General features: G+C 36.8%; 1 protein-coding gene across 7 annotated transcripts; it reads right to left on the reverse strand.

Moving 5' to 3' along the window:
- Positions 1 to 118,608: 118,608 nt before the first annotated feature.
- On the reverse strand, positions 118,609 to 131,828 carry LOC131030606 (putative casein kinase II subunit beta-4). Of its 7 annotated transcripts, none has more exons than XM_057961484.2 (6): positions 131,570 to 131,828; positions 128,639 to 128,937; positions 124,922 to 125,146; positions 119,625 to 119,734; positions 119,337 to 119,526; positions 118,609 to 119,185 (listed from the first exon to the last, which is right to left on the reverse strand). In XM_057961484.2, the coding sequence occupies exons 2-6, from the start codon at positions 128,892 to 128,894 to the stop codon at positions 118,959 to 118,961; spliced, it is 1,008 nt and encodes a 335-aa protein (XP_057817467.1). In that variant the 5' UTR covers positions 128,895 to 128,937; positions 131,570 to 131,828; the 3' UTR covers positions 118,609 to 118,958. The 7 variants fall into 7 exon arrangements, with proteins under 7 accessions (XP_057817467.1, XP_057817463.1, XP_057817466.1 ...); XM_057961480.2 differs by having other exon boundaries at positions 118,609 to 119,197; XM_057961483.2 differs by having other exon boundaries at positions 118,609 to 119,197; positions 124,922 to 125,143; positions 131,570 to 131,827.
- Between the last annotated feature and the right edge of the window lie 444,888 nt (positions 131,829 to 576,716).

Genomic DNA, 576,716 nt, shown 5'->3' on the forward strand with positions numbered 1-576,716 from the left:
TGCCATTTGTTTTACTTGTTATGTAATATATTGTATGTTTTTGTTAAATCTCATTAATATATTTGTGCCTTGAATCACTTGTAGATGGTTGTCATATAAAGAAATCCATAAAGAAGATATAAATTATTGGAAGAGAAAAATTCATCGTCTAATGTGTGAAATGCAAAAGTGTCTACCTTCAACATTTTTCAATGCACAAGAACACTACCTCATACACCAAGTTGAGGAGATTGAATTGTGTGGACCTGTACACACAAGGTCAATGTGGATGGTTGAGAGGCACTTGGAATTTTTGAAGGCTTTGGTTGGACAAAGAGAACATCCTAAGGGTTCTATGGTGGAGGGATATATGTTATACTAGACCATGGTGTACATTACTGAATATCTTCCCGAGTTTGCAGCAAAGTTCCATGTAGATCGCATTTGGGATCCCAACTCCATTAACAAATTCGAAGGGGAGTACCTGATGGGGAAAGGTAGATTGAGGAAAGTGAGAGGTGATTATAAGATGGTCATGGAGATTAATTAGAATACATTTTACATTTGGTTTTTATGTATATTGTACTTATTTAATTATTAATCTTTAATATACATCAATTTTTTATTTTAGGTCGTATACCATGGTAATTAACTAATTATACTTCATTTGTGAATTTTAATTTTTTTTTATACAATTGGTCTAGAGTGGGATGCACTATATTTGTACGTCACAAACAATCTTTATTGGATAACGGTATGGATTGAACAATGTCAACAATCTGGTCGCGCATTAACATGGGAAGGTGTGGCTTCATTGGTTAAAGAAGCTCATCGTAATGGAGATTCTAATGTTACACCAAGGGAAATTGATTTAGCATATGGTTTAAGAGATAAACAGGTACGTATAAATATATTAATCACCTATATTATTTAATTATTTTTAATTATATTACTGATGTATATATATGTTGATTTTTTTTCTTTGCATACATTCGGCCAAGAATAAATATGTTTATCAATTGGTGATGCAATAATTTTTTCATGTTTAACATATTGCAGGTGAAACACCACAAGGCTATGTGGTGCAATGGTCATAAATTTTGAATAAAAAAGTTGGATGACACAAAGAAAACTTGTGATTTTGGGATAATTGCAGTCTTTCAGGTGACTAATGTTTCATCCAAAAGTGACATACATCCATAAGTCTCAGAAAATTGATATTGTGGGATTTTGGATGATATACTTGAGTGTGACTTTCAGTCCTTCAAATTAGTTATGTTCGTCGTCCAATGGTACAAGCTATGATTGAATGAAAATAATCTCAAGAGAACTATTATTGAACATGATAATGGATTTACCATGGTTAATACAAGGTCGATCAAGTGAGCTGGAAATGAGCCCTATGTTCTTCCAAGCCAATGTGAGTAGGTATTTTACTCAGAGGTTCCAGGTAAACCGGGTTGGTCATTTGTTGTTAGACATGATCCAAAGAGAAGGTCGGTAAAGTATAATGTGGTGGAAGAAGAAGATACCAAAGAACTAGAATATGATGTAGATGATGATTAGGATCAACAGTTAGTTGATGATGTGCCCGACAAAGATGTCGAAGAAGAGGAACTAGATCATGATAATGTAGGAGTTAATGTTCATGAAGATGATATTCGTGTGGATGATGACATTATCAAAACTGATATCAATGACAATGATGATGATATGACCAATCCTTACAATATCGAATCTGGATCAGATGATACAGACAAAGAGTTGGATGAAGAAGAAGATCAATGACATTGAATTGTATGAGTTATGCGATTATATTATCTATTTGATATTGATTTCTTGATAGAATTATATTTGACTTATATGGTTACATAATTAATTCGTGATGTTTTTAATGTTTATGCCATTACATAATTAATTCATGATGTACTTTTTAATGTTTTTAATTCATGATCATAATGAATAGTGTTTTGGGAAATTTCATGAAATATGACACATTAATTGTAGTAGTGAAATAATTGCAAAGTTGTTTAGATTTTTTAGACCAATCACCCTTCACAATGTCATTTTTAGGATCATCTCCAACTTCATTACTAGGAACTTTGGGACTCATTCGCCCTTTTGCGTATAATTAGTACCAAAGAATAATGTTTTAATGAGATGTTTTCCTTACTCCATGATGGTGACATGTTAGCAAATTTAGGTTTCATCCTTTAAGCCTATTTTTTTTCTTAATCTTCTTGTGCTATGACATGACTGTTCATATTGGTTAATTTGTTATCATGTGGTAAAAAAAAAAACTAAATAAATAAATGTGAACAAAGTTCTTAATAATTATAGGAGGGCGAGCCTTAATATGTAGATGGACTCATTTGAAGTGTCTCTATGTTTCTAGAATTGAGTAAGATGTTATTTCTAGTAGCACTCACTTTTATGTCTTTGTAAGGTCAAAAGGATAATAATTTGTTTTCATAATTAATAAAATTTTATTCTTGAAGTTCTCACTTATGAAAATTTGAAATTTTAGTGTCATGTCCTATTCGAAATAAATTCTCTCTTTCTCCTTCCTTATCTCTTGACATGTAGATGAAAAGATTGGTAAAATGAATCTTTATGTGTCAAAGCATGTTTGGAAAGCTAACAAAACTTTTATGCCTTGATGTACATAAGAAATTAGAAACTTATAAGTAAATAAAGTCATTTATAAGTGTTATATGAAATATTTATGTTTGAAAGCTAGGTACATATGTGATTTTATGCAGTAGATATTGTTGATGGTGGATGTTTGAAATCTATCTCTCTCTTCCTTTTTCTCTGTCTTCCTAAGATGTGAATTGCAAAAGTACTAATTACTGATATAAAACAAATGTATATCTCTCCCCCTTTTTGAAGAAGGAGTTTTTAAGGACTAAACTATTCACACAAGAAAGCATGTCATTGAAATCTTTCATGTAAAGTGAATGAGTGCATAAGTGTAGGAAATCCTTTGGGTAAAAGACCTATGTCCCCAAAGTTTTCATCATAAATAGTTTGTGTAATAAGTCAATTGCATTGATAAAATAGGCAATCTTAGGAATAAATTAACAATGGTCGAATGATGAAATTAATGCGATGTTAGAATCTATGACAACTTCTCTATGTTCTAGTTGGATAAAGGAAATTATCAATCCTTGTCATGACAAAATTGAGTATACCTTGGATTAAAAAGTGAAAGATATGTTTGAATTAGGAATAGTACTAGTAGCAATGTGTTTCTCTTTCTCTTAAGGAAACATGTGATTGATATTGAATACAACAAATTATTTAATTTTGAATTCTTCGTGTTCATATAATTTGGAATTTGATAACTTAGATTGATTAAGTATTTTTTTTAATAAAAAAAGCTTGACATGCAAATTTTGGAGATATGTGAGTGGCAACATTATTTTAAATCCTCCCTTGGATGGATTTGTCAACTACCCAACCTCCAATGCTATATAAATGTATGATATTTTCACAGTTAGTCTAATGAAATTTAACTTTCCCTATGAAAGACCAATTAGACAAGACACAACAGACTTATAAATCTCAAATGTATCTTGATGGTCCAACTATGTAACAACAAGCAATTTCTTCACACGGTGACCTAATTAGAGTAGCAATTATCAACCATAGATAATTATAATAGAGAACTCATTTGGAAATGAAAAAATCCACAACACATTTGAAAATACGACAATTGATTTTTGTATTGCTTGAAAATAAGAGTCTTTACAACTGATTAATTATCATATTTGTTTTGTATATCTTAATATTACAAAATGATTTCCCATATATAGGGAAAATAAGAGTTCTTTCAATGAAAAGACATGTCTTTCTAAAAGAGAATAATTTTAACAACAACTAATTATCTCTAATGAAGATATTAACAGACCCCAAGTGGTCAACATATTCATGAGCCTGGTAAACATTAGTATTTGCAAAGAGATGGCCCATCATGTATTAATAATCACAAGGGAATTCCTTTGCACAAGTTTTAAAATGGTAATTAATTCCTTGAATTTAAATCACAAAGGACCAATTTGACAAGAAGATAATTCCACGCCACAATTACAGAGAAAAGAAATTGGATCTTTGTATTAATCTTCAAAGTACGAGTACATGGTATATTGCTTCCTCTAATCTAGCTCCTATTATATTTTCTAATGTCTTTTAGAATATGTCTTTGTTTCTCCTTTATACAAAATGAGGAGAAGAGACAACCTTCAGACCATTTACAATTGCATCCTTTCATAACTAACAACTTTAGATAAAACATAATAAACTAACACATCAGGAAGATAACTAAAAAAAAACTTTTTTGGAGAATATCATGCTTGAAATGAGGAAGAAATAACCCTAGGGTCTGATTCATGATGTGATTTTTCTCCAGTTTTCTCCTTTCCTTCAAGTACATGTTTCTTCTTCTGGGAAGACATCTTGGCGGGTCTTAAGTACTCCTCTACCCATTTTGAGATTTGAACATGAGTAGGCCATTGGTAATGGAGAACATATGGCATAATAAGAAAATGTTCTTTCCATATCTTGCTAGTAACTGCTCGAACTTCGACCACAAACTTTGAGAATCTATTTTCCAATACAACAACCTGATCTAGGAACATGTTAAAAATTTTAACACTTAAGTCTTTATCTTCCTTAAAATGGGAAATGATCCGTGAAACCATGTCTTTATACTCTATTTTCCATTCTTTCAAACTCTTTACACGACCCTCTTTATCAATGAATGCAAGGATCGTCCAATGCTTAATATTATGAAAGGAGGATAATTTTTCTTTTATTCTTCCTTATTCTTGTTCTATGTAATTTATTTCCTTAATAATCGTATCGATCATTTCCTCTGTTTCTTTGATTTCACCAAGTGCATCTAGATCCCTTTGAGTAACCTCACGAAGCCTGATCAAATCATAATGAGAGGGCTTCCACCTTCTGGAGAGTTCATCTAATTGTGGCTTATGTTTAGCAAATGTTGCTAACATGTCCAATAGAGTGTGGTATCCATCATATACTTCATCACATTTACTAATCACCAAATCAACCCTGTATGTTAGTACTTGCTCTAAAGCATTTAACACCTGCTTAGGTATTTCTTGTAAAAGCATTTCATTTGTACTTCTTAATTGGTGATTTTCCTCTGCATACTTATCCATTTTTTCTTTTGACACTTCATCACCCTTTACATCAATTGGTACAGAGGAGGCATCCTTATGTAGTACTAGCGCCTTGCTCTGGTTACTACTCTTTAATCTTTGTAGTTCTTTCTTCAAAGCAACATTCTCAAGGTACAATTGATTGATGGCTTTGTTCATTTGTGTCTCCCTAGTCTGTGCCTCCTCTAATTTCTCTTGCATATGTTTGACCTGGTCTTTATTAAACATTGCTTTGTGCATTAATTTTGTAGCTGATACCAAAGGGGAAGTGTTTTTCATTGTTTGCACCACTGCCATTCCATCATTTCCTTTGACAATGTCAAGTAATTTGGGCTTATGAGGGCCCTTAAAAATCACCCATGTGGCCAAAACTTCAGTTTTGGGATTGTACCCTTATCCACTTATCTTCTCATCAATATCAAACTCAGCAACAAATGTAGGGTCCTCTTGTTTTCTGACTTGGTCAAACAAGAATTTTTTTTGAGAGTCAGCCCTAGAACAATGAGCATATTACTTTTTTGCACCATCTCTCTAGCCTCTTCCAAGGTACAATTGACCTCGTCCAGATGCAACTCCTTGAGTGTTTGCTGAATAACCTCCTCATGTCTAGATTCTTCAATCCCCATCAATTTCAATCACTTTTTCTCCTCAAAATCTTTCATTTTCATTTGAATCCAAAAGTCCTTGAATTCTTGTGTTTTAATAAAGTCTTCATCTTCAACAAATTTGGTTGATATGTATTCCCTTTCATCCATAAAATCCATAGGTTCTTAACCTTCTGGAAGCCGAGCCTTATAGCCATGGACTTCCTCTTGGAATATTGATGGAGAGCTAGGTGATCTATCAACCTCTTCACCTTTACCAATCTCTTTAAGTGTACTAGCAGCTTCTTCAGTATCCCCCTCTCCTTTTGAATCAGCATAAGGGACTATGGTTACCATCTCATCTGGTTTTTACCTCTTTAGAGGGGGAGAATTTGATGCATTCTTTGAATCTGAATCATGGATAATCAATTTTCTATGCCTTTTTGGAGGATCGGGCTTAACCTCTTGTGATACACTGCTTGTAGCTTTTCCATATCGCTTCTCAAAATCTTTCAAGCACAACTCCATCCTCGGTATTTCACGGGTTTGATCATGATGAAAACATGGTTGCCCCTTCTTCTATCTATCCTCTTCCAATTTCTTTAATAAGTTCCACTTTTTCCCCCTTTGCAAAACATCTTGAGGAGTCATGCAATTACGGGAAATATCTTCCACCATGTCAATTTGATGTTTAAATTCTTTTATAAAAGAATTAATATAACCTTCAGGGTCATAGACCCTCTCACTTCCATCATTCAGACAATATGCTTTGTTTAAATAATCCTGAACTTGTTCAAGGGAACTAGAACCAATAGACAATCTAGCATACCTGACTACATGGGGCAAGAAAGTCCCCTTCTTCCTTGGTCCATTCACTTCCTTCTCAAACCACATCATCTACCAAATAAATTCTAAAAAGGCAACCCTTTCTGATATAAAAACTAGCAACTGGTGGGGGGCCTGCTTGCATCCATATACCCTAATGAGAGTATGATCATTCTTGAAGATCCAATTAGCGAAATTATGAGTGTGACCCTTTTCTAGGTTGTATTCCAATGGCCTGAGAACTACCCTTATCTTAGGAGGAAGCCTTTCAACCCGAACCCCAAGTGCCCTGAATATCCACACAACAAAGGCATCATGAAATGCCTTGTAATCACAGTCTCTATTATTCTTGTCCCATATCCTACACCATAATTGAACTGGGAGTCTTTTTCCCTGACCATCCACAATAGTTAACTTCATTGTATGTATAAGAATATTTATGTTTTGGAAGAGTATTAAATGACACAATAGAGAATAATTCTTAAAAGTTCTACTACTATTCCAGTAAACCAATTGATTGTGCAAAATTATTTCAAGCTCACTTGCAATATCAAATTCCAGGTTAATGTTAGGATTTTGGATCCTCATGGACATGTACATTAAATCCATTGGCATTCTACTTCTATTATTATCTCCAAAAAATTAACACCAACCATGATACATTTTCTAAAAGAAATCCATAAATTCTAGTGTAGGAAATGGAGCCTTATCATTCACAACCATTGTCTGTTATCCTTGCCTCTTTTCGTGAAATAAGCTACCTCTCGCAGTCCAAAACTCTTTACCATCCTTTCATAATCCACCAGATATATTCCCCTATCAATCTTGGTAAGTGCCTACCTATTTAGGCCAAAGTATTCTTGAATGCATGATCTTGTGATGACCAAAATAGGGTTTTCGTCAATTCCCCTGACTGTTCTAGTTACTTTTTTATAATTATGAGCCAAGACCTCAATAAGTTCTACATCTATATACACATTTGGCACTATGACCTTCGCCAAGTCAAGATTCCAGGGGTTGGACTGAGGCAGTTTCTCATCTCTATTATTGTAAAAATACCAGAAAAGGGATCTACTAGTGTGAGGAATGTTAGCATCTCTACATTCTCCCTAGGCATCCTGAAACATTTTTTTAGTTCTGGTATCTACGGACCCTATTAATGCATCTAGAAGGGCTTTCTGTAAAGGGACCTTGGGTTGTTCATTTTCCTACATCCTCCTTCTTCTTCCTAGGCATTTTTATTTTAAATGCAATTCGAGCAGTGGAGAAGAAGATGGACTTACTTGTTCAGCTCTGTTTGCAGCACCCATCTCCTTGCGACTTCTTACACCAGCTCAACTCTCACTTTTGCACTTCTCTGATGCTCAATTTGCACTTCTGATGTGATTTAAATAGAATCCCAGTTCCTCCTGCAACATTTAATTCTTTTTGGGCCTCCACATGTGTGCATTGTCCGCTAAAATACTGCTAACGCCATTCAACAAACCCACTTTATTCATCCTTGCGAAATGGTGACCTTTTCACCAATTTGCAAGTGGTAGTTGATTTCCTTCGCGAAATAGCATTGAGTTCACTATTTCACAATCCTCACTTTTGCCTTTCGCAAAATGGCGATGTCTTCGCTATTTCGCAAATCGTTATTTTAGCTCCTGCAAAATAGTGATAGCTTTGCTATTTCGCATCCTTCATTTTTAGACTCTGCGAAACAATGAAAGGTTTGACATTTCGCATCCTTTGTTGTTTTTTTACTCTTGTGAAACAACAAACAACATATGAAAAGAGGCCCTCATTGATTGTGCATGCTATTTTAAAACTTATTCTAAAGGCTTACAAGGTATGGATTGTGTAAAAATATATAAGGATATGAACAAACTTATGGGATGGTTGTTGGGATAATTAGGATAAATATGCTTCACAACATTCACATTCCCATAGGTGGGAATCGACATTTTATCCAGGGTACTGTTGTGAAAATTTTTATAAGCAAACTTTTGTAGCTTCAACCTTTGTGATTAGTTTAATAAATTAGGGTTTATATCATGGTTAGGGTTACAATAAGGGTTAGGGTTTGTATCATGGTCAGGGTTAGCATTAGGGTTAGGGTTTGGTTTAGATTTATTATTATGATTAGGGTTAGGTTTTAGTGCTAAGATTTGCTTTATAGTCATGATTAGGGTTTAATGTCATGGTCAAAATTATGTACTTAGGGTTAGGGGTAGATTTATGGTTAGGGTTAGGATTTGGATTATAATTATAATAGGTTTTGATTTTATGAATAGGGTTTTGATTAGCATTAAGGGTAGGTTTGGAATTACTACTTCCTCTAATCTAGCTCCTATTCTATTTTCTAATATCTTTTAGAATACGGTCTTGGTTTCACAACCAAAATTATACACAAATTGACCTAAGAATAGAACTAAGACATACCAACATACCATATTCAGTTTTCATCCATTATCCTACACACCTCTCACTTCATCTTCATATCATGTATCTGCCTACCAAAATTTCTCACAAGTTATCTAGATCTTGTATCCATTTATCTCTAATTTGTCTTTTTGCTTGGAAGTTTTCCTTCTCCAAATAGAAATTCAAATTATCCTATCAGTGGGATATATTAGCTGAGGAATCATAACTACTCCTAAGTTGGTATATTGCACCTCCTACCTATTGGCTTGAACTCATTAGTCTAATTCAAGTTCAACATACCAATGAAATCTCAATCATCATTATTTAATCTATCTAGATATACTTTTGAACTTTTTTGGTTTCACTATCCCAAGTATCAAACCCATTAATCCAAAAATATCAACCAAGTATTATAAACAAATCCAACACATTACCTTTGTCCAAGACAAACCTAATCATAGTCCAAAGAACATAAAAAAACATCATGAATTGGTTTGACAAAATGATCATAGAAGTTAAAACATCTATGTCAAACCCCATCCATCAAACCAACCTCCAAGCCAATCAACATAATTATCATACCAACCTTCATTCTCTTACAAAACCATGTCATCTGAGCAAACCTATCAATCATACCAATCCAACTTATCCATGCCTCAGAGTTATCCAACCTCCAAAATATTTATGTTATACTACCCTTCATTATAGTACAAGACCATGCCATCCAAACCAACCTATCAATCATACCAATCCAACTTATCCATGCCTCAAAGTTATCCAACCTCCAAAACATTCATGTTAGCACATCAATCACCACCACATACCTCACAATTTACAGGTATATTCTACCAACAAACCATCTCACCTAGCCATAAGACTTTTGATTGTTTAAAAATGAAAAAATATCATTCAAGATCTTATTGACCATTGTGACATCACCATCAAAGATCATCCCATATATTCACCCAAAAATAACCACATCAATAATATCCATAGCTCACCAAATCATAAATTAGGCATATGTAAGGATATTTTTTCAAGCATGATCAAAATCATCCACCTATGTCCAGCAAAGGCTCATTCCAAAATAATCACACCAATAATATCCATTTCCATAACACATCCATCTCAAATGATTCCATAATAGACTATCTAGAAGAAGTTGAACCACAAGTAGCCTCCATCTCTCCCACCATTCCTTCATCCCCTAAATCTTCACAACAACAATTAACACAATATCCATAAAAAATTCATCCAAAAATGACACCTTTCATTTTTATATCCAAGGATTATCTATAATAGATAATAATAAAATCCAAGATAATCCAATTCTCCATGTAAACCCCTTCTATGATTCAAAAATCCTAGATTTAACATCATCATGCACTCCATTGCTAATCAAGCCTACTCCAAAAAATCCTCTTCAAAACCCATTCCTATCAAGTCAAAATATCGAATTCATCTAAAAATCCCCATACATATCCAAATTCATACCCATAATTATAATTGGATCTATGTCAAGAGGCTGGACCAAACTGTGAAGAAATAAGCCTGAAATGAATCAAGATCAAAATACCAAAACTCTCTAGTCTCCTACAATTGTTTACCAAGATCCCATCTATCTATAATCTAGTCTTGATGATTTAATCATCCCTTTTAATTCCATCCAAGATGATCCCCTTCCATCTTAAAAAAAAGTATACCTTCCACTCAATCTAATGATTCCATTCCCAGTCAAGAAAAAAACATCCCTTTTAATCCCCTTCAAGATCCCATATTTTCTACTTTGTCCAATGATACCCTTTCATATAAAGATCAAAGTAGCCCTCCAAGTACCATTCATAATATACTCCATAAGAAAGATCAAGATACTGATTCCATCAAATCCAATGATCTCATTCAAAATCAAGAGAAAATTAGCTCTTTCACTCCATCCAATGATCTCATTCCAAATTAAGAGAAAAGTATCCCTTTTAATCCACCTTATGATCTCATCTTTTCCACTTTGTCCAATGTTCCACTTTCATATCAAGATCAAATCAACCCTCCAATTCCCATTCATAATCCACATCCTAAGAAAGATCAATATATCCCTTCCATCCCTCCTAATAATCCACCTCATTGCCAAAATATCCCATTCATCCCATCTCATGATCCCCTTATAAGTATCGATCAAATTATCCCTTCATTTCCATGTTGTGATCCTAATCTATTTCAAGAAACCATCATCCCTCCTAATCCCCTCCATAATCCTAATCCTCCTCAAAATCTCATCACCCCTGTCCAAAATATTCATGAACCTCCTACTTATCAAATGGGTTCCTCCACTTTGATCCAATCCAGTTTACTTCATGAGACTATCATTCATTCCATATCAATCCCTCCTCAAAATTGACTTGCATATTGTTTTAAAATAAAAAAGTATCACATTAGTAATATAATTTGTCAAAAAATACATTTTCAAGGAAAAGAGTTAGGCCTCCATGAACAAGGAATATTAGAAATCCTTCACATCAAATTAAATATCAATTGTCATGGCCTTGGTCTCATATCTCACTCTCAAGACATTTGTATCCTTATTAAATCTAAAGTCCCTCCATGTCAATCCAAACATTCACATTCCCCATCCTCCAAATCTATATTGAACCCTTATTTTAATTCTAATTTTAACCTAAACCCTAACGTAACCACAATTCTAACCCTCACCCTAACCATGTGCTAAACCTAAATCCTAAACCTTATAACCATAATTTCAAAACTAATCCTAAACCCTAACTCTAACCATAATCCAAATCCAAACCCTAACCCAAACCAAACACTGCCTGAAACACTAACCATGATGTAAACATTAATCATAACCATAATTCCAACCCTATCCCTAAACCCTAACCCTAACCCTAACCATAATCATAAACCTAAACCAAATCCTAATCCTAATGCTAATCTTAACCTTAATCCTAACCTTGACCCTAACCCTATCCCTAACCAAATCTAAATCTTCACCCTACTCCTAATTATAATTCTGATCCCAACCCTAATAGTAATTCCAACCCTACCCTTAATGCTAACCAAAACCCTATTCGTAAACTCAAAACCTGTTATAATTATAATCCAAACCCTAACCTTAACCATAATTCTACCCCTAACCCTAACCCTAATCATAATAATAAATCTAAACCAAACCCTGACCCTAATGCTAACCCCGACCATGATATAAACCCTAACCCTAATGCTAACCCTAAACCATGATATAAACCATGAATAAATTTTCTACTTATAGTTTAATAAAACACTATTTTTAGAAGGCTTGACATAAGAAAGATAAGTGTTACTTTTAGGTATTTTACATGAGTTTCCTAGGGCCACCTATTTGTTATAAATTGCCTACAGCACTAAAATGTACCACTTGTGAATCATGCATTAAGGATCATAATTCATATATGAAGAGCACATCTTGTTTAAACTATCCATTTTAAATAGACCCAAAATCATGAATTATTAAAAGCCTTCATGGCATAAGAAAAGATTCAATCATATCATCATATCCTTACCTACCACCTAGATACTTTGCACCATCTACTCTTATTTACTTGGCATATATTTACATTTTTATATCTATCGTATATTTAAGCTATGAAGAAGTTTATTCATGCAAACTACAAATATTACTTAGATAGAACATTGTATGCTATTAGATGTTAGATCAAACTCTTTAATCAAAAGCCAACTAAAATGGACAAATAATATTACAACACATTAATTTAGTGAAAGGTGCATAGTATTCTAGAATGTCAAATCAATTTCTAATGTAGCATTATTATTAGATTATTATTTTTAGGCCTTGATATCTTCTAGGAGGTGTTCAAATAAAGTGTTTTGTAGACATTTTGTGCTTCAAGTTTACATAATAATTAAAATGAAAGAAAATAATTGGACCCAAATTGTATTTTATATTTGAAATATAAAATTTTCTTTTGAAAGTATAAAAATGAACTCTATTTTTAGAAATCTCGCGTGTGCAGGAGCGAAGAGTTGGGGCTATGATACAGAAGGCATAATATAGTTCTATAAGAAATCCCAGTAGAACCCCCATTGGCATAATGACTGCAAGGATCAATTGAAATACCAAGCCACCCACAAAGCATCCAGCCAGCCAGAAATTGAAAAATGGAGGGAGAAAGAGGACAAACAAGTGCCAGCAAATCCACTCTAAGTGTTGCATTCTATATTTTGGGCAGCTCCCATTAATCTTCAAATCCACTATAAAATCGTTCCAATTTACTAAACAAGGTTGAAATGGTAGTGTGTGTTTTTACATTGAGTGGGTAAGGCTTATTGGGGTAGAAAATTGTGGTTTTTGCAAAACCTACAACAAGCGTTGTGCCTTATGAACCATTCATTATAGAGCCTTTTAGCTCATCAATTAAATTACTTGATTAAAATAACTTGATCTCCTGTTAAATAACTTGATCTTGTGGAAAACCTAAAACAAGGAGAATGTATGCAATCAACCTTAATCAATTTTGGATGATGGGTTTTGACACAAAGTTGTTTAAAGTTAAAGATATTAGTTTTCCACAATCCATAATAGTTCTTGTTATAGCTTTTGGATTAGATTGTGTGAGTTTATTTGCATCAACGTTTCGGATCACACTCTGTGATCCATCATCGGGATGATAGAAAGCTCTTGAAGTAGACTACTTCATGAGCTTTCTATCATCCCGATGATGGATCACAGAGTGTGATCCGAAACGTTGAGGCAAATAAACTCACACAATCTAATCCAAAAGTACTTTCATGAGCTTTCTATCATCTTGATGATGGATCACAAAGTGTGATCTGAAACATTTATGCAAATAAACTCACACAATCTAATCCAAAAGAAATAACAAGAATAAAGTTGTTTAATCTAAACATGGTTGAAGGTCAAAGTGTACTAGAACATAGCACCAAACTATTGGGTATCCAAAATTAACAATTGGATATAAGGAATGAAGAGTTTGTACTGGAAGAAGATAATTTGAGCAATCTCATGAGTAAACTATTTTTAGAAGGCTTGACATTAGAAAGAAATAACATTTTTTTTTAAGTGAAAGGCCGAGGACTATAATATATTAATATAAAATAAGAAAAAATTACATAGAGATTATAAGATCCAAACTAAAAACACCTCAACTAATATTGCCCAACTATGGACAATAGGAAATTTCCAACCTGCAAAATTGGAAAATAAGATGTTCATGCAAAAGGTAAAATAGCATGAACAATGAACTAGTACGACAAACCTTTACATTTTTGTCTGCTATTATAATAGATATATCCCATTTGATCTCCCACTCAAAAAACTAGAGCAAAAGACTAGCCCGACAAAATATACAAAGTATGAACAAGGGGCAACAAAATTGCAGTAGGGAGACAACTAATATCAACCTAATTCAACATCCTCTCAAGCTCTGCTCATGTAGAAATGTCGGACTCCTGAGATGAGGCGTCATCTGTCGGAAGAGGCAATGCAGAATGTGTTCCATATAGATCTAACAAAGTGTGCTCCCTAAGAACCCAGACTACATAAAACTTTTCCATTGTTATTGTAGCCAGGGGCTCACCAATTTGGAGAGTGTGATGTTGGACCCATTGAAGAAAGGGTTGTGGAGAGGCATATCCAAACCCATATATGAAGGAGAGAAGAGCTCAATGTGGCACTGAATCAAAAATAAAGAAATCCCTATTCAGGAAACCACCCTGCTAGATATCTCCAACAAAATGATCATATTTGTTTAACTGTAAATTGAGCTCTTCCCAAGTGAAAACAAAGGAGTGAACAAAAACCCCAATTATCAGCCTGGTATAGTCTTTTGAATGTGTGAGATCCATAGCCACCGAAGTGAGCCTTGAAGCCACCATGCTTGGAGTAGCCATCAGATGTGCCATAATCCATTATTCACCTATGAGTGTCCTCACAACCCATTCGACACTTCCACATGATATTGCAAATGTGTCAAACAAGCTCAGTGGATGGACATTTGAGTAAAGACCCAAGTTTTGCGTTCTCCAGTGAAGCTGGATTCTTGATGCCATAATAACTGCTCATGAAGGTAGATCGCTCAAAATTGTAGAACACTGTTTGCAATGAAGACCTCGAAGCTAGAACACTCCATAGAGATGAATTTAACCTTTCCACATTGTTAAAAACTTTTGAAATAAAGATGATGCTTTGCAAAATGGGTTAGAAAATCTGTTTGATGGCAACACACACAATATAACAAGAAACAAAATGTTAGTGTTATCAACAAAAGATTATCTTACACAGGCATATCAAGAGAGATACTAAATAAGAAATGAAAAGCATACAAAGAGAAAAGAGGTAAACTAAACTCCTCCAAATGCTAACCAAAACATTCATAGTGGCTCATCTCTTGTTCCTCTCCTCTCCAAGTTCCAAACTAGTGTAGCTCTCAGCAGCTTTTTGCACTATGGATGCCTTATGGAGGTTCAAGATTGTAGATGATTATGAAAAGTATGCAAATGCAAGCTTAATAACCAAAGAAAGATGAGTTATCTAAATGTTATTTGTTAATTTTTAACCAAAAGAGTGAATATGACTAATTATGCTAAATGTTCTTTAAAATTCTCTATAACTTAGATGCATACATGTTTTCAGGATCTGGATTATGAAGAAATGGGCTCTATTTATAAGAAAAATGGAGCAATGGATGGTTGAGATTGAGTAATCTCAACAAGGGTCAAGATTGAATGATATGCAATCAATGTGAGGGCTTTCAACCCAATCCCAGGATGACAAGTGTCAACATGAGAGGGGTTGAGAGGAGAGGGAATAAGCATTAAATGCTTGACATGACCCGAGAGTTAACTTGGGAGTTAAGGTCAAGGTTGGGTTGAGTGAATAAATTCATTATTCAAAGAATAATGCTTTTATTCAATGGATAAACTCTTGTGCAAAGGTTAAAGGGATAACCATGGTCAAAGCAATAAATGCTTGAGGAGACACATGAGTTACATGAGGGTTGAGTTAGGGGTTAACCATAAATGGTCATGTAAGAGCCATGAGTGGTTTGGAAGACTTTTAGAGGTTAATTTGTTGAACACACAAAGCATTTAATGTTTTTCAAAGACTTTGAAGTCTTTGAGAAGTGACTCCAAGATGCTTAGGAATGTGACAACAATTAGGGGATTGATTAGGCTAATTAGGAAGGGGTTAGAAGAATCTAGAAGGGGGTTTAGGAGTGCAAGTGGATTTGGTGGGTGAGGGAAAATAGGATTTTAATTAAAATTAAATTAAATTATTTCAACTTGTGGTTGCAACTTGCATTTGTAGGAAAATGCAAGTGGGGAGGGGGGGGAATAAATGATTTAAATAAATGTTTTATTTAATTTATTTAAAAGAAGAAAAGGGGATTAAATTAAATAAATAATATTTATTCATTTAATTTATTGTGAATTTGGTTTAATGAATTAATTAAAATAAATTCAATAATTTATTTTATTAATAGGAGAATGTTTTGAAGACAAATTAATTAAATGTTTAATTTAATTAACTTATGGCTAGTGGATTTTTAATCGAATAAATAGCAAATATTCATTTAATTAAAATGGACAGATTTATGTGACTACATTTGCCCCTCTTTGAGACGGTGTGATTTATCGCGTTGTTCCAAAGAAGGAAAAATAGGTGTGAAGAAATATGCCGCATAAAATATTAATTTACGGGTGGTATACCCCCTCGAGAGATGGGCCAAAAATTTTGAAAAATCGAGTGATATCTCGAAAAAGAATGAAAATTTGCAGGGTGGTAGAAGAGAAGATTTTAGCAATACTAGTGAAAAATAGAAGAAATCAGAGATAAAATAGAGAAATGTGAGCTCGGGAAGTCCACGAGGACCACGGCGATGAGCGGGGTAAAATTTAGGGTTACGACGAAGGGTATATATGAGGAGGAAGGGGTGAAAATAGGGTCATTTGCATTCGCGTCCATAGTGAATTTTGAGCTCTAGGAGTGACCTTTTGGAAGAGCAAGGAGCAGTCAGGATGTCAGTTCCCATAGCAGAGCACCGTTTAGAGCGAGTTTGTCGATTCCAGTGGCCAAATGACTACGGACCAGCAGTATGTGAATTTGAATTTTTGGATTTCATGCATTTTTGGTATGTTTTTTGCTTAGTCCAAGTTGAGTCAACACAGTAGCGCTAAAATTGTGTTTTGGCACTGTTGTCAACTAAATTAGTGCTATTGTGCCACTATAGCGCTTTTGTCAAGTCTAGTGCTATGGTATAGCTGCTTTAGCGTAGTTGTTTGTGTAGCGCTATTGAGTAGTTGATTGAGCGTTGTTGTTGTGAGGTGGCGCTATTGCATAGTCAATGTAGCGTTATTGTTGGTTTAGCGCTATTGCATAGTTGATTTAGCGCTTTTGTGAACATATTAGCATTGTTGTATTCAAAATAGCACATTTGTGTAGGAAAATAGATACCCTAGTGTGTTGGAAAAAGAATCTCCTGATGCCAATGATGGATGGATGGAGATGTGAGGTGAGAGTTGTTTTGAACCATAGCAGCCCTGATGAGACTTAGGTCATTAGGATAAATGCCTGTTGTATTCTAGGTGTGCCATGATTGCTTACCTATTGAGACTCGAAGATACTTGATCAAAGTTACTATTGATAGTCTAGGTTTAAACTTAAGAAAGTTTGAAACAAAACAACTGATGATGATGGTTGATGCACATGTGTAGGAGGATCTTTGCATCTTACAGATGCGCGAGAGGCATCCCGCCACATAGGTGCTGCATGATCGATTGATAGAGTCCAAGGTGGATTGTATTGCAGCGACAGGCCTATATGATGTTATGTATATGCCCATGATTCAGACAAATCATGGGTTGATCACAGCATTGGTAGAGCGATAGCATAGTGAGACATGCACATTTCACTTGGCATAGGGGGAGATGACAGTGACACTAGAGGATGTATAGCGCATCCTGCACATTCCTATTCGAGGAGAGCTGGTGAGCTATGACCGAGCTTGGGGGACAACAGCAGTGTTAGATTTTTTGATGAGGATGTCTTCATTAATGATAGATTGATAGCTTCGGAGGATATAGCAGCCTTGTATGAGCCATTACCAGTAGTGTTATCACGGATTGTTGGGGGACTACCATGTCTAGATCGATGATCGCATGGACTTGTCGTTGGTTGGGGTCAGCTGATCGAGCAGATGATGACAGAGGGGACCCAGTTTGCATGGGGACCGTGCGTGCTATCGCACTTATATCGAGAGCTACATGAGGTAGCATACCGAGGGATGGGCTCAGTGGGAGTGGGGATCATGTTGTTGCATATTTGGGCGTGGGAGCACCTACCGGTTAGCTGACCAGTTAGTTTGAGATTTCGAGCAGTGGACCAGCCATATGTGTACATGTATGGAGGTATGATGAGTCATCCCCACCTGGGGAAGTTAGAGTGGTGGCGGTGGGCACTAGATGATTTGGATACAGTGATCTGGAGGCCATATATTGAGTGTGAGTCTTGGGAGGACGATGCAGAGGCGTTGTCGTATGTGTTCATGACACGATACCTCATTGGTAGGACAACCTACAATGTGGAGAGACAACTTCCTGGTAGAGTATTGAGACATTTTGGGCGGCGACAGGGATTGCCTAATGGTTCAAGAGAGTATGCACAGGTAGTATGAGAGAGGTACTTATGGGGGCTAGTGCTACCTTATGATCAGGCATTGGCAAAGTTTCGCACCTTATAGGCAAGACCATGGCAAATGAGGCCTGGGGTAGTAGATGTTGGGGTGTCAAAGGAGTACACACAATACATTGCAGCACATCTGATTCCTCGGATATCAAATCTGGCAGAGCCGATTCCAGATTTTGAGGAGGATAGGGGATGGAGATGGAGGAGGAGAGGAGGTCACGAAGTAGTAGGTGGATGAGGGAGAGGGGATAGTGGTGGTGGGGATGGAAGAGGTGGTGATGGAGGAGGAGGAGGAGGGGGTGGAGGTTTTGGAGGAGGTGGTGGATTTGGAGGTGGAGGTGGGAGTGGTGGATGATTACAATAGAGAGGGAGAGGTGGGCAACCTTTGCGGCTATCTCAGGGACCTTTGATGTAGGGAGGCATGAGACTAGGTGGCAGGGATGCAGGTGAGGGACAAGCACCTATGGATATAGGGGAGGGAGCGACTAGAGAGGGAGCCACTAGAGAGGCACCTATGGATATGGGGGAGGGAGCTACAAATGGAGATTTGCGGGATCATATGATACTATTTTTGCAAACTCGAGTAGAGGATATGGAGGCAGAGGTGGCCGCTAGAGATGTGCAATTGTTTGCACGAGAGTCAGAGCTGACTGTAATGCTGCGGGAGAGAGATCAAGCCGTGGACAGGGTGATCCAATTGTAGGAGAGAGTGCGAGCCTTGGAGGGAGTACAGGGACAGGGGTCTTCTGTGGAGGCATTGGCGAGGGAGGTACGGAGAGCAGGTACAGAGGTGGATTACTGGCGGGCCCTATATGAGAAGGAGGTGCCATCTAGTCGACGGGCACTGAGTTATTCACAGATGCATTGGGAGAGATCAGAGTGGTCTCAGAGGATGCAGAGCAGTGGTGGTGTGATGGGTCCTCCACGGAGAGATAGTTCAGGTGGTGTAGGGGCTAGTGGGGGAGCAGGTGGTGATGGTGGTGCAACATCCGTTCAGAGTGGCATCTGAGAGAGCATTTTGTATGCATGTTTTTACATTATCATTTTGGACTATGTCTTGGATGGCTCTTGGTAGCCAATTTTGGACTTCATTGTACTCTGATACATGTATATTTTTGGTGATATGATGTGATATATGAGGAGATCCCATATGTTTTTGTGTGATATGCATTTTGATGATATGTATGGATGCTTATGCAGGATGATGATCTTATGATTTATGCTTAGATGGATACTTGTACTTTCTATATGATGATCTTATGTTCATGCATGTTTCATGATGATTTATCCCTAGATGATGTCTATATGCATATTTTATGATGTGATGCTAACATGTAGATGCATGATTTGTTGATGTTAATGTCTTATGTATGTAAATGCTATGATGATTATATATGCATAATGAAATGATGATTATGATGGTACTTTGGATTTTATGTTGATGAGACAATGAGATGATGATATGCAATGAGGTTATAATGTGTTGAATGAATGATTTATTTATGTAAATGCATCTAGATGGTTTTTAGATGAATGCAATATGGATAAACAAATGTAAAGTACAAATGTTGATATGATGATTTCTAGATGAATGCATATGTATAAACTAATGTTTGAGACAAATGGTTTTGTTATGATTCTAAATGGCGAAAAATATGATGAAGTGAAATGATGATTTAATGATAATGCAACTCATGGGTAACGAATAACTGCACCTTAATGCAATTAAAAGGATAATGAATGCATTGTAATGAATCCTAAATGAAATGAAATGAATGAGTATAAGAATATACTAAATGGATAAATGAATGCACTTAACTAATGGATAGACATATAAATGTATGCAACTATGGAAATATAAACAAATGTATGGTACACACGTGTTTAAATGATGATAAATGATGATCGGTAACTGACACTAAATGAATGCATAGTAATGGTTAATAATGATAGTAAATGCAAACAAGGACAATTTTATCATATAAATGAATCTAAATGTCATGATTGTACAATGATGAAATGATATAATGAGACTAATGCCAATAAATGATAATGAACTATATGTAGTTAAATGCAACTAAATGATATGAAATGCACTCGATGCAAATGCAACTAAATGTAATGATGAATATGTGATTATGATAGATGAATGCAAGGTTGTGTAGACTTTGCATGATGCACTGATGATGTATCAGAATACTCTGTCGTGATTGTATCCAAGACAAACTCAATTTCCACATAACTGCTCATATTAACTTTGTTCACACTTGCATACAAAACCATGCATATGAATAATGAATGAGTAAATAGATGGGTGACATGCAACAGAATGCAATATAAACAGATGAGAGGGAATGACGATCCATAGTGCTTTTATTTTCATCATTGAGCATGATAATATCGAACTTGAATGAGGCAGTAGGAACCAAGGATGGAGCATTTTACCTGCAAACAAACAACATAAATAAAGAATAAAGAATATGGACCCTCGATAATGGTTCATGCTCATATGGTCGAGGTATACGCTATAGTCAGCAAGCCATAGTGATCCATGACTGTATTTTGCATATGATCACATAGCTTAGTGAACTTCCCACGTAGACACCATTAGGATGTGCCCCAGTACTTCATAGGAATAATTCACATAAGACATGCAAACAATGCCTAGGAACCATCCCGACCACTCTAATCACTTGTGGATATCCCGGAGTAGCATAGGAACCTGATATAAATGAATAAATAACCCACAAATCTAACCAAGTACTTGATAGCTTAAACAAAATTTTCTTGTCAAATAAAATGTGATCTTGTCTTTGTTTTGGTAAGGAAGGATGCATCCTTGTGAAGACAGTTTTTGCATTTTGATGTTGATTGTTTGATCGATATGAGAAGTGGTCATCGTTTGAGTATGTCACAATGATTTGTTTGGTATCTTCTTTGAAAAACATATGTACAAGGTGTTGCCATGTTTTTGATTGATTTTGATGTTTTCAAAATGTTTTTGGATTTTGTGAGATAGTTTTCCAATGTTTTTGGTATTTTGATGATTGTTTTTCAATGTTTTTGGATTTTGTGAGACAATTTTGAATAAAGAACTTAATGAATCACAAGTATTGCATAATCCACTTCCATCAACTAGATTAAGGGTATTGCCCCTAGTTTAGACATGACTATGAAAAAGCGGGATGCAAGATGCATGAAGGACTATCCTTGATTGCAGATTAATAACAAGCCATGGTTTTGGATTGATGGATGAATGGATGAAATGAAAGTGATCACAACAAGTCTGAAAGACAATGGAGCCATAGCCTTTACGAGTGGCGCATGTTTGCCAGGTTTTCACCATCGCACTTACCCAAGGTGCCACCGGAGTGGTTGTTCACCGTTTGGATGCATGATTTTTTTTACTATTTTGATGTTTTTGTATTTTCTTCAGGACATTTAACTGAATGTTTTTGGTGTTTTTCCAGTATGTATGGGATCCTGATGCTCTGTGCAGCTTATGTATAAAACCTTTTGAGGTGCATGTTGTTGATTGGATCTGCTAGCGGTTCTCCTTCTGAAGTAGCCAACTAATATGCCTCGGACCCAAATACAGTAGTGATAACATATGGACCCAACCAGTGTGATTCAAACTTTCCCTGATGTTCTTTGTTTGGTTGGTTACGAGGATTATCTCAAAAAACAAGATCACCTACCTCAAATGTATGAGGTCTAACTCGATGATTATAGCTTTTGCTCATGCATTGTTGATAAGCTTTGAGGTGATTTTATGTAGCTTGTTGTTTCTCATCAAGTAGCTCTAAGTCCTGAAGATAGGATACTTTGTATGCTTCATCATCTATGAGATTATGCAAGGAAACCCATAGAGATGGTATCTTAACCTCAATAGGAAGGATGGCTTTTGTGCCATAGACTAGTGAGTAGGGAGTTGCACCTGTAGGGGTTCGAATGCTAGTTTGATATGCCCATAGTGCTAGATTCAATTGAACATGTCAATCATGACTAGAATCATTGAATGTATTCTTGAGGATTATCAATATGTTCTTGTTTGATGCTTCGGCCTGACCATTGCCTTGTGGGTAATAGGGAGTGGAAAAGCGGTGTTGGATGTGAAACTTCTCACAAAGTTCACAGACATCCTAATTTTTGAAAGGAAGCCTGTTATCTGTGATGATGGACATGGGTACACCATACCGGCAAATGATGTAATTAAGGATGAATGAGGCGATCTTCTTGTCGGTGACTTGGGTAAGTGGAACAACTTAGAACCACTTTGTGAAGTATTCGGTGGCGGTAATAATGAATTTGTGGCCGTTGGATGAAGATGGATGGATTTTACCCTCAAGGTCAAGTCCCCATTGATAAAAAGGCCATGGTGTTGTGATTGGTTGCAATTCCTGTGCCGGTGCATGTATCAGATCTCTGTGAACTTGGCATTTCTTGCACTTTCTAACAAAGTAGTAGGAGTCTTTTTCCATGGATGGCCAATAGTATCCAGTGCGCATGAGTTTCTTGGCTAGTGACAAACCGCTTGCATGAGTTCCACAAATTCCTTCATGTACCTCTTCCAAGGCCTTTGTTATCTCATCTTGTTCCAGACATCGAAGGAGAGTACCATCAAGACTGCGTCGGTATAGGGTTTAAGCAATAATGATATATCGAGCAGTTTGGCAAATGAAGGTTTTACATTGGTTATTCGATTGGTTAGGAGGAAGGGTGTGATCGCGGAGGTAGGTGTAGAACTCATCGTAAAATGGGGATTCGGAATCGATAAGGCGACATATCATCTCAGATTCGGGGATATCATATGCGGTAATCCAAAGCTATTCTACCAAGAACTCGTAGCGTGTTGAATTATGTGGAAGATCTAGGAGAGATGCAATGGTAGCCATAATGTCAACAACTTGATTTGCTCAAAGGTGATAGTAGTGAATGATGCCTTTAATTTGTCCACCATTTGTTTGTGCGGCATGAGTTTGTCATCCTTGGTCTGATATTCATCCATTGCTTGTCGAATGACCAGTTGGGAGTCGCCATATACTTGTAGTTCTTGTAAGTTCCATTGTATGGCTAGCATGAGTCCTGTGATCAAGGCTTCATATTCGGCTATGTTGTTTGTGCATGGAAATGTGAGCCTATAAGACTTAGGGATGCTGTCACCTTGAGGTGTGATAAACAAAATACCTGCCCCCGAGCCATGCCTAGTGTATGAACCATCAAAGTATAGTTTCCAGGGTTGTGCTTCTCTAATCATGAATATCTCTTCATTTGGAAAATTGGAAATGAGAGGATGATCACCTATGAGGGGTGCATCAGCCAACTGATCTACAATTACTTGACCCTTGCCTTATGGTCCACATATTTGATGTCAAATTCACTTAGAATCATCATCCATTTGGCCAAGCCGCCTGTCAATGTTGCTTTGATGAGTAAGTACTTCAGTGGATCGATCTTTGTAATGAGTTGTACTTTATGTGTCAATAGATAGTGCCTTAGTTTAGTGGTTGCCAATATTATTGCTAGGCAAGCTCGCTCAATAGGTGTGTAATTGAGTTCATAGCCGACCAGTGTGCGAGAGATGTAGTAAACAACACACTCTTTCCCTTCTGCATTGTGTTGTGCCAATAGTACACCCAATGTTGTATCTGTTGCTGATATATAGAGTAGTAGAGGCTTACTCTGATCTGGTGGGATCAACAATGGTGTATTCATGAGGTAGTCTTTAAGCATCTGGAATGCTTGCTGGCATCTGGTATCCCATTGAAAGCGGATGTTCTTGTGTAATAGGTGTGTAAAGGGGTGACACTTATCTGCCAGTTGTGCAATGAATCTCCGAATTGATTGTAGGCACCCTTGTAATGTCCTTAGCTGACTGATGTTCTTTGGTGGTGGCATGTCCATGATTGCTTTGACCTTTGTTGGGTTGACCTCAATGCCTTTGCTTGAGACAATGTATCCTAGAAGCTTCCCGGAGGTTACTCCAAAGACACATTTCTTTGGGTTGAGTCGAACATGATATTGTTCCAGTCTATCAAAGATTCTCTAATATTTCTAGATGACCTTCTCTTGTTATTGATTTTGCCAGTAAGCCATCAACATAATCTTCCATTATGGTATGCATCATGTCATGAAAGATGGTGGTCATTTCTCTTTGATAGGTCTCTCATGCATTCTTCACACCAAAAGGTATTACATTCCAATAGTATGTGCCCCATGGACATGTGAAGGTCATCTTATGTTGATCCTCTGGTGTGATCTTTATCTGATTGTACCCCGAAAAGCCATCCATGAGTGAAAGCATGGCATGTCCTGCTGTTAGGTCCACTATTATGTCGATGTTTGGTAGGGGGAAGTCATATTTAGGACATGCTTTTTTCAGATCTTTGAAGTCAGTACAGATACGGATGCCCCCATTTGGTTTGCCGACAAGTACAATATTGGATATCCAATCTGCATAATCAATTGGTCTAATGAAACCAACATCTAGGAGTTTCTTAAGTTCTGCTTTGACTAATACCGCAATCTAGGGATGCATCTTGCAAAGCTTCTGCTTGACAGGCTTGGCTCCTTCTGCTATGGTGAGGTGATGCATGACTAAATCTGGATCAAGCCTAGGCATGTCTGCATATGACCATGCGAAGTTGATCTGACGCTTCTGGAAGAACTCTACAAACTTAGGTTGTTCTTCTAGAGTTAAAAGAGATGTCGGATGTATGTGGTGAGGAGTTTCAAGAGTCCCCACATTGTATTCTTTTGTCTCTTCAATGAGAATTATTGATCATTCCTATTGTGCACTAGAGGGGAGAATGTCAAACCTTTCATCCTCAAGCACCTCAGAGAGGTTTCACCATTGGATACACTCTTTCTTTTTACTTTTGTGGGATCAAACAGTGCCACAGTGTGGTTTCACTGGAAGATCCATGTTTTATTGTTATATTTTTGTAGCTGAAAGGTTTGGCATCTGCCCCAAAGTATGTTGTGCTATTAAGTTCAATGGCGAATCCAACTTTGTGATCTCCGCTTGGTATTTTAACCCGTAGTTCCAAAAAGTCAATGATCGCCTCATCATTTTGGAAATGGTCAAGACATGGGGGATTAGGTTGGTTCCATTCGATGAGTTCAGGATGGATAATGGGCATTACCTCATCGATTAGGTTAAGTTAGTTAGATGTGTCAGTGAGGGTTAAGACATTGTGGTGAAGGTCGTTGATGGTACTCTCCTTGTCAGAATCAGGCGTAGGATGTGATGGAGGGTCTGTGGAAGAAGTTTCCAGCTCAGGAACCCAAGAGGTCTTTATCTGTGCTTCTCCGTAAATAGGGATGTCTTTGCGGGGTGGAGGTAGTGATGTGTCTTCCTCATCTAAAGTATTAAGCTAGATGAAATCAAATTCCCATTCATGTGAGCCAGTCTTTGAGTCGCTTTCCAATATCCGATTACTATACCATACTGGGATGTCCTTTGAGTTAAACATTGTAGGTGTGATCGGTTGATGTACCTTTGTAGATGAAATGATTGGTGTTGCAGGAAGGATTATGGGGATCAATGAATCTGATACGGGGAGTATTGGTAGTGTAGACTCTACTGCTTCTGCTAAAATTGCTAGTGTCGTAGATATTGTTGTGGGTTCTAATACAGTTGTTGTTGCTAATGGTGCTTTTGATGTTATTGTTGCTGCTGATGGGATCACTGGTTTGATTGGTGGGATGATGGGTGTTTTAGATGGTTTTGTTGGGATTTTTAGCCTTAATGAGGTAGTTGGTGTGGTGCGTGGTGCTGTTGATATAACCAAAGGTGACCTCTTTGTAATAGGCTGATAGAGTGGTTTGTTGGGTTTCCCTTTGAATCTGAGTTTAGGAAGGATCTCCTTTTGAAAGCCTAGTCATGTGTTATCTTTGGGCTTTAATTTCAACTGCAGCGGTTCATGTCATCCTTGCTTGCAAGGTCCCAAAGCACTCTGACCATCATAACCCATTCTTTGCATAATGAGAATGCCTTTTCCATACTGATCTGTGGGAAGCTTAGCTTGTGGAATGTCTGTGGTGATGGGATCTTTATAGGTCCATTCTGATAAGTCCTCATCTTTGGTCTCTTCTTCTTGATTCTTTCCAAGGATGAAAGGTGTTAGAGTACATGTGGGTTTGACCAGTGGTGCTTGAAGTAACTTTTGAGGTTTACAATGAGTTCTAGGAGAAGTAGGCATTTGTCCAACACAAAAGAGTTGGCTCAAATTGTACTCCCCAGGACCTTCCTCTGCAATTTTCATCTTGAGCTTCTCTTGCTTGGGTATAGTGGTGTTTGAACTAGAAAGAAAGGCTGAAATTATGTATGATGTGGATGAGATGGCTTCTCTATTGTTGGGAATGGTAATCTCTGGTTGATGACTTATATTATTACAATATGCAAAGGGGTTTGCATCGCTCAGGATTGTAATTTCTACACCATTATGAGGGAACTTGATACACTAATGGTAGGTGGATGGAATGACTTGCATGGCGTGTATCCAAGGTCTTCCTAACAACAAATTGTATGGCAAAGGAAGGTCCAGAACTTGACAGATGATGTGTTTCACCACAGGGCCCACTCGGATTAGTAGCATAATAGCTCCTTTGGATGAACACTCTGTATCATCATAGGCTTTGATTGTGATCTTGTTGCGGGGATCCACTGATTCAATTGCATATCCCAAAGTTGTGACTAATTATAGTGTACATATATTCAAGCATGCTTCATTATCAATCAAGACTCACTTGATCCTATGTTGGTTGATAAACCCTTCAATATGGAGTGAGGCATTGTGAGGTTGCTGGAAGGATGAGTTGTCACTTTCAAAGAAAGTGAGACAAGGTGATGATCTTAGATTGCCAACCATAGCTTGGAAATGATCTGTGTTTAGGTTTGCAGGGACTGACGCCTCTTGGAGAGCTTGATCCAAGATTGTTTTATGGGATGGAGATAGGTGCAATAGCTCTAAGATAGATATCAGTGCGGGCATTTTTTCTAGCTGTTCCACAAGGTTATACTGCTTTGGGATAGATGGGGTGCCTTATGGAGCTTCTTTTATGGTAATCTTGCCGCGACGTGTAACAACATTGCAAATGGAGTTGGGATTTTTTATGGTAATAGTTGCAATTTGTTCGCTGGCATCATATAGGTGATTCACAGTGTAATTATACGCGGCTTGCGTATAATTGGTGGTATCCGCATTTCTCCCTGAAGTGGAAGGATCCCTTTGATCTTGTGATGGAAGTGGAATTTTAAACATGAGATGATCGTTGTTTGTTGTCTTTGGGTCATGTCCTTCGATTTTGATTTCACCTCGGTCAATAAGATCCTGAATAAGATCTTTCAATCTGTGACATGCTTGTCTTATGCTCTTTCCCTTGATGGAAATCTCAATGTTTAGTATCCCTCCACCATGAAGGTTTGACTTGAGGTTCATAATTTGATTTTTTGGGTAAGGTAACCAAATTTTGAGAAACCAACTGACATAACACTATTTCGATGGGTTCCCCTAAGGGAGTGTATGTTCGTTTTGGTTTAAAATTTTGTTGTCGTTGTCTGGGTTCCTCTTGAGATGTATTGCATCCTTGATTTGGAGGAGCAACTATGTTATTCTTGGGTGGGGGGTTCTGTCCTGCAAATCGGACCACAGGTTGTGCACTTTTGATAGTTCTTGCATCCACAACCCCATCATTGACGACATTTTTGTTTTTCTTCCAAAAGTTAGGCTTGTCACTATTGAAGTATGGGAAAGGGCCATCCTTTGGCTCATTATATATCATAAGCCCTTTTTTGATGAGAGCCCGCTCACATTTTAAACCTTTTGTGATCATGTCATTGAAAGAGTCTGTGTATTTGACGTCTAGGTGAAATTCCATTTCGTCATTTAAGTTGGAAATAAATATTTCCACTAATTCTTGTTCGGGTAATTGAAGGGAATGTCTGCTAGACATTTGATGCCATCGTTGCAGAAAGACTGAAAATAGCTCACCTAGTTTTTGTTTAGTGTTACATAGATCAACCATTGTGATATCACGTTCAATGTTGTGTAAGTAGTGTGCTAGGAACTTCTGGATGAGTTCTTCAAATTTCCTAATGCCACTTGGTAATTGGGAAAACCATGATGTGGTTGTTCCTCCCAAGCTTTGGGGAAAAAGTCGCATTAGGTATGTATCCTCGTATGCCACTTCGAGGCAAGCTGAATGGAACTCTCTAACATGATCATGAGGATCTCCTTTTCCTCTATACTTTTAGAACTTGGGTGTTTCAAACCCTCATGGAAAAGGTGGCATATGAAGATTCCTATCAAAGGGATAGGGGAAAATGTCATTAAGTGAAAATAGATTAGTTTTCACACCACTATGAAGTTGTTGGGCGAGATTTTCGACTTGTTGCTGCAACATGTCTATTTCATTTGGAGGAGGAGGAGGTGGGGGATTACCTTGATGAAGGTTATATCTAATGTGATCTCGACCTCTTTCATCCTCATTACGACTTTGGCATTCTGATGCTTGTCTTAGTTGTGCAACATCAAAGTTAGAGGGTAGTTTAGCCCCCTCTTGAGCAAGTCTTAAAAAGTGAGCATCAACATTGCTCCTAAGTATTTCATCAAAAATTCTATTAAAGAGAGGGTTGTGTTGTGCCCTTTCTATTGTTGTAGGAGTAGGAGTACTTGGGTTGTCATTATTTACGTTTCCTCCAAGGGATTCTTGGAATTCATTGATATTTTCCTCCTCTTCCTCTTCAATTTCTTGTTGTCTAGACCTGGACCTAGTATGAGCCATTTTGTTTACAAGTTTTTGTTGAAGCTTGATGAAAATGATGATAAGTTGGTGATGAAATGAAAGATTGATGTTTGGTGAAGTATTTTGCATATGAATCTCTAGCACTAAAGGTAGATGGTACCAAAGTTCTTTCTTGAATTTTCTTGTTGTGTTTGATTGACAATGTCTGATGTGATAAGTTTTAGAGAGATCTGAGATGTGTTACAGACTCAACTACCTAGTAATGAGAGGATGCGCTCATAGACTAGTTTTAACCTACGTAGAAATGCCTCTTAGGATGAGTTTATCCTAGATGTAGAGACACTCTAAAAAGTGATAAATTGTGTTTGATTTCAAGTAATATAAAAAATAGAACTTAGGACAAAAACCTCTTGATGTTTTGAGAGTTGAAATGGATGTGATGAGATGTGAATATGATAATGGATGAGATGTGAACTTCAATAGAAACTTTGTGTTACAAAAGGAACAAACTCTTCCTCTTCTTGTTCAGGAGTTGGTGGTTCTTCCCTAGCCAAGTTATATGTGATACAAATATCTGGAAAGAAGGAAAGATTGATCTTGCCTCCCTTATTTTGATGATAACTCAAAGCTCTATATTGAGTAAAAGCTTTGCGGTTTAATGATTCTTGATGAAATTCGTTTGATTTCCCTTGAAGGTAAAGACGCATGTGACGTAAGAAGGTTCTATAAGAGACAAAGATTTGTCTATTAAGATAGAAGAATTTCCTCCTTTTGATAAAAGTCTTTGAGCTCAATGGTCTTTTTTTTAAGTTGATGTGTTGATGAAGATTATTCTTTCTCAAGATGTGAAGAATGGTCATATAGTTTGATACTTTTTCTTATTGCTCTTTGTTTTTCATCTTTTGGTGTTTTTGAAAATGTTTGTGTTGGATGAATACTTGTTTTGATTTGGGTTTATGATGTTTCTTTGACAAGAAAATAAAGCAAGCACACAAACACAAGAATGTTGCCTCAAAAGGCACAAGTAAGTATGGGTCTAGATCAACCCAATCTTTTTGAACTTTTTATGACCCTTTCCTTCAAAATTTTTTTTTTTTTTTTCAGGTGTTTCCAAAGACTGAAGTCGGCTCAATTTGCACTAATCTTGACTCAAAAACGAAAACACTTCAAACACTCTTTATCCCTAAGGTCAAATGGCCAATTGTAATAATTTCAGCCCACATCTTGATATTTTTTCAACTTTAGTACTACATACCTTATGAATCCCGTCATGGGAGGTAAGGATGTGATATACTAAGTCTTGCGCGAGCATAACAAATAGATGATCCCTATGATGGGGGAGTCACCACTTTTATCGGGCTACAAGTAACCTTTCAAAAAGCTATTTTTCTACTCAAGGAAATATGTATGGTGAGTATCTTGGGAGCAAAACCATCTATACTCTTGCACTGAACTTCTCACAAATATCCTCAATCAATAGAACGGGTGGGCTACTACTTATAGGTGTTTAGTAATTTTCAATGTTTTTGGACATAAGTTCATTCTGCAGTGACTCACTTAAGAGCCTTGTAACTTGTGGTGGGGCCCATTTGTCCTTTCGGCAAGTTACACTATAGGAATAGCTATACCCAAGGCTATAGCTTTCGCTCTCACCTGATTTCTATAGCGGCTCGAAGGATTCACCACGCGAGGTTGTTCCCAAGAGTGATGTGTCTCTTGGCAGGCCTCTCTTAAAAAGATAAAATTTGAGTGTTACTAACACTTTTCTCTTGCACCTAGGACCATGAAAGCCAAGGGAGAGGATATTATCTGTTAGAAGTAGGACCACTCGACAAACTCTTTTTCACAAGTGTGACAAACACAAAATACACTTGTCCTTTTAAACTTGTCATTGCAACGATGTTCTATCTAATTGGAGATGTTGCTCCAACAACCATGATGTTTTTTATAACTTCAAAGGCAATATGTTTGAGTAAACTAGAATTTGAAATCCTGGTCAACTGAAATTGAAACACGTATGCATGAAGTAAATCGTTTTGTAAAATGAGACAAGTTGAATGTTCTTTTTATTTGGACAAAAATTGAAGTGTTGATTGTGAATTTTCTTAAATTTGATGCAAGAAATGAGATTTGTCTTGTCTTGTTTTAAGCACCAAATAAAAGTTAATCCTAACTTGCAAGAAATAAAGTTTGTGTTGTGAATTTTAGAGCACCAAATGAAGATTTGTTTCCTAACTTGCAAGTAAACAAAATTGTGTTGTAAATTTTAGAGCACCAAATGAAGATTTGTTTGATTTTAAGCACCAAAATGGAGTGTTTGAGTTTTTGTTTTTAACTTGCATGAAAAACAAAAAATTATTTTGTAAGTTTTAAAAACACCAAATGAAAGTTTTCATCTTAAATAACAAAAAGGGTGAGTTTTAAAACCACATGAAGCGAAAGGTTAGTAAAATCTGAACATATGGTGGGCTTCCACAAGCCTAAGAAAAATTATTTTATCGGTTACATGGCCTTTTTTACAACGTTCTGTTACAATAGCGCTACTCTGTGTAAAAACAAAAGCGCTACTTAACACAAACGCGCGAAAGTATAGACAAAAGCGCTAAAGAATAAGACCTAGACAACAATACAAATGCGCTAAAATATGGACAAACGCGCTACTTAATAGTCAAAAGCGCTATAACATGGGCAATAGCGCTAAATTTGAGACAATAGCGCTTTTGTAAAAACAATAGCGTTAAAAGATCAAATTTCAATAGCGCTAAAGTGAGAACAAAAGCACCAAAGTGCGACCTGTGTGTCAAGCTAAACAGTCAAAAAGTTAGTTTGGTTTTAAAAAAATTGTTGTTGGATTCACCTCGGGTTCACCAAATGATGCTCTGCAAAATGGGTTAGAAAATCTATTTGATGGCAACACACACAATAGCACAAGAAATAAAACGTTAGTGTTATCAACAAAAGATTATCCTACACAAGCATATCAAGAGAGATACTAAATAAGAAATGAAAAGCATTAAAAGAGAAAAGAGGTAAACTAAACTCCTCCAAATGCTAACCAAAACGTTCATAGTGGCTCCTCCCTTGTTCCTCTCCTCTCCAAGTTCCAAACTAGTGTAGCTCTCAGCAGCTTTTTGCACTATGGATGCCTTATGGAGGTTCAAGATTGTAGATGATTATGAAAAGTATGCAAATGCAAGCTTAATAACCAAAGAAAGATGAGTTATCTAAATGCTATTTGTTAATTTTAACCAAAAGAGTGAATATGACTAATTATGCTAAATGCTCTTTACAATTCTCTATAACTTATATGCATACAAGTTTTCAGGATCTGGAGGAAAAATGGAACAATGGATGGTTGAGATTGAGTAATCTCAACAAGGGTCGGGATTGAATGATATTCAATCCATGTGAGGGCTTTCAACCCAATCCCAGGATGACAAGTGTCAACATGAGAGGGGTTGAGAGGAGAGGGAATAAGCATTAAATGTTTGACATGACCCAAGAGTTAACTTGGGAGTTAAGGTCAAGGTTGGGTTGAGTGAATAAATTCATTATTCAAAGAATAATGCTTTTATCCAATGGATAAACTCTTGTGCAAAGGTTAAAGGGATAATCATGGTCAAAGCAATAAATGCTTGAAGAGACACATGAGTTACATGAGGGTTGAGTTAGGGGTTAACCATAAATGGTCATGTAAGAGCCATAAGTGGTTTGGAAGACTTTTAGAGGTTAATTTGTTGAACACACAAAGCATTTAATGCTTTTCAAAGACTTTGAAGTCTTTGAGAAGTGACTCCAAGTTTCTTAGGAATGTGACAATAATTAGGGGATTGATTAGGCTAATTAGGAAGGGGTTAGAAGAATCTAGAAGGGGGTTTAGGAGTGCAAGTGGATTTGGTGGGTGAGGGAAAATAGGATTTTAATTAAAATAAAATTAATTTATTTCAGCTTGTGGTTGCAACTTGCATTTGTAGGAAAATGCAAGTGGGAGGGGGGGGGGAATAAATGATTCAAATAAATGTTTTATTTAATGTATTTAAAAGAATAAAAGGGGATTAAATTAGATAAATAATATTTATTTATTTAATTGATTGTGAATTTGGTTTAATGATTAATTAAAATAAATTCAATAATTTATTTAATTAATAGGAGAATGTTTTGAAGATGAATTAAATAAATGTTTAATTTAATTAATTGATGATTAGTGGATTTTTAATCGAATAAATAGCAAATATTCATTTAATTAAAATGGACATATTTATGTGACTACAAAAGATATATAAAATTACACAATCGGTGAGGAAGGACATTGGAATTCCATTAACTCGTGTGGAGTAGCTTTGTATGAAGTCCTTACTCTGTCATCGGCTTCCACATTGGTAGCCTTTGCCTACATCAAATTGAATGCTGAAATGATTTCCATAATGTCATACGTAAGAATCCCCATTGTACATGATATGGATTATTTTTCAAATCCTTCGCCACATTTGAATAAACTATTGCCCTGGTTCTTGATTGTCCACGTCTCTTCCTATCTTTGGCCTAATGTCCTAAAGTACCGCCTCTGTGAAAAAATGCTCTTTAATTCCCATGTTTGAACATTGTGAGATGTTATTCCGAATGTGCGAGCCAACTAATTTGAGTCGACTATACACCCTGTACACGAGCCATTATTTCCAATTACATCACTACACTGAATACTTCGCATCCAACTGAAGTGGCATGCCAAGTCATGGGAGTACGTTTTCAGTTATGTCCTATGTAATAAAAAAGAAACTTATTTTTGGATAAGATATTTACATCTTGTCTCATTAATTTATTGCACAGAAGGTCTTTCATGTGATCAACAATAATAAAATATATTAGTAAAATGATACTTAAACTTTGTTCAAATCGCTCTCCAAGTGCTCCATTAGAATTATGTCTTCGTCGAGCTCCCTTGATGAAAGAGTAATCTTTTTCCATTATTGTTGACATCCCCTATTTGTAAAAATGTCTGCCATCATTTTGGCTTCTCTATAGAAATTCATAATTTGATATGAATCTAGACAAGAGAGGAACTCTCTTGCTTCCAGAATGATATAATCTAACTGCCAGTTGGGGGTTTGAGACTTGATCAAAGTTGTGATAATGATCTAAGAATCCCCTTCAATTATAAGATTGTTGACGTTATTTTTAATTTCTCATTTAACACCAAATAGCAGAGCCCTTGCTTCTGCCAGGTTGTTGGTTCCATTTGGTATCCTCCCATAGCCTGCTACCACCGCATGAGCTTCTGGATTTTGAATGACACAAGATGACATATGTCTTAGCTTTATCAATGCCTTTTTAAATCAAATAAAATTCCATGAAAAATAACAGGCCAAGTTGAAGGGTGTGGAAAACTAAGTCCATCTTTCGGGAAACCTCTACTAAGTCCACGATCTCTTGTAGATTCTCTTTTTCACCTTATAACTATGCTCACCCATATCTTGATGGACCATGAAAAATGTCAAGGAATTTTTGGTAACTATCTCCCTCATTCGATGGAGTGCAGGTACCACCAAATAGGTATTTTCCAGATCTGTCTTCCTCGAGCGAGGGAAATTCAGGAAGAGAAGAGGAAAGTGAGACATGTAGTAGGTCTAAAAGAGGGAGATCAACTAGAGGTGAAAAGATTAGAAGAAAATTATGTAAACGCATGAAATTTTTTCTTGCTGAAGGGGGGTCATGTTCTTATGATGATGAGAGAATAGGTGACGTCGAGGTGCCCTTGAGGTACAAACATCTACAGAAACAATGGGTACCCAAGGAACTTCCTCCAATAAACACTAATTTTTGTGTCAATGAGAGGATATATCGCATAGAACCATCATCATTACATGGTTTGGGCCTATTTTGCATGGATGACATAAAGGTCTGTTACGACAAAGTTATTGAATTGATGGATTATGTCAGACCCTGTTACAGTTACAAATATTCGATGTAGCTGGTTAACTATACACGAAGTATGCGTAGGTATGCACTGTCAGCAAATTATATATAGATAAAAGATAGGGATCAAAATAAAGGAGTGGCTATGTACATTGATGGAAAGCCAAAAGCATCAGGGAATATTTCAAGGTTTATAAACAGTACATGACCTAGGTCAACAAATAAGCAACCAAATTGCATATTCAAGGCACACAAGGGAAACCGTGTATTTGTATGTGCAATAAAATCAATAACTATAGGGGACGAGTTGCCAATTTATTACAATTTGAATCGCATACATACAAACATAGTTACTATGGGGGTGGTACATACTATATAACATTTTACCCAACCTCCAATTAATGACTCCAATATACCATTTTATTATTACTTTATTTTCCATAAGTCTATTGGTTTCATTTCACTAATATTTTTTTATATTTATTTTTGTCACAACAGGACATTGATCGTACGGGGAAGGCTCTGACCCAGAGCACAGATTGCGATGCATCTTCAAGTGCTTCTACCTGACAGGTTTACCTCATTGTTTCATGTTACTGTCTCCAATTAGGACTGTCAATTCCTTACCTTCATTACTTGATCACATTTTGATTTTTATCACAATCTTTCATAAAGAAAACACAGTTGGGAGTGAATCCTATTGTCTTGGAGCCTTCAAGGCTTTCATACTACAACTCAATCCACACTCAATGATAAGAAGTAAATCTTCATTACATCAATCTTTCAAATCTAATCATGATAAGGAACCAATTAATCATAGTTTAAAGGACTGCAAAACTCTTTATTTAAAACAAACCCTTAATGAGATGAACTCCCATATATCTAGTAAAACATATTATCACTTCCTTAGCATGAGTGGTTATTGCATTCAACAGTAAAATGACAAAAACTTACTGATTCATGTTAATCACCTGTCCATTAATATAACAGTGTTACTAGGGCCTCCCATAAATATTACCAAACCTCCACCAAAGAACTTGCCCATTTGCAACAATGAAGTACATACATAGACATAATTTTGAAAGCCTTTAATTACCCTAAAAAAGGGTTTTAACTATTTTTAAAAAAACTACTATATCTCTTCAAATACTCCATGAAAATGCATAAGAAAGGATTCATTGCAAAGCTATTTCATTATACCATCATTCTAAAATACTTGCAAATTCAAAATACAAAATTTATGAGCCTTCTTGGCTCTGTGACAATCACAAACAATTTAAACCTTTATGACGGTTGAGGATTTGATGGGAAAACTTTTTCAAATGCCCTCCAAACTGCTCCTCCCCTCTTGACCTCGACCAGACATGATTTTATAAACCATTACAAACTAATTTCCACTCCTTCTAACTTCTCCAACCAACTCATGACCGATGGATGACATTTTACATCTCTTTTGTACTTTTTGGCAATGTTGCAACTTTGCAACTTTTGCATTTTTGACACACCTTTGCCAACATTTGACCATATCCTTCTTGGTTATTTCCAACATGACAAAAATGAACTCAATATAATCAATAACAATATTTTTAATCCTTTTATGGAAATTTTGACCTTAATTGACTCTATCAAGACCTATTAGGTCTCTTGGTACAAAATGGCTCTTCAAGCCTTACAATTGAGTTGTTTTTTATATCAAAGGACTTTATGACCTTACAAATCATGTATGAAAATTACAAATGAGCAAAAAAAATGTACTTTGACCTCATAAGATATATTTAGGCCTGGGTGCCTCTGCACCATTTTATTATTATTATTTTTCTTATGTTTATTGTGTTAATTTTCATAATGTTTTTAATATTCTTGTCGCTGTCGGATGATCAGGGAAAGGCGCCAGTAGTAGAGGAGACCATCCATAGGGAGGTGCAATCACTATTATGTGATGATGACATTGCATATTCTGTAAACCCTTTGGATATGATAAGGAAGACCCAAAAAAAATGCAATGAAGAAATCCTTCAATTATTATTCATAGTGCCTCAAACAAATAAGATAAGAGAAAGGGTTAAAATATTGACTCAGAGAGCACGAAACTTGCAAGTAAGTTGTCATGAGATATTTAATTATAGCATAAGTTCATTCATGGTTTTATATTTTGTACTCTTTTATGTCATGAACTAAAATGTGTGTTATTTTTACAGGATTTTTTGCATCCTCATGATGTTGTTAGCCATGATCAGGGTACTGCAGGTGCTGCCCAAGGAGTAGAGGTTGGTACATGTGTTGATCCTGACCTTCCTGCACATACATCACATCATTCAACCCCATCATTCGTGCCTATATTGTCAACTAAAATGTAGGCAACACATAGCATTCAGGCATCAAGTAGTGCACCCTCTGGTAGCGAACACATGCCAGAACATGCGTCAGGACATGTACCTGGGGAAAAAAAGTAGAGGCCCCTAATACTAGTGATGTTTTAGCAGCATTTCCGAGATCTTCCCGAATTACTAGTACGGGAAAAATTTTGGTCACATTTGTGGTGACCGAGGATTTTGTTCCCATAAAGATATAGAAGGTCCCAGGTACTTTAAAATGTTTTAATTATTATTATATATAATCCAATTGAAATTTACTTATTGATCACTCTTTTTAGACTAATGATCCCTTGATATTTCCCCTTATCTTCTCTTGAGGGTGCGGGATGTGTCATTAGGGGGGGTCAGCTGACTTCTCCTTCCTCTCTTATGGGGGGACTTTTTCCTCTTTGAGGTTTTATTCCATGGGCAAGCATCTCGAAGAGAAGTTTGATAAGGGGAAAGCTTGGAGAGATTTGGAAGTTCTTCAACTTGTTCTCAGTGATGTAGCAGGTCCATTTCCAGCACCTTCATTTAGCAAGGCCCGCTATGTCCTCACCTTCATTGATGACTACTCCTGCTTCACTTGGGTCTACTTTCTCATTCATAAGACTGAAGTATTTGACAGATTTCAGGACTTCAAGACACGTGTGGAGAAGCAATCCAAGAAAATGGTCAAGATTCTTCATACAGATAATGGAAGGGAATATGTGAACAAGAGGCTTGAGGATTTGTGTACACTTGAGGGAATTGATCTTCAGCATTCTGTTGCATACACTCCACAGCAGAACGGAGTTGCAGAACGCAAGAATAGAACTCTCAAAGAAATGGCTAGTTGTATGATACATGCACGTTCTCTTGATCCCACTTTTTGGGCAGAGGCTATCAGTTTTGCCACACACATCCAAAATCGGGTTCCTCACAAAGATTTGCAAGGTATTACTCCTTTTGAGGCTTGGGTTGGTAGGAATCGATTGTGAGGTATCAAAGCCATTGGGGCTTCATTGATTGGTTTTTGGAGACATCGTGGAAGGCTTCTATTTTCGGATTTGAGGAACTACACTTTTTGGAGGAATCTTGGAGCGTTTTCGACCTCACCATTGCATCCTGGAGGCCGTTTCCATAAAAATTGAGTATAAATTTGACCTATTTTGGCGAAAATCAATTTTTGGGTGTGGAGGAAATTTTCTGCCCAATTCGGGCAGTAAGGTATGAAATTTTCGGATTTTTTTCAAAAAAAAAAAAAAAAAGTTACTTTTTTTCTAAAAATTATTTTCCAGTTTGAAAATTTTTAGCAGTGGGACAAGTCAATGAAAACTCAAGGCTTTATTCATTCTCCCACTTTGTGCCAAGTTCACCTTCTAGGGCCTTGCTTACTGATTCAAATTCATAAAGTAAGCTATGGCATGAGTGGTTTGGTCACCTCAACTACCGCTATCTTCAGCAACTCAGCACTAAAGACATGGTCACAGGTCTAACTCGAATCAGTTTTTCAGAGGGTGTATGTTCAGGTTGTTCCATGGGCAAGCATCCCAAGGAAAAGTTTGATAAAGGGAAAGCTTGGAGAGCTTTAGAAGTTCTTCAACTTGTTCACAGCGATGTAGCAGGTCCATTTCCAGCACCTTCATTTAGTAAGGCCCGCTATGTCCTCACCTTCATTGATGACTACTCCTGCTTCACTTGGGTCTACTTTCTTATTCATAAGAGTGAAGTATTTGATAGATTTCAGGACTTCAAGACTCGTGTGGAGAAGCAATCCGGGAAAGTGGTGAAGATTCTTCACACAAATAATGGAAGGGAATATGTGAACAAAAGACTTGAGGATTTTTGTACATTTGAGGGAATTGATCTTCAACATTCTATTGCATACACTCCACAGCAGAACGGAGTTGCAGAACGCAAGAATTGAACTGTCAAAGAAATGGCTAGCTGTATGATACATGCACGTTCTCTTGATCCCACTTTTTGGGCAAAGGCTATCAGTTGTGCCCCACACATCCAAAATCGGGTTCCTCACAAATCTTTGCAAGGTACTACTCCTTTTGAGGCTTGGGCTGGTAGGAAACCAATTTTGAGACATTTCAGAGTCTTTGGGTGTCCAGCATGGGCTCGCATACCTCCGCAGAAATGCAAGGCATTGGAACCTCAGAGTTGGCCTTGCATATTTGTTGGATATCCAGAGGGTGTTAAGGCATATAGATTGATGGATCCTGAGACACATGAGGTGTTCATTGAGAGGAGTGTTCACTTTGAGGAAAGCTCTCCTAGCTTAGCCTCTCTACCTCCTCCTCCTTACTCCATTGTGGATAGTGATGTTAGTGATTCAGATGATGAGACTCCAACTCCGACTCGCAGGGTTACACCTCTGTAGGGTCCACTTGCAGTTGAGGAGCCTTGTTCTCCACCTCCACCTAGACCTTGTTGGGCTCGACAAACACTTGAGTCCGTGGGTTCTCTTGTTGGGTATCCTTCAGATACACGGAGAACTCGATCACAGCATCAAGATCTTCCACATGCATTCATTGCTACCGCTTCCAATCCACAGACATTTTGAGAAGCATCAGGGGTTCCTGAGTGGGACCAAGCTATGGAGGAAGAGTATAGTTCCTTGATGAGGAACAACACATGGGAGTTAGTCCATCTCCCTAAGGGGAGAAAGATGGTTCGATGTAAGTGGATCTATCGGACCAAGTTTGCAGCGGATGGTAGTGTGGATAAGTACAAGGCTCGACTTGTTGTGAAAAGTTTCTCCCAGGTAGTAGGTATTGACTATACTGAGGCCTTTGCGTCTGTAGCCAAGATGAACTCCATTCGCTTGACACTTGCTATTCCTGCAGCTCATGGTTGGGTTGTACATCAAATGGATGTGAAGAGTGCTTTTCTTCATGGTGACCTTGATGAGGAGATTTATATGGAGTAGCCGTAGGGTTTCATCCAGGATACTTCCTTGGTTTGAAGACTAAGGAAATCTCTCTATGGCCTTAAGCAAGCCCCCAGGGCTTGGTATGCCAAGATGGATTTCTTTCTTCTCTTTGCAGGGTTCACCAGGTGTCATTTTGATCCGAATGTCTACATTTTGCGACAGGATGACTCTCACTTGATACTTGTGCTCTATGTTGATGACTTGATCATTACAGGGAGTACCGCATCCATCATTAGCAGGGTCAAATCTGCTTTGCATGACAAATTTTCTATGACTGACTTGGGGTCTTTTGCACTACTTTCTCGAGATAGAGATTTCACAGTCACCTTCTGGGATTACACTATCGCAGCCCAAGTATGCTTATGATCTACTTGCACGCTTTGATATGGCTGATTGTAAGCTTGCACCGACTCCCTTTCTTTCAGGAGTCAAGCTTGAGGCTCAGTGTTCTTCTCCACCAGTTGATGCCACTTTGTATCGTCAACTTGTGGGTAGTCTCATCTACTTGACCCATACACGCCCTGATATTTCATTTGCAGTTGGCATGGTTTCCTGCTTCATGCAAGAACCACATGAGCTTCATTGGAAAGCCGCCAAACACATCCTTCATTACATCCAGGGTACACATCACTATGGGATTCACTATGCAGTAGGCACAGCACTTCGTTTGGTTGGTTACACAGACTCCGATTGGGCTGGCGATCTTGATGATCGTAAGTCTACTTCCGGTTACAGTTTTCACCTTGGTTCAGGCTCCATTTGTTGGCAGAGCAAGAAACAGCATGCTATTGCTCTTTCTTCGAGTGAGGCTGAGTATCAAGGCGCTGTTAATGCAGCGACTAAGACCATTTGCCTTCAACAGATTCTCATAGAGTTTGGGTTCACCACTCCATGACTGACAATTCTACATTGCGACAATCAAAGTGCTATTACTATCTCAAAGAATCCGGTCCAACATCAGTGGACCAAACACATCAAGATCCATATGCACTATATCGAGAGTTGATTCAGGAGCGGGTCATTGATTTGCAATATTGTCCTACAATGGAGCAGGTTGCAGACATATTCACCAAACCTTTCACTGAGAATAAGTTCCACCAGTTGCGAGCTCTCTTAGGGGTGCGGGATGTGTCATTAGGGGGGGTCAGCTGACTTCTCCTTCCTCTCTTATGGGGGGAACTTTTTCCTCTTTGAGGTTTTGTCCATCTTCTTTGAGAGTCTTTTGTACATTCATCTCTCTTTTGGGGGGGAGTTTTTTCCCATTGGGTTTTCTCCTTTTCTCCGTTTGTGAGAGATTGCATTACATAGTTTTGCTTGCATTTGCATATTATACATGGGTACCTATCATGGCCTAGTAGTCAGGACCCATCTTGCATTGTTTACTTAAGTCTTCATTCCCCTAAGTTGCACTTAAGGGGGGGTGTTGGTGTAAATAAATATTCATTATGGATATTATTACACTTTACTTAAGTTAACTTAGGATAATGCATCTCTTTGTACTTTGGATTTGAGACACTTAGGGAAGTGTGAAAATAGGGATAGAGCTTGTAGGAGAAATTCCACCTTTTGTGGTCTTGTTTTGTTGTTACACTCCACATTCGGTGGGTCATCCACCTCTTATGGAATATTATATTATTTCTCCTACCTACCCCTAGTATTTCTTACCTACCCTTGTTTCTCATTGAGCCACATGTCATGATTGTGTGCTCGTACATCCATATGGCCTTGCCTATATAAGAAGGCCTATATTCATTGTATTGGGAATCCAGTTGATCATTTTGCATATTGATGAGAATACAGTTTGTTCTTGTCATTCTATTGTCTATCTTTTTATGATTTTCATTGTGCCATTGATCTTGGCAAAATCCTACAGTTCCCATAAAGATATAGAAGGTCCCAGGTACTTTAAAATATTTTAATTATTATTATATATAATCCAATTGAAATTTACTTATTGGTCACTCTTTTTAGACTAATGATCCCATGATCTTTTTGTAGGAAATGACTTTTTTATAAACATCTAAATGATATTACATTGGAGATCTTTGGGCCCACCATACATACACGGTGGAATGCCCAAAATGAAGATTTAAAAGGTGAGCTCATTAACCGTTTAGTTATGTTGTTCGATAATAACACATTCAACTGAACCAAGGTCCTTAATAAAGATGGTACCTATCTAAAGTATGTAAGGGACCAATATAGGTCAAATTTAGAGAAGAACAAAAACTACGAGCTTCCCCCCATGATTCTGGAGAGGGAGTGGAAGGACCTAGTGTCGGATGGAAAGGAGAAGGCTGAAAAGAAAAAAGGAAAGACACCATGGGGCAAAGGAAGGTATGTGATACTATCAACAATATAATTATATATTGATTACTCTTTTTTTTTACATAATTTAACATATTTCAAACTTTTCATAGGTTGTTTGAGACATCGAAGGCAACAAAGGCAAGAGTAGAAAAACACAAGCATCACAAACTTGGCTCTGGTGGTTATATGAAATTAGCCACACGAATTGTAAGTATCAACAAATGAAATATAGCATCCAAACAATAAATTGCAAACAATTTTGGTTTTATCACACCATAGAAGTGAAATTCATGACCTTATGCAAAAATGCAAGGCTTTGAATTCAAGAGAGTGCCCATAGAAGAGGACCTAAATATTGCCTTCCAACAAGGCTATGGAGTCATGGTTGAACCCCTAAGACTCTTGACTAGGCAAACACAAGCTTCCACTACATCTGACACGCAGGTAAATAAACTAAATGAAGTTTGTTTAAAATTTAATACTTGTGCAATTTATTCAATATTAATTTCCATCATAAAGTAATTATGTGCCTATTTGTTTTAAATAGGTAAACAATGATAATACTGCACATGACATTAGAATGCAGCCTGATGAGGGTGGAGCACAACCTGTAGATGAAGGTCATGGTTGTGTGCATCCCGATACTAGATGTATTCATGTGTTATACAAAATGCATTATGGATTAATACAATTAAACATCTTTAATTGCATTTGGTGTATTAATTCATGTAACCTTTCATGTTTCAACTTTAGAGCATGTAGAGTGTGATCAACATGTTGAGCATGATCTGGCTAGACAAGATCAGGAACATGATGTGGCCCCATCAAGTAAAGAGGACCACTCTAACGTTCTTTTAAACATATTTAATTGCAATTGTTGTATCAATTAATGTAACCTTTTGTGTTTCAACTCCAGAGGATTTAGAGGGTGTTCAACATGTTGAGCATGAGGCTATAAGACAAGATCGGGAACATGATGTGGCCCCATCAGGTAAAGAGCACCACTCTAATGTTCTTTTAATTAATGAAATACTTGTAACAATAATAATAAAACATATCAATTTAACATTTCTTTGTTATTGCAAAAGACCCCCCTTGCAGCAGCCTCCACGTCGTGAGTACATGACTAGGCATACATTAAGATCATTAGCAGAGGGAAAAACAACTGAAGGGGGGGCAAATGATTTAGACAACAATGCTCCACTTCTTCTTTATTTAGCTACAAAAAAGAAACAAAAAAAAAGTGATTGTAATCATATTATGACAACCATATTTTTGATAATATGTAAAATCTAAAACAATGAATGTTATAATTTAATGAATGAATATGAATATGCTAATGAATGAATGAGTGTTATATTTTATTATTGGATGAATGAGTGAATGTTATATGTTATTAATGGATCATGAATGATTAATGTTATATGATCGGGTATTGGGAATTGAGAGTGATGTCGGGGGGGAGGGGCCAAATGAGCTTCCACCTTCACGTGATTGGCCCTATTAAGTAGAGAATATTAAACTATTCTCGAAACAAAGAGAAGCTTAATAAGGTAGTGTACTTTTCAATATTTCATTATGTTGCACTTTTAAGCTTATGCGATTTTCATTAGTTCTCTTTGCTTCAATATGTTACCCTTTGTACTTATTTTACTTTTTAACACATCTCATATGTTACCCTGAATGACAGCTTTCGCAGGGGATTCCAGTTGGCACAATATTTCCAATTTATTGAGATCATGTCCTGAATATCACCTGAGTTTGAGTCAATTTATGAAGCTGCAATGAATCTTAGTTTGTGATTAGCCTCACAAAATTCACCCTTTCTTGATTGGTGGCATTTTCCTTAGATTATTTTGGATTTGGAAAGCACAAATACTTTGTGCTAAATCAGTTAAAGTATTAAATTAATGGCATTACATTTATGGTCTATCCTTCGACATTAAGTCATTTTGTTATAAAATAATTAGATATATGGTAATTTAATCACAGAAATTCCTAGTAACATATTTTTTTATATTTTGTTTTCATGCTAGGTAATTTATTTTCTATGTGAACACTTGTTAATTGTTTTTATTAAAAATTAGGGAACACATTTCTACATTTGAACTTATTTAATTGCTTATAGAAACATGTTAAGGCATTCTTTTAACTTTTTTATTCATAAATCTTTGTAGAGAGAGTAAATTATTCATTGAACTGGACCATGCTTTGTAATTGCAGATTATTTATTGCAATATTGTAAATCCATATTTGTTGGGTCAGCAGCCAATTACATTTTTTCGAGAGGTTTATTTCTTTGTGTTATTTGTGTATCTATAAATTGACATGATTTGTGGAATCTTTAGCCTTATGTTCTATAAACTTCATTTTTTTCAATGATATTTGTACTGGTGCCAGTGTTATGTGGCCATCCAACACTTCTGGACAAAGACAAAACATATGGCATCTTTAGGTAGGCCAATCTGCACATGCTAGTACCTTACAAATTACAAAGCTCACTAAGAATATTTTGTATGTTCTGTTGTAATTTTTTTTGTTCGTAAACCTTTTTCATTGTTGTTAAGATACTAACAATTGATGTTAGAGTTTCGATTCTATTAATATGTGTTATCCATAGTTTAATTAATTTATTATTAATAAGTGAATTTTTCATCTACCATTTAAGATAATTAAGTTTGTCTTCCATAACTCTTAATGCAAGGTTTTCTCTGCAATTTTCCAGAAAATTTGCTACTATTTTGGTCATAACTTCTTTGTCCGGATAGATTGGAATGTAAGGCTAAATTTTTTGGAAATATATGTGAACTACCTTTCATTCAAGACCAATTTTGCGAGATTTGGTTGATTTTTTGGCATTTAGTGAGCGTTTTTTTCTAAAATCTATTCTAAAACCCTACTTCCAAGGATTTAATCAAAGAAATATAAAAATATCTTCATTCCATTGAGGGATATTAATGAAACTTGGTAGAATAGTATGGATAGGTCTTGTACAGATGGGTTTTTCTTCATTTTTGCAGGGACCAAGGTTGGATGCATCTTTGGAGCAATGAATGCCTAACATCTTCATGTGTTAGGCCAAGTAAGCATGGAAGTGAGGGTTGAAGTAGGTCTGAGACAAATATGAATGTTTGGGCACTTAAAATTGGTGGAATTGATGGTTTGAAGATAAAATACAAGTGTTGGATCTATTGGTTTGTTGTTTGCATAAGTTTTTGAGGTATCTCCTTTGTAAAAGTGACCTAATTAGGCCTATTTGGGACTAGGACCAGTCCATTTTTGAGACATACCCTCCGAAGAAACCCTACCCCCTTTTGAAATATGTTTTATAAAGTCCAAAATACACGCGTTCTTCCTCTAATTAGGCCTTAGGACAGAATTACCAGTCAATAATTCAGCCCTATGTTCCAAAACAACCTATAAAGATTTTGACATATGTTATTAACATATCTAAGCATTATAGATTCCCTCCCCTTGGTTCCATGGTCATTTGGTGAAGTTGTGTCAAGTTTGGTGTTAACCTGCTAAGGGTTGAGATGCCTAGTGAGTGCGCAAATGAGTTGAGTCAAGAGACATGACTAGGTAACTTGAAACTTGTTCTTATTTACCAATAATAAAATTCGTTCAAATGTATGCAATAATTTTTTTTTAAAACAACATGTTTTCATCACAATTTTGACGAACACAAACCGGTGATCCACTAAAACATCCGACGAAGTTGATGTATGTGTCATGATATTTTCATCGTACTGGCATGCTCCACATCGTCGCAATTGCGATGAACCACCAAAACTTCTGACAAAGTTGTTGTATGTGCGATGATATTTTAGTCATACTAGAAATGCTCGGCATCATCGCAATTGTGACAAACCACTAAAAACTTCCAACAAAGTTATTGTATGCATGATGATATTTTCGTCATAGTGGCATGCTCCACATTGTCGAAATTGCGACGAACCACTAAAAATTTCTAACGAAGTTGTTGTATGCCCAACGATATTTAAATCGTAATATATGCTCCACTTTGTTGAAATTCTAATGAACTTTTGGTTCTTTTTTGACGTTTTCAAAGAGTCATTTTGCAATTTTTTGTGGTTATTGTTCGTCGCGAGATGGACAGAGTTTTCGTCGCTTTTCTGACGAAAACTAGTTTCATTTTTTGTGGCATTGTCTGACGACACTTCATCGAGGATTCGATGAATTTAGGTTCATCGGAAAAGAGACAAAATTTTAGCGACAAAATTTGTATGGGTCTTTCGTCGATAATTTGACAATAGTTTGTCGAAGTTTCAACAAATATTCATCGAAAATTGGTGCCAAATACAGTAGTGGAGAATGCCTCGTTGTTGAGGGATTGGTTTTATGGCTCCAATGGTATGTTTTATGCCTCATTTTTGAGGATTTGATGCTATTTGGATCTCTTTTATGGTTTTCATTCATGGTTGGCTTATTCTTGATGTTGACTTGGTGAAGGCCTCTTTCTATGAGAATGGTTTATGAGTTCTCTTTGCTCAGTTTGTGCTCAGTTTGTTGTGGCTATCCTTGTATCATCTTTGGGCCTTCATGATGTTGTTATATGTTCATTGGTTATGTAATTTTACAATATGGTTTTGCTCCATGGTAGGGAGAGTGGGCTCTTGCATGTGTGTACCAGGGTCTTCAAGCATTAGGCCTCTAGGAGGGGGTCTAGACTTTATGGAACCACATGAAGAGTTTATTTGTAATTGCAAGTGATAAACTTAATATTTGATTAGTTGGTTTGGGTATTTAGGAATTCACTAAACAATACAATATTTGGTTTTGGCCCCACCTCATAGCCCTAGAAGCGTGCGCGCTCAGGATGAGATTGGGAAGACCGTTGGAGCGGTAAACCAATCTCCCTTGAATTGCTCCAAGGTTGAGATAGTTCCACATGTCTATCAAGGTGAGGCTTGGCCCCTTCTATTGTGAGGATAGCATGTGATGACACTCTTTTCCTACATGTGTATGCCTTGTTTTGGTGATTTCGCCTCTAGAGGGTTTATTATTGATTTCAGCCATGTGTTGTATTGGTTCTTGTTCTATTGTTGAAGTCTTGCAAAGTCTTGTTGTATCCTTTGGTTGTTAGGTGTCATCTTAGGTCTTGAATGTGGGTTGGAACCTTTGTCATCTCATAGCATGGGGGGTGGTTCCTTTTCGGTTCCACATGGTCAGGTGGTTGATGTCTTCTCCCATTGGGATATTCTTCTTCGTTGATGTTAGCATGCATGGATTGGATTCTTGGATTCTTCATGTGATTATTCTTTAGAGCTGATTTCTATGTATATGGAAAAGAATACATTGTATCATGATGATTTATATATGTAAAATATATTATGCATCTTCGAGTTAGGTCTCTCTATGTACTTGTAAATGAAATTGTACTAGGATTTAAAATAGAGAGTAGGAGAAAAGTTCCTTGAATATTCCTTGATGTATCGGTTGTTCATTATGTGATATGAATTTTATGAGTTCTATGTGAAAGTAAAATGAGATAGCTTATATGTATTTATGTTGCATTTGAATTCAAGAAATTGAATTATCATGTGTAGTTCTATGGAATGAATGATAGAAAGGATAGTAATGGTTGTTTTGAATCCTATTCGAGTAAATAGGTATTATCTAGGTGAAATGGTAGATCTATGATGTATTATGATAAAAAGGAAGTAAGATTATGTACTTATATAAATCATTTAGGATGTGATGTAGCATTAGAGGCTATGTGCTTGTTCTATGTACTCCTTGTATTAGGTCTTGATGAAATAGAAACAATGATCTTGTAATAAGATGTTGTATTATCATTTGATTCAAGACAAAGGATTGTTCAATAAGTTGGGATTGAGGTACTATGTTGATTCAGGGGATTGAATGATTGGATTATGTTTATAGTACTAAATATGATTCTTGAAATTGTTTAGTAGCACAGTATCCTATTTGGAAAATAATAAGTGCGTGCTATTAGAATCTTACATGTGAATATGGAGATCATTCTTGATGAGTAGTGTAATGGTTGTGCTTAAGGAAATGCAATGTGATGAGTAATGCATATGTATTAATGTTTTGATTAAGTAAAAATAGGTTTTTGAAAGCAACCCGAACCTTTTACATAACATGAGATAGGTAAAGCATTAAAACAGAAAAGAACCGTGCCTGATCACCCCAACAAAAAATAGATCCCAACCAAACCAAAAAGGGATCTCAAAATACATAGAGCCGCACAAAGACAACAAAAAGATAGCAAAAGGATAACACAAAGACAAAGACAAAGACCGAGACAGCTAAATATTTTTCATAATATCTTCTTCATGAACCACCATCTACTTCATGTTGTCCACAGAGGTCTTCAAATCATCCAGCTCTCGTCCCTTGATGTCACCCTGATTCCTGGTGTTGGCTCTAGTTCTCTTCTCATGACCTTTTTTCTCCATCTGGTCCTTTTCGCCCTCTTTGTCTTTAATGTTATCAAATTTGTTAATCAAAATATTCATATTGTCCACAAAGGCTTTAAGAATCTGGAAATTATGTTCAGCTATCCTCTTCACGGATCTTGTCGACTCTATTGCCCAGATTATTCATGGTAGTTTCCATCATGTTCACCTCTCTATTCCCTTCCATTTCCTTAACCTTCTTTTCAGTTTCAAGAATTTTACCAACCATATTTTCAATAGCTTCAGCATTGTTGATTGCCACCACTAATTCTTTGACATTTTTTAGAAAGAGGCTTGTCGCCTATCGTGGCATTTTTTATAACATTCATATCATTTTTCAGGTTGCCGATATCTTTCACAATTCTGCTGATAGTATCACAAAATCCCTTAATATTATCATTATCCCCATGACAATCACTAGGATTTCCCCTTTTAGTCTCTCGGTCATCATTCTGCATGGAATGTAAATGAATAGTTGAATGATAGAAGGCGATGATGTTCTAGATGAAAATGTTCAATACATACATAGAATTGATAAGAATTAATGTTAGCCTATTTGCATGGAATGTAAATGAATAGTTGAATGATAGAAGGTGATGATGTTCTAGATGAAAATGTGTTATGTTAGAATGATGTCAAGTAGTGACGTTAAGATACCCTAGGGAATGGAAGTGGTTGTAAGAATATATTTGAAGATATGTTGATGCTTAAAAAGAATTAATTCGCTTGTGTAATATAGATCTATGGTTTTATGCATGTGGTTTCAAGTAATCATGCAATTAGTTGATGTTACATTGATGTATGTTAATGATAACATAGTGTAATGGGTGTTTTAAAAAAAATATATCTCCATTTGTTAGTAGATTTTAGATTATTTTTCTAGGGTATTTTGGTGGGCACTACATACACAGACTAGTCAATCATACACTATAGGTACACCTTAACTAGCATGACACTCTGACTAGTGGTGTATCTAATTTTTGTGAACTGATGATCATATGCTAACTGTAGTGCCACCTTGGCCAGGGTTTCAGAATAAAGAATGATAGTGTGTTGTTAATGTTCACCACCCTTACTTAGCATAATGAAAGGAGAATGTTCTTACAACATTTCATAAGGTCCTACTGACCAATTATAAAATAGTTAACCATTCATAAAAGAAGAAACATCAATAACTACCAACAGATTGGGTCTAAAATTAATCAAACAACATGTTGCAAGTACTAGAAGTATACTAATCCTTCTGACTCAGCTCAAACAAAGATTTGAATGGTTTGAACAGATATTTAAACATTTAACAAGACATCAAGGTTACAAGGACAGGGAATAATGACATACTGCTTCTTTGACTTTGTTTCTCTTATTGATATAAATTTCACATTTCTTTTGGTTTCCCCTATGATGGTTTCTTTAAGAAAAAGAGCTTCAATTCATGACCAAATTCAAAAACAACTTCAATAGGAAAATACTTGCTCAAGCATATGTAACATATTTACAATAAAATCGTTTAATAACAGTACCATGAAATGGGTATGTTGAACATAATCTCGATGAATGCATTCGCACAATGAAAACTTATACATAGTGAAATACTACAAGCAATAACAAGAACATATATTATATTTTCCTTCGAGCTCCTATATTCATTATACATCAAGTAAAATGGTTCATACAGAACTCATTGTTACAATAAGAGGAAATGACTCATAATATATCATTACCATATCAATAAAGACTACTCAAAGTAAACACAATACAAAGATAAATATGGATAAAACTCATGCCTATATAAGTTGAAACGAATTGACAAAACTATCAAAGATCCTCTAGATTTGGCTATAGTTACTAGCTACGAACTCAACACACGACTCAAGATTGACGGAAGAAACTATCACATAGGACAATGACCCACTATCGATTAACAGAGCTCTGCTTTTTTTTTCATACAACCTTCTTGAAATGCATTACTATTTCCCCCCAAAAGAATGTCTTTACAGAAAATGAAAACATAACCCCCACGAGTAGTCATCAATTGGCTATCTATAGTCGATGCAAAGAGGAGGCTATGAGCCAAGAAAACTACCAACAGATATGCATGAGGTGGTAGCACTCACCGTTGCCACAAGGTAAGCATAAGCATCAACAAAATGACTCCCTCACTACATGCTTATCAGTGGTAGTTAAAAAATATTACCACCATAGGCATCACTCGACATTAACAATTGATTCAATAATATGAGAATGTTGTATATAGATACTCACACATGTATGTTCATCTACGTATGTGTATGAATATGTATATAACCTGTAAATAATATTTAATAATAAATTAAGTACTAAAACATAAGGGTTCTTATATGTATATGTATATGTATGTGTGTGCGTGTGTGTATATATACACATATACATGTACATGCATGTACATATACATGTATATATGTGTGTATATGTATATGTATATGTATATGTATGTATGTATGTATGTATGTATGTATGTATGTATGTATGTATGTATGCATGCACATACATATACATATACATATACATACATATATATGTACATACATGCATATATACATATATGAAAACCCTCAAGGCTTGAGAAGGGGCTTGCCAAATCCACACTCTAATACAATGTTGAATTTTGCAACACAAAATATTGCAACACAAGTCTAGAAGATCAAATGACAAACAAAACATCTTCCACAAGAGAGAGTTGCACAAAATAATGCTATATTGCTCAAAAGCAAAGAATACATAATAAATTGCAATTGTACAATGAGTTGCTTATAAAGAAAGCACAGAGCTAAATTTAGGAGAGATAAAGTGCAAGCATCAGGATCTCAATAAAGTTCAACTCTAGCTAAACTAGATGCATAAAAGCTAAACTAGGTGCACAACTAAAATAACCATTCTTAAGTGAACTTAATTAAAAAAAACTAAAAAAAAATAAGTAGTTGTAAAAAAATAACTAATAGCGAAATATGCTCTAACAAGTTTTCTATAAGCTTGTTGGCAAGTTACTCATGATTGCTCCTTGAGAAACTCACCAAAAAATTTTCGATACTCCAAATTGAGAACATAGGGTCAAGAAGGCTAGAGATGCCAAAATGAGGTATACCAGAGTCACAAATGCTCATACAGATTTTAAAATATGTGAAAAACTTTTGAATAAATTCAACTTCATATCTTAACTAATTATTGCAATGAAAATGGATGGGAAGGCTAGGGTCAAAAAGGGAAAAGAAAGGGTTGGGAAATAAAATGAAAATGGTGAGTGGAGAGGCACCAAACAAAGAGATTAGTTATCCCTCCCTTTAACACGCAACTTTTCCTCATTCATGAGCATTCAAATGCCTACGGTAGTGTCACCTCAACTAACATTACATGAACCTACCAATGTATAGAATAACATTCACTAGTATTTATAACTATAGGACATTCCAATACATAGAAAATCTACTTTTGTCAAGGAAATATTATCAAAAAATACACAAAACATATAAAATTAGACTAAAGAGAACTCTCTATGATGAGATATGAAGATAAAAAGCTTAAAACAACATTTTATTAATCAAGAGTTGAAATATTAGTGATCATATAATTATTTTTAGAAGATAAAATATAAGTTTCATGAAATTTAAAAGAGATCGAAAAGATATTTTCAAAGAGGAAAAACCTTGTACCTATATACTTAAAAAAGGAACCAACATTAATGATAAGATTAATTCAAGGGGTCAAAACAATTTGCATGCTAAACCCAAATATAGATATCTCCCCACTTTTTTTTGGTAACTTGCCTCACACACATCATAAAGGGGAAGAATGTTTCAAATTAAATATTTAAAAGGGGACTCGTGAAAAATGATCTAAGGATTTTATTAAATTGTGTGTGTTAAGAAATCAATACAAGTTTTCTTGTGTTTACTCTTGATTCTCATAAAAAAGCTCACCTACCTAGCAACACGCAAAAAAAAGTCTTAAAATAAGAAGAAAAAAAAATCACATTAATGATAGTTACAATCCTTTGACTCTAGAAATTTTTGAATAAGATCTTATCTTATAATTTAAAATTATACTCATGGTTACTCTTACGTCTTAAGTAACAACAAAAAATATATATTAATTATATCACATCATGATATTTGTTATTGATCCCTTAAATTAGATCAATTTTTAGTTGATTTAGATTTATTTTGACTAATTAAAAAGTTATTGCTAATATTTGAAAGATATAATACTCTTCTTTTAGTTTTTATTTAGGTTTTTGGTATTTTTCTATCATTTTGTTGTGTTCCAACGCCTCTAAGCTATTAATATTTTTTGTCTTCTCTCTTATTTATTTTCATTGTTTCATAGCTAGGTCTTACAATTTTAAAAGTGTTAGAGTAATCTTTTATTAGCTAATAATTATTTATTTAATTATTAGTCTATTATACTCTATGCTTAAGCTAAACTTAGGAATCTTGTAATTATTTAGGGTTTTCACCTTTAGGGTTTCGAGTATCCTTTTATAAGGATTATCTCTTTGTATTTTCATAACAATTGTAACCATTGAATTGCATTCTTGTTGCACAATCAATATGACTCCTCTTTTCTGGATCTTTGAATTCTGGCCTCCATAGCTTTTTTGCTTCTCTCCTTTTGTGACAGGTTTGCATGCAGGATCTTTGAGAGCTATAGAGTTCATTTTTCCTCAGCTCCAATATGGTATCAAAGCTCTAGATCTGCATGCCCCTGTGCTCTTCATGAGAGATTTTTGGCCTTGTTCTTAAGATTTGTGTATTCGGGGGTTTGTGCAGTTGTTTTTTTCTATTTCTGGGGGTAGATGATTTTTTGGTACATTTTGGTTCCAAAAGGACCTCACAGTTGGATTCAGGAGGTCGTTTCCACTAATTTTGATATAAAATTTGACATATTTTGGTGTCGGGTGCTTGGGAGACAAAAAACAATTTAAGCCCTAGTCGTATAGCCTTGGGCACGCAGTTCAAAAAAATGGGTCCAGTTTAATGGCTTGCCCAGGCCGATGGCAGTTACCGTCGGCGGTCACCGCACAGTGATCTCACCCGGTGGTCTTTACACCGCCTGCCGGGAGTTGTCGTCGTCGTCGCCCAGGTTCTGCTGTCGCTGTCGGGAGTTGTCACTCTGCCACCCACCGTCTGCTCTACCTAGGCCCCGTCGTCGCCTGTTCCGCCCGACCGACCTGTCTCGCCTCCCCTGCCCATTCGTCACCCGGCAGCGACCCAGACACCATCTCCCTACAACCTGCAGAGGGGGCTTTTTTCTTGAAGGTGTTTTTTAGAAGGCTATTGGTTTTTTTGCCATAACTTGGGCAAACGGAGGCATTTTTCAACAAATTTTATATCGTCGGAAAACTCTTTCTGAGCTCTATCCAGATCTGGAGGTTTGAACTTTTGATTTTAGTTTTTTGATGGTGTTTTTTTGCTGTCAAAGCCAGCAGTTCATTTTTGCACTCTGGGAGACATAACTTAAGCATCCGAACTTCATTTTTCAAAAAAATTATATTGTTGGAAAGCTTGTTCTATGTTCTTTCCATTCATATGAGTTTTATTTCTGGATTCTTCTCCAAGTATATTTTATTCAGATTTTTTATTTTCAACACTCTGGTGAATATCTTGGATGTTTCAGGTCTTGGGATCTCTTTCTTTCAGTAGGATGTCTCGTCTTTGGCTGTTCTTTTCATTTCCAATCTTCTGTCTTTTTTAATCATTGTAGCATTTTATTTATGCAAATGTACTGAGATAAAGTGCCACCATGCACTGTATACTTGGGATCTTGCACATCTTGTGCCTTATTGTACATGCACTACTTATAAAGTGTCATGGGGGGGTTGATGTTTGCCTTTGTTTTCCATCTACCTTTGTCACATGAGTGTTCCTTCCATGACATTAGCCTCATGATGTGTGTCAAGTGAGTGTTCCTTCCACGACACTATGTACTTTCTCTGCACCTTCGATGTTCCCGGTTCTTCATTGATGAATACTAAGAGGGGGGGGTGAATTAGTATGCCAAAAATCAATGTACTTAAACACTTTACTAGACTAACAGTAAACTGGTAAAACAGTTTAGCAGACAAACCGGTTAGCACATATGCAAACCAAATAGCAAATAATGCATTCACCCACAGAAGCACAAACACCATAACACAAGATATTTTGACGTGGAAACCCAAATGGGAAAAACCACTGTGAGATGGAACTCACAAGTAACTACCTGCAGAATAGGAACCAGACCGGTTAAGGTCAGACTGGTTAAGGTCATACAATGTTCTTTACCAGAACAGATCCTATTAGGAATCTCAATCTCTGTTAGGAGATAAGTCCGATTAAAGACTACCTTGCTAGAGGATTTTAGATCCACAGATGTGAACCACCTTGTTAGTGGATTTACAAAAGGCTTTTGGGCCTACCCGGTTAAGGGCTTCAGACTTGTCGAAGATGTGAGTAATCAACAAGTGAGTGATCTAGCTAATAGCACATGTTGCTTGGTTAGATCCTTGATAGCTCATTCCTAATGCATTCCAGCATTACTTCAGTCTTCAACACATTCACACTCTCTCTAACTCATCAACCACCTTAAACCCTAGCAACTCACTAAAACCCTAGACATGATGTCCTTATAAAGGAATCTGATTTCATGTCAGTCCAATAGGATTACAATACAATTTCCTAGATTCAATGCATCTAGACATATTCTATAACATGACACAAAAAAGCATTGTTAAAGTGTCAGCACCGTCAAACAATCGGTGGATGGTAACTCATCACAAAGTATTACCAGTTCATACAAAATACCGGTTGCCGGTTTGACAAAAATGAAGACTGGGAAATATGTGTTCTGCCGCTTTGATCCTTCATACCGCTTGAGATCCTCGAACCGCTTGGGGTCAACATACCGCTTCAGACCGGTAAACACATTATGCAAAACACCGATAGTCTAAAGACTCTAATGCATCATACCGGTTGGGAACAATTGTCGGTTGAGCATAACTCATACATATAAAAGTGATCTCAAATCAAGTGTGTGTCCATCAATGACAATCGCAACATAATCATAAAAAATGCCAACATTCATCATGCAGCTCTTGTTGGTCGTTCTTTTCAGTGTACCTGTCCCTCTCCCTTTTTAGCATTATGGGGAGGTTTGTCTTGTTGGTTCTAATGCTTCCTTGGTTCAATTAATCAGCTCTTCAGGCTTTGGCATTTCATGTCATTTGTATCTTCGAGTTCAGTTGTTTGCCTTTGTTTGCCATCAGATTCAAGTAGTGTCATTTGAGGGAACTCGTGCAGATTACAGTTTTCTCTACCTGGTCATGTTCTATTTCAGAGAAGGTTCTTCAAATCAGCAGTTACTCTTCAATAATGTTTGCACCTATTTCATGCTTCATTGGTGTTCTTCATAAAACAACATTTCATAGGGTCCTATTGACCAATTATAAAACAGTTAACCATTCATAAAAGAACAGACATCAATAACTACCAACACATTGGGTCTAAAATTAATCAAACAACTTGTTGCAAGTACTGGAAGTATACTAATCCTTTTGACTCAACCTAAAAAAATATTTGAATGGTTTGAATAGATATTTAAATATTTAACAAGACATCAAGGTTACAAGGATAGGGAATAATGACATATTGCTTCTCTGACTTTCTTTCTCTTATTGATATAAATTTCACATTTCTTTTGGTTTCCCCTAAGATGGTTTTGTTAAGAAAAAGAGCTTCAATTCATGACCAAATTCAGACACAACTCAATAGGAAAATACTTGCTCAAGCATATGTAACATATTTACAATCAGGTCGTTCAATAACAGTACCATGAAATGGGTACGCTGAACATAATCTCGATGAATGCATTCGCATAATCAAAACTTATACATAGTGAATTACTACAAGCAATAACAAGAACATATTTTATATTTTCCTTCGAGCTCCCATATTCATTATACATCAAGTAAAATGGTTCATAAAGAACTCATTGTCATAATAAGAGGAAATGACTCATAATATCTCATTATCATATCAATAAAGACTACTCAAAGTAAACAAAATACAAAGATAAGTATGGATAAAATTCATGCATATATAAGTCAAAATGAATTGACAAAACTATCAAAGATCCTCTAGATTTGGCTCTAGTTACTAGCTATGAACTCAACACGCAACTCAAGCTTGACAGATGAAACTATCACATCAGAGTCTTCAACAAACTCTTTCCTCCTCCTTAACATAGGCCAATGACCCACTATCGATTAATAGAGCTCTTCTTCTTTTTTCATACAACCTTCTTGAAATGCATTACTATTTTCCCCCAAAAGAATGTGTTTACTGGAAAAAGTAAACATAACCCCCACGAGTGGTCATCAATTGGCTATCTATAGTCAATGCAAAGAGGAGGCTATGAGCCAATAAAACTACCAACAGATGTGCATGAGGTGGTAGCACTCACAGTTGCCACAAGGTAAGCATAAGCATTAACAAAATGACTCCCTCACTACATGCTTAGCAGTGGTAGTTAAAAAATAGAGTTCACCACCATAGTCATCACTTGACATTAACAATTGATTCAATAATATGAGAACAAAGTATATACATACTCGCACATGTGTGTTCATCTACGTATGTGTATGAATAAGTATATAACTCGTAAATAATAATTAATAATAAATTAAGCACTCAAAGATAGGGGCTCTTATATGTATATGTATATGTATATGTATATGTATATGTATATGTATATGTATATGTATATGTATGTATGTATGTATACCCATACATATACATATACATACATATATACATATATGAAAACCCTCAAGGCTTGATAAGGGGCTTGCCAAATCCATGCTCTATACCATGTTGAATTTTGCAACACAAAATATTGCAACACAAGTCTAGAAGATCAAACGACAAACAAAAAATCTTCCACAAGAGAGAGTTACACAAAATAATGCTATATTACTCAAAAGAAAAGAATACATAATGAATTGCAATTGTACAATGAGTTGCTTATAAAGAAAGCACAGAGCTAAATTTAGGAGAGATAAAGTGCAAGCATCAGGAGCTAAATATATCTCAACTCTAGCTAAACTAGATGCATAAAAGCTAAACTAGGTGCACAACTAAAATAAGCATTCTTAAGTGAACTTAAGCAAAAAAAAAAAAAAAAAAGCATAACTTGTTGTAGAAAAATAACTAATAGCTAAATATGCTCTAACAAGTTTTCTATAAACTTGTTGGCAAGTTATTCATGATTACTCCTTGAGAAACTCACCAAATTTTTTTACATACTCCAAATAGAGAACATAGTGTCAAGAAGGCTAGAGATGCCAAATGAGGTATACCAGAGTCACAAATGCTCATACAGATTTTAAAATATGTGAGAAACTTTTGAATAAATTCAACTTCATATCTTAACTAATTATTGCAATGAAAATGGATGGGAAGGCTAGGGTCAAAAAAGGAAAAGTAAGGGTTGGGGAAATAAAATGAAAATGGTGAGTGGAGAGGCACCAAACAAAGAGATTAGTTATCCCTCCCTTAAACACACAACTTTTCCTCATCCATGAGCATTCAAATGCCTACGGTAGTGTCACCTCAACTAACATTACATGAACCTACCAATGTATAGAATAACATCCACGTATAGAATAACATCCACTAGTATTTATAACTATAGGACATTGCAATACATAGAAAATCTACTTTTGTCAAGGAAGTATTATCAAAAAATACACAAAACATATAAAATTAGACTAAAGAGAACTCTCTATGATGAGATATGAAAATAAAAAGCTTAAAACAACATTTTATTAATCAAGAGTTTAAATATTAGTGATCATCTAATTATTTTTAGAAGAGAAAATATAAGTTTCATGAAATTTAAAAGAGATCGAAAAGATATTTTCAAAGAGGAAAAACCTTGTACCTATATACTTCAAAAAGGAACCAATATTAATGATAAGATTAATTCAAGGGGTCAAAACAATTTGCATGCTAAACCCAAATATAGATATCTCCCCACTTTTTTTAGGTAACTTACCTCACACACATCATAAAGGGGAAGAATGTTTCAAATTAAATGTTTAAAAGGGGACTCGTGAAAAATGATCTAAGGATTTTATTAAATTGTGTGTTAAGAAATCAATACAAGTTTTCTTGTGTTTACTCTTGATTCTCATAAAAAAGCTCACCTACCTAGCAACACGCAAAAAAAAGTCTTAAAATAAGAAGAAGAAAAAATCGCATTAACGATAGTTACAATCCCTTGACTCCTCTAGAAATTTTTTAATAAGATCTTATCTTATAATTTAAAATTATACTCATGGTTACTCTTACATCTTAAGTAACAACAAAAAATATATATTAATTATATCACATCATGACATTTGTTATTGATCCCTTAAATTAGATCAATTTTTAGTTGATTTAGATTTATTTTGACTAATTAAAAAGTTATTGTTAATATTTGAAAGATATAATACTCTTCTTTTAGTTTTTATTTAAGATTTTGGTATTTTTCTATCATTTTGTTGTGTTTCAACATTTCTAAGCTATTAATATTTTTTTGTCTTCTTTCTTATTTATCTTCATCGTTTCATACCTAGGTCTTACAGTTTTAAAAGTGTTAGAGTAATCTTTTATTAGCTAATAATTATTTATTTAATTATTAGTCTATTATACTCTATTCTTAAGCTAAACTTAGGAATCTTATAATTCTTTAGGGTTTTCACCTTTAGGGTTTCAAGTATCCTTTTATAAGGATTCTCTCTTTGTATTTTCATAACAATTGTAATTATTGAATTGCATTCTTGTTGCACAATCAAAATGACTCCTCTTTTCTGGATCTCTGAATTCTGGCCTCCATAGCTTTTTTACTTTTCTCCTTCTGTGATAGGTTTGCATGCAGGTGATCTTTGGGAGCTGTAGAGTTGAATTTTTCTCAACTCCAATATGGTATTAGAGCTCTAGATTTGCATGCCCATGTTCTCTTCATGAGAGATTTTTGGCCTTGTTCTTAAGATCTGTGTATTTGGGGGTTTGTGCAGTTGTTTTTTTTCCATTTCTGGGGGTAGCTGATTTTTTGGTACATTTTGGTGCCAAAAGGACTTTATAGTTGGATTCAGGAGGCCTTTTCCACGAATTTTGATATAAAATTTGATATATTTTGCTGTCAGGTGTTCAGGAGGCAAAAAAAAAATTAAGCCCGTTGTACGGCCTCGGGCACACAGTTCAAAAAAAAATTGGGTGCAGTTTAATGGCTTGTCCAGGCCGACAGGGTCAACATGGACCATCGGTGGTCTGTTAACTGTCAGGGCCATGTTGGCAATTACCATCGGTAATCACCGCACGGTGATCTCACCCGGTGGTCTTTACACCGCATGTCGGGAGTTGTTGTCGCCGCCGCTCGAGTTTTGTTGCTGTTGCCAGGAGTTGTCACTCTGCCACCCGCCATCTGCTCTGCCCAACCCCCGCCTAGCCCGACTGACATTGCCCGGTCGACCTATCCCACCTCCCCTGCCCACCCACCCGACCCCCGCCCAACAGCCACCCAAACACCACCTCCCTGCAACCAGCAAGGGGGGCTTTTTTCTTGAAGGTGTTTTTTGGCAAGCTATTGGTTTTTTTGCCATAACTTGGGCAAACGGAGGCGTTTTTTGACAAATTGTATATCATCGGAAAGCTCTATTCAAATCTAGAGTTTTGAAGTTTTGATTTTGCTTTTTTGATGGCGTTTGTTGTTGTCAAAGCCAACGGTTCATTTTTGCACTCCGGGAGACATAACTTGAGCATCCGAACTCCGTTTTTTTAAAACTTTATATCGTTGGAAAGTTTGTTATGTGTTCTTTCTATTCATGTGAGTTTTCTTTTCAGATTTTGCTCCAGCTATATTTTATTCAATTTTTTGTTTTTCAGCATTCTGGTGAATATTTTGGATGTTTCAGGTCCCGGGATCTCTTTCTTTGAGTAGGATGTCTCGTCTTTGGTTGTTCTTTCTGTTTCTAGTCTTCTATCTCTTCTGATCATTGTAGCATTTTATGTATGCAAACGCACTGAGATAAAGTGCCACCATGCATTGTATACTTGGGATCTTGCACATCTTGTGCCTTATTGTACATGCACTACTTATAATGTGTCATGGGGGGGTTGATGTTTGCCTTTGTTTTTCATTTACCTTTGTCATGTGAGTGTTCCTTCCATGACATTAGCCTCATGATGTGTATCAAGTGAGTGTTCCTTCCACAACACTATGTACTTTCTCTGCACCTTCGATGTTCCTGGTTCTTCGTCATGCAGCTCTTGTTGGCCGTTCTTTTTAGTGTACCTGTCCCTCTCCCTTTTCAGCATTATGGGGAGGTTTGTTCTGTTGTTCTAATGCTTCCTTGGTTCAATTGATCAGCTCTTAAGGCTTTGGTGTTTCATGCCATCTATATCTTCGAGTTCAGCCATTTGCCTTTGTTTGCCATCTAATTCGAGTAGTGTCATTTGAGGGCACTCATGCAGATTACAGTCTTCTCTACCTGGTCAGGTTCTATTTCAAAGGAGGTTCTTCAGATCAGCAATTACTCTTCGATAGTGTTTGCAGCTATTTCATGCTTCAATGGTGTTCTTCATGCTTTTTTTTTGTTCCTATCTTTTGGAACACTCTTGTTTGGAGGCTTCTTAGTCCTTCACTTGAGCTTTCATCTCTTCTTGGAGAGAAATTTTGTTCCCACAGGGTTTTCTCCTTTTTCTCCACTTTACAAAGATTTTATTGTACTTGGGTACCTCATCAGGCCTAGTTGTCGGGACCCATTGTTGCTTTCCTACATTTTTTACATGTTTTTTTAGTCCTTAGTTATTTTTTAGCTACTCCCTAAGTTCATCTTAAGGGGGGGTGTTAGAGTAATCTTTTATTATCTAATAATTATTTATTTAATTATTAGTCTATTATACTCTATGCTTAAGCTAAACTTAGGAATCTTATAATTCTTTAGGGTTTTCACCTTTAGGGTTTCGAGTATCCTTTTATAAGTATTCTCTCTTTGTATTTTCATAACAATTGTAATTATTGAATTACGTTCTTGTTGCACAATCAATATGACTCCTCTTTTCTGGATCTCTGAATTCTGGCCTCCATAGCTTTGTTGCTTCTCTCCTTCTGTGACAGGTTTGCATGCAAGTGATCTTTGGGAGATGTAGAGTTGATTTTTCCTCAACTCCCATAAAAAGAAGTTTTTTTTTTCCTTTTTTTCAAGGTTGTAACTTTGCAGATAGAGATGGCATCCACAAGTAATTATAGTGGTGGCAAGAATAAGAATTCCATTTGGAGGCATGGCACATTAAATAAAAAATGTGGGAATGGTACTCAATTATTATAGCTCAAAGATGTTATGAGGCATTGATTACCTCAAATATCACCTTATACAAGTCCATAGCTAGGTGTGGCAGTGTGTAATTCAATGGAACCAAGTAGTATATGAGAAATCAAATATTTCCTTTCTTTATATGAGGAGAAGAAATTAGAAAAGAAGAGGATTGTAAAGGAAATTAACTATGATGAATTCTCCTTCTAACTCAAAATTATATAGTAAACTCTTGACACATACTAGGCTCATCCAATAAGTGTATTTTTAGTTAAATTGGGTCATAAGGGTTATTTGTTCCTTGTAATACTTCTTGCGTAGAACCTTTACTAAAAAGGTATTTCTTGAAGCTAGGGGAAACATCATGAGCTGAGGATGGAATGTAGTATATTTTGGTATAATAACAACATATTCTTCCATCCTCCATGGATGGCCTTTAGGGTGGAGTGGCAGATTTTTCTGCTTCTCATTATGGTAATGAGGTTTTTGATGGTGTCCCTGCTTGCGTTAGTTCGGCCCTGCATACCCTTGGTATTTTTTTGAAATGGACGCTCCTGCTCTACATCCACTCCCTTCCAATGGTCGGTGCTCCTCTACTTCCTACATCTTGCCATTGCTCCCAACTATGTCTTTTGCCTCACCGATGGATGATGTGTGCCCTCTTGTCGATGATTTGGCCTCTAGTCCTTTGGCCCACCCTTGTGCCTTTGTGCCCGCCGACGGTTTTTCTACGAACGGATTTCCCCCCTCCATGGATGCCCTTCAGGGTGGAGTGGTGGCTTTTTCTACTTCTCATTCTGGTAATGAGTTTTTTGATGGTTTCCTTGCTTGCAATGGTTCGGCCCACCCTAATCTGTGCACTACTCCCTGTGACTCCATTGTTCCTCTGATGGCCTTGCCTCCTTGTTGGTATTAACCAGAGACTGAGAGGGGGGGTAACTCAATAAAAACAGTTTATAAACAATAATATTCCAAATTGACCGGTCTACACTTAGCTCGTTCTTCACCTTACTCTAATTTTCAATCTTAATTTGCTCATAACTCCCACAACACACCAAAAATCAAGATGAAAAACATGTATATAGTTGTCTTCAATCTTGGCGCAAACTTTCCCTCCAAAATTCAAACTCAAAAATCATTCTATATGCCAATCAATTTGTTCCTCAAATCTTGTCGATTATATCGGTGGGACTATCTGTTCATGCCACAAATCTCGTCAGTTCTCTAGCAAGCACTCCAACTTCAACTAGCTCTTTCTAAATTTGACAGATCCACATGTTAGCAAGCCAAACATGTTGATGACTACGCATTCTTATCCTTTTCACTTTGCATGCTTAGCAATCACCATTATGATCTACTACTGGTTGCTTCCTTTATATCGACGAACTTGCTTCACTCAGCCAAACTACTGGTTGCTTCTTGTAAACTGGCTCTGTTCACCGGTGGAAGTCTTTAGTCTCATGTTCCTCACCAATCTACTATAACCCTTTTTCCAATCAGTTGTGATGACATTAGAGCAGGTATTTTCCATCAATAATAACCTCTAAGTACCTCAAACTTCATCATGCTCACCATGATGCCAACAATCTCCCCCAACAATCTCCCCCTTTGGCATTGGTGGCAAAACATCTAGCTGGATTGAACTAGAATTCTCCCCATGTTCCAGTTCTTCCCATGTTCTCTACCTTCTCTGCCTCTACCGGTACTACTCTACCTCTACTGGTGGTATTCTGACTATTTACATTCTTTTTCTTTGTACACATAGTCCTTCCTCCTCATATGAACAATCCACATTCATTTATTCTCCCCCTTTTTGCAACAATGACAAAGGATAAAAGAATCAAAGTATACAAACTAATTCATAACGATGAGAGTAAATAAAAAATGTCTTTGAAATTGACCTTAGCAGCCTTCAAAGTAGATTCACATGTAGGCTTCACCTGTTTCATAGTGTGGATTTTTCCATGCAGATCTGTGACAAAATCCTCCATATCATCTATTGTCTTATAGTCAGGTGAACTGATGAGGTTTTCTGCTTCTTTCACATTCCCTTGCATTAAATCAATGATGGGTGCAAGGTAACACTGTAGCTCTAACATGTTGAGAGCTTATTTGTCCTATTCCTCTTTCAGCTTGTTGATTTCATGAGTCAATTGTTTGACTTTTCCACTGAAAGTCACTGCAGAGCTTGTAAGAGGATCAAAAGTACCTATCAGATCTTGGATTTCTTTTTGAGTCTGTACTCATTTATCTTCAATATCTTTGATGAAATCGGTGAAGTTTGATAATTTGACCAATAATTGGCCAACTTCTTTTAAGATATATTTCACCTCTTCAGTGTTGCTAAAGAGAGCGACTTTGTCAACTGATATTTGTTCCATTAATTTCTTACCTCTCCTAGTTTCATACTGCCTAGCTACAACCTTCTCCAGATCGGTTGCCTCTGAACCGATTGCTTTGACAAGAGTACCTAATTGATCAATGATGGATGCATTTTCATCAACAGTAATGTCAGGAATGAGATCAGATAGAATTTTCTTTGTAGTATTAAGAATTTGAAGAGGGGAAAACAGATTTGAAAGGTAAACTGATCAAAACATAACGAAATAAACATGCAGAATGCTAAAATATCATTAAAAGACCATTTCACCTTGCTATTTTACCTTCTCCTTCAGATTGAGCTTGATGAAGTGAAGGCGCCCCTTGATAATGCTCCACTTGATGTGCTCCTTTGATTGCTGGATGTGGATGACTCTCCAATATTGTGCACAAATGATTAGGATGAATGATAAGGATGAGATGATCAAGTTGCCAAGATGATTTCCTGGGCTCAAAAGGGCAGCATAAGCTTACTGGATTTCAAGATGTTTTGAATGAAGGGATGGAACCCTATTTTATAGGAAGAGGAGAGGAAAACGAATGGCTAGGATGAATTTGAGATGAAGGGCTACGATTTACTTGTGAGCTCACACAAGCTCCAAGAGCGGGTGTGGAGACCAAGAAATATGCCCTAAAGGCATTTCGTATCTCCACACTCTACAAGATGCATTGGAGGAATTAAAAATTCTCCAAAAATGAATATTATGGGGATTAGAAGAATAAAAAGGAATTAAAAATTCCTTGGGAGAGGGAAATGCCTAGAGGAATGTGAGATTTCGAAAATCTTATATTCATCTAGAAAAAGAGCATTTAAAGCTAGTGGCTGGATGAAAGGACAAAGAGTTGACTTTGTGGCTAATCATGATGATTAGCCATTAACAACTCATTAGGAGGGGGATTAGAGGAAATGTTAGGTGGGATTTATATTTGTAGGAGAATTTGACTAGGAGAGAGAATGAGTGGAGGGAATAAAAAATTAGAAGAATAATGTTAAGTGAGTTTAGGGAGTTTCTAGAAGAATTTATTAGGTTAATGATGAATTAAGAAGATGATTTGTAGGAATCATGTAGGTTAACTAATTAATTGAAATTAATTAGCTAAGAGGAAGATTTGTGAGAATTTGATTTTTTAGAAGAATAAAGAAAGGGATTGATTTATTAAATAAATCATATGCTATAGTGACAATATTAATTATATTTAATTAATATTGAGAATAATTTTAATTAACATAATTAATTAATTAATTATGTGAGGAATTAAAAATAATTAAAATAATTATTTTTAAGTGTCTACAGAATTCTTGCCTTCTTTTTCTTTGCTCTAACTTTGGCCTTTTCAGCTTGAATTCTCAATTTTTCTGAAACTTTCTTTTGTATGATAGGCTCCTTGAGTTCCCTCTTTATTTTGGATCTTGCCTCCTTACAAGATCTAAATCTCTTTGCATTTGTGTCTACTTGTTTAGACAGTAACATGTTTGCATATAATTTGGCAGTGTCTGCCCTGATCTCATAACACATAGCGGGTACCCAAAAGGTTCTAGGTTGAACCGCATGAATAATACAACAGGCAGTATCAATAAGAAAACAAATGGTGTCCTTGAAATTTTGGACTATACCTATTGGGATTCTCTCTCGCTGATGCATTCTAGTTTGGAAATCTTTAAAATAACCCCACATTGTCTCTCCAAACTTATCACCTGTCTCTAATCATTTCACCTATTTGAACTGTGATAGGTTTATCTGTAGACCACACTACATTTCCCTTAGCGGGAAATAAATTTTGCACATAGAAGAAGACACATACCAGTATTGAACCATACTTGAATGATTGCCTTTTGTCCTTCTTGATTCAGCCCATGTTCACCAGGAATTGACTTCTTATCATCTCACAAATGTCATATGTTGCATCCTCCTTGATGATCCAGTAATCTACATGGATAGCACCGCTCAGCACACTGTTCATGCGGCTTGATTGATAAACCCTATAAGCTATCACTGCATATGCAAACCTCACTTCTCTGTCCTTAATGTGAGTGACTATCATTACTCTCTTGTCAAATCAGGATTGAGTCAACTGAGTGACATCACCGGATGATATTGTCCTTGGGGTTAGTGCTTCACCTGTTGCATTGAACCCTTTTACTCTTTGGATCACCTCCTTTGTGATTTTGATTGGTGCTTCAGCTCCCAACCATAGAAACCAGTCGTGCACTCTACTTAGCACATACCTAATCCAATCGGCATGGAATTAGTTAAGAATATCAATAGCATGCGACAAACCCTTGGTCTTTAGATGCATATGTTCTGACTTCAACAAATCATTGTCATAGAACCTTTTGAATTCATCTTGAATGAATTTGACTCCAAGTTCTTCAAGCTTATAGTGTATGAAAGAACGGATATCTTCAACCAATAACACATCAGAGGGCACAAATGATAGGGCACCAGTCATATCGACCTCTCCGACCTTCATAGGATACAACTTGAACTTGGGTTGTGGTTCCTTAACTACCTCAACCAACACAGGAGTTGACACGGAAGCTGCCATGATGAATTAGAACAGAATTCACAAATTGACTTCTTCTACCGTTTCTGCTAGGGCTACCGTTCACCAAAACTTCACCGCTTGATCTCCAAACTTACTTTGCACGTAATTCACTTAATAGATTTAGAAAGCCTTTAATTGCACTAGGAGCTCACAAATGCACAAATGAAAGCAAGGTAAACAAAATGAAATTTCATTTCCTTATTTATTTGTTAAGTTGTTAAGTGCACTTTTACAACGGTTAAGTTGTACGACCTCAAATGGTAATATCTTATAATTTACCGGTGTTACTTCCTTACCCGTAAAAATACAACCTTTAACACCTATACTCTTAATAATTCACCGATAAATAATTACAAACAATATTCCAAATTTTATGCATCTAAGTTATGCAAATAAGAGTTACCTCACTTTGGATAAGCTGCAGGAGACAAAAATTTGAAGCGTTAATGCTTCAGACTTGTTCACCATGGGGATGGGGTCCCCCTTTGTGACCCTACTAGTTCTTAGCTCCAGTTATTAAAAAGCAATTATTGTAGGGGGGAGACTCCACTGTCCTTTAAAAAAAAGTTTGAATGCTGCAGAGCAGTTGTAATCCTTGTTATCAATAAAAAAAAAAAAAAAAGATTACCACACTTTGGTTTCGGGGAATCAGCCATGATTTTCCCTTTTTCTTTTTTTTAAAGAGGCTCCCCCTGAGCATCGGTATGCTTAGTTTGAAGAAGAACTATCATCACTAGTGGATGATGACTTAGTTTCATAATGCTTCTCTCCTTCTTTTCTTTCTTCCTTCTTAGTCCATATCTTTTTCATTTCATTCTTCACCTCTTCAACTGTCTTCTTTCCTTTCAAATCATTTGGCCCTTTCTTCTTGCCAAATTGGTTCCTGACTGACCGGTTATAGGATCGGTTCCTACAATCTCTGGCTAAGTGATTGATCTTATGGCAATTGAAACATGTCATACCAGTTGTTTTCCATGGTCCTGCATTGTTTCTCTGACCCATTCTCATCCTGCAATTCATTGCAACATGACAAAAATTTCCACAAGTGGAACAGGTGGCATTGAGTTGATTACTCTTTCTATTAGGGATAATTGGTTTGGGTGGAGATCTTGATGCATTTGTCTTGAACATGCATTCTTCAGCTTTGTGTTCATATTTATTGCATGTAAAGCAATATCCATTAAAGCTTCTTCTACTAGACATGCTACTTGATCGAGATTTACACTCATAAGCAGTGTATCCATACTTGTGACAGTTATAGCAATAACCATCAAAGGTGAATGACTTCTTGTGACTGACTGGTCGATATCTACAGACATCAGACTTATGACCCGATTTACCACAATAATTGCAAGAAGATTTAGAAAACTTCATACCTTTTATTCCTGATTTGTCCCTTTTATCACCCTTCATCCTCTTGGGATTAGATTATTCTCCTATTTCCAGTGGACCTGTACCAAAGTAGCCAAGAACGGTTGTCACCTTTGTTCTCCTCTGAGATTTTAATTGTTCATCTATCTTCTCATAGCTTTCATTAAATTTTCTCAACTTTTTATTTTTCTCATTTGTAGCTTTCAACTCATTTTTGAGTTGTTCAATCTCCTTCATCATCTTCTCCTTTTCCTCTACTTTGTCATGCAGGTGGTCTTGCATGACTATGTTCTCTTTAGTAAGAATTCAGATTTCTTCATCCTTTTCAATGATGATTGCATCATTCTCTCTTAGGGATTCTTCAGTAAGCCTTTTGGCTCTTTCAGCTTTTGACAGTGCTTCTTCTACATTTCTCTTTCTTTCCTCTACTATCTTGTTGGCTTGTGGTATTTTAGTCTTTCCTAGGGCCTGACTTTCATGCTCTCTTTTTAGATTTGTGATTTCTTCAATCTGCTTCTTGTTCTTTTCCATCAACTCTGAGACTGCCTCTTCTGCTTCCTCAGATCCACTATGTTCAAAGAGTTGATCTATGATATCCTAACTCTCATTAAGTTGTAGAGCGAGTTCCTTCCTTTTAGCAAGTGATTTTTTCAGTCTATCCTTCAACTGAGCAATCATCTCATTAGCTTCATCAAGCTTCTTCTGATACCGATATTCCTCCATGATCTTTTCCTCAAGCTGTTAAACTTTTCTTCAGAGGACCTATGCTCTGATACCAATTCTCGGTATTAACTGGTGACTAAGAGGGGGGGATGAATCAGTAAAAATAGTTTATAAACAATAATATTCCAAACTGACCGGTCTGCACTTAACTTGTTCTTCACCTTACTTTGATTTTCAATCTCAATTCACTCACAACTCGCACGACACACCAAAAATCAAGATGAAAAACATGTATATACCTATCTTCAATCTTGGCACAAACTTTCCCTCCAAAATTTGAACTCAAAAATCATTCTATACGCCAATCAATTCATTAATCAAATCTTGTTGATTATATCAGTGGGACTATCCGTTCATGCCACAAATCTTGCCAGTTCTCTAGAAAGCACTCTGGCTTCAACTAGCTCTTTCTAAATTTGTCAAATCCACATGTTAGCAAGTCAAACATGTTGATGACTATGTGTGCTTATCCTTTTCACTTCCCATACTTATAAATCATCATTATGATTTGCTACTGATTGCTTCCTTTATATCGGTGAACCTGCTTCACTCAGCCCAACTATCGGTTGCTTCCTGTAAATAGGTCTCTACTCACTGGTGGAAGTCTTTAGTCCCCTATTCCTCACCAATCTACTATAACCCTTTTTTGATTGGTTGTGATTACATTAGAGCCAGTATTTGCCATCAATGACAACCTCTAAGTACCTCAAACTTCATCATGCTCACCATGATGCCAACACCTCCTATTGTGGGTGGCTTAGCCCCTTCCCCCCCATGTGGGTGCCTCTGTGCCCACTAGTGTTGCCCCTTTGGCGGACGGTTTGTGCCCTCCCCCTTATGTGAATGCCCTTCCAGGGAGTGTTGTTGTTTCATACTCTCTAGCTTATGGTAATGCTTCTCAACTGGCTCCTACTGATGTCATGGGTACTAAGGCCCTATCTAGGCTTTGTTTTGTTGGCAAGCGCAACTTCTCTCATGTGGCCAAATCTACTGCACAACCCTCCAAGGGGGTTTGTCATCTTCCCTATGCCAAATCCTCCCATGTGGTGGTTTGTGGGCAAGATGTTGTGGAGAACATTAGGTTCTGCCAACGTAGTGCTTTAGTGTACAGATTCTTTGGGCTCTGGCCTTCACTTCTCGACCTCCATCGTTGGGTGAGTGACTCTTGGAGGCCTTTGGTAGCTAATAATATTGAGATTTTTCCTTGTGCTAAAGGCTTTTTCATTGCTTCTTTTACTTCTTTGGCTGATCGAGATTTGGTTTTGGGCAAGTTGTGGGTTTGGGGAGTTTACTCCCTCTCTGTTAAGCCTTGGACAACTTCTTTCAACCCTCTCATTTAACTGCTTAATGTGCATCCAGTTTGGGTTCGCCTTTTGAATCTCCCTCTTCATTTTTGGGAGCTTTCTTTCTATGAGGCCATTGGTAACTCTGTTGGTCGTTTCTCAAAGGTTGATGATGCCACATCTTCAATGGGCCACACTCCCTTTGCCCACATCCTAGTTGATATTGACATCTCTTTGCCTCTCCCATGAGATGTGGTTCTCATGGTTGGAGATCGACCTTGGACAAAACTGTTGGATTTTGAGGGTATTCCCTTTCATTGTCAGAAATGTTTCTGTGTGGGCCATCTTTCTTTGGACTGCTCTATATTTCACACCACAAAGGTGTTGCTAATCAATGGAAGGATGCTACTGATGACCACTTGACCATCTATGTTGTTGATTTTGATTCAAATGGCTCCTCTCAGGAGGATGAGGTGTCTTTTACTACTGTTCATGTTGTCGATTCCACCATTATGGTTCCTCTCGTCCTAACAGATTCAACTCATGTTGCCTCTGACTTGTTTCTCTTCTCTTCACCTACTGGTTCTGCTTCTGATGTCGCTCCTCTACAGCAACCTGTTGTTTTGCAACTGACCCAATGACAATATCACCTGGACTGTTGTTTGTCGCAAGCAGAAGGGGAGGTCCTCCCCGCCCCCCCAAGGCTCGAGTGTCCATACCCTCCCTTGAGTTGGGTCTAAGTTGTAGAAGGTTGGACAGGTCTTTTTCTTTTGTTGGACCTTACTTGTTCTGAGCTTGCTTCGATGTGTTGTTTTTACTGCCTGTGAGCTTCTTCTTTTTATAGTCTCTGACTATGTAAAGGGTCGATGCCCTAGTTAACATTGTTTTTTTAATAAAAAAACAACATATTATTCTATGCTACAAAGATCCCACATTGGGAGTTAAACTATTGTTGGAAAAGGGTTCAAGGCACCTAGTACATATGATTTGAGTGATCCTTGCTAGAAAACATTGTAAAAATATTCAGGTCATAATAGATTTGATCCATAAACTTGGCTAGTTATGCCACACCAAAATCATCATACAACTGATTTAATATTAGATAAAAAGAGCATAAAAGGATAAAGTTGTTTAGCAAGAATGAACAATAAAATGTTAAAAAAAAAAGAGCAAACCAAAAAAATAGAAGGTTGATCTACATTAGAGAAACAATATTTAGTGAAAATTATAACAAAAAAGTGAACAATATCTCACTCAAGCCTAAAAAATGGCATTTACAAGAGGTAGATAAGTCATGTAGGTTTTTACATAGAGCTTGAACACGTCTATTTTTAGGTCAAATGACCACTAAAAACTAGCTTAAACAATCCCCTTGCCTCTATTGTTCACAATATTATTTATAATATATAATCACGATATGAAATCCCCCTCTAATATCTCAAACATACAAAGAATGCAACTACGATGATGAATTCATGTTATAATAGGCTATATATATTTAAAATGCATCTAGGAGCCAAAAAGACATGTTGGGTGAATATTTTGTCACTAGCGTACCAATGACAAAATATATGATTCACACACAGCTATGTTGAGAAACTAATCTCTCCTCTCATCAAGGGGAGGTTCCCTTTGAATTTCTTAGAAATTAAAATCTGTGGGTTAGTTTCAAGCATATAACTCTCTTTTTTCAGAGTCTACGTAATTCTCCCTCCACTTTGCTACAATTTCCCTAACACTTTGATACTTAAGAAATAAATGAATTAATCCAACAATCTATACCAAAACTTTATAAGCAAGAAGCACAAAGTCTTTCTTGAATATAACACTAACAAACTAATTATCACAATGGTAAGGAATTCAACTTGCAGCTCAAAGTCTTCAAGTATAATTCCTTAATCCTTAAAACTACAAGCAACAGTAGCAATACAAAGCCTACTACTAATCACTTAACAATAGAAAATTTCCCAAATATTCAAGGAGAACAAAGTCTACTTTCACAATTCAAGGGCTTTTTTACCCACTTAACAATACCTCCAAGATCAAGAAATTCAAGAATATATATAAGTCATGAATGTAATAACATAAACTCATATAAACAATTTTTGACACAACACAAAGTTTGGGATCAAATAAAATTGCTTTCTTTATTTGCTTGATCAAATCTTCACAACAAAAGCTCAAAGTCTTAGTTGAGGCAAAAATTCGGCAGAGTTTTGCTTAGCATAATTAAAGATAAAATATACAAATGAGGGTCCTCCTTATATATGAAAAGAGTGGAGAAAAATGTGGGCACAGTTGACTAATTCAACTGCACAGTCCCACTTGACTACAGCTACAGCAGAAAGAAATTATACAACTGCGAGAAAACTTGCAGCATCTAATAATGCAACTACATGAGAAGAAAATGTCAAAGGGGGCACTTTATTCATCTTTCTCCTCCTCGTTTGATTTGTGGAATTCTTCGAACTTAGTTAGGATGGCCTCCATCTATGCTTGGTTTGGCATTGGGGTAGAATCTGTGATTACACGAACATGAGAAATTGCATCTTCAGCCTTCACATATTTCTTTTTTCCATCTTTCAGCATGGATGCAAGGACTTCAAAACTGACTTGGATCTCCAGTAACTTGTCGAATGCACTTAGTGAGAAATCTTGTCCCGTGCAGTGATCCATTAAGCAAAGAAACTTTTGCGTGATGGCATCGCTGGTAACGAGATTCTATTGTCATCATATAGATAACAAGGAAGGTCAGCAATTCTGGCAGAAATGGGATCAATCTCATCATCACCTTCCTTCCTTTCCTGATCCAGCTCCGCAATCATCAATCTTATTGTCTCTTTTTTGTGAGATAATAGTGACAATATTTGGATATATTTTTCTCTTGTGGGAATAACTTTATTTTCAACGAGGATGTCTATTCTGAAGTCCTCCATTTTGCTCCAAAGGGTTGTACTCTTCTCAATATTTTCAATTTCTTGAGATAATGAGGTCTTGATACTTTGCATGTGACTTTGGATCACTTCAAAATCAGTCAATAACCCAATTGTTGAACTTAGAAGATGAGACCCTTCCGATTTCAACCGTGCAATCCATTCATCCACCTCTCGACCCTTGGTTCCCACATGTTCAACTTTCTTAAGAGCTTCAATGTCCATTGAAGAACCTATGGGCTCAATCTCCTGGGAAGATTGTGTAACTTTAAGAAGAACATTGGTCAATTGCTCGCACTTCTATTTTAGATCATTCTTCTCATCCTTCTCTTGATCAAACCTCTGTAACAAAGAGTTAAAAGCTATTTGAGAATCCAGCTTAACACTCTCATGCGTCTCTACTCCCAACTCTACAGTTTGCATGGTATAGTCTTCAGGTTGTATATTATCTTTACTCTTATCTGACGATGGTACCATGACCTCAACATATTTCCTTTTAGTAGTCGGATCTACTAATACCTGAGAGATAGTCTTCGACTTCTTTGTTCCTTTGGGCTTTCGAGGAACCAACTGCTCAAAATCAAACTCATCAGTTGAAATTACCTGTTTCTTCCTCTTAGGTGCTACTGCTTCCATCCAAGGTGGTAATTCTGGATTGGCGGGTGGAGTAGTAGCTGCTTGTTGAACATCACTTAGTATTTCAGGAGCAAACTGGCTTGAACTTGCAGCGGTTGTAGATATTGTTATTGGTATCAGTGCTGAAGTATCCAGTGATATATTTGTTGATGTAGTAATAGCTACTGATGCTGACCCTTCTTCATTTACACCCACAGAGGGGAGAGTGGAAGGTGCAGTGGAAATAATTTCAGTACTAACCAAAGGTGGAATTTATGTTATGACCATCATAGTGGAAATAACTTCAGTGCTTACCAGAGATGGAATTTCTGTTATGACCACCGTAGAAGGTAAAGTCATCATCTGTTGTTCCGCAAATGCTTGCTCCATAGCTTCAAGAAACTCCAACATTGAAGATTCAATGGTGGTTGAAGGAATATCATCCAGACTGGAAAAATTGGATAATGTGAAAAATTGTTGAGCAACTTCTGACTGTGACATGTCCAAATTTAACTCTTCATCATCAAATCCCTCATCATCTTGATCCAAGTTAGTTTCAATGGAATGAATAATAACCTATGGATGTGTAGGTGCCTGTGAGGTGGCGGGGACATTGATTTCACCATGATGTGTTGGCTCTTCATCCTGCGCTTCCTCTTGATGAGGACTTTCACCTTCTTCCGGCTCATTTTCTTTCTCAGTTTCTATAGCTGGTTGTTGTCCTGATTCCTTTGTGACTGTCTCAGGTGCTACTGAAGACAATTCACCTTTCTTGGACCCTTTAATTGTGAACTTGATTTTGGGCCCTTTCCCCTTAGATTGTGTTATAGGAGCCGAGGATGATACTTGTGGATCTGCTTTTCCCTTGGTTCTTGTTTCAACCATAGATGTCTTACCAACTGGGCCATCACTATTATCATCATCTCTAGAACTAGCAGGAAGTTGTTTCATTCTAAGATTCTTTTTCAATAGCCATGCATTGGTATTTACTAGAATGGGAGAGATTCTTTGAGTGACAGACTTACTCTCCTTTTTCGACCATTGTACCGAAGGAAGTGGAGAGTCGGAAATCTTCTTTTCATAATATACTGGGTCTATTATGTCATCAATGTCTTCCATGGTCATTGGGATTTTTGCCAAATCCATATTTTCAATCTCCTCTAGGGTAAGACGACTGAAATCCATCATTCTTATGTCTTCATCATCTTGGCAATCTGCCCACACATCCTCGAATCTAAAAACATGGGTGTAGTTTCTCTTGAGCTTATTCTTCATGCCACGAAAATCAAAATTATTTTGTGCTTTGAACCTTCTCATAGTGTTCCATTGCATCTCTTCCTCCATGTTCTTGGCCTTGGGGTTAGTTAAAACTGAGTACCTACCAATAGATTCTGGGAACTTCAATCTGGTCTTATGTGCTTGTGATTACTTTTTGTGCACATAGATTAGTTGCCAAGACAACTCCGTGAGGATGATCTTATCAGAAGGATACCTTGGTAAAATGAAGGGTTCACCTAAGAAACATCCTATCCGATGTAAGTGAATGTTGGAAACTGAAGAAAAACGCATCCAAAATGAGACACCCTATTATATGTAGCCTCTGATAATCTTTTCTTCTACAGGCTTTTATCAAACATGTACTTCCACACAACAAAGAAAGCATTGTTGACTCTTCTAAAATGGTTACCTTGATTCTTGATTGTGAGTTGATCATAGTATTCTCAGACAGGTACTAACCTCTTGTTACATTGGGTAGATAAACCTAGATATTGTTTCATAGAAGCAGTTGCATATACCAGGTAAGAAGTCATATATAATTTCAATGTCATTTTGACTTCCTTCAACTGCGCACAGAGTGCATCACTGACCTGTTCACTCCAATCAATCCTTGCAGCCCCTTTCCTGATTATATTCATGTAATAGCACATCCAGGTTTGGAAATAATGAGTCTTTTAAACCCTTCACCTATGCCAACATGGTGACCATATCATTATACTGCTCAATGAAGTCACTTCTGTGAAAATATTTAGGCCATCGTGAGGTGGTAGAATTTCTAGCAGTAGAGAGGTACACTGTATTAATTACTTTCTTGCATTTAAACTCATTTTTCTCATAGTACTCTTGAGCACTTTCTTGAGAAATGTCGGCCACTTCCTCGACTGAAGAACCTTTGAAAACACTATCCAAAGTTATGACCACATTTTGATTAGCATCCTTAACCTGTCTTGTAGTTGGATCAAAGTGATCCGCCACTGCAAGTACAAAATCCGGATCGTGAGTTGCAACTGGGAAGGAAGCATATTTATGCAACTCAGATTTGATCAATTTTGTTAGGCGGGAAGGAGCTTTCTCAACTTGATCAATAAATTCTTGCATACTAACATGACCATTTTTTGTATCTTTGATCTCCTTGATGTTTGAATATACTGATCTCTCTGGGTACAAATTCAAGTATTTATCATACTTGTACTTCATCTTCTTTGCTGATGTTTTACCCAATGAAGATTCCAACCGACTCGAAGAAGGCTCTAATTTGTCATGAGAGGGTCTTGACATTTGCAAATTACTGCATTCAACACTAAGGATTAGCTTCTTTGATAATTATCATCATCAATAAAACAAAATTTTATCAACCGGATCGAAAAATCGGACTCAGAACAGGCTTGGGAGCAAAACTGTCAAAACTAGCAGGTCAAGGAAAAAAGTCCGATCTGCACCTTAGGAGTCAAAATTTGTGCATCGAACTTTAAAGTCCGATGTGCAAGGATAAAAAATCTTTACTTGCATATCGGACTTTAAAGTCCGATGTGCAAATTGGGGGAAAGTCATCGGCACATCAGACTTTAAAGTCTGATGTGCAAGTTAGAAAAAAATCATTAACACATCGGACTAGTGAAAAATCATTCAAAAGACCAACACATCGGACTTTAAAGTTCGATGTGCTAGGGAAGGGAAACCAATTGACATGTCGGGTTTTAAAACCCGACATGTCAATCAGACAATCTTCTCTCGCATATCATATTAGACCCATTCTCAGCCTTCCAAAATCATATTTGAATGGTCATAATAAGTGAGGGAAGAGGGGGGCAAAAAACAAAAGGATCTGAGGAAGATTTTAGGAGAAATCAAATTTTAATGTCCGATGCGCTCCTAAAATAGAAAACCCAAAGGAAAATGGCGGAGAGAGAAGAAGAAAAGAAAATACGATGCAAGAGGAAAAACCCAAAATAAATAAAAATAAAATAAAATGCCTACCTCAATCTGCCACAATCGATGAAAATTCAACAAGTCTGTAAGGCAAGCGAGCGAAAACGGAGGAGGAAGGAGGAGGGCACGCGTAGAGGAGAAATCACAAAATGGAATGAAGAAATAATACCAAAAAAATAATAAATAACCCCGTAATTAGCAATAAATGTGCTCATTCATTGCTAATTGCATCGTGCATGTCGGACTTTAAAGTCCGACATGCAGGACTAAACCTCTTGCAAGTCGGACTTTAAAGTCCGACATACAAAAAATTGTTGAATCAACCTGCACATCAGACTTTAAAGTCCGATGTACAGATGCAAAGACCCTGCAGGTCGAACTTTAAAGTCTGATCTGCAGGAGAAGGACTACCTGCAGGTCGGACTTTAAAGTCCAATCTGCAAGGGTAGAACCAAAATTTTGCATATCGGACTTTAAAAATCCCTTCAAAAAGAAAGAATCCTACAGGTCGGACTTTGCAAGGGTAGAACCAAAATTTTGCACATCGGACTTTAAAAATCCCTTCAAAAAGAAAGAATCCTACAGGTCGGACTTTAAAGTCCGACCTGCAGGTAAAATTGCAAATCTAAAAGAACCTAAAAACAATAAAAACGAAAAGCGAAAACCTAAATCAGCTAACTGACGGAGTCGATTAAGCTCTCCCAGAGGTCCTAAGGTATGAAACAGATCAGTTTCATAGGGTTGCCTCACGATTTTGGTCGTGCTGAAATCAAGGACAACAAGACAAATATTATTTCAAATAAAATATTTGTTGAGAACTAGTATATTGTTGGATATGACAAATTATCACAATGAATTCGCATCTTTCTACATAGAGATGATTATATTTTTCCATGGTAATTTCATCTTTTCCACTTGCTACATCTGAGGATTTTGTCACTATGAGAAAAAATAGGTTGAGAACTTTTCTCTCGTACTAAAAAATGCATTTTAATGTCCCATACCACTTGATACATTTTTAACATTCAAGAAATTATCCCTATTATATAATGTTAAGAAGTATAAAATTGGATACTCTTAAATATCACACCTTCCCAGAATGGAGGTGTTAGCATCTTCAAATTTTGACAAAATTTGAAGTGCTTATTATGAGAAAATTGATTGCAGCTTTTGGAGACAACCTTGGAAATTCTTCCCAAGTAGCCTAATTCGAGGGTGAATAACTTGATGTCCTTTGATTTTCATGAAGAATCACTTGGGGATCATGTTCATATGTTATTAGTGAGTTTCCATGACCATTCTCAGCCTTCCAAAATCATATTTGATAGGTTTTTGAAGTACCAAATTAGAGGGTTCAGAAAGAGTTTGTTGTCTACACATTATTAAATCTACCAAAGTAGTCAACTTCAATGATCAACATTTTAGATCTGGATGACTGTCATGTCAAACCAATTGGTGCTCGCAATTTTCCTCATATTAATGTGCTCCCCTATCTATTTTTAAAGCTCCAACACCTTGTTTGATATTTTTTCCCAAACCAAAATCAAACGCAATTTGTCGAGATTTGCTGACTGCACTGTGCCAGATTTGTCAAGGAGCCTACTTTTCAGAGTTAATATTTTAAAGTCAAGTGATTGTCAAGAGGAGTGGATTGGTTCTCGTGATTCACTGGATATTTGTGTACTCCTTTGATTAGTTGTAGAACTCCAGGATTCAATTTGGTATTTTTTCAGGACCAAAAGCAAATTGATTTTACAAAGTTTTGACATTTACATGTTCTAGAAAGTTTCAGAGAGGTCATCTTTGACCTTCAATATCTTTCGAAGGAAATGGAATTAGGAAAAACCCCTTGACACACATGCTCACTGTACCTTAATAAGTGAACTCACCCAGTGGTGGCTTCCCAAGAAGAGATTCCCTATTTTTTCAAAGTACGTGATTAACAAGGTTCAAGTGGATTTTTACGGTTGCATTTTATGAACTTGCTTGAGTGACCGACTTTGACCGTCAATATCTTGTAACCTTGTATTTTTCAAGCAACATCAGATGGTAGTCACATTCTCATGTCATCAGTCAATGTATTTGTGCATTGTCATGGCTCTAGGCGAATGTTTGATCAGTTGTTAGAGGCGTTCTAATCTTTACTTGAGCCTGCATGCTGAACATTGTATTTTTATTGTGATGGACTTCATCAGGAAACACATCAATATTGAATTTGTTTCTTCTCAACAAGTTTGCTCTCACTATTTCCCTATGTAGGAATGTCCCACAGTTGTCGGTTCATAATCTTCTGTGCAGTTTTGAGAGGCATGGTAGCAGTGATATATTTCATGTTGTTGTCACGATGGTAATGCTCATCCCAAATATTGATGAAGATTTTAAGGGCTGCAATATGGAAATCTCTATTCACAAGTAATGCAACATATAGGCTTGAGAAAACCATGAATTTATGTGCTTAACTCCTTTGTTTTCATCAGTGGATGTGTTGGAACGACATAGCCTTTGATACAGCAAATAATTAAGAAAGTGTGACAATCAATGATATATCTACACATTGAAAGAGGGAGATTTTAATTTCACCAAGGAATGGTTAAAGTGTAACTATAGATTCTATTCTCATTCAAGTATGAAATATTTCAGTGAAAGACAAATGGGATGAGGTATTTTATCATTAAGGGTAAAATGTTGTCGTTAAAGGATTCTCATTAGAAGATGAAATTATTTCCACATATCAAATGGGGAAAATATGTTGAAGTTAAAATTTTCACTCAGTGAAAATTGTTTTCGTAGAAAAAGCAAAAAAACTTCAGAGGTGAAATGTATGAGAATCCAGTGTGAGTAATTCAAAGATTTTAATTAGATTTGGAATTATTTTTATTTCCAAAGGAATATTGATTCCTGCAACTTGGTGATATTTTTACCAAAACAAATATTTTTACATGAGTTCTTCTTTTGAGGTATTGTCTTTTTCATCTGAGTAGTAGATGAAGTGTGATAAGTGGGATTTTTGTTAGGGTTTAGGTAGATCCGGAGCAAATACAAATTAACAATTATATGCAGATACAAACACATTAAGATGAAGAAAAAACAAAACATAGAATAATACAGCACAATTACAATGCCTTATGCATTAAGTCGCTTATAACATGCAATTTTAGGGCAACATACAAAATCGTCTAACAAAGAATAATCCTAACCCTAAAAAAATATTCTCATAATTTTTTCCTCGTACTCGTACACACATTCTCGTATTCTCGTACTTGTAAATACTTGTACTCATACTCGTATTCTCGTATAAAAAAATTGTACCTTCCACGCATTCAACTTCTATACTTTATGCTTTGCTTGCAGTCCATACCCTGCGATAAAGCTTCCAAGGTTGTCGAATTTAACTTTACACCTTCACATTGTCTTTGTTTGAACGTTTTAAACTTGCACCAAATCTTTTTTTTTTTAGATTGTGCCTTTGCTGATAGAGGCATTGAATTTGTCTTTACACTACTAACTTGCATTTGCTTGAAAGGGTTAAAAAATCTTTACATTTTATAGCCTCACTTATTGTCCATTCTCTGTTTCCAAAGCCTTTCCATTTATGCTAAAAGAGTAGAGGAATTTTCTTAAATTTGTTTTTTTAAAGAATAGTTTTTTAATTAGTTTTCTTTAAAAATGGTTTTTTAATTAGTTTTTAGAATAGCTTTTATTAGTTTTTTAAAATTATTTTGAAATTAGTTTTTTTTTTAATGGTTTTTTAATTAGTTTTTTTTTTATAAATAGGTTTTTTATTAGTTTTTAAAAAGTGTTTCTAGGGTTCATTAAGGGGCAAGGCTGGGTTCAATCTAGCATTTATTTTCAAGTTAAGGAGAAGTGGGTGAGACCTTCAGAGGGATGGTGGAAGATTAATTTTGATGTAGCATCTAAAGGAAATCCTAGACCATCTCGGGCAGGGTTCATTGTTAGGGATTGGAAGGGGGATGTGGTGGCACTAGGTGCACAAAAACTTGAACCAAGAACGAATAATATAGCAGAAGTGTCAACAACTTTGATAGCAGTCAGAATTGGGAAGAAATTAGGAGCCAGGAGGTTGCACTTGGAGGGAGATTCGTTGATCATCATTCAGGCTATTATGAAGGGTAGCATAGAAGCCTGGCACTTACAAAATTCAATTTTCAATATAATGGGGGAGTTGAATTTTTTTTAAGATTACCAAGTTAGTCATGTTAGAAGAACGGGAAATTTGGAGGCGGACATTCTTTCTAAATGGGCTTTATCTTTTGATGAGATTGGTGAACTTAAGTTTGAAGACATTCAACAGATTACAATTGATGAAATCTAAATATTAAAGAGAGTTAATGATTGTTTATTTTTTGAAGTGCAAGGACCGTAGAGGTGAGGTGGTAAGTGGCGGTAGGAATTAAAACTTGTAGGAGCATTTATGAAGGACGTTGAGTTGATTGAATGCACGATTAAATGCATGTCCTACCACTACATCACTATCATTTTCAAGTTTATGGTGGAGAAAGGTAGCTTTCGTTGTAGAATATTTTTTTGCAGAAGTGGAACTGAGTAGTGTGGAGAAAGGTGGTGGGGTGGAGCAGGTAGACAACATGGAGGCAAAATTCACTTTGCAAACAAAAAAGCAATTTTGTATGTTCTATGGGGACTTGATGATGAAGAGGCTGAGAGGGATTTCCAGCTTCTCGGATGAGGTTCTGACACAGTGTGTTTTCCTCATTGTGGGCAAGGCTTTTGACTGGGTGAAGCACGGGTATAAAACGAGGATGGATATTTACTCATTAATTAAGGCGTGGGGTTTGCAAGTTGGAGAGGATGTGAGTACGGTGAGGCAGGTGATGGAAACCATAGTCCACAAGGATTTCCTGGATGGGATGGAATCATTTGTGGAATGGGTTGCTCCTGGAGAAGGATTCGATGTTGTCGAAGGATTGGAGGTTGGTGGACAGGGTGTTAGGGCAGGGTTGATCCCTTTTGTGAGGTGGCCATGAGGACTATGTAAAATGCATTGTCGAGCCGAGGCAAAGCATGGATGGGAGGCATTGAAACTTTTGGTGGAAATAAAAGAACTGGAGGCAGTAATTGAAATTGCCAAGGCTGAAGCAGAGGGTGTGAGGAGGAGAGTGTTACTCCCAAGGAAGCAGAGAGAAATAGAGGGGAAGAAGCCTGAAGGTGAATCGAGTTCCTTGAAGAAGAAGAAATAATTATTAGGCACAATTTTAGTTAGTTTGTGCTATGTTTTTGTCTTGATGGGTTTATCCATCTTTTTGTATTTCATCTAGTTTGTACATAAGTCGGGTGAAGCGTTAGTTTTTGAAGTAGAAGCTATAGTGTCAGTGAACGAGCATTTTGAAAAAGCTCGTGATAGGAGTAGGTGGGATGTCTTATTTTTGGCTTTTGGTGAACTCTTTGCAAAGTTGCCTGATTGGTCATGTATTACTCTTTTTGAAAATCAATAAAATATAAAATTGTTACAGAGCAAAAAAAAAATTGTTTTTAGATTAGTTTTTTTTCTGTTTTTTTTAATGGTTTTTTAAATAGTAGCTTTTTTAAATTAGCTTTTTTTTACTAGTTTTTAAAAAATTACTTTTAGATTAGTTTTTTTTTTTAATAGCTTTTTTATTAGTTTTTTTTTTAGATTTCAATTTTTGTTTTGTTTGTTTTTATTTTTTATTTTGTTAGTTTAGTTTTTAAATTTGTTTGCTTTTAGTTTAGTCTTTAAATTTGTATTGTTTCATTTAATTTGCTAACAACATTGGCTAATCTGGGTGCACTTGCAGGACATCAAGGAGAATTTTCTAACGCATCGCTTGTAGGTTTTGGAAGACTTTGAATTTGCAATACTTTCTCTAAAACCTCTAAATTGTGCAAATTGATCAATCCTAAGATAGCCATTTTCATTTTGCTACAATCGGGGTTAAAAAGAACAATCATTTTGCAATCTTGGTTAAAAAACAAACAATCACACTTTGTTATCTTGGTCTAAAACGAACATTGTCACTTTGCAATCTTGGCTAAAACAAACATTGTCACTTTGTTCTCTTGGCCTAAAACGAACATTGTCATTTTGCAATCTTGGCTAAAACGAACAATTACACTTTTCTATCTTTTCTAAAATGAACATTCAAATTTTGTAATCTTGACTAAAACGAACATTGTTATTTTGCAATGTTGACTAAAACGAACATTGTCACTTTGCAATCTTGGCTAAAATGAACATTCACACTTTTATATCTTGGTCTAAAATGAACATTGTCATTTTGTTACTATATACGGTGAAAAATGATGGTGATAAAATATTTCCAAACCTCAAAGATCCAACCACAAGAAACCCTAGTCCTACAATAAAACATTCACCCTACACCAATAAAGATACCTAAAAACATGCAAATCAACAAATTAAGCAATAATACCATTCACACGCCAAGTAGGGTTTTAATCTCCATTGTCTCCTATCTCCATTGATCTTGTTTGATATATTTGCTCTCAAATTTTCTATGTGCACAAGAGCTCAACAAAGAACGGAATGTGGTTGTGAAGTCGCTTGATTGCAAAAAGTATTGATTAGGGTTGATAATGATGAAAGAATCTTCTTATATAAAAGATGCTTTAAAAAATGGAGGGATAAGATTAAGAGGTGAAATAAATAAATGGTCGGGTAGGATTAAAGGGTAGGTAGAAGAAATAATAAAATAACGAGGGAGGTAGGTAGAGGAAAATTAAGAGATGAATGACATGTTTCATAGAGGAAAAAGCAAATGAATTAATTAAATAAATTAAAATTCATTTAATTAATAGAGGAAGTGGGACCAATTGAATAAATAAAATATTTATTTAATTTAGGGAAAAGAAAATTTAAATAAATAAAAATGTTTATTTAAATAAGGAAAGGGCTAGAATAGGTTAAATGAATTAATTAAATAAATAAGAATTTATTTAATTAATAGAAGACTTATGATAAAATAATTAAATAAATAAAATATTTATTTGATTAAGTTAGAACAATTTTAGGTGTCTACAATTACAATCTTGGATAAAACGAACAAACATTTTGCAATCTTGGCTCAAACGAACAAATCACCTTATCATTTTCAAGTTTCTAAAATGAACTCACATTTTGCTATGAGGGATTAAAATGAACAAGTGTTTTCCGTGATTGGTGTGCTTGCACATCTGTAGCGTGGACCAACCATTACACCAATTATCCTCTCCCCTCGCCTTTGTGGACCTTAGGTAAAGAGAAAGGTGATTAACAACACCTATTTTTTACTTTTTGAGTAGCGAATCACCTCTTGGGGGCCTCATCACCTCAAGGGAGTGTTTCAAAATAGAGACATGTCAAGGATATCGTCTCTCCCAACGTGATCTTGAGTGGTGCCTTTCGAGCCACTATATAAAAAACATGGTCAGGCAGCTGAAGTGCTGAATGAATTTGACATATGTGGAGGCCCTCTCTACACCGATAATCTCAATTAAAGCCTTAAGTGGCTTGCTTTGAGAATCAGTCGTTGGATTGAACTCATCAAAAATTACTAGAAACCTTGCTTTAATAGCCCAAATCCTTATATTTGATGGTTCAGGGTGTCTGGATCATACCTTGTGGATACCTCTCATGTACCCATTCAAGATGAGACAGGAATTCCTCAGTTAAAAGATATTCAAATCTTCAGGGTAAGAGAATCTGGTATGCCCGAGAAGTGAGTGTTGTAGTGGGGAAGCCACTGCTACTAGAATCTCTATCTGTCTGCTTGTCTATGGTATTCTATTGTTGTAGAGGCTCCATTGAATGGTTGCCACTTTCTAGCCTACGTTGTAGGTCTTCAAGTGTTTGCAATTGTTGAAACCTGGTCTGTTCAAATTTGAGCTAATCTAGGGCCCCCCTTTATCTCATGCTTGCTCAAAGTGTTGAAACTTGGCCAATGTGTTCTATGTTGGCAACAAGGTAGCAAATTGAGGGGGGGTGAATTAGTTTGCTCACAAACTTAATACAGCTCAAACACAATTTCAGATCCGATAATTAACAGTAAAAGCATAAATCAACACAACATCAATAACACACATAACACCAATATTTTTGACGTGGAAAACTCGTTCAAGGGAAAAACCATGGTGGGAACCTACCCACAATGAGATGATACCCTGTTAGGAGTATATGAAACATTACAATGGGGAATGCACATGCATTTAGGCACACTGCCTAGAGGTCACTACTCAAAACAAAGAATGGGAAGGGCTACAACCCTTGGGAAGACTCATTGTCTTAGAAAAACATTCAGATTACATCTGGAAGATCATGAACTAATAGAATAGCATCTCCTCATGCCATGTTACAATTTCAGTTAATCACATAATTTGATCTTCTTTGCCACACTTCACACTTCCAAAAGATCAAAACATTTATTCACACACTTATTTGATCATACACATTTGGATACACTCGCAATTACCATGCAGATACATCTCTCATATGATCACTACATATATTTATACGAATCATCAACCTATCTTTCAAGGTCAGCTCAACACACATCACAAATTACAAAACTATAACCACACATGCTACAATATAACATGCGGACCAAAACAATGTCAACTAAGACATAGTATGGACCTAAATCAACACCTCGACCATAAAACACCTCCAAGAATTATGCCTCAAACATCCGCAACTCGCTACAATCATCTGGTCGGCCAAGAACATCACATAACACAAACATACTGAGGAAAACATCAATAACAAGCATAATGATCAATGCGGACCATCAACACAGATAGAACACGATCTAGAAACATCCACAAGTATCATGAATTACCAGAGCAACAACTGCAACATCACCACTTACTAGAATCTCCATCAACATTATATTGAACCTCAAGAACACTCACAAAACTGACTGTCAACCTGAAAGATTAACTTACGGACCTCCAAATCATGAACCATCTAAATTGAGAACACATATGAATATCCCAAACACTCTATCAAATCCGTAAACCAAGATATTGCAACGCGGAGCAATGCGAAGAAAAATAGATCAACACAAACAACTAAAATACCAATTACAATACCGGATCTCCTAACTAGATCAAATCACCATGCGGACCACTGAAACTTTAGCCGAATCAAATAGAGATACTTATCTCAAAACCCTTTGATCGACAACAACTCATCTACAACACATTGGCCAAACCAACTTACTCAACCTGACTGCAATATTGGAACATGGAGGAATATGTTGACATCAATGACAACACATCATTCCAGCAAACGTCTCGACAATATCCAAAATTTTATCGTCTGATATCTTTTGCCAAGAGAAACATTTCCTAAGTTTGACACAAACATACACCTTTCTATCACAAATTTTCCAAATGCTTCACATCCTCAAGTCCCTCAAGTATATCAAGAAGTCCATTTACCGTCGATTAAAAAAGAAGCAACCTAGCCGAAAAGAGTTCTTAAAGAAGAGAAGCTTTCTATGCAAAAACCGCAAACTCTTTGTTAAAACATTGTATATTCCTAAATTGTTTTCACGATTATCTACACGGTTATAGAAATGAGTTTGATGAAGAACCTTTGAGATCCCATGCCTTTCAACAAAGATCTGCCTTGTCCCAATCTCTCAATAGAAGTGGTCAAATCTCCTTGTCCAATCTGCCTCTACAAGAAATCACCTATTGAGTCATTCCCCATCTAGGGTAGACTTTCATCCATTCTTATTTGCTAACCCATCTTCTTCCAAAATCCAACCTTTCATTACTTCATGTGGACTTAGTGCAATCAACCAAAATCAACCTTATAATCCAAACCTATCAAATCATATCCAATCATCATCATCCCTAAATCAACATTGAAACTTTGCAAAAGTTAATCTAGATCTTTTCATCCTTTTAAAATCCCTAATTAGCATGGTGATTGAGAAAATATCGATCTCAAGTATTGTTACTAATTAGCTTTAATCACTTGGGGTTGATCAAAACCCTTATCCACATTCGACCATACTTAGGAACATAAGTTTGTCCTAAGTTAGCAAAGGCACAATCAAATCCAATCTTAGTCAAAGGATCTAGATGCAACCTAGCTAGGTTTTTTACCTTGCTTTATCACCAAATCATTGATCCCTACACCCTATCTAATCTTTCTTGGAAACTTTGTTTGCCCCAAGTAAGAAAAGGTTTCATCCAATCCAATCCAACCTAATCCTAATCAAAGGATCAAGGTTCAATCCAAATCCAAAATTCAATCCAACCCTAAGATTCGATTTATTCCAAACAAAGCACTAAGTCCTGAAGTCCAAGTCCCATATCCATTCATCTAGCATTTTCATCAACACTCGTTCCACTCTCACCATTTTGAGGTCACCCTTGTATGGTCTTGACTCGCTCCCAAAAATCAAAGATGGTCATTGAAGGCAGTGAGATGCCTGACTCTAGTCTCCTAGTCGATCATGATCTCCAACAAGAAGAGAAATCAGTAGATCAACCTAAGCACTCCCCATGTCTAAAAACCTTTATGGATGATCCTTAGAATCAAGTGATAATATAAAAATTCTTTAAATTTGATCCAAATGGGCTTGTAGCTCATCTTATCAGTTAAGGGGCACAATTACCCCCTAGCTTTGACCGATCAGTCCTTCACACTCCCACAGAAGGTGAACTTGTATATCGCCATATTCTTAACACCTTACTCAATCTGCAACCAAGTACTTCCATTCCTCCAAGGACTTCCATCCCTCCAATCACTACCAATCCTCCCATCCCACCACCCATGATATTCAATGTACCTTTGAGCAATACAGTCCAATACATAAACACAAACATTCCACCCGTTAGCGTCAAACTTGTGCGACCTCCAACCACTTCGCAAGCAACCACATCTTCATAACAATACATTAGTAGTGGCATTCTACTAGTGTCGTCACATATTCCATTCATCCCCAATTCCAATAGAGGTTATCACTACATTTCATATCAAAACATTAGCACATCCCCAACACCTAACCTAGCAAAAGAGCTCCAAGACATGAGAAATACGATCAAAACCATGAAGGAATGGACTTGCAATAAGACATACACCTTCAAAGAAATTTGTCCTTGTCCTTTTGATCCGACACTCTCATTAACCCCTTACCCACCAGGTTTTGAGATGCCCAAATTTGACAAGTATGAGGGTATGGGAGATCCTAGAGATCACGTTAGAGAATTTCATGTAGCCTGCCAGGAGGTCTCATATAGTGATATTTATCTGAGGTGATTGTTCTGAAAGAGTCTAAGTGGACCTGCTCTTACTTAGCTTGCTAGACTACCCCATGGCTCTAATGCATGATTTCCTAATCTTATTGAAAAAATTGTGGCTCATGATGAGTACAATATCAAGAATGGGAGACCTTCACTAACTTTTTGCAAAAGTGGTGACATTTTATCAAAAAATTCTCTTGGGATATCCCTGAACCCTATCAAGTAGAGTTGTTTCAACACAACCTTGTACTAGAATTGTCTCATCCTTTGAGTTGTCAATGAATCACGAGCTTCGAAAAGGTCACCAAAAAAGGCCTAGCCCTAGAAAAAGTTCTCCTTGAGCACAGGCTCCTTAAAACATACCAAAAAGATTCACAAGGATCTTCATCCTATGACAAACCTAAATTTTGGTCCAAGAACAAAAATGTTGTCAATGATGGTGTGACCGACACCAAACGTGTCCAAGTCGTCACAATTCAATCCAATCCATCAAATAACAACTCATCAAATCCCCAACATTAGAAGAATCCCTGCAATACCATCTTCGTTCCCGATCAACCATCCCAACCTAACAATCAATCTCAATGAGAGTACACCCTGCTTGCTGAGCCTATTGAGGTGTTCTTTAAACAGCTTGTCCAAGCCAATGCAGTGGTATTTCCTATGACCTTCTCATTTGATGAAAATACACCAAAACCCCTATGGTAGAACGAAAACGAATACTGTGACTATCATAAAGTCCAGGGTCATGCCACTTGAAAATGCATGAGGCTCAAAAATTACATTCAAGACCTCATTGACAAGGGCAATATTGAAATTGAAACCAAAAACACTAACGCCAATGACAAGCTAAAAATGTACTAAGATCCTTTCCCTAAACATGAAAAAGACAAAGGTTCATCATCTCCTACAGTTTCTTATGACTATGCCAACAACATCACGGGATTTGACTCCCTCGTAGGTTGTATTGAACCCTCTAAGCACAATGTTAACACCATCACCATTCAGGGAGCCGATTCCACACCTACACCTTGAAGAGGAAGGATCACTATTCACGGTGCACCTACCCCTTCGTCATCCAACAACCCACCTCCCAGGAAGATAGTTATTCAAGGAGCATCTCCTTCGAATCCACCCCCTTTGAACAATTGTAATGTAACCACCAGAAAACCAAGGGTAACTATCCAAGGCACTTCGCCTCCATCTTCATCCTCTGCACCATCTACCTTATTCTATAATGTTCTTGATCACCTCGGTAAGATGCCTGCACAGATATCCATCTTGGAACTTCTGAAAACTTCACCCGTTCACAAAGAAGTCCTTGAGCAGGCATTATTGACCTTGCAGGTACCAGATAATATCAACACTGCACAATTCTAAACCTTAATCGTAAACCTTGCAGGGCAAAAGCACAAACATGTGTCGCACTTGTGGCTAATTGGGCATAGTCTGGTCGAACTAAGTCTGGCCAGACTATTTCCCTGCAACGTGGCGTGGACGTGGTGCCATAATCCGAGTTTTTTTGTGAACACCTGAATGCAGAAGATTCAAAATAATTCAAAATAGTTCAGTCGGACTGAGTTCGGCTGAACTCACCTATGTGGCAAGTGATGTGGCAGCCAAATCACCTATTTTGTCTCATTTCTTAAACTTTTCACTTCTGCTCAATTTTTATTCAAGCAGAATATTTTTTTACAAAAATCAAAAAATACCCTTTTGTAGAGCTCAAAGTCACGAATCTGGACATATAATTTTTTAATATTTGATTAATTTTAGTATTTTTATTTTTTAAACATTGTGAGTAGATTTTTTAAGTTCAAAAAGAGGTTGATTTGAAATTTAAAAAACAATATTAAATGATATTAAAAATAAATTAAAATATATTTTTCACTAGATGAGAGAATCTTCTCCAAAAGGGTATAATTTTTTTTTAATAATGAGAAATTTAGTAGACAAAAGGTGATGTTGAATGAAAACTACCAAATTCAACTATGTTGGACTTTAAAATATTATTACAAGAAAAAATTATATATTAATTTTATTTTTTTTTAAATTAACATTGCATATATATGTCCTCTATTTGGAAAATTAAAATCAGAAAAAAACAATTTCATTTTCATTTTGTTTGGTGACGCCAACTAGAACCCCTGATTTTCAGCATTTTTCGGCAATAAAAAATCTGTTTTTGAATATATAAAAAATGTCAAAAAAAAATTTAAAAAAATTAAAAATAACACATAAATTTCATTAATATTTCTATATTTGATCAGTTTACATCATTTTGAAATTCAATTTAGAAATGTCACTTTTACGCGGTCTAAGTTATACAGTTTTAGTTGTGTTGGCCACTTCCTTTATAAAAGTGTGACACAACATTGTGATTTTACCCTGCAGCATAGCATCACCTTGTCTTTGCCTCCAAAGATGTTTTGATTTATGACCCCTCGCACAACAAACCTCTCCATATTGAGGCCATCATCCAAAAACACAAAATCAAGAGGGTCCTTATAGATGGTGGATCCAATTTAAACCTTTGTATATACAAGCTGATTAAGCAATTAGGATTCTCTGAAGACCTTGTTGATCCTACAGGAAAAATTTACTCTCAAGGCATATGATGATGCTGAAAGATTTTCTAAATGCACCATTACACTTCCACTTTAGGTTGGCCCAACAATAGTGGATACAACATGTCAAGTATTGGACCTTGATCTCCCATACAACATCCTTCTCGGCCCCCCATGGATCCATTCCATCCAAGTCATCCCCTCCACATAGCACCAATCCTTAAAGTTTCCCTACAATGGCCAAGAGGTCACCATCCTTGGAGATTCCCAACCTTTCCAATATTGCAAATTGTTAGAGGAGAAACACATCAACCATTGCCCACTTAATTCCCCCGCTTCCACTGCATCCACCTCTGCGCGCACTAATCCTTCCACCTCAAATCCCACTCCACCCGCAATCAAGGTCCAAATAATTGACAAAGTTTGGGGAGAGTATAGTCTACAAAATGCACTCTATGTGGGGCACCTCCCTACATTTACTAAATCATATGATAGACCAAAACAAATTGAACTTCCAAAGAAACCTACCATGCAGCATGCAAAAGGACAACTTTCCAACAGTGGGGTCTGTTAGATGAAGAAAACATGGAAACCAATGTAACCTCCAGGTTATATCGAGAAGAAGATGATGATCCAGTAGATATTCCTAGAGAGAAGTATCCTAAAGCTTTTTTTATGATAGGCAAGATGGGCTATAAAGGACATGGCCTTAGACCTCAAGAGCAAGGCATAAAAGAACTCATTACACCCATTTCATACAAAAACAAAAGAGGCTTGGGTTACTCTCACGTACCTAAGATTACTATCGTTGGTGCTCCAACTGTGCACCCTTCTGATGTCAATGATTGCATCGAAGAGCAGTTCTACGAAGTGCCTCACGAGTACCTTGATCAATTTTTCTCTGAAACTCGTATCATGACCATTACCCCATCCATCCCTAATGACCTCCCTCTTGTTTACCTTGAACTAATCAATTTGGGACCAATGAGGACCTCCGGCTATTGACCTATGCGCAAATGATAATGCCATCCTAGCACTTTTCGAGATGTGAAACCTAGAAGATCATACTAAGGTTTGTGGCATACACCTACATCCAAACGCATACTTTGGCAGTCAAGTCAAGTCCCTTAGTCGTAAAAGTGACAATAAAGAGAAAAATCAAGAGTCCCTTGGTGAAAACCTTCATGAGGCACCTTTGGACCACTGAAAAGTAAAAAGAAAAGGCATATCCTCCAGTGAAAACCTGCAAAAGTCGCTAGAGGATGAGGGAATTGACTTTCCACTCATGGTACTTCCTCCTAACACATCATACATGTTGATAGAAGACACTGAAGAAGTCAACCTTGGCACTCTTGAAAATCCTAAGAACACATTCATGGTGAAAACGTTGAACGATCAAGAGAGACAGAACATCGTAGCCTTTCTTCAAAGCACAAAGTAGAAATTCACCTGGTCCTATGCAGACATGCCAAGATTAAACCCAGAGCTAGTAATCCAACACCTTTCTATTCGTCTGGATGTTAATCCTGTTAAGAATAAATTACACAAGATGCATCCTCAAATCGCTCTATTAGTTAAAGTAGAACTAAATAAAATGCTAGATGTGGGATTCATTCGTCTTATTGATTATCCACAATGGATATCCAATATAGTACCAGTTGCAAGCCGACTGGGGGCATCCGCATATGCAACGATTTCAGAGACCTCAATAAGGCATGTCCTAAGGATGACATTCCCCTGCCAAACATTGACATGATAGTTGATCTCATAGCAGGAGATGAGATGCTCTCCTTAATGGATGGCTTTTTAGGATACACCAAATCAAGATCGCAGTCGAAGACCAACATAAAATTGCTTTCACTTATTCATGGGGCACCTTTTGTTACCAAGTGATGTCTTTTGGGTTAAAGAATGTTGGCGCAACTTATCAAAGGGCTATGACAACAATTTTCCATGACCTCCTACATGACATTATGGAGGACTATGTGGATGATCTCCTTGGAAAATCCAAAACAAGAGAAGGACACATTGCAGTGTACACAAATATTTGAGCACCTTGAAAAGTACAAACTCGGATTAAACCCTAAGAAATGTGTCTTTGGGGTCACTTCTGGAAAGCTCCTTGGTTTCATTGTGTCCAAACGCAGCATTGAAGTAGATCCTACAAAAGTGAAGGCCATCATGGAAATGCCTCCTCCCAAGACTCTCAAGCAGTTGTGTAGTCTACAAGGTAGACTTCAATCAATTCGGTGATTTATTGCCCAACTTGCTAACAAATGCCACCCATTTGCTCACTTACTTCGCAAGGACATAATATTTCAATGGGACTATTTATGCCAAAAAGGATTTGATATACTCAAAGAATATCTCACTTCTCCGCCACTCTTGATGCCTCCTATAGACACTCAAAATTGGTCATCACTCCTATGTCGCTAACCCAATTTTTAACATGTCTTCTATGTCGCATTTGATCTTCATAATATGTTGAAATGTGTCATTCCTCTGGTTTCAGTTCATTTCAAATCCAACCCTAATCAGTCTTGTTCATTTGCATTTGGTACTAAATCATTATGATTGGCATTTTATCAATTTTCTAATTATTCGAATTGGTCTCATCTTGACAATTAGACTTAATTCCCTCTTTGTTGATAATTAATCAATCATTAATTATCAACCTCATTATCAATCAATCCTCTATGACACTCTATTAGCCTTTCATGGCACTTTGTCAATCGATCTTATCAATTCTTTATCAAGTCATTGTAAATCAATCTTATCAGTCTTTTATCAACCTCATTATCAATCTTGAGTCTTTTTCGATATTTTGTCCTATTTAGTTGTCAACCTCAGTCAATTGTCATTAATTATTATCAATTATTAGCCAATCAATCATCACTAATAGGACCTAATTCAACAATCAGGATGGGATTCCTTAATCGTTTGATCATTTCACCTTGGTTGAATAATTAAATAATTAATCAATCCCCTTTCTTACTAATATGTCCTCCCTTTTGAATAAATAAATGAATATTTATTTATTCTTTCATCTTTTCCTATAATTAATATTTTTATATATTAATTGGTTAATTTGAGTCGTGAGTGGAATTTAATTATTAATTCCACCTCATTTCTCCCCCTCCCCTTTTATCTCCTCTCATCATAGTTCATGGCATAGTATTCTATGACGCTTGGTCGAGTTTAAATGGCATGTTTGGAGTGCAAATAAAATCTTCCATTTGCTTTTGTTGTTAACTCCTTTTTCTCTTCACTTCTAATTGCAATTTCTCTTTTAACTCATCCTTGCATGAAATCTCAATCGTCGGATTGAGTTGATCTTGTTCGTCCAATGTGGTTTCAAAATTCTATAAATTGGGCTCTTGTCTCCTCATTTGACATCTCATGAGTTTACATTTACGCTATCATTATCTTGAGTTCATATACTTTCAAATCTAAAATTATTCTCGTCTATCACGCTTTTTCCCTTGCTTCATATGAGTTGCACAATGGATTGAGCTACATACAAATCAAATTAGAGAAGAAAGAAGGAGCAGTGAGGCCTTCGTCGAATGGAGTAAAATTGGTTTGATTTGATTTAGTTAATTTTAATTGCTTTGATCACCTTGTTGTATGTGTTCAATTGGTTATTGGTTGATGGTTCTAACCATTTTTCGTGTGCACACCTCTTGTTCTAGATAGACCGCTCCTCCTGTGCATATTAGTAGTCGCAGTCGCACTGGGGGCACTCTTCGCACAAGTCAACAATCAAGGTAAAGAACATATTGTCTACTACATAAGTTGCACCTTAGTGGGTTATGATTTGAACTACACATCAATTGAACGAGCTTGTCTTGTCATAGTCTTTAGCACATGGAAGCTTAGACACTATATGCTCAATCAAAAAACCAAGCTCATCTGCAAAATGACCCCTTGAAGTACCTCCTATCAAAGGCGGCTCTTACAGGAAGAATGGAAAAATGGGTTATGACACTTAGTGAGTTTGGCATTGAGTATGTGGATAGAAAATAAATCAAGGGACAAGTCATCGCAGATCAACTAGCAGAAGCACCCATTGAAGCGGACCATCCTCTCATAACAGACTTCCCTAATGATGCCATAATGACAATGGCACAGACCACTCCTTGGAAGCTATATTTTGATGGTTCCTACACGCAAAGGGGATCAGGGGCAAGCATCTTATTTGTCACCTCGCATGGAGACTGCATTCCTAAGTCCTATAAATTGGCTTTCCCATGCACCAATAATATCTCTGAGTACGAGGCCCTCGTCATAGGACTCCACGTGGCTGTCACATGGAAAATCATGAACTTATCTGTCTATGGAGATTCTTAGTTAGTAATTCAGCAGGTCATTGATGAGTATCAGATGGAAGATGACAAGTTTCTCCCATATTGCCTCATGGTTGAAGACCTTAAAAAACATTTCACTTCAATCCATTTTGATCATAATCCCCGAGCAACAAATAGAGCTGCAGACACCATGGCTACCATTGGATCCTTGTTGCAAATACTAGAGAACAGTACCAAATGTGAATTCCTAGTCAAGCATCTTTTAGTGCCTGCATACGATATGTCGGAATCTGAAATGGTCTGCGAACTTGTTGGTCCCAATTCTCCCTAGTATCAAGACACATATGCTTATCTAAACAATCAAACCAATCCCCTCATCTTATTAAAACCCAACAACAAACATTCATTTATCGATCCTCTCACTAAACTCCCTGGAGAAATCCTATTTCGAAGGCACTTTGATGGAACCCTCCTAAGGTGTTTAGACAATGAAGAAGTTGAATGATCATTGCGATAATTACACGAAGGTATCTACAGAGCACACTCAAGTGGCCTCAAATTGGCTAAAAAGCTTATGAGAATGGGTTACTACTAGCCTACTATGGAACAAGAGACCTATCATTATGTCAAGAAATGCATACCCTATCAAAAGCATGGAGACAAGATCCATGCACCATCTCAAGCATTATAGCCATTTGTCACACCTTGGCCCTTTTCACAGTGGGGGCTCGATCATTGGCAAAATCCAACCCACTTCTACCAATGGCCACAAATTCATCATTACTGCAATCGAATATTTTACTAAGTGGGTGGAAGTAATTCCACTTACTTATACCACAGGCACCCAAATAGAAAAGTTCATCCTAAACTACCTCATCTGTCAGTATGACATTCCAATGTCCATTATCACAGACAATGGAAGACCTTTAAAAAACTAGTATGTCAAAGAACTGTGTCACAAATTCAGTATCCAACATCGCTTCTCCACCCCGTATTACCCACAAGGCAACAATCAAGATAAGGCTTCAAATAAGACCCTTATCAAAATCCTCAAGAAGACGGTCAATGAAGTTGGTTGTGATTGGCACTTGCAGATTCACCCCGCCCTTTGGGCCTACCACATTGGAATCCGCACACCCATCAGAGCCACTCCACACTAATACATTTGGGGTCAAATTCCGACGGAACTAATTTTTTTTCGCAATCAAGGGCAACTGGTTTTTTTTTGCGAATTAATCCATTTTGTGCATATCCTGCGATCTTAAAATTCCATGAAATGACATCTCTTTGAGGTTTTCTGTCATACAGTTCACATGCCGTGTGTATGCTACCCCATTTTGCGATTTTTGTTATTGGAGCTGTATGCAAGAAAAGCGGGTCGATAGAACTCAAAATGTGAAAAACGGAGCTCTAGGGAGCCTTGCTCACACACCCACGGGACTTCTTGGTGGAAGCTATGGAGTCATGAAGTATAGCTCAGCTTCCCAAGGATGGTTCCATGGTTCTCTATCTTGCATGGTCCCTCAAACCAATGTTTTTTCTCTCAAATCACTGAGCAAAATGGTTTAGGGATGACAAATGCAAGAACGAGGGATACTTTTATTGATTTTAAAATGAGATGCATCCTAAGCTATGCATGTTGTTACTAATGCAATAAACTAGTTATAAGATGACAAGATTAGCAAACAAGACTATCCTAGCATGCTATATTAGTCTATGATTAAGCTAAATGATAAGGAACATACTCTAAATTTGCATATTTAGATTAATTCCTATTTAAAAGAGAGGCTAAATGATGAACATAAATGATATATGAAAGCTTGAATGGATTTTAGTATAAGTGTGATGCTAAAGACGTGGATGATCTAAAATGGAGGGATGAGAGCTCTATTTATAGCAAAAATAGGGTAATGGATGGTCAGGATTGAAAGAGGCAATCAAGGGTTGAGTTTGAAAGTTGGGAATCCCTGTTTGCAATTGGCACCAATGAAATGGTGACAATTGTCAACATAAGGTTGGTTGAGAGGAGATGTAAGAAGCATTAAATGCTTGAGAAGACCTCGTGGTTACCCTAAGGGTTAAGGGTTAAGGTTAAGTTAAGGTTATCCATTGGATAAAGCTTTTACCCAAAGGATAAACTCTTGTGCAAAGGTTTAAGGATAACCATGGTCAAAGCAATAAATTCTTAATGAGATCCTTGGGTTAGATGGAGGTTGAGTTTATGGAAATTCTTTAACCATGTAAGAGGGTTGAGTTAACCATTAATGGTTATGAAGGCTTTGGGGACAAATTTGTAAGAGTCCTTCCAAATTTGGGGGCATTCAACAAGTTAGCTTGTTGAATGGATAAAGGCTTTAATGCATTTTGAAGACTTTACTCCAAATTTGAGAAGTGGCCTCCTCAAATTTAGGGAAAAGGGATAATGGATGGGTTTGGGTTAATTAATTAGGTTTAGAAGAATCTAGAAGAGGTTAGAAAGAGGGTTAGGATGCAAGTGGGAGGTGTAGGATTTTGCAAGTGGGTGAGGGAAAATAGGTTTTAATTGAATTTAATTCAATTTGGTTGCAATTAAATAAATTAGATTTATTTAATTTAGGATAACTATTTTAATTAAATTTGAATTTAATTAAAAAGTGGACAGGGGCTTTAATTGAATAAAATGAATTTATCATATTAAATGGTATAGTGAATTTAATTGAGTAATTTACTTAATTAAATAGAGGAATGCAGGTAATTTAATTAAATTGGATTTAATTAAATAGAGAAATGAACATAAAATATTCATTTAGGAATATGGTCATTTTTATACGTCTACAGGAGCATTTGCAACTAATTTCTGACAAAAAACCCCCTTCGATTATGCTTTGATGGATGTCCATACCTTGTTCCAAAGCTCCTATTTTGGCACACGCAGGGAGGATGCTGGCAAACGTTGCATTGGAATAATGATTTTCTTTTTATGGAATGTGATGAAGGCTTGAGTGTGTCTTCTTGAACTCACTTATTATCAGCTCCTCTATGATTACCTTAGATCTTTGTGGCTAAGAAATGTTCTTGATGAACTTATGCTCTTTATTGATTTCTTTTACTACCATTATATTATCCTGAAAAAGGCTTGTTCAATGCTCCCTTAGCATGCATGTGCTCTCTTTGTATTGATCTAGGGCTACTCATTAATATATCTATGGATTTCCCTTATTCACTATGTTGTGACAGTCATTTGCAAATTTGGGACTATCATCTTTCATAATTTGATGTCTTTAAGATGTGGGTACATTGCTTGACAAGAAAAGCTCAAGCATTTGTGAAGTTCAAAGAGTTTAAACCCCTTGTTGAATGGTCATCCAGTTGTTCTCTAAATGCAAAATGCTCAAGTAAATGAGAAATTCACTCAAAATGGTTTATCCACGACTAAAAGAAAACAACTAACCACTACATATATGCATCAACAAAACAGTGTTGTATATAGACCTAATCATGCCTTCATGGATATGTAGATCAAGTTCCTACATTTTGGACAAAAGCAATTCACGCAATAATATATTTGTTGAACACACCCACCACAAAGATTTGGTTATGCAATAATATATTTGTTGTTAACTTTATCATGGAGGATTTGGTTATGCTTGTTACAATCAAGGTTTGACCAAACTAATTCTTAAATATACAAATGAAGAGTATGGTTGGTTGGTGACTAATTTCTTTTTAACACCATTTACAAGATCATATCTAAATCAAGTGTCTCAAGAATTAAGCTACTACTAAGAAGATAGTTTGCCTAAAGCAAATGGGTTTCTTGGGTGGCTATTTATTGTAGATAACTTAGTTCCTTCATGAGAATCAATCAATTTGGAACATGTATAACTCACATTTTTGACATGTCACTAATGCAATTCCTTAGTACTTGTTTGAGTACTATCTCCTGTATTGTTTTCTATCCACTTTTGTGTCCTTCTTAGAACAAATAATAGATTAATGAGAAGGTGGAAAAGGTGGATTCACCTAAGAGGGAGTGGATTCTCCCAATAATATGTTAGATTCTCCCAAGGATGGATGGACTATACACTTGAAAGGTAGATGATTAAGGATGATGACAAGGTGAATTTTCCTTAGAATGATAGGGTTGATTTTCCTAAGAACAAGTAGATTCATGTAAACTAGAGGATACAAATTTGGACAAAATAATGGAAGGAGACTAAAACTAGATAGATTCACCTAAATGGGAGTGTAGTCATCTAAGGATAGGAAAAATTCACCATTTGCATCAGAAAGATGGATAAGATAAATGATTTATGTGAAATAGATTCACCTAAGAGAAAGTAGATTCACATAAGGATAGGTGGATTTTCCTAAAGATGAAGGGATAAGACTTAACAAAAAGAGGACTTAGGATGATGACAAGGAGGATTCATTTAAGGATATGGCATATTCACCTAAGGGATAGTGTATTCTCCCAAGAATATGGAAAAATTATTGATTGGTGGAATGACATACTAGATCAAGGAATGATACAAGGGTAGATTCACCTAAATATAGGGTAAATTCAGCTAAAAGGGTACCCATGAGATTGTGGTACTGAGTACCTATCTATGGATGGTGTATTTGGATACAAGTATGATGAAACCATGCTTGTGTATGATGAAACAAAGTCCAGATCTCTATTATAGGTCCAACATAATCTCTATTATTTGAGACACCATTTTAGTAGCATATCCAATTAGGGTAATTTATGGGTTTAATTATGGATCATGTTGTCTATTTCCATGCACTATTGAACTTATTTGGATGTATTGTGATTATTTTAATTTTGAAGTTATAAATAAATCATGTTTGTACCTTAGAAAGGGTAACTCCAATTGATGTTTGGGCAGTTTATTTGAAAACTTATGGTGATTATTGCCCTATGTTTATGAATCTAATAAACCATTGTATTATTAAGTTTTTTTGCTAAGTCTATTGGTTTCATTTCGCTAACGTTTTTTATATTTTTTCTTTGTCACAGGGCCACATGGATCCACCACATAGCACAAATAGGGGTGTAGGTCCGGACACTTCTACGGAGCAGGTAAACCTCATTGTAATTGTACAAATTAGATAGAAGCAAACTGTTACATTATGATCTTTTCTTGAGTGTTTTGAAGTAATTTTGATATTGTTAATTATATTCTTGTCACAGACGGATGTTCGGGATAAGGGAAAGGAACCTGTAGTACCTCAGCACCTCCATAGGGATGTGGGGCGCTCGACAGTGTTATGCGCTGATGACATCACACTTAGCGCAAACCCTATACAATTGGTACAAACGAATATTAGAAAAATTAGCCAAGAGATTGTTGATTTGGCAACCATAAGCCCTCAGACTGATGAGATAACCAAGAGGGTGCAACTATTGTTGCGGACAGTGGAAAACTTGCAAGTAAGCAGTAATGAAAGCTTTAATCATAACAAAAGTTCAATAATGGTTTATATTTTTTTCTCTTTTATGTCATTAACTAAAATATGTATGTGTTTTTTTTACATAAATTTATAAGGGCTCATCATCCTGGTAGCGATGATCAAGGTATTGCAGGTAGTTCAGGTAATGACCATGTTCTATATATTAAAACCACTCCTTTGGACTTGTGAACTTGCTTTTTTAATGTTTTATATATTTAATGTATTACTCTTCAGGTGCTGACATGGGTTCGAGGTCGACCCCAACTGTATTGCCGACTGCAATGTCGGCAACACGTAGCATGCAGACATCATCTGTTGCACCGGCTCGTGTTGACCCGCCCACTGGTGGTAGATCCCTCTTTTTCTCTCTTTTTCGTTATGTGTTTATTACCCTTGAAATGTTCTTTCTTGGAGGCATTTCATAGTGGATTCATTTATTGTGGCAGGAGATGCACATGAGGATGCGCCAGAGGCGACTACTGGTGATAACATACCATCATTTCCTAGATCTTCCCGTATTGCTAGTACGGGAACGTTGCAGGCCACATTGGTGGTGAGCAACGAAAAATTGATTCCCTTGAAGATACAGAAGGTTCCAGGTACTTTAAAATTATTATTATATATAGTCTAATTGTAATTTACTTACTGATCACTCATTTTGGACTAATGATCCCATGTTTTTTTTGCAGCAAATGATATTTTTTATAAAAATCTTAATGACATTACATTGCAGATATTTGGGCCCACCATACGTAAAAGGTGGAACATCATACGTGAACTAACCTTTATCCACTATTTTGATTTCATATCATTGCTAGAATAGTTTTCCTTTTATCCATTTCTTGAACTATATCAAAGGTAGCTTCAGTTTCTTTCTAAATCTAATAGGTTTGTTTTTTCTTTAAAGGTGGAATGACCAAGAAAAAAAGTTAAAAGATGAACTCACAAACCGTATGGTAGGGTTGTTTGGAAATGACACATTCGACAAGACTAAGCTCCTGGAAAAAGCTGGCACATATCTAAAGTATGTGAGGGACCAATACAGGACACATTTAGAGAAGAACGTAAAGTATGAGCGTCCCCCCATGATTCCAGAGAGGGAGTGGAAGGACCTGATTTTGGATGCAAAGGAGAGAATTGAAAGGAAAAAAGGAAATACACCACCAGACGCTAGAAGAAGGTATGTGATACTATTAAGAATGTGAATATGTACTAATTATTCATTATATTTATATAATCTAACATATTTCAAACTTTTCATAGATTGAGTGACACGTCAAAGGCAACCAAGGCAAGACAAGAAAAGCATGGGCAACACAAACTCGGCTCTGGTGGTTATATGAAACTTGCCGCACGAATTGTAAGAATCAGTAAATTAAGTATCACATCAAAATATTTATAAATTGTAAACAATTTTTTTTTTATCAAATAATACAAGCAAAATTCACAATACTAAGCAAAAATGCAGGGCTCTGAATTCAATAGAGCGCCCACAGAAGATGACAAGAGAATTGGCTAAGGCTATATAGCCATGGCTGAACGGCTACGAGAATTGAGTGGGCAAACACGAGATTCTGATGCATCTGTCACAATGGTAAATAAGCTAAATGAAAATTATTTCAAATTGAATACTTAACCAATAATCTATTTGATGTTAAGTTTCAACATAAAGTGACTATATTTTTTTTAAATAAGCAAGCAATGATAACACTGCGCGTGACATTGGAATGCAGCATGATAATCATGGAACAGAACCTGTACATGAAGGTCCGGATGTGCATCCTAGTAGTGGAGGTATTCATTTGCTATTCAAATTTTTTTATGTAATTATTAATACAATTAAACATCTTAAATTGAAAATTAGTGTAGTAATTAATGTAACCTTTATTGTTAATATTTTAGAGCATGTAGTCGGTGGTGACCAAGTGAAGCATGATCCGGGTAGACAACATCAGGAACGTGATGTTCCCCAATCAGGTAAAGAGGACCATTGTTATTCCTTTAAACAAATTTAATTGCAATTGGTGTATTGATTAATGTAATGTTTCGTATTTCAATTCCAGAGGATCTAGAGGGTGTTCAGCATGTCGAGGTTGAGGCTAGACAAAATGATGTGGAAGATGATGTGGCCCCATCAGGTAAAGAGTGTAACGGTTGTGTTCTTTAAATTAATGAAATACTTGTAACAATAATAAAAAAAATGTTTTGAATTTAACCCAATTCTTTGTTATTGCAGAGGACCCCCCTTTGGTTTAGCATCCTCGTCCTTTGTATAGGACTAGGCATACATCAAGAGCACGAGAAGAGGGCAGAACATCCGAAGATGGGGGAAATGATGAAGAAGACGATGCTCCACTTAGACTTTACATAGCTTCAAAAAAAAAATGATTGTAATCTACCTTATTTGATAATGACTGATTTTTATGTGTTAATGAATGTAATTATGTGCTAATGAATGTTCATGAACGATATGTGTTGATGATTATTGATGAAAGTTGCATGTTAATGAAAGTTAATGAATTTTATGTGTTAATGAACATTATGTGATAATGAATGAATGTTATATTTTAATAATGGATGAAAGAATGAATGAAAGAATGAATGAACGTTAGATATTAACGGGGAATTTAGAGTGATGTTAGGGGGGGGGGGGGGGGGGGGAGGGGCCAAATGAGCTTCCACCTTCATGTGGTTGGCCCTGTTAAGTAGAGAATATTAAACTATTCTCGAAACAAAGCGAAGCTCAATAAGATAACACACTTTTCAATATTTCATTATGTTGCATAGTTAATCTTATTGAATAATGTACGTATATTGAATCTTAATTGCAGGGTCCAACAGAGCCAACACGAACAACACCATGGTGCAACTGCAAAAGTTGTGAATATGCCCCATCATGAATAAAGCTGAATTAGCGCATTCTCTGTAAAATCTCAAATGCTCTATACTTTGGAAGTTTTGAAATTTTTATGATCATATCGGTCCCCTACCTAAAAGCTTTTTTCCTTGATTTGTTTGTGATACACATTGAGAGATTTTTGTTTTCCTTTTATTTATGCATGTCTTAACCATTCTCCACATGCTTCCCATTCTTATTTAGATTGTTGTATTTTTACATATGTTGGAATCTGTAGTTCCACGTACATGTTTTCTATGTTCTTTGTAACTGTATGAAAAGGTGTAAAATGTGGGTATAGTCCAAAATCTTGATTACCAACAAGCTATTGTTGTTTAATAGTTCCAATGTTTGTATTAATTGAAACAGTTTAACCCTTTTAACATGTTTCATAGCAAAGCTGCACTTTGTATGCAATCTTATTGTTACAGTTCAATTACTAAGGTGATGTGATTTTCAAAAGTATTCCGAGGAAAACAAAATTCGTTTTCATTTATGTATTTTATTAAAATTTTAGAGTTTCCTCGTGAACATTTAAACTTAGAAGGATTTAAAAATTCAATACAAGAGTACTGGACATAATTTCTGGAGATAGAACTGAAACTCTCTCCCATGACTTCAGATTGTTTCCATGCTCTCTAGGCTAGTAGCTTTCAGACACAAAACATAGGTCTTCTAAATTCTGTCCCAACATTAATTAGTTCCTTTCTCTTCTTTTTCATCCTTTTGGAAAGAGAATTGGAAATTGTTAGGAACGAACATCTTCCTAGGTGATTTGTTAAAATACAATGGGGAACTCAATCAAATTTTAATTCACTTCATTTTAAGTTATTATCACAATTCATTGAATTATACTTACAAAAGGCTTATATTTCCAAGGTAAAATATCAGTATCTTTCTTGGGTGATATTAGATAGCAGGGTCTCTTGGCTTAGACAAAATCACCCTCTCATTGTATTCAAAGTAGATGCGTAGCAAAGCTAGATGCATCAATCGTTAAATCATAAACAAACACAAGCTCAAAAATTGTGTTACCAAGTACGCTTGGAACCTAGCCTGTAACTAACTAGTTCATACTAGATATTGTTTGGGTATGGTATTCAATTCTATTAGAATCTACAAAATAAATATTAACCTAGAAATTAATGTAAGTGATAACATTTTTAAAATTGTTAAATATAAATGATAATAAAATCAAAATAGCATAACATAGTTGATTTCATAAGAGAGAAAATGAAAAAGTTCACAATATCTTCACTCGATATCCAAGATTTTTAATCCATGAGGATGAAGATGAGGATGAGATAGAAAACCAAAAGACAAGGAATTGTTTATCCAAGTTTCCAAATTTTTGAGGATAAGGAAAAAAACATAATCCTATGAAAGAAGGAGAATGTGCAAGTCATTATCTCAAGTTAAAAGAAATTACTTAAGTAAACTAAACAAACAAATGCAATATCATACTTACGATAAAACATATCCACTTGGTGAATAAAATGGTACATTGGCACACCCCCTTAAGTGCAATTGAGGTAAGAAGAAATGGGTCACAAGGTTAGGTATCCATGTAAAATATGAAATAACCCCAAATTATAAAGAGAGTGTACCCTCTCGAAGTAGAGACTAGAAAATCCATAGGACAAAACTCCATCCCAAGTGACATATGTGAAGGATAATATAGACCCACCCCATCCCCTAAAGTTGGTGCCTCCACAAAGAAGAGAGAAAAGCAATGCAAAATGTTGAATGGTGAATGTTGTAGTAGGTTCATTTGCAACAAATGATGCACCTTCCTTTCACAATATGGAAATCTTGAGTTGTCAAATTGTTGAATTCCCATTCAAGTGGAATGTAGAAAGGAATTCAGATGTATGGTTTTTGAAGTGACTCATGTGTCTTGATGTTGATGTTAAGTTGTGATTGTTCCATAGAAGATTCAGGGACTACAATCATTGAAATGTGAGACCTTAATTAATGTGAAATAGAATGTGTCATGTTGCATGATATGGTCACTACAACATTTCAATGATCAAAGTAGCTTTTTTTTGGTGGTTTCGAAGCATCCAAATGGCTTGAGAAATTCAATATTACCTTTCATTCCACCAAAATTGGAGATCAAGAAGCATGCTCACAAACAAGGATTTGTTTGTAACTTAAGGCAATCGACTAGTTTTGGGGGCATTTTCAGGTCTAAAGAACCTACCATTGTGTCAAAAAGGCCCATAAGACCCCATTTTCATCTAAAACTTGTCTCTTTTGGTCATAGAAGCATTTAAGGAAAAAAAAATCACACAACCAATGATATGCCTATACCATACATATTTGAGTTAAAATTAAAATAAAAAATTGACAAGGTTTGGAGACCATTGAACAATTTGGGAGATTGCTAATACATACACTCAATTTATAAAGTCTCAATTTGATGTACTTAATCTTTGAGAGGCCTATACAAAAGCATTTTGTAATTGCGAACTAAGATAAATTTCCATTTTTGGCAGTTTTCATCATGGATTATGGTATTAAATTCTGACATTCTATTGTCAAGATAAATTCAGAGAACCATTTGTACTCGAAAGAAGGGATAGTGAAAAATTACATTATGTAGGATCTCCTACCCTATCTCATTGAATTCATTCCTACACTAAGTGACTATGAACAAAAGCGTAGGTATTTAACAACAATGACATGGTCCATGGACTAGTGATCCTCCTCTTGATACTCCATCTACAAATGAGAACATCTCTTATACACGTTGCTACTTCATAATTAAAAGTTGCTTCTTCTAGAACTTTCCATGATTCTTTGCAATAGGATTATATGTCTTCTAGATTCACCCCACTAGGACACATTCCTATCAAGCATCTTTACTTTTTTGAAAAGTAGACCACATTTCAGATCTAGATGACACCATAATGACTTTGATTTCCTCTTGCAAGATATTCCTCCATCATGTATTGCTTCATCGAAGTTCAAATTTGCTTCTTCAAGGGCTCTCAATGATTCTCTATATAGGATTCTTCATGTCTATGAGATCCACTTCATTGGGAGGCCTACTTAAACATTTCACATCTGTTTGTGGACTCTCACCTTTCAAATATTGATGAAACAATCGAGAATATTTGTCTTCTCATTGATGGCAATGCCCATCGAGTTACATCGTCTCCCATTGTAAATTCATTTGTTCTATCCCCACCATATCATGCAACATGACACATTCTATTTCACATTAATTACCCCCTCCAAAATCCCTATTTTTTCAAGATGCAATACTTAGGGGAAACATCCCCTTGCCGCACCACTTAGGGACATCCTAGGGACTCCAAGGAGTCTCTTGACCATCTTGAGGATGCCTATGAGTCTCCCATGGCCCCCAATTAGAAACTCCAATTCTAAACAAAAATGGTGAAATTATTGTGAAAATGTCATCCATATTAAAGGTTTGGCAATGCCCCCTAACCTTGATGGGGGATTTGCCCCAAACCCCCCACAAGGGGCACTACCCATTGACCCCAAACCTCTACCCACCATTCTTATTGTTAATGCAATCGTTTTCATTTTTTTTATGTTGACTAGTTTAAACACTTAGTATGCCAAAGTTTCATCTGCGATTCTTATACTTATTCTTAGTTTGTTCCCAAAGTTCCAAAACTCTACCACCATTTTTAATGTTCAAATTTCAATGCAATCATTGACATATTTTTAATGTTTATTGTAAAATTTACAGAGTGTGGCAAAGTTTTATTTATAGTTGTTATACTTATTCTATACACATCCTTTTATAATTAATTTTTTAAGTTGTATATATATTTGCATCCCACCCCGCCCCCTTCGTCATCCCCCTGTCGTCCCCAAACTTAAGCCCTTGGTATGTTAAGATATGAAAGCTCACAATATTTTCATTTGATATGTTAATCGAGGAAAAACCTACAATATATAGCTTCCAAGATTCCAAATCCATGAGGATCATGAAGAGGTAGAAAACCAAAAAAAGAAATTGCTTATCCAAGTTTCCAAATTTGTGACAAGGAAATAGTAGAATCTCAATCAAAGAAGGAGAATGTGCAACTAATTATCTTATTCTACCTAAGAAAAAATATTACCTAATTAAGCTTTTTAATAGTGGAATATCACACTTAGGATAAAACATATCCAAGGTAAATAAAATATTACATTGATAGGCTTCTTTGGTTGCTCTAAAAGTGGTTCCTTATGAATTATGTTCTTGGATACTAAAGTTTCCAAATTCTGGGCACTCTTGATAGCTTCTCGTAGAGATTGTGATTCGAAGGCTTTAACCAAACCTTTCAATGGTTTCTGTTGATGTGTTTTTTATGCACTATGCAACACAAAATAAAATACTAAGTATTCTATCCTCTCTTGAACAAAATCCTCCCAAGTGCTAAACTACGTGATCAAATGGGATGACTCCAAGATTCCAATAGTCAGGTCTTGACTTTATATTGCAGATAGACTCAATGATTGTGATGTGATATCTGTTGGAATCACAAGGGGGACTTACGTTGCTTGGGTCAAGACCTATCCATTCTCATGTTTCATGATTGATTTACACTCCATGATTTAGATCATCCTTGAGCAACATCTCGACTTAGCTAAAAAAAAAAATTGTACCCTAATTCTTTAATTTTGACCCCTTACTAGCATTGCCTTAGGTTTTATTGGAATTCTTGCTTCTCTAGCATGGGCACATTTCTAGGGTTCATTCGCACAAATTGCTCTTGATGAGCAAGCTAGTATCATGACCATGACTTAAACAAAATTTTAACTTAGTCAAATTATCTCCTCCAAACTTCTATGAGTTCATCGCCTTCATTCTTCATCATTTGGATGTCTTTGTCATTGGAAGGTAATTCTTGACCACCATACCTCAATCTTGACCTATGTTATACCCTAAAACCCTAGAACCTAGTCATGTTTACAATTGAGATCTTGGTGACTTGATCACTTAATACAACTTAATCATGCAGGTCTCATCTAACTCCGACTCCAACACTTAAGCAAATCAACCCTAGCAACCAAGTACTTTGGGAAATATCTTGCAACTTGACAACATGGGTAATGATGGAGGAATGGAAGGTGAGACCTATAGAGGTGAGAGAGAGAGAGAGAGGGTGAGAGGAAGAGATAATGACCTGGAGAGGGTAGAGAAAGAGAAGTAGAGAGGGAGAGAAGAAGAGAGGGATGAAGAAAGAGACCTAGAGAGGGGAGAGAGAAGAGAGATAGTAGAGAGGGATAGAGAAGAGAGATAGAAGAGAGATACCAATGTCAATCTTTTTCTATAAAAAAAAAAATTTGAAAAATCGGCCTATCATCGGAATTCCGACTCCAAAGGGTAAAATTCTGACAGAGGAGTGTCGTCGGATGCACAGCATCCTCGTCATCGTAATTACGACGGCCTCCAGGAGAGTTCTGACGAGGATGTTGTGCATCCGACGGCACTCCTCTGTCGGAATTTTACCCTTTGGAGTCGGAATTCCAACGATAGGCCGAGATCGCGACGGTATTCTTTCGAGGTATGAGCATCCATGACGGCCGTCGGAAAGGTTGGAGGTTATGTCGGAATTGCGACGACCACAAGGATAGTCGGAACTTCCGACACAAAGTTTTCGACAGCTTTTTTTGTCGGTAGTGCGACGAAATTGTGTCGGAATTCCGATGATTTGCCGTCGAAATTTTGACCCGAATGTACTAGTGCCATATTCAATCATATTTGGTTCTGAAGTTGTTTTGCCACTTGAGATCGAGCTTCCCTCGCTAAGAATATCACTACAAAACATTCTTCCTGATGAAGAATATAGAGTAGCAAGACTTCAAGAACTAGAACAGCTAGATGAATGGCTCCTCAATGCTTTGAATCACCTTAGGGTTTATCAGAATCCCCTCCGACTTGGTTACAACAAGAAAGTCAAGGTGCAATAATTTGAAGTGGGTGATCTTGTGCTTAAGGAAAATTAGAGAAACCTACAAGATCGAGAAAAGAAAGCCAAGTTTGAGCCTAATTGGCTTGGACCCTATATTATCACTACCAAATATGGCTCTGGAGCCTATCAGTTGGCTACACCTGAAGGAGAACCGTTGGATGAACCAATGAATATCATCCATCTGGATAAATTCTATGTTTAAGTCTTTAGAGAATCCCAACTTTCAAAAGTCAAAAAATCAAAAAGCATGAAAATACAAAAACATTGAAAAATGCAAAAAAGTAAAGAAAAATCATTTTGTCCATCAGTGAAAACCACTTTGTGGCGCTATGGGCAAGTACCTTGGTGAAAACCCGTTTCAAGCGTCAAGGTAAACAAAATCAAATCCACCATCTATTCAGACACATATCACATCCTCGCTCACCCATTCATTCCACTCACATACATTCTATTTTATCTGGTCATCTCATCTTCCATCGCAACTCCAGTCCTACCCCCATTTGTACAGACACTCTTCATCATAGTCGTGCACTTTCAAAACACACTATCATCCTATCACCACCTCTTGTCATATGATATGATGAACTAATCCAATGTTGTGAATAAGGACATCCCCATCAAACTGAGCTTTCCCCGAGTACATAGAGCTTTCCCATCAAATCTGAGCTTCCCATCCATCTGATCTTACCTTGACTCGCGCACAATCCAAACACCCATACACAATGTCTTGACCAAATCCAAGCAGAGATCCTCTTGACTAGCGTCTCTCCCAGACAACTTTTCTATTACCTCCAATTGATTTATTCCATCATCATGCCCATCGGGATGCATACTACCCTTGCCTGGCAAAATTATCCAAATCCATGTCCTACTCTTGGCAAGAGATGTTTGTTGGCTAAATGAGTTGTTTGCTTAAATGATCTTTCCGCTTTGATTTTATTTTGTGTCCTAGGACTATACCTACTCATGGTTGCATTGATCTTTCTATATCTTGGTATGTTTGGGTTGGTGTACATTGGGGCATATTTTTTGTCGTATGACGTGTTTGAGGGTTTCTCATGTTTGATCCAACAAGTCTTGCATTCACTTTGAGTATGTTGGTATAGTTGTGTGGCTCATTCTTTGCATATTCCAATCAAGTTCCCGTAAAGGACTTGAATGCACAAGGATACAATCCAACTTGTTTATCTCATATATCCGATCATAATGACATGTACGCTTGCATACTTTGAGATAACCTATTGTTTGTGAGTTTGGTCCATGCATTTGATATCCATTACATTCTAATTCCTATAATCAGTGATGTCAATAATCCTTTGCAAAATCAAACCTAGGATTTCTCTCTACATAATGCATAACAACAATCCCATCCTCTCCATCCACCTTCCATTCAACCTATCATATCCTCTTTCATTTTGTCTCTCATTTTCACTTGAGGCTGTGTTTTATTCAACATCCTTATCCCTCCAATTTTCCCTTTCATCCTCTCGTCCTATCCATTTCAAGAGCGCATCCATGTTCTTGGAACCCATGTATCCTCTCAAGGGGGCATACCACTACTTCCTCGTCATCCTTCATCAACCCACCAATGACTGGGGCATCAAGCTACTAGTTTTTATCATTTTCTATCCACTATGTTTTATTCTTCTTTGATATAACATCACTTCATGCTGCTATATCAAAGAGGGGCAAACTATAGACACATAAAATTTATTAAATTAATATTTAATTGATTATCTTTTTATCACATGATTAAATTTAATTCATTTTATCCTATTATTACCCTTAAATTAGTTATTACATTTAATTGATTATCCCCTTCTACATATATAATTTATCTATTAATTATTATACATCTCATTTATCCTAAAGTTTGATTTATTTCAATAAATCAAACTCAATCTTAAGAATATTCTAATTTTATGCCTAATCCTAATTAGCTAAATTAATTCATGATTAATTAGCTTAATTTAGTGATTCTTACAAACCTATCTTCTAATCCCCCCATTAAACAAATTAACCCAAAGACTAATCCATGTTAGTATTTATTCAAATTAAAAATACTACACACCTACCCAAGTCATCTCACCCATCCGCATCATCTTTGACCAAGGGGTGTTCACATGTGTGAGTTTTGCTCTTCCCCATGGAGCCACCCTACACTTTCCCCTTTTGGCTCGTATGTCATGAACCCCCCTTTTCCTAGCCCATACACCTTTCCACAAGTGTTTCCACTTGTCAACTTCGTAGGCTTCCCAAGGTTGTGAGCACACCTTCCCCTTTTCCCTATGATAGTTGTTCTTCCCAAGATGTGCTCACACATGTGTGAGCACACCTTGCTCTCTCCAATCTCAGCCATTGATCACCCTTTTAATCTTGATCGTCCATTTGTAAACTCCAAACTATATAAATTGAGCCCTTCTCTCATCTCCTATCATCCACTTATCATTGCACTATCATAATGCCCTTGATTTCAAATCCATCTCATTGGCATGCTTATGCATCTAGTTTGCTTCCCCATACACTCATCCACACTATGTTGTTATGTTAGTTTGAGAGCATTCCAAACTTAACTCCACCTATCTCTCCCACTCTCCATTTGTTAACCTCGGAGCTATGCGGTTCATGGGGACGAGGAGGACAAGGAAGACCCCAATGGCATAGGGAGCATAAGGTAATTGGAAGGTTTATATTTTCAATTATGTTTCGTTTATGCTATTATTCTTCCTTGATGATACTTTTAAATGGTTTTGATTTATGATTATTCACTAATCTTGCTAACCGTTTGTTGGTGTTACAACAATAGCTTTATGTCAAGCGAGTCTCTTGCATTGACCCCTAGGTATGCACAATCGATTACTTACCTGTAACACAAAATGAATACATGGACCTAGATCTCTAGTGAGAGGACTATTGTAAGCTACATATACCTTCTTGAAATCAAAAGTATCCACATAAAGACCCTTCAAGCTCTCCAACCCAACACTAGTGGTCTGAATGTCAGGAAACAACAAACTACTTTGACTCAACATATCAATAATCTCACTTGCTTGCCTACTCAACGAATTCGTCAAGTTCTCCATTCTTGCAATAGGGAACTTATCTGATTGTAATCTGATTATCGGCTTTGGAATCCCTGTTCTTTCTCATGGTAGGAAAAACACAGACTAAGACTCTCCCTTGTTAATTCTTTCTCAAGTAATTCTTCATCCTCTATAATCTCCAACTTTTCTACTTGTTGCACCCTCTTCAACTGCTGCAATCTCACTCTTCACTTCTTCGCTTCCAGTCACTATTGCCCTTATTTCTTTGCTTATATGCCCTCCAAGAGACATATCCCTAAGAGACATATCCCTGCAACAAAATCCTTATCTTCTACTTCTTGTTTGTTTCCTACAACCATAACATTATTAGGGAAATAACTCTTTTCCAAGGCATCCATTTGACTTTTAATCTTTTCCAACTCTACACGGAGCTTCCTATTCTTCACTTATGCCTAAAACTCTTCTCAGAATGGGATTATTACAAGTCTCTGCATGACCCATCTCATCTCTCCCTTCGAATTCATTCTCTTCCTCAGAGAGTCTCACGTCCCTCACAAACATTTTTTTCTCTCACAATCTTATGCGATCTTTTATGCCTCCTCTACCCTTTGCAATCACAAGTCTCCTCTCACTTGCAACAAATCTTTCTACGACTTAAATCCTCTGCAAGCTTCTTCTAGGGTCTTCTTGAGACACCTTCAAGATTCTTATACTCGCAAGTCCTGAAGATTTCTTTCTATTCTTAGACTCTTGTGGCTCTGATACCGCATGATGGGTGACAACTTCCACAACCAAAACAAATGCAAACTAAATCTGTCTTCAATTGGTGACAAGAACTTAATGAAATGGCATTAATTTCTAAGGCTACAAAAACTTCAAAAATTAACAGATGATGCACCATAACATCTCATTACCTGTTCAGAGGCTAATCAACAAACTAAAACAACAAAACAAGTATCTTATTTATGCATTAAGTGACAAAATGTTTACAATTCATTGAATGTTTCCCTTCTTCACATGACACAAAATATGGCCGATCACAACCTCTGTTTAATGCTTTTGAATCCACCCAAGTTCACACACAACTCATTTCTGCATGCTTTGTTATGTCGTGTATTTCTTTCTTTCTGATCGATCTCAGAGAACAACATTCCTGATTTGCTCCCGAGCAGCTTCTTTCTCTCTGTTCCACCAATCGACCCCTCCATAGATCGACGTCACTTTCTTCTCTCGTTATGTCTTCTTCTGTCGATCGTCCTTCTCTCTAGGATTTCTCCTCCTTGACGCTTCCTGTCTTTTCGAAGCCCATTGTCCCTCCTTCCCTCTTTTTCTCAAACCGATCATACTATCCTCTTCTATTGTTTTATGATCTGTATCATTTTTTCTCTGTCCTCTACTATTCCACAACTATTGTGTCTTTCTTGCCCACACTGTTTCCACCAACTCCCATTACTACCTCAACGGAATCTTCCCTAGAATGGTGACTTGATGCTCCTGTATCAACTTTCGAACTCAAGAAATGTCCAACAAGAAAAGGTTTTGAAAACCATTTTGACTATATCTTTGTCAAGAGCGTGAATAAGATCCTTGAGATAAATTTAAACTTAATATTTAAGAATTTACAAATCACTCAACTTAATTATTTTGAAAAAATTTAAGCTTATTAATTTTTTATTTAATTTTTATTTAATGTTTTTTATTAGTAGAAAACAAATTTTGAAGGGACCCTGAAAACCTTTACAGTTGGGCATCCAAAACACAACTGGAGAACAACAAAAAAGTAGTCGAAAAAGACAAGCTACCACAAAACAACAGTTCAATCACACCAAACACAACCAACAACACATACATTTTTACTGAAATTGCTAATAAGACATAAAAGGATAAACAAAACAAGCACCCAAAATTTGGGTGTGGGAGGCACAAACATGTTTAAGATGACCATATTTCCTCATGGACAACCATCCATGGAATATCATCCTCTAAAAACTCATATCGAAGGCAAGGGGAGAGTTATCCTCCATTGCCCCCAAACGTGACGAAACAAGAGTTGTGAATTTTACTGAAGCATCCAAAGACATACAATACCTAGATTCAATCCTTGGCATCAAAGAGTTTAATGGTGGAACGGCCAAAGGACTCAGAAGAATTTAATGTTATTTTATTATATTACATTTTTTTATCCATATCATTATGTTTGAACAAATGGAACATTTTCTCTACATGGCAAGTGGGAAAGAACACAATGAGTTAACAATATAAGGATATGGATACAATGAATTGTCTATATCAAGTCATTTAGTGTTACCATGGATACTACAACAAAGAAAATGAATCATTTGTGACAATATTTTTTACATTGACAAGATTTTAAATCAACACCTTCTAGGTGCCTACAACATGGTTGTTCCATTACACCAAATTGACAAGAGGTGGAACAAGCAACTCCATCAATAGACATGCAAAATAATAATTAGATCTTAAGTTTTTGTAGTAGATTTAAATCAATGTAGATATGTATTTCTTGAATCACTAAGTTTTTTTTCTTTGATTTTTAGTTCCAATGAGGAGGTTATTTGTGGCCTCAACACGTTCATAGAAAAAAATGGAGTACAGTGAAAACCTTACAAACACAATTCTTGAGAAGTTGTATATTTACAAAGGCGTTAAGGGTAATGATTGCATTCAAAAAAAAATGACATAGCAACACAAATAAAAAAATGGTCCTTTATTAACAATGGCGTTAAGGGTAATTTATTAACAAAATTGAAAATGTTATCCTCACATATTTGTTGTGGGTAAATAATGGTGCAACAAAACCAAATCCTCAAATTTTGTGCTAACCCTACACCAATTTTCGGTGCAAACAAAATTGAAACACATTTAACGACATTCACACAAAACACTTGTTAAGCAAAAAATAGCTCAATGACTTTCAACTTCACATCATAAAGGTGAAGATGAAGAAAACAAGATATGATTTGGCCTGAAGAGTATCAATCAATATACAATTTCGATTGTTAAGGATGTGCAGCATGTGTTCTCCATAACTGCTGCGTAAAAACTCATTTTCAAACATAATTGAATGTATTTTCAAAATTTGCACTTTGCGTATATGCACTAGGTCTTTCGCTTGAATTACCATGTTCGTGAATATGTTCGAGAATAGTTGCTTGAGCATAGGAAATAACTATCCGAGATTATGTAAACGACAAATTTAATCGAGAAGAGAAGTATAAGATTTATTCTATCTGCAAATATTTTTTCTTTTCTATGATCAGTATATTTCCGATGCTTGAATAGGTTACCAGCACGACGAACAAATATTTAAACTTAAGGCCTACATTATCAGCAAAAACTCATATTGCAGACAATCATATATGAACACCAAATCACACAAACCAGTACTTACACAAAGAAAACCCACCAAAAATGCTAATTCCAGAGAAAAATTAACCAAGCCCCAAGCACCAACACTCGGTGAATAAAAATTCCAAGCAGCAGAAGTTATAACCGTGAACCATACGGTGTGACATGTTAAAATAAGATATGCTAAATTGCAGCCAGCAAGGTGGGGGAGGCTGCAGAGAGGCCCCACCCAAGGCATTACTGGTTTTTCGAAGTCCCTTACAAGCCCTAAAAGGTGTGAAACAAGACGCAACCAAAGGAAAAGGTCTTAAACCAAAGCCATGAGCCATACAGGGTGTCATGTTAATATAAGATATGCAAAATCGTAGCCAACTAGGTGTGGGAGGCAGCAGAGAGGCCCCAATCAAGGCATTAATGGTTTTTCAAAGTCCCTTATGGGCCCTAGAAGATGTGAAACAAGACAACCAAAGGAAAGGTCTTAAGCCAAGCCATGAATTACACCCTTCCCTGAGTTAAAGAACAAGCTTTGTGATTTGTTTGTTGAACCCAAAGCCATGAATTATCCACTTTAGGAATGATGAACAAGCTTCAGTAATTCATTTGCTCAAACCAAAGCAATGTATCATGAATGTCCCTAAACTAACTATCAGCATATATACCCTGATAATCGAAGGCGTAAGGAATATATTTATTGATCAACTTAGATGTCACATGCAAAACAACAATATCTTGGTTTTCATTATTTTCAAGCCAATAAATTAAGTCAACAAGCAAAAAGCTTAAAGTTCAATACAAAACTCAAAACTCTTCTTTAACAGTACATCTAGACTCTCCCAATCCAATGCTTCAGCCTTGCACCTAAATCCTTAAAATAGTGATCCAAAGCTGTATAATTGCATTTCATGCCTAGGCTCTTTAAATAGTAAATCCAACGATGTGTGCATTGCAAGCATAAAAATAAAAATTCTAAATCAAATGGTATCCAAGAAAAATGGTCGCTTATACAATCAAGCCTCCTCAAATTGCAATGTGCCACTAAAAATGATCTTTCATTGCAGAATGCTGTTCGGACCAATATGAAGCTACAGAATACCACCACCTAGCCTAGGATGGCAACTCTCAGTTGTGTTGGGGAAAAAATATGCTGCCTATTGGAACTGTAGATAGCATTCCCAGCTCTGGGGTATCATGCATGGTCACATGAATGGTATCTAGTGTAATTTTTAAAATAGGAGTATTAATCTCCGGTGAAAATTGTACATGGGCATAAAATATATTCCAATTTGGCATCCACCGAGGATCTGAAAATGCAGGGCAAACATTACCAATATGAAGATAAAATATTTAATCAAAATATGTTTTTTTACATATGGTCATCGATCAGAACCATATAGAAAGCCTTGTTAGCAAAGTTAAAGCTGCATTATTTAATCCTAAACATGACATGGACTGAGAAACCCACAGCAAACCCCCAACTGCAATTGACATATTAAGTTGTGTTTAAAGTTTTCAGATATAACTGTAGAGATTTTTAACATCAGCAACACTTCAATGTTTCATCATTGGGATGATAATGCTAAACAATTTTAAAATTGAGTCACTATACAGTTTAAATTTTTAAGCTGGCAAAAATTGAACTAGTTGATTAATAAAAGAATAGCTGTGAAATGCTATAATCGTTTGAAGTCGCTATACAATTTAAATTTTTATGCTGGCAAATATTGAACTAGTTGATTAATAAAAGAATAGCTGTGAAATACTATAATCGTTTGAAGTCTCTTAAGGTCCACTTACACATTGTGCATATTTCACCCCACAGACCTGATTGTTCTTAGCCTACCCCAATTCTTGATACATCCCCAAAAATTGGGGCAGTAGACATCCACCATTAGAAAAAAAAAATGTCAAAACAATAGGTCATTCATAAAAGTTATATATTGTACAATAAAGTAGAATTCGAAACTAAGTTGTGATATACGCACATCGTTGACATGAATCTTATTCTCCAATTCTCAAAAAAGTTTGAAAACAATTTCTCAGAAACTGATCCTTTTGAAAAACCAAGGTTGTTTCAACAATATAGGAAGTAAAATTCAAACAGACAAAACTCAAAATTCAAATACTCTATAATTTCACCATTCTGTACATGGGAATAATGGAGGTGACACACAATAAACTTATATCGTAAGAAATCAAATGAAAATAATGTGTAGTACAGGCCCATGGCTAAGAGCTATTGGTCACAACCAGCTACATTTTACACCTTTATGCCTCGCTCATCTTCACTCTTGTAGATTTTAAACCCGGATGCATTTTGAATATTGCACTGTAATGGCTCATCTTGCACTTTTGTGGATTTTAAACCCAAATATCTTTGGAACATAACTCTGCACCGGCTTTGACGGCTTTACATGTCCATATGTCATCAAAAAGAGATGTGGAAATGTTGTTCCAAAATATGCCCCATCAGTATCTGTCTTAGTTGAGGAAATTAGGAGGGCATATAATACCATTAGTGATACATATCTGTATCTCAAAGTACTCACTTCTCTCAAAAGGAAAACTGTCAAAATAGCTACGCATTACAGATTAATAGCATTTCAATTAGACTACAAAATGAAAATATTATATATGAAATGAAAACCCTAACATCTAGAAATGAACCCTGTTTACTCATGCTATTAAAATATGATTTTATTAACACGTTCACTTACGCAAACAATCTTTATTAAGGATACTGCCTTGATATTTGGACCTTGGATAGTAAACATCTTCACATTTTGGACAGTAAATTTTCACTGTGCTTGTCCGTGGAATATCTGACTGCCCCACTGGGAGACAAGGCTGACCTGAACAGTAAACTCTTGGGCACCTTCCAAAATCAGTATTCTTGTACTTCTCCAGCTGCACATGAAATATGAAGTGCCAAAAAAGGATCATATGCAATTGCCAGAAGCATCTAAATCCTATTTAGGTTCAACAAATTTCTGATCACATCTTACCATAGCATTCATCCCCTTGCTTGTTAAAATATAACGGACATGGATCAAACCATAAAGCATCTCAGCAGCAGACTCCACCAGCTCATTCTGTTCCTCAGTTAATATATCATCTATAAACATAATATATAAAGGATTTCAGTCAATTTTTATTTTGACACTAAAATTAAACAAATAAAAACAAGAGTGCTGCATATCATTCATATAACTGATTTCATGTACGTTAACAAAGCAATGGAAACATCACCAAAAAAACAAGCACAATGGATTCATGGTATTGAGATTTACAATCATGAAGAAACATTTCATATGCTTCCCTGCTCATACAATGTTAATGATTATTTGGAATGATATCACCTTAATTGGGCTGATCAACAAATTGAGCCAAGAGCTCCAAACAGAAAGTGAGCACCCTAGATTCATTTTCTGTACTAAAATAGTCTCTCTAATAGGTTTTCAAATTGGTTACTTTCTCTGTAACCTGGCGGCATGTCCACTCTATTTTTGATCTTTTGTCACCCACCAGAAACAATTCAGGGACAAAGACGGGCAGGAAACATCCCCCGGCCATCCCCTTATCCCATGAAAAATCAGAAACATCCCCAGTACATAGGTAAAATGCCATGAAATGGCAGGAAATGCAAAAGGACCGTGAGAGGACAGCCAGGGTACACCTAGATGTCCCCCAACTGTTCAGGCCAACCTTTAAAAATGCAATTTTTTTCAAGAACACAAAAAATAAAGGGAAAAAAGGGTAGGGAACTCACAAGGGCGCTACCACACCCCTTTACAACAACAACCCTAAACCTAAGCCAAAGACACTAACACCCAAAAACAAAATACACTCTGATTTTGTCATTTTGAATTTTGTGTGACGACAAAGAAAGCGAACAGTATGCAGAAACCATGAGCATCGAAGCTTCATCATTTAAGGTAAGATTAATCTATTGTTCGTTTGCACAAATCCTTTTCATCTTTTTTTCTTTTTCAAAAGTTTTTGCTTTATGTAGGCACTTGCAGCTGTATTTTCAAAAAAAAAAAAACATGAGCATCAATGAAGATATGGTATTTAAGTTAAAGCTATTGGGGGTTCATAAAACCCATTTAAATGCCATTCTGAACACCTAAAAAATTATACAAAGGGTCAATTCAATCATGAAAATTCCCTTATGCAGTTTGCGACAGCTTAGAAAAAGTCAAGACAAAAAAAACGGAGGGGCAATTTAGTTTTGTAATGTTATTCATGCCACAAAAATTATAGGGGCAGCTACACAGGTTTTTAGTCATCTTCCACATATTGGAGGAAAAGGGTTAAAAAGTATTAAAAAATAGCCCTAGCTGAGAAGACCAAGGTGACTAAGTTGTAGATGGAGAGTGCAGAAAAAAATAAACAATTTAGAATAGCGTTGCCTACCTAAAACCAAGGATGTTGAGACTCAATGGAGAGAATTTAAAAAAATGGGCTGATAATGTTGCAAGGAAGTTCAATATACAATCACACGAGTCTTCAATTGGCAAATATTTATTTACAAATGCCATCACATTTCATGTGACACATTCGTCCTATTTCAAACAAGTTTTCAAAAAAGCAATTTGTATTGGTCCCTCATTTGCACCCCTGGAAAATATAAATTAAGCACCAACCAGCTTAATAGAGAGTATTCTAAGATAAATTTGGTGATGGATGACATGACACACTTAAATAAAGACTAGCTATTCCATTACCAATACCATTGATGGTTGAACAAATATAGGTAAATGGCCACTTGTCAATATCATAATCACATATACAATTGGCTCTTATTCTCTCAAGACTATTGATTATTCAGGAATGCGTTATGATGCAAGCTTCCAATTTCAAATTTATACAGAATCCATCAAGAAAGTTGGGGCCTCAAATGGTGTATAAGTGGTCATTGATTCAATATGTGTGTGCAATTTAGTTGGCGCAAGGGTGGAGGGTGTCTTACAAGCACAGTTTTTGAACCCAATGTTTTATTTTTGCATATTCATTGAAAATACATAGGGAAAATAGATTAGGTGAAAAACATAGTGACAAAAATAAGATATACAAATGTTCATTTGTAACCACCACACCTTGTGCTCTTCAAGACTATCTCAAGAAAGGAATTCATCAAATCCATAGAAACTAGATATGTGAACTACTTTATTTTGTTACAAGAAATACTTGAGGTGCAAGAGCCACTATGATTAATTTGGTTAATGTAGAGTGAAGTAGATGGGCAGAGGTAAAGACAACTAAAGTAAGAAGTGTTAAGCAAAATATCCCTGATAACAATAAGTTGTTTGTAGTGAGATATGAAACCTTTAATTTAATAATGATTGCAACTTGTAAATTATTTTCATTTTTTGTAACAGTATCGTTTGAGCCATTCTTTTTGAAATTTATGATGGCAAATTAATTTGCTCCTTCATCTTGCCTGTTGTGCAAGTCGTTAGATATGTAGAGAGACTCTTCCTAATATTGGAGACATATATAAGACATTTAATAGTATGCTTGGACAATTGAAGCAAGCAATTCATATTAGGAATCAAAATTTGGGATAACATGAGGAGCATACAAAGCCCACTGTGTGGTGAAGGTGCAACACTACTGCTCCATATGGCAGCTTGTACTCTAAATCCCATATGGCAAGTAACAAGGCTTGGTAGTGTGCCTCTTGATGGTTATAACAAACTGAAAGAAGAGCTCATGAAGGCCGTTCAAAAGATGTATAGAGATAAGAAGCCTACTTTACTTCATATGTGGTGCCATCACTTTGAGAATCTTTGAGGAAACATCTTGCAAACCAAAGGTAAGATTGGATAGTGATCTATTAACTCAAACCAGCCCTATTCAATCATGAAAATGGCATGATAAGGATTCCTCAAAATTGAGGGCACTAGCCACTCACCTCCTTTCACGAGCTGTTAGTTCCCTGTTGCAAAGAAGAATTGATCCTCCATAGCTTCATTCAACCTGTCAATAAGAATAGGCTTACCTCTCAACAAGTGGAGAAGTTAGTGGAGGTGCATAGTGCCTTAAGACTTAAGGATTGACAACCTCCTAAATACTGATAAACTCCAACTGAACGATAGGATGTTAAACCCAAAGATACGACACAAATTGATGAGGAGAAACCATTAAGGGGATTGGTTGAGGTTTTGTTGGATGAGGCTCCCCCATATTGCACTGATTCAAATTCAAATTTTAATTTAGCCTTGAGCAAAATGAGGCAGAAGCAAAACAACAGCAGATCTAGTTGTCTACATTGTCATTTTGTAATTGCTGCCTTTCAGGCTTTCCATTTGTTGTATGTTCACATTGATCATGAAAATTCAAATGATGAGAATATGAGTGCTTTTTAATTCAACTATATAGGTTTCAATGCATCAACATTTAGGCCACACAAACTTTACACAATTGAATCCAAAAGCACACCTATACTCAATCTTCACATACTGTTCAAAAAAATCCATTTCAACAGCTCAAATGATTAGACATGACATGTTAATTTGTGTGTCAACTCAGCTCTATGTTTCATAATATGGCTTTACAATGAATATTTGAAACTAATGTCTTCGATCACTATAAGTCACATTGTCACAGACAGCAATGGTGTACCAACTTACATTTAACATTCTACTAAGCTTTAAAAAAGTAACAATCACAACATGTATTTAGCACTCCAACAAATCATAAGAGGTCTAGGGGTTGTCAATAAAGACTTATCCGATGGTTAGGACTACAATACAACCAAACGGGTAAACAAATCAACTTTACCTAAACAGAAATAATGCTTGGTCAAAGCCAATAAACATTTGTTACAGGCATTTTATTGATTAGAAGCATCTGATTCAAAAATAGAAGGCAAATTCCTATTCAAAGCTATTAAGAACGACAATTACTCCTGTTTAAAGTAATTCCAAGCAGAAGAACGATGAACTGTGCACTTCAAAATCATCATGTACCAAGACAAAATGGGATATTTGATTTTACAAAAGAGATATGTCCTATAAAACTACAGTAATGATTTGGGTTTGGTTTCAGGTTCGGGAATGGAGATTCAAGTATGCTGAAATGGCAAAAAATTAGGATGGAGTATGTTTTGAGTACATTCAGTACATAAAATATATAAAAATCATAAATATATACATATGTTAGCCTAGAAACAAGAATTAACTTCAGATAACCACATAGCATACATAGTATATAAATGTACCTCTATATTGAAAATTGTAGCCATTTTGTGTGTAACTCACAAAGAGCTCGTCTCATGATGCTCTCAGGTGGGAATGTCCAGGATAAAATTTAAAATACCCTAAAAGCGTAGAAACTAAAACTCGCAATATAGATGCATTGGACCACTTGGAAGGCACTAAATAACAAAGCATGTGTTGTTTTTTATCAACGTGAAGCCAATAATTATTTCTTTTTACAAAGAAATCCAGTAGTTAAGACTTACCATAAAAAGACAAGTGACAAAATTTTAAATCCCCCAACAGTTGTACAAATTCCTAAAACTTTAAAAAAGATAAAAGTAAAAGAGCAGCATATGAACTTAAAAAAGCAGCAGCAAGGATAAAAAAAGAAACACCAAAAGAATATGATTGTTTTTACGCACATTCTACTCATTGGCCATCATTGGACAGAGAAGTAAGTGCAAGAAGGAGAAGCCAGGAATGATGACCTTCCTACCACATTCTTCACAACTACCTGGATGTTAACAGACCATTTGTACAAGTTCCGCACTATTAACAGAGAAATGGCATTTAAAGCAGCGAGGTGCAGAGACATTTTATTTATTCTTCCCGTAAAATGTGATGACAAAAAGATAAATCAGGGTGCAACAAAAGAGTAAAAAAAATTAAAAAGGCTGCAGTTCACAAATGGTTCACTCTCAGTGCAAAATTTGTATACTGAATAAGCCCATTTATGTTCATGAATGGGCCCAAGCATGCACCCTGTCCGGACCCACAACCAACAGGACCATGAAAACAGATCAGGAGTGAACTGGAGGCAGACCTGGTGATATTTCTGAACAAATCAGTAAAATAAATTTAAAGGTACAGACGTAGGAACGTGTGAATTAGAAATTCCCTATTACAAGGTCCTATTTTATATAGCCCCAAGAAAACATAACCAGAAGCATAGAAATATTTAGTATAATTCAAAAAAATTGAGAACTACAATCTTTATTGGATTCCTAAACCTAACATATAAAATCATGTAGAAGTGCTGAAAATAATTAATAACCCTTGCAGTAGTTGATAGACAAGAAAAAGTGCAAAGAACTCACCATTGGATGATTCCACATCCAGAATCAAGTCAAGAGCATAATCATAATATGGAACTTGGCTGCTGAGTCCACAGAGGTTGAAATCATCCTGAATGTACTCATCATCAACTTCACAGAAAAACTCATTGCCTCTCAAATTGCAGAACCATGATATCCATGATGTATCATCCGCATCAGAACCACTCACATCTGATTCTTCACTGTCTGTATCAGAATCCTCCACTGCTACAATAACCAAAAAGCAGAATGACAGGAGTAGTAAGAAAACATGAAGTGATGAAATGATGAACACCCAAAACCAAATGAATCCATGAAAAGCCAAAACACAGGCAGAGCAGAAACATTGAACGTGAATTCAAAATAAAAACAGAAAATGCCATATGCATATGAACATATTTTACAAATGCTTCACAGAACTTCCAATATACTTGCAAGGCATTAGCTTCTTAATTCAAGAGTTCCCCATATATCAACTTTGCAATTACACTATAAAACGCCTATTTGTTTCAGGTCCTGGCCTAACAGATGGGGCATGGCACATGAGACACCTTTGTTTTAAAAAAAACCTCACTTTACAAATAAGTGTTCTAATTTTCTCTCTTCTCAGGTTTCAACCATGAGATACAGCACAGAAACAAACCTAACCTTCCAAAACTGTCTATACAACATCCCTTTCAACCATGTGGTAAATCCCAAAAACATCTATATAAGGGCAGTGTTATATATATTAAGAAGAGGCTTAACTAACTACATGCTTAAAATGGCTGCATGAAAAAAAAAATTACTTTAGAAGACAGAATCCATTCTCGAAGACAGAAAGCAACTAAATTTAGGAGGAGAATTTTCAGCATCTCCCAGAAAATAGGGCTAAATGTTTAGAGCACTTGCTTAAGTGTTTTAATGTAAAAATGCATTGTCTGCTCCAAAATTTCATTCTATACATAAATTTACTGGTAAAATTAGATGGCTTTAAAAATCAATACCAGAGCAGAACTATTGAGATTTTGAGTCAAATTTCCTGAAAAAGCTCATAAATTTAGTCAACAGTGTGTGCTTACAAAATTTATGAAGCCCTCTTCACAGGGATACTAGATCATCAGCATATTATGTATGTCAAATGGTAGTCATTTTCATGAGAAAGAGACTTGTTTAATCTTTTCATGTGATGTTTCACCATTTTTTCTACTTTCTATATGTTCTAGTTTTATAAACCCTCAAGAAACAATCCACAGAAGCAAAACCCAGAAGCATAAAGAAACTATGCCACAAAAATAAGGAATAAGAAATAGGCTCAAAATGCAAACAAAAAACAATGCTTAAGACTTGGGTCCCAAACCCCCAATTATCACACTTATCATCCAAGTCACAGAATACGGCGATTTTCATGAATGAGGTTCGAATTTAATCGAATTTCAAACTTTTATAAAAAAACCATTCAGATTCGGCCATTAAAAAAATCTGCTAAAAAGTGGGCAGACGGCCTCTGTAAACACACAACTCACTCCCATGGCTGCCATCGCTGTCACCTGCTGTAGTCGCCGTCGCTGCCGTTGCCATTGCTCCCGTGTTCAGGTAGGCGCTCAAGCTCTCAAATTTTATGTTCTTTTGACATCGCTCCCGTGTTGTAAACAATATCGAGCAATAGTAATGTATTCGATGTTGTAAATTTTATTAGTTATTAGTTAATTACGAGCAATAGTAATTAGGTATTCGATATTGTCTGATGTAGTTTTATTTTTTATTGTAATAAATTAATAATTAGGTAAAAGGTATATCGTATACATTCAAAAATATACAGTAATAAGTTATTATGTATATTTTTTAATGCATTCGATATACATTATTAGTTATATTTTTTAATGCATTAGTTATATTATTAGTTATACTAGTTACATTAGTTATAATTTATTAGAAGTATTACATATATTTAAAAATAAAAATAAATTATATAAGGCGAATTTAATCCGATTTTTTTTTCAATTTTTTCTCGTCGAATTTCATCAGAATTTCATGACTGTTGAGTTCGAATCCGAATTCGAACCTTGTGACTTAGCTTATCATATCAAACAGCTGTAATGGCCTAGGTCTAAGTCCTAGTTGAATGTTGATAGAAGAAAGAACCCTCTGATATGACACTTCTACTAAGGTTCTGACCTAACAGTAAGGTAAGTGGGCCACTTTGGTAAGGATCCTGCGGACACAGTTACTGTGACAATTTTTGGCTGCAAGTGGTCCCATGGAGGAGGCTCCTATGGCTACAACCATTTTTAACTGCAAGTGGCCCCATGTAACATGTCCAAAATATAGAACAGCCAATGATAGCATATATACCTAAAATTCTGAGACACAGTTTCTCCGGATGAGGAATTTCAATAATGCAAGGATTAAATATTTGAAATGCTGCTTGAGATATTTCAAAAAACTTTCTTCCAAAAAGCAGCAATATGAATTTCAAAACTTCTCACAATTTTCTTTCAGACTAATCAATGGCAGTGTGTTATCCAGGATTCCAGAGTATAAATATGTTGTAGCATAAAACAAGGCAATTTAATTCTCGATGTAACTCCACACTGGACAGTTGTTGGGTAAGGCACTTACTTTTAAGCTAATGAAGGCTAATGCTAAGGTTTTGAGCTTGTTTGGTATAAAACTATGCTGCCAAATCGGAATCATGGGTATGGTACATCAGTACGGCTAATTGTTTTAAGGGGTTGAGGAAGTTTAGGATATATACATGTATATATATATATATATATGCATATACACATTTATATATTCAATATTTATATTAATAATGTTGTATAAATATATTCAATATTTATGTTAATAATGTATAAATATACAAGCTTTTTATTTATAATTTTATTACATAAATATTAACATACAGTTTAATAAAAAATATACTAAATTATTAAATTATATTTATTATTTATTATATATTAAATATATACTAAATTAGAATATTAAAAATAAAACTAAACTATAAAAATTTAGATAAATCTATAAAGTTTACCAAATAAATTTGAATACTAAAAACAAATTTTGGGGCACAGTAGATATGCTGTATTCTGCATTAAGATCTAGCCCCAATACCTGTCCTTCGCAAGTTGTAGGGTTTTCCCGCAAGCCTTCTGGAGCACAGATATTGTGGTCATTTATGGAGAAGGGTTTCGTGTATTGCAAAAGTAAAAATGCATTCAAAAACTCATCGATACTTAACTGGATTTGTGATCAAATCGGCACCTGTAAAATCCCAAACCCTACCCGAATCTAGGTGATTCCAATTGGTACCCGATTCAGGTGTGACTTGTATCCAGAAACAGGATTATATTGGAACAATTCAGTAACCTAGGTATAAAACATTCTATTGTAGGATATGATCATGGAAGGCAGAGCAAAAAAACTTGCATGCAGAAACTTTACAAGAAAGAGACTCCTGAATTGTATCAGCAGCCACCAATGAGTATAGCTCAAATACCCCCTCCACAGAATCTTTAATTTAGCACCACAATGAACAGTGTTCACTTCCAGCGGGATTGCTTTCCAGAGATAAAGAGATGTGTATAATGTAAAACAATGTTTAAAAAAAAAAGGAAAATACATTTTTTTAAGTTTGATAGTGCACTGTAATTCTGACTTAATAAAAGAACTAAAGAGTGGTGATATACCGACTAATTAAAATTTAAAAAACTTAAGTTGTGAATATGAGCAGTTTACCTTCATCTGTGTAATTTATCTTGTCAAGTGCAGCACTACGGGAATCCCTCCGACCTGATGAAGTGGAGGGAACAGACAAGCGACCATTGGTTCCTTTGGAGGTCGATGGTGAGGACTTGTCCAGGCTATGCAGATGCTTATCCAGTGCATCATTGATCCTCTTCCGATCTGAAGGAGGATCCACCCGGACAACACCTTCTGACTTTAATGCCCCCGTTCTGCCTTCAACCCCTCCTGCACCCCGCTCTTTGTACATGTCCTCTGCCCTCGTTGCCCAATCTTATTATTCTCCTTATTCACTGTTCACGCCAAAGGAAACAAGATAGATTTAAGGCAGAGTTGTAAAGATTAGATCAAGCAAAAGATTATTTCAACTATATTCATTTAATATAATGAAGAAACTACAGTGTAGCTGTTCAAACTTTAAACCATTATATTCCTGCCTCAAAATTGTATATTCTCAATGAATCCCAAGTTATTTACAGTATAAGGTGAGGTTACCATTGTCTTCTGAGAGCGTGAGTGAGTCCTTTCTATTTAAACAAAGGAGCATAATTTTACTATCATACCCAGACGTCAATGTCAGGTGAGAAACTGCAATAGCTCAGATGAGGCTTATTTGCTGATTGAGGGTCCAAATGTCATTTATGCAGTCAAGGATTGAGATGTCACTAAAAAATTTCAAAAAAATGAAGTAAAGCATTACAATGGAAAGAGAAAATCCTCTGGAAAGAAATATAAGGTGTCCAATACCCTGGGCATTTTACAACAAGATACGATTTTTCATTGAATACCATAGCAAATACAAGGCATATAAATACCCAATGTAGGGCACCTATTACCCAAGGCATTTGCCCAAAAGGAACTAAATATAGCCCCGAAAATGTTAATATTATATAAAACTCTATATAAAAAAATATTTGATAAATTATAATTAAAGGACAGAATTCAGAGAAAAAAAATTTAAAATTCTTTGACTTCCACAAATATGGGATATCAAGTACCTGAGACTTTCTAGCCCATGGTCAATGACTCTAGAAAGGCTTAGACCAAATTTATCATTGATTTCTGAAAACGAAGTTCAAGGATTTCATACCCTATGAGTTTGGCTGTAACAAATTTGCAAATAAAATGGAAAATTCAAGAACAATGAAAAAGGAAAGAGTTAAAGAAGTAGTTTTTCAATGTATTCCAACGAATACTCGGCGCTTTTAGAGAACTATGACAGAGCCATGTAAATGTAAAAACAAACAAAAATTCATTTGGAAAAGCATGCCCTATAATACAATTAGAGGGGTGAGATAAAAGAACAATCTCTCAGACTTCTGCAAGAAGAAGGCACCCCAAAGAACAATGAGAGGAAAGAGAGTTAGAAGAAATGTTTTTGCCTAGAAATCCAGAAGTAGAAATTGGATTGTATAAATTTTATAGCAAATAAAACTCCATATCAAAGTATATACAAAGACTAGACGAAATAAAACCAATTAATAAAAAGGTTTCTTATTGAATTCCAGAATTAGTACAAAGAATTCTATACAGAGTGAATTTGACCCTGGAGGATTAGCTTTTCACAGTTTAAATAAATTGGCAGAAATTAATAAAACGAAAAAAAATATCAAGAAGAATATTAAAGAAATATGGTTAAAGATGTGATATGAAAGAATAATGAAAACAGACGGTTAAAGAAGTGAAATTGTTAAGTTCCTGAAAAAAATCATAGCAAATCTAATATATCAAAAGTTTCACCCTTAAAACTATTATAAACTATAAAGATGTAATAGAACTTCATACAAAGATAATGAAAGAAGACAAGTTGAAGAATACACTCTTTTTAGAAATTCAAAAAAAGTTACACAGATATCTACCTAAATCGGTTTGTCGGGAATATTAAGATGAAGAACCAGTTAAATGGAATGAACATGAATAGCAAATCATGGGATATTCCATAGTGGGAATCCATAGTAAATCCCCGGAAGACATGGTAAATGCTAATATGTACAAATGTTAAGTGCTTAATGTAAGTAAGTAAACTACCACATTCAATTATGTTTACGGTGCAAGCCAACAAACAATGCATGGTGTTAGTCCTGTGTGAATTTAATGAAATGGATGCCCCTCAATCATAACATCTAGAATATAGAACTCCCCGTAAGGAAATTTTACCAAGAACAAAAAAGGAAAGTACGACAAACCCTGCATAAATTAAACAAATGAATACCCCTCTTGGCCAAAAGGTCCACTGTACAGAACAAATAACAAAAAAGAAATAGAGAACTAAGGCAAGTCTCGCGTGATTTTGACAGGAAAAATAACCCTCGGTAGTAGTATCGAAAACCAAAGAATTCACTGTAAGAAAAATTTACAGGAAAGTAAAAGAAAGCTAAGATAGAGAGACATAGAAAAGCTGAATCAAAAAATACTTTTATACTAAAACATATTCAATAAACGATAGAAGGGGAGAGAGAAATGAAGATATTTCGTAGAATTTCGAAGCTTCAAAGAAAGTAGACCACTTCTGATACACAGCGTATTTCGCCGGGTCAAATGTAAGATCAAATAAAACTTGACATGCAAAAATTGCAGTAACGAACGAAAGCGGAGCATTAAGCAATTGAATTTTCTCCGAATTCTGAAAAGGGTACAGAAAGACTGATACCCGTTGCGTTTCGCCCTTGCTGGCTCATCAGGAGTACGGCTATGACAGAAATTAATAATAATCACACAGTCAATCTACACGCCTCTACAGACCACAACTCCATTACTGCAAAAGAAGTCCTGAGCAAAAGCCTAGGGCTTCTAGGGTTTCAATCCAGACGAAACCCTAGCTGTAGGGTTACTAGCTGGAGCAAAAGGAAAGAAAACCCGTGCCTTCGAACCAAGCCTTAAAAAGAAATATTATATAAAAAGATAAAGAAAAAGGCAAAGGCTTACCTGGTTTTTGCTGTGAAAAAAGGGGAGATCCGATCCGATCTGCTTCCTGGCTGCTTCTCCATGCATTTTTGTTAAAAATTTTCCCTTTCTTTTTTGGTTTCTCTGAGCCCTCGATCTCACCGCTAATAAACGGTAATGTAATGAACGGGTCGAGTTGCACCAGCACTTGCTCAGCCCGGTGCCAACGGTGACCGGCAATGGCCCGTGGTCGAATGTGATTCTTGAGCTAAATAGAAATTGTTTTTCTAATATTTGCTTGGGGCGGGAAATTATATGAGATTTTATATAATTTCTGAGGGTTGTGAGACCTTTGAAGTGCGGAATGTTTTTGTGGGCCCTGCCCAACTCCTCGGTACGATATTTTGTCATAGGGATGTTGATGTCTTCCAAATCCTCGATGACCCCTCCCTTTGGTTTTTTTTTTTTAATTATTTGGGGGTCAATTAATTGGAGGCTTTGAGAGAATAGAACAATTAATTATCAATGTGGAAGTATGAGTGAATGTTAGGTTTTTTTGTTTTTGTTTTTTGGTCATGGGAGGTTCGTGACAATAGTATATTTTTTACATGTGAGTAAAGTTTGAACAGTTTTAAATGAGTTCATTACAAAAACAAGTTTTAAGGTTGTTATATCATGAGTAATAATGTTAGATTGAGTCTTAGGTAGTTTTGGTGAAACGGATATTTCAGTTTTTCTTTCTTAGTCGAAGAGGTGTCAATTAGATTTGTGCTTCTCAAAATTGGATTACAATAACGATCTGAGCTTGACATAAAACCCTCCATTAAAAAATTAAAAAGAAAAACCTAACATGAGTTTTTTCCTCAATGATGAAAATAATTTGTGTTGCACTTTTTGCATTTATTTTAAGTTCACTCTGATCAAGTTGTTCTTGATATAGAAGTGGTTAAAGTTAAATCCCTCGGCCGAACTTTTAAATCGTACACAAAATGGGATATGGCGATGGAAAATATTTGGTCACTGCCAATGTGCAGCGACTATAAATTCTCTGATTCGAAATCTCGTAGGAAAAATATTAAGTGGAATCCTTGGTGCAAGGGCGCAAGCCTCAATTTCATAATTTATTGATCGAAAACTTAATGTTTTTGATAGCAAGGTGTTGGTGAGGATCAAAGAATCCTTTGTTTATGTTTTGTTTTGTAATAAGGTCCTAATTGTCCATTTTGTAAGGCCTAGTGGCCTAGGGTGCATTATAAACCCTATGGTCAACTATGGTCAAAGGGACTTGGGATGAGTAGATTTAGGGAGTCAAGGTTGTTTTGGTCTATTTATATCCATTTCAATGTGTTTAGGTCCCTAGGTTGATGATAAAATTAGTTTGAATGGCAAAATGTCAAAATTGTCAAAAATTGTCAAAAACTGACAAAGTTGTCAATTTGTAAAGCAACTTTTTAAAAAGTTGTTGTAATTGGTTGCCCAATGTTTATAACCATCTAAAATCAGTTTGAACATGTTGGGAAAACTATAAAATGCCTCAAAAAACTTGTGTGAGGGTTGTTGTGGTCGAAATTTGCAAAACTTGATATTTGAAATCAATAAAAAAACTATATTTTCCAGAAAATTTGTTGTTCTTTTGGTTGGTACGGAATTTCACGACCTTCAAACTGAAAAATTCTTTCATGGGGAGTTAGAGGGGTGAAATACCTTTCTTTTGAATCCAACCAGAGGTCTGGAGGTGGAGTATTGAGGGAGAAAAGTTGTAACAGATCCAAACAGCCTGAAAAAGTGCCCTTTCCTAGGGCCTCAACTTCAATTTCCCATTTCTTCCAAATCCACCATGGGAAAATTCTAAAACTTGGTGAAATGGAGGATTTGGGAGTGTATTTTAATATCCAAAAGGTTTCAGATCAAAAGGATGCAGTTTGGGTGAGATTTTATTAAATTTGGCCAGGCATCTCTATGTGACTGGTTGTGGGAATTGAATAGAATTCATGAACAGTCCCCATAATTTTAGTTTTAATGCAAACCAGAAGCTATAAATTGGTATTTGGTGATTATTTGGGTATCCCAAGGTGTTCCAATTGCTGCCCTTGATAAATTGCAGGTTTTGAGGGTAGTTCCTTTGTTAAGTGCTTAAATTAGCCCTTCTAGCCATAGATGAGGGTTCATTAGTAATGGTACTTGCAAGAGGTTCCAGAACTTGTCCTTTGGTAGAAAGTGCTGCCCCAGGTTGGTGTTCAATAAAATAAAGCAATATTGGCCTGTCCTTTAGAGTTTTTGGGTGGGAAGACAAAAAGTGAGTTTTGAAGGCTAATAGGTCTAAGGAGCCAATTTGCACTTTGTGACTTTTGGGACTTGAACAACCAAATCAGAGGGTTGTTGGGAATCATTTGAGTTTGTAGGAACCTATTGAACCTGGGTTGAGCCTTGGTAGGCCTATCAAACCATTTGGAGGGGTTGTGAGCAATTTGAGCCATTTTGAGCATTTTTGCCTGTCGGGTTTGAAACCAAATATTTATAACTTTGCACAATGTCCCATTGTGGGGTTATGGGGATGGAAATAGGTGAGATGGGATGTTGAATTTATGCTCTTAAAGGTGTGAAGCTTGGTTGGAGTGAATCCTTAAAAAGGAGAGTTTGTTGCTTGGTTGAGCAAGTGAGTAACTTGGAACATTTTCAAGTTGTTTGAACCATACCTCTACATCAATTGGTATCAGAGCAAGTGTGATCTTTAGGAGAAGGATTGTTTCATTTTAGCCATGTCAGGGGAAGAAGAAGAGGGTGAGTTGTCCTCAAGGATGACTAATGCACAGATAGTGAAGTTTTTGAAGGATCAAAACTTGGTTCACAAGATTGATTCATTGCAGAAGGAGGTTGATAGACTTAATGGGGAACTTCGTAAGAAAAGTGGTGGAAACTCTGATGTTGTTGAAGAGGGAAGTGATGAGGAACCCCTTGAGCAGGATGAGGAAGAAGAAGTGTCTGTTGATCAGAGACTACTTGTGAAGACCCTGAAGGCCATGGAGAGAAGGACCATGGATGTTAGGTTGGACCTACCTTCCTATGATGGGAACTTGAACCCAGATGCTGTTGTGGAATGGATTTATGCCCTCACAAGTTTCTTTGAATGTGAAGACATACCTGAAAGTCAAAGGGTTAAGATTGCTAAGTCCAAGTTGAAGGGATCAGCCCTTACATGGTGGAATTTCACTCAAGATGATAGGGTGAAGGAGAAGAAGAATCCAGTGACCACTTGGAAGAAGATGGTTGCATTGATCAGGGATGCATATGTTCCTGAAGATTATGAAGTCCAACTTCATAAGAAGAGAATGAGTTTGAGGCAAAAGGAGATGAGTGTCTCAAATTATACTCAAGTTCCATAAATTGGTGATGAAGTCCAATGTAGTGGAGCCTGAATGTGTGAAACTTGCAAGATACTTGCAAGGGTTGAGAGTTACCATTCAAGATGAACTCAGTCCAAGCAGCCCTCCCACAGTCCAAAAATGCTTTCAACTTGCTTTGAAGGTTGAGGAGAAACTCAAGAGGAAGAGTGTTCAGAGTGGTAGAGGGAGAGGACGAAAAGACTTTGGAAATAGGGGCAGAAATATGTCTCAAGGAAGAGGACAAGGTTCCAAAGACCTTGGTGAATCAAGTCAAGGAAAAGAACAAGGGGAAGGTAGTTCTAGAGGATCTTTTTAAGGAAAGAGAGGAAAATTTAGAGGAAGAGGTGGAGGAAGAGGCCTAGAAGGCATAAAATGCTATAGGTGTCATCAAATGGGGCATGTTGCATCCAAATGTCCAGATAAGGCAAACAAACAAGGTGAAAGGAGAGCAAATTTAGTGAGAGATGAGGACACACATAGTGTTCACTCTCATGGATCCTTTGTGTAGCCTGAACAAGGAGAGATCATGATGATGAGGAGGGCATTGATCAAAGCACCTAGTCCACCAGAGCCACCCCAAAGGAAGGCACTTTTCAGAACTACTTGTAGGAGTGGTGACTATGTAGTGTGGTGATTGATTCAAGTTCTACTGATAATTTGTTGTCCATTGAGGCAGTAGAGAAACTGAAATTGAAGAGGATTAAACATCCAAGACCCTACAAGGTATCATGGCTCACAAAGGGGCAGTAAACCATCATTGAAGAACAAGCATGGGTGGAGTTTTCTATTGGCAAGCACAAGGACAAGTTACTTTGTGACATTGTACCCATGGATGCATGCCATTTGCTGCTTGGAAGGCCATGGCAATATGACATGAAGTCAAGGCATGATGGTGAGAAGAACACATACACCATCCGGTATAAAGGTGAGAAGGTAACTTTACTACCCCTACCTGATAATGGTGAAGAATCAAAAGACTCTAAAATCATGTTTGTAGGTGAGAAAGAGTTTTTAGAATGCTTGAAAGAGGAGGATACTCCTTGTTATGCTTTGGTTGTGTTGCCAAAACAGGAAGAAAAGAAGGTGCACAAAAAGAAGGAAGAATTTAGGAGGGTAGGACAAAAGGAGGTGGTTGATTTGCTTGAGACCTACAAAGACATTGTAACCAAGGAGTTACGTGATTCCTTACCTCCTATTAGAGAGATTAGCCATAACATTGATTTGATTCCGGGGGCTACACTTCCCAATAAGGCTACCTATAAGTTAACACCCCAACAGAATGAGGAAATGGCAAGACAAATCCAGGAACTCTTAGATAAGGGTTTGATTTCTAAAAGTACGAGTTCCATGTGCTATTCTAGTCGTGCTAGCACCTAAGAAAGAAGGTACATGGAGGTTATGTACAGACTCAAGGGCCATTAACAGTATTACTATCAAGTATAGGTTCCCTATGCCTAGGATTGAAGACTTGTTGGATCATCTAGGGGGTGCAAGGTGGTATTCAAAGGTGGATTTGAAGAGTGGGTGCCATCAAATCAGAACAAGGGCTAGAGATGAATGGAAGACAACCTTTAAGACTAATGAAGGCCTTTATGAGTGGAGAGTGATGCCATTTGGCTTGTCCAATGCACATAGTACATTCATGAGACTCGTGAATGAAGTTCTAAAACCTTTCCTTGGTAAATTTGTTATTGTTTACTTGGATGATATTATTATTTTCAGTAAGAATAGAGATGAACATATGCAGCATTTGAATTTGGTCCTTAAGAGATTGCAGGAAGAAAAGCTCCTAATCGATGTGGACGAGTGTCTTTTTATGCAAGAAGAATTGGTGTATCTTGGTTTCATAGTTTCAGGTGGGAGCATCGAGATGGATCCTGAGAAGGTGGAGAGCATCTTGAATTGGCCTTCTCCAAGGTCAATGACTGAAGTTAGAAGCTTCCATGGCTTGGCTTCCTTTTATAGGAAGTTTATAAGAGGTTTTAGCCAAGTTTGTGCACCTATCCTAGAAACAATTAAAAGGGGGCAGAAGTGCAAGTTTGTATGGACCAAGGAGGCTGAGGAGGCTTTTCAAAGTCTCAAACAAAAGGTGGCAAAGCAACTTGTATTTGCTTTTCCAGATTTCCAAAAGGTTTTTACAATTGAGTGTGATGCATCTAATGTTGCTATAGGGGTTGTTTTGAGCCAAAAGGGTAGGCCCATTGCATTTTTTAGTGAGAAACTCAATGAGGCAAAGAGGAAGTATTCCTCATATGATTTGGAAATGTATGCCTTAGTTCAAGCCTTGAAAAAGTGGAGGCATTATCTCCTTCCAAAAGAATTTGTTATTTTTACTGACAATCAGGCACTTAACTTCTTGAATAGCCAGGAGAAGTTGAGTCACAAGCATATGAAATGGGTAGAATCTATCCAAGCATATACCTTTACAATCAAACAAAAAAAGGAAGTTGCAAACAAGGTGGCGGATGCCTTGAGTAGAAGATCCTTGACAGTGCAAGAGGTGGAGTTGCAAAGTGTGGGGATTGACTCCTTGAAAGGTATGTATGAAGGCGATGAAGACTTTCATGAAATTTATAAAGTTTGTTCTGATTTTTCTGAAGCATATCATGTTGAATATGTTGATTACTTGATCCAAGATGGTTTATTGTTCAAAGGACATCAAGTATGCATTCCTAGGTGTTCAATGAGGGAGAATATTGTGAAAGAAAAACATTGTGGAAGCATGAGTGGACATTTTGGGTTGTATAAAACCCTTGAGCAGGTAAGAAAACATTATTTTTGGCCCAAGATGCAAAGTGATGTGAGGAAATTTGTTGAAACATGCACTATTTGTCAGAAAGCCAAAGGCACTTCCACCAATGCAGGTTTGTATCAACCATTACCCATACCTACAAGGCCTTGGGAAAGTTGTAGTATGTATTTTGTAATTTGGCTGCCTAGGACTCAAAAAGGCTTTGATAGCATCTCTGTTGTTGTAGATAGGTTCAACAAGATGGCACATTTCTTGCCATGTAAGAGTACAAGTGATGCAACCTATGTAGCAAATTTGTTTTTCAAAGAGATTGTAAGGATACATGGACTTCCTCTAACAATTGTGTCTGATAGGGATGTGAAATTCATTGGCCATTTTTGGAGAACCTTATGGAAGAGGTTGGGAACAAAAGTTCAGCCTACCATCCACAAACAGATGGGCAAACCAAAGTTGTGAATAGTTCCTTGGGAAACCTATTGAGATGCTTGACAAAACAATATGGAGAGAAGTGGGATGTTGTACTTCCACAAGCTGAATTTGCATTCAATGATTATGTGAATAGGAGTACAGGAAGGAGTCCATTTCCAATTGTGTATGGGCAGAATCCAAGAGGCATCTTGGAGTCGAGAAACCTTCCACATGATGGGCAAACAAGTGCTCATGGTGAACAATTTGCTGATAGCATGAAGGAAGTGCATGATCAAGTAAGGCTAGCCCTCCAAAAGAGTTCACAAAGGTACAAAGAACTTGCTGATAAGAAGAGGAGGGATGTACAATTTCAGATTGGTGATATGGTGTGGGTGTACCTGAGGAAAGAAAGATTACCAAAGGGGAAGCATACAAAGTTACTCATGAAGAAAGTGGGTCCTTGCAAGGTTTTGAAGAAACATGGGTTGAATGCCTATGAGATATCTCTTCCCTCTAACCTTGGTATTTCTCCTATCTTTAATGTATGTGATCTAACACCCTATAAAGGGCATGTTGTTGTAGGTATAGACTTTCATGTTGAGGAGATTCAAGAGGACATTGCTGATATACCTCCTCATGCACCAAAGAAACCTGAAAAGATCATTGATGAAAGGGTCATTAAGAAGACCAGAAATAAAGAATACAAAAAATATCTTGTGAAATGGGTAGGACAACCTGTTGAAGAGGCAGTATGGATGGATGAGGCAGAAATTCTGAAGCATGGCACTTCATTGGACCAACTTATCTCATGTGGAAATGAGATCAGCCCACCCCGGGAGTATGGTGCAAGGGCACAATCCTCAATTTCATATTTTATTGATTGAAAACTTAATGTTTTTTATAGTGAGGTGTTGGTGAGGATCAAAGAATCCTTTTTTTATGTTTTGTTTTGTAATAAGGTCCTAATTGTCCATTTTGTAAGGCCTAGTGGCCTAGGGTGCATTATAAACCCTATGGTCAACTATGGTCAAAGGGACTTAGGATGAGTATATTTAGGGAGTCAAGGTTGTTTTGGTCTATTTATATCCATTTAAATGTGTTTAGGTCCCTAGGTTGATGATAAAATTAGTTTGAATGGCAAAATGCCAAAATTGTCAAAAATTGTCAAAAATTGACAAAGTTGTCAATGTGTAAAGCAACTTTTTAAAAAGTTGTTGTAATTGGTTACCCAATGTTTATAACCATCTAAAATCAGTTTGAACATGTTGGGAAAACTATAAAATGCCTCAACAAACTCGTTGGAGGGTTTTTGTGGTCGAAATTTGCAAAACTTGATATTTGAAATCAATAAAAAAAAACTGTATTTTCCAAAAAAATTGTTGTTCTTTTGGTTGGTGCGGAATTTCACGACCTTCAAACTGAAAAATTCTTTCATGTGGAGTTAGAGGGGTGAAATACATTTATTTTGAATGCAACTAGAGGTTTGGAGGTGGAGTATTGAGGGAGAAAAGTTGTAATAGATCCAAACAGCTCGAAAAAGTGCCCTTTCCTAGGGCTTCAACTTCAATTTCCCATTTCTTCCAAATCCACCATGGGAAAATTCTAAAACTTGGTGAAATGGAGGATTTGGGAGTTTATTTTAATATACAAAAGGTTTTAGATCGAAAGGATGCAGTTTGGGTGAGATTTTATTAAATTTGGTCAGGCATCTCTAAGTGACTGGTTGTGGGAATTGAATAGAATTCATGAACAGTCCCCATAACTTTAGTTTTAATGCAAACCAGAAGCTATAACTTGGTATTTGGTGATTATTTGGGTACCCCAAGGTGTTCCAATTTCTTCCCTTGATAAATTGCAGGTTTTGAGGGTAGTTCCTTTGTTAAGTGCTTAAATTGGCCCTTTTAGCCATAGATGAGGGTTCATTAGTAATGGTACTTGCAAGAGGTTCCAGAACTTGTCCTTTGGTAGAAAGTGCTGCCCCAGGTTGGTGTTCAATAAAATAAAACAATATTGGCCTATCCTTTGGATTTTTTGGGTGGGAAGCCAAAAAGTGAGTTTTGAAGGCTAATAGGTCTAAGGAGCCAATTTGCACTTTGTGACTTTTGGGACTTGAACAACCAAACCAGAGGGTTGTTGGGAATCATTTGAGTTTGTAGGAACCTATTGAACCTGGGTTGAGCCTTGGTAGGCCTATCAAACCATTTGGAGGGGTTGTGAGCAATTTGAGCCATTTTGAGCATTTTTGCCTGTGGGGTTTGAAACCAAATATTGATAACTTTGCACAATGTCCCATTGTGGGGTTATGGGGATGGAAATAGGTGAGATGGGATGTTGAATTTATGCTCTTAAAGGTGTGAGGCTTGGTTAGAGTGAATCCTTAAAAAGGAGGGTTTGTTGCTTGGTTGAGCAAGTGAGTAACTTGGAACATTTTCAAGTTGTTTGAACCATACCTCTACATCAATCCTCCTCCTCCTGAGTTTTTGAAGATGAATTTCGACGGGGCTTGCAAAGGGAATCCGAGTTTGTCTGGATTTGGTGCAATCATCCGAGATGAGCTTGGCAAAATGTTGGGGGCAAAATTTGGTCCAATGGGAGTATCGACTAACAACATTGCCGAAGTAACTGCTCTTGAGGCAGGCCTTGAATGGTGTGTAGAGAAGGGGGTTCACAAGGTATTGATTGAAGGTGATTCATAGGTTATTCTCAATGATATTGCTAATCAACAATTCACAAACTGGAACTAAATGGTTGGATCTCGAGGATTCAACATCTAATCGATCACATCTCTAATTGCTCTTTTACTCATTCATACCGAGAAGGTAATTCGGCTGTGGACTGCTTGGCCAACATGGGAATTAGCATTTCATGTCCCAAACAGTTGTCTAGGACAGATGAGATTCCAGACGCTTTGGTGCAGATTTTGAATCGGGAGAAATTATCAATCCCTAGGACAGGAATCAGATAGACTTAAGTACCTGGCCTTGCGTGTTCGGGATAAAAGCTGAGTTTGAGGGTCTTTCATGTGGTTAGAAATGACAAGTACACATTACGACGATCACCTTTCCTTGCTTAGATTGCAGAAGAAGATTTGACTAGATTTGTTTGGGCAGAAATCTCGATTTCGTCTCCCGATAGGCTATTTTAGGAAGAATGGAGGATAGCAGGGTTGTATCTGAACTAGTATATTGCAAAGACTGGTCTGGTTTTGCCGAAGTTTCTTCTTATTTGAATCATGGTGCATCATTTTGGGTTGAGCTGCATGTGTCGAGAGGAGACTTTGGAAGTGTAGTGCGATCGACTATTTGACATTAATGTCGATGGACAAGCAACAATCATGGTGATTATCACATAAGCGCTCAATGGAGATAGACATTGGTGTGACGGGTTCATCTACGAGACCATCCTTTGCCTGTTAGTGGATACTCTTCCATCCAAGGAGGCATGTATAGAGAAAATGGATGGGTTTGTCAGGAAAGTTGATGCCAATGTTGTTGGCAATGCAGTCATGGAACTGGAGGAGGAATGGGCAAGCATTTTGGGGCCATTTTTTAACCCTGTGTGCTTCCTTTCAGATGTGGGAGTTTCAAACACAGACGATGAGGCACAGGTTGCTACGAGGGATTTGAGGAAGAAGCAGGAAAACTTTATGGGCAACACTTGGGATGTATTCTGAGCAAGGGTCTCCTCAGGAGAATTGGGACCATTCCGTAGGATGATGCAAGAGGAGATGGGATAGTTGTCTGATAACAACATCGAAAAGGTGGCTACGTTGGGTGACCAAATTGCTACAATTCAGAGGCTTGTGTAGTGGCATAGGTAGTGCGGGTTGGTTTTTATTTTTGGTTTTGTTTTTGTATTTATAGTTTGGGCCATATCCTGCTATAGGCCAGTGCATATGTAATTAAGCTTTTATCGGTATAGGGCGCTATCCCCATTATAGATAGCACTTACCTAAAAAAAAAAAAGTTGTTCTTGATATAGTGACTAGTCTATAAGTAATATGTTTTCATATAAGTGTTAATAAATTACTTTAGCCTAACTTGATTTCATTTGCACACATCCTTAGGGACTAATTGTGATCTTAGTTTTATGCATTCATTTACTTGGGTCAAATATGTAGGTGTGGAACTAATATTCTTCTTCTTCTTCTTCTTCTTCTTCTTCTTCTTCTTCTTCTTCTTGTTTTTTTTTAGAAGTTTTGAACTTAGTACCATCTAGGTGCTTACAACATTGATCTAAATTCAATAAGCAATTCAGTTAACAATATAAGGTATGCAAAAACCTATAAGTATCGTAAGAAAATGCATAGTTGCAGAACTCAAAATATGAGTTGTAGGCATCAAAAGTCACCATTAGATTATCCAAAATGAGATTTTAAACATCCACTTGGAATCTCAAAAGTCTCCAAATTCCAACAAATCTAAAATGAAGAGTTTTGAAGATAAAAATAATAAACAAATAACAAATTTTCAAAAAACTATGAAATTAGATACCCCAACTTGGCAAGGTCATAACTTCCTACTTAGTGGTTAGATTTTGAAACCGCTTACACCGTTAGAAAGGTCTTGAAGAGAACTAATTTTAGTCCCTTGACATAATTCTTTCAACTATTAAGTTAAACCGACAAAAGTTTCAAACCAAAATTCTGCTCTGAAGACCTCCAAAAATGCAATTTACTAGAACCTAGAAAATACTTTAAAAGTTGTGTCACCTTTGAACTGCTCCTAGACATCATCAAACTATTATGGATCATTCCTCCCCCCTTGAGAGGCAATGGACCCCATTGCACTAGCCTACTACAATAGGTGAGGAAAACGTTGGGCAATTTGTTCCCTAGTAAACCACTTGCCTTGATAAAAATGTTGGCCTACTCGGATGACATGATACAAAGTAATTTTTGTGCCTCAAAGAGTCTTCACATGAACATCAACAATCTGGTCACTTACCAAGGGAGTGGTGGTTTCAAAATTCAATCTTCAGTATGAATTTTTATCAACAACCTCTGAAGTACCCAACAAAGATGGGAAATATGGACAAAGCAACTCAACATTAAAAATAGGATGAATCCCCAAAAATGGTGGAACATTTAGTTCAAAAGCATTTTTATTAACCTATTTGAAAATAGTGTATGGCCCATACCATAGAGGATGAAGTTTCCTATGTCGCCCTTGAAGTCTTTCCTTCTGTAGATGAAGCCAAACTTTATCACCCAGTTGAAAGTGGTGTGGTGTGCAATGTTGATCATGGTGCTCCGTGTATTTCTGATTGGCCTGTTGCACTATCTCATGAACTTGTGTTTTGAAAATGTCCAATTTTCTCAACAAACTTAGAAGCTACGTCCATCTCATTTTCCGCATATGATGATGGCTCATTTTTAGTGACTAGAAGTGAAACATCTAAAGGAGATAAAGGTTGATATCCCAAACAACCTTCAAACGTATTATGTATAGTAATACCATGTATTGCACGATTGTAGCTGTGTACATATTGAAGACTCTCATCCCAAGTGCAAGGGTGATGAGAATGATACATACGAAGAATGTGAACAATCATGTGATTAACTACCTTAGTCTACCCATTCATTTGGGGATGGCATGTTGTAGATTTTGTGAGATTGGTATCCATCCTTGTCCAAAGTGTTGGCCAAAATTTTCCAGTAAATTTATTATCCCTGTCAAAAATGATGCTTTGTGGTAGCCCAAAGTGAACCCAAACGTAAGTAAAAAATAGCTTGGCGGTGTCTTCTGTAAAGATCCCTTTCTTGTGGGCTACTATAATGGTCATCTTTAAAAACCTATCCATCACAACATAAACACAGTCATGACCACACTTTATAGTGGGTAAACCAGACATAAAGTCCACAGAGGTAGATTGCCAAGGTCTATCTGGAGTAGGCAGTGACATATATAATCCCCTTTTTCGATTTGCAAGTTTTGCAATGGCACATGCTACACATGACTGAATATTATAAATGACATCATGTTGCATGTTGAGCCCTTAAAAAAAACCTCTGAAGCATAGCAAGAGTTTTGATAATGCCAAAATGTCCTATAACATGACTATAATGTGCCTCCCATATCATCTTGGACCTCTCTTTTGCAGCAGCCAAAATTTCATAGATTGTTTCCATGTATTAAGTTTAAATTTGTGAGTAGGGTTCACTTTTGTAGGTGCAAATACCATTTGTGCATGTGTAGATTTAATCTAGACAATAAAGAGGGGTAAAAATTTATTCAAAACAGAAAGAGAAATACATCAAATAAAGCAACCCACCTAGCTAAGAGAAGACTACAAAGGACTTATCCTGGTCAACAAGTTGATCCAACATTTGAGACAATTCTGGAGAAAGTTGACCCGTATCCTCAATAGACCAACCCTCCATAAATATCGAAGCCCATTTAGCAAGGCAATCAACCACCCCATTCTATTTCCTGGGAATATAACTGAAAGTGACAGATTCAAAATAATTACAAAACAAAAGAATATGTCAAATAACCAACTATAACTACCAATTAACGCCATCAAATTTCTGCTTATTAAACAAAGCCACCACAACCTGGGAGTCATATTCCACAACAATATGCTACTAGTGAAGAGAACAACAACGCACCACCGCAAACAAAATAGCAAGAGCCTCCATATAGTTATTTATGTGAAAACCCTTGTGGATAGAAAACAAAAACTGGATTTGCGTAGAGCTAGCATGCCCCACGCCACTAATACCAACATGCCCAAGATTACCCCTTAAAGGCCCATCAGTATTAATTTTTAAAACACCAAGAGGAGGAGGGATCCAATTAACCACTCTAGAAATCCTCCACACAGGATGACAACATCTATTCCTCATAAGTTGTCAAGCCAACAACACTCCTGAACCAGAAAGAGAGAAATTAAAGCAGTTACAAATATCAACTCCCAGGAGCCACTCCCTCAGCGAGGTCACACTTTAACGAAATAGTCTCCCGAATAGAATGCAGAATTTTCCACCACACATGTTGAACAACTAACTTGGCATCTTGGAAAATCTGTTGATTCCTCTCCAACCAGATGTGTCAAATAATAAAAGTGGGTCCTAAGGACCAGGGAACCTGAAGAAAAGGAGTATGAACAGGAGCTTGACCCCAACAATCCCAAAACTCAACTAGAGAAGAAACATGCCAACAGGTACGGTTCTAAGATTCCCACCAGGAGTGCCAAATCCTTCTAGAGAATGAGCACTGGAAGAAGAAAAGGTGGGAAACAGTCTCATCACTATTACAGCAAAGAACACACATAAAAGGCCCACAAAAGCCTCATTTACATAAGTTATCCCAAGTGAGACAACAGTTCTGAATTGTAGAAGTTGATGATCAACCACGAGAGCCAAGAATCATCTAGAAGAAAAATACCTATCACACAAAGGAGATCAAGCAAAGATTGTATGCTCTATAACAAACAAAGAATTCTATATAATGCACGAAAGAATTGAAGGTGCAATATTAGAGGTACAATTACAATGAATGAAAGACTTGCTTTATAGAAAGCGAGAGATGCCCTAATCCTAAAATTAGAAGAACTAAAGCAATGCAAAGGAGCTAAATTAAGCTCAACTACAAGCTGAAAAAGCTAACTAGAAGTGCCTCTAAGTGAACTCAGACTTTTGTAGGATGAAAATGGAATCGAGTGAATTAAGTCCTAATCCCACTCTCATTCACACATTAGAATACGAATGGTCCTAAGGAGATGATTCACTTTGACTTCCTCTTATGAAAGAGAGTCAAGGAATATCTTTAGGGTTTCTACTCCTTTGTTGCTTATGAAGAGGAGATGAGCAAAATGTGATAATGTGACAAAGTAAGCTAAGGGGATGAGTAAAAATGTAAATATAAACTAAAATATCAAAAAATGTAGATCTAAAATTGAGACACAAAGTACAAAACTAGAAATGAAACTCAAATGTGCACCTATCACTGAAAATTGAGCTAAACCGAGTTGGACCGAGGCGCTAGGCATTTTGGTCCTTGTCACTGCACTGAGTTGGTTCTCTGAAAACTGTACCCTAAAGGCCTACAATGCTGAACTTTCACAAAAAGCACTAAAATGCAGAGGAGTAGGGCGTTGGGCGTTTTGGTCCCAGGGATTTGGGGCCTCCTTTTGGTTTTGGGTCTATATCTACAAATTATGTCTTTCCCGAAGAGCATGCGTCTGTCGGCTTCTGTACCTACACCTGCAACTTGAAAAATGGTGTTTGGGTGGCTATATAGGGTTTTGCCTTAGTCAAACCCCTGGTTTTTGTGATTTCCACCTCCACAAATAACCAATAATGTACTGAAATATTTGTGTGCTTAGAACCTTATGTATGTATAAGATCCTAAATGAGCTAAAATGCAAGAATTAGAGTTCTACCCAATGCTTTGACCTGGGTAAATGTATAGCTATTGAAAATATTATGCATAAAAAATGAGCTATATTTGTCAAATAGAGCCACAAACTTGGATTTGAGAAATATGTGAATTTCCGAATCTATTCTCAAAAGGTCAACTAGAATTGTTGGAACTATACAAACCCTAAATGAGAATGCTTCAAATCACAAATGCAATAATGGATCTAAAGCAATAGTGTAGACTTGAAAGTAAGTGTTGTGAAACTCATATGAAGACATGAAAATAACATCAAACCATACCAAACCCAAAGGGAGAGGTACAAGCCAATCAACAGTCGGTGATATCCTATTATTCTTCAATATCTTCAAAGCTTCAATTGATGATGAAAATGGTTGATGTATACTTGATGAATGCTTGATTTGTTGATTGAGGAATTCACATAACCTGCACTTTTACTTCACAAGAGGCTCCTCCAATTGCTAGAAAAATGGATCCTTCAAATGAGGAAAGGAAAGGCTTTATATATGAAACCCTAACTTTGTTTTTTTATCAAAGACCAACCTAGAATTGATACTTTTTTCGCAATCATTTAGATTTAAACATTATAATATCGCCAAAACATGATCCTGAAATTTAGGGAGAAAAAGTTGGGACCAATGTGATTAACACCGGTCCTATCAACATTTTTCCAAATTTCTAGGGATGCAAGGTATTGTGATTATAAGGTGATCCCCAAGTGGGTGCAACAATTTAAGATGTTTAGATATGCGAAATCGGGCCTTGAAGGTCAAAATAGGACCTAATTAGGGCTTTGATGAATTAATTGATTAAAAGAATAAATAAAAAGGGGCACGCCTAGGATTAAGGACCTAATTTTATGATGTGTAGAGTGATAAAATAAGACTTTAGATTTAATTAAATTGATTAATTAAATGCTTAAAAAGAATTTTAAAATGCAAAATTCAACACACTGAGGTGGGTGCTAACTGAAGCGTGAAATTGTACCACCCAATTAAGGGTATACAATTTACGACACTACATTTAGTCTCCATTTTAGTGGTCATATGACACTATGTGCATATGCAAGCTAAAGTACAAAAAAGGTAAAAATTTCATGAAAAAGGATATATCCATAAGGTGTCGGAAAAAGTCCCCAGCGATATCTGCAGTACACAGCTAGGAACTACACCCTACAAAACCACATTGTTGGATAAAATCACAAAATCACCTAAATGCTTACTGTGTAACCCAGAAATATGCTTCAAAAATGAACTTGCAAGATTGATTAATTTTCACAAATAACAAGAGAATCCTACAAAACACTCCAAAAGTTACCAATGAAACAAATAAAGGATTGAAAAACTTAGAACATTATACCTTCACTTATTGTCCCATTGTGTCCTATCATCATTTGAACTTGGTTACAGATATTTTCTCTCAGACTACATTGTAGTTGCTTCCAAGATGACAATTTGATGAATGGACTGATAACTAGATGTTTGATAAAAGCTAAATGATTGTGCAAAACCATATGAAAATGATTAAGCTAAAATGCTTGATTGCTAAAGACTCACGTGAATGCAAGATAACTCCTAGATGTGTATTATTAGATTAAAAAATGTTTGGGAAATGCCCTTTTTATAGATTTTTATGAGCAAAAATCCCATGTGACAAAGATCAACGATTGAGATTAAATCTTGCAAGATTAATGGCTATGAAGAGATTGGATGGAATGTGAGAGAAAAAAAGGGGGAAGATGTTCCTCCTACACGTGCAGGATGGAGGAAAAGGTGGAAGGAGAAACCAAGTGTCAGAAGGCTCACCTTGACTAGAGTTGAAGACTTGAGAGAATATAGGATGGTTGGAGAAGATATAGGGATGTTGAGACAAGTGGACTCAACTTCCTCCGAAGATGTAGGGAGGTTGGAGAAGATATAGAAGAATTGAAAATGTGTGTACATACACATTATTTCATTTAGGAGATGGAAGTTGAAGATAAATATGACTATTAATAATTGAAAATTAATAATTTGTTTAGCCACAAAATTGTGAGTTGGCGAGATTGAGTGATGTGGAGATGAGGTGAGTTGGAAAGGGAGATTAAATAATTGTAGAATTATTTAATTAACAAAGACTATAGAAGAATTCATAATGGATGATTAAATATTTAATATTTAATAAGATTGATATTGAAGAATGACTAAATGAATTAAACTTTTCAAATTAACTATTTAATAGAGGAATAAGCATTAAATAAATAATAAATATTTATTAAATTATTCATAGCCAATTTTGAGTGTATACATTTTGCCCCTCTTTGAAATATTGTTGGAACAACATTGTTTCAAAGAAAAATCAAGTCTCGATATTTTTGCCCCCGTCAGTGATAAAATGCCAATAGTGTGCCCCCTCGGGAGATTGATCGTGAAATTTTGAAAAAATTTGATTGAACGATGAATCTCACGATAAAATGATGAAAAGGTTTGATTAAAAATCCCCTCGCAATTAAATTTTATTTCTGAAAATTAAAATTGCCCCTCATATTTAAAAATTAATTACCCCCTTAATAAATCAAAAAGGTAATTATATTAATCTCATTTGGCCCATTTCGACCTCATTTGCAATTTGTCTTTTTGGAGAGTGAAAGTAGGAGAGCTGACTCATAGTGTTGTGTTGTCACCATGGTTGTCCCCTATGCGAGCCATCGATTCAAGCGAGTGCAAAGATACCAGAGACCGGCTGTGTACGGACCCTGATAGGTACCCTAAACGTGATCTTGCATTTCTTTTTTTTTTTTTTTATCGGTAATGGGCCGAAGTCGATGAGGCGTACATACCTTACCCCCTTTGTGAGACTTGAACTTGTGACCTCTCTTTCAAGAGCACAAGTTCTCCACCACTAAGCCAACTCAAGTTGTACAACGTGATCTTGCATTTCTATATATATGATTTTCCACATGTTAGAATTAGGTTTTAAATTTTTTCCACTTTTTCGGCCCTTTTTAAGCGCTTTTGTTTAATTTTTTAGCACTTTTACCTTTTTTGTTAGTGCTTTTATTTTTCTTGCGCATTTACCTCAAGTTTTGATGCCTTCACGCAAAGTTTTTGTGCATTCGTTTGTTCAGCGCTTTTAGGATTTTCTCGCTTTTGCCTGCTTTGGTCGCGCATTCACATGTTTTTGCGCATATATGCTTTTTATCACGCATATGCTAGTTTCAATAACACATTTATATAAAATAGCGCATTTACATTGTTTGATCACACATTCACAATATTGTGTAGCGCATATGTGATATTTAGCATAAATACCCCAAGTTGTCGCGCATATGTGTGTTGATTTAGCGCTTTTGTTGAAAATTAGGACTTTTTAATGTTTTTATGTCAAAGTCAATTTGATTGATGAATGATTGATGATATTTAATTAAGTGTTGATATAAATAGACTGTGTTGGTTGTGATTGATAGTAGATAACCATGATTAATGGTTTTAGGTTGGATAGAAGCTCTAAGAGACTGATTTAGTCGCTAATGAAGAGTTTGATAGGTTAAGCAACCAATTTTGATCATAGATTGGTATCATGATTCTCTTGATAGATAGGACAGATGAATTGATAAATGATGATTGACTTAAACAAGTTTGTCTGCTTAAACATGAGAAATTAGATGTTCTCTAGTTTCGTGAGCGATTTCTTTCTATGTGATACTTAGTTCTCGAGTTAGATGCAACTGCGTTTAAGACATATTGATGCACGTGGTTTGAGATAGCTCATGTATATACCTGATATCAGGATAAACAGGGGATTATTGACAGCTCTTGCAGAGAGGTGGCATAGCGACCACAACTCCTTCCACCTCCCTACGGGCAAGATCAATGTGACCTTGGAGGATGTATATAGGATATTGCACATTCCAATTATTGGTGAGCTTGTACAGTATGATCACTATGAGATGGGTGGGATAGCAACATTGAGGACCATTTTTGGTGATGAGTCTATTGATGGTCCTGAGATTAGATGGGAGGACATGTTGATGTATTATGACACTCTCCCTTCCATTTTGGCCGGATTAGTTGGAGGTTTTATTTGCTCAGATAGGAGATCATGTAGCTTATCAGCTGGATGGGGCCGGATTTTGTTGAGCATGATGCAACATCAGACTAGATATGCATGGGGTGTTTGTATGTTAGCTCACTTATATCATGACCTTCACTAGGTTGTATATGATGGTGCAACCAATTTATCTACAGGTGTCACTCTCCTATAGGTTTGGTGTTGGGAGCATATTGCTATCACACAACTTGTTCATGATAGGGTGCAAGGTGGTGGACTACCATACATTTATCTATACCGTGGCATGATTACCCAACACAATCTGCGTAAGCTTATGTACTGGTGATGGGTTCTTGATTCCATGGACTCATTTGTTTGGAGGCCCTACGTAGATTGTGAGCCATGGATGGCTGATGTGTAGTCATTACCAGTTATCATGCAAACTAGATACTTGATTGGTCAGATTGCTCTTGTGATTGAGAGATAGTTGATTCAGAGAGTGCTTAGACACTTTGACAGACCACGTGGTATGCCATAGGCTGTCGCCTTGTATTCACGAACATACAAGGATAGACGAGATTGGGGTCCTTATCTTTCTTTTGATGCAACATATGCAGAGTTCATTACCATGCCACTTGTTCCTTATGAGCTGAGACCACATGTATTGGATGCTGGCACTACTGAGGAATATGCTAGATACCTGGCTGCTCATCCATTCCCACGTATTACAGATCCACCATCGAGCTCAGGGGATGAGGATGATGATGAGGATGACCCTCGACTGAGGAGGAGGTGACAACATCAGGGTGGTCATGGAGGGGATGGAGAGGAGGGAGATGATGACAGAGGTGGGAGGAGAGGTGGTAGGAGAGGAGACTGACCACGTGTTCGAGGTGGACCTTTTGTGCTTAGAGGGCGAGGTCTTCCACCACCTATTGGAGGTAGGGATGAAGGTAGGGGCAGAGGGTGAGGTGGACCACTATTACCTGGTAGAGGTGGCAGGAGAGATATAGTCCAAGGGAGTGGTGCAGATAAAGGTCGAGGGAGGAGAGAGGGGAGAGTACACCTCTTGATTTTGGGTAGGTTGGTTATGATCTAGGTGTGCTAGCAACTCATGATGGATTTGATGAGGATTACGAGGATGATGTGTTGTTGATTAGGCGTAGGATCACTAGGATAGCACAAGTGGATGCCCCAATAGGTGGAGACACAATAGAGGGACAGGTGGGAAGGGATGGAGAGGATGAGTCGATGCAGTAGGATGTGCCAAAGGCACAGGATGATATAGGTGATTTGAGAGCACATGTTGCACAACTCACGACACAGGTCTAGACACTGACTCTAAAGAGGGATATCGCCAGGCATGAGAAGGATACTTCTATCGAGAGATATGGTTAGGCAGAGAGCATGCTGAGGCATATTCAGTAGGTTGGCTCTGGATCCCTCTCCGCAGATACAAACAAAGAGTTGGTACGCACTGGGAAGGAGATCTCTCAGTAGCGTAAATTATATGAGTGTGGTTCCTCCCAATAAGAGAGTAGGTAGCTATGTGTCTACACAACGACCATCCAAACTACAAATCGAGAGTGGTGGATTTATGGAGCCACCTCATCGAGACCAAGATCCAGGAGCAGGACCATCTGGTGGAGCAGATCCTTCTCGTCAAAGACATACAGATTTTGGTGGTAGTGCCACGTGATGTATCTTTAGACTTGATTCTCTTTGATATTGTATCATGGGACTTTGTACACTATTGATGATGATTTTTTTGATTTTTTTCGATATCATTGCATACTTGGACATTTTATGATTTATGATGATATGCAGACATTGATGGACTCTATATGATGTTACTCTGTGATGTTTACTTTGTTATTCATGCATGATGATATCGTGATGATGATTTTTTTCTACATGCATTGATTATATGGATGATATGACCTGCATGCTTTATTTATATGAATAATGCTTTGATCATGATGTCATGCTTTTATATGTGATGCATTGATGAATTTATGATGCAAAAATGATGATTTAACTGTATACACCTAAAAATGGTCTGAATATAGTTAATTAAATACACAGTTATTTGATTAATTCCCCTTCCCAATTAATTGAATTCACAAGCAATTTAATTAATTTCTCTATTCATCTACTAGTAAATAAATCTAAATGATTTATTTATATAGTTCATCTCACATCCCCCTTTGATTAATTAATTCTAAATTAATTAATGTCTCCCCATATTAATCAATTCTTCTAATCCCTAATTAAGATTAACAAACTCAAGTTTGTTGAGATTAATTACCATTTTCCAATTATTTGAATTTCTAAATTCAAATGAGCACATGGCTCCTAACTTTAACCACCTAACCTAACCATCCCCTAACTTAACCCATTCAATCTAATCTTGGGTCTAACTAACCCTATCCTATCTTGCACATCCTAACCTTCTTATCCTAACCTCCCATGGTGTGGATATTCTCTTCTTGAGACACATGGCACTTTTGCCACGTCTCCTCCCTTGGACACGTGCCCTCTCATGAGCAAGGCTCCTTGACACTCGTCACCACAGAGATGACAAGTCTCCCTCCCTCCAACCTCTTCTCCAACTTCCTCAATCTTGGCCCTTGATATCTTCAGATCAGATCTGGACCATTGATTCCTGCCACCTCAGCTTTGGCCTTGGAAATCCTATAAATACCCCTCATTTTGGAGCAATATGGATCCCATCTCATATCAATTTAGGCATCATTACTATAGGCAATTTGTATTTCAATTATCTAGTAATTAGATTTTGGATTAATCATAGCATGTTAATCTAGGTTCTTGAATCATGCATTTCATATCATCTCCAGAGTCAATCATGATCAAATAGCTACTCAACTCTTGAGTTGTTACTTTGGAGGTCATTGCTCCGCTGAAAGCCCATCAATACAACACCTTCAAGGTCCTCAAGAATAGAGGAAAATGGGACATTTCAAGGAAGGCTTGTGGTTTGCATTTCTAATCCAGTTTTCAATTAAGCTTTTCAATTATGTTTTTATTGTCTCATTATATGTGTATGTCTCTTATACTAACCACATTTTTTAGCATCACATTTTGTCATTGTTTCTGGTAAAATACATCAAAATCAGAAAACAAAAACAACCCATTTCTCAAACAATCAAACATAGAGAGTAGGTCATCTTGTTGGGTCATTCAATCAGGTTATCTTCTGTCAAAAACAGATCCAAGAACAAGACACACAAAAGTCTCAAGTATTCACCTCAAACAAGTTAAAGATCAAACACCTTAAAGTGCAACAACACATTGTCTTTGATAAACTGATCGTTCAAACATAGTTTCTCATCAGGATCTATCATCCTTTAATCACGAAACTACAACGCTTGATCAAAATAACCTCATTCTCTATCATAGGATATATCATTCCTATTGAAATTGGTCATATCAAAAATCACAAAATTTGCACTCCAAAAAAAAACTAAGATCGAAAAACTTGTAAACAAGAAAATACTTGAAAAGATCATTTCGTGTCTATACATCCACAACTTTCACCTCAACAATTGATCACTTATAACGACACATTTCTCAAGATTTAAACCTCGAAAAACATTCAAAACACGTGTATGCCCGTTCTAACCAGGGCTCAGAGACGAAAGATTGCAGAAACAGAAATAGAAACATTTGAAATAACTAAAGACTATAGAAACATGGAACACGAAGATGAAATACAAGTTGAAGAGGAAATAACAGAACAACATGTCAGAGACATAAAAAAAGATCCTCAATTCGAAAAATTTATGTAGAAAATATTGGAGGGAGAAAAAGAAAAATATTTCCTAATGTTAGCCAAATCTAGTGCTACACTCCCCCAAGATTTTGATGTAAACAAATTGACACAAAAGAAAAGTGATCCTCCTCCTAATAACGAACAATATGAGGACATCTTTGGTCTCAAAATGAATAACACGTCAATTCCTAATAACACCAGAACCAATGAAGAGACTTACATCCCCAACAGAGATGAAGTAGAAATTCTGAATAACATTCAATCTAATGAGGATACAAGAAGGACTAGGGATGAACCAAGAAGAGATCGAGATCCTCCTAGAATACAAAATTAGGGTTATGCTAGAACAAATCATGTTAATAATCCTATCACGACTCTCACACAACAACTACAAACATTGCAAACACAAATCCAAGATATGCAAAGAGGAAATATTAGACGATACTCGCTTCAAGAAATATGTCCTTATCCATTCGACAAAAACCTCAACATGATACCTTTTCCTATAGGTTTTGAGATTCCGAGGTATGAAAAATATGATGGAAGCACTGACCCTCAAGATCATATAAGAGAATTTTGCACAATGAGCATGGAGTTTGCACACGAAGATACATACTTAATGAGACTATTTCCAAAAAGCTTAACTGGATTAGCTATGGAATGGTTCTCCAAACTTCCACCAGGAATCATATCATTTTCAGAGTTGGTGGATAAGTTTGTATCCCAATACGCTTATAACATCCAACATGAAATAACCATGGTAGGCCTGTGTAACACAAAACAAAAAAACGGAGAACCCTTCATGACATTCTTACAACGATGGAGGCGGTTAGCTTTGAGGTATCCTCGTACAGTGCCGAAGTATGAAAAAATGGACATATTTATCGACAAATTAAATGATCAAATGAGTTATTACTTAAAAATGCAAGGAAATCAAAGTTTTGCAAAAATGATTGACAATGGAATTAGAATGGAGGAAGCCATGATAAAGAAAGGTGAGTTGAAAATATTCAAAGAAGGAGTTCACCCTCCTAACAACACTAACAACAACAATCACAATGATAAACCAAAATTTTGGAATAGAAATCGTAATGTTGTCAATGACAGGATAGTGGATAACAACAATGTAAAACCAAAGCAACCGGTTTTCAACTTATCCAATCACTCAGCAACAACTCAACAAAACAACAATCACCAAAAAGCAACTATTAAAAATTTCTTTCGAAGACAATTTACAAACATTGGTGAACCCCTTGGGTCTGCATTAAAAACACTTATTGCAAACAAATTGGTTACTTTACCAGAAGAAAGAAACTTTGAACCCAAGGTAAAACTTGGTGGAATGACAACCATTATTGTGATTTCCATCAAAACAAAGGACACCAAACAGATGCTTGTCAACGATTAAAACATGTCATCCAAGATTTGATTGATAATGGAATAATAATTGTGGATGGACATACAACAAATGAATCTCACACAACTTTCAAAACTCCACTTCCTAATTATGAAAAGGGTGAATCATCAACATGGCAAAATGGTAAAGGTAAAGCAAAGGTAAACTATGCTCATGCATATGACAATGTGGTAAATGTAATCGTGGTTAAAGAGCAACAACATCACGAACCTGCTCATGTTATCACACGAAGCAAAGCCAAAGTGGTTTTGCCAGGTCCTACAACAAACATGTCATTCACTACCAAACAATACAATCTAGTGGATCAATTACAGAAAACACCCGCACAAATATCCATCTTAGAACTTTTAAAACTGTCACCTGCACACAAAGATATTCTTGAATGAGCATTAGTAGATACCACAGTGTCCAAAGATCTTGATATAGATCAATTCCAAACCATGGTGGGACACCTCACAACTCCTCACTGCTTATCATTTACCGAAGATGACATGTCCTTGCAACATCCCCACAACGCTCCTTTGCATATTGAAGTCCTCGTTCACAAAACGCGAGTTAAACGTGTTCTAATAGATGGTGGAGCTGGCCTAAATATTTGTTCATTGAGTCTTGTTCGTGCCTTAGGATATTCAGAAGATGTAGTTGATCCCCGCAAAAAGATCACCATAAAAGCCTATGACAAAGAAGAACGTTCCTCCAAGGGAATTGTGATACTACCCATCAGAGTGGGACCTTTACAGAAAAACACAGCATGCCAAGTTCTGGACTTGGACTTATCACATAATATACTCCTGGGGAGACCATGGATACATGACTTGCAAGATGTCCCATCAACCTATCATCAGTGTGTCAAATTTCCCTATGATGGACAAGAAATCACAATATTTGCAGATTCAAATCCATTCCAGTATTGCAACAATCTAAAAATGGCTCAAGAAGTCATTGTTCCTCATAACAGGGAGGCGTCATCTTTGAACACACACTCCAAAGAACAATCCTTTGCCTCTATTTTATCAAGTATGGAAAAACAAATGTAGTTAAGAGATCGAGAAAATGGAGAATACTCAATATCACAATTACCACTCTCTCCTAAATCCTTTGGAAAACCATCAAACTCTAAACAACAACCAATTGTGAAACATCTTCCGATATTTGATGGAGCATTCATTAGTGCTGAAACCTTGTCAGAAGAGACAGAAGACAAAGATGTGCTATAGTGGCTATACAAAGATGAAGAAATTCAACAAAAGGTCAACAATGTCAGAATACCTACAGAAAAATATGGAAAAGGATTCAACATTCTTCAAAAGATGGGATACACTGGAACAGGTCCTATAGGAAAAAGAAAAGAAGGTATCTTAGAACCTATCCAACCTCATAATCAGCAAGCTATAGACAAAGAAGGCTTAGGGTATGGACAAGTTACTCTACCAAAAGACACATTTTCTAACCAACAAAAAGAAGAATATGAAAACAGACAAGAACAACTTGCAATTGCAAGGGAGGAATCATCTGCAAAGCAACGAGCACAACCAAACATGAAATGGCAAAAGAAACAATCCTCAAATCAACAAGAGAAACAAACCAATAATACCTCCCAAGCAACATTAACTCTCAATCAAAACAAGCATGAACCTAGTACTAATCAAGGAGAACTGATAGTAAAGTTAACATAACTCAATCTCAGTCCAGAAGAAGTTGAATATGAAAGAAGGAAAGATATAGCAAGACAACAGAAGAAACACATCAAAAGCTATATGAACAAATTTGTAGATTGCAAGCTGCAAGTGAGACAGATTCTGACGAATGGGAATGGATTCCTATCATTCTGAAGAATCAGCTGAAGAAAATTGCTTTAAAGAAGATGTAGGAGTCGATGTAGTTCACACGTATGCGGGACAAATGTTAGGAACTAGTTCACTTGAATTAGAATCACATTCGACTGACTTGGACTTAATTGAGGACGATCAAGAACTTCTTGGGCGATGTCATTCTGATGAGGGTACCGTTCTAGACATTGACATACATATCAAAAACTTTGATAACTCAATCATGACCCTAAATACTGTCGAAACATCTCAACCGGATGATTCTTTACCTCTACTCCACCCCGAACTTATTGAATGGGAAAATGAATGACATACTACCATTGATACCTTTCCAAATGACTATGCCATATCCGTATATCTTAATGCAATTGAACCCGCAACAACTTCCACCAGGAATTTCAGCAACGCATCTTCCAGTCAAGTGGGTGCCAAATCTCCTAGTCGCAAAAGCGAAAATAAAGAAAACAATATCAGGTCTAATGTTGAAACCATTTCTTGGCAACATTAGATCAGGAAAAAGTAAAAAGAAAGGACACATCTAATAGTGAAAACCTCCTTGAGGCACCGGAAGATGGGAGATTTGACACTTTACCTGAGTACTATCAAGAAAGGTCATCAATTTTGATCGAACCAACATAAGCAGTTAATATTGGGACAACAGAGTAACCAAAGATCCTACATCCAGCAACTTCTCTATCAGAAAAAGAAAGGAAAGAATATATGGAATTCTTTACACAACGGCAAATCAATTTCGCCTGGTCATATGCAGACATGCCAGGATTAGATCCAAAGCTTATTATGCATCACTTGAATGTCAATCTAGGAGCCAAACCAGTCAAACAAAAATTAAGAAAGATGCATCCACATATTGCTCTCTTGGTCAAAGCAGAACTAAAAAAATTACTGGATGTAGGATTCATTAGACCTATAGCATATCCTCGATGGGTATCAAACATTGTTCCTATTTCAAAGCTAGACAAAAGTATCAGAGTATGCATAGACTTCAAAGATCTTAATAATGCATGTCCAAAGGATGACTTTCCTTTGCCTAACATTGACATCATTGTAGATTTAACAGCTGGACACTCCATGTTTTTTCTAATGGATGGTTTCTCCGGATACAATCAAATTAAAATAGCACCTGAAGATCAAGAAAAGATAACTTTCACATGTCCGTGGGGTACTTTCTGCTGGAACGTCATGCCTTTTGGATTAAAGAACGTAGGTGCCACATATCAGAGAGCTATGACAATGATATTCCATGACATGATGCATACATTCATGGAAGACTATGTGGATGACATCTTGGCAAAATCATACAACAGAGAATAACATATTGAAATACTGGAAAAGATCTTTGATCAGTTAGATCAGTATAAGCTACGACTAAATCCCAAGAAATGTGCCTTTGATGTCACTTCAGGAAAGCTATTGGGATACATTGTTTCAGCTAGAGGTATCGAAGTAGATCCAGCTAAGGTCAAAGCAATCATGGAAATGGCATCCCCCAAGAATATAAGTCAACTCAGATCACTACAAGGAAGATTGCAGTCAATCAGAAGATTTGTGGCTCAATTAGCAGATAAATGTCAACCATTCACCCATCTATTACATAAAAATGTTCATTTCAAGTGGGACCATCAATGTGAGGATGCATCCAATAAGATCAAGGCATATCTCATGCAACCACATGTTCTAATGTCACCAATTCCAGACAAGTCGTTATTGCTCTATGTATCGACCACTGAAGTATCATTAGGAGTTTTGCTTGCACAATAGGATAATGAAGGAAAAGAGCGAGCCATCTACTACATCAACAGAAGACTAGTGGGATACGAGCTCAACTATTCCCCGACAGAAAAAGCATGCTTGGCGGTAGTTTTGGCTTCTCAAAAATTAAGACAGTATCTACTGTCTCACTCCATCAAGTTGATAGCTAAAATCGATCCATTGAAATATTTTCTTAGCAAGGTAACATTGACAGGACGACTAGCAAAATGGATCATGATCCTAAGTGAGTTTGATATTGAGTATGTAGATAGAAAAGCTATCAAGGGACAAGTCATCGCAGATCAACTAGCAGAGGCACCACTTCAAGATGATCATCCTCTACAGATTGAGTTTCCTGACGCTGATATCCTAACAGTCACAACAAAAGTATGGTAACTATACTTTGATGGTTCATATATGCAGCACGGATCAGGAGCAGGAATTCTATTTATCACACCACAAGATCATACCATCCTGAAAGCATACAAATTAAGCTTTCCATGCACCAACAACACTGCAGAGTATGAAGCTTTGGTTACAGGTATCAAAATGGCTGTAGAATGAAACATTACACAACTTCAGGTCTTTGGAGACTCTCAGCTTGTCATCAATCAAATCAATGATGACAATCAAACAAAAGATGACAAACTCATGCCTTACAAAAAGATGGTGGATGACTTCAAGAAATATTTTGTTAAAATCACTTTTGAACAAATTCCAAGAAATGATAACAAAGCAACAGATGCCATGGCAACACTTGCTTCTTTATTACAAACACAGGAAAATCAAGAGCGTTATGAATTCCTGGTTGAAGAGTTGTTTTACCCGTCTCATAATTGTCCTGATTCCCAAACCATTTGTCAACTTATAGGACATGATTCCTCCCACTATGGCCAAACTTACACATACTTGAAAGATAACATCTTACCTCCTGACTTATCAAAAAATCAAAAGAGAAACTTTTTTCGCTAATCCTCTCATTATACTCTTGTCGCGTATACCCTATTTAAATGAGGTCTAGACGGTACTCTTTTAAGATGTCTCGAACAAGAAGAATCTGAAAAAGGCCTTAAAGGAAGTCCATAATGACATTTGTGGCACTCATTCAAGTGGTCTTACCCTTTCGAAAAAACTCATACGCTTGGGCTATTATTGGCCGACTATGGAACGAGATTCTTTTCAGATAGCTAGAACGTGCAAACAATGCCAGATCCATGGGAACTTGATCCATGCACCAGCACAATAACTTCATGCTTTGGCAATATCTTGGCCTTTTTGTCAATGGGGTCTTGATCTAATAGGAAAGATAAATCCTTCTTCATCTAATGGTCACAAATTCATCCTTGTAGCTACAGAATATTTTACAAAATGGATCGAGGCAGTACCTCTCACAAATATCACAGGAAAACAAATTGTTGCATTCATCTTGAATTACATCATCTGTCGCTATGGAATACCAATGACCATTATCACTGATAATGGGCGACCATTCAAGAATCAGGATGTACAAGAGCTATGTGAGAAGTTTAAGATCCAACACAGATTCTCTACACCCTATTATCCATTGGGGAATGGGTAGGCAGAAACATCTAACAAAACTATTCTGAAAATCTTCAAAAGGATAGTGAACGATGCTGGGAAAGATTGACATATTCAACTAAACCCTGCTCTCTGGGCCTATCGCACCAATATCCGCACACCAATAGGTGCCACACCTTTCTCTCTTGTATACAGATCAGAAGCCATATTGCCAATCGAAGTAGAGATTCCCTCTCTACGTGTATCACTAAAAGGTCTCATCCCAGATGAGGAACAAAGAGTGTCTAGACTACAAGAGTTAGAACTAATCCAGGAATGAAGACAAAATGCCTTTGACCATTTAAAGGTATATAAGCAAAGAATGTGCCGAAGTTATAATCACAAGGTCAAAGCATGAATCTTTCAAGTTGGAGAACTAGTACTAAAGGAAAATCCACGAAATCAGTTAGATCGAGAAAAGAAAGGAAAATTTGAACCAAATTGGTTAGGTCCATTTGTGGTCACAATAGTATTTGGGTCAGGAGCATATCAGCTATCAACACAAAATAGGGATCAACTCGAGGAACCCATCAATAGCATGCATTTGAAGAAGTTTTATGTTTGAAAAATCCAAAAACAGTGAAAAAGCAGAAAATCCAAAAACAGTGAAAAAGCAGAAAATCCAAAAACAGTGAAAAAGCAAAAAATCCAAAAACAGTGAAAAAGCAGAAAATCTAAAAACAGTTAAAAAAAAGAAAAAATTAAAATCAAATATGAGAAAAAGTGCAATAAAAACAGATGGTGAAAACCTGGCAAATAGGTGCTATCTGTCGACTAGCTCTGCCATCTATTGGTTCATGCATTCTTCCACTTGCATTCTTTTCTGTCAGCGTTGTTCATATTCATCATAAAGCCTTTGTACATACGCAAGCATCCCAGGTGATTTCTCGTCATGGTTTGGATCATTGACTATATCATAATAAGACTTGTTTCTAGAATGGGGGCAAAATCCCGAACCTGGTCGGGGGCAAAAAGTTTTGATCATTTTAAGCTTAATCAAAGCAGGTAGAACAACAGTTAGACAACGTTTGTCAAGCAAAAAACTGAGACACATCCAACGTTGAACATAAGATCACACGGTTAACCATTAACTATCGCATATCAATCTAAACATGACAAAACACATATCAATGGATGATATATCTTGACTCATGATTTTAACACTTTGGCAATAATGGTTCAACTATTTTATTTTGATTTTCGCTATCATGATTTCTGAGTAACTCCAAGATGTCTTTGACTAGAGGAATGAGGAAGGAACATGATATTTTTCTTGTCTATTGTCTATAAATTAATCATTAATATGTGCAAGGTTGTCTAAGGACATGATCATCAGAGTATCATGGAAGACGTTTCAGACTTGCATATAGAAATGGTTAATACTACTTGTTTTATGCAAGCAACACTCTGGTCATCTTGGTTCAATTATACCTCGATGCTTGTGTTAACTTGCAATATCAAAACCCAGGAAAGTAGTGCTCAGGTCATCATGGTTCAATTATACCATTGATGTTTGCACTCACTTCCCACATTTTAAAGGCTCAATGATGAAACAAAGCAATGACTCCATGACTGGTCCGATCACTGCATTACATTGCATTTTAAGATGGATTTGCATTTCATTCTGCATGGGATCACAATGCTCATCTTTTCCAAGGCCAAAGCTAACATGGTGTTATCTCTCTTATTACGTGATTGAGTACATTGGACAATAACAAAAATAATCAATTCATTCATCCTGCATGATAAGTTAGTTCATCTCATGTAACCATTACATACCAAGGCATCGTTCATATAAAGCATAAACTCATTCATTCATTTAGTAAGATCATTGCATGACATTCATCTAATCTCAAATCATATAAAATAACACCATTGCATTGCATTGCATCCATCTCATATTATCATACATGAGAAAATCATAAAAATATCATAAACATAGAAAGCATTGCATCACACAAACATCACATGGAATTATAAGCATCACCATACATATTTGCATTTGCATACATCATATAAATACTACATCATCATATATCCATCATCTAGAATTCATAAGCATATAAAAATTAAAACATACATCAAGCATACATCATGAAAATAACTACACATCATAATCATATACCAAATAGAAGGCATCCATCATCTCATAGGTCATGTAGAACGAATAGGATCGACTGCATATCATATCATCAAAACAAGATCAATGTCCAAGGTACAATGATATCACAAAATATATGAGATACATCACAAATATACATTGCAAGAATCATCAATATCTCATCACAAAAAGGTGTGTACATAAATAGATCAATGTCCCATATCAGTGTGACCACTCGGACGCGGAGCAAAACTTTGTCCTGATGCGACAGGTAGAGTAGCACCAGCTAGCACCCCTATACCTGAGTCCCCACCTGGGGGAGCTCTCTAAAGTGGCCCTATCACTCCTCGACTCTCAGTCTGTCTCTGTCCCGATCTTCTGCTCAGCTGTGAAAATCCTGGAGCCCTTCGCTCAGGAGGAACAATAGTAAAGTATAATGTCCTGTAATACTCAGCCTCTCAGATCCCCTGGTGCATCATCTTCAGAGCACTCTTCCCTGAAGTAGACCCTCTTGACAACTGTACCTGTGTCTCGGCCTACCAACACCTATCCATAGCTGCGTCTCTCTCGACTAGGAGAGAAACCATTTGAGTCTCTAGCTGGGCCATCTGAGAGTCCCTCTCTGCTAGTCGACTCTCTAGCTAATGAACCTGAGTCTGTAGGTCCGTAATCTGAGCTTGTTGCTGATGTGACGACATCCTAATGAGGATCCGTCGAGGTGCCTCTGCCTGTGGCTGCTCAGCCCGTGATACTGTCATAGGTACCTGCTCAACCGGGGGAACCTCCTGCTCTAGAACCTGATGCCCTTGATCCCCTGGACCTGATCTCCTGCGTCTAACCACCCGGGCCATCCAATCTGTATATACATCTCTAGCAGATCTGGAACTGCTAGCTCCTGGTGTGCCTGTCGCTGCCACTGCCACTGCTCGACCATCTCCCCCGTCATCATCCCCCTCATCATCATCTCCTCCATCACCCTGATCTCCTGCATCTCCTCCATATCCATCTCCATCTCCGCTATCATCTCTATCTCTACCATCCCTCCGTCGTCTAGGAGCTCTGCGTCGTGGCCTCTCATCATCCTCATCTAACACTGGCTCTAGCTCATTCCAACGTGTCAACCTTAGAAACTTGTGTACAATGCAATGCATGGCGTACTCATGTGTCATCTCGCTATCCATCACACCTGGAAGATGATCCCAATCCATAGGCCCCAATGATCGATACTCTGCGCATGCATGGTCATATGAAATAAAAGACCCCCAAGTAGCCACATCCAATCTCTGATGAGCATAATTAGCTGTACCATGTGGTATCCCCTGTATCCTGCCATACTGTCTCAACACCCTCATACAAGGAAATCGTTCGATGAAATAAGGTGTCGAGCCAATCAGATATCATGTCATGAATATATATGGCATCTCCGTTGCATCCTCGGGCCAAATCTCATAGTCCATGTATGGCCTCCATATCACAGTATCTAGGTCATCCAAGGTCCGTCTCCAGTACTCTAATTTGCCCAGCTTTCGCTAAACAATGACACTAGGATACCCGTCAGCATAAGGTCTGCCTACAGGTCTCTCTCTGTCTGCCAATGGTCGTGTGATAGGTAAATGCTCCCAGGCCCATATCTGAAGCACAGTCACCCCAGCTGATAACATAGCTGATCCCTGGTACACAACTCAATGCAAGTCATGATACAAGTGCACTAACATACATGATCCCCATGAAAATTGGGTCCCCTCTGTCACCATTTGCTCGAGTAGACGACCCCATCCAACAGATAATCCCTTTGACCTATGATCAGGACAAAGGAAGCCTCCAATAAATCCAGCAAGCATAGTCGATAACGTAGCATACCCTAGCTCTAACATCTCTTGCCACGCAATATCATACCTGCCAATCTCGTCATCCTCAAACATGTGACAAAGTACCTCTGTCCCACCCTGCTCGTTGAGATCATAATATACTAAATCGCCCATCACAGGGATCCACAAAATTCGGTAGACATCCTCGGGTGTCACCGTCATCTCTCCAATCGACAAGTGAAATGTGTTATGTTCACTATGCCAGCACTCTGCTAAACTTGTCAGTAATTCCTAGTTTATCAAGGGCCAGGGCATGTTAAGAAGGGAAGACAGACCACATGTGCTAATGTGATCTCGCTCCGCTTGGCTAAGGTGGGGTATCAACATCCATGTCTTCGGGAAAAGCTCTCGAGACTGAAGAACAGTAAAGTGCTCCTGCAATCAAATCATCTCATCATATCAGTTTCTTGAATTATCTATCTATCAAATCAATCTATCAGTCTATTTTGCTCAATTGTGATTTTTATCAAATCTCATTGGGCCTCTATCAATGACGCTCATTTATCATGAGGTCATTATCAATCTTATCTCATCTCGCGTGTGCATCAAGATAATCAGAACTGATCATCAAATTTATCAATCAGGAGCATCTAATTTTATCAATTAGATAGCTAATCAAACCATACCTTATCAAAAATCAAATCAAATCAAATCAAATCAAATCATCAGGACCCCATCATTGAATCATTTTCCAAAAATCAAGTCAGAAAAATCGTCAAAAATCATCAAAAATTGAAAAATAAAAAAATCAAATATCAAAATCATCAAAATCGAAAAATCAAATCAACTCATCAAAATCGGAAAAATTGTCAAAACCGAAAAATCGTCAAAACGCCAAAAATGCAAAAATGGAAAACATCATCAAAATAAAAAAATCGAAAAAACTAAAAGGGTTTTCCCCCTCCCTTGATTGGCGCCTGCGGTGGGTGCCACCCGCAGCGTCGACAGCACCTACGGTAGTGCCTGCGACGCCTCCCGCAGCGCAGATGGCGCTGGCGGTGGCGGCCGCTGCCGAGGCTCCGCCTCCGCCTCCGCCTCCGCCCTCCTCTCCCCCGCCCCGCCTCTTCCTTTCCCACCAAATTTTAAAATTTCAAAAAAAAAACAACAACAATTTTTTAATGTATTTTTTTTTTTTAAATACATGTATAAATAAATTTTTTGAGATGCGAATGGTTTTTTTTTTTTTTTAAATCCGGAAAACCCATTTCACTAATAAAAAAACCCATCTCAAAAATGCAATTTTCTCTCCAACCCATCTGGTGAAAAAGCTAAAAAACAATTTTCTATGCAAGTAGCTAAAATTTTCAAAAATCAACTAAAAAATCAACAAAGCTGGGTTTTCTCGAAGTACGTATCGGTGGACCATATGCCAGAGGATGCTCATATCGTCGAGCTCGCTCGAACCTATGCTAGTGGTACAGGATCGCCATTTCCTTTCTCCAGAGCAATTTTTCCTCCAACAACTGCAGTGCACAAATGAGGAGTGGAAAAATGAATTCACCTTTTTAAACTCATAATGGGGCATTTAAGTGGGATTTTTATTCCACTTATTATTAATCATATAATCAACTAATCAACCTAGCAGGACAATATATTCAAATTTCTTATCGGGAAATGAATCGGATTGACTCTAAAAATCGAAAAATCATTAAAATATAAAAATTTCAAAAAAATAAAAAAAATCGCGAAAAATTCAAAATCATTCTAAAATTATCCGATTCATCTCCCGAGGGGGCATCCTCACATCAATATCTATCAATCAACGTCTGGGGCATCATATCAAGATCTATCAATCAACATCTGGGGCATCATATCGAGATTTATCATCTCCAAAAATCGAATCAACACCATATCGAGATTTATCATCTCCAAAAATCGAATCAACATCATATCAAGATTTATCATCTCCAAATCAAATCGGTATCACATTGAAACCCAAATCTGCATCAAATCAAGATCGAATCTGCATCCTATCAAAATTAATATCAGCAACATCATCAATCGAGTTTTCTTTGAACTAACGCGTTGTCACACATCGCTTCAAAGAGAGGCAAAATGTATACACCTAAAAATGGTCTGAAGATAGTTAATTAAATACGCAGTTATTTGATTAATTCCCCTTCCCAATTAATTGAATTCACAAGCAATTTAATTAATTTCTCTATTCATCTACTAGTAAATAAATATAAATGATTTATTTATATAGTTCATCTCACATCCCCCTTTGATTAATTAATTCTAAATTAATTAATGTCTCCCCATAGTAATCAATTCTTCTAATCCCTAATTAAGATTAACAAACTCAAGTTTGTTGAGATTAATTACCATTTTCCAATTATTTGAATTTCTAAATTCAAATGAGCACATGGCTCCTAATTTTAACCACCTAACCTAACCATCCCCTAACTTAACCCATTCAATCTAATCTTGGGTCTAACTAACCCTATCCTATCTTGCACATCCTAACCTTCTTATCCTAACCTCCCATGGTGTGGATGTTTTCTTCTTGAGACACATGGCACTTTTGCCACATGTCTCCTCCCTTGGATACTTGCCCTCTCATGAGCAAGGCTCCTTGACACTTGTCACCATAGAGATGACAAGTGTCCCTCCCTCCAACCTCTTCTCCAACTTCCTCAATCTTGGCCCTTGATATCTTCAGATCAGATTTGGACCGTCGATTCCTGCCACCTCAGCTTTGGCCTTGGAAATCCTATAAGTACCCCTCATTTTTGAGCAATATGGATCCCATCTCATATCAATTTAGGCATCATTAATATAGGCAATTTGCATTTCAATTATCTAGTAATTAGATTTTGGATTAATCATAGCATGTTAATCTAGGTTCTCAAATCATGCATTTCATATCATCTCCATAGTCAATCATGATCAAATAGCTACTCAACTCTTGAGTTGTCACTTTGGAGGTCATTGCTCCATTGAGAGCCCATCAATCCAACACCTTCAAGGTCCTCAAGAATAGAGGAAAATGGGACATTTCAAGGAAGACTTGTGGTTTGCATTTCTAATCTAGTTTTCAATTAAGCTTTTCAATTATGTTTTTATTGTCTCATTATATGTGTATGTCTCTTATACTAACCACATTTTTAGCATCACATTAACGTCTTATTATATGCTTGTGATGATACTTACAATGAAATGCTTATAATGTTCATGATTATTATGTGATGTCTTATGGATGTATATGATGATGATAATATAAAATGATGAAATAGTGTTCAATGCAATAGCTATAATGCAATATTATCTGTAAATGTAAATGTGCCTAATGAACATTTACCCAAATGAATCAATGACTAAATCAATGATAAATGAACCCAAATGATTAATGTAATGCTTATAATGAATGAATTCAAGTACTATGGTAATGAAATGAACCTAATGATGAATCCAACTAATGCAAATGTAATGAATCTAATGATTAAATGCAACTAATGCAAATGTAATGAACCTAATGATTAAATGTTTTTGTTCGTCCAAGTATACTCCATCATTATTTGTCAATAGTTGACCATGAATGATAAGGATGCTTATAATGCAAATTATAATGAGTAAATGCAAATGCAAAGACCTTCCTAAATGATATTGTCATCTTTTCCACGTTTTGGAATAGTGCTTTATTTCATCACTGAGCTTTTAAAATGTTGTAAGAAAATACAAGCACCTGTGTACAATTACACCAAGATGACCTGAGTTATTTCTTACATGGATTTTTATTTAGCAAGTTAATACAAGCATCTAGGTATAAGGAACCAAGATGACTAGAGTATTTCTTTCATAACAGATAAGGATTATCCCCTTCCATATATGACTCGATAGGTCCTCGATGATCTTTTGCCAATCATGTCCTTAGACAAGTACATATATTACTAAGAGATAAACCACAAACAACAGATAAATAAAATAATCATACCACATCATAGCTCCTCTAGTCTCAGACATCATCGAGTTACATAGGGAACATGATTAATGAAAATTAACAAACATTGAATCATGCATGTCACATGTACGTTCTCTTAGGCAAAACATATATAATCATTCCCGATTAATGATTGTTAATATGTTTTATCACTTTTTTGTTGATTCTCCCAAAGTTTGAGTTTCACAATTCGATTTTGTCTATGTCTTGATTTTGTTTTGCTTTGTTGTCTTATTACTTGTTGTTTGTTTCAAAATCCAACTTGTTTTTTATTTTTTCTAAGTTTTCTAATGTTTTTACTTTTCCAAGTTTTCAATGTTTGCCCTAGCTAAGCTCAAGATTTTGCCCCCAGCTAGAAACAAACTTTATTATGGATATACAACAATGATCAAAACATGGCGAGACGATTATGCCTGATTAAGTACAAAAGGGTTTATTATGAATATGCATGCATGTGATGGATGGATGCAGAAAGAAATGTGAACTCATAGATAGAAGAGCCAACAGATAGATAGCGCCTGTTTGCCAGGTTTTCACCATCTTTTTTTATTGCATTTTTCCAATATATTTGATTTTTTCACTATTTTCTTTGTTTTCACTATTTTTGCATTTTCCTCTTTTCTACTTTTTATGGGTTTTTTTTGTTTTTTTTCACTTTTTAAAATTTTTTGTTGCTTCAAACATAGAACTGTTTTAGGTGCATGGTATTTATTGGCTCTTCAAACCATTCACCCTCTGGTGTAGATAACCATATGCAGCTACTATGATATAAGGACCCAGCCAGTTTGGTTCAAACTTTCCCTTTTTCTCTCTATCTTGTTGGTTGTGTGGATTTTCCCTTAGAACAAGATTTCCCAACTGAAATACTCAGGCTTAACTTTGTGATTATAGCTTCTCGCCATTCTTTGTTGATATGTTTTTAAGTGATCTGAAGCATTTTGGTGACGTTCTTGTAACAATTCCAGTTCTTGCAACCTTGATACTCTTCGTTCCTCATCTAGAATGAGTCCCTTCAGTGACACACGTAGAGAAGGTATCTCTACTTAATTGGTAAGATTGCTTCTGATCCATACACATTACAATATGGTGTTACTCCAGTTGGTGTATGAATGCTAGTGTGATAAGCCCATAGAGCATAATTCAACTGAACATGCCAGTCCCTACCAGCTCCATTAACTGTTTTCTTCAAGATTTTGAGGATTGTCTTATTGGATGCCTCAAATTTTCCATTCCCTTGAGGATAGTATGGTGTCGAGAACCTATGTTGGGATTGGAATCTTTCACATAGTTCTTGCACATCTTGATTTTTAAATGGTCTTCCATTATCAATAATAATAGAGATGGGAATGCCATAACGATAAATGATATAATTAAGGATGAAGGATTCAATTTGTTTTTTTGTCACTGTTGTTAAATGCATTGCTTCAATCCATTTAGTAAAGTACTCATTTGCAGTCACAATGAACTTATATCCATTTGAATATGAAGGATTAATCTTTCCCATCGGGTCCAGTCCCCATTGCAAAAACGACCATGATCCTGCTAAAGGATGCAATTCTTGTGTCGGTGCATGGATAAGATTACCGTGAATCTGATATTGTTTGCACTTTTTAGTGTATGTGAAGGAAACTCTTTCCATAATGGGCTAATAATAACCCAAACGAATGAGTTTCTTAGCCAACACAAGACCACTTGAATGTGTGCCACAAATACCTTCATGGACTTCTTTTAGAGATTTTTCAGATTCTTCACATTCGAGACACCTTAGGAGAGTGTTATCTAGACATTGTCTATAAGGGATAACGACAATAATGGTATAATGAGCTGATTGATGGATAAAGTTTTGCTTCTAATTTTGGGATAGGTCAGGGGGAAGGATATTGTCTTTTAAGTACATATAGGTTTGGCTATATAGTGAGTCATCGCTTCCGGATATATTGCAGATGATTTGGACATTATGAGAATCAGGGGCAGGATAAAAGATTTCTTCCACTAGGAATTCATAACGTTCTTGATTCCCTTGAGTTTGTATAAGAGATGCTATTATATCCATGGCATCCGTTGCTTTATTCTCATTCCTTGGAATCTGAACAAATGTGATTTCAGTAAAGTATTTCTTGAAATCTTCAACCAGTTTCTTGTAGGGCGTCAGTTTATCATCCTTGGTTTGGTATTCATCATGTATCTGGTGATAATTAATTGTGAATCTCCATAGACATGTAGCTCTTTGATATTCCATTCAATAGCCATCTTGATCCCAATGATCAGTGCCTCATATTCTACAATATTGTTTGTACATGGAAAACACAACCTGTATGATTTAGGAATAGTATAACCTTGAGGTGTTATGAATAAAATTCCTGCACCTGATCCATGTTGTGTGTAGGAGCCATCAAATAATAACTCCCAAGCCTTTGTGTTGATAGTGAGAACATCTGTATCAGGAAACTCAATATGTAATGGTGCATCATCGCGCAGGGGCGCTTCAGCTAGTTGATCTGCAATCACTTGTCCTTTTATGGCTTTTCGATCAACATACTCAATGTCAAACTCACTCAGCACCATGGCCCATTTAGCTAGTCGACCTGTTAATATTGCCTTGCTAAGCAAATATTTTAGAGGGTCAATCTTTGCAATTAGCTTAATAGAGTGTGTGAGCATATAATGTCACAACTTTTGGGTTGCGAATACGACTGCCAGACATGTTTTCTCCACTGTTATACAGTTTAACTCAGCCAATCAGGGTCCTGCTGATATAATATATTGCTCTTTCTTTCTCTTCAGTGTCATGTTGTGCCAAGAGAGCTCCTAATGATACATTTGCAGTCGAGATGTAGAGCAATAATGATTTTCCTTTAATCGGTGATGCTAGCATGGGTGGATTTACTAGGTATTCCTTGATTTGCGTGAAAGCTTCCTCACATTTGGCATCCCATTTGAATGGAACATTCTTGTGTAACAAGTGAGTAAATGGATGATCAATCAACCAACTGAGATACAAACCTTCTTATTGATTTCAACCTTCCTTGTAGAGAACGCAGTTGACTAATGTTCTTTGGAGATTCCATTTCCATTATAGCTTGTACTTTCATTGGATCAACTTCTATGCCACGAGTAGATATGATATACCCTAAGAGTTTACCTGATGTAACTCCGAAAGCACTTTTTTAGGTTCAATATTAATTTATACTATTCCAGTCTGTCAAAAATCTTGTCTAGGATCTCCAAATGCTCTTTTTTTGTTGTGTGACTTTGCCAATATATCATCCACATAATCTTCCAAGAAGGTGTGCATCATATCATGAAATATTATGGTCATTGCTCTTTGATAAGTAGCTCCAACACTCTTGAGACCAAATGGCATGACGTTCCAACAAAAAGTACCCCAAGGGCATGTGAAGGTTGTTTTCTCTTGATCCTCAGGGGTTATCTTGATTTGGTTATACTCCTAGAATCCATCCATTAAAGAGAACATTTGATGTCATGTTGTGAGATCTACAATAATATCAATACTTGGTAATGGAAAGTAATCATTTGGGCATGCTTTGTTCAGGTCCTTGAAATCTATGCACACTCTGATACTTTTATCTGGTTTTTCTATAGGCACAATGGTTGACACCCATTTTGGATATGTGACTAGTTGTATGAATCGTACATCTAATAGTTTCTTCAATTATGCTTTGACAAGGAGAGCAATATGAGGATACATATTTTTGAGTTTTTGTTTAACAGGTTTGGCTCTTGGAGCGACATTAAGATGATGCATAATGAGATCTGGATCAAGTCCTAGCGTATCAACATATGACCAGGCAAAGTTGATTTTCCTTTTCTTGAAAAACTCAGTAAAATTGTGCCTTTCTTGTTCTGATAAAGATGCTACGAGATGAAAAATCTTAGGACTCTCTAGATTACCAATATTAACTACCTATGTAGGTTTTATCAAAATAGCTAATCTCTCTTGAAAATATTCTGGGAGAGTGTCAAATCTTCCATCTTCTAGCGCATCAAGGAGGTTTTCACCATTAGATACGCCCTTTATTTTATCTTTTAACTGATCAAATGTTACCATAAAATAGTTTTCAGCATTAGACCTTCTTCGTTGTTTTATTATTTCACTTTTGCGATTGAAAGATTTGGCACCCTCCTGACTACAAGAAACGTTAAGTAATTCATTGGTGGAAGCTCTCTTTGGTGTTATGGGTTCAATAACGTTAAGGTATACCGATATGGCATGGTCATTTGGGAAGGTATCAATTTCAATGAGTTCAGTATTGTCCCATTCAATAAGTTCTGGATGGACTAAGGGTAAATCGTCTACTTGATCAGTCTCAAAGGTCTCAATGTTCATCACATAGTTGTCAAAGTTTTTGAGTGTGTCAATCGAGTTAAGGATTTCACTCTCTTTATCATATACTCTCCCGATCGTTCTCCAATTAGCACTAGCAAAGTTAGAATGAGTAATTTGTGATTCACCCTAAAGTTGTCTATTTGCTGACATTTTTCCCTCAAATGAATGGATCATGTCAACCTAAATATCTTTTGGGTAACATACCTTTTCAAAATATATCTCATATTTAAGTCATTTTCACTACTAGCTTGTAATTGACAAATTTGAGTAGCTTTTGTTGCTTTTCTTGCCATTTCTTGTCTTCTTTCATACTTTGCTTCCTCTAGACTGATTGTTTCTTTTGTTTGGCTTACTATTTGTTCCTCTGGATTTCTTCCCATTTTTTGTACTTGTTGGTTGGGGATTGATTTAGATATTGTACCATTTTGTTTTTTTATTATTGACTGCTTCTGTTACTTCTTTTTGTTTTCTCTTGTTTTCCTCTTGTTTTCTAGCATGTTCATCTTTTTGTTTGGTGGAAGTTGTTTTGTATTCTATAGTAACTTGCTTGTTCCCTGAGCTTGTTGTATGTTAATCAGATGGTGAGATTGGATCCCACTTATACTCATTTGAATCTATTTCATAATCACTTTCTAGGATTACGCCTCTGTATCTGACAGGGATGTTATATGGCGAGAAGAGTTTGTTGATAATTGATACAAGTTTTGTTGCATGTTGTGATTCAGGTTTCATACTTGCTTGCACTCTTTGGATTTGTTTATAAGAAGACTCCTCCCTTTTGTTGGCATTTGTGCTGAGTATGTTGACATGATGATATTATGTTTTCATTGATGTCAATATGTTGGAGAGTGAACCGGCAATATGCTGAAATGTGAACTGGTACAATGTGGTGAATCGATATATGTGCAAAGAAGTGAACAGGTATATTGAAGCTAAATAGTTGGCAAAGTGAACTGGTATAGTGATATAAACCGGTATATTGAGCAATAGGTGAAGTGGTATGTTTGTCCAAGAGAACCGGTATGATGAAATGTGAACTGAAATATGGAATGTTCTCTATGAAGACTTAACATGATATGACTACCGGTTGGTAGTCTTAGCTTAAGGGTTTCCGGTTGAAGTGTTCCAAGCCCGTGTGACTCAACCGATGACATTGTGTGATGAGTTAGAATTGTAATGAAGATCAAATCATGGTGCCATGTCAGACTTGTGCGCGTAAAGGATATTGCATGAAGGAGATTGATCCTATCTACCTCGGGAATGTGCGAAGTCCTTGTAAACGGCGAAGAACGCGTGATGGGTTACAAGCTGCCATGAAAGTGGTGAAGAATGAGCGATGGAGAATGTCTCGAGATCTGTTCAAGACTTTTTTATTCAAATGAAAAGTGTTCAATGGCCAGGATTGAACCGCCTGAATTGCTTAACCTAAATGTTTAGGGTTTATGGTTTATGCTACCGACCTATCTGTTTCCTATAAGGTCGATGTTGTGTTTCTTTCTGAGGTTGTTGGCAAATGGTGTGTGTGTATCTAAGTGAAGAGATACGTGATTCTTTCTAGACTAGATGAGATAAGAGGATTGATTCCTACATTGTGTGTATGCAGAAGGAAGGAACTTAAGCGGATCTGCATTAGGCATTGAGTGCTATTATCAGATCATTGTAATCCCTGTTGATCTTTAACCACTTCAATAGTTGAAAAATCCCTTAACCAGGTAGCTTTAATTAGCTTGTTGTAAATCCTTTAATAGGGTGACTTAAACTAATTAAGTTCTTGAAATCCTCTAACAAGGTAACCTCTAACAGGGTTTAATCCTTAACCGGGTATTTAGCCATCTCTTAACCGGGTGATCTCTAACAGGATCGGTTCCTACCAGAACCTGTTGTAACAGTCTTTAATCAGACTAGGCTCCTAACAAAGCAGACTTCTAAAGAGTTCAAAAGCAGCTTGTGGGTATTCATCCCCACCGTGGTTTTTCCTAGTTGGGTTTCCACGTGAAAAATCTGTGTGTCATGTGTAGTATTTTTCATGTGATGATTTAAGTGATTTGTGTTTGAAGGTAAAACATGCTGAGCTAGTTGTTATCATATTTTAGATTACCTATTCATGCATAAAAGTGAAATGGAAGTGTAGTATTAAGTTGAGTAGAAAACTAAGTGATTAACCGGTTAACGCTTGTCATAGTCATTCCTAGCCTTACTGGTTGCACTCTGTTTCAGACCAGTGTTACTGTCTGTCAGACATTTGCAGTGTTTGTAGTCAAACCGGTTCGGGAAAATTTTTTGTGACTGTACTGATTCACCCCCCCTCTCAGTATCGGTTTGGTACTTATTGTTCATCATTGAGTTATCAATTGGTATCAGAGCATCCTCCAGGTCCTCTGTGTTGTAAGCTTAACTGCTTGAGGGAAAGATCCTATTATAATGATGAAGAGAGAAGGTCCAAAGTTCAACAGAGATAACTTCAAATTTTGGAAGGACAGAATGAAGATTTACATCAGAAGCCTGGGTGGTCAACACTGGAGCTATATTGAGAATGTTTGTGTTATTCCTACCGGTACTCTCACCAATGATCAAAAGAGAGAAATACAAGAGAATGGGCAAGTCATGGAAGCCCTAATCAACAGCTTATCTCACATTGAGTTTATTGATGTCTAGGATAAAGATAATCCCAAAGAAGTATGGGACACTCTTGAGAATATCTATGGCAGTGATGAGCATGTAAAACAAGCTAAGGAAGAAAGCCTTAGAGGGAAGTTTGAAGACATGCAGATGGTTGAAGGTGAGACCATTCAACAATATGTAATAAGTATCAAAACTGTTGTTGGAGATATCAAGAGCGCAGGTGGTAAAATGGAAGATTCCATTGTGGTAAGCAAAGTTCTGAGATCCTTATTATCGGTCTATGCAATAAGGGTTGCTGCTATTCAGGAGTTGAGATCAATAGACAAGACTAAGGTATCCCTAGACTCCATCATTGCAAAGTTGACAGCCTATGAGCTAAATAGTTTTGATGGCAGTGTTCAAAAGACTAAATCAGCTTTTAGAGCTTCTGTTGTACCATCCAGAAAAGGAAAAGAAGCAAGCACCAGTGGTGAACCAAGACAGAGCAGAGAAATGGATGATGAGGAGATCCTGATGGAATTTGAAGCTCTTCTTGCCAGGAAACTTCCTAAAGGAACCGGTAAATACAGAGGTAAGCTCCCTTTGAAATGCTTTTCTTGTAATCGGATAAGACATATTGCTATAAACTGTCCTGATGGTGATAGCAAGGACAAACCAGAGAGGTTTTCAAAGGTAAATCTTTCACAACAGAAAATTGACTTGATCTTGTGCATACTGATTTGTGTGGTTCTATGAAAACTAGGAGTGTGCAGGGAGATAGGTATTTTATGATTCTTATAGATGATTGCTCAAGAATGATGTGGGTCACATTCTTGAAGGACAAGTCTGAAGCCTTTGGAAAGTTCAAAGCTTTCAGAGCATTGGTAGAAAAGAAAAGTGGTAGAAGAATCAAATGTCTTAGAACTGATCAAGGAGGGGAATTCACTTCCGGTGAATTCAACAAATATTGTGAAGAGAATGGTATCAAGAGGCAACTGTCTGCCCCCTAGACTCCACAGCAGAATGGCTTAGTAGAGAGAAACAACCAGACTGTGGTTGAAGCAGCTAGAACTATGTTGATCCAAGGAAAAGTTGCTCACACCTTTTGGAGAGAAGCAGTGAGCACTGCAGTATACACAATGAACCGGGTACTCATAAAGAAAGGAAAGGATAAGACTCCTTATGAGTATTGGACTGGTAAGACACCAGTGGTAAGCTACTTTAGAATGTTTGGTAGCAAATGTTATATCAAGAGAAGTGAACATCAAAGCAAGTTCGATGCAAAATATGATGAAGGAATATTCCTAGGATATTCCACCAAGAGAAAAGCTCTCAAATGTTTCAACAACAGGACTCAGAGAATTGTTGAAAGCGTCAATGTTAGAGTTGATGAAAATTCTGGAAAACCTGAGGAAACCAGCAGTAAGCAAGTAAGTGATGAACTAGTAGTAACCTTTTGGGAATCGGTTGCTAATCAACCAAGTACCGGTAACAATGTTCCTACACTGGTAGATGTTGATGCTGATGAAAATGAGGATGAAGAAGAAAAGTAGGAGGAATTAGTCAAGAGCATTCCTCGATATGTCAAACTAAACATGATCCAAAGCAGATCATAGGAGATAAGGATGCAGTAATCCTTACAAGAAGAAACGTTAGAGAGAATTCTTGTATGATCTCTAAATTTGAGCCTAAATCATTCAAAGAGGCACACAGAGATGAAGACTGGATCAAGGCAATGGAGGAGGAACTTGATCAGATAGAGAAGAATGGTACATGGTCTTTGGTACCAAGACCAGAGCATAAAAATGTCATTGGTACCAAATGGTTTTTCAGAAACAAGCTGAATGAGGATGGCACAGTGGTAAGGAACAAAGCCATACTAGTATGTAAAGGATATGCTCAAGAAGAAGGAGAAGACTATGGAGAAACCTTTGGCCCAGTAGCCAAATTGGAAGGAGTGTGTTTGCTTCTTGCATATGTAGCTTTTAAAGGATTCAAGGTATACCAAATGGATGTAAAATTTGCATTCCTAAATGGAATACTTGAAGAGGAGGTGTATATAGAGCAACCAGCTGGGTTTGCCCTATCAGAAGACAATGACATGGTGTGTAGGCTACATAAAGCCTTGTATGGACTGAAGTAGGCACCTAGAGCATGGTATGAATGCTTGCACTCCCATCTTGTGAAGATTGGATTTGAAAGAACAAGTGAAGATAGTAATATCTACTTGAAATCAGAAGGAGATCAGATTCTGATCTGTGAAGTATTTGTTGATGACATCATCTTTGGAGGTGATGACAAGATGAGTCATGAATTTGCTGATGAGATGAAAAAGGAGTTTGAAATGTCACTCATAGGGGAGATTAAGTTCTTCATTGGACTACAGATTCAACAAATGAAAGATGGAATCTTTATTACTCAGTCCAAGTATGTCAAAGAGGTGTTGAAGACCTTTGTCATGGAAGATAGTAAACCGGTTGGTACACCAATGGTGATCGGTTGTAAGCTATCGAAAGAAGATGACTCAGCGATGGTAAATGAGAAGGATTACCCATCAATGATTGGTAAGTTGCATTATGTAGTGCACAGCAGACCGGACATTGCACATGCAGTGGGTATTACCACTCGGTTTCAGCAAAGCCCTAGAGAATCCCACTTGGTAGTAGTCAATCGGATTCTTAGATATCTGAAGGGAACTATTGACTATGGGTTATGGTATCCATACAATAATGATTTCAACCTGAAAGTGTTCACAGATGCTGATTGGGCTGGTAATGTAGATGACCAGAAGAGCACAACCTGTGGTACATTCTTTCTCGGTGGTAGACTGGTCTCATGGATGAGTAAAAAGCAGAGTTGTATCTCTCAGTCTATAGTAGAAGCGGAGTTTGTTGCAACTTTTATGAACTGCACCCAGACTATTTGGATGAAGCACGTATTGAATGGATTCAAAGTTCCTGTATCTGAACCAGTAAGCATATTTTGTGACAATACAAGTGCAATTAACATTTCCAAGAATCCAGTTTTGCATGCTAGAACCAAGCACTTTGAGCTCAAGTATCATTTCTTGAGGGAAAAGGTTTAGAACAAGGAGGTTGTACTGGAACATGTTTCCAGTTAGGAGCAGTTAGCAAATATATTCACCAAGCCTCTACCAAAGGCTTCATTTGCCTATTTAAGAGGTGAATTAGGGGTGCTGCCCCCTCAAGAGGTGAACTGAAAATATGTGCTCCACATTAGTCAGGTATGGTAGTGTCCAATATTTTTCAGGATTGATGTGTTGAAGGATGCTACTCCTCAGGGGGAGCAACACAGTGGAACAGGAAAGCTTGTGCCTCCACTTTTGCATTGTTGTCAAAGGGGGAGAAGATGTGAAGCAGAGAAGATATCCGTAGCAATGGGGAGAAGATGTGATGCAGAAAGAGAGATCTTTGTATATTGCCATCAATGCCAAAGGGGGAGATTGTTGGCATTTGTGCTGAGTATGTTGACATGATGATATTATGTTGTCATTGATGTCAATATGTTGGAGAGTGAACCGACAATATGCTGAAATGTGAACTGGTACAATGTGGTGAACTGATATATGTGCAAAGAAGTGAATAGGTATATTGAAGCTAAACAGTTGGCAAAGTGAACCGGTATAGTGGTATAAACTGGTATATTGAGCAATAGGTGAAGTGGTATGTTTTTCCAAGAGAACCGGTATGATGAAATGTGAACCGGCATATGGAATGTTCTCTATGAAGACTTAACATGATATGACTACCAATTGTTAGTCTTAGCTTAAGGGTTTCCAGTTGAAGTGTTCCAAGCTTGTGTGACTCAACCGATAACATTGTGTGATGACTTAGAATTATAATGAAGATCAGATCATGGTGCCATGTCAAACTTGTGCGCGTAAAGGATCTTACATGAAGGAGATTGATCCTATCTACCTCGGGAATGTGCGAAGTCCCTGTAAACGGTGGAGAACACGTGATGGGTTACAAGCCGCCATGAAAGTGGTGAAGAACGAGCAATGGAGAATGTCTCAAGATTTATTCAAGACTTTTTTATTCAAATGAAAAGTGTTCAATGGCCAGGATTGAACCACCTCAATTGCTTAACCTAAATGTTTAGGGTTTAGGGTTTATGCTACCAACCTATCTGTTTCCTATAAGGTCAATGTTGTGTTTCTTTTTGAGGTTGTTGGCAAATGGTGTGTGTATCTAAGTGAAGAGATACATGATTATTGCTAGATAAGATGAGATAAGAGGATTGATTCCTACATTGTGTGTATGCAGAAGGAAGGAACTTAAGCGGATCTGCATTAGGCATTGAGTGCTATTATCAGATCATTGTAATACCTGTTGATCTTTAACCACTTCAACAGTTGGAAAATCCCTTAACCGGGTAGCTTTAATCAGCTTGTTGTAAATCCTTTAACATGGTGACTCAAACTAATTGAGTTCTTGAAATCCTCTAACAAGGTAACCTCTAACAGGGTTTAACCCTTAACTGGGTATTTAGCCATCCCTTAACCGGATGATCTCTAACAGGATCAGTTCCTAGCAGAACCTGTTGTAACAACCTTTAACCGGACTAGGCTCCTAACAGAGCAGACTTCTAAAGAGTTCAAAAGCAGCTTGTGGGTATTCATCCCCACCGTGGTTTTTCCTAGTTGGGTTTCCACGTGAAAAATTTGTGTGTCATTTGTGGTATTTTTCATGTGATGATTTAAGTGATTTGTATCTAAAGGTAAAACATGCCGAGCTAGCTGTTATCATATTTTAGATTACCTATTCATGCATAAAAGTGAAATGGAAGTGTAGTATTAAGTGAGTAGAAAACTAAGTGATTAATCGGTTAACGCTTGTCACAGTCATTCCTAGCCTTACTGGTTGCACTTTGTTTCAGATTGGTGTTACTGTCTGTCAGACATTTGCAGTGTTTGCAGTCAAACCGATTCAGGAAAAGTTTTTGTGACTGTACTGATTCACCCCCCCTCTCAGTACCGGTTTGGTACTTATTGTTCATCATTGAGTTATCACCTTTGAATGGTGATTTCTTCTTGTTGTTCTTCATATTATTCTTCCCTTTGTTTTCTAACTACTTCTTCAGCTACTTCTTGTTGTGTCAATTCTTGTGATGATTGTTCCTTCTATGTTGTTTTCTTTTTTTGTTGATAATGTTGGTGATCTTGACTTTGTGTAGGTTGAGTATGTTGGCCATACCCAAGTCCTGTTTTGTCATAAGCTTGTTGTGTGTGAGGTTGGATAGGTTTTATGATGCCTTCTTGATGCTTGCCAATACAACCTTTTCCTTTTTATCTCATTCTTTACATGATTTTGAATCCATTACTATATTGTTATGTGGGAATAGTGACCTCTAAAGTTGTTGCTATGATCTCTTCTTCATCCTTATATAACCAATTAATAATGTCTTTGTCTTCAGCTTATTCTGATAATGTCTCGGCTCTGACAAATGCTCCATCAAAATTTTGAAGAGATTTTTGTGGGCTTTGTCATTGTGAACTTGTTGGCTTTCCACAAGATTTTGGAGAAAGTGGTAAAGTTTGCAAAGAATACTTTCCCATTCCTTCATCATTCAGTTTTAGCTTTTTATCAAAAATCTCTAAGGTTGATGTGAATGATGTCTCTTGAGATGATGCAATAGGAGAGATCACTTCTCTGTTATAAGGCACTGTTGCATCCTGAGCTGGTTTTAGATTGCTGCAATATTGAGTTGATTCCATTGAAATTGTTATCTCTTGTCCATTATAGGAAAATTTTACACATTGATGACAGGTTAATGGAACTACTTGCATATCATAAATCCATGGTCTTCCCATAAGAATGTTTTAGGATAAATTTAAGTCCAAGACTTGACAAACTATATCCTTTTGTACCTATCCTATTCTAATTAGTAAAACCACTATTCCTTTGGAAGAACATTCTTCTTCATTGTAGGCCTTAATTTTTATTCTCTTTCTAGGATCCGCTACATCTTCTAAAAAACCCAAAGCTTTTACCAAACTCCATGCTCAAATATTCAAGTTCGCTCCTCCATCTATGAGAACATGTTTGACTCGCATTTTATGAATAAGTACTTCATTATGGAGGGGAGCATTAGGGGGATGTTGAAATGATACGTCATCATGCTCTATGAATGATAAGCAATGAGGGGCTATGAGATGTCCCACCATGTTTTGAAATTGATCAACATCCATATCTTTAGATACTGTTGTTTCTACTAGAGCCTTTTCCAATATCTATTTATGCATTGGTGAGATTTTTAGAAGCTCTAGGATTGATATATGTGCTGGTGTTTTCTTCAATTGATCTACTAAGTTATACCACCTTGAGGTAGAGGTTGTCTCATTTGTTACACCTAGGAATGTTACCTTAGCCTTACTCCAAGTAATGGCATGCATTGTTTTTGAGGGTATTTTATCCTTAACAATGATGATGGTTACTACACTGTCGTAGGTGTGCGCAAAATTTACCTTTGCTTTTCCTTTGTCATCTTGTGTATTTGAGGTTCCAACCTTTTCATAGTTAGGGAGTGGAGTTTTGAAGGCCAAATGTGATTCATTTGTTTTGTGGCCATCCACTGTGATTACTCTATTATCAATCAAATCTTGGATAAAATGTTTTAGCCTTTGACAATCATTAGTTTGATGTCCCTTATTTCTATGAAAATCACAAAAATGGTTGTCATTCAACCAACTAGGCTTAATCTTGGGCTTGAAATCTCTTTCTTTTGGTAATGTGATTAACTTGCTTGCAAGAAGAATTTTTAAAGTCGATTCCAATGGTTCCCCGATGTTGGTAAACTTTCTATGAGCATCGGAAAAGAAAGGCTTTGGTTTATTGTTATCTTTGTTATTTATTGGTGCTTTAGTGGAGAGATTGAAAATGGGTTGTTGTGTTTTAACACCATTGTTATCAGGTACTCCCTCATTAGCAACATTTATGTTCTTTATCCAAAACTTTGGTTTATCGTTGTTGTTGTTATTGTTGTTGTTGTAGTTAAACGAATTACCTCCTTCCTTGTAGAGTTTCAACTCTCCTTTCTTGACCATAGCATCCTCTATTTTTAAACCATTTTCAATCATCTTTGCAAAACTAGGAGGACATGTTGGCATTGTGTTGTCATTGATGTCAATCGGTATAGAAGGACAACCGGTATGGGAGCATAGTTGATGTGCAGTCATTGATGTCAACATGTCTTGCATGTCACTGGTAAGGGAGTGAATGTCATTCAGTACAATGACCATTGGAGTCACAACTGAGTCACCGATACACAAGTTAGTGTCTGACTTGTGTGGAAGATATGGACAAGAGTTCGGTATGATATAACAACTGATACATGATGACATATGTGAGTGGGCAAGATGTTGAGTTGTTGATTGTGAGGAAGAGGCAGAATGTTACCTAAATCACATCAACATAGGAGGAGAAGAATGTACAGGTCACTGGTATGATGTGTGGATGGAGAACAACAAGACTCCCACCAGATGAAGATGTAGTCACCATGTGAAGAGATGAATGATAGTGAATGTACTAACACCAGATCACATGTGAATGTTGGAAGGTATGTTGCACAAATAGGGAAGCCACATGAGGGGAGGCCACATGAGGGGAAGCCACATGAGTACATTGAAGGATGCAGATGACAAGGATGCACTACCACTGGTAAGTGGAGTTTATCTCCTATTATGCATAGTGTGTATCATAGTTCTGTGAGATAAGGAAGAAGAGGTAAAGGAAGATGTTTGAAGGTTGACACTAGATCTATCGGTGAATCAAAGGAATGCCTCAAGTGCATGAATTCATGGATATGCACTGGATTGACATAGAAGGCATGATAAGCCACCGGGACAGTAAAAGAAGAGTAAGGAAGTGATGGGTTTGTCACCTTGACAAACCGGTTGAGATAATGTTCAGTTTGATGGTGAAAAGGGAAAAGTGGAGCAACTGCAAAGAGAGAGAGAGTGCAACCGGTATGCAGATGCCTTAGATGGAATTAGTTGAAGGTTGATGACATGGTATCATCGAGATGACTACTGATGAGTATGAGAGCCGGTAAGGAAGCAAAGAGGCTAAGTGATGTGCTCCTACCTGATCAGAATGAGCATGCTATGGATAGACATGTCTAGCAACTAGTTAAGGTGTTCCATCGACAGATCAACAAAGTGTAGACATGAAGGGTAACAAGTAAAGTGTGAGATACCGACAGGGTAGTGAACCAACAGAAAAGAAGGACCGGTTGAGTGTTTGGTCAGTGATCATGCCTGAACCGACACTGAGGTCCAAGATAAGGTGGATGTCAACAAAGGTGCCACATGGAGTCGAGGTGGTGGACATGTATGCAGCGGTAGATGGAGTGTGCACCGACGAGGTTGTTACAAAGTTGGTCGACATTAATTATAGACCCCATAAATCATGGGATATGTTGCAGATGCATTGCAAAGGTGTGCGACTCGAGGAAGGTCGAACAAAGGTGATCGATGGGATGCATCGATCAATGCAGAGTGTCCAGGTGCATTTTGAGGTTGGTGATGCTATCTGCAGAACCATTTATGGTGATTGATCTTGTGTCTCACCGACTGACTGTCTGTGTTTGTTAAGTTTAGCAAATGTGCATTGGAAGGAGGAAGATATGGTAGGTAATGTCTGATTTCTTGTAGGCCATCTATCTTCATTCAAAATAAGATCAGATCAGATCTGATATGCCTCACGATCAGTGGAAGAAACCCTAATGGCACCAAGTTCAAACTCACATCCTAGTGGGAAAATTTGGCTATATGTAGGCGAGCCAAAGATATTGTTGTTGTTGCTGAAGGAGAGAGTGTTGCTGCTGCAAAAGAGAGAAAATCAGTCAAGTGCCCATTGAGAGTCAGAGGAGAGACTGAGTGTGAGAGAGAATCAGGTTTAAGAGTTCAACCGGTAAAAACAAGGCAACTGGTAGTCGACCATTGAGTCTGACAGAGGAGGAAACCGATGGTGACTAAACAGAGAAGAACCATAATAGATTGCAGAGAAGGGAAGCTGAGGAATGACAGGAATCAGATAGTAGATATCTGACTGAGGTATCAAGACCGGTGGTGGAGAGAAGTAAAGAAGTTGAGAGAAGAGGCAACTGACAAAGAGAATTGACAGAGAGAGAACAGGTTGTAGAAGGAGAAGAGGCTGAACCAATAAGGTTGTAGTAGGAGATAAGGTTGCAACAGTGAGAGGGTGTGAGAGAGAGAACTAATAGTGAACTGGATAGAAGATCCAGTAGAGAGATTTGAAGAAGAGTTACAAAATCCATTTGTAACAAGGGTATTAATTTATAAATAATTATGTATTGTAATCATTGAGTTGTAGCTCCATGCAAGGGTTGTAGCTCCTTGGGTTGATGCCTTAATCAGGGGTTGGTGCTCCTTGGGTTGGTGCCCTAAATATTGTAATCAAAGATTGATTGTGAGGCTAGATTGGAGCAGTAGTCTCCAACAATATTTCTCACTGAGGTTTTTCCCATCTTGGGTTTTCCTCGTATATGCTGGTGTTATGTGATTCCCTTTTATGTGTGAATGCATTTGTGATTAGTCTCCCCACTAACCGGTAAGCCTACATTGAGTTAGACCTGATAACTCGTATACACACATATGATAGTTAAAGGGAAAAGATTGAGAACCATTGATTCACCCCCCTCTCAGTGGTGCATTGTGTCTAAGAGGACATTGTAACTTAAGTCTATAACTCATCTCATTGGTAAGATTGTCAATGAATATGTCCATTTTCTTCTGATCTGGCACTAGTTTAGGGTACCTATTAAACAATCATCTCCATCGTTGTAGAAAGACCATGAAAGGTTCCCCATTCTTTTGCTTGATGCTACACAAATCCAACATTGTTATCTCATGTTGTATGTTATATGAGTATTATGAGATGAATTTGTTTATGAGATCCTCAAATGATCTACTCCCAGGTGGTAATTTAGATAACCACTCCATTGATTGACCACTCAAAGTTTTGGGAAATAAACACATGAGATAAGTTTCATTGTGTGCAAATTCCATACTCATGGTACAAAATTCCCTAATGTGATCTTGAGGATCCGTTTTCTCATCACATTTATCATATTTTGGGATTTCACAATGTTGTGGGAATTGTTATGCCTAGCATATCTGTTTCCCCATTTGGTCTCCTTGAGTCAAAATATGGACCTCCCCTTTTTTTTTTCTTCTTTTTGGTTTTACCTCGGAACTCCGGAGTCCCGGGGTCCCTTTTTGGTTCCGACCTTGGAATTCCGGAGTCCCGAGGTCCCTTTATGGTTCTGACCTCGGAACTCTGGAGTCTCGAGGTCCTTGTTGTTCCAACCTCGGAACTCCGGAGTCCCGAGGTCTTAGGTCTTTTGGCCTCGGAACTCCAGAGTCCCGAGGTGGTTTTGTTTTCCTTTCTGTCGACCTCGGAACCCCGGGAACTCGGAGTCCCGGGGTCGTGTTTATGGTTTTCGTACAGAAGGATTCGGGAGGCTATATATAAGAGATGATGAACTTTTTGAGTTCATTTTTGCATTCATAACTTCTCCTCCCTAGCCCCAGGTCGTGAACCTCCGTACTCCCGAGCTCTCTTTTGGTGTTTGTTGGGTTTTCGATTCACCAGGTTGGTGAGTTTTTGTGGTTTTTTTCTAGATTAGATGTCTTTCTTGTAGTTTTTTTTTTCACATTTTGGTTTTTGGGCGTGCCCTAGTTTTCTTGCTCGGAACCCCGGATCCTCGGAGTTCTGGGTGTCGACCTCCATTCCACCCCGGATCCCTGGAGTTCTGGGTTTCGACCTCCATTCCACCTCGGAACCCCGGATCCCTGGAGTTCCGGGTTTCGACCTCCATTCCACCCCAAAACCTTGGATCCTCGGAGTTCCGGATCGCCCCAAATTAGGAGCCCAGAACCCCGAATCCCCAGAGTTCTGAGCCTTCTTCCTTTGTACTTACCCCGGGACCCCGGGACTCCGAAGTCCTGAAGTGATTCAAAATTTATGTTTAGTATTGAGGACTGAAAAATTTGTGTTTTGCCTGCAGGTTCCAGTGGTTAGATGGACTCATCTACCAACAAGAGAGGCAAAGAAATTGACAGACTTCCAGCCACCATGAAATACCAATATTAGGGATAGGTCCATGTTTCAAAGCTGGATGATCAAATCAAATGGGTCACGAACACCGAAGTAGGTCACATAGAAATTGGGGATATTGGAACCCAATTGGATAAACCCAACCTAGATGCTCTCCATCGAAGAATCAAGAGGTCTGGTCTAGTGGAAGCTACTGTATTCCCACAGTTGCTACAAGCACCATAATTTATAATGACCATCGCTCCATTCTACAATCCAGAGACCAAAAAGTGCACTGATGCACAGGGAAAAACTGTTATCGACTTGTCTCCGGATGTGCTAGGGTTCATCTTTGGAATCCCAACTAGGGAAGAGGCATTCTTACTAACTGAAGAAGAGGCCTCAAAGGCATGGAACGACAAGGTATCAGCTAGCAAAAGACACATGAATACCAACTGGCTGGAAGAAGAGAGAAAAACAGGGCTCAAAGCTACAAAGGTCCTGAGGGCGGACTTCAAAGAGCCTCAAAGGGACTTGATTATTATGCTTAGCAAGGCCTTTAGCAAGCCTGACTGCAAGCATTTCCACCCCTGGATGTTATAGTTTATGAGTACCATATTGGTAGGGAAGCAATATTTTGATTGGCCACAAATCCTTTCTGACAATATTTGTAAGTAGATGAAGGAGGTGCAACATACCTAGAAGTTCTTTTTCATATCTTCTTCTGTCCCTCCTTCTGTTCCAAGATATAGGTGGCAAAGTTGGCAGAACAAGAACTTCAAGATCTAAACTTGAAGGAATACGAGCATGCTAGGGAATTTTATGATCCCTAAGGGAAACTTAAGCATGCTATGCCTAAGGCATATGAGGGGCATAAGCCTAGCTTGGAAGACTTTTGGGCCAACTTGCAGGACAGTTTTGAGGTTAGGGAGAAGAACTATAACAGGTTGTCTGTGCCGCAGGTGAGAGATTTTGGTATTGAGACTAACCTCCCTAAAGACCTGAGGGATGATGGAGAGTTACTTGATCCAATTTATAGAGAATCAGGGATAGACAAGAGGCCCCTCTCCCCAGTAAAATGGTCTGCAAGCAAGGATACAGATATGGAGAAAGTCTCCCAAGTAGTCATCAATAGAACTAAACAATGGTTAAGCCAGAGGGTAAGGCCGAGCATGTCAAAGACAAAACAGAAGGAGTCCACCTCAGGGGTACCTCAGCCAAGAGGCCATAAGGAGTACGCCCGAAAGACAAGGTCAACCTCAAGGTAGAATACCTCCACTGACCCAGGTGAGGAAGATAGGCCACAAGAGAGCACTGAGGACTTATTAAAGAAACTTCAAGAGAAGATGAGGGAGTCCAAACTACTAAAAAAGGCTGCAGACCTAGGGGTGACCGATGGGCTAGGCGTGGTTCCACTTGCCAAAGTTCTCCCACCAAGGACTGCTATAGGTCACACTGAAGAAGAGGGTACCCAGGGACAAGAAGAGAGAGTAGAAGACACTGAGGAGGTACCCGCTCAACCACATTCCACATGTACAACAAGTGCTTTAGGCACCGTTGCTCCCACACCACCATTAGTTAATGTACCCACAGGGCAGCCTGGAATGAAAGGTTTCACATCCACTATTGAGGAAGTAAAAATTAGAAACATCAAGTCTGACTCTGACCAGGAGGAAGAGGATCTCAAGCAACAACAACTGCTAAGGAGCGAACAAGAAGGGGGTGAGGCAGAAGACATCTTGAATGAAAGGTTGATTCTAACTCCTCAAGACCAAGAAGACCTGCTTAAGGATATAGAAGTTGGGCAAGAGGAGATGGAGCCAGGTGATGAAGAAATGGTGTTCAATGAGGAGGTCAGTGGTAAGCTAGGAGAATTACACAAACAACAAGCTCTCTAAGCTAACCTAGCCTGCCAGATTTCATCATTTCAAGATCCTGGGCAAACGGGAGCCAAAGCAAGAGATGAAGCGGAAGAGCAGGTAGAGGTTCATGTCATAACTATAGATATTGTATCACATCAAGGTGATAAAACCAAAGATATACCACAATGCCTGGAGTTCACCTTCGAGAAGAAAAAGAGAAAAGCAGAGCTCCCCAAGGTTACTCTACAACAAGCAATCATCGAGGAACCACCAAAGGTTAAGAAGCTGAAGACGGTTCATCACCTGTCAAAAACTAGTTCTGGTGAAGTGATTACAGATGTGGCGGTTCCATCGCAGGCTGAGGGACAAGCTTCTCCCAAATACCAAGTATCACAGATAAACCTAGGTAAGCAAACCAAGTGGGGAGAACTAGATACCTTGGAGCTAGCCACAAGCATTGTCAAAGGGCGCGTGGAAAAGGAGCACACTTCAAATATGGAGCTTAAGGTGCAACTTGGGTAGTATAAATAGCTCTTGATAGAAATGTATAAACCTTTGGACTCTTGTAGAATGGACGACCTACCTTCAACCTCATCACTGCCAGAGGGAGAGGTAAAGGCACTACTGGAGGTGAGATGAGTAGCTGCGGCTGCCAAATCTTGGACTCAGGTGAATGCAACCAAGATTAGATTGTTTCTACAAAATACAATGGAAATATACCGTAAGGCGATACAAGCAGGTGGAGCTTTGGCAACCTGTTCCACATAATGGGAGTGGAAGGAGAACACCTTTAATAAACAACTCCAAATTTTGAAAGGGATACTATGGTTAGGAGAAGAGCTAATAGTAAAAGAAGACCTCTTAGGAGGGGATAGTTGTGAGAATTTACAGTCCTACATATACATTTTGGAGCTAAAAATAGAGATGTATCAGCAGTATATCAAGGAGATGACTAGTATTTGGGACCCTCTCCTCAGAGAGATTTTGTCATATGAGAATTTTGTGACGAATATACTAGGGCCTTTTGGCCTCAGAATAGCTGATACTGGAATAATGGACCAACAACAAGTTTTGAATCAATGGGATGCATATGAGGCACAAAACCTAGGACCTGCTGCCTAGTTCGATGCCGCCCTTATGGATAGATACACACAACTGATTACTCAGTGTCAAGAGGCAGTGGATATGGTAAAGGAGTTAGAGGAACAAGGAGCACATGCAGATGAGGCCTTGAAGAAATATAAATTTAGAATTAAGCATGTAGCCAATCTGCCAGTCCAAGCAGTTGCATGCATAATTGAAAATTATAAGGCTTTTACCAAGAAATAAAGGATAGGCACATAATTGCTAAAGATAGCAAAGCTTTTTCTTGATTTTAAAACTGCTCCTCCTACCCAGGTCCCAATTTTGAAAGAAATCTAGCATGATTACAAAAATGTGGCTCACCCAGCATGGTCTTCGTAATGCTCATGCAACATCTGTTTTGTAGTTGTTAAGTGGAGTGTCCAGGCAGAAACTTGCAAGTTAACTACGACTCCTAATTTTAGTTCTTAATTTAGGGTAGAGTTATTTCCTATATAATAGGGTGAAGAACTTCCATAAATTGAGAAGTTTGATTCATTTGTAAGGGTCCCAAATTGATGATTTGTGGCCTACTTAGAGATTTTTAGAGTATTTTGCAGATTGTTAAGAGGTTTGAGTTATTTTTGTCATACATTCATGAAGATTAATATGAAAAGCAGCTTGTAGATTGCCTGATCTACATCTATATTCTACCAAATTGTTTTGTGTAATCGGTAACGTCTATTATTTTGAGTTAGCAACGTGGTAATCTTTTTGTCTATCATGTTATGAACCATATTGCGCACGTCAGTGGTGTATGAGAATTACTGTGATAGGCCATATTGTTGATGATTCTATGTCCACAAATTTGTGAAATTGATGATTTTGCAAGTTTTATGGAAGTCCGTTGTTGAATGCTAACTTGGATAATATCTGATAATTGCTCGAATTGTGGGGAACTAATTGAATAGTTTATTAAGTTGTCATTGTATTGATCTTCATTGTTATTTTCTTGTTTCCCTTACGCTTCGCATTTTATTTCCCCAGAGAGTCTTAAATCATAAAATACAAAAAAAAAGGAGGAAGTGCAATTGTTCGTAAACCAGCGAGATTTAGCTCTAACCAGCAAGCCCCTTTACAGGTATAACCACATCAACCATTGAACTATCCATCACTGTCGAGACCCGACTACAGAGACCTTGGGGTAGTGAGTTCTTCTAAACTAGTTACTTTTCAGGAGAGGTGGTGAGTGTTTGCATAAACTACCTGACTGTTGGTGGGTGTGTCAAAACGCTCGTCAACAGGAATGGTATCTTGTTCAAACTCTTGTCAAAAGGATATGGGCAGATATCCTCCAAGGAGTATCTTTTAGAACTTGTTCCATTCTGCATATCCTGTATCTGTTGTTGCAAAGGTTGAATTTGTTGAGTGAGAGTTAAAAGAGGATTATCAACATGGGTTCTCCTTGTATCCTCATGAGTTCTTCTATCACCAAGATCCCTTCTTATTTCATCTTAGTTCCTTGTGGTATCATCATGGTTTCTAGTTGTATCATCCCGATCTCCTCTAGCATCACTATTCACCCGATTTATATTTTCATCATCTTGGTCATTGTTGTGTTGATTATGACTTGATTCAACATCTTGTCTCAGGAATTCTCGATCAAAACTTTGAGTTAATTTAGCCCCTGATTTTGCCAACATCAAGAAGTATTATTTTTTGGGGGTTTCTAACATTTTTTCCATCATTTTGTCAAATTTAAGATCTTATTGAAGTTTTGTAATGGTCACATTAATTTCTTCCTCTTCCTTATCTGAGTATCCAAATTGATGGTAAGTAGTATTTTCCTCCTCCATTTCTTGTTGTCATTTCAATTGCTCATGTTGAGCTCTAGTCCAAACTAGCATTGAATGTTTTTGAGATGTATCTCAATAGGTGATCAATTATTCAGGTAAATATGCTAACTTAATTCTACCACCTCTATTGGTGCGTTGAGATAAAGCGTCTCTTTGTTGAAAGGCTCGTGCTTGTAAGGTTTCTTCATCAAACTCCATTCCACGACCATGTAGATAGTTACAAAAACGGTGTAGGAATATGCACTGTTTTAATAGAAGTTTGCAGTTTATGTATAGAAACCTTCTCTTTTTCAAGAGTGCTTTATAACTAAGTTTCCTCTTTTTGAGACAACACAAAATGGTCATACAGGTATTGTGATAATTTGAAAGTTTTTGATCTTAATGAGAGTGCAAATTTTGTGGAATTTTTATATAACCAAGTTCAAAGAGGAACGATATATCCAATGCAAAGAACGAGGTTAATCTGATCGAGCTTTGTAGTTTCGTGATAAAGGATGATAAATCCTGATAAGAAACTATGTTTGTAAGATCAGTTTATCAAAGATAAGTGATTATGCACTTTGGAATGTTAGATTTAAAACTTGTTGAGATGAATACTTGTATAAACCTTGTAGTGTTGTAAATTGTACACCCTTGCTAGGGTGGTACAATTTCACACTTAGGTTAGCACCCGCCTCAGTGTGTTTTGCATATTGCATTTCTCATTCCCCTTTAAGCATTTAATTAATTAATTTAATTAAATCTAAGGTCTTGTCTCATCACTTTACACATTACAAAGTTGGGCCCTTTACTCTAAGTGTGCCCATTTTTCATTTTATTCCTCCAACGAATCATTTAATCATAAACCCTAATAATGTCTTATTTCGACTGTTTAGGCCTGATTTCGCATATCAAAACACCTCGAAATCGGATGTAACTTTGGGATGCGCTCTAATATCATCATATCTAACAACCCTAAAAAATTGGTGAAAAGTTGGTCGGACCGTGGCGGGAATGCACATGGTCCACGACTTTTTTCCTAAAATTTTGGGAGCACAATCCTATGATATGATAATTCTTAACTCCAAAATATCAGTGGGAAATTCAAATCCTAGGTCGGCCTAAACATGAAATTAAGATCTAGGGTTTCATACTTAAGAGCTCTCTTTCTTCATTTGAAGGGGTCTTCTTCTAAGAATATAAGAGTAGGTTTTTGGAGCATTAAAGCCTTCTTTGCAGTGAAAGAGTAGATCTTTGAAGTATTCAACAACATTCAACATGCATCCTTCAAACATTCATCAAGCACAATTTTATCAATCGGGGGCTTTTGAAGATGTAGAAGAGCAATAGGAGAGCATCGACTGATGATTGGCTTGTACCTCTCCCTTGGGGTTGGGTATGGTTTCATGTTGTTTTTAGATATGTGCATAAGCTTAATTTTGATTCATATTCATGCTTTAGATCACTTTGCATTGTAAATTTAGAGCATTTACTTTGTCAATTATAAGCAATTAGGGTTGCTCTAGGTTATTTACTTTCATTCTTAGGATATTGCATATACACAAGGTTCTTGCACACACATTTTAAGTACATTATCAGCTATTTGTGGAGGTGGAAATCACCAACACGGGGGTTTGACTATGACAAAACCCTATATAGCCACCCAAAACCTTCCCTTTTTAGATTGCAAGTGCAGAAATAGGAATGTGGAAGTAGGTACAAGTCTAGAACATGCATCTACATCACTTAGAAACTTTAGAACTGCAAGAAACCTGTCAAGGATAGGGGCGTGGCGCCCTGGTCCTGCCCTCTGTTAGAAGGACTTGGCAGAACAACAACTTATAGATCTTAGAATCCCTCCTCTCAGTTGCAGCTCCAAAATTACATAATTAGGATAGTGGTGTGGCACACTAGTCCTAGACATTTATGCTCAGATTTTAGACACAGGTGCACCACTGATTTTGCCTTCTGATCTGTACTTTTCAGCAGTGTATTAGTTGTTCTTTGATCTGCATTCTCATATTAGGATTTGCTTGCTTACTTGCTTTCTAGGTTAGATTGCATTTTGCATCATTCCTCTCTCTCATTTACAATGAAGGAATAGAAATCCTAAGAGGTAATCCATGAATCTCTCTTTCTCATAAGAAGTAGCTGATATGTGTTACCTCCCTAGGCTCTTTCGTATTCCATGAGTGCGTATGAGAGTGGGATTAGGGTTTCCATACTTAGTCTCACTTTTTCCCCTACACATCTTTGGTGAACCCAACGTGAACCCAAATTCATTTGCATTACATTGCATTGTTAGATCTAGATCTAGTTTATTTCATTTGCTTTCAAAACATAAAAGAAAAAAAAAAAGAAAAAAAGAAAGAAAGAAAGAAAAAGAAAAAAAAAACAAAAAAAGAAAAAGAAAAAAGAAAAAAGAAAAAAGAAAAAAAGTTTTCTTTCATTTTCCTTGCATGTGTGTTTAAGTTTCATGCAATTTTTATTTCAAAATGTCTGATTTCTATTTGCAAGAAGTTCATGCTTTTGATTATGTATGCAATTTTGTTGATTATGAGTTTAGTAAGGGTGAATTAGATGAAGCTCTAGATGAGTTTTTGAATCCTAAGCCTTTTAAACTCTCATTTTGCCAAAAGTTAATCAACCTTGTTACTATGCCATTTCATGGTGATGAGAAAGATAAGTTGAATGATCCCGCTCATGGGTATATTCCTATAAACTCCTCCACTAGATCTAAAAATATAGTTGATTCCCATGATTCCCTCTATGATGTTATGTCTCCTTTTGAATCCAAGGATAAGTCTTTCAATCACTATGACCATGATTTGTTGGATGATGCCCTTGATGAATTTATGTCTTTGCCTAAACTTTCAAACAAGAATAATGCATCTAAAAAGTTAATCAACATGATCAATGTGGATGAACATAGCAAACCCATTTTTGTTGTCCAAGGTGCTTGTCCTTCTCCAACTTCACCTCTTCCTAATCAACCTCTTTTCACGGTTCAAGGTGGATATGGTCATGATTCCTTTAGCACTCCAAACAAACCCATCATTACGGTTCAAGGAAGGAATCCCACTAAGATTCCTTATAGCTATGCTAGACAACTTACTAAGGAGAGTTATAATGTAGTTGCCCATACCTATAACACAAGAAACAATAGACAACCTAATCCTCCTCCAGTTGTTGCAACTCCTCTACTTGATCCTCAACTCATTCTTCCTCAAGCACCTCGTATTTCACAAACTCTTGGTAAGGAATATGATCTTGTTGAACAACTTAAAGCTACTCCTGCCAAGATATCCCTTTGGTATTTGCTTCAAACTTCCTCTACTCATCATAGAATGTTACAAGATGTATTGAAAACATTGAATGTCCCACCCGCAGTGACATCCAATAATATGGCTTCCTTGATTCACTCTATTACATCATCTAAGGCTTAGATTGTGTTTACACAAGATGAGTTGCCTTCTACTGAAATTCAACAACAATATGATCCCTTAATGATTGTGGTTATCATAAATGATAGTGCGATAAGATGAACATTAGTGGATAATGGTTATGGCCTTAATGTTTGTAGCATTAACTTGTTGTATAAGATCAATGTTGATAAGTCTGTTATTAAGCTTTGATAATGTTGCTAAATCTTCACTAGGTATCATCATCTTGCTTGTTAAGGTGTTACTTTATCTAATCCTATCCATGTTATGTCTGGAGAATTGACATACAACTTATTGCTAGGAAGACCTTAAATTCATAGCGTGCAAGTTGTTCCCTCTACATTGCATAGGAAAATCAAGTTTATTCATAACAACACAACATATACCTTGTTAGGAGACATGAGATTTCAGGCTTGTTTACAAACATCGAGTTCTAAATCCTCTTCAATCAATTCTTCCCCAACTATCTTAGACAATTCCTCTATAGCTTCTACTCTTATTAGTGTGACTAGTTCATCAAACCTGTCTCCTATATCCGGATCGATTCCCGATGCTTCCTCAAGTGGACCTAAAGTTCTTGAGGAAGAATCTTCCCAGCCTGACTCTATGATTGGGAATAATTTCTCTCCTAGAATAGATTCTTGCAGAAGTTGATTGGGGATCCCTTGATTTCAATCCTACTTTCGTAGGGGAATACATAATTCCCCCTAGAGAACCTAAGGTCGAAAAGAAGAAAGAAGAAGAAGAACCTAAAAAACAATCTACTTTATCTAGGCCATGGAGTAATAACTTTGTGACAACTTCTCATATTTCATCTCCCTTAGTTTTTGGTGTAGAGGATTTTGATCCTTCACTTTTTGAAAATCCTCCTTCTTCGGAAATGACTAACCTTTATGGTCCCGGTTTCATATCCTAGCTAGGTGTGGATATAATGGAAATGGATGTGGTGCTCAAGAACAAGGGATTAAAGTTCCCTTGGAAAAAAACTTTCGTGATATGACATTTGGGCTTGGTTATGATCCTTTCAAGCGCACTAAAGCCTCTAAGAGACCATCTATTAGTGTCAATGTCATTTTTGCTTCTCTCTCATTAAAATATCCAGAATATATTAACTTTGACCCTTCTTGTGTCTTTTATTTGGATGTTTTTTCCATCGATGATTCCTTAGCGAAATTCTTGGGGGCTTATGACAACCTTTCTTGTTATCACCATAACCGCAATTTTCCCTATTGTTTAAATGCGGAAGCTTACTTTAGGAAGGAAAGAAATAACGATGAGATAGTTAAATATTTTCCTCAATTGAGAGATGCTCCTCAAAAAAGTAATCTCCTAATAAATGACACCATTAATATCAAGATGGATTCTTGTGTTGAAGATAATATCATAAAGATAGGGAAATGCCTTGACAAAGCAGAGCAAAAACAATATGCTAAGTTGTTACATGAATTTCTTGAGATCTTTGCTTGGATATATTCTTACATGCCTGGCATAGATCCTAAGATTGTCACTCATAACATTGTCCCAATTCCTGATGCTAAACCTGTGAAGCAAAAGATTTGAAAGATTCACCCTAAAGTGGCATTACTTGTTAAAACTGAGATTGAAAAATTATTGGATGTTGGATTCATTCATCCTATCGATTATTCCCCATGAATTTCAAACATTGTGGTAGTGGATAAAGCTGAAAACAAGATTAGGATGTGTACTGATTTTCGTGATTTGAACAAGGCCTCTTTAAAAGATGATTTTCCCCTCCCGAATATTGATATGATATAGTAGATTTGGTAGTAGGGCATGCTTTACTATCCTTTATAGATGGTTTCTCAGGATATAATCAAATTTTCATCAATCATTAGGATCAATATAAAACTGCTTTCATAACTCCTTGGGGTAAATTTTGTTGGATTGTGATGCCTTTTGGATTGAAAAACGCAGGCACAACCTATCAATTTGCTATGATTCTCATTTTCCATGATTATATACATAAGACCTTAGAAGATTACGTTGATGATATCTTAGCTAAATCTGTCCTTCGTACAGATCATGTCAAGATCCTTCGTCAAATCTTTGAGAGAATTCGAAAGTATAACATGCGTTTGAATCCCCAAAAATGTGTTTTTGGTGTGGATAGTGGAAAACTATTAGGATTCATAGTTTCACATCATGGCGTTGAGGTGGATACGAAGAAGATAGATGCTATTGTTAACATGTCACCTCCTAAGAATGTCTCTCAATTAAAAATTTTACAAGGAAAGATCCAAGCTATTTGTAGGTTCGTCTTTCAACTTGTGGATCGTACCTTTTCTTGCACACAATTGCTTAAGAAGAATATCACTTTCCAATGGAATGAGGATTGTCGTTAAGCATTCAAAGACTTAAAAAAATTTATTTGGCCAATCCTCCCATTCTTCAACCTACTGATCCTACTAAGCCTTTTCTTCTATACACTATTGCTTCCCCTCAAGCTCTTGCAACCTTATTGTCACAATGTGATAAGGATGGTAGAGAATTCCCGGTTTATTACATAAGCCGCACTCTACTTAATTACGATGTCTGATATCTTGCGATAGAGAGACAGTGCCTTTCTTTAGTCTTTGCAACCCAAAAGTTGAGGCATTATCTCTTGAATGTTGAGATTCATGTTATCATTAAATTTGATCCTCTTATACATCTTTTCTCCAAAATTTATCTTTCTGGGCGCTTAGCTAAGTGGGTTATGATGTTGACCAAGTTTAAAACTAATTTTGTCTCACAAAAGGCAATAAAGGGTCAAGCGTTGATTGAACATTTAGTTGATGCTCCTTCACCCTTCTCCCTACCTAATTCAAAGTCTTTTCCCTGATGAATACATTCTTTCCATTGAGGTTGATGAGACTTGGGAATTGTACTTTGATGGCTCTAAGTGTCGTATAGGATCGGGGGCAGGGGTGGTCTTGATCTCTCCTAAAAAGAAGCCTATTCCTTTATCATATTGTCTCAATTTCTTATGTATCGACTACATTTTTGAATATGAAGCTCTTATAGCTAGAATTAAAGCAGTCTTGGCATTGAGTGTGAAGAATCTACACATTTATGGAGATTCTCAACTGAGCATAAGACAAGTGACATGAGTTTATCAAGCTAAACAAGACAAACTATCACAATATAAAGATCTAGCTTTATCCTTGTTACAAAAATTTGATTCTTACACCATGGAGCTCGTTCCTCGAAAAGATAATCAACACGCTAATACAATGGCATGTGTTGCCTCTCTTGTGTCTCTAGAGGGCCCCATGATAGATCTTCAATTCACTATTCACAACCTTACCTCCCCAGCTATTGTCGATAACCCTGGTGATGTGGCATATTGTTGCATTATAGATTCTAATGAATGGTACTCGCATGTCGTAAGATATTTGAGTGATGGTACCTTTCCTGACTCTACGAATAAGAATACTAGGGCTGGGGTTTGCAATTTGGCTGCTATATACATTATCCTTTCTAATGTTCTCTATAGGAGGGGTTATAATGGTCTTCTCCTTCGATGCTTAAACAAGGCTGAGGTCCCTATCGCTCTTGAAGAAGCACATTCAGGTGCTTGTGGGGGGGATTTTTGGGGTAGGTCTTTAGTTTAGAGATTGCTCTGAATGGGATATTATTGGCAAACCATGGAAAAAGATTCTTTTGCGTTTATTAAACTATGTCATCAGTGTTAGCAACATAGAAATTTGATCCATGCCCCTGCCCAAGAGCTTCGATCACAAGTAGCATCTTGGCCCTTTTCCACATGGGGTTTGGATCTCATTGGTAAAATATCTCCTCCTTCATCTCAAGGACATACTTTTATTATAACCGCCATTGATTACTTTGCGAAGTGGGTAGAAGTCATTGCTCTTCGATCCACTACCGCTGAAGTAATTTGTCAATTCATTTTGGAAACATCATTTCTCAATTTGGGATACCTTCCGTCTTAGTTTCAGATAATGGAACGTCATTCAAAAATAAGGATGTGAAGAAGTTTCTCGAGAAATATCATATTCAACATAGATTTTCTACACCTTAGTATCCTTAATCAAATGGTCAAGATGAGTCTTCTAATAGGATAATTGAACAAATTCTTCGAAAGACTGTAAATAAGCATGGTAAGGATTGGCATACTCAATTAACCTATACTATGTGGGCCTATCACACAAGTGTACATGTTGCTATGACTTTTACTCCTTATAATCTTGTTTATGGTGCCGATGCCATTATGATTTTGGAGTTAGAAATTCCTTCTTTGAGAGTTTCTCTTAGGGGTACAGTGGATGATGACTCCTATAGAGAGAAAAGACTTCAACAACTTGAGATTCTTGATGAATGATGTATAAATGCCCTAGAACATATTCAAGCGTATCATAAAACTTTGCAACGAAGCTACAATGATAAGGTTATTCAACGTTCCTTATCGGCAGGGGACTTAGTCCTTTATGAGAATCAACACAACATGAATGCCTTACCTGAGGAGAAATTAAAGTTCAATCCTAATTGGTTTGGACCATACATCGTCATGGAGGTCTATGGATTAGGTTCTTACAGGATAGCAGATGTGGAAGGTACACCTCTCAAGGAACCCATAAATGCTATGCACCTTCATAGATACTATGCCTAGCTCTCTCTCTCTCTCTCTCTCTCTCTCTCTCTCTCTCTCTCTCTCTCTCTCTCTCTCTCTCTCTTTCTCTCTCTCTCTCTTTCTTTCTCTTTCTAGTCTTCTTTATGTTTTCTCTCTATATCTTTTTCTTCAAAATTGGGTAATATGTTAGCATGCTCTATTAAAGTATGTAAGATTAAATGATGTTATATTGTTTGGTCTACATTACTTCATTCTTGACCAACATGTTTCATTACTATATTGTTTGTATTGGATTCTTTTATGTAAATTGTAATTGATTTACATTTCACATGTGCTAGCATGTTATATAATTTCTTATGTATGAAGTAGAATTATATCATGTTGTGTTTAATTAGAGTTAGTCAAATCACATTAGTCATATAGTTCTCATACTTAATACATTCTTCTTTTACATCATCACAGTAGCATTTGATTAAATACTTAGTTATTTAATTAAAACCACACATGTATCAATTTAATCATGAAATATTGAGAAATCAATCACATGGAAATTAAATCAGATATACATGCTCATTACTCAATATGTTACTTCTAATCTAAGAAATGTGTACATTGTAAAAGCATTACAAATAACATAATCATGAGTGTCATCATATATACATCAATACATTAAAATCATCTCCTATCCCTAGGACTAGTAGTGGGAGGATGGTGGCTAGATGCTCCCTCCTAATCTGGCCATGCGGGTGGCCCCATGGGGGTGTATTGTGATACGGACCGCGAGGAGCTCCTGCGGTCTCTCTCCATCATGATCCCTCGGTATGTGGCTATCTTTGTCTGCATTGCCGCTAGGTCACACTCTGTTTTTCATAATCTGTCTCGTAGGCCCTCCACCTCCGTTTGAATAGGGGAGAAAAGGTCCTCGTGTCATCCTGCACTCCTCTGGGGTCTATGCAGTATCTGTACATGTGCAGTCACAATAAGGTCTGTCACTCCTAGATGCTAGTTGCAAGATAGAGAGAAATTTTTCATCAGTAACATTCTATATCATCAAATCTAAAATAGGTTGGATACATATGTTAATCAATAACATAGCACATTACCTAGGTCTCCCTCTCACCAGTGAGGATCGTGGACATTGACTGTCTGAGACTGGGACCCATTGGGCTCTTCTTGCTCGTACTATCTCTGTATAGTTAGTGTGGGCCGATGAGGATCTGGATTAGGATCCCTTATGGGACCCCTCTCTACCCGTCATGGGAGACTCGGTGGATCTAGGGCTCTAGTATCCTCTCTAGAGTGATGAACTACACCTGACTCGTCCTCCTCTCCGTCCTCCTCATCCTCGTTGTCCTCATCACCATCTCCATCTTGATCTCCCTCTCCGGTATCAGGATCACCTCTATCTCCACCTACCTCCTGCTCCTCTGTGTCATCACGCTGATCATCTGAATCCTTCTCAGATGCATCAGATCCCTCTCCATCACCTAACTGTCTCCATGGTCTGGGGTTCCCTCTAGGGAAGTCTACTAGGAAAATGGCTTAGGGGTATGTCCTCTTCCACCATGTGATGTATCGTCGATGCGCGCCTGAATCATCTCTATAATCTATCGCTATGTCCTGATCTGACCCATAATTTGTGATGTCGATCTCATCACTCGTAGGCCTAGGAATTGCTCCTAGCCTCGACATCACTCATGAGTGTCGGATGTATACAGGCATGTCAGTAGGAACACACTGCTAGAACCCAAACTGCCACCGAACTCGATTGAAGTAGAAAGGAATGATTATGTGGATATACAGTCCCTCTAGTAGATGGTTCCTCTACATGCCGAACATCTATCTACGTAGCCCTTCCCACATGGACATCCTGAGGTAGGGTCTCCATATGATCTCGCCTACTGTCAATCTATCCATGCTTAATCTCCAATACAAGAGATCGCCGAATCGCCACTCATGGGTAAGAGGATAAGCATATACCCTAGGCTACTCTAGGACTAGCTCCATAGGGGCTACACTAGGTTTAGTGCATGTGATATGCTCAAACATTCACACCTCTAGTAGTGTGCATGTCATAAGGCTGCATCCTTGTCTGAACACATATTCTCCAAGGTCGTAATAGAGATGCACAAGCATGCTCCGACCCCAAGAGTATACTCTCATGTGTCTCTCCATGGATCGTATGGCGTAGATGAGTCCTTCGTGCATATGTGTGTCACACCCATTGGGGCACACAACTAATGCAAGGGTCGCAATCATGAGTTGCCTCACCAATGGAACCTCGCCTGTAGGGTGTAGGAGCCAACTAACCATAATGTGACCCCTCATCTCGCTACGTATCACTCTCCCCACAACGTATACCTACTTTCTCCTATAATTTTCCTATGTGTGGTTGGATTGATATCTAACAGTCTCTCCTCTAATGGGTAGGTACAAAATGCGGTATACATCCTCTAGGGTGACCGTCATCTCCCCCACTGGTAGTGAGAATATTGAGGTATGTACATCCCACTTCTCCATTAGTGCCATCAACATAATAGAATGGAATCGGATGGCCGACGTGGTCATCACATCCCACAAACCCACTGCATGTAGCAAATCCCTCTTTCCTGCTATCAGTCTCGGGATCTGCTCTCGAAGGCTCCGAAAGGTAAGACCGGTGGTATGCTTGCAGATGTACGGTAGTGTCTGCAAAATGCAAAGCAATATCTCATCAGTAATTGATTAATCATCTATCATCATCTAATCAAAGAAATCATTCTATCATTTCTAGCATTCATCGCCTGATCTAGTGTCATCCTTGGTCACCCCGAGCAAGAACCAGGGTACCCTGTATGGACCAGGACGCCCTACTGGGACCATGACACCCTACTGGGACCATGGTGCCCTACTGGGACCATGGCGCCCTAGGAGGACCAGGGTGCCCTAGGATCCCTAGGTGTCCAAAGGGTGGGCCCCGACCCGAACTAGGTGATGACATCATCACTTCTAAAAACTACAAAAAACATGACAAAGTCAAATGCAGTCAACTGAAAGTCAACTCACCTGGTCAAGCCAAAAAGTCAAATGTGGGCTCCTCTGCAGTAAATAGTGACAAATGAAGGTGTCACTTTCATATTTATGTTTTATGCACTTTTTGACTATGTTTTTAAGTTAAAACCCTAATTTGTGCACATTTACCTTCAATCTATCATATCTTGAGCTAGGAAGCTTCGATTCTCGTACCTTTGGTGGTGTTGGAATTGTGAGTTCACCCTCTCACTTCGTGTGAGTTCCATAATGCACTTGGATGGGTAATCAAGCCTTGTTGTGAAATTTCTTCATCACGATCTTTATCACAATTCGTTATGGAAAACATGATACCCTGTTTCACCTCACAAATAAGCAAGTTGAAACAGGGGGCATATACCTACTTGTGAATTTTATCACCTTCCTTAGTAAGCATTAGGTGATTTTGTGATATAACATGTGGTTTTGCAGGGTGTATTTCCTAACTATGTACTGCAGATACCACTAGGGGCTTCGTTTGTCAACTTATGGATATATCCTTTTTCAAATCATGTTTACTTTTCTGTATTCTAGTTTGCATATGCACGTAGTGTCATATGACCACTAAAGTGGGGGTTAAATGTAGTGTTGTAAATTGCACACCCTTTCTAGGGTGGTATAATTTCACACTTAGGTTAGCACCTGCCTTAGTGTGTTTTGCATCTTGCCTTAGTGTGGTGCCCTGGTCCTGCCCAGGACAGGGGCGTGGCACCCTGGTCCTGCCCTCTATTAGCAGGACTTGGTAGAACAACAACTTACAAATATTAGAATTGCAGAATCGGGACAGTGGCGTGGCACCTTGGTCCCAGACATTTCTGCTCAGATTTTAGTCACAAGTGTACCCTTGATTTTTCCTTCTGATCTGTACTTTTCAACAGTGTATCAATTATTAATTGATCTGCATTCTCAAATTAGGATTTGCTTGCTTACTTGGGTTAGATTGCATTTTGCATCATTCCTCTCTCTCATTTACAGTGAAGGAATATAAAACCTAAGAGGTAATCCACGACTCTCTCTTTCTCATAAGAAGTAGTCGACGTGCATTACCTCCCTAGGCTCTTTCGTATTCCATGAGTGTGTATGAGAGTGGGATTAGGGTTTCCATACTTAGTCTCACTTTTTTCCCTACAAACCTTAAGTGTAATCTAGTCTTATGTGCAAATTGCTTAAGAAACCTGTTTGTTTGACTAGTTATAAAATCCGTGACAGTCGAAATAAGATGTTCTTGAAAATGGGTATCCAAATGTGTTTTCAAAATTTTGGTTTGACTAGCACAAGTGCCCTCTATTTTGAATGGGCTGAAATAAATGTGCTGATTTTTTTTACAAATGCCTATAGGTTTAAATATATGCGCTAGATTGCGTTGTAAATGCGTGACTCTGTAGTGTGTATGCACTGGCAAGTTTTGCAAATGCGCTATCAAATACCACAAATGCGCTAACAATATTTGCATATGCATTACACTGTTCAAATGCGCCGCAAAATGTTTCAAATACGGTTTTTTGTGTTGTAAATGCGCGATTCTGTGTTTTCCTTTACAAATTTTCAATTTTCTGTTGTTTTCAAAAGAGATGATTTTTCTGGTTTGATTTCAGAACATAACACAAACACAACAGACACAATGTTTAGAAAATAGAACTTAAAAGACAAACATAATTCTTATGGCAGACCAAGACAATAGTTGTTGAATCTCACAGGGGTTTCCCCGAGGCTAAGCTTATTCAAAGCAGATACTTAGATGCTTGACCCCATTGGCTCCACTCTACGACACTCACTTCTCTAGGGCAGCCAAGCATCAGTTCCCATGAAAACTTCTCATGGCAAACTTCATATCTCTACTAAGAATTGTATGTGTGTGAGTCTCATCAGAGGTCTAACCTCGTGTAACAACAACTAGAAGGATTTTGGCTTCTATACAAGAGAGTTTTTAGTAAGGGCATCCGGTTGAGTGGCCATACATGCGACATGTTACACTCTGTTAAGGAAGGCATCCCAACCTATAGAGGTTGCACTCTATAGGGTTTATAGGGAGTCATAACGTCGACATGGACTAATCAACATTCGTTGCATGTAGCTTTCATTACAAATATAATTTATTTATAGTGGTTTGGAAGAGCTTGTCTTTAGCTCGTTACCACTTGGGTCGTTCCCTCTCATTGGCCCTATTGGCAACTCGGGAGGCAGTCCCTCTAAAGGTTACACAATAAAAATGGGTTTAGTTTTCTAATCACCTGGTTAAGGTGAGAGCATACCAACCTACCACTTTGCAAGCGCAATGAACACTCGATTAATTAACCCTCTAAATTAGTCTAAGTGCAACTATTTAAAGAAAACACAAATGCAAGTTGCATGTTGTTAATTAACCCCCTAATTAGGCTATGTGAAGCAAAAATGATCAATTACTGAGCCCCTAGTTAAACTAGATGTGAAAAAGCATGAAATGCACCTACAAAACCACCAGTTAGCTATTTGAAAGATTTTGTCTTCGACGGTTGAAAAGATGCAAGTGTTAGATAACAACCTGTTTTGAATTTTTTTGCAGTGATAGAACAAATGCGCTAAAACTATGTATGCACTAAAACTACATGCAAATGCACTACCTAAATGAATAAATGTGCTACCCTGTTATGCAAATGCATTAAACTGCGTGTTAAACACACTAAAACCTAACAAATGCACTACTAAAATTAACGTGCTACCTTGCATGACAAATGTGTTGCCAAATAAAACAAATGCGCTAAAAAAGTTTATAAATGTGTTAAAAAAATGAGTAAATGTGTGACTCTGGTAAACCTACGAAAATAAAAGACAAAAGATAGAAAGTGAGGTCTGGGCCCCACAGTGGGCACCAAAATGTGTAACCTGGAAATATGCTTCAAAAGTGAACCTGCAAGATTGATTAATTTTCACAAATAACAAGAGAATCCTACAAAATACTCTAAAAGTTACCAATGAAACAAATAAAGGATTGAAAAACTTAGAACATTATACCTTCACTTACTATCCCATTGTTTCCTATCATTATTTGAACTTGGTTACATATATTTCCTCTCAGACTGCATTGTATTTTCTTCCAAGATTACAATTTAATGAATGGATTAATAACTAGATGTTTGATAAAACCTAAATGATTGTGCAAAACAATATGAAAATGGTTAAGCTAAAATGCCAAAGGCACACTGTACATTGCTAAAATGCTTGATATCTAAAGACTTATGTGAATGCAAGACAACTCCTAGATGACTATTATTAGATTAAAAAATGCTTGGGAAATGCCCTTTTTATAGATTTTTATGAGCAAAACTCCCATGTGGCAGAGATTAACGATTGAGATTAAATCTTGCAAGATTGATGGCTATGAAGAGATTGGTTGGAATGTGAGAGAAAAAAGGGGGAAGATGTTCCTCCTACACATGCAGGATGGAGGCAAAGGTGGAAGGAGAAACCAAGTGTCAAAAGACTTACCTTGACTGGAGTTGAAGACTTGAGAGAATATAGGATGGTTGGAGAAGATTTAGGGATGTTGAGACAAGTGGACTCAACTTACTCCAAAGATGTGGGGAGGTTGGAGAAGGTATAGAAGAATTGAAAATGTGTGCACCTACACATTATTTCATTTAGGAGATGGAAGTTGAAGATAAATATGGCTATTAATAATTTGTTTAGGCACAAAATTGTGAGTTGGCAAGATTGAGTGGTGTGGAGACGAGGTGAGTTAGAAAAGGAGATTAAATAATTGTAGAATTATTTAATTAATGAAGACTATAGAAGAATTGATAATGGATGATTAAATATTAAATATTTAATAAGATTGATATTGAAGAATGACTAAATGAATTAAATTAATAAAACTTTTCACTATTTAATAGAGGAATAAGCATTAAATAAATAATAAATATTTATTTAATTATTCATAGAAAATTTTGAGTGTATACACTTACCAAGGAACTAATGAAATTCTCAAGTAGCTATATGCCCCCTTGTTTCGACTTGCTAATTGGTGAGTTGAAATAGGGTATCATGTTTACCACAATGAATTGTGAAAAGAGTTGATGACAATTGTTCACAACTAAGCTTTACATAAGTTCTAAGTGCATCATGGAATTTTTTGATAAGAAAGAGAACTTAAATGTGATTCCAACACAACTAATGGTATGGAAACCGGAGTTCCCTAACTCAAGATACGAACGTTTGAATAAGTAAAAGCAAAATTAGGGTTTTGAAAAGTATACTCAAATATTTAAAATGACATTTTCATTTATCACTCACACTTTTATCTCATAATGCAGGAGAGGAGCCCACATAGCACTAAAAATTCCTCGATGACGACCCAAGATGCCCACACAAATGGAGATTCTATGGTGCACCATGGTCGAGGATTTCCCACTTGATGAGATGAGTCCACTCGACCACATGTTAACTTTTTTGTTGACTTTTTGTTTAACCATATTGACTTTTTGAGTAGGTAGGAAACCCTAATTTGTATGTGACCCCAGCAAGGGCGCCATGGTCCCCCTAGGGCACTCTGGTCCCTACTAGGCACCCTGGTCCTCCCAGGGCACCATGGACCGTAACCAGAGGCATGCACATGATCGAGTGATAGGTGATGAGTTGTTTGAGCTTGATTTTGGATGGATTACCGATTCATGATTGTTTGATGTGCAAAGATTGTCATACATGCAAGAACATATTGTTGGGCTCACATATTGAAATTTACGGAGCCAGATTCCATGATTGTCACAAGAGGATAGAGAACTTCTTGAGGCAGTAGGATTGTGGTACATCTGTAATATACCCTCTATCAAGTTTCATTCGATGATGCTCAGGACATTGATGGAGAGATGGGATCCAAATACCTCTACCTTTGTCCTACTCATAGGAGAGATGATAGTTACATTAGAGGACGTGTACCACATCTTCAAACTCCTTATTAGAGGACAGATTGTAAGATATCAGATGGATCACACATTGAAATATTTGAGGTGAGAGTAGATGTATTACATTGGCAAAACCATGCGTGCAGAGATGAAGGGTCGAATCCTCATCATTGGCTTGTATTCGCATGGGGACAAAGCATGTTAGCCCATCTATACCTTGATCTGGGAGATTTCACATATGGAGAGGGACAGAGTCGCACCCTTCTACAGATCTAGATGTTTGAGCATATTACTGTACCAGGCTGACAGGACTTCCAATAGATATGGACATTGATGAGCCTAGGTCATATGCTTATCCACTCACTCGAACATGGCAAAGAGGTGATCTATTATACTTGAGAGTTATTATTGACATATTGAGTTCAGATGACATTGTTTGTAGGCCATACCGTCGGATGGCCACTTGGCCAGATCAGCATAGACAACTTTGCCTCATGTAGAGGAACTGCTTCTTGGAGGGTCGCCACAGCTATATCATCATCCCATTCTATTTCGATCGAGTGAGGTGAGAGTTTGGTTTGGAGAAGGGTGTTCCTTCAACCATAATAGTCTACATACAACACTCTCGAGCCACTGTGAGACCAGAAGCAGTCCTTAGGCCTACCGCTAATGACATAAAGCTTACATATTCAGATGATGAGGATACAAACATAGTGGTGCCATTTAATAATGATGTCATAGTGCGTCAAAACTACATGACATGGTGGGATAGGAACTACTCTAGAGCCATATTTCCACTAGACTATCTGAGGGGGAATCCCGGTCTATGGATGAGAGGAGTTGATATGCATAGTGATGGTCATGATGCCTTTGAGGATCTTGAGGACATTTAGGATTACCAGGATGAGAGAGAGGAGGAGGGAGATTAGGAGGAAGCTGACATCAAGGGGGAGGGAGGATAGGAGGGGGATGGTGGTGTAGATGGGTAGGGGGATGAGGAGAATGACAATGACAAGGGGGAGGAGGAGGATGAGGACGATAATGACGAGGATGATGATGCCCCCAATCATACAAATCCTAACACCATAACCCTAAATCCCCCAACAATATAAAAGGGCTTAATTAAACACAACATGATGCATCTTAACTCAAACACATAAAGAAAATTGCATGATAGCTAGCACAACAAAATGTAAATTCCCAAAAATTTACATAATAAATTCAAGACAACCAAAAATTAAAAGATGTTTGTCAATTACAAAGAAATATAGATTAAATAACAATAATTTAATACCACATGCTTTAATGAAGATATGCTAACACATCATACAATTTAAGATCAGAGAGGGAGAAAGAAGAGGAACACATCTAGGCATAGTATCTACGAAGATGCATAACATTTATGGGTTCCTTAAGAGGCGTACCTTCCATATCTGCTATTTTATAAGCATCTGACCCATAGACCTCAGTGATGATATATGGTCCAAGCCAATTCAGACTAAATCCCTTTTTCTTTGGGTAAAGCATTCACGTTGCACTGATTCTCATAAAGTACTAAATTGCCCACAAAGAAGGAATGTTGAATAACTTTATCATTATAAATTCGTTGCAAGGACTTGTGATATTCTTGAATGTGCTCAAGAGTGTTTGTACGATGTTCATCGAGCATTTCAAGTTGTTGAAGGTGTTGTTCTCAATACGAGTCATCGCCAACTATCCCTTTAAGAGAAATTCTCAACGAGGGAGTTTCTAACTCTAAAGGCAAAATTGCATCAGCACCATAAACAAGATTGTAAGGAGTAGTACCTATTTCTATGCAAACACTTGTTTGATAGGCCCAAAAGGCACAGGTCAATTGAGTATGCCAATCCTTACCATGCTTGTTTATAGTCTTATGAAGAATTTGTTCAATAATCCTATTAGAGGATTCAACTTGACCATTAAATAGAGGATAATAAGGTGTTGAAAAATGATGTTGATATGATATTTCTCGAGGAATTTCTTCACATCTTTATTCTTGAATAAGGTACCATTATCAGAAATAAAAGTGGAAGGTATACCAAATCGAGAAATGATGTTTTCTAAGAAGAATTGACAAATTACTTCAAAGGTAGTAGATTGAAGAGGAACTGCTTCTACCCACTTTGTAAAATAATCCATAGCGGTAATGATAAAAGTATGTCCTTGAGATGAAGGACAGAAAATTTTAACAATGAGATCTAAACCCCATAAGGAAAAGGGCCAAGAGGCCACTTGCGACCTAAGTTTTTGTGTAGGGGCATGGATCAAATTATTATGTTGCTAACACTGATGCCACTTTTTAACAGACACAAATGAGTCTCTTTCCATGGTTTGCCAATAGTATCCTATTGGGAGAAACCTCTGAACCAAAGATTTGCCTCCAAAATGCCCTCCACGAGCACTTGAATGTTCCTCCTTGAGAGAAATCAAGATCTTGGTTTTATTAAGACAACGAAGGAGGTGACCATTATACCCTCTTCTATAGAGGATATTAGAAAGGATAATGTATCTTGCAACTAACTTACAAATCCTATTCCTAACATTTTTACTTGTAGAATCTTAAAATGTACCATCAACCAAATATATTGAGATATGTGAGTACCATTCATCATAATCTATAGAACAACAATAAGCCGCATCACTAGGACTATCAATAATAGTTGGGGAGGAAAGATTGTGAATAACAAAATTAAGATCCACCACAGGGTCCTCTAGGGATACAAGAGAGGCAACACATGCCATTGCATCAACATGTCAATTATCCTTTCAAGGAAGAGGTTCCATGGTGTAGGTGGTGAATTTTTCTAATAAGGATATGGCCAAATTTTGATATTATGATAATTTATCCTGCTTAGCTCGATCTACCCCTTGTATTTTATCAAATGATTAATTGAGAATCACCATAAATGTTTATATGTTTAACATTCAAGGATAAGGCCACTTTAATACCAACTATAAGGGATTCATACTTAGAAATGTTGTTGGTACATAGGAAATTGAGATAGTAAGACAAGGGAAGAGGTTTTCCAATAGGGGATGTTAGGATAACACTCGCTCCCGAGCCTGAACGATACTCAGATCCATCGAAATATAATGTCCAGGTCTCATCAACATCAATATGAAGAACAAATTCATCAAGGAAAGATTTGTGATTAGGTAATGTGAGGGGTGAAGGCGCATTGGCTAAATGGTCAATCGATGTTTGCCCTTTAATTGCCTTTTGAGAGACAAATTTAAGGTCGAATTCAATCAATATGATAACCCATTTTTCTATACATCATAAGAGATCGGTTTTAGAAAAGAGATGCTTTAAAGGGTCGAATTTGATAATAACGTGAACTTCAACATTCAAAAGGTAATGTCTCAACTTCTGAGTTACAACAATGAGAGAAATACATTGTCTTTCTATTGCAGTATATCAAACATCATAATTGAGAAAAGTGCGGCTTATGTAATAAAGTGGGCATTTTTCACCATCACTATTATTTTGCACCAATAAAGCTGTGAGAGCATGAGAAGAATCAACTATATATAGAAGAAAAGGTTGGGTAGGAATAGCAGGCTACAAGACATGGGGGCTGGCCAAATAAATTTTCAAATTATCAAAGGCTTGTTGACAATCTGCATTCCATTGAAAGGTGATATTTTTCTTAAGCCATTGGGTATGTTGGAACCCTAAATTTTGCAATTTTTAGAATTCCAGATTCCAAGACAAGGAACAAGAAAAATTCTAAATATATATATATATTGAATAGGTACAAGTAATATGTTTTATAGTTGTTGCACAATATGAAACCATAACATAAACACAATAATGGGCATAAAAAATGGATTGTGAAGCACCAAAGGGGGTATTTACATCATTTAAAGACTATTTATCCATTAAATACCCATAGAATAGCCTTAAAACACCTCTAATATGCCTAAACAACTTGTAAAGTGACAATTAATTACATAAACTAAGGCAATTTCGGGATTTGGAATTATTTTTATTTAAAAGGGGGGTGTCTTTTCACCCAAAGGGGTATGGAAACCATTCAACCACATATATATGTGTGATGTAAAATGTAAAGAGGGGAGAATAGAGATACAAGAGGTGGAGGCAATTTTGTACTTTTAAACTTTTTATCAAAAATAACCAGTTGCATTTTCTTTCTCATATGTGTTGAGAGTTAACATATTTTCAGAAGGCAGTTGCTTGTGATATTATCTAAAGGAGATAAGGTTATTTGTGTTCTTCTAGTGAAATTCTGTGTTTCATATTGTAGATTTGGATTAAAAAAGATTTACTTGTGAATTGTAATTGTTCCCTATATTTCTTCCTTGGATGGTCTCTTAAAGTTAGGGTTAAATTCATTCAAGCGGTTTACAATATAGGCATTGAAGTGGAGCTCATAAGAAACAATAACTGAAAGACTCGCCAAGAGGGGGTGGGTTTAAAAACTGTCTCATAAGTTTACCCAATAAGTCCTGAAGAAATATAAGACTCTGCAGCCCAAATAAGAGGAAAGGCACTGATCATTTGTAAACAAACCCTTTAACCATATCAATCACCCTTTACTTTTAAGCATTAGGATTAGTAGAGTAGGTATAGTAGGTAATTTATCCAAAGTGTAACATATATACTTTTGTAAGATACATAAATCAATACACACATCTGAAATCAGTCCGTTTAAGAAACTTATGCCATTCTGAGACTAGGAGATATCAGATTAAGACACTAAATCTGCTATAAAAAGCATTAGTTGAAGGAACAACTAGTGAGTAGGTATACCGCCTAGGTCCTGTAGAGCCTAAAGTGAGAGAGTTAGTAACCAAATAGGTTCACTCTATAAGTTGGCCAAGTCAATTGGAGGGTTTGATCATAGGAGTTGGCATTTCCTTAGAACCTATCCAATCTGTTAATTTGAGACCCAACAGGGTAAAGGGGAAAGTTTGATCCACAAGTTGTGACATAAACCTAGGAATAGCTTGAATTTTTCCTTGAATTTTTTTCAATTGAAAGATCTTTTGAGGAGGTGGAATGTTAACTATGATGTCTATTTTCTTTGTATCCACCTCAATACCATGATTTGAGACTATGAACCCTAATAGTTTTCCACTATCCACACCAAAAACATATTTTCGGGGGTTCAAGCACATGTTGTATTTATGAAATCTTTCAAAGACTTGATGGAGGATCTCAACACATGGTCTTGATGGGGTATAGACTTAGCTAAGATTTCATCAACATAATCTTCCAAGATTTTGTGCATGTAATCATGAAAGATGAGAGTCATAGCACACTGATAGGTAGAACTTGCGTTCTTCAACCCAAAAGGCATCATGACCCAACAAAATGTACCCCATGGAGTTGTGAAAGTAGTTTTGAATTGATCTTAAGGATTGATGAAGATTTGATTATATCTTGAGAAACCATCCATAAAGGATAACAAAGCATGACCAACAGTAGAATCTACTATCATATCAATATTTGGAAGCGGAAAATCATCTTTTAAAGAAGCCTTATTGAGATCTCAAAAATTAGTGCACATCCTAATTTTGTTATCAGGTTTGGCAACAACAACAATGTTCAAAATCCAAGGGGAATAATCAATAGGGTGAATAAATCCTGCATCTAAGAATATTTCAATTTCAACTTTGACAAGCAAGGATATCTTGGGATTCATTTTCCTAATTTTATGCTTTACAGGTTTAACGTCTGAAATTAAGACAATGTTATGAGTGACAATTTAAGATCAATGTCTGGCATTTCAAAACAGATCCAAGCAAAAATCTCAGGAAATTCATGTAGTAATTCAAAGTATTCTTTTTTTTCTTCATCAATTAAACATTTCTCAATCTTTATGATCTTCTCTTCATTACAAGGATCCATCTTAACATCAACAATATAACTTATAAGAAGGTTACTTTGTTTTGGAACATCCATTGGTTGAGGGAATTCTTTAATTATCTCATCATTATCTTTAGTTAATTCGACTTCTTTCCCAAAGTATGCTTACACATTCAAACAGTAGGGAAATGCATGATTATGGTGATATTGAGGAATATTATCATAAAATCCTAAGAACTCAACTAAGGAATCATTAGTAGAGAAGACATCCAAAGAAGGTGAGTGAGAATCAAAATAAATATATTTAGGATGCTTTAATGAAAGAGAATTAGGAGATGAGAAAATGACATTAACATTAAGTGATGGTCTCTTAGAGGCTTTGGTGGGTTTGAAGGGTTTTTATCCAAGTCCAAAAGATGCTTCACAAGCATTGTTCTCTAAAGGAACCTTTATCCCTTGTTCTTGAGCATCACAACCATTGCCATTATATCAACTCTTAGCTAGGATGTGAAATCTAGGACCATAAAGAGAAAACATTTTCGTAAGGGAAGGCAAAGCTTCATATGTATGAATGTCATAATGGTTGAATTAGAAGCGGATAAAGGTGTAGATTTTGAAGTAGCCATGAAGTTGTTACTTAATTGCTTAGACAAAGTGGGTTGCTTTTTAGGTTTATCCATATCTTTTCCCTTTTCAATCTTAGGTTCTCTTGGAGGGACCTTGTACTATCCTACAAAAGTAGGAGTAAAGTCTAAAGACCCCCAATCATTACCTAAGAGGACCTCTTTAGGAGGAGAGATCTCTTCAGGAGAAGATTTGGATTGGGGAGAATCCTTTTTAGGAGCATTGGAATCGCTCAAAGAAATAGGATTATTTGAGTTAGAAGGGATGTTTGAAGAAGAATCAAAGATAGTTGAGGAAGGATTGGTCGAGGAAGATTTAGAAGAGGATGTTTTCAAACAATATTGTAAATTGGTATTGACAAAAAAATATACATCTTGTTATTGTAAATAAACTTAACTTGCCTATACAAAGTAGAAGGAACAACTTGCATACAATGAATCCATGGTCTTCCTAATAACCGATTATAAGTCAAATTATCAGGCATGACATGAATAGGTGTGGGTAAAATAATAGGTCCTACCTTAATAGGTGAGGTTATAATACCTAGTGAAGACCTAGCCATGTTATCAAAGCCATGAATAGTAAGGGAATCCAGTTTGATAAGTGAGGTATCCACCTTAATCTTATGTAATAAATTAAAACTACAAACGTTAAGGCTAGAGCCATTATCCACAAGGGTTCATCTTATAGCATTACCATTAATAAGAAAAACAATCAAAAGAGGATCATATTGGTATTGAACCTCATGAGAGGGTAATTCATCCTTTGTAAACATAATTTGAGCTTTAATTGTTGTCACAAAGTCAATTAAAAAAACCATATTATTAGGTGTCACTGTGGGTGGGACATGTAAGGTCTTTAAAGAATTTTGTAATATTCCATGATGCATGGATGAAGTTTGAATTAAATCCTAAAGAGATATCTTGGTAGGAGTATCTTTAAGTTGTTCAATAAGATCATACTCCTTACCAAGAGTTTGTGAGATATGAGGTGTTGATGGAAAAATAGGTTTGAGAAGTAGGAATGAAGAGGGAAGAAAGGAAGGAGGACTAGGTTTCCTATTGTTCCTTGTATTGTATATATGAGCAACCGAATTATAACTCTCTCTAGTAATTTTTTTAGCATACTCATAAGGACTCTTAGTGGGATATTCTCCTCGTACGATAATAATGGGTTTGTTGGGAGTACAAAAGGCATCATTACTATAACCACCTTGAACCACTAAAAGATTATTACTAAGAGATGTTTGAAAATTATGTTCATTCACATTTATCATGTTAATTAATGTATTATATGTATGATCATTGTTTGAAGAAGTTGGAATGGTCATGAAATCATTAAGAGCATCATCCAACATAGCATGGTCATATATACTAAATGGTTTGTGTTTAGATTAAAAAGGAGACAAGTCATCACAAAAAGGATTGTTATAAACCACCATGTTAATAGATTTGGAGGATGAATAGATAGGAATGACTTCATGGGAGGGATCATTCAACTCATCTTCATCATCACTACGAAATGGCATAGTAACAAGGTTCATTAGTTTTTGGCAAAATGAGGGTTTAGAAGGCTTAGGGTAAAGAAACTCATCAAGAGCCTCCTCAAGATATTCCTTACTAAACTCATAATCATCATAAGCATACACATTATCATATGAATGAAAATCTTGCAAGCAAAGATCTGACCTTTTTTAAAAGAAAAGTGTATACAAAACTTACAACACCCAATGCACACAACAATATTTTTTGATTTTTTATATTTTTTGAATGAAAATAATCATGCAATAACTAGATATAACTAAGAAATGTAAATCTAATAAGGTTGGATTCATGTCAAGTTCACCAAAAATGTGTTGGACAATTGAGAGAATTAAGTCCTAATCCCACTCTCATTCACACATTGGAATATGAAAGCTTCTAAGGAGATGATTCACTTTGACTTCCTCTTATGAAAGAGAGTCAAGGAATATCTTTAGGGTTTTTATTCCTTTGCTTCTTATGAAGAGGAGATGAGCAAAATGTGATAATGTGACAAACTAGGCTAAGGAGATGAGTAAAAATGTAAATATAAACTGAAATACCAAAAAATGCAGATTTGAAACTAAGACACAAAGTACAAAATTGGAAATGAAACTCAGATGTGCACTTGTCACTGGAAATTGAGTTGAACTAAGTCAAACCAGGGCACTCTAGTCCCTGTCATTGCACTAAGTTGGTTTTTTGGAAATTGCACCCTAAAGGCTTGCAATGCTGAACTGCCACAAAAAGCACTAAAATGCAAAGGACCAGGGTGCTGGGCACCCCAATTCCAGGGATCTGGGGCCTCATTTTGGCTCTGAGTTTGTATTTGCAGATTATGTCTTTCTCAAAGAACATGCATATGTTAGGCTTCTGCACCTACACCTGCAACTTGAAAAATGGTGTTTGGGTGGCTATATAGGGTTTTGCCTTAGTCAAACCCCTTGTTTTTGTGATTTACACCTCCACAAATAGCCAATAATGTACTTAAATGTGTGTGTGCTTAGAACCTTATGTGTGTATAAGATCCTAAATTAGCTAAAATGCAAGAATTAGAGTTCTACCCTATGCTTTAAGTATAAACCACAAATGAGAATTCTTCAAATCACAAATGAAATAATGGATCTAAATCAATAATGTAGATCTAATAATAAGTGTTGTGAAACTCATATGAAGACATGAAAATAACATGAAACCATACCAAACCCAAAGGAAGAGGTACAAACCAATCAACAATCGGTGATCTCCTATTATTCCTCAATATATTCAAAGCTACAATTGATGATGAAAATGGTTGATGTAGACTTGATGCGTGCTTGATTTGCTGATTTAAGACTTCACATAACCTGCACTTTCACTTCATAAGAGGATCCTCCAATTGCTAGAAAAATGGATCCTTCAAATCAGGAAAGGAAAGGCTTTATATATGAAACCCTAACTTTGTTTTTTTAATCAAAGACCAACCTAGAATTAATTATTTTTCATAATCATTTGAATTTAAACATTATAATACCACCAAAACATGATCTCTAAATGTAGGGAGAAAAAGTTGGGACCAATGTGATTCACATCGGTCCTATCAACTTTTTTCCAAATTTATAGGGATGAAAGTTATTGTAATTATAAGGTTATCCCCAAGTGGGTGCGATGATTTAAGATGTTTAGATATGTGAAATCGAGCCTTGAAGGTCAAAATAGGACCTAATTAGGGCTTTGGTGAATTAAATGATTAAAATAATAAATAAAAAGGGGCACACCTAGGATTAAGGATCCAATTTTATGATGTGTAGAGTGATAAAAGAAGACAAGATTTAATTAAATTCTTAAAGAGAATTTTAAAAATGCAAAATGCAACACACTAAGGTGGGTGCTAACTTAAGCATGAAATTGTACCACCCAATTAAGGATGTTCAATTTATGGCAATAGAAGACTAAAAAAGCAAACCACATAGATAAAATAAACCACCTAAGTTTAACTTAAGTAAAAAATTAGTTAAAGGACCTAATTATTAAATAATTAGATAGTTGTCCTAAAATTACTCCAACACCCCCCTTAAGATAAACATAGGGAGAAGCTAAAAGCTAATGGTGAATGAAAAATGCATGCATGAATGAGTCCCGATAACAAAGGCCTAATTAGGTACTCATGTACAAACCAATGAAAAGCAATGCAACTCACACAAATGAGGTCTCTCTAAATGGAGAAAAGGAGATAATATCTTGCTACACTGAATCAATGGGGGCTATGGGGGCTATGCATGAGCCAATCCCAATCTGATGAGGAACAAAAAAAGATGAAGATGATTGAGATGGGATCTTAATGTGAGGAGTAGGAACATGAAAATAGGCCTATGATCCATTGAAACATGCAAGACCTTTGATATACTCAAGCTCCTCTACAATATCATCATCATGGGGCATGATATCTGCATGTGAAAGTGGAAGAAGATAATCTGGTATAGGATCCTTTGGAAATGAAGAGATATGAGGGTCTCAAAAAATCTCCCAAAGGCGAGTCCAAAGTGTGTGAGGACACTCAAGGTCATGTTGGTTCCCAAATCAACAGGTCCAAGTCCTAGAGGAATTGTCACTAACTCATGATTAGACCTAGAAAAGGATTTGGCTAACGAACAAGACTCAATCACAATGACTGAGATCTCCTACACTTTTGGCTTAGCTAGACCAAGGCAGGTGAACCTATGCAATGTCCTAGTAACTTTCAACTTCAACTACTCTTGACATTACATGCTACAATAGATCATCTCAATGAAAATATACCAAGGAAAGATGGATTAACTCCTGGTTATGGCTTTAACCTTAGTTTCTATGCATCTATGAACTTCATTAAGGGAAGGGGGAGGCTCTAAACTAATCCTACTCCTAATGCAGAAAGAAATGCAAAAATTAAAGAGATTTTGATATTGAAGAGATCCTGAAAAAACTGAAAGCAACAACCATGACCAGTGTCCTATATGGGCAGCAGAGTCAACCTTACAATATGTAGACTTAACATTCAAACAGAGGAACATGCAACCTTTGAGCTTTGAATGTTAATGCATTACATCAAAATTCTCCCTTTTGGTTTCACCAACAACCATATTGAAGAATCTGAGATAATACACAATACTATTTCTATACCTTGAAAAAGCAAATTAAACTCTTCCTTAAAGAGAAGCAAACAACAAGATATACACCTGACTTGCAGGGACAAAGCAAAAGATCCTTGATCATTTTATTTCATAAATTAGAGTATACATAAGAGAGATAGCTGCAAATAAAACCTCTGAAACTATTTGTATTCAAGTTACAAACTATTTGAAACATTAAGAAACTATAGACTGAAAGAAAACTAAGCTGTCCTGAAAAAATATGTACCATGCACATGGAAGCCTTGCTTCCAAAAAAATTACAATAAAAATTCTTTTCTCATTAGTCTTGAATTTCCTTTAATAAGAACAAGGGAGCAAAACAAGCTATAGGCCAGGTGAGATACACTTGTCAAAATTTGATTGCATGGGACAAAATACACAACAATGTGTCCCTCTTCCTACTCTGAACACAATCCATCTAGAGGCAATCAATGCAAGCAACAATGAGAATAGCCTTTGGGATCTTGGACCACAAGCCTCAGGAAAATCAAAAGGGGTAGGTGTCTCAAGCCACACAAAATTTGCCTTAAGTTTATCCTTTGCTGCACCTTGACTGATCTCTGAATATGGATTACTACATTTAGTAATCCACACATGCTCTGTATCCTTTCATCTTCTCAGTCAATGATCCCTTGGTGTGCCCGAAGCTGTGAAATCTTGCTGACAGATCTTCTAATTTCATGGAGTCTCTCAACCATCTTATGTCCAATTCTCATTCAATGCGAGCTCCCACTTAGGCTTTGTTTCTATGATCCGATTAAATGATTTGGTCACAAAAATCTACTTGCAACGTTGACACAACAATTCTCCATCGGTAGCGTCTCTCCCTTCGACAGATGGAATTTGGCCAATTTGCATGTGCCACATCCTCAAAATACTCTCTTCTGGTCCTCTGGTTAACCTTTGTCAACCCTCCACGTGGACAAATTGACCATTGGGTTGTGCTCTGCAAATCATATAACACGCGTGCTATGTGCCCCCGTGGTTCCATCATTTGGTCTTTAGTGTCGCGGGATAACAGGCTACATCGTTCTCTCTTTGTCTTACTTATCCCGCGACCTTTTCCTTATCCCCGTTGGAACATGTGGGATAAGAAAAACTTTCTTTCTCTGCTTCATCTTCTTATCTTGTGATCACATTTGAATTGGTAAGAATGTTGGTGGGATAAGCTTTCATTGGTCTCCTTTGTTATTTATTATCCTAGAGCATCGAATGATGCACCTCCTAGCCCCCCGGGATAAGCCTTCCATTGTATTCCCTTTTGTCTTCTTATCCTGGGTCTCTTTTCTTTGACCTTCGCGACCCTCTAGGATAAAGATTGCATTGCTCCTTTACTAATTTCCTTATCCCGGAGCCCAAGTGTCTATATGCATATTCTCACTGAAACCCAAAGTATTGCTCTGTATATGCCCTCTATTCCTTCGGTATAACTTTTTCTTTGTTCCATCCTGCTTCCTTATCCCGGGACCACAAGAGATGCATTGCTAACCACCGTGGGATAATATCTTCTCTGTTTCTTTGTAAAATTATCCTGGGGCCTCTCAAGCTAACTGGAAACATCCCTGGGGCAACTTTTCTATGGTGATTTTACTATTTGGAAGTTACCCCGAGATAAAAGTTTATCCCCTTTGCAACTCTTTGCTAGGAGTTATCTCGGGCGATCTTTAGACACTTCCATCTTCTCCCTGGGATAACTTTTCTTCCCTTTGATGCTTCACTTGCCTTATCTCGTGCGACCCTTTGGTTGGTCACCTTGCCTCGCAAGATAACAAATGGTCTTACCGCAAGTCGGTAAGAGTAAACCATGGAGACCGGCCCACCAATGATATGGAACCCTCTAGCCGATGAAACCTAAGTGAGTTGACTGGTTGGACAGGTGAACTCAAAAATAGAATTTTGGAGCTCGAAAAGACTCCCTTCTGCACTGCAAAATACATAGCCACTTGTTGTTGCCTTAGCGGTCAATAAAACACTGCCCAAATACTCAAGATGGTCAATAACACAACCTGTTATTGACATGAGATGTTGATGTTAGGCACGAGGTCAATAACACATCATGTTATTGATACTTCATATAATCCTCATGTTATATGACCATTGTTGCCTACTGCAGTACTATAACCTGCGTGTTATATGATACCTCTGGACCTTTGACAATTCTCTGGCTCAAAACTACAAGCTCACGAAATGAGCTACTCAATCTTGCTCTGAAAGGCGATTCTAAATGCAATTTGCAAAATTTTGAGCCTAAGACTTCAAATTTAGACAAAATATTTGAAGTCCTAATAGGTCCGATATAACACACATAGTGTCATAATCAACACTAGAACAAATCACATCTACAACATGGTCTATGAGATTACCCCAATCTAATTTACCTACTGAAGTTGTTGGTTCAGGTATGAGTCCATACAAATAGGGCAACATATCTAGCCACCTAAGATGTGTCAAGATGCCATTTTGCCAAGACTCATAATTGCCCTTAGCCACATGGACAATTAAAGGATGAATAGAAAAATGCATGATACCTCCTCAAATGAAATTATCAGACCCTAATGATCTTATAAAATGTAAAGCACATCAAATATAAACCTTTCCAACAAACAAATCCATCCAAAGTGACAAAATATCCAAGTAATTGAGCATATAGTGAAAATACAAAAATCTCAATAAAATGTACCTAGATCACAATATGCAAAAATAGACATAGTATATGGATATAGGACTATGAGATCTTTCCAATGATGTATGGAAGTCAAAAAATGGAGTCCGAATGTGCAAGATATTGCCCCAGAAGTGCAAAATTGAAGGTTGACTTTGGAGGCTTGCTACAAAAGATTGGTGTAGAATCTGATCAAACCACCTGTAGAATACGATTGACGTTGGAACTATTTTTCCAACAATATCTCATCTGCCCAATTTTGACTCTGTATGATGAAGTTATGAACATAATACCAACTACTACTTTTTTAGGCTTGGAGGACTAAAAATAGAGTAGGTTTGCTAATTTTAGCTTGGCACTATTTTTAGAAGGCTGCCAAATTTAGAGGATTGCGGATGACGTCAGAACTTTACCTGCTGATGCAAGCTTGGTACATACTTGTTTGTGCATATTTGACCCTTTCCTTCAATTAAAAAATAACCCTTCAAAAATTAAATGCACCTCACAAAATTTTGAAAATTAAAAGTAGCAATGGATTTTTTTTTTACCAGCGTGTATTTTTTTTTGAAAAATACACAGGTATTGATACATGTGCCGGCGGTACGACCGTACGAATTTTTGTTCCTTGTAAAGTGTCTCAATAAAAAAACTACCCAAAAAAAATTATGACCTCTGATTTTGTTGATTTGACAGGCGATTTAGGGTTTTTTGGGCCTTTTAAGTGTGATGGTGACCTCCGTTTTGTGCCAAAGTGCCCAAATTTTGCCTTGATTTGTGTGCTCTTAGCTAAATTGACCCGATTTTTCAATTACTTAGATTTTTATGAAAAATAATCAATCTTGGGGTCTTTTGAAGCTATGGACACAATGGTGACCTCCATTTGAACCTAACGTGCACATAAAATTCACCTCAGGTTGGATCCCTCACACATCCGGATAGGAACTTGACAGATTTGAAGCTCCAATACCATGTAGAAGTTGATGGTCAACCACGTAAGTCAAGAATCATTTGTAAGAAAAATACCTATCACACAAAAGAGATTAAGAAAACATTGTATGCTCTATAACAACTAAAGAATTTTGTATAATGCACAAAAGAATTGAAGATTTAATATTGAAGGTGCATTATTAGAGGTACGATTACAACGAATGAAAGACTTGTTTTATAGAAAGTAAGAGATTCCCCAAGTCTAAAATTAGAAGAAATAAAGCAATACAAAGAAACTAAATTGAGCTCATCTACGAGCTAAAAAAGCTAACTAGAAGTGCCTTTAAGTGAACTCAGACTAAAAAAGCAAATCACCTAGATAAAATAAAGCACCTAAGTTTAACTTAAGTGAAGAAGCAATTAAAGGACCTAACTAATAAATAATTATATAATTGTCCTAAAATTACTCCTACACCACCAACCATAAGAAAAAATTATATTTAGGCCAAGAAAATCAATTCCATACATATTTCCACCAAGGCACCTCTTCACCACCATAAATTTGATGAACAAGCTTCATATAGCCCACAACAACTGAATATTTCCTAGAAGACTCACTATCCCATGCTTATATCTAGTCCCTCCAAGTAACTACAATTTCGGGAAGCAATAATATGGGCCAACTCTTGCTGAGAATCCTCTAAACCCCCAGGCGGCCACTCACTAGGACCCTTCCATCTATAACCAACAGCTAGCCCAAAATTCTGAATAGTCTTATAATGTCCTACTGAAGTCCACCCGACATCGACAAGGCTATCATAAAGAGGTCCTAAATGAGGGTACATAGAAAGAATGGGGGGATTACCATCCTAAAAATCCAACCAAAAAAGATTCACCAACCCCTTATTAGAAATCCAAAAAGACCCTCTTTTATTAATTGTGCCCTAGTTTTGAGAGTACGCCAAATCACGAAGCCTCTGCCCTCAAGATGGTAGCGAGGAAGATTCCAACTATGAATGGTACCCAAATACTTATGAGTAAGGGTATGAGCCCACACCTAATGCTGATTGGTACACCACCTCTAGTATAACTCTGCCACAAGAACCTGACTATGCAAAACCGCTGAACGAAGGCCAAGACCACCCTCAGTCTTAGGCTGACTGAAAAAGTCCCACTTAACTAGACTCCACTTAGAAGACTGCAAATGACCACTCTAAAGGAATTGATGAGACAAGGTATCAGATTCCTTAAGGAAGCACATTGGAGCAACCTGAACAAAACCCCTATAAATAGGAAGAGCCTGAATCACAGATTGAAGGAGAGTAACACAAGAAATACTAGAAAGCCACATATGATTCCAATGGTTAACCTTCAGACATAGCTTATCCAACAAATCCTTCCAAAAATGCCTAAGCTTCTGACCCACAACAAGAGGAATACCCAGATAGATGAAACAAAGAGAACTAATTTGGAACCTCAAAATATTAGCAATTCTCCTCTGGATAGTTTCAGGGGTATGAAAAAATAGATTGAAGACTTATGGTCATTCACCCGCTACCTCGACGCAGCTAAATAGATATCTAGTGACTTCCTAGATGACTCAACCTCTTGGAAATGAGTAACCCCAATAAGACTTGTATCATCCACAAACTAAAGATGTGAAAGCTTAGGTAATCCAGTGCCCCAAGTCCACCCCCTAATCAAACCCTGAGAAACCTGATACTTAATGAAACATCCCAAGGTCTCAGCCATAATGATAGACAAATAAGGAGAAAGAGGATCACCTTGCTGCAAACCCCTAGAAGCTCCAAATAATTGTGAAGGTTGGCCATTGACAAGAATAGAGAAAGAAGCAGAGCTCACACAACTCATTACCCAACAAATCCACTCCAAATTGAAGCCAAAGGATAGGAGAACCTTACTAAAAAAACTCCACTTAACCCTATCATATGCTTTAGCCATATCCAATTTGATAAACATAGCTCTCTCCCTAGACACAACCATGGAATGAATGGCTTCAGAAGCAATAACAACCCCATCTAAAATTTGTCTGCTAGCCACAAAACCCCCTTGTTCATCAGAGATTAATGAAGGAAGCCAAATTTTGAGTCTTTCTGCAATCAAATTAGTGATAATCTTATACACAACATTGCACAGAGCAATGAGTCTAAAAAAATCCAACCGAGTCGCACCCTCCTTCTTGGGGATAAGAGCCAAGAAGATAGAATTCAAGGTCTGAAGCATCTGCTTGCTACTATGACATTCCTAAACAACCACAAGCAAGTCGAACTTGATAATATCCCAAAACTCTTGAAAAAAATCAATTGGAAAACCATCTAGCCCAAGAGATTTGCCTTTAGCCATCCCAAAAACAATTTCTTCTAGTTCAAACAGGGTCACCGAACAAAGGAGAGACTCATTCATCATATGAGTAACTAAAGAAGGGATGCAAGCTAGTATCTGATTCTCCTCCTAAGGAGTAGGGGGCGTATCATTAGAAAAAAGGGCAGAATAAAACCGAGTTGCCTCATGTGACATCGCCTAGAGAGAGGTCAGTTGAATGCCATCTGAATTGACCAAAGAAGAAACAACACTCCTCTGCCGACGAGCCTGGACAAATTTATGAAAAAAAGTTGTAATTACGATCACCTGCCTCAGGCTAGTTAATCTAAGCTTTTTGCTTCTAGAAGATCTCCTCACGAAGCTCCCACTCCTCCAAATTATTCAAGCCCCAAGACTCAACACAACCCAACACATCAATAAAGCTAAAGTTTTGAATCTGGCAAGTAATAACATCTAGGCACTCCTGAGCTCTTCTTTTCCTATGAGAAAGGTTGTCAAAACACAACATGTTCCATTTTTTAAGTTGGAATTTCACAAACTATAGCTTTTTGACAAAATTATACATAGTCGTACCATAGGTAGGGCCCCCATCATGCCACCACTGAGCCATAAGATCATGAAGAGAATCATCTCAAAGCCACATGAGTTGAAACTTAAAGGGAGGATTCTTTGGACCATTAACAGAACTAGCCGTAAACTTGATTGGTCAATGATCAGAGCCTCTCTAGTCAGGATCTCTGAATTGGAAAACATCCTATCTCCTGCGCAATAGAATGAGACCATAAATTTTTCCAATCTCTTTGAAATAACATCTTCACCATACTGCCAATTAGTCCAAGTGAAGACCCCATTAGATGGCTTCAAATCAACTTGGCCAAGAAAATCCATATTATCCTGAAAGAGAACAGAAGGGCCTAATCTAGCAAGTTCGCCCCTCTTCTCTGTGAGGTTCAAAACAAAGTTAAAGTCACCAACTAGAACCTAAGGTAGATAAAGGGCGCATGACCTAACATACCTTAGATGAGACCAAAGTTGGGATTTAGCCCAGATATGAATGGGAGCATATACATTAGTAATTAAAATAATCTCACCAGATTCCAGACTGGAAGCAGCCGAAGAAAGAGAAGACTGGCTAGAGAGCCACCAAAGAGGAGAAATCTTGTGCAGGTCCCAAAAGAGAGCCAAACCACCTAAACAACCCCCTAAACAACCCAAGGAACTTGCTAGAGTTATCATAGATTAGCTAATAATTATTTATTTAATTATTAGTCTATTGTCCTCTACACTTAAGCTAAACTTAGGCATTTAATAATATTGTAGGTATTTAATAATTATTTTAATTATTAAATACACATTATCCCTTTAGGGTTGCATAATCTCCTTTTATAAGGATTGTATTGTATTTTCTTATTCATTCTCTCTTTGAATGATAATATTTTTCTTCAGAGCCATTATTGCTTTTTTGCCTCCATTCTTCTCTTGTGACAGGTTTTTGCTTGCAGGTATTCTTGGGATCTCTGAAGTTGTATTTCTCAACTTCTTCATGGTATCAAAGCCTACATCTGCTGCTACTTGTTCTTGATTTTTCAGAAGATTTTTGGAGGCTAGGGTTTTAAGATTTTCAGAGTTTTTATTTTGAATATGGGGTTCTTCTTTGTTTCTGGACATTTTGGGCTCAAACGGACCTCATTGTTGAGCTCAAAACACCAAAAAACCCCCATTTTCATATAAAATTTGTCCAATTTGGACAACTTTGGCCTCTGTTTTTTTTTTTTTGCCCTTTTCTAGGCATAGATTTCGAGAAAAAAATTTAAAAAAATAAGACTTGGGCAGTTTAACGCCGTGCCCAGGCCACTGTCATTACCATGACCGCTTGGAGCTGCTGACGGTCTCCAAACCGCTATGGAAGTGGTCTTTTAAACCGCTATCGGTGGTCTCCAAACCGCCATGGACAATGGTCTTTTAGACCGCTGCCCCTGCCGCCCAACAACCCTGCTGCCCAACCGCCTCCATTGCCGCCCGAGCGCCTCCCTGCAATGGTCGCCACATTGCCGCTTGACCGCCACACTGCTCTCTTTGAGCTCTTTTCAGATCTGGAGGTGAGGTTTGCAAATTTTTTCATTTTGTACCTGTTTTTTGCCGTGAAAGTCAGAGCTCTTTTCTGCACTCTGAGAGCCATAAATTGGGCAAACAGACTCCTTTTTTAGCAAATGAATAAGTGTCAAAAAGGTCTTGAAGAGCCCTATTCAGATTTGGGGTTCATTGTTCCAGAATTTTTACTAGGTACATAAGATATTATCTGAAGCCATTTTTTTGCTCTTTCTTTTCTTTCAAGCTCTCAGATTGTATTGGGGTTTGTTTTTTCATCTTGTGGGGGTGTTATTTTCTACTTTCTGTAATTCACTTCAGAAAATCAAAACACCTAAAACTCAAAAGAAAAAACCGCTTCTGCATCCTCTATCTAGTCTGCAAGATCACTTAATTAAAAACAAACAAACACAAGAATAGGTAAAGGTATAGGTACACATGGCAGATCCTTTAGTTGAGATTCTTACATCACATAACTATCACCTCTGGAAAGCTTGTATGATGAGGCTTCTCATATCAAGAGGGTTGTGGTCCTGTTTGGATGAGGCTCAACCTCAGTTGCAACATCCTTTTGATATTTTTCAGCACATGAATAAGATGGATGAGGCTATGGGTGTCATCTCCTTACATGTTTCAGACAACTTGCTTTTTCATCTTGATGGTTTGCTCACTCCTCGGGCTATGTGGTCCAAGTTTGCTGATCTTTTTGGTACCATCAATGAGTTCAGAGAATTACAGATTGAAGCATAAATCTCCTCTTTATTACCTGAGTCCTTTTCTCACATTAAGGGTTTTCTGAACAAGTTTAAAACCACCAGATCTATCCTACACAGTTGGGGTAAAAATAAGACAATCATAGAGTGTATCTACCTGATTCTCTCTAAGCTTTGAGGTCCCTTATTTGCTTCTACCTTTTATTCTACTATAGATGCCTTGGGTGCATGCTTCACCATGCCTATATTTGATGTGTTATGTGATCGCTTGACTCATGAGAAGGCTCACTTATCTCAGTTGGACACTCTCACATGATCAAATAACAAAGCATTGGTTGCATAGACATCTAAAGAGAACAAGAAGCAGAAATAGAAGCCTAAGAAGGATTCAACTGGCAGTGAGAGTCCCTCCAATCCACCACCTAAGTCTGATTCTAAACCAAAGTCCTATCCCAAATAGGAAAAATCTTCTAAGTCTGGTGAGTCTTCCTCCGAGACTAAGAAGAAATGAGAAGAACTTTGTAGTTTCTGTGGCAAAGAAGGACATCCAGTTTCTTGGTGTTGGAAATGATTAGAGGCTTTAGAGGAAGCCATGCAACAACATCGTATTTCTTCTCCTCAGCCTCTTTCTTGCTCTTCTACAGGGAAAGGACATGCTTTTTATGCACAAGCTATTACTTCTACATCCACTTGGATTATTGATTCAGGGGCTTCTCACCACATGACACACTCTTAGCAGATTGTTACCTCACTTGCTCATAGTGATACTTTACAGATTGTAGCTGGTGACTCAGCACAACTTTCAGTTTTAGGTTCACGTAATGTTCCATTGATAGGTGGTTGTATTCAGGATGTTCTTTTGGTTCCTGATATTTAGACAAACCTCCTCTCTATTTATCAGATTTGTCATTTTGGCTTTGGTAAAACAATTGAGTTCTCACCACATGATGTGGTTATTAGAGAGCTCCATGATCCTGATTTGGTTGTGGCTACTAGCAGTGTTGATCTTGATTCTCGGTTATATAGGTTTTATGGATTTGAGAGTCTAGATGGTTCATGTGTTTCTCATGTAGAACATGCAGATTCAATGAGAAGACTTTAGCATGAGCGCTTTGGCCATGTCAATTACAGATACTTACAACAGATGAGAACATAGGCACTTTTGATTGGGCTACCTCAAATATCCTGTACTGATGGTGCATGTCAAGGTTGTGCACTTGGAAAACATCATAGAGATCCCTTTCCTATAGGTAGAGCCACACGTGCTAAGGCACCCTTGGATTTGTTACACAATGATCTTATGTCATTTCCGACTCCATCTTTTTCAGGGGCCAAGTATGTGATCACATTCATTGAGGACTTCTCCAGATGTACATGGGTGCACTTTATTAAGTACAAGTATGATGTCTTTGATTCATTTCGAGTGTTTAAGACATTTGTAGAGAAGTAGTCTAGTCTTTCTATTAGGAGGATACACACACATAATGGGAGATAGTAGGTGAATCAGGCTTTTACAGATTTCTGCACAGAGCATGGTTTGCAGCATCAGTTATCAGTTCCTCATACCCCTCAGCAGAATGGTGTTGCTGAGAGAAAGAACATAACACTATGGGAGATGGCCAATTGTATTCTTTAGTCATGTTCTATGTAGCCTACCTTTTGGGCCGAGGCAATTAATTATACCACTTATATTTAGAATCAAATGCCTCATAAGGCATTGCCCCAGATGACTCCTGAGGAGGCTTGGTCCCATGTCAATCCTGATGTTTCATCATTCCGAGTTTCTGGTAGTGAGGCTTGGGAATTTATTCCAGATGCTTAGAGGAAAGCCATGGAGAGGAAGAGCTGACCACTCATCTTTGTTGGCTACTGTGAGGATGTTAAGGCATATAGGTTGTTTGTTCCTGATTCCCGCAAGCTCCTATTTAGGAGGGATGTCCAGTTTGATGAGCGCCTTCCTCAGATGGATTCTCCATCAAAAGCTTCTCCCTCATTGCCTCCTCCTTCCTCTTTATCTTTTGAGGATTCCTTATTCCTTGATGATGATACAGATGATGGTCTGCAATCTCCCCCACCACCACCACCCGTAGCTCAACCTTTGCCCAAGTGGGCCCGGTTTACAGTTGATGTCGCTAGTTTTATGGCAGGTGATCTTCAAATTCTCGTCGTACTCATGCACAAACATCTGGTTCTATTCTTCTGAGTCATACCATTTCAGATGATCCTAAGAAATTTTCAAAGGCGACCGGTCACCCAGAGTGGGATAGGGCCATGGATGAGGATTATTCTTCTTTGATGAAGAATCATACTTGGGATCTTTGTACTCTTCCAAAAGGAAGAAACTTGGTTCCGTGCAAGTGGGTGTACCATACCAAGTATAGTGCAGATGGTTCTATTAATAAGTATAAGGCTCGTCTTGTTGCAAAGGGGTTTTCTTAGGTGGAGGGTATTGATTACTCTGAGACCTTTGCTCTTGTCGCCAAGATGAATTCTATTCGCTTTGTACTTTTGCTTACAACTTCATAGGGATGGACATTTTTTCAGATGGATGTGAAGAATGCCTTCTTGCATGGAGACCTTCATGAGGAGATCTATATGGAACAACCTTAGGGATTTGTGCAGGATTCTTCTTTGGTTTGCAGACTTCGGTGTTCATTATATGGTCTCAAACAGGCCCCTCGGGCCTAGTATGAGAAGATGGACTCTTTCTTGCTCTCCGCACTCTTCACACATTGTCATTCTGATACCACAGTTTATATTCAACGTCAGGGGGATGCTATAGTTATTCTTGTGCTATATGTTAATGATCTCATCATTACAGGTAGCTCATCCTCCTTGATTCAGGATATTCAAAGAGTTTTGATGGAGCAGTTTGAGATGACATATCTTGGACTTGTGCACTATTTTTGGGGCCTATAGGTTATTTAGTCTTTCGATGGGATTTCCATACTTCAGAAGAATTTTTCTCTTAATATGCTTCACATATTTGACATGGTTGCTTGCAAGCCTGCACCCACACCATTTCAGTCAGGTGTTGTTTTGTTTGCCACTTGTTCTACACCTTCCGTGGATCCTACCTTATACCGATAGTTGGTTGGCAGTTTGTTCTACCTGACACATACACGCCCAGATCTTTCCTTTGCGGCTGGTCTTGTCTATAGGTTCTCCCATGATCCCCATGAGAGCCATTGACAAGCTGCCAAATGTATTTTGAGGTACATTCGGGGCACTACACAGTTTGGCATTCACTATACTTAAGGATCCCCTCACATTGTTGGCTTCACTGACTCAGATTGGGTTGGTGATGCTCATGATCATAAGTCTACTTTTGGCTTTGTTTTTTGCCTTGGTTATGGCCCTATCACATGGTCTTGCAAGAATAAGTCTACTATTGCATTATCATTTATAGAGGCTGAGTACTGAGCAGCGGTGTTAGCTAGTCAGGAGGTTTTATGGCTTCGATAGTTGATGACTGAGTTTGGGTTTACTTCTAATAGTCCCACTATTCTTTGGTGTGACAATCAGAGTGCCATTCACATTTCTCGCAACCTAGTGGAGCACCAGAGGACTAAACACATTGAGCTTCACATGCACTTCATCAGACAATTGATTCAGGATGACTTTCTCATCTTGGAGTACATTCCTACAGAGGAGCAGGTTGCTGACATCTTAACTAAACCTTTTACATCTCCGCGTTACCTTTAGTTGTGCTCTATGCTTGGGGTGTATCATTGAGGCCTTCCTTCCTTTATGTTTTTTTAGCATGCTTTTTCCATCTCTTTTTGGAGTAGAGTTTTTTCCCATGTGGTTTTCTTTATTTCTCCGGTTTATAGAGATTTGGTTGTGATTGGGTACCTCATCAGGCTTTGTTGCCAGGACCCAAATTTTCCTGCTTCATGTAGTTACATTTGCTTCATGCATTTAGTTTTTAGCTATTCCCTAAGTTCATCTTAAGGGGGGGGGGTGTTAGAGTTATCATATATTAGCTAATAATTATTTATTTAATTATTAGTCTATTATCCTCTACACTTAAGCTAAACTTAGGCATTTAATAATATTGTAGGTTTTTAATAATTATTCTAATTATTAAATACACATTATCCCTTTAGGGTTGCATAATCTCTTTTTATAAGGATTGTATTTTATTTTCTTATTCATTCCCTCTCTGAATGATAATATTTTTCTTCAAAGCCATTATTACTTTTTTGCCTCCATCATTCTCTTGTAACAGGCATTTTGCTTGCAAGTGTTCTTGGGATCTTTGAAGTTGTATTTCTCAACTTCTTCAGATCCGATACACTAAAACTCACCATTACGCCATATAACTAACGTACATTGAAGCATAAGATCAATATAAAGCTTAGCCTCCTGGATACAAAAAATATCAGGAGAATGAGTACCCACCAAATCATGAATAAATTTTTAGTTAGGAGGGGTTATTCAACCCTCGCACATTCCATGAAAGAATTATCATTTAAGGGATTTTGAGAACTGGGCATCAATGGGTTTTACCAACCCTGACTCCACCAATAAATCCCCAACTAAATGTAGCTTCTCTTGATCCTTTTTGTGACCAACCTTAGAGGACTCCAGTGAACTTTTCTTATGAGACTGCTTGAGAAGACCTAAGGCTCGAGAAGAACCCCTACCCCTAACAGATTTCAAAGCCCGTGTTGGCCAAATCTGCCAAACTAACATCATCCTGCATGATACCTGAATCCACCCCATTCTTCATATTCTGACCTAAAGAGTAATCTTGGGGTGGTCGAGGGCCTTGAGAACCTAGGACCTCCATTGCTCCAGTAGATACATCAATTGGGGTCCCTTCCTCTAATGCTAAAACTTTAGAATGGTTAAATATTCCTCATTTTTCCTATCTTTTAAGGATCTCTTTTACCCCCGTCCATTAGTACAAGGTTTAACTAGCACAAAACTATCCCCTGCAGAGCCTCCATTCGAGATTGGAGCTTTACCTTTGGCACCCTTATCACCCGCCACAGGCGGGGGAACAAAGGAATTATTACCAAGGGTAGGTTTAGTAAATTAAGGGCACTGATGCTGAAGATGACCATATTCATGACAAACTCTACATCTGAAAAGAAAAAATTTATAGTCTAGCTACTGAACCCAAGATGATGATCCTAAACAAATTTTCATAGAATCTGAAAGAGGATTATTCAAATCAACCCCGACACAAATATGAGAAAAAGAAATTACCTTTTTGTCCAAGGTTTGTTGAGAAATGTTAGCCTGTTTACCAAGTAACTCAAAAATCCAACACAAAATATCCTTGTCAAAATTCCAATGGCAGTCATGATAGTTGAACCCAAATAGAAACCCATGAGGGCAGATCTTTAGCTGAATTAAAACTCATATACCAACCCAATTATAAAAATATGGACCCCCTTTAAAAACCCAATTCCTATCCATCATGCTGGAAAAAAACAACCATGAAGTAATTGTTGGCAGCCAACATGACCTCCATTTCCCCATCAACTTGCTAAGTCCGACAAATCCATGAATCCAACACTGATAAAGAAATGTGAATCCCAAGGATTTTACATATCAAGGCATGATTAGTCCAATATGAAACATCCTCCACCACCGATTCAGGAGGGATAGCTAATACTGGCCAATCTTGATTGTGCGATAGATAGCATTTCACTTTATTTTGCTTGGACCCCTCGCCAACATAAAAAAAATCTGAAGGTTGCACATGCACACCCAAATAGGAACCATTACGTCCCCCAACATTAACAATTACCAAGCTAGAGGACTTTGGATGTCCTACCATAAAATGCAACACCAAACACCTGCCAAAAAAGATAAAATATCCAAAAACCACTCACACCAAACACAAAACCCCAACCACAAAAACTGGCAAAAGCCGTCCGCACTGCACACAACCCACACCAAAAAACTCCACTCACACCACACCCTATAGATTACCCCACTCCCCCCAACACCAACACAGAAAAATAGAGAAGACACAACTAGGGAAGAATCCTAGCGCGTGTAGCAGCCACCAGAGTGCACAAGCACAACATCATTAAGAGAGCCATATTTATTGCCATGTAAATTTTATCTAGAGTAGAATTGGAGTTAGTCATTTTTAAGGACACTCTAGAATTGAATCTAATAGATCATAACATATTTTGGATTGTTATGTAGTGTTTTTTTTTTATTGGTAGTAATATGATTTCTATTAATTAGTAATAGAAAGTTTACATTTCAACTGTCCAAAAGCTCTTGTAGTTCCAAACCACCCTCCAAAAAACCATCATTGCAAAACTATACTCTAAACCACCTTGTACCCCCAACCACTAACCCATCACTATATCAACATGCAAAAATTAAATAGTTCAAGCACCCCAAAATGGCTTGATACAATATCAACCAGGAGAATTTTAACAATAAAACAGTTCAAACAATAACTACACCAGAGAAAAAACATGGAAATAACCCCAAGCCAAAAATACAGTAAAAGGACTCCATTAACAAAGCTAACCAGAGGAGGAGCAAGGGTCTGCATGCCTTTGTTTCCTCGCTTGACCTCCTGCATCAACCCTTGTTCCCACTTATTCAAGGGCTCTGGCCTCCTCATTAGCATGCTGCAACTCCTCGTCAACCTCCATCATTTCCACAAACAACTTCAAAGCCTCCCACCCAATTTGTGCCTCCTCTCTAAAACGTGCATACATCTGGTTATCTTGCTACCTCAAGAAAGGAGAATATTTTTTCCCTAAGAAGTGATGGAAATTTACAATGCCTTCACACAAATCGAACCCTCTACCAGGGACCACCCATTCAAAGATGGATTCCAGGCCCAGACTATATCTTTTGGAATAATTGCACTCACCACCTTTTTTACTAGCTCCTACGAATGCTCCAATTCCAACCCCCATGCAATAATTAGGGAGTATGCATTCATATTCATTTTGTAACGATTCTCTACAAACCCAATGCTCTCTCCTATCAATCTCTGGATGCATTTCACCAACATTTCATCTCTATGTAAAAATATTCCATTCAATCTTCTTTTTGTGAATGGTCCAAGAAATGGGCAGAACAACTTTTTGGTCTTCAGTAAGAAGTTAGCCTCCATCTCTGCCAGAACCACCACACTCACCACCACCTAGAAGTAGAAAAAAAATCTTTAAACATAGCAATTGAAAAAAAACCATTTAAGGCAACACTGGAATGTTCCCAAACCGTTTCCTTTCAAGTCGATGTGATAGTACACGCTTTCCAATGAATTGAAAAGAGCCTGCATTAAAGGCTCGTACTTCTCCAGGAATGAGAGCATTTCAACAAACCACTTTCACACAATTCACATTAATGCAACATCCTTGGCTAGTAAATGATAATTAAAAACATGCTACGGTGATGGTACTTCTCCTTATCACTAAGAATTTTAACCCAAGTGTGCCACCTAGGCATCCCAATGTGCCTCTTCATCTGCGGTCCCCACCACTTGGTTACAAAATGATCCAATTCACAAGCCACATTAGACAGGTAATCCGCCACCCCATTCCCAACCCATTTAATGTGTGAAATTCAAAAGTTGTGGAAGGTTCTTAATTTTGAACAAATGATAGATACAAACTTACTGATGCGCCAACACGGAGATGATCCCTTAATAATTGCATCCACAACTATTTGAGAGTCACCTTCTAAATGGACCTTCAGAGCCTTCAGGTTACCCGCTAGTTCTATCGTAAGTAAATCTGTTTGTGCTTCCACTTCATTATGTCTTCCATCTTGCAGACGTTGAGCACCTTTAAACAAAATTTAACCATCCTCATTACAAGCAACACACCCTGCACCTGAGATGACTAGATTACCTTTCAAAGCTCCATCAAAATTAATTTTGATGCACCCTCGCTTTGGTTTAGTCCAAACACAATATGTACCCCTCACAACACTAAGATTAACCTTAAACTGATTGTTATGTAGTATTTTACAATTAAACATAATCAAGATATACATAAAGCTATGTCCTTATCCCCTCTTGTCATTTTGAAAAGTTCTCTTATACATTTCAATTACTATCCCAATTCATTAATCAAAGGTTCATTGCTTGCATGTGTTATGTTCCACTTGTATAGATGTGATGTATTCCCTTACATAAATTGGTGAGCTTCTTGATCCTAGACCCCTTAAGTACTAGCCTTGGGTTTTCCTTATTTATTTTGATTTGGATATCTATTTCGAAAAGCCTAAAAAATCACACTTCAATAAAATGAGCACAAATTTTATATTTCTAATCAAAAAATTTATTTTTGGTAGCCATTTGAAAGGTGATTCAAATCTCTACAAAATGATCTAGGTGACATTTCCATATTATGTACCAAAGATTAAGTATAAACATTTAATATTCATCCTTAATTTTTTAAACATCACATGATTACAACTTTAACATACAAAGTCCCTTTTGTCATTTTTTTGTTACAATCATCTCAAAATACGTCTCTCTCTCTCTCTCTCTCCAACTTTAGACATGTTTGGATTTTAGTGAACCCAATCAATCCTATACAACCTAGTCTTCTTCTAGGGTTTATATTATTACACATTTTTCTATTATCTTGATTGTGAAATAAATTTTACTTACCTTACCTATCCTTTTTTTTAATTGGTAAAGAGTTTTAATTTTATTAAGATTGAGTATTTTGCCTAGCTCAAACCAGGTGGAGCTACAATTGAGAATCCACCTTCTCATTGATATAAAAAAGAAGCAAAAGTATCCATTAATGGGTATCAAGAATTCAATGCTACACACATGTTTCACTTTTGGAATGAGAACATAGAAGCATATTGAAATTTTATTTATCCTTCAATCTCTTATCTCTCTTCCTCCAAAATACCTTCCATCCTTGCTCCCGCACTTCTACATCTTGACCCACCTTATAAATTTATTGGAAGTGTTGCTTTTCCTTTTTTTTCTAGATAGCCTGATGTTTTTGGTCTATCTGCTTTCTCCAATGCCATATCCCTCACAACATTAATACCATCATTTTTAAAATCACATCTTTGTTTGAATCTTTGGGAGTTTGTTGAACTTTAGGTAGAGCTCCATTACAATCACCCTTATCAATCGTATCCATTGAGGAGTTTTCTTGACACTTCTATTCCTTCTCGACCAAATCATGTGTGGTAGAAACTTCTTTCCACCAGGTTGCCTGTTTGGTTGATTTGTGCTTATTACATAAATCCAGAACATGCCCAATTTGGAAGCACCTTTGGCAACAAAATGTAATCCCTTCATAATCCAAGGTTTGAAACCAACAACCTTTAGTCAATTCCATCAAAACTTCCTTTGGGAAATCTTTTTGTCATATCCATTTCCACCAAAATATGAGCATACATAGTATGCAGAAAATTTGAGGAGCTTGCATCCACTACAAGAAATCTACCCAGAGCACTACCTACAACAACAAAGTAAGGATCAAACCAATATTGTAATGGTAGGTTAGGGAGTCTTACCCAAATAAGATATTATCAAAAGATTCAATGACAGGGTTGAAAGTTAGGTACCAAGGTTTTAGCATTCGCAGGTGCTTGTCCTCCTAGCTCTACTAGTAGTCACATAGTATCTTGTTTCTATCCTGCACATTGTCAAAAACTACTATAAATATTCCTCATGCACTAGGATAGATTTTAACATCTCTACTTAATATGGGACCCCATATTTTTAAAATCCATTTGTTTAAATCACTAAGACTTAACTAAAATCCTTTGAACCTCCCAATCAGACTTAGTTTTGTAAAATGCCTCTCATTTTCAGCCATTTTATTTTCCATTTCCTAATCTAAAATCACTATTGCAGATCTAGAATTTGGGTTTGACATCCCACTCCACCCTCCTTGAAATCACAAACCTTACTACATCATTCTTCCTTGTAAAACCCATGCCTCCTCAAATCCTCCTCTAGCCCTTTTGTCTCCTTCCTCTGACACTAGTTTGTTCGATCCTTCTCAAAAATTATTACTTAAATTGGTTTGAGTTTAGTGCAATGGTTTTAGAGCCCTCATACTATTACATGGTGAAAATTAGGAATTAGGGTTTTGACAAGTAAAACCACTGACTAGCCCAATTAACCAATTTGCATTGAAAGAAGTGGGTAAATATAATAGATCTAGCCACAATTTGATTAGACAAAGGGTTGAGAATGTTGATCATATTTACCCAATTGTGTGTGGGGTGTGATAGTTCTGATACTTAATGTAAGTACAGATCTAATAGCCAACAAGATGAGAGGGGGGGGGGTGAATCATACAAACTTAATCTTCCATAAAAACATCAGATTCAACCTCGGTAACATATACTTCAGTAATATAACCAAAACTGCTAAACATTCAAACTCAAAAGCATATAAACATCATAAACCTCATAACACCAGATTTAACGTGGAAACCCAAATAGGGAAAAACCATTGTGGGATTTCGGACCCACAAAGAAATATACTCTTCTAGAGTATGCTCGGTTAAAAGCAAATCCTGTTAAAGATTACAAACACATTGCTAGATGTGACCCGGTTAAGGGATTTCCCTCAGATCTGTTAGGATCTTCACCTCGTTAGAAGTGACCTTGTTAAAGGATTTCAAACACTCAATCAGAATGTCACCTTGCTAGAGGGTTTTACAAATAAGACTGTTAAGTCCACTCGGTTAAGAGATTTTCTGTCACTTTCACAAAATAATAGTAATAAAAATCTATCTGCAACTTCACATCTAAAATGCTAAAGCAGATTCTTATTTGCTCAATACAATCTAGACATAGAACTAATCTTGTCCATCTGCTGGGCTTCTATACTCTGTTATTCAAATAGGTCTTCAAGCTTCTGTGCTCGATAATCACTATGTAGCATCCTTGTGCATATAGTTGCCCGCATACATTGTTTATCAATAGTTCCCTATTTATAAACAATTAGCTAACCTCTTAATCTCCTTGATCACATTTCCCATGATCAATCATAGCCATCAGATCTTCAAACTTTGACCAGGTTCAATGTATCCTTCGATCTGAAAATGTTTTACCCTGCCTTGGAACTTGCATACATTTCTTGGAACTTGTGCTAGGGTATTGCGGTTCAATCTGAGCTGTAGATCTTCATGCCAATTTTCCTTTGCCATGGATTCATTAACAAACTTTATGCACGACATACCAATCATCTAATCAGTTCCAGCTCATCAGCTTCCTTCATTAAATAACGCATGTAACCATTTAATGTATTCTGTTATAGCTCAGTTACAACTCGGTAATAACTTGGTGAATACTAAACTTTACTCGGTAGACATTCCGCCTTCATTAACCGATAGCGATAACCTTAGGGTTTACTGACTAGGTTCCTTAGGTTTTACCGACTAGGTTCTTTGCTCGGTAACATAGTATAGTATTAACCTTACAATTTACAACATATGTATGATGTCAAAACAATCTAAACATCATGATCTCATCATTATCTGACTCAGTAATAGTTGCCCATTGAATACCTTATTCATCCCCTTATTCATCATATTCTTTCTATGTCGTTTACTGACATCTTTATACTCTTCAATTCATACTTCTCAAGATATGGCAACATCATACTGAATTAGAAAATCAATTTCTTGACATCAATGATAAAATAATAATATCAAGATAGCAAACATCCTTAATCAGTTATATCCATAATCATCAACAACCTTCTCAATATCCTTATTGAAATGCCAACAATCTTCCATTGTCTATTATAATGCCAAATGCTAACAATCTCCCCCTTTGGCATTGATGGCAAAAACAATTGATTTGACCTTAAAAAGATTTAGATTGCTATGATTCTGAAATGCTGAAATGCTCTCTTGCTGTCAACAGATTTTCTCCCCCATACATTAGACTTCTCCTATTTTCTTCAGTCTTTTCAATCAGTCTTCTCTCCCTTATATTAGTCTTCTCCCCCTTATATTAGTCTTCTCCCCCTTTGACAACAATGCCAAAAAGTAAAGAACTAAAACATAATTTCTTCCTGTATGAAGTGATTTCCTGCTGTTGTGTATCAACTGAGTCTCAGTTAGAGCATTTTGTCTTCAATTCCTGTTCCCTGTATTGTTTCCTGTATTATTTCCCGTACACCTTTAGAAAACATCCTAAAGTGTGTAAATCAGCATCAACTCTAAAAAGATATTCGATAGAGTCATTGAATTGATGCTTTCACCGAACTCGGTCAGTGAGTAGAAGATAGGGGTAGGACCCCTAACTTACTTCTGAGATATTCAAAAGTGTCCCTTGGTAGTGGCTTGGTGAAGATATCTGCTATTTGTTCCTTTGTGCTAACATATTCCAACACCACTTTCTTCTCTTGAGCTTCTTCTCTAAGATAATGATATTTGATAGAGATGTGCTTTGTCTTAGAGTGCATAACAGGATTCTTTGAACTGTTAATAGCACTAGTATTGTCATAGAATATAATTACTGGCTCGGTAACTTTCTCATTTATTCCTTCCAACGGTTGTTTGATCCATGCAATGTTGGTACAATTCAATGCTGCAGCAACGCATTCAGCTTCTACTGTTGACTGTGAAACACATCCTTGATTCTTGCTAAGCCAACTCACTAGTCTTTCTCCTAAAAAGAAAGCTCCTCCACTTGTGCTTTTCCTGCCATCAATGTTGCCTGCCCAATTAGCATCAGTATAAACTTTTAAACCAAAATCATTTCCTTTCTGATATACTAAGCCATAATCCCCTGTGCCTTTCAAATATCTAAAAATTCTTTTGATTGCTGTCATGTGTGTTTCCTTAGGATCTGCAGAAAATCTTGCAACTATACCTACTGCATGTGCTATGTCTGGTATGCTGTGAACAACATATTGTAGTTTTCCAATCATAGATCGGTAAAGTGTCTCATCAACAGATGTAGATTCATCATTCTTTGATAGTTTACAGTTCGTAGTCATAGGAGTACTTACTGGTTTTGAATCCTCCATTCCAAATTTCTTCAAGATTTCCTTTATGTACTTGGATTGAGTAATGAAAATCTCATTTTTCATTTGCAGTATCCGCAAACCTATAAAATAATTTATCTCACCAATTAATAACATCTCAAATTCTTTGCTCATTTCATTTCCAAAGTTCTTACATAGAGAGTCATTTCCACAAAATATAATATCATCAACAAATATGGCTGAGATCAGTATTCCATTTTCATCATTCATCATGTATATATTGCTATTCTCACTTGTCCTTATAAAACCAATCTTAATCAAATAATAGTGTAATCTTTCATACCATGCTCTAGGTGCTTGTTTCAGACCATATAATGCTTTATTCAATTTACATACCTGATCTTTATTATTGTCTTCAACAAATCCTTCAGGTTGTTCAATAAAAACTTCTTCTTCTAATATTCCATTTAGAAATGTAGATTTGACATCCATTTGATATACCTTGAAGTTTTTGAAAGCAGCATATGCCAACAATGTTCTTACTCCTTCAAGTCTAGCCACAGGTGCAAAAGTTTCACCATAATCAATTCCTTCTTTTTGAGTATAACCTTTGCAAACTAGTCTTGCTTTATTTCGAATGACCTCTCCTTTTTCATTTAGCTTGTTTCTAAAAATCCACTTTGTACTGATTACATTTTTCTCCTTCAGTCTTGGGATTAGTGTCCATGTGTCATTCTTCTTGATTTGATCAATCTCTTCTATCATAGCATTTATCCAATCTTCACTGTTAAATGCCTCTTTCACTATTCTCGGTTCAATTTTAGATATCAAACATGTGTTCTGTCTCAGTTTGTTCCTTGTCATCACTGGATCATCCTTATCTCCTATAATCTGACTTGGTGCATGATGTCTTCTGACATACTTGGCTAATACAGGCTTGGTAGGCTTTGTATGATCTTCTTCATCACTCGGTAACTGGATATTTTCTTCATTTTCTTCAACAGTTCTCTCGATAGGACTTGTCGGTTGAACATAGACAAATTCATCATAATCTTCTGTTTCTTTGGAATTTCGTTCATCATTTCTTTCTACAAATTAATCAATTTTCACATTTGCACTTTCTACTATTTTGTTAGATGATTTGATCAGACATTTAAATGATTTGCTTCTAGAAGAATAACCTAGAAATGTTCCTTCTTCACTTTTTTGATCAAACTTGCCATTTCTATCATCTTTGTGTACATAACATCTACTTCCAAAGATTTTAAAATAACTTACATTAGGTTTCTTGTCATACCAGATTTCATATGGTGTCTTCAAAGTACCTTTCTTCAGTTGTACTCAGTTCAGGGTGTAAACTGCTGTGCTTATTGCTTCTCTCCAAAATGTTTGTGGCACTTTCTTTTCAATCATTAGTGTTCTAGCACAATCCACAATAGATCTGTTTCTTCTCTCAGCTATTCCATTCTACCATGGAGTTCTCGGTGCAGAGACTTGTCTTTTAATACCATGATCATTGGAGAATAAGTTGAAATCATCAGATGTGAACTCTCCTCCTCTATCTGATCTAAGACATTTCAGTTGTCTTCCTGTTTCATTTTCAACTCTTTCCTTGTACCATTTAAACATTTGAAAAGCTTCTGATTTTTCTTTTAAAAACATTACTGACATCATCCTTGAATAGTCATCCACAAATAATATGAAATATTTATCACCATAATAACTCTGAACTTTCATAGGACCACAAAGATCAGTGTGCACAAGATCTAAAATTCCCTTAGAAGTGTAAGACTTGTAAAGCTTGATCTTGTCATCTTACCCATCTGGCATCCTCGACACATAGCATTCTCAGGTTTTTCAAGACTTGGTAGACCTCTTACTCAGTGCTTCTTACTTATTTTGATCAGATTATCAAAATTTAAATGACAAAACCTTTTATGCTATAACCAGGTATCATCTATCTTTGCATACAGACACTTGTTTCGAGTTGAGTCAAGGTGAAATGTGTTACCTTTTTTTTGTGTCCCGGTAGCAGCTAACTTTCCATTCTTGTCATGAACTTTGACAACTCCTTTATGAAATTCTATTCGGTAACCTGTATTGTTTAGCTGTGCTACACTCAACAAATTGTATTTCAAACCTTCAACCCAATAAACATCATTGCATCTTGCATTGTCAAGAAGTGTTATAGATCCTTTACCTTTCACTGGACATGGTGCATCATTACCAAATCTAACATAGCCTCCATCATAATCTTCTAACATAACAAACTTGTGTTTATCACCTGTCATATGATGTGAGCAACCACTATCTATGATCCAAGAATCATTATTATTTATGTGAGATATTAAGGCTTTTTCTTCATACCTTTTTTCATCTGATCCATCTTTGATAGCCACATAAACTACTTCCTTTGTATCAGTTTCATCTGATTTGTCATCATTGGATTCCTCATCAGCTATTAAGCATGTCTTTCTATCTCTTCTTTTGAAGTCTCGGTGTCCTCTGTAATGATTCTCTTTCTGTCTGTCATCTCGGTAATATCTCTTTTCAGTAGAATCTTTGTCAGGACAGTTAGAAGCCATATGTCCTATCTTATCACAATTGAAACATTTCAAAGGTAGTTTTCCTTTATACTTACCTTTGCCTCTCGGTAACCTTCTGGCTAATAGTGCTTCAAACTCTTCCCGCTTTCTGATTTCCTCATAGAGTTTGTTTACTTCTTCCATGTTCATATGAAATCTTTCACTTGCTCCACTGTGATCTCCTTCAGAGTACTTATACTTTCTTTCATTGTAATGATTAGATTCATCAAGATGAAAAGAACTAAATGCGGATTCAACTTTATTTACCGAAGATCCACTGTTATCAAAGTTACTTAACTCAAATGCATGTAGCTTACCAATAGTAGCATCTAAAGAAACTGGCATATTAGGTACAGACCTCAATTCATTGATTGCAGAGACTCGGATTGCATAAGCCGGTAGAAGGGTTCTTAACAACTTACTTGTTATATCCTTTTCTTCAATAGTTGCACCCGCTCCTTTGATTTGATTGACAATCTCCTTTAGTCTTGTACTGTACTGAGTTATGTTCTCACCTTCATTCATCCTCATAGATTCAAGTTGTCCTCTTAGACTATCTACTTTTTCTCTTTGAACATGTTCATCTCCTCCATATACTAATATGAGCTTATTCCACATAGCCTTTGCATCATTGCAGCCTTCTAGATCATTAAACTCTGAGTCGGTCAATGTAGATGTTATTTCAATCATTGCTTGGATATGTTATTGCTTTGCCTTTATCTCTTCCATAGTCAATGGATAGGTGCTCGGTGTGATGAAATCATTCTCCAGATAATATACAACATATTCTCCAACTCCTAATAGGTGCAGCTTCATCCTTTTCTGCCATGTGGAGAAACTTGATTTGTTCAGCTTCGATGCATCCCTCTTATACATCTTTGGATCTTTGCCTCAAGTACCTTTAAACTTTTCTTCCCGGAGCCCAAAGCTCTGATACCAATTGATAGTTCTGATACTTAATGTAAGTACAGATCCAATAGCCAACAAAATGAGAGGGGGGGGTGAATCATACAAACTTAATCTTCCATAAAAACATCAGATTCAACCTCGGTAACATATACTTCAGTAATATAACCAAAACTGCTAAACATGCAAACTCAAAAGCATATAAACATCATAAACCTCATAACACCAGATTTAACGTGGAAACCCAAATAGGGAAAAACCATTGTGGGATTTCGGACCCACAAAGAAATATACTCTTCTAGAGTATGCTCGGTTAAAAGCAAATCTTGTTAAAGATTACAAACACATTGCTAGATGTGACCTGGTTAAGGGATTTCCCTTAGATCTGTTAGGATCTTCACCTTGTTAGAAGTGACCTTGTTAAAGGATTTCAAACACTCAATCAGAATGTCACCTTGCTAGAGGGTTTTACAAATAAGACTGTTAAGTCCACTCGGTTAAGAGATTTTCTGTCACTTTCACAAAATAATAGTAATAAAAATCTATCTGCAACTTCACATCTAAAATGCTAAAGCAGATTCTTATTTGCTCAATACAATCTAGACATAGAACTAATCTTGTCCATCTGCTGGGCTTCTATACTCTGTTATTCAAACAGGTCTTCAAGCTTCTGTGCTCGATAATCACTATGTAGCATCCTTGTGCATACAGTTGCCCGCATACATTGTTTATCAATAGTTCCCTATTTATAAACAATTAGCTAACCTCTTAATCTCCTTGATCACATTTCCCATGATCAATCATAGCCATCAGATCTTCAAACTTTGACCAAGTTCAATGTATCCTTCGATCTGAAAATGTTTTACCCTGCCTTGGAACTTGCATACATTTCTTGGAACTTGTGCTAGGGTATTGCGGTTCAATCTGAGCTGTAGATCTTCATGCCGATTTTCCTTTGCCATAGATTCATTAACAATCTTTATGCACGGCATACCAATCATCTAATCAGTTCCAGCTCATCAGCTTCCTTCATTAAATAACACATGTAACCATTTAATGTATTCTGTTATAGCTCGGTTACAACGCGGTAATAACTCGATGAATACTAAACTTTACTCGATAGACATCCTGCCTTCATTAACTGATAGCAATAACCTTAGGGTTTACCGACTAGGTTCCTTAGGTTTTACCGACTAGGTTCTTTGCTTGGTAACATAGTATAGTATTAACCTTACAATTTACAACATATGTATGATGTCAAAACAATCTAAACATCATGATCTCATCATTGTCTGACTCGGTAATAGTTGCCCATTGAATACCTTATTCATCCCCTTATTCATCATATTCTTTCTGTTTCTTTTACCGACATCTTTATACTCTTCAAATCATACTTCTCAAGATATGGCAACATCATACTGAATTAGAAAATCAATTTCTTGACATCAATGACAAAATAATAATATCAAGACAGTAAACATCCTTAATCAGTTATATCCATAATCATCAACAACCTTCTCAATATCCTTATTGAAATGCCAACAATCTTCCATTATCTTTTATAATTCCAAATGCTAACAGGGTGCGAGTCTCCTTCTTTCTAAGTTGACTTATAATGTAATTTATGAAATTAGGTTAAAATGAAGGATTATTGGAGTAATCTGGCAGGAACAGTGAACTACAAATGTCCCACGAAGACACAAAATTGGATTTGGCCAAAATGAGATGTTTAAAATGTATCCTTTGAAGTTTGATATGATTTTTCAGGACCAGGTAGCACAAATCCACCCTGGTCCTCCAAATTTTCTATCGTAGACAGCCGACCTGTTCATCACTATTGACTCTGCCAGATTTCTCGAGTACAAGTTTGCACCTGTTTCCTGCACACAAAAAGAAAGGGAAAGATGTTTGGAATGTTTTTGAATTAACCATGAATGAAATAATGCAAATACTAAAATAAATGTTAGGGAGATATACCTCAGATCTTCAATTGTTGATGATAATGCAATGCTCTTTAAATGTAATCACAAATGTTGAATGTAATGGTATGACAAACACATGGACATGAAAAACCCTAATCACACACACATTCTTGCATGAAGGTTGATGTAAGTTTGCTCCATGATGCTTGAATGATGAACATGTAGCCTTGAATCTCTAAAGATGCTTAATGATGAATTCTTTACGGATGCATGAATGTTATAGATAGATAATTGATATGAAAATGAATTGAGATGATGTCTTTATATAGGGTTCCTTAGGTAATTTACAGATTAGGTTGACCTCTAACAATCATGTATATCCCCGAGAATCAAATGTTGTTGGGGAGCTATAAGACCTACCCCATTTCAAATTGGGGCCCCCTTTGAGAGGGACCAAGACATTTTCGGGTGCCCTGGTCCTTCTACAAAGAGGACCAAAACAAGTAGCCAAGGGGGAGGGCATCTCACAGTGGGACCCACAAAATGGTGTAAATGACATCAAATTTGAATAATCAGGCCTAAATGGATCTAGAGAGGGGAAGAGGATGGGAGATAATAAAGTGGGAGCACAAACATGAGGTGTAAATTGGACCAGTGACAATTTATAATGCTAGGACAATGAGTACCGATCCAGTACTAAGAGGGGGGGGGGTGAATCAGTACAGGTACAAAAAATTTTCTTGAACCAGTTTGACTGCAAATAGTGAACTTGACTGATAATCACTAACACCGGTCATAAAACAAAATACTACCGGTTAAGCACAATGAGACTGTGAAAGAGATAAAATGGAAACACTTATCTTACCACACAAACTACTCCCTCATTTCCACATTATCCTTGTGCATAAATAGATATTCTATCATCAGAAATATAATAACATGCTAGATCAACATGATTTACTGCTTGACAGAAAGCAACATAGAATCACATGAAAAAGACATCACATATGACACACATATTTTTCACGTGGAAACCCAACTGGGAAAAACCATGGTGGGGATGAATACCCACAAGCTATTTTTGAACTCTTTAGAAGTCCACTCTGTTAGAAGCCTAGTTCAGTTAAAGATTGTTACAACAGGTTCTGTTAGGAACCAATCCTGTTAGGGATCACCTGGTTAAGGGATGGCTAGAATACCCGGTTAAGGGTTAAACCCTGTTAAGGGTTACCTTGTTAGAGGATTTTATGAACTCAATGGCTTTGAGTCACCTTGTTAAAGGATTTACAGCAAGCTGGTTAAAGCTACCCTGTTAAGGGATTTTCCAACTGTTGAAGTGAGTAGAGATCAATAGGTATTACAATGATCTGGTAATAGCACTCTATGCCAATGCAGACCCGCTTTAGTTTTTTCCTTCTGCATACACACTCTGCAGGTATCAACCCTCTTATCTGGTCTAGCAAGAATCACGTATCTTTGCACTTAGATACACACACAACATTTTCCAACAACTTCAACATGAAACACAACATCGAACTTATAGGAAACAGATAGGTCGGTAACATAAACCCTAAACCCTAAACATTTAGGTTGAGCAATTCAGTCGGTTGAATCTTGACCATTGAATACTTCCATTTTAATACAATGGTCTTGAATAGATCTCATGACATTCTCCATCATTCATTCTTCACTGCTTCTAGGAGGTGATAACCCATCACGCGTTCTCCAGCGTGTGTAGAGACTTCACACATTCCCGAGGTGGATAGGATCAATCTCCTTCATGCAAGATCCTTCACGTGCATGATACTGATGTGGCAACATGATATGATTTCCATTACAATGCTAACTCAACACACAATGCCATTGGTTGAATCACACAAGCTTGAAACACTTCAGCGTGAAACCCTGAAGCTGAGACTACCAACCGGTAGTCATACCATATTAAACCATTTCACCTTTAGCACATATGCCGGTTCTCATCATTATACCGGTTCACTTTTCCATTTGCTTAACTTCAATAAACTAGTTCACTCTTCATCATATTACCGGTTCACTCTTCAGCATATTACCGGTTCTCTTTCAGCATATTACGAGTTCATTCTTTCAACATATTGACATCAATGACAACACAATATCATCATGTCAACATATTCTGCACACATGCCAACAATCTCCCCCTTTGGCATTGATGGAAATATACAAAGATATCTCTCTTTCTGCATCACATCTTCCCCTTAATACTACAAATATCTTTTCCACTTCACATCTTCTCCCCCTTTGACACCAATGCCAAAGTGGAGGCACAAGATTTCATGTTCTACTATGTTGCTCCCCCTGAGGAGTAGCATCCTTTAACACATCAATCCTGAAAAGATATAGCACAATAAGTTATAACTGAGGTGGAGCACAAACCTTTAGATTACCTCTTGAAGGGGCAACACCCCTAATTCACCTCTCAGATAGATAAAAGTAGCCTTCGATAGAGGCTTGGTGAATATGTCTGCTAACTACTCCTTATTGGAAACATGTTCCAATACGACCTCTTTGTTCTAAACCTTTTCCCTCAAGAAATGATATTTGAGTTCAAAGTGCTTGGTTCTAACATGTAAAACTAGATTCTTGGAAATGTTAATTGCACTTGTATTGTCACAAAATATACTTACTAGTTCAGATACAGGAACTTTGAAGCCATTCAATACATGCTTCATCCAAATAGTTTGGGTGTAGCTCATACAAGCTGCAACATACTCCACTTTTGCTGTAGAGTGAGAGATACAACTCTGCTTTTTACTCATCCATGAGACCAATCTACCACCAAGAAAGAATGCACCACCGGTTGTGCTCTTCCGGTCATCCACATAAACAACCCAATCAACATCTGTGAAAACTTTCAGGTTGAAATCATCATTGTATGGATACCATAATCCATAGTCAATAGTTCCCTTCAAATATTTAAGAATCTGCTTGACTACTACCAAGTGGGATTCTCTTGGGCTTTTCTGAAACCGAGCGGCAATACTTACTGCATGTGCAATGTCTGGTCTACTATGCACTACATAATGCAACTTACCAATCATTGATCGGTATTCCTTCTCATATACCAATGCTGAGTCATCCTCTTTTGATAGTTTACAACCGGTCACCATTGGTGTACCAACCGGTTTGTTGTCATCCATGCCAAAGGTCTTCAACACCTCTTTGACATACTTGGACTGAGTAATAAAGATTCATGCTTTCATTTGTTGAATCTGCAGTCCAATGAAGAACTTAATCTCCCCTATGAGTGACATTTCAAACTCCTTTTTCATCTCATCTGCAAAGTCATGACTCATCTTGTCATCTCCACCAAAGATTATGTCATCAACAAATACTTCACAGATCAGAATCTGATCTCCTTCTGATTTCAAGTAGATATTGCTATCTTCACTTGTTCTTTCAAATCCAATCTTCACAAGATGGGAGTGCAAGCGTTCATACCATGCTCTAGGTGCCTGTTTCAGTCCATACTAGGCTTTATGTAGCCTACACACCATGTCATTGTCTTTTGATAGGGAAAACCCATCTGGTTGCTCTATATAGACCCCCTCTTCAAGTATTCCATTTAGAAATGCAGATTTTACATCCATTTGGTATACCTTGAATCCTTTAAAAGCTGCATATGCAAGGAGCATACGAACTCCTTCCAATCTTGCTACTGGAGAAAAGGTTTCTCCATAGTCTTCTCCTTCTTCGTGGGCATATCCTTTACATACTAGTCTAGCTTTGTTCCTTACCACTGTGCCATCCTCATTCAGTTTATTTCTGAAGACCCATTTGGTTCCGATGACATTTTTATGCTCCGGTCTGGGTACCAAAGACCATGTACCATTCTTCTCTATCTGGTCAAGTTCTTCTTCCATTGTTTTGATCCAGTCTTTATCTTTGCGTGCCTCTTTGAATGATTTAGGCTCAAATTCAGAGATCATACATGAGTTTTCTCTGACCTTTCTTCTTGTGAGAATTCCTGCATCTTTGTCTCTTATGATCTGCTTTGGATCATGGTTGATTTTTACATACCTTGGTATATTCTTAATAGATTCCTCTTACTTTTCTTCTTCATCCTCATCTTCATCAGCGTCAGCATCCACTGGTGTAGAAGCACAATTACTGGTACTGGGCTGATTTGCAACCGGTTCCCAGAAGGTTACTACCGGTTCATCTCCTACATGCTCTCTGCCAGTTTCTTCAGGTTTCTCAGAGTTTTCATCAACCCTAACATTGATGCTTTCAACAATTCTCTGATTCCTATTGTTTAAACATTTGAGAGCTTTTCTCTTTGTGGAATACCCTAGGAATATTCCCTCATCGCATTTAGCATCAAACTTGCTCTGATGTTCACTCCTCTTGATATAACATTTACTTCCAAACACTCTAAAGTAGCTTACCACTGGTGTCTTACCAGTCTAGTACTCATAAGGAGTCTTATCCTTTCCTTTCTTGATGAGTACCCGGTTCATTGTGTAGACTGTAGTGCTCACCGCTTCTCTCCAAAAGGTGTGAGCAACCTTTCCTTGGATTAACATGGTTTTAGCCGCTTCAACCATAGTTTGGTTGTTCCTCTCTGCTAAGCCATTCTGCCGTGGAGTCCGGGGGGTAGACAGTTGCCTCTTGATGTTATTCTCTTCACAATATTTGTTGAATTCACTGGAAGTGAATTCTCCTCCTTGATCAGTTCTAAGGCATTTGATTCTTCTACTGCTTTCCTTTTCTACCAGTGCTCTGAAAGCTTTGAACTTTCCAAAGGCTTCAGACTTATCCTTCAAGAATGTGACCCACATCATTCTGGAGCAATCATTTGTAAGAATCATAAAATACCTATCTCCCTGCACACTCCTAGTTTTCATAGGACCACACAAATCAGTATGCACAAGATCAAGTAAATTGTCTGCAGTGAAAGATTTACCTTTGAAGGTTGAGGAAGACATTTTTCCTAGTTGACACTCTTTGCACAAAGGATTTTCTGGTTTTCTCAGCACCGAAAATCCTCTAACTGCGTTGATCTTATTGGCCTTCACAATATCGTCAAAGTTTACATGGCAGAGTCTCCTATGGCATATCCATATGTCTTCAAACTTAGCCATAAGACATGTACTGACACTAGCATTTAGCTGGAATAGGTTACCTTTGGTCTACATACCGGTAGCCATCAGTTCACCACTCTTTTCTTTGATTTTGCACACTCCATTTTTGAATTCCAAAGTGAGTCCATTATTATTCATTTGAGCAACACTCAGAAGGTTCTGCCTTAGACCTTCTACCCAGTACACATTGTCGGCACTGCTCTTTCCATTCAGAGAGATGGACCCTCTGCCTTTGACCATACATGGTGCATCATTACCAAAATGAACTACACCACCATCATACTCTTCTAGAGAAAGAAACTTACTCTGGTCAGCAGTCATATGGTGAGAACAACCATTGTCAATAATCCACTCATTGGAATTATCAAAGTGGGAGACAAGAGCCTTCTTGTCTGACACATCTTCCTTGACTGCTACAAACACAATATCCTCATTTTCTTCATCTTCTGATTCCTCATCAATGACACCTTCATCAACTGCTACAAAATAGTTTCTCCGATTTCCTCCTTTGAACTCCTTGAACTTTTCTGGTTTGTCCTTGCTATCACCATTAGGATAGTTTACAACAATGTGTCCTATCCGGTTACAAGAGAAGCATTTCAAAGGAAGCTTGCCTTTGTATTTACCCTTAGGAAGTCTCTTGGCAAGAAGAGCTTCAAATTCCATCAAGATCTCCTCATCATCCATTTCTCTGCTTTGTCTTGGTTCGCCACTGGTACTAGCTTCTTTGCCTTTTCTAGATGATGCAACAGATGCTCTAAAGGCTGATTTAGTCTTCTGAACACTGCCATCAAAGCTATTTAGTTCATAGGATGTCAACTTTACAATGATGGAGACTAGGGACACCTTAGTCTTGTCTATTGACCTCAACTCTTGAATAGCAACAACCCTTATTGCATAGACATGTAATAAGGATCTCAAAACTTTGCTAACAATAGTGGAATCTTCCATTTTGCCACCTGCACTCTTGATATCTCCAACAACAGTTTTGATTCTTATTCCATATTGTTGAATGGTCTCTCCTTCAACCATCTGCATGTCTTCAAACTTTCCTCTAAGGCTTTCTTCCTTAGCTTGTTTCATATGCTCATCACTGCCATAGATATTCTCAAGAGTATCCCATACTTCTTTGGGATTTTCTTTATCCTGGACATCAATAAACTCAATGTCAGATAAGCTACTAATTAGGGCTTCCATGACTTGCCCATTTTCCTAAATCTCTCTCTTTTGGTCATCAGTGAGAGTACCGATAGGGATAACATAAACATTCTCAACATAGCTCCAATGTTGAGAACCCATGCTTCTGATGTATATCTTCATTCTGTCCTTGAAATATTTTAAAGTTATCTCTATTGATTTTGGACCTTCCCTCTTCATCATTACAATAGGATCTTTCCCTCAAGTGGTTAAGCTTACAACACAGAGGACCTGGAGGACGCTTTGATACCAATTGATAACACAATGATGAACAATGAGTATCGATCTAGTACTGAGAGGGGGGGGGGGTGAATCAGTACAGGTACAAAAACTTTTCTTGAACCAGTTTGACTGCAAATAGTGAACTTGACTGATAATCACTAACACCAGTCATAAACCAAAATACTACCGGTTAAGCACAATGAGACTGTGAAAGATATAAAATGGAAACACTTATCTTACCACACAAACTACTCCCTCATTTCCACATTATCCTTGTGCATAAATAGATATTCTATCATCAGAAATATAATAACATGCTAGATCAACATGATTTACTGCTTGACAAAAAGCAACATAGAATCACATGAAAAAGACATCACATATGACACACATATTTTTCACGTGGAAACCCAACTGGGAAAAACCATGGTGGGGATGAATACCCACAAGCTATTTTTGAACTCTTTAGAAGTCCACTTTGTTAGAAGCCTAGTTCGGTTAAATATTGTTACAATAGGTTCTGTTAGGAACCAATCCTGTTAGGGATCACCTGGTTAAGGGATGGCTAGAATACCCGGTTAAGGGTTAAACCCTGTTAAGGGTTACCTTGTTAGAGGATTTTATGAACTCAATGGCTTTGAGTCACCTTGTTAAAGGATTTACAACAAGCTGGTTAAAGCTACCCTGTTAAGGGATTTTCCAACTGTTGAAGTGAGTAGAGATCAATAGGTATTACAATGATCTAGTAATAGCACTCTATGCCAATGCAGACCCGCTTTAGTTTTTTTCTTCTGCATACACACTCTGTAGGTATCAACCCTCTTATCTGGTCTAGCAAGAATCACACATCTTTGCACTTAGATACACACACAACATTTTCCAACAACTTCAACATGAAACACAACATCAAACTTATAGGAAACAGATAGGTCGGTAACATAAACCCTAAACCCTAAACATTTAGGTTGAGCAATTCAGTCGGTTCAATCCTGACCATTAAACACTTGCATTTTAATACAACGGTCTTGAACAGATGTCAAGATATTCTCCATCGTTCATTCTTCACTGCTTCTAGGAGGTGATAACCCATCACGTGTTCTCCACTGTGTGCAAAGACTTCACACATTCCCGAGGTGGATAGGATCAATCTCCTTCATGCAAGATCCTTCATGTGCATGAGACTGACGTGGCAACATGATCTGATTTCCATTACAATTTTAACTCAACACACAATGCTATTGGTTGAATCACACAAGCTCGAAACACTTCAATTGGAAACCCTAAAGCTGAGACTACCAACCGGTAGTCATACCATATTAAACCGTTTCACCTTTAGCACATATACCGGTTCACTTTGCCAGTTGCTTAACTTCAATAAACTAGTTCACTCTTCATCATATTACCGGTTCACACTTCAACATATTACCGGTTCTCTTCAACATATTACTAGTTCATTCTTTCAGCATATTGACATCAATGACAACACAATATCATCATGTCAACATATTCTGCACATATGCCAACAGGAGCATCTTGTGTAAGGCTTTGTTTTGTTTGGTTTTGAGAATGTGTAACCCTATATAAGACATATATAAATGTTGTGTTTGGTTTCAGGCATGAAGAATCTCATGTAAGACTTTGTTTTGTCTAGTTTTGAGAATGAACACGTCATATAAGACATGCAAAAATATAGTATAATATAGTACAAGGGGGTGATATGCCCTATCCTCTCATCTCGTGCCCCTTAAGATGTCAACATATCCCTATGTTGACGTCTTAAGGAAGATATAAACAAGGATACACACCTTCAACACCAAGGAGATATCCTTTTAGGCAACAATTAAATCCAAACTAAAGAGGAAACACTCTTACAAGAAAGGACAAGATAGTTGAAAAAGAGATATCTTGCAACAAGTGTAAAGGGAATCCTTGGAGGAGAAGAGATATTTTTTCAAAAGTCATCTACCTTGAAGAGGAGTTTCTTGAACAAAAATAACATCATTATCCAAAATAGAAGAAGGAGAACAAGAATGCATACATTCCCCTTATTGCTACTGTCAAATGGATTTTTTATGAAGGATGACACACTTTTGATCCAAAGTGAAGGGTTTTTTAACAATAGATATACATTTATAAGGGTAGAAGAGATTGTGAAAAAAGATACACACCTCTTTCATAAGAGATAATCCTCTAGCAAACAACAACTTCACACAAGGAATAACATCACATCGTAATCAAACACCACTCAACAAAGGAAAAGTGGATCCTTAGAAATGGTAGGAAGATAAATTCCCCCCAAGCATAGGGAGGATTACACAACCTCCAAGGAGAGATCATACATAATAAAATGCACTACTTCAAGAAATGAAATGTCCTAAACAAGGAACACACATACATGAAAGAATATTCAATGCAAGAAAAGACATCAAGATATGAAAAATGCAACTCTAAAGAAGAGGTAATCTTTAAAGATAATTAGAGAATTGAATATACACTATCCTTGTCCCTTAAGTGAGGAAACAAGGAAAATATATGTTGTTACCCCAATATGTTTGTTATTGAAAAAGCATCATCACTCATGAAAAAGATCCCCCAATGAAGTTAATTACTTGTGTCATAGGGTGAGGAGAAATGTGACGGGTGAACAAAGTGCTAAGGTAGCTCTATCATATTGGTCTTGAACAAATTCTTTGAAGGCTTTACACAATCCAAGAGAATGAGAATAACCATAATGAAAAAGAAAATGTTCATCACCTTCCTTGTGCTTATAATTGTAATTAAGTCTAATGAAAGGGAAAAAAACATTCTTATCATACTTCAATCTCCAAAAGATTCTAGTAGCTAATTTCTCTTGATCATCAACAGGATTAGGTCTTGTCTCTTGAGATGTAGGACAATGGTCACTGGAAGGAGAATGATTGTCTTTTGTGATTTTGATGGTTCCACTATCAATGACTTCTTCTATTCCCTTTTCAAAATTAGGACAATCATTGACATCATGATCACGAGTTTGATGATATGAGCAAAAAGTAATGTTTGAGGAAGAAGCACCTTTAGATGGACAATAAATTCTATGTCTTGCAAGATACTCCTTAAACCTTTGAATACTAAGGAGATAATCTATAGGTGAATGATGAGGATGTCCTATACCTTTAGTACTAGCTTGGGAAGGAGGGTTTATAGGGACTTTGACTCCTTGTTCATATTTCCCAAATCCTTGGTCACTATAACTTTGTTTTGAGATTATATTATAACCACCCCTACAAGAATGTTTCGATTGTGAAGAAGGACTATTATCACAAAATTCTCTTAAATTTGTAGTATAAGGTCCCATGGAGGGATCAAAGGGAGAATTAGATGAAGAAGGAATATCCTTTGTATAATTTTTTTCCTTTCTATCATTATTATTCATATCCTCTTTGATAGGTTGGGAGGGAAGATCCTTATCATCTTAGGATTCATCTTTGCTTGATGTTATATGAGGCGATAGGTCACAAATAAAATTCATAACATCATCTTCCATACAAATATTTTGAGGAGTAAAATAAGATCTAGGAGAATGAGGATCTAAAGGGATTGGTAAGCCAACATGTTGATTGTGCCCCCCTTGCACTAGAGTATGCGTATGAGAAGAGGATGGTGTCATGTTTCTATTGAATGCTTGCTCTACATTAGAGAGATCATCAATAGGAGCATTGTATTTTTTTTCATTCATATTAGATATCCTAGGAGAGGTACAAGTGTTAACTTTGTTGATGTCATCTTTAGGATTATCATTGCCTACAAAAGCCTTTATATGATCTACACATGTAATACACGTTCCTAAAAATGATATCATGAAATAACATATAACTTGGATAAAAGCTTTGAGATATGATTTGCAAGTAGGAAACATTTTAGAAACCATAAAAATACAATTTGCAAAAGTACTATGAATGAAAAAAGCAATGTAAAATGAAAAAGCCATTATCCAACACATGATTATGATAAATATAACTAAAAAGCAATGTAATCATATGTGAAATAAAAAATAAATCAGATTTAGTAAATTCCATTGTGAGTGCCTAAAATCACATATGAAATAATAAGTGAAAATATATGCAACCCACAAGCCAAAATTAGCAAAATAAATTAGGATTTTTATGAAATTAACCACTATATTTATGTAATTATGATCTATGAGTGCAAAATTAATTTTTAAAATACCTAAAAATGAGACCTAAAACCACAAATAAAAAATAAGCATGCAAGGAGTCTGGTTCACCAAAATGTAATGTGGTGAAAATTAGAAATTAGGGTTTTGACTAGTAAAACCACTAACTATCCCAATTGATCAAATTACATTGAAAGAAGTGGGTAAATCCGATAGATATGGCCACAATTTGATTAGAAAAAGGGATATCAATGGTGATCGAATTTACCTAATTGTGTGTGCGGTGTGAGTCTCCTTCTTTCTAAGTTTATAATTAATTTATGAAATTAGGGTAAAATGAAGGATTATTGAAGTAATCTGACATAAATAGTAAGCTACAAATGTCCCATGGAGTCACAAACTTGGATCTAGACAAAACAAGATGTTTAAAACACATCCTTCGAATTTCGGCCTGATTTTTTGGGACCAAGTAGCAAAAATTTTCCCTGCTCCTCTGAATTTTCCATCGTTGAAGGCTGAGTTGTTCATCACTGTTGACTCTATCAGATTTCTCAAGAACAAATCTACACTTGTTTCCTGCACACAAAAAGAAAGGGAAAAATGCTGGGAATATGGGTTTTTCTTAGGTCAAACCCCAATTTTAGAATTAACCAGGAATGAAATATTGCAAATACTAAAATAAATGTTAGGGAGATATACCTTAGATCTACAATTTTTGATGATGATGCAATGCTCTTTAATGTAGTCACAAATGTTGAATGTAATGGCATGACAAACACATGGACATAAAAAACCCTAATCACACACACATTCTTGCATGAAGATTGATGTAACTCGCAAACCTCGGTTTTGGAATTAACCATGAATGAAATGATGCAAATACTAAAATAAATGTTAGGGAGGTATACCTCAAATCTAGAATTGTTGATGACAATGCAATTCTCTTTAAATGTAGTCACAAATGTTGAATGTAATGGCATGACAAAAACATAGACATGAAAAAACCTAATCACACACACATTCTAGCATGAATATTGATGTAAATTTGCTCCACAATGCCTGAATGATGAATATGTAGCCTTCAATCCTTGAAGATGCTTAATCATGAATGCTTTACAGATGCATAAATATTATAGATAAAGAATGGATGCCAAAATGAATTAAGTGGATGTCTTTATAGAGAGTTCCCTAGGTAATTTACCAATTAGGCCGACCTTGAATGGTCATGTATAGCCCGGGGAATCAAATATTGTTAGAGTGATATAACAACTATCCCATTTCAAATTGGCCCTCTTTGAGAGGGACCGGGGCATTTTCAGGCACCCTAGTCCTTCTACAAAGAGGACCAAAACAAGCAGCTAGGGAGGAGGGCATCCCACAATGGGACCCACAAAAGGGTGTACATGACATGAAAGTTGGATAATCGGGCTTGAACAAACTTAGAGAGGGGAAGAGGATGGGACACACTAAAGTGGAAGCACAAAAATGAGGTGTAAATTGGATCAATGACAATTTACAATGGTACACAAATTATCCCACTCCATCACTCAACTTCCCCTTTTGTGAATTATTTTCTAGTTGCAGTCATGGACCTTGTCGGTGCTTATTCCCCCAAGATGGGTTTTCCCTCAAACTTCCCTTGAGTGGAGGAGGAACTAGTCCACCCCCTTCTCCCATTCTTGAATTCTTACCCTAAAAATCCACAACAAAATAGGAAGGATTCCCAAGTTGGGTAGATGAAAAATCTCCATCGCGACACCACTGAAATGAACCAAAGAAATGGCATCATGCTTTACTTGCCTTACCTATCCTTGACAACCACATTAGGGATTTATTTTTCACACTTGATACAACATTGATATTTCTAATTTTCAATATGAAAGAACCATATCTTTTGGATTTATTTTTATAGGCATAAAAAAATAATCTATTTAGAATTGCCATCCCTTGCAATCCTTTCTTCATAGGTAATCAAATAAATTTTAATTACTTTATTAATTATCCTGTTCTAGCATTAATTAAATATATTTTGTTTGATTAATTTATCATCTTTGCCTATTAATTATATAATTTCAGTAATTTGATTAATTATTCATTCACTTTCCTCTAATTTCTCATAATTAAATGATTATTTTAATTATTCATTAGCTATTGTTCCTCCATAGTTCAATAAATTATTCAATTTATTTGGTCAATCATTTTCTCTTGATCTGCTTAAATAAATAAAATATTCATTTTATTTATTTATGTCTTGTACATGAAATTAAATATATTGAACTATTTATTTTCTTCCACCACCTCTCCCACCACTTTTCCACTTTCTTCCACTCACTCTTCCATCTTTAGCCTCCACTTTCTCCAATTCTATCTTGACAGTCAATCTCTTTTGGGCTAAATTCAAACTCACTTTTTGATCTTATTCCCTCCATTCATATATATTCAAATATTTTCCTCTTCACTTCTTTAACCACAACATTTGAGTTTTCCTTTTATTTGTCTAACATTTTGCGCTTGCAAATTTCTAAGAGCAACATATAATCGATGTTAAAGGAGACTTATGGACAATGCAAATTTGTGTGATGAGTGTTTGATTTGCTTTTATGTTTGTTATTTTATTTCATTTCTTGCATTCATTTTGATAGTCTTCATTGGTTTGCTACATTGTTTACATATATTCAAGGGTTTTGTGATTGCCTTATGACAATCCCTACATTGTTAGTTTTCTAGTCATACATTTTGGCATGCCCAATGGATTCCATATCCCAAAAATCTAATGTTTTGTGAGTTTTTGACATTTTTGTTGTTTTAGGTCTTAGATCAATGCTTTTGGTTCACAATTTGGCACTTATGTTCTAAAATTTGGTGCATTTGTTCATGATATTAGTGCTTATGTCACTCACATGCTTTTGTTTTAATTTTTTTGTGTATGTGTTTTTTATACTAACATTTTTTACATATTTATGAATTGATACTTTTTGTAATAAGGATCAACACATCAATTGTTTATTTTGGTGTATTTGATCTATGCAACTGCACTATTATCAAATATAATTGCACTTTTGATTTCCTAGTTTATGCTTTTATTTTCTACCTTTGTACATTTGTTTCAAATTAGCTCTTTCATTTTTTTAATTTTTGCTTATGAACTCTAGTTATCTATGGTACTAACAAATATGTGTATCTTGTCCGTTGTCTTTAGAAGAAAAATTTGAAGCTATTGATGTGTTTTATGTAGGAAGCAATCCTTGGAAAAATAACCTTTTCAAACTATTGATGTACATATTTTTATAGGGTTTTCTATCTATGATTTTTAACATAGAAAACATTTTAATTTCTAAGGTTAATAAATCTCGTTTGTCGTGTCTTGTGCACTTACACATTTTGTTAATCCTAAAGGTGTGTGCATTTATCTTTTCCTGTTATGTGCCTATAAGAACTTGGGTGCAAGAGAAACACACACACTTCCCTTTTTTTATTTTCAATAGGAGGCCTACTTAGAGATTTAATCACCCTAGGGTTCAATCTCAACCATGTTTCTTGTTGGGGTATGTAAAGGAGGAAAGCGAAAGTTGTATCTCAAGGAGTGGCTAGCATTGTTTGAAGCCAAGCCATAAGACCCTTAGTCTATCAAGATTTGTTTAGCGAGGAGAGTAGGGGAGTCCCCACAATCTCATGCTATTATAAATATTCTCTTTGTTCATAGTAGTTCCCCATTGAGAACCCTTATTGTAGAAACCTTTACGACCATTGTTCATTACTCTAAATGGTGTATCATTATTGGGTAAGGAAAGTGTTTGCATCTCTCTCTGTACATTGAGATAGAGTCTACCTTAGGCAAGGCTTGTCCTCCAGGGTAAGAGTTGTGTGGTGGTACATGACCACACATTCTGTACCTATCATTTTACATGATAAAAGACACTGAGGGAACAAACATCGCCATTCCCTATGAAGTGAGGGTAGATGCCAGGCTCACAAGTCCACTAGGAGTAACACACCTACCATGAATAGGTAGGTTGTGCTTGTCTTAAGAGTGCTTTCTCATGTATTAAACTAGTTAAATCATTGGTCCTTATACTCTGAAAATGTTAGTTTGTCATTATGTATTGTCTATTTGCTTAGTTTTTTGTTGCCAAAATGTACCAAAGTAATCAAACATTCTAGAAACTTGGTCAAATATGTCTAAAAATTCAATTGTCTGTTAAATTGCACTATTGTTACAATTTGGTGTGCAATTTTCCTATACTTGTGCTTTCATTTATGGCTTTGATGATTTTGACTTCAATCTCTATGCGTTTATCAATAAATTTTATGTTATTGATCTCTTATGTTGTGCTACTATCCATTGTTTATGTACTTTTGTTTTTGATTAAGGATCAAATAGGTTTTGAGGGGACCCGAAACTCCTTACAACAAGTTTTGAAGGAACCTGAAACCCTTGGATTTTTTCACAGATCTAGAACGCCCAGGAGACAACTGCAATAAGATACAACATGTAGCCTTTCAACAAGCTGATCATAACCTATCAAAGAAGATTAAACATTAAAGAACTAGTTGTGAAAGAAAAGGCTGAAGCACTTTTCTTGATTTTCATTACGCATCTAAGATAATTTTCTACACCTATGATACTACATGACAAAGTTCCAAATCCAAAAAAATGAGTCTAAAACTTACAAACTGAGTTTAAACTACAAATTGATTATGAGAACTAGGTTTAAACCTATAAGGTTTGAATTTGAACCTGAAACTAAATGTTAAGAGTCCAAATTTGATACTTGAAAAGTTTGAAACTAAGTCTTGAGAATTTGAAATGAAACAGAGCATTTGAAACTAAACCTTAAACTGTGTCCTAAGATTTGAATTTGTCTTACCCAAAAACTGTGAAATTGAAATTTAATTGTTCAAATTCAAAACCTTAAACTAAGTTGTTAAATACAAATATGAACACTAGAACTTGTTTTTGCGATCATAAAAACCTCCTAAGTATCATAATCAACCTACAAATGAGTTATTATCTAAAAAATGAGACAAAAAACTAGAATTGAACAATCCAATTAGATGCCTAATTAAAATTTGTTATTGTTCATACATTTGCGCTTTTATCCTATTTTGTTGTGCATTTTTTTCAACCTCCTTCACATCTATCTTGACTATGTGCGTTATTGATTGATACTTCTACAACATTGTTGGTCAGTCTCATGTTATTACCTGGTAATATTGGACTATTGGGTCCTTATGTGTTGTTGACACTTACCATTGTACTTATGTTATTGCGTCTTGCGCTTCTATCCAAAATTCTTGTGCATTTGTCAGTTTTAGTTGTGCCTGTGTCTGAACCAGAAACTATCCAAAATTTTGTAAAATATTATTGACCCACAAATAGATTTGAGACTAAAATTGAAACTTACTAGATTGCATTGTCATCCTACATCTCACTTACCTTACATTCATAGGGCTTAGGATTTTCATGCTAGGATAAGCTTTAAAATCAAACTTTTTAAGATCAACCCAAGATTATTTATCAATTATTTGTACCTTGCATCTTACATATCATTGACTTGACCTTTGTTTATGGTCATGTTAGCTTACCTACATCCCTTAATTATTACGCTTGTACTCATTAATCTAGTGCAAGTTCGACATAGCAATCATTATCACTCTAGGTCTAGATATATCCTTTGATAATTTTGGGTCATCCTTTAGGTTCACATCTTATTCACCACCTTAAACATTCAAAAAATTACAAATAATAAATATTCTAAAAATCCAAAAACATCCTATAGACACTTAAAATTGGCCTACACCTACAAATGTCAATTTCGCTAATTATTCCTCTTTCCTAATTAAAGAATTTTAATTATTTAATTAATCTATCTTCATTCTTCTAAATTAATAATCTCCCTATTTATCAAACTAATTATTAAAATTTACCTCTTAATCAAGTAATCAGTTTTCTCTCTATATTAATCAAATAATTTAATTATTTAATTATGTTGGAATTGCATAAAGATTGCATTGATGAAGTATAGTGTTGTCATTGATGTCAATAGTAGTCGGTAATGGAGTTGTATTGCAACCGGTAATGATGTTGTAAAGTAACCAGTAGTAAATCAGTGCAGATCAACCGATATTGGTATTATTATTGAAGTAGAGAGATCAACCGGTAACCCTAACTAGTTGATAAGCTGAACCCTAACTGATGGAGCTTGGAGAATCGGTTGTGATGATCTATGACTGAATGACGATCTAAGATGAAGATGCCACGTAAGAATGATGTGCGTGATGAGTTTCAAAGTGGATTTGGCGCGTGAAGATAACTGTTTATCTTGGGAATGAGAAAATTCATAGCATGAAGTGAAAAATGCGTGATGAGCTACATGATCCAATGTGCGGTGATCGAGGAGCGGTTGAAGTTGTCTAGAATAATGTGTAGTTGATTTCTATGTAATCCAATGGTCATGATTGAACATATATGTTTGTAATCTCTATAAGATTTTTAGGTTTTGTGTTGTGTTACCAACCTATTGTATTTGCTTATAAGGTTGATGAGTTCTGATTAATTAGAAAAACAAGTTTTAAGTACCTGAAACCTTTTACAAAAAGATCAAAAGATAGATCAACAAAGATCAACTAGACCAGCATAAAGACAACATACAAAAGACTGGCAAGATAGCTAGCAACCTAAATGAACAACAAAAAAATAGGAACAACAAAGCAGAAAAAACTAGAAAGAAAGACCTAGATAGCTAGCAACACCTATGGAGACTTAAGAAGTTGAACAACCTTGATGACCAACAAGTCATAATTCGCCGAAGCAAGTTTGAGCTCTTTGATTTCCTTGTTTGGCTTTTTCTCCCTCTTATTGCCTCTGGTCCTCGTTCTTGGTCCTTGCACACCTTCCATGTTAGGTTCCTGCTCTAGAGATCCCTTCTCATTCTCCAGCTTACTAATCAGGATTTTGATGTTGTCAGCCGAGGCCTTCAGAATGTTATAACTTTGTTCAACAATGCTTCTGAGACAGGTATCGATTTTGTTGAGTCTTTTTTCAGCATCCACCATTCTCTCATCCCTAACAGTGTCATTGTTTTTTATTTCCTCCAGGGCCTTCTCCACTTGCTCAAACCTTGGATTGAAGGTGTCCCTAATCTCTTCAGCTCTGGCAATAGTCTTTCCAAAATTATCAACATACTCAGCCATGGATTTACCTTCACTGATGCTAATAGTCTCCAGAATTTGAATCCTATGACTCGGGTTCTTGTTTTCCTTGACAAATTTCTTGTGCTGTTTATGAGTGAGTCTTGGGTGTCCACAACCCCTTCAAGCCCTCAATAGAAGGGTTATAAGGGGGGATGTTTTCATCAACTTTGGCCTGATCATTTTTGGGGTCTTCACCACCGGTATTCTGTTTGACATCACCACCAACACTCTGGTTGAAACCATCCCCTATAATCTCCTTAGCTTTTTGGTCTGCATCTAAATCCTTGCTCTGCTCTTTGTTCTCTGTCTCCGGCTCAGAATTACCTTGCCTTTTTCTGCTTTTTCCTTTTCTGAAAAGAATATTTAGGTTTCTTCTTCCGAGGGGATGAAGAGTCATCCTTTTCAAAGTCCTCAGAGACCTCCTCCTTCGAGGAAGAGTGAATCTAGAAGACCTTCTCTTTGCTTTTTTTCTTTCCCTTGGAAGAGGATGACTTCCTGCTCTCTTGTTTTATTTTCTTACCCAATTCAACCTCAAAGTCCTTCAGGCTCTCCTTAGTCTCACTTTTCGAATCACCGACAAAATCCTCACCCATAGAAAATTCTGAGTCTGACCCTTCCTCCTCAAATTCAGAGATAGAAAGCTGGGGGTGAGCAATTTGATTAGCTTTAATATGATCATAGGTTAGAACCATTAGACCTTGGTGCACAGAAATGTCTCCCTTAGGGTTCTCTATGTGGGCTTTGATAGTGGCATTCATAGAGCAAATAACAAAATAGGGCATGTTAACTTTGTCTTCATACCTGAAGTGGTTGAGCAACACGAAATGGTAGCCATAGATTTTGGTAAATCTGCCATCCAAAGTGATGTAGCATATGATTGCAAACAAAACCTCCCTCCAAGGCTTAGCAAAGGCTCTGGGAGGGTAGTAGGTCTTGCTAAGCTTAACCAGGCGCTTCTTCTCCTTAGTAGTTTCAGGGTATTGCTCGATGGCCTCCTTTCTAAGCTTTCTATCCCTATAGAAATTACTTCCCTCCCTCCGGAGACCTATCACCTGAGCATTGAGGTCTTCGTCAATGGTGATAGTTTGATCTCCCATTTTCAAGGTGCCCTTCCTCCAATTTTTGGTGAAAAACTTAGTGATTTTAGCATCCCTCCCATGGAGTCTTTCCATGTAATTTGTTAACCCGCCCATCTACAAGATACTCCAGATTTCCTCCTTTTGTTTTCATTCTTTACAATTACTGGGCTTGTAGTGACACCTGTTACCTCCCATGATTTTACAGCTCAAACCAGAAACTCGAGAGTTGCAGATAGATAATGCAAATAAATCTCTAGATGCGGCCCCAAAAATCCAAAAAGTGTGGGAGAAGGTGGCATTCGTCTTATCATTATTGGCATTGACACAATAATAATTAATAATAGCCCTCCAAGTCATGTTATTAATCATTATATAATCCATTTAAAATCTTTGAGGTGCAGTTATATCGATCCATTAAAATGATCGATTTGACATCATTAAGAATATCCTCTTCACCCTTCCAGGTAATCATGTTGTCATGAGTGACCGCCAGGTTAGCTGCCCAATCAGTGGGGCCATTTGCTTCACGATAAATGTGAGAGATAAAACATTTATCAAAGGTTTTAATAAGATCCCTAGCAGCCTTAGTAATATTGTTAATAGTCCATGAGGGCTTGGTAATTCCTTTAAGGCATTTAATGATATTATTAGAGTCCCCATCGGTCCAAAGATAAGGACAATTCCACCTTTTAGCCAGAAGGATGCCTTGGAGAGCAGCCATATGGTTAGTTTGACAACCTAGAGGAACAACAACAATTTCCTTACAAATGCCATTTTCATCTCTGAGAATTCCACCATATTCCACTGGTCCAGGATTGCCTGTAGCAACACTGTCAAAGTTTATTTTGAACCATCCAGGATGGGGAGAGTACCACTTAGCTTCAAGTCTCTAACTTTGTTTAGTATCAATCCTAACAACACTCTTCAGGTTTTAGGAGTTGAGGATGTGAGCTTCTAGGCAATTGATAGGAGTGCAAGATTCTCCAATGGTCCTGAGGTTCTCCACTATAGCCCTTTGAATTTTTTGAAAAACAACAGCCTGGGTAAGAGAGAAGTATCCCTGAATATGCGGTTGTTCCTTTCTTTCCAAATCCCCCACAGGATGTGAGGAAGAGAGAGCTTCCACAAAGTTCTCAAAGAGGGATTAGACCAATGGTAGCTCCAAGAATGGAACAAGTCTTGAATAGAGTTAGGGAACACCCATACCATACAAAAATTCTTAAGAAAGATTTCCTAGATAGATACAGTAAAATAACACTGAATAGCTAAGTGGTCCACAGACTCTTCCTCCTCATGACACAAAACACACCTATTGGGGAGATTAATACCTCTAATCTTTAGGTTGTCTAGTGTCAAAAATTTGTTTTGGAGAATAGTCTAGTAGAAGTTATTGATCTTTGGAATAAGACCCTTGATCCAAGATTTAGACCAGAAGGGGTTCTTTGAGGGGGCTGGAGTCAGCACTCCATACATGGAAGAAATAGTAGGGTTGCCTTTGGGCTCAAGTTTCCAAATAAGAATATCTTCTTAAATATTCAACCAAACAAAAAACAAGTGTTTCTTGAGATTGATGAGGCCAGGGTGTATACCTTCAATATTTTTCCATTTGTCACCTATCCAGTACCCCTCAACCAAGGAACCAAAAACTCTTTTACAAGGGGCAACAAAAGGGGCCCAATCAGGGATTTCCAGAAAAGGCTTATCAAGCAATCAGGGATCTTCCCAAAATCTGACTTTCCTACCATTACCAACTCTCCATTTAACCCCTTTAGCTATGTTGTATTTACACTTTGAAGCATGGATCCAAATGTGAGAGCCATTGATGCTGAAATCAGAGTTGATGAAAGAGAAAAGAGATGAAGACAAGAGAGGATACTTACTTCTCCAAATTTCACACCACTCACTGTCAGAGTGGAACAATCTCCATAACTGTTTCGACAAAAGAGCTTCATTGAGAGTCTTGATTCTCCTCAGACCTAGACCACCCTTGATTTTGATCTACAAACCTTGTCCCAAGCCACTAAAGCTATTCTCTTCTTTTCCTCAACCCCAGACCAAAGATTTTTTTTTTGGATTTTTTTAATAGCATCAACAAACTTAACATGGATTTTGAAGAGACTAAGAGCATAAATAGGAATGCTTTGAAGGGATGCTTTAAGAAGTTGTAACTTTCCAACCTGACTTAAGAGAGCACCTTTTCAACCATCAAGCTTTCTCTGAAATTTATCCACCAAAGAGCTCCAAAAGGAATCAGGGGGAGAGATGCCCAGGGGGAGGCCAAGGTAGGTAGCAGGAAGAACAACAATCCAACATTCCAGAATTCTGCTAATTCTATGTTGTCTTCTCTCAGGAGTCTTGATGAAAAACACTTCACTTTTAACCCAATTGATAAGCTGGCCAAAAGCAAACGCAAACTTGCACAGGGTGTCCTTTAGGATTGTGGCTTCCGAAATACTGGAATCTCCCATAATGATGGTATCATCCACAAATTACTGGTGGGAGCAGGTGTGATCAGAAGAAGAGGGTTGGATACCTTTAAAGATACCTCTAGTCACCATACTTTCCATGTACCTACCAAAGCATTTAGCCATAATGATGAAGAGAATAGGGGAGATGGGATCCCCTTGCCTCAAACCTCTGGAGGCTTTAAAAAAAGGGAAGTGGGAGCCGTTAAAAAGAACAACAAAGGAGGTAGAGGAGAGAAATTGTTTGAAGAGGTCCACACATTTGTTAGAGAAGCCAAAAGGCAAGAGAACCTTCATGAGGAAAGACCAGTCCACTCGATCATAAGCCTTGGAGAGATCAAGCTTGAGAATAAAACCCCGCTTCTTGGCCATAACAAGGGAATGGATATTCTCATGGACAATAATGATGGAATCAAGAATTTGCCTTCCTGGCACAAAACCATTCTGCTGAAGACTGATCAAGGAGGGAAGGACATTCAAGAGTCTGGAGGTGAGGACCTTGGAAATAATCTTATAGAAAGAGTTGCATAAACTGATAGGCCTGAACTTATCCATGGAGTCAACTCCTTGAATTTTGGGGATCAAAGCAATGAAGGTGCCATTAATTTATTTCAGTAATCTTCTTGCCCCAAAAAATTATTTAACCTCATTGGAGACATCTTTCCCAACAATATCCTAGAACTCTTGGAAGAAGAACATAGGGAAGCCATTAGGACCAGGAGCTTTATTGCCCTCAAGAGAAAAGACAACATTTTTGATCTCCAAGTCCGAAGGGATGGAAGTTAAAAAAGCATTCTTATGCTCATCAATAAGGTAAGGAATGTTCTAGAGGAAGGCATTTTGAGTATCATCATCTAAGCTCTGATCCCTATAAATAAGATCAGAGAAGAAACTTTTTGCCTCATTTCTAATCTCATCCTCCTTGTCTAGCTCCACATTGTCCACCATCAGTTTTTTGATCCTATTAGCAGCTTTATGTTTGATAGTCGACATATGGAAGAATCTGGTGTTCTTATCCCCTTCCTTCAACCAAATACATCTAGATCTTCACTTCCAAAAAGCTTCTTCTTTTGCATTGATATCATGGTATCTTTTGAGGATCTCATTTTCTTCTGCAATTGTAATAGTGGAGAATCCATCCTTCTGGATTTGGACCTGAATTTTGTTGAGGTCTTCCTGAATTTTTCCTTTGGCCTCAAAAATATTCCCAAAGTTGGATTTATTCTAGGTCCTTATGTTATCTTTTATGCTGTTAAGTTTCTTCACAACTCTGTACATGGCAGTACCCTCAACTTGAATGTTCCACCATTTCTGAATTTTATGAGTCAGATCTAGATGTAATATCCACATTTTTTCAAACCTAAAGGGAAAATGCCTTCTACTGTTGATAGGGTCAACAATAAGAGTTATAGGGTAGTGGTAAGACCCAACACAAATGTGAGCAGATGAAGAGCAGAAATAATGTCTAAAACAATCATCAGATATAAGAGCCCTGTCAAGGCAAACTTGAATAAGGTCATTTCCAGCCCTCCTATTAGTCCAAGTGTAGTTGAAACCCTACATCTCTACATCATTAAGGGCTTGAGTGTTTATAAAATCCATGAGGGCCGGTCTACTGTCCAATTGAGAAGGGAAACCACCAAAATTTTCCTACTCTTTCAATGGGGTATTAAAGTCTCCCATGACCAGCCAACTGAGGTTCTTGAAGCTATCCCTTATTTCCATTAGTTTTTTCCAAAACTTGCTTCTAGATTTCAAGGTATTGGGAGAATAGATGTTTGTGAGGACCCAAGAGGTGTCATCCTTTAAATGCTTAAACTTAATGCGAGAAAAATTGCTCTCTTGAATAAGAACTTGACCTCTAACACTATTGAGATTCCAGATTGTTGCAATGCCTCCAGAGGCACCTTCAGAGCTACCACCACAGATGCTACCATATTTAAAGAAATTCAAAGCTTCAACCTTTTCTCTACTCATATTAGTTTATTGAATAAGAAAAATGTCAGATTTAATATCCCTAATCATATTCCTAATAATATCATGCTTGTGGGGATTATTAAGTCCCCTTATGTTCCAAGAAACAATCTTCATAATCACTTACCAATTCCTAACTCCTTCAGAGTCCTCTGAGTCCCATCTGCTATGTTCTTGCTAGCCTCCTAATCTTTGACTTTGTGGTTTGAAGGTCATCCTAGGGATGAGGAGACATACCCTACATCAACTTGAGCAATTCTCCTAGACTTCCTTATTTGGGCAATAGAGGGAGTGGAGCCTTTCTTGTTCCTTTGTTTTGGAATTTTCCACTCAGATTCTTTCTCAAAACCCATTTCATGATCACTAAGGAGTCTTTAAATCTCCTCTTCACTACCCCAGATAGGTGATTTGGATTCATTTGAAGAGCTATTAACTATTTTAGAGGAATGATCTAAATAAAAAAGATTGAGTGTCAAGATAACACAGTTCTGGGCCTCTTAAAAATCAGAACTATTTGTGAGAAGGGAAGAGTCAGCTTTCTCTTCATGTGATCAAGTGATCTCCTCTTCCTTAGATTGCTCCACTTCCTTAATATCCTTATCCTTCTGATTCTCTTCATTGGAAGCTTCCTTACTAGCCAAGGTGTCAACAATCACCATCTGGGTAGTTTCTTTAGAAGATTCATGTTCTATTATTTCCACTCTTGGGATCTGCCCTCCCAAGATATTATCTGCTCCCATATGTTCCTTCCTCAAATATTTCTGCGGGGAATGATGTTTAGAAATAGAGGCCGAGGAGACCACATCCTTGTTCTCCCCTAGGGGTCCAAAATAGTTGATCTCAGCTGGGTCAACTTCCTTGTTTTCTGTATTTTTGACTTGCCAGATTGTTTTCTCCAGAGCCTTTCTACTCTCAACTACAATTTTGGCTTGCTTGTTATCCCCTCTGGGATTTAGAGGGCAATGTTTATCCCAGTGACCTACTTTTTTATAGTGGAAACAAGCAAAGGGGATGGATTCATATTCGATCTGTTGTTTCCAAGTACCCAACTTAGACACAATATCTATCTGCTCAAGCATATCTGCGTTGTGGGCAACCCCTACATAGAATCTAGCATGAGTGAGCCTTCTTCTTGAGGCTGTTACCGGATCTATTGAGAGGAGCTCACCTATAATGCCCCGCCAGGAACCCCGAAGGAAAAACCCACAACAAAGGTGAAACATTTTTTTTTTTTTTTAAAGTATAAACATCATAAGTGCATTTACACAACATGCACGATAACACAAGCGGAAGACTTACACCAAAATTCCTTAAGGGTTACCAATGAAGAATTAACTTGAAGAATAAATTCCATAAAATCATAAATCCACATAAGCATCGTTAACTCAATGATCACAAGAAGCCTTAAGCAAATAAAGATTCATCATAGAAAGATTGAAAGGATACAACACAATTTCCACTTCAATAAGCATTTACTAACATCATCAAGGAAACTGATAAAAAGATCCAAACATAGGATTACATTGCTCTTCCAATACATAGCTTCTCAATAAACATAAGGGATAGATCTCATCCAATTACAAGGTTACATAAGATCAATATTACAATGATACAATGACCACATAGGTCTACAAATACCAATAATCTTCAAAACATGAGATGAAGCATGAGCCATGAACCACAGGGACACCTATGAAGCCAATCCTCGTATGAAGGTACAAATTCAAACATCCGATGGGAAGTGGCACTACCACCCGACCATGTAATTCCCAAATGGAATCACCCCACTGTGCTAGGAGATAGCTGAGGACCCTCAAACAAGCATAAGCATGACATGGTCAACAAAACAATATGACTCCATGACAACACAAAAGACTCCATAAGAATCCAGGTGACTCAACTTCACAAAAACAAGTGAACTGACATCACAAAACACAAGTGAACCAAATGAGAGAGTGTCATCGCATAGCTTAAGATGGATACCATGGTACAAACTCCATAGATCCCGACTCATTGTCCTGGTAACCTTTCCCGACCTCCGACTCCAACTAAGTCTTATGCAGACCCTACCAGCCTTTCATGAAGACAAGGTGGTTGGTTTGCCATTCCAGGCCTTCTTGCCACATTATGAGCCCTTTACTAGCACTCACCTATGCACAAGGTACAATTATCTTTATTAATGTTATGATACTACTCACCTAATCAATTCATTAGATTACTAGTTATTATCTGACTTTTGTTGGGTCGTAATACCTTCCACTTTGGGTGCAACCCCCAAGCGAAAGCCACTCTCTCAAAGCACACCAAACAAACATGGTCACTCTCGGAGGACCCTATGGTGAAGTAGACAGCCATAACACCACTATAAAAAATAAGTGGTCAAACAAGGACATACTAACTCTTGGCTAACCATAAGGAAAAGACACTACATGGTTAAGACAATGAAGCCAACATATATCTCTTGGTCAAAGGTACCAAGTACGCCTTCACAGGACGACTGAACCACAGACCCAAACAACACATAATACACTTGCAACATCATTGAATTTGAAAAGAAATGAGATACACATTCTTTCAATAGTCACATTATTCAATTTCCAAAACAATATTCCATCAGGAATGAAATCCACATTAAACATCCAACTGGTTATAACATGAATTCCAATAGGCATTTAATTCATTTCCAGAATATATCCAAAACTACTAATTTGAATCTCTAATTCATGCCTTAATTTTCATTGATAAATTTATTAACCACTTAATAAAAATCACATGAAAGTCACATTACATCACACAATACCACTTTAAACATTCTATTTATAAAATTTAAGTTCTTAGCACTAACCAGTTTGGAGACCGGTGAGGGCTCAAAGCTAAGAAGGGATCAAACCAACTTGCGGTTGTGCTACTACCGGGGCAACAAACACTACCTACCGGTAGTCCTGCTACCACTGGTAACAACCCTACCGACCGGTGGCTACCACTACCAATCGGTACTGCCAACCAGTAGTGCCCACTACCAACCGATAGTGGTACTGCCGACCGGTAGTACCCACTACCAATTGGTAGCAGTAGTGCCGATCGGTAGTGGCCACTACCAATTGATAGCGGTACTGCCGACCAATAGTTCTGCTATCTACAGATAGTAGACACTACCGAAACCACATGATGAGGCAAGCCCATCACGGGAGCTGTAAAGTCCACAAGAGAGGCACAATAAACATGCCTCCAAGCATTCTAAAACCAAAAAGACACAAAATCAATAACCACAAGGGACATTCCATTTCCATAATTATTTCACACGCACACACATACAGTGCCAATTTCCAAAATTTCAAGGAAAAGTTTACCGACAAGGTAGATGGTGAAATAAACATGCTGGAAATAATAGCTAGCCAATTCATGACAGTATAGAAACAAGGATGCACCCAACAAACCCAAACTTAAATTCTTTCTTTCAAAAGAAGAGGTAAATCAAGAAGTTGTTTGCTATGACCAAATAACACACAACAAGAAGAAATGAACAATTCCTTTCCTGAATGCAACCATATGCTCATAGCATCACAAAATCAACTATATCAGGCAATCTTTCTCCCATTTCAATATTCCAAGAAGAATCTACAGGCAGATTGCATAAATTTCCACACACAACAAGCAAACTGAAAATTTAAAAAACAAATTCAAAACAAGAAGGAAACCTCCAACCTTGAAGCAATTAGCAAGCAAAGAGATGAAGAAAATTCAGTCTTGCAACTAGGTCGAATCTCCAACTCCTCCAGAAAGTTTTCCTGAATTTTCTCTCCAAAATCTTCTTCTTCTCCTACTGTCCATCCCCAGAATGGATGCACAAAACTATCTTTTAACCCAAGCTTCTAGGTTAAAGTTCTCATCCAATCAGATTTAAATATTTTAAAACTAAAAGGCAATCAGATTTATTTTTTTCCCAAAAATAATAATTCTTTCCAACGATTAAATTAAAAAAGCCAAATGGAAATAAAAAGGGAAGCTTTTATTAATTTCTTTTTCCATAAATACTTCCTTCAACATAAGTATTTAACCTTTTTAAATGGCTAGGCAATTTATTTATTTCACAAAATATCAATGCAACTTTACACAATAAATTAAGCCATTTAACCATTTAATCCAGCAATTCATCAATTTAATAAATCAGTAATCAAGAGCATAATAGTTAAATGATTACACCAATACAAGATAGCATCATCCATTTAAATTAAATAACCATTTAAATAAATGGAAACACGCAAAACTAAAACAGATCAAATTATGACTCTTAAATGAACAAACCAAGGCACCATGACACGCATAATAGCCAGATGGGGAAACACAACTGATTGACAACACTCACACGAGTGTAACTGCGGTCAAGCTAGGGTACAACAACTATATCCTCCACTCCCATCGGATATATATAAGGCACACTCAGACCTGTGAAATTAGGTGGAGTCGATACCCCATACCTACTCGATACTTGTACCTGCAATGTCCTACACCAAAGAACCACATGTGCATATAGACAATATACATACAGACATGGTAAGCACACCGATGAAGGAGAATCGTGACGTTCCCTATCTCAGCGGAGTGAGTGAAGGAAAATCATCCCCTTGCATCCCAATACACTTGCAAACACGCAACATATAAATAATGCATCGCAATATAAGGGAAAAGTGTCAGTCCATGATAATGATCCATAAAAAACAACATTACTCATAAGCACTGAAATACTGCATAAAATCATACATCATAAATCTAGATAAAGTATAAAATAACATTGCATAATATCCAAATCAAAATACAATAATGTTCCACAAAATAGTCATTGAAGTAATTCAAAACATACAAAAGAGGCTGATCGAGGAGGGGTACTACATCACCAAAAGAGCTTGCAATACCTGAGAAAATACTTTCTGCTCAGTATTCAAGAGGCAGACCCGGGAGCTTAACCCAGACTGGGAATTGCACCAGAAGAGATTCACTCATATTTAGATTCGGGTGCCATTTCTGGAGGACCAGAGCTGTCTTTCCAACCAACCAATGGCTACCACAAAGAATCCTTATTTTGTCTTCTTCACAAGAAAAGGCAAAGGAGAGAAGGCCTTTGGGCAAAGCCAAAATTTCAACATTGCCTTTCAAATCCCATTTCCATTTAACATAAGCCCTAGCAACCTCAATGTTTGGGCGTGGTTGCATGAATTTACCCACCAGAGAGATCAATATACTACTTATATTATGATCCAAAACTGAGTCAGGAATAGAGATGACAAACTTTCCACCAGTCGGGTCCGATATATTCTGAATAGGAGGCAGGGAAGATTTCCCAGATGGTCTAGTTCCAAAGAGGGTTGACCACCTTCTAATTTCTTTTCCATTCTCCAATACAGCCTCACGTGGGCTGGACCCCTCAACCGCATTTCCAGGACTCACATTCTTTTTGTACAGAGTACCGTTAGCTTGTAGAATATCCAGAGGCTTGTCCTTCTCCCCCATTTGGCTAGCTCCATCAATCTGGCTGCTGCCTCCATTGAAACATGAGTTCCCACCTTGCAGAGAATTCAAAATTTGAATTCTTCCATTGCCACCTACTCCTCCACATGAGCTCTCCTTCTCCCCCATTTTCACATTCTAATTGTTGAAGTCTTTGTTGATTATAAGGTTGATGAGCTGTTTTGTAATTGTGTTGGTAATTTGGTTAAGTGTGGTAGTGATTGTTGTCGAACCATAAGGAGTGTCTGCAGAATGTTGTGAAGGCAGATAGGAGGGATAAAGGATCTGATTAAGCAAGGTAGTGCTATTACCAGATCAACAAAGAACCTATTATTTTTTAACCATTACAATAGTTAAATCCCTTAACCAGGTAAGCTTTAATAGGTTTGGTGCTGTTTAAATCCTCTAACCAGGTGATCCATTAGCTTAAATTTGAAATCCTCCATTAAGGTTACATTTAACAGGGTTTTGTAGTCAATCCCTTAATCGAGTGGTCCTTAACCATATATGTTCTTAACATGACATTATTGTATAAGCTTCTAACAAGGCTTGGCTCCTAATAGGGTGAACTTCAGAAGAGTTCAAAATACTTGTGGGTATTCATCCCCACCGTGGTTTTTCCCATTTGGGTTTCCACGTGAAAAATCATTGTGTCAAGTGGTGAATAATTTTGTGGATGTGTTTTGATAAGGTTGATTTGAATGACTGGTAAATCCACTTAGATATGTTTAGATGAACAAAAGTGATATGAAATGAGCTATTAATAATGTTAGTGAAGTGGTTTAATGGTATTTAAGTTTAAGATCTTTTGTATTGTATCATTGATGTTTTGGTCAACCAGTAAAGTTTGACAGTGTAGTTGTAGTTTTGGATACAGTGTCTAAACCGATTATCTTAGCAAGCTGTTTTTGAGTTGGAATTAAATTTGGTGGAAGTTTAGTTTATTTTCTATTTATTGATTCACCCCCCTCCTCTGATTAGTTGACCAGATCCTTATAGTTTCATCATATTATCAATTGGTATCAGAGCATTTCAGGTCCTCTTGTGTTTAAGCCTAATAGCTTGAGGAAAAGATCTAGGAGAACATGATGAAGAAAGAAGGTCCGAAGTTCAATAGAGAAAACTACATAATCTGGAGTGATAGGATGAAGATCTATATCAAGATCTTAGGAAGTCAATATTGGGAACATGTTGTTACCAAATATAACTTACCTAGTGGGATTCTATCAGATGATCAAAAGAAGGAGCAACAAGAGAACAATCAAGCATTGGAGGCCATCACTAGTTACTTGTTTGATTTAAAATATGTTGATGTTCATGGATTGGAGACTGCATATGAAGTATGGAAGAAACTGGAAGATATTTATAGTAGTGATGAGCATGTTAAGATTACCAACGAAGAGAGTCTAAGAGGTAAATTTGATGATATGCGGATGGCTGAAGGTGAAAAAATTCAACAGTATGGTCAGAGGATCAAGGAGATAGCCAGAGAGATCAAAAGTACTAGAGGTACAATGGATGATACCACAGTGGTTAGAAAGGTGTTAAGAACCCTTCTACTAGTCTACGATATCTGAGTTGCATCCATTCAGGAACTCAAGTCTATTGATAAAACAAAGGTAACTCTTGATTCCATCATTGGTAGATTAACTACATTTGAACTAAATGGTTTTGAGGGGAGTGTTCAGAGATTGGAATCTGCATTTAGAGCCTCAGTATCAATCCCACCGATAAGGAAAAGCAGAGAAGTGAGCTATAGTCACGAGTCTAGATCTAGCAGAGAGGTAGATGATGAAGAAAGTTTGATTGAGCTTGAAGCATTGTTGGCCAAGTGGTTACCCAGAGGAACCGGTAAGTATAGAGGTAAACTACCTTTGAAGTGTTTTGCATGTAACCGGATTGGACATATTGCTGCCAACTGTCCAAATGGAGATAATGAGCAAAAACGTGAGAAGTATAAGAAGTAGAAAGGCAAAGGTAAAAGAGATTGTCTCATTGTAGTGGATGGAGGAATTACAGATGAAGAATCTAAGGAAGATACAAATGAGGACAATGTCTTTGTTGCTATTAAAGAAGAGATATCAGATCAGAAGGCATTAGTCTCTTGCATGGATAGTTCTGATGACTGGATTATAGATAGTGGGTTTTCACACCACATGACCGGTAACTGGAGTAAGTTTCTTACTTTGAGAGAGTTTGATGAAGGTGTTGTGAGATTTGGGAATGACTCACCCTGCATGGTGAAAGGTAAGGGATCCATCTCTCTGAATGGTAAAAGCAGTGTAGATGATGTCTATTGGGTTGAAGGATTGAAACATAATCTTTTGAGTGTTGCTCAACTCAATCACAAAGATTACCCACTGGAATTCAAGAATAGAGTATGAAAGATTTATGGAAGCAAAGGTGAACTGATTGCAATCGACAAACAGACCAGAGGCAACTTGTTTCATTTAAGCTCTAAAGTTAACAATTGTTTAATTGAAAAAGTAGAAGATAGCTGGCTTTAGCATCAGAGATTCTTTCATGTAAATTTTGATAACATTGTAAAAGTCAGTAAGAGGTTTGCCACAGTTGGACAAATCGGTGAATGCTTTGTGCAAGGAATGTCAATTAGGGAAAATAACATCCTCAACCTTCAAGAGCAAATCTTTCTTAGTAGAAAATTTGCTAGATTTGGTTCATACCAACCTTTGTGGACCAATGAGGACTAGGAGTATTCAAGATGATCGACACTTCATGATATTTACTGATGATTGCTCAAGGATGATGTGGGTCACATTCTTGAAAGATAAGGCAGAAGCATTTAGCAATTTTAAGGCATTAAGAGCCTTAGTTGAAAATGAAAGTGGAAAGAAGATAAAGTGCTTAAGAATTGATCAAGGTGGTGAATTTAGTTAAGAGTAATTCACTAGATACTATGAAGACAATAGAATTAAGAGGCAAATTTCTGCACCAAGGACACCACAGCAGAATGGTATTGTAGAAAGGAACAACCAATCAATAGTTGAAGCTGCTAGGACTATGCTAATTCAAGGAGGTGTAGCTAAGACATTTAAGAGAGAAGCTATCAACACAACTATCTATACAATAAATCAGATACTAGTTAAAAGAGGTAAGGACAAAACACCCTATGAGTACTGGTATGGTAGATCACCTAATGTCAGTTACTTTAAAAATTTTGGTGGCAAATGTTTTATCAAGAAAGGTGATTATGTTGGTAAGTTTGATGCCAAGAGTGATGAAGGCATATTTCTTGGTTACTCCACCAAGAGCAAAGCTTACAAGTGTTACAACAATCGGACTAAGAAAATCATTGAAAGTGTCAACATCCGAGTTGATGAATTTCCTGAAGGTTCACGTGAAACCAGCAAGGAGAAGGAAGAAGAAGAACCTTACACATTGTTTTTGGAACCGGAACCAGTAAAGCCTGAAGTTGGAGAATAGAACGAAGAAGTCCCAGTTTAATCGGAACAAGAAGGTCCAACAGAAGATGAAGACAATGAAGAAGAAGAAGAACCTGAAAAACAAGATCATGTTATTCTAAGGTATGTTAGACTCAATCATAGACCCGATTAGATTATTGGAGATAAGAATGCAGGTGTGCTAACTAAAACAAGGCTTATAGAGAACTCTTGTATGATTTCCACCATTGAGCCTAGAACTGCAAAAGAAGCCTTTGGAGATGAACACTGGATCAAGGCACTGGAAGAAGAAATTGACCAGATAGAGAAGAACAATACTCGGTCATCGGTAACTAGACCGAAGAACAAGAATGTAACAAGTTGAAAATGGGTATTTAGAAATAAACTAAATGAAGATGGAGTAGTGGTTAGAAATAAAGCTAGACTGGTATGCAAAGGATATGCACAAGAATAAGATGAAGACTATGGTGAGACATTTGCACCAGCTGCAAGATTGGAAGGAGTAAGGACTCTACTTGCATTTGCAGCATACAAAGGATTCAACGTATATTAGATGGATGTGAAGTCAACATTCCTAAATGGAATATTGGAAGAGGAAGTCTATATTGAATAACCAGATGGTTATGCTTTAACTGTAGAAAAGAACATGGTGCAGAAGTTACATAAGGCATTATATGGACTGAAGCAAGCACCTAGAGCATGGTATGAAAGATTTCACTCTCACTTGGTGAAGATAGGTTTTTAGAGATCCAGTGAAGACAGTAACATATATCTCAAGAAATAAGGAGATAAGATACTGGTAAGTGAGGTATTTGTGGATGATATCATTTTTGGAGGAAATGATGATATGTGTCATGATTTTTTTAATGAAATGAAGGAGTTTGAGATGTCACTAGTAGGTGAGATAGAAAAATTCATAGGTTTGTAAATCCAACAAATGAAGGAAGGTATTTTCATCACACAATCCAAATATGTGAAAGAAGTGTTGAAGGCTTTTGGAATGGGAGACTGTAAACCAGTTGGAGCACCAATTGTTACAGGCTATAAATTGTCTAAGGAAGATGACTCTGCATTAGTTGATGAAAAGGAGTATAGGTCCATGATAGGTAAACTACATTATATTGTCCACAACAGACCGAACATTTCTCATGTAGTAGGATTGGTTGCCAGATTTTAGAAAAGCCTGAAGGAGACACACATGGTTGCAACCAAAAGAATTTTTAGGTATCTAAAAGGCACAATTGATTATGATTATGGTATCCATATGCAGGAGACTTTGATTTAAAATTCTATACAGATGTAGACTGGGAAGACAATGTTGATGACAGGAAGAGTATAACCGAAGGATTATTCTTTCTTGGAGGTAGACTAGTGTCTTGGAGCAACAAGAAATAGAGTTGCATCTCTCAATCTACAACAAAAGCTGAATATGTTGCAACTTATATGAATTATACCCAAGCAATCTGGATGAAACACATTTTGGAAGGTTTCAAGTTGAAGCTATCAGAATCGGTAAGGATTTTCTGTGGTAACACTAGTGCTATACACATTACTAACAACCCAATGTTGCATGCTAGGACAAAGCATATTGAGATGAAGTATCATTTCCCGAGAGAGAAAGTGCAAAGTAAAGATGTGTCACTAGAGCATGTATCTACTAAAGAACATCTAGCAGATATGTTTACTAAACCTCTACCTAAGGCTATATTTGAGTATCTTAGAGGTAAGTTAGGGGTTGTACCCCTACATGAAGTCAATTAAGCAAATGGTGAAGCCATCAATCCCAGATCCTATTGAAAATCTTGAAGTAGGATGGGTGAAGAGTGGAGCTACTCCACAGGGGGAGCAACTAGTTGTAGATCGATGAAACATGGAATGGTTAACCTTCACTTTGGCATTGCTGTCAAAGGGGGAGAAGAACTCTATATGATTGATAGCCAGTTACTAGCTGGAGACATGAAGATACAGTTGAAGGAGAGTATATGGAAAATGTAGACCGAGATTCCTATACATGTGTATGTGCATTACTCTCAATCATCACAATCAAAGGGTAATGATATTTGTATTGCCATCAATGCCAAAGGGGGAGATTGTTGGCATTGCATGAAGCTTGCATTGATGTTAATAGTAACTAGTAATGGAGTTGTATTGCAACTGGTAATGATGTTGTAAAGCAAATGGTAGTAAATAAGTGGAGATCAATAGGTATTGGTATTATTATTGAAGTAGAGAGATCAACCGGTAACCTTAACCAGTTGATAAGCCGAACCCTAACCAATGGAGCTTGGAGAATCAGTTGTGATGATCTATGATCGAATGATAATCAAAGATGAAGATGCCACATAAGAATGATGCACGTGATGAGTTTCAAAGTGGATTTGGTGCATGAAGATAACCGTTTATCTTGGGAATGAGCAAATGCATAGCATAAAGTGAAAATCACGTGACGAGATACACGATCCAATGTGCGGTGATCCAGGAGTGGTTGAAGTTATCTAGAACAATGTGTAGTTGATTTCTATGTAATCCAATGGTCATGATTGAATCGATATGTTTGTAATATCTACGAGATTTGTAGGTTTCATGTTGTGTTACCGACCTATTGTATTTGCTTATAAGGTCAATGAGTTGTTTTCTAATTGTGTTGGCAATTTGGTTAAGTGTGGTAGTGATTGTTGCCAAACCAGAAGGAGTGTCTGCAAAATGTTGTGAAGGCAGATAGGAGCGATAAAGGATCTAATTAAGCAAGGTAGTGCTATTACCAGATCAACAAAGAACCTGTTGTTCTCTAACCATTACAATAGTTAAATCCATTAACTGGGTAAGCTTTAACAAACTTGGTGTTGTTTAAATCCTCTAACTAGGTGATCCATTAGCTTGGATTTGAAATCCTCCATCGAGGTTACCTTTAACAGGGTATTACCTTTAACATGGTATTGTAGTCAATCCCTTAACCGAGTGGTCCTTAACCAGATCTATTCTTAATAGGACATTATTGTATAAGCTTCTAACAAGGCTTGGCTCCTAACATGGCGAACTTCAGAAGAGTTCAAAATATTTGTGGGTATTCATCCCCACTGTGGTTTTTCCCATTTGGGTTTCCACATGAAAAATCATTGTGTCAAGTGGTGAATGATTTTGTGGATGTGTTTTGATAAGGTTGATTTGAATGACTGGTAAATACACTTAGATATGTTTAGATGACCAGAAGTGATCTGTGTTAGGGTTTCAAGCAGATCCGAAGCAAATATGAACTAACAATTATATGTAGATTTAAATACAAAAGATAAAGGAATAAAACAGGACACAGATAACATAGAGATTTAACGTGGTTCACCCAGAATGGGTTACATCCACCATACACAGCCATCCAATCTTTCTTATTATCCAGCAAAAATAGTACATCAACCTTACAATGCCTTAAGCATCCCAACCACTTATAACATGCATTTTTAGGGCAACAATCAAAGTCAGCCTTTTTAGGGTTTTATTACAATGTTGGTTTTCATCAACAAAAATACCCATATTTTTTTTTCTCGGGGGCTCCCGCCCTCGAACCCCCGCTTTTCTCGGGGGTTGCCGCCCCTGAACCCCTGCTTGGGGCCCGACCCGGTGAGGATACGTACTAAGTGTACAGTACTTTGCTGATCAGTCGCCACATTTCAACAATCTCCCACTTGGAGATTGATCAGGCGCCACATTTCAACAATCTCCCACTTGGAGATTGATACTGCACGACACCACTGTACATGCAGCATCCGCTGGATAAAACACTAGGACTCGACTGGTATAAATTCCACAATTATCAATCAAGAAGACCAACAAAAATTGATGAAGAAATCAGCTTCTCTTGTGGAACTGCCTTCGTGAACATATCGACAGGATTCTCACTTGTGTGAATCTTCTCAAGTCGTAACTGACCCTCCTCCAAAACAGTCCAGATGAAGTGGTACTTGTGCTGAATGTGCTTTGTCCTTGAATGAAAAATAGAGTTCTTCGCAAGATGAATGGCAATCTGGCTATCAGTATAAAATGGGCTATCCTCTTGTGTCTGACCCAATTCCTCTAGAAAACATTGCAACCAAATCATCTCCTTGCTGGCTTCTGTAGCAGCAACATACTCAGCTTTAGTGGTTGAAAGTGCAACAACCTTTGGCACTTAGAAATCCAACTGACTGCAGTTCCCCCTATAGTAAAAACATACCCTATAGTACTCCTCCGTGAATCAATATCACCCTCCAGATCAAAGTCAACAAATCCACTCAGAGAAGCATTAGATCCTTTGAAACATAATGCCTTCGTAGTAGTTCCTTTCAAATACCGAAGAATCCATTTCACAACATTCCAATGTTCCATACCCGAATTACTCATAAACTTGCTCACAACTCCCACTGCATGTGCAATATTTGGCCTTGTGCATACCATTGCATACATCAAACTGCCAACAGCTGATGAATATAGGATGTTAGACATTTTATTAACCTCTTCCTATGCCTTTGGGCACATCTCCTTAGTCAATTTGAAATGACTAGCCAAAGGTGTACTAACTGCTTTTGCATCCTGCATGTTAAATATTTTTGACACCTTCTTTATATACTCACTTTGGGACAAATTAAAGGTTCTATTTTTCCTATCCCGTGTAATCCTCATACTGAGAATTTGTTTAGCTGCACCCAAATCCTTCATAGCAAATGACCTGGCTAATTTCTGTTTAAGATCATTTATATGTTGCATGTTAGACCCAACAACAAGCATGTCATCAACATAAAGCAACAAGATAATATAAGTGACATTATCAAATCTCTTAAAATATACACAATGATCAGAATGACATCTATGATAACCGTGTTCAGCCATGAAACTATCAAATTTTAAATACCATTGTCGGGGTGCTTGGTTTAGGCCATACAAACTTTTCTTCAACCTGCACACCAAGTTCTCCTTAACTTTGACCTCATATCCCTGTGGTTGCAACATGTAAATTTCCTCCTCCAAATCTCCATGGAGAAAAGCTATTTTGACATCTAATTGTTCAAGATGTAAATCATCTGCAGCCATAAGACTAAGTACAGTTCTAATTGAAGTCATTTTTACAACTGAAGAAAATATTTCATCATAATCTATATCCTTTTTCTGTGCAAAACCTTTTACCACAAGTCTGGCCTTATATCTTTTCTGACCTCCTTCCTCCTCCTTCAGCCGATAAACCCATTTGTTAGGCAAGGCTCTTTTTTCTGCAGGTAAAGGGACTAAGTCCCAAGTCTTATTTTTCATCAAGGAGTCCATCTCCTCTTTCATGCCTAGCTCCCACTGTTGTTTGACATCTACCTACATTGCTTCTTCATATTCTTCTGGTTCACCAGAATCCATTAATAAAATAGAATACAAAGAAGGAGAAAATCTTTCAGGGGGTCTACTTGTCATCGTAGAATGTCTAACACTTGCAGGAGTTTGTGGGACAATCTGTTGTTGCTGAGCATCAGGTACCTGTGGCATTTCATTTTTAGGAATCTCATCCAACACCACATATTCTTGTTTGTCTTGTTCATGCTTCTTTTCCTGCATCTGTTCTTTATACATAACCTTTTCATTGAATATAACATCTCTACTTCTAATTATTTTCTTATTTTCAAAATCCCATAACCGATAGCCATATTCATCTATCTCATATCCAATGAAGGTACATTTCTGAGATTTAGCATCAAGCTTGGTTCTATTTTCTTTATCAACATGGACAAAAGCTTCGCAACCAAAAGTTTTTAGAAAAGAATAATTTACCTTTTTACCAGTCCATGCCTCCTCTGGAATACCACCATACAAAGGGGTTGAAGGTCCTCTATTTATCAAATAGACAGCAGTATGTACAAAATCTGCCCAAAAATGTAAGGGCAATCCAACATGCAATCTCATGCTCCTCGCGCGTTCCATGATAGTCCTATTCATTCTCTCTGACACACCATTTTCCTGTGGAGTTCCTGGAACTGTCTTATGCTTTTGAATCCCATTTAAGGAGAAATAATCTTCAAATGCTTTGCTGCAATACTCACCTCCATTATCCGATCTGAGACACTTCAACTTTTTTCCTGTCTCATTCTCAACCAAAGCTTTCCATTTCTTAAAAGTTTCAAAAACATCTGATTTTTGTTTTAGGAAATATACCCATGTTTTTCTGGTTGAGTCATCAATAAAAATAACATAATAATAAGAGCCACCAAGAGATGATACCTGAGCCAGTCCCCATACATCTGAATGTACAAGCTCTAGCTTCTCACTCTTCTTCTCTTTCCCAACCTTGAGAAATCTGACTCTTTTCTATTTACCATAAACACAATTTTCACAGAACTCTAAATCAATCTTCTTTAGTCCAGGCAGTAGACTTTTGGAGTGAAGGGTTTTCATCCCTTTGTCACTCATGTGCCCAAGTCTATGGTGCCACATTATCGAATATGTTCTTGCCATATTTATTGTTGTTGTCCCTGTAGTAACTTTATTTGTAGCAGCTAGGGTAGAGTAAGTGTTACCTGTACATAGATATAATGTGCCTACCTTCACACCTTTAGCTATTACTAATGATCCTTTAGCGACCTTCCACATACTGTCTGAGAGGGTAACTATGCAACCTTCACTACCTAGTTGCCTTGCAGAAATTAAATTTCTTCTTAAATTAGGAACATGTCTTACCTCTTGCAGAAACCAGTCATTTCCATTCTGCAACTTGATCTTTATCTTTCCTTTTCCAACAATTTGACAGGGCTCATCATCACCCAAATATACTTATCCAAAATCACCTTGAACATAATCTAGAAAATATTTTCTATGGGGTGTAGCATGAAATGAAGCCCCAGAATCTATTACCCAAGAATCATTAACATTATCCAAACATAAGATTAAAGCATCTTGTAAAGTATTACTTGCAATATTAGCTTCCTTACTGTCATTTTCATTTTTGTCTCCTTCTTTGTTTTTCTGAGACCAACAGTCTTTCTTTAGATGACCAGGCTTTCCGCAGTACTAGCAATCTTTCTTTCCTCTAGATTGAGAGCATCCTTTCTTTGACTTCCCTCGTGACTTCTCATTCCAAGGGCCTTTTCCTCTTTCCTTTGATCTTCCTCTGTTCTTCACATTCAAAACACTACCCGATGATGTTGGAGTCTCACCTATGCTTTTCCTTCACATTTCCTCGCTTAGGATAACACCAACAATATCATCAAATACCAAAGTATTTTTACCAGAGATAGAGTTACTTACAACCATAACCAAGCTATTCTAGCTTTCTGGCAAAGAACATAAAATCAAGAGAGCCCTAACCTCTTCTGCAAAGGTAATTTTTACCAAAGACAATTGACTGGTAATTGTATTAAATTCATTTAAGTGCTCCGCTACAGATCCTCCCTCACTCATTTTCAAATTAAACAAACGCTTCATAATAAATACCTTCTTCGAAGCTGAGGGTTTCTCATACAACTTAGTCAATGTTGCCATCAAATCTATAGCCATTTTTGCTTCTGTTATATTGAATGCTATAGACGGCACAAGGCACAATCGAATGGATCCCAATGCCTTTCTATCTAAAATGTCCCACTCTTCATCTGACATTGTGGTTGGTTTCTTTGCCTTTCCTTCCAATGGCCGCCACAAAGCCTTTTGATATAGGTAATCCTCCATCTGCATTTTCCATAACTGATAATTCTGGCCGTTAAACTTTTCGACCTTGATTTTGGAATCCTCCATTGCTCCCACTCAAATCTGAGAGTCCTGCCAATTTATTGAATACCTTGCTTTGATACCAATTGTTAGGGTTTCAAGCAGATCCAAAGCAAATATGAACTAACAATTATATGCAGATTTAAATACAAAAGATAAAGGAATAAAACAAGACACAGATAACACAGAGATTTAACGTGGTTCACCCAAAATGGGTTACGTCCACCATACACAGCCGTCCAATCTTTCTTATTATCCAGCAAAAATAGTACATCAACCTTACAATGCCTTAAGCATCCCAGCCACTTATAACATGTGTTTTTAGGGCAACAATCAAAGTCGGCCTTTTTAGGGTTTTATTACAATGTCGGTTTTCATCAACAAAAATACCCAAAAAAAAATTTCTCGGGGGCTCCCGCCCCCGAACCCTCGCTTTTCTTGGGGGCTGCTACCCCCGAACCCTTGCCCGGGGCCTGGCCCTAGACCCCAGCAAGGATACATGCTGAGTGTACAGTACTTTGCTGATCAATCGCCATATTTCAACAATCTGGAATGACCTATTACTGATGTTAGTGAAGTGGTTTAATGTTTTGATTAAATGGTATTTAAGTTTTAGATTTGTTGCATTGTATCATTGATGTTTTGGTCAACCGGTAAAGTTTGATAGTGCAATTGTAGTTTTTGATACAGTGTCTAAACTAGTTAGCTTAGCAAGTTGTTTCTGAGTTGGAATTAAGTTTGGTGAATGTTTAGTTTATTTTTTATCTACTGATTCACCCCCCTCTCAGTACTTGACTAGATCCTTATAGTTTCATCACATTATCAAATTAATCTTTATTTTCTCACTTCAATTAAATATTTTTCATCATTTTATTAAATTTAATTTCTATTTTCCTCATAATTAAAAAAATTATTTAAATTATTTAATCATCTAACGATGTCCTCTCGTTAAATAAATTTCCTAAAGTTATTTAATGTCATTTGATCTTCCTTTAGAATAAATCTAATTTCCCTCCAAATTCAATTCAAATTCACTTTCCACTAATTCCAATTTCATTTCACATTTTCAAAAATATAAATTACATTTTATCTCAATTTCCTACAACACACATGAAAATTCCTAACTGCCACTAACCTTAGTACTCAATCACCTTTTCTAACTAGCCAGTCACTTCCTCTTTTTTTGAAATCAACTTTTTTTAATTGCTTAGTCGATTTAGTTTCACTCTCAAATCAAATATCCTGACTAGTTAGTCAAGTGAGTTATCCTCTCAATCAGATCCAGTTAGAATGAGTAATTGTCTCTCACCAACCTATCTCGTTGAATCTCAAACATTGATTCATTTTGTCTTCAAATCAATCTCAGTCATCGAATCAAAATTCTTGAAATATACAAATTAAACATCAATCCTCCTTTTTCAATAACCACAATCTTCATAATTCTTGTACATCTACACTGCAAGTATTTCACAAGTGCAACTTTGAGAACCATCACCCACACAAGAAGAATGAGAACAATGGAGGCTAGGTGCATTGGAGTCAACATGGGTTTATGTGTTTCATGATTTTATGATTGTTTTGTTGGTTTCATTTGTATTCCTTTATTGTGTTATGTTTAGATTTGTTTTTTAGATTTAAGGTTTATTAACCTTTACAATCTAATACACATGCTAAATTTTCCCATGTGTACATCGAGTGAACCTGATGTGGAGTTACAACCTATTAACTTCTAATTTTTAGTGTGATGTGCAACTACATATGTTACATTTCATAATTTTTGAATTATTTTCACATCTGTAGCTCCAATTTATACATTTGATACTGATCTTTTACGTATTTGACAAAGCAATTTCATATTTTTTATGCAGGAATCTTGCATTTGATACACGATAATTTGGCAATTTCCTAGTGAAAATTTTCAAGGTATAGTCTATTGTTTTCTATTTTCATTTGTAATATTTGACAATTTCTGTTGTTGTTTTTTGCTCTTTTGGTTTTCTAGATTAGGGCTTTTAGTACTAATCTCTGATTTTTAGCGTGTGGCAATCATGGGTAAAAGACAAACAATTAAAACTACTAATACGTGCTTTGTAGGATTTCATATTCTTGTCTTGTACTTTCATGTGTTTGGTAGTTAAAAATCTTTCAATTTCTAAAGGAATTAACCTTTGTTAGGGTATCTTGTACTTCAGTACATTTGTTATTTAACTCAAAATATTAAGAGAAGCATCCTCTCCCCTTGCCTTTGTGGAGCTTGGTTGTAAGAGAAAATATTAATATTTCTATAGGAGGGGATTCTTAGGGACTTCATCATCCCGTGGCTTGACCCTGAGCAGTACTTACCTAGTCTGGTATACAAAAGGGTGAGAACTAAAGTTTTAGCCTATCTCACAATCATATTCAAACAATATCAATTTGGGGGTGGACTAGAGCCACACAAGGTCAACCAAAGCCTTAAGTGGCTTGCTGTTGAATGGATATGTGCCATTTTCCCCATGTATTGAATATAAACCTTTAATTTTGGAGGCCAAAATCCCATACTTGATAGTTTAGGGAGTGTGGATCATACGGTCCTATAGATACCCCTTATGTACCTCGCATGGTAAAGAAGGAAATATTGAATTCACAAGGTCTTCAAACCTTCAGAGTAAGAGAGAAGGGAAATATTTTGTAGGCTCAAATGTCTATTTGTATGTCATGGATAGGTATTTTATTGCAATGGGGGCCCTATCAAGTAGTATCCTTTGTAACCTTGTGTAGGATATGTGCTTGTCTTCTAAGTATTTGCTAATATTATTGTTATAGTACCAATAGAGGTAGTCCAAATTTGGGCTAATTTAAGCCCTTGATGCAAAACTTTAAATTTTAGAGTAGTCCAAGTGAGTAGACATATTATTGTTTTCTCTATATTCTAAGTGTTTGATCACTTAATTTGTCTGAAATTGGCCTCAAAACAATCTACAACTTTCTAATTTCCAAAGCAAAAACACAATTTCACAATTACCCTTTCAATTTTCGCATCTGTCCAATTAGAATTCCATATTTAACCTAAATCTCTTACATAAATGGTAATCAATTTTTGCATTTGACCACAATCCTTTTCACAATCAACAATTAATTATTGCATTTGACAGTAATATTTGTTACAATTATCAAGTCCATTTTCACAATTGACTATTGAAATCAAAATCCAAAGGGTCACTTAGATTATTCAATTGGGATCCAAATCAGTTTTAACTTTGTGATTGATCGAGCCTTTAGATTTTGTACGTGTAACTTGTTCTCTCTTTTTAGAGTCATCTTAGTTCCAAAAGATTAAGTTTGCAACATAAATTCCCTTTTTGTCATCTTAGTGCAAGATTCAGTTCCAAGTTTTAGCATCTTTGGTTTAATTGCATTGTAGGAGCCATTCATTTTCAAGGAGATCCAAAAGTCTAGTCTTAGGGTCAAACTTTTGGGATCGTTGAGATAACAAGACCTTATTAAACTTTTTTCATCATCAATCAACCATTCCTCAAGTTCAACCTTAATGGTCACATGTCTGGCTTAGGGTCAAAAATTTGATCAAACATCCAATCAATCCTCATCTTATTTTAGGTCAAGGTGTCTTTTTGGTATCCTTAGGGGAACATTTGTAGTTTACCTATCATGTACCTTTGCTCTTGGTCAAATAAGTATTAAGGCTGCAGTTCACGCGCGCCTGCCATGTGTTGGTGCGACACATATTTTGATGGCCTTATCTTCTTTTTGCCAAGGAGGCCCACTTGAATGCCACATGGCGTCACCCTTTTCTCTTCCACAAGTTTTGTTTGTAGTTTGAAGGGATGCAATTTGGGAGCCACATGTTGGTTCCATGGGAGGTTTTGAAGCCATTGCTTACCCGAGGGCGAGACTCACCATATTGCTATCATGTGTCACTTCAAAGTGAATGCTGGGAGCTCCATGTTCTTATATAACAGGAAACAAGATGCCACCTATAAATTGCAACCAATGTGATAAGTAACCACTTTTATGGTGTTGTTCTAGATAGGTCCAAGGGGTTGTTGCGGCTGAATGGTCATGAATTTGATTTTGATCTTGATAACGGATGATAAAGCTACAAGCCGAAAATGGTCATTGCTATCATGATATTTGATGGCTTTGTAGATTGTTGAGTGGGCCGATTGGCGCAACAACAGGCATGGTATCACGATGATTTTTTTGTTTTCATAGCAGTGGGTAGTTAGACCCTCCTTTATTTAATTCTGAATGCTTGTAAAATTAAGGACTTCTGGAATTTTGTTTTAGAATACAAAAAAAAGATCTCTAGGACTAAATTTAAAGCCTCAATGTTGTTATTGTCTCTCTAAATCAAAGTAATCAAACTAGGCTTCAAGCCTTTTTCAGGTATTTTGTTCATTATTCATTAATGGTTTTTTGTGCAATTAAGTATCTTGTCTTGACTTTAGTGATGTATGCTTAAGTTTTGTTGGTTGAATCATGTTGTGTACTCTTTCATTCTGGTAGACGCTCATGTATACTTTGTTTTATGTCATTTCAAAGGTATTTATATGTATTCGGTATTGTTCATAAGGTATGTTGATTGTTGAATGGGCCTTAAAATCACATCTATATGAGGTTCTTTGTGTTGGTTGTTTGACAGGAATTCAGATCAGGCATATTGCCTTAGATTAGTTTTTTTATGTTTTTCCCCTTTTCCCCTCAATAAAATGAAGAACCGGCTTCTAAACTCTCAGAGGTTATTCATTGAAAGTGAATAGGTCCCCCAACATTGAGTTTCCCATAAGCCTATGTGTTTGAAAGCAATTTTAGACATCACAGTTCTTTTTCTAGCATGTCTGGTGGGACCTAATTTTTCTCTCTAATTAGAGTGGGTGTATGAGCCATAGGCTTGTTACTAGATCCCAGACCGCTTTAAATCCAAGTCTATTGGTACAATCTCTAGTAGCAATCCACCCCTAAGGTTCAAGCGAAGGCATGCAAATCCAAATTCAAATCCTCGTGCAAATGGATTTTCCCCCTCCTCAAAATTTTGTCACATAGAATAGTGGGAGCCCACTCATCCCACCTACACCTCATAATCAATGAAACCCTATTTCAACGTCTGCCCTAAAATCTTTACCAAATTTCACCACAGAAGATTCAAAAACTCCTGTAGAACACTTGTAGTATGTGGTAGATGTATGCATTGTGTATAATGTCATAAAGAAGAATGTGGCGTTAAGGTTTCTCATGACTTCCTTTAAGGGGAAATCTCAAGATTGGTACAGATCCTTGCAGCCAAATTCAATTGTTGATTGTGATCAACTTGGAGATTATTTCTTCAAACGCTTCACTAAAAAGGGTGATAGATTCTCCCTATTGCAACAACTGATAACCATAAAGCGGACCCCTTAGAATGCTATAACTAATTTCAATACTAGGTTCCATAAAACCTAGAAAAGGATCCCTATCACCACTCATCCTCCCGTGGATATGGAATTTGTCTTCTATCTCAAGGCGTTCAACTCTGACATGCCAATCATGATTCAATCCCTTGGTGAGAAGACTATTTTAGATGTGTATGAACTTGTGGTCCAAGCGAAAAACAACCTAATTGATGTTGGGAAACTTCTGTTGAGACCTCCAATGTTGGTCTAACCTGAATTCAGGACAAGTACCAGAACAAGCCTCCCTAACCACATCAACACCGTCACAGTCCATGTATGTTTATCCTAATTCCCAACAAAGTAACATTGTTGCATCTTCTTCCTTGGTAGTTGAGGTGAATGACATAAAGAATTTGTTGTGGACCTTCTCAAACGAGATTATCAATATAAAAAGGTAACAAGTAGCTCCTGCAAGGCCCCTGTTCCAAAATTACCAAGCTGGAAGACCTCCTTTTCAGAAGTTGTAGTATCGGGGAGGTACTAAAGCTACAAAATCATATCCAAACAACCAGATTGTTTTGGTCCCAACCCCCTTGCAAGCTATACTACTGAACCAAAATATGGAGCTGGTCACGGGTCAAAATAACTTGGTAGATGATATGAATTCTTGGTGTTTCCCCTGCAATGAAGCTTATATGCCATGAAATTGTCTGCAGGAACCTTGCAACAAAAGGTGACAGAGTAGTGGAGCTAAGGGATCAACCCTAACTTTGGAGTTTATGCATCACCAAGTATGGAGAATGTCATGCTCATTGCACAAATGCATGACATGTCTTTAGAGTAGGAGTTTGAAATCGCTCCGAATCATGCACTTTTCTCATGGATTGAAGGTGAAGACGCAGTGTTTTCTAATGATGCTTCTGCTTATACCTCAAAGGCTCCTTAGGTGCAATCCTACTACAACCTTCATTCAAAGTGCAGGTTCATAGGTAAACTGGTGGTGCAACAACCTAAGATGGGTTCTGACAAAGCAATGATTCAACCCACCATAGTTTCCCCATTCTAGAAACATTCCTATGACCCTCAATGTCATGGAGGATCTTAAAAGGGCCCCTATGAGTGTATATTTATGGGATAGATCCTTGTTATACAAAAGCATAAATATTTGCTACGAGAAGCATTGGGTGAGACAAAGTGTTGGCATTTCAATAGAAGGAGATTGTTGATATTCATTAAGGATATTGAGAAGGTTGTTGAAGATTATTTGATATAACTGAAAAAGGATGATATAACTGAAAAAGGATGATAACTATCTTTATTACATTATTTTGTCATTGATGTCAAGAAATTTATTTTCTGATTCAGTATGATGCTGCCATATCTTGAGAAGATTGTTTTGATGAGTATTAAGTGGTCGGTAAGTGACACAGAAAGAATGTGATGAATAAGGGGAGAAATAAGTTATTCAATGGCCAACTATTACCGAGTTAGACAATGATGAGATCATGATGTTTAGATTGTTTTGATATCCTACATATGTTGTTGATTGTAAGGATAATACTATACTATGTTACCAAGCAAAGAACCTAGTCGGTAAACCCTAAGGAACGTAGTCGGTAAACCCTAAGGTTATTGATATCGGTTAATGAAGGCTGGATGTCTACCGAGTAAAGTTTAGTATTTACCGAGTTGCAACCGAGTTATGACATATCACATTGGATGGATAAAAGAATTATTTAATGAAGGACAATGATGAGCTGGAGTTGATTAAATGATTGGTATGCCGCGCATGAAGTTTGTTAAGGATCTATGGCAATGGAAGATCAACATGAAGATCTATAGCTCATATTGAACCACAATAACTTTGTGCAAGTTCCAAGAAAGAAATGCAAGTCCCTAGGCAAGGTAAAACATTTTCAGATCGAAGGATACATTGAACCTAGTCAAGATTGAAGATCTGATGGCTAAGATTGATCATGGGAAATGTGATCAAGGAGATTAAGCAGTTAGCAATTGTTTATAAATAAGAAATTGTTGATAAACATTGTATGCAGGAAAGTGTAAGCACATGGATGCTACATAGTGATTACCGAGCACATAAGCTTGAAGACTTGTTTGAATAACAAAGTAAGGAGCCCAGCAGAGGGACAAGATAAGTCCTATGACAAGATTGTTTTCAACAAAATAGAATCTGCTTTAGCATTTCAGATGTGAAGTTGCAGATATATTTTAATTACTCTTATTTTGTAAGTGACAGAAAATCTCTTAACCGAGTGGACTTAACAGTCTTATTTGTAAATCCTCTAGCAAGGTGACATTCTATATGAGTGTTTGAAATCCTTTAACAAGGTCACTTCTAACAAAGTGAAGATCCTAACAGATCTGAGGGAAATCCCTTAACCGGGTCACATCTAGCAATGTTTTTGTAATCTTTAACATGATTTTCTTTTAACCAAGCGTACTCTAGAAGAGTATACTTCTTAGTGGGTCCGAAATCCCACAGTGGTTTTTCCCTATTTGGGTTTCCATGTTAAATCTGGTGTTATATGTGTTATGATGATTATGTGTTTATGAGTATGTATGTTTAGCAGTTTTTGGTTATATTGCTGAAGTATTAGTTACCAAGGTTGAATCTGTTGATTTTATGGAAGATTAAGTTTGTATGATTCACCCCCCCCTCTCATCTTGTTAGCTATTGGCATCAGTACTTTACATTTAGTATCAGAACTTAACACAAAGAAGAGTCAAGCTGGACGTGTGACTGAGTCTTCATCAACAAAAGATAAGGGGGTTGAATCTAGCAGTCAATGACATCCGGTCGTGGTGCTTACTAATCAAGGGGAGGCATCTATGAATGAAAAGGTAGATTGAAGCCAACCCCTTTCTTTTTAACTCTCATTGTTGGGACAAATTATTCCATAATTCTATGATTGATTCTAGAGCTAGTACTACGGTGATGCCAAAACAAATAGCTCGGAAGTCCTAAAACTAGAGTACAAGCCTTTAGATAGAGGTGTCATGTAGCTTGATGGAAATAAATTCCAAGCCATAGGAATAATTAGGAAGCTTCTGTTGACCTTCTATGCTTACCCAAGTATCACAATTCCTCAGGAAGTTGTAGTTATTGATATTCCTCCTTGCGTCTAAATTATTGCAATATGAACATGTAGTTGATGAAGCCTTGATGAATTTTGAGGTAACCCACACTTCCATTACTAAAAATCAAATGCAGTGTGTGGAGTTATTAGAAGATGAAGAGGTGATAGGAGATATAACTGATGAGCAGGAGGTTTTCTTGAATGAGTTTATTGATTCTAATCCCTTTGGCAACTATCATGCTACTGACATTTTAACATATGTAATCTTCGATAAAGATCAGGTAATCCCTAAAGTCTCTAAAGATTCTCAGGATGAAAAGAAAGAACAAGAGGACTGGGGTCCTAATCTTTGGACCCTACATTTTGATGGAGTAAGATGCAAGATGGGATCCGAAGTAGGCGTTTGTTTGACTTCTCCATTTGGAGAACAAACTCTTAGGTCCTTTTGTTTCGAGTTTCCCTATTCAAACAATCAAGCAGAATAGGAGGGGCTAGTCCATGGATTGAGCCTCGCTGAATGTATGGGAATAAAGTTGTCGAAAGTCCTTCGAGACTTTGAGTTAGTGATAAAATAAGTCTAAGGCTAGTCCGTAGCAAAGCATGTGCGAATGTGGTCATATTGACACAAAGTGTGGGACTTGATAGAGAGCTTTGAGACTCTTAACATTAAAGGAGTCCCTAGAAATCAAACCACGATGGTAGAACATTAGCTATAGTGGGATCCCAATTTGATCCTATTTTTGATTTGTTAGAAAATAAACATTTTGCTTGGGTTATAGTGAGACCAGCAGTTCCAGACAATGATCAGAATTGGTAGGTGTTCGAAAATGATGAGCAAATAACCATGTTTATACAACAATTAGGTGAGTTTGCAGAGCAACTTAAACTAGAAATCTCCAAATCTTATGAGGGGAAAGTAATCCAACTTAAGTCCAACAAGCTCCCAAGAGGACTGATCACCTTAGAGAATTTTTTTGACTGTGATGATGCCCAGAATGATAAAAGAAAATTCACAACAAACAAGGGAGATTATACTAAGCTGAAGGTCGCTAAAGGAAAGAAACTAAAAGTGGGAAAGAATGTTCCCCAACATGATAAAGACAAATTTATACATTTTTGTGATAAGTATAACAGAGTCATCGCATGGTCATATGATGTTCTTAAGGGATATAACCCTTCTATCATTCAACATAAAATTGAGCTAGCAAAAGTAATTAAGACAGTCAGATAAAAATAGAGGTCTGTTAACCCTAAGATTGAAGCCCTCATGGTACAATAGCTGACCAAGTTGATAGATTCACTAATAGTCTATCCAACTAAGCACAACACCTGGGTTTCCAATTTGGTTCCTGTAAGGAAGAAGAATGGAAATATCCGTCTTTGTGTGTATTTTCAAGACTTGAAAAAAGCTTCCCTAAAGGATCATTACCCTTTTCCATCCATAAAATTGATTTTATAGATGGTGGCGGGTTCAAAAATGTTCTTTCTCTTGGATGGTTTCTTAGGATACAACCAAGTATTGGTGAAGGAGGAAGACTAGCACAAAACAATGTTCACCACCAAATGGTGAATGCTCACCTATGCCAAGATGCCTTTCGGGTTGTCTAATGTAGGTGCCATCTTCTAGTGAACAATGGATATTACATTCAAGGAGTTGATAAATAAGATCATCTTGATTTCTCTCGATGATTAACTATGTTTTCAAAATCTAAAGATGAGCATTTCGACCACCTGGAGTTGGTATTCCAAAAATGCCAAGAGTTTGGGATCTCACTAAACCCTAAGAAATGCATGTTCGACGTTCCTCAATGTAAATTTCTCAGGCACATGGTGTCTAAGGAAGGGATTTATATTGATCTAGATCGTGTTAAAACAATTAAGGAGCATCCTCTCCCTATTAACAAGAAAGGGGTGTAGTCTTTCTTAAGAAAGATCAACTTTGTCAATAAGTTCATTTCCAAATTTACTGGCTTGGTAGGACCTATTATGCCCTGCATAATGCACCCCAACTTTTTGCTTCTCGAGCTGGGGTCCCCCCTCTGCTTCGCTTTGTTTACTTTTTGTTTGTTTTCTTTTTCCTTCTATTTTTTTTTTTCCATTTGTTTTTCTTTTGTTGTCTCTTTGGAGCTTTGAGTTTCCAAAATCCCATAGTGCTTCTGTCTTCCTTGTTTGTTCTCACTTCAAAGCCCTGGGTTCTCAAGATCCTGAGGTGCACTTTGTTCCCTTTGTTTCTTTTGTTGTTTAGCTTCAAATTTTTGGAATCCCAAAACCCCAAAGTCTTCATTGTTTTCCTCTTTGGACCTTCGGGATTCCAGAATCCCAAAATCCCAAAGTGTCCCTTTGTTGGTTTCTTTTGACTTCAGAACTTTGGAACCTCAGAGCCTCGAAGTCTTGTGTTTGTTCACTTGTTGGAGCCTTTGGATCCTAGAATTTTGAAATCCTAGGTTCTCTTTGTTTTTGTTTGTTCTTTCTTTGGAGTTCCAAAATTCCAAAGTTCTGAGGTCATTCTCCTTTTGACCTCCAAAACCTCAAGATCCCAAAACCATGAAGCCATTTGGATGCCTTGATTCTCACATTATCAAGGGGTTATAAATGGTCATTCTAGGGGGTTTTCATGCTCAGTTGCACGCTCAAGCTTTTTAGACCTCCTACCCTCTAGCGATTTGGTGTCTGTCGTGACATGTTGTCTCCTTTCCTTCCTTTGTCCGGGTGACTCCTCCTCTCTCTGACCTTGTGTTTATGTTTTCATTTCTTTGATTTGTTTTAGTTTTCATTTTGTGTGCCTTCCTTTTTCATAGTTTAAGGTTTTGCATTTCAATAAGTTGATTTCTCAACAATTAGGGTTTCTCCCAATCTTCAAGCATTATGGGATCTTGGGTCTCCAAGATCCCGATCCCTTGGTCTGTCCTCACTCCGGAACCTTGAGTTCCCAGGATTGTGGAGTCCTCTTTGTTTTACCTTCTTTTCTCTTTGAAACCTTGGGTTCCCAGGATTTTGGAGGGTGTGCCTAGCCTTTTCATCTACTTCGGAACCCTGGGTTCCTAGGATCCCGAAGTATCCTGTCGTATGTATCTCCCAAGCCTTCAAAACCCTGAAAGCTCAGTTTTTTAAAGCCATCCCATAAGCCTTTTACCCTTTGCTTTGAGATCTCAGGATCCTGAACCATTGAGCTTTATTGCCAAATTAACCTCGAAGCCTCGAGATTCTGAAACTCTGAGGTAATTTCTTTGAGTTTCTAAGCTCCAGGACCCCGGAACCTTGGGATCCTGAAGCCTAACTTTTATTTATTGAAGGGTTTATTTTGAACCTAGAACCCCGGTATTCCAAAGTTCACTATTCTGAAAAGGAGTTTCCTTAGTACTAATTATACATATTCTTTTATGCAGTTTGAAGAATTATTATGTAAATGTCGGGCACCCCAATAAAGAAGACCATAGTGAAATCAAGCCATAGTGGGTCACTGACACGAAGATAGGGCATATCGAGTTGGAGCCAATTAGGAAATAGGTGTTGAGACAAAACCTAAATGTCGCATATAGAAGGATAAAGAGGCCCAGATTCATAGAGTCTACCATTTTTTACAGATTGTTGGATTCAATTTAATAGGATGTATTGTGATGTTTTTGGGTCCCCACTTTCTCCTAGAGTGGACCGCTTTGAGTATTTTTGGTTCAAGTGGCTCATTTGTGCAATAGTGTTTATTCTAATTATGGCCGACCCTCATTTAGGTTTTTGATAATTTATATTATATTTAAGGAGTGTAGATGTATGAGTTGAGGGTGTGATAAAGAGTGTGATGGATAGGATAGAGTGTGAATGGATTAAAAGAGAATGTGAATGATGTGCAAATAGATTTGAGATTATGGATGTGAGAAAGTCAGTTTGTGAAGAGCTTTAAAGGTGAAAAAATCAATGAGACAATGTGTTGTGATAGTGGTGGTTATCTGAGTTGTTTGCCATGATGGTAGTCTCTTGATGCAAATGTTCAAGGATAATTTCATAATCAGGAGATTATTTTCATATCAGTTCCAGGAGCGTATTCTTTCTGTTGTCAGAAGACAGTGGGTCTCTTGGTAGCCTCTTTTGTATCTTGCCCTAAGATAGTGTACCTTATTCTTGCAAGTCCTTTAGGTTCATGTTTCTCCTTGGTAGTAAGCCTAAAACTTTGTAATCATTTATATTTATATTGTGAGTAGGATTCTCACCATGCTTTTCCCTAATTGGGTTTTCCATGTAAATCTAGTGTTCATGTATTAATGGTTGATGTTTTTGTGCTATTGTTAACTATTATATGATATTTGTTAGATCATATTTAAAGTGTTCCAAATTGTTTCACCCCCCTCTTATCCCTGTCGTGGGTTTGATACGATGCTTTCCATAGCTCCAAAAATGCTCAAAAAGTCGCTCTAAATTTCCTCTACATTCGCTAAGCTCCAAAATTGTAGGTGACTAAACGAACCTCACAAATTCCTATTTATAGGATTCATCACAGTCCTTTTCACCTTCAAATGCCTTGTAGGTCACTCATATGAACTTGAAACTTCTCCACACTGCATATTGAGGATCCTAATCACATTATTGTCAAATTGGTCTTCATATAGTGATTTTTTGACCAATTTTCCGAGGGGGCATCGTAATACCTTATTACCATTGGGGCATACTGGGGCAAGTTTTTCCTAATTATTATTTGAAACAACGTCTAAAAATTCATTATCTCAAAGAGGGGAAAAATGTAAACACTTAAAATTGTCCTACACCTCTAAATATCAATTTTGCTAATTATTCCTCTTTCCTAGTTAAATAATTAACTTCATTCTTCTGAATTAATGTTCTCCCTCTATTTCAAATTAATTATTGAAAATTTCCTCTTAATAGTTTAATCAATTAACCACTTTTATCTCAAATTAATTAAATAATCTAATTATTTAATTTAATCTCAATTTTCCCACTTTACTTAAATGATCTTCATTGTTTAATTAAATTCAATTTCTAAATTCCTCATAATTAAAAAATTTCGTTAAATTATTTAATTATCTAACGATGTCCTCTCATTAAATAAATTTCCTAAATTTATTTAATGTCATTTGATGTTCCTTTCAAACAAATGTAACTGTAGACACTTAAAATCTGCATCACCTTCGTTCTCCATTTTTAACCTTTTCGCACAATTTTGTCATGTCCATTCCTTGATTAGATTGATCCCTTTCCTTCCCATTTGAGGTATAGGATTTCATTTCAACCTTAAATTCACCCCTCTTACGTCAGACCTTTCCCTTGTCGCTCTTGCAATGATGTTTTGCCTAATTATAACCAAATTAGGTTTTTTTGCCCCTAGTTTGACCCTCCCGTTCAGACTTTTTCACACCTATTTAGATTCTTCCCCTCTCATCCCACTCCTAGTGAAAAATTGCATTTTGACCCCTTCTTTATCTCCCTTGCATTGTATTTTTCTCCTCTCGCTTTAGCAGTGTCCGTTTTGACCATTTGCTCAATCTTGCTTTTAGGGTTTTTAGGTCTACTTTCGGGTTTCATCGCTTCCCTCCTTGCATTTTCTATCCTGTTGCCCTTTCCTGCCTAGTCATATGTGAAAGTTTCGACCTATTTTCATGTCCCATGGTATCGCATTTGTCCCCTTTCTATCTGGTGACCCATTTTGACTTGGTTTACTTGGTATTGCTCGGTTTTACCCAGTTTGCCGTAATTTACAGTTTTTCACTCGAATCACCTCTTTTCCTTTCTAACATTTCCCATTATTTTTAATTTCATCTATTTTGACTCAATTTGATTTAATTTGACCCTAGTTAGGTCTTTAGATGTCAGTTTGAATTTTTTTACCTTTTAGGTTTAATTAATTTATTAATTAATTAAGCCCTTTTTTACTAATTATTCCTCAATATACCATCAAACGTTTTCCCCCTTTAAAATTAATTAAATAATACTTAATTATTTGATTAATTTTGATTTATCCCCTTTAATTAAATAATTTTAAATAATTAATTAAAGGTTCATTCCTAACCTATAGTTGAATAATTAATTATAATTATTAAATTATCTAATTATGTCTTTGAATTAAATAAATATCTTTATTGTTGGAATCAATGAACACTGAGGGGGGGGTGAGTCAATGTTTTTCAATTTACTAGTTTATTAAACTGATTTTGAAACCACCAGATGCAAAAGATAGAAAGTATAATGCAAAACCTCAAAGCAAATAACCACACAACCATAACACTATAATTTTTACGTGGAAACCCAGAATGGGATAAAACACGGGTGGGATTTGAACCCACAATATTATTATACTATGGCCAGTAGTAGAACAAAATTATAAAAGGGAATGAACTTGCATTCAGGCAGATTGCCTAGATCTCATTGCTTAAATACAAAATAGGGTTGCAACCCTGGATGAATCATTGTTCTACAAATAAGATATAAAAGAAAATACAATGTGTGAACTAGAATACAACATGTACAAATGCCAACAATCAGTTCCAATTAAGCTCAAAATGTTCCACTGCCACTGCATCTGAGAAACTGCTCTGTTCTGCTCTGCTCCCAAATACCGGATCACAAAAACTCAAGATGCGCATGTGAAACTGCGCTCAATCGCTCCCAAAATATTTTCACACACATATTCTCCCGAAATAATCACCCAAGTCTATCTTATATATCTGTGCCGCCAAAATAGATCTCCAGCAAGTCGACTTCACAAAACTATAAAATATGAAACATGTAGTCTCATGTCGGTTCAATCCATCACAAATCCATATACCAGACCTAAAACATATGATCACAAGCTTCACATGCAATGGAAGAAACTCCTCGAACACAACACCAAGCATAAAAATCATCCCTACAATTCTGCAACACACGTTACCCAACTTGTCCACACAATAGCTCTGCTCTTCTGCAATCACTAGATACTAGACCAAGAATCATGCACTGGAATCAACACCGGAGGATGAGAATGCGAAGTAATCTTCCTTAAACAATCAATTGACTATCCCAATCACCGCAACTAAAACTGCATCACCGGAAATGAGTTTTGCTCATTGAATCTGTACACTGAGTTCACATTTTGCCGGACTTGTGCCTAAAGTCAATATGACTTCTAGTAGATCAAATCTTTAGGTACCGGATAGGATTACTAGACTAAGTTTCCATCAATGACAACACCTAAGTAATCTCCATGCATCTAACATCACTGGAATAGTATCTCATGCCAACATTTATTTATTTAATTTTCCTAATTATCTTCTCAAATGAGGAAAATGTTTGCTTTTTCAAAATCTTAGTTGGAAATATCCTCCCAATTTTGAAAATGATAACTTTATCTCATGAATTATCTTTGATTTTCAAAAATCCTAAATATCTCATTAATTTTAATTTTTAATTAAAAAATGAGGTATGCATCCCCAGAAATCTACTTTTTTTGCAGTGTCATCACTTTTTCCTCTTTCTCCTTCATCCTTCCTCGAATGGAAGCTCTTTCGTGCACTCAATCTCATCTGTCCATCTAACCAAAAATATTTTTTATCCCGCCCATTTGTTGAGTCCCCAGTTTCTCTATAAATTGAGAACTCCCCTTCAATCATTTCATCTAATTTTTGAGTAGTTTCATTTTGTCGCATTTTTGAACAATCGTCTAGTTTTAGTGTTATTATTTTTATCAATTTGTCTAGATAATCTAGTTTAGATAATGTCATTTGTAATCACACATCCCGAGTAAGGTTCGCATATCAAACACCTTTGCTTTCACTATTTCATGAACCTGGCTTCTCAAGAGTGAAATGACAACATTAGAACCAAAAGGAAGAACAACGAGGTCCAATTGAAGGAGCATGATGAATGGTTTGTATTTGTTTATATTGTGTTCTGGTTCAGTTACTTTGTTGGTAGGATTAGGAAGATTAGCGTGTAATTTGAGTTTTGGTGATTAGCTTAGATGGATTGCATCATGTTTCGATTTTTGAACTATTGCATGCATGAATGGCTTGCATTTGTTTATATTGTGTTTTGGTTCAATTACTTTGTTGGTAGGATTAGGAAGATTAGCATGCAATTTGAGTTTCTGTGATTAGCTTAGATGGATTGCATGCATGTTTTGATTTTTGAACTATTTCTCATTTTCCTCGTCTACATATGGTGAACCCAACGTGAGGCATGCAAAATTTAACATCTTTTGTGAAGTTTTTGATCAATTATAGGTGCTCAGAGGCTAAAAAATATTGATTCCTATGCCCAACACTAGTTCTATGCAGTTGGTACCCAGTCCTACACAATTGGTTGAGTTACATGCGTAGTTGGCTCAATCTCTTGCATAGTTAGTTCAATCTATTGCGCAGTTGGTTAGACAGACTGAAATTTCAATTTAACTTGTTTCATGTGTAGTGTATGACTAATAGGATTTATTCATGCAGGGTTTTGATCATTTAGATAGGTTGATTTCCAAGTTTTGATAGAGTTGAAGGATCGATTTACAAGATTTCATGCAAACAATCTTCATCTAGGACATTAATTAGATTTGGATTAACTCTTTTATTTCACGTAAATAATCTTCATCTAGGACCTTAATTATATTTGGATTAATCCTTTTATTTTATGCAAAAAATATTCATCTAGGATCTAAATTAATTCTTGGATTAACCCTACAACTTCCACCTAGTCTTAATTAGGCTTGGATTAACCTTTGATTTCACTCAACAACTCACACCTAGTTTTAATTAGTATTGGGTTAATTGATTCTCTTTTCTTATCATTGTGATACTGTATAGATTAGAAGATTTGAATATAATCATGTGTTAAGATGGGTCTCCCTTCAACATGCCTTATTCCTTTGCTTCAACTTGACCTTGCCTATGATAACCTTCAAGAACATATCCTCTCAAGTTTAGGTGATCTAGCTTGGGAAGTCCATACTAGTTATGCTCAGTACATGAACATGACCTTTGTCCTAGAAGAGGAAGAAAATAAATTCAAACACATTGACAAAGCCTTGAAGGAAGAACTTACGAAAGAGAGAGAACAAAGAGAATTGCAAGAAGAGGAAGTAGTCCAATCCACTCCTCCTGAAGGACGATAAGTTTTTGTCTAGTAACCTTACATTCCTTGCATTCTTAGCTTAGAAGGTGTTTAGTGTTTTAGATGTCAAATATTTTTATCCCATATCCTTGGAAAATGAACAAAAAATATGGCTTGTAGAGTAACAGTCAGAATTTCAGGAGCACATAGGAGGAGAGAAGTTAGAAGAGTGACTAGGAACTTTCGAAGAATCTAGTTAGCTGAAACCTTGTTCACCCATCCTGATATGTCCATTCCTATGATCTTGTATGAAACTTGTATCTTTGGATACACTCAGAAGTATCGCACGCATCCCATCCCATCAACTCATAATCTTTGGATAAATACAATGAATTAATACGGTTCTCCCCATTGAAGAAGAAGAAGAAACAAAAACACCCGCACCTGTATTGCAACCCGATCTAGGATTTCATGATAAGCAACTAGATATAATTTTAGAATTGCATGTTTTATCTTGGAGAACACATTCTAGTTGGGCTACATTTCGACAAACCAATACTACTTTAGAACAAGAAACAAAGAAAGTGCAACACTTGGAAGCAACCTTACAAAGAGAACACGAGGAAGAGAAAAGGAGAGTCGATCAACGATATGAACAACATCAAAATCAAATCAATCCTGCACCTCGACAACAAAATTAAACCTTCTCTCACTTTCTCTTTGTCAATTTTTTCTTAAATTAGTGTTCTATTGGTCAAAATTGAAAAATTGAAGCTCTGTCACTTTCCTACGTAGTTGGTCAAATCTCTTGTGCAGTTGGTTCAATCTCTTGTGCAGTTGGTTCAATTTGTTGTGCAGTTGGTCCAATCTCCTGTGCAGTTGGCTCAATCTATTGCATAATTGTTCATTTCCTGTGTAGTTGGCAGGTATACTTAGAATATGGATTCATCTTGGTCAATCAGTTAGATTAAGATTTCATTTCACTTTCTGGGGTTACTAATCAATTTATTGCAGCAATGTGGCATCTGTGGGATGAAGATTGAATGTATAAACTACTAATTCATTTGATGCAAGATTGTCGAAGAATGAATGTCAAATAAATTTTTTAGTAGTGTAACTCCATTGCTATCTTTTCAATTTGGTTTAAAATGGACAGGGGTCTGCCTTCTGATTAGAGTAGATTGCATACTGCAATTTTTAAAGTGAATAAACATCTATCTTTTGTAATTGGCATCCTTGTGCATGTATGATTTGGCCTACTGCTAACACACACTATCCTCTCCCCTGGCTTTCATGGTCCTGGGTGCAAGAGAAAAGTGTTAGCGACACTTGATTTTTCATTTTTAGGTAGAGGGCCTGTCCCCCCAAGAAGCCCATAAGGCTAGTGAGGGGAGAACGACCCAAGCAGTAATAGACTAAAGCCAAGTCACCTCTCAGCCGCTATATAAAATATGTGGGACAAAATTCTTCATAGAGTGTGCTTATTTCCTACCTACGATGACTTCCATAGTACCTGTTTTCTATAGGAAGGAAGCCTCTCTCTCTCTCTCTCTCTCTCTCGCATATATTGATGCCCAAAAGAGAGTCCTGTACTAAGAAAAAAATATTTTAGATTGCCAAAAACTGTCTACTTGTTGACTCAAGCGTTGTGATACACACATGCTCAAGAAAGCCCTCATGTAGCCCTCAACTGAGATAGTAAATTTATCAGGATCTTCAGGTCCTTAGAAATTCAAAGCTTGGTATGCCTGAGAAGTGTGTGCCGTGGAGTGGAGCCAATGCTACAAACTTCTATCTATCCAATTGAATGTGGTATTCTGGGAAAGGGGATTCAACAAGTATTGTCTCTGTCGAACCTTAGGATTATACTTGAATGTGTTCTATTTATATTTGAAATCAAGGAACCATTCTGTATTCTGTGTTTGTCAATCACTTGAAAACAAAGAGAAAAAGCTTTTGAATAAATACTTGTCAAAAGGTTTTGAATATTTTCACTCAAATGTTTGTCATTACCTCAATTGTTTCAAAAATATTTCAAAACAAACAACACAATGAAAACTTGTTTCAACCAACATATAGGTCTCATTTTAGAATTACATAGTCATGAATTTGGTCATTCTAAAGTTTTAGGCTTGCATAAATCTTATGTCCCTATCCCTCTTTTCATTCTCATTATCATTTCAATAGGTCCTATGATTGCATCTCACCCACCCCCCTTTGATATCAATTTATTAGTCTCATCTTAAGTCTCTTTAGAACATTTTCCCAAATAGATTGCACATGTATAACAGTTGTAGGTCCATAATATTCATTCACTCACATCATCCTAATATTGACTTTCCATCAAGTCATATATTTATCATTTAGTCTCATTATAGGTTGTCCTATTCTCATTTTATCAAGTTGCATTTTGCATTCAATCCTAAAAACCAAAAACAACAAAAATATAGGTCATATAGTCTCATACTACATTTCAAAAAATAATAATCCCAAAAACCATAGTATAGATCATAGTGCACATGGTTGTAACACGTTCCCAAATATCTAGGTGACAAAGAGACATAATGAAGGAAACACCTTTGAAACAATCACAATCACAATTCACACAATCTATAAATATTGAGCAACCCATCTTTACTCCAAGGATAGGTTTGAACCCACAAAGTCATCATGATTAAACACAAATAGGGGAGGACTTGATTTTCAAACAACAAAACCACAAGAAGAGAATAGTCCATTGACAACATTTGCCAACTTACCATCGATTTTAGATCTAGATCCTTCGACACAAGGATTCATCCAACCAGGAACATTTTTAGGAATGGAACCCATTCTGTATCCCAACTTTAGTTATGTCAGACTTGAGTCATCCCTAAACGTCAATGTGCAATCAAAAGGATCATCCGATTTTGAATCCTCCCAAGAGAGTTTCACCTAACCAAAGTGTCACAAAAACAAATGGACAAAGCTATGAATGATCCAAGAGTCATTGAAACTTTAGACAAGCTAATCTTCATAGATCCACTGTGATTTATCAACAAACTCAAAGAAAAACCATCCTTGACATCTGAATGTCAAACCCAAATAGAATAACTTGAATCTCAAATTGGAACATAGGAACAAATACCACAAACTTAGCTACTAGTTCAAATATATCCTCCTCAACAAACAAATCCCACAATAGGACACACTAGGGAAAAGACCTCGCCTTGCACAGAACACTTGAAAGGCTCCCTTTGATACATTTGATAAACCCTCGTTCAGTGTAGGTTCATCCATGCAATAGATTGATCATCATAAGGTAACCATGGGAACTTTGAAAAACACTATGCATCCCTCAACAATAAGTGTTCAACAACCCGTGATTCAAGAAACAATTACCTACACAATAGGAATGCCATATATTCCTCCCTTAGAAGAAAATGTACAAAGAACTATTTCTACACAAGTGACAACTACTCTTGTCCCACTGATGCAAACACAATATCACGAACCAACAACAAATACACCGGTCACTATTCCTACAAATTAACCAAGCAATGCTCTCCCTCAAGAAGGTGTAAATATGATATCTCATTCTAGGCCCCAGAGACATAGAAAACGCAAAACAGACATGCTCGACAACTTGCATGAACAACTAGGATATAGACAACCAATTTCTAGAGAACAAAATATGGCTACACAACATCAATGACAAGAACAACCTGTTGTACAAATCGATACTAAATTTCAAAATACTGAACAAACAAATTAAGGGACACAACACCAATGTGTCATCCATTCATATCAACAAAAGTTTGGATATTGGCAACACCAACAATAAACACCTCAAGTTCATTGAGTACAAGAAAGGACACAATTGAGAGTTCAACAAATGCTAGTATTATAAATGCAACAACAACGTCGTCAACTCCTTACAATTGACACTCAACAATAACCAACTCAACAAAGACAACAATGCCAACCCCAGGTCTAGAAAATAATACCATTCTCGCAAGCACCACTAAAAAATCAATACCAGGATACTATGGCAACACAACAAGAAGATTCATATCTAGAAACACCGATTGCAAGTATGCCTTGTTCTACCATCTTGGGATATCAAGAACAAAACCTCTTAAGAGAAACACCATATAGACGATGAGCTTACAATGATGAACCTCTGAGGCAAGAACCTACTGATACTATGACACAATAGATTGAAAGGCTATCCAAACAATCAATGCATTACAAACAAAAGACACTAAAAAGAATTATACTTTGCAAGACTTATGTCCTAGTCCTTTTGACAAAAGTATGTATATGCCACCCTTCCCAAAAAAATTCAATGTGCCTAAATTTCACAAATACTAAGGGAAAGAAGACTCAAAAGACCACATTAGAGAATTATACACTCCTGCATGGAAATGCTTTATGAAGAAACATAACTCATGCATATGTTCCCACAAAGTTTATCAAGACAAGCAATGGACTGGGATGCTCGATTACTTGGCAACATAAAATCATGGAATGAGTTGGCTGAGATATTTATTTGCCACTTTGATTTCAACATAGACAACAAAGTCACCATGACTAACCTTTACACAACTAAACAAAAACTAGGTGAATCTTTTTTCACATTCCTACAGAGGTGGCGAAACTTAGTTAGTCGTTGTCAGGTAAATATCCTTGAAGAATGACAAATCAACTTATTCATTGAAAACTTGACACCAGAATTGCTATACGAGTTGAAAATCAAGAGCCCTAGTTCTATTCCCAAAATTATCAAGAAAGGAACCAACATTGAAAAGGATCTTATACAAAAATGAGTGATTAAAATCTCTAAGGACAATAGCAATGAAAAATGGAAATTCAGGTCTCAAAACAAAAATGTTACCAATGACGGAGTTGTAGATGCAAAAATAGTGAATAATGTGCAAACAAAACTCATTCTCAAGGGAGTCGCATCATCAAATGCTTACTCCCCTCAACAAAATGACACACCCAATCAACAAGTGGCCAACAATTAGTAGCAAATACCTCCTCGAAATAAAGACTTACCTCCTCGCCAGTTCATGCTATTACGTGAACCTATTGAATCAATCTTAAAACAATTGCTCCAATCAAACCTTGTTCAATTACTAGAAATCAAGAATGAACCAATAGTGAAAGTTGGCTGGTGGAATGACAATCAGTATTATGAGTGTCATTGCACCAAAGGACATGAGACTGAATCATGTTTCTAATTAAAGCACTTGACACAAGATTTAATCAACTAGGGTATGATTGAGATCGATTTCTCGACACCTTCTTCGGACATCGACAATACAATTTTTAAAACCCCATTACCAGATCATGATAAAGGTAATCCCTCTATGTCCAACCCCAGTCCAAAAGATAGGGTAAATTATGCCAATGTCCCTCATTAGAATACCATCAATTGACTTCGCATGACAGATAATCCATTGTGAGAAATTAAGACCCTAATGTCCAATGTGCTATAACCACATGGCAATCAAAGGTTGTCTTGCAAGGAGCCCCTCCCATGTTCCAAGTCCCCACTCAATATAATATTTTGGATCATTTAGGAAAGATACTTGCACAAATTTCTATATTATGTATCTCTCCTGTTCATAGGGTAGTCCTCAACAAAGCATTGAAATAATCCACAATGCCTACATATATAAATGTTGATCAATTCTAGGCTATGATAGGACAAATTGTTCCCTCACGCCTTGTTACCTTCACCAAAGCTGATGTTCCAGGTGAAAAACCTAATCACAATGATCCCCTACATCTAGAAGTCTTTGTACATAATACCAATATAAGATGAGTCTTGATAGATGGTGGAGCAGGACTAAACATGTGTGCATTGAGAGTTATTATAGCCTTGGGCTATTTTGAAAATGACATTGATCCTTCCAAGAAAATAACTATCAAAGCATATGATGATGCAAAATGCCTTTGAAAGGTGTCATTATGCTACCAATTAGAGTCTGTCACCAAAAATATGATGCTACAAGTCTTGGATCTTTATCTACCTTACAACATGACCCTGGGTTGCCCATAGGTACATACGATGAAAGAAGTTCCTTCCACATACCATTAGTGTATAAAATTCCCTTATAATGGAACAACAGTCAACATCCCAAGAGATCCATACCCTTTTTAGTTTTGTTCCAATTTGAAAGGAATTCCTGAACAACAAGCACTTGCAAATAGGGAAGCATTGACATCTAATAATACCTCTCAAAATACAGATCCTCAAACACTGGCCAAGTTGTCTAAAGAAAAAATGAATGTTGAAGATCAAGAATTTGGGGAATATACTACAACACAGACATTCCATATTGGAAAGTTACTTGTTTCTCCTAACTCTTATGGAAAACAACACTCTATTCACAAAACGCTAAGGTCACTATCCTATCCAACAACCGTTAGGAACCGAGAAGGACAACTGAGAGGGGGGGGGGTGAATCAATTGTCAATAAATTTCAACCCAAAACAAATTATTCCAACTTAAAACTCAGTGCCGGTAAAACAGATTAATAGTTATAATATTACCGGTACAACTTAATGCATGAAATAGAAAGAGAAACAACATCCACAACACATGACACAAAGATTTTAATGTGGAAACCTTTTAAGGGAAAAAACCACAATGGGAAACCTTACTCACAATTAGATGATACTACTGTAGATAGTAAGTGAGTACAATAATGGGGTCTACACATGTAGAAAGGCCAACCGCCTAGAGCTCACTGCTCAATCACAAAATTAGGAGTCACACTGACTACACAGTTGGATGGTTAAATCTAATAACATTGTACTATATCAATTTAGCATCTTCAATGCCAGATTCAGTACCGGTTTAAGCTTTGCGCATGAGGACCAAACACCTTCATAACCTTTAACAACCTTCCTTCAACCTTTAACGACCTTCCTTCAACCTTCAGATGATATCTGAGTGATTCGCACAAGGATCTGCTTGTTTTCACTCTTCACAATGATCTTCAATATTTGCACACTCTCACACTTCTTCCAAATAAGATCTTACAATTATTTATAGAAAACCTAAGACCTAATCATTAGGTCGGCTCCCAAAAGATATTACATTTAAATCAATTACAAAATAAGTCTTCATGCAATACAATATGTTAGCCTCAATATATTTACACATTATCCAATCAATAAATCATTTCCAAATCATGTCGTGTTGATCTGGAACATGTTTTCCTATGCCGGTTCATAACCTGGACCTATCTGTCAGTTAAGGAAAATATGTGAACCCGATCAATCCAATATGAAAAACGCTAAATGCAAACATCCAATCCATGTCTTTGACATAACTAAATGATCTCCAGATGATAACAAGTCATCACCAACTTCCTGAGCTGCTGGTGAAACATATACCGATAACTGTGCATAAGCCAATATCCATGCTGGGACCACAATGTGCCGGTTCATCAATAAACCAATATAACCAGAGTGCCAAATCAATAATGTAGACCTCCATAAATATAAGTGTTGACATCAATGACAAAACCAATACAACACATGAAGTCATCCGTAATACCAACAATCTCGCCCTTTGGTATTGATGGCAACACTAGATGGAAAAACATCTAAGTGCCAAAACAAAATGCCAACAATCTCCCTTAAATAGATCAACACAAAGTTCTGTACAAAAAATAGAAATAGTATAACCAAAACCAAAATACATCTTCAAAGTACAATGTTTTTCTATAGACATCTCTCCCCCTTTGACATCAAATGCCAAAGCAGTTAAATATCAAAACATAACATACAACTAACTACTCTCCATGAGTAGTAGCTCTCCTTCATCAAGCCGGAAAAAGGTTTTTTATGTTAGTCCCTATCGGTTTGATGCTAATCTACATCATTTAAGTCTCTATCGGTGGGGTGATTACCCCAAGCTTCTCTCTGAGATATTCAAATATTTCCTTAGGAAAAGGCTTTGTAAAAATATCTGCAATTTTCTCTTTAGTGTTCACATAAACCAATCTCACTTCATTTGCTTCAACGTTTTCTTTCAGAAAATTATACTTAATGGAAACATGCTTTGTTTTAGAGTGAAATATCGGATTCTTTGATATATCTATTTCTACTGAGTTATCATAGTAAATAATTACCAGTTCATTGCATTTTACCTTGATATCCTTCAACATTTTCTTGATCCATAATACCTGAGCGCAATTAGTTGCTGTTGCAACATATTTTGCTTCTATTGTAGATAATGATGTATAGGTCTTCTTCTTGCTGATTTATGAAATTAATCTTCTGCCAAGAAATAATGCACCGCTAGTGGTACTCTTTCTATCATCCACATCTCCTGCCGAATTTGCATTTGTATATGCACATAACTCAAAATTGTCATTCTTAGGATAGCATAAACCAAGATTTGTTGTGCCTAGCAGGTATTGGAAAATCCTTTTTACTGTAGTTTCATGATTTTATTTAGGATTGCTTTGAAATCTTGAAACAATACATACGATATTGATTATATCAGGTCTGGTTTGTGTCAAGTACAGTAACCCTCATATCATAGATTTGTACCTTGTCAGATTTATAGGAGCTGAATCATCCTTTGATGTCAATTTATCAGTTGTAGTCATAGGAGTGCTTACCGATTTGGAGTTCTCCATTCTAAATTTCTTCAAAAGTTCCTTCAAGTATTTTGTTTGACAAATGAATATACCTTTATCTGTTTGAGAAATCTGCAAACCTAGAAATTTTTTTATCTCTCCAATCATAGACATTTCAAATTCTTCCTGCATCTTATTAGCAAAATCTTTGCATACCTCTTCTTCTCCTCCAAAAATGGTATCATCCACAAATACTTCAATAACCAAAATGTCATCATTGGTAATTTTGTAATACAAATTATTGTCAACATTACCTTTGGTGTTCCAAGCTTTAAAATATATTTATCCAGTCTAGCATACCAAGCTTTGGGAGCTTGCTTCAATCCATATAAAGCTTTTCTTAATCCGAAAACCATATCCTTATCATCTGTTAATGAAAATCCATTAGGCTTCTCAATGTAAACTTCTTCTTCAAGATCTCCATTCAAAAATGCACATTTTACATCCATCTGATAAATCTTATAGTTCTTGTGAGCTGCAAATGCAAGAAACAATATTACTACTTCAATTCTGGCTACCGGTGCAAAGGTTTCATTATAATCAATTCCTTCTTTTTGAGAATAACCTTTTCAAACTAATCTTTCTTTGTTTCTTATTACTTCACCATCTTCATTAAGTTTACTTATAAATACCCATTTAGTTCCAATTACATTTTTGTCTTTAGGTCAGGGAACTAATGTCCAAGTATTATTCTTTTCAATTTGTTCTAATTCATCTTCCATTGCTTTTATCCAATGTTTATCTTTACAAGCTTCAACAACTGATGCTGGTTCAACTTGAGAAATTAAACATACCTCTTCATTTTCCAATCTTCCTCTTGTCATAACACCTTGATTTTTATTTCCAATTATCTGATTTTCTGAATGATTCAATCTTACATACCTAGGTTTATTCTGATTTTCACTCACAGGTTGCTATTCTTCAGTCATAGTTGAGTTTTTTGATGATGCCGGTGTGACTAGTTCTTCATTCTGTTCTACTGCAATCTGTGTCGATTTATTTATAATCATTTCTACAGCTAGTTAAGAACCTATAGATCTTGATTCTCCTCTAAAATGTTCATATATCTTCACATTAGTACTTTCAATGATTTTCTGCAATCTTTTATTATAACATCTATATGCCTTGCTTCTAGTTGAATAACCAAGAAATATTCCTTCATCACTTCTAGGATCAAATTCCAATAGACTCATCTCTCCTAATATAGCATTTTCTTCCAAATATTCTGAAATATTTAAGAGTAGGAATATGACCAAACCATAGTTCATAAGGGGTCTTACTAGTTTCACCTTTGATGTGAACTCTGTTGAAAGTATAAACCGCTGTATTTACTTCTTCTCTCCAGTGCATATGAGGTAGATTTTCTTCCATAACCATGGTTCTTGTTGCATCTAGTATAGTTCTTTTCTTCCTCTCCACAACTCCATTCTGCTGGGGTGTCCGGTGTGCTAATAGTTGTCTTTTGATTCCATTCTCTTTATAGAATGCATTGAATTCCCTAGATGTGAATTCTCCTCCTTGACCAGATCTCAAACATTTGATTTTCTTTCCGGTTTCATTCTCTACTATTGCCTTGTATATCATGAATCTCCCAAAAGATTTTGATTTCTCCCTGAGAAAAGTAACCCAACACATTCTAGAATAATCATCAATTATTAGCATAAAGTATCTATCACCTTGAGGACTTCTTGTTCTTGCTGAACCACATAAATTAGTGTGAATTAAATCAAGAATATTATTGGATTTCTCAGAAATGATCTTAAATGTTGTTCTAAATTTCTTTCCCATTTGACATTCCTTACATATTGGATTATGAGGTTTCACAATCTTAGGTAAATCCCTTACTGCCTTGGTTGAACTGATCTTTACAATGCAATCAAAATTCAGATGATAGAGTCTTTTATGCCATAACCAACTTTCATCAATTTGAGCAATCAAACATGTCTTATCGCTGGTATTCAAATGAAAGATATTACCTTTAGTCTGATTACCGGTTGCAATCTCCAATCCAGTTCAGTTTATGATTTTGCATTTTCCATTCTTGAATTGTAATTGAAATCCTTTTCCTACTAACTGATTAACACTCAAAAGATTATGCTTTAAACCTTCAACATAATAAACATTGTCAGTATTGTGCTTACCATCCAAAGATATAGTGCCTCTTCCTTTGATTAAACAAGCTTTGTCATCTCCAAATCTTACTAGACCTCCATGATATTCTTGTAGTGATAAGAATTTGCTTCTATCACCAGTCCTATGGTGCGAGAATCCATTGTCAATGATCCATTCATCTTTTTCTTCAATTTTTGCTACTAATGCTTGCTCTACCAGTTTGACAATAGGTGCTGGTTGATCTTCTTTTATTGCAACAAATGCCCATCCACTATTTGCTGGATCTTCATAGGAATTATCTGTAACACCTTCATCTGCATAGTAACATAACTTATCTCTATTTTTCTTAAATTTGTATCTTTGATATTGAGGGTTAGGCTTATATGTTCTCTTTGCCTCATCTCTTAGTCTTGAATGTCTATCAGGATACCTAGATGCCATATGACCAATTTTATTGCAATTAAAACATTTGAAAGGTGCTTTACCTTCATAATTACTTCCTGCTAGACCTTTAGGAATCTTCCTTGCAAATAGTGCTTCAATTTCTTCAAGTTCTTCAATTTCTCTTCTGATATCTTCAAGTTTTTTTGCATAAAGTGCTTTCCAATCAGATTTGTCAGATGATGATGATGATGATGATGCTTTGAAGGCTATATCAGTCTTGACTGTAGCAACAAGACCAAATTCTTCAAGCTCAAATGCTGAAAGTTTTCCAACCAGAGTATCTCTAGATACTGATGTATTAGGCATTGTTCTCAACTCATTAATAGCTGTCACTTTAATTTTGTAAGCCAGTGGCAAAGCTCTTAAAAACTTAGAAACTATTTCATCTTCACTTAAAGATCCTCCACAACATTGTATTCCTAAAAAAATTTCATTAACTCTTTCCATAAATGCAGAAATTCTTTCATCCTCTTCCATTTTTAAATTTTCATACCTAACCTGGTAACATTCTAGTTTTGCAATTTTGACAGTGGTATCTCCTTCATTTAGTGTTTCCAGTTTATCCCAAATAGCTTTTGCTGTAGATCTGTCTAATAATCCCATGATTTTCTGATCTGATAATGCGCTTAGAAGTGCTTCTCTTGCTTTGCAATCATTCTCCAAGTCTTTAGCTAAGGTTGGTGGATTAGGGTTATTCAAATTAGGAGAAACATAACCATTCTTTGTAACATCTCATATATCTATTCCAATGCAGTTCAAATGTATCTCCATTCTGATCTTCCATATACCATAGTTAGTTCCATCAAGTTTGGGACTGTCCTTCCTGAAGATATTTGCTGTCATAAGATCTCCTCAAGCTGTTAGGCTTCTGTAAAAAGAGGACTAGGCTCTGATACCAATTGTTAGGAACTAGGAAGGACAACTAAGAGGGGGGTGTGTGAATCAGTTGTCAATAAATTACAACCCAAAACAAATTATTCCAACTTAAAAATCAGTGTCGGTAAAATATATTAACAATTATAGTATTATTGGTACAACTTAATGCATGAAACAGAAAGAGAAACAATATCCACAACACATGACACAAATATTTTGACATGGAAACCCTATAAGGGGAAAAACCATGGTGGGAAACCTTACCCACAATCAGATTATACTACTGCAGATAGTAAGTGAATACAATAATGGGGTCTGCACATGCAGAAAGACCAACTGTCTAGAGCTCACTACTCAATCACAAAATTAGGAGTCACACTGACTACATAGTTGGATGGTTAAATCCAATAACAATGTACTGCTTCAATTTAGCATCTTCAATACCGGATTCAGTACCGGTTTAAGCTTTGCGCATGAGGACCAAACACCTTCATAACCTTTAACAACCTTCCTTCAACCTTCAAATGATATTTGCATGATTCACACAAGGATCTGCTTGTTTTCACTCTTCACAATGATCTTCAATATTCACACACTCTCACACTTCTCCCAAATACGATCTTACAATTATTTATACAAAACCTAAGACCTAATCATTAGGTCGGCTCCCGAAAGATATTACATTTAAATCAATTACAAAATAAATCTTGGTGCAATAAAATATGTCGGCCTCAATACATTTACACATTATCTAATCAATAAATCATTTCCAAATTGTGCCATGCTGATCTGGAACATGTTTTCCTATGCCGGTTCATAACCTGGACCTATCTGCCGATTAAGGCAAATATGTGAACCTGATCTGTCCAATATGCAAAATGCCAAATGCAAACATCCAATCCATGTCTTAGACAAAACCAAATGATCTCCAGATGATAACAAGTCATCACCAACTTCTTGAGCTATCGGTGAAACATATATCGGTAACTGTGCATAAGCCAATATCCATGCCAGGACCACAATGTGCCGGTTCATCAATAAACCAATATAACCAGAGTGCCAAATCAACAATGTAGACCTCTAGAAAGATAAGTGTTGACATCAATGACAAAACCAATGCAACACATGATGAAGTCATCCATTATACCAATAACAACAACCTTCATACTACCTTCACCAAGTGGGGGGACCATAATAAGGAACAAATTGAAGAAGACCCATCCAAGTGGCTCTATAAAGATGAAGAAAATGTCCCATTTGTGCAAATACCTATTAAAAACTACAATAAAGGATTCACCATCTTGCAAAAAAATGGTTATGATGGACACAATGGCCATTGTATGGACAAGCAAAGGATTATAGAGCCTATTCACCTAAAAGAACGACGTCACACCCAAGGGCTTGGATTTAAACCATTGCAAATTGGTCCCCCTTGTACCAAAATGACCTCTTATGAAAAAGAATGCACTCTCGTTGATGAAGAGACACTTGAGAAATACCCTAAAGAACCCAGTTCCTCTTCCTCCAACCCTTATGCCTTGAATAATCTTTTCATTGAACCAAATGACCTGCCCATTGAAGAAAAACATGTGAATACTCCTCTTCTCGAACAACCTTGCCATAAAGCTTGGATCTTAGACTTTTGGGATTCTAGTTCTTCCTCTAAAAATGATCATGCCGAAGACAAGCTTGACATCGACAATACCAATATCTATATCATGACCTTCACCCTCGCCACACTTGACTTATATGATACCGATAATAGCGTGCCCCTGGTTCATCCAGAATTTATTGATTGGGACCAACATAGACAATCGAGTTTGGACTATTTTGAAAGTGATGAGGCCATAGTAACATTCCTTGATTCTCAGGATGATTTATGGACACACCTTGGGGAAACAATTCCTTCTTCTAGTCAACAAAAAAAGTGAAAAAAATGAAGAAAGTAAGTCTCTTGGTGAAAACCATAAGGCACCTTTAGACGTGACGAAAGTAAAAATAAATGACGTATTTGAGGGTGAAAACCTTTCTAAGGTGCCCAAAGAAGGAAGAACAGATAAAACCTTGATAGAGTATGAGAATTCTCCTCTTCTGATAGAAATGATAGAAGAAATCAACTTAGGGACATCAGATAATCCTAAGGTTATCAATTTGTAGCATCATTCACCAAGCAAGAAAATATAGATTTCATTAACTTCTTCATGCAGAGACAAATAAATTTTGCTTAGTCTTATGCAGATATGCCAAGGTTAGATCCAGAATTGGTGCTTCATCATTTTCTATTGCAACAAGGTGTAAAATTGGTCAAATAGAAATTAAGAAAAAAGCATCCGCAGATAGCATTACTTGTGAAGGTTGAATTAAAAAAAGTTATTGGATGTTGGCTTCATTAGACCCATTGACTATGCTGAGTGGATATCTAATTTGGTTCCAGTGAGAAAAATTGCTGGGGGCATCCACATATGTACCAACTTTCATGATCTAAATAAAGCATGTTCGAAGGATGATTTCCCACTACCCAACATTGACATAATTGTAGACTTGACTGCTAGTTACGAGATGATGTCCTTAATGGATGGATTATCTGGATATAATCAAATCAAGATAGCTCCTAAAGATCAATGTAAGACAACTTTTACATGTGCTTGGGGCACTTATTACTGAAATGTTATGCCATTCGGCCTCAAAATGCTGGAGCAACCTATCAAAGGGCTATGCATACTATCTTCCATGATTTCATGCATACCCTAATGAAATATTATGTAGACAATCTAATTTGCAAATCACTCACTAGAGGCAGTTATTTGGGTATCCCGACCTTGATCTTTGATAGAATGGAACAATAAAAGCTCATACTCAATTCTAGGAAATGTGTTTTTGGGGTAACTTCTGGAAAATTGTTAGGATACATTATCTCTCATCATGACATAGAATTTGATCTAGTAAAGGTGAAATCTATAATGGATATGCCTCCCTCGTCAAATCTTAAATAGTTACAGAGTCTACAAGGAAAATTGCAGTCAATCAAATGATTCATAGCTCTGTTGGCTGATAAGTGTCATCCTTTTCAGCATTTTCTTCACAAAGAAGTGACATTCAAATGGACTAAACAATGCCAATAGGCCTTCCAACAATTGAAATATTATTTGCTATCATCACTAGTATTGATGCCCCCAATTGAAAATAAACATAAAAAGCTCTTCTAGCACAACATAATAAACAAGTAAAAGAACAAGTAGTCTACTATATCAGCAAAACTTCGATTGACTATGAATTGAACTATACACCAACAGAGCAAGCATGCCTCACAGTTGTCTTTACCACTAAAATATTAAGACATTATATGCTAAGTTATAAGACTTTACTCACTTCCAAGATAGATCCTTTGAAATATTTACTCAACAAAGCAACACTCATCGACCTCCTTGATAAATGGGTTATGATACTAAGTGAATATGATATCCAATATGTTGATCAAAAGGCGATAAAAGGACAAGTAACAGAAGATCAGCTCATAGAGGCACCTCTTCAAAGTTATCATCCACTAATGTTTGATTTACTAGATGAATCTTTGTTCAATGTTACCTCCCCTCTCGAGTGGCAACTATATTTTGATGGCTCACATACACAACATGGCTAGGGGGTAGGAATCCAGTTTTTAACTCCACAAGGAGATGCTATTCCTAAGTAATAGAGAATTAGTTTTCAATGCACAAATAATATTGCAGAATATGAAGCCCTTGTTACAATATTGAAGATTGCAATACAGTGGAATATCATGCACCTAGAAGTTTATGGTGACTCTCAGTTAGTTATCCGACAAACAAATGATGAATATGAGACAAAAGATGAGAAGTTTGTTCCTTACAAAAATTTATAAAAAGTTAGTTGATTTCTACAAAACCAAGTTTACAAGAATCACTTTTAGTCAAGTACCACGACTACAAAATGAGCCTACAAATGCCATGGCTACTATTGCTTCCATGCTTGATATGCCTCATAATGTTACTAAATGTGAATTATTGGTTGAACAACTATTAATTCTGGCCTATGAAATCTCATAGTCTGAATTCGTGTGTGAAATTGTTGGGTCCCAATTTCTGTTGGTATCATGACATATACAATTACTTGAAAGACTAGAATTTTTCCCCTGACTTATCCAAAAACCAACGCCACTCCTTTATCCACCAAGCTACTAGGTATGCCATCATTGGTGACACATTGTATTATCGCTCCTTAGACCAAACCCTTATCAGGTGTCTTGATTCTAACAAAGCTCAAATTGCTTTACAAGAGGTCCATGATGGTATTTGTGGATGCCATTTTAGCAGATTGTCTTGTGAAGAAACTGACAAGAGTAGGATACTACTAGTCGACCATGGAAAAGGAATCTCATGATTTTGGAAAAAAGTGTTGGAAATGTCAGATTCATGGAGACTTGATTCATGCACTAGCATAAGAGCTCTGGCCTATTACATCTCCTTGGCCCTTATCTCAGTGGGGACTCAACCTTATAGGAAAGATTTATCTGCCCTCAGTCAATGGGCACAAGTTCATTATCAACGCCACCAAATATTTTACCAAACAGATTGAAGTAATTTCCATGACCTATATTACCAGTATCCAAATTTCCAAGTTCATTCTTAACTACATTATATGCCGCTATGGAATCCCAATAGCTATTCTTACTGACAACAGTCACCTATTGAAGAACAAAGGTGTAAAATAAATTTGTGCCAAGTTCCATATCCAACACCATTTTTCCTCCTTGGACTATCCGTAGAGTAACGGTCAAGCAAAGGCATCTAATAAGACAATAATTAAAATTCTTAAGAAAACTGTCAATGAGGTTGGTTGTGATTGGCATGTACAACTAAATCCTACTCTGTGGACATACCAAACTAGCTTCTGAACCCCTACTGATGCTACACCTTATTCCCTAGTTTACGAAACCGAAGCTATTCTTCCCCTTGAGGTTGAAATCCCTTCATCGAGTCTCTTCATGCAACATTGTAGCTGATGAAAAGTACAGGATTTGTAGGTTACATGATGTAGAAATATTGGATGAGCAACTTCAAGTTGCACTTGCTCATTTGCAATCATATCAGAATTGTCTCCAAAGGAACTACAATAAGAAAGTGAAAGGAAGACACTTTGAAATTAGAGACTTGGTCCTCATAATGAATCCTAAGAATCAACAAGAACAAGAGAAACTAGTAGAGTTTGAGCCTAATTGGTTAGGCCCTTATGTGGTTACTGTAGATTTTGGATCTAGTACCTATTAATTGGCAACACCAAAGGGAGAAGCCTTGTATGAACCTATCAACAACATGTATCTTCACAAATATTTTGCTTGAGTCTATATGTGATCCTGAAAAAGGAACAAAAAAAATGATACATGATCCTGAAAAAAAATAAAAAATATTGATATATGATCCTGAAGAAATAACAAAAAATTGATATATGATCTTGAAAAAAGAACCAAAAAAAATTGATATATGATCCTGAAAAATAATTTTTTTTTTGATATATGATCCTGAAAAAAGAACAAATTTTTTTTGATATATGGATCTTGAAAAAAGAGGAAAAAAAATCATTTTCCCATTTTGTGAAATCTTGGCAAACAGGCGCTTTGGGTAAGTACCATGGTGAAAACCTGGTAAATAGGTGCCACATGTACTAGGTCATTGCTCCATCATCTATCAACATTCATTCTGAATCTTATTCCTATTGGTGATGGATTTTTTATTTGTTTTTGTTTTTTTCATCCATCTTGCCAACACATTTCCCCTAGACCCTCCTATCATAGTATGGAACTGGTCGACACTCATTGTTTTTGTTATCTCGAAACTAGTCCTGTATATATTTCTTTCTTTGACCCTTGTACATAGATTGGGGGCATCTCCTTTATCATGATCAATCACTAGAATCCTTCTTGCTGCAAGATTGGAGAATGACATGTACATAGCTAAATGTCCTGAAAAGAATCCTAAAAAATTGTAAAATGTCCTGAAAAAATCAACCCAAAAACATTAAAGAAATGATCCTAAAGAAATCTCCAAAACATTAAAAAAAACACAAAATCCAAAAAAATGTCAAAACAATAAAAAATCCAAGCAATAAATGTGTCTTTTTGCACAAATATTTTAGCGGAAACGGGCAGAAAAATTGTAACATTGCGCTTAACAAATCATATATCAACAGATAAACTATTAATTGGCTCAACATGTCAGACATATCAAACTTGTCATATCAATCAATCAACCTATCAACTTGTCTTTTGTCCAACTTTAGTTTGTCTTATACAAGCTGCAGTATACTCAAAACTAGTATGTGTCTATCTTATACGAGATATTCCACCCCTGAAACTAGACATCATGATTGTCCTATCAAACACAAACTTCAAACTATCAACTTTCACAACAAGATTAGAATGGTTGTTGGCTTGCTTGGTCTAGTGAGTCTTATCTTTTCTTAATTTATCTTTGGTCATGTTCCTATGTTATTCGAGGATATCACTGAGCGATGAGAATGACTGGGATGGTTCATGACTAATGCACATACCTTAATCCTTGATATATAACCCAATTTTTCAGAACATATCATGGATACATTTGTTGTTTGTAGTGTATTTGTTCCTCTTGCAAAAGGATTGCACTCTCACTCTAACCTTATATGTCACGATGCGATGTATCAATTTTGCCATGCTAAAATTAAATCTCTCTATTGCAAAAGGTGCATGAGTGAAAGAAAGGTATTGCCCGACTTACTCATCCCATATCCATCCTAGATCCGCAAAATGTTAGTCGGGTCTCATGTCTTAGTTTGGATGCCATACATAATAGACATCATTTCAATTTGTATACATATAATCAAAATGCATTCTCATAATCATGCACATCATAAGTACTACAATATCTAGAATAGGCATATGCTATATATCATCATGAGCTTTAACAGAGTGCATAGCGTCTATTTCATAGGTTGAGCACAAAGGCTCATTTCATCATCAAAAGGATGTCTATATTGCAAAGTATCCAATATAATAAACTGGGTGTCTCTTAGGGCACTCCCTCAGTCCTCTTAATCTTGTCCCTCTCTAGAGGATGAAGCTCCTCCTGTCCATTGTCCCTCTATCTTGTCGGTCCTATCACTCTAGTGCTTCTCCGTGTCCTCTAAGAGTGATTCCTGCTCCATGACCTCCCTTAGCTTTGAACCCCTGCAAATGATGGTGCTCCCTAATCTGATGGTACCACCCCCTCATATAGGAACCTCGAATACCAAATCTCTTTTCCATAATCCCTCATCCGATCAAATGCCTCTTGCATAGTCATGTGTTGTACCCCCTCGATCTACTGACTGTACTCTCACCATTGCTATATCCTAAGAATCTACCAAAGAATCCCTCTTTATTTCCCATTTCTCTCTCTCTACCATACGTGATTCTCACTCTACCAATAGTGCTGCTCTCTCGACACTCATTCAATCCCTCTCTGTTGTCATTCTCTCTATGTCTACTAACATCTATGTCCTCTCGACATCCCATGATGCACTATCCTATTGAAAAGAAACTTTATATCTCTCCAATCCTATAATATTCTCTTGCTAATATCTGACCTCTCCCCACATAGTCTGATCATCCGAGATGTGATCAAAATCCTCTCGTACTGCTATATCTTGTGTCTACTCATGTTGCTCTGCAACTACATCATCATGTTGCTACTTTGGTGTGTTTGAGTCCCCATCCTCTAACTCTCCCTCCTCTGAGTCATCCTCCTCCTCATCCTCTAAGTCTTCATCCTCCTCATCCTCCTCATCCTCTCCTGACCCACCCTCATCCTATGAGTCTAAATATCCATCCCTTCTTTGACCTCTCCTATCTCACTCTAGAACTCTCGGGATCAAAATGTCTAGATCTATCAACGAAATAGTTTTGTTCCTAGCAAACCATCTACCATAAGCCTCTGTGGTACCTCCATCTATCACATTTGCATCTGCACCCCATTGCCTCAGCTGTAATTGCTGAAACTCTGTTAATGCTACATGTAGTATGATGATAGGACCCCAATATGTTGTCTCTCTCCTAGATTGTTCATAATGAGCCATACCTATAGGGATACCACGTCTCTTCCCAAACTATCTCTAAATATCTTTGATAGCTATATCTCATAAGGCCTCTGCCAAAGCATCATCCATCCCATCAAATACCTCTTTTGCTGATAATAGGGAATATGCTCATCATCACTTGACCATCACTCACAATCTCTGTATGGTCTCCATGTAAAATCCCTCTAGATGATGCCTCAAGAATAGAGTATTTCCTACTGGTCCTTGTGCTAAGTAATCATCATAGCAATACACATATGGTAACCCAGGTCATACATGTCTCTCTAGTATAGGCCAACATACAACAATATGCTTATATGCCCATACCTGTAGTAGTGTCAAAGCCTCTCTGTATACTATCTGATGCAGGTGGAAGTATAACATGCCCAACATGCATGGTCTCCAAGAAAATAACGTACCCTCCAACACCATGCGCTCTAACACTCGTCCCCATCTGATATGAAATCCATGGCCTCTCTTGTCTGGTACAACCAATCCTACTATGACCACCACCATTACTGTCACCAACCTGTGATGATGCAATGCCATAGTCTCCCAACTAATCTCATAATTTATGATGCATAACTCATCCTCATCAACCTCAAATAACTGACTCAAAACCTCTCTCCCTATAGATGGCTTGTACACTTCTAGCTCCCCATGAATAAGAATCTTGAAGATGTGCCACACATCCTCCAGTGTGATTGTCACTTCCCCTATCAGTAGATGGAATGAATTCATCTTTGAATGCCATCACTCCACTAGTGTTGTAATAATACCCCTATTTGCCCTTATATTTGGCATGTATGTGATGTGATATAACCCTAACCCCAACAAACAATCCCTCTCCCACTCATCTAGCTGATGATATAGTGCAAGGCATGATGGGTGACTCTCGTGAGTTTGTATAGGTGGTAGTTCAACCTGCAATGTGATTGGGGCAAGTTCAAATCAGCCCTGGTTTGTCCAAAACCCTAACCCTAATTGGTAAACCTATGTTAGTTTACTCAATTGTACCCCTTGTCAGTCTCCCCCAAACCCTAATTCCCCAAGTCCAACCCTTACCTTTTGTCCCATCCCCCCTATCTCCTTCTCCTCTTTCCCCCACAATTGTCTTGACCAACTACATAGTTGTCTTGACCAACTACGCAGTAGATTGCCCCAACTACGTAGTCTTTTGGACTAACTACGCAATATAGGTCCCCAACTATGCAGTATGGGTCCCCAATTGCGTGTAGAACACAAGATGCTACTTAGAGGGGGGCTGAATCAATGGTTTCCAAACTTAACCCTTTAAATCCTAAATGTGTGTACCAGTTAGCAGATCTAACACAAAGTGAATATATCGGTAAGATAAGGAGAAGACTATAAAGCAAGCACACACAAAGGGCACATCACATAACATCGAATATAAAAGGAAAACCCAACATGGGAAAAAACTCAGTTAGAAATTATCTTGAAGTCTACTGCTCCAATCCAGCCTCACAATAAACACTGTATTACAAAGTTTAGGGCACCAACCCAAGGAGCAATAACCCCTGCACCGAGCTCCAACTCAGTGATCACAATGATTACAAATAATACAATATTTATTACTCGGTTACAAATGAATTTTGTAACCTATCACAATCAACTTACTCTATCGGTTCTACTCTTCTCAACTGGTCTTCCTCTGCTTTGTTCTCTATCGGTTCTCTACTCACTCAGATTCATGAAAGCTTTTCACCACCGGTACTCTTCACTCTATTGGTTTCATTCACTCTAATCTCTACCGAATCTCAGCTTACCGGTCAATCCTTGCTCTGATCTTACCTTGCCGAATCTTCACTGACACTCCCACTACACTATGCCACCCTCTACTACCTTCCTATAGGTTCTAGCACCACTGATTCACTTGACTACAACACACTTTGCATATTACCGGTCACTCTGACCTTACCGGTTAAATCTCTACTAAACCTTCTTACTGGTTACACCTTGCAACACTCAGTCACTATGATCTTTGATGAACTATCTAACTGGTTGGCTCTTTGTTGTACTTTCACACTCTGCTCTACAATATCTAACACCTAATCATTCGGCAGCATCCGACCTCCTTCCTTGGCCTTCATAGAAACAACCACTTAGATCTTAAACCTGTATATTTATACTTAGGATTTCCTGCCAAAACATAAACTCAAACTTCACGCCCTAGGATTTTCTTCGAGGACTCAATCCGTATCAAATCTGAATGGATCCCTTCTTCGAGATTGACAACCAGCAACAAATCACCCATCACCACCAATCTCATTGCTTCCACTACACGTTTAGTATATTTAGCAAACATGGCAAACTGATTATTGACCTGCTTCTGTCAGTCACATTAAATGATCTCTTAGTTGTCACTCCAAATCGGATTTGCATCTGCACAACCTGCATCGATCATCACAACAATGACCTCCACCTTTCAGTCTGCCTCGAGCTGCAAACTCCTGCAATTCACTCATGATTTTCAAGGTTGACATTAAATGTAGACTCATTCGGCAACAACCTCACCGACACACACTTTACCGACCTCTACACGTTTGACACCTGGGGTCTATGTGTCATCTTTGTCAGTATCCACCTTAGCTCAAGCCACTGTGTTGGTTTAGGCTTAGCCACCGACCACAATACACAACCAATATTCCCTTTATACAACCAGTCCTCTTTCCCTACCGGACATGCACTAACCGGTCAAAATTTGAACCATACAGTCTCCTATTCTACTAGAGGGATACATTAGCCTGATCACCAAACTTGTCAATCTACTGCATGCACATCTTCATCTAATGGTAGCCTTTCACTTTTGCACTCTTTGCTCTCTTTGTTAGCTTTATCGGTGGACATCTATACTAGTAATATCTCCTTCTTGTATAGTAGTAACATACCATGCACAATGGTGACCAAACTCTATCTGTATTCTGGTAACATCCATGTTTGTAGTTGCTCACCCTAACCTTCATCTTCATTTGACTGGTTCCTGTCAACCAACTTGCCAAAGTGTCAAACACATCACAAATCGCTCTTCCTCTTTTGTGTTGATAGCTCATCATGCTTTCTCTTGTTGAACCAATGCATATCTCTGATTTCATGCACCTGAGGCATCCTCATGTTCCACTATGGTCATCTTGTATAAGCCTTCAATCACCTGCTTTCAACTTCTCTGATTGTCTTATCTCAGAGGGTTATGATGCATTCCATGCATGTTGGGAGATAAACTTAGTATGATCACTTATCGGCGTGAGTAGATTCTTGTCACTCATTCTGCTTTTGACATTGCACAGCTATGCCTTAGTGACATTGAGCAGATACATCTTCAATCAGGCACATATGATTCTGTTGGGCACACTCTTTGTTAGTCTTCTCTTCATCCTATGACACCATCTTTATCCGGTGGGAGTCTTGTTGTTTCACATCGAAACATCCAACTGCATACTGGTTGTCTGCACATTCTTTATGGAACATCCTTGCTTTCTTACTGGTCACATGCTTATCGGTTGACAACCATACACTGCCAACACATCACTCATCGGTTGGCATTACCATAATGCCAACTGTCTCCAATGCCTATTCATCGGTCAACATCCCAACTTATGTCTCCAACACAAGCCAACACTAACTTGTGTATCAGTGACTCCAATGACCATAATGTCGGTTGACATCCTCTTCTTACCGGTGATAGGCTATGCCATTAACATGCTATATTAGTTGACATCAATGACAACACAATGCCAACACTATGCAATATAAGCCACCAACTGCATTGAAGGCATGGCCAACTGCACAACACCTTCTCTCGATCTCCCAACATCCATGGAAAAATGAGAAAAATAACCTAGGAAAGTGTGTACAAATAAAAAATTGGCAAGTGGGTATTTGACTACACACCTATGGTCTTGTGTCCCTCGGTCATCAATAGCTCCTCACGTGTTTCGCATGACAATTTTTTTATTGAAATTCGTACCATTCTTCCTCATTCCTCCAACCTTAGAGCTCCAAATTTCCAAATGAGAGAGTAAAAATGATCTCTTTTCACCTTCCTAGCCCCTTTTTGTACCCTCCCCTTGCCTAGATGGACGTTCTTTCCCATCCCTTTTGCATTGGTCGTATACATTTTTGCCTTCTAGAGCTTGTATCTTTTGCATCCTGGCTTTGTTTTCGCTTCCATTTGATTCATTGGAATCATGGTTTCTTTGTCGATAAATTAACCTCTTTTTAAAAATTTTCAGTCAATTTCTCGAGGGGGCACCCTTGTATCCTACTGTGTTTGGGGCATTTTTTGATGTGAATTATGATTCATATCTTCTCTGAAACAACACTTAGAAATCACATTGTCTCAGAGAGGGGCAAAATGTAGACACTTAAAATCTGCATCACCTTCGTTCCCCATTTTTAACCTTTTCGCATGATTATGTCCTATCCATTCCTTAATTAGATTGATCCCTTTCCTTCCCTTTTTAGGTAGAGGATTTCATTTAACTCTTAAATTTTCCCCTCTTGCATCATACCTTTCCCTTGTCACTCTTGTAGTGACGTTTTGCCTAATTGCATCCAAATTAGGGTTTTTTTGCCCCTAGTTTGACCCTCTTGTTCAACCTTTTTCACACCTATTTATATTCTTCCCCTCTCATCCCACTCCTAATGAAAAATTTGAATTTTTACCCCTTCTTTATCCCCCTTATGTTTTATTTTTCCTCTCTTGCTTCGACAGTGTCCATTTGGATCATTTTCTCTATTTTTCTTTTAGGGTTTTTAGATTTTCTTCGATTCCTGCCTTCTATTTTTGATCCCGTTGGATCCCCTTTCCTACCTATTGATATGTGAAAGTTGAATTTTGACCTCTTTTCATGTCCCATGGCATCGCATTTGTCCCCTTTTCAGGACGGTGACCCGTTTTGACTTGTCTTACTCTGTATTGCTTGGTTTTACTCGGTTTGCCCTAATTTGCAGTTTTTCACTCGAATCACCTTATTTCCTTTCTAACATTTCTCATTATTTCTAATTTCATCTATTTTGACTCAAGTTGGTTTAATTTGACCCTAATCAGGTCTTCGGATGTAAGTTTGACCTTTTTCCCTTTTAGGTTTAATTTATTTAATTATTTATTAAGCCCCTTTTTTCAAATTATTCTTCCTTAATATGTCATCAAAGCTTTTCCCCTTTTAAAATTCATTAAATAATATTGCATTATTTGATTAATTTCAATTTATCCCCTTTATTTAATTAATTAAAGGTTCATTCCTAACCTATAGTTGAATAATTCATTTTAATTATTCAATTATTAAATAATATTGAATTATTTGATTAATTTCAATTTATCCCCTTTAATTGATTAATGAAAGGTTCATTCCTAACCTATAGTTGAATAATTCATTTTAATTATTTAATTATCTAATTATGTATTCAAATTAAATAAATATATTTATTTATTTAATTTTCCTAATTATCTTCTCGAATGAGGATAATGTCTGCTTTTTCAATTTTTTAATTGAAAATATCCTCTCAATTTAAAAAATGGCAACTTTATCTCATGAATTATCTTTGATTTTTGAAAATCCTAAATATCTCATTACTTTCAATTTTTAATTCGAAAATGAGGTATGCATCCCCAAAAATCTGCTTTTTTGCAGTGTCATCGGTTTTTCCTCTTTCTCCTTCATCCTACCTTGAATGCAAGCTATATGATGCGATCAATCTTGTCCATCCATCTAACCAAAAATCTTTTTGATCCTGCCCATTTGTCGAGTCCAGAGTTTCTCTTTAAATTGAGAACTCCCCTTCGATCATTTCATCTAACTTTTGAGTAGTTTCATTTTGTTGCATTTTCGAACAATCATCTAGTTTTAGTGTTATTATTTTTTGTCAATTTTTGTAGATAATCTAGTTTAGATAATGTCATTTGTAATCACACATTCCATGTAAGGTTGGCATATCAAAAACCTTCGCTTTCGTTGTTTCATGCACCTGGCTTCTCGAGAGCAACATGACAACATTAGAACCAAAAGGAAGAACAACGAGGTCTAATTGAAGGAGCACAACAAATGGTTTGAATTTGTTTATATTGTGTTCTATTTCAGTTACTTTGTTGGTAGGTTTAGGAAGATTAGCATGCACTTTGAGTTTTTGTGATTAGCTTAGATGGATTGCATGCATGTTTTGATTTTCAAACTGATTCCCGTTTTCCTCGTCTACAGTAACTTCCCTCCAAATTCAATTCAATTTCTTACAACACATCTGGAAATTCCTAAACGCCATTGACTCATAGTCATTTTTGAATCACCTTTTTTTAACTAGCCAAACATTTCATTCTTTTTTGAAATCAACTTTTTCTAATTTATCAATAAATTCAATTCTACTCTCAATCAATTAGCTTGACTAGGGCCAATCAAGTGACTTATACTCTCAATCAAATCTAGTCTAAATGAGTAATTGTCTCTCACCAACTTGTCACACTGGATCTGAATTATTGATTCATTATATCTTCAAATCAATTTCAGCCATTGAATCGAACCTCTTGATTTCTATGAATTGAACATTAATCCTCCTTTTTCAATAACCACAATTTTTCGTAATTCTTGTGCGTCTACGCTGTAGGTATTTCACAAGTGCAACTTTGAGACTCATCACCCACACAAGATGAAGGAGAACAATGGAGGCCAAGTGCATTGGAGTCAACATGGGTTTATGTGTTTCGTGATTTCATGATTGTTTTGTTGATTTCATTTGTATTCCTTTATTGTGTTGTGTTTGGATTTATTTATTAGATTTAAGGTTTAGTTCTTACCTCTTCATTCTAATACACATGCTAAATTTCCACATGCATACACATCCAAATATCCTAAAAAATAAAAATAAAAAACAAAAAATTCAATTTTATCCCAAAACATTTCCAATATTAGACTCAATTTGCATAACATTGGCATTAGGTTATATTCACATCATAATGCAAGTCAGATCTAAGTCTCTCACATGTAGATCATGACTTGATCCTAAAACAAGAAGATGAAAATGAAGCCAACCAAGCCATATCCTATGATCAATCCCACAAGCATGCACTATGAGAGGACATCTTCACATTTGGCATGAAAGCCACCATCACAGTCACCTATTGTGGACTTATCCATGGCCAAAATGCTTTAAAAACTTAAAACAAGATGAAATTGATGAGATATTATAAGATCCTAGAGTCTTGAAGGTCATGGATGCACTTTTTTCTTCAAACCCAAATTGATATTTCGTATTGTTATCACAAAATATTTTGACCTTTCAAACATTAAGTAGATCCCACAAAAAAATTTCACATCAAAAATAGGTACTTGCCACTTCATACCCTCATTAGAAAGCTCAAAACCATAATAAAATAACACTTAATCACATATCCTTGTCACCTTCATTTGATTTGCAATTCAACCATCCCCTTTTCAATCCAGCATTAACACTTGAAACAAATATGGCAACATCTAATTAAAACATGATACCTCCTAATCAAAACATACTATCACTAAATAAAAATATGACACCAACTAACCAAAACCAAGCAAACCTAGTACCTCCACCGAAATAAACCCAACACCTCCTAATCAAAACCAAAACAACATGATACCTCAACGAACAACCTAGTACCTTCACCAAATAAAATGACAAACAACTCCCCAAACAACATAACAAACAAATCAAACACAAATACCTATCCCCAAAACCAAGTACCTATTAGTCAACCCATGACTCACATTCCACCAAATGACAACCCAAACTAAAACCTTTACCTCCACATCAAAACCAAAATAGACTTTAAGCTAGTAACAAATATAACCCAAACCCTATGAGCATTTTCAAAAACACACTTCCCCAAAGCAAAATTTTACCAAACCTACACTCCACATATCAAAACCTAAACTCATTGATAAATCAAGAAAACCTACGATATAACCACAACCAAACATAAATATCCCTTCCAAATCAAAATATTACACATAACCAATACCAAATCCCTTTCACAAATAACCAAAACCCTTCCCAAAAGAGTCATCCTATACTTTCCCTTTCATCCATTTGTTATCTCCCTCCTCTTACATCTCTTCCACTTTGTCACTTTTTTTTCTACTTGTCATCATTATATTCTTACCAAGATGTGTGAACACACTTTTTCCTCTTCCCCATGACAAATGTTTTTCCCAATGCCTCCACCTTGTGACACTTTTTAGAAGTCTATGAATCTAATCCAACTCATTTCCTCTTATTCAATCTCAAACCTTCATCAACTTTCAATTCTAACTATCCATTTTCCTTCCAAAATTATATAAATTGGATCCTCCTCCATATCCATAACACAGTTTCATGCCAAGATTATGTTGCCATTTTGAGTCCAAGAATCATCACTTGTTATTCAAATTGGAGAGCAATCCACATTCAACATCAACAAGAGAAAATCAAGTGGTCAAGGGTGCAACCACTTTAGCTCTATCCATTAAGCATTAAAGGTATAAGGCTTTAGTTTACATTTTATTTTCATGTTAAACAATTATTTGTCTTTATTTTTATTTCTTTTAGTTTGGAATGCTCAGTGGGACCCACATCCCTGACTACTAACAAGAATTTTGTTGTTACAGACTATAGATCAACATCTAGGTTCATGGTACGGTGCCCACACCCTAGTTCACTGTTGACATTGCTTTATTCTAACTCCTCGTTAAAGCTTTAGGACTATTTTGCAGGTTTAACCAACTATTTTCTATAGGTTTTTGGTTTGGCATCTTCACCTGGAAGACACCATCTCTATAGTTTGACATGTGTCTCTATAGTTTGTTGTCTTTGTAGAGCATGCATAATTAGTTCTTTTTTTGTTTTATTGTTTTTATTTTTACCATTTGAAAATAATAAAAAATAAAAAAATGAAAAAGTTATAAAAGCAAAAATATATAACTAGATTTTATTCTTTGTTTCTATCGTCGTTATATTTTTTTAAATAAAAAAAATTCCATCATTCTATAGTTTTGTGTCTATGCTGTTTAGCAGCTTCATTCTTTGACATTTATGCCTACACTTTAGTGTCTCTACGTGTGCATTAGGGTTTTCTATTTTTCTATTAACACAACCTGTTTTTGTAGCTTTCTTTGTTCATCCAAGACAATTTTCTAAAACTACTAATTTGTGCTTTTGCAGGTTTTATTTAGTTTCAATTGAATTTGTTAATAAGTAGCTGCACATAGATTAATCTAAGTGGTTAAGATTTATTTATTTATGTGTCTTTTAGGTAGTAGGCGTATGCGCTCCCCTTGTACAAACTTGGGAATCAAAAGCAAAACCTACCTTCTTTGTGCTTAGTCTAGCATATCAAAATAGTGTGAAAGTATCCTCTCCGCTTGCCTTCGTGGAACTTGGGTGAAGATTAATCACACTATTTCCTTGTGTTTAGAGGGTCTACCCTTGGAGAGTGCATTCCTCCAAAGGGGAATGACCCAAATCATTATTTCTTTCTGGTCACTATACAAATGGTAAAGGTGAAAATCGGAGCCTACGTAGGCTGGTAGGATCAATTTGGGGGTGGAATAAGAGTCACACAAGGTTGAATGAAGCCTTAAGTGGCTTGCTATTGATGTTCCCACACAAGTCTCTCAAATAGTGATTAGACACCTTTGTACTTAGAAGCTCACCCTTTTGATTGACCAAATATTTCATTGGTGTTGGTGCAAGGGATGCATATTACACCTTGAATCTACTTGCCATAATCTTCCCTTGAAATGAGATAGAAATCCTTGACATAGAATAAGATAAATGTAGCTTTTTGGGGAGAGGGTTATTAGGTCATCCTTCCACTCCTAGAGGCCCCTAGCTATCCTCTCTCAAAAATACAAGAAAACTAAACACCCCTTAAGGTGTTGCACATTTGAGTCGACGAAGATGTTGGTAAATGCACACTCCAATGAGAAATTGTAGGTGATTGAAGGTTTTGTCATTGATGGCAACCTTGCAATCATATGACACCGACAAGATAAAGATACCGACACCCACACCGGCATACAAAACACCGATAGTGAAAGGAATGATACCGACACCTTGGCCGACTTCAGTTTTGTTTAAAATGTATTTTGTAATTAATTGTAAAATCATTGTAAGCCGACATGGTGAGTTGTAATATGACTCATATATGTATGAGATCATTTTGTTATAGGAAGTGTGTGAAACAAGATGCGAAATAAGTAGACCTAATATGCGAAATATTAGTTAAGGGTTTATGCTGTAGCAGAGCTTAAATCGGTACTGAATCTGGCATAGAAGATGCTAATATGAAGCAGTAAAAGACATTGGATTTTTATAATCCTTTTGTAAGTCAGTGTGACTTCTTTTGTATTTGAGTAGTGAGCTCTAGGCACTTGGCCTTCCTGCATGTGCAGGCCCCTAATGTAAGAGTAATATTCCCTTATTGGCCAGTAAGCGAATATTGTGGGTCACAAATCCCACCAAGGTTTTTCCCACACCGGGTTTCCTCATTAAAATACTGTGTTATGGTGTGCTTCTCATGTTGTTGTTATTATTCTTAGTTACTGCATTATTTCTGGTTTACCGATACAAAGTTTTGAAATGATTTTCATGTTTTAAGTCAAGTAAATTTATATACCGGTAAGATACTAATTTACCCCCCCTCTCAGTATCTTTGGGAATCCTAACAATTGGTATCAGAGCTTGGTCCTCTATTTTCAGAAGTCTAATAGCTTGAGGAAGATCTTGTCACCGGTAGAGATGGAAAACATGAGAAAGCAATTAGAAACAACTATTACAAACTATGATGCAGAAAAAGTGAAGAATATCAAACTTGAGGATGATCTGAAAGCTGCTTAGGATATTATTCAAGCACTTCAAGAAAATTTTACTATTGCAAGAAACAAGAGGAGAGAACTTTGTGAAAAGATGCAGAATGAGGAAAATGAAAAGGAAACTCTTAATGATTTGGTAAACAAGCTAAGACAAGAAATCAGTACAACAAAGAATGAGATGCAGGATATGACTATGAGATTCTGTAAAAAAATTAAAGATAGAAAGAAGAATGAAGAAGACTTGGTTAGAAGACTAAATGATGCTGGAAATGAAAACACAAGACTTAGTCATGAAAATGGTATGTTGAAGACAGATCTTATGCACACACAAAATGACAGAACTAAACTCATGAGACAGAAAGGAATCTTGGAGAATGAACTGACTACTGCAAATCAACACAAGGAGAAATTCAAGAAAAGTTCAGAAGAACTTGGTGACAAGCTGAAGAATCAGAAACCTAATGGTGATACAAATGGCCTTGGCTTTGAAGTTGGTGAAAGCTCTGGTACTGCAAACAATCATGATCATAGCAAACCGGTAAGACAACCTACTGCTTACAAATTTAAAGGAAAATGCTTTAACTGTAACAAGTATGGTCATAGAGCAAATCAGTGTAGATCTAGAAATTATCAGAACACTAATACACCCACCGGTCAATGTTCCAAATGCAACAAAGTTGGTCATAATTCAGAAAATTGTAGAATGAATGTAAGATGTTATGTTTGTGGAAGATTTGGACACTTATCTAATCAATGCAGAACACATACCGACATAGGATATGGGAAAGCTATTCAAAAAAACAATGTGAATTGTTATGCCTGTAACAAGATTGGACATATTGCTAAATTTTGTAGAAGCAAGTCCTCACCGAAAAATAATAAAGGTCCGAGTTTGAAAGGTAAAGAAAATGTCGAAGAGGTAAAGCATAAATTCTCAAAACAATGGATCAGAAAGTCAGATCAGAATATTGATGGGAATACTCCTCCACCGACAGAATAGAGTAACACTCCACCGACAGGAGAATCTTCATCTAACTGAAGGAAATATTTTGGAGGTGGTAAGAAGTTGAAATTACTTCTATACCGATAGATGAGTCAAGTTGTGACTTAACCGACAAGCATTAAATATGGTAGTTGGAGAAAATAACATTATAAAGCAAAGTGTTTTGGCTCCTTTTTCATTCACCGAGCATTCAAATCTTTGAGAGCACGAATATTTCCAAGAGAAGGCATTCTAAAAGAAGAAATGAAGCAATCCTTAAAATCATTCATCCCTAAGGCAAATTGAGGTATTTATAGCTATGGCATCTTCATCCACTCCTGAATTTATTGCAAACACTATTGTTGTTGAAGTTGTTAAGTGCCCTAGACCCGTATTCCAGCTAGTTCCCGAAATTGCAAAGAAAGATGATAGCATAGGTGCATTCTCTCAAATCCCTAAAGGTATAGTATATGATGAAGACCCTAGGATGTATATACATTGTCATATTGAGGAATTAGGTGATGATGAGATTAAGAACATGTTTAAAACTGTGATTTGTGATGAATCTGGAAATGTCAAGCCTGAACATAAGATAGTAGAAACCCTAGGTTTCACTAAAATTCTTAGTATCTCGGATTTTCCCAAGGATATCATAAGGATTGTGTTAAGAAGAGTACATGGTGAATTTTTCTAGTTGGACTCAATTCATAAAATCACAAAAGAAGTAGTAAAAGCTATAATAGGGTTACCCTCCACCGGTAATAGACCTGACAAAACAAAGAAGGTCTCAAATGACACAGTGATAAACCTAACTGGTGCAATATTTGATAAGAGATCTCTAAGGGTAAATGATGTAAAGGATATAAATGTCAAATTTATCAGTATGATCTTAGGTTATAAGGCTACACATGCAAATAGGTTAAACTCAGTTTCTAGCCTATGTATCAAGAGTGCCTATGATATGGTCAACGATAATGCAAGGATAGATATATGTGAATGGCTTAAAGATGAGTTGATAGACAATCTGGGTAAGATCAAAAGAGATAAGAAAGGAACATTTAGATTTGGAAACTTACTTGTTTGTTTGATGCTGTACATAACCAAACAAGTGCCCGGTATTGGTGCTAGAGATTTTGGTTTTGACATACTAGTAGGAAAACAACTGTTAGATTTACTAAACAATATGGGAGAGAACAAAGAGAAAAACCTAAATGAGTATTTTCAAGCATTGAAGGCTCGAATGAAGACTAGAGTAAGACTGTCACAAGCTATTGTGGATAAGTATCAGAAAGAAATCTGTTTTGTGATCAAGAAAGATGAAATTTGGATGGAAGCAGTTGTCCCTAGAACTATTTGGGTAACTGAAATGGGCTATGAAACAAATGACAACATCATAGAAACATATGCAAAATCCCTCCTTGAAGCTCCAAAGGAACTGAAAGAGGAAGTTTTTGGAAATGCTGAAACAATAGAAAGTGGAATTCAATCTAGAAAAAGGGTTAAGAAGGTTGAAGCAACCATAAGGAAAGGAACCTGATAGGCAAAGGCAATCAAGGAAGATGTTCTGAGACAAACTGGTATAAGTAAATGTGAGTTAGAAGGACCTCAACTGGAAACTCATCTTTCACCGGTTGGAACTTCTTCTCAGAGTGAAATACCGACAATATTTAAAAGGATTGAAAGGAAAAGAAAACCCTCACCGACACCCTCTCCTACACCTAAAAGGACAAGACAGAAGCAACAAGCAGTAAGGCCTCCGACGAAGAAAATGACTCCTAAGAAGAAGAAGGTGAAACAGACTATTAATCCTCTAGACAAACTTCTTAGCGAAATTATAGAGGATGGTAAGCTGAAGAACATCAACAAAGTATACAACACACTATCAGCTGATGATAAGGAAAACATAGAGAATAGTGTAATTCTACACTTAGATATATACAAGAAATTTTTGATGCAAATTGTTGATGAAATTACAAATGACTTGTATAGGAGACTAGAAGCTAGAAGATTAGCTATTGTTGAACTAGATAAAAAGATTAAGATTGAAAAATTATTGGCAGTACATCCAGTTAACTCACCTGATGAAATAGACAAATTAATCAGTGAGGCTAACTGGACAATATTTTCTACTACTGATCGACATGTAGCACTAATGGCTGGCAGAGTAAATGAAGTATCTGAGGAAACAATAGATGGATGGGATATATTCTTTGTGGAAATAGAAAAAGAGGAAGAATTACTTAGGCCTAAAACTATCAAAGTATATCAAAAGGATAGAGATAAGGGGAAAGGTAAGGTAGGTGGACCACCAAGCCTAAAAATAATTGACAATGTGCCCCCACCTCTTTGAGATACTCCACCGGTAGACACTACTGACAGACAACCGACCACAGACAGTATGAAGACTCCGGTAGAAGATACAAATCCTGAATAAGAAATTTTGTATACAGTAAATGTAGACACTCAAGAAGTTAATGTTGTGGTTGACAGAGAAACCACTAAGGATAAGGAGAAAAATGTGACTACTAAGTCATCGGCTGCAGAGGTTGATTTGAACATAGAAAAACCTTCATAGGCAGAGAAATCGATAGAGGATACCACTAAGGAATTGGTAGATACAACAGATAAACCATTTGAAGAACCGACAAAGAAAAGCTTAGAGAAACCCTCTAAGATACATATAGAGAAACCAAAGCCGGTACAGGTTGAAGCTCAGGTTCAGATAGAGACAGTGCCACCGACCCAAACTGAAAAGCATAAACCTTTGTTTGTAGAAATGCAAACACAGACAGACCTACCAGAGGTCGAATCAAGCAAGGTAATTACCACAACCAGTAGCATGGCTATTGTAAAGACTGTTGGACAAACATCCGGTATAGCTATGGAAGAATTCAGACCTACTAATGTAACAAAGGTCCTGTTAGATCCAATAAAGAAGATCATGGAATGCAATGCTCAAGCCTATAAGGCTATTGATGATACAATACCAATTCTTAAATTGATTGCACCAAAGTGCACTATTGATAATAAGGATTCTTTAGGACAACTAGACACATTGTCTAAGTTCATCACCGGCAACCTATTGACTATTGATCAAATAAATGAGGATACATTTAAGGAAAGAATGATAAAAGAAAAAGAGAAATTCTTTGAGGATATTGTGAAGAAGAACAAGGAAGAAATGGATACCCTTTTACCAGAACTTGGAGAAATAATTCTTGACTCCAAGAAACTGTATAGGGACACTTGTAAAACAAATGTCTTAACAGAAGATCTTGACAAGGAGATCAATAAAGCACAAGATAAGATAAACAATATTGCTGATAATTTGATAAGAGCATCATATTCATTTTTGGAGTTAGAGAAGAAAATTGCAGAGCAAGAAGAGAAAATCAAGAAACTAGAGAATGACAAACAGGGAATAAAGGATAAGGAAAAGGAATTGAAATGCAGACTTAGTCCAAGACTAGAATACCTTATTTCCTTGAGAAAAGAAATATTTGAGGCTCCGGTTCCAGACTGAAGACACCGGAAGAGAAAATTCACATACTCACCAATACAGTACAGAGAACACAAGAGGCAATAAAAGATAGCAAGATATTCAACAATGGTATAAATTTGATCTTGACAGATATATTTCAGATTGTAACCCACCGGTTACAGGAATTCCGACAGGATTCCCCTGACACCGAATGACAACCTTTGTCATTGATGTCAAATAGGGAGTAAAGGGATGAGAAAAATGGTCAGAAGAAAGGACATCATCTGCTCAGGGGGAGCATACATTTTTTGGGCACACAGTTTTGGTAAGACAATTTTGGCACTATTTTTGGATATATTTTGGACACTTTTGATTTTACTCATGAGTGTTGCCATCAATGCCAAAGGGGGAGATTGTTGGTAAATGCACACTCCAATGAGAAATTGTAGCTGATTGAAGGTTTTGTCATTGATGGCAACCTTGCAATCATATGACATTGGCAAGACAAAGATACCGACACCGACACTGACAGACTGACTCTACACCGACATACAGAACACCGACAATGAAAGGAAGGATACTGGCACCTTGGTTGACTTCAATTTTGTTTAAAATGTATTTTGTAATTAATTGTAAAATCATTGTAAGTCGACATGGCGAGTTGTAATATGACTCATATATGTATGAGATCATTTTGTAATAGGAAGTGTGTGAAACAGGATGCGAAATAAGTAGACCTAATATGCGAAATATTGGTTAAGGGTTTATGTTGTAGCAGAGCTTAAAATGGTACTGAATCTGGAATAGCAGATGCTAATCTGAAGTAGTACAAGACATTGGATTTTTATAATCCTTTTGTAAGTCAGTGTGACTTCTTTTGTATTTGAGCAGTGAGCTCTAGGCACTTGGCCTTCATGCATGTGCAGGCCCCTAATGTAAGAGTAATATTCCTTTATTGGCTAGTAAGCGAATATTGTGGGTCACAAATCCCACTAAGGTTTTTCCCACACTGGGTTTCCTCGTTAAAATACTGTGTTATGGTGTGCTTCTCATGTTGTTATTATTCTTAGTTACTGCATTATTTCTGGTTTACTGATACACAGTTTTGAAATGCTTTTCATGTTTTAAGTCAAGTAAATTTATATACCGATAAGATACTGATTCACCCCTTCCCCTCTTAGTATGTTTGGGAATCCTAACAGAAGATTCTAGGTTTCACGATCTTCACATCATCACAATGAAGCTTTGACGTTAGGAAATCCAATTTTTTTTTAAGCATCTTTATTTGTGTTGAGACTAGTGGAGATTGGATTTGAGAAGCCTTGCCTATCCTACCTTCATCATTTAAAACTTGGCCAATGTGTATTCTTGTTTGATATCTCTTGCTAAGAATTTGACAAACTTAACACTGCCATTCAATGTCTATGCTTGAAAAACACCGTTTCTACCCTTAGCTTGAGATTTGGTGTATCTGCCCGACCTTCAACATCTGTGGTCTAATAAAGATTAAAACTAGTGTAACTTGACATATCATTTAACACACAATTTTTGACATCTAGTGTGATAATTTATGACCCTAGGGGACCTAAATAGACTTGGAACCTAAACCTCTCATTGACCTAGTTACCTTCCACATCGTCATCCTAGGCATCCACCTTCATTCCCTCCACCTTACAAATCAACCCTTCCATTCCCTATATGGACTTAGTAAATCAATCATAATCTATCATTTGATTAGATTCATCATCACCAATCCTTAATTCTTATCCAAGGTAAAAACTAAACAAAAATTTATCTAGATTCTTAATCATTTGTGATCCCTAATTAGTGCAGTGATTAATAACTTGTCTATATTAGGTATTGCACTTAATTAGCTCTAATCATTGGGTTAAATCCATAATCCCTATCTAATTTTTCTTAGGAACTTTTCCTATCCTAAGTAGGAGAAGATATAATTTCCAAATCAAAGTCCTTCAATAATGATCTAGGTTTTACCTAGTTTTGTCTTAACCTTTATCCCCCATCCAAATCAAATCCAACTTAGATCCAACTTAATCCAAGACAAATAAATCATAATATAATTCAATATAAATCAATCCTAATCAAATCCATTGCAAATCAAACATTAATCCAAAATCCAATCAAAATTGACCTAATCCAAATTTGATCCAACCTAGTCCAAATCAATCTGCATCAATACAATCCTATCAAATCCAATACTAAATCTAAATCCCATGAAAATATTAATCTATTATCCTAAGTCCAATTATTTGCTTCTAGTCCAAAATCCAATCCTAATCTTCCAACCTTCATTACCTAATCACTTTCATTTCCTGTACCTTAAAGGTTTGCCCTTGTATGGTCTACACACAAGCTCAAAAGAAAAAAACTAATAGATTCTCATACTAATGAGCTCCCCAATCTGAATCTCCCCTTTGGGACACCCAAATCAAACCAAGAGGAAGAGGTACTAGTTGATCAACCAAATGTGTCCCCATGATTATCATCTTTTTTAAATGATGCATACAATCAAGAGATATTGGAGAAGATAATTAGGGACAATCCAAGTACCTTTTTGATAGGCCTCATTCAATATGGGGCTAGAATTACCTAAACTTTGACAAATCCATCCTCACCATTCCCACAAAAAATGAGTTCCTTCATATCACTAAATCAATTCTCAACTCAATTCTTAACCCACCTCCACATAGTTTCATCCCTTCAACCACCACTAGTCCAACCACTCAGCCACCTGTCACCTCTACATTATTGAAGAACATGGCTAATTTCATCCACACAAGTCTTCCACCCACAAGAACCACTTAAATATCCCAACACCTAACACCAATTTTTCTAGCAATGGACATGCCACTACATCCTCATATCAATCCATAAACTCTGGCATCCGTCCCACATCTAGTTATTATCCATCTACATTTAATCAACACCATCAATATCATCCTCTTCACCATCAACAATATAATGACCCTCGACTTAATGACTTGGCTAAATATCTCCAAGACATCAAAAATTACTCAAAAATCTAAAGGATGGACACCAAAAGAAAATATATACATTTGAAGAAGACTCTTTGAAAGAGTCTAGGAGGCCTAGCCCTTGAATTTTTCTCTAACTTACCTCATGGATCTATCACCTCATTTCTTGACCTTGCTGAAACTTTTTTGGCCCATTATAGGTACAAAATTAAGAGTGATTCATCTATGATAGACTTATATAATACCATGCAACAAAATGGGGAAACCTTCACCAACTTCTTGCAAAGATGGTGTCACCTTGTTAAGATATTTATTTGGGACATCCCTAAATCATACCAAGTTGAGATGTTTTTTCATAACCTTGTACTCGAAATATCTTTTAGATTACATGTTCTATACCTTTAATAATTTGAATAAAATACCAAAAAAGGTCTAGGCTTAGAATGGGCACTATTGTAACAAGACATCATTAAACATTACCAAAGGGAGTCCCAAGGATCATCCTCTAATTACAAGCCCAAGTTTTTGGCCAAGAACAAAAATGTGGTAAATGATGGTGTAACCAATACCAAGCATGTCTAAACAATCTATGTACCATCTAATTCATATCCCAAATCTAACTTACCTCACAATCACCCACCTTAACAAAACCAACCTAAACCCAATACTAACTATTTGTGTCACCCGTAAACCACCCCAATCCAACACACAAGAAAAGTGTGAGTACATATTTCTCACAAAACCTATAAATGTTGTTTTTCAACAACTAGTCAAGACCATTATTTCTCAATATCCCATCACCTATCCTTATGACAAGAATCAACCCAAACTCAAGTGGCAAAATGACAAAAACTATTATGAATACCACCATATTAAATGTCATGACACCAAAAAGTGTCTAAATCTAAAAAATTATATCCAAGACCTTATCGATAGAGGTGAAGTTGAGGTTGAAGGGGCCAAATCAAATACATCCAACAATAATCATAAGATCTATAAGGATCCTTTACCTAAACACGAAAAAGGAAAATCCTCATCATCTTGTTTTGTATCCTATAATTACATAAATACCATCTCATCCTTTGACTCCCTTGTTGGCCTAATAAAGGTGACTGATGACCATGTTAAGATAATCACCATTAAAGGATCCAATAGCCATACCACATTCCAAAATAGAAGAGTAATTATCGATGGAGCTTTTTCTCCTTCTTCATCCATTCTTGTCGATTGCAATAAAACCACTCAAAGATGATGAGTAACTATACAAGGAGCCTCTCCCCCTCCCCCTTCTTCATCCTCCACTCCATCTACATCTCACTATAACATCCTTGATCACCTAAAAAAAATCCTCCACAAATTTCCATTCTTGAGGTATTCAAGACATCACCTGTATATAGGGAAATTCTTAAAAAGGTTTTTCTAGAGTCACGTGTCCCCGGTGATACCAATGCCTCACAATTTAAAGCCTTGATAGGAAAATTTTCCACCCAACATCAATTTTTCTTCACCTCCAATGGAATCCCATTAAATGATCCCTCCCACAATAAACCCCTTCATATTGAAGTCATTCTACATAAGCATAAAATTAAAATGATCCTTATAGATAGTGGATCCAGTCTAAATTTGTGTAGATATAAGTTAATAAAACAATTGATATACTTTGAGGATGTCATTCAATCCAAAAGGAAAAATCACAATAAAATCATATGATGATGCAGAAAGAGTTTCCAAAGTAATGATCAGACTACCTCTTTAAGTTGGTCCAGTGATAGTGGAGACAACTTGTTGAGTCATAGACCTTTATCTCCCCTATAACATTCTCCTTGATCACCTCTGGATCCATTCCACACAAGTCATCCCATCCACCTATCATCAATGCCTTAAATTACCATATAATGGTAGGGAAATGATGATCCCCATTGATCCCTAATCCTCTCTAGTATTAAAAACTACTTAAAGGAAAATATATCCATCATTGCCCTCTCAATACCCCTTCTCCCACACCACTTGTCGATGAATCCAATATTTCCTCGAACTCCACTCCCACCCAACTTGAGATCAAGGATAATATTCTTAACAATGGATGTAGAGATTATAGTCTTCATAGTGCACTTTATGTAGGGAACCTCCCTACATCTCCTAAGTCTTATAGAATACCCAAAGAGATTGAACTTCAAAATAAACCTACCATATAATGCAAGAATACTACCTTCCAGTAGTGGGCTCCCTTAGATTAAGAAAATCTTGAATAAGATGTGACCTCGACGCTCTATAGAGAGGAAGATGAAGAACCTGCCAATATCGCAAAAGAAAAGAATCCTAAGGCATATGCTATTATGGAACAAATGTGATATGAAGGACATGGCCTAGGGCCTAAGAAACAAGGGAGAAATGAGCCAATTTTACCTATCTCTTGCAAACATAATAAAGGTTTGGGTTACTTCCCAGAACCTAAGATTACCATTATAGGTGCTCGAGTAGCTCCTCTTTTCAATGTCAAGGACTTTAATAAGGAGGAACTATACAAAGTACCCTTTGAATACCTTGACAAACACTTCTTTGATAACCACATTTACACCATCACTCAATCCCCCTCGTCCGATCTCCCATTTGTATACCTTGAGCTAATAAATTGGGACCAACAAGGAGCGCCCACCCTTGACATTTATGTCGATGACAATGCCCTCTTAACACTTTTAAAATGCAAAACTTTAAAGATCACACCATAGTTAATGGGGTCCAACTCAATGAGAATGTATACTTTGGTAGTCAAGTCAATTCTCTTAGGCAAAAAAATGAAAATGAAAATAAAAAGTCCACTTTTGAAAATCTGAATGAGACACTATTAGACAAAGAAAAAGTAAAAAGAAAGAACATATCCGCTAGTTGAAACCTGGATTAGGCACTACAGGATGAGGGAATTGACTTGCCTATCATGGTATTCCCACAACAAGAGAAATCATCTCTCTTGATTGAAGAAACATCGAGAGTCAATCTCGGGACAAGTCAAGATCAAAATAACATATTCATTGCCAAAAATATCTATGACCAAGAAAAGAAAAATACTGTAGAATTTCTCAAAGATACAAAACAAAATTTTGTTGTTTCATACCCTGATATGCCATAATTAGATCTTAACCTTGTGGTTCACCAACTTGTAGTAAATTCTAATGCAAAACTTATCAAATAGAATTTGAGGAAATGCATCCACAAATTGCCCTCTTGGTTAAAGCAGGGTGACACAAAATGGTAGATGTTGGATTCATTCATCCGATTGACTATCTAGAATGGGTCTCTAATATAGTATCAATTGGAAAACCAGTTGGGGCATCCACATTTGCACAAATTTTGGAGGCCTTATTAAAGAGTTCCTATGGATGATTTCCCATTGCCTAATATTGACATGATAGTGGACCTTACAACTGGATGAAATGCTCTCCTAAATGGATGGCTTTTTAAGCTATAATTAGATTAAAATTTCTATTGAGGATCAACACAAGAAAACCTTTACCACACCATGGGGAACCTTTTTGCTATTGAGTTATGCCATTTGGATCAAAGAGAATTGGCTCTACATATCAAAGAGCTATGACCATGATTTTTCATGACCTTCTACATGATACCATGGAAGATTATGTAGATAAAATCCTCAGAAAATAAAAATGAGAGAGGGGCACATTATTGTACTAACAAATATTTTTCAAAGACTTGAAAAATACAAACTATGAATTATTCCTAAGAAATGTGTCTTTGGGGTCACTTCAGGCAAACTCCTAGGTTTCATTTTCTCAAGATGCAACATCAAGGTTGACCTTACAAAGGTTAAAGCTATCATGGAAATGTCACCCCCTATAAATCTCAAACAACTTCACAGTGTTGATGACAAGCTTCAATCTATCTGCAAGTTCATTGCACAAATCACTAAAAAGTGCTAGCCATTCGCCCACTTACTCTACAAGGATACAAAATTTCAATGGGATAGTCTTTGTCAAAAGGCATTTCAAATCCTCAAGGAATATCTTGTATCATCAATAGTTCTCATGCCTAACCTTCTAGATCAACCACTCTTTCATTATATATCTACCACAACTATTTCTCTAGGGGCACTTCTTGCGCATGTTGATGAACAAGAAAAGGAAAGAGCCATATATTACATCATTCTTACTCTAGTGGGTTATGAGCTCAACTATACTCCCATTGAATGAGCATGCCTTGCCATAGTTTTTAGTACTAAAAAATTGCATCACTTTATGCTTAATCACAAGACCAAGCTCACTACCAAAATTAACCCACTAAAGTACCTTCTTTCCAAAGTGGCTCTTATAGGTATAATGGCTAAATGGGTCATGATACTGAGTTAATCCAACATTGATTATGTGGATTACAAAGCTAAAAAAGAACAAGTCATTACAGATCAATTCACTGAAGCACCTCTACAAGAAGACTATCCCTTGATCACAAATTTTATTGATGATGCTATTATGATTGTTACACAATCTACCCACTCGCAATTATATTTTGATCGCTCTTAAACAAAACATGGATCAAGGGAAAGTATCTTGTTTGTTACCCCTCATGACGATTGTATCCCCAAGTCATATAAGATAACCTTCCAATGCACCAACACTATTGCTGAATATGAGGCCCTCATCACAAGACTCCACATTGCAATCAAGTGGAAAGTCACTGATTTGTATATCTATGGTGATTCCTAGTTGGTCATTGAACAAGTCAATAATGAGTATCAAACTAAGGATGACAAGTTTCTACCCTATCGATGCATGGTTGAAGACTTCTTTAAGTCGCACTTCACTTCCATTAAGTTTGAACAGATTCCCAGAGAAAATAATAGGGCCATTGATGATATGGCTACTATTAAATCCCTATTATATATTATTGAAGATAATCACAAGTGTGAGTTCTTGTTCAAGAATATTCTTATCCCAACATATGATGTCCTTGATTAAAAAATGGTCTGTGAAATTATTGGTCTTGACTCCCCCTTGTATCACGATATTTACACCTACATTCTCCACAACATCATCCCACCTAACCTTACCAAAACCCCACAAAAAACCTTCATTCATTGTTCCTCCCACTACACCATTCTTGGAGATACCCTATATTTAAGGTACCTCAATGGAACCCTTTTATGGTACATTTAAACAATGAAGAGACTAAATGCGCACTATGTAAAATACATGATGGTATCTAAGGAGCACACTCAAGCAGTCTCATGTTGGCTAAGAAGCTCCTTAGAAAGGGTTACTATTGGCCTAAAATGGAACATGAGGCCTACCACTTTGTGAATAAATATCTCCCATGTCAACAACACAATGATCTGATCCATGCATCATCATAAGCATTATAACCTAATATTACTCATTGGGCCTTCTTGCAATGGGGGCTTGATCTCATTGGAAAAATCCAACTCACCTCCTCTAATGGTCATAAATTCATCACCACCACCATTGAATAGATTACTAAATGGGTTTAGGCCATTGCACTCACCTATACCACAAACAAGTAGAGAGTGAAGTTTATCCTAAATTACCTCATATATTGTTGTGGTATCCCATAAGCTATCATCATAGTTAACAAAATACCTTTTAAGAATCAGAATGCAAAGAAACTTTGCCATTAATTCAAAATCCAACATTACTTTTGCACCCCATATTACCCACAAGGTAATGGTCAAGCTAAGGCTTCAAATAAATAATTATCAAAATCCTCAAAAAGACAACCAAAGAAGTTGATCGTGATTAGCACTTGCAACTTAATTTTTCCCTATGGGCCTACCGCACCAACATCTGCACACCCATTGGAACTACTCCATACTCCCTCATCTTTGGTTCGTAGTCCATCCTTCCAATTAATATCAAGCTTTCCTTGTGTTGGGAGTGTCAAAATTTTGTTGATTGTCCTTGGTTCTATCTTCTAAGTTTTCGTTGGGATAGGGTTTCTCAATATACTTTGGTGCGGTTTAAGCTTTGTACGCTTTAGTGGAAAAACCCTCTTCATATTTCTAATTTGTTATTAACCTACTATAGAAGGTTACAAGTCTTGAAGTCATCGTTATGAAGGGTTTTTATCATGTATTGACTAGCCTTGTGTGTTAGGTCTTTATTTACATATTGTTCACATTTTTGTATGAGAGGTGGGTTTCAAAATTTTTGCTTATGTTCTTAAGTCCTAAGTACCTTAGAGCTCATACATTTCACAACCCCATTAACCTCAAACAATTGCCACGTGCTAATTTTATTGCTTAAGTGTTGGCCTCATGCGGGTTGAGCCCAATAGGATGGAAAGGTTCAAGTCTTGTATCCTCATTTGGTTACCCAACAAGGTTCATTTTATAATTGCCAAAGTGTCACAGGGTGACAAGATGTGTGTTGACAAGGGGGGTTTTCTACCCCATGTGACCCTTTGGTCATACAAGTGAGCCCAATGGGATGGTGAGGTACACGCTAGGTGAAGAGAAAAGTTATCCCGCGCGGCCTCCCTAATAAGAAATTTTACTCAATGGGCTAGCGGGATGAGTGTAAAGTGGTTACCCTGCTACCTTGAAAGCTAGAGATAGGGAAAGAAATTATGATGCAGGCCATTGAGATGAGGAGAGGTGACAAAGGAATGGCAGCCCTACTATCCCTGAGCTAGATGCAAACAAGAAGATAACACCATGGGCTAGCGGGATAGGGAAGGTAAAGAGAGAATAAGTGACCCCGCTACCCCACAATGAGGAGAAAGGGGAAAAAGTGACCTTGTGGGGGAACAAGGGAAACATTGGAGGAATGGGTAGCCCCACTATTTTGTAGTAACAAATATAGAGGAAAATTGATCTCACGGGGTAACTAAACAAAAGGAAATATAAATCCCCACTATCCCATAGTGGGAAAAATAAGGCATGAAGGTGCTAAAAAATTTATTGAAGGCACAATCTCAGACTGTAATGAAAAATTAAAGGTGGTGAAGGAGGAATTTTGAGGCACCATGTCAACAGTCAGAGGAGTCAATGATACGATCTCAGTCATCCATTCCAGATCAATGACTAAATTTGAATTTCAATGCCACCAACTCAATAGGAATGCACATAAGAATTGATGGCAACTTCCTTGTGAATGATAAAAGTAGTTTCTGAAGCATAATCACACACCTTGCATTCAAAGAGAAACCAAAGATAAATTGAAGAGTGAGCCAAGATGTTTAAGAGAAACCTTCAAAGTTGTAAACACACATTTAGGAAATTAGGTAAGTGGTGTTCAAGCCTGTATCTTTGTGCTTTTGTGAAAGAATTAGGAGTCTAGTAGGGTTTGTTCTCATGATATAATATAAATTTGTTGCCCTAGAGAGTAAAAACGGTCTCCCTAGTGAAAGATAGCACCTCCACTACCACTGAAAAACCCCTAAGAGAGGAGAAGCCTCCACCACCCCTAAAATTATCCATACCACCCTACTCACTATAATTCACCCAACTCCCACCATCTCAAACAAACCAACCATTGAGCCAAACCCTCTTGTTGTTGAACAAACACCTCCCAACGTTGAATCAAGCCAACCCTCTCAGGAAGAATCCTCAAAGATGAAGAGGAAGAGGACACCAAAAAGGGCCACCACCCTACATTCTGAGCAAGAATTACTAGTGGATGAGCCCAATCCCTCTGCTAAAGCCAAAGCTCCACAAACAAAGAGGATAAGGGCTCCCACCAAAAAAATTGTGACCTCATCTTTTGCTCAGGACCCACCTACTATTGAGAGCCCTCAAATTGTTGAATTGGACATGCAGGAGGAGGCCCCAAAGCCAAAGAGAAGGAGAGCCCTCGCTAAAAAACTTGTCTTCTCATCCACTGAGAAAACCTAAATTGCAGCAGAAAATCCTCCTTCCACCTAGAATTCTCCACATGCCCAACAAGGACAAACTACACAAGCTTTTGCTGAGTCAATCCCAACCAAGAATGCTGAAGAACTAGCCAAGGATGTTGAGGAGAAATTATAAGAATTGAAAAATAAGAAAAGGAGAGATGCCAGGGGCCTACATCAGGACCTCTTGGAATCATTTAAATGGTCCACCATGCAAGAAGCATTTAATAATTCCTTCTTGGATAGGGGTTCTAAGTGTAGAGATGCCATAACCACAGATAGGGGTGAGACATTTGCTACTACTTTTATGGAAACAGAGATAAGCCTGCTCCTTTGTCAAATCCTTGGAATCTTTGTTTAGCCAAGCTGGTTGTCCCTAATGTTTTTGTGTAGCCATTATTGATTAGGGATCTTGGCAGGCACTACCATCTAGAGAGCATGACAATAAGGATGGAAAATGGGCACATTTTGGTTGATGTGGCAAAAGATGCTATAGTGAAATGTTTTGATTTGGACAGGAGTGCTCTCAAGACAATTGACCTAGAGAGATTGAGGATAGAGTATGCTTTGAAGAAATATTTTTATAGAGTACAAGAGATCCACCACTATAGGAAGAAAATGTATCAAGTAGGGAAGAACTACATTTGAACATTGAAAAGGAGCCTTTTGACTTGGTGACTTTTGAGTTCTATTTTGTGAAAACTTACTATGCCCTCTGCCAATTTTTGGGAGAAGATTGTGGAAAATCACATATGCCAATAGATTTTATGATGATGGCACTGAAGATTCAACATCCTCAGTCCAATGATTTATATGATTTTTCCACATATATTCAAGACAAGATACATAAAAGATTGATAAAAGAAAAAATATGAGAAGGTCTAATTAGACTTTAAATATTATTCTTTATAATGTCATTTGATTCTTTTCCAGAATAGGATAGATTGGAAGGAAGCTCTGAAGGTGACTAAATTTGACCCTAATACAAGCAGCAAATGGCCGGTCTAGGGACGGACTCAGGTGTGGGATAAAGGGTCAAGATATTCAAATTATAGGGCACTCTATGATCATTTTGTTATAAAGGTCCTAGGAATGTGTGGGGTTCAGCTACCAAGGCTCCCAAAAGACATCATAAATGTCCTAAGGGTAAGGGATGCCAAGACCAAAAATATTTAGCTTCTAGAGTGTGTATTCACCCACAATTTTGGTGATTTCTTCTTCTATTCTTACTATACAATAATCAGGGTGTATGGGTTCCCTCAGCCACCCCATATTTTGCCACTAACTGTCTCTCCAAGGCTTGTTTTTATTGAATTCATGTGGGATTCAAATAGAAAATAAAGGGACATACCTCCCTTGGCTCATGGTACTTGGAGATTTTAGTATGGGGAGTGAGACATTGGAAAAGGTGCAAGATTTCATGGTGGGTACCTATCACCTCCCAGTGGGAAAAAATTAGGATTTTGATCTATAAGGATACATAAATGGACTAACACAAAAAATGAAGGTAAAGGGCATCTCCCACCAGCATGATGAGTATGAAGACCAAATAAGAAACCAAGGCCCAAATGATACTGTCCAGAGAAGAAATAAAATGGGAGTACCTAAAAAAATGGAGAGGGAGAGAAGAGAAGAGGACCCTAATTTTTCACGGATTTTGTCCAAATATAAAAAATTATTTTGCAAGAATGCTAAATAAAATGAGAAATTTTGAGGCCATTGTACCAATGAATTGGCATGGGCTGAGGCAGAGCAACCATTAGGAGGAGTTGAGGAGAGAACTATAGATGAATCCCCAACTGTCAAAAAAATGAAGGGAAATACAATTTTGGTTGAAGGGCCTTCCCAAACTACCCCTTCTCAATAGGATCCACAAGAGGTACCACAAGTTGCAGAAGCAATTAGAAAGGTTGAAAAGGGAAAGGCAAGCATCTTTTAGATGATAAAGTGGACGCCAATGTTCCACCAACCTCTCCTCCAAGGGATAACTTCAGAGATGATGAGTCTGAAGAGGTGTTAATGGATATGGACAGGGCAATTTTATGTAGTGTTATCCCTAAGGATGAAGCTCAAGATGAAAGGATAATTGTTGCACATCAATTTTTGTCAGATGACATTTTTGTCAAAACCCTTGAGTTCAAGGCCTTTTGGATAAAGGATAACTTAAAAAATATATCATATGATGATATCTCCAATTTTGATAAGGACAATGTAGAATGTACCCCATAGGAAGCCGGGGAAATGATTAAAAACAATGACATGATGCTAGTTCCAGGGTGGGATTTAGAGAAATTTTTTGTATTAGACCAAGTGATGAGGCAAAGGGACCCCATATATGCGTAGGAGTTTGGAAAGAAAGGGTTAGGGTTTAATCCTAGCATTAAGGTATTTGCACTCTGGATAAAGGCCCCCAACATAGATAAACCAATTGTACTACATGGTGTAGAGTAGAAAGTAGGGGATGTAATAGTTAGAACTCTCACTGACACCATGGATCTAGAGGCTACCACAATGGCATTTCATGCCTCACATTTTGCAAAGATGACTGGTAAGGAGGAAGAGAAGAAACATGAAGAGCTTAAGAAAAAAAAAAGTTTCTCTCAACACTAGCCACAATGATTGTATATAGAAAATGTTAAATTGAAAAAAGAGCTAGCAACAAGAGATTCCACCCCAAGATAGGACCCAGACCTAAGGATTTAGAGAAGATGAAAGAAGAACAAAAAATATAGGAGGAAGTAGAGAACATGTACTTCGAGATCAGGAGGTCAACAATTTTGCAAATCACTAGTAAAATTGGCTAAGGTGCATTCCTCATATTCTTTTGTATTCCAGGTGTGCACCCAATTGGGTGATATTCTTTCATTTTTCCTGCCACTAAGGTCCATGTGGTTCCCAAACACTACCATGTCGAAATAAGTTCTTTTGGCATTGAAAAATGTATCCTTTGCGCCCAAAATTGTGGGGGTAACACGGAAAAATTATAACACATTGATCAAAGAACTTCCCCACATGGAGGATGAAGATAAATTATTGAAGGAGAAGATGACGTCCTTTAGGGGTCTACAGAAATGGGATACCCCTAATATTTTGATAGAGGACAACCAAATCAAAGATTTGGACAAGTTGAAGATAGAATTTGAGGAATCAATTAATGCAGCTTTGAATTCATTAGTGAAAGGGGACCCTGCTGAAAAGGACATGTATCATTTGATTATTAATAGAGTTATTGAAATTGATTCCTTGTATCATACATTCATTGTGGAAGCTGCCATTATACCTGCAAATAAAATGAAAGAGGCTATGAGTAGGTTGCAGAGTCTAAGAACCTTTACTTGGCCTACTGTAGATGAAATGGATAGCTGGCACAAACAATACAACTCGCTTGAGGAGGATCAACCAGAAGAGGAAGAGTAGTCAACATCATTGTTATTTTTTATGTCTCTTACATTCTTTCTTTAGGTTCCTATTTTTGCCAACACCTTTATGATCATACAATTATCATGTACATGAGTTAGCCTCATGCAACCTCCAATGCTAGAATTCAAATTTTGACAACACAGATGTCACAACAAAAAGACACCTCATCTCCACTCCTTCCAGGCTTGTTGCACCATTTCCAATGGTTAGTTATTGCAATCACCTTCAGCCCCTCTTCCTAGGGGGATTTTTTGAATGTACTTGTAAAAGATGCTTTTTGGCATATTCTATTGTAACTAGAAATTATTTTTTGACAAGTGTCTTACTTGGCTTAAAGCTTGTTTTTCTCCCTTGTCTTATAAAAGGGAAATCAGGGCCAGTAAGAAAGGATTCTGGAATTTTTTGAGAAGTAGAATGCATTATGAGACAACCTTAAGATAATAGAGTTAGAACATTTCCTTTCTATAGATATTGTAAACTTCTATCATTTTGTATCAATTTTTTGAAAGATAAATGAAGAAGATTCATCTGCAGATTGTCCCATTTTATTTATGCAGATTATATGAATTTTTGTGTTAATGACACATTAATCTGTCTTCTTCAATGAGGAATGTGTGGTCTATATAGTGGGTCTATTTTAAGGAAAGGGTTAAATTATATCTCAAGATTACTACAATGTGTGCACAATGAAATGTGTTTCAGTTTGTTATGGTTCTGATAAACATAGTATGTAAGTCATGACATGTTTGGATGTGATGAAATGATGATACATTTCATAGATTTGACTTTGTTCACCAAAGGATAAAGATTGGTCTCACCTTCCTAAGTTGTCTTGGGATCATTTATTATCCAATATCTTTTCATTTATGTTATTAGTAGTAGGAGTAGGAATAGTAATAGATTCAAATTCGTCCCAATAGCTGAGTGAAAGTGTAAAGCCAGGATTGCAGCCAAAGTCTAGAGTTTTGTTGGAAATAAGGAACACTAAGAGGGGGGGTGAATCAACGTTCTGCAAATATTACTTTTAACTTGTTCTTTTTTAAGCTCTGAACACATTTAATCCAAAGAAATATACAAGAACATAAGACAAATAACCACAACACCATAACACAAAGATTTTGTACGTGGAAACCTGATTAGAAAAAACCATAGTGGGGATGAACCCACAAAATAGGTATATTTTGTTAAAAGTATTACAATGGGAATGTACATGCATTCAAGCACATTTCTTAGAGCTCACTACTCAAAAGGAGGCTCACTACCTACAAAATAATTTATAAAATATTACATAAATGTTTGAACTGAAGAACAACATCTACAAATGCCAAAATACAGTTCCGATTAAGCACAATATACCGATTTCATATACTTCATCTCTCACGGCTCTATTACACTACTCTGCTATGATCCAGAGCACAATTCTCTATCTCGCGCATGTGAAATTACACACAATCGATCATCAACACCTTTTCCATATCCAAAATGATAAAAAAATATTGATCATATATATCCGCAACAAAAAATTAGGTCCATTGCTAGTTAGCGCATGAAGGCTTAAAATATTATTCAAACATGTATGAACAACCGGTTGAATTCAAGCATAAAAAATAATGTGGACCAAAATAGTTGATTATACATTACCAAAAATTTTGGACAAAACACCTAGACCACAAAACCAATCACCAAAACTGCTCCATCAAATTTGCATAAATATTATCCATACAAGTTGGCTTGTTCTTAACTGGCATACCGAAATGTGGTACTCAAAAGATTCTATATTGCACACCAATCATAACTAGAGACCAAAACTCTGGAATAGGGTGTTCCAAACATCCATCTACCTTCCCTTAGATCCGCAACATAAAATTTTACTCTGAAACAAAGTATTGACCAAAATATTGAACATTGTCAGATGCTTTGTTCCTAGCTTGCCGAACTTGAACAAATCTTCAATTTGACTTTTGGTATGATCAAATAGTTCAATGCGGATGGGTGAAATGACTTTGGTTGCCATCAATGACAACACATGATAACCTGTGGAGTGTCTCTTACCAACAATCTCCCCCTTTGGCATTGATGGCAACACTTAGTAAAAAATGACCGTCGGAATCAGTACCACATATGTACACACACTCAAAAATTAAAAAACTCAAAAACTCAAAAACTCAAAAAATCAAAAACTCAAAACTCCCCCTAAGATGAATATTACATTTTTCACTTCCCTACACTCCCCTTTGACATCAATGGAAAAGTCAGGGATCCGTATACCAAAATTTCATACAAAACTCTATACACATCAGCATATGTACAAATAGACTTCTATAACTTACATAGACTTAAATACATCTACAAAAGTGTTCTTCAATAAATTCAAAAGGCTGTCCCAACCTTTCTTGAGACACCACAAAACCAAGATGAGACCACTGAAGAGAAATGCCTACATCTTTGTCGTCTGCAGATATATGGGATCACTGGTGACCTTGGCATCTTGAGCTTCTGTTAAGGCACTGAACATTGTTTCCAACTTAGGAGAAATCAGACTCCAAAGCGCACCAATTCTACCAACAATCTTATCCTTATCATGCATCAATATTTTAATCTTGTTAAGTAAAGATATAACTTGACCTTCTTAACTAGCCACATAAATGGTCAAGGGATCAAAGGACTAAGAAATATCTACCAACTGCTTCTCATTCTCCTTTATTTTCTTCTCAATATCTTCAACAAATTTAGAAGATGATAAACAAGATTTGTAAACACTACCTCCTTCAGATAAGGCATTTTGAATACTCTTTACAGAAGTGTCTAGCAAAATCCTATCATTAGCAATCATCTTCTTTAACTCACTGAATCTTTTATCATTAAACTCATTCTGAACCCTAACTTCTGTTGACTTCTCAAATGAATCAAAATGAGTACTTATAGAGTTGATTAAGCTCTTTAGCTATTTGGAGGGAGAATCAAATGTGTCCTTGACAAATATGGGCATTATCTTCTATAAGATACCCGATGCAAGACTTAGCAGCTCACTATCCTCCATGTGATATTTCAGAATCTCCTCTCTTGCGTTGGCTTGAGCAAGTGATGATAACTTCAACTTCTGGATGGGAGAGAGAGTGGCCAAATTGATAGGCCCTTGGGACAATGTTGGATCGTCAAAAACATGTTTATCCTTCTCAAGGAAGTCCTTGACATCTTTTGCAGTGTCTCTTGCTTCAGAGACAACACCAATTATCTCAATCTTTTCGCTTTTGGTGTCAAGTTCTATTTTGACCTCCTTTGGACCTTCCTTACTAGTTGGAGCTTGAATCTCCACAGATGACATTCTATCCATTTTATTTGACTGGTCTAGAGGATTCTGAGTATCTTCAAGTTTATCTCCTTTCCCTGTCTCCTCTCCACATAGGTTCAACACATCTTCCTTTTGTTTATTCACACGTTCCTCTCCAAGAACAAAGGAAACATTTACTTCAACCTGTTCAACTTTTGAGTGCAATTCTTGTATATCTAGAACAAATGAATCATCACCACCACGGGCTTCTTCCGAGACAACATAAAATTTATTCTCATCCAAAACTGACTTCAATATTTTCTCTATTTCTTTAACAACTTCATCAATTTGTTCAATCATTAGGTTATTTATCCTTGTTTTGCTCCTAAACTACTTTTTAGCTACTTTAAATACTTCATTAATTTCCTCTATTGATATCTCAGGGAATAGACTGATCTTAACACATGCTCTTTTAGCCTTTATTCCTTAGCCTTATCATTTACTCTTCTCATTTCTAAAAGATTATATAGACCTTTAGGTATCTCAGACATGATTTCAGCAAGAGCCCTATTGAATGTATTCAAGTACTTAACAATGGCTTCCTCAAGAATTATTTTACTGGTATCATCAAACTTAACATAAAACTCATAAAGTGGCTTCAACCTTGCACATTTATAGCTTTTTTCAACATCATTTACTAACATACCGGGTTTTTTTGAGTCTAGCTTCATTTTCTTACTTGATTTTTCTTCTCCGGAGGGGTTGTTCTTAGAGACTCTTGATGCTTTTGTGCCCTTGGTCTTGATTTATTTCACTTTCTCATCACATTTGGTCTCTTCATCATCTTCAACAGTGACATATACCCTTGAACTCTTGGTTTTCTTTCTCTTTCCTTCTTGGACGAATGATTTAACTTGATATTTCTTAGTGCTAGCTAGGTTAGGAGAACTGAAGGAAGGTGCAGAGCTTCTAGTATGTCTTGATTTGGTAGAGACTTCTGGACAAGTTGTCTCAACTCTGACTGGTTTCTCCTCAACAGCTTTCTTTGCTTTCTTCCTAGCTTCCCTGACTACTTCTACCAGAATGTCAATGCTCTCTGCAATTTCCTCTACATGTTTTCTTGCCTTCCTTACTATTTCCAGTCTCTTAAATTGAAAATGCAACTGCAAGTATTTCTTAGAAAATGTACCAAATCTCTCCTCTGAAGTATCAATTGGCTCACTCAATAGATGTTGAGCATACATCTCTAGTATCTCTACATCAACTTCATACCCCATAGGCATGATCCAAATTGTCCTTGTTTCCATTGCTTCCATCAAGCAATGATCAATGTCAACCATAAAACATATTCTGTCTTTGTATTTCTCAACAGCTGATTTAGGAATCCTTACCCTATCCTGCATCAAACGTTGAAAATTCTTGAAGTAACCCCAAAGAGTAGTTCTTTGGGCCTTACTATCACCAATGCTATATAAATGTTCCCTGATTTGAACAACTACTGGCTTGTCATTTTTTGATTGAACATTTCTAGCTCTCAGAAGCTCATTCATGAAGTAAAAGAACAAACACAGGACTGGATTGCCATAATTGAATGCATTCTTCTTATCCTTATTTATCTTAGTCAGATTCTCCATTAGCTAGCTCTACAGTAGCTCACATAGATCATACTCTTTATTCTCCTTAATCATATGATAAGATGTATAGATTGCAGTATTGGATACAGAGTTCTCCCGGATGGAGTTATAGATCTTGTAACCAGTAACCATTGAAGCAAGCTTTACATTTGGCTCAATTATGTCATTAGTTGTCATAGCCCTCTTGTCAAACTTTGATCTGGTTGCATCAGTAACTAGTTGATTCTTCATAGACCTCAACGTAGGCAAACCACTGGATGAGCCCAAACTAGTTACAACCTTGATTGCATCATTAGTGATCATGAACAACTTGCTCAACCACATGAATTCAACATGAATTCTACTCAACACATACCAGACCCATTCGTTTTCTTAAAACAGTGGGAGCTTGATGACCTGGATGAAGTTATTTTCCTCCAACACTTTAAATTTTGGCTTAAGCCTATAATATTGTCCTAATAGCTGATTAAAGTACATATTCAACAATTGTGAGCTCCTTACCTCCTTGATATTTGTATGAATGTATGCACTAATATCTTCTACATGAATAACTCCATGTGAAACAAAAGAAAATGCACCTAGCGGATCTACCTCTATAGATTTGAAAGGGGTTCTTCTTGAATTTAGGGAAAGATCTTTCAGTGATGTCAACAACGAATGGTGTAGCCATTTGCAGAAATTTCAAATTCACAAGCTTCATAGAAAAATACCTTTCTCGTTAGATTAGGGTTTCACATGAAATCACGTTCACGCCTCTATCTCACAAAAATCTGCTTGTAGAGCTCGCTCCTTCTCTTTCTCTTAGTATGAAAAGTGACAAATAAGAGAGTAAGGTTACCTTTTATCATTCACACATCTAACTTTTTGATGTAATAAACGTGCTTGCCCTAAACCTTTTGGATACCCTATCTTTTCAAACTGTTTCACAAAAATTCCTCTGCAGACCTTCAATATCATCAATTTCTCTCAAAAATCCTTCCAACTCATCTACAATACCCAATAAAACTTTTGTTAACTTGCTAGATTCAGGCACCAACTACTAATAGGGGAGAATAGGATTTTGTTGAAAAATCCCCCTAGGCCACAGGCCTTAAATTAATTCCTGGAGGAATTTCAAGTACCAGATTTAGGTGTGGAGCCATTCCCTGCATCAGTCTCACTTTTATTTACCCATGTATTTTTCATTTTCTTCTTGATCTCATCCACATCTTCTTTCTCTTTTCCTTTATCATCTTTCTACACATGTTTGTTTTTGTCTGCCAGACCCTTACTTCTACAAAATTTTGCAATGTGACTAGATTTGTTGCAATTGTAGCACACAACATTTCCTTGTCCAAACCTATAATTCACTTGATTTCCTCTTGATCTATATTGATTAGAACTATGACCCAATCTACTACATGCAAAACACCTGATATTCTCTCTATTGAAAGAGTTAATCATCATACTTCTGCATTCACTTGATTTATGTTCATACTTATTGCAATTGAAACATTGACCGGAGAAAGATGGACCATTTAGATTCATTCTAATTCTGCATTGAATAGCTTTATGACCAAATTTATTGCAAACAAAGCAATTACCAATGAAATATAGATACCTTTAAGCATTAGGTTTTCTTATCAGAGACCTTTTAGGTTTGATCTTCTGATTCTTTGACTTAGGATTGCTTTGACCAAATCCGAAGCTTTCACCTTTCTCAACTCCAAGACCCTGCTTGTCATCTACCTTCTTCTAGCTTTCAAGTAGTACTTCAAGTTTAGCTAAGTTGATTTTGAACTTCTCCTTGTACTCATTTGCAGTCACAAGTTTATTCCTAAAAATGACAATCTTATTTTCAAGTTCTTCCTCATTGTGTTTGGATTCTTGTAGGTCAAGATTTAGTTGGTCAATCTCACAATCTAGTTTGCGACATTCATAAAAAATTTCTTTAAAGGACTGATTCAGATTCTCTTCATTCTTCTTTCTTCCCTCAATTTCCTTGGTCAAACCCATCACTATAGATTACATCTCATGTTTCAGGACTGCATTCTCTTTTGCAAGCTTCTCACATTCTTCCATCTTCTCCTTCAAGGCTTGGCTTAGGTGACCATTATCTATGCTTTTGCTTTCATTATGCTTTAGTTGTTCATAGAGTTCCTTTCTCTTTTCCCTAGACTTGTTCAGTTTCTCTTTTAATGATTGAATGAAACTTTTAGCATCTTTAAGGTTCGCCTGCAACTCCAGGACTTCTTCTTTGGATTGATCAAGATCATCTAATGCAACTAGGATTTATTGTTGAATACCACCAGAATCCATTGAATCACCTTCTTGGATTTTCCTCAAGCTGTTAAAATTGCTCCGAGGAACTAGGCTCTGATACCAATTGTTAGAAACAAGGAATACCGAGAGGGAGGTGAATCAGTGTTCTGTAAATCTTACTTTTAACTAGTTCTTTTAAACTCTTAACACATTTAATCAAAAGAAGGATTCAAGAACATAAGACAAATGACCACAACACCATAACACAAATATTTTTGCATGTGGAAACCCAGTTAGGGAAAAACCATGATGGGGATGAACCCACAAAAGAGGTATACTCTATTAAAAGTATTACAGTGGGAATGCACATGTATTTAGGCACATTGCCTAGAGTTCATTGCTCAAAAGGAGGCTCACTGCCAACAAAATTACTTACAAAATATTACATAAATGTTTGAACTGAAGAACATCTACAAATGCCAAAATATAATTTCACTTAAGCACAATATACTAATTTCATATACTTCATCTATCACTGCTCTATTACACTGCTTTGTCATGATCCAAAGGACAAGTCTCTGTCTTGTGTACGTGAAACTGCACACAATCGATCACCAACACCTTTTTCATATCCAAAATGATCAAAAACATCAATCAAATATATCCGCAGCAAGAAATCAGATCCATCGCTAGTTGACTCATGAAGGCTTAGAACATTATTCAAACGTGTATGAATAGTTGGTTGAATTCGAGCACAAAAACTAATGCGGACCAAAATAGTTGATTACACATTACCAAAACTATTGGACAAAACACCTAGACCACAAAACCAATCACCAAAACTGTTCCATCAAATCTGCACAAAGATTATCCATACAAGTCGGCTTATTCTTAACTAGCAGACCGAAACCTAGTACTAAAAAGATTCTATCTTGCACACCAATCATCATCAAAGACCAAAACTCTGGAAAAGGGTGTCCTAGACATCCATCTACCTTCCCTTAGATCCGCAACACAAAATTTTACCTTGAAAAAAAGTGTCGACCAAAATATTGAACACTGTTAGATGCTTTGTTCCTAGCTTGCCAAACTTGAACAAATCTTCAATATGAATTTTGGTATTATCAAATAGTGCAATGCAAATGGGTGAAATGACTTTGGTTTCCATCAATGACAACACCTGATAACCTGTGCAATGTCTCTTGCCAACAAGTTTATTAGCTTTCCTTGGTATATTTTCATTAGCAAATCTGCTTAAACAACAACGTCTATGTGTGTATCAGAATAGCTTGTTAAGGAATTGTTGAGGTATACCTGCCTTGGTTCTATAGAGCCAAAAGTGTAAAAGATTCTAGTCATGTGACTGAATCTTGTTCATTGGCCAATTCATGTCATAAACCTATTAATAAGAAAGTGGCTAACCCTCTAGGGTTTATAATTTTTTGATTCGGAACCAACACCTTGGTGTATAGCTTCAGCTCATCCTCCCTAATAAAGAAAATGGGTTGCAAGGCTTCAAGTTTCTAGATGAGAGGCATCTTAATGCCTTGAATCACCTTTTTTGCATATCAAAATCATCTTCAACTCCAGTACAACAAAAAGGTCAGAACCCATGAGTTTGAGATTGGTGACCTTATTCTCAAAGAAAAAATCTTTAAGGTCATGAAAAGAAAGGAAAGTTTGAGCCTAATTGGTTAGGACAATACATAATCACTATTAAGTATGGATAGGGGCCTGTCAATTTGTGAAACTTGAAGGAGAACCCTTAGATGAGCCCATGAACATCATTTACCTTAAGAGATTCTACGCCTAGTTCTCAAGGTATCCAATTAAAAAAAAAACAAAAAAAATAAAATTAAAAGAATAAAAAAATAAAAATAAAATCATTCGTCCATTAGTGAAAACCAATTTTTCGCGTTATGGGCAAGTACCTTGGTGAAAACCTGTTCTCAGGCATCAACGTAAGTAATATGAAACCACCATCTATTTGGATACATACTACCTACTCATCCCTTGTTATCAACCCATTTCTTTTCACCTTGTACATTACACTTCTCTCCTGCCATCCATTTCATATCGCTCTCCATTACCTATTAATTTGGGAGTTCTTCACCTTAGCCTCATGCATTCATTTCACACACACTTCCCACATCCCTTTTCCTCATCACTTCCCTCCCTATAGATGATATGATGAGTGATATTGATATTGTAAACAATGATAATCCCATCACACTGAGCTTCATCCCATCAAATTGAGCCTCCCACCAAACCGAGCTTACTCAACTTGTGCGTATTCCAAACAATCATCAACAATGCATTACACAAAATCAGATTCGAAACATTCTTTCCCATGTTCCTTTGTCAGTGTTTCCATTGCCTTCCAATGATATTTTATCCATCATACCCATTAGAATTCATCCTTCCCATGCATGGTATTTTTATTCAAATACATGTCCTATCTCTTAGCAAGAGATGTGTGTAGCCAAAGGAGTCATTTTCATGCATTGATCTTTCACTTTGATTTTATCTTTTGTTCCATGACTATACCTACTTGGGACCACATAGACATTTCTATATCTTGGTGTGTCTTAACTAGTGTATATTGGGGCATCATTTTTGTTGTATGACATGTTTGTTGGTTTTCTTATGCGTTTCCAACAAGTTTCAATATAAATTTGAATATAAAGGTATGGTTATGTTGACTATTCTTTGCATCTACCCAACAAGTCCCCATAAAAGACTTTTGCACATAAGGATGTCCCAATAATCTCATGCCTCATATGCCCCCTCTTGGTTATATTGGCACTTGCATGCGTAAGATAACCTATTGTTTGAGAATATAGTCCATTAAAAGGGAAATCATTGCATCTTAGTTTTTATAACAAAAGGTGTTGTTATTCCACTACAAAATCAAAACTAGGATTGCTCTCCACATAATGCATAATAATCCACCCATCCTATCTATTCTTAATACTTCCATGCAATGCATTCTATTGTCTCATCATTCACTTCCATGTCTTCATGTCCCCTAAAGCTCCAATTTATTCGCCTATCCTTCTATTTCTCCCTCGTGCTATGTACTCTGGTTTGTATGCACAAAAGCACTTTTGATCACTCACATTTGCATATTCATTTATAATGCATTCATCATTTTCATGCAGGTCATCCTAGATTGCATTAGGGCCTATCATCTTGCCCTTTGTAATAGATATTGCATTAATTGGTCTCCTTTATTTGCCTATCCGCCTACCCCATTTTTGTAGGTTGCAATTCATAAAGAACCAAATATGTAGAAAAAAATTAAGGTCATGAAATTTTCTCGTGAAGACACATTAGAGAGTAAATGGGCTTGAAGATTTAAGAGTGGCTATGCTTCTTCCTAGGATTCATTATCCCTTGTTGCATGCATATTAGGATCTTGAAGTTCATCATGCATGTCATTTTAGTGTCATGCACTTGCGTATCAAACGATAATCATTAATCATGCCATTCAATTAATCTCTCACACATATTAGTGTATTCCTACCTCATATAGATCCATTGTATTAATTTCCCATTTAGATTTATTTTTTAGTTCATTTTGTCTCATTTAGCCTTATACATGATCATTAGTTTCATTGCAACCTTTTATGTATATTATTTAGGTTCATTTCCTTAGACTCCTTTTGTATCTATTACATTCAATCATATTAAGTTCATTGTTCATTTTATCTCATCCATTATATCCTCCCATGTCATATGCATAGATATTGATACATATCATTCATACATGCATACATAAGTCCATGACCATTACATCATCACATGCATCCATTCATATACCCATATAGATGTATAAGCACATCATTCATTACATCTGATCCTGCAACCACAAATCATTAGCCATATGCATATTTCCATCAATATATCACTACATATCCATGTTCTCTATATAATACATACAACCATCGTGAAAACCATATCATGCATACCCCACCTACATCATAAACTATCAGCATCATATACATTATACACATCATCACATATACATACATATCTACATCTAGACATACATCATACATCCATAAATGTTGGTAACATCATAAACATCATAATGCATTATCTTAATCCTAATCCTCATCATAACCGTAACAAATGTCCATCCTAAATATCCATAACACAATAAATATCCACCACCAAAATCATGCTCATATATATCAAAAATTATTGTGTCAAACCATAGTACAAAAGGCTATCCCCGTAGGGTCAAAAAAATAGTTGTGTTCACATGGTCCTCTATTGGTGCTCTCACCATTTGATGGTACAGGGCCAAACCATGCTAAGATAGATCTTGGCAATGGTGATTGCAGTACCCTCATGATCATGGATCCTCCTCATGCCTCTGATTGGGTCCTCCTAGACAATGTACTCTTTGCATATGATGGAGCCCTCTAAGTCTTTGACACTGACTTATTCTACAACACTTGGTAATGATATGCTACATGTGCTCAAGTTTCCATAGCATCTGTAAATAACCTATGATAGCTCCTATGGTACCATCATCTACTAGGTTTCATCCCTCTCACCCTCAATTAAGTGACATATGCATGTGCCTTGGCAGGTTGTGTTGGATTACTGGGGAGATTGTTGGATTTGGTTATTCATCGCTTCTTCTAGGATATTTTGTTGTCATTGATGTCAACATATTCTTGTGATTTATTCTGGTGAATTTGGGAAGAGTTTTTGGTCTGGTTTTGTAGTTTGGTTGTGTTGATCATTGTTTTACCGAATCAGGTATTTCCTCAGATATATTTTGGTGTGATCAAATCTTGTGCTGAGACTTTGGATTATTGTTTGGGATGATCTTGTGTATCTTAATTTTAGATGGTTCATGATTTGGTGCTCCAGAAGTTATCTTTCCTCGTGACAGTTACTGATTGGTTGTGTTCTTGAGCTTTGAGATGTTGATTGATGAAGATTTGAAAAGAGGTATTGGTGCAACTGTTCCAGATGATTCTAACATGCTTGTTGGTGTTTTCTAGTTGTCTCCTATTTGTTTTGGCAATCCGCATTGAATGTTGTGTGAGTTTTTGGTGATTTCTATGAACCGGTGATGATTTGTATGTTATGCAGTATTTCTGGTGGTGTAGCGTGTTACGGTTGATCTTGGCAGGATTTCTGGTGGATGTAATCATTTGGGAATTTGAATTAGCTCCATGCTATGTAATGTAAATCATAATATTGGTCTGGTGGCCAATCTTTATATCATGTAATGTGATTTTTGTAATTATGAGTTGAGGGTTTACCCAACCTTGTTATCAAGGTTGATGATTTGTATATATAGGTGATATACTTATGTAATTTCGGTGTCGGTATTGTGTTTGTATTTTCAGAGAGAGGTAAATGTGGGAACAAGGATATATCATTCAACGAAGTGTTGAGGTATGTTTGGTGTTGCAGAACAAACAATTGTGCTTAATTGGAACTATCATCAGGCATTTGTAGATGTTATCATTTTAGTTCATTCCTTTTGGATTGTAGTTTGAATCATATTATAAGTTAGTGAGACTTCCTTGAGGGTTGTAGAATTCTGGGCATATATCTTTTGAGCAGTGTGCCTGAATGCATGTACATTCCCCATTTTAATATTTTCACATACTACTGTAGAGTATCATCTTACTGTGGGTAGGTTCCCACCGTGGTTTTTCCCTTAATAAAGTTTTCCACATCAAAATCTTGGTGTTATGTGTTGTGTTGTTAATTTTCTTATCTATCTGTTACTGCAGTTTATCAGTTTATGTTTTGGAGTTTAATTTTTGTGATCCGGTGAAGATTTATTCACCCCCCTCTCAGTCTTCCTTCTTGATTGCTGCTAAAAAGTTGTGCCCTAATATGTCTATCTCTACCTGCATAGCCTCCATCTCCTCCACCATCACTCCTCCCATCTCTTTTAGGGACTCTCATATTGTGATTCACTCAACCAAATATGCATCCTTGTCTACAATAGTTGTGTCAAGGATTGTATGTAGTGTTGGCATTGCACACTCCAATGAGAAATTGTAGGTGATTGAAGATATTGTCATTGATGGCAACCTTGCAATCCTATGGCACTGGTAGGCACCGACACCAACAAACTCTACACCAACAACAACAAAGATGATTACTGACACCCCAGCCGACAGGATTTTGTTTATTGTATATTGTATTTAATTGTAATATATTTTTGTAAGCCGACAAAGTGTATTATAATAAGACTCATATATAAGTATGAGATCTTGCAGATCATTTAAGATGCGAACATGGGAACATTATTGTATAAGTAATGTGCGAATATTAAGACAGATTTTGTAGTAAGGTTTATGGTTATTGTATGAGCTTAAACTGGTACTAAACCTAGCATAGAAGATGCTGAACTAAAGTAGTACACTATATTGGATTTACATAATCCATTTTGTAAGTCAGTGAGACTTTCTTTTGTAATTAAGCAGTGAGCTTTAGGCAGTTGGCTTTCCTGCCTGTGCATGCCCCTATTGTAAGTAATATCCATTCATTGGCTAGTGAGTGAATATTGTGGGTCACAAATCCCACCGAGGTTTTTCCCACACCGGGTTTCCTTGTTAAAAATCTTGTGTTATGGTGTGCTTTCTATGTTGTGTTTATTGTTCATATTTATTGCATTAATTCTGATTTATCGGTACACTATTTTGGAATGCAATTTACTTAATAAGGTCAAAAAATCTATTTACCGGTTAGATACTGATTCAATCCCCCTCTCTGTATCTTTGGGAATCCTAACATGTAGATTATCCCTCTCATCCTATAACCCATCCACCTATGTCCTCTCCTTATCTACCTTAGCTTGTAAGCTCATTACTTGAGCCCTCTTTGTGTCTATCTCAGCTTGTAGACTCATTGCTTGAGAACTCTCCTCATCCTTGGCCCTCACAAACTAATCCCTCAATCCTTATAGGTGGTCATACTCCTCCTACATGATAACTTATGCTTCCTTAGGTCTCTCTTGGATACTCACTCTTTTGTCTCCCTCCTACTCCTCTACTTACGCTTGTCCTAGGGCACCTACCTAAACTTGTGTTGGGGCACCTACATGCACATGTAGCTGAGTTTGTAGTATTTCTTGTGTCTATGCTTGTGAGGGTACCAATGGTGTTTCCTATGTCCTCTACCTAGACACTCATGATGCCCTCTATCCTCATGGTTGTATTGTTGCAAACAACTCAACCATTATGAATCACCTCCTCCAATTCTCGCACCATCCCCTCATCCATCTCCACCATCTCTCCCATCCCCTCCAACATCTCCATCACCCCCCATCACCTATTCTACCTCATCCCTTCCCTCATCTACCTCTATTACTTTGAGGATCAACAATCTCATCTGTTGGCAACAACAATGAAGGAAAATTGAGAGGGGGGGGGGGGGTGAATCAATTTTCACCAGATCAGACAATTTAAGCACAATCTCAGATTTAATCAACTGCAATAATAACAAAGATGAACACAAAGACATCAACATACATAACACCAAGATTTTGACATGGAAAACTGGGTTAAGGAAAAAACCATGGTGGGAACCTACTTATAATAAGATGATACTCTGCAACAGTATGTGTAAATATTACAATGGGGAATATACCATTTTCTAATGCACGATGACAGTTTTGGTTAAGCATATTTGTCTGCCTTATTACAATCTCTGCTCAATATACCATATCAAAGGATAAATTCACTTATACGCACATACACAACTCTCTGATAATGCAGACACAACCATCCATACCCAAATTACATGAATATAACACCTATTTATATAATTCATCAACCTTGACTACAAGGTCAGCTCAAACCCTCAATACTTAATTACAAAATTACATCACACGATTTATAAACAAACCACTGGACCAATACGATTCCATAGATGACATAGCATGGACCAAAATCAACTTCTTGAATGCCCACCATCACCAAAAATCTCACCAAGATCAACCACAACACACTACACCATCGAAAATACTGCATAACATGAAGAATATCACCAAACCCAAAAGATCTTCAATACTGTGCACAAAGATCAACACAGACCACCAAAACAAATAGCACACGATTAGGAAACACCAACAAGAATATTGAAACCACCCACAATAGTTGCAATAACACCACTCAATCAAATCTTCATTGATCAACATGCTAACACTCAAGAACACTCAACAAAAACAATTCGGATTAGAAAGATAACTTGGGAAGCACCAAATCGTGAACCATCTGAAGCAAACATCCACACGAACATCCCAAACCCTCTCCAAAATCCGCAACACAAGATATGATCATACCAAAGCACAATAGATCAAATACGAGAACATTGTAATACTGAACATAAAAGCCAAAACCTCAAACCAGATCAAATGATATGATTAAATAAATTTTGGATCACTGAAACCAATAAAGAATGAGGTAGACATACTAGAGATACTTTATTATTGAACCAAAAATCCTCATTAGCGAACCAAATGAAATCAATTTTTTGCAACACCAAAACACGGGAATATGTTGACATCAATGACAACAACATATCCTAGCAGCAACAACATCCAACAATCTCCCCCTTTGGCATTGATGGAAACATATGAATGTGAAAAATAATTAATGCAAAGGAATGAATTAACACCAACAATATCTAATAGACTCCCCCTAAGATCATGCACACAACTTCAAGGATAAGGAAGTTTTTCACATGCTTCTCTCCCCCTTTGACAACAATACCAAAGACATAAGCAAATCATGCCCAAACCAAATAATCTCTTCCTCGAAGAAGGATAATCTCTCCTCCATAGGATAAAATTACAACTGAACACTTGTACCACTTACTGACTACTCTGGCTGAGTAGCAACACCAACTCATCAACCCAGATAAGATAAGACTCAGAAATCCACCGAATTGATGCAACTCCATGCATCTAGTTCTCATTAGGAGGGACAGAGACCCCTAACTTGTCCCTCTCAAATAGACACATGTATCTACAGGGAAAGGCTTAGTGAAAATATCTGCAATTTGATCCTTTGTAGATACATAATCCAACTTTACTTCCTCATCACTGAATTTCTCCCTCAAGAAGTGATACTTAATTGATATATGCTTTGTTTTAGAATGTAGTACCAGATTCTTGGAATTATTAATAACACTTGAATTATCACAATATATAATAGTAGGCTCATCATAAACAACTCTAATATCCTTCAACATCCGCTTCATCCAAACTACCCAAGTACAACTGCTAGCATCAACAATGCACTCAGCTTCAACAGTAGATAAAGATATAACATCTTGTTTCTTATTGGACCATGAAACCAAATTCTTTCCTAGCTAGAAAGAAAGCTACATCGGTAGTGCTCTTCTGGTCATCAACATCACCTACCCAATCAACATTAGTATAAGCACATAACAAGAAATCATCATTCTTCAGATACCATAAACCATAGTCAACTATCCCCTTCAAGTATTTGAAAATCCTCTTCACAACAGTAACATGAGTCTCTTTAGGATCAACTTGAAATCTAGCACAAAGACAATTAGCATGCATAATATCTGGTCTAGTCTGAGTTAAGTAAAACAATACACCAACCATAGATGTATACAAAGTCTGATTAACTTTATGAGATTCATCATTCTTAGACAACTTGCATCCAGTCACCACAGGAGTTCCAATAGGTTTAGAGTCATCTATCCCAAACTTCTTCAACAATTCCTTCACATATTTAGATTGAGAAATGAAAATGCCTTTGTCAATTTGTGTAATCTGTAGTCCTAAGAAGAATTTCATTTCACCTATCATAGACATCTCAAATTCCTTTAGCATATCATTAGCAAACTTCATACTCAAATCATCATCTCCTCCAAAAATAATGTCATTAAATAAAACTTCAACAATTAAAATGTTATCATTATAAACCTTGAAGTATAGATTACTATCGACAGTTGCTTTATAGAATCCCAACTTCATCAAACACTTGTCCAATCTAGCATACCATGATCTAGGGGCTTGTTTAACTCCATAGAGTTCTTTTGCATAACATATCTCCTTCATCTGATAAAGAAAATCCATCTAGTTGCTCAATGTAGACTTCCTCTTCCAAATCACTATTCAAAAGGGCTGACTTAACATCCATCTGATATACCTGAAAATTCTTGTAAGCAACATATGCAAGTAGTAGTCTAATAGCTTCAATTCTAGTTATCAGAGCAAAATTCTCCTCATAGTCAATACCTTCCATCTGTGAGCACCCTTTACATACCTATCTTGCTTTGTTTCTAACCACTTCACCAACTTCATTCATTTTATTCTAGAACACCTATTTAGTGCCAATTACATTCTTATCTTTAGGTCTCGGAACAAGCACCCAAGTGTTATTCTTCTCAATCTAATTCAACTCTTCTTCCATATCTTTTATCCAGTTCTCATCTTTACATGCTTCTGCAACACTTTAAGTTCAATATTTGAAATCAATCATATCTCTTCAATAACAATCCTTCTTCTAGTCATAACACCTTTATTCTTATCACCAATAATCTGATTTTCTGAATGATTCAATCTTGCATACCTCAAAGTCTTTTGATTGTTCTGATTCTCAGGTTCTAGAACTTCATCACCGAGAGAAGCAATATTTGGATTAACTCTCCACCAAAACATTCCACTTTAAGATCTCAGTCTCCACAGGCTTTGAAATAACATCTTGATCATCAAACTCATATTTGCATGCTCTGATCTACTTTTCATGACATTCATCCACTTTCACATTTGCACTCTCCACTATCTTCTTCAACCTCTTTTTGTAACACCGGTATGCTTTTCTCTTAGTAGAATAACCCAAGAAGATTCCTTCATCACATCTTGCATAAAACTTCGCTATATCTTCATCTCTCTTGATATAAGATTTTCTTCCAAAAATTCTGAAATATCTAACTGTAGGAACATGACCAAACCATAGTTCATAAGGAGTCTTACTGGAATCACCTTTTATATGCACCCGATTGAATGTGTAAACAACAATGCTGACAACTTCTCTCCAAAAGGTCTGTGCAACATTTCCTTCAATTAGCATAGTCCTAGCAAAATCCAAAATAGTTTTGTTCTTCCTTTCAATAACTCCATTCTACCGAGGGGTTCTAGGAGTAGATAAATGTCTTCTAATTCCATTCCTCTCATAAAATGTATCAAACTCACCAGATGTAAACTCTCCTCCTCTATCAAATCTCAGACATTTTAGCTTCAACCCTATTTTAGTCTCCACCTTAGATTTAAATATCTTGAACTTCTCCAACTCTTTTGATTTCTCCCTTAGAAAGGTAAGCAACATCATCCTAGAGTAAACATCAATCAACAACATGAAATACCTGTCACCCTGCACACTTCTCACTCTTTTAGGACCACACAAGTTAGTGTGCACAAGATCTAACAATCCATTAGATGAATACAACTTACTTTTGAATGAAGTTCTTGTTTTCTTTCCCATCTGACATTCCTTACATACCGAATTAGAAGGTTTCACAATTTTAGGCAAATCTCTAACAGCTTGAGTAGTACTTATCCTTATCATGCAGTCAGAATTAACATGACACATCCTCCTATGTCACAACCAACTTTCATCAATCTGAATAATCAAATAACTTTTCTCACTGACATTCAAGTGAAATATATTACCTTTAGTCTTAGTCCCTGATGCAATCTCTATACCAGAGGCATTTAGAATCTTGCATTTACCATTCTTGAATTGCAAATCATAACCATCTATCCAACACTCAAAAGATTATGCTTCAAACCTTCAACATACAAGACATCACCAGTATTATGTTTACCATCAAAAGATATAAAACCTCTACCACGAATCAGACAAGCTTTATCATCTCCAAATTTTACTATACCACCATCGTACCTCTCCATACTCAAAAATTTACTTTTATCACCTGTCATATAATGTGAATAACCATTGCCAACTACCCATTCATCTTTCTCTTCAATCTTAGCAGCTAAAGGTTTCTCCTCAACAATGCATCTTGTAGGATTTACTGGTACCAAATCATTTTCCTTGATAGCAATACATACAACTCATCTTATGGATTCCCATTTTCAGACTCTTCATCTGTTACACCTTCATCAGAAACATAGTAACATCTTTTCTGATATCTAAACTTTTGGTTAGGCTTATATGGCTTATCATTCTTTTCATGCTTCTCATATCTATCATACTTATCAGATATATCATGCCTTTCAAATTTATCATGCTTAACATACCCAGACATTCTCTCAAGACACCTAGAAGCAAAATGTCCTATCTTATTACAGGAAAAAACATTTCAAAGGTAAATTTCCATCATACTTATCGAATCCCTTAGGCAATCTTCTAGCAATAAGGGCTTCAAGCTCATCCATCTCTCTTTATTTCTCTTCCATCTCTCTCTTTTCTCTTTCAAGTCTAGAAACCCAACATGAACTTTCTCCCAGATCATACTTTTGCTTCCTGACTACAGAGGCTTTAAATGCAATCTCATATTTTCCATGTGATTCTCCAAATTCACTCAACTCAAATGCAACAAGCTTTCCAACCAACACATCTCTTGTCACAGTAGTCAAACTCTAGATTTCATCAATAACAACTACCTTATGCTTGTAAGTATGAGGCAATGATCTCAACACCTTAGCAACAATCTCATCTTCTTCAAAAGTTCCACTGACATATCTGATGTTCATAACAAGTTCATTCACCTTTGCCATAAAGGATGTTATGTTCTCATCTTCTCCCATTTTCAATGCTTCATATTTTCCTTTCAAACTTTGCAACTTAACCACTTTAACTTGTGCATCTCCTCCATACAAGGTCTCTAACTTCTTCTAGATCTCACGTGTAGTCTTCAAATCCATCACATTAGTCATCTTTGAATCGGTCAAGGTACTCATAAATGATTCCTTAGCTCTTATATTATGTTCAACATACTTGATCTCAACAACAGTAACTGGTCCATTATGAGGAACATTGTAGACATTCTTTGTAATCTTCCAATACTCATCTCCAAGACACTTCAAGGGAACCTCCATCTGGTCCTTCCATACAGTGTAATTGCTTCCATCAAATCTTGGACTCTCCTTCTTGAACACATAGGTTGCCATCTCAGATCTACTCAAGTGGTCAAGCTTCTTCCGGAGGATCTAGCTCTAATACCAATTATTGGCAACAACAATGAAGGAAAACTTAGAGAGGGGGGTGAATCAATTTTACCGGATCAGACAATTTAAGCACAATCTCTAATTTAATCAACTACAAAAATAACAAAGATGAACACAAAGACAACACATAACACCAAGATTTTGACGTGGAAAACCCGGTTAAGAAAAAAACCACGGTGGGAACCTACCCACAATAAGATGATACTTTGTAGTAGAATTTGTAAATATTACAGTGGGGAATGCACATGCATTCACACACACTGCCTAGATCTCACTGCTCAAAATATGATGACCTAGAAGGCTCCAACCCTCAGGGAAGGTTCACTACCTTACAATAATATTCAGACTACAATTCGGTTGAGATGAATTGAAGGAATAACATCTTCTAATGCCTGATGATAGTTCCGGTTAAGCATATTTGTCTTCCTTGCTACAATCTCTGCTCAATATACGATACTGAAGGATAAATTTTCTTATACGCAAATACACCACTCTCTGATAATGTAGACACAACCATCCATACCCAAATTACATGAATATAACACCTATTTATATAATTCATCAACCTTGACTACAAGGTCAGCTCAAACCCTCAATACTTGATTACAAAATTGCATCACATGATTCATAAATAAACCATTGGACCAATACAATGCCATAGATTACATAGCATGGACCAAAATCAACTTCTTGAATGTGCACCATCACCAGAAATCTCGCCAACATCAACCGCAACATGCTACACCACCGAAAATACCGCATAACATGCAGAATATCACAGGACCCAAAAGATATTCAATACCGTGCACAAAGATCAATGTGGACCACCAAAAAAAATAGGAAACACCAACAAGCACACTGAAACCATCCCCAATAGCTGCACCAACACCACTCAATCAAATCTTCATTGATCAACACGCTAACACTCATGAACACTCAATAACAACAATTCAGATTAGAAAGATAACTTTCGGAGCACCAAATCATAAACCATCTGAAGTGAAGATACACACAAACATCCCAAACACTCTCCCAAATCCACAACACAAGATATGATCATACCAGAGTACAACGGATCAAATACTAGAACACTGTAATACTGAACAGAAAAGCCAAAACCTCAAACCAGATCAAATGATATGATTAAATAAACTTCTAGATCACTAAAACCAATAAAGAATGAGGGTAGAGAGAGATACTTCATTACTGAACCAAAAATCCTCATTAGTAAACCAAACCAAATCAATTTTTTGCAACACCAAAACATAGGAATATGTTGACATCAATGACAACAACATATCCTAATAGCAACAATATCCAACATCATCAACCTGTGTTAATCCTACCACGTTGCATATGTTGGTGTCATCCTTGCATCTATAAAATTTGGTTGTGGCTCCCATGGTACCAGAACCATCCTTGTAAAACTCAATCAATCCCACATAGGATCGATTGCATCCCCTTTGTATTTTGTCTATCATGCGACGCAAGGATGTGTGAGCTCGTCTCCTACTACATCTTGTTTTAGTCGAAATTGTCTCATGACCTTGTGCAGTAGGTACTGGTTGATCACATGTATGGTCCACCCAATAAGACAAAATATTATGTACATGAAGGCCAAATAAAACCCATCCTCCTCCCACACCTCACATGTACAATAGGGTTTCCATGTGAAGTCCCTCATCTTATCTAAGAAATGCCTCAAATATCCCAATGCTTCCATCTGTGTATAGTGCAAGATACCTTCATATCTACATACATACAACTGTTTCTCCTTGTCTATGACCCCAATCGATCAACAAATGATTATATGCTTGTATACTCAAATATGTAGGAGTGTTGTCCCTTTCCGTAAGCTATGATATCTGTGGTATCCACACATATGAATAGCATGGTAGAGCTACCTCACACAACATAACCCCATGCATAGGTCACTACATCCCCTACCATTCGATTCAATACCCTTTCCCAGCCAATCAAAAATCCATACCACTCAGGTCCAACATCAATCACTCACTAATCATTACTGCTAGATATAGCGCTATCTTGGGTATCCATCTATGCCTCCCCATTGTAGGCTCTAATCTCATGCATGTCCTATCGAGTGATAGCTAATCAATATCAAATAATTGGCACATATAGCAGTGTAGACATATAAATTTGACCACTTTCCTAAATAAATATTTAATATTTATTTTAAGCCCATCCACCCTATTAATTAAATCTTATTTAATTAATTTCTTCATTTTCATCTATTTGATTAAATGAATTACTCAATTTATTTAATTAAATTCACCTAAACCTTCTCTAGCCTTTAATTAAATAAATCATTTTAATTAATTAATTCCCTTTTCTCCCTTTTTAATTAAATTGATCCTTGAAAATAAATAAATTTAATTTATTTATTAAATCCCCCCACTTGTATTTATGCAAGTTGCATCTATTTTAGTTGAAATAAAGTAATTTTATTTTAATTAAAATCCTTTTCCCCCCACTTGCATTTTCCTACATCTTTCACTTGCCTCCTAAACCCCTTCTAGATTCTTCTAATCACTTCCAATTTAGCCTAATTCATCTCCTAATTTGTCAAGTTCCTAAGCAAGCGAAAGTCACTTCTCAAAGCCTCGAAAGTCTTCAGTAACCATTAAAGGTTTTGTGTCTTCAAATGGTTAAACTCTAAAAGTCTTCCAAACCATTAAAGGCTCTTACATAACCATTTATGGTTAACTCAACCTTTTTTCATGGTTAGAGACTCTCTCTCTAACTTAACGCTTGGGTAACCCAATGGTCTCATCAAGGATTCATGGCTTTTACCTTGGTTATCCTATTAACCTTTGCACAAGAGTTTACCCCTTGGGTAAAAGCTTTATCCATTGGATAACCCTAACCTAACCTTAACCCTTACCTCCTAAGGTAACCTTTATGTCTTCACAGACATTTAATGTTTCTTGCATATCCTCTCAAGCAACCCCTTGTTGACAATTGTCATCATTTCATTGGTGAGAATTGTAAACATGGATTGATAACTTTCTATCCTAACCCTTGTTAAAGATTATTCAATCTTAACCATCCATTGCCCTATTTTTCCTATAAATAGAGCTCTCATTCCTCATTTTCAATAATATCCAAGTTTTCATACATCTACATTATAGTCTAATTTATTAAACATTCTAGCCTCTCTTTGTTAGAATATCATCATAGCATTTAGGATTATTTTTCATATCATAAGATATTCATGCTAGGATAATTAGCTAATATTTTATCATATCATCATCTTCATACTAGCTTAATCATCATAGTTTTAACATCATATATATCTTAGAATGCATTCATGCATATAAATCAAATATCACTCGTTCTTGGAGTTATCATTCCTAAGTCATTTGCTCAATGATCTGAGAGAAAAACAATGACTTTAGGGATCCTGTGAGATAGATAACAATGGGACACTCCTCAGGATGTTGAACTAATTCAATCGGTTCATATTCTTGCACCAAGAGTCTCATTGGTGTGTGGGTCTTTTGGATTCGATTTATTCATTTTTGTCACCACATATTCCCGCATACATTTCTGGTGCCCACTGTGGGGCTCGCCCGCATAAATAACATCATTTTTTTGTGCAGGCTCAAGATTACAAGCATGTTGGAATACCCTTTTAGCGCATCTGTGGCAAACAATTGCACATTCATCGCATTGTTTAGCACATAGGACCCATCTTCTAGCGCATAACCTTCTCTATTTTTTTTTTCTGTGCATAGAAGTATCAACGTAGCGCATTCAGGCATTAGGGTAGCACGTAGGAGTTGTCTTTTAGTGCTTTTAGACTATTCTGTAGTGCATCTATGCATAAGTTTAGCACATAACTCTAACAGAGAAAAATAAAGTTTGTAACAGAGTTAGAAAAATTAAGCTTGTGTAAACCCAACTAAAGTTTGATTTTTCACTAACTTCTTTTTATTGCAAGTTACTAATAATTTCTTGTAGGTTGGAGGAGTTAAATTTAGGAATTTTGATTTCTTTCTATCTTTTCAAGTTGGATTAAAAAAAACTCATTTCTCTTTGGTTTAAAAAGAATCTCATTTTATTTTTTGGGCTTAAAACAAATCAAATTTTCTTTTGGACTTAAAAATGAATCTCATTGCAGGGTAAAAAGAACAACAAATCAAACACATTTACTTTCTTGCATGATTGAGGAAAACACTTCATTTGGGCTATAAAAAGAACAACAAATTTTTATTTTTCTGCAAAGGTAAAAGGCAATCAATTTTACCATTTATTGTGCAAAGCAATTTCCATTTCAAGTAAACGCACTTTACTTTTTGTTGACCAGGATTTCAACTTCCTAGTTAGACAACAAATTGCTTTGTGGAGTAAAAAGAACACCATGCTTGTTGGAGCAACATCTCCAAATAGATCTTAGTTAATCATTGCCTTGAAAGTTAAAAAGAACATTGTTTGCCTTGTCTCAAAAGTAGAAGGTATATGCTCTCCCCTTAATTGGGTGACCAAAAAATGAAACCACTCTTTCCTGCTTTCTTTTACTTCAAGTACTTAAATCTTTTAGAAGGCCTGCCCTCCCGAGTTGCCCTTAAGGTACCATTAATGGCCGGTGAGAGGGGAAAGACCTAAGTGGGAAATGGCTTTATCGCCAAGTGTTCCAACCCACTATAATAAAATGTGGAGGCTGGCGAAAGTCCCCTCCAATTGTTTTGCTTAGCGATTAGCCTTCCCCTAGTATCTTTAAGATATCTAAAGCCTTTGTTCTAAAGGTTGGGAAGCCTCCTGAGGGAATTTATCACTGAAGACCAAACAAAAGCTTGATTACGAACCTTAGCATTAGAAACTTTGAACCGAGTCAGTTGCCTAACATTGGAAATATTATAGTGCAAGGGTGGGGAAGAATCCGCCACCAAGATCACTCACCATATATCTCCCAAGATAACTACTCAATTTTGAAGAAATTCACTTTGGGTTAATTTATGGCAAAAGACAAAAAACTGGGTACCCCTAGGGGGTGACTGACGGAGTATCGAGACTAGTGGGCTATCATATTGTTGATGACCTTTGAATAAAGAGTCTTCTTGATATGTCTTCTTTGTAATCCAAACCAACGAAAACATTGGGGATTTGAAAACATCCTCTCTTTATAATCCAAACCAACGAAAACATCAGGGATTTGAAAACATCCTCAAAAGAACATACACTATTTGTTTAGCATAGACAAGTTGTTATCTGTTCTATCTGTTGTGTTTTCAAGTCATTTTGAGAAAATCATCCATCAAATCACAAGTATTATTTTTCAACATCACAACAAAAATATCAAAAATGAAAAAATCAAGACAGTTAGCACATAGGAGCAATAGCCTAGCGCATCTCAAACATTCAGTAGCACATTCAAACCAACACTTAGCACTTTCATCACACAAATTAGTGCATGATCCGTATCATACTGGTAGCAATTTACATAACACTTGTTAACATCATTGTAGCGCATACAAGCATCAGCCTAGCGCGTTCAAAGCATATTATAGCGCTTTCATACCCAAATTTAGCATGTCACAAGGACATATTAGCACATAACCTATCCACCAATTTTATTATCAAACAATATAAAGTAGCATGTGGGAGAGGCAACCTAGCGTATCTGAAACATTTTGAAGCGCATTGAGAACATCCTTGAGCGCATTAGGTCTCTATCTTAGCGCATTGTCAAAATTAGTAAAAAACAGAGAGCAAACCTGTCACTTTGGAAAAAAAAATCAACAGTTTCAGATACCCTTTTGGGTCCTCTGACAAATCAAACAACAAAAATTCAAAAAAGAATCATAAGTAAGAAAATTACGAATCCAACAAAGCAATATTAGAAAGAGTCTTTCAAATCTTCAATTAGCTTGAGATCATATTTCATCCAACAAAATTAAGGAGTATCAGAACAAGTGATCAAAGTTCCACCATCCAATGAATCCAATGAATCCTATGAAAACAATACCTACTTAGGTCCTCAAGTTGTCAAATTAAGTTTCTACATCAAGAAACTTGACTCATATCATTTGACACACTTTATCGTGGAGGCAAATCAAACTAAACCTCTACTTGATAAAGTAAACTTGAGTTTTCAAATAAAGTATCCATATCCAACATGAACATCAATATCAATATTTGGTCATTTGTGTATGACCACTCCTCATATTTTGAGAAGAAGAAGTCTTCATCAAAAGACTACATTGAAGAAAAGACAACCTATTTCTAAGGCACTTATCAAAAGGAATAAATTTCTCTATATCAACTGTCAACTCTTTACATCACATCGCGCATTCTTGCATCATATGCGGTTGTATATCCAAGGAAAAACTAACGAATTTGACAAAGAGCCTTTGAGAAGTAGGGCTTACATTTAGAAAGCAGCATTCAACCAACACCTTAATAGTGGAGGAAGGATTAACCTCGCTTGCTTCCAAAATTTCTTATCACTTACAACGAAGCTCGACCTGAGCCACCAACTCCACCAAGAACCCTAATAGAAGAAGAAGAAGAACTCATCACGGTAGAAATATATTAATGCCCACTATCACTCGATCTCAGAGAAACAAAAAGAACGAATCACAACCAGAATCAAGTATGGGTCATATGTTGTCCAATCCTTTTGATGAATATGCAAATATGGGAGAAAAAGAGATCACTGAGGAACTTGTCCAAGAATGTCAAGAGAACGTGTCTTTCCAAAAACTCATAGAAATACTTAAAGAAGCAGATAACAAAAAATATCTACTCATGCTAACTAGCAAAGGAGTCAACATTCCTGAGGATTTCGACATAGAAAACTTAAGGAATATAGATGAGAGAATTTCAAGAACAAGATCAAGAAACTATGCCTATCAAGAACAATGAAGAGAAGAAGAGGCACATGATCAAGAAAACATACACAACCAAGATCACACCCATGAACAAGACAACACCCATGGACAAGACCATGTTCACAATCGGGACAATCTTAATGAACGAGGGGAAGCTCCCCATCGAAGGACAAATGCACCCATGGCTTCTCTTACACAACAACTCCAAACACTGCAGAGACAAATGCAGGACATGCAACAAGGAACCACAATACGATACTCCTCGGATGAAATCTGTTCTTATCCTTTTGATAGGAGATTGAACATGGTACCTTTTCCCCCAAATTTAGATATAACAAAGTATGACAAATACAATGGTAAGAGTGATCCCCATGATCATGTTTGGGAATTTTGTACCATGAGCTTAGAGTTTTCTCATGATGACACATACTTAATGAGATTATTCCCAAGAAGTTTGGGAGGGAAAACAATGGAGTGGTTGTCTAAACTTACACCTCCCATCAAATCATTTGATGAATTGGTAAAAAAATTCATAACAAAATACTCCTATAACATTCAACATGTAATCACCATGCTGGATGTGTGTAACACAAAACAAATGAGCAATGAAACATTGATGGTGTTTCTACAATGGTGGAGGCGCATGGTTTCAAGATATCCCCGAGATGTGCCTGAAAAGGAAAAGATGGAAATGTTCATCGACAATCTGAATAGTGAGATGAATTATCAACTCAAACTCTAATGCATACCATCTTTTGCAAAATTGATAGAAAATGGTATCCAAGTAGAGGAAGCTTGCATCAAGAAAGGAACACTGAAGTTCTTTAAGGAAGGTGTTAATTCGTCAAACACTAACACCTTTAACAATCACAACAATAAAAATAATTTAGACAAATCCAAATTTTGGACAAGAAACAAAAACATTGTTAATGATGGGGTAATTGGTGCCAACAATGTGAAGTCTAAACAATTAGTGTTGACTTTATCAGGCAACCCACCATCCAATAATGATTAAAAAAAGTGCTAATCAAGGCCCTAACACTTATCAATGAAATACCAACCAAGGAGCTTCAACATCAAACACCAACAAAAATCATCAAGGCAACAACAACACCAACCAAGGAAACAACACAAACCAAAGAGGCAACACTAATACTTTTCCGCATCGATGCATATACATGCCATTAGGACAAACCTTAGAATCAATGTTTCAAGAACTATTGGCGAATAAAATCATCACATTGCCAACCACAAGCAACTTTGAACCTCAAGTCAAACCACCCTGGTGAAATGATACATTATTGTGATTTTCATCAAATCAAAGGGCATAACACAAATGATTGCATGAGATTGAAGAACATAGTTCAAGACATGATAGACAAGGGCGACTTAACAGTTGATGGTCATAAAACCAATAATGACCATGAAGCCTTCAAAAATCCTCTTCCAACTTATGACAAAGGAGGATAATCAACATCAAACAATACCAAGGGAGCTCGTATTAATCGCATATACAAAAACACCATCAATCACATATCGACATATGACAATCAAGTAAATGTCATAAAAATCAAAGACAAGTAAGAACATACATCGATAAACGTGACAACTAGAGTGCATAAATATGTCTTGAAAGGGAACACATAAACATCGATAACTCTCTCCAAGACCCAATATAACTTGGTTGACTAACTATGGAGAAGTCCCGCTTAGATATCTATACTTGAGTTACTCAAACTTTCGCCAAAATGCAAGGATATCCTTGAGCAAGCAATTATCAAAACAACCATTCCAAATAATCTAGATATTGATCGATTCCAAGCAATGGTGGCCCATATGATGGTACCACACAACATATCTTTTTCTAAACATGATGATGTCTTCTTGAATCATCCTCATAATACCCCAGTGCATAGTGAAGTCTTAGTCTATAAAAATTGAGTAAAAAGAGTGTTAATAGATGGAGGAGTTGATCTCAATATATGTACTCTAACGCTTATCCATGCATTGGGCTTCTTTAAGCAGTCTATTGATCTAAAAAAGAAAATCACATTCAAAGCCTATGATGATGAAGAGAGATCATCCGAAGGAACTGTAATACTACCCATTCAGGTCGGTCCTATACAAAGAGACACCATGTGCCAAGTCTTGGACATGATTTGACATATAATATACTATTGGGTCGTCCATGGATCCATGAAATGCAGGCAATTCCTTCCACATACCATCAATGTATCAAGTTCCCCTACAACAGATAATAAATTTCAATATCTGTAGATAATAACCCTTTTCAGTATTGCAATGTTATGGGGGAAGCTCAAGCTATCCTAGTTCCACACAACAGGGAGGCCCAAGCTTCCTCAACATCCAATCATCATAAAGAAGAACTCAAGTCTTTATCCATAGACTTTAAGAAAAAGATAAAAATCAAGGACCAAGGCGTGGGAGAGTACTCTTCTGAACCCTTATGTCTATCTAAATTGCCAACGTCACCAAAAGCTTATGGACAACCTTCCACATCAAGACATCAGGAAACACAACGATCACCAAGTTTGATGGTAAATTTATCCAACTACGCACACTGACTGATGAATCAGAAGACAAATACATCCTTAGTTGGCTATACAAGGATGAAGAAGAAGTCAGAGCTGCTACCATAGAAGTGGTCATAACAACTATTGGCATTTTTGATGATTAAGTTGTAATTGTCATTGATGGTCACACACTTGCTATGAGATTACTTTTTGAATGTATGAATCATATTCAACTGGTAATTATTCTAAACCGGTATCATGTGTTAGTCTTTAGACTCTCTGTGTTTTGGAGAAAGTGTTTACCGATCTCAAGTGGTATGAAGACCCCAAGCGGTTCGAGGATCTCAAGCGGAACAAAGGATCAAAGTGGCATAACACATATTTCCCACTCTTCATTTTTGACAAACCGGCAACCAGTATTTTGCGTAAACCGGTAAAACTCTGTGATGAGTTACCAACCGCTATTTTGCGATGAGTTACCATCCACCGATTGTTTTGCGGTGCCGACACTCTGGTGGTGCTTTTTGTGTCATGTTACCAAATATGTCTAGATGCACTGAACCTAGAAAATTTTATTGTAAACCTATTGGACTGACATGAAATCAGATTCCTTTATAAGGACATCATGTCTAGGGTTTTAGGAGGAGTAAGGGTTTTTGTAAGTGTGATCAGAGAAGAGAAGTTTAGTTCTGTGAGAGAAGGCAGAGTGTGAATGTGTTGAAGATTGAAGTAATGCTAGAATGCATTAAGAACAAGCTATCAAGGATCTAACCAAGCAATCTATGCAATTTACTAGATCACCCACTTGTTGATTACTCACATCTTTGACAAGTTAGAAACCCTTAACTGGGTAGGCCCAGAAAAGCCTTTGTAAATCCTCTAACAAGGTGGTTCACATCTGTGGATCTAAAATCCTCTAGCAAGGTAGTCTTTAATCAGACTTATCTCCTAACAGAGATTGAGATTCCTAAAATGATCTGTTCTGGTAAAGAACATTGTATGACCTTAACCGGTCTGACCTTAACTGGTCTGGTTTCTATTCTGTAGATAGTTACTTGTGAGTTTCATCTCACTGTGGTTTTTCCCATTTGGGTTTCCACGTCAAATATCTTGTGTTATGGTGTTACTGCTTCTGTGGGTGAATGCCTTATTTGTTATTTGGTTTGCATGTTTGTCAACTGGTTTGTTTGTTAAACTGCTTTACCGGTTTACTACTAGACTATTAAAGTGTTTAAGTTCAGTATTTTTCTGTATACTAATTCACCCCCCCCTCTTAGTATTCATCAATTGGTATCAAAGCCAACCTTTCTATAAGTCTAACCACTTGGAAAGAGATATGGGGGAATACACTATGAGGGAACTTACTCATCAGCTCACTCAGTCTGAGCAAGCCTATGACGAACTTATGGTCAAATATAAGGCCTCTCAGGAAAAAAGAAGAGAGCATGCTGAAAAATTGATGGAGCTATCTGAAAATAGTTCTTCTGATGAAGCAGACATGGAAGCCCTAATTCAAGAAGTAGAAAAGCTGAATGATTCCAATTCCAACCTGAGAAAAGAGCTGGAAGGACTGACTATTCGAATGTGCCAAGAGCTTGAGAACCAGAGGAAAGCTGAAGATTTGGTAAAAGACAAAGATCATGAAATCTCCAAACTGAAGCAAGAGATCAGTGCACTTACCGCTCACCTTCATGAAAGAAAAATGGAAATAGAAGAAGTACAAGGTGAACCAAACATGGCTGCTTCTGAGAATGCAACCTTGAAGGAATCCAATGCTGCTATTTCCAAAGAACTCACTGAGTCAAAGGAAATACTTGCCAAATTCAATAAGAGCACTGTCAAGCTAGAGCAGAAGCTTGAATTGGCTAAACTCATAAATAATACTAATGGACTTGGTTTCTCTAATTATGAGAAAGGTGAGACCTCTGGAACAAAAGATGGAGCGTCAAAGAAACAACCGACATCAAAGGATAAAGGTAAGCAAAAGTTCAAACCTGTTTGCTTTAACTGTCTCAAGGAAGGACACACTGCTAATGTATGTAGAAGTAAGGCTTACAATAATTTTCCTTATTTTCTAAATGATAAGCCTAGATCCAATAGATTCAATGGTAATTGTTATGCATGCAAAAAGTTTGGGCATAGAGCATTTGAATGCAGGTCTGTCATGCACAATACCAGAAGGTATCCTCAAAGGAATCAAGGAGTTTTTCCTGAACCTTCTGGGAACCGGAATCCAAACTGGTTTAATACCTATAGTCATCAGTCAGGTAGTGGTGGCTATCAAGTGACAACCAGATAGAGAGCAATCTGTGTGATTTGTCATGGTCATGGTCACACTGCTGCAACATGTAGAAGGAAGAATGGAAACATGAATAATGGACCTTGGAGAGCACCTAGAATGGTTTGCTATCACTACAACAAACTGGGTCATACAACAAGATTCTGCAGAGAAAGAAAGAGTATATTGGATGATATACCGGTCACTTCGGAAGGAAAAATTAATGTTGAAATTGTTCAAATAGATATGAAGAAAACCTGGAAGAAAAAGCCAAAAGAAGTGATTCAAGTGGAACCGGTTTCTGCACCTAGTGTGGAAGTCGCTGAACCGACAAACTAAGCATCAGAAAATCTTAAGGGGAGAAAACGGTGAAATATATCAAACCCTCGGTTGACACCGGTAAAAGACCTTAATCGATATGAGATACCTGTCAGATTGGCAAAAGACCGGAAGCGGTGTAAGGCAAAATTAGGGTTTACGCCCTAATAGTGGAGCATTTATTATGGTAGGTGGAGAATCCGTTTAAAAGGAATTTTCAAATCATTTCTCACTATCATTTTCTCGAGCAAAGAAGTTTTCAAGTGAAGAGTGAAGAAAAGTGAGTTACATTGCGATTCAAGGAATCTATCAAAAACCTGAAGACGAATCTAAAGCTAACATCTATTGAAGGAGTGTAGAACGCAAACTGGTATTTCAGTAACCGAAGGAGTGTGAAGCCTAGTTCAAATTGCAAAGCCCTAAATTTCGATCTACGAAGGTATTTTTCAAAATTCCCTGTTTATCATGGCTTCTGCATCACATGCTAGTTCTACTGCACCCATTGATTCCATGGACTTCATTCAACGAAAGTCAAAATATAATGCCCTGTCTCAAATACCCGTTGGTGTTATAATAGAAGAAGGTATTTCTGATTACATAGACTGTAAAATCGAAGACCTAGGGTGTCTTGTGATCCACTCCCAGTTAAGTTTGTTCTGTGGGAAGGATAAGAAGATTAAACCGGAATTCAACATTCTGGAAAAGAAGAAACTTCACAACACAGTCTATTTTCTTGAAGAATTTTTGGATGATCACATTCACATTATTCTAAGTAGGGTACATGGTGATAAGATGTGCTTAGAACGGATGCATGATATCACACCTGAAGCGATTCATGCCATCACCGGTTTCTGCAACATCGATGAAGTGCCAGCCCTAAGGAAGGTCAGCAAGACTGAAATGTCCAAGATCACCAGTTTAGTGAGCGACTCACGTGGAATGACTGTCAACTCAATCAAGGACGATTTGGTCAAGTATGCCTACATGGTGATAGGTTACCAAACGTTCTCGGCTAGCAGAATCAACTCTGTCTTTGTTGCAATGGTTAATGCTACCTACAGGACGATAAAGGAAGACGCATCATTTGATTTGTGCACCGGTATGCAAAGACAACTCCTGTTGAACCTCAAGTCAATCAAACAGGACAATGCCTTGAAATTTAAGTTTGGACAACTATTGGTTGGGTTGTTCTTCTACTTTCAAGGCTACTTTCTAGGAGTAGGTGATATTCAGTGGTCTGCTGACCAATTGGTGACAAAACAAATCAAGGAAAGCCTACAAGCGGTTGGAACTAGCTATCCAGAAGTGTTGAACAAATACTTTGATGAGTTCAGATGCAAGATGAGCCAAAAGATAAGAATATCCAGTGATATAGTAAAAAAGTATGAGGAGGACATCTGCTTCACCATCAAAGTTGATGAGTGCATAATGGAGGTGGTTGAGCCTAGACGGGAAGAAGTGGAACCAATGGGATATGAGGTAATGAATGATATGTTAGATGGGTATGCCTCTACCCTAATCGCCTCACCCCTTGATCCAAAGAAAAAGAGAACCGACACCTATATAGAAAGGGTTACACTAGTTCAAGAATCCTCAGCAAAGAAGGGAAATGCAATGCCTTCAAGATCGGCACCGGTTACTCCAACAAGTCCCAAAGTGACCAAGTGGTCACCAGTAAAGAAGAAACCGGAAGCGACACCTTCCAAAGTCTTTGAGAGGAAGAGGGAGACAAAAAGCAATACACCAGACTCAGAGAACACCATGATAATGAAAAGAAAGAAGTTGAACAGGAAGTTATCAATTATTTATGCATTAATAACCAGTGGCCATCAAAAATTAAATCTGAGGTGCCCGATTCTTTGTATAATTCTTTAGACAACAAGTGGCACATTGCCATAGAGAAAGAACAAGAAATAAGAGAGGAAGTATTTGCACAATACTTTCCTGATGTACCTAAAACAAAACTGTATGAAGTGGTGGAGAAATATAAGGGCCTCTTCTTCATGAGAAGAAGAAGACTTCTGTTATTGGAAGGAAAAGTTCTGGAAGTGGTCAAAGATACCCACTCCCTTGCTCAATCAGCTTTAAGACTGCATGAAGTGGCTGAAGCCAATAGGAAAGCTGAGCAAGAACCGGAAATCACTCAACCAGATGAAGTATACAATAGTGAAGGAGAACCAGTCACCACTCAAATGGAACCAATTGATGTTGATGCCTTAAACGGTGACAATGTTACTCCAGATGCACCAGTAGAAACAGAAGGTTAGGAGAAACAGGAAGAAGACAAGAGAAAACAAGTAGAAGAAGAAAGGAAGAAATAGGAGACTGAAGAGACAAAATAGGCAGAATAGGAAAAGGAGAAAGAGGAAGAGAAGAAAAAGAAAGAAGAAGAGGAGAAAAAGAAAAAGGAACAAAAGAAAGAGGAAGAGAAGAAAAAGAAAGAGGAAGAAAAGAGAAAAGAAGAGGAAAATAAGAAACAGGAAGATGTGAAGAAGAAGAAGGAAGCAGAAAAGGAAGATGAGAAGAGAAAGGAAGGGGGGAAGAAGAAGAAGGATGAAGATGAGGAGAAACAGAGAGAAGAGGAGAAAATGAAGGCAGAAGAAGACAAGAAAAAAGAAGTGGCATAGAGCACTCAGATGGAGACTCCAAAGGCAACCGATAGCCAAGCCAAACCGACTAACATTACTAGTCATATTGACCTCCAATCTGTAAATGAATTGGAGCTGCTGCAGAGCATTAAGCTTTTTCAAGAGCGATTGGATGCTCTAAGGAGGAAAAAGGAGGAAGATGTTATCCAAATTGCAGTGGAAACACTTACCAATTTGATAACCGGTATGAACCTCCCTAGTACTGATTCCTCACTTGCTCGTTTAAAACTTCTATGTACAGTTGTGGATGACCAGGTCCAAAGTTTGGAAGAAGTTGCAAAATCAATTGCCAAAAAGGAGCATGAAAAGGCTCTGAACATTGCCTTGGTGAAGAATTTGAATAAGCTTCGGTCAGAACTTCAGAAGACACAAAAGAACATCCGAGATGCAATGGATGAGGGCAATCTACTACTCAGCAAGATATGTCAACCTCATCTATTCTGTGATGATGTGCTCACCCAGAAGGACAAACTGCAATCTGATATGCAGTCATTTATTAGCACCTTCAAGATGCCATATGATTGCTTTTCCACATATGGTCAAACTGTTCACCAACTTCAAATCCAGTCTACAAGAATAGAGGCAAAGATAAGAAATTAGACACGTAATTTGTAGGAACTTCAACTAATCCTACAACCACGATTGCAAATTCTCCAGAAATGCTATCTAAATCTTGATGCCCTAACGATTACTCAAGAGATGAGCATGATAGATGCCATGGAAAAATAGGTCTCCTAGATGCAGATAGAGAAAGAGGTGGCTACCTCCCTACTTGAGTCATGGTCCTTATCCATGAAGCAATTTTTGTAGGACTTTAAATCAGTTTTTGACAAGTTTTACTCTTTACTGTCATAAACACTTATTATTTTAATACTAATGAAACAGGGGTTAGTCTGCAATGTTTTTGTCGTTGTTGGCAAAGGGGGAGAAGTATATAAATTTTGATGTTTTGATGTATACTTTCATGGTTATCTCTGATAAAGGGTAGTATACATTGTATTTTCTGCTAAAGGGATAGTGTATATGCTTAGGGGGAGTAATTTTGTTTATGGCATAATTTTGTAAAACACTTAGATGTCCAAATTTTCCTAAGTGTTGCCATCAATGCCAAAGGGGGAGATTGTTGGCATTTTTGATGATTATGTTGTAATTGTCATTGATGGTCACACACTTTCTATGAGATTACTTTTTGAATGTATGAATTATATTCAACCGGTAATTGTTCCAAACTGGTATCATGCGTTAGTCTTTAGACTCTCGGTGTTTTGCAGGAAAGTGTTTACCGATCTCAAGCGGTATGAAGACCCCAAGCGGTTCAAGGATCTCAAGCGCAACAAAGGATCAAAGTGACATAACACATATTTTCCACTCTTCATTTTTGACAAACCAGTATTTTGCATAAACCGGTATTTTGTATGAACCGGTAAAACTCTATGATGAGTTACCAACTGACATTTTGCAATGAGTTACCATCCACCGATTGTTTTGTGGTGTCGACACTCTGGCGGTGCTTTTTGTGTCATGTTACCAAATATTTCTAGATGCATTGAACCTAGAAAATTGTATTGTAAACCTATTGGACCGACATGAAATCATATTCCTTTATAAGGACATCATGTCTAGGGTTTTAGGAGGAGTAAGGGTTTTTGTAAGTGTGACCAGAGAAGAGAAGTTTAGGTCTGTGAGAGAAGGCAGAGTGTGAATGTGTTGAAGACTGAAGTAATGCTGGAATGCATTAAGAATGAGCTATCAAGGATCTAACCAAGCAATCTGTGCAATTTGCTAGATCACTCACTTGTTGATTACTCACATCTTTGACAAGTTAGAAACCCTTAACCGGATAGGCCCAGAAAAGCCTTTGTAAATCCTCTAACAAGGTGGTTCACATCTATGGATCTAAACTCCTCTAGCAAGGTAGTCTTTAATCGGACTTATCTCCTAACAGAGATTGAGATTCCTAACAGGATCTGTTCTGGTAAAGAACATTGTATGACCTTAACCAGTCTGACCTTAACTAGTCTGGTTTCTATTCTACAGATAGTTACTTGTGAGTTTCATCTCACTGTGGCTTTTCCCATTTGGGTTTCCACGTCAAATATCTTGTGTTATGGTGTTACTGCTTCTGTGGGTGAATGCCTTATTTGCTATTTGGTTTGCATGTGTGTCAATCGGTTTGTTTGTTAAACTGCTTTATTAGTTTACTACTAGACTATTAAAGTGTTTAAGTTCAGTATTTTTCTGTATACTAATTCACCCCCCCTCTTAGTATTCATCAACAACAAAACAATATGGAAATGGGTTCTGAATCATGCAATGAATGGGATACAAAGGAAAAGGACCTATTGACAAGTTCCAAGAAGGCATTATAGAACCCCTGCAACTTCCTTCACAATTTGCAAGAGACAAAATAGGGCTCGGGTATAAATAACATGTTCCACCTAGGCAGAAACAAAATCACTAGCAAAAACCTCAGTGGAGAGCAAAAAAAAAATATAATGAAGACTCATGGAAAGAAGCACTAAACCAAGCAGCAACAATGATAAGGAAGGAGAAAAAGCATCAAGAAAATGAAAAACGACAAGATGAAATCACCATTCAAAAGGAGGAAGCTTCTTATAAGAAAGTACATCATGTGCAAGAACCTGATCAAACCAAGGTGGAGCCACCACCTAAAGAAATTGCTACTCATAGAAGGCAAAAAGTGTACAAACAAATTCGAAGAGTACAAGCAAGCACTGATCCTAAATCAGTACAAGCTACTAAACTGGTGTCAGCCATTAGTGATCTTTTCTCACCATACAACATAGCTGTCAGATACAATGAGGTAACCTGGGACAATGATTTTGAAATTGATTCCAATGAATATTAGTGGGATAGTTGTTCTGACAATACTAAAGACATTGAGGTGGATACCATCCACACATACACACCCATTTCTTAGGAGGGACAAAGCTCAGAACCTTGACTGCTTGAATTCGGACCACGATATATCTACGTAATGAGAATGAGAAGAGACAATATGAACAAGGCAATATCAAAGAAAATATCATCAAAGACATCAAAAATATCATAGACCTCACTAGTATCCCAAATGACTATAACAATGACTCTATCATGACACTTACAACAATTGATCTTAACCCACCAAATGACTCCTTACCGCTCATATATCATGATCTCATAGACTGGGAAGAACCTGAACATCATGATATACCAATATTCCCAAATGATGAATCAATTGTCCAATACCCGTGCTCAGTCAACCTAGAAACGTGCTCCACCCGTGAACCAAGTAACGATATCTGCAATCAAGGGAATGCCAAGTCTCTTAGTCACAAAAATAAAATAAACAATGGATCTAATGGTGAAAACCATTCAATGACAGTATTAGATCACAAAAAAGTCAAAATAAAGGACATATCTGAAGGTGAAAACCTTTTTGAGGCACTTAAAGATGGGAGCCTTGACACTATTCTTGAACATTATCAAGAAAGGTCACCAATATTGATTGAGCCAACTCAATTAATAAATATCGACACTAAAGCAAGAGTCAAAACCATATATCTGGCATAATCACTAACATAAAAAGAACAACCAGATTTTATCAAATTCTTCAAGGAAAAGCAAATCAATTTTGCTTGGTTTTATGCTTACATGCCAGGGATAGATCTGAATCTAATCATGCATCACCTATCCATCGCTTTTGGAGCTAAACCTATCAAGCAGAAATTAAGAAAGATGAATCCACATGTGGAATTATTGGTTAAAGCAAAACTAAAGAAGTTATTAGATGTCAGATTCATCTGACCTATAGACTATGCAGAATGGATCTAAAACATTGTACCAGTTTCCAAACCAGATAAAAGCATCAAAATATGCACATATTTTAGAGATGTCAACAAGGCATGTCCGAAGGACGACTTTCCTTTTCCAAGCATTGACATTATTGTGGATCTAACAACACGACATGTAATGCTATCATTAATGGATGGCTTCTTTGGCTATAATCAAATCAGGATGGCCCCTGAGGATCAAGATAAAACTATGTTCACCTGTCCATGGGGAACGTATTGTTGGAACATCATGCCTTGTGGCTTGAAAAATGTTGGGGAAACTTATCAAAGAGCCATGACAACAATCTTCCACGACATGATGCATAATTTCATGGAGAAATATGTGGATGATTTACTAGCTAAATCATTCACCTGAGCATAGCACTTGGGCATATTAGATAAAATCTTTCAATGATTGGAGCAATTCAAGGTCAGACTAAACCCTAAGAAGTGTGCCTTTAGGGTCACATCCGGCAAACTATTAGGCTACATTGTATCAGAAAAGGGCATTGAAGTAGATCTAGAAAAGGTTCAGGCTATCATGGAGATGCCACCTCCTAAGAACTTTAGCCAACTCAGATCTCTGTAGGGACGACTACAATCCATCAGACGATTTATAGCTCAGCTAGCAGACAAATGTCTCCCATTCAATCGTCTGCTTCATAAGAATATACCTTTCAGATGGGAGGACAAATGTGCAGAATCATTTCACCAACTCAAATAATATCTAATGAATCTTCTAGTTTTGGTACCTCCTGTAGCGTCGTAAATTGTACGCACTTGCTAGGGTGGTACAATTTCACAACTAGTTTAGCACCCGCCTTGGCGCATTTTGCATTTCGCATTATATTTCCCCTTTAGCACTTAATTAATCAAATTAATTAGGTCTAAGGTCCTATTTTATCATTTCCTACATCATAAAGTTGGGCCCTTTTCATTAAAGTGTGCCCCTTTCATTTTATTCTTCCAATACATCATTTAATCAAAAACCCTGATTAGGTCCTATTTTGAACTTGGGGGCTTGATTTTGGGGGTCAAAACATCTCGAAATCACCTGTAACTTTGGGATTCTCTCTAAAATCATCATATCCGACGGCCCTGAAAATTTGGTGAAAAGTTGTCGGGACCATGGCGCCCGGAGTGCAACATGGTCCTGGACATTTTTCCCAAAATTTTAGGAGCGCGATCCAATCATAAAATAAAGCTTAACCCCAAGAAATTGGCGGGAGATTCAATCTCTAGGTCGGCCTAAAGTTGAAATTAAGACCTAGGGTTTCATACATAAGAGCTCTCTTTCTTCATTTGAAAGGATCCGATTTTCGTTTTCAGGAACCTCATATGCAGCGAAAGAGCAGATCTTTGAAGACTTCAATAACATTCAACATCCATCCATCAAGCATTCATCAATTTCATTCATTTAGGGCTTGGGAGACATTGAAGAACAATAGGAGATTACCGACTGAAGATTGGCTTGTACTCCTCCCTTAAGGGTTGGGTATGATTTCATGTTGTTTTCATGTCTTTGCATAAGCTTCAATATATCCTTTATTCATGCTTTAGATCACTTTGCATCTTGATTTAGAGCATTTACATTATCATTTACAAGCAATTAGGGTTTACTTTCTAGGTTGCTCTAGTTTGCTTTCTTGCATTTAAGGACCTTGCACACACACTAGGTCTGCACACACAATACATTTTACAAGACAACTTGGCTATTCGTGGAGGTGGAAATCACCGAAGCAGGGGTTTGACTAAGGCAAAACCCTATATAGCTGCCCACCACACCTTTTCAGATATAAGTGCAGGTTTCGGAATTCGGACGACGCTGCAAGTTACAGATCCGGAAGAAGCAGACGGAGACCGAACTTCACACCAAGTTTTGGAGCAGAAGACCAGGACAGGGGCGTGGGGCGCCCTGGTCCTGCCAGGATAGGGGCGCTGGGTGCCCTGGTCCTCCTGACAGACAACAAGTTTCAGCATTTTGACAGCTTTTCAGGTTGCAAAACAACAATTTCCGGAGCAGTTTCAGGGGCAGAATCAGGACAGTGGCGCCCGCGCCCCCGTCCCGAACATTTCCACTCAGATTTTGACTCCGGGTACGCATTTGCATTCTTGTCTTATCTTTGTACTTACAGCTTTCCATTATTTAAGTTCAATTCTGCAATCTCATTATTAGTCCATACTTGCACTTTGGGGTTAGGGATTGAACTTGCATCATTCTATCTTTCAATTACAACAAAGGAATAGAAATCCTAATAGGTAGCCCATGGCTCTCTCTTGCACAAAAAGAAGTAGCCAATTGTGTGATACCTCTAGGCTCTTTCGTATTCCACAAGTGTGTGGTTGAAAGTGAGATTAGGGCATGTTTGCTTAGTGTCACTTTTTCTCCCACACATTTTGGTGAACCCGACGTGAATCTATCATTGCTTCCTCTTGCATTGCATTTGTTAGATCTAGATCTAGATTTAGTGTGTTTTCATTTCATTTTCATTAAAAAGAAAAAAAAAAAAAAAAAAGTGTGTTTCTTTGCATTGTGTGTTTAAAATTTTATGCAATTTCAAAATGTCAGATTTTTATTTGCAAGATGTTCATATTTGTGATGATTATGAGTTAGATGAAGCTTTAGATGAATTTTTGAAACCTAAATATACCAAACCTTCATTTTACCAAAAACTCATAAACATTGTTACTATGCCATTTCGTTGTGATGAGAAAGATAAGTCAAATGATTCCTCTCAAGGGTACATTCCTATCAGCTCTTCCACTAAATCTAGTAACATGGTTGTTTTCAATGATCCCCTCTATGAAGAGATATCTCCTTTTGAATCAAAAGATAAACCTTTTAATAGATATGATCATGCTTTGTTGGATGATTCCCTTGATAACTTTGTGGCTCCTAAAAAACACTCCCTTCATGAGGATCCTTTTGTGCAAGAAGATGACATTATCCCTACATTTCCTGGTGATGGCCTTTCCTTTTCCAACAAAATTCCCACTAGAGATGATGAATTAATGGTAAATGCTTACCCTTCTCCTAAAGTTGGTCTTACCCATAAGCATCCCTTAGAGAAAGAAGATGAAATAATAAGCAATTTCCTTAATTCTCTCTCCCCTATTGAACATATTTTGAGGAAAGAGGATGAGTTTAACACATCTAGTGATGCTCTCCCTCCTAAGGATGAGGAATTAATAAACAATGTTATCTCCTCTCCCGAAATTGACAATACTTCAAATATTCCTTTCAACAACCTCACTATTTGGGATGAACCATTAGAAGAAGGTATAGATTATTCTCTACCCCTAGCCAAAGGGGATGAAATCAAGATTGGAAACTCCCTTGATAGTTTCTCCCCTTCCTTGAGTCTCAATTATTCTGCCTCTAAAAATAAAGCATCTCCCTCTCCTCAACTTGGTTCTACTCATAAGGATACCCTAGTTCAAAGCAAGATGGTTAACATCTCTTTCAAAGATCTCCCTCTCAAAAGTGAGACTTTAGAGAGTAATGTTGATCCTTCTCCTAGAGAGTTTATTCCCCATGTAGATCCTTTGATGATAGAGGATGATATGAACTTTCCTAGTATTACTCTTCCTACTAGAACATCAATGCCTATCCCTTGTCTCTCTCCTAAAATTGATTTGATCCGTGATAAGATTTTAGTGCAAGAGAAGACTATCAATAATTCTTCCAACACTTTTGTTCATTCCTCTAAACCATCCTCAATCAATTTGATACATGTGAATGAGACACCTAACAAACCTCTCTTCACTGTCCAAGGTGCTTGTCCTTCTCAAAATTCTCAACCTTTAAATAAGCCTATCTTAGTGGTTCAAGGTGGTTGTGCTAATGATTCTTTTTGCACTCCTAAGAAACCTATTATTACTATGCAAGGAGGTTATTCTACTAAGAGCCCTTATGAGTATGCTAAGCAATTGACTAGAGAGAGTTATCATGCGGTTGCCCATACCTATAACACAAGAAACAATACACAACCTAATCCTCCTCCAGTTATCCCCACTTCACTTCCTCCTTCCCAACCTATTCTTCCTCAAGCTCCTCATATTTCACAAGTTCTTGGTAAGGAATATGATCTCATAGAACAACTTAAAGCTACCCCTGCTAAGATATCCCTTTGGGATTTGATCCAAACTTCTTCCGCTCATCATGGAATGTTACAAGATGCCTTGAAAGATTCGAATGTTCCTCCACCTAATACATCTAGTAATATAGTGTCTTTGGTTAACTCTGTGATGAATCCTAAAGCTCAAATTGTGTTTACTCAAGATGAGTTGCCTACTAGCGAAATTCAACAACAATATGATCCCTTGATGATTGTGGTTATCATAAATGACACTGCTATAAGACGAACACTGGTAGATAATGGCTCTGGCCTTAATGTGTGTAGCATTAATCTATTGCATAAGATGAATGTGGATACATCCCTTATTGAGCCTGACTCTCGTCCCATTCGAGGCTTTGATAATGTGGCTAAGTCTTCATTAGGTATTATCACCTTACCCATCACAGTGGGACCTGTTACTTTGCCTACTCCTATCCATGTTATCTCGGGAAATCTAACATACAACTTGTTATTAGGGAGACCTTGGATTCATGGTATGCAAGCTGTCCCCTCTACATTGCATAGACAAGTTAAATTCATTTATAACAATAAGACATATACCTTGATAGGTGATACTAATTTTCAAGCTTGTTTGCAAACATCTAAGCCTTCCTCTTCTAGTAATGACTCTTTGAACAAGATACCTATGGATGAATCCTTACCCTCTGATAATCAAAATTCTTTGGATGAGTCTGAAGTTCCTGAAGAAGATCCTTCTCGACTTGAATATACACATAAAAAGGCTTTTGATCCTGAGAAGGTTCTCGCAGAAGATGATTGGGGATCTCTTGATTTCAATCCCACCTTTTTAGGTGAGTATAGGGTTCCTCCTAGAGAGCTTAAAGTTAAAAAGAGGGAAGAAACTAAAAATCAATCAATCTTACTTGAACCTATGAGCAATAATTTTGTGGCCGCTTCTCAAACTTCTTCTCCTCACACTTCTGATTATGAAGAGTTTGATTCTTTGTCTTATGAAAAACCACCTTCTCTTCCTGAAATGGCTGATCGTTATGGTCGTGGTTTTCGCATTTTTGCTAAGCATGGGTATCATGGAAATGGTTGTGGCACTCATGAACAAGGGATAAAAGTTCCTCTAGAGACTAATTTTCACAATTATGCCTTTGGACTCGGCTATAATCCCTGCAAACGTACCAAAGCATCTAAAAGACCATCTCTCAATGTGAATGCTATATTTAGTAGTGATGATGATCTCACTTCAACTAAATCATCTTCTACTTCTATCAACTCTCATTCCCCTCATAAGGAAATCTTGGCAATGAACAAATCTCTTTATGAATCCCCTCAAATTTCTAAATCCACTTATGAATCTTTATCTCCTATTCATCATAAAGTCCTTTCCTCTAGGGATAAGGCTCTAATAAATTACACTCATCCCTCTTCTAAGATTTCATGTGACTTTTCTTCTTCAATCTTTATCATTTTATACATGTTCTTGATCTCACTTATAGTTGAGCATTTAACATGTCATATTCAAATACCTCATTTAGTCTATCATGTCTTTAAATAACATTAATGGCTATTATGTTGCTCATCATTATGTGACATTGGTAGCTCATTTACTGGGGGCTCATTGTCATTCATGATGGTACAATTTCAAGTGCAATCATATTTTTTGAAGCAACATAATAGCCTAATTTTCTTGTTCCTATGGGGACAAGAGTGATTTCATACATCTCTTCTTTCACTTATGTCCAAATCTCTCCCTAGAAGATTGTGTAAGTCCTTCTCATTGTCCTTATCCTTGGGAGGCAATGATCTTTCCTTATTTTTATCTAAGGATCCACTTTTCCCTATTTTGTGGATGGTGTGGACTTTATTACTTGATGTTATGCCTTGTACGCATTTGTTGTTGTTTGTTCAAGGATTCTCTCTTACAAGAGGTGTAAGTCCTTGACTACAACCTCTTTTGCACTTGGTAAAATACATCCATAATGAATTCACTCTCCTAATTGGGTTAAAAAGAGCGTCATCCTTCATTAAGAATCACTTTCACCTCGCAAAAGAAGGAAGTATTGCATTCTTATTCTCTTCTTTGTCTTATTCTAGAAGATGTTTGTCTAAGACAATTTCTCTCAGGGATAGGTGTCTTTTGTACAAAGATCTCTTTTCCTCTAAGGATCTCCTTTACACATACTACAAGATATCCCTTTTCAACTATCTTATCATGGCTTAAAGAGTGCAAAACTCCCTTGCTTGGATCTATGACATTGTTGCATTTTGGGGGTATCTTCTTTTGTGATGAAGGTAGGTATCCTTGTTCTACTTTGCTTATGACATAAACATTACACTTTTTGGGCAATGGGTCATTCTCGGAACCAGAGCACAGACTCTTAGAGCGAGATGTCTCCATTTTTCTTTTATGCAAGGTGATTATTCTCGGAACCAGAGCACAGACTCTTAGAGCGAGATGTCACGCTTTTTTTACTATACATATACAGGTTGTAGCATACTCGGGCATAGACTCCTATGAGGTGCTTCTAACCTCCCTTACACACACATGCACGAGGTTGAGTGGAACTAGCGGCATAAGGCTAGACTTTCTCACTGTCCTCCCTTACATGGATCACCTAGACAGACTCTAGGGGCTAGTTTTCCATGTCCTTTTCCCATGGATCACCTAGACAAGATCTAGGGGCGAGAAGTCCATGTTTTATCTCTCACTATTCTTCTCATGGATCACCAATGTGTGTATTCATGCTTTTCTCCTTTCTTTTCTTCTCTTTGCATTTTGTTTCCATTTACATCCTTCATCTTGTGTTAGAGAACTCTCAAAACCTCACACTCTTTGTTGTGTTGGAATTGAGATTTAGTCCTCTTTCTTACCAAATGATTCTCCATTAGTTTTTGATCTCATATCAAATCTTCTTGTGAGCATTTGTCATCAATATTCTTTAACTGTTTCAACTCACTAAAATTAGCAAGCCGAAACAGGGGGGGCATATAGCTACCCTCGAATTTTCATCACCTTCCTTAGTAAGCATTAGGTGATTTTGTGATCTAACGTGTGTTTTGTAGGGTGCGGTTCCTAACTGTGTACTGCAGATACCGCTGGGGGCTTCGTTCGACAACTTATGGATATATCCTTTTTCAAATAATGTTTACTTTTCTGTACTTTAGCTTGCATATGCACGTAGTGTTCATATGACCTCTAAAGTGGGGGCTAAATGTAGCGTCGTAAATTGTACGCACTTGCTAGGGTGGTACAATTTCACACCTAGTTTAGCACCCGCCTTGGCGCATTTTGCATTTCGCATTATATTTCCCCTTTAGCACTTAATTAATCAAATTAATTAGGTCTAAGGTCCTATTTTATCATTTCCTACATCATAAAGTTGGGCCCTTTTCATTAAAGTGTGCCCCTTTCATTTTATTCTTCCAATACATCATTTAATCAAAAACCCTGATTAGGTCCTATTTTGAACTTGGGGGCTTGATTTCGGGGTCAAAACATCTCGAAATCACCTGTAACTTCGGGATTCTCTCTAAAATCATCATATCTGACGACCCTGAAAATTTGGTGAAAAGTTGTCGGGACCATGGCGCCCGGAGTGCAACATGGTCCTGGACATTTTTCTCGAAATTTTAGGAGCGCGATCCAATCATAAAATAAAGCTTAACCCCAAGAAATTGGTGGGAGATTCAATCTCTAGGTCGGCCTAAAGTTGAAATTAAGACCTAGGGTTTCATACATAAGAGCTCTCTTTCTTCATTTGAAAGGATCCGATTTTCGTTTTCAGGAACCTCATATGCAGCGAAAGAGAAGATCTTTGAAGAATTCAATAACATTCAACATCCATCCATCAAGCATTCATCAATTTCATTCATTTAGGGCTTGGGAGACATTGAAGAACAATAGGAGATTACCGACTGAAGATTGGCTTGTACTCCTCCCTTAAGGGTTGGGTATGATTTCATGTTGTTTTCATGTCTTTGCATAAGCTTCAATATATCCTTTATTCATGCTTTAGATCACTTTGCATCTTGATTTAGAGCATTTACATTATCATTTACAAGCAATTAGGGTTTACTTTCTAGGTTGCTCTAGTTTGCTTTCTTGCATTTAAGGACCTTGCACACACACTAGGTCTGCACACACAATACATTTTACAATACAACTTGGCTATTCGTGGAGGTGGAAATCACCGAAGCGGGGGTTTGACTAAGGCAAAACCCTATATAGCCGCCCACCACACCTTTTCAGATATAAGTGCAGGTTTCAGAATTCGGACGACGCCGCAAGTTACAGATCCGGAAGAAGCAGATGGAGACCGAACTTCACACCAAGTTTCAGAGCAGAAGACCAGGACAGGGGCGTGGGGTGCCCTGGTCCTGCCAGGACAGGGGCACTGGGCACCCTGGTCCTCCTGACAGATAGCAAGTTTCAGCATTTTGACAGCTTTTCAGGTTGCAAAACAACAATTTCCGGAGCAGTTTCAGGGGCAGAATCAGGACAGTGGCGCCCGCGCCCCCGTCCCGAACATTTCCACTCAGATTTTGACTCCGGGTACGCATTTGCATTCTTGTCTTATCTTTGTACTTACAGCTTTCCATTATTTAAGTTCAATTCTGCAATCTCGTTATTAGTCCATACTTGCACTTTGGGGTTAGGGATTGAACTTGCATCATTCTATCTTTCAATTACAACAAAGGAATAGAAATCCTAATAGGTAGCCCATGGCTCTCTCTTGCACAAAAAGAAGTAGCCAATTGTGTGATACCTCTAGGCTCTTTCGTATTCCACAAGTGTGTGGTTGAAAGTGAGATTAGGGCATGTTTGCTTAGTGTCACTTTTTCTCCCACACACCTCCAATAGAAGGCAAGCCACTCATTCTCTATATATCAATAATTGAAGTATCATTGGGGGCACTTCTAGCACAAGAAGATTCAATAGACAAAGAATGGGCTATCTATTACATCAACAGGAGTTTGAACGGATATGAACTCAATTATACATTCATTGAGAAGGCTTTCTTGGTAGTGGTGTTCGCTTCTCAGAAGTTCCACCACTATATGTTAGCCCACACAATCAAGCTGGTGGTAAAAATCAATCCTCTCAAGTATCTACTTAACAAGGCAACTCTCATAGGAAGATTAGCTAAATGGGTCATGATTCTAAGTGAGTTTGATATTCAATACATTGAATGACGAGCTATCAAAGGACAAGTAATTGTAGATCAACTGGCAAAAGCACCACTACCAAACCAACAACCACTACAGGTGGAATTTCCAGACATGGATGTACTCACTATCACCCCCAAGCAATGGACCCTATACTTTGATGGATCCTATACACAACATGGATCGGGTGCCAGCATCCTGTTCATCACTTTAGAGGGGCACACAATTCCAAGATCTTATAGACCGATGTTTCTATGCACCAACAACATTGTTGAATACGAGGCCTTGACAATAAGAATCAAGGTTGTAGAATGGCGAATCACAAAATTGAAAGTCTGTGGGGATTCTCAATTAGTTATCAACCAGATCAACGATGACTATCAAACAAATGATGATAAACTAATGCCTTACAAAAGAATGGTGGATGATTTCAAAAAGTACTTTATGCACATCACCTTTGAGAAAATTTCAAGATTGGACAATAGAGTTGTCGATGCAATGACCACTATCACTTTACTGCTGCAAATTCCAGATAAACAAAGTCGTTACAAGTTATTGGTAGAGAAATTGTTTTCTCCAGCCTATGACAATTCCACATCCCAAGTCATCTATGCCCTAACTGGTTCTGATTTCCCTCTATATGGGAAGATCTATGATTATCTCAAAAATAGTACTCTCCCTCTCGACCTATCTTGCAACCAAAAACAAAACTTCATTCGGCAAGCCACTCGCTATACCTTAACCGCTAACACACTTTATCGTTGAGGTCTAGATGGTACTCTTCTTCGATGCCTCGATCATAATGAATTTGACTCTGCCTTACACAAGCTTCATGAAGGTATCTATGGTATGCATTCAAGTGGTCCTACTCTCGCCAAGAAAATTCTAAGAATGGGATATTACTGGCTGAAAATGGAGAGAGAGTCCTATCAATTTTCTAAGAAATGTCCTAAATGTCAAATTCATGGCAACCTTATCAATGCACCAGCACAGGAGCTGCAGCCATTCACCACATCTTGGCCTTTCTATCAATGGGGACTTGATTTGGTAGGGAAAATTCATCCTTCCTCTTCAAATGGGCATAAGTTCATTATCACCGCCATAAAGTATTTCACCAAGTGGGTTGAAGCAGGCCCAATGACCACCGTAACTGGAAAACAGATCTCATCATTCATCCTCAACTATCTCATTTGCAGATATGGCATTCCCAGTTCCATCATCACATATAACGAACGTCCTTTCAAGAATCAAGATGTGTGAGAGCTATGAAAATGATTCAAAATACAACATCGCTTCTTTACACCATACTACCCGCACAGGAATGACCAAGCGAAAGCATCAAATAAAACAATCCTAAAAAATCCTCAAGAAAATAGTAAATGATGCTGGCAAGGATTGTCATGTACAACTCAATCCGACACTTTGGGCCTATAGGACTAGTATCCAAAAACCTATAGGGGCTATGCTATATTCATTGGTGTATGGTTCGGAAACAATTATACCTCTTGAGGTCAAAATCCCATCTATCTGAGTATCTTTGAAGGGCCTCCTACCAGATGAGGGATATCGAGTAAACAGGTTGCATGAAATAGAGCTTCTTGATGAAAAATGACAACATGCCTATGACTATCTCAAGGCATATAAACAATGAATGTGTAGAAGCTATAATCACAAAGGCATCCCAAGGGCTTTCAAAGTCAGTGATCTTATCCTGAAAGAAAATCCCAGAAATCAGCGAGATCAAGAAAAGAAGGGGAAGTTTGAACCTAACTGGTTGGGACCCTTTATCATCATATCAGCCTATGGATCAGGAGCATATCGGTTATCAAATTTGAAAGGGGACATGCTCAGTGAACCAACCAACAACATCCATCTAAAAAATTTCTACACTTGAGTTGTCCAATGCACGAATCAAGCAAAAAAGCAAAAAAAAAAAAAAATCAAAAAAATAAAAAATAAATCAAAAAGTGCAATAAAAACAAGTGGTGAAAACCTGGCAATAGGAGATATTTATGAGAGAAAATATCCTCTATCTATCAGTACTCATATATTTGATCCATCTAGTCTCATCTAATAGCCATCGCCAAACACTTATACACGCAACATTATCTTGGACATACTTAGCGTAGTCATTGTCCTTGATTATCTAAAATAGTTATTTATATCATATCCAACCATGGCTTGGTGATCAACGTATATATCCACATCAATGAGTATCATAACTGGGGAAAACATTCCTCTCACTTTGGAATTCAGACAACAAACAAGGATCATAGCATACTAGGAAACTAATGTCAAAACTACTCATCGGGCTAGAAAGCAGGATCATTATCCAACTACAACTTCAACACACACATGATGGATGAGTTTTCTGAATTGTGATTTGCTTACATTTGGCATCAAGTTTTGACTATTTGTATCCTAATTTTTGAATCATTATATCTCTCGAGCTACTCAAGGATGCATTGAGCTAGAGAAGCAACAGAGGAATCTGGTATTTTCTTTGGTTTTATGTCCATGAGGCTATCATTCATATGGTGCAAATTTGTCTCGAGACATGATTGGAAACATATCATTGAAGATATTTTCCACTTTTCACATAAAAATGGTTAACTCCTGTCTGTTTCATGCAAGCAACACTCAGGTCATCCTAGTTCAATTATAGCTTGACGCTTGTGTCATCCTATAATATCAAACATCCATGTAAGTTTTACTTAGGTCATTATGGTTCAATTATACTAGGACACTTGTATTAACTTTCACCATATCAAAAGCTCAATGATGGCAAAAAGAGAACAAACAAGTGACTCAACGAGAATGACAACGACAAAATTAAAGTGATCATTTAGTTGTATATCATTTTAAACATACATTTAGTTGCATATTATTTTAAACTTGCATTTAGTTGCATATCATTTTAATCTTGCATTTAGTTGCATATCATCTTAATTTTGCATTAATCTCACATCATTATCATTATCATACATCTCATTTTCAAGATACATCTCATATTCAAGATACATCTCGCATCATTATCATACTTCTCATTTTCAAGATACATCTCATCATCATCATCATCTAGTCACATTCATCATTGCATCCCTCACATGCATATCTATCACATCATCATGGAATATTTATTCACTTTCATATATTCATTATTCATCCAACTCTCATCTATCATGTCTTATACAGGATGTATCTTTCCTGAAACCAGACGTTTTGATCATCTTTATCTTATACAGGATATATCGTTCCTGAAACTAGACGTTTTGATCATATTTGTCTTATAGAGGAGGTGTCATTCCTGAAACTAGATTTGTTCCCAATATTATCAATTCTATCAATCCATTTCATCTGATCCATTCTATCATGTCTTATATAGGATGTATCTTTCTTGAAGCCAAACATTTTGACCAAGTCTTATACAAGATATATCGTTCCTGAAACCAAATGTTTTCATCATCTTTGTCTTATACAGGAGGTGTTATTCCTGAAACCAGACTTAATCCAATCAATCTTATCAAACCCATGCATGTCATAAGCTATCTACTCCTCTATCTTTCAAATAATATTCTTCTTCTTTTGAGTGATCATTCATGCCTTTGGTGCACGAATGATCTCTCGAGGGGGCATTATCATATCAAATCTCCATATCAAGTTCATATCAGTTTCATATTGACATCAACTTCATATCGACTTTTCATATCAAATCAATTCTTCATATCTGGGGCATCATATTGAATCTTGATATCAATTTCATATCAGTCTCATATCAAATCAATTCTTCATATTTGGGGCATCATATCGACAATTTTGGCAACAACATCATATCAAAAAAATTTATTAGCATATCCAGCTATTTTCTTTGAATCAACATGTGCACACATGTCACTTCAAAGAGGGGCAAAATGTAGATGTATAAATCTGACCACTTTCCTAAAAAATAATTTAATATTTATTTTAACCCCATCCCCCCTATTAATTAAATCTTATTTAATTAATTTATTCATTTTCATCTATTTGATTAAATGAATTACACAATTTATTTAATTAAATTCACCTAAACCTTTTCTAGCCTTTAATTAAATAAATCACTTTATTTAATTAATTCCCCTTTCTCCCCTTTTAATTAAATTTACATTTAATTAAATAGATCCTTGCAAATGAATAAATCTAATTTATTTATTAAAATCCCCCCACTTGTATTTATGCAAGTTGCATCTATTTTAGTTGAAATAAAGTAATTTTATTTTAATTAAAATCCTTTTCCCTCCACTTGCATTTTCCTACATCTCCCACTTGCCTCCTAAACCCCTTCTAGATTATTCTAATCACTTCCACTTTAGCCTAATTCATCTCCTAATTATTGTCACATTCCTAAGCAAAGGGAAGTCACTTCTCAAAGCCTCCAAAGTCTTCAATAACCATTAAAGTCTTTGTGTCTTCAAATAGTTAACCTCTAAAAGTCTTCCAAACCATTAAAGACTCTTACATAACCATTTATGGTTAACTCAACCTTCTTGCATGGTTAGAGACTTTCTCTCTAACTTAACCCTCAGCTAACCCAAGGGTCTCATCAAGAATTCATGGCTTTAACCTTGGTTATCCTATTAACCCTTGCACAAGACTTTACCCCTTGGATAAAATCTTTATCAATTGGATAAACCTAACCTAACCTTAACCCTTACCTCCTAAGGTAACTTTCATGTCTTCTCAGGCATTTAATGCTTCTTGCATCTCCTCTCAAGCAATCCCTTGTTTACAATTGTCACCATTTCATTGGTGAGAATTGTAAACATGGATTGATAACTTTCAATCCTAACCCTTGTTAAGATTATTCAATCTTAACCATCCATTGCCCTATTTTTCCTATAAATAGAGCTCTCATTCCTCATTTTCAATAATATCGGAGTTTTCATGCATCTAAATTATAGTCTAATTTATTAAACATTTTAGCCTCTCTTTGTTAGAATATCATCATAGCATTTAGGAATATTTTTAATATCATAAGATATTCATGTTAGGATAGTATATCATGCTAGAATAATTTGCTAATATTTTATCATATCATCATCGTCATACTGGCTTAATCATCATAGTTTTAACATCATATATATCTTAGAATGCATTCATGCATATAAATCAAATATTACTCGTTCTTGGAGTTGTCATTCCTAAGTCATTTTCTCAGTGATCTCAGAGCAAAATATTGACTTTAGGGATCCTGTGAGATAGAGAACAATGGGACACTCCTTGGGAAGTTGAACTAATTCAGTTAGTTCATATACTTGCACCAAGAGTCTCATTGGTGTGTGGGTATTTTGTATTCTATTTATTCATTTTTGTCACCACATATTACCGCATACAAGTACTATCCATGCTCCAATCTATACTCTGGAATGACCCCTGAAAGAGGGATATGGAAAATCCTCCACACATCCTCCAACTTTATCGATACCACCCTTGTCAATAGGTGGAAGTTGCATTTTTTAGTGTGTCATCTCTCAAGCAGTATAATCATCATGCATTATATGAGCATACATGTAGCCATCTGTTTACTCAATTGAGTCCTATCATATGCAGCAACATCTGATCCAAAATTCGCAAGTCCCTTTGTAATTGGATCATCGATGACCAATGCTCCCTCAACTCAACCAAACCTAGCTTCTCTTGCATCCATAACCAAATCCAATCAGCTTCTTTTTCTTCTAGTCTAACTTATCACTTTTCTACCAGCAGTTGGGGAATCCCCTTACCTGTCTTTCCCACTTTTCCTTTTCCCTTCTAGCCCAATTATCCCTTTTGGAAGAGACATAGTTTCCCACTCCCATGTGCTGAAAAGTATAGATGGTGAAACAAAGGTGCGAATGTCATTTTTCAGATGCTTGCACTAAATGATAGAGAAGTCATTCTACAATCCTCACCCCTTTGTTAGACCCTATTTTCCTAAACATAGACACTATTTGCTATATCAATGCCTATGCATGTGATTCACCGCATGTGCTTGTGTTTCCCTACCTACACCTATGTTATTTCTCAAGCACAAACGTCAACTTGTGGGTGCAGACACTGAACTAATGATCAATATTTGTGCCTTGACCACCTTTTCCCCCTATTTGTGCATTAAATACTCTACCTACTAAATCACAAAGCTATTTTTGGGTATCGATTGGTTCCTTGAACTTTGACTGCCATTGGTACCACCTCATCTACTCCACCCACTACACGTATCATGGAATATTCGACATTCTACTACTTTTCATCCTCTAGAGCTCCTTTTGTTTTCTCAATTGAGAGTGCACAAATGCCCTTCCATGGGCTCCCCATAGCCTATATGTATTCCTATCCTTCATTTTCTTACCTCTGCCATTTGTGTCTATCTCCACCTTTTCCCTCTGTTCCTTCACCCAAACTCTTTAGCCTTTCTCTTGTCCTTTTTCTTCTAATTTTATTCTCTTTTTTAGAACTTGCCCTAAAAATTCCATTTTCTAGTCAAATTCTCAAGGGGACATCACCCTTCCATAGTTGTCTCCCTATCCTCATTGGGGCATCTTTTACTTTGACCCACTACAGTTTCATGACATCACATCAAAGAGGGGCAAAATGTAGACACCTAAAATTAATTAAAATTTATTTAATTAATTATCTCTTGTAGCGTGATTAATTTTATTAATTATGTTTGCCCCTTTATTCTTTTAAAATAATTAATTGAATTATATTTAATTAATTATTCACCCTTCTATATAATTAATTTTTTAATCAATTATATATCTTTCTATTTCCTCTAAGGTTTGATTTATTTTAATTAATTGAATCCCACTTTAGCCAAACATCCCAATTCCTCTAATCCAAATTAATAATTAATTAATTTTGAATTAATTAACTAATATTCTTGATTCCTACAAATCCTCCCACTAAATCAATTAATTAATACTTAATTAGTTGATTTAGGCTAATTAATCTTTATTAATATTTCTTTCAATTTTAAATTCCTCACACCTACCCAAGTCCACATGTGACATCTATCTTAAATTACTTGCATGCACAAGTCACTTTCCCACTTCCAACTCACCCTTTGACCAAATGAAATAATAGGTGCTCACACATGTGTGAGAATTCATCCTACACTTTCCTCTTTCATCCATATGTCATCTCCCTCCTCTTACATCTCTTTGACTTTGCCACTTTTGTTTCTACTTGTCATCCTCACCTTCTTCCCAAGATGCATGAGCACACCTTGCCCTCTTCCCCATGACAAGTGCTTATCACAATGCCTCCACCTTGTGACACTGGTCACAAGGCTATGAATCCAATCCAACTCATATCCTTTCCTTAAATATCAAACCTTCATCAACTTTCAATCCTAACCATCCATTTTCCTTCCAAATTTCTATAAATGGGAGCCTCCTCCTTCATACCCATAACACACTTTCATGCTAAGACTATGCTGCTATTTTGAGTCCAAGAATCGGTACTTGTTATGCAAATTGGGGAGTAATCCATATTCAACATCAACAAGAGAAAATCAAGTGGTCAAGGGTGTAACCACTTTAGCTCTATTGATGGAGCATTAAAGGTATAAGGCTTTAGTTTACATTTGATTTTCATGTTAAATAGTTATCTATGTCTTTGATTTTTATTGCTTTCACAACCCACAAATATCTTGGCTCAAAAATTGCAAAACTTGCAGCAAGAGGTCACAAACATGCAAAAAGGTGGAACCAAGAAGACATACACACTTGAGGATATTCATTCTTATCCATTTGACAAAAACATACCAATACCACCCTTTCCCTACAATTTTGAGATGCCTAAATTTAAAAAATACAAATGGAAAAGTGATCCAAGTGAATACATTAGATAGTTTTACATAGCATGCTTAGAGGTTGCTTACAATGAAACATATCTCATGTACCTCTTTCCACATAGCTTAGGTGGGCAAGCTATTGAATGGTTTTCACATATTACACATGGAATCAAAAAATTTCAAGAGGTATTTGAGAAATTCATCGTATGCTTCTCCTACAACATCAAACATGAGATATACATGATTGATATTTACAACACAAAACAAAGCAATAGCGAACCATTTGCCTCTTTCTTTCAGAAATAAAATAATTTAGATAGTTAATGCCCGTGACACTTACCTAAAAAATAATTGGTTCAAATTTTCATACAAAACATTAGCCAAGAAATGATGCTTTTCTTACAAGTCTAATGTTCAAACATATTTATTGAAGTTATTGAAAATGGTGTTTCCATTAAAAAGGCTCTTATCGCTAAAGGAATTGTCAAAATATTCAAAGACAACAAAGACAATACAAACACATCCAATGACAAATATATTTTGGTCTAATAATAGGAACACATTTAGTGATGGTCTAGTAGATTCTAAAGCAGTTAACAATGCACAACCCATGGTTAGCCTTCAAGGAACGTCTGATAACTCAATGATGAACAATAAGTACCAAACTGGTACTGAGAGGGGGGGGGGGTGAATCAGTACAGTCACAAAAACTTTTCCCGAACCGGTTTGACTACAAACACTGCAAATGTCTAACAGACAGTAACACCAATCTGAAACAGAGTGCAACTGGTAAGGCTAGGAATGATTGTGACACGTGTTAACCGGTTAATCACTTAGTTTTCTACTCAACTTAATACTACACTTCCATTTCACCTTTATGCATGAATAGGTAATCTAAAATATGATAACAGCTAGCTCAACATGTTTAACTTCGGACACAAATGACTTAAATCATCACATCAAAAATACTACACATGACACACAGATTTTTCATGTGGAAACCCAACTGGGAAAAACTACGATGGGGATGAATACCCACAGGCTGCTTTTGAAATCTTTAGAAGTCCGCTCTGTTAGGAGCCTAGTCCGGTTAAAAACTGTTACAATAGGTTTTGCTAGGAACTGATCCTGTTAGAGATCACCTGGTTAAGGTTTAAACCCTGTTAAAGGTTACCTTGTTAGAGGATTTCAAGAACTCAATTAGTTTGAGTCACCCTGTTAAAGGATTTATAGCAAGCTGATTAAAGCTACTCGGTTAAGGGATTTTCCAACTGTTGAAGTGGTTAAAGATCAACAGGTATTACAATGATCTGATAATAGCACTCAATGCCTAATGCAGATCCGCTTAAGTTTCTTCTATAGAAGTTGAGAAATACAACCCCACAGTAGCCTGAAGATCTTCTGCAAGCTGAATAACCTATTACAAGGAGAAGTAATGAAGCAAAATCTAAAGAACATATAAAACACAGAAAACTATTCTCAAAAGATGAGAGCTCCAATTCACCAAAAAAAATATTGTGAAAAGATAATACAATGAAAAGAAAAAATAACCTCTAATAGGTCAAGAAACCCTAAAAAGGGAAAACCCAAGGCTTGCACATAATAATTAATAAAATAATTAATTAATATGCACCTAATGTTAGCTTAAGTGTAAACAGATATTTGGGAACTTAAAGAATTAAACAAATAATGTTTAATTAATCAAGTAAAGACCCAATTACTCTAACACCCCCCCTTAAGCTAGACTTAGGGAGAAGCTGAAACCTAGAACAACTACTGAAAGCATGAAAGATGGGTCCCGACAACAAGGCCTAATCAGGTACCCAAATACAATGAAATCTCTATGAAATGGAGACAAAGGAGAAAACCCAGTGGGAAAAAAACTCCTCTCCAAACAAAGATAAAAGAACATGCTGAAAGAAGAAGAAGGAAGGAAGGCCTCATAAATCAACTGAGGATAGCGCGGTGATGCAAAAGGTTTCATGAAGATGTCTGCAACCTGCTCAGAAGTGGGAATGTACTCCAGAATGAGAACACCATCCTGAATCAACTGACGGATGAAATACATGTGAAGCTCAATGTGCTTCGTCCGTTGATGCTCTACCAGGTTGCAGGAAATATGAATAGCACTCTGATTGTCACACTAAAGAACAGTGGGATTATTAGGAGGAAAACCAAACTCAATCATCAACTGTCGAAGCCATAAGATCTCTTGACTAGCGAGTACAACAGCTCGGTACTCAGCCCCTATAGATGATAATGCATGAGCAGTCTGCTTCTTGCAAGACCATGTGATAGGACCAGAGCCAAGACATAAAACAAAGCCAGAAGTAGACTTCTGATCAGTGACATCACCAACCCAATTTGAGTCAGTGTAGCCAACAATGTGAGGGTCCCCTGATGTGTAGTGAATGCCATGAGAACTAGTGCCCTGAATGTACCTCAAAATATGTTTGGTAGCTTGCCAATGACTCTCATGAGGATCATGGGAGAATCGAGAGACAAGACCAACTGCAAAGGAAATATCAGGATGGGTGTGAGTCAGGTACAATAAACTGCCAACCAACTGCCTGTAAAGTGTAGAATTGACTGAAGGAGTGGGACAAGCTGTAGGCAAAACAACCCCTGACTAAAATGGAGTGGGAGCAGGCTTGCAATCAAGCATGTCAAAGCATGTCAAGAACATACTTCTGCTGGTAGAGAGAGATCCCATCAAAAGACTGAATCACCTGAAGACCAAGCAAATAGTGCAAAAGACCGAGATCTGTCATCTCAAATTGATCCATCAAGGCACGCTGAATATGCTAATCATAGAGGATGATCTACCTGTGATGAGAAGATCATCAACATATAGCACAAGAATCAGGATGTCACCCTCAAGAAGCTAAATGTACACTATGTGATCAGAATGACTATTGGAGAACCCAATGGAGAGCAAGAAAGAGTCCATCTTCTCATACCAAGCCCGAGGGGCCTGTTTGAGACCATATAATGAACGCCAAAGTCTACAAACCAAAGAACTATCTTGCACAAATCCCTGAGGTTGTTCCATGTAGATTTCCTCCTTTAAATCTCGATGCAAGAAGGCACTCTTCACATCCATCTGAAAAATAGGCCAACACCAAGAAGCTGCAAGAGATAGTACAAAGCGAATGGAATTCATCTTGGCAACAGGGGCAAATGTCTCAGAGTAATCAATACCCTCAACCTGTGAAAACCCCTTCACAACAAGATGGGATTTGTACTTATCAATGGAACCATCAGCAACATATTTAGTACGATACAACTAGTGACATCTAACCATCTTTCTGCCCTTAGGAAGAGGACAGAGATCCCAAGTATGATTCCTCATCAAAGAAGAATACTCCTCCTCCATAGCACAATCCCACTCAGGGTGACCTGTTGCCTCTGAAATTTTTTGAGGATCATTTGAAATAGCATGACTCAAAAGACTGGAACCCACTATATGAGAATGAGTGCGACGAGTATCTGAAGGATCACCAGCCATAGGACCGGCTGCCTCAACAGTAAGGTGAGCCCACTTGGGCATCTGAGGTGGAGCAGGGGGAGGTGGGGATGGTGGATCATCAACACCATCATTAGAATCATCCTCAAAAAGATCTTGAAGGGGTGCAGAGGCCGGAGGAGGTAGAGGACTAGACACTAGAGTCGGGGTATCCACTGTGGGAAGATGCTCATCAAACTGAACATCCCATCGAAACAGGACCTCTCTGGAATCAAGATCAAACAACTTGTATGCCTTAACATCCTCACAGTAGCCAAAAAAAATGAGAGGTTGGCTCTTCCGCTCCATGGCTTGGCTCTGAGCATCAAGAATAAAGGTCCATGCCTCACTGCCAAACACTCGAAAAAAGGAAACATCAGGCTTGTCATGAGACCAAGCCTCCTCAAGAGTCATATGTCGAATAGCCTTGTGAGGCATCCAATTTTGAATATACTTGGCACAATTGACAGCCTCAACCCAAAAAGCCAAATCCATGGACCTGGACTGAATCATACAATTCATCATCTCCCATAAAGTTATGTTCTTACGTTCAGCGACACCATTCTGCTGAGGGGTGTAGGGAACATTGAACTGATGCTGCAAACCATGCTCAATGCGAAAATATCTAAAAGCTTGATTCACATACTCCCCCCCATTATCTGTATGTATCCACCGAATAGAACAACCAGACTGCTTCTCTACATATGTCTTGACGATTCAAAATGAATCAAAGACATCAACCTTGTACTTAAGAAAGTACACCCATGTGCGTCTGGAGAAGTCATCAATAAACGTGAGTACATACTTGGCCCCTGAAAAAGAAGAAGTGGGAAATGACATGAGGTCACTATGAATCAACTCCAAGGGTGCCAAAGCACGAAAGGCTCTCCCCTTCAGAAAGAGATCTCTGTGATGCTTGCCAAGCACACAACCATGACAAACACCATCAGTGTAGGAAATCTGTGGGAGCCCAAGAACAAGTTCCTGTGTACTCATTTGCTGAAGATATCTGTAATTGACATGGCCCAATCACTCATGCCAAAGCTTACACTCTAAATCTACATGTGCTATGAGAGATGAACTTGTACCCGAAGAGGGCTCAAATTCATCAAATCTGTAGAGATGAGATGCAAAATCCATACTACTAGTAGCTACAACCAAATCAGGGTCATGGAGGTCTCGAATAACCACATCATGTGGTGAGAACTCAACTATCTTACCAGAGCCAGAGTGGAAAATTTGATAAATGGATAAGAGGTTCGTCGAGATGTCAGGGACAACCAAAACATCCTATAGAGTACCCCCATCCAAAGAGACAAAACCTGAACCTAAGACAGAAAGCTGAACTGAGTCACCCACTGTAATTTGTGAAATACCACAAGAGGCAAGAGAAGTAACTAACTGCTGAGTGTGTGTCATATGGTGAGAAGCACTAGAATCTAGAGTCCATGTGGACCCATAGGTCGAAGCTCTATAAGTGAGAGCATGACCTTTCCGTGTGGAAGGAGAAGATGCCTGAGGTGAGGAAATGTGATGCTGCTACATGGCTTCCTCTAAAGCCTCTAATCGTTTCCAACACCTGGAAACGGGATGTCCTTCCTTGCCACAAAAACTGCAAGTGTCTGATGATTTCTTCTTATTCTTGGAGGAAGACTCACCAGACTATGAAGATTTCCCTTGCTTGGGAGGAAATGGTTTTGAATCAGACTTAGGAGCAGGCTTGGAGGAATTCTCACTACCTACAGAAGGCTTCTTCAGCTTCGGTTTCTGCTTCTATTTCTCCTTCTCCTTAGAGGACTGAGCAACCAATGCTTTGTTCTTGGAGCATGAGAGCGTATCTAGCTGAGAAAGATGAGACTTCTCACAAGACAATTGCTCACAAAAGACATCAAAGGTAGGCATGTTGAAATGAGCACCCAAGCCATCCATGGTGGAGTAGAAAGCATAGGCAAAAAACTGAAAGTGACCCCGAAGCTTTGAAAGAATCAAATGAATGCACTTGGTATCAGTCTTGTTCTTTCCACATCCCTGAAGAACAGATCTAGTAGTCTTGAATTTGTTCAAAAAATCCTCAATAGTGGGAAAGGAATCAGGTGACAAAGAAGTCAACTCTGCCTCAATCTGTAATGCCTGAATCTCATTGACCCTCCCGAAGAGAGAATCAAACTTCAACCACATATCCCGAGGAGTAAGCAACTCATCAAGGTGAAACAGAAGATTGTCGAAGACATGCAAAGAGATCAAACTCATGGCCTCATCTAGCTTGTTCTGGTGCATAAGAATATCATAAGGACACTGTAGTACTAGCTGAACCTCATCCAAAGAAGTCCACAACCCTCATGCCCTGAGAAGCCTCATGATGCAGGGCTTCTAGGTGTGATAGTTGTGTGAAGTCAACAACTCAACTGAAGGATCTACCATGAGAACAAAGAAAACTCTGCACCTGCACCTACTTGTTGGTTGTTTTTATTATGTGATCTTTCAGAATAGACAAAAGATGCAGAAGGGTTTGTTTGTTTTTGAGAGTTTAGGTGTTCTTGATTTCTGATATAAATGACAGAAAGCGAGAAAAAAAACACCCCCCCACAATAGAGAAACCCAAACCCTAGTACATAGTAATGAGAAGGAAGTAGTGCATAAGCAAAAAATATTCAAACTGATATCTCATGTACTTGGTAAAATTTTGAGAACAAAGATCACAAATCTAAATAGAGAATCCTGAGAGATTTCCAACGCTTATTCATTTTCAAAAAATGGAGTCCGTTTACCCATTCTATGGCCCTGGAAGTGCAAAAAAGAAGCCTGACTTTGACTGGTAAAAAATATAGTCAAACAATAGATTCAGGAAAAAAATCTACCACCACGAGGTCCAGCTCGGAATCACCTTTTTGATGCCTATTCGTTCACCAAAAACCGACTCCGGATGCACAATCTAGGCCCAAAAAACCAACCCCCTCTCAAAAAGACTAGAGAGGAGGAGCTGGTGGTGGTCCGGGTGGAGGTGGGGCTCAGGGCGGGCGGAGGTGATGTGGCCTGGGTTGAGAAAAGCATTGGCCGAGTGAAGGAGGCATCTTGGCTGAGTAGAGGAGGTAGCTTGGCTGAGCGAAGGTGGTGGTGGCGCGGGCCCGGAGAGGCGGCGGGGGCCAGTGGCCGGCGGGGCTGTCAGAGGCTGGGCGTCTGCCGGAGTCTGCAGCCGGCGGGGGCCGTGGTGACCGGAAACTGCAGCCGACGGGGGCCGTGGTGACTGGAAACTGCAGCCGGTGGGGGGCTCAGGTGGCTGGAGGGTCGGCGGTGCCTGTGGGGCCGGCCTGACGGGTCTGCAGGTGCCGTACGACGCCGGACAGTCAGGTCCGGTGCCCAACAAAAAACAATTTTTTTTTTTTCCTTTTGCAAATTGCTATGTGATTTTTGATTTTTTTGTGATTGTTTTTTTTTTAATAAAAAACAATCCGGCCTGCATGCCATAAAAAGGCAAAATTTGTTTTTTTTTTCAATTTTTTTCTTGATTTGCGTGCTAGGGCCGTATGGCTTGGTTGGGAGAAAAAAAATCACCCAGATGCTCAGGGGTCAAAAATAGACAAATTTTATATGACTATAGGGGTTTTTGGGCCTTTTGAGCATGATGATGAGTTCTGTTTAGGCCCAAAGTGCTCAGAAACAACCTTAACCCTAAGCACACAAAAGATGCCCGAAACCCCAGATCTGCTTCAAATGGAAAATTCTCAAAAAACAAGAATAGGTAGCTGGAGATCTGAGCTTTGATACCATATAGAAGTTGAGAAATACAACCCCATAGTGCTTGAAGATCTTTTGCAAGACGAATAACCTGTTACAAGGAGAAGCAATGAAGCAAAATCTGAAGAACATACAAAACACAGAAAACTATTCTCAAAAGATGAGAGCTCCAATTCACCAAAAAAAGTATTGTGAAAACATAATACAATGAAAAGAAAAAATAACCTCTAATAGGTCAAGAAACCCTAAAAAGGGAAAACCCTAGGCTTGCACATAATAATTAATAAAATAATTACTTAATATGCACCTAATGTTAGCTTAAGTGTAAAACAATAATGAGAACTTAAAGAATTAAACAAATAATGTTTAATTAATCAAGTAAAGACCCAATTACTCTGACACCTTCCTTTTGCACACACACAATCTAGGAATCAATCCTCTTATCTCATCTGGTCTAGCAAGAATCATGCATCTTTTCACTTAGATACACACACACACCATTTGCCAACAACCTCAGCATGAAACACAACATCGACCTTATAGGAAATAGATAGGTCGGTAGCATAAACCCTAAACCCTAAATATTTAGGTTAAGCAATTCAGGCAGTTAAATCCTAGCCATTGAACACTTTGCATTTGAATACAACGGTCTTGAATAGATCTCAAGACATTCTCCATCGCCTGTTCTTCACCTCTTTATGGAAGCAATAACCCATCACACATTCTCCACCATTTACAAGGACTTCGCACATTCCCAAGGTAGATAGGATAAATCTCCTTCATGCAAGATCCTTTACGCGCACAAGTCTGACATGGCACCATGATCTGATCTTCATTACAATTATAACTCATCACATAATGTCATCGATTGAGTCACACAGGCTTGGAACACTTCAACCGGAAACCCTTAAGCTAAGACTACCAACTGGTAGTCATATCATGTTAAGTCTTCATAGAGAACATTCCATATGCCAGTTCACATTTCATCATACCGGTTCTCTTGGACAAACATACCACTTCACCTATTGCTCAAATACTGGTTTATACCACTATACCGGTTCACTTTGCCAACTGTTTAGCTTCAATATACCTGTTCACTTCTTTGCACATATATCGGTTCACCATATAGTACCGGTTCACATTTCAGCATATTGCTGATTCACTCTCCAACATATTGACATCAATGACAATATAATATTATCATGTCAACATACTCAGCACAAATGCCAACAATCCCCCCCTTTGGCATTGATGGCAATATACAAAGATCTCTCTTTGTACATCACATCTTCTCCTCATTGTTGCGGATATCTTCTCCGCTTCACATCTTCTCCCCCTTTGACAACAATGCCAAAGTGGAGGCACAAGCTTTCCTGTTCCACTATGCTACTCCCCTTGAGGAGTAGCATCCTTCAACACATCAATTTGGAAAAATTTGGACACTTCAATTCCTGACTGATGTGGAGTACATACTTTTAGTTCACCTCTTTAAGGGGTAGCACCCCTAATTCACCTCTTAAATAGGTAAATGAAGCCTTTGGTAGAGGCTTCATGAATATATCTGCTAACTGCTCCTTACTGGAAACATGTTCCAGTACAACCTCCTTGTTTTGAACCTTTTCCCTCAAGAAATGATACTTGAGCTCAAAGTGCTTGGTTCTAGCATGCAAAACTGGATTCTTGGAAATGTTAACTACACTTGTACTGTCACAAAATATGCTTACTGGTTCAGATACAGGAACTTTGAAGCCATTCAATACATGTTTCATCCAAATAGTCTGGGTGCAGTTCATAAAAACTGCAACATACTCCGCTTCTGGTGTAGACTGAGAGATACAACTCTGCTTTTTACTCATCCATGAGACCAGTCTACCACCAAGGAAGAATGCACCACCGATTGTGCTCTTCCAGTTATCTACATTACTAGCCCAATCAACATCTATGAACACTTTCAGGTTGAAATCATTATTGTATGGATACCATAACCCATAGTTAATATTTCCCTTCAGATATCTAAGAATCCGCTTGACTGCTACCAAGCGGTAATATGCACTGTATGTGCAATGTCTGGTCTGCTATGCACTACATAATGCAACTTACCAATTATTGATCGGTAATCCTTCTCATTTACCATCGCTGAGTCATCTTCTTTCGATAGCTTACAATTGGTCACCATTGGTGTACCAACTGGTTTACTATCTTCCATGCCAAAGGTCTTCAACACCTCTTTGACATACTTGGACTAAGTAATAAAGATTCTATCTTTCATTTGTTGAATCTGTAGTCCAATGAAGAACTTAATCTGTCCTATGAGTGACATTTCAAACTCCTTTTTCATCTCATCAACAAATTCATGACTCATCTTATCATCACCTCCAAAGATGATGTCATCAACAAATACTTCAGATCAGAATATCGGATCTCCTTCTTATTTCAAGTATATATTGCTATCTTCACTTGTTCTTTCAAATCCAATCTTCACAAGATGGGAGTGCAAGTGTTCATACCATGCTCTAGGTTCTTGCTTCTGTCCATACAAGGCTTTATGTAGGCTACACACCATGTCACTGTCTTCTGATAGGGCAAACCCATCTGGTTGCTCTATATACACCTCCTATTCAAGTATTCCATTTAGGAATGCAGATTTTACATCCATTTGGTATACCTTGGATCCTTTAAAAGCTACATATGCAAGAAGCATATGAACTCCTTCCAATCTGGCTACTGGGGAAAAGGTTTCTCCATAGTCTTCTCCTTCTTCTTGAGCATATCCTTTACATACTAGTCTGGCTTTGTTCCTTACCACTGTGTCATCCTCATTCAGCTTGTTTCTGAAAACCCATTTGGTACCAATGACATTTTTATGCTCTGGTCTGGGTACCAAAGACCATGTACCATTCTTCTCTATCTAATCAAGTTCCTCCTCCATTGCCTTGATGCAGTCTTCATCTTTGTGTGCTTCTTTGAATGATTTAGGCTCAAATTCAAAGATCATACAAGAATTCTCTCTGACCTTTCTTCTTGTAAGGATTCCTACATCCTTATCTCCTATGATCTGCTTTGGATCATGATTCAGTTTGACATATCGAGGAATGCTCTTGACTAATTCCTCCTACTTTTCTTCTTCATCCTCATCTTCATCAGCATCAACATCTACTGGTGTAGGAACACTGTTACCGATACTTGGCTGATTAGAAACCGGTTCCCAGAAGGTTACTATCGGTTCATCTCTTACTTGCTTATTGCCGATTTCCTCAGGTTTTCCAGAATTTTCATCAACTCTAACATTGATTCTTTCAACAATTCTCTGAGTCCTATTGTTGAAACATTTGAGAGCTTTGCTCTTGGTGGAATATCCTAGGAATATTCCTTCATCACATTTTGCATCGAACTTGCTCTGATGTTCACTTCTCTTGATATAACATCTGGTAGAAAACATTCTAAAGTAGCTTACCACTGGTGTCTTACCAGTCCAATACTCATAAGGAGTCTTATCCTTTCCTTTCTTGATGAGTACCCGGTTCATTGTGTATACTGCAGTGCTCACTGCTTCTCTCCAAAAGGTGTGAGCAACTTTTCCTTGGATCAACATAGTTCTAGCTGCTTCAACCACAGTCCGGTTGTTTCTCTCTGCTAAGCCATTCTGATGTGGAGTGTAGGGGGCACATAGTTTCCTCTTGTTACCATTCTCTTCATAATATTTGTTGAATTCACCAGAAGTGAATTCCCCTCCTTGATCAGTTGTAAGGCATTTGATTCTTCTACCACTTTCCTTTTCTACCAATGCTCTAAAAGCTTTGAACTTTCCAAAGGCTTCAAACTTGTCCTTCAAGAATGTGACCCACATCATTCTTGAGCAATCATCTGTAAGAATCATAAAATACCTATCTCCCTGCACACTCCTAGTTTTCATAGGACCACACAAATCAGTATGGACAAAATCAAGTAAATTGTCTGTTGTGAAAGATTTACCTTCGAAAGTTGAGGAAGACATTTTCCCTAGTTGACATTCTCTGCACAAAGGATTTTCTGGTTTGCTCAGCACCGACAATCCTCTGACTGCCTTGGTCTTATTGGCCTTGACAATGTTATCAAAGTTTACATGGCAGAGTCTCCTATGCCATATCCAGCTATCATCATATTTAGCCATAAGACATGTACTTACATTTGCATTCAGCTGAAATAAGTTACCTTTGGTTTGCATATCGGTGGCCATCAATTCACCATTCTTTCCTTTGATTTTCCACACTCCATTTTTTAATTCCAGAGTGAGTCCACTGTCATTCAGCTGGGCAACACTCAATATATTGTGTCTGAGACCTTCCACCCAATACACATTGTTAGCACTGCTCTTTCCATTCAGAGAGATGGACCCTCTTCCTTTAACCATACATGGTGCATCATTACCAAAGTGAACCACACCACCATCATATTCTTCCAAAGATAGAAACTTGCTCCGGTCACCAGTCATATGGTGAGAACAACCACTGTCAATAATCCACTCATTGGAATTATCAAAGTGGGAGACACAAGCCTTCTTATCTTACACATCTTCCTTTACTACAACAAACACAATATCTTCATTCTCTTCATCTTCTGATTCCTCATCTGTGACACCTTCATCAACTGCAACAAAATAGTTTCTCTGGTTTCCTCCTTTGAATTTCTTGAACCTCTCCGGTTTGTCCTTGTTGTCACCATTAGGATAGTTTATAGCAATATGTCCTATCCGATTACAAGAAAAGCATTTCAAAGGGAGCTTACCTCTGTATTTACTGGTTCCTTTAGGAAGTTTCCTAGCAAGAAGAGCTTCAAATTCTATCAGGATCTCCTCATCATCCATTTCACTGCTCTTTCTTGGTTCACCATTGGTGCTTGCTTCTTTTCCTTTTCTAGATGGTACAACAGAAGCTCTAAAAGCTGATTCAGTCTTTTGAACACTACCATCAAAACTATTTAGCTCATAGGCTGTCAACTTTGCAATGATGGAGTCTAGGGATACATTAGTCTTGTCTATTGATCTCAACTCCTGAATAGCAGCAACCCTTATTGCATAGATCGGTAATAAGAATCTCAGAACTTTGCTTACCACAGTGGAATCTTCCATTTTACCACCTGCGCTCTTGATATCTCCAACAATAGTTTTGATCCTTATTTCATACTGTTGAATGGTCTCACCTTCAACCATCTGCATGTCTTCAAACTTCCCTCTAAGGATTTCTTCCTTAGCTTCTTTTACATGCTCATCACCGCCATAGATATTCTCAAGAGTGTCCCATACTTCTTTGGGATTATCTTTATCCTAGACATCAATAAACTCAATGTCAGATAAGCTGTTGATTAGGGCTTCCATGACTTGTCCATTCTCCTGTATTTCTTTCTTTTGATCATCGGTGAGAGTACCCGTAGGAATAACAAAAACATTCTCAATATAGCTCCAGTGTTGAGCACCCATGCTTCTGATGTAAATCTTCATTCTATCCTTCCAAATTTTGAAGTTATCTCTATTGAAATTTGAACCTTCTCTCTTCATCATTACAATAGGATCTTTCCCTCAAGTGGTTAAGCTTATAACACAGAGGACCTGGACGACGCTCTGATACCAATTGCTAACTCAATGATGAACAATAAGTACCAAACTAGTACTGAGAGGGGGGGGGGTGAATCAGTATAGTCACAAAAACTTTTCCCGAACCGGTTTGACTGCAAACACTGCAAATGTTTGACAGACAGTAACACCAGTTTGAAACAGAGTGCAACCGGTAAGGCTAGGAATGACAGTGACAAGCGTTAACTAGTTAATCACTTAGTTTTCTACTCAACTTAATACTACACTTCCATTTCACCTTTATGCATGAATAGGTAATCTAAAATATGATAACAACTAGCTCAACATATTTTACCTTTAGACACAAATCACTTAAATCATCACATGAAAAATACTACACATGACACACATATTTTTCATGTGGAAACCCAACTGGGAAAAACCACGGTGGGGATGAATACCCACAAGCTGTTTTTAAACTCTTTAGAAGTCCGCTCTGTTAGGAGCCTAGTCCGGTTAAAGACAGTTACAATAGGTTCTGCTAGGAACTGATCTTGTTAGAGATCACCTGGTTAAGGGATGGCTAAATACCCGGTTAAGGGTTAAACCATGTTAAAGGTTACCTTGTTAGAGGATTTCAAGAACTAAATTAGTTTGAGTCACCCTGTTAAAGGATTTACAGCAAGCTGATTAAAGCTACCCGGTTAAGGGATTTTCCAACTATTGAAGTGGTTAAAGATCAACAGGTATTACAATGATCTAATAATAGCACTCAATGCCTAATGCAGATCCGCTTAAGTTCCTTCCTTCTACACACACACAATGCAGGAATCAATCCTCTTATCTCATATGGTCTAGCAAGAATAACGTATCTTTTCACTTAGATACACACACACCATTTGCCAACAACCTCAGCATGAAACACAACATCGACCTTATAGGAAACAGATAGGTCGGTAGCATAAACCCTAAACCCTAAACATTTAAGTTAAGCAATTCAATCTTGGCCATTGAACACTTTGTATTTGAATACAACGATCTTGAACAGATCTTGATACATTCTCCATCGCTTGTTCTTCACTGCTCTATGGAAGCGATAACCCTTCATGTGTTCACCATTTACAAGGACTTCGCACATTCCCGAGGTAGATAGGATCAATCTCCTTCATGCAAGATCATTTACGCGCACAAGTCTGACATGGCACCATGATCTGATCTTCATTACAATTCTAACTCATCACACAATATCATTAGTTGAGTCACACAAGCTTGGAATACTTCAACCGGAAACCCTTAAGCTAAGACTACCAACCGGTAGTCATATCATGTTAAGTCTTCATAGAGAACATTCCATATGCCGGTTCACATTTCATCATACCGGTTCTCTTGGACAAACATACCACTTCACCTATTGCTCAATATACCGGTTCACTTTGCCAACTATTTAGCTTCAATATACCTGTTCACTTCTTTGCACATATATCGGTTCACCACATTGTACCGGTTCACATTTCAGCATATTGTTGGTTCACTCTCCAACATATTAACATCAATGACAACATAATATCATCATGTCAACATACTCAACACAAATGCCAACAACATCCACATCTAATGTCTGAAACTCAACCAATGTTCAAACATCAAATGATGTTCAAAACAATTCATAAAGGGGACACAAGTGCATGATGCAAATCCACACCCTTGGGAAAACCTATTGAATTAGTTTTTCAAAAATTGGTACAATCAATTGTAATCACACTTCTTGACATCAAACAATATAAAACTTAAGTCAAACTCACATGGTGGAAAGACATTTGTTTTTGTGAGTATTGTAGAGTGAAATGATATAAAGCGTCGGGTTGCTTTAAATTGAAAAATATTATCCAATATCTTATGGAGTAGGGAGACATAGCAATTAAGAACCCATAAGGAACATCTAATAGTGACCATGTGATCTTTGTGGATCCCTTACATGACCATAGAAAGGGATGTGCCTCTATTTAAGAAAACAATAATAATTTCTAATCACACAAGTGTAGCCTATAATAATAGAGTCAACTAAATCCACCAAGTTAATGAACATGTCTCAACCATCGTCATCAAGAATAAAAATATTGAATGTTCAATAGTTACTCACAAATCCAAATTGACTCTTCGATGGGTCACTTCAAAATCCCAACTATTAATTCAATTCAATCTCCTAGATCATCTAAAAAAACACTAGCATATATATCTATTCTTAAGATTTTACACATATATCCCATGCATAAGGTTGTCCTCTATAAACTACTTCATGATGCATCCATACCTACATACATAAATGTCGATCAATTTTAAGCTATGGTAGAACACCTCACAACCACTCACTATGTCACATTCACTGATAATGATATCCCATCACACAAATTGCTTCATAATGATCCCTTTTTCTTAGAATTTACATGCATAAGCATAAGATTAGATGAGTCCTAATAAATGGAGGAGTAGGATTAAACATTTGTACCTTTAAATTGGTTTAAAAATGGGACATTCTGAGGAAGTCATTGATGTCACAAAGAGATTTTTTATAAAAGCATAAGATGATGCAAAGCACCCTTCCAAAGGTGTAATTGTCCTTCCAATTTGAGTTGGTCTAACACTGCATGATACTATATGTCAAGTCTTGGACCTTACTCTCCTTGGTCATATATGGATACATGATTTGAAAGTCATTTCATCTACCTTCCACCAATGCCTTGATTTTCCTTACAATGGAATTGACAGTACAATCCTAATTGATTTTGACCCCTTTCAATACTACAACAATCTACAAGGAACACCTGCATTCCAAGTTCCCAACAATGGAAAAGCTTCATCATCTTCTTCATCTACCTACATTGATCCTAATTCATTATCCACATCTTCTATTCCCTCCACTTTTATTCCTGAGATCAAGGTTCAAGTCCATGATAAGGGGTGTGATGAATATGACATGATTGAGTCCTTCTGCATTGGTAACTTAAGTTACCATCACATATATCCTATGGAAAACCTCAACTAACACACCAAGATCATAAGGTTTTTATATAATCTAAACCCACTGCATTCACAATGTGGGGTGACCTACACAAATAAACCATAGAAGAAGATATAACTTGATGACTTTACAAATATGAAGAATACCAGGAACCTGTCAAGCTAATTGTTGAAAATATGGTAAAGGCTTTAGTATCATGGAAAAAAAAGGGATATGGTGTTCAAAGTGGTCTTGGGATTCAAGAGGTATTAATGAACCTTATTTTCCTAGAGAAAATCCTAAGTGTAAGGGTATTGGATGTATTGGCCCTGGTACTAAGGTAGTCCTCCTTGATAAGGAAATTAAGGTTTTTCTTGATTTCAAAACCATTGATGAGGGTACTGATGTAGGAACCTTTGTGCACATTGATATTTTTGGAACTTGAAGACTCTTTTGTATTCACTTTAACTACCACATCCATATCATTTTCATACATTGGTGATAAAATCTCTCTAGTCCACCTACAACTTATTGATTGGGATCAACAAGACCTTTGAGTTTGGATTTATATAAAAAATGATGAAGCTATTGTTGATTTTATGGTACTTAAAAAATGTATACCATTATGGGATAATAAAGCTACTTTTACTATAGGTATTTATGCTACAACATACTTTGGAGAGTGTGCTAATCCTTCTAGTTACAAAAATACCAAAAATAAAAAAATTGTCTTCTAGTGAGAATTGAAAGATACTTTTAGACCATGTAATAGTAAAAATAGAGGATGTATCAAAAGGTGAAAAATTCTATGAGGTGCTTGAGGATGGAAGGCTTGACATAATCCCCATTAATCAAGAGAGATCACAGATCCTTATTGATAATTAAGAAGAAATAAATTTGAGCACATCAGAGAATCCTAGGACCATACAATTTCAATCATCTGTCATTGAAAGTGTAGCATCGTAAATTGTATCTGCATACAATTTCATCTTCACCTAGACCTCACCTTGGCATTCTGTCCTTTGATGCTCAGTGCCTTATTTGATTCTACTCACACCTCCCAGAAACCTACATTTTCACTTTCTCTTCCATCTCTTGAACCCCAATGTTGAGTATCGATTCTCAAAAGCATGGTGCTTAACCACCATGGTCCTCCTAATCAAGACCCAAATTTGATCCTCACAATGGTTACATCAAGTGAGTGGAAATTTAGGTCTCACTTCAGCCTACTTTATAAATTCAAATAGTTTTTAAATGGTTAAGTATAAAATGAGGCCTACCACTCTCGTTTGAAAGACCTAAGGAACCTCAATCAAGATCTCAATTACACTCTAGTGAATTCCATTCAAGTGAGAAAGCAATCAAGCATTCATCAAGCATTGAAAGAGAGGTTTATTCAAGTTCAAGAATTTAAGATTGCATCCATGATTAAAATTATATGAAGAAATTATACATGACATCCTAAAACCCTTGTGTGAGGATTGAAGCAAGATTCATCAAGATATACACTTCAATTACAAGCATTCAGTTTCAGATCTAGCCTTTCCCTCAAAAGGAAAGCATCTTGTTGTAATTGAATTCTATTTCCTCTATAATTATCATTTCAATTTCAAGGTTAACTCCTAAACTGAGGTTTGACCCAAGGAAAAACCCTATCCATAACCCCTTTTCTCTCTTTCGATGTGCAATAATTGATTCAAGAGTTGCGATCAAAGATTCAAATAGAATTGATGATGACAAATAGGTTTAGGTTTTGAAGGAGTGAAAAGTGGAGGACTAGGGTGAACTATGACCATGGTCTCGATAATTTATCTTGATCTTCCAAAAGTGGATCCAACATGTCTTCCTAATTAAAAAAAAAGATCCCACTTGTCCATCTGAAAGTTACAAGACCAAGGCGACCTATTGCTCTGGTCCCAATAATTCAACCTAAACTTTTAGCAATAGGTTTTGATCCTATTCTTCTACTCAATATCTACCTGCCATCTGTAACATTCTATTATCACTATTCACTTCAATTATCCATTTCTTTTCCCTAAACTTTATAATTCAAATCAATTTTTAACTCAAAAGGGGGAGGAAAACAAAGAAGTAAATCTAATCAATATCTCAACCCTATTTCCTAGTTGAATAGTGGCTAGATCTATTGTGTTTACCCTCTTTTAATGTAATGGTTAACTACATAAGATTAGTGGTTTTATTATCTTGATTGGTGAAACCCTAATTCTACCACCCATACATAAAGAAAATGAGGAGTTATTGCATTCTTCATACATGACAAAACAACTTTGTTTAGTCATATGTTGATATGCCTCAACTTGATCTTGAGCTAGTTTTGCATCACCTTACAATTGTTCCAAGAGCCAAACCTACCAAATAAAAGTTGAGAAAAATTCATCCCTAGATTGTATTGATAGTCAAAGTAGAACTTCAAAATCTATTAGATGTTGAATTCATTAGACCCATTTTCAATGCAAATTGAATTTCAAATATAGTTCTAGTCAACAAGTCGACTAAGGAAATTCACATATGTAATGATTTTGGAGACCTAAACAAAGCTTGCCCCAAGGATAACTTTTGATTGCTAAACACTGACATGATAGTAGACCTCACAACTGGACATGAAATGTTATCACCTATGGATGTTTTTTTTGGATATAAGCATATCAAAATTGTAAATGAGGATCAACATAAAGTAACTTTCAATTGTCCTTGGGGAGTTTATTGTTGGAATGTGATTCCCTTTTATCTTAAGAATGCTTGGGTTACCTATTAGAGAGTATATGAGACATAATATTATGTTGATGACCTATTAGGAAAATCATTCACAAGAGGAATTCATCTTATTGTGCTTGACAAAATATTTATTAGATTGGAGAAATAAAGACAAATTGAATCCTAAAAATGTGTGTCTTTGGTGTGACTTGGGGAAAATTACTTGGGGTACATTGTTTCATGTAGAGGCATAGACATTGATCTAGCAAAATTCAAAGAAATAGTATACATTCCTCCTACTAATCTATGTCAACTATGTAGCCTACAAGAGAAATTACAATATATCTACAAATTAATTTCTCATTTAGCTGATAAATCTAAACCATTTCAACATATACTTCACAAAGGTGTCACATTCAAATGGGTTGCTAAGTTTCAAGAATATTTTAAACAAATAAAGGATTATTTGATGTCACCACCAATACTCATGCTACCTATTGAAGAAAAAACACTGCTCATATTTATTTATGCTACATCATCAACACTAGGAGCTTTGATAGCACAACATGACTATTCATGAAAAGAGAGAGCTACTTATTACATTAGTTGTAACTTAGTTAGATTTGAACTCAATCACACACCTATTGAGCATGCATTCCTTGAAGTTATCTTTAATTCTCAAAATATTTGGCATTATATTTTGAGTTACCAAACCAAGGTCATTACCTAGATAGATCCCTTGAAGTATCTTTTGAATAAATCAACACTTATCGATAGATTGGATAAATGGGTTTACCATGATACTCCATGAATTTGAAATCATGTAGATAAAAAAATAATCACATGACAAGTCATAGTTGATTAGTTAACTGATGCACCAACCATATCAATTCATCCCTTGATATTAGACTTCCTTGATGAAGCAATGCTCTCAGTATCACCTTGAGACAATGAAGTTATACTTTGATGGAACATTTATTCATGAATATGAAACATGCATCTTTTTTATCACACCATAATGAGATTGCATTCCTAAGTCGGACCATTTGACATCCCCTTTCACCAACAACACTATTAAGTATGAAGCTTTAATAAGCTGCTTAAGAACAACTGTGAAATAGAAAATTAGGGATCTTCATGTCTATGGTGACTCACAACTAGTGATAAAACAATTCAATGATTAATACCTCACAAAGGATGAAAAACTCATGCCCTACAAGAAAATTGTTGATAGCTTCAAGCAATATTTTATTTTCATTGTGTTTGAGAAGATACGCAAAGAGAATAAAAAAAGCAATTGATGTTTTGGCTACTATTGGATCTCTCTTAGACATGCCACATAATGTTTAGCATTGTGAGTTCTTGGTGGAACATATTTTTATCCTTTCTTTTGATGTTCTTGATACTTAACTCATGTGTTAAATTGTTGGTCCTAATTCACCGTGGTATCAAGAATTTTATAATTACCTTCATAATCAAACCCTTTTGTTTGATCTATGTACCAATCAAAGAAAGATGTTTATCTACCAAACGTCCCATTATGTTATCATTTTATTATCATTGGTGATACCATATATCAAATGAGCCCCGATAGTATCCTCATATTTCTAGACATAGCCGAGGCTTAGACTGCCTTGCAAGAGGTACACGATGGGTATAAGTGGATCTCATTCTTGTGGTCCTACCATAACTAATAAATTCATGCAATTTGGTTACTCTAGGCCTACTATGAATTATGACACTCATTGTTTTGTCAAGAAGTGTCACCAGTGTTATGTACATGGAGATCTTATCCATGCACTAGCATAGGAACTTCAAATAGTTACTAATCCATGACCCTTCTCTTAGTAAGGACTCGACCTTGTAGGAATGATCCATCCCACTTCATTAAATAGACACAAGTTCATCATTACCACCACTAAGTAATTTACAAATTTGATTGAATCCATTCCCCTAATCTTCATTACTAGAAAGGAAATTTCTAAGTTTATCATAAATTATATTATTTGTTGGTATGGTGTCCCTTCCTCCATGATCACATATAATGGCCATCCATTAAAAAATCAAGATATTTGAGAGATTTGTGATAAATTCCATATCCAACACAACTTTTCAAATCCATATTAACCTTAGATTAATGGTCAAGTTGAGGCATATAATAAAAATATCCGAAAAATCCTCAAAAAGATTGTCAATGAAGCTATTTATGATTGGAATCTCTAACTCAATCTATCCTTGTGGGCTTACAAAACCACCATCCACACTCATACAAGTGTCACTCCATACTTCTCAATCTATGGTTGTAAATATATCTTACCTATAGAGGTCAAGTTACTAACCCCAAGGGTCTCATTGTAATGCTTTATTGATGATGAAAAATACAAATTTTACAAATTGCATGAGATAGGGTTGTTGGATGAGAGATAACAAAGTCCATTAAATCACCTTCAATCTTATTAAAATTGCATCTTTTGTAGCTACAACAATAGAGTCAAAGTTTACAAGTTTTAGATTGGAGACCTAGTCCTAAAATAAAATCTCAAAAATCAACAATAAGGAGAGAAGCAAGAAATTTTGAACTCAATTGGCTAGGTTTTTACATTATTACATCAACTTATGGGTCAGGTTCATACCAACTTTCTACACCTGAAGGAAAACTACTAGAAGAGGCAATCAACAACACACACCTTTAAAAAATTTATACTTGGTCCTAAAAATATTCCCAACAAATATATAAAAAAATAAAATACAAAAATTAAAAATAAAAGGTTAAAAATCACCACTTTGATGAAAACCTAGCAAATAGGCATCTTGTGTGACACAAAAAAAATTGAAAAATTAAAAAAGGTAAAGAGAAATAATTCATCCTATAGTGAAAACCACTTTGGTGGCACCTTAAGAAAATACCATGGTTAAAACCTGGCAAATAGATACTATTTATAGTGAGTCACACTCTTCCATCTATCATAATTCTATCTAGTCTCCAATAATAAATTGTCTATTTTCCATCTATAAAAAATGAGCATCCATTGATAACAAAACTTATCTACACCTATTGAGGCCTAATGATTGTCAATGTTTAATGTCATCTATCACATCCCATGTCATAATAAAGTTAGTCTATACCATCCATCCTAGAATAAATACTTTATTGCTTATTGGGGGTATTCCTTGACCTAGTATGTTGGATTGGATCCTTGGGAACATATCAAATGAAATATTTGACTATCTTGGTCACATATCACCAACCATAATAGCTATTTTCCTACCATAATAAACTCACACTTGCACAATTCTCTTCATCATTAGCATAATCTATAATAAATTGTCTATTTGTTAAGACATTGACACTTCAAATAGAAGCAAACATAGCTTTGCCAAATCCTAATCATAGATGAACTATTAAGCTATCACATTTCCTAAATCGATCAATTTCCCAATCAATGTTATATATTTTGATCAAAAAATCATCCCTTTATGAACACATTCGTCCTAGAATAGGCATCCTATCAAATATCAACATCCTACCAATTAGCATCCTATCAAACATAAACCAATCAAGCACTACCCCATCTGAAGCACTCATTTTTGGAAAAAAGTCTTAAATTGTTGTTGACTTGATTGGTTTGTGAGTTCTTTTGATTGATATATTTTATGTCATGTTCCTATGCTACTTGAAGATATCCACATTGTTGGAATCAAGGAACACTAAGAGGGGGGAGGGGGGTGAATCAATATTCTGCAATTTTTAACTTTCTTAACCTGTTCTTTCAACCACTTAATATTAATGAAGAAAAGTAAAGTGTAGAAGCACAAAGAAAAGACCAACAACACCATAAAACCAATATTTTTCCTTGGAAACTCGGTTAAGGGAAAAACCACAGTGGGATTCAAACCCACAATATTAATATACTATGTTAGAAGTATAAAAATATTACATAGGGGGAATGCACATGCATTCAGACCCACTGCCTAGAGCTCACTGCTCAATTACAAGTAAGGGCTACAAACCTAGAAGGCTCACTACCTTACAAATGATTACATATAATAATTGGAATGTCTAAACTGATAAACAACATCTACATGTGCCTAAGATAGTTCTAGTTAAGCACAAAATATTGTATCTTACTCAACTCTGTAACACTACTCTATTTTGGTATTCTGCATCATACTGGAGCACAAATCCTCCAACTATAGACTTGAAACTATGCATAATCGCTCATACATGCATCACACAAAATCATCGATCACTAAAATGATCAAATAAACCTATCTTATATATATGCATCACCCATTTAGGACTTCATCATGTCGGCTTCAAGAACACATCACAAAAGATGAAATGTGTACACAAGTTAGCTCAAACCAGTCATGCAGACCAAAAAAAAATTTCCACATGCTTCCCACATGTCAGATCAAAAACCTCGAACACACAAACAGTCATCAAAATCACTCTGCATGATCCACAGAATGAATCTCACACGTTACTGTTGATAACCACTATTCTAGACAAAAAAGTTATCTACCAGATATTCCAACTTACCCAAAACTTATCACCGGAGGCCACAAACCTAGAGTAAGGCATAGTGCATTACCATAATGCTTCTACGAGATCCATAAAGTAAAATATGCAACATAAATGATCCGCTAACCAATAAAATTTATACTCTATCGGATACACTATTCTTCTCTTTAGACCTAACAAATACTTAATCAATCTTCCGGTATGAATGAATTATGACTTGCGGATAGAATATCTGACACTAGTTGCCATCAATGACAACATTTGTACATATATGTAGTGTCTCTCGCCAACAATCTCCCCCTTTGGCATTGATGGCAACACGTAGTGAAAAATTACTAAGTGTCGAACCAAAACTAAAGTACATATACTGCAACCAAAAATCTAATCTCCGAATTCTAAAGAATCAAAGAACTCCTCCTAGGATCAACATTTTTCACTTCTCTATACTCCCCCTTTAACATTAATGGCAAAGGTAGGGTCCCAGAAAACAAAAATTGAAGCCAAAATGCTATATACATATGTACATACAGACTTAACTCACAAAAAATTAAAGATATTTGCATAGGAATTATTTAGTGTGACCGAGTGACTATCCCAACTATTCTGTAGATTCTCCAACACCATTATGAATCCACTGAACAAGTAAGATTGTGCCTTTGTAGTCTTGAGATCTTCTGGTTCATTAGAAGTTAGTGCATTTTGTGCATCCTGCAAGGCACTAAGTATTATATCCAACCTACGAATAATGTGGCTCCTAAGTTATTCAAATATGCCAATTATGCTTTCTCGGTCATAGCTCAGACTCCGAATCTTCTCAAGCAATGAGATAACCTGATCTTCATAATTATTCAAATAATTTATCAAAGGATAAACTGTCTTAGATATTCTTTCTAACTGATCCTTATGCTCTTGAGAATTCTTCTCAATATCCATGATGAACCTATTTAAGGATAGACGTGATTTATACAAGTTTCCACCTTTGGAAATTGCATCTTGAATGCTCTTCACACACTCTCCTAATGTGGCTCTATCTTTTGTAATCATTTTCCTTAAAGTTTCGATCCTTTTAGCATTAAATTCATTTTGAGCCTTCTCCTCAGCATATTTCTCAAAGGATTCAAATTGACTATCCATTGAGTTGATCAGATTCTTTAGATGCTCGACTAGAGTATCAGATGGATCTTTTTGAAAAGAGGGCATCAATTTTCCAAAATGCGAGATACCAAGGTTAGTAAAAATGTTTCTTTAGTGTGAGACCTGAAGAGATCTTCACTAGCTTTTTCTTGTGTGAATTGTACGAATTGAAGCTTCTGAATAGGCGATAGAGAGTCAAGATTGATCAATCCTTGCATGAATTTTGAGTCATCAAAAATTTGTTTTCCCTTCACTACTTTTGCAATGTCTCTTGTTGGAATTATTTCCTGCTTCACCTAAACTTGTACCTTCTCTGCACTCTTCCCAGTTTCTGCTTCCTTTGGAGGATTGTCATCCTTGTTCTTATCCTCATCTTCATCCTTTTCACCCTTATCTACTGTAGTGTTTTCAACTCTAACCTTTTCTAGATCACGATCCTTTTCTTGATCAACTGACTTCACATACGATTCATTAATTTCTGGAGCATCTTCCGAAATATCATCTTCTGTCTCCTCACCTTTCAGATTATCCTGAGTTTTCTCAGGGAAAACTTCATACTTATTCTCAAGCAATATTTTCCTCAAAACTATCTAAGTGTCTTTTGCAAATTCATCAATCTTTCCAATCATAATCTTATTAACCCTAGTCTTACTACGGAACTCAGGGTTAGCTAGCTTAAGAATTCTAGCCATCTTTGCCTTACCTGTCATCGGACAAAGTCCTACCAAAACATATTCTTTTAGTCTCTCTTCTTCTTTACTAGTGATTAGTCTTCTTGCATCCAAAATTTCATATAGACTCTTTGGAATCACTGGCAATAGTTGTATCAAAGATTTACTATATACATTCATATACTCTACAGTCACTTCCTCCAGTTTCCTCTTACCATTTTCATCAATGTTATCATACCACTCAGATAGTGGCTTCAAGTTTCCATCCTTAACTTCTTTCAAAATGTTTTCTAATGTTACAGGAGGTATGATATTGAATTTACCTTGTTTCAGTGCCTCATTAAACTCAAATGTCTTGGATTTCCTACTCGATCTTGTTCTACAAGAAGGCTTCTCCTTTGTGATCTTAGTAGCTTTTGGAGCTTTGGCCTTCACCTCCTTCACCACCACATCAGATTCAGTATCTTCTTCATCAATGGTCACAAATCTAACTGATTTGTTTTTCTTCTCACTTCCACCGATTGGCTTGACTGATGGTTTAGGTTGGCTTGTTGGCTTAGGAGTAGTTGTCGATTTGGTCTTTTTCTCCACCTTCACTATTTTCTCCTCAAAGAGAATGTTCCTTTCTATGGTTTTTCAGACAACCTCCTTGGTATCCCCATGCTCTCTGCAAGAGCCTCAACCTCTTTTCAAACCTTCTTTTGTATTGCAGGCTGTTAGGATTCCCAAAGATACAGAGGGGGGGTGAATCAGTATCTAACTGGTTTGTAAATTTACTTGATTTAAAACATGAAAAGCATGCTAAAACTATGTATTGGTAAACAAGAAATAATGCAATAAACAAGAATAACAATAACCACATGAGAAGCACACCATAACACCATATTTTAATGAGGAAACCCAGTGTGGGAAAAACCTCGGTGGGATTTCTGACCCACAATATTCGCTTACTGGCCAATAAGGGAATATTACTCTTACAATAGGGGCCTACACATGCAGGAAGGCCAAGTGCCTAGAGCTCACTGCTCAATTATAGAAGAAGTCACACTGACTTACAAAAATGGATTATATTAATCCAATGTCTTGTATTGCTTCAAATTAGCATCTGCTATTCCAGATCCAGTACTAGTTTAAGCTCTGCTACATACATAAACCCTTAACCTATAATTCACATATTAGGTCTGCATATCTCACATCCTATCACACACCTTTCCTATTACAAAATGATCTCATACATATATGAGTCATATTACAACTCATCATGTCGGCTTACAATGATTTTACAATTAATTACAAAATACTTTATAAATAAAATTCCTGTTGGCCAGGATGCCGGTATCTTTCCTTTCATTGCCAGTGTTCTGTGTGCCAGTGTAGAGTTTGTCATTGCCGGTGCCAGTATTCTGTCTTGCCAGTATCATATGATTGCAAGGTTTCCATCAATGACAAAACCTTCAATCACCTACAATATCTCATTGGAGTGCGCATTTGCCAACAATCTCCCCCTTTGGCATTGATGGCAACACTCATGAGAAAGAGTGTCAAAATGATATCCAAAGATAGTCTGCCAAAATTGTCTTTCCAAAAACTGTATGCTCCCCCTGAGCAGATGATGTCCTTTTACTGATCATTTTTCTCATCCCACTACTCCCCCTTTGACATCAATGACAAAGGTTGTCATTTGCCATCAGTGGAGTCCTACCTGGATTCTTGTAACAGGCGGGTTACAATCTGAAAGATATCTGTCAAAACTAAATTTATGCCATTGCTGAATGTTTTGTAGTCTTTTATTGCCTCTTGCGTTCTCTACACTGTACCGGTGAGTATGTGCATTTTCTCTTCTGGTGTCTTCAGTCTGGGAACCAGAGCCTCAGATATTTCTTTTCTCAAAGAAATAAGATACTCTAGTCTTGGACTAAGTCTTTATTTTAAGTCCTTTGCCTTGTCTTTTATTCCTTGTTTTTCATTTTCCAATTTTCCAATTTTCTCTTCCTGCTCTACAATTTTCTTCTCTAACTCCAAAAATGAATCTGATGCTCCAATCAGATTGTCAACAATATTATTTATCTTCTCTTGTATTTTGCTGATCTCCTTGTCAAGATTCTCTGTTAGGACATTTGTTTTACAAGTATCCCTGTATAGTTTCTTGAAGTCATAGATTATTTCTCCAAGTTCCGGTAAGAGGGTGTCCATTTCTTCCTTATTCTTCTTAACAATATCCTCAAATAATTTCTCTTTTTCCTTAATCAATCTCTCCTTAAATGTATCCTCATTCAATTTATCAATAGTTACAAGGTTGCCGGTGATAAACTTAGACAATGTGTCTAGTTGACCTAAACAATATTTATTCTCAACACTGCACTTTGGTGCTATCAATTTAAGAATTGGTATGGTGTCATCAATAGCCTTATACGCTTGTGCATTACATTCCATGATCTTCTTTATTGAATCTAACAAGACCTCAGTTACATTAGTAGGTCCGAATTCTGTCATAGCTTTTCCAAATGTTTGTCCAATAGTTTTTATAATAGCCATGCTACCGGTTGTAGTTATTTCCTTGCTTTGTTCGACCTCTGGTAGGTCAGTCTGAGTTTCCATGTAGTACCCCTACCCTAGTCAGCTTTGTAAAACCGGTTTGACCTTAGTTGACTTTTTATGTGGCAATCTTGAATGGTTGAATTACCATGAGGTAATGTTGTAGTCAGATATTATGATTATTGTGCGTATCTGTTAATGTGCTTTCGCATCAATTCTTATGTAAGTTTAAATTGTCCTCCTGATTCTTGTTATAAATCTTGAGCTAACATCTTCATTAAATATATATATATATATATATATATATATATATATATATGTGCTTGTGTGACTCTTGGTTACAGGAGATTGTAGGTACAATACCACCTAGGTGTGAGGTTCATCTTCACCTGGATTCGTAGGGTTGAGTATTACCTCTTTCGTCCTTAGAATTTGGGTTAGGTGGTCGTAAAACCCTCAGTTTACCCTAGTCATACTCAAGTGAGCATCACCTGTGATTCGTCAGTTTCCTTTTCATTTGGGTTTGCGGGTCGGGTAATTGGTTGGCTTACTTGGTTTGTGTGCTTGGCGTGTGGTAAATGGAGTATTTAACCCTAAGTATTTATTTTGATTTAATGTGTTCCTTTACGCATTAGTAATTGAGGAATTAAAATAAATAGGTTTCTTTTATGTCATTAATCATTAATTAAAAAGATCACTCTATTTATGTTTTTAGCGAGTTTAATTTAATGGTTAATTTTAAATAACGAATTTATTTAGTTTATGCATTTTAAAAAGGAAAGATTTAAATTTATTCGAAATAGAAATAATTTAATCTCTTTTGCTTTTTGTAATAGAAAGATTAATTTTAATCATTTAAGAAAATCAATTTTGATTAGAAAAGTGAGTTTTATTCAAATTTATTTTATATAGTGTGTAAGATTAATTTTGAGAATTTAATTTAATTAAAAATATTTTACCCTCATTAATATTGTGAAATGCAACTATTAGCTTTGTTAATTAAAAATTAAATGAGGGAGAAAAACATTTCTTTTAATTAACTAAATTTATAATCTCAATGCATAAACAATTCAACTATGAGATGATTCCATAAACTTAATTAATTAATTAATTAAATTAAGTTGCAAGCTGCATGATATTAGAAATATATTTTTATTTTAATTTTAGTGGAAAAATAAATTAGATTAATTATATTTATTGTTCCTAGAATTTTAAATAAATAAATAAAAGAATAAGAGAATAAATAAATAAATGAATAAAAGAACTAATTGGAATTAAAGTATTGTTTTAATTCTTTATTTAGAAAATTAATTATTTTGCATGAGAAAAGAGAAGAAAGAATAATGATCTTTAATTATTGCATGTTAGTTTACCTTTTGCATAAAATTAGAAAATAAAATAAAATAACTTTTATTCTAAATTTAGGTTTGTGAGAAAAAAACTATTGAACCTAGAATTTTAGTTTAAATAGGGAATAGGTCTTTATTTTAGAGAGACAGGAACAAGTCAGGAATTTAGGTGAAGAAATTTATTGGAAGCTTATTGAAAAGGTTAGGGCGCTTCTATAGATATCTTCCAAGAAAGCTATACCAGGTTGGATGAATTCTTAGTTGTGGGTTTTTAGTAGATATTTCTATTTTTCTCTGTTTGATGTGTGTGTATAAAATTATTGTCGAAGATAAACTCTCTTCTGGTGAATTCGAGTTTTGTTTTAAAATCAATGCCTAATGTGTTTTTTTTTAGTTTATGAGAAGGTAGTTTTGAGAACATTGAGAAAATTATTATGGAAAAATTATTCTCTCTAGTTTGATTTGGTCTGATAGTCCTTTAAATAAATCTTTGTGGTTTCTTAGAAATAAATTTAATCGTGAATTAAATTTATTGGATTATCTAAATTAAAAATAAAATGTGTGTTTGAAATAAAATTCTGTGAATGAGTTTTATTGTATAGAAAAATTTTAAATTCTATGGAAATTCTGTTAAATGAGTTTTATGTATTTGGAAATTAATTTTAAAAAATATATATAAAAAAAAAATAATATAAAAAAAATAAAATAAGTAGCAACTACCTACGGTAGCATCCGCTACCGGCGGTAGTACTAGCTACTGACGGTAGCAGTACTACCAGACGGTAGTACTAGCTACCGGCGGTAGCTTAGGCTACCGTGCCTAGGGCAAATAAAATTTTAATGTTTTTTTTTAATTGTAATTATTTTCTAACCCCTGTGTGTACTGCGGTATGGTTGTTCCGGGTTTCGTACCTAGGGGTTGGGTAAATAAAATTAAATTATGTGCTATTCTATATATATATATTAGATGTGTTTTCTTTATGGTGGTTATTATATTATTTTACTGTTATTTAAATACTGGTTATGAGTTGATAGATATATTTTTAATATAATTATAAAGTATATTATATATATACGATGTATATATATAGGTATGCATACAATTATATTATGGTTATAAAATCAGTTTATAGTTTGAATGTTTCATAAAAGCTTATAATTTTTATAATTGATAATTATGTTAAAATACGTTAGGAGAATTATTTCTATGAGATCCTATTTAACTTATTGGACAAATGGCAAGTTGATTTCTTTGTATTAAATAATTGTACTTTCTTATTGTCTGGAAAATCTTTTGATTGCAAGTTATTTATGCTTTTGGATGTTTTAAGAAAAGATTTCCTGTATTAGGATCTTGTGTAAATGGTGTTTGCAGTCAAGCTTAATTTCATTGCAATTCCGGTTGAGTTGTCATTGTGTCCCATGTTGATATTTTTGTTTGGACCCTGTCGTTTGGGTGATTTGGGGTACCTGTTATATCTTCGGTTTCTAGTTTGGTTGTTGCCTTGTGATAGTGTTTTAACTGGTCTTGTCCTTTATGCGGGTGTCGAGTGTTGTTTTGTGGTTGACCATAGCGGGTCAGGTCTCTAGTTAGGGTATTGTCAGGCAATGGACCTTGTAATAGCTTTTAAAATGTTCAATTGGATTCGTTTCTTTGTAGGGATCATTTATGTAATTATTGACCGATGTGGTTGGTTGTTTATTGGTATGATTCGCCTCGATGGCAGGAATGTAAATGATGTGGAACTTGTGTACCCTAAACTTATTTAATATTAGAGGGGTCTTGCAGTTGAGCAGACCCAGAGATGTAGCCCTTTAGGGGTGAACTCTGAGATCATTTTGATGTTATGTGTTGCTTTTGTTCTTATGTTTCATGTTTTAGTGTTAGCATGTATGGATGGCATTTTGATTGAATGTGTAAGTGGAATTAGATGAAATTAATTGTAAATGCATGTATGCAGTCGTCTTTTAAATGCATTAAATTGGATCATGAAAGAATGTAGATTAGAATAATGGAATGTATTTAGTTATTGTTAAGGAAATTAAGTATGCATGGAAAGATCTCGTTAGTTTATGATGAAATTCAAGTGTGTTATTAAATTGGATGCATGACTAAAATTTTAATGAAAAGTATGGACGAAGGGTATGAATAAACCTTAATAGATGAACTTTATCTTGTGATCTATATTTTGTCTTACTGAAAGAAATTAACCTTGTTTAAGAATTTTCTCGTTATTAAGACAGTCGGCTTATTGGATTAATTTGCTTGAGTTAAGTTAATTGTGTAATTAAGTAATCACGTTGGGAAACTCTTTAGGTGTTAGTTGATGTCTTCCATTGTGTAATTTGTACTTTGATATCTTATTGTATCTTTATGTTGTGTCTTATTTAAAAAAATAAAATTGTTGCACTCCATTCATGTGTTTTAGCTTTATCCCTTCGTGGTTTCCTAGCGGGGCATTACATTCCATTTCCATAAACAAAGTTTTGGGCATTTTTAGATTGGTCGGGTGGCACTGTCTCTGTCTATACCTGTGCTTCAACCTGTACCGGTTTGGGTTTCTCCAAATGTGTTTCAGACTGTTTCTCTGAGCTTTCAGTTGTTAGTTCCTTAGTTTGTGCCTTTAAACTTTCCTTAGTCGGTTCTTCAGATGTTTTGACTACCAGTTTCTTAGTAGTGTCCTCTATCGGTTTCTCTGCCTGTGAAGATTTTTCTGTGTTTAACTCAACCTCTGTAGTCAGTGACTCAGTGGTCACATCTTTTTCCTTATCCTTAGTGGTCTCCCTATCAACCACGACATTAACTTCCTGAGTATCTACATTTACAGTATACAAAATTTCTGATTCAGGGTTTGTATCTTCTATCAGAGTCTCCATACTCTCAGTGGCTTGTTGATTTGCAGTAGTGTCTACCGGTGGAGTATCTAAAGGAGGTGGGGGCATATTGTTGGTTATTTTAAAACTTGGTAGTCCACCTACCTTGCCTTTACCCTTGTCTCTGTCCTTTTGATATACTCTGATAGTTTTAGGTTTGAGTAATTCTTCCTCTTTTTCTTTCTCCACAAAGAAAATATCCCATCCATCAGTTGTTTCCTTAGAAACTTCAGTTACTCTGCCAACCATTAGTGCTACATGTCAGTGAGTAGTAGAGAATACTATTCGGTTGGCCTCACTGATTAATTTGTCTATTTCATCAGGTGAGTTAACTAGATGCACGACCAGTAATTTTTCAATTTTAATCTTTTTATCTAGTTCAACAATAGATAATCTTCTAGCTTCTAATCTCCTATACAAGTCATTTGGAATTTCATAAACAATTTCTTGTATATATCTAAGTGTAGAATTACACCGTTCTCTATGCTTTCCTTATCATCAGCTGATAGTGTATTGTACATTTTATTGATATTCTTCAGCTTACCATCCTTTGTAATTTCGCTAAGAAGTTTGCCAATGGGGGCAATAGTTTGTTTCACCTTCTTCTTAGGAGTCATCTTCTTTGTCGGAGGCCTTACTGCCTGTTGCTTCTGTCTTGTCCTTTTTGGTGTAGGAGAAGGTGTCGGTGAAGGTTTTCTTTTCCTCTCAACTCTCTTGAATACAACAGGTATGTCAGTTTCTAAAGAAGTTCCAACTGGTGAAAGGTGAGTTTCCAGTTGAAGTGCATTTAGAACATTTACCGGTGGGTGTATTAGTGTTCTGATAATTTCTAGATCTACACTGATTTTCTCTATGACCATACTTGTTACAGTTAAAGCATTTGCCATTAAACTTGTAAGCAGTAGGTTGTCTTACCGGTTTTCTATGATCATGATTGTTTGCAGTACCGACGCTTTCACCAACTTCAAAGCCAAGGCCATTTGTATCACCATTAGGTTTCTGATTCTTCAGCATGTCAACAAGTTCTTTTGAACTTTTCTTGAATTTATCCTTGTGATGATTTGCAGCAGTCAGTTCACTCTCCAAGATTCCTTTCTATCTTATGAGTTCAGTTCTATCATTTTGTGTGTGCATTAGATCTGTCTTCAACATATCATTTTCATGACTAAGTCTTGTGTTTTCATTTCCAAGATCATTTAGTCTTCTAACCAAGTCTTCTTCATTCTTCTTTCTATCTTCAATTTCCTTAAAAAATCTCATAGTCATATCTTACATCTCATTCTGTGTTGTCCTGATCTCTTGTCTTAGCTTGTTTACCAGATCATTAAGAGTTTCTTTTTCATCATTCTCATTCTGCATCTTTTCACAAATTACTCTTCTCTTATTTCTTGCAATGGTAAGATTTTCTTGAAGTGCTTGAATGATATCCTGAGCAGCCTTTAGATAATCTTCAAGTTTGATATTCTTCACCTTTTCTGCATCATAGTCTGAAAGAGTTGGTTCCAATTGTTTTCTCAAGTTTTCCATCTCTACTGGTGACAAGATCTTCCTCAAGCTGTTAGGCTTTTGAAAATAGAGGACCAGGCTTTGATACCAATTGTTAGGATTCCCAAATATACTGAGAGGGGGGGGGGGGTGAATCAGTATCTAACTGGTTTGTAAATTTACTTGATTTAAAACATGAAAAGCATGTTAAAACTGTGTACTGGTAAACAAGAAATAATGCAGTAAACAAGAATAACAATAACCACATGAGAAGCACACCATAACACAGTATTTTAATGAGGAAACCCGGTGTGGGAAAAACCTCGGTGGGATTTATGACCCACAATATTCGTTTACTGGCCAATAAGGGAATATTACTCTTACAATAGGGGCCTGCACATGTAGGAAGGCCAAGTGCCTAGAGCTCACTGCTCAATTATAGAAGAAGTCACACTGACTTACAAAAATGGATTATATTAATCCAATGTCTTGTATTGCTTCAAATTAGCATCTACTATGCCAGATCCAGTACCGGTTTAAGCTCTGCTACATACATAAACCCTTAACCTATAATTCGCATAATAGGTCTTCATATCTCGCATCCTATCACACACCTTTCCTATTACAAAATGATCTCATACATATATGAGTCATATTACAACTCGCCATGTTGGCTTACAATGATTTTATAATTAATTACAAAATACTTTATAAATAAAATTCTTGTCGGCCAGGATGCCGGTATCTTTCCTTTCACTACCGGTGTTCTGTGTGCCGGTGTAGAGTTTTTTGTTGCCGGTGCTGGTATTCTATCTTCCCGGTATCATATGATTGCAAGGTTTCCATCAATGAAAAAACCTTCAATCACCTACAATATCTCATTGGAGTGTGCATTTGCCAACACAGTCTTCTTGAACTGCTGATGCAATTTTAAGCTTTTCTCCTTGTATGTGTCAAATCTCTCCTCATTTGGGTCCACCAGTTGACTCATCAAATGTTGTGCATATAATTCCAAAAAAAATTCATCTACCTCATAGCCCATTGGCATAATCCATACCATCTGGGGCTCCACTACTTCCATCAAGTATTGATCGGTGTCAACCATAAAGCAGATGTTATCTTGGTATTTCTCAACCACCGACTTAGGGATTCTCTCCCTCTCATGCATCTCCTGCTGGAAGTTTTGGAAGTAACCCCATAGATTTTTATTCCTGGCTTTGGAGTCACCAGATCTATATAGGTATTCCTGAATCTACAAGGTCTATCAAATTCCCATTGTACTAAACCAACACCTAGAACCTCATTTATAAAGTAGAAAAATATGCATAGAATAAGCTCACTCCAGAGAAACTCACAAAGGTCATATTTCTTGATCTCCCTCATCATTTCATAAGAAAAATATATAGTAGTACCAGAGACACAACTCATTCAGATGGAATAGTAAATTTTGTAACCAATCACCATGGATACAAACCATATGTCATCCTCCAGGATTTCATCAAGTCATCGCTCTCTTATCAAATTTTGACCCAGTTGCGTTGGTCAAAATATCATTCTTTACAACTTTCAGTGAGGGCATCTGTTCGGTTGCACACAATCTTGTCACGGCCTGAATCACACCTTTTGTGATCATGTGCAGCTTATCTAACCACATAAATTTGTCATGTACACTGCTCAATATATATCGGATCCATTCATGTTCATAAAACATTAAAAATTTAATGAACTATGTGAAGCCCTTGCTTTCCAGATCCTGAAATTCAGGCTTCAACCTCGAGCTTCCATTAGATAGCTGGTTGTTGTATAGACTCAACATCTGAGAGCTTCCCAATTCTTCAATCAGATAATGAGTATAAACCTTATGTCTTCATTGTCCAAAACTTTATAGGGAACCAACAAAAATGCACTTTTAGGGTCATCCTCCATGGAAGTGAAGGGATGATTCTTAAAATTAGGTCGTTCACTCTCAGTCATTTCAACAACCAAGGAGTTGCAGTACTAGATGCAGTCATCTTACTAATTCCAAATTTTAAACTTTAATTGAAAAGGGGTTTCACTATTAAATACCTTTCAACTAGATGCAAGATTGCACAACAAAATAAGATATCGCTCAAAATCTCTACAAGTTCTCCTTTACTGCATTCTCCTCCTCTTCCACTTCGAATGAAAAGTGAGGAATGAAAGGTTAATATTTCTTTTGTCCTTCACATACCTAACTTTTCATTGCATTAAATGCACTTAACCCTAATACTTCTGGATACTCTGTGTCTCTCAAAAATTCTTCTCTGGATCCTCAAATGGGCTTGAACTCTTTCGGAAATCCATCATAAACATTTATGATCATCACATACACCTCTACAACCTATCGAAATTAGGCACAAATCTCAAATAGGGGTTTTATAAGCTTTTCATAGAAACCTCCCCCTAAGGTCGGATGCCTTATCTTAGTTACCGGATGAGGTTCCAACACCTGAATCAAGTGTTGACCCCTTTCCTGCCTCAGAATCACTCTTCTTGACCCATGTCTTCTTCATTTGATCTTTGATCTCTTCAACTTTTGTTTTACCCTTCTCATCTGGATTCACATTCTTGTTCTTGTCTTCCAGACTGCTCCTATTCACTTTTCTGCTTTTGCAATACTTAGCAATGTGACCGTATTTGTTGCAAGCATAGAAAACAACATTTCCTTGTCTAGGCCTAAAGTTCATCAGATTTCCTCTAGATCTGCATTGATTAGCAACATGTCCAAGAATACCACATGCATAACATTTGACATTTCTCCTATTCTAAAAATTATTCATCACACTTTAGCATTCATTTGCCTTATGACCATACTTATTGCATTTGAAACATTGACCGGTAAAAGATGGGCCATTATTATTCATTCTATTTCTGCACTGACTAGCCATATGACCAAATTTATTGCAAATAAAGCAGTTACCGTTAAACCTATGAGCATCAGGATGTCTTACCAGAGGCCTTCTTGAGTTTTTCTTCTGCTGTGCAGTTACTCATTTGCAACGTCAAGATCATGTCTAATAAGAATGATTTTCCTTTCAAGATTTTCCTCATGTTGTCTGGAGTCTTGCAGGTCAAGCTTCAGTTGTCCATTCTCACTCTCAAGTCTGCAATATTCTTCAGATTTGTCTTTTAAGGATTGAGCAAGCTTCTCCTCATTCTTCTTCCTTTCTTCAATCTCCTTTTTCAATCTCATTCTTATAAACTATATTAGCTCTTGCAAGGCTTCTTCATAAATTCTTTGAATTTCTTTCTCTTTTAGCTAATCAACAAGTTCCTTTCTCTTTTCCCTTGACTTGTTGAACTGATCTTTAAATGTTTCAATGCATTCCTCAATATCTTTAAGATTTTATTTCACTTGTTGGTTCTCATCTTGTACATGATGAAGATCTTCAAGAGCAACAACCATTTGTTTTTTAATACTATCAGAATCCATTGATTCACCTTCTTGGATCCACCTCAAGTTGTTAGGCTTCTTCCGAGGAACTAAGCTCTGATACCAATTGTTGGAATCAATGAACACTGAGAATGGGCGGGTGTGAATTAGTAGTCTACAAGTTTTAACTTTATTAACTTGTTCTTTCAACCATTTAATGCAAATGAAAAAAAGTAAAGTGCATAAACACAAAGCAAAGATCAACAACACCATAACACCAAGATTTTTACGTGGAAACCCGGTTAAGGGAAAAACCACGGTGGGATTCAAACCCACAATATTATTATACTCTGTTAGAAGTGTAAAAATATTATATAAGACAAATGCACATGCATTAAGGAACACTTCCTAGAGCACACTGCTCAATTACAAGTAAGGGCTACAACCCCAGAAGGCTCACTTCCTTACAAATGATTACATATAAAAATTGAAATGTTTGAACTGATAAACAACATCTACGTATGCCAAAGATAGTTCTGGTTAAGTACAAAATATTGTATCTTGCTCAACTCTACAACACTGCTCTGTTTTGATATTTTGCATCACACTGGAGCACAAATCCTCCAACTGCACACATGAAACTGCACACAATCACTCACGCATTCATCGCACATAATCATTGATCACAAAAATGATAAAATAAACCTATCTTATATATCCGTATCACCAATTTAGGACTTCATCATGTTTGTTTCAAGAACAAGACACAAAAGATGAAACATGTACATAAGCCGGCTCAAAACAATCATGCAAACCAAAACAAAATGTCCATGTGCTTCCCACATGTTGGCTCACCAAAATCAAACACGCAAACAGTTGTCAAAATCACTCTGATGATCTGTACAATGAATCTCACAAGATACTATTGATAACCACTGTTCTAGCCAAAACCTTATCTACCAGATCTTCCAACTTACCCAAAACTTATCACCAAAGGCCACAAACCAAGAATAAGGCATATTGCACGACCACAATACTTCTTTGAGATCCGCAAAGCAAAATACACAACACAAATGATTCGCTAACCAATAAATTGTACACTCTGTCGGATACATTGTTCTTCTATTTGGACCAAACAAATACTCAATCAATATTCTATTATGAATGAATTATGACTTGTGGATAGAATATCTAACACTAGTTGTCATCAATGACATCTGTACATACATGTAATGTCTCTTGCCAACACACATGTGATTAAAGGAGAAAGTATTGGACATTGAATTTGTTTTTGTATGCTAGTGTGGCATCATAAATTATATCCCTAAATAATTTCATATTGACTTCAGCCTCACTTTAGTGTTCTGGCCTTCTATGCTTTGATTATGCCTAATTTTGTTCACACAAACATCAAAATTGCAATCGTCATTTTCTACCTTGTTGTTTGGTCCTTTGTTATGTTGGCAAGAGATGTTGCATAGGTCATCAAGTGTTGTCATTGATGGAAAATCTCATCAATAATCTCATCTGCATTATGTGATTTAATCATACCGCTAGGAAAATTGAAGATTGGTTCAAGTTCGGCAAGCTAGAACATAGTATCCGACAGAGTTCAGTATTTTGAGTATTGCTTCTTTTCAGGATAACATTTTGAGTTGTGGATTTCAGGAAAGGTTGATGGATGTATGTATCATTTTATTCCAGATTTTTGGTCTCTGATGATAATTGGTATGCAAGTTAGAAGCCTCTGTGTCTTAGTTTTTGGCTTATCAGTGCAGAATGACAGTTTTATGTGAATAATCCTTATGCAGAATGATTTTGGTAATTTATTTTGTGGTCCAAGTATTTTGTCTAGCAGTTTTGGTAATGTGTGATCAATTGTTTTTGTCCACACTAATATTTGAGATTAAATTTGGCCGATAATGTGTACACGTTTCATTATATGTTGTTTTCTTGAGTTGACATGCAGTTGACTTAATTTCTTATTGTGGATATATAAGATCAATTGTTATGATCATTTTGGATATCCGTGGATATGCGAATGGTGTTGGTGATTGATAGTGCATAGTTTGTCGTGCGCAAGTTAGAGATTTGTGCTTCAAGTTATTGCAAAACAATGGATCAGAGTAGTATAAGGTAGAGTGTGAAAAGTTTATAAAATATGCTTAACCTCAGGTATTTATAGATGCTATTATTTAGTTCATGTACTTCAGTGATTTGTTGTAATTAATTTGTAGGCAGTGAGCCTCTCTTTATTTAAAAGTGAGCTCTAGGCAGTGTTCCTGAATGCATGTGCATTCTCATTGTAAAACTTTATATTTGAGTATACTCATCTGTGGTTATCATCCCCACCATGGTTTTTCCCTTGACCGAGTTTTTCATGTATAAAATCTTTGTGTTATGGTGTTGTGGTTGATTTCTTTGTGTTCTTGCATCTTTCTTTGGGATCAATGTATTAAGTGGTTAAAAGAACAGATTAATAAAGTTAAAATTTGTAGAGCACCAATTCACCCCCCCTCTCAGTGTTCTTTGATTCCAACATGTTTGACCCTAATAAGCTGAACAAACGCACCCCAAGCACCCTAGTCGAGACTAAAAGGGACCCATTTTGGACCCCGCATCAGTAAAAAATATAGGTGGGAATTGTGTTTTCTTGTCGGACTGCTTCCTAAATTTTGTAGCATCATAGATTGTATCCCTATACAATTTTGTCCTCACCTAGGCTTCACCTTGGTGTTCTGGCCTTCAGTGTTTCATACTTGCTTTGATGTTGCTCACACCATCCTAGAATTTTCATTTTCAACTTTTTCTTTGTTAGGATTCCCAAAGATACTGAGAGGGGGGGTGGTGAATCAGTATCTTGCCGGTTAACAAATTTTCTGATCTTATTAAACAAATTGCATTCCAAAACAGTGTACCGGTAAACAAGAATTAATGCAGTAAATAAGAACAATAAGCACAACATAGAAAGCACACCATAACACAATATTTTTAACAAGGAAACCTGGTGTGGGAAAAAAATCGGTGGGATTTGTGACCCACAATATTCACTCAGTAGCTAATGAATGGACATTACTTACAATAGGGGCCTGCACATGCAGGAAGGCCAATTGCCTAAAGCTCACTGCTTAATTACAAAAAGGGAAGTCTCACTGACTTACAAAAATGGATTATGCAAATCCAGCATAATGTACTGCTTTAGTTCAGCATTTGTTATGCCAGGTTTAGTACCGGTTTAAGCTCATACAATAACCATAAAGCTTACTCCAAAATCTGCCTTAATATTCACACATTACTTCTGCAATAATCTTCCCATGTTCGCATCTACCTCTTACATAAATTATCTACAAGATCTCATACTTATATATGAGTCTTATTATAATTTGCCTTGTCGGCTTACAAAAATATATTACAAATAAATACAAAATGCAATAAACAAGATCATGTCGGCCAGGGTGTTGGTAATCATCTTTGTCGCTTCCGGTAAACTATTTGTCGGTGTAGAGTCTACCGATGTTGGTGCCTGCCAGTGCAATAGGATTACAAGGTTGCCATCAATGAAAATATCTTCAATCACCTACAATTTCTCATTGGAGTATGCAATGCCAACATTCTCCAACTCCTGTTAAAAGTTGAGTCTTGGTTGACAGGATTAGGACACCCTAGTCCTCCCAAAAGGGGCCCAAAATTGGACCTCACAATGGTCACTTCTTGTGGCCAAGAAATATTTCCTCGTGTCAGCCTGCTTTGAAATTCAAACAATTAAGGCATGATTAGGTATAAAAGAAAGCCTACCCCCCTTATTTTGTAACTGGAATAAAGATCTCTCAATTGGGAAATCAATTTCACTCTAGCAAAGTTCAAACCTAAGTGAGAAAGCAATCAAGCATTCATCAAGCATTGAAAAAGAGGTCAAGTCAAGTTTAAGCATTCATGATCAACATTATATAAAGACATTCTAAGCCCTTGTATGAGGATTCAAGCAAGTTTCATCAAGGTATCAAATTCAATTTCAAGCATTTTTAGAGCTAGGCTTCTCTCAAAAGGAAAGCATTCTAGTTCAATTTAATTCCATTTCCATGTTCAATTATTATTTTAAATTTGAGCTTAATTCCTAAATCGGGGTTTGACCTAAGACAAATCCCCATCAATAAATATATTTCCATCATTTTGTGTGTAAAAAATTATCTTAGGAGTCATAAGTGAGGAATATGACAAAGCAAATAATGACAATCAAATTTAACTTTTGAAGGCATGAAAAGTGGAAGACTGGGTTGCCCCACAACTCCTAGTCTTAATAAATTCTTATGAGATTCTAACAAGAGATTATATTTATCATCCTAATCCAGAAAATATTTAGTTTGTCTACACCTAACATTTGGAGGATTGGGTTACCCCACACCTCTTGGTCCTAAAAATTTCGCTTGAATTTTCAATCAGAGTTTCTAATTTGTTTCCCATCCTCAGATTCAACTTTACATCTCTTCATGATGTTTACAACTTAATATTACTATTATTTTATGTCAAATTCTCACTATTTGTCGTAGATATAGCATTGCAATTCAAACCTAGTTGAAATACAATTTCAACTCAAACGAAGGAGGAATTAATCTGATATGTATTAAGTCCTTTTAGGGTTGGATCTATTGGTGTTTCCAATTGATTACTAAAAGCTATAAGTTTATTAGACTTAATCAGTAGACCTTCATGTTAGTGGCCAACAAACGAGGTCTCAACCAGAGTGTTGACGACATCCTCCCCTTCAAGCTCTGCAAGACCTAGGTGGGTATACCTACAATACTTTTGACCATACTAACCGAAATATTGCTATATAATAGATGCATCTCAATAAAAAAAATACCAAGGAAAGATGGTTTATCCTTGACTAAGATTATATATCTTGGTTTGACAGCTTTGATTCATGGATAGAGATGAAAGCCTACACAAAACAACTTTTAAGACAAAAAATAAAGATTATTATGATTTTAATGATCCTGGAAGGAGCCAAGAAAGTAAAACCAGTGCTTATTAATTAGGTAATAGAGTCAAGTAGCAAAATAACTATCACATGCAATGCTATACTTCATACATTAACCTTTAACTCAACACTTATGCCTTATATATGTGATGTTGAAACAAATTTTAAATTCTTCTTAAGAATCATAACAACGTGTATTTTCATTACTATAATTTAGATGCAATATTTAACTCTTTCATTAAAAGAGACCCACTACCCAAATTGCACATTCTCCATTGAAGAAGACAAATCAACATATTGATTGATATAATGCACACACACAAAGTTGGAGACAATCTAAACTATTTCTTCTCATTAATTCAAGAATAAGATGCACACTTTTGTCACAATAACTCAGTAAGACTCTTCAAAACCTTCTATTTCTATGAATTTGATCCCTATACATTCTACTTACTCCTTGAGTTCCAATTTTTTTTACTACTGGCCCTGATTTTCCTTTTATAACACAAGGGATCAAAAATAAGCTTTAGGCCATTAGTATACATGTCACAAATAGTTACTTTTACAATGAGAATATGTCAAAGGCATCTTTACAAGTTGTGATGGTGGTAAAATGACGAGTGATAGATTAAGAGGAAAACTAACCCTTTCCCTCAAAGAAAGATGAGAGTTTCACTATTGATTATCCTTCTTGCACTTTTCACCATTACATGAGGGAAATGGTGGGTAATTCACTAGATCCAATCTCCACACAAAGATGATAGATTGAATTCTAAATGAATTAAGGATGTTATGATGATCCCCTTATTCCCTTTGTTTGATTTGAAATGGAAAGGAAATTGACTGAATTATGTAGTGCCAAAAGTGACAAAGAATCGATTATAACTTGAGATATGAATATGGGATGAAGTTGTGCACTTGGATTTGGCAGTAAAATGTCAAGACGAAGTCGCCCTGCAAATTTGACGAAAATTTGTCCGGACCATGGCGGGAATGTACATGGTCCTCCGAAAAATCTGCAAAACGAAAAGTGTTTTTTCACCTCTGCAAATGAAGCCCAAATCTGAAAGTACAACTACGCACTTGCAACCTACACACAAAAAAGAGAGGGAAATGTGTTGGGATTGGGGGTCTGCCTTTAGGTCAAACCCCAATTTTGGAATTAACCAAGTATTGAAAGAAAGTACTTGCAAGTAGATGTAAATGAAAGATTGAATTGTAAATCACCTCAAGGGAGGTTGTAGTAGCAATGTTGATAGAAATTATTGTATGGAATTGTATGTTGGAATCAATCTCCTCTTCAATGGTTGAATCCTTGACTTGAATGCAACACCTAGCCTTGAAGGGAGACTTGAAAATGCTCAATGCTGGAAAGGAATGCTGGAATGCTAGAATGCTCTTGAATGCTTGATTTCTTATGCAACTTGAATCTCTCCAACTTATTGAACTTCAACTTATCCAAATTTTGCAAATGAGAGGAAAAATTCCCCTTAAATAAATGTTTGAAGGATTTGAATTTTGTCACAAGCCGACATTGGGGAGATTTCCCACTCACTGCACAACCCACAATGCTTGCACAAGAAAGGTCCTGCCCCAAATTAGGGCAAGGACAGGGGCTCCATGCCCCTATCCTGGGAGGACAAGGGTGCCACACCCCTGTCCAAGGGGGATAGGGGAGCCACGCCCTTGTTCTACCCCTATATCCAGAGTAGAGTATGGACAGAGTGATGCAGAGGAAAAGGAAGAAGCATTTTTCACAAGTCGAGCACTTTTCGGTCTCCGATCAGGCTAGAGGATTCGAGTTCACATGCATGAGGACCCTAATGCAGACGTAAATTTCTAGGGTCACAATTTTATGACACTACGTTTAGCCCCCACTTTAGTGGGAGTATAAGCGTATTTTGATACTATCGGTAAAGTACAAGGAAACAAGATTGAAAGACTTTCACCACATTAGGGAGGCAAGATGCACGAAGCCCCCAATGGACTTAGGATATTATGACTTCGATTGACAAAGTAAAAGGGAAGATCATGAAGGGGAGAACCATGACTGCAAGTAGCAGAGTTCCCTTCACTATGAGTCATGAAAACAAGGATACAAAAGATTAACAAAGTTCACTTAGCAATTCTAAGTATTACAAGAAGGAAAGAATGAGCGGAGTGTATGCCCCTGCATTAAAGTGATCGCATGCACCTTATCGGGAGAGATTGCTTTAAGGAAGGATACACCCAAGAGAAAGAGAAGAGAGGGAGCATGTTATTGCAAGGATTTAGCCCCCATAAACCCAAGGATAATGAACACAAAACATGAGGTAGTACAACTTTCCACGGGGTCAGTATGTTGTATGATAACTCATGTATATCATGTATGTATATGCATATAATAATCTTCATTCCCCAAATAAGGACACTACCTTAGAAGAAAGGGAAGAGAGGATGTCTTTTGAGTCAACATGAAAGAGACCTAGAAAAGATCTCAATGCTTTGCATCATCCCCAAGTAGATATTAAGGGAATAATAGAAGAACAGGGATACACATAGAAGAATGGTCACAAAAGAGAAAGAAAGAGAGAGAGAAAGATCTAAAGTACTAATATTGCTAATATATCACGACATCCACCTCCCGATCTTGCTGATCATTATTTCAGGAAGGTGAGCAATACGCTAGAGAAGCGATATCAACCATAGCAAATGGAGCTATCACAAGATATAAACAAGGACTATGATAGTGTTGTAAGTCACTTTGTTTGATTCTAGGAGCTAGCTTTAAAGTTTGTGAAAATTCATCCGATAGATGTTTATCCACATCAATATAATCATGCTCACTATCAGAAGAATTAGGAGTTGTATTCCCATTATGAATAACATTTTCACCCATTTCTTCATCAAAGTTTAAAGCAAGTGGAGCAAGAACACAAATAGGAGTAAAACCATCACATGTTTTATGCAGCTTATGATTTGGAATTATTGGTTGAATAACTTGCTTAGGAGAAAAGGGAATCATGTCGATTGTTGGAGTCTGAGGAAACTGAGTATTGTGAGGGATAGCTTCATGAGATCGAAAATGACATCTTCATCAGCATTCTCTCATACAACTATTCCATCGAGTCTTAGTGGAAGGTTGAGAAGGAGGAGGAACACTTGAAAATGTAGGAACGTTTCTCTCCTTGATAGTGGAAGGTTTAGGTTGAGGTCTTTTTGGTTGAACAATAGGAGAAGAAGGCCTCTTCTCTCGATAAGAGGAAGGAGGTGGAACTATGGCATAGAAAGGAGGAATATTAGGTGTAGAAAGGAGACCAAGTCCATCATGAGGAAGAGGTATAGGTCTAACCTTAGGAATAATATTTGGTTTATCCTTAAGAGAAGGTAAAGTCATATCCATAGGAGTAGGTGGACAATTTTCCTTAGGAGGGAGATTAGTTCTATCCGAGAGGGGAAGAACCTCATCTTGAAGAATAATAGGAATGTCAACTATTGGTGATCTAGGTTGACTTAAGGATAAAATCATATCGTTCTTCCATCTTTGATAAGATTGAAAAAGAGCATTTCTCCTTGATGGAAGAGATTGAAATTGTTTTGGCCAAAAGAGATCAATAGGAACACCGGGGCTTCTTTTGGATGGACAAAATAGGCTATGGTTCACAGTGATGATTTCTCCATCATGAGGAAATTTAAGACACTTGTGGATTGGAGAAGCAATATCCTTCATGGAAGATAGCCAAGGATAGCCCAACTTGACACGGAATTGATTAGAGGAAGGTATGATAACAAAGTCAACATCCATGGATTTAGTATGGACTTCGACAGAAAGGGTGATAAAACCAATGGTAGGACAAGAGAATCCATCAAATACCTTCACAACTACATTAGAAGCATCATATAATGGTTTATGCAATCGTAAAGTAAAAAGATACTCTTCAGTTATGACATCAACCATGCAAGAGGGATCAATTAGGGCACCACGGCAAGGCATATCCTTAACCTTTGCAACTATGTATAAAGGGCCATCGGGTGCTCTAATCATCTCACTAGGGTCAAATGTAATACATGGATCCTTAGGCAAATCTTATTTTTCTACCATGTTAACCAAGTTTGGAGCCATACAGATGAGTGTTTCAGAAGAGAGAGAACTAGGTGCAATCTCAATAACATTAGAGGTATGAGATGGTAAGGGATCAGTGAAAATCTTAAGATTTTGATTAGGAGGAGAAATTGATTTATTCCCTTTATCATTCACACCTACCACAGATATAGTATTATTATCAATCAAGTCTTGAACCTTATGTTTCAAAGCAAAACATTTCTCAGTATCATGACTAGGTTGACGATGAAATTGGAAAAAGGAATTGTTATCAAAATGAGGAGATCCAAGTTTGGAAGGATCAATTTGTTTTATAGGAGGAAGTTTGATAACATTTCTATGCAATAACTAAGACATAATACTATGCAAAGATTTATTCAAAGGAGTAAATTGTCTTTCTCTTTGGAAAAATTTAAAAATAGGAGGCACACCTGTTGTAGCATTCACATGGTTATTGTTGATTGGATCATTGAACTTGATGAATTTTTTTGTTGGTTTGAACTTCACAAATGGTTGTTGAACACTCTCCCCCTTATCACTTGGAGCCATAGAAGTGGACTAGTCCATTTAACTTAGAGCCAATTGATAATTGTGGAGTGTTGCGCACAACTATGGAAAGGAAGTAAACTCGGTGAAAAGAAGCTTTTGCCTTATATCTTTTTGTAAGTTTGAAATAAAAATTATTTGAATGTCATTATCAGGCACATGAAAAGAAATTTGAGCACACAAATGCTTATATCTACCAATGAAATCAGTCACTTTCTCTTTAACACCTTGTTTACAATGCATTAAATAAGTCAAAGTGATTTTAGGACCAATGTTGTTTTGAAATTGTTGGATGAAAGCATTTGCTAGTTGTTGAAAGGAAGTGATAGAATAAGTAGGTGTAGAGCAATACCATTGTAAGGCCTTATCTCTTAGTGTTCTTGTAAACAGTTTTGCAAGCAATCCTTGATCATAAGCAAAATCAATACACAAGGTTTGAAATGTTTTGACATGCGTAAGAGGATCACCTTTTCCACTATAGAGTTCCAATTGAGGGATTTGAACTTGTTTAGGTAGCATGACTTTAACAATATCAAGAGAAAGTGGGCTCGCAACATCAAAGGTGGGCACACTAAACTTGGATTGACTCATGGAAGCAATTTGTTGTTGTAAGGAAGACACAATTTGGGAAAGATTGTTAATTGTCATTTCAATGGAATAATTGATGTTAGACATAGGTGATTGAGAAGGTGGTGTGATGTTGTTGAAAGAAGGCATGGATTGAGAATAAGGTGGTGGGATACTATGATAAGTAGGCACAGGAGATGATTGGGTAGGAAAAGGGACACTTAAAGGAGGAATAAAAGTGTTGAAAGAATTTCCTCCTTGTGTCACACTGATTGGTTGAGGAATAGTAGGAACACTTATGCAAGACATAGGTAATGATGGAGGATTAAATGAAGAAGAGGGATTTCCCCCATGACCTATGGTTGTAGGAATGAAATTTTGAGTTGAAGTAGCCATGATGTTAGATGTAAAAGTAGGAATACTAGTCATAGGATTGGTCAAAGGAATAGAGGAATTGACTTGTGTTGAAGGTTGTGAGTAACCTAGGGTTTCGACACAACTCTTAATAGGCATGATATTAGAATCAACAATATGTGCAATGCCACACAATATATCAATTCCATTCTTATCACTTTGAATCATGTGCTTAAGACCTTCAATTCATGGAAGAGATTCACTATTAGGGTATTCTTGGGATATCTATTGTTGAAAGCTATCAAATTGATTGTCCAATGTGGAAAGTTGATCTAAAGAAACCCTAGTTAAAGCTTCTTATTCATCATGAGATCCATCAATGGGGTGAATAGGCACATGATTAGGATGAGAAGAATTAGCATGATCCTCATTAAAGAAATCACCCAAATTAGGCTTCATCTCCTTGGTAATTAAACCTTGGGAAGCCTTAATTATAATGCTTCGTCTAATGGGGATAGGATAGGTAGGACTAATAGTGGTAAAATTCATGCACTAGAGGGAAAATTTAAATTTTGAATCGTAGGACAAAGCTTGCAAAAATTGGGTAATGCAAAATTTGAAGAAAATAATGATTACACAATTTGAACTTTTTTGGAAGAAGAGGATGACACAATTTCCAAAAATGGAAGAAAATTGGAATTTTAAAATTAGGGCATACCACTTAATTTTAAAATCAGAATTTTTAAAATTAGGGCAGACTATAATTAACCTCTTAATTTTAAAAAAAATCTTGAAAGTTGCAATGTTGAATTTTGAAGGTATTTCCGAATCTAGAGGGTTCAAAAATTGATAAAATCAGCCAATCTTTCAGATTTAGGTTAATAAAGAGTCATAACAGTCTCTCAAAATTTTGGGAAAAAAGCCAAGGACCGTGGAGGGAACGCACATGGTTTGACCAAGTTTTTTTGAAATTTTCAGGGATGGATATTATGATGATTCTAAAGCTAACCCAAAAAAATTGCCGATTTTTACGATCTCTAGATGAGCGAAATGAAGGCACAAAGGTGAAAATAGGACCCTATTAGGGTTTTGAAGAAAAAGAGGAATTGAAGTGCAATTTTGAAAAGGGTCAAACCTGATGGATAGGGACACCTTAGAAATTTGAATGTAACTGAAATTGATTTGAAATTCACATAAAATCCAATTAATTTTAAAAATTAGGGTTTGATGACCTAACCACTAGATTTTGAAATTGTATTTTGGGAAAAAGGGGGGAAATTGAAAATTTGAATTGTGGGATTGAAGATAAATCTAAGAATAATCAGAAATCTGAAAATTAAGTTGAAATCCAATTTTTGCACAAGCTTAATATGATTCTTGAAAATTAAGGTTTTAACAAGTAAACTTTCAATTTTGTAAATTGTAATTACAAATTGAACAAGACAATGAGGAAATTGAATTTGACACTCAAATTTGGAATTAACCAAGTAATGAAAGAAAGTACTTGCAAGTAGATGTAAATGAAAGATTGAATTGTAAATCACCTCAAGGGAGTAGCGATGTTGATAGAAATTCTTGTATGGAATTGTATGTTGGAATAAATCTCCTCTTCAATGGTTGAATCCTTGACTTGAATGCAACACCAAGCCTTGAAGGGAGACTTGAAAATGATCAATGTTGGAAAGGAATGCTTGAATTCTCTTGAATGCTTGATCGCTTATGAAACTTGAATCTCTCCAACTTATTGAACTTCAACTTATCCAGCTTATGCAAATGAGAGGACAAATGCCCCTTAAATACATGTTTGAAGGATTTGAATTTCGTCACTGGCCAACATTGGGGAGATAGAAGAGATGGTGGCTATGACAACCACTTTTTGGGATGGGAGTTGCAAGCTAAAGTATACTAGGGTTGAGGTGTCACCACATTCTAAAAAATGCCCTTACTGGAGATCAAAACTTTGTGTTGAAGCTTATGTTTCTCTCACAAGGTACGTGTTGAATGTGATGCAAGAAGTTGACCAGTTGTAAAAAAGACCCAGCACAAGAATGAGGCAAACAAAAATTGAAATGGAAAGCTACTCCTCAACTGGTTGCTCCTCCTCAAGCGTGTAATGCTCTTTATGCCAATTCTCAATTTGGGAGATAATGGGCCATTTAAAAAAATTTGGCTCTCGTACTATGTTCAATGCTCCATTGGTCTTATTGTCCATTGTATTTTTAACCTCAACTACAAATTTTTGATATAAAGAATCAGCCTCCAAAAAAATTTCAATTACTAAATAATATGTATCCTCTTGGGGTTGATTTTCCTAGGTGAGTTGATTAATAGCTGATTGTATTGCCATTTCAAAATCTTTTTTCCATTCTTCTAGGGCCTTTATTTGTTTATCTTTTCCCAAAATTTTGAGAATTGTCCAATGTTGTAAATCCTTGAAAGAAACATTTTTTTTTAACACTACCTCCCGACCTTCAATATACTAAAGATCTCTAATCATTACTTTGTAATTCTTCCACATGGATCCAATAATTGGAGATGTTGAAGGAAAACTTTTTATTGCTAAAAATAATTATTTCCAAATTGTAGCCCTGAGCTTCCACATAGCTCTCAGTGGTCTAAAGAATGAAACAAGGTCTTGTATTTTCTTATTGGCCTGGAAAATGTGTTGGTATGATTCATGGACCTCATCCAACTTATCGAAAACCCATCCGAGAAAATGAAAGATTGTGTCTTTCATGTCACTTAAGAAACTCTCCCTATTTATGACCTTAGCCAAATCTAGTATTCTATCCTTATTCTTAATTACAAGTGCTAAGACCCTATTCTTATCACTTAACCTCTCAAGATCAAAAATTGAAACATGGGAAGCATCATCAAGCTTCTTCATTCCAACTTTCTCATGCTACTCTTGGGGAGGGGGGGCGGGGGGGTAGGTTGTTGTTCAATTATCATAGCAGAAGATGATGCTTTCGATTCCTTCTTTGCCAATTCCTTCCTCAATCTGATGTTATCCATGTATAGTTGATTGAAGGAAGCATTAAGGGTGGTGTGTTTCTTCTTCAGTCTCTCATGCCTCCTTTCTTCTTCTTCAGTCACTAAATGTGTAAAAAGTAATGAGTGAAGTGCAATTGTTGTTGCTTCAATAACAAATGTATCCCTTAATGTTCTCACAATTGCATCCCCAACCTTTTCCTCAACCCCATAAAGAAATCTAGGCTTGTCAGTCCTTGGGGGTTTTGACCACTGAGCCAGTGCTTTGATACTAGGATGAAACCTAGTTCCTTAAGTGCCAAAATCCCTATCATAGATTGGATCCTCTTTCTTCATCACCTAATTCAAAACAAAAATCTATTGCAAATCCCATTTTGGGACCAATAGCATACCACTCTCCTTCATCATTTTTCTGGCATCATCTGGAGAGATATCTATATTATCTTTATCAAAATCTACCATCTCATCTTCTGACGGGTCCTTTAACTTAGCCTACAACCAAAAACTTTTAAACTCAGGACTCTTAATGAACTCATCATTTGACAAAAACTAAGTAGCAGCTATTATCCTTTCATCAATTGTATCTTCTTCTAGGTTCACATTAGGGATAATGGTTCTATCAGCATCCATGGGTTCATCAACAAAATCAACATCCTGGAATGTATCATGAGGAGGAATAGGAGGAGGCACTTATGTATCTTCTTCTTCATATTGAATCTACACAAAATCTAGTGGAGTGACTCTAGCATTTTCAAAATGTTCTCCTACCTTGGAGGGGGCTAGCTCTCTTGAGGATCTTATTGAGAAGGAGTTGGTATATCATGTGGCTTCTACACCATAATCTGCTTTCCTTTCCTATCATATGATACAACTCTTGGAGGTTGATACTTAGGTCTTTCCTCTTCTACTTGGCTAGATGATTCTTCCCATGACAACCAAAATTTGCTCAAAATTCTACAATTTATGGTACATTTTCATAGCCTCATTTGTAATATTTGAATAAAATCCTTTAAAATTGGGATCTTTACGCTTCCTCTCTTTCTCAATCTTATTCAAAATGTTTTATTTCTTCCTATTAGCCAGAGCATTCCAAGGAGTGCAATTCCTTATTAAATCCGCATATTCATAATGTTCATGAGGCACTTCTTTCCTCTTCATTTTATTTACTCTTAGTTCATTTTTGCATCCCTCGGGATCATACTCTTTGACTTTTCCACTTTACAAGTGGTAATTGTCTTTCAAAAATTCTTGCACATTTTCAATGGTGTTAAAACTAACTACAAAATAACCACATACACTATACCTGGGAAGATGAGATCCCCTCCTCTCCAGCTCCACCCACTACCAAGTTCCATCCACATTAGTTGCCCCATGAATTCAATGATTGCAAGCCTTGGAGAGATAAAAATTGACAAAAATTGGCAACCTAGCAATCTGTCGGTACCTTTGCATCACCCAGTCCTGTCGGATCAACTCATGTTTCATCAGGTGCTCCTATTTCTGCATCTTTGGTTTTTCTCTGAGCTACTTCAGGGCCTATCGATGAACCTCCCCCTAAGTGGGTGCAATTTTTCATTTCCCCTTCTTTGGATTCACCCCTCATTACCTCTTTGTCGGACATACCTTTTTTGTCTTGGCTTGTCGATATGTTGCATACGCAGGTGGTGTCCAACGCAACTCTATATGCTCCCCTCATTTCATAGTCATATCTACATCAAAGTTTTCTTGGGGTCCTTTGGCCTTCTACGGTTAGCAGGCAACCTATTCCTCCTACTCAACCCAAATGCAAGTTTGAGAAAGGCCCTATCTCAGAGTTTCAATGACGCAAATCCTTACAAGTATGCTCCTCATCCTTTTCTCTACCTACTTCAATGCCTACTAGTTTGTCTGTTTCGGTGTGCATGGTTGAGAAGGATCTACCTTCCCCTAAGTTTGTCATTGCCCCTCTTCTAGAAGCTGAGATTCCTATTCATGTTTCATCTTCTCCAAGTGAGTCACTTGCTTCCTCTACGGAGGCTTTCATGTTCAACTTCTTAGAGGACATCTTGGCATTGTCCACGATCTTTTCATGATTGTTGACCCTTACCTCCTCTAATCTTGTGGATGTAGATGTTATTCCTACTTCATCCCTCACTCTCGCTACTGGTGAGGTGCTTGGTACCTCTTTTGTTGTTGTTCCACTTAGATCTAGTCCTCCTTCTCCCTATGATCTTAACTGGGAGGATGATGATCTCCTAGTGTAGAAGTGCCTAAAACATGTTCAAATTTCGATGTAATGGGTTAAGTAGTTAGGGTCTAGGCATGAGAAAGTCATTTTGTGATGTAATAAGTTCTTAAAAGACCATTTATAATATTTTTTAGGATCATTTGGTTTCAAATTGGCAAAGTATGTAAAATATTGTAAAAGAAATTGTCAAGTTCTCAAAAATGAAAAGTTGTCATGTTAAGAATATGAAAGGTCAAGGGTTGTAATTAGGTAGTTGAGTAGTTGGAAGGTGAAAAAACAATCAGAAATGATTTTAATGTTAAATATTCCTGGTGTGCTCATTTTGAGGAGAGAGTAGTATGTGGTGGAAGAAGATTCAATTGAAATTAATGAAATAGTCCATGTTTTCTATCATTTTTCTGTATTTTTCTGATTTGCAGTGATTTGTATGGCCAGATACGGCCGGATAATGACATGAAATAAATTGGAACTGATAAATATTTGAGTGTTCTTTCATTTTCCACCAGTTTGGTAAAATTCCTTGGAGTTTAGACCAGGTTATGGCCATTTTAATGCAGCTTGCCTAGAACCCTGCCTAGGATTACCCATTTGGGGAAAAATGCCATAACTTTTGTTTCCACTGTTAGATATTTATGTAAGTTTGGTAAAACTTTTATACCTATTATATCTACAATATGACTAAAGATATTTATCTCATTTTGTGTTGTGTGGAAGTTATTAATGACTGTTTGTTGCACTACAGAGTGAAAATTCTGAGTTTGAACCCTTGTAGAAGCATTACTAGTCAATTTTCTAGTCGTTCCAAAATAACCCACATTCTTTTCCATATATGTTATTAAATTTCCAAAAGGGTATCCAAATATGTTTTTATATTTTTGTTACGAAGCTTGTGTGGGGAGTTATGACTTTTTAGACCCTCTTCAAGGCCTACTAGAAAGAAGACCTGATTTTGAAGGAATCGTTAATGATCTTTGTCCAAAGTAATAAGTGAGTGAATTTTTGTGTTTGTAAGAGGATTATAATCCTTTCTCTACATAAAAGTGGTATCAGATAATAGGGAGTTAAGCATTTCTCACCAAACTTTTGGGGTTAAGCATTTGCATTTGCACATGGTCCGACCAACCTTTTACCAAATTTTCAAGGTTGTTAGATATGATGATATTAGAGCGGATCCCAAAGTTACAGTTGATTCCAAGATGTTTTGATATGCGAAATTGGGCCTTAAAAATCAAAATAGGACATAATTAGGGTTTATGATTAAATGATTAATTAAAGGAATAAGATGAAAAATGGGCACGCTTAGAGTAAAGGGCCCAACTTTATAATGTGTGAAGTGATGAAATATGGATTTAAATCAAATTAAATTAATTAAGTAAATGCTTAAAGGAATTAGAAATGCAAGATGCAAAACACACTAAGGTGGGTGTTAAACCAAGTGTGGAATTGTACCACCCTAGCAAGGGTGTATAATTTACGATGCTACATTTAGCCCCCACTTTAGCGGTCATATGACACTATGTGCATATGCAAGCTAGTAAACATTATTTTGAAAAAGGATATATCCATAAGTTGTCGGACGAAGCCTCCAACAATATCTGTAGTAAACAATTAGGAACCGCACCCTACAAAACCACATGTTAGATCACAAAATCACCTAATGCTTATGAAGGAAAATGATGAAATTCGTGGGTAGCTATATGCCCCCCTATATTGGCTTGCTTATTAGTGAGGTGAAACAGGGTATCATCTTTACCACAATAAATTGTAATGAAGACTTTGATGAAAACATGTTCTTAACAAGGCTTGGTTGTACTTCCAAGCACTTTATGGAATGAATGTGGAGCAAGAGAGAGAATTCATGATTCTGACGATGCCGATGGCACGAAAATCAAAGCTTTCTAGCTCAAGTTATGATAGATTAAGTGAAAAGGGTGAAATTAGTGTTTTTAACTTAAAATCATAAAACGAAAAAAGTGCATACCTCATAAATATGAAAGTGACACTCCCATTTGTCACTTTTTTACTTTTGGCATTATTCATTGTAGAGGATCCCACACATCAGTACTCATCATTCCATGATGTCATCCCGAGCGACCCACGCGGATGGAGACTGCACTAGGTCATGTTGACCGGGAGACTGCTCAATGAGCTGAGTGGACCGACCATTGACTCATCATTCACTTTTCCCTTTTGTATTGTTTTTCATTTCAATGATGTCAGTACCTGATCATGCACATGCCCCCCTGTCTGGGCACCATGGTCCCCTAGGGTGCCATGTTCCTCCCAAGGCGCTCTGGTCCCACCTGGGTGCCCCGGTCCTCCCAAGGCACCCTAGTCACAGAGGAGTGCCCCGGTCCACTAAGAGCACCCTAGTCCCTACTCAGAGTGACCAAGGGTTGCATGGGATCAGGCATCAGATGCGTAGATTAGATGCAATGATGTTTTGATTAGATGATGATGATCGATGAGCGATTACTAATGATTTGATTATTTTCCTTTGCAGATTCTTCTGTATACCCGCAAGCAACTGTCGGCCACACCTTCTGGAGCCTTTAGAGTCAGATTCTGAGGCTTTCACCAAAGAATACGGTGTTGCTACATTCAATAGGGTTATGGTACGTGATGACCATGCCCGCCATTAAGTTCCATCCCACAATATTGATGGCACTGATGGAGAGATGGGACATGGATAACTCCACCTTTCTTCTGCCTATGGGGGAGATGATAGCCACACTTGAGGATGTATACTGCATACTTTGCCTTCCCATTAGAGGAGGGACAGTGAGATACCGAGTAGACCAAACCACTACTAATTACAGGAGGGAGAAGGTCTACTACATTGGGAGAGAGATGCCTAGTGAGACGAGGGGCCGCATCATGATCAGTTGGCTCTTGCATCCCATCAGTGAGGTTCCGCTACTAAGATGGCTGATGATTGCTACCATTGCATTAGCCATGTGCCCTAACGGCCATGAAACTCACATGCATGGAGGTCCTGCTTATGTAGTTAGAGCTATGGAGAGACATAGGAGGGTATTCTCGTGGGGGTGGAGCATGTTAGCCCACCTTTATCATGACCTAGGAGAGTACGTTTGTGGACAATGATGCAGCCTAATGACTTGCACACTACTACAGATCTTGATATTCGAGCACATTACATGCACTAGACCCACTGGAGTACCCTTTGATTTGGTCCCAGAGCAGCCTAGGGTGTTCACATATCCTCTCACCCGTGAGTGGCGTTCTGAAGATTTGTTGCATTGGAGAGTGACATTTGATAGATTGATAGCAAAGGTTATCAAATGGAGAACCTACCTCAGGATGTACATGTGTGCAGATATACATAGGCAGTTGTTTTGCATGCAGAGGAACCGTCTACTAGAGGGACGGTACAACTGCATTTTTATCCCATTCTACTTCGACCATGTCTAGCAACAATTTGATTTTGAGAAATGTGTCCCTATAGATGTACGTATCTATATCCGACATTCACATGTGACTCTGAGGTCAGGAGCCATTTCGAGGCCTATTAGTGATGAGATTGATATCACAGATTCAGATGGGTCAGATCAGGATATCACGACCGACTATAGAGATAATGTGGGCACACACCGACGGTACAACACTTGGTGGGGTAGGGCATACCCTAGAGCCATCTTTCCAATAGACTTCCCTATAGGGAACCCCATACCATGGAGACACGCGAGTGACGAGGAGGATCTTGATACATCTGAGGACCTTGGTGAGGAGGACACAGATGATCAAGATGATGATGCAGGAGAGCAAAATCTTGGTGGTGATGGAGATGATCTTGATGCAGGAGAGGGATATCAAGATGGTGATGAGGAGGAGGATGGAGAGGATGAGGAGGAAGAGGACAAGGACGAGGAGGATGAGGAGGTCGAGGAGGCCGAGTCAGATGTAATTCCTCATCTCTTCAAGGATGACACCATATCCCTAGATCCACTTAGAATTCCATTACCATTGGAAAAGGACCCTATAAGGGGTCCTGATCCTATTCCCCACTATCCCATGCCCACTGTGCAGAGACATTATGAGCGCAGAGATCCTAGCAGGTCGCAGTCATAGGAGGTCCCTTTCCATGACCTTTATTTGTGAGAGGGAGATCCAGGTATAGTTTTTTTATGATTATTTAAATCTTATTTATTAGATTTGATGATATAGAATGTTACTGATGACAACCTCCCTCTATCTCTGCAGTTGGCACCTAGGAGTGGCACTCCCTTATCCAGAACGTAGTGAAAAATCTCATCACGACTGCACACATTGCCATCTCCTCACAGATAGTGCATAGACCACAAGGGAGTGTCAAGTGACATGAGGACATATTCACCCCCATTCGGGTTGAGATGGAGGTCTAGAAAGAGAGGGAGAGTACTCTGTTAGAGAGACTACATCGGACAAAGCGAGATCTAGTAGCGTCTCAGGTAGAGGCAACCACATATCGTGGGATCATGATGGAGAGGGATTGTAGGAGCTCCTCGCGGAGCCACTCGTGCTCCACATCACAATACACACCCATGGGTCCACCCACATGACCAGATCAGGAGGGGACATCTAGTCACCATCCTCCATCTACTAGTCCTAGAGATAGGAGATGATTGCATTGTGATACTTTTTTGATGGATAGTGATATACATGTTATGACATTTATGCTTACGTTTTATCTCAAACATGTTATTTTAATTCTTGAAATAATATATGCATTCCTTTTATTATAAGTTACATATTTTGTAATGAACATGTATGTCTAATATAATTTCCATGTAATTTATTTCTCAATGCTTCATGATTAAATTGATGCATGTGTGATTTAATTAAATAGCTACGTATTTAATTTAAATGCTACCTTGATGATGTAGAAGAAAAATGTGTTAAGCTTAAGAATTGTATGACTAATGTGATTTAATTAAACCCAATTAAACGCAACATGATATAATCCTACTTAACACATAAGAAATTGTATAACATGCTAGCACATATAAAAATGTAAATCAATTACAGTTTATATAAATGAATCCAAGACAAACTATCAAGTGAAGAAACATGCTTGTCAAGAATGAAGCAATGTAGACTAAACAATACAATATCTTTTAATACCACATACTTTAATTAAGATATGCTAACATATTATCCAATTTGAAGAATTAAAAGGCACAAGGAGAGAGAGAGAGAGAGAGAGAGAGAGAGCGAGAGAGAGAGAGAGAGAGAGAGAGAGAGAGAGAGAGAGAGAGAGAGAGAGAGAAAGATTAGGCATAGTATCTACGAAGATGCATAGCATTTATGGGTTCCTTGAGAGGTGTACCTTCCACATCTGCTATATTGTAAGCACCTGATCAATAGACTTCAATGACAATATATGGCCCAAGCCATTTAGGGCTTAATTTTCCTTTTTCCTCAAGTAAGGCATTCACATTGTGTTGATTTTCATAGAGTACTAAATCACCTACTGAGAAGGAATATTGAATGACTTTATCATTGTAGCTTCGTTGTAAAATTTTATGATACACTTGAATATGCCCAAGAGAATTTATACATTGTTCATCGAGCATCTCAAGTTGTTGGAGCCTTTGTTCTCTATAAGAATCATCATCCACTATACCTTTAAGAGAAACCCTTAAAGATGGAATTTCTAAATCCAAAGGAATAATAGCATCAACACCATAAACAAGATTATAAGGAGTACAACCCGTAGCAATACGCACGCTCATTCGGTAAGCCCAAAGAGTGTATATTAATTGAGTATTCCAATCCTTGCTATGCTTGTTCACAATTTTACAAAGGATTTGTTTGACTATTCTATTTGAAGACTCGGATTGACCATTTGATTGAGGATAGTATGGTGTAGAAAATTTATGTTGAATATGATATTTCTTGAGAAACTTCTTTACATCTTTATTTTCGAATGATGTTCCATTATCCGAAACCAAAATGAAAGGTATTCCAAATCGGGAAATAATATTATCTAAAAAAAAATTGACAAATTACTTCAGCGGTAGTGGATCGAACGGTAATTGCTTCTACCCATTTCGTAAAGTAATCAGTAGTGGTTATGATGAAAGTGTGTCCTTGTGATGAGGGAGGACATATTTTACCAATGAGATCCAAACCCCATGTGGAAAAGGGCCAAGATGCTACTTGAGATCGAAGCTCTTGGGTGGGAGCATGGATCAAATTGCTATGTTGCTAACACTGATGACATTTCTTAACAAATGCAAGGGAATCCTTTGCCATGGTTTACCAATAATATCCCATTCGGAGCAATCTCTCAACTAAGGATCTACCCCCAAAATGCCCCTTGCAAGTACCCGAGTGTGCTTCCTCAAGAGAAATAGGGATTTTAGCTTTGTTAAGAAATCGAAGGAGAAGAACATTATAACCCCTCCTATAAAGAACATTAGAAAGGATAATGTATCTAGTGGCCAACTTGCGAATCCTAGCCCTAGTATTCTTGTTCGTACAGTCAGGAAAAGTACCATCACTCAGATATCTCAACAAATGCAAGTACCACTCATCAGAATCTATAATGCAACAATATGCCACATCACTAGGATTATCAGCAATAGCCAGGGTAGTAAGGTTGTGAAAAGTTAATTTGAGATCTACCAGGGGGTCCTCTAAAGACACAAGAGAGGCTACACATGCCATTGCATCAGCATATCGATTATGTTTTCGAGGAATAGGCTCCATGGTATAATAATTGAACTTTTGCAACAGGGATATAGCTAAATATTTATATTGTGGTAGTTTATCTTGTTTAGCTTGATAAATCCATGTCACTTGCCTTGTGATTAGTTGAGAATCTCCATAGATATGTAGATGTTTTATATTTAATGATAGGGCTACTTTAATTACAGCTATAAAAGCCTTGTACTCAGAAATATTATTGGTAGACAAAAAATTGAGAGGATATGATAAAGGGATAGGTTTCTTTGTAGGAGAAATTAAGACAACCCCTACCCCTGATCCTATATGATACCTAGAGCCATCGAAATATAGCTTCCAAGTCTCATCAACCTTAGTAGAGAGAATGCATTCATCGGGAAAAGACTTCGGATTAGGTAGGGAGAAGGGTGAAGGAGCCTCCACTACGTGGTCGGTCAATGCTTGACCCTTTATTGCCTTCTGCAGGACAAACTTAAGGTCAAACTTGGTCAACATCATAACCCACTTGGCTAAGAGTCCTGAAAGATCATTTTCAGAGAAAAGATGTTTTAGAGAATCAAATTTAATGATAACATGGACTTTATCATTCAAAAGATAACGCCTTAATTTTTGGGTTGCAAAGACCAAAGCTAGGAATTGTCTTTCTATCATAGAATATCAGACTTCGTAATCGAGCAGAGTGCGAATTATATAATAAAATAGACATTCTCTACCATCCTTATCACTTTGTGCCAATAAGGCTGCAAGAGCATGAAGGGAAGTAGTTGTGTTTAAAAAAAAGGGTTTAGAAGGGTCAGTAGGTTGGAGAATAGGAGGATTAGCCAAATATGTTTTTAAGTCTTCAAATGCTTGAGAACAATCCTCATTCCATTGAAAGGTGATATTCTTTTTAAGCAATTGAGTAAAAGGAAAGGTATGATCCGTGATTTGAGAAACAAACCTACGAATAGCTTGAATCTTTCCTTCTAAACTTTTTAGTTGGGGAAATATTTTTAGGATGCGGCATATTGACAATGACATCTATTTTCTTCATATCCACCTCAATTCCACGATGTGAAACTATGAATCCTAATAGTTTTCCATTATCCACACCAGAAACACACTTTCAAGGATTCAAGTGCATGTTTTACTTGTGAATTCTCTCAAAGACTTGACGAAGGATCTTAACATGATCCGTTTGAAGGATGGATTTAGCTAAGATGTCATCAACGTAATCTTCTAATATTTTATGCATGTAATCATAGAAGATGAGGTTCATAGCACATTGATAGGTAGTGCATGCATTTTTCAATCCAAAAGGCATCATAACCCAACAAAACGTGCCCCAAGGGGAGGTGAAAGTAGTTTTGAATTGATCTTGAGGATTAATGAAGATTTAATTATATCCTGAGAAACCATCCATGAAGGATAACAAGGCATGGCATGCCATGGAATCCACTATCATATTGATATTTGGAAGAGGGAAATCATCTTTTAAAGAGGCTTTATTAAGATCTCAAAAATCAGTACACATCCTAATATTTTCATTAGATTTAGCCATGGCCACAATATTTGAAATCTATGGGGAATAGTTGATAGGATGGATGAATCCAACATCCAATAAATTTTCAATCTCAACCTTAACAAGCAATGCTACCTTAGGTTTCACCTTTCCAATGTTTTGTTTCATAGGTTTAGCATCAGGAACTAAGACAATATTATGAGTGACAATCTTAGGATCAATGTCGGGCATGTCAGGATATATCCAAGCAAAGATTTCAGGGAATTCATATAACAATTGAGAATATTATTTTTCTTCTTCATCCAACCATTTCCCTAATTGAATAACTTTATCTTCGATACAAGGATCCATCCAGACATCAATAGTGTTACTTATCAGGAGATTACTTTGTAGAGGAGCGTCTTTCAATTGAGGAAATTCTTTAACTATCTCATCATTATTTCTTTCTTTTCCAAAGTAAGCTTTTGTATTCAAACAATAGGGAAGACCGCGATTATCATGATAACGAGGAAGGTTTTCATAGACTCCTAGGAATTCAGCTAAGGAATCATCAGTGGGGAAAACATCCAAAGCAAAGAGACCATGTGAATCATGGTCAATATACTCTAGATATTTTAGTGAAAGAGAAGTAGCAATGACATTAACACTAATAGATGGTCTCTTAGAAGCTTTAGTATGCTCAAAAGGATCATATCAAGTCCAAATGTTGTGTCACGGAAGTTATTTTCCAAAGGAACCTTTATCCCTTGATCTTAGGTGCCACAACCATTACCATTATATCCACACCTAGCTAGGAGGTGAAAACCAGGACCATAAAGGTTAGCCATTCCTGAAAGAGAAGGAGGATTCTCATAAAGTGAAGGATCAAAATCCTCTATATTAGAAACTAAGGGAGATGAAGTTTGAGAAGCTTCCACAAAGTTATTAGTCAATGGCCCAAATAAAGTAGATTGCTTTTTATGTTCTTCTTCTTCTTTCTTCTTTTTCACCTTGGGTTCTCTAAGGGGTGTCGTTCCTATGAAGTGTGTACCTATAGATGCAACACAAAAAACTCAATAGATCATTACAAGCATGGCTAGCAAATAAAGCAAAGAAAGATAAACCATAGCTAATCGATCTATCGCCTCCTAGTAAATGTGAGTATGAATTTTGCTCTCAGATCTAGTTAGGCAAATTCTAGTGACTTGACTACACTTAAATGGAGGATTTAAGATGATAATGATTAAGCTACATGATTCCATGATTATGCTAGAAAATAAGCTAGATTTAAGCTAAAATTGAACATGATGGCAATGCTAAAATGATTATTCTAAGAGCTATATGCCTATAGTAACAATTCTTAAATGCAAATGAGAGATGGGATGATTATTGCTCTAAAATGGGGTCTATTTATAGGATTTCCAAGGGCAGGGGTGAGGTGGCAGGAATCAACGATTAAGATTAAGTCTATGGATATCAATAGTGAGATTGGAGGAGGTTGGAAAATAGGTTGGATGAAAGGGAACATTTGCCATCTCTATGGTGACAAGTGTCAAGAAGCTTCTAGAAAGGTTGGATGAAAGGGAACATTTTCCATCTCTATGGTGATAAGTGTCAAGAGGCTTTGCTCATGAGAGAGCAAGTGTCTAAGGAAAGGGGACATGGTGGTTAGGATGTGCAAGCTAAGACGGGGTTAATTAAACCTGTGGTTAGATGGAAGGGCTTAGGTTTAGGAGTGGTTAGGTTAGGTGGTTAGAAGTTAGGAGAATTTGAATTTAAAAATTCAAATAATAGGAAAAGGCTAATTAATTTTCAACAACTCATAAATTGATTTGCTTTAATTAATTAGGAGATTTAGAAGAAATGGATTTGATGGGGGGAATTAATTAATTTGAATTAATTAATTAAAGGGGATTATTGAAATGAACCTATTAAATAAATCCTTAGATTTATTAATAAGTAGATGAAAAGGAGGAATTTAATCAAATTGCTTAGTGAATTCAATTAAATTGGGAAGGGGGATTAATTAAATAATTGCTTATTTGATTGATTATCTTCAAACCATTTTTAGGTGTATACATTTTGCCCCTCTTTGAAGTGAGGTGTGATGACGCGTTGATTTAAAGAATAATCTCATTTTGATGATGATATTGGTTTGATAGGATGCCCCAACTCTTGATTGATAAATTGCGGTATGATGATTCCCCCTTGGGAGATCAATTGAGATAATTGATCTTTGGAGTTATTGGATGATTACAAAATTGATGTCCCGATTAGAAATGATTTGATGTCTTCAACTGTGGTTGATGAAAGTATGAGTTCTTTGATCATGATGATTGATAGAGTTTGATAAATTTTGATAGGTTAAATTTGTTTGATAAGATCTAGATTTAGTTTGGTTTCAGGAAAGATACCTCATGTATAAGATAAAGATGATCAAAAGCGTCTGGTTTCAGGAACAATATATCCTGTATAAGACATGATAAAATAGATCAGATGTGATCGATTGGTAAAATGAATAAGATTGATTGGATAAAGAACTGCCAGTTTGTTGTTATTAAGTTGCAGAAAGATTTAGATATGTTGATGTTGGTTATGTTGAGAGGGATAGCATAAGATTTTCACTGGGTCGACAATATCTAGAGAGATATGAGTCATTAGTCTGATTACGTATACACTTGTGATGATACCTTGATGATTCCTGTGATAGATTTAACCTTGGATAAAAGGAGCATGTGGGATCCCATGCAAGAATAAAATGCAAGCTAAATGCAAATGCCAATGCAAAGCTATGAGCGGACTAGTCACTGGATTATTGTGTTTTATCATCATTGAGCTTTTTAAAATGTGGGAAGTGAGTGCAAACATCGATGGTATAATGAAACCATGATGACCTGAGCACTACTTTCCTGATTTTTGATATGGCAAGTTAACACAAGCATCGAGGTATATTTAAATCGAGATGATCTGAGTGTTGCTTGCGTAAAACAGGCAGTATTAACCATTTCAATATGAAAATAAAAAATGTCTTCAATGATACTCTGATGATCATGTCCTAAGACAAATTTGCACATATTAGTGATTAATTTTCAGATAGCAAACAAGAAAAATATCATGTTCCTTCCTTGTTCCTCTAGTCAAAGACATCCTAGAGTCACTCAGAAATCATGATAACGAAAATCAATATAGAAAAATAAGTTGAACAATCATGTTAAAATCATTATCCAAAAGATATCATCCTTGCGTTTAGACTGACTTTGTGATAGTTTGATGGTTGATAATTTGATCTCACATTCAATGTTGGATATTTCTCAGTTTTTGCTTGTTAAAAGTTGTCTAACTATTGTTCTGCCTATTTAATTAATCTCAAAATGATCAAGAAGTTTGCCCCCAACTAAGTGCAGGATTTTTCCCCAAGCCTATAAACAAATTTAGTATGATATACCCAATGATCCAAACCATGGCGAGAAACTACCCGGGATGCTTGCATATGTACAAGGCTTTATGATAGATATGGATAGCGCTGATGGAAAATGAATGAATGTAAGCAGAAAGATGCATGAACTAATAGATGGAAGAGCTAGCTGACAGATAGCACCTGTTTCCCAAGTTTTCACCATCTGCTTTTATTGCACTTTTTCTCATATTTGATTTTTGATTTTTTTTTTGCTTTTTCATTGTTTTTTATTTTATTTTTCACTGTTTTTTATTTTTCAGACATAAAATTTCTTCAGATGCATGCTATTGATAGGTTCTTCAAGTTGATCTTCATCCTGTGTTGATAGCTAATATGCTCCTGATCCAAATACTAATGTGATCACAAATAGACCTAACTAGATTGGTTCAAACTTTCCTTTCTTTTCTCGATCTGCCTGGTTGCATGGATTTTCTTTTAGTACTAATTCTCCAACTTGAAAGATTCATGGTTTGACCCTGTGATTATAACTTCGGCACATTCTTTGTTGATATACCTTTAGATGATCAAAGGCATTTTGTCTTCATTCATGGATTAGTTCTAACTCTTGTAATCTAGATACTCGTTGTTCTTCATCTGGGATGAGACCTTTTAATGATACTCATAGAGAAGGTATTTCTACTTCTATTGGTAGTATTGCTTCTAATCCATAAACAAGAGAGAAAGGTGTGGCACCTATTGGTGTGCGGATACTAGTACGGTAGGCCCATAGAGAAGGGTTTAATTGGATATGCCAATCTTTTCCAGCATCATTCACTGTCTTTTTGAGGATTTTTAGAATAATTTTGTTTGATGCTTCTGCTTGCCCATTTCCTTGTGGATAGTAGGGTGTGGAGAATCTGTGTTGGATCTTGAATTTCTCACATAGATCTTGTACATCTTGATTCTTAAACGGTCGCCCATTATCAGTGATAATGGTCATTGGTATTCCATAGTGACAGATGATGTAATTCAATATAAATGCAGCAATTTGTTTTCATGTGATATTTATGAGAGGTACTGCCTTAATCTATTTTGTGAAATATTCTGTAGCTACAAGGATGAATTTGTGACCATTAGATGAAGAAGGATTTATCTTTCCTACTAGATCAAGACCCCATTGACAGAAAGGCCAAGATGTTGCTAAAGCATGAATTTCTTGTGCTGGTGCATGAATCAAATTCCCATGGATTTGACATTGTTTGCATGTTCTATCTATTTGAAAAGAATCTCGTTCCATGGTAGGCCGATAATAGCCCAAGCATATGAGTTTTTTTAAAAGGGTAAGACCACTTGAATGAGTGCCACAAATGCCATTATGGAATTCATGTAAGGCCTTCTTTAATTCTTCTTGTTCAAGACATCTTAAAAGAGTACCTTCTAGACCTCGTTTAAACAGGGTATCCACGATGAGAGTAAAATGGGAGGATTGGCGAATAAAGTTTCTCTTTTGATTTTTTGATAAGTCAGGAGGTACGGTGTTATCTTTCAGGTATGTGTAAGTTTGGTCGTAGTGGGAGGAATCATGCCCCACAAGTTGATCGATAGTTTGAGAATCGGGACAATTATAAGCAGGGTAAAACAACTCTTCCACTAGGAATTAATAACGCTGTTGATTTTCCTGTGTCTGAAGTAGAGAAGCAAGTGTAGCCATGGCATCTACTGCTTTATTATCATTCCTTGGAATGTGCTGAAAAGTTATTTCTACAAAGTATTTCTTGATATCATCAATCATCTTTTATAAGGCATTAACTTTTTGTCCTTTGTTTGATAGTCATCATTGATTTGATTGATGATGAGCTGAGAGTCTCCAAAGACTTGAAGTTGTGTAATGCTCCATTCTATAGCCATTTTGACACTTGTAACCAAAGCTTCATATTCTGCGATGTTGTTGGTGCATGGAAAGCTTAATTTGTATGCTTTTGGAATTGTATGACTTTGTGGTGTAATAAATAGAATACCTACTCCTGATCCATGTTGTGTTCCATTATTGATGCCTGCTCCTGGACTGATATTCGGGTGATGTATTGTAAGATATGGATCTATCCTTGAAATATTTGTATATGACCAGGTAAAATTGATTTGCCACCTTTTGAATGGTTTCAAATATTTTTGTCTTGCTAGTTCTGATAGAGAAGTTGCTGGATATAGATTAGTTGTGCCAATGTTAACTCCCTCTGCTGGTTCTATCAAGATCGATGACTTCTCTTGATAGTGCTAAGGTAAAGTGTCAAATCTCCCATCTTTTGGCGCTTCGAGGAGGTTTTCACCGTTTGATATGTCCTTTATTTTTACTTTTTCCTGGTCTAATGTTGTCAATAAATAGTTTTTAGCATTAGACCTGATATTGTTTTCTTGATTTTCACTTTTGCGACTAGGAGATTTAACACCCACTTGACTCGAAGATACGTTAGCAAAATCCCTGGTGAAAATTGTTGCGGGTTTGATTTCATTAAGATATAAGGATATGGCCTGGTCATTTGGTAAGGTATCAATGGCAGTATGTTCTTCATTTTCCCAGTCCATGGGTTCAGGATAGCTTAAGGATAAAGGATCTTCAGGTTGAATAGTTTCAAAGATATTAGGGGTCATGATAGAGATGTTAGAGCTTTCAGTATATATTTTAATGTCTAGAATGATACTCTCATTAAAATGACTTCGTGTAAGGAGTTCTTGATCATCCTCGGTTAAGTCCATGTCAGTCGAATGTGATTCTAATTCAAGTGGGCTAGTTCCTAACATTTGTCCTGCATACGCGTGAACTACATCGACATCTACATCTCCTTCTTCTTCCCTTTTAGTTTGAAGTTGCTCTTGTTTGTTTTTCCCTAATAGAAAATATTCTCCATTCTCTTGATCTCTTAGCTGCATTTGTTTTTCCATGCTTGACAAAATTGATGAAGATGATTGTTCCTTTGATTGTGTACTTGAAGATGTTGTCTCTCTGTTATGTGAAACAATGACCTCTTGAGCTGATTTCAGATTACTACAACACCGCAATGGTTTTGATTCTATTGAGACAGTGATTTCCCGCCCATTGTAGGGAAATTTAAGGCACTGATGACATGTTGATGGTATAGCTTGTCTGTCATGAATCCATGGTCTTCCTAAGAGTATGCTATATGATAATTTCATGTCTAGAACTTGGCATGTTGTTGTCTTTCTACAAAGGTCCCACTCTGATGGGTAACATCACAATTCCCTTAGAGGAATGTTCTTCTTCATTATGTGCTTTGATTTTTATCTTTTTCCGAGGATCAATTGCATCTTCTGAATATCCTAAGGCACGAACAAGACTCAAAGAGAAAATGTTTAAGCCAGCTCCCCCATCTATTAGGACACGTTTAACAAGAGTTCTATGAATGAGGACTTGAATTTGCAAGGGAGTGCTATGGGTATGTTGCAATGAATTAATGCTTGGATATGAAGGAGATGGGCTTTGAATAGGATCCTCTGAAATAGATTTTATGGTTATATTGTTTGGTGAGGATGCTATGGAAGGTTCTTGCAATTTTTTAAGAAGTGTAAGAATAGATGCCTTTGGAGAGTCAATTTTCGTATGGAGGGATGAGCCATTGATAGACATAGGTGCACGATTTTGATCTTTCTCAGACAAATCCCTTAGGGATATCTTTAAGAGCTACATAAAAGAGCCACTTTTATTTGGATATGTATTTGAATCCTTGTTAGGCTTTGACATAGTTGGATTTTTATTTAGGACTTGTTTCATTTCTTTGATATGTTGGCTTGTTATGTGTTGTATATGGTGAAAATGGATAACAATAATAATGATATTGAAAGGCTAAATGAATTCAACCACAAAACCCTAGCCTAACAACAACAAAGATCCACCATAACATATGAAGATTACCTAAGACAATGCAAATCAAATGAAATCACAAAAGATTATACCATCACATGTCCAATAGGGTTTGGATCTCCATTCTTCCTATCTCCATTGATCTTGCTTGATATATTTGCTCTCAGATTTTATGTGCACAAGAGCTCAACAAAGAACGGAAATGTGATTGCAAGTAGGATCGCATATAAAAAACGTAGTGTAGTCAAGTGCATCAATTGATTAGCCAGGATTTGATAATGAAGGAAGCATCTCCTTATATAGAAGACACTATATGAAAATGGAGGGATAAGATTGAGAGGTGTAAAAGGAGGTCGGCTATGATTAGAGGGTAGGTAAAAGAAATAATAAAATAATGAAAGGGGTAGGTAGTGTATGAATTAAGAGATGAATGACATGTGTCATGGGTAGAAAAGGCTAATGAATTAATTAAATAAATAAAGACTTATTTAATTAATAGAAGAAGTGGGATCAATTAAATAAATAAGATATTTATTTAATTTAGGAAAAGGATAATTTAAATAAATAAATGTATTTATTTAAATGAGAAATAAGGTTAGAAGAGGATAAATGAATTAATTAAATAAATAAAGATTTATTTAATTATAGAAGAATTAAGCTTAGATAATTAAATAAATAAAATATTTATTTAATTAGACTGGACAATTTTGGGTGTCTACATTTTGCCCCTCTTTGAGACAATGCGGCTTGTCGTGTTTTTTCAAAGAAGATAAGATGAACTGATACAGAGTTGCCCCAAGATGGGAATGATATGCCCCCTCGAGACATTGGATGAAAATGTGTGAAAAGACCACAAACAATCTCTCGATAAGAAAGAAAGGCTAGAATGGACTGCCCGGATAAAGTGACAGAGTCACGGGATAATGAAGACTGACTTGGGAGACGAGGGCTAGGGCTAGGGTAGTCTATAAAATAGACCATGAGGGAAATACATCCTCATTGTCATCCACACATCCACGAGATCAGAGTGCAGAGCGAAATAGAGCAGCAGCAGTCAGTAGCGATGGCATTGGTTCACAGATTCGATCACGTTCACCGATATCAGAGGCCAGCAGAGGTAGGAGAGCCGGTAAGTACCACAAAACCTCCTTGTACTTTGTTGCATTTATTGTTGTCATTAATGCATGCTAGTTAGGGTAATAAATGTGCTCTAGGATAGGGTCCAAAAAATATTAAAAATGTCCAGGCGCGTCTGCGTTGGTGCCAGGCACGTCTATGTTGCATGGGTGCGTCTGTGTTTGTGCCAGGCGCGTCTATACAGAATGCGGTCGTGTTTGCGCTCTGCAGGCACGTCTGTGCTAGGCAGACATGTTTGTGTCTTCCAGGCGCATCTATGCAGAGCATAGGCACGTCTGTGTGTTTTAGGCGCGTCTGTGTAAAACAAGCACGTTTATGCAGTCTATAAGCACGTTTATGTCATGAAGGCACGTTTATGTCTTCAACGTCAAATTGGCAGTTCTGTGATGAAAATACGATGTCGATTGGATAAGCTGCTGAGAGGATACACTCAAGTAGGTCCTCTAGGGAAGACTAGAATAGCAAATAGGGCTAGGATTGACAATTCTGTGATAGAACATACATTGCCAATTAGGAAACTACTCAAAAGGATTCACTCAAGCACGGGCCCTAGGATAAGATAGATCAAGGCACTTTGTGATGAACAGTGAGTACCAAGACATAGTACTTTGTGATGAACAGGGAGTACTAAAATATGAGCAGCACTTTGTGATGAACAGTGAGTGCAAATGTGAGGAGCACTTTGTGATGAACAGGGAGTGCAAATGTGAGCAGCACTTTGTGATGAACAGGGAGTGCAAAACACGTAGTACTTTGTGATGAACAGGGAGTACCACTAGGATAGAAGCAACACTTTGTGATGAACAGTGAGTGTCACTAGGATAGAGTACCATATGCACTTAGATAAAAAGTAGCATTTTGTGATGAACAGTGAATGCCACTATGACTGACATGATTGATTTGCTTGACTGCAGGAGTATTTGCCTATGCTGGAGTCATGAGAGGGATTCCCATTGACTCAGAGGTTGCGACCTGAGTTGACATTCGAGGACAGAGCTATGATTGAGGCTATGGGATTGAGACATATTCTGTATGTGCTTGAGTTTTGGGCGAACATGGGATTGTTGACTGCATTAGCTGAGAGGTGGCACTCTAAGACGTGCACGTTCCATTTGCTGATGGGTGAGATGACAGTCACCCTATAGGATGTATACCAAATTCTGAGGATACTGATCGATGGGGAGCTGATACCCTACGATCGAGATGGAGACAGGGATGCCCTGAGATGAATGTTCTGGGATCCAGGACTGGAGATGAGGGCAGGGCATGTGGCATGGGATACCATGACACAGACAGGATTGGCACTACTGACAGTGGTAGGAGGAGCGATCAGTGGGTTCTTGTGTCTAAATAGAATGACATGAGGGTTGGGGGAGCACATTGGAGACACTAGTGACATAGCACACCAGATATGCCTGGGGACCATGCGTGCTGGCACACTTATATTATGAGCTTCATCAGTTTGTGTACCATGGATTAGTGGGATTGGGCTGTGGGGTCACATTGTTATAGGTGTGGACCTATGAGCATCTACCAGTGACATGACCTATACACTTTAAGGGTAGGGGTCATGGATGCAGTTTTGTGCATTTGTACGATATGATCACCTTGCAGCCACGGATTGGCAGGTTGGAGTACTGGCGGCGGGCTATAGATGAGATTGATATGGTTATATGGAGGTCGTACCTGGGATGCGAGCAGTGGGAGGATGATGCAGTATAGCTACCCTACACCTTCCAGAGTAGGTATCTGATTGGGCGGATGCCCTATGTACTGGAAAGGCAGCTAGTTGACAGGGTGGGCAGACAGTTTGGCAGGATCCAGCGAATGCCACGGGGTTCAGGCATGTACGCGCGGGCGGTCAGGGATCAGGCACAGTTTGGGTTGTTGCTATCATATGATTAGGTTGTTACATAGCTAGTGGAGATGATGCCCTTACCCTGGGACATGTGGCCAGAGATCAAGGATGTCGGCATGGATGCAGTGTACACAACGTATTTGGTCGAGCATCCATTCCCATGCCTGACAGATCTAGGAGAGCCACTAGACGGAGATGGTGGTGGGGATGGTGATGATGATGGTGATGATGGGGGTAGAGGCCGACGGAGGAGGTGGGGTGCAGTTGGCGAGAGGATGGTGGCGCCGCGGAGGGAGGGTGGAGAGGACAGACAGGTTCAGATTGTGAGGGGTCGTGGTGGATTACCGCTACAGGTGCCAGCAGCACAGGGTCCTAGACAGGTGCAGGGACAGGGATAGAGGTAGGTACAGGTATAGGTACAACCACCGGTACAGGCACAGGGACAGGGACAGGCACTCGGACAGGGGGAGCCACAAGCAGAGGGACAGGGGGCCGAGGCGGAGGAGGATGAGCTGATTGAGCTAAGGGAGATCTACTAGGGACAGGCAGATGAGATTCAGGACCTGGAGAGGGAGAGGGATAGACTCAGGAGGCAGCTCAGAGATACTGAGTGGGAGTGAGACCAAGCTATTCAGTGCTACACAGAGGTTGAGACAGCACTAAGGGTTGGGAGGCAGGCGGCAGAGGACATAGGAGCTGGATATGCCTATGTCCTGCGGGCAGGGGAGGAGATCTCTTTCTGGCGGGATCTCTATTACAGTGCAGTGCCAGCTGATCAGTGGGCGAGGAGCTTCCGTAGGCCATCGCGGATAGCGAGGACAACAGGAGGGAGCCAGAGGTGATAGGCATCCAGCGGTGGGGTTATGGGTCCTCCACCACCACCAGATAGGGGGGACAGGAGGGATGATCCTGGGGTAGGTCCTTCGAGGGCTCAGATTCTGTCGAGGCCAGGCGGCTTCGAGGGAGGGAGTTCATCATAGCCGTAGAGGGCTCCCTATGTATTAGTATTGTATCATTTTTGTATGATGATGTAGACACCTTCAGGTGATTGTAGCCATATGATTTTGACATCATTGTATCATGACACTTTATATATATATGAGATGATTCATCTTTTGCAGCAGCTCTATGCATGTGTACCTATGTGATGAGATGTTTAATGATGTATGTTTTATGTGATGCTTATGATATGGATGCAAATATGTACATGATGAAATGCAATATTTTTGTTCTTTTATGTTTTATATGTTATGCATATGCAAATGTGGATGTATGAAATGCAAATGTAAATTGTGCTAATAGGTGTTGTGTGCAGGATGTGATGCAGTTGTGATATCTATATGCATGTATGAAATGCTTATATGTGGTAATGCAGGTGCAACTACATGAAATGCAAATGTTTTTGGTGTGTCATTATACTTAATCATGTGATAGCAGGCTACGCGGACTCAAGAAGGACGATGGAAGTCAATCAAGAAAGGGGGATGGAAGATAGAAGATATGAAAGTGAAAGAGCTTCTTGTGCGTTATCATCATTGAGATTTATTATCGCAAGTAGGTTATGACAATCGAGGCATATGTTTGACCCAGAAAGTCATTGTACCCGTTTGCATGGAGATAAGACAATCACAAACAAGGAATGCCCCAGTTCACACTAGACTCATAGTGTCTTCATATCCTTGGACAAGTCATAGCATTACTAAGAGACAATCCACACACAGCAAAGAAAAATAGGTGATGATACCCCATCCTCGCCTTTCTAGTCAAAGACATCCTGGAGATAGAATCTCTAGTCAGAGACATCCTGGAAAAGCTAAAAGATATGTCACCAAAAGATAAATCAAAAGAAAACCAAGACTCGACACCAACATCCACTGTAGTCCTCAAATTTAGTGTCTCTTGTCACATGTATAAGTCTTATTTGATTGTGGTCACAATGTTTACTTTCACAAAAAGGATAGATAGCACTAAACCATAATGTTGTCTGAGTCTGCTGAAAGATTTGATTTGTTGAAGCCCATTGTTGTTGTTGTGTCTCATCTGAAACTGACTGAATCCTTGAAACTGATACTTTATTGCAGAGAAGATGAAACTTTATTGCGGGTCTGTGATGCAAATGTTGCTTTATTGTGAATTGTGCGCAGATAGACTGAAGGAAGCTGGAAGAAACTGTACTCCTCGAAACATGTGATGTTCTCAGTTCCACACCCATCACTAGACGTAGGATTTGCCTTAGCCACAGATAGGATCTAATTTATTATGGATGGAAAGGGAGGTTTATTATGAATGGCTAACCAATCTTGGGTAGATCAATAACAAGCCATGATGGGAATGGGTAAGTTTATTATGAACGAATAGGTTGTGAGTGTGTGCAAAGTGAAAGGATGAAAGTGAATCCTGAAGGAGGGAAGAGCAATGTCTCTACACATGGCACTGGTGACCTAGTTTTCACCATGGTACTTGCCCAAGGCATCACCGAAGTGGTTTTCACCATTGGACGAAATTATTTCTCTTTACTTTTTTTGATTTTTCAATGTTTTTTGTGTCACAAGGCGCCTATTTGCCAGGTTTTCACCAAGTAACAATTTTTTTTGTATTTTTTAATTTTTTGATTTTTTTTGTATTTTTGAAATTTTTGATATTTTTGTATTTTTTGAATTAGGATACTCTGAAGAGCTATGTGTAAAACCTGCGAAGGTGCATGCTGTTGATAGGATCCTCCAAAGGTTCACCTTCTGTAGTTGAGAGCTGATATGCCCCAGATCCATATGCTGCTGTAATGATGTAAGGACCAAGCCAATTTGGTTTGAACTTGCCCTTCTTCTCTCTGTCTTGCTGATTTTTAGGATTTTCTCTGAGAACTAAGTTACCCACCTCAAGTGTATGAGGCTTAACCTTATGATTGTAACTGCAACGTTCCTTGATTGAATGATGTGTAGTTTGAGTGACTATCTTCCTTAATAAAGGAACTAAGATAGAATTACTAGCGTGTGGACTATTGAGGCCCATATGCATGTCACCTGAAGAAGTTTGGGCATCCTTGATAACAAAGTCCTTCGAGGAAGTTCCATTAAAGATCCATGATGTATCGCCAAAAGGAGATGGATGTGTGGAACAAGTGGATTAGTGATGAAGGCTTATGATTGCGAAAAGAAGTGAAAGTAGGATAGCATGATGGAGACTTAGGATCAACAAGTATGCTTTTTGACTTGAAATTGTAGAATTTTTGCCCCCAGTTATTTTGATATTAGGGGAGATCAACTCTTGTTCCTTTTCTTTCATAGGATTTTTATCCTTGACTTTGATTTTTGCAGAGTCCAATAGCTTTTGATTTTGATTTGGACTAAAGAACTTCTCTTTATTTTTGACTTTTAGATTTTTCTTTTCAAAGCTTAATTTTTCATCCCCAATTAGTAAGGGCTTTTGTAATTCTTGTTGATCCAAGTCTGGGAGTGGAGTGGAAATGGAATGAGCGAATGAAATGGTAAGGTTATGTGAGTTCTCAAGAGGGTTGGCGATACGCTCAATAGATTCTTCACTGGAACCACTCTTAGGACTATTGATATCAAGAGATGCTTGCACCGCTAGAGGAGATTTGCATTCAAACTTAGTAGCCACAACACTAGGTGGTTCACACCCAATTCCTTGCAAATTGTTTATAGATTGGTCATGTTGACTGAATACCTTAGGAGATAGTGGGAGTTGATCAACATGAAAGATATACTCACCACATCCCAGGTCTTTAAACTTGAAATTTTCTTTGATCTTTGTTTGCTTTGATGTAGAAGCTTTCAAGGATTCTAGATCCACATATGCTGAAGATGGAACAACTTCTTGATTGACTGGGATTGTTATTTCCGATCTAGGTCACAGATTGTTGCAATATATGAATGGATTTGGGTCAGCTTTGACAGTCACTTCAACTCCATTGTGAGGGAATTTGATACATCGATGATATGTAGATGGGACTGCGCTCATCTCATGAATCCATGGATGTCCTAAAAGTATGTTGTATGTGAGGTCAAGGTCTAGGACTTAACAAACCACATCTTTTGTAACTGGCCCAACTCTGAGAGGTAAGGTGACTGTACCCTTGGATGAACGCTCTTCATCATCATATGCTTTGATAGTAATTTTGTTTGTAGAATTCACAGCATTGTCAGAATATCCCAATTGTTTAATATTGCTCAATGTACAAATGTTTAGACCTGCTCCTCCATCTATTAGGACTCGTTTGATTCTATGTTTGTGTATGAAGGCTTCAATGTGTAAAGGTCAATTATGTGGCTGACTTACGGAGGTGTCATCGGCTTCTGTGAATGTAAGGGAGTGTGGAATGGAAAGGTATCCCACCATGGCTTGAAACTGGTCCACGTTCAGATCAGTAGGAATGGCAGTTTCTCTCAATATTTTGTCAAGAATGGATTTATGTGCGGGGGATATGCGTAGGAGATCAAGAATGGAGATGAGCACGGGTGTCTTCCCTAATTGTTCTACAAGGTCATACTCAGGTTTGGTTGATGAGGAAGCAGTGTTCTTGGCTGGAGCACCTTGCAAAGTGATTTTACCTTGACGGGTTGTAACATGACATTCAGAGGTAGGTTCGGAAGAAGATCCAATGCCTTTTAAGACAATCTTGGGTCTCTAGGTAGAATTCTCAGGGTTTTTGTCCTTGATGATAATGGTAGAGATGTAATTATCCATCGAGATGTGATTGATAGTTGAATCATAGTTGTAGGATGCTCTAGTATAGTTGGTTTGATCATCTGTGACTTTAGCTTTTCCTTTGTCATGTTTTGGGAATGGTTCCTTAAACATCTCATGTTCTTGATTGGATGAGTGCCCTTCAATCTCAATGTCACCCCTATCAATGAGATCTTGTATGATGTTCTTCAGTCGATGGCAATTTCCTATCTTATGACCCTTGCTCTTATGAAATTCACAATATTCATCATCATTCCACCAATTTGGTTTAACCTTTGGTTCATATGGAGCAAAATCTGGAATAGTGATTACCTTGTTTGCCACTAGCTTTTTGAAAACTGACTCAAGTGGTTCTCCCAATGGAGTGTACTTCCTTCATGATTTAGAAGTTGTTTGAGTATTCACCTAATTTGATCTAGAAAAAATGAATTTGGGTCACACTGTATTGGCATCAACAACACCATCATTGACTGTGTTCTTGTTTTTATTCCAAAATCTTGGCTTGTCTTTTCCTTTAAAGTCATCTTTGTTTTCCTTGAATATCTTAATGACTCCTTGTTCAATTAGGACCTTTTCTATCGCTAAGCCTTTTTCAATGACATCCTTGAAGGTGGACAAACAAGCTTTCCTTAAGTCATAACCAATCTCTTTGTTAACATTTTGGGTGAACATTTCTACCATTTGTTTTTGTGGAATTTCACAAGAGCATCTACTGGCTAGATTTCTCCATCTTTGTAAAAATGATGCAAAAGACTCTCCCTCTTTTTGCTTGGTGTTGCACAAAGTAGTGACTGATATGTCTGTCTCTATATTGTAGGAGAAATGTTGAATAAATGCCTCTGCTAAGTCACCCCATGAGTTAATTCCAGGTGGAAGTTGGGAGAACCATTCCATAGCTTGATTGCCTAGGCTCTGTGGGAATGATCTCATCAAATATGTCTCTTCTACTGCTATCTCAATGCAATTTGTGAAAAACTATCTTATGTGTGCCTTAGGATCCCCTTTTCCTCTATATTTATCAAACTTAGGTGTCACAAAGTGTGTAGGAAAAGGAGGCATTGGAATTCTCTTGTCAAATGGATAAGGACATATGTCTCTCATTGTGTATGTTGGCTTCAGTGTATTTATGTCCTCCATTATCTTTTGTAAGTCCCTAATTTGTTGTTCCAAATTGTTCTTAGGTGGAGATCGACTTCTTGGACCATACCCTATGCTTGAGGCACCAATTGGAGGAGGAGCATGTTGCATATATGGATGATATTGATCATACACATGTTCATATGGAGGAGGTCTATAGTGATGCTGCATATATGGACCACTTGGTATAGATTCATGTTGAGGAATGAAATATCTATTTTGTCCATGTATACCATACTCTACAGGCATGTCATGTTCTAATGTGTTACCCCCAAATTTGACATGGGGTTTCCTTGTGTCCAAATTTTGAGCATGCCTTTGAATATCCAATTGCTTTGGTGGTTGATCCTTAGCATTGATATGTGATTGAACATATTTCTCTGCATAAGACTTCCATAATGGTCTGCGAAGGTGAGTATCATATGCTTGACCATGTGTATGTGGGACCTCTGGTTTTTGAAACAAAGATGATGGTGATTCAGGCACAAGATGTGGTCTTCTATTGCCTCCACTATTAGGCCTCCTTTGATCCATGTTGGAGTGAGGTTGTTGCAAAGGTCGATTTTCCATTATTTGAGACATGTCAAAATCATGAGGTATCTTGGCTCCACTTTGTGCCATCATTTGTAAGAAGTATTGTCTATCCCTCCTGATTATTTCCTCAACCAATCAATTGAAACGGGGATCCATAATGGATTCTTCCACATCTGCTGAATGTACTGAAAAGTTGTCCATATCATCATTGTGTGTATCATTGTTGTTTATAGTGTCCATGTTCTCAACATTTGGAATGTTTCTATAGGCATCCATGTCAGGTAATGTAGTATGATCAGAATTGAAAAAGATATCATTGTCATACTCATAAGAACTCATGTTTGTGGACTCTTGAGCCTCTTTAGTTTCTCTCCTAGATTTTTGAAGATGGGTTTCAACCATGAACTAGGTATTGACCGAGATGTGTGAGACTAGATGAAAATGGAAAAAGTATGGAAGACCAAGAGTTGGATGGAATGTAAATGAATCTGAGGTGTACTTGCAATGTCCAAAGTGTAAGACCAAGTATGTATGTAGTAGAGTAGGTGTGACTTCCAAAGAGAGGATAGTTTCTCTTGATGAGGTAAGTTGATCTTGACTCTAAGTAAGACCAAATGAGACCCAAAGGTGATAGACCTTGATGAGGGACCACTTAGCAAAATGTTGTTGTATGTAGTGTGTTGACAAAGTATGATGAGGACAAGCAAGTGACCTTTTGACTCAAGTTTAGACAAATGTAAATTTAATGCAAGATGTAAAGCAATGATGGACTTTGTGAGACCCAAAGACAAGTTGAATGCTAGATGAAAACCTGGAGAAACAACATAGGAAGCTCAAGAATTCCGAAACTGATTGCTCTTGTTTGCTGGACTGTAAAATTTTTCCAATTTGTGAAGTTGTTGGTTGTGACCAAATCTGAATGTTGACTGTTTTTCATGATAAGAGGACACAATGTTGATGAGGACTCAATGTTTGCAAGTGTTTAGACTCAAAATGACTCCAAGAAAAGTGCGTTGTTTGATGTAAAAATGTTTTGCATACACTTGAAGACACAAAAGACACAATGTTTTGCTGTTTGGTCTTGAATGTTTTGAATGTTTAAAATAAGTCAAGCACAATTCTTATGGCTGGCCAAGACAATAGTTGTTGATCCCACATGAGGTTTTACCCCCGAGGATACACTATTTAGAGTGGATACTTAGATGCTTGACCTCATTGGCTCCACCCTCGGCACTCACTTCTCAGGTCAGCCAAGCATCAGTCCCCATGAAAACTCCCCGTGATGAACTTTGTATCTCTACTAAGAACTGTATGTGTGTGGGCTGCTACCAGAGGTCCGACCTCCTGCCCCAACAACTAGAAGGATTTGGGCTTCTAAAACAAAAAGGTGCTAGTAAGGGCATCCGTTCGTGTGGCCATACACGTGGCACTTTCAGCTCTGTAAATACAGAAGGCTCCCAGCCGGTAGGGGTTACGCCCTACAAATGATCAAATAAATTTGATCAAACGGGTTTATGGGGAGACATAGTGTCGGTATGAACTAATCAACACAAGTTATTCATAGTTTTCACCATGAATACAGTTATTTATGGTGGTTTTGAAGAAGATGGCTTTTCTTTTGCTACCACTTGGGTCATTCTCTTCTCACTAGTAGTCCTAATGACCACACGGGAAGACAGGCCCTCTAAAGATTAAAAAAAAAGAGCCTATTGCTCAAGACACAAAAGACAATGGTTCAATTTTAGTGCACCAATTGAAGTGTTTTCTACTCTATTGAAAACAAAGCACATAAAAAAATCAAAAACCCTTGCCAAGGACCTGCAACAAAGATTTATTAGTAGTTTGGATTGTTTGAAATAATCACCCCTTCCTGCAAGCACACAAGTTAGGTAAATTTTAAATCCAAAAGACTTTGTGAAAATAGGGGCCTTCAACCAAACGATTTTGCTTTCAAGACAAGCTACACCAATTTCGTTAGCTAGATCTGAAGATGTTAGCTCAAAATAAACCGGATCTGAAATATTAAATGACCAAAAACTAAATCAATAAAACTCCAAAAATGAAATCAATGCACACAGACGCGGTTACCCCAAACATAGACACGGATCTCTAATGCAGACGCGCTTCTGTGAAACACACATGCGGTTCCAGAACCCAGACGTGACTTTCGAACACAGACGTGTCTAAAAACGCCGCAGATGCGACTGAGGAACACAGACGCGGTTTTCGGAATCTGCAAAAAAAAAAAAAAAAAAATACTGTCGAGGATGCAGACGCGGTTCCAGATGTCACAGACGTGGCAAAAAATCAAAAACGTGACCCGAAAGTGCGCAGATGCAAAAATGTCAAAAATATTGTCGAAAATGCCAGATCTGCAACTTCAAACACAAAATCTACAACAAAAATGTTAAATGCAAAAGGGACAAGAGTCCCACTGGGCGTGCCAAAATGTATATGGTGAAAATGGATAGCAATAATAACAATATTGAAAGGCTAAATGAATTCAACCACAAAACCCTAGCCTGACAACAACAAAGATCCACCATAACATATGAAGATTACCTAAGACAATGCAAATCAAATGAAATCACAAAAGATTATACCATCACATGTCCAATAGGGTTTGGATCTCCATTCTTCCTATCTCCATTGATCTTGTTTGATATATTTTCTCTCAGATTTTATGTGCACAAGAGCTCAACAAAGAACAGAAATGTGATTGCAAGTAGGATCGCATATGAAAAATATAGTGTAGTCAAGTGCATAAATTGATTAGCCAGGGTTTGATAATGAAGGAAGCATCTCCTTATATAGAAGATACTATATGAAAATGGAGGGATAAGATTGAGAGGTGTAAAAGGAGGTCGGCTATGATTAGAGGGTAGGTAAAAGAAATAATAAAATAATGAAAGGGGTAGGTAGTGTATGAATTAAGAGATGAATGACATGTGTCATGGGTAGAAAAGGCCAATGAATTAATTAAATAAATAAAGACTTATTTAATTATTAGAAGAAGTGGGATCAATTAAATAAATAAGATATTTATTTAATTTAGGAAAAGGATAATTTAAATAAATAAATGTATTTATTTAAATGAGAAATAAGGTTAGAAGAGGATAAATGAATTAATTAAATAAATAAAGATTTATTTAATTAATAGAAGAATTAAGCTTAGATAATTAAATAAATAAAATTAGACTGGACAATTTTGGGTGTCTACATGTGTATTTTGCTTTGGTGTTCCGTGTTGATATGATTTTCAGCTATTTCAAATGTTTCTGTTTCCATTTTTGGGGTTCGATTGTCTAAAAGTTGTTTTGATAAGGGATCAACTGTCAAGGTAGATACGATAGAGTGATATGACACAAAAAGATGATTCAAGTGTTTAAAGTTTTGCAAATTTTTTGATCTTCGGTTTACGAGTGCAATGATGATGATTTGATAAGAACTAGGTCCAGTAGGAATGATATATCCTACGATGTGGGACGAGATTATCCTGACCAAACGTTCAGTTTTGTGATAGAGGATGATAGATCCTGATGATAAACTATGTTTGAGTGATCAGTTTATCAAATAGGGTGATAATGCACTTTGAGATGTTTAGATCTTGAACTTGTTGAGGGTGAGCACTTGAAAATCTTGAGGTGTTTATGTTCTAAAGTCTGATTTCGACGACTAATAACTTGACCAAGTGAACCAAGGAGACAATACAAGCATAGAATGACAGAGAATAGGCATTTATGATGACTACAAATTGATCAAGCAGAAATGACAAATCTGAAAAAAGCATTCAAGACACAGCTCTGGACTGGCAGAAACAAAGACTCATATGATAGACTATATAGCCCCAAACAACAAAAGATACAAGCCCATACGACAAACTGATATTTTCATGTGCAAAAGAACAAGCTCGTACGACAAACTTTTATGAACCATACGATAAAACAAATTACTCGTATGACAAATAACACTCAGCAATACGACAAATCACCAGTTTGTACGACAGACTTTTCTGAAACCATACGACAAGATAAATGCCTCGTATGACAGAGACCAGGACAAAGAAAAATGTGTTTGTTTGGTCAATGAATTCTGATGTTTTGCTTATGTTTTCTAGTTTTAGATGTTTGATTTTTCAATTTAGAGATGAATACACAACAAACACACGATATGTTAAGTGACCTCAAGCATGCTAAACCCTAAAGAAGTTGGATGAGGAGAGAAAACCTTTGCTTGCAAACTTAGGTACACACCCAATAGCTAATTAGAATACGGCTGCTAAGTCTCACACAATGGATTCTCAACGTCATATTATCTGACTCCAAATGCTAATGGGGGCACAATATGGCAAGTATCTTGGGAGAGTTACTATCTCTCTTGCACAAAGATTATCACCCTTTTGGAGGTGAATCAGATAGCTTCTAATTTAACCGGCACTAGTAAGGGATCCGTTCAGCGCGTCGGGGTATAAACTCAATTAAGAGGTCTCCCAACCTTGAAAACCAAGGTTTGATATACCCGAAGGTATGGAGGAGAGCTATTCTCGAGCACTGTCATTGACTTGATTTTCATCAAATCACATTTATTTTATAGTGGGTTGGATTACTTTGCGTTAGTCATTCCCACTTAGGTTGTTCCCCTCTGACCGACCTTAATGGCTAAGAGTTATTAGCTCCTCAAGAGGGTAGGCCTACTAAAGAAATGCACTAATGAAAGAAAAAGATGACTCTAGCTTTTTGATCACCTAAGAAAGGTGAGAGCATACTCACCTATCATCAAAAACACAAAATACATGATTGTTCATTCTTTTACCAAAATACAAGTGTGCCTAGAAAGGTTTAAGAAATACACAAAGTTTTGTTGAATTCTTCTTAGGCAACCTGCAAAATAGATCGATTAGTAATCATGATGTGTTTAGTTGAAATAAGTCTTTGGATAGCATATCTTCGACAATCGTCCTGCAAAACTAGTTAGGCTGCCAAAAATCTCACAAACAAGTCAGGATTAGCATTAGTAAAGCTCGGATTAAAACCTGAAAACCCTAAAATATAGTCTATTTAAAAACATAGAGGCAGAAACTCGTACGACAAAACTTCAGATCTCATGTGAATGAAGAAACAGACTCGTACGATAATTTAGAAGCTCGTACGAATCAAGATGGATTGTCATCCTGGATCATAAAGGAGTTCGTACAAGGATATAAAGGAGCTCGTACGAGTTTCTAATTCTGTCTCGAGTAAAGATGAGTGTTGATGAAGCTTGAGAGGCCAAAAATGATGATTTCGGCCCCACAGTGGGTGCCAAAATGTCATTCATGTGAAGTGTGTACCCGTAGCCACAACACAAAACACTCAATAGATCATTACAAGCATGGTTAGAAAATAAAGCAAAGAAAGATAAACCATAGCTAATCGATCTATCACCTCCTAGTAAATGCGAGTATGAATTTTGCTCTCAGATCTGGTTAGGCAAATTCCAGTGACTTGACTACACTTAAATGGAGGATTTAAGATGATAATGATGCATGAGCTAGCAATGATAATGATTAAGCTATATGATTCCATGATTATGCTAGAAAATAAGCTAGATTTAAGATAAAATTGAACATGATGACAATGCTAAAATGATATTACTAAGAGCTATATGCCTATAGTAACAATTCTTGAATGCAAATGAGAGATGGGATGATTATTGCTCCAAAGTGGGGTCTATTCATAGGATTTCCAAGGCCAGGGGTGAGGTGGCAGGAATCAATGATCAAGATTAAGTGTGAAGATATCAATGGTGAGATTGGAGGAGGTTGGAAAAGAGGTTGGATGAAAGGGAACATTTGCCATCTCTATGGTGACAAGTATCAAGAAGCTTCTAGAAAGGTTGGATGAAAGGGAACATTTGCCATCTCTATGGTGACAAGTGTCAAGAGGCTTTGCTCATGAGAGAGAAAGTATCTAAGGAAAGGGGACATGGTGGTTAGGATGTGCAAGCTAAGATGGGGTTAATTAAACCCGGGGTTAGATGGAAGGGGTTAGGTTTAGGAATGGTTAGGCTAGGTGGTTAGAAGTTAGGAGAAATTGAATTTAAAAATTCAAATAATAGGAAAAGGCTAATTAATTTTCAACAACTCATAAATTGATTTTTTTAAATTAATTCGGGGATTTAGAAGAAATGGATTTGATGGGGGGAATTAATTAATTAAAGGGGATTATTGAAATGAACCTATTAAATAAATCCTTAGATTTATTAATAAGTAGATGAAAAGGAGGAATTTAATCAAATTGCTTAGTGAATTCAATTAAATTGGGAAGGGGGATTAATTAAATAATTGCTTATTTAATTAATCATCTTGAGACCATTTTTAGGTGTATACAGGGGGAATTTTATATTCTCCTTTGAAAGTAGGATTAAAGTCAAGGGATCCCCAATCGTCTTTCGCAAGAACCTCTTTAGGAGAAAAGACATCTTTAGTGGTAGTGCCAGGTTGAAAAGGCTCTTCTTCAGGTACCTTAGGTTCATTTGAAGAATCATTGGAGAACGAACCAAAAATAGGAGATGAATTTGAGGAAATAGAAACACTAGTAGGAGTAAAAGCTTTCAAAAAATCATCTAAGATAGTTAAGGAAGAACCAGTTGAAGAGGATTTGGATGTTGATGTCTGGAGACAAGCCTAGAGATTGGTATCACCTAGAAAGGTGTATGTCTTATTGTTGTAAATGAATTTAACTTGCCTATGAAAAGTAGAGGGGACAACTTGCATGCTACGAATGTAAGGTCTCCCTAATAACAAGTTATATGTCAAATTTCTAGGAATGACATGAATAGGCATGGGAAAAGTAACAGGACCTACCTTAACAGGTAAGGTGATGATACCTAATGAAGATTTAGCAACATCATTGAAGCCACGGATAGTGATAGAATTAGGCTTAATGAGAGATTTATCGACATTGTTTTTATGAAACAAGTTAATGCTACAAACATTAAGGCCATAACTGTTGCCCACTAGTGTTCGTCTTATTGCACTATCGTTTATAATAACTACAATCATTAAAGGATCATATTAATGTTGGATCTCACTAGTGAGTAAACACAATTTGAGCCTTAGGAGATGTGATAGAATCAATCAAGGAAGCTATATTGTTGAATTTCATTGTGGGTGGGACATTCAAAGTTTTCAAGGCATCTTGTAACATTCCATGATAGGTTGAAGAAGTTCGAATCAAGTCCCAAAGGGATATCTTGGTAGGAGTAGCTTTGAGTTGTTCAATAAGATCATATTCCTTACCAAGAGTTTGTAAAATGCAAGGTGCTTGAGGAATAATAAGTTGAGGATCGAGAAGAGAAGTGGGAATAACTAGATGAGGATTAGGTTGCCTATTATTTCTTGTGGTATAAGTATGGGCAATTGCATGATGACTTTCCTTTGTTAGTTGTTTAGCATAACTATAAGGACTCTTAGTGGGATTTCCTCCTTGCACAGTAATGACAGGTTTGTTAGGAGTACTAAAGGAATCATGACTATATCCACCTTGAACAATGAAAAGAGGTTGATTGGGAAGTTGTGAGGTTGAGGAAGGATAAGCACCTTGGACTACAAAAAGAGGCTTGCTATGTTCATTCACATTTATGATGTTGATTAACCTTTTAGATGTATTGTTTTTTTTTTAAGATTTAGGCAAAGACATAAAGTCATCAAGGGCATCATCCAACAAAGCATGGTCATATCGATTGAAAGGTTTATCTTTTGACTCAAAGGGAGACATATCCTCATAAAAGGAATTGTTGTACGCAATTGTGTTGCTAGATCTAGTGGAGGAGTTGATAGGAATGTACCCATGAGAGAAATCATTCAACTTATCTTTCTCATCACCACGAAATCATATAGTAACAAGGTTGATTAGTTTTTGGAAAAATGAGGATTTAGAAGGCTTAGGGTTCAAAAACTCATCAAGAGATTCATCTAATTCATCCTCACTAAACTCATAATCAACATAATTGCATACATCATCAAAAGCATGAACATCTTGCAAATAAAAATTTGACATCTTGAAATGGAAATCGAATGAATTTAAACACACGATGCAAGCAAATAAAGAGAAATCTCTTCTTTCTTTTTTTTTGAATTTTTCACTTTTTTGGGAATTTTATGTTTATAAAGAAAAATGAAAAGATACTAAATCTAGATCTAACAATTCAATGTAATTAAAATGAGATTGGATTCACATTGGGTTCACCAAAATGTGTAGGGGAAAAAGTGAGACTAAGAAAACAAGCCCTAATCCCACTCTCATGTACACACTATGGAATACGAAAGATCCTAGGGAGGTAACACACTTTGCATAATTCTTGTGAAGAAGAGAGAGCCAAGGATTACCTCTTTGGGTTTCTATTCATTTGTTGCAAATGAGAGGAAGAAGTGATGCAAAAGTGCATATTTGAATTATTTAACCTAGAATACAAGTATGCATAAACAACCCTAATCTAAAAATGTAGAACTAAGAATAACTGATATACTACTGCAAAGTACAGATTAAGAGACAAATTTACATGTGCACCTGTACCAAAAATTTGAGCAAAAATGTCTGAGACTAGAGTGCTATGCCCCTGTCCTGATTCTGTAGACTAGAAGTTGTACCTTACAAACTGAGATCTCTGGATTCTAAAATGCTGATCTATCAAATTTTGCTAAAAAAAGGGAGGACTGAGGTGTCATGCACCTGTCCCAGGGATTAATGACCAAATCCGACCCTTGGAATAGTCTCTATGTTCTCTATCGGTCCTGAAAGTTGCAACAACGCTCAGATCTCGAATCTGCAACTACAAATAAAAATAAGGTTTTGGATGGCTATATGAGGTTTTTCCTTAGTAAGACCCCTATTTTGGTGATTTAAACCTCAACAAATAACCGAGTTGTATAGTAAAATAGTGTGTGCAAGAACCTTGTGTGTGTGCCAGATCCTAGGATGAGAGTAAACAATCTAGAGCAACTCTAAAGAGTAAACCCTAAATGCTTGTAATTGACAAAGTTAATGCTCCAAATCAATGATGTAAAGTGATATAAAGCATAAATGTAAATCAAATTGATATAATAAATCTCATACAAATACATTGTTGGAATTTGTGCTGAGCATGTTGACATGATGATATTATGTTGTCATTGATGTCAATATGTTGGAGAGTGAACCGACAATATGCTGAAATGTGAACCGATACAATGTGGTGAACTGGTATATGTGGAAAGAAGTGAACAGGTATATTGAAGCTAAACAGTTGGCAAAGTGAACAGGTATAGTGGTATAAACCAGTATATTGAGCAATAGGTGAAGTGGTATGTTTGTCCAAGAGAACCAGTATGATAAAATGTGAACCGGCATATGGAAGGTTCTCTATGAAGACTTAACATGATATGACTACCGGTTGGTAGTCTTAGCTTAAGGGTTTTTGGTTGAAGTGTTCCAAGCCTGTGTGACTCAACCGATGACATTGTGTGATGAGTTAGAATTGTAATGAAGATCAGATCATGGTGCCATGTTAGCCTTGTGTGCGTAAAGGATCTTGCATGAAGGAGATTGATCCTATCTACCTTGGGAATGTGCAAAGTCCTTGTAAACGGTGAAGAACATGTGATGGGTTATCACTTCCATAAAGTGGTGAAGAACGAGTGATGGAGAATGTCTCAAGATCTGTTCAAGACCGTTGTATTCAAATACAAAGTGTTCAATGGCCAGGATTGAACTGCGTGAATTGCTTAACCTAAATGTTTAGGGTTTAGGGTTTATGCTACCGACATATCTATTTCCTATAAGGTCAATGTTGTGTTTCTTTCTGAGGTTGTTGGCAAATGGTGTGTGTATCTAAGTGAAAATATACATGATTCTTGCCAGACCAGATGAGATAAGAGGATTGATTCCTGCATTGTGTGTGTGAAGAAGGAAGGAACTTAAGCAGATCTGCATTAGGCATTGAGTGCTATTATCAGATCATTGTAATACCTGTTGATCTTTAACCACTTCAATAGTTGGAAAATCCCTTAACCGGGTAGCTTTAATCAACTTGTTGTAAATCCTTTAACAGGGTGACTCAAACTAATTGAGTTCTTTAAATCCTCTAACAAGGTAACCTTTAACAGGGTTTAACCCTTAACCGGGTGATCTCTAACAGGATCGGTTCCTAGCAGAACCTGTTGTAACAGTCTTTAACCGAACTAGGCTCCTAACAGAGCAGATTCTAAAGAGTTCAAAAGCAGCTTGTGGGTATTCATCCCCACCGTAGTTTTTCCCAATTGGGTTTCTATGTGAAAACTATGTGTGTCATGTGTAGTATTTTTCATGTGATGATTTAAGTGATTTGTGTCTGAAGGTAAATCATGTTGAGCTAGCTATTATTATATTTCTGATGATAGATTACCTATTCATGCATAAGGATGAAATGGAAGTGTAGTATTAAGTTGAGTGGAAAGCTAAGTGATCAACCGGTTTATGCTTCTCACAGTTATTCTTAGCTTTACCGATTGCACTCTATTTCAGACCGGTGTTACTGTCTGTCAGACATTTGTAGTGTTTGAAGTCAAACCAGTTTGGGAAAAGTTTATGTGACTATACTGATTCACCCCCCCTCTCAGTACCGGTTTGGTACTTATTGTTCATCATTGAGTTATCAATTGGTATCAGAGCGTCCTCCAGGTCCTCTGTGTTGTAAGCTTAACCGCTTGAGAGAAAGATCCTATTGTAATGATGAAGAGAGAAGGTCCAAAGTTCAATAGAGATAACTTCAAAATTTGGAAGGACAGAATGAAGATTTACATCAAAAGCATGGGTGCTCAACATTGGAGCTATATTGAGAATGTTTTTGTTATTCCTACTGGTACTCTCACCAATGATCAAAAGAGAGAAATACAGGAGAATGGGCAAGTCATGGAAGCCCTAATCAGCAGCCTATCTGACATTGAGTTTATTGATGTCCAGGATAAAGATAATCCCAAATAAGTATGGGACACTCTTGAGAATATCTATGGCGGTGATGAGCATGTAAAACAAGCTAAGGAAGAAAGCCTTAGAGGGAAGTTTGAAGACATGCGAATGGTTGAAGGTGAGACCATTCAACAATATGGAATAAAGATCAAAACTGTTGTTGGAGATATCAAGAGTGCAGGTGGTAAAATAGAAGATTCCACTATGGTAAGAAAAGTTCTGAGATCCTTATTACCGGTCTATGCAATAAGGGTTGCTACTATTCAGGAGTTGAGATCAATAGACAAGACTAAGGTATCCCTAGACACCATCATTGCAAAGTTGACAGCCTACGAGCTAAATAGTTTTGATGGCAGTGTTCAAAAGACTGAATCAACTTTTAGAGCTTCTGATGTACCATCCAGAAAAGGAAAAGAAGCAAGCACCAGTGGTGAACCAAGACAAAGTAGAGAAATGGATAATGAGGAGATCCTGATGGAATTTGAAGCTCTTCTTGCCAGGAAACATCCTAAAGGAACCGGTAAATACAGAGGTAAGCTACCTTTGAAATGATTTTCTTGTAATCGGATAGGACATATTGTTATAAATTATCCTAATGGTGACAGCAAGGACAAACCGGAGAGGTTCAAGAAATTCAAAGGAGGAAACCGGAGAAACTATTTTGTTGCAGTTGATGAAGGTGTCACAGATGAGGAATCAGAAGATGAAGAGAATGAAGATATTGTGTCTATTGTAGTAAAGGAAGATGTGTCAGACAAGAAGGCTCTTGTCTCCCACTTTGATAATTCCAATGAGTGGATTATTGACAGTGGTTGTTCTCACCATATGACTAGTGACCGGAGAAAGTTTCTATCTTTGGAAGAATATGATGGTGGTGTGGTTCACTTTGGTAATGATGCACCATGTATGGTTAAAGGAAGAGGGTCCATCTCTCTGAATGGAAAGAGCAGTGCTAACAATGTGTATTGGGTGGAAGGTCTCAGACATAATCTATTGAGTGTTTCCCAGCTAAATGACAGTGGACTCACTCTGGAATTAAAAAATGGAGCGTGCAAAATCAAAGGAAAGAATGGTGAATTGATGGCCACTAGTATGCAGACCAAAGGTAACTTATTTCAGCTGAATGCAAATGTAAGTACATGTCTTATGGCTAAATTTGATGATAGCTGGATATGGCATAGGAGACTCTACCATGTAAAATTTGATAAAATTGTGAAGGCTAGTAAGACCAAGGTAGTCAAAGGATTGTCGGCGCTGAGAAAACCAGAAAATCCTTTGTGCAGAGAATGTCAACTAGGGAAAATGTCTTCCTCAACTTTCAAAGGTAAATCTTTCATAGTAGACAATTTACTTGATCTTGTGCATATTGATTTGTGTGGTCCTATGAAAACTAGGAGTGTGTAGGGAGATAGGTATTTTATTATTCTTACAAATGATTGCTCAAGAATGATGTGGGTCACATTCTTGAAGGACAAGTATGAAGCCTTTAGAAAGTTCAAAGCTTTAAGAGCATTGGTAGAAAAGGAAAGTGGTAGAAGAATCAAATGCCTTCAAACTGATCAAGGAGGGGAATTCACTTCCAGTGAATTCAAAAAATATTGTGAAGAGAATGGTATCAAGAGGAAACTGTCTGCCCCCCGGACTCCATAGCAAAATGGCTTAGTAGAGAGAAACAACCGGACTATGGTTGAAGCAGCTAGAACTATGTTGATCTAAGGAAAAGTTGCTCACACCTTTTGGAGAGAAGCGGTTAGCACTGCAGTATACACAATGAACCCGGTACTCATCAAGAAAGGAAAGGATAAGAATCCTTATGAGTATTGGACTGGTAAGACACCAGTGGTAAGCTACTTTAGAATGTTTGATAGCAGATGTTATATCAAGAGAAGTGAACATCAGAGAAAGTTCGATGCAAAATGTGATGAAGGAATATTCCTAGGATATTCCACCAAGAGTAAAGCTCTCAAATGTTTCAACAATAGGACTCAGAGAATTGTTGAAAGCATCAATGTTAGAGTTGATGAAAATTTTGGAAAACCTAAGGAAACCGGCAGTAAGAAAGTAAGAGATGAATCGGTTGCTAATTGGCCAAGTACCAGTAACAGTGTTCCTACACTGGTAGATGCTGATGCTGATGAAGATGAGGATGAAGAATAAAAGCAGGAGGAATTAGTCAAGACAATTCCTCGATATGTCAAACTGAATCATGATCCAAAGCAGATCATAGGAGATAAGGATGCAGGATTCCTTACAAGAAGAAAGGTCAGAGAGAATTATTGTATGATCTCTGAATTTGAGCCTAAATCATTCAAAGAGGCACATAAAGATGAAGACTGGATCAAGGAAATGGGGGAGGAACTTGACCAGATAGAGAAGAATGGTATGTGGTCTTTGGTACCCAGACCGGAGCATAAAAATGTCATTGGTACCAAATGGTTTTTCAAAAACAAGCTGAATGAGGATGGCACAGTGGCAAGGAACAAAGCCAGACTAGTATGTAAAGGATATGCTTAAGAAGAAGGAGAAGACTATGGAGAAACCTTTGCCCCAGTAGCCAGATTGGAAGGAGTTCATATGCTTCTTGCATATGCAGCTTTTAAAGGATTCAAGGTATACCAAATGGATGTAAAATCTGCATTCCTAAATGGAATACTTCAAGAGGAGGTGTATATAGAGCAACCAAATGGGTTTTCCCTATTAGAAGACAATGATATGGTGTGTAGGCTACATAAAGCCTTGTATGGACTGAAGCAGGCACCTAGAGCATGGTATGAATGCTTGCACTCCCATATTGTAAAGATTGGATTTGAAAGAACAAGTGAAGATAGAAATATCTACTTGAAATCAGAAGGATATCAGATTCTGATATGTGAAGTATTTGTTGATGACATCATCTTTGGAGGTGATGACAAGATGAGTCATGAATTTGCTGATGAGATGAAAAAGGAGTTTGAAATGTCACTCATAGGGGAGATTAAGTTCTTCATTGGACTACAGATTCAACAAATAAAATATGGAATCTTTATTACTCAGTCCAAGTATGTCAAAGAGGTGTTGAAGACCTTTGGCATGGAAGATATTACACCGGTTGGTACACAAATGGTGACTGGTTGTAAGCTATCGAAAGAAGATGACTCAGCGATGGTAAATGAGAAGGATTACCGATCAATGATTGGTAAGTTGCATTATGTAGTGCATAGCAGACCAGACATTGCACATGCAGTGGGTATTACCACTCGGTTTCAGCAAAGCCCTAGAGAATCCCACTTGGTAGCAGTTAAGAGGATTCTTAGATATCTGAAGGGAACTATTGACTATGGGTTATGGTATCCATACAATAATGATTTTAACCTGAAAGTGTTCACAGATGCTAATTGGACTGGTACTGTAGATGACTGGAAGAGCACAACTGGTGGTGCATTCTTCCTTGGTGGTAGACTGGTCTCATGGATGAGTAAAAAGCAGAGTTGTATCTCTCAGTCTACAACAGAAGCAGAGTATGTTGCAAATTTTATGAATTGCACCCAAACTATTTGGATGAAGCATGTATTGAATGACTTCAAAGTTCCTGTATCTGAACTGGTAAGCATATTTTGTGACAATACAAGTGCAATTAACATTTCCAAGAACCCAGTTTTGCATGCTAGAACCAAGCACTTTGAGCTCAAGTATCATTTCTTGAGGGAAAAGGTTCAGAACAAGGAGGTTGTACTGGAACATGTTTCCAGTAAGGATCAGTTAGCAGATATATTCACCAAGCCTCTACCAAAGGCTTCATTTACCTATTTAAGAGGTGAATTATGGGTGTTACCCCTTCAAGAGGTGAACTGAAAGCATGTACTCCACATCAGTCAAGTATTGCAGTGTCCAAATTTTTCCAGATTGATGTGTTGAAGGATGCTACTCCTTAGGGGGAGAAGCATAGTGGAACAAGAAAGTTTGTGCCTCCACTTTGGCATTGTTGTCAAAGGGGGAGAGGATGTGAAGAGGAGAAGATATCCGCAGCAATGGGGAGAAGATGTGATGCAGAAAGAGAGATCTTTGTATATTACCATCAATGCCAAAGGGAGAGATTGTTGGCATTTGTGCTGAGCATGTTGACATGATGATATTATGTTGTCATTGATGTCAATATGTTGGAGAGTGAACTGGCAATATGCTGAAATGTGAACCGATACAATGTGGTGAACTGGTATATGTGCAAAGAAGTGAACAGGTATATTGAAGCTAAACAGTTGGCAAAGTGAACCAGTATAGTGGTATAAACCGGTATATTGAGCAATAGGTGAAGTGGTATGTTTGTCCAAGAGAACCGGTATGATGAAATGTGAACCAGCATATGGAAGGATCTCTATGAAGACTTAACATGATATGACTACCGGTTGGTAGTCTTAGCTTAAGGGTTTTCAGTTGAAGTGTTCCAAGCCTGTGTGACTTAGTCGATGATATTGTGTGATGAGTTAGAATTGTAATGAAGATCAGATCATAGTGCCATGTCAGCCTTGTGCATGTAAAGGATCTTGCATGAAGAAGATTGATCCTATCTACCTCCGGAATGTGGAAAGTCCTTATAAACGGTGGAGAACCCGTGATGGGTTATCGCTTCCATAAAGAAGTGAAGAACAAGCGATGGAGAATGTCTTGAGATCTATTCAAGACCATTGTATTCGAATACAAAGTGTTCAATGCCTAGGATTGAACCGCATGAATTGCTTAACCTAAATGTTTAGGGTTTAGGGTTTATGCTACCAACCTATTTGTTTCCTATAAGGTCGATGTTGTGTTTCTTTCTGAGGTTGTTGGCAAATGGTGTGTGTGTATCTAAGTGAAAAGATACGTGATTCTTGCCAGACCAAATGAGATAAGAGGATTGATTCCTGCATTGTGTGTGTGCAGAAGGAAGGAACTTAAGTGGATCTACATTAGGCATTGAGTGCTATTATCAGATCATTGTAATACCTGTTGATCTTTAACCACTTCAATAGTTGGAAAATCCCTTAACCGGGTAGTTTTAATCAGCTTGCTATAAATCCTTTAACAGGGTGACTCAAACTAATTGAGTATTTGAAATCCTCTAATAAGGTAACCTTTAATAGGGTTTAACCCGTAATCGGGTATTTAGCCATCCCTTAACCGGGTGATCTCTAACAGGATCGGTTCCTAGTAGAACCTGTTGTAACAATCTTTAACTGGACTAGGCTCCTAATAGAGTGGACTTCTAAAGAGTTGAAAAGCAGCTTGTGGGTATTCATCCCCACCATGGTTTTTCCCAGTTGGGTTTTCACATGAAAAATCTATGTGTCATGTGTAGTATTTTTCATGTGATGATTTAAGTGATTTGTGTCTAAAGGTAAATCATGTTGAGCTAGATGTTATTATATTTCTAATGATAGATTACCAGTTCATGCATAAGGGTGAAATGGAAGTGTAGTATTAAGTTGAGTGCAAAGCTAAGTGATCAATTGGTTAATGCTTGTCATAGTTATTCTTAGCTTTACCGGTTGCACTCTATTTCAGACCGGTGTTATTGTCCGTCAGACATTTGTAGTGTTTGCAGTCAAGCTGATTTGGGAAAAGTTTTTGTGATTGTACTAATTCACCCCCCCCCCCTCTCAGTACTGGTTTGGTACTTATTGTTCATCGTTGAGTTATCATACATAGAAACAACATGAAATCATACCCAACCCCAAGGGAGAGGTACAAGTCAATCTTCAGTCGATGATCTCCTATTGCTTTCCCATATCTTAAAAATCTCACAATTGATGAAAGAATGCTTGATGAATGCTTGAGAGGTGTTTTTGAATTTTGTTGAAGACTCCAAATATCTACTCTTTCTCTACATACAAGGTTCCTTGTAATCACTCCCAAAGGTTTTTCCTAGATTCGATTAGATGCCTTCAAATGAAGAAAAAGAGCTCTTATGTATGAAACCCTAGAACTTAATTTTATGTTTAGGCTAACCTAGTATTTAAATTTTCCGCCAATATTTTGGGGTTAAACATTATAACATCATAGAATTGTGCTCCCAAAATTTTGGGAAATGTCAGGGACTGTGTTGCATTTGCACACAGTCCGACCAAATTTTCACCAAATTTTTAGGTCCGTTAGATATGATGATATTAGAGTGGATCCCAAAGTTATAGTTGATTCTGAGATGTTTTTATATGCAAAATCGGGCCTTAAAGGTCAAAATAGGACATAATTAGGGTTTATGATTAAATGATTAATTGAAGGAATAAGATAAAAAATGGACATGCTTAGAGTAAAATGGACATGTTATTATATTTCTGATGATAGAGTAATTGAAGCAAGGGTGTATAATTTATGATGCTATATTCAGCCCCCACTTTAGCGCTCATATGACACTACGTGCATATGCAAGCTAAAGTACAAAAAATTAAAAATTATTTTGAAAAAGTATATATCCATAAGTTGTCGGATGAAGCCCCCAGTGGTATCTACAGTAAACAATTAGGAACTGCACCCTACAAAACCACATGTTAGATCACAAAATCACCTAATGCTTACTAAGGAAAATGATGAAATTTGCGGGTATCCATATGTCCCCTCTGTTTCGGCTTGCTTATTAGTGAGGTGAAACGGGGTATCATGTTTACCACAATGAATTGTGATGAAGACTTTGATGAAAATATGTTCTCAACAAGGCTCAATTGTACTTCCAAGTGCTTTATGGAACAAATGTAGAGAAAGAGAGTGAATTAATGATTTCGATGCCACTGACAGTGTAAAAATCGGAGCTCCCTAGCTCAATTTATGATAGATTAAGTGAAAAGGGCAAAATTAGGGTTTTTAACTTGAAATCATACAATGAAAAAAGTGCATACCTCATAAATATGAAAGTGACACGCTCATTTGTCACTTTTTTACTTTCATCACTATTCACTGCAAAGGAGCCCACACATCAATCATCATGCCTCGTCATCGATCCAAGGGACTCATGCAGATGGAGATCTTGTGCTAGGTCATGCTGTATGGGAGACCGCTTGACGAGGTGAGTGGACCGACCATTGACTCGTCATTCACTTTTCCTTTTTGCATTGTTTTTCATTTTAATGATGTCAATGTCTGATCATGTACATGCCCCCCTGTCTGGGCACCATGGTCCCCTAGGGCACCCTGGTCCTCCCTGGGCGCCCTGGTGTTGTCATCATCGAAAATGAGTTGTGCTCACTGAATTTGTACACTGAGTTCACATTTTGTTGCACTTGTGCCTAAATTCAATATGACTTCAGGTAGATCAAATCTATAGGTACCAGATAGAATTACTAGACTGATTTTCCATCAATGACAACCCCTATGTAATCTCCATGCATCTACCATCATCAAAACAGTGTCTCATGCCAACAATCTCCCCCTTTGAAATTGATGGCAACACTGTGAAAAATGACAAGTGCTCCAAAATTCCAAAACTACAATCAATTCAAAAATATGCACACTCAACTGACTCCCCCTAAGAATGTGTACCATTTTTCACTACTCTCTCCCCCTTTGACATCAATGGAAAAAGGTAGGAATTTGCCAAAACTTATATACAAATTAATGTATACAGTGATCTACAGAAACTTGAAAATATCTGCATAAGTTACGTTTAAATACTTCAGATACTCATTCCATCCTCTTAGGAAAATATCCAAAACATTAATTAAGGTGCTAAATATGTATGCATGTACTTCTACGCCCTTAAGATCTAATGGTACATCTTTTCCCAAAGCAGTTACTGCATCCTGCTGAGCTCCCAACAAAGGGTCCAACTAGGGAGTGATTAGACTCCTCAATTATCCTACTTTGCTTATAATCCACTCTCTCTTTATACAAGCTCTTTATTTTACCAATTAGATTTGTTATCTGAGCTTCAAAATTATTGGGAAAATTTGAATGAGGGGCAAAATATTGTGCAATGTCGGCCAGCTGCCCTTCATGATCCCTTATTTTCTTCTCAATGTCTATTGTAAATTTGGACAAAATGAGACATGACTTAAAGATCTGACCACCTTCAGTTAGGGCTTCCTCAACACTTTTTACAACAGTCTTCAAACTAACTCTATCACCTTCAACTGTTTGCAAAGTTGTTTTCAATCTCATGTCATTAAATCTTTTCAAAACTGCCTCATTTGTCACTTTCTCTGATGACTCAAGATCTGACTCAACTTTATATAAAATACTCTTGATCTTACCAGCGGGTGTGTCACTAGAATCCTGCTTAAGGTTAGGCAAAATTTTCTCCAAGACTGCATCACCGAAAATGAGTTGTGCTCACTGAATCTATACACTGAGTTTGCATTTTGTCAGACTTGTGCCTAAAATCAATATGACTTATGGTGGATCAAATCTACAAGTACCGGATTTGATTGCTAGACTGAGTTTCCATCAATGATAACCCCTAAGTAATCTGCATGCATCTAACATCATTGGAATAATGTCTCATGCGAACAACAAAGCGTTGAGGGCATCTCTGGCCTGCTTCCACGTTGAATTGAATCATTATTTTATATTTGTCTTCATGTGCTCTTCTTCAACTCTGAGAACTTTGGCACTATGACGATACACCCATCTCGCAGTTGTCTTACATATTCTCACTAATATGTGTTCTAATGCCAAACTATCGGATCCCCCTATCCTCTCACATTCATCATTGATGTTGTGGACATTTTAGTGTCACCACCTCATAGTGGCATTCCATGAAAACATCTTTCTATGTTGACTTGCCACAACTGCTCTTCTCCTTAGAATAACATGTATATAATTCTAAGGAGGGCTATCATATCTACATTTCTACATAGTCTGCATTTGTTTAGCCTCTTGCATTTATATTTCTTCTTTTTTCCCTTTTCATGCTCTCTTAGGTGGGGGGCAAACCACTTGGTATTTTTATTTTTCATGCTTGCCTAGGTGGGGGCCAATCCACTTGATTTATTTTTCTTTATCATGTTTTTCCTAGGTGGGGGCCAAACCACTTGATCTTTTTTGCCTACATGGGGGTCAAACCATTAGATCTATCTCTTTTACTTGCCTTTGTAGGGGCCAATCTACTACTTATCAAATCTACCTCTGATTGCCCAATTGCATGGCCATTTGGCATATTGCTACCCATGCCGATAAAATCTTGCACTATCATATGGTTATCCATATTGGCATACATCATTGCCCTATCGTATAGATATCTAGCATAACACACTTTGATATCCATACTGGCGTATCTCATATCATGGTGACTACTTATCTTTTATCATTTTTCATAATAAGGGGCTTTCCTCCAAAGCAAGGTATGTTTTTGTAACACTATCTTATCATCCATCTAAATCTATCCTTTATCTTGTCATCTGACATGTTAATCTGTAGATAACATAATTATGATGTATCAGTTATCAATATCTATTTCAAGATTTAGCTTCATCTCACTAGGGGCAACCTCGTCTGATCAACGAAATTATGCCTCCTCATCATGACTCTTTTCTTTATCCTCCTCTACTTTAGCTTCACATCTCTCTGTAAAGACATGCTCGCTAAAGTGGGGGAAAATTTTAATATCAAAAAGTGCACCTGGTATAATTCAATGCAATAAATGGCACCTTCCTCCACGTCATCGGAGGTCATTTACCACCATATTTTTCCTTTTGTCCAACTGAATCACTTTGTCAACTTCAAACTGGGATTTCACCAACTCTTTCGACCCATCATCTTTGGGACTCTAGCGCGGCACAAAGATGTATGTGCGGTGCACCAGCATCTCGTGAATCAGACAGTTTACAGGTGGTCATTTGAACATTATGCCTATGCCTAGAAGGAATTATAATGCCCTTGCATGCACCCACCAATATCAGGTTCTCTTCCTGAGCCTATATATCTCCCATTTGAAGGCATTTTAAGGATATTTTAGCAATTTTGATCACTTCTTGCAGGTTGAAGCTTTTGGTGATCTCCTTGGGTGATATTGATAGGTTTTTACAAGACCACCATTGGTGTACTCTCTGAAATGAACTCACGGTGTTCTCTTCACAAGCCTTGGAATGGGAGTTCACTTATTCTCCTTATTTTATTTTTCATATTCATGCTCTTTTATCTTAATCTATTATCATCTTTATATTATCTTTATCATTTATTTCTTGTGGCTTTATATGGGTTGTTTGTGAAGGTGAAAACACCAAAACAGGGTTCTGACTTAGGTAGACTCCAAAACACAACCTTAACATTTTCTCTTTTTGTTAATGTGTAGGTTTTCGGTAATAGAAAAGTTGTCATCTTACGAAAGGCTCCAATCATGGACCGGTTGTGAGTTTATCATTTTCCTTCACTTTGTCCCCTTATTTCGTATTCTGCAATATCTTATTTTATTTTTTTTTTCTGCATTACTTAATTAATAAATCTAGTTGTTTTTGTGACTTATAATACAATCTTTGTACCTTGTCCGTACATGACGACAGCGCATCGCACTAGTGTCCTAGACCTACATGCTCATCCTTGAGACAAAGGTTTCAAATACAAAGTCATCTGGAAGTCTCGCTTTATAGTCTATTAGTTATCTTGTCATTTGTATCCCCTAGCTCACCCTTAGTGCCAGGATAAGTGAGGTACTGGAGGGTCAATTTGTTCTCTTGCTTTTATCATCCTTGAGGTAGATAATTTCCTCCACTACATTTTATTGAACCCGACGTGAAGCCAATTTTATTTTTGCATCATTTAGACCATTGCATACATCTACCTAAAACCTAATTAAAAAAAAAGAACCCTTTACATATTTCATTTAGTATTTTCATATAGTTCAGTTTATTGCAGCCTTTGCATTTGTTTCTTTATCTTTAGCAAACCTTATCAGAAGATGAAACCCTTTGTGTCCCTTTGTGTCCCTATAGTCAGAAGGACATCTAGATGGATTTTCCCTCTTGATCATTACAGTCCTCCTCTACCCGACGTGATGATAAAAAACCCTCAAACTGACTCAAGTGAATCTTTACCCTCTTATACTCTCCATATACCTTTCATGGGGGACTCGTCAACTGCTAGTTCTCAAAAAAGGTCTCTGACAAACTCTATGTTGCCTTCTCCTCCTGTTGTTGATCATGATTCTGCTGCCACATTGACTTTGACTAGATTCAGTCTCTAGAGGAGAACCTGAGAGATTTCGAAGGCTTCCTTAATTGGGAGAATGTCCTTCCTCGGGCTATGAATGTAGTTAATGCTTTGAGAGACATGCTCATCTCAAATAGGAAATGTCAAGAGATTTTGAGGGTATTATCTATGTTTGTCAAGAATCGCGTGCCTTTGGCTAGTGCTTCCCCTCAGGATGGCCAGTCTGACACTTGTGGTTCTCAGTTGGGTGTTGACATACTTGGTTTGATGATCACCTTATTCTCCAAAAGTTCACCCTCTCTTTCATTCAAATTTACATAGGCTACCACCCAAGAGGGAGGTGGATTTTCATACTGACTTGGTTCTAGGAGCACAACCAGTTTCAAGAGTTCCTTACACGATGACTACTTAGGAGCTCAGTGAGTTGAATTTTTAGTTGGAGGAACTCTTGGATAAGGGTCACATTCTTCCTAGTGTATCCCCATGGGGCGCACCTATAATCTTTGTTAAAAAGGATCGAGAATTTCTACCCACTTTCACAAATAGATGATTTATTTGACCAGATAAAGGGAGCCAGAGTGTTCTTGAATATATATCTCAGGTCAAGTTATCATCAACTAAGGATTGTGGAGGAAAATATCCACAAGACATATTTAAGGAGTTGATATGGTCATCATGAGTTTACATTGGTACCATTTGGGTTGACTAATTCACCTACGGTGTTCATGAGTCTTATGAATGGAGTTTTTTGTACCTTTTTGGATCATTTTGTTGTGATATTCTTGAGTGAAATTTTAGTATATTCATAGTCTGCAGAGGAGAATGAGGAAAATTTTCATCATGTTATAGTCTTTGAGGAGACATCAACTTTATGCCAACCTAACTAATTGTTCCTTCTTTTAGAAAGAGATACAGTATTAGGGGCACATTATTTCTAGCGATGGTATTGCAATTGATTCGGTGAAGATTTAGGCTATAGTAGAGTGGCCAACACACACTAATGTATTAGAGGTCAAGAGATTTATGGGGTTAGTAGGGTACTATGAAATATTTGCAGAGGATTTTTCACAAATAGCATACCCTATCACTTCTCTTCAGTGAAAAGGGAAGAAATTTGTTTGGACAAAGTAGTGTGAGAGATCCTTTCAAACTCTTAAGGAGCCTCTCACTAGTGCACCTACTTTGATAGTACCTAATCAAAACTTGTAGTTTACAATTTGTATCGATGCTTCCTTTGATGGTATAGGGGCAGTCTTGATGCAAGAAGGCAGGGTGATAGCCTATGAGACATAATCTCAAATCTCATGAGCTTAGTTACCCCACTCATGATTTGGAGCTAGCAGTCGTGGTACATGCTCTCACCAAATGCAGACATTTTATCATTGTGCATCATTTTGAGTTACATTTAAATCATTGTAGCCTTTAGTAAATATTTATGCAACCCAACCTTAATGCTTGGCAACGGAAATGGATTGAGTTCATGTGCGAGTATGAATTTGATGTGTATTACATAAAGGGAAAGGAGAATGTGGTAGTTGATGCATTGAGTAGGTGATATCATGAGGTTTTGGCCACGACCATGGGCACAGATTTGAGGACCCATATACTAAAGAAGTTGAATGAGTGGTATAAAGAGGTTCAATGGTGGATTCAGTCAAATGAGGCCCTAGAGGGAAAATATTTATGATATTCTTTGGATTCTAATAAATTATTGTGACATAGGGGATGGATCTATGTTCCATATGATGCAGATATTCATACTCTAATTTTGACTGAGGAACACTAAGTACCATATGCAATGCACCTTGGGGTTAGTAAAATGCATGCAAATCTCCTCCAATTGTATTATTAGGCCAACATGCAATGGGATATCACCGGGTTTGTTGTCAGATGTTGGGAATGTCACAAGGTGAAGGCAGAGCATCACCACCTAGTAGGTCTTCTATAGCCTCATACAATACCAGAATGGAAATGGGATATTATCTCCATGGGTTTTTTAGTTGTCTTACATATGTCTTCTCAGTGTCATGATGCCATTATGGTAATGGTGGACAAATTAACAAAGGTTGCACATTTTTCTCCAATAAGATCTTCATATACAACTCCAATTGTGGCATAGACCTTCCTTAGAGAAATTGTCAGAATTCATGGAGTGTCCCATAAGATCATTTCAAATAGGGATCTAGTATCCACTTAGACATTTTGGACTTCTCTGTAGTGGGATTTGGGCACCTAATTGAACTTTAGTATAGCGTATCACCTTGAGACTGATAGATAGATGGAGAGGGTGAATAAGATTTTAGAAGACATGATTAAGATGTATGTGATGGATCAACAGTTTATATGGGAGTATTATATTGGCTTGGTTGAGTTTGCATATAATAATAGCTATCACGGTTCCCTTGACATGGCACCTTATCAAGTTCTTTATGGTAGACCTTGTAGGCCACCGTTGATTTGGGATCGACTAAAGAACATGGTTTCTCTTGGTTCAGAGATGGTATAGGATATGGAGAGATAGGTTACTCTAATTAGATGAAGACTACAACAGGCTCAAGATATACATAAGAATTATGTAGATTCTAAGAGGGTTAATCACAAATTTGATGTGGGAGATTGGGTTTTCTGAGAGTGTGACCTAATAAGAGTCCTATTTGTTATGGGAAGGGCCCTAAGCTAACACCTCAATTTATGGGACCCTTTGAGATCCTTGAGAGAGTTGGTCTTGTATCTTATCATCTAGCCTTGCCACCTAGCTTGTCATGCATCCACGATGTGTTTCATGTATCTGTGTTGAGGTGATATGTCTATGATAGTTCTCATGTTTTTTTAATCAGACTTCCTTATAGGTGCAAGAGGTAGATCAACTGGCATTGGAGCCAATCTGACTCTTGGCACGAAGATCCCTAGCTCTTCGTCAGCATGCATTGGACCAGGTAAAGGTACAATAGGATAGTTATGATGAGGCATCAGCTGTTTGGGAGGACACCTCCCAGATGAGGGTATAGTAACCTAGCTTATTTGAGGAATTCTAGAAGGAAGCCCATTCTTGGGGGGGAGGATGTCAGACCCTTCCCCAATTACTTTATAGTGGTAGCCTCTTGTAGGGTTATAGTGTTAGACATTGTGTTATGGATCCTTATTATTTCATGATATGGACATTATGTTGGACTATGTAATGCTATGCTTTAAATGTTTGGACCATGGGTGAATATTTGTTAGTATCATGCTACTCATGTTATGTGCTCTCTTGTTTTGTTTTGTTTTCTTTATGTTATTCATGGATTCTCATAGTGGATACATTTTAATATGTTGGAATTTGTTATGGTTAGTATAATTCTTGTCATTACTCTTAATGTGAATACTTGGCCTAGATGACGTGGACAAGTTAATTACATGAGAGATTATGATTGATTTTAACTCTTGCATATGTTCTTGATATTTTTATACTATTATATTGTTCTACTGACACTTTCTTTTGAGGATGCAGGAAATTGCTAATGGGCATCCAAGGACAAGTTGCAACATTATTATGTTTATCCTAGTTAGACTAGTCTTTTAACCTTTACGAAGGGTTTAGAACTATATGTTATATGTTGTAAATGTGATCTTTTTGTAATTGTCAAATGTGAAAGTGGTTATGGTGGCTATGTTATTTTATAGAATTTTCCACCACTTAGGAGCCTTTTTGGTCATTGTATCACCCCTAGGTGAAGAAGTAAGAGCCCTTGTTCATTAGGTTAGGGGTTGGGGGTGTTTTGAGGGGGTTATCCTTTGAATTTTGCGATTTTGGGGTCTTTAAAATTTTGAATTTTGTTTACCTATAGGATTAAGTTTGTTTGGATGGATAAGATTGTTAAATATCCGAATAACTAAGAGGGGGGGGTGAATTAATTATAAATTGAACTTTTAATTCTTTCATAGATCTGAAACAACCAACTTAGTAAACATTTAAGAAGAACAAATATGAACATAAAATCACACACATACAAAATGAATCACATAGATATGATGCAAAAAAACAAAGGAGGGAAAAACCATGGAGAATGTTAGTTCTCAATATAAAACACCTATGAGGGTGACACTGGTTAAGCTTCTTTTTACAAAGGTAGCTCACTACCAGAATGCTCATTACGGGAGGGCTCACTACCCAGAAAGGCTCACTACCAAAAGAAGAAGAAAGAAAAGAGAATCCACCACAATAAAACAACTACCACAAACTGCAAAATCAGAACTTCTTCTGATGCCTAACAACAACAACACACTTCACACACCTTCACACAATTTCTCATATCAACATTTGTCAGATTTTTATTTTCAATCTTGCCCATCTTTCATACCTCATTCATTTAGATCATCTTTAACTTATACTATCCTCTTGACTACATGACCTTCCATGTCAGCCAAAACATAATTTAAAAGAGATCTTCACTAAGCATTATCATGGTGGATAGGAATGAAAAGTGGACCACATTACAACACGCTAAAATGGTCACAACAACACGTTACACCTCCATCACAAATACTAGGGCCGAAACAAAACTCATGTGTTACCCAAATGCTGCTACACAATATCCAATTCTGGATCGGACTGGACCTAAAATAACACTACTCAACTTAGCAAAATATGAATGGAACCAAGATAAGCATGAATACAAGAAATTAATACCATATCCGGTAAACAAGGATAATTGGATCACCAACAACACAATCAATTACTAGTCAGCAATGAACATTATCCGGAGCATCAAACAATCTAGGAAACACACATTGGACCACCAACACAGAAAACCAATACCATCACAGTATGTTGACATCAATGACAAGCATTAATAACAACCATATGAATAACATCAAAATCACATTTGCAATAATCTCCAACAAAGATTCCATCCCAACCTCATCCTTCTCCCAAGAGGTGGAAGATAATCAAAAATCTTTTGTTGGGATAGTTGGAATGTGTGGGAATATTTGGGGGGAAAGGGTGGAGTGAGGAGAAGGAGAGACATGGCATCTCCTCAACCTTTCTCTACATGGGATGGATGGAAGAGGGATTGACAAGTGTCAATTCCTCTTTCCATGAAGGTGCTCCTCTTCCATTCTATTTATGGAATGGAGAAGAGGAGGGAGCTTTTGGAAATCAAAAATTTTGGGAAGCAAGGAAGGAAAGGAGGAAGGAGGAGACTTCAAGGGGAGCAAACAACTTTGAAGAATTTGTTCCAAGTAGGTTCCTTCCCCTTTTTTAATATGGTTACATTGTTGTATTGCTTGAAGATTTGCTTTGAAATTTCCTTGGTGTGTAAGTGGGCTAGGAATATTTATTGTTTTTGTGATTTTCCATTACTTGTTGATGTAGCTTTGTGTTTTCTTCTTCATTGGTGAAGTTTCTTTTTGAACTTTGTGCATGAGGGGAATTGGGTGAGGCACTCTTTGGGTAGGGGTATGAGTAACCTATGTTTCATGAGTAAATTTGTGTATGGGTATGAGTACCCAATTGTTATTTGGTGTTTGGGTTGAGAGTAAGAGTACCCTTGATTTTTCCATGGTGTTTGGGTTGGGTTAGAGTACCCAAAAATTGGAGAAGATGGGATATGAGTATCCCCTTGTTTTGAAATTTTGAATGACATACTACTTTACATGGAAAATGTATGAGAATAATATTTATCTACCTTGGGAGGTTCCCCCATTTCACCCTATGGGATAATTTCTTTGAATTTCTCCATTGTGTGGGTTTGGGAGTAATGTGAATACTAGTATAATGGAAATTTATGTGTGTGTTTGTTTGCTGGAAAGTAACTTTTTGTATATTAATTTGTGTTTTGTGAGATGAAAACCTAGGTTACATCTTGTCCCTTAGCTCAAGGGTGGGCTACTTTAAGCCCTATGGCTGGGAGGTGAGCTTCCTATTGACGGGTATATGTTTTTGTGAGTTTGAATGGCAAGTCTTCTTTCAAAGTTGTCTTCCATCTAGATTTTTGAGGAGTTGTTTCATTTTTGTAGAATTTGAAGAAAGGTTGTGATATGTGTTCCAAATTTGTTGGTCTCCCTAAATAAATGGTTTCTAAATTTTATGTTATGGAATATGAAATCTTGTTGTTAATGTGCAAAATGTATCCATAAGATCTTCTTGTAAATAAGCTTTGTAATCAGAGTGCAATAATTCTTCCTTATGCAAATATGAACTAAATGTAGGCTTTCCTAATCATTATTAAATGCTGAAAATTTCCTTCTTCTTTTGTCTATTATACAAAGAAAATATAGCAGTTTGAATTTATAAAATCTACACATGGTTTTGTTTTAGAAATCTGAAAAGTGTCATTCATTTATAAATTATATATATGTTATGTTTGTATATTAAGAAATTTGTAGTGTATTCTTTATCTACAAGAAATGTGGTTAAAAAAATTGTTTTATTGAGTTGTTGTTCTTATTCAGAAAAATGAGACTACTTGAAGGGAAGATGGAAATGTAATTTTTGCTTTAAGTCATTTACCAGGGTATTTTTTTATCAAAAGAAAAGATGTGTAGATACGTGAAATCTTTTAGATGTGAATATTTTTTAATATCAATTATTTTCTTGTTACTTTATTATAGATATTTGAACACGTCTTGCCAATAGAGCTAGATTCCTAAAATTCTGGTTATGTGTGAAAAATATATATGCTTGTATATGTGTTTAAACACATATATATGAATACATATACGTAAATATATTTTTCAGTTTACACACACACATACTTATACTTACTCATATTCTTCTGCAATAAGATATTTCAAGATATGTCAAATTCTCCTCATCCAGTCTAATTACACTATTTCCATCAACATCTTTTACTAATTTGGTTTCAGGTTGTCAAAGTGAGTGACACAAGCTAAGACAAATATCAGTTCCAAAGCTTCCACTGAGAAAGATGAAACAAAATGAATATTACTTTTGAAGAGTAGTTGCATAACATCAGTAGTTGGTTGCTTCTTAGTCCTCTAGATAAAATTTGACTTGTCTACATGGTCTATCTTAGTATCCTTGATATCACCAATGTTTGCAGCCACTGAAGGAGAGATTGTATTTTGATATTTCTAATATTTGTATTTCATCTTCTTCTCTGGTGTAGAAGCTGGCTCTTCAAACATTTAGAGTCTGGCTAATCAATGATATTATTTGGAAAACCTAGACGAGTTGTGCATATTGTATTCCAAATTTGGTTTTCCTAAAATCATAAATGTATGCAAAAATGGGGACAACTTGACTAATTTTTCTAAAAAGGCAAGAAATCGCAAGTCAAGTTTTAAATCCCAAATTTCAAGTAAGAAGGGTAAAATAAACATGTAATCGGGTTAAAAAATCATATTACAAGTGATATGTGACAAAAATATAATCAAGGTTCAAAACCCTGATTATAATGTGTGTAAGGCATACCTTGCAATCGGGATTTGAAAACCTGAATGCAAGAAAGTGAAGTGCTTTTGCAATCGGGGTTTCAAATCCCGATTGCAAGGAAGAATCTATGTTTTGTTGATCGGGGTTTAAAAATTGTTATCAGCTTGGAATTACTTACTGATTGGGACTTAAGTTGTGATCTACAAGTAACACCACTTGTTGATCAAGATTTAAGTCCAGATCAACAAGTATGTGGTATTGCAACACAAAAAGGGAGACTTTTTGGGTGGGGATTACGCCTCAGTCAACAAGCTTCCACCTGTTGATTTGGGCGTAATATCCAACCAACAAGTCTCTGAACTTGTTGAACAATACCATGAACATAGTACTGACCTTACTGATTAGGAATCACAGACCCGACCAGCAAGGCACATCCTTGTTGGTGAAGTCTATGTATCAGACTAGCAAGATCGAACTTACTAAGAATTAAAACAAAAACAAGAATAAAGGGGTAGGAAATTGAAAACCCCAACTCAATGAACCATAAAGAAAATCTAAAGAACAACAAAAACTTACCCAAAAAAATGTATATCCATTGAAAGATCATGATGCCAAAGGAGGAATTGTGAAGGTCCAAGAAAGCATTGGCGAGGAAAATGAAATGAAATGAAACAATAAAATGACTTATTTTAATTAATAAGACACAACATTAAGATACATTGGGTTATCTAAAGCTTAGATAACATAGTGGAAGACTAAACAAAACCTAAGGAGTTTCCCAACGTGATTATGTAACTTAACACCTAACTCAACTCGCGACATTTGATCCAATTAAGAAGGTTAACTTAATTACATGTTATTACTTAAAACATGGATATAATTTGCTCAGTAAATTAAAATTATAGATAATAGGACGTGTTCATCCATTATGGTTGAAGATGAGTCTAACATGAGGAAATTTACCCATTGAAGTTAAAACATAGATAACATAAGAATTCATCTATTAAGGTTGAGATATAGGTATCTTGATGAGTTCATCCCATTTAGTTAAAATATAGTTACGAAGATGAAGTTCATTTATTAAGGTTAAAATGTAAATAACCAAATGAGTTCATCCATTATAGTTAAAATATGGCTAATAAGATGAAATTCGTTTATTAAGGTTAAAATATAAATAACATAATGAAGTTCATCCATTAGGGTTAAAATATAACTAACTTGATGAGTTCATCCATTATAGCTAAAATAAAGCTAATATGATGAAGTTCATTTATTAATATTAAAATGTGAATAACTAAATGAGTTCATCCATTTTAGTTAAATTATAGCTATACGATGGAGTTCATTTATCAAGGTTAAAATGTAGGTAGCCAAATGAAGTTGATCCATTAGAATTACAATTTAGGTAATATGACGAGTTTGTCCAATAATTTTTAACCATTAATTACGTACAAATTTACATTTAACACATGCCAAGCACCTTGTTCCAAAACATACTATAATTACATCATAACTAATGAGTTCTTTTCATGCTTACTTATTTTCATTAACATTAACAAGACACATTCCTTCATGATCCAATTTATTGCATTTAAGAGATGACTACATACATGCATTACGATAAATCTCATCCAATCCATGTATACATTCTATCAAAGTGCCATCCATACATGCTAGCACTAATCATGAAACATAAGGACAAAAGCATCACATAACACCAAAATGATCTCAGAGTTCACACCTAGAGGGCTACATCTTCGGGTCTGCTCAACTGCAAGACCCCTCTAATATTTAAATAAGTTAAAGGTACATAAGGTTCACGTCATTTACAATCCTGCCATTTAGGCGAACATAACCAATATACAAACGACCACTTCGGTCAATAAATACATAATGATCCCTACATAGAAACGGATCCAACTGAACATATTAAAAAGAAAATACAAAGGTCTCTTGTCTGAAGGTACTCTAACTAGGGACTTGACCATCTATGGCCAACCACACATCAACTAGACAATAGGGTCCCAACAAACATATCAAGTCTTGTCGTTACTTAAGCAAAGGCGAGTATAGAAATTAAACTTGCATAGGCATTAACTGGTAAGGGCAATCCTTTTTCCTATTGGTTTAAACAATAAAGGTCGATCAAGTTTTCTAAAAGATCTAAGCTTTTCAAAAATACATTAACAGAAGAATCACAATTACAAGGTGATTAAAATGCCACAATTGCAATATTACCATTTGTCTAATTCCTATTTCAAAGGAAAAGTATGACTAAACCATTTATTTCACTAAATGATAATATCAATAACTTATCAACTCTCAATTCAACACATTATTAAAGTTCCAATAATTCTAATAGCATATCATTTAAGTCTTCAAAATATCCAATGATAAGTATTTCATTTCTAAAATTCCTAGATCACCTATAACAGTCAAATCCAATAATAATACATCCTTGAATAACATATTATATAGAAATTACCAAGATATATTTTATTTCAAGAAATTTTCCAATTAAAATCATATTTGGTCTTTTTCCAAAAAGATACTTCCTCATTAAGACGGATACCCAATTTAAGTATTAACTATTATATATTTATTAACCCCAGGAAATAAATTATAACCATTAATACTTTAATAATAATACCCAGTTTCAAATTAAATTTTAATTAATATACATATATATATATTATTCCTCATTAATAAAAACATATATATATTAATAATAATTTAATATTTCACAAATAAATATTAATTAATATATAAATATTAATCTTCATTAATTCACATATATTAATAATATTTAATTTTTTTATTAAAAACTAAAAAAAAGAAACTTTAAATTTAATGTGTTCATTTTTTTTTTGTTTTATACTATCCTGCCACATAGTGGCCCCCACACCGTGGTTACCACAGCCATGGTTTCCACGGACTGTGGTCTCCATAGTCGTGGAGAACCACAGACTGGGGTTTCCATAGTGTGGAACCACAGCCGTGGCCTCCATGGTCTATGGTTTCCACAACCGTGGAGATCCACAAACTGTGGTTTCCACAGTGTGGAACCACATCCATGGCCTCCATGGTCTATGGTTTCCACAGCCGTGGAGAACCACGAACTGTGGTTTCCACAATGTGGAACCACAACCGTGGCCTCCACGATATGAAGCCATAGACGTGGACTCCACGGTCTGGGGTTTCCACGGCGTGGAACCACAGTCGTATATTTCCACAGGGCCGTGGGTAGAGAAGAAGCTCCCCACGCCCAAAATCAGATTTAAATATAAAAAAAAATTATAATAGCTCCAAAAAATATATATATAAACAAACCCCCAAATCTGCAGTCTCAAACTCAGAATTTTCTCAGAGGTAAATTTCATTTTCAATCTTCAAACATGTATATGTTTTTTGTTTTTTTCTGATAATCTCAAACAAAACCCCCAAATGAAATAAAAGTAAAATAAAACAATAATAAGCTAAAACCCCTAATTTCTTTCATTCACAGTCCCATATATTTTCCAGAATGTTCAAAAACAACAATATGGGAAATTTTCCCAGCAAGTTCATGATCTTCCAAACACACAATAACTTTCAAAGCAAGATTTTCTCAACCACAAAACCATATTTGGCTACCTAAGATGGATTTACTCCCATTTATCTACTCCATTTAAACAATCTTGACCCAAAAACAACCAATATTCTCAAAACTAAAACTTAAATTTTAAGAACATTCATGGATTTTTTTTTTAAACCAGCATTTCATAAAGAACCACCAAACCCAATTTTTTATTTAACAACAAAATAGAAAGGTAAACAAGAATCCTACCTCTCTTTGCATTCCTGGCAAGATCCGATGGAGAGCCCAACCTGCAACTCAAGAAAAATCTCCATTTCCTCCAAAATCCCCAATTTCTCCATCCAAAATAATTATTTTCCCCAAAAAAATCAACAACCCTAAAAATATTTTCCAACCTAGGTTAAATGGAATAAAATTTGATTTAATCTCTTAATTTTGAAGTTAAACACTTTTTAAATAAAAAAAGAAAGAAAATCATTCTTTTCAACTATTCAAATAATTTAACTTGTTTTTCTAATTAAAATTAAAATGCCTCTTTCTCATTTAATTTTAATTCTCTCAATATTAACAAAGCTAACATTTATATTTTGCAATATTGATGAGGATAAAATATTTCAATTAAATTAAACTCCCAAAATCAATCTTTCACACTATATCAAATATATATATATATATATATATATATATATATATATATATATATATATTAAACTTGCTTTCTAATAAAAATTGATTTTATTAATTAATTAAAATTAACCTTTTTATTCCAAAAAGCAAAAAGGAATTAAATTATTTTTATTTCGAATAACTTTAAATCTTCCCTTTTCAAAATGCATAAACTAAATAAATTCACAATTTTAAATTAACCATTAAATTAAACTTGCTACAAACATAAATAGAGCGATCTTTATAATTAATGATTAATCACGTAAAAGAAACCTATTTATTCTAACTTCCTTAATTTCTAATGCGTAAATGAACACATTAGATCAAATTAAATACTTAGGATAAAATACTCAATTTTTACCACACGCAACCCAAGAAAGCCAACCAAATGCATGACCCGCAAACCCAAACGAAAAAAAGAAACTGACAGACCACAGGTGACGCTCACTTGAGCATGACTAGGGTAACACAAGGGTTTTACAACCACCTAACCCAAATTCTAAGGACGAAAGAGGTATACTCAACCCTGCGATAAGGACGAAAGAGGTATACCCAACCCTACAAATCCCGATGAAGACGAACCTCACACCTAGGCGATACTATTCCTGCAATCTCTTGCAACCATGAGTCACACAAGCACACACACACACACACACATATATATATATAATGAAAGTGTTAGCCCGAGATTAATAAAAAGAATCAGGAGAACAATTAATACATAAGAATCGATGTGAAAGCACATTAACAAGTACGCATAGTAATCACAATATCTGACTACAACATTACATCACGGTAAATCAACCATTCAAGAATGCCACATAAAAAGTCAACCAAGGTCAAACCGGTTTTACAAAGCTGACTAGGGTAGGGGCACTACATTCTCCCCCCCTAGGCTCTGACTTACTCCTGGAAGTCGTAAGGCTAAGCTAAACTCATGCAACACGTATTAACCCTGAAACTCAATTAACAATTATCAATTTGCACATATGAATTTTTTCACAAACAATTGAAATATTATTGCTAAATCCTCTACGAATGTCATTATCCATTGGCAAGGTACATCTAAAACCATACACTTCTTAAAATATTCTAAGGATTATCCACAATCATAGTAGAAAAACAAGAATTTTCTTCCTTTCATTACACCAAATTAAAGCATTAAAAAAAAGTAAACAACAATTACCATACACATTCTACCAAGTAGGACAAGAAAACATGCCATCGTGATCAATTTCTTTTACCAATACATCTTTTTACAAAACTTTATCGCATAGAACTAGCATCAAATATCAATTTCTACAACCAAGTTAACTTTCAATGAATAAGAGCAACGTAAATAACTCAATTGTTTACACTTTCCAGGCATATAAGAACCTTTCCAATGACTATGTCCCATAACATAGTGACAAGTTAACACCATTTAATCCATGATTACACATAATAACCATCCACATAACTAGAATGCACAACACAAAGGTCACATGTGAGCATGTCCAACACTTGGTCAGGGATAACATGCACGATCAGCATCTCTATGCCTGATCTCAGAACAAATAACATGATCATAAATATCCAACATCTCACTCAAAGGCTTGATGGTGCTAGGGCACACCATAGCGGTGCTACCTTCCATGCAAGACCCTCGTGAACATCCCTTGCTGCGTAAGGTGTTTAGCCTCCAAGAGATAGTCACAACTCATAGGTAGGTAGTGGATACTAGTTGTCTCACAGCCTCACATACCCCCATCCTCAAGGTTCCCTACATCTACCTCCTCGTATACACTCAACCAAGATCGTCTCCTACATTCTTGGAGAGGAATTCACATTTCAACACAAGACCAACATATGAAAACAACAAGGATAAACCAGTTTAGCCACCAAAGTACAAATAACCGTTAATATTGTTATACAAGTGATGTTTGAAAGTTGTATGAAAGATCCTTAAATGGGCTCTTTCCTGCCCTGGATAAGTTTTAATTAATAAACTATCTTTCAGAGCCTTTTGGTGTTCTTATATAGGTGAACTGGTTTATCCTTGTTGTTTTCATATGATTATTACTAACATAAAGAGGAAACAAAATGTCATTAGTGTTAATGACTACTTGAGATTTCTTGATACGACTTTAAAATACACATGGGTCAAATCCCACATATACTAAAACACTAATTAAAATTGCATGTAAGGACCTTCAATAATGTTTGTATGCATGAATAGGTTTCCTTGCCTTGTAATTATTACTAACATACAGAGGAAATAAAATATCATTAGTGTAAATGATTACTCATGGAGATTTCTAAATATGATTTGAAAACACACAAGTCAAATCCCACATATACTAAAACACTAATTAAAAGTGCATCTAAAGGCCTTCAATAATGTTTGTATCATACTTGCAAAACTTGTTAGTCAAATCTTGGACCAAGCGACTCACCTTATAACTCGCCACTGATTTTTTGTAAAAAATCACAGAATTTTTTCCTCATATCTTGCCCAAAAAAAGCCAAAACCCTACAAATTTTCCATGAAAAAACTCACCCAAATGAATAAAAATCTTTTTTTTAACCTAAAGTTAAAAACTTTATTCAATTTTCATTTTCACATTTCATGGAATGAATAGTGCAGCGAGCACGAGATTCATGACTGGTAAATTGATTTTTTTCCTTTCATTTCTCACCTAGGATAAACCAGTTTAGCCACCAAAGAATAAAGATAATAACCATCAATTCCAATAGTAAGGCAAGAAAATAATTCCAGAATTGCAACATCAAATTAAGTAAGAAAAAGATCGCAAGATCGTGGCTAAACCTTCAAGGTCAAAATAAAATAAACTGCTAGCCCACAAGGAAATAAAAAAATAAAAAAATAAAAATATCATAAGTGCACATAACATCACTATGTGACTAGCATCTAGCCACCAATGAGGAAGGAAGGAACAATCGTCTAGCTATCGCAATAGCTCATCATGTGGTGTGGCCTAGTCATACATCCGCATGGCATGGTAGTGTGCACCTCAACATCACCCCGCATCACGTTGTCATGCGGCATGGCTCTATCCTAAACCTGTCGGTAGGCCGCATGACAATGTCTGCTACATCCCGCATCGTGTCTCAACACGGCATGGCAATACTCCAAGCAGAAAGGGAACGCAATGGACGTATCCCACATGGCAGTGTACCTCGCAGAAAAGGGCACGTGCAGGTCACACCCCGCATAGCGACGTACCTCTCAGGATACTCGTCATAAGCTAGAGGTATACATGGCTAAGGTCTACCCACAAGTCTACCAACGCTAGTCAATTGGCAGCTCATGTGAAAAATAACATACCTGTCATGAAGACAAGGAAAAAGATCATCCAATAAAACCCATCATTTTGCTCAAGAACTGTCATCAATATGCTCAAATAAAGGATAGGAATAGGCTAGCACACATGAACCTTATGAATCGGTTCATCATAAGGGAAAGTATTGAGTACACCTATAATACAGTTTCATTATATAACTATATTTTTCCTCAAAATAGAGAAGCTAAAGTCACTTCGTGTCGACATTACTCGTATGTTATTCCATACTATTCAAGGAATGGTGACTTCTAATACTACCCCTTCACATACTGACTTATCAACAACCCGTGGGTTGGCACTCAGTAAGGAAACAAATAAGCAATACCACATAAACAGTATGGTTTCCCATACTCATAAGTAACCATATCCTCCATGGTTGATTACTTCACCATCCCATGGGTACACATAGCAAGCACGAGTTTCTTACAATACACAAGGAATAGCACCATTACTGGTTTATTCACATTTACGAGGAGTGCTTTTCAGTATGCTATCATCTTCTCAAGGAAGGTTTTAACTATGCTTTCCACATGAATAACTGAATAAAGTTTACTCTAGATACCAGTACTGAAATTTTTAACCATTCACCATTACATAAGGAAATAACATCATTCCTATATCTTTCTCTAATTCCACTAAGCATTCGTATTCACATTACTAACTATGCAATTTTCTTTCTGAAGCTTAAGACTTTCATCTTTCCATAAGCAGCCCAAAAGCAAACATACAATTTCATATGCATTATAAAAATTCTTTTTAAATCAACGCATTCTTAGTAGCATTTCTAAAAATCTTATGATTTAGGAAAAGAGAAGGGAAGGAGATTTTGAAAATCAAACTATTTCCGACAAAGACACAAGATCAACAAGATCACACTACAAGCTAAAATTTATCACTATGTCTATCATTCTAATTGCATGGTTTTCATTTCACTACCATTTTAGGAGGGTCCCAAACAACCTAACATGACATTTCCAATTATTATGGTTGCACAGAATGTTCAAGTTTTCCGAACAAGAAATCAAGACAGACAATCTTTCAATACTACAAGACCTCTTGAGAACACTCACTATTCTTAATTCAATACAAAAACATATCATAATCTGCAACCTATCATTGAAAATCAAAATACGACAAGAAGGTAAATGAGGAGCTATCAACTAGATAATACACATTAATGCATACACATAAAACAAGTCTTTCATTCGCACTTTCTAATCATAATAAGGTAATTACATATATCCAAAAGCAAGTTCAATGGAGCATTGCTAAAATAGGTCCTTAATCAAACTAGTTTAAAGAAGCACATAAAACAGTCTTTCATGGAACACATTAATACACTCTTGAAGCTACTATAACATGTTCCCTTTTGATACTTCTTTTACAAACAAGGTAATTTGTAGTACCCCTACTCGTTTGAACTCATATTTTACTATTTGTCTTTCTCAGTGGATACATTACCGTGAATTGTTATTCAGAATTATATGACATTATTCCATGCTTAATCTGAATATGAGATGCATGATTTATTTACACTATTCCTGTACTTGTGATTTATGGCATAGTATGGTTTATTGCAATGTACTGACACTTTACTTTATTTATGCAATGTATGTTGAGTATCTGCGAGTGTATTGGATGCAAGGGGGTGATTTTCCTTCACTCATTTCGGTGAGATAGGTAACGTAGCGATTCTCCTTCATCGGTGTGTATGTTGTGTTTTCTATATGGTACATATGCATGTGTGGTTCGGTGATGCAGGATATTGCAGGTACAAGTACCGGGTAGGTACGGGGTAATGTCTCCACCTGGCTACACAAGTCTGAGCGTGCCTTATATTTTCCAATGGAAGTGGAGGAGATAGTAGTTGTGAGGCCCTACCCCAACCCATCCTATCTCTTCAGTTATTTTCATTTTGGAACTATTTTGGATACTAGTTTGGACACACTATGGATATAGAACTTTTCATGATTCCGCGATTTTCGTAACATTGATATATGAGGATGCTTCATTTCTATGCCTTGTGGATTATAGAATATTATATGATTCTAGATTAGGGTAATGTTGTGATGATGCAGGTTATTATCTGAATTTCAGGATTTGATATAATGTTTGGAAAATGTTTGCATATATTGTAGATGGATCAAATTTTGAGGATTATGAGGAAATTGCTTTGAATTGTGACAAATTATATTTCATAATGTCAAGTCTTTGTAGAATGAATGTATTGTATTCTGATTATGTGATTTTATATATTATATGAGGCTATTTGGGAAGTACTAATGTTTAAATTGAGATGTGCAGGAAAATATCCATGTGACCATGGAAATATTAGGGAGAATCAAGCCTAGGCCAATGTGCGTTAGTAAAACCAGGGGTTGTCTATTTGGAGAGACAACGCCCTGTATATACTGTATTTTATTCGTAAATGTAAAATGTTGCATGAGTGTAATTTGTATTTATTGGAATATTTAAATTGTTTAAGGGACAATTGCCATGTGTTTATTGTGATGTGGAATTATGTTGTAGTGTCACTTGACACCTATGTAGTATGTTGTGTTGGCAATTTGTCATGTCACCTTTTTGAAAGTTTTATTTTTGTTAATAGTTATATCCCCTAATTATCCTTGAAGGAACCAAGAAATCTAGGTTAGAGAGCCACAAGGAAGGTCAACTCAGAGTTGACCCGTAGGTTAACTTCAGGTGGACTTTCTGAAGGTCAAATCAACTCCTAGAGTCAATTTTAGAGCTTTTCTATTAGGCCTCATGGGGTACCTATGGGTGAAGGCCAAAATTGGCCATGTGTCTTTCCCTTAGGACTTGTTTAACCACCCAAAAAAGTGGTTTTCCCAAGATGGACGAATTCCATCTATAGGAGTGCCCTCCTTGGTAGGATAACCTTCTTGGAGAGAGTAATCCCTCTTCCCCATTCCATTTCCCTTCTCTAGGCACCTAGGTTAGGGAGTGTGTAAGACCTAGGGAAGACCAACCCAATGGGAGATCACTCACTCTATCCAAGAGGTTGGAAGGAGTGAGAGAGGCCTTCTTAGGCTAAGAATGGAAGCTTAGTGAGCTAATCACCCACTCTCCATTCTTGGAGATTTTTTTTGGAAAAACTTGAAAAAAAAAAAGAAAAGAGGAAAAAAAACCAGTTTTAGAGATTAGAGGAATTTGGGGGCCAAGGATTGCAGAAAGTTGTGTGGATTGGGCAGCTCATCTCCAACTAAGTTTAGCATACCTATTGGCAGAATAAGGTTGGTTGTTATCTCCTCTTGTTCATGTTGTTTATCTTAGTTATGTTGTTTTGTTGAAGGAAAGAAATGCTTGTAAAGAAAGTGTGTATGTATAATGTTGTTGAAGAAAATAATGTGTAGTTCTTTCCTATGTTTCTTTTTCTGTTTTGTGTTCTTGCTTTGGGAGTGTCCAAGATCTTCTACTCTTGGGAGAGTAAGATGATCTTGGGGTGGAAGAAGCATGACAGCCTTGGGTGAGAGGCTCTCCTTAAGGAGAGTGATCTCAAGGGTGTCCTTTGTGACCCTTGCTGCATAGCCTTGTGTATGCATTTGGGGGTCATAAGGGGAGAGAAATGGCTTTGAGCCTTTGGGGGGGCATAAGGTGTGTGAGATGAATTCTGTTGGGTATTTTGTGTTGCCATGAGGTGGCTTGTGTTATATTTTTGGCTGCAGTCTCCCCAATGGTACTTGGTCCACTTCCACCCATAGATTGATCTCCACAAATGTGGTGATAGTGTAGCTTGGGATGGGAAAGTGTATGTGTTGTGTGTTTTCCCTATTGTTATGTTGTATTGCTTGGTTGTAACCCGTCTAGGTCTTGATTCTCCTAGCTCGGGGGTGGCTTCTGGTAAGCCTAGGCTGGGAGGTGAGCATCCCATGGTCACAGTCCTAAAATTTACTTGCAGGTGGCTTGGGAAAAAGACTAGGAGTTGCAGATTTTGTGTTGCAGACTTCTATTTCAGATTTCTGATTTTTATTTGAATGCAGAAAAGAAGAAAGAAATGTAACTTTATGATTTGTAGCAAAAAAAAAAAGAAGAGAAAGTGCAGATGTAAATATAGGACTTAAAATGATTCTGTTTCCGTTTAAATAAATGTAGTTAATATTTTCTGTGTAAAAGATTAGAGAAAAGGGGACTGTTAGACTATTTACCCATTTTCATATTTGGGTTATTGTAACTATCATTCTGGAAAGAACAATGTAAATGTGACTTTTATTATATTTGATGACTATTGTGTTTGTTGTAGTCTACATTTAAATCTGGTTTGTAACATGTTATTTACTGCAATATTAAAGAAAAGAAAACAAAAAAAAAAGGATGCATTAGGAGTTCTTATTCAATATTTACTAGTTTTATTTACTGCAAATGTTAAAGAAAGAAAAAAAAGAAGAAATGCAGTAGGGTTATTATTTACTTGCTTAGTTTTATATTCTGTTATTTTATGTCTATTAGAAAGAAAGGAGAACCAGTATTGCTTTATTGCTGTAGAAAGTTTAAATAAAAGAAAGAAATAAATAGATCTATTCTAAATGCTGTTAGAAGACTAAAAACAGAATGTAGATGGTTAAAAAAAAAAACCTCAGATCAATATAAGGGTTTTTAACCCTATTACTTCAACATTTAGTCATATATATCTCTATATGTATATAGGTATATATATTGAAAATATATACCTATATAGATATAGAATATATATATATATGTATAAGCTCCCTGTATGTGCATACCCCTGTAACAACAAAATAAAGGATGCATTTTGGACTTGTGCATCTCTGTTACAAACATATGGAAGAAAATATTTCCGCATTCATAAATGAAACTGTGCATATTATATATATATATATATATATATATATATATATATATATATACATATATATATAATATACAATATATATATCTGCATCTGAAAAAAAAAAACATATCCTGTAGATGTCTGTAGAACAAAACCAACAAACACATTTATGTTATGATCTGATCATAACAATGGATATATGTGTATTTAAACATATATATACAAATATATATATATATATATATATATATTCGATATATTCAAAAAGTCACATCTTATAACATGTTTTTATCAACCCACGAATATATTTAAATGAATAACAAAAAAAAAAATCTTGTAATAACATTGTTGGCCGAACCACTGTGTGTAAACACAGTGGACGGCTCTCGGGCCGCGCCACTGTGTTTACCCATAGTGGACGGCACGGCAAGGCCGAGCCACTATGTGTAAACACAGTGGGCGGCGCTCGGGCCGCGCCACTGTGCTTACCCACAGTGGACAGCACGGAGGGTGCCGCCACTGTGTGTAAGCACAGTGGACGGTCCGCGGCCGCCACTGTGCTTATACACAGTGGACGGCAACCGTCGTCACTGTGTATAAACACAGTGGCGACCGGGAGAGCCCCGCGCCGCCTCCTCTCTGCGAAACCCTCCGCCGTGCCCTAGCTTGCCGTACCTGCAACCTCCAAAACCACAAAAAAAAGGGACACTCAATAAAATATAGACGTTTAATAAACCCTAACCCGTTTCGGGTTAGGGTATAAAAGGATGAAAAAATAAAATAGGTCAAGTGTAAATTATAAAAATGCAACCCTAACCCAATTTCGGGTTAGGGTTAGCATTATAAGAATTATATATATATATATATATATATATATATATATATATACAAATAAATGTATTTATATATATATGTATATATATATAAGTAAGAGAATTAAAGTAGAGCATCATAATTAATTTTGAAATTATAATGAGGGTTAGTATTTAAAAATATATATATATGATTTTATATATATATATATATATAAGGAATTTAAATGGGGATTTTTAAACATTGATTTTAATATATATATTTTTTGGGGGCAATTCAATAATGGGATTTTCTTTTATATGACCATTTAGATTGGAGTTTTAAATTTGGATTTAAGAATGAAGGGGTTATCAAAATCGGAAACACCATACATTAACTCGATTAATTTAATTAATTAATCAATAGACTTCCCTCATTATATTTGGGGTATTAGGAAAATTTAAAAAGGGGAATTTGTAGAACCAATTTTATGGACCATAAACCCTTGGGGGTAAGCTTGGGCCAAATTTAATTTAATCGACAAATTAAGAAGTTAGGGAAAATTAGAATTGGCCTTAGCTTATTGTCGGTTTTAGTGGACAAACGACATTGTAGTAATTCGAACCCTCATCAGTTGGATGTATATAATAATTTCGCAGGTGTATCAATTGATCAATAGCATTATCCTTATATGGATTGGGAATGATTTAATACCTTAAGGCAACCAATTATTCCTTGATTTAATTAGCGACAACTTGTCTTAGGTAATTGAGCTAGCTAACTAATCGGCAATGCAAATTAATCTTCACCAAATCAAGTCACTCGCTCGAGTTGGTTATTTAACTTAACCTTAGTAAGTAAGTTTATTTACATCCTAGATACGACAAAACTTTAGATACAGTTGTTATGTATTAGGATTTATAGCGAGTTCATGACGTCAAAAAAAAATTTGTTGTTCCGTTTTTGTGCCCTAAAGTTTGGGCACGACAGTAGTTGACCCTATTTTTATTAAGTTACACTCGGGTGAGTGTCGTCAGTTAGTCATTCCGTCAATTTGATCGGTCTTCATATTTGGTTGTTTGACCTTTATGAGAAGTCGCTTGATGCTTGCTCAGTTTGTGTGTTTTGTGTTTTTAATTATTGCATTTTATTGGTAATTGTTACGTTTATTTCATCTATAAGAGTAAAAAGTAGTTTTATATTTGGGAAGTAAACAAAGGGTTAAGTGATCTAGTGACTTAACGTTGTTTATAAATATATGAGTTTCTTATGCATGTCGGTTCAATAATTATGACTTGATCGTTTGAATATATATAGGTTATTAAGAAATCATTAATAAGTTTAATTGTTGAAATATTTATGAAAAGTCATTTATTCTAATTATTGGAAATCAAAATATATATTTTTGAATATATAATGGAGGATTAAGGTTTAAATATTTATAGTAATGGAAGTCATTAATTAAATATTAAACATATAATAATGAAATTAAAATAAAAACAAATTAAAATCAAATAAATTAGAAATAGTGCGCGGGGTTATAAGGAGGTTTAATAAAGCAAATAAGAGGGTGGCCGATGGTAATATCGATCACCCCCTTATTTAAAAGGAGGGGTCGGTATTACCACCGACCACCCCTCTCGTTGTTCAATACACTAAACCGCCACTCCTCCTTCGCGATGGAACCTGCTCCATGGTGAACAGACGTCGACCGCTCCTCTCTCTTGGATAACCAATTTCATAGTGGTCTTTGACCATTTCTTCTAAGGCTTAGCCCACGTGATAAATGCATGTATCACAAGTTAAGGATAGGTTAATAACGAGTTCATGAGTAGTCTTGGCAGCATAAGCTTTATACTCGCCACGACAACTACCTCACTCCACAAAGGAAGACATAGATTGTTACATAGTCCACAACCTTTGGTTGATAATGGCAAAAGAAATGAATGAGAGGGAACATGTGCCATGAAGATAGGAAAACCATCGATAGGGAGAGTTGCATAGTCGATCCATGCTCTACGAACTATAGTAACATGTTAGACGTGTAGGGTAAAGGATGAATAAACGGTTAGAATAATCAAAGAGTTGAGATTAAGTGAAGATGAAACTCAAAGTAATCCATTAAAGACTCCTCATCAAACACCATAACGGAGCCTCGGACTTAGGAGAAGTCATGGGCAATTTTAGTATAAATAGAGGTGGGAGTAAGGAGGAAGAAGAGAATTCATTTTGCATCGAAGGAAGGATGGTGGACTCAAGAGGAAAGAATTAGAATAGAGGAGAAAAATAGAGTATAATAGAGAGATAGAGAGAATACTTTAGGAAGTATCAAAGAGAGTTGGTTTTTGTGATAGAGTTTTGGAGTATATTGAAGATAAGGTTCGTAAGCAAGGCGTGCTATCATTCGGCAGAAGGGCGTTGAGGTCTTGCATACGGGTTAACTTTGCAAAAGGTCGGGAATTTCTTTAGGTTTTGGATCATTATTATTTACAAAGTCTTACTTATAAGTAATGATTATGATCTTGCTTATGTTATAGTTTTGGTGAAGTATCATTTATTGTTTGGGTTAGTTAATGAAAAATCATAGAATATTAAGTGTAATTACATTATAGCTATAGTAGTGGAATTTTGTTTAAAAACATATTGCATACTTGTTATTATATAAAAGAAATTTTATTTTTGTGTTCAAAACCTAGTTATTAAGATTTATTAGACGTTGCTCTAGGAGAGTCTAGGAAGTAATGGCTTATTGTTGAAACGTTATAGAGATGGTGTGTGTCAAACAGACAGCTCGGAAATATGTAGCAGGATATGCCCATTGTCTGAAAGTCATGAAAGATTCTCTGACACCTGTCAAGCCTGTCTTGGATGACATCCCTACTGAAGTGAACCCAGCTCCTGAAGAGAGCAAAGTGATAGGAAAAGATCCTATTTAGTGTCCAACAAAAGAAATTACTACTGAAAAAGGAAAAGAGCCTGAGCTAGAGTGCTCTCCAGTAAGGCCGATAGTTATAAGTACAGACTCGTCGGAGGGGTATAACCCCTTAAGAGATAATGAATCCGTGGGGTATTTCTCCCTGAGTGAAAGAGAATTTGAAGGTTATACTACTTTAGATCCTATAGAGTCTGACAAGTACACTTCTCCGTCTTCTCTGAAAGAGTGATGTAGCCTGTTGTATCCCTTCTAGTGTCAAGATATAAGGATATCATTCTATCTATTATAAGTTGAGAAATGTACTATGTCTTCTTGTAAGACTTCTATGAAGAAATAAATATATCTATTTTGATCCTAAATTATGGTATAAGTGGAGTTTGGAAATTATCGAGGTTGCCATAATATAATGTTGCTTCCCTATAATAGTTAACAAGAGTAATTGATCTCTTAATCATGTTATAAGGTTTTAAATTTTGAGTTTATACCATCTAAACTATCCTAAGAGTCTTAGGTTAATTATCTCTTTTCTCTACCAAATGACAACATTTATTCTTACTGCAAGTTATTTATGTGTTTGGATGTTTTTACGTAAGATTGCCCTGTTTAAATGGTGGTTGCAGTCAAGTCTAAATTTTATCATACATTGAGTTATGTGGTCATTATGTCCTGTGTTACTGTGTTCTTGGTCAAGTATAGATGTATAACCTTAAGGAAGTGAGCCATTGTGAGTTTGGTCCAAATGGTCAACCTTAGGTTAGTAATTATGTATCTTTCACCTGTGGTATGTTAGGATTAGGTATGGTTGTTTGTGTCGCCATAGAGTTCCATAGAGAGAACTATCCTGTAGTGTCCTATCAGAGAGAGTGGCTTTCGAGTGGGGGTCGTGCCCGAAGTGGATGACAGGATAACCCGTCGAAAGTTGGTTAACAAAGTGATAACCTAATAAATGATTAGGGGAGGGTAGAATAAATGTTAAATAAAATAATGAGCCTCGCACATAGTGAGTGCTAGTACAGGGCTCATAATGTAGCGAGAAGGCCTGGAATGGCAAACTTTCCACCTTGTCTTCATGAAAGGATTGGTAGGGTCCGCATGAGATTTAGTTGGAACCGGAGGTTCGGGAAAGGTTAGCAGGATAACCCAGGATGGGGGACGGGACCTATGGAGGTTGTACCATGGTATCCATCGTAAGACATGCAATGACACTTTCTCCTTAGAGTCACTAGTGTTTTGTGAGTTGAGTCACATGGATGTGTGTGGAGTCTTGTAGTCCTTTCGTACTTGTCTTATTTTGCTTACTTGAGGGTTATCTACTATCTCCAGCACGGTGGGGTGGTTCCTTTTCAGAATCACATGGTCAGGTGGTAGTGTCACTTTCAATCGGATGTACTGGAATGTATCTTCAGGCGAGGAAGGACTTCGTTGGTGTTCTTGGTTTGTGGTTTATGTACCAGCTCTTGTTCATGACCATTGTTCTATTGAAACTTTGAGGTCTCGTATCAATCTTTTATGTAACCTTCATTCTGTAACATTTTAATTCATGGTGTAATTTTTGTAAACATGTATTTTTGAATATTGTAAAATAGAGAAACATTGGAATGCATGTTATTTCAGTTACTTAATTCTTTTGTATATATTAAATGATTGCTTTGGAGTACTTTGAATTCTTTCATTGTGGAATTTTTATCTTAAGCATTTAATTTTCCTATAAAGCTGAATAGTAGGTTTTTTCGTGGTGTTAATATAATTATGAAGTAATCTTCGTTGGTGACCCTTAGGAAATTCAGGAGTTAGACTTCCGTTGTGTTATTATATGTGCAATGGTTTAATACAAGCACTTGTTCTTTTAAGAGAAAATAAAATAAAAAAAATTCACCCTTTGTTGCATAGATTGTGATGTTTTTTCTTTAGGGTTTCTGGCGGGGCATTACATTTGGTATCAGAGCCCAAGTTTCAACACTGGGTACTCTAGGTTTTTAGTGTGCCTATTCAACTTGACCTTTTATTTAGGTCTTAACATTTGTGTTTTCCTTGTTTATCCTTGTAATAAATATGAATCTTTTTCTCTTTTGTAGTACTCGGTCATGGCTAGGAGAGCTAGGGGAGGTGGCCGTATGGGTGGTCGCAATAGAGGCAGAGGTGGAGGTAGAGGTGGAGGATGGGGTTGTGGTTCTAATCATCATAGTCCTTCACCACCACCTTCTCATGTTAGTGCTGAGCCAGAACAGTCTGTTCATCAGGACTTACCTCATGCAAAAGAATAGGTTCCCAAAAGGGAAGAGCTGAGATAAATGTTTCAGGAGGTTCTTGCTAGGTTAGGCCCCAGGCCTGAGGTTGTTCAGCCAGTTCCAGAGGAGAGAGAGAGGGAAAGATCACCCAGAAGGAGAGGGATTGCATTCAATGAAGATCTAGTTTCTTTGGGTCACATAAAGGACTTGATGAGGTCCAACCCTCCTTTCTTTAATGGTTTGGGTACCGATCTTGAGGCAGAGACTTGGCTTATCAGTCTGGATAGGTGTTTTGCTATGTTCCCATATAGTAGCAACACCAAGGCGAGATGTGCTATTATGCATCTCGAAAACTTTGCTTCAATCTGGTGGAGACTAGAGGAGGAAATGATCGGTGTGTGCATTAACACCGTGACATGGAAGCTGTTTCTGGAGAGATTCAGGGCACGGTTTCTCTCGCCCCAGTGGAGATAGACTAGGGTAGATGAGTTCCATGCACTATGGCAGTATGGTATGACGGTAGACCAATATGAGCACAAATTCTATGAGCTCAAGCAGTATGCTGGGATTGGTAATGATGAGGCTATGCTTGTACAACACTTCTTGAGGGGCTTGAATGATCGCATCAGTGGAGGTGTTAGGGTGTTTGAGCCAACTTCAGTGGAGACAGCTGTGGCAAAGGCTAGATTGGTAGAGATAAACCTTAGTCGTGCTCTTGGTGGGCAAACAGGTGTGCAAATAGGGAGTGCTCCTTCCAGTAGGAATAGAGCTCGTGGGAATCAGTTCCAGTTAGCTACACCATTTAAGACTCCTCAGGAACCTGCTAAGGGTGGACCATAGCAGCAACAACTGTCAAAACCGAAATAGTTCCAGGGCTAGAAGGGTGGCAATGCTCAATTTAAGAAAAATAGAAATTCGCAGAGGGGCAGACAGGGCCCTACAGGGCAATCCTCACAAAGTGCATCTCACGCTCCTAGCCAGGGAAATTTTCAGCAATCCAGTGGTCTGACAGGTAATAGAGGAGCTTGCTTCTCTTGTGGGTAGTATGGTCATAGAGCTGCGCAGTGTCCTTAGCGTTTCCACAACACAAGTAGTCAATGGCCGGCAGTGTTAGAGCCTACAGTGGGAGATGTAGAGAGATCTCATAGAATGTTCGCAGTGGTGGATAACCGCCAAGCTAATCATCAGGGTACAGTTATGGAGGTAGCAGGTATGTTGTGTGGAATCCCTATCTCTATAATTTTTTATTTTGGTGCTTCAGATTCTTTCATGTCTTCATCTATTGTGGAGTGGTGTGGACTCATGTCTGCTAAGCAGACGAATAGGTGGCAAGTAGAGTTGGGTACAGGTGTCCATGTTTCTATAGATGCCTTTGTTCCTAGTTGTGAGTTGAATCTAGGAACCATAGTTACTTCAGTTGACCTTCGAGTCATTCCTTTGGGTTCTCATGGAGTTGTGTTGGGGATGGATTGGCTATCTTCTCATAATGCTCACGTAGATTGTCGCAAGAAGACAGTGGAGTGTTTAGATGACCTTGGTAAGGAAGTGAAAATTGTTGGAGTTTAGAGACCAATATCCTTACATATGATCTCTGCTATGCAACTTAAGTGGTGCATGCATAGAGGGTGTCAGCTTTTTGCAGTTACTCTTGAGGGCGTGGATGAGTTAAAGAGTCGAGGAATCTCTCTTGATAGTCACCCTATTCTTCGAGAGTATGTTGATGTATTTCCGTTGGATATTCCTGGTATGCCTCCGAAGAGAGACATAGACTTTCACATTGATTTGGTTCCTGGTGCAGAACCTATTTTGAGAGCTCCATATTGGATGACCACTCAGGAGTTGAGTGAGTTGAAGTTGCAACTAGAAGAATTGTTAGCCAAGGGATTCATTCATCCTAGTGTTTCTCCTTGGGGTGTGCCTATTATCTTCATTAAGAAGAATGATGGTTCTCTTCGATTATGCATTGATTAACGACAGCTAAATAAGGTAACCATCCGAAATCGATATCCATTGCCTCATACTGATGATCTTTTTTATCAAGTAAAGGGAGCCAAGGTGTTCTCTAAGATTGACCTGAAATCTAGATATCATCAGTTGCGCATTCAGGATGCAGATATTCATAAGATGACGTTTCGTACTCATTATGGTCACTATGAATTCACAGTAGTGCCATTTAGGTTGACGAACGCACCTTCAGTTTTCATGAGCCTCATGAATCGGTTTTTTTGCACCTACCTTGATCATTTTGTCCTTGTGTTCTTAGATGACATATTGATTTATTCTAGAACTATGGAAGAACATGAAGGTCACTTACGACAGGTAATGCAGTGCTTGAGGGAAAATCAACTTTTTGCTAATTTGGCAAAGTGTGACTTTTTCCAGTCAGAGGTGAACTATCTTGGTCATATAGTTTCAGGGGAAGGTGTATCTATGGATCCTTCAAAGATCCAAGCCATTGTTGATTGGCCAATGCCAACCAACATTTCAAAAGTTTGGAGTTTTATGGGTTTGGCCAGATATTACCATCGATTTGTTCAAGGTTTTTCCAGATAGGACACCCGATCACTTCTCTACAGTGGAAAGGGAAGAAGTTTGTTTGGTCAGAACAATGTGAGTCAGCTTTTCGTACCTTGAAGGAACTCCTTGTTAGTGCTTTGATTTTGGCAGTTCCTGATCCATCTAGAGATTTTATAGTATGCACAGATGCTTCTTTGGAAGGTATAGGTGTAGTGCTTATGCAAGATGGACGGGTGGTTGCTTATGAGTCTCGCAAACTTAAGAACCACAAGTTGAACTATCTAGTTCACGATTTAGAGTTGGCAACTGTAGTTCATGCTTTGGTTAGATGGTGACATTTTCTATTAGGGCGTCAGTTCGAACTGCATAGTGATCACCATAGTCTGCAGTATATTTTCACACAGCCGAACTTGAATGCTCAACAGTGGAGATGGATGGAATTCCTTTGCGAGTATGATTTTGAGGTTGGTTATATTCGGGGAAAAGAGAATGTAGTGGCAGATGCTTTGAGTCATAGGTGGCATGAAGTTTCGGCACTGTCCCTTGGAGTTGACTTGAGAGAGAGGATTCTCAGAGTTCTTCCTCAGGATACTTGGTATCAGGATGTTAGAATTGTGATAGAGTTCGGAAGACCTTTAGAGGGAAGATATTCTGGATATAATCTTGAGGCAGATGGACTTCTTCTTCACCATGGGTAGATCTATGTACCTTATTTGGAGAGTCTTCGCATCTTGATCATGACTGAGGCCCATCGTGCACCTTATTCGGCACATCTAGGCATCAAGAAGATGCATGCAGATCTTAGAGAGATTTATCATTGGGAAGGCATGAAACGTGACATTCCTGATTTTGTGTCAAAGTGCTAAGAGTGCCAGTGGGTGAAGACAGAGCATCAGCACCCGGCAGGGCTTCTTCAGCCTAAGTTGATACCGGATTGGAAATGGGATATCATTTCCATGGATTTCATTGTTGGGTTGCCTGTCTCTTCGCATCGTCATGATGCCATCATGGTCATAGTTGATAGATTGACTAAGGTTTCTCATTTTGTTCCTATTTGAGCTTCCTATACAGCAGCAGTGGTGGCACGAGTTTTCTTGGAAGAAGTAGTGAGATTGCATGGGGTTCCAAGGCACATCATTTCTGATAGAGATCCTATCTTTACCTCAGCATTGTGGACCTCACTTCAGCATGCTTTGGGGACTCAGTTGAACTTTAGTTTAGCTTATCACCCAGAGATAGATGGGCAGACAGAGAGAGTGAATCAAGTTTTGGAGGACATGCTTCGTATGTATGTTATGGACCAACAGTCGCGTTGGGAGGATTATATCTATCTAGTAGAGTTTGCTTATAACAATGGATATCATAGTTCCATAGATATGTCCCCCTTTCAGGCATTATATGGTCATCCTTGCCACACTCCTTTGAGTTGGGAATGGTTAGAGGATGGGGTGCTTATAGGCCCGAATATTCTTCAGGAGATGGAGCAGTAGGTTAGGCGGATTCGTGAGCATTTGGTAGCTGCACAGGATAGGCAGAAGAAGTATGTAGATGCTCATAGGGTAGATCATCAGTTTTCAGTTGGCGACCATGTGTTTCTGAGAGTACGTCCGCGGAAGAGTCCAATCCGTTATGGAAAGGGTTCTAAGCTAGCGCCTTGGTTTGTTGGCCCTTTTGAGATTCTTGAGAGGATAAGTCATGTTGCCTACCATCTTACCTTGCCACCGAGTCTATCCCGCATCCACGATGTCTTTCATGTTTCAGTTCTTCGACCTTGTCACCCTGATGTGACGCATGTTCTTGATTGGAAATCTTTGCAGGTCGAGGACGGGCATCTTTCCATGGAGCCCATGCGCATTCTTCGGCGTTGGGGTTTGATCCTCAGGGGTCGCACCATCGACCAGGTAAGGGTCCTATGGGACCCAAATGATGAGACCTCAGCGACTTGGGAGGAAGCAGCAAAGATGAGAGATTTGTATTCTTATTAGTTTTAGGCTTCCAGGAGTAAGCCTAGTCTTGGGGGGGAGAATGTAGTACCCCTACTCGTTTGAACTCATATTTTACTATTCGTCTTTCTCAGTGGATACATTACCGTGAATTGTTATTCAGATTTATATGACATTATTCCATGCTTAATCTGAATATAAGATGCATGATTTATTTACACTATTTCTGTACTTGTGATTTATGGCATAGTATGGTTTATTTCAATGTACTGACACTTTACTTTATTTATGCAATGTATGTTGTGTATCTGCGAGTGTATTGGATGCAAGGGGACAATTTTCCTTCACTCATTTCGGTGAGACAGGGAATGTCGCGATTCTCCTTCATCGGTGTGTATGTTGTGTTTTCTATATGGTATATATGCATGTGTGGTTCGATGATGCAGGATATTGTAGGTACAAGTACCGGGTAGGTATGGGGTAACGTCTCCACCTAGCTACACAGGTCTGAGCGTGCCTTATATTTTCTGATGGAAGTGGAGGAGATATTAGTTGACCCAATTTTTATTCAGTTACACTCAGGTGAGTGTCGTCAGTTAGTCGTTCTGTCAATTTGTTCAATCTTCATATTTGGTTGTTTGACCTTTATGAGAAGTTGCTTGATGCTTGCTCGGTTTGTGTGTTTTGTGTTTTTAATTATTGCATGTTACTGTTAATTGTTACGTTTATTTCGTCTATAAGAAAAAAGTAGATTTATATTTGGGAAGTAAACAAAGGGTTAAGTGATCTAGTGACTTAACGTTGTTTACAAATATATGAGTTTCTTATGCATGTCGGTTCGATAATTACGACTTGATCGTTTGAATATATATAGGTTATTAAGAAATCATTAATAAGTTTAATTGTTGAAATATTTATGCAAAGTCATTTATTCTAATTATTGGAAATCAAAATATATATTTTTGCATGTATAATGGAGGATTAAGGTTTAAATATTTATAGTAATGGAAGTCATTAATTAAATATTAAACATATAATAATGAAATTAAAATAAAAACAAATTAAAATCAAATAAATTAGAAATAGTGCGCGGGGTTATAAGGAGGTTTAATAAAGCAAATAAGAGGGTGGCCGATGGTAATATCGTCCACCCCCTTATTTAAAAGGAGGGGTCGGTATTACCACCGACCACCCCTCTCATTGTTCAATACACTAAACCGCCACTCCTCCTTCACGATGGAACTTGCTCCATGGTGAACAAACGTCGACCGCTCCTCTCTCTTGGATAACCAGCTTCACAGTGGTCTTTGACCATTTCTTCCAAGGATTAGCCCATGTGGTAAATGCATGTATCGCAAGTTAAGGATAGGTTAATAACGAGGAGTTCATGATTAGTCCTGGCAGTGTAAACTTTATACTCGCCACGACAACAACCTCACTCTGCAAAGGAAGACATAGATTGTTACATAGTCCACAACCTTTGGTTGATAACACCAAAAGAAATGAATGAGAGGGCACATGTGCCATGAAGATTGGAAAACCATCGATAGGGAGAGTTACATAGTCAATCCATGCTCTATGAACTGCAGTAACATGTTAGACATGCAGGGTAAAGGATGGATAAACGGTTAGAATAATCAAAGAGTTGAGATTAAGTGAAGATGAAACTCAAAGTAATCCATTAAAGACTCCTCATCAAACACCATAACGGAGCCTCAAACTTAGGAGAAGTCATGGGTAATTTTAGTATAAATAGAGGTGGGAGTAAGGAGGAAGAAGGGAATTCATTTTGCATCGAAGGAAGGATGGTGGATTCAAGAGGAAAGAATTAGAATAGAGGAGAAAAATAGAGTATAATAGAGAGATAGAGAGAATACTTTAGGAAGTATCAAAGAGAGTTGGTTTTTGTGATAGAGTTTTGGAGTATATTGAAGATAAGGTTCGTAAGCAAGGTGCGCTATCATTCGGTAGAAGGGCATTGAGGTCTTGCATACGGATTAACTTTGCAAAAGGTCAGGAATTTCTTTAGGTTTTGGATCATTATTATTTACAAAGTCTTACTTATAAGTAATGATTATGATCTTGCTTATGTTATAGTTTTGGTGAAGTATCATTTATTGTTTGGGTTAGTTAATGAAAAATCATAGAATATTAAGTGTAATTACATTATAGCTATAGTAGTGGAATTTTGTTTAAGAACATATTGCACACTTGTTATTATATAAAAGAAATTTTATGCTTGCGTTCAAAACCTAGTTATTAAGATTTATTAGATGTTGCTCTAGGAGAGTCTAGGAAGTAATGGCTTATTGTTGAAACATTACAGAGATGGTGCGTGTCAAATAGACAGCTCGAAAATCCATAGTTGGATATGCCCGTTGTCTGAAAGTCAAGAAAGATTCTCTGACACCTGTCAAGCATGTCTTGGATAACATCCCTACTGAAGTGAACCCAGCTCCTGAAGAGAGAAAAGTGATAGGAAAATATCCTATTCAGTGCCCAACAAAAGAAATTACTACTGAAAAAGGAAAAGAGCCTGAGCTAGAGTTCTCTCCAGTAAGGCCAATAGTTATAAGTACAAACTCGTCGGAGGGGTATACCCCCTTAAGCGATAATGAATCCGTGGGGTATTTATCCCTGAGTGAAAGCGAATCTGAAGGTTATACTCCTTTAGATCCTATAGAGTCTGATGAGTACACTTCTGTTAGGCCCAATATGGCAAGCTAATGTACTGAGAGGGGAGGGGTGAATCAGTACTTCAAAACTTTTCTTGAATAATAACTTTACTGTTATGCATAAACCGATTAGTGCAGTAACATAAAATAAAGTTAAAACAAATAGGTAACAATCATACATGATTCACTCCATAACACATATATTTTGGTTATGCAGAAACTCTTGGTTAGAGAGAAAAACTGCGGTGGGGATGGCACCCACAACTTCACTACTGTAATAATAAAGGTGCTCGGTTAGAGCTACATGTTTAGCTATTTCTGATAGCTTACCTTGTTAGGAGTATCAAGATCTATTAGATCTACCTTGCTAAAGGATTTTACAACATTTATTCTGAATGTTGCACCTGGTTAGAGGCTTTACAATTTATAGACTTGGTTAGAGTCTTTTACCCTTTTAAAGGTTTTTCTTTCAACTTCACAATATTACAATAAAATCATTACAAATATCTGCAACTTTACACCTGAAATGTTATAGCAGATTCTATGTGCTCAGAATAAGATTACCTTGCTTATAGCATACCTCGGTAACCCATATAGTAACTCAGTAAACCCTTCTATTTACTCTATTCTTTGACTGTTCTCTGGAAACCTTCTCGATGACCTCTGTGTGACTGTAATAGTCTTCCTACATTCATACATGCACACACCTTGCTCTTAGCTCATGCTGTATAAATAGATCTCTTAAAACGATGATCCAATTCATTGCTTCAATCTTACAAACAAGATTTATCGAATGAATAACTATACAAAATATTTCATTGGTTAGATTGTCCTTGTAATCATACACAATCTTCTAGTGCAATTTCCAATGTAATAATGGTTAGATGTGCCTCGATCTTGTAACATGTTTTCATATGCATGTCCAGGTTCAATGTATCTGGTAACATGTTTCACTCAGTGAATATCAACTCGGTGTGTCATCTTTACTGCTCGATAGTCTCAAAAAGATACTCGATAGATAGCTCGGTGTATACTGTGTTCTGTAACTACTTTCTTCTGTAATCGACTAGACTGTGCATACCAACTTCTTTGTGTGTATACCAACTGCATGATTTGGTAGTGCTTAACCGACTAGAATGTATAGTATGACTATAAATATAAAACTAATGGCAACTTGATAAGTAGTAACAATCTCCCCTTTTGACATTCGTTGAGATGTTTGACAAAAACTACTTTCAAAGTCATAACTCAAAAATCTATATACTTTGCAAAATGACTATAAATGACAATATATACAATAGTTAATGAAATAGTATAATTAGATATACTCCCCTTATCATTATACTGTACATAAATTTGATTTTGTATGCTCGGTTATGTGCTTGTGTGCTCTCTTCTTGCTCTGCATACTCTATATACTCTGCTTGGTATATTCCCCTTGTATACAATACTCAAAACTGTATTATCAAAACTATATCACTCCCTAAATATAGTATATTACTCCCCTTTTTTGACAAACATTAAAAACTTAATTTCCGTCCGGGGGTGGTAACTGATCAAAAATAGATTTATACTTCTTCCAGGTGTTGGTGAGGGCGACTGAGAGTGCATCCTTTACACTTTCCATTAAAGAATTTTGTGCTTGAATATCAGCCAATAGTGATATTAAGTCATCAAGAGTGTTTCCCTCTTGTGTAGTAGATAGGCGTGTAGCTCGATGAATCTGTTCTTTAACTGATGAAAGATGAGGAAGGAATAATGTCTGGAGGGTCATTATATCCATCCTAATCTTATGCTCTTCATTTCCGAGTTCTAACTATTGAGCCATGAGCTGTTGAAGCTTGGTATAAAAATTTTGAACTAAATTTGGCTCTGTGGTCAACTTAGTTGAGAGATCGGTGATCTCTTTCTCAATTGCATCAGTTTTATTCTTGATATCTTTAATGAATAAGGAAAATGTACAAAGTTTCTGAAATAAATAAAGACTATGCTTGAGTTGAGGGGACAACTCAACAATGAATTTGACAAGCTTAACTTTTCCTATAGCTAGAGTTTTTTGTACCTCTTCTATCATTTTTGCAGTAAGCTCTTTATCTTTTAGCTTGCTCAAGTACTCAGATGCATCAACTCTAGATGTTTCTATTTGATTAAGGAGTTCATCCAGTTGAATGTGGATGGCTGCATTGGTTGACACTGTAGCTGATGGTAGCATTTTTGTTAGCAGTGTTTTCACCTTCTGTAGTACTTTATTCTTCTTTTGAATGGCCATCTATTTTTCTTGTTCGGCCTTTGCTTTGCATAGTTCACCAAAATCAATAAGTGCTTGCCCCTTTAATTTTGAGATATCCACATTGGGCAACACTATCGGTTTAGTTAAATCAACTTTAAAACTATGCTTTTTCACTTTCTTCTCTTTACCTTTGGTTGGTTGTACCAAGACAATTGCTTGTGAGGCTTGCTGACCCTCGGTAGGTTGCTCGGTAGAGGCAACACTTTGGTCAGTTCCTGTAGCCATTGTGGTGTCCTTGGGTGTCTCGGTACTGGGGGTCTCAGCTGTAACATTTTCAGTGCTTGACGGTGCTTGAGAGGTCTGATCTTTAGTTGTACCTTTTGCTGCTTCAGACTTGTGACCTTCGGTGCCTTGTGTTGTATCTTTAGGAGCTTCGGTAGAGACAGGTGGCTTGACTGGCGGATAAGGCTAAACTTGTACTATCACAGATTCACTAGATACAAGTTTTGCATAGGTAGTGCCTTCTATCATTTCCTGCTCCGGTGCTTCTGCATCCATGACATCTTCATCAATTTGAATAGTGTTAGCCGAGTCTTGCTTGGTAGCATCAGGACCTTGCTCGGTGACATCAAGATCTTACTCAGTGACATAAACAATTTCAACTTGAGATTGTTCACTGACATCTTTTAGTTTGAAGATTTCCTGCCATTTGGCTTGTCTCATTTTCTACATCAATATATATCCCATTCATCAATTTTAAGGCTCTCTGTTTGACAAGAAATTTAGAATTGTAGGTTGTCAAATGCTCCTTTATTTCTGCTACAGACATATCAGAAAATAGATGGACTAGACTTCTTTCTCTAATTTGTTTCTCTGAGTCCACTGCATATTTCCACCTGTTATCAATATGTACGTACAATTCACTTGGAAGTGACTTTACTAATTCTAATGGAGCTAGCTGAAACTTTAGAAGTGTGCAAATGACAACTTCTTCAATTTGTCGCTTCTCATCATTATTCCTAGTCTCATACTTGACATATCTAAATCCTGCAAATCCACCATATTCTTTAAGATTGGCACAAAAGTTTTCAACACTATGAATATTTACCTTCTTTCTTTTTACAATTTGGAATTTATTGGCATCTTCTAATTCTGTATCACTAGACTCTTTTGCCAAAATGAGTCTCCGAGTAGATTTCTTGTAGGTTTTGGTTACCTTGGGAATAGTAACACTCTTTTGTTTCTTACTCGGTGATGCAGCTGATGCTCTAGTGTTGGGTCTCTTTGTTGGTGGAGTCGGTAGGGCTTTTGTAGTGTCCAGTTTCTTTATTTTCAAAACTTTTCCCTTAGGCAACTCGGTACTCAATGTTATTGCTGCCTCTTGAGCTTCAAATTCCTCTTCGATAATGGCAAGAGTGCCTTTGACAGGTGTAGAGGAGGATTCTTCTCCGAATTTCTCAGATAAAACCTTTATCATCTTTGTAGCCCTTCTTGTAGCTTTAGGTACTACAATGCTCATTTTCACCTTTTCCTTAACTTCTTCATAAGTTCCATATCTTAGTTCAGTAGCATGCCTTGGCAGTGTAAGATATGCATCAATTTGTTGTTGTGTGATATCATAGTCAATCTCGTAACCCATTGGTGGCAAAGATTGAGTCCTAGGTTCTATAGCATTCACATAGCAGTAATCGGTGTCTACCTCAAAACATATATCATCCTTATATTTCTCTACCAGCTGTGGTGGAATCCGGTACCTGTTGTGCATCTTTTCTTGAAATTCGTTGAAGTAGTCATCCATGATATCATTAAAATTATCTCCCAATTTCTTGATAAAGTCATTAATTTGACTGGTGATAGGTCGGTGTAGCTCCCAAACTACTTTACCAACTGAGGGAAAGAACTTCTCAAAGTAGAAAAATATGCATACAAGAAGTGAACCAAACTTCAGTGTATTTGTCGAGTTGTTCTTTTTTGGCTTCCTTATTGTATTTAGGTTCTCAAACAAGTTTTTCAATAACACTTCACATAAATCTACTTTCATTCCCTTTTTCACTATTTTATAGGCTAAGTCAACTGTTGCACAAGGTACATTGTTTTCCCTTACTGATTGGAAGAAATAGTAACCAATTACTCTAATAGTAAATTTAAGTTCTGCATCAATGACATTATTTAGTTTCAGTCCTCGGTAATCATATTCTACTCCAGTTAAACTGATTAACTCCTTTTGTGATATCATTTTATGTGCTCGTGCATGATCATAGATAGGATATCCGGTGATCACATGAATGATTTCCTTAGTGATTTTGAATGGTTGCTCCTCTAGCCACATAAAATCATCATGAACTCTGCTTAAAACAAACTTAACCCACTGGGGTTTGAACACATGGGGATAGGCTAGGGCTTCAGTTAATCCCTTGATTTTGATATGCTCGAACTTGCTATCCATTTTGCCATCGGTACATAGCTCATCATATGTGTCACTAATCTCAACATGACCGAGTTCTTCAACACGGCATTTGGTGAAGAATCTAACATCTTCGACTAACAAGACTCGATTTGGGATGAGTGAAAAGGCAGTTTTGTCATCCGGTTCAGAGGTGACTTTAGGAGTCAAAGTGTATTTTAGTGAGGGCTTTTCCACATTCTTGACAACTATGGGATCTTGGATCTTGGGTGCCATTTGTAAATTTTAGATAAAACTTAGCAAACTATCCTTAGGGTTTGACGGTTTACAAATGACAGACGATTCACACTCGGTAGATAATAGCAATTTGACAAGATCGGAAAACCAGCTTGACAATGCGATGAGATTTGATGTAAATACCTTGGATTCGCTTTGAATGAAGTTTGATCACCTTGATTCGCTTTGCTCTGCTCTCTTGAAAACTTGGTGAATGAAAATGGCCGCGAAAATACCTTTAAGTACACAAAATACCTTATCGGGCTCCGTGCGGGTTAGGTCAAAACATTAAATGCACTCGGTTTACCTTTAACCGATTTACTCTCTTTTCTTTCGTTTTAACCAAGTAACCAAATTTCCTTGTTTACTGACTTGACAGGTTTTCTGTAAAGTACTTTTGATAGAATTTCAAACTTACTAATGCATCTTAACTATGCAGATTTTGAATTTAGTACATAATAGAATAGGAACTGTTATGATTTTAACCTTCAGAGAATGCAGTCCCTTCATACCTTTTCTGATTAATTTGGAATAGGTGCACCTAACTCAGTAGGTAAGGTGCTTTCTTCATCTGACATGATTTCCTTCTTTTTCCAAATCATCTTGTATTTTTCTTTTATCTCTTCAGTGTCTCCTCTAGGTTGATCTCTGCAATCTCCAGCTAAATGTCCAACTTTGTGACAATGAAAACATGCCATACCAGGATTTCTCCATGATCTTTGGTTATTCATTCCAAACCTTATAAAACAGTTAGCACTAATGTGTCCATACCTTCCACAACATTCGCACCATATCCATGTATTGTAATCCCATGGTACTGCTGCATATTGTCGGTAAGGATCTGTGTGAGTTCGGTAACCACTAGTGTTTTCTCGGTGTGCAGACCACATGTGGTTCTTTTTCTTAAACAAGCACTTCTCGGTACTATGTCCATATCTATTGCAGTTTTTACAAAACCCTTTGAATTTTGCCTTCTGATTGTTGTTAACAAACTTTGTCCTACATTGATTAGATTTGTGACCATATTTATTGCAATTGTAACAATACTCATTTGACTTAGTGATATTCGGTTGCTTACCTTTTCTGATCTGGCATATGTTGGCAGTATGACCTTGATTTCCACAGTAGTAGCAAATAGGCTTCTTCCTTTTGATTTTATTCTTGTTTCCAACTTGCTTTGATGATTCTCCTCTCTCGGTAGTATGAATTCCTTTCTCGGTAGAGTCTTTTCCTTTGTAACTAAGTCCTGCATCTTTGTTGGGTCTTCTTGTATTCAGTTGCCCATCCAACATCTTTGATGCTTCATAACTCTTCTTCAATGTTTCTTTGGATTTCTTCACTGTTTCAAGTTCATCAGTCAACCTTGATACTTCAAGTTTCAATGCTTGATTCTCATCATTCTTTAGAATTGCTTCATGATGTGCATAGCCTAGTTGATCTATCATATTTTGTTGAATCCCAGTCAACCTTATGATTTCATCATTCTTATCAGATACTAAGACTTCAAGTTGTTGTTTCTCTCTCTATAGATCTCTTGCTTTATCCTCAACTGTCCTTAATGCATCTTGATTTTCAGTCATCTGTGTGCTGAAATGTTCATGTTCTCTTTTCATTGCTTTTAGTTGATCAGCCAATGCTTTGTTCTTTTCTTTCAATACTCCAATCATTTCTTCAATTTCTTCAGATATACTGTTCTCAGATGATGTCTCAATTTGTTCCACTAACTCTTGAGAATCCCACAAGTCATTAGATAATCTTCTTCTTACTTTCAGATATTTTTGCATTTGCCTTTGCATGTCTGCAATCACTTGATTTGCATGATCCATCTCTTCTTGCAGATATACAATCCTCTGAGATTGTTTATAGCCTTCCATTGATAAGATCTTTCTCTTTAGGTAGTTAAACCCTTTTCCAAGATTCGAGCTCTGATACCAATTGTTAGGCCCAATATGGAAAGCTAATGTAATGAGAGGGGAGGGGTGAATCAGTACTTCAAAACTTTTCTTGAATAATAACTTTACTGTTATGCACAAACCGAATAGTGCAGTAACATAAAATAAAGTTAAAACAAATAGGTAACAATCATACATGATTCACTCCATAACACATATATTTTGGTTACACAGAAACTCTTGGTTAGAGAGAAAAACTGCAGTTTAGTGGGAATGGCACCTACAACTTCACTACTGCAATAATAAAGGTGCTCAGTTAGAGCTACATGTTTAGCTATTTTTGATAGCTTACCCAGTTAGGAGTATCAAGATCTGTTAGATCTACCTTGCTAAAGGATTTTACAACATTTATTTTGAATGTTGCACCTGGTTAGAGGCTTTACAATTTATAGACTTGGTTAGAGTCTTTTACCCTGTTAAATCTTTCTCTTTCAACTTCACAATATTACAATAAAATCATTACAAATATATGCAACTTTACATATGAAATGTTATAGCAGATTCTATGTGCTCAGAATAAGATTACCTTGCTTATAGCATACCTCGGTAAACCCTTCTATTTACTCTGTTCTTCGACTGTTCTCTGAAAAACCTTCTCGGTGACCTCTGTGTCACTATAACAGTTTTCCTGCATTCATACATGCACACACCTTGCTCTTAGCTCATGCTGTATAAATAGATCTCTTAAAACAATGATCCAATTCATTGCTTCAATCTTACAAACAAGATTTATCGAATGAATAACTATACAAAATATTTCATTGGTTAGATTGTCCTTGTAATCATACACAATCTTCTAGTGCAATTTCCAATGTAATAACGGTTAGATGTGCCTCGATCTTGTAACACGTTTTCATATGCATGTCCAGGTTCAATGTATCTAGTAACACATTTCACTCGGTGAATATCAACTCGGTGTGTTATCTTTACTGCTCGGTAGTCTCAAAAAGATACTCGGTAGACACCTCGGTGTATACTGTGTTCTATAACTGCTTTCTTCTGTAACCGACTAGACTGTGCATACCGACTTCTCTGTGTGTATACCGACTGCATGATTCAGTAGTGCTTAACTGACTAGAATGTATAGTATGACTTTGAATATAAAACTAATGGCAACTTGATAAGTAGTAACAACTTCTCCGTCTTCTCCGGAAGAGTGATGTAACCTGTTGTATCCCTTCTAGTGTCAAGATATAAGGATATCATTCTATCTATTATAAGTTGAGAAATGTACTATGTCTTCTTGTAAGACTTCTATGAAGAAATAAATATATCTATTTTGATCCTAAATTATGGTATAAGTGGAATTTGGAAATTATTGAGGTTGCCATAGTACAATGTTGCTTCCCTATAATAGTTAACAAGAGTAATTAATCTCTTAATCATGTTATAAGGTTTTAAATTCTAAGTTTATACCGTCTAAACTATCCTAAGAGTCTTAGGTTAAATTATCTCTTTTCTCTACCAAATGACAACGTTTACTCTTATTGCAAGTTATTTATGTGTTTGGATGTTTTTACGTAAGATTGCCCTATTTAAATGGTGGTTGCAGTCAAGTCTAAATTTTATCGTACATTGAGTTATGTGGTCATTATGTCCTGTGTTATTGTGTTCTTGGTCAGGTATAGATGTATAACCTTAAGGAAGTGAGCCATTGTGAGTTTGGTCCAAATGGTCAACCTTAGGTTAGTAATTAGGTATGGTTGTCTATGTTGCCATAGAGTTCCATAGAGAGAACTATCTTGTAGTGTCCTATGAGAGAGAGTGGCTTTCGAGCGGGGGTCGTGCCCGAAGTGGATGACAGGATAACCCGTCGGAAGTTGGTTAAGAAAGTGATAATCTAATAAATGATTAGGGGAGGGTAGAATAAATGTTAAATAAAATAAAGTGCCTCGCACATAGGTGAGTGCTAGTACAGGGCTCATAATGTAGCGAGAAGGCCTGGAATAGCAAACTTACCACCTTGTCTTCATGAAAGGATTGGTAGGGTCCGCATGAGACTTAGTTGGAACTGGAGGTTCGGGAGAGGTTACCAGGATAACCCAAGATGGGGGTCGGGACCTATGGAGGCTGTACCATGGTATCCACCGTAAGACATGCGATGACACTTTCTCCTTAGAGTCACTAGTGTTTTGTGAGTTGAGTCACATGGATGTGTGTGGAGTCTTGTAGTCCTTTTGTACTTGTCTTATTTTGCTTGCTTGAGGGTTATCTACTATCTCCAGCATGGTGGGGTGGTTCCTTTTCAGAATCACATGGTTGGGTGGTAGTGTCACTTTCCATCGGATGTACTGGAATGTATCTTCAGGCGAGGAAGGACTTCGCTGGTGTTCTTGGTTCGTGGTTTATGTACCAGCTCTTGTTCATGACCATTGTTCTGTTGAAACTTTGAGGTTTTGTATCAATCTTTTATATAACCTTCATTCTGTAACATTTTAATTCATGGTGTAATTTTTGTAAACATGTATTTTTGAATATTGTAAAGTAGAGAAACATTGGAATGCATGTTATTTCATTTACTCCATTCTTTTGTATATATTAAATGATTGCTTTGGAGTACTTTGAATTCTTTCATTGTGGAATTTTTATCTTAAGCATTTAATTTTCCTATAAAGTTGAACAGTAGGTTTTTCCGTGGTGTTAATATAATTATGAAGTAATCTTCGTTAGTGACCCTTAGGAAATTCAGGAGTTAGACTTCCGTTGTGTTATTAGATGTGCAATGGTTTAATACAAGCACTTGTTCTTTTAAGAGAAAAAAAATAAAAATAAAAAATTATTTCACCCTTTGTTGCATAGATTGTGATGTTTTTCCTTTAGGGTTTCTGGCGGGGCATTACATAATTTCACATAACAACAATTCGCATATTAATGCACATTACTTAGGATAGAATTTAATTATGTTACTCCTACGAGACACATGGAGAATTATTTAATGTAAACATACAATTTTTCTCAATAACCAATATTAACTTTCAAACCAAAGCCGTTATATAATCTAAAACACATAAGTGTTATAAGGCTCACACAAGGGCTCAAGAAATTGCAACCTTTCTCTTGCAATAAGAAAACTCAAATAAGAGATAATTACACATATCAAAATCATTTTAATTTCTAGAGAGAGAGAGAGGAAGGGTCGTAATCATTCAATTTACTACATAATAAGCATTCAATATCTACCACACTAGTCCTTCAAGTGAACAACAATAAGCTAGATCACAACCTTAAACAAGCACATTTCGTACTTTTAGATTTCAAGACAACACTAACCAACCCAAATGGATTAGTCAAAAGAGTACAACAATCAATAAGGAAGGTGCATACGACTCTCTTTCAGAATAAGAGAAACTATAGACAAAGCACATATAATCATTCCTAAGCACCCACATCAAGAAGGTGAAAACAACGTGTGAACACACATGTTACACACAAGTTAAGGTCCACTCAATCACACTCATACAACAAGGAGGAGAAGAATAAAACATAAGGTCGTTACACCTCACACCAACTAAGGGCATAAGCGAAACCAAAGATCCGAGTGTTGCAACATGGGCTCTGATACCAAATGTAATGCCCTGCCAGGAAACCCCAAAGGGATTAGGCTAAAACACACAAATGGAGTGCAAATAATTTTTTTTTTATTTTTTTTTTTAATAAGACACAACATTAAGATACATTGGGTTATCTAAAGCTTAGATAACATAGCGGAAGACTAAACAAAACCTAAGGAGTTTCCCAACGTGATTACGTAACTTAACACCTAACTCAACTCGCGACATTTGATTAAATTAAGTAGGTTAACTTAATTACATGTTATTACTTAAAACATGGATATAATTTGCTCCGTAAATTAAAATTATAGATAATAGGATGTGTTCATTCATTATGGTTGAAGATGAGTCTAACATGAGGAAATTTACCCATTGAAGTTAAAACATAGATAACATAAGAATTCATCTATTAAGGTTGAGATATAGGTATCTTGATGAGTTCGTCCCATTTAGTTAAAATATACTTAATAAGATGAAGTTTATTTATTAAGGTTAAAATGTAAACAACCAAATGAGTTCATCCATTATAGTTAAAATATGGCTAATAAGATGAAGTTAATTTATTATTATTAAAATGTAAATAACATAATGAAGTTCATCCATTAGGGTTAAAATATAACTAACTTGATGAGTTAATTCATTATAGCTAAAATAAAGCTAATATGATGAAGTTCATTTATTAAGATTAAAATGTAAATAGCTAAATGAGTTCATCCATTTTAGTTAAATTATAGCTATACGATGGAGTTCATTTATCAAGGTTAAAATGTAGGTAGCCAAATGAAGTTCATCCATTAGAATTACAATTTAGGTAATATGATGAGTTCATCTAGTAATTTTTAACCATTCATTACGTACAAATTTACATTTAACACATGCCAAGCACCTTGTTCCAAAACGTACTATAATTACATCATAACTAATGAGTTCTTTTCATGCTTACTTATTTTCATTAACATTAACAGGACACATTCCTTCATGATCCAATTTATTGCATTTAAGAGACGACTGCATACATGCATTACGATAAATCTCATCCAATCCACTTATACATTCTATCAAAGTGCCATCCATACATGCTAGCACTAACCATGAAACATAAGGACAAAAGCATCACATAACACCAAAATGATCTCGGAGTTCACTACTAGAGGGCTACATCTCTGGGTCTGCTCAACTACAAGACCCCTCTGATATTTAAATAAGATAAAGGTACATAAGGTTCACGTCATTTACAATCCTTCCATTTAGGCGAACATAACCAATATACAAACGACCACTTCGGTCAATAAATACATAATGATCCCTACATAGAAACGGATCCAACTGAACATATTAAAAAAGTAAATACAAAGGTCTCTCGTCTGAAGGTACTCTAACTAGGGACTTGACCATCTATGGCCAACCACACATCAACCAGATGATATGGTCCCAACAAACATATCAAGTCTTGATGTTACTTAAGCAAAGGTGAGTATAGAAATTAAGCTTGCATAGGCATTAACCGGTAGGGGCAATCCTTTTTCCTATTGGTTTAAACAATAAAGGTCGATCAAGTTTTCTAAAAGATCTAAGCTTTTCAAAAATACATTAACAGAAGAATCACAATTATAAGGTGATTAAAATGCCCCAATTCCAATATTACCATTTGTCTAATTCCCATTTCAGAGGAAAAATATGACTAAACCATTTATTTCACTAAATGATAATATCAATAACTTGCCAACTCTCATTTCGACACATTATTAAAGTTCCAATAATTCTAATAGCATATCATTTAAGTCTTCAAAATATCCAATGATAAGTATTTCATTTCTAAAATTCCAAGATCACCTATAACAGTCAGATCCAATAATAATACATCCTTGAATAACATATTATATAGAAATTACCAAGATATATTTTATTTCAAGAAATTTTCCAATTAAAATCATATTTGGTCTTTTTCCAAAAAGATACTTCCTCATTAAGACGGATACCCAATTTAAGTATTAACTATTATATATTTATTAACCCCAGGAAATAAATTATAACCATTAATACTTTAATAATAATACCCAGTTTCAAATTAAATATTAATTAATATATATATATATATTATTCCTCATTAATAAAAACATATATATATTAATAATAATTTAATATTTCACAAATAAATATTAATCTTTTTTAATACACATATATTAATAATATTTAATTTTTTTATTAAAAACTAAAAAAAAGAAACTTTAAATTTAATATGTTTTTTTTTTTTGTTTTAAACTATCCTGCCACATAGTGGCCCCCACACCGTGGTTACCACAGTCGTGGTTTCCATAGACTGTGGTCTCCACAGCCGTGGAGAACCACGGACTGGGGTTTCCATAGTGTGGAACCACAATCGTGACCTCCATGGTATGTGGTTTCAACAACCGTGGAGAACTACAAACTGTGGTTTCCATAGTGTGGAACCACAGTCGTGGCCTCCATGGTCTGTGGTTTCCACAGACGTGGAGAACCATGAACTATGGTTTCCACAGTGTGGAACCACAACCATGGCCTCCACAATGTGGAGCCACAGACGTGGACTCCACAGTCTGGGGTTTCCACAGGGCCATGGGTAGAGCGAAAGCTCCCCACGCCCAAAATCAGATTTAAATATAAAAAAAAATTATAATAGCTCCAAAAAAAAATATAAACAAACCCCCAAATCTGTAGTCTCAGACTCAGAATTTTCTGAGAGGTAAATTTCGTTTTCAATCTTCAGACATGTTTTTTTTTTTTTTTTTTTGCTGATAATCTCAAACAAAACTCCCAAATGAAATAAAAGTAAAATAAAACAATAATAAACTAAAACCCCCAATTTCTTTCATTCATAGTCCCATATATTTTCCAGATTGTTCAAAAACAACAATATGGGAAATTTTCTCACCAAGTTCATGATCTTCCAAACACACAATAACTTTCAAAGCAAGATTTTCTCAACCACAAAACCATATTTGGCTACCTAAGATGGATTTACTCTCATTTATCTACTCCATTTAAACAATCTTGACCCAAAAACAACCAATATTCTCAAAACTAAAACTTAAATTTTAAGAACATTCATGGATTTTTTTTTTTAAACCAGCATTTCATGAAGAACCACCAAACCCAATTTTTTATTTAACAATGAAATAGAAAAGTAAACAAGAATCCTACCTCTCTTCGCATTCCTGGCAAGATCTGATGGAGAGCCCAACCTGCAACTCAAGAAAAATATCCATTTCCTCCCAAATCCCCAATTTCTCCATCCAAAATAATTTTTTTCCCCAAGAAAATCAACAACCCTAAAAATATTTTCCAACCTAGGTTAAATGGAATAAAATTTGACCTAATCTCTTAATTTTGAATTTAAACACTTTTTAAATAAAAAAAAGAAAGAAAATCATTATTTTCAACTATTCAAATAATTTAACTTGTTTTTCTAATTAAAATTAAAATGCCTCTTTCTCATTTAATTTTAATTCACTCAATATTAACAAAGCTAACATTTATATTTCGCAATATTGATGAGGGTAAAATATTTTAATTAAATTAAACTCCCAAAATCAATCTTTCACACTATATCAAATATATATATATATATAAATTAAACTTGCTTTCTAATAAAAATTGATTTTCTTAATTAATTAAAATTAACCTTTTTATTCCAAAAAGCAAAAAGGGATTAAATTATTTTTATTTCGAATAACTTTAAATCTTCCATTTTCAAAATGCATAAACTAAATAAATTCACGATTTTAAATTAACCATTAAATTAAACTTGTTACAAACATAAATAGAGCGATCTTTTAATTAATGATTAATTACGTAAAAGAAACCTATTTTTTCTAACTTCTTTAATTTTTAATGCATAAATGAACACATTAAATCAAATTAAATACTTAGGATAAAATACTCAATTTTTACCACACGCAAGGCACACAACCCAAGAAAGCCAACCAAATGCACATCCCGCAAACCCAAACGAAAAGGGAAACTGACGGACCATAGGTGACACTCACTTGAGCATGACTAGGGTAACATGAGGGTTTTACGACCACCTAACCCAAATTCGAAGGACGAAATAGGTATACTCAACCCTACGAATCCTGATGAAGATGAACCTCGCACCTAGGTGGTACTGTTCCTACAATCTTCTGCAACCATGAGTCACACAAGCATACATACATATATATATATATATATATATATATATATATATATATATATATATATATATATATATATATATATATATATATATATATATATATATAATGAAAGTGTTAGCTCGAGATTAATAACAAGAATCAGGAGAACAATTAAACTTACATAAGAATCGATGCGAAAACACATTAACAGGTACGCACAGTAATCACAATATCTGACTACAACATTACATCACGGTAAATCAACCATTCAAGAATGCCACATAAAAAGTCAACCAAGGTCAAACCAGTTTTACAAAGCTGACTAGGGTAGGGGCAATACACTTATACAAACTAAAATAAAGTGCATTAAATGCACCAAGAAACCTACTCGGACTCTAAATGTATTTCGGGCCTAGAAACTCAAAATGCATTTGCATTTTGGGTTTCTAGGCTTGAAATTCATCTAACTTCCCAACAAGATGCAAAGTCGGGTCTAAAAATTGACTTAGCAAAAAAGAACCAAAAGTTGCGAAGTCTGGTATTAGACCAAACTTTGCATGGAAAGTTGAAAACTCTTTAAAATACCTAAAATTTAAAAATTTAGAAGAGGAAATGCAAGGTATCGATAAACTGAGACCTTTAATATCTTGAAATTCGTGCCTAAGACCCCTTGGCATGTTAGGAGGAAAATTTTGAGGGGGAGTTGTCTCGATTTTGTTTAACTGACAAAGTTGAAGACAACATTTTCAAATACTCTAGAAAATAATTAACTCCTATTTCTGAATCATTGCATAGTATAATGTTGAGGTTGATTAATGCTAATGTGTTGCAACTTCTTCCCATTAAACGTATAGATACCTCTGAGCCTCTACCACCTTCCTTTGACCGCAAAGCCTTTTTCCACTACCATTGTCAAGTGGGTCATGATATTGAAAAGTGTTATAATTTGAGGTATAAGATCTAAGACCTTATTGATAACAATACTATATCCATAGATGGTGTGAATTATAAAGGAAACAAATCTATAGCACCTCCTAATCAAAATCTCCAAAACTTCACCAATCCTTTGCCTTCTCAATCTAATAATATTGTCGAGTCTAACCCACTAATATTTTCTCCCAAATATTTTTGTATAGAGCCAAATAATATTGTGAATCTAATTGAAAAACCTAAACTTGAACTATGCAATACCTTTGATCCTAGTGAGACTATTGTTACACTTGATAAACCATTATAGATTACTATGAAGATTAAAGACAAACTCTCACAAGGGGAACTCATTGATCCAGTATGTATGGTATGTCATTACTAAAGAACATCTTTTCACTCAACAATTGTATCAAGTTGCATATGACAAATATGATGTTGTGGCCAAGGTGCATGATGGTTTCTCTTGTCCTGCTATTGGTTATATCACTCTTCTAGTTGAGGTTGGTACTAAGTGCTTAGATGTTACCTTTGCTATTATTCCTACATCGAATAAATTTCATATGAATTTGGGACATCCTTGGCTCTTTTCCATGAAATATATTCCCTTTACAATCCATAAATGTTTGAAGTTCCCTGAAACTGGGCATATTATCGTAATCAATCATAGCCTTTTCCAACCCACAATGAAGCATGAAAATTTTACCCTTGATTATTTTTGGCCTACACAACCTAAACCTTTACAACCTCAAGATGATGCTCTTTTTAGATCTTATCAAAAATGGAAAACTAATATAATATTGGTATCACTAAACCTAAGGATCCTTCACCTATGATCCTGGACCTAGACTTCTTCCTCCTCTTCTTTCTCCTCTATATGTTGCAGTTCCACTTCTTACATCTTATGAAGGAAAATGCCCAGCATCCTATATCTCTCAACCTAGTGAGGTTTCTCTCATTCCTCCTCTTAAAAGAGAAGGAAAGAAGCCTATGTTGATTAATCCTCAACCTTCGCAAGTCTCAAGTAAAACTAAAAGAAATCATTGTGCAAGAGATCATTGATGAAGACATTGTGTCAAGGCTTGTGAAATTTCTTCCCAAACCAATTCTTCCTCAAAGGTACCAAATTTTTCCTTAGTACCATTTTTCCAACCTTCGCCTAACCGTAGGGGTGAAGTTCAACTCAAATCACCAAATCTAAAAATGTTTAATAAAATGATGGTTCAATTCTTTTTCGTGTTAAAGATCCCATTATGATTAATTTTGATGATGATATGGATGATGTTAATAAAGTTATTGATGTTAAGAATGATTCTAATAATTTTGATGATATGTATGAGCTTTTTGATATTAATCATGAGCTATCTTCACACTTTTCAAAAGAATTAACCCTATCTCCTAGTGTCAAACAAAGTGACACATCATTAGAGCATGGTCCTTATTCGGAACTTGCAATAGATCCATCTATCATTCTCGTTGTTTATCCTCTTGCATCTTGTCCAACATCCATAGGTGATGATAAGCAATATTAGGAGGCAATTTATTTGCTTGACTAGCTTCATTTGTGTCATATATTCTTATGTGTGTTTGTTTGTAAGTAATGTGCCTCCCCAACGATGTGTTGCTAGATATTCTTTTATGTTATGTTAGGTTCTCTTTGGATGAATATTGTCACTATGTTTGTGCAAGTTAATAAAGAGGTCGATTCTATTGTGGCATTCTTCCATTTATTTCTCAATACTTCTATATGTTGTATGAATGCTATGTTGTACATGTGCTATTGTTCGTAAATGTGCCTTTGTATTGTCTACTTGAGGATGATGCAAAGTGTTGAGATCTCTTTGTGCTCTCTTCCATGTTGACCCAAAAAGTCATTTGTTTATTTATCTTATGTTCTCTTCTTCCATTGTGTTTGTAGTTCCACTACCTTTGGGGGATGAGGTTAATTCAATACAATTATAATTAATATATATTATTTATCAAAAGTGCATGCTAACCCCAACTAGTATATCCCTTATGTTTTTTTTCCTATATGTTTTGTGACCATTGCCATTTGATTTTTCCTTTCCTAGAAACATATCATTGTGGCAACGCGCTTGTCTTTTGGATGCATGTATGCTACCTTAAAGCTATTACTCCCATTAAGGTGTACATAATTGCTTTAACGTGAAGGCATACACTTCGTGCACACAACATGAGACTTGGTTTGTACACTTTTGATCCCATACTACGACATGTTCGGTACATGTTGCAGTACCCATTTTGCAGTCAATTCAATTTAATGTTTAGGTTACTTTGCAAACTAAGCCTTTTACTTTGTAATATTTTGCATTGATTTTATTATTTCAAATTTTTTAATCTAACATGACTCATAGTAAGCTCAAGCCTTACTAGGGAAAGAATATTTATTCTCTTTCCATCCTCTTCATGTGTTTCTCCTTTCATCTCGATATTAAATTGATAAGATCCTAAGTGCTTGGGGGCTTGGTGTGTCTTGTCTCTTTTGTATCTTGGTGAAAAATTTTCAATGTGACTTCGTAATTTACCATGATTATGGGCATAGGATCATACTCTTACTAAAGTGGAGGATAAATGTAGTGTTGTAAATTCTATCCCTATACAATTTCATCCTCACCTAGGCCTCACCTTGGTATTGCAATTTCCATTGCTTTGTACCCACTTTGATGTTGCTCACACCATACTGGAATATGCATTTTTTATTCTTTATCCAACTCCTATTCAATTTTGAGTCTTGATTGATATGACTAGGGTGCCTTGGTCCTCCAAAAAGGGGCCTGAAATTGGACCTCACAATGGTTACTTCTTATGGACAAGAAATATGGCCTTGTGTCAGCTTGCTCAAAAACATAAAATGATTAAGGCACGGTTAGGTATAAAATGAAGCCTACCCCCCTCATTTTTTAATTGGAATAAAGATCTTTTGATTTGGAAATCACTTGTGCTCTAGAAAATTTCAAGCCCAAGTGAGCAAGCAATCAAGAATTCATCAAGTATTAAAGGAGAGGTCAAGCCAGGTTCAAGCATCCATGATCAACATTCTATGAAGATATTCTACATGATATCCTAAGCTCTTGTAAGAGGATTCAAGGAAGCTTCATCAAGGTATCAAGTTCAATTTAAAGCATTTTTGGATATAGATTTTCCCTTAAAAGGAAAGCATTCTACTTTAATTCAAAGGAAGAAAGGGTCACTCACAGACCCAAATATCAGAGTATGCAATCACTATCCTCAACTAACACTTGAAAGGAGTAGGAAGAATCACATGATAGTTAATGATGTTTTCATGTTTGCTATCATAAGTACCTTGGAAGGGGACTTTGAAAAGAGATTGTCCTCAAAGTTTGTTGTAAAAATCAAGAGACTTGTTAGCTATTTCATTTAGTTAAAAAATTTCACATATATAAGAGTAGTAGGATGCACGGTGACTTTGGAAAAATTACCAAGGTAACACCTATGACAGATTGATTAAGCTAGAACTATGCAGACATGTGGGTCATGCCCATAAGCTAGTAGTAAACAAACATGGGCCTTGTATCCAATTGTCCATCAAGGTATGGGCACATCCTTGCTTACACATGAAGGCATCAAAGAATGCATAGGTAGAGTTGTTAGAATGTTCTTTGAATCCCTCAAGCATGACAAGAGACAAGTTTGATCTTGTAATGATGCAAATCTAGAAATTAGGATTTCAATGATAAAACCACAAACAATCCCTAATTGACCAAAACAATGGGAAGGAGGGGTGAACCTAATAGATCTAGTCTCAATCCCACTGAGGAAGGGTTGAGAATTTTTATTAGATTCACCTGGATTAAGATTTGACTTCCTCTTTCCAAGGATTGAATTGGATTGATTTAAGTTAGGGTAAAATAAGGAATTATTGAAGTGATCTAATAGAAATATTAAGCTATAGATGTCCCTGTTACCAAAATTTCCACCTTCAGCTCATTTTGGTAGAGCTGGAATTATTTGCTACATTTAAGGTGAAAGGCACATTCATTTTATGATGATATTTTATTTGCAATGAAGTGTATCAAATGAAATTCAATTTATTATGCAAAGTTCATAACAAAAGATTCATCAAAATTGCACAATATTGTTGCATTCTATTCATTTTGAAATGAAGAAACATACAAGATTGTTTTAACATTATATTTTCATGCCTTGAAGATTAAAAAGTGTTTAAAAGTCCCACACAAGCACTGGGAATGACTGAGCCACATTGATAAAACATAGGATCTAAGATATACAACTAAAGATAAGAAAAGAAAATGTTTTCACGTCTTAAATCATCATTGCTAAATAGGGAATAAGGAGATCATGAATTCTTAACTTCTAAAGCAATCCTAAACATAAATCAATGAAAGTAATTAGCTTAATAAGAGATTTTAATCAAATAGATCTAATTAAAACTCTCTATTATTCTTGTTGCTTCCATTGTTCTTCTCTTCTTTGTGGTATGGTGGCTCTCAGATATCGTGATGGTAACCTGCAAGTGGCACAAAGATTCAAAATATGTGATTGTTGATAGTGGAGGACTGATGTTGTTTTTTATAGATATTTGGGTGAGATGGGGTGAGAAATGGAACTCTAGTGTTGATTGATAGTTAAACTAATTTGATTGATCAGTTAACTCCTTTGATTGATCTGTTAAGTGGATAGATTGGATAGTTGACTGAATAGATTGAATAGTTGACTGGATATATTGAATATTTGACTCGATAGATTGAATATTTAACTAAGTTAACTAGGGAGATGACTGAATTGATTGATTAGTCAGAAAAAGGTGATTGGAAGTTAAGAGTGGAGATTGGAGGGTTAACTGAGTTAACTAGTTAGTTAACTGATTTGATTGATCAGTCCTAATTTTCAACATGTGTTGTAGGAACTTTGAATTGAAATTCATTTTCATTTTTATTTTTATTTGAATTTTGATTTTCAAATGATGAAATTGAAATGCACATTCTTTTGAAATTTGATGAAATTGAAATTTGGTGAAATGCGAATTTGGAAGAAATGAAATTAGTTGAAATTAATTGAAATCTGAATTTGGGGATTTGGAGAATGAATTAATAAATTAAATAATTTAAATGAAATTATTTAATAATTAGAAATGGGATTAATTAAATAATAAAGACCATTTAATTAATGAATTAAATCGTAATATATTAAATAATTAATATTTAATTAATATTTGAGAAAAGGTTAAATGATGAATTGATAGAGAATTCAAAATTGAATAATTAGTAATGTGAAAGGTGATGATTGAATTAATTCAGAATAAATAAGATTAATTAAAGAATTAAAGAATTACTTAATTAATAAGACGAATAATTAGTGTACGATTAATGAGACATTTTTAGGTGTCTACATTTGCCCCTTTGATACAATGTCAAAACGACATTGTTTCCAAGAAAATGAAAAAAATTATGCCCCAGTATGCCCCGATGACGCTTAGGGTGTAAATATGCCCCCTTGGAAAAGTGGTAAAAAAATTATGAAATGAAGACCATTTTCAACGAAACTATACTAGTAAGAAATCGTGTCAAGTTTCATGTGATTTTGAGCTCGTTTGATTGTCCTACAAGCACGTTGAAGTTTAGGGGGACCATGATCGTCGGTGTGAGAAAAAACCCTAATTTTTAGCTATAAATAGGAATTTTTTATTTTCATTTACTCATTTGAATTTTTTTGAGTTTATTGATTTTTTTGTGATTTTCGAGCTTTCTTGCATCTTTTCAAGTAGCATGGTCAGCTACAGAGCACGTCAGCATGTGTCAGATTGACTGTGTTAATACCAGAGACCACCCGACATTGGAGGCATGGTACGTATTTGAAAATTTTGCTCATTTTTACCTGTGTTTTTTCCAATTTTTCAAAATTTTGTCAAAGCAAACAATTTTAATTGATTTGCATTCGTATGTCTATTTGTTCGCATTTGTTTCTATTGATGTGCATTCATTCTTAATGCTACGCATTCATATAAGTAATTTGCATACGTCATATTTGATGTGCATTTGACTGTCTTTATTCACATTAATGTTAATTGATGTACAATTGTCTTAAATGCATCACATTCATTGTAAATGGTTCACATTAGTGTTAAAGAGTTGCATTCATCATAAATGATTTGCATTCATTGAAAATGTTAGTTTTTTAACATGTATGGATTGAAACTTGTCATGCGACTATGATATCTGACTTATTTCTTGTTTTTCATTTGCAGGATAATATCAGTTTTCTGGTTTGTAGACAGACGAGGCTTGATGGTCTCGATCTCTAAGATCAGTTACTTCAGGAGGATGTCCCATTGATTAGACATCTTGGGTTGTATCATTTTTTGCACTTGCCTAAGGTTATGGTTGTATACATCTAAAAATGGTCTGAAGATAATTAATTAAATAAGCAATTATTTAATTAATCCCCCTTCCCAATTTAATTGAATTCATTAGCAATTTGATTAAATTCCTCATTTACCTACTTATTAATAAATCTAAAGATTTATTTAATAAGTTCATTTCAATAGTCCCCTTTGATTAATTTATCCTCCCCCCATTTAATTCATATCTTCTAATCCCCTAATTAATTAAAACAAATCAATTTATGAGTTGTTGAAAGTTAATTAGCCTTTTCCTATTATTTGAATTTTTAAATTCAAATTTCCCACATGCCTCCTAACTTCTAACCACCTAACCTAACCATCATCATAACCTAACCCATTCCACCTAATTTTGGGTTTAGCTAACCCTATCCTATCTTGCACATCCTAACCTCCTTATCCTAACCTCCTATGGGGTGGATATTCTCCCCTTGAGACACATGGAACTTATGCCACATGTCTCCTCCCTTGGACACTTTCCCTCTTATGAGAAAGGCTCCTTGACACTTGTCACCATAGAGATGACAAGTGTCCCTCCCTCCAACCTCTTCTCCAACCTTCTCCAATTTGACCCTTGATATCTTCAAATTTAATCTTTACCATTGATTCCTGCCACCTCACCCCTAGCCTTAAAAATCCTATAAATATCCCCCATTTTGGAGCACAAAGGATCCCATCTCATCTCATTTCAAGCATTGTTATTTTAGGCATATCCATTCTTGCATATCATTTAAGCATTTTTATTATAGGCAATCACATCTTAGATCTAGCTTAATTTGATCATCTTCTAGCATAATTGTTTAATCATATAGAATAATCAATCTCTTTTTTCCAGCTTAATTGCATCTTCATTTAGCATAATCAATGCATATCATTAACATAATTAGCTTCTTTGATCAATCTAGCTTAATCATTCATTCATCTAGCTTGCACATCATATCATTTTAAATCCTCCGTCTTGGTGTAGTCAAGTCATTGAGATTGCTCATCTAGATCTGAGAGAAAATCCACACTCGCATCTTGTAGGAGGTGATAGGTCGCTTTGTCATGGTTTATCTTTCATTTTATTTCAATTTTCTAACCATGCTTGTAATTATCTATTGAGTGTTTGTGTTGTAGTTGTAGGTATCCTATTTCACAGACACGACATTTTGGCACCCACTGTGGGGCCGGAAATCTAATTTCTTGGCCTCTTGCATCATCAAAACCTTCAATCTCATGGGTTTCTGGCCAGATCTGCTTTAGAATCTCATACGAGTACGTTTACAAAACCATACAAGTTTCTTTGTGCACTTGTACGGGTATGTGGGAATACTCATACTATCAGGTGAAGATACTCGTACAATTTTCTACTTCTGGTTTTTCAAAATAGTTTGCATTGTAAGGGTTTGTATGCTTCAATTTGGCTATTACTAATGCTAACCCTTGCCTGCTTTTGAATTTTCTAGCAGCCTAACTGGGTTTTGCATGATGATTGTCGAAGATTACTCTTGCCAAAGAAATTCAATTCATCAAAACAACATGATTACTAATGTATTTATTTTGCAGGTTGCCTAAAGGAACTCAACCAAACTTTGTGTCTTCTTAAATTTTTCTAGGCACACTTAAATTGCTATTGGTTAATGAACATCTTATTTTCTATGCTTGAGAAGTTATCTAAAAAGTAGGAGAGTATGCTCTTGTCCATTTGGACAATCAGAAATCCTGACCCGTGAAGCACTTCTATGTTTGATATTTGAATACCTTTAGCAGGCCTATCATAGTGGGAAAAACTAATCACCCTATGAGAACAACCCAAGTGAGTACAACTAGACCTAAGCTTTCAGACTCACTCTAAAAAATAGGCCTCTTGGGATTAAAGTCTCGGAGGATGGGATTATTTGAGTTTTCTCTTTTGAGATCTCTCATATCGGACATTTAGTAGGGCCTCGCAGTCTAAATCATGCTTGCATGACTACTTCTTGTTTCGGTACCTTGTTGGGATATAGGCCTCAATCGCGCTTGCATGACTGCAAGGGGTAATTCCAAATGGAAATCCTTACTACGAACCCTAAAATAGAAGCTACCCGATTCACTTCCGAAAGGGGGATAATCTTTGTGCAAGAGAGATAGTAACTCTCCCAAGACACTTGCCATATCATGCTCCCATTAGCATTTGGAGTCAAATAATATGGTATTGAGAATCCATTGCGTGAGACTTAGAGGCCATATTTTGATTAGCTATTGGGTATGTACCTAAGTTTGCAAGCAAAGGTTTTTTCTCAAAACCAACTTCCTTAGGATTTAGCGTGTTGTGCTTGAGGTCACTTATCATATCACATGTTTGATGTGTTTTCATCCCTGAAACAGAAACTCAGACATCTAAAACTAGAAAACATAATCAAAACATCAAACATCAATGATAAAAAATCTATCAAAGTCAAAATTTTGTCTCTGCTCTGTCCTTAGTCGTACAAGTTTTCTAGTTTGTCGTAGGAGAAAGCTAGTTTATCGTCATGTTCTGTGTTAATTGTCATATGAGTCAAATCAAAAAAAGATTATTTGTTATCAGTTGTCATCTGGTTCTTTAGAAATTATCGTACGAGATTCCTAGTTTATCATATGGGTCTATGTGAATTGTCATCTGGGACTGTGTAAACTATCGTACAAATTTTTGTCTCTATCAGTCTAGAGCTGTCTTCTTGCGTGTCTTTTTCAGATCTGTCATGTTTGCTTGGTTAATTTACAGTGAGCATAAACACCTGATATATGTCATTATGTTCTTAGGTTGTCTTCTTGGTTTGCTCGGTTAAGTAATCTTCCATCAAAACAGATTCTAGAACTAGACACCCCAAGATTTTCAAGTATTCATCTTCAACAAGTTCAAGATCTAAAATCTCAAAGTGCATCATCACCTCTTTGATAAACCGATCACTCAAAACATAGTTTCTCTTCGGGATCTACCATCCTCTATCATGAAACTACAACGTTTGGTTAGGATAACCTTGTCCCATATCATAGGATATATCATTCCTATTGGACTTGGTCTTATCAAAATCATCATCATTGCACTCCAACCGAAGATCAAAAAACTTACAAACTTAAAAATACTTGAATTATCTTTTTGTGTCATATCACTCTATCATATCTACATTGACAATTGGTCACTTATTGAAACACCTCTTAGACAATTGACTCCTTGCACAACTTTCAACACACATGTATGCTCGTTTTAACTAGAGCATAGAGACGAAAGATCATAGAGAAACAAAAATAGAAACATTTGAAATAACTGAAGATTATAGGAACATGGAACACCAAAGCAAAATACAAGAAGAAGACATAATAGATCAACATATCGGAGAAATTAAACAAGGTACTAAATTCGATAAATTTATGGAGAAAATATTGGAGGGAGAAAAAGAAAAATACTTCTTAATGTTAGCAAAATCTGGTTCTACACTCCCCTAAGATTTTGATGTGAGAAATTTAGGACTGTTGGTGTAAATAATTATTCATCATGGATATTACTACACCTTACTTAAGTTTACTTAGGATAATGCATTTTCATAGTAGTTTGGGTATGAGACACTTGGGTGTTTGTGCCACATTGGGATAGTGTGTGTAGGAGAAATTCCACCTTTTATGGTGTTGATCTTGTTGTTAAACTCCACTCTTGTTGTTACACTCCACATTCAGTGGGTGATCCACCTCATGTGGACTATTATATTATTTCTCCTACCTACCCACACCTATTTCCTACCTACCCTTGTTTCTTATTGAGCCACATGTCATGTTTGTGTGCTCACATATCCCTAGCCTTGCCTATATAAGCAGGCTCATCTACATTGTATGTAACTATTGAATTGTTATTATTGATCATTTTCTATTGATGAGAATACAGTTTATTCTTGTCTCATATTATGTCTCTATTTTGTACATTTCATTGAGCTCTTGATCTTGGCAAAATCTCACATGGTATCAGAGCCATTGGGGCTTCATTGATTCATTTTGAAGAGGCATTATTGCGACGTCAAGAGGCAGATCTGAGGAGCAGCATCTTTTGGAGGCGTCCTAGACCAGATCCGACCCTGCCATTGCGTCCAGAAGGCCGTTTCCATGAATTTTGGTTTTAAAGTCGGCCTATTTTGGTGAGAAAAATTTTTTCCCCAATTTTGCTAGTATTGTACAGATTTTCAATTTTTTTAATTTATTTTTCGAAAAAAAAAAATTTATTTTTCTTAAAACTTTTTCGAAAAATCAAAAAAATCAAAAAAAAAAAAATTGAAAAATTTCGAAAAAAAAAATCGTCAGAAAAATGAAAAAAAAAATCAAAAAAAAAAAGGTGTTTTTGGGGGGTCCGCAGACCCCCCCCCCCCCCCGTGACCCCGTACGGCAGGTCTGCAGCACAGGTCTGTGCGCCCGTACCTGCAAGTCCCGACGCCGTCATCCGTGCCGTGCGCCGCAGTGTTCTCCGTGCCGCCGCCAGTCTCTACTCGCGGCCGCCACCACCTCCGGCATCTTCCGTGACCCCGACACCACCGCAGACTCTGGACACGCCGCCCGCCGGTCGCTGCTGCCGCGTCCTCCCGCCTCCACAAACACCGTCGTCGATGCCCAAGTTCTACGCCGCCGACGCCGTCGCCATCCCCAGCTCCCCGGCAGTAGCTCTGCCCAGCGCCCGCTACCTCAGCCACCGCCATTGTCCTAGGCTTCCGGTCCGCCTCCGGCAGCTCCCTCCGCCGGCGATCACCCAGACCGGAGGACCCGCGCCCGCCACGTGGCAGGGGGCCACTGGCCCGCGGGTACAACCCTTACACGTCAAATCCATACAGCCGCCATGTAGACGCCACGTGGCTCACACAGTCAGCTTTCCGTACGCCACTGTACAGTGCCCAGTCAGCAAATCCGTACAGTACGGACTGCACAGTCATCTGCCATGTCATCAGTCCATACAGTACGGATGCCCAGTAAGCAGAGGGCGAATTTTTTGCGATGGTCATACGGCCGTCAAATTTAACACAGTGACTTACTGTCATCAGCACCATGTCATCATTTTTCAAAAAATTTGCAGGCCCCTCTCATTTGCATTTTTTATTTTGCAGTTCAACTTCAAATGGCCATAACTTGCTCATTTTTGCTCCTTTTTTCAAGAAATTTTTTTTGAATTGGGCTAGAATTTCATGCTCTCTGCAGTGGTGAAGAAATTTTTTGATTTTGATGCACTGATTTTTCAGAAAATGCAGTTTTTGGTGACTATACCTGAGTAATCCCAGTTTTTGCAACTTCAGAGGCTTCGTTTGGGGTCATACGACCTCCTTTTCAGGTGCTGTTTTTTTTTAAAGTGCATATTTTTTTGTCTACTTTCACATGATGCTATCAGATTGATGTCATTTTTAAGTAGAAATTGTACTTTCAGATTTTGGCCATTTTTGGCTCTCTTGATACTTGTATATTTGCTTGAATCTCAGTTAGATTCATTGCACTATTGATTGAAGTCTCTTGTATCTCATTTGAGAAGTTGTAAAATTTGCATCATAAGTCCACTTTGCCTTGTTTTGCAAGTGGCTCATTGTAATCGCACTAAGTATAAAGTGCCAAAATCATCACTTTGGGGGGGGTACTTTGATTGAGTGAATTTGTGGGGGTGTCTCTTGTGCTTTTGTGCTCTTGTTTTCCTTCCTTTTTGCTGCTATGGGTTCTTTTAAGTTTCCTCTCTTAACTCCACATAATTATGCTACTTGGAAAATTGATGCATGGAGTAAACTTATGGAAAAAGGACTCACTCATTACATTGATGGAACTATTGTTGCTCCCGCTGATCCTAAGGTTGATCCAATTGGTCACTTGGATTGGCTCACTAAAAATATCATGGCAATTGGTACTTTAAGAAAGTATGTATCAAAGGATCTCATTTTCCATATTGAGAAATGTACTCTAATCAAGGATGTTTGGCAAAAGTTTCAAGACTTGTATGGTCAAGTTGATGAGATTAGGGGATATCAACTTGATAGTGATCTCACCATGTTAGATCCTAAGAAATTTGATACTATACAAGATTATGTCACTAAGGCAAATGAGTTGAGGGCACAACTCAAAGATTGTGGCATTGATAAGAAGGATACTCAATTGATATTCAACTTGATAGGCAAGCTTCCACAAGAATATGCAACATTTGTTTCTAGTTTCCAAACCCATAGAATGACAATGGGTTCAAGCTACAAAATGCCTACATTTGATGCTTTCAATGAAATGTTGATGATGGAACAAACTAAGTTGATAAGCATGGGCATTCTTAAGGCTTCTAAGTCTCAAGCATTAGTGGTAAATCAAGGAAACAAAGGAAATCAAGGAAAGGACAACTCAAACAAGAAGAAATGGCAATCAAAGCCTAAGGAAAAAGCACCATCTTCTCCACAACAAGGAGATTCATCCTCTTCCAAGAGAGATAATTCACTAAAGAGGGAGAGACCTACTTGTGCTTATTGTAAAAAGATTGGTCATGAGGAGCATCATTGCCATTCTAAGAAGATTGATGAGCTTACACATATCATCAAAAATCATAACATTGATTTGCCTAAAGTCTACAAGAAGGATGATTCATCAACTTCCACTTCCTCACATTCAAAAGGAAAAGGGCAAGCATTCATGGCTTCTACAAGTGGGAAGACTCACTCTTTTGGAACAAGAAAAAGAAAAGCTCTATGTGCTACTATTAGTCATGATTCAGAGAGATGGCTTCTAGATTCAGGGGCTTCTCATCATATGGCATCTTCGCAGTCTATGTTCTCTACATTTGAGCCTTGCACCATGCCACAGATTTTGATGGGCAATCATACATACATGGATGTGATTGGGAAAGGATCTATTGACATTGGGGATAACTCCTTCAATAATGTGTTGTGTGTACCCCACTTGACAAACAATCTCCTTTCTATCTATCAAATCACACATGGCGCAACTAAGAGAGTTGTGGAGTTCACACCTGACTCAGTTTTTATTAGAGACTTGGAGACTAGAGCTATCATTGCAACTGGGGTGGTTGATCATGCATCTCGGTTACTCCTTTTCAGATTTTGTTGATGATGATGATTTCACATTTGATGATTCTACACATGATGATCACACTTATTGTGATGGTTCAGATTTTGAGGAGAACTTTGGACACTTGAACATGGGGATTCTCACATGTGACCCCATTCTTGAGCCTTGTATTTCATCTCCTCATATTGATATCACATCACCTATTGCACCTGATGATGCAGATAGTGCGACAGTTTTGCCTTCATGTGATTCAGTGCAGCAGGATATTCATTGTCTTCCAGCTTCAGATTCATGGGATGATTACTTGACAGATATTGCAGGTTTGTTTGTGGAATCCTACATTGCAGATTTGGGAGACATCATTGATGACATTCATCTTCTCTTTGATGAAGATGATCCTTCTTCGATTGTTGCGAGGGCACACTCTGACCCTCTTGTTCATTCTCTACATGATCATTCTTTCGAGGTTGACATGATTGTGGATACTTATGTACATCAGTTGGAGGAGGTCTCTTTATGTTTTGAGGAGACATGTGAGTCTTTGGGACATGTTCTACATCCATCCCCACTAGATCTTGGAGTGCCTTTTTCAGTAGTGTGGCACAGTTTACCACCTTTGGAGGGGGTATCTTTCAGCATCGACATGGGGACACTTGAGCAGTTTTCAAAGATTCCATTCATCATGAGTTTTCTTCATACATCTTCCCTTCATGATTGGGGAGACTTCATGGATACACCTTTGGTTTTGTTTCTTCCTAAGGGGAGGAATGTTGTTCGACGTTCATGGAGCAGTTTCTTCATACATCGAGCTTCTATCATTGGTGCAGATTCCACATTGAGGGGGGACTTCCTAGCTTCTCTTCTTCTCTCATATGGGGGGGACTTTTTCCTCACATGGGGTTTTGTCCTTCACATTCTTCTATGAGAGTTCTCTTGTATGTTTTTCATCTCTCTTTTGGGGGAGGGTTTTTTCCCATTGGGTTTTTCTCTCTTTCCCCACTTTGTGAGAGATTTCATTGCATTGGTTTGCATTTGTACATGGGTACCTAACGTGGCCTCGTAGCCGGGACCCATTATGCATTGCTTAGTTGCATTGTAGACTTAAGTGCATTCCCCTAATTTGCACTTAAGGGGGGGTGTTGGTGTAAATAATTATTCATCATGGATATTATTACACCTTACTTAAGTTTACTTAGGATAATGCATTTTCATAGTAGTTTGGGTATGAGACACTTGGGTGTTTGTGCCACATTGGGATAGTGTGTGTAGGACAAATTCCACCTTTTATGGTGTTGATCTTGTTGTTACACTCCACTCTTGTTGTTACACTCCACATTCAGTGGGTGATCACCTCATGTGGACTATTATATTATTTCTCCTACCCACCCACACCTATTTCCTACCTACCCTTGTTTCTTATTGAGCCACATGTCATGTTTGTGTGCTCACATATCCCTAGCCTTGCCTATATAAGCAGGCTCATCTACATTGTATGTAACTATTGAATTGTTATTATTGATCATTTTCTATTGATGAGAATATAGTTTATTCTTGTCCCATATTATGTCTCTATTTTGTACATTTCATTGAGCTCTTGATCTTGGCAAAATCTCACAAGGACAAAATAGAAGTGACCATTTCCATGATAACGAACGACATGAGGAGATTTCCAATCACAAAAAGGACAACACATCAATTTTTGATAACACGAGAACTAATGGGGAAACTTTCGTTCCCAAAAGAGATGATGTAAAAATTCTCAACAAGGCTAAATCTAATGAGGACACAAGAAAGAGTCAGGATGACATGAGAAGAGATCAAGATCATACTAGAACGCAAACTCATGGTTATACAAGAATAAACCATGTGGATAATCCTCTCATAGCTCTTAAACAATAAAAACAAATTCTGCAAGCACAGATTCAAGATATGAAGAGAGGAACTGTTAGAAGATACTCTCTTCAAGAAATTTGTCCTTACCCATTCGACAAAAATCTAAACATGATACCTTTTCCTACAAGTTGTGAAACTCCTCAAAATGATAAATATAATGGAAGTACTAATCCCCAAGATCATATATGAGAATTTTTCATGATGAGTATGGAGTTTTCACATGAGGATACATACGTGATGAGATTATTTCCAAAGAGCTCAAGTGGAATAGCTATGGAATGGTTCTCCAAACTTCCACCCGGAATTAGATCATTCACAAAATTGGTGGATAAGTTTGTTTCACAATACTCTTACAACATACAACATGAGGTCACAATGCTCGACATATGTAATACTAAACAAAAGACTGGAGAACCTTCAATGATGTTTCTACAGAGATGGATATGGTTAGCTTCATGATATCCTCATACAGTTCCAGAGTACGAGAAAATTGACATATTCATCGACAACCTAAACGGACAAATGAGCTATCATCTAAAAATGCAATGTCATCAAAATTTTGAAAAGATGATTGATAATGGAATCATAATGGAGGAAGCTATATATGGTAAAGAAGGGTGACTTGAAGCTATACAAAGGAGTTAATCCTCCTAACAACAATGATAAGCCAAAATTTTGGAATAGAAATCGAAATATCGTCAATGATGGGATAGTGGATAACAACAATGTAAAACCAAAGTAACTGGTTTTCAATTTATCTAGACACTCAGCAGTGGCTCAACAAAACAATAATCACCAAAAATCAACTTTCAATAATTTCTTTCGAAGAAATTTACAAACATTGGTGAATCACTTGGGTCAGCATTAAAGATGCTTCTCACAAATAAGTTGATTACTTTACCAAAAGGAAGAAACTTCGAACCTCAAGTGAACCCTCTTGGTGGAATGACAACCATTATTGTGATTTTAATCGAAACAAGGGACACCACACAGATAATTGTTGGCGGTTGAAACATGTCATCCAAGATTTGATTGATAATGGAGTGATAACTGTGGATGGACATACGACAAATGAATCTCATATAACTTTTAAAACTCTGCTTCCAAACTATGAGAAGGGTGAATCATCAGCAGCACATAATGGTAAGGGGCAAGCAAAGGTGAACTATGCCCATGCATATGATAATGTGGTAAATGTGATTGTATTTAAAGAAAAACAACATCAAGAACTTTCTCATGCTATCACAAAAAGCAAAGACAAAGTTGTTTTGTCGGGTCCTACAACTAACACGTCATCCACACAAAATAATACAATCTAGTGGATCAACTACAGAAAACTCCCGCATAAATATCCATCTTATAACTTTTAAGGCTTTCACCTGCACATAAAGAAATTATAGAAAGAGCATTAGTAGATGCAATCGTGTCCAAAGATCTTGATGTAGATCAATTCCAAACCATGGTGGGACACCTCACAACCCCTCATTGTTTATCACTCACTGAAGAAGATGACATGTCCTTACAACATCCCCATAATGCTCCCTTGCATATTGAAGTCCTCATTCATAAGATGTGTGTTAAACGTTTCCTAATAGATGGGGGAGCTAGCTTAAACATTTTCTCATTGATTCTTGTTTGTGCTCTAGGTTATTCTGAAGATGTCGTTGATCCCCGAAAAAAGATCACAATCAAAGCATATGATGAAGAAGAGTGTTCCTCTAAAGGAATTGTGATATTACCCATCAGAGTAGGACCTTTGCAAAAAGACACAGCATGCCAAGTTCTAGACTCTGATTTATCATACAACATACTCTTGGGAAGACCATGGATACATGACATACAAGCTATTCCATCAACATATCATCAATTCTTGAAATTTCCCTACAATAGGCAGTAAATCGTGATCTCAGCATATTCAAATCCATTCCAGTACTGTAGTAATCTAAAACCAGCTCAAGAGATCATTGGTCCTCATAATAGGGAGGCATCGTCTTCAAACACAAAATCCAAGGTACAATAATTTGCCTCAATTTTGTCAAGTATGGAAAAACAAATGCAGCTAAGAGATCGAGGGAATGAAGAATATTCATTATCACAATTACCACTTTCTCCTAAATCCTATGGAAAACCATCAAACTATAAATATCAACCAATTGTGAAACATCTTCCAATATTTGATGGAGCATTTGTTAGTATTGGGACCTTATCAGAGGAAACAAAAGACAAAGATGTTCTGCAGTGGCTATATAAGGATGAAGAAGTCCAATAAAACATCAATAATGTCAGAATACGTATAGAAAAATATGGAAAAGGATTTAACATTCTTCAGAAAATGGGGTACACTGGAACAGGTCTTGTAGGAAAAAGAAACGAAGGTATCTCAGAACCTATATAACCTCATACTCAGCAGGCTACAAACAAATCAGGCTTAGGGTATGGACAAGTTACTCTACAAGAGGACACATCTTCTAGACAACAACAAGATGAACATGAAAATAGACAACAACAACTTACAATTGAAAGGTAAGAAACATCTGCCAAGCAACGAGAACAAACAAACATTAAATGGCAAAAGAAGAAAGCTTCTAATCAACAAGAAAAACAAACTAAAGGCACCTCCCAAGTAGTGTTAACTCCTATTCAAAAAAAACAAGATGTTGGTACAAATCAAGGAGAGCTGATAGCAAGGTAGACAGAAGTCAATATCAGCCCAGAGGAAGATGAATATGAGAGAAGAAAAGATATAGCAAGAAAAATAGAAGAAACAAATCAAACGTTATATGAACAAATCTGCAGATTGCAAGTTGTAAGTGAGACAGATTCTAATGAATGGGAATGGGATTCCTATCATTCTGAACAATCGGGGGAAGAAACTTACTTTGAAGAAGATGTAGGTGTCAATGTAATTCATGCGTATGCAAGGCAAACATTAGGAACTAGCCCACTTGAATTAGAATCACATTCGGTTGACTTGGACTTAATCGAGGACGATCAAAAGCTACTTGTGAGAGGTCATTCTGATGAGAGTATCATTCTAGACATTGAAATACATATTGAAAACTTTGACATCCCTATCATGACCCTTAATACCTTCGAATCATCTCAACATGAGGACCCCTTACCTCTAATCCATCCTGAACTTATTGATTGGGAAAATGAAAGACACACTACCATTGATACCTTTCCTAATGACCATGCCATATCCTTATATCTTAATGAAATCGAACCCGCAACAAATTTCATCAGAAATTTCAACAACACATATTCTAGTCAAGTGGGTGCCAAATCTCTTAGTCGCAAAAGTGAAAATAAAGAAAACAATATCATGTCTAATGCTGAAAACTATTTATTGGCAACATTAGACTGAGAAAAAGTAAAAAGAAAGGATGCATCTAAGGGTGAAAACCTCCTCGAGGTGCTGGAAGATGGGAGATTTGACACCTTACCTAAATACTATCAAGAAAGGTCATCCATTTTGATCAAACCAACAGAGGCAGTTAACATTGGGACAACAGAGCAACCAAAGATTCTACATCCAACAACTTCTCTATCAGACCAAGAAATGCAGCAATAAATGGAATTCTTCAAACAACAGAAAATCAATTTCGCTTGGTCATATGCAAACATGCCAGGGTTAGATCCAGATCTTATTATTCATCACTTAAATGTCAGTCCAGGAGCCAAATTGGTTAAACAAAAATTAAGGAAGATGCATCCTCATATTGCTCTTCTTATGGATTTATCATACCTGTAGAATATCCTCAATGGGTATCTAACATCATTCTTGTTTCCCAACCAGATAAAAGTATCTGAGTATGCAAAGACTTCAAAGATCTTAATAATGCATGTCCAAAGGATAACTTTCCCTTTCTAAATATTGACATCATTGTTGATCTAAATGTTGGACATTCCATGTTTCCTCTAATGGATGGTTTCTCCGGATACAATCAGATTAAAATAGCACATGAAGATCAAGAAAAGACATCTTTCACATGTCCATGGGGTACTTTATGTTGGAACGTCATGATATTTGGACTAAAGAATACATGTGCTACATATCAGAGAGCTATGACAATGATATTCCATGACATGATGCATACATTCATAGAAGACTATGTGGATGACATATTCGCAAAATCATCCAACAAAGAAGAACATATAGGAATACTAGAAAAGATCTTTGACCGGTTAGAATAGTACAAGCTACAGCTCAACCCAGAAATGTGCCTTTGGTATTACTTCAGGTAAGCTATTAGGATACATTGTTTCAGCTATAGGTATTGAAGTAGATCCAGCTAAGGTCAAAGCAACCATGGAAATTGCATCTCCCAGGAATATCAGTCAACTCAGATCAATCCAAGGTAGACTACAATCAATAAGAAGATTGATAGTTCTGATACTTAATGATAAGTACAGATGCCAAGCTAACAAGATGAGAGGGGGGGGTGAATCATACAAACTTAATCTTCCATAAAAACAACAGATTCAACCTCAGTAACATATACTTCAGTAATATAACCAAAACTACTAAACATGCAAACTCATAACCATATAAACATCATAACACTCATAACACCAGATTTAACATGGAAACCCAAATAGGGAAAAACCACTGTGGGATTTTGGACCCATTAAGAAATATACTCTTCTAGAGTATGCTCGGTTAAAAGCAAATCTTGTTAAAGATTGCAAACACATTACTAGATGTGACCCGGTTAAGGGATTTCCCTCAGATCTGTTAGGATCTTCACCTTGTTAGAAGTGACCTTGTTGAAGGATTTCAAACACTCAATCAAAATGTCACCTTGCTAGAGGGTTTTACAAATAAGACTATTAAGTCCACTCGGTTAAGAGATTTTTTGTCACTTTACGAAATAACAGTAATAAAAATCTATCTGCAACTTCACATCTAAAATGCTAAAGTAGATTCTTATTTGCTCAATATAATATAGTCATAGGACTTATCTTGTCCATCTGTTGGGCTCTATACTCTGTTATTCAAAACAGGTCTTCAAGCTTCAGTGCTCGGTAATCACTGTGTAGCATCCCTATGCATACA

This window comes from Cryptomeria japonica, chromosome 2 (genome assembly GCF_030272615.1).
Source record: "Cryptomeria japonica chromosome 2, Sugi_1.0, whole genome shotgun sequence".
Classification (NCBI taxonomy): Eukaryota; Viridiplantae; Streptophyta; class Pinopsida; order Cupressales; family Cupressaceae; genus Cryptomeria; species Cryptomeria japonica.

What these genes read in the sequence shown, in the direction of transcription:
- LOC131030606 (XM_057961480.2), bottom strand. Translation starts at nt 128,894, where the DNA reads ATGTACAAAGAGCGGGGTGCAGGAGGGGTTGAAGGCAGAACGGGGGCA. An exon ending in GATAAATTACACAGATGAAG is followed by an intron (nt 125,147 to 128,638) that starts GTAAACTGCTCA and finishes TGGTTATTGTAG; the next exon opens with CAGTGGAGGATTCTGATACA. An exon ending in GGATGTGGAATCATCCAATG is followed by an intron (nt 119,735 to 124,921) that starts GTGAGTTCTTTG and finishes TTATGTTTATAG; the next exon opens with ATGATATATTAACTGAGGAA.